This window comes from Ctenopharyngodon idella, chromosome 4 (assembly GCF_019924925.1).
Source record: "Ctenopharyngodon idella isolate HZGC_01 chromosome 4, HZGC01, whole genome shotgun sequence".
Lineage (NCBI taxonomy): Eukaryota > Metazoa > Chordata > Actinopteri > Cypriniformes > Xenocyprididae > Ctenopharyngodon > Ctenopharyngodon idella.
In genome coordinates, this window is record NC_067223.1 from 2,391,270 (window position 1) to 2,857,515 (window position 466,246).

The 466,246-nt window shown below is 38.0% G+C and overlaps 5 protein-coding genes and 5 long non-coding RNA genes across 46 annotated transcripts; 5 read left to right on the forward strand and 5 right to left on the reverse strand.

Moving 5' to 3' along the window:
- The first annotated feature begins 272 nt into the window (after nt 1-272).
- On the forward strand, nt 273-157,256 carry celf2 (cugbp, Elav-like family member 2). Of its 34 annotated transcripts, none has more exons than XM_051891341.1 (14): nt 273-724; nt 41,136-41,171; nt 102,780-102,976; nt 114,437-114,519; nt 120,193-120,241; nt 123,026-123,160; nt 129,546-129,625; nt 134,500-134,721; nt 137,126-137,189; nt 141,209-141,343; nt 143,490-143,615; nt 147,313-147,510; nt 148,736-148,879; nt 150,483-157,256. In XM_051891341.1, exons 1-14 carry the CDS (start codon nt 672-674, stop codon nt 150,608-150,610), a joined length of 1,650 nt encoding a protein of 549 aa, XP_051747301.1. In that variant the 5' UTR covers nt 273-671; the 3' UTR covers nt 150,611-157,256. The 34 variants fall into 34 exon arrangements, with proteins under 34 accessions (XP_051747301.1, XP_051747311.1, XP_051747293.1 ...); XM_051891332.1 differs by lacking the exons at nt 273-724; nt 41,136-41,171 and adding an exon at nt 59,222-59,433 and having other exon boundaries at nt 150,483-150,648; nt 152,347-157,256; XM_051891333.1 differs by lacking the exons at nt 273-724; nt 41,136-41,171 and adding an exon at nt 59,221-59,433 and having other exon boundaries at nt 143,493-143,615.
- On the reverse strand, nt 31,237-40,610 carry LOC127511045 (uncharacterized). Its single transcript, XR_007929824.1, has 3 exons — nt 40,027-40,610; nt 31,754-31,904; nt 31,237-31,631 (listed from the first exon to the last, which is right to left on the reverse strand). It is a non-coding gene; the product is annotated as an uncharacterized LOC127511045 (long non-coding RNA).
- A 24,189-nt stretch (nt 157,257-181,445) lies between the features above and the next one.
- On the forward strand, nt 181,446-214,280 carry usp6nl (USP6 N-terminal like). 3 transcript variants are annotated; one of them, XM_051891371.1, is made up of 15 exons: nt 181,447-182,620; nt 192,892-192,965; nt 197,459-197,541; nt 198,807-198,846; nt 200,882-200,962; nt 206,741-206,848; nt 207,298-207,407; nt 209,190-209,238; nt 209,480-209,600; nt 210,498-210,592; nt 211,574-211,639; nt 211,753-211,852; nt 212,183-212,335; nt 212,616-212,676; nt 214,195-214,280. In XM_051891371.1, the coding sequence occupies exons 1-15, from the start codon at nt 182,551-182,553 to the stop codon at nt 214,196-214,198; spliced, it is 1,215 nt and encodes a 404-aa protein (XP_051747331.1). In that variant the 5' UTR covers nt 181,447-182,550; the 3' UTR covers nt 214,199-214,280. The 3 variants fall into 3 exon arrangements, with proteins under 3 accessions (XP_051747328.1, XP_051747331.1, XP_051747329.1); XM_051891369.1 differs by lacking the exon at nt 214,195-214,280 and having other exon boundaries at nt 212,616-214,184; XM_051891368.1 differs by lacking the exon at nt 214,195-214,280 and having other exon boundaries at nt 181,446-182,620; nt 212,183-214,184.
- Nucleotides 214,184-218,100, forward strand: LOC127511043 (USP6 N-terminal-like protein). Its single transcript, XM_051891373.1, has one exon. The coding sequence runs from the start codon at nt 214,500-214,502 to the stop codon at nt 215,613-215,615; it is 1,116 nt and encodes a 371-aa protein (XP_051747333.1). The 5' UTR covers nt 214,184-214,499; the 3' UTR covers nt 215,616-218,100.
- A 4,640-nt stretch (nt 218,101-222,740) lies between these two features.
- Nucleotides 222,741-264,087, forward strand: cpm (carboxypeptidase M). Its single transcript, XM_051891372.1, is given in 10 exon segments — nt 222,741-222,945; nt 224,126-224,327; nt 231,093-231,190; nt 245,302-245,471; nt 255,275-255,462; nt 256,387-256,557; nt 257,717-257,791; nt 257,794-257,868; nt 259,464-259,612; nt 263,047-264,087. Coding segments are annotated over 9 exon segments (1,350 nt in total). The 5' UTR covers nt 222,741-222,945; nt 224,126-224,161; the 3' UTR covers nt 263,305-264,087.
- Nucleotides 261,614-307,919, reverse strand: LOC127511044 (uncharacterized). 2 transcript variants are annotated; one of them, XR_007929823.1, is made up of 9 exons: nt 307,768-307,919; nt 307,217-307,324; nt 306,136-307,040; nt 305,941-305,999; nt 304,670-304,754; nt 267,494-267,608; nt 263,012-263,199; nt 261,735-262,657; nt 261,614-261,694 (listed from the first exon to the last, which is right to left on the reverse strand). It is a non-coding gene; the product is annotated as an uncharacterized LOC127511044 (long non-coding RNA). The 2 variants fall into 2 exon arrangements; XR_007929822.1 differs by lacking the exon at nt 263,012-263,199.
- A 2,790-nt stretch (nt 307,920-310,709) lies between these two features.
- Nucleotides 310,710-451,515, forward strand: LOC127511012 (thyrotropin-releasing hormone-degrading ectoenzyme-like). Its single transcript, XM_051891272.1, has 19 exons — nt 310,710-311,887; nt 314,613-314,886; nt 319,093-319,219; nt 378,589-378,743; nt 387,779-387,892; nt 395,404-395,541; nt 397,452-397,517; nt 405,273-405,338; nt 410,707-410,894; nt 419,381-419,469; nt 420,578-420,711; nt 420,878-420,933; nt 432,405-432,552; nt 434,433-434,530; nt 434,757-434,864; nt 440,315-440,482; nt 447,044-447,184; nt 447,430-447,511; nt 448,499-451,515. The coding sequence occupies exons 1-19, from the start codon at nt 311,199-311,201 to the stop codon at nt 448,640-448,642; spliced, it is 2,985 nt and encodes a 994-aa protein (XP_051747232.1). The 5' UTR covers nt 310,710-311,198; the 3' UTR covers nt 448,643-451,515.
- LOC127511014 (uncharacterized) lies at nt 343,780-344,537 on the reverse strand. The gene is made up of 3 exons (XR_007929799.1): nt 344,455-344,537; nt 344,200-344,295; nt 343,780-344,068 (listed from the first exon to the last, which is right to left on the reverse strand). It is a non-coding gene; the product is annotated as an uncharacterized LOC127511014 (long non-coding RNA).
- LOC127511013 (uncharacterized) lies at nt 374,549-378,641 on the reverse strand. The gene is made up of 3 exons (XR_007929798.1): nt 378,520-378,641; nt 376,089-376,157; nt 374,549-375,950 (listed from the first exon to the last, which is right to left on the reverse strand). It is a non-coding gene; the product is annotated as an uncharacterized LOC127511013 (long non-coding RNA).
- Nucleotides 378,685-380,661, reverse strand: LOC127511015 (uncharacterized). The gene is made up of 3 exons (XR_007929800.1): nt 379,799-380,661; nt 378,940-379,152; nt 378,685-378,816 (listed from the first exon to the last, which is right to left on the reverse strand). It is a non-coding gene; the product is annotated as an uncharacterized LOC127511015 (long non-coding RNA).
- Nucleotides 451,516-466,246: the final 14,731 nt, after the last annotated feature.

Here is a 466,246-nt window from a genome sequence, read left to right on the forward strand (position 1 = left end):
ATCAGTTCAGTTTGTTTGGCACAATTAGCCATTAAGTTCACATATTAAAGTGTCTACATCTGGTATATAGCCTAAAGAACAATACTAATGAATGCATAACAATGTAAATAATATGTAATTACTTTTTTGGAGCAATTTGTATTCTTTGTTATTAGGCCGTTTAGCAGTATACAGAACATTACAGTATGTACATATTAAGAACACTGTATGAAATGCTTTATTGTAAGTTAAGTACACCTAAGCCTACTTACCCATTTTGACTCTGGCATTTAGACTTTAAAGTGGAGAAGAGAATGACATTTTATTTTCGTTGGCACTTAGTCTCGTAACACAGAGTTATAGAAACCTGTCTCTATAAAATCCTCTTTTAAAAATTTACAAGAGGCATAAAATTTCCAGGTAATCATTCTGATGCAGGCCTATGTCGTGTGTACGGAAAAGGTTGCATACGTTGAGTCGGATATTACACAGAGGTTCGTAGAGATGAGGCGGTGAGAGAGAGAGAGAGGCAGAGCTGGAGTGATTGTGAGGGGCGGAGGAAAGAGAGCCTGTTCTCAGCGCTTATCACACTCAGAGCAGTGCAGAGAGACAGTCGGAGTAACAGCGCTCACTCACTCACTCAGTCAACCGCATTCTGTCCGAGCAAAGCCCGAGCTGCCCGAGCCTCAAGCATGGTCTCTATAATCTCAGACCTGGACCCTCTCAAGAGCTGGAACGTGTTAAGGTAAGACCCGACCCGAACATGCATGCGGAGAGCGCCGAGTGTCTCCATCTGCCCGCGCTGAGCACGCGCTCTTCCGCTCCGCTCCGCTCGACTCCAACACAAATGTTGTGAGAATTACGCACGGCTGCGTGTGCCATTTCGACTCGAAAAAGTGTGTGTGGGACTTTTTTTCCTTGAGTTCGCACATATACTGTCATGCGTCTGACGCATGGAGTGTCCTATTAACCCTTTGAGGGACCAAGCCCTCCCCCGAACACACCGGGAATGAGGAGACTTATCAGACCGGGCGCGTCTCATCTCATCTCATCTGTGATGCGGGATGATGGTGCTGATGCTGAGAAGATGCCGTGCGCATCGCTGCCAGATTTGTATAGAGTAGTTCATTTATGCACTTTAAGTCAATCGACTTGACATTTCGGGCAGTTCTCTCTCTTTTCTTTTTCTTTCTTTTTTTTTTTTTTTTTTTTTTGTAAAGACCCCCTTAGGATCTTGATATGACATGGTGTTGCGCATCTCCAGCTATTGCGCAAACAAATGCGCGTTTAAAGTCGTTTTATTCGTGTTTCTTTAGTTAAACACTCTTGGATATTTATCAGGTGTTTTTCAAAAGTCAGCTACCAAGACTGGGCATTTTAGACAGCTGACCCTAACCCTAACCATTATCTATGGACATTTATTGGCATTTTTGAGCATTATACCTACTTTCAAACGGTTAAATAGACAGTTGACTCGGATTTGAGACAGGCATTGTGTAAACTCTGTTCTCTGAGTTTTTGAGGAAGTATAGAAGGGTAACTGAAACCACAGAGAGCAAGTCATGATGTCAAATTGTTCCGCTTTAGTTCTCGGAAGCCTGCACACTCTCTAGAGGACCGCATATGACCCAAAAATTAGATTTAAAAATTAGATTATATATTTAAAAAGTTATTCACCATTTTTGTGCTAATTTGCGTTATATAAAATAAACATTTTAGTCAGTTGTTGAATTCATAAGCTCCTACCCTGATGTTTTTACCAAATAAATAAGCGGTTCAGTCAGAATTTCTAATGTCACTTTAAAAGCGTTCATGAACATATTTGTAATGAGGGTATGAAGAGCGAACTATAAATACTCTGGATCTTCATATATAGTTCAGGATTCTGGGTTGTTGTAAATTGGGGCGCCGCTGTATTCCACACTGAATTATGAAAATAGATCAAGGGTATAAAGATGACACGCTGTGCTCTCTGAGAAGTGTTATTTTTGGTCAATTATTTATTCCGATAAGCAGGTCATGGCTCGGAATGCACCAAAATGCACATACATGCACATCCTCAATTTTTTTTTATGTGCAAATCCTGTACTGATGCATACTAGAACACAGATACACATGTGCAGTCCTGTTTTAATAGCCTTACTGTGTAGGTGACAGACTACTGCTGCATTTAAGTAGACATTTCCCGATCGATGTAGCACTATTAGTCAGTATGTTCCTTTTCTTTCTCACTGACTGACACTCACAATCACGGTTCCACCCCAGAGCCGTTCAGGGCATAATCTTCTGTTCAGAGCCGGAGAGAAGGGGCTGATGTGTGATGGATCACTATTTGTCTTTTTCTTCTTTATTAGTGTAGAGGCTCTAGATTAGCCAGAGGAGCAGCTGCTGGACCGCCTTAATAAAGACCAGCTTAAGTTTTCCTGTCTTTCTTTTGCTTCTCTTTAAGGTTCTCTCTTTCTTATGTGACTCTAGGGTACTCAGTGGCATTCTTTACAGCCTAATGAAGCCACCAGACAACCCAGAACACTGTTGTCTAATGAGCACACGCTCGTAAGTGTGTGTTTGTGTTGCATCCGATTAACTTTCTCATTATTTCTCCTTTAGTTCAAACCCCTTTCTTCTGTCGTCCTTTATTTGAGTAAAGGTCTGAGAAAACTGACAGAGATAGAGCAGATAAAATGCATCCAGAAATAACTTTGCTATCTATTAAGTTGATTTTTCCGGGTGCAACTTTGACGTGCTGCGCAAACAAAATCTCCAGCGTCTGCGTTTCCTCAAGTTTCTACCGAATCAACACCTCTGAACATCTCGCCGCCCGCTTGCAATAATTTCTGCCTGGTTCAAATACATCATCTTGGATTGCGTCTGAATATGACGCATCGTAACGATATCGCATTTTTCTTATGATCCGTGCAGTGGAAATTTCCGCCGTGCTTCATTTCTTTTTAGGGCTCAGCTCTCTGCAGGATCACTCTGTCATGATCCCACTTTTCCTTCATAAGGGCTTGATGTATTTTTAACACAGATGTTGTTTGAACAATAGACTTGCAGATTTATTTCAGTTTCTTTTGCATTAAATGCGTTTTTCCGTTTACAAAAGAACTTGATGAATTGATGTAATTTTGTTACATGCAAATGTCAAAAAACAAGAGAGGATAATAGTGTTCTATCCATCTATCTATCTATCTATCTATCTATAATCTATCTATATATCATCTATTATTCTCTGCTAATCTTTGTCATGTGTTCACCTCCGCAACTTTTTACATTTCTCTAACTTTCGCGCAAATGTCTTGCGAAAAAAACCAAGCCAAGAGATGCAATTCCGTTCTGTCACTGCAAGCAACAAGAACAAAAATACCATGGAACTCATGTCCGCCCACACAGACACACACACACAATGAGTCACAAGCACATGCATAATGTTCTAACACACACATACAGGCACACAACAGCCTCTCTGTCACGCTGACACGCACACACTGCGCTCTGCGCGCTTCGGAAGGCAGGTTGAGTCGGTAATGAGAGGCAGCATGCTTATTAATACCACTTGATTACATTGAAAATTACTTTAAATAACAATGACAAGTTGTTGCCTTTATTGAATTAGTGGAGAGGCAGGCGGGGGAGATGATTTGATTAGAGGCATATTTAAACACAACACTTGGTGTTTCTTGCGCCCGATGGCAGGTAAACTCGCTTTCTTGTTGTCTTTTTACATCATTCTGTCTTTCTCCCATTTTAGTAAAGCGAGAAATCAAATTGTTTTTAGGCCAGAGAGAGAGAGAGAAGCGCTGGTAGAGAGGCAATGGAGTGGCAAGCATCCGTCTTTAGCAGTGGGTGACCTCTGACCTTTGCAGTGTTGGTTTTAATGAACGCTGTTAGCAGCAACGGCTCTGAGTGTGTGTTTAAGCCTCTGCCCAGGACGCATCCGTAATTATCTGGCTGAGTGGCTTTTCTGTGCGCGTGTGTGTGTGGGTGGGTGGCTCATGCCGTTAGCCTGTCCCTTATCCCCGGCATTAGCGGCTGGCTGCAGACAGTGGCGCACAGACGGGCGGCACAGATGAACGGCATTCCATGCTGATCTCTGCACCTGTACCAGCCTCAGATGCACAAGGCCATGCACGTCACTCCTACCCAACAGGTCTGTGCATCGCACGGCAAACAAAAGGATAAGATCCTTAACTGAGTAAACACATCTAGAATAAATAACCTACAATATATCTGTCTTTCTCTGTCTGTCTAGGTAGGCATGTATTCACAAATACAGACAGACAGATGAACAGTCTGATCAGACAGACAGAAAGATCGATAGCCAGATAGACAGACAGACAGACAGACATAGATAGATAGATAGATAGACAGATAGACAGACAGATAGATGACAGACAGACAGACAGACAGAGAGGCAGACAGACAGACGACGGACAGACAGACGACAGACAGACGACAGACAGACAGACAGACAGACAGATAGATAGATAGATAGATAGATAGATAGACAGACATACAGACAGACAGACAGAGAGTCAGACAGATGACAGAGAGACCGACAGACAGATAAATAGATAGATAGATAGATAGATAGATAGATAGATAGATAGATAGATAGACAGACAGACAGACAGACAGACAGACAGATAGATAGATAGATAGATAGACAGGCAGACAGACAGACAGACAGACAGATAGATAGATAGATAGATAGATAGATAGATAGATAGGCAGGCAGACAGACAGACAGACAGACAGACAGACAGACGACAGATAGATAGACAGACAGATTACAGACAGATAGACAGACAGACAGATAGATATATATAGACAGACAGACAGACAGATAGATAGATAGATAGATAGATAGACAGATTACAGACAGATAGACAGACAGATAGATATATATAGACAGACAGACAGACAGACAGACAGATAGATAGATAGATAGATAGATAGATAGATAGATAGATAGATAGATAGATAGATAGATAGATAGATAGATAGATAGATGGATGGATGGATGGATAGATAGATAGATAGACGAAAGACAGACAGACAGATAGACAGACAGACGACAGACATGTCATTTTAAAGATAAAATCAATTAAAAATATGTTCCTGTGAGTGTATATTTGTTGTTTTCAGTTAGTTGTGTACTCTGGTCTTGTGAAAGCTCAGAGTAATGAGGAAGAGCTGGAGGAAGTGATGTGGCAGTGCAGGCTGAAGGTGAAGACAACATTTGATGAGTATGTGCGTTGGATCCGCTGCTCTCCACTAGAGTTCTGGATTATTGGCTCGAGTCAGTGTGGCGATGCACTGCCCTCCGCCGTCTAGTCAGTGTACCCATTATGCTGTCTGTGTATGTGTGTGTCTGCGTGTGTTACCAATATTGTTCCACAGTCTGACATTTTAGGAGGCTACGTGAGCTACCCAGATGGGTCTGCACCCCTTGAAGTTAAACCCCCTCCCCTCACACACGCACACACACACTCTACCTAGAGAACGTAATTACAATTATCAGCTCACCCATCACAATTACAGCTGAAGGAGAGAGAGGCAGAGAGAGAGACGGGGAAATGAATGCAGGCAGAACAATAGATGCTCGGAAGAATGAGACAGCGAGAGATAAAAGTCGAGAGGAGATGGATGTAGACAGAGAGGAATCGTATCACTTTTTTTATAGACCTGTTGTTGTACTTCCTGTGGCCCGAATAACACTGTCCCTGACAAACAGACTCTCCTTACATTTCCTGTACAAAAGAAAAATCTCTTTAATGTCTCAATAGTTTCTCAAATAAAGCAGTGATATTCAATGGAGAGTGATTTGAAATTCTTAGTCAGATTTTTTCTAGTGAGAAAAAAAAACCTAGACTTACATATGTTGAGTTTCAAAAGAATCACCAGATACAACAAAAAAATAGATAAAAAAAAAAAATCTGAGATCTTAATATGAACTCAATTATTTCTCATCAAAGCTTTTTGAAGATCTGAGCTATGGTATTCAGTTTAATTATATATTTCGATACTCTTTCTGTATGTCTCATTTGTTCAGGAAAAACATTTGAGACATTCTGAATCTCCTGAGCAACATTTGAGACGTAAAAATTGGTGTTTCATGATATGGTACTTTTGTATTTCTAGCTATTCTGAATTTTATGTGTGTGTATGTTTGTGTGAGACACAGAAACAGATCCCCCCCAATCCCCCACCCCCCACCCCCCACCCCCCACCCCCCACCCCCCATTTGGCTGGTTGAGGCAATTGGGAAATGGTCACAGGATTTTAATGAGAATCTGTGTGTGTGCGTGTGTGCAGTGCATTGTTTAAGCCGTAGGAGAGTGCAGGGCTCAGGACAGAGACTCTTTTCAGGCCGCGCTGAATGTCCGTGATTAAAACCGGCCTGAACGTCTGACTGTCTGAGAGAGAGACAGAGCCTATTGTCATCTCTCTCCCTCTCTCTCCCTCTCTCTCTCGTTCTGTGTGTGTAGGCAGTTTTCTATGATAAGGTTGAAATCCAGAGAGGCATATCAGTGCTGGTTTCCTCCTACGCTAGCTCTGAGAGAGGAGAATGTGCTGCAGCTATGTTTGAGGAGAGCACTTCAGGAACCATTCATAGAGCTTACACACACACACACACACACACGCACACACACACGCACACACACACACACGCACACACACACACACACACACACACACACACACACACACACACACACTTCTACCTATGTAACTAGCAAACGGATGTTTCACCTTGCTGTCAAAAGTAGCACATTCTCTTCTCACAAACGTACATGTACACAACATGAACTAAACTGCTAAAGATTTGAAAAGCATAATCTGTTTTATTTTGTTTATGAACTGAGGACATTCCTATATGTATTTTGTCAGATTTGAGGACAATATTTAGCAAGGTATCTGTTATCAGATATTCCCGCATCAAGCTTCCTGCTAAACTTGGTAGCAGAAAATGTTAATTTAATGGGTTCACCCAAAAATAAAAATTCTGTCATTAATTACTCACCCTCATGTCGTTCTGCACCCATAAGACCTTTGTTCAGCTTCGGAACACAAAAATTAGGATATTTTTGATAAAATCCGATGGCTCAGTGATGCCTGCATTGACAGCAAGATAATTAACATTTTAAATGCCCAGAAAGCTACTAAAGACATATTTAATGCAGTTCATGTGACTATAGTGGTTCAACATTATTATTATAAAGCGACGAGAATACTTTTTGTGTGCCAAGAAAACAAAATAATGACTTTATTCAACAATAAAAAAAGCTTCGAAGCTTTACCAATCTTTTGTTTCAAATCAGTGGTTCGGAGCACGTATCAAACCGCCAAACTCACGCCCCTAGTGGTGAACCATTGAAATTTCAAAACACTTATGACGTAACAAAGCCTCATTTAGTGAAATCACGTGACTTTGGCAGTTTGATATGCGCTCCGAACCACTGATTCGAAACAAAAGATTCGTAAAGCTTCGAAGCTTCATGAAGCAGTGTTTTGAAATCGCCCATCACTAGATATTGTTGAATAAACTCGTTATTTTGTTTTGTTTTTTTGGCGCACAAAAAGTATTCTCGTCACTTCATAATATTAAGATTGAACCACTGTAGTCACATGAACTGTTTTAAATACGTCTTTAATACCTTTCTGGGCATCTGAAAGTGTTAATTATCTTGATGGCAATGCAGGCTTCACTGAGCCATCAGATTTTATCAAAAATATATTAATTTGTGTTCTGAAGATGAACGAAGGTCTTACAGGTGTGGAACGACATGAGGGTGAGTAATTAATGGCAGAATTTTCATTTTTGGGTGAACCAACCCTTTAATAAAATGTTAATAAAACCTAGCAAGATATCACTAACTGTTAGTGTTCTGTGCAAAAAGGGTGTTTTGTGGTTGCGTCTAGGTGATAAATGCTAAAGACTCATGAGATTCATTTATGGCATTCATACTGTTTGCTCGAGTCCCGCATCGACCTTCCCATTAAACTAGGTATCAGATCATGTTAATTTAGAGTTTTGCAAAACAATCTAAAAATTAGTCACATCCTGTAAAATATAAGCTGCGTATATACACAAAGACAAACTCTTCCTAATACTGTATTCTAACACTCTTGAACTCTTGAAAGTTTGAATAAAATGCTAAGTTTTTAGTTTTAGTTTAGCATGTAGCATCTGGGAACTCTGAATATTACATTATAAATGCACTGGGGGAAATATATTTTGGCACTCTTGGCTGCGTATGAACACACCATGTTGTTTATATGTGAGTGTGTGTTACTTTATGAAATTCTCAGTCAACAGTAGAGCAGGATTATTGTTGAACTGCCTGGATTCTGCAGCCTCATGCATATTTACAGAGAAACACTCCTCATGTTCACTGCACTCCTTTATTAAAAAGAACGAAGTGTCTTTCCAGATGCTTTGCTTTGGGAGAGAGAGATGGCACATACACGCAAGAGGGAAACAATCTCTCTCTTTGGCCACACGCTGATATCATTTGTTAGGATTTTACGGCACAATTTAAAAGGGTTTGTGGGATGAGCCACATTTGTGGGAACAGGATGACCTCCATTTTACTGTGACACACGCATATTGACATGTTAAATGTGAATGAGATTGTAATTATTAGACAAGACAAATACATTTCCATTACAGAGCACTGGAGTACTGGCAACAAATTTATACTTGTGCTTATATAGGCCTATAATGTGTTGTTGTTGTTTTTAAATAATGTCTGACAGGAAATGACAATTAGGTTAGGTCTTAAATCTTTTAAGATCTCATGAAATGATTAGACAGTTTCTCAAGTTTATCTGTTGCTGTTTGGACACGGATATCACTTTGAGTTCGCGTTTTACCTCAAGCGTTTTCTTCTTCTTTAGGCTGACACTGTGATAGCTGAGCTAAGCTAAACATGCTAGCATCTAGTATTTTTTCCTCTCTTGTCTCTTTTTCTTTCCTTTTATCCTTCGTTGTTCTGCCTCGCTGGCTGTCTGCAAACTCCTCTATCCCTTAACCCCAGCTGAGAACACACATTTTGTGTATGTGCGCGCGTGCGCGTGTGTGTGTGTGGGTGAGTTTGTGCACTTTTACATTAGCTAACGCTCACACAGGAAGTTCTTGACTCCAGCTGTGTTGTGTGTGTGTGTGTTTAATCTTAATTGTAGCTGTCTGTCTGTTCTGTGTCTTATGTTTCACTCCACTGCTGAGAGAAAAACGGGCCTTACGCTTGTTAAAGAGATTACACACAGACACACACACACACACACACACACACATCGTCCCATGGTATGGCCCAGTGACTTTCAGTCCCTCGAGATAAAAATCCAGCATGTGGTCGCATGCCAAAGGCTAGCTTTGTGTGTGTGTGTATGTGTGTGTGTGTGTGTGTGTATTCTTATAGGTTAAGTTGGCTTAATGTGAGAGTAGATTAGGGATGTCATGATCATAAAATTTTTTACTGCCAATTAATTGTAATACAAAGAATTGATTATTTTTTTGTTTATGCCATTTGAAGTGACATATAAACACTTGTTTATATGTATTAATAATGTATATGTATTAATAATGTTTATATGTATTAATAATGTATTATTTCCTTTAATGATTGGTAAACATAAAGCACAGAGGTAGATAGATATTAATAAAAAAAAAAAACCTATTTTAAATAATATTTAATATGATTTATTTTTTATATTATTTAAAATATTATTTAATTAATTAATAATATAATTACTTTAAAAAAAAAAATCATTTTGGTCGAATTTAGTCCACTTTTGTTTTTTTAGATCCCAACAAACCTTTTATACTTTGCTAGTATATAAGTATAGTAAACAGAGCAGATGGTAAGTGAACAGACCAGTGGGCCTATAAAAAATGCTTATAGTTCATGGCATATCTATATTCACAAAAAAAAAAAAAAAAAAATCCCTTATTTGGGTGGTAATATGTGCTTGCGGTTACCTCAAATAATTGTGATCAGGTGATTATGTAACAAGGCGGATTGAGATCAGTAATGGAACTATTATTGCTTGCCTTTTTGGTTAAAACTGATACTTCAGTGAAAGTCGGAAGTGTGTGTGTGTGTGTGTGTGTGTGTGTGTGTGTGTGTGTGTGCGTGCATGTGTGTGCGCGTGTGTGTGTGTGTGTGTGTGTGAGCAAGATGGCAACAGTGTTTTGCCAGCTGTGCTGAGCTCAGGTTGTATGCTGGTTAAGTGGAGTTTTAGGTCTGATTAAAGTCAGGTGACTGAGCTTGGGCCGTGTGTGTGTGTGTGTGTGTGTGGTGGTTTTTATTTTTGTATTTTTTTTTTTTTTAGAGCGTGCACTTAAACTTTCCTTTTTTTTTCTGTTTCCACAGGAAGACAAGTATGTCTGTTTCCTGTCGTCTCTAAGTACTAATGAGCAGGCTGCATGCGCACACTCACACACACGCACAGCTGGAATCTAGGCAACACCCTGCCATATTTTTACTCTTTTAATTTCTGCTTTTCTGCTCTTCTGTGTTTTTTCTCTCTTTGATATAATCCCCATGTGTGTTTCCGTGGTTACGCTGGCTTAATGTCGTACTGATATGACTGTATCAGCTACGCATGGCCAACCTCATCAACAAACTTTAGCAAAATACTTTCTCATCTTCCTGTCTTCTCCCCACTTCTTCCGCCTTCTCCCCCATAATTCTTCAGCAGCCTGGGGAGCTCTCGCTGTCTTCATCCCCAGGGGTCATCATCATCATCATCATTAGCATCAGAATCATCATAATAATTGTTATTGCTGAACATTATAATGATTGAAACACATTTGTATGTGTGAGAGATACCCACGTGTAAAACGACCTTGGCGATAGCCTCAGACAGCACATCTAAGGACAGTTCTCTAGCTGTCAGATGCATGTAACTCATAAAAATATCAAGTTCCAATGATTAGATGACTTTACGCATGAGTTAGGTTCAAGTTGCGGTGGAAAGTAGTACAAATTCCCAGGTTAAAACTGGTTGCCAGATTGACAGCGTTTGCAGTATCCAGTTTTTGAAAGACATTCAAGAGGGGTTTATTTTGAGGCACTTAATATCCTTGAGCTCACCTGTAAAACTCCACTTTATTCTCACAGATATCACTGATTTCAGATTTACCCGCCCCTATAAATAAATGAAAAAAATGTTGTTAGTTGCTTTAGGGTATATATTTGTGTTCCGAATGAAGGGAATGAAATAAAATTCATTACTCTTGAGATACATTTATAAAAGTTTAATTACTTTCAACTCAAAACACCATCAAAAAATATTACAATTTGATGCGAGGCACTGAAAATAACAGCAAGATGTGATGCAAAAGCCAAAGACATTCATCTGGCATACACAAAGACATACACATGTACACAGACCACCAATTGACCAGTTATTCCAGCAATCTGTGTTTTCACTGTTATATGGTAGGGGGCGCTGTTACAGATCTTCTAAAATAGTACAGCATCTCCGGATCGAAAAACAAGAGAAGTGATCTATGATAATTCATCTTTTGATCATCTTTCTGGATCCAATCTGGACAAAGTCTTTGACAAAACTGATTATCTGTTTTATTAATGAAACTCACCCAGATTCAAGTGTTGATAAAAAAAAAAGAATGAATGAAGCTAGAATTATTTATTTTATTTTTTTTTAAAAAAACACAGGGTCCACAGGTCCTAATAAAGCCTAATAAAGAAGTGTTTATAAGTGCAGCGCTGCTTTGTTTACAGAAGTAACCAGAGAAACTGATATATTTCTGCTATTCCGTAAGCGCCATCTACTGTCAGAGACTGAATCTGCATTTTCATTCAGCGCATCTGCCGTTTTTGTTCAGATCTATATGAAGATCGAGCCATATTTTTTTACGCAGCCTAATGCAGTGCTGTAAATGTTAACCAGTGGATCAATAAGAAGCTAATATGCATTCAAAAAAATGTAGAATAACACTATAGAATATTATATATATAATCATATTTCAAATGATTTATAGTCATTTTATGCTTTAGGATGGTTTAATAAACAATGATCCTCCTAATACAGTATTAATTTAATATGTCTTTAAAAAAAATCTTTAAAAACATTAAATTTGATGTTAAAAACCCAGCAGATACCCTGAAACAGAGGCTCTGTTTTTGTAATATTGATTTATTCATTGTTTACCTATTAATAAAAAAAATAAAATAAAATAAAATAACAAAATAAAAATTCTAGGGGCCATGAGAAATATGAGAATATCATAAAAAATTTTGGTGCTAACTGGCAACTTAAAAATAATACTCTGACAGGGAAAGAGTTAATATCCCATCTGGGGGTGACCCTGAATAGTCGACGATTCGAAGCTTCGATAGGAGGAGCCTGATTCGACTATCAATCTCACAGTCGAATCTTCACAGAGGTGTTATGAAACGAGATATGGGGGTGCTCAATATCTGATTTTACATAGACGTACCGGTTCTCTCCCAATAGGTTAATGTACAGCCTATTATGATAATGCTATGAATAAAAATGTGAAAAGAAAGAAGCTTTTAATATTTTTAATGTGCGTGAATAAATCCAACCACCCCGTGACAGATTTAAGTTTCACTTCCATGATCCATGACCGACAGAGGAGCATCTTGGCAGCAGGGATTAAATCTTTAACAATGTCTGGGATAAGAAAATCTAAAGTGTAGAATTGGATGCACTTTGAAATGGTAAAGGATGATCCAAAAAATGTATATGCAAGTTGTGCCAACAGCTCATGTCCTACCGCTCAACAACGACAAACACTGCAGCGTGCTTCTGCTGGCCAACATTAACGAGTTGACTAGTGCGCTATTTTAAAAGACTCAAACCGACGCAGGCAGATCGCGTGAAAGACTGGATTTTTTTCCTCTCGATCAGGTAGGGTACAAATGATTTCAAAACATTTCAGCCGGTTCTAATTTGATTTTTGGATGCTGTGAATGTTTAGCTAAAAAGGCTGCCACTCCAGTTTAGCGTTTATTGTCTCTGCAGTAAAAGACAAAGCTGACAATTCTGGCTATACTTTCGTTATTTTAATAATTTCTTTAATTTTAATTTATTTACTGATCACACTGATCTAATTTAACTATTTGTGCTTGTGTTTTGATGTTCCCCAGTTGTGACTTGATTATGACTATTTCATTTTTTTAATTATTTTTATTTATTAGAACGGTATATTCTGTTCTAATTCAATTCTGTAAATTAATTTTTTATTGTTTTTTGGTGCATCGATGTTGCTCTGTAGAGTTAAAGCTTGCTCGCACAGGCAATTTAGCCAATTTAATTTGATTTGCCGACACGTGAAATGCATATCTATCTGCAGTGTGGCCTTTCTGCAGTTATTTATATATATTTTTAAGGTTTATTGATCCAAAATGTTTTTATTCATTTTCTACTATATCTTTGTGTGGTGTTCTGTACATCGTGGCTGTGAATGTTTATCCACATTGCCTTTCATTTCAGTTTAAAAAAGATAAAATCATTGTCAGTTTTGTCTATCACTTGACAGGCAGTTTGGCCGCTTTATTAGAAAGTTGTTTCTCTGTGCTGTGTTTGAAAGAAAATAAAAGTTGTCTTAAGACGCGGGTATAGGCCTTTCCGCGTCCCTCTCCGTCTCGTGCACAGTTGAGCGTGCGAGCCTTTCAAAGTAGAGTTCGTGCGCACTATCTAGTGGACTGCTGTTTTTCAAGCGATGATTCGACTAACAGTCGAATATAGGCAATCTGATTCGACTATGTAAATCCGTAGTCGGGGACACCCCTAATCCCATCTGAATGTACAGAATTTCGGTCAGTGTGTTAGGTCAAAAAAATTGCTTCAGTTGTCCCTACAGTATGTTGCATGCACAGATTTCATCGTGCTATTGCACTTACTACTGAATGTGTCATCTGTGCACGTGCCTGGAGTTGACTGCACTAATTGATGGGTTCACTCAACTCTGGCCCTGAGCTCTACAGTCCTGCAGAGTTTAGCTCCAACCCAGATCAAACTGAATTTCCAGTAATCCACACAACCTTGGCTGTGTCCAGAATTGCCCCATACCATATATAGTGCACTATTTGATGGGACAACCATTTGCAGTGGTGTCTGAAACCATAGTGGACACTGAGTGTTATTGAGTGCACACATTCAATGACAAAATGCACCTCAATAAAGAGTATGCAACCAATGTATACTCAACAGCTAGCCACTAGAGCAGGGGTCTTCAACCCTTCAATCCCTCATCCTTTAACACACCTGCCTGTGATTTTCAAGCAATCCTGAAGACCTTGATTAGCTGGTTCAGGTGTGTTTGATTAGGGTTGGAGGATAGTGGGTCTCCAGGAGCAGGGTTCAAGACCTCTGTCTTGAATTCCCATGCACTGTGAGGATTGCACCAACTTCTCGCCAGAAGATGGTGTCCACAGCCCTTCCGACACACTCAGCGTCCGAATTCGCTTACTCGTTTTTATTCACTCCCTCAAGTGAAATGTATTGGTTGAGTAATGTTATGGAATAGTGGATGGGGGTATAGGGGCAATTTCAATTACTGCCCGTGATTAGCTTGTTCACGTCTGTTTAATCAGGCTATGAGCTAAACTTTGCAGGACAGTGGACCTTCAGTGCCAGAGCTAGAAACCCTGAACTAATCAACGAAAAAGTTAGAAAATTACAATAAAAACAACAGAAGACGTAGGCAGAAACAACTAAAATGGATATGCGAGGAGGTCAGAAGATACACGTTTGTACAACTTGAGTCTGAAAGAGTTTAAAGATCACAACTCTGTATTGTCAGTTGCAGGTCAGGTGAAGTATCAGTCAAGCAGGTCAAACAAGCCATCGTAGTGTGCATGTCTTAAACATGTCCCTACAAGTTTGTGGTCAATGGAGTATACTCAGAAAGATATTAAGGGGGCAGAAAAACAAAGCATACCCCAGGCTTAAGTGGCCATTCTTGTCCAGAACGAGCTGCAATGTGGACCAGACTTTATACCAATAGTCAAAAGTCTGGCTCAGCGATTCTTCCTCGGTGGGAACTGTTTACCTTGTCATTTTCAGTTTTCTACAGTCAATCATTTATACCTTTCTTCTGCCACAAGCGAATAAACAAAACCCCTCTGCAGCATATGTACGAGACCGTGCCAACGTTCTGCCAGCAATCTTGCCAAAACTCAGATAACACCACTGATTCGATCTTCTCTACGGTTGCCAATGGTTCCCTCTCCGTGCTTCCAAGATCTGGTTAAGTGTGAACACATCTGCGTTCACACAACCTTGTACCTCCTATCACAGCGCCGTTATGCACAGCAAGCGCCCATCTTTCCTGTTAATGCCTTCCCAAACATCCCCATAAAAATTACGAGCAGAAACACATTACTGGCAGCGCGCCCCATGTCTGCGTTTATTAGCCTATCAGGCTGGGTTTATATCTATTCACGCCTTTGTTCTAATGAGATCTCTTTATAGCCAATCAGAAGTACATCTCTTATGTAGCAATGGCCTGATCAAATTTATGGTCAATAACCAGCCTTTTAACGATGATGAGATGTGGAATGTGGGAGAAATCGTTTTTACTCATTTGCTGTTTGCTCTTGGATACACGGAAATCAGTGTGTGTAGCGGCCAGGTGCTCGGTCGAATGACTCGACCTGGCTGAATGTGTTTCCGGGCCTCTCTGAGGGCTACACGCTGACCTGCGTGCCCAGAGCGAGGGCTCTTATCTGAGACAGAGCGAGTGAGACGGCCCCAGGAGGCTGGACATTACCAGGCCTTCTCGGATCCTAATTATGGGGGGAAGGTGTGGAATGAAAGTGGAGGGCCGCCGAGGCAGCCAAAACCAGACCCCTTGAGTCCCATTACAATTACTGCTACGAGACACACATAGACGCGTTCTCGCACACACACACAACAACAAGCATACACAACCCTTTCGCCCTGACGTGCTCATGCACACACAGAATCACAGCACATTTCTACACTCTCATTCTCTCTCGTAATTGCAATAGTGTTGGCGCCTGCTCCCCCGCGGCCTAAGCGGTGCACTTCCATCTTTCCCGTTCCATAGTCACCGCTGCACATATACAATCTCTCTTGATTTCTATGTTATTTTCTGCTATAAGAAAGATTTTACAGTTAATTTGCTTGGTGTGCTTTGCCTACCTAGGTACCACATACACATAATCTCGTGTTCCAGAAGGAGTTCAGTAAGAGGGAAAACAGATGGAGAACTAACCTTGGACGACATCACAGCATATTGCTATGCAACATGTCCAAACCTGCATAACCACAATGTCCTACACACACAGAGACATACACATGCATCCATAGACCAGGTGACAATTCTTTCTCGGTCGTTGCTCGTAATGACCTGATCTCCAGCGTGACATGCTGACCTAAACAAAGGGCGTGTGAGAATGAAAGACAGTGGGGGAGAGGATGAAAGGAGTGTTTAGATAGAAAGATAGATGCTGTTAGGTGAAGTATGGGCTTATGCAATCACTATCATGTATGTCCTGTGTCGTGCTACTTTCAGGGACAAGAACTCAAGAGCTCTAGAGTGTGTGTGAAATAGTATTTTGTGTTTCATGGCCATAATTATCCCTTTCTATTTACAATATCAGTCGCACTGTCAACACACACACACACAAAAAAAAAAATCTGTCATCATTTACTGACCCTCAAGTTGACCCTCAAACCTGAATGACTTTCTTTCTTCTGCTGAACACAAAAGAATATATTTTGGAGAATATGGGTAACCAAACAGTTGATGGGCCCCACTGACTTCCATTATGGAGAAGGAAAAAAATACTATGGAAGTCAATGGGGCCCATCAACTATTTGGTTACTGACATTCTTCAAAATATCTTTTTTGTGTTCAGCAGAAGAAAGAAATTCATACAGGTTTGGAATAACTTGAGGGTGAATACATGACAGCATTTTCATTTTTGGTTGACATATTGATGGGTTTCCTTTCTAATAGCAAATAGTGTTTATTTTATGTACACACTTGAACATTTGTACCATAAGTGAAAGCAATGAAGACACTTTAAAAAATACATAAATTCCAGCCACTTTGTTCGAAAACAATCGATTCTTGAGGTACAAAATAACGTACAAGCTTCAGCACAACCAAAGGCCATGTTGTATTGGCAATAACTAGCTAGAAGTAATGATGCTATTAGCTTAACTTTTTCCAGCTGCATGACAGTAGCTCAACTAACTTCATTTTCTCATTAAGTTATAGTGTTGATATCAACTTTTCACACAAGTAATATGCTTTAAATTATGAGTCGCTTGTAAAGTTGCTCCCCCAACACTTCCAAAGACAATCTGAGGAACCAAGATTTGCTACTTGCTATTGCTAGTCGGAGACAGGTGGAATTTATACTTTAGGGAAAGAAGATGTTCTCAATCTAGGGAGCATTTTATTACACAAAAGTATACTGGTGCGCAAAAGGTCTAAAAGAGTAGACTAGCATACAGATAAGTCTCAAAGCAAATAGACCAGACTAAAAACCACAAAACTGTTGATTTTATGGGATCTTTAAAGAAGGTTTGGACATGAATAATTAAACAATTACGTTAAGAGTGAAATATTACAAGCACATAAGATTTCAGCTTATAAACAACCGGATTTTCCACACATACCAACATCGCACTATATTTGATTCCTTTACCCTTGTGCATGCTAAAGTGTGTAAAAGAGTGTTCACGTGTTCATGTCCGCTGAGCCTCAGGGTATGCTGGCACACCGCTCTCTTCCCTGCCACACTCCTTTCATCTCTCTGTTTGAAAGAAGAGAGAGAGGCCGAGCATCCATGTGGCGTTTAGGATGTGTATGTGTGTTCTCGCATTAAATACATTCTCATGTTAGGCACCCTCATTAATTCCTTTGATGCCGTCTGATTGGCCGGGCATTACTAAGTCGCATTAAGAAATGTATTTCCTCGCTTTTACTTAATGATGCTTTTCCAGCCACTGCAATTAACCAGGGCTGTGTGTGCGTGTGTGCTTTTATATATCGGTTCGTGTGGGCCTGTTTGTGTGTTTAGGTGCTCTTAAGTGCAACAGAAAACTAGTTAGACTACAAAGTGTCTAACCGTTGACAGAAAATTGCCCTCTGATAAGTGCAGACCCTTTTAATAAGTCTGAAACTAATGGAATATGTTTCTGCAACATTGGCGGAATATTTTCAGCATGATAAACTCATTTGCCAGTTCTGCCGTAAGTCATTTAGTTATTTGATGGACATTTAATGATATGGTTCGATTTAATTTCACTCTTTATCTACATGTGTCTGCCAGTATTTACTCCACAAATACCAAAATGGCAGCTGTGCCCCCCAAGTTTATGATATAAGTTGGTTGGAAACGGTGCGGTAATGTTGGCTAGACAAGGACATTTGCCCACACCATAATTTCTCTAGTAAGTTCTGATCTAACTGGTTTGAGTTTACAAGGTACCATGTTGTAAACTGTCAACAATTTTTTTTTTCAGTGTATTTTTGTGGTATTTCATGTAAACACGCCCCTAAATGGCGCATAAAAACAAAACAAGCTGTGGTTGGTCAGTCAGATAGTTGCTTTCCTGTCTTAAGTGGGCATGTCTTGGCCTGAAGAAGTTACAAAGTAGACCAGACCTTATGCCGATAGTCAAACTGTCTCTATGCGATTGTGTTCTCAATCTTACAAATAGCTCATTACGCAGCTCTTGCAGAATGTCTCACGTAAACATACACATACACTGAAACACTATTAAACATTCTTTTCCTATAGTAAAACACATTCCTGCATGCTAATGTAGACATTTTATACATGTGTACACATGTTCGCCAACACATTGGACGTGGATACACACTTGTTGCAACACATGCTGACACAAATCATGTTCTGTCCATGTGAATATGTGTCCAATGCGTTAGTTACACAGAGACGCTGTAACATTTGGTTTCAGTCTGGTCTCATGTGACCTTTAAAAATGCAGATGCCACAATCCATCCTATCATTTCACTTTATGAATGTGTTCAGTGTCTAATGCATTTTCAGAGACCTTCACGTACATATCTTAATATTTAAGTGTAAGTTTTAAGAGTAAAATTCAATTAAATCTACATTTAAGTGTAAGTTTCTTAAAAAATACTATAGTACAGTGATGTATTTTGTCATAATTCCTTGGTACTTTGATATTATGGTACTAGATGGTTACCATTTTCATATTTCATGGTATTTACATTGTACTAAGTAGAATACCATGATACTTGGTATTACCACAGTGCATGCCAATACATGGTGTTTTGGAAATGTACCATGGTAATACAATAATATTCTGAAAGTTCCTTGTGGAAATGAATATACATGAGCACAATACTTTTTTGTATGGGTATGTCCAAAAAACATTATCTTACCATGGTACATGTCCAAAAGTTGTTAATCCCACAATGCCTTGTTCATAAAATGATGATAATACCATTGTATTTGAAATAATTTGCTAAGAGAATGTAGCCTAATCGCTGTTTCCATCAAGTCAAGTGAAATGTTCACTTGTGTACAAATGAGTATTGCGCAAATATGCTAACACATAAACACACCACGATCATATATCTGAGCATGGTATGGGCAAACTGAGAGGAACTTGCAGCTAGAAACATTTTTACAAGGATGTCCCCTGTGTGCCTAATAAAACCATCAAAACTTACTAAAGAAAGTGTGTTTGTTATTACTGTAGGGACGACTGTGTGCTTTTAAGAGAAGGGCTTATTTTTCTGTAATACAATATTGTTGCAGCAATATATAAATAATATATTTTGTCAGAACACTTGGCGGCTGATATAACATAGTATTTATCGCCGTGTAGGGGGATTGTGGGTGTGTGTGTGTGGGTGAATGCGGGTTTAAACAAGTCTGGGGAAATTTATGAGTGTGTCATGAGTTTAGGGCTTTCAAACTCTATCAGAGAGGAAAGCAGATAGCCACAACGCAGCTGGAGTTTAACACCATGGTAAATTTTCTCTGACAGAATTCATCCCTCCAATCTTCCTACAGAGACAGAGGCGGCAGTCACCTGATCTTGACAGAGGCATGTGGTGGCCACTAAAGCAGTACTGTAGATGTGTTCAAGATGTGTGTGTGTGTGTGAGAGAGAGGGGATGTTTGTGTCTTTATGTCTGTAACATGAGAAGGGGACCTCTTTTTCCCAGATTTCCTCATTTTGTTGTCATAGTAATAACAAAAACACTGGGTCGCTCATGCCCAGAGCTAAGTGTCGTCACTCCGGTCGACTTAATAACACCATTACTAAGATCATTACAGCATTACAGCCTTTGGTGTGTGTGTGTGTGTGTGTGTATTAGAGTCTGAAACAAAAATGTTCACTTAACATGGTACGCTGAACATGTGTAGCGCAACAAGAAAGTTTTTACTCTAAAAAAGACTTTAGTGATGGTATCAGATAGTAACATTATGGTACTTTGAGGCTATGCCACTGTTTGAATGCCTTTTTCATGTCCATTCTGAGCATACAATGGTATTAACTTTAAAAACATAAAATAATATACTGTGACGAGCAGGGCGGGCGAGAGCCGTGAGGGAACGGCGCGAGGCCGGTGACGCGAGTGATAATGTGCGTCAGCTGCGCGTTGCACCGGTCTCGAGTCTCTCACGGAGGAGCTCCGGAAGCATAACAGTGAGAGGGAGCACCACCGCCTCGGGCAGCCACTCGCGGTCTTCACACTCCCGCGCTGCCCGACCTCCTCAGCACCGCGATCCCCCTCAGCAGCAAGGGCTCTCCGACAGCATGTCCCTCCTTCCTCCCGGGTTTCGGCACCAATGTAACGTTGTTCATAGATACGGGAAGAAGGAGGCGGGAACCGGCGAACGGTAAACACAACTTTAATATATAAAATAAACAAATAAAAAACGAAAGTAAAGCCGGCAGACCCTCACGGACGTCTGCCGGCCCCACAAACATAATAAAACATAAAGTAAAGTCCAGGCCTGGTCCTCTCTCGTCCTTCACTGTCATCGCTCCCCTTTCATGCTTCCGGAGCTCCTCCGTGAGAGACTCGAGACCAGTGCAACGCGCAGCTGACGCTCATTATCACTCGCGTCACCGGCCTCGCGCCGTTCCCTCACGGCTCTCGCCCTACCTGCTCTTCACATATACTTTTAAATATGTAACATGTTATTGTATGATTACGTCATTTATAGCTCTGAAGTACTTCAGATAATACCATTAGTATAGTTGTTGTAGTAAAAAAAACTCTAAAATAAGAAACAAAATAATAATCATTTAAAAAAAAAATCGTACAAAATCATAATCATACCATAAAAATTGCTTTATTTCATGTGAATTAAACAATATATTTTATAACTTGCATATTGCTTGCCAGCGTATGGCAAGTCTTACACACATACATCTGCACACTCAAACGCACATATGTTCCTCTTAACTGAGAACAAAGCTCTGGGAGAATAATCAGATCTTTATTCCCCTGGCCCTCAACACTGCCGTTACCATGACAACACACTAGTTATACTGTCAGGGGTAACGTCGCCGTTTCCGGTCACCATCCGAAACCTTCTAACTTGATTTACAAATAATCCAGTCAACTTCATACACTGACAAAAAACAGTTCTGTTGACAACACTGACTTTGTTTTCTTGGCAGTTCATTTGAGTATTATAAGATTTATTATAATTTGAATGAAAACTGCTAAGCTTTGGACGTAGTCTGTTTTTTGTGCTGATTCATGAGAATTTACAAGTGCAGGTTTCTCAACTGGAAAATCCAGCTTAAGCCAGCTAAAACTTAGTGTGAATCATAGTTTGCAAGCTATTTTAATGTAATGTGGTCTATTTTCATGTGAAACAGGAAATGGATTGATTGGATATATAAAAAGTGGGTAAACCAGAATGAAGCCAAACTTGAATATAAGTTTGCTATGAGTTTTAACAGTGGTTAAATTCTGGTTATTGGTTAACATTATTCAATAGCCTACATCGCCTAAGTAACATCAGCGGAAAAGGACAGTTGTTGTAAAGGAGGAGAATGTTATTCAATGTTGACTGAACCAGTGAATTGTTCACAGTAAGCACATGTAGTAAATTTTGACTTGGTAGATGGTTTGATTTGGTTTGTAACTGATCCAAGCTTGTCATGTATGGTCATTAGCAGGTCCAAGCTGGTTTAGGTGGGTTAGCAACTGGAGTACCAGCTGGTAGAGACTTGGACAAGCAATACATCTACAATATTAGACAGGAAAGGGAGCAGGGCATTAGGTTGGGTGGATGAAAGAAAAGCCTAAACCCAAAAAAAAAAAAAAAAAACGCTGTGCGAAACCACACAACATAAAACAATGAAAACCGATGAATATTTAACACTGTTTCTTCATCCTTTGGTCTTCAAACTCAGCCTGACAAGAGAAAAGAGCAATCAACGCTTTACACTAACATGATTTGGTCCTTCTGGGCCCCCAAGGGCCAGCAAAGGAATCCCCGGGTGAAGGCATTAAAGTCATTACAGGGCATTGTGTTTCTGTCTCCTTCATTAACTTCTCCCAGAGCCATGCAGATCGGCCTGAACGCAAGCACCCCGACCCCATCTGTCTGAAATGTGATCTGGCTTATGAAATCTGCAGCCTACGGCAGCTGTGCAATCACATTACATCCGCGAGATTAAAAATATATTGAATTTTTTTCCACTCCCTCCTCGTGCTCTTGCCCTGATTTTGTTCAGCCCGACGTGCTTCCAGTTTTCTTTCCGCCTGGGTTTCGTTAGCTTGTCTCTGATGTGCTGCATTCTTCTGGATATCCTCTTCTCTTTCTGCTAGCAGCTAACTGCCTCAAAGGAATAGTTCTCGCCATGGAACACAAAAGGAGATGTTCTGCAGAATGTCCAAGCTGCTTGTTTCCATTCAACAAAAGTAGATTGTGACCAAGATCCAAAAGTGGTCCATATGACTCTTTGCATAATATTCCAAGTTTTCTAAAGCTATGCAAAACCTTAATGTGAAGAACAAACCAACATTTTTGTTATGCGTGCTTTTGCACTTTGAAACCTGGTGCATTTCGAAAGGTCAGTGGCTGTGATTTTGCCAGATTGGACTTATTCCTGGATCTATGCTTTAGTTCAATATTTTTACCATCCATGAGTGCTTTTTCCTATACAACCATGTAACTCGCTGCTTAACTACCATAGTACAATTCATCATTGAAGAAATCAACTAGCTAGTCACGACTGTTTCCCAAAATCATATTGTCGCAAATTTGTCTTTCAACCACATTGGTTATTGATGTCACGCAGGTGGTGGAATCCATTTGAGACTGAAGTAATGCTAGATTTTTTGCTATACATTTACATACGCGGCATCTGAGGACTAATTCTAATTTTTCTCAGTTATTTTGCTTTATTTCCAGATTCAAACATAGGCATATATTCGAAATAAAAGATATAGATTGTACTGAATGGCAGCTTGCTTGTTTTGCTCAAGATAATGATTTATCAAGTCTCCATGTCATGCAAACAAGAAACTATGCTTCCAACCACAGGTTGAGAGCTGTCTTTCCAGCCACAGAAGTTTGCGATACTGTTTGCGAATGTTTGTTGAAACTGTGGTTTCGGGAACCAACTCGTTGAACTGCACCGATAATGACGGAACTTGCGACCATAGTTTGCTAAAGATGCTTTCAGGAAAGCACCCCTGATTGGTTTTAGGGTTAGTGATCAATGGAGCTATAGGGTAGGGGTGTCCAATCCTGCTCCTGAACAGCCACTGTCCAAAACAGTTCAGCTTCAATCCCTTATTAAATACACATGAACCGGCTAGTCAAGGTTTTCAGGATTACTAGAAACATCCACACAGGTGTTTTGGGGCAGGTGTGAGTTAAACTCTTCTGGACATTGGCTGTCTAGGAACAGGATTGGACACCCCTGTTGTAGGGTTAGGCTTGGGGCTGGAGTTGTGACTTGAACTGTATTGTATCATCCTATCATTTCCCTCTGGTTTTAGGGGTAGTTGGTGGTAAGGGTTTGGAATAGGGTTAGGACTCATTATAATGACCATTCTAAATACATGTTAGAACTTCTTGTTTGTATACAGCTGAAAATGCCTTTGATATCACAGCTTAGGATAGTAACTAGGGAAGGGTTCAGGACTGTGTTCTTGTGGCCAATCAGCATTGCTAGGATGACATTTTCCTGCAGTTCCAGAGTGATTAGTCTTTTGGTATTACTAATAAGGTGATTGGCCCAAAAATTATAAGAAAAGATGGCAGCATGCAAGTTGCATACTTCTGGGGGACAAAGCTGGCTAGAGGGGTAAACCTCTGTTTAATATCAGGTTTATTTTTCCACCCGACCCTCTTTCATTGGCCTGTCATCTTCAATCTCCATCTGTTATTCAGATGATGATGATGTTTACAATGTGTATGTTATGTGTCAGTAGAGGTACCAATATTGCAGTGACACACATGTCGTGACTTGAATTTTAGAACTTGGTTTGGAGCTCTGGCCCGAACAGGATGTTGGCAAGTGTGTGTAGCGATGCTGATAGGAAATGGCGTGTGTGTGTGTGTGTGTGTTTGTGATGGAGCTCGATATGGATGGCCAATTACTGTCCAGTGCAGGAGAGGACAGCCATCACCTCTTTCTCTCCTGATGCTGTCACCACAACGACCAGACAGAAATCTGCTCCCACTGGGAGTTATTACTACAGCGCTCTGCAACACACACACACACACACACATATATCAAATCCACAACAGTACACACACACACAGACACACAAACACCTCCTTAAGACCTCCCAGCTGCTTAGCAAAACCATAGCGATGAGCCCCACTCACATTGTTCGGTCAATTTACTGGAGTATGTTGACATTTTTCCAAGCTATTAAAAACTCTTCAATTTGAACATTAAGTTATGGCATTATAGGTCCACTGTAAGTCAAACTAATAAGGCACGTAGTGAAAACTGAACTTTAAGAGCTATAGATTTGCTCTTCTAATGGCTTAAATGAAATGTCACTTGCTTTATTTTACACTTTGGTTCATATTAACCCAAAGCCACTTGACCAAAGTCTACGGTCCAATGCACCATCCCACTCAAATCGAAAACGAACGGTTCAAAAACTGAGTACATGAATAAACCACAACTGTACATTCTAATTTCTTTGTATTTTTATGATCAATTTGCTTAATTAAAAAGTGTGCAGAAAGGCATGACGGCAGCACCTGTTCCTGTCGTTTACTACGATTGGGTGCTTGCTAGGTAGTACAGCAGTCTCTGCTCTGTATTACATGAGGCTTAATATTTAAATCAATGCTTTTAGGGGTGTAGGAACGATCTGAAAAGTTCAAATGTTTGTGACAGCCTTTATTTCTTTAATAATATAATTTTTCATTGTCTGAAAAAAAGTATGTATTTTATGTAGATACTGGAATAGAATGCTAAAGGAATATATTATGCACTACAAAAAAATTTGTAATGATAAAAGACTTAAATATTTAATAAGTTTCAATGAGATATTCATACTATGTAAAATGTCTTGAAATTCAGTACTGTTATATTGCAATTTTATTGCATATTTGTTGTGGAAATGATGATGAAGGTGGTGAAGTTATAAAAAAAAAAGTCATTATACAGTTGTTCAGTTAGATTTTAAATCTAAATTGAAGTATTTGTTGATATTTGTAGCTGTTGTTATATTTTTATGTAAACATTTAAGTATACCAATATTCGGGTTTAATAGGTTTGCCCTAGTCTATGTTTACCACTATAGGAAGTAGGACAGTTATATACTTAAAAAATATAGTGCATTTGTACTAAGGCTCCTCTTTGCCTGCAGGGTGAACTGTGGTGCTTGGTTCAGTTTTCTCATGAATACTTCACAATACAGACCATTGCTGATGTAGAAAATCTGACCCCAGATCAGTGTGAGTGTTAAAGAAGTGTCAGCAGTGGTAAAGGGAAGTGAGTGTTGGCTGTAGACCTAAGATAAGCTGTGATAAGAAGCGGCTACACACGTTGTCAGTGATGTCTAGAGCTGTTGTGCCAAAATCCATTGAACCGTGATGTAAACTTTCCCAAGGGTGAGCATTCTTGCATGTGTGTGTGTGCTTATCTAAAGGCATCTCCACCTGGAGAGGGCAAATATCTTCAGTTCTACCTGCCTTAACTCTGTTCAGATCATGTGCACATGTGACAAAGTGTATTTTTGTGTGCGTGAGAGTAAGGAGAGGTGTTTGTTTCATTTACATGATTGTGTGCTGAAGTGTGCAATGCAGAAAAAAAGCTTTATGCACTAGCTCGCTAGATACACAATGTACACATGCACAGAAAACACAAAAAAAAAGATATACATATATATATATATATATATATATATATATATATATATATTGTGTTAGTGACACCAAGGTCATGAGTTCGAATCTTACTAATGAAATGTATTTTGAATGCACATTAAGTCACTTTGGTCTTCAAAATGTCTATAAATATGTAACCAACATGGTTCCTGTGTGTGTCTGGGAGTGAAAATCTCACGGAAAACGCACATTTCTCTCTCAAAATCTAAAATTAAAAAATGATGTTTTGAGAGGTCATTTCATACATTGTATTTTATTTTCAAATTAACAGCTCAACTGGTAGACCATTGCACTAACGCTACCAAGGTTATGGGTTTGAATCCCATACCCACACATATTAATCTTAATTGCATAATTTGCATAAATATGTTGCAGATGTGACCTGGTGGGTAGTGCATGTGCATCAACATGGCTACTGTGTGGCCGACCCCTAAATCTGTTTAAATCTGCTTGGAAGAGTGAATCTCATGAAAAAAGGACACATTTCTTCCCAATATCTAAAAATAAACAAATAGTATTATTTTGAGAGGTTATTTCATGCAGCATGATGAGACATTTTGTATATATTTTTATTACTAGAGCTCAAGTGGGTCATGGGTTCGAATCCCATACCTAAATATAATGATAATTAAAGGGAAAGTTCACCCAAAAATGAAAATTATCCCATGTTTTACTCACACTCAAGCCATCCTAGGTGTATATGACTGTCTTCTTTCAGATGAACACAATCGGAGATATATTTAAAAATATCCTTCCTTAGTCCTCCAAGGTTTATAATGGTTGTGAATGGGGGGCCATAAAGCCAAAAAAAAAAAAATAAATAATTCATCCATAAAAAAAGTAATCCATACGACTCCAGGGGGATAATAAAGGTCTTCAGAAGCGAAGCGATGTGTTTTTGTAAGAAAAACTTTATAAATTCAAATAACTAGCCTCAGGCGGACGACCGTACACAGAATGCGCAAGTCGATTTGCGGTTGAAGAGTATCCTTTGACCTGACACACAATGTAATGATGAACGCGGAGGCGCAGAGGATAGAGCAAAACAAATCACCGTCATGGATTATAAGTCTAAAACGATAATTTTTAAAGAGAAATGTCAGAGGATTTCGATATAAGAGAAGAGGAGCTTAAATTTATTGCACAGCCCTATTTGTTTGAACCACGAGAGGTGACTAAACTTACAATACTCCTACATCCTCGTCATACATCTTGCGTCAGAGGATTACTCGTTTGGCACCATTCGACTTGCGCATTCTGCGTACGGTCGTCCGCTAGAAGCTAGTAATTTGAATTTATAAAGTTTTAAATATGGATATTTTTCTTACAAAAACACATCGCTTTGCTTCAGAAGACCTTTATTAACCCCCTGGAGTCATATGGATTACTTTTTTTTATGGATGGATGCATTACTTTTGGCTTCAAAACGCGGCCCCCCATTCACACCATTATAAACCTTGGAGGACTAAGGACATTTTTAAATATATCTCCGATTGTGTTCGTCTGAAAGAAGATCATATACACCTAGAATGGCTTGAGGGTGAGTTAATCATGGGATAATTTTCATTTTTGGATGAACTATCCCTTTAAGTATATCTTGAATGCACTTGAAGTCACGTTGGTGTTCCAAATGCATGCAAATGTATATACATATGTATGTAATTGTGTCATAAACATGGTCTGGTGGATAGTGCACGAGTACCAAAATGTTTTCTGTTCAGGCGCCTCTAGTTTCAATCTTGCTGGGAGTATGAATCTCACACAAAAATATATCTGGGTCATATTTTTCCCCTCAAACTCTAAAGGAAAAAATAAGAAATCATATTTTGAGAGAACTCTCTACTAATACAGATTTTTTTCACATACCAGTAAGAGAGAGAAAAAATATCTGGATGTCATTATGTTATATGCCGGTTGACGATAATGCAGTGACATCATTGTGTGAACCGAACTCCCACCTATCGTAACAACTCGCTGGCGTGAAGCCGAAAACATGCGTCTGGTTCTCATAAAGACTCATAGTGTGTGTTTGTGTATGGAAGGCCTGGGTAATGTTTCGGATGGAGCCAGTTCCATGCTTGCCGACTTTTCCTTGTTCTTCGAACTCTTCTTATTTCTCTTACTTTCTCTCATCTTCCTCTTCTCGTTTGTCATTCAGCCTGCATAGTATGTAGATGAGGAGCACTGATGGATGTGTAAGACTCTGTGCTGTGTGTGTGTATCGGCAGCATAACTTTATTTTATTACAGACTTACATCAAAATCATCATTAATGATGTATATGCTCAGCCCTCCTGCAGGGAGTGTGTGTTATGTGTGTGACACATGAAAGTTTGTTTTCTTTTGCACTGGTGTCCCATTTCGGGCCGCTCTACGTGGACTATTTATCACAATCCTGGATGTTTACTTGGGCTATTACGCTCAGTGTGAGTGTGTGTGTGTATGCATGTTTTCTTGGTTGCTATGGGCCTCAGTTTGTGGATTCTCGGCAGACTTCATTAGTTAAAACAAAGCAAGATGTCCATTTTGTCTGCTCCTCCACCTTAATTGATATTGATTTGTTCGCGCCTCTCATGGGATTAAAAGTGTGTTTTGTCCCGTCGCCAGCGGTTTTTCCTTCTTCTCACCAGGGAAGTCAGTCAGTGCCTGTTTCTACGGCTTTTCTCTTCTTAAAACGCAATCCACTGTCAATCCCATCCTCATTAAAACACCATTAAAATTGTGCAGGTAGTTTATAGATGCCTGTGGCTTCTGCCAAACATAACCACACACACAAACACACACATCTACAAAAACACCAAAGCTTGCTGAGTTTTCTGCATTTAATTGGCAATACAAGGAGATTGGTTGGTAATAAATAGTAGCCATTTTATTTGTTTTGTTTTATTTTTTAACTGGAATGACTCAAAGTTGGCATGGCGCACTGCTAGCAGATGTGGTTGGTACCAAGATTCAAGCAAAAATAACTAGCTGCCTAGCTATTTGCTGTCTTCATAGGTAATTACCTTCTAAGTCAGCATGCTAATCCAAACGGAACCTCATTCAGTAGGTGACAGGTTTGAAACGCTTCCAACATTTTGATGTTAGCATGTTGCTAAGCTAACAAAACAATTCTTTGTAATAACAAGCACACACTCTAAACTGTTTTACAGTGCTTGCAAGATAGCTAAAGTGTGCTGTTTATTTTTGTTTTTACACTTAAGATATTTGAATAAAAGTTTAAAAATCTCCAATTAAAAACTAGCATTCTGAATTCTCATTATACTTCATTTGCATATTTGTTAAACAAAAGCAAGAAAGCAATTTTACAGGCCTGTGACAAACATTCAGTGCTAACTTTTTTGTCTAGAGTGCACCTATGATGCCTTAAAATCCCATCTAGGTAGAAAGCTCACTAAGTTTTGGAATAGAGCTACTGTGTGTGTGCACTTAAATCAGTGTGTGATGAGTGTGTGTGATAGAGTAGTCCTTCAGCGCATGCTGATAATACACTAGCCCGTCTGTGGTGTTAGCCGGCTTTTCATCATCATGATTGATGGCGTGCCGACCCGGATCTCGAACGGTTATGATCATATCAATTTGCCGCCAACCTCATTGACATCTCTTTACAAGCCCGTTATCTTCCATTCTTGCCATAATGACGCCTCGCAGAACGACCGCACGGCTCATCGCCCTGGTCCCTGGCGGAGTGGGCCGGGATTATGGCGTCAATATTAGGGCCAGATTAAGTGTTAATGTGAGATTAACGTATGGCACCAGTTTATTAAATGGGATTAACGCTGACATTTCACCCCAGTGGGATACCTCTGACATTCACAATCACGCTCATTTACGCACACATTCAGAGAGAGATGACAAAACCATTACCACAGCAGCCATGTGTCGCCCCATGAACCGAGACCTTTTGAAGAAGACCTTTTCTTTTTTTTTTAACTTTCATTTCTGGGAAATACACTACATATAGAACAGAGTCAAGCTGATGAGAGCATAGAAAAAAGTGTTTATGGGTAATGAACTGAATACACCCTGATCACAACATTTCCGTCCACGTTCTACAGTGTTTTGGGGTAATAGGGGGAAAAGGGGTTAAAGACGAGTGTTAACTTGAGGAAATGAGTGAAAAGTAGATTGAATTACTAAAGGAGGTGACGTGAGTAGAAAGGGCAGAAGTGCAGGGTTTTGACTAAGGTGAAGTGGGAGCCAAATAGCCTTGATTGTTGCTAATTATAAACAAGTTATTTTCTTCAATTACATGACACATCAGTCAAACTGGTTGAGTGTGTTTGCACCTGTGTTAGTGTGTGATTATGAATGTGTGTTATGGACGATGAGTGTGTGTGTGTGTGTGTGTGTGTATATATATATATATATATATATATATATATATATACGCACAGAGAGAGACAATTAAAATGGTATATCATGCCTATATATGTATGTATATATATATATATATATATATATATTACAAATGTTTATTGTTAAAAATTAACAATACTTTTTTAACTTATTCATAATTTATTTATTCATTCACTCTTATTCCAATATTCCTAGTCCGTTGACCCTAACACATTAAAACACAGCTTTACGGTATCCTTTGAAATGAGGTTAAACTGCTACTAGAGTGATTTTTGTGGTGTTTGTTGTGGACTTATAGTTTTAAAAAAATTAAGGAATAGTTCACCCATAAATAAAAATCCTGTCATCATTTATTACCCTCATCTCATCCCAAACCTGTATAATTTTATAATGAGGGTAAGTAAATTACAAGATAAGTTTAATTATCCCTTTAAAACAAGTCTTTGTCTCTTTCATTGTGACCTGAGTGTGTATTTCCCAACATAAAACACCATTCACGACACAAAATAAAGAGAACATTCAACAGAATGTAATAATACTTGATTTGTTTTTATAACAGCATGTTAGATATATGATATTACTGGTTGATAATGATTATTACCTAGAAAACCAACTCTGTCAGTTTATAAAGTCTAAGCCACTAAATGCATCCTATCACCCATGTGTCATGTTAATAAGGTGTGAGAGCAGTTTATTGAACTTGTTGCATTTAGAGGTGAAAACTGAAGCAGGGATTTAAAACGCCAGCATGACTGAATACAGACCGCTGTGGCAGTTAATGAAATCTTGGCATGTCTGTGGACCTCCTCTCCTTTCGTTCCACAGCTCTCCTGTTACACCGTACAGCTGTTCCATTTCAACAGACTCTTATTGCAGAAGTGCTTTATGGATGAATCTTTCTCTTACACTTCTCTCACGCACACACCTATAGGAAACAAAAAGATCTCTTTAATATCTAATTTGTTTCTCCTAGACAGCAATGTGTACAAATGGAGACCTTGGCTTCAAGTATATTTTATTGGGAGAAAAACAAAACGGTAATCTCACATGTGTCTTATCCTCTAGAACAAGGGTACCACATTGGGCCTGCAACATAGGAGCCACATACGGCCCATGGCAAGATGTTAAATCCTTGATTCCGGCCCACTGCATTTTGGTTTGGCCTTATAATTTTCTTGAAGGATTGGTAGACATTTGCCTAATATACATAAATACAAACAGAAATGTTCATTAGGTGACAACAACAAATAAGCTTGAATGGTGGCATTCATATAAAAAGTTTAGGTATATGCGCTAAATTGTATGCTAACTGTATAAATGCACTACTAAGTGTACATGGTTTTGAATTAGCTTTAGTTCACCTTCATTTCAATTAGCAAAAACAAATTTCAATAGTTTTAGTTAACTATAACAACACTACTTTTATGAGATACTAAGTTTATACTTAACTGAAACAACTGAGGGCTCATGAAATCTCCTGAGCAATGAAAGAGCAAGGCCTGAGCAATAAAATTTGGCGAGTTTGTATTGAATGTTAGCGTTGGAGGCTAGTGCATACATTAGAGAAGAATTAGGACAGTTAATGTAGTGCTAAAACTGTGTGATGCTAACAGCAGCTCCCCAAAGGCTTAGCTTCTTTATAACTACTCACACACGCTTCATCTAGGGCAGACGCTCGAGGCTGCTCAACTCACTGTCATTGATAGTCAGAACAAAGAGGTCAAAACAAAATGTATCACATATGGTGGCTATGTACATATGTTTTGCGTGTTTTTCCGTAGCAGCTTAAGAATTGGTATGTTATTCTGCCAGGTCATTATTTGGCAGCAACACTTTTTGGCAGGATCAGTGTTTGGCAGCGTACCAGCCTTCTGCCATCAGGTGATACACTGCTGTGTGTGTGTGTGTGTGAGCCAGAGCATCTAGAACAGCTGCTGGGGCACATCTGTCTACCAAGCAACACACTCACACAGTCCTGCACTGAATGGCGAACCCATTTCCTAGCATCCAATGCGCTGTTAGGGGCCTTTCACACAGGATGGGTTCTTGTGGGTCCGTCTGTCATATATATATTTAATTGTTGATCTGGGTAAACATGCACTAGACCGACGTCTTAGAATATTGCGACACTCCACGCTGTGTTTCCAGTGTCTTGCGCCATGACTACTGTGTATTTAAGATGCCCTGTCAACTTTCATCTCGAGACCCCTGCATGTTGTGTCTAGCTGTCTGAATGCAAGAACACAAGTCCTGTGTATACTGCCCCTCACACTACTTGAATAAACTCTTAACCCTGATTCGCTGCAGAACTTTAAAGAGAGGTGTGCTATTATTTTACAAAGCAATCCCATTTAAGATTTTCATTTGATAGGTGAAATTGACGAAAATTCCCATAGACTTACGTAGCACTAGAATATCATAAGCTACGTTCACACTGCAAGCCTTAATGCTCAATTCCGATATTTGCTCAAATCTGATTTTTTTTGTATAGCTGTTCATTGTTTTTTTTTTTAAAATGTGGCCAATATCAGATTTTCAGTGTGAACAGATGGTTCTGAACTGACCTGAATGCGCAAAAGAACGATACAAATGGGGTTGCCAGGTTTTTACCACAAAATCCACTCAATTGGTTCTCCAAAACTAGCCCAATTCTGTGGGGTATCCCGGCACAAATCGGAATTGAAAGGATCAGATTCCATGTGGTTTGTACTGTCATGGGAAAACAGATATGAGTCACATGTAGGCAGAAAAACCCCCCAAAAAAACAAAAAACAGATTTGGGCCACATTTACCTGCCTTCAAGACTTGGGGATAGGCTCTTTAGACATAAACAACCACCTAGCCGCCATCCAAAGTTCCTAGAGCACCCAAGGAACCACCCTGAACAGGGTAGCCCAATCCTGTTCCCGGAGCTCTACCGTCCTGCAAAGTTCAGCTCCAACCCTAATCTAACACACTTCAACCAGCCGAATAAGTTCCTCAGGAACACTTGATGATTACAGACAGGTGTGTTGGAACAGGGTTAAAACTGATCTCTGCAGGAAAGTAGATCTCCAGGAGCAGGATTGGGCACACTTGACCTAGAATCACCCAAGCAACCAGATGGATTACCCCAGCAATCTCATAGTAACATTAAAAAAAAAAAAAAAAAAAAAACACTCTGACAGTAGTCACAGACAGTAAACTGATTCTCCGTTCTATTTCTGACAAACTCCATGCAGTTGTGCTACTTCCTCCAACAGGACAATATTCATTTGGAACGCTCACTTTGACGTGAGTAGACACAATGTCAGAACACTCTAGCAACCACTTAGAAACACTCTAGTAGCTGAATTGTAATGCCCAAAAATAAATAAGCAAATAAATAAAAAACAGAGCAACTACCCAGAGTGCCCAAGCAACCACCCAAACAACCACCTTAAAACCCCCTGCCAACCACCTATAATACACTAGCATTGTGACTGTGACTTTTGCATGGGCAAGCACCTTTAATTTAAATGTCATAATCATAATTAGTTTGGTGTGTGGGTCTGTTCTCTGTCTGTCTGTCTCTCTCTCTCTCTAGAGAGATGAATTGATATTATAGCCAGTTTCTCATTAGCCATGTGTCCTGGGACAGTTTGACTTTATGTATGCCAGTCTCATAAACCAGTTAAAACGACTGTAGCCACACTACACTACTAGTGTGTGTGTGTGTGTGTGTGTGTGTGTGTGTGTGTTCTTTCTCTTACAGTTCTTTATAAGGTGTAAGTCTTCATTTATAAGTGGTACACATACTACGTTTATGTTTATGGATTTTTTAGCAACAGACTTTAATAGCTCATAATGCCTCATAAACTGAGATCTGTGAGGGCTTGTGGGTAATGGAGCTTATGAGAAAGGGAGGGTGCGGTTGATTGATGAATGGTGTTGTCTAATCTGTTGCTTAAGGTTATGTAACCCGCTATATAACTCCGATGCGTGTTAGATTGATAGGGTCTAGGCATAGAACAGTAAATTTACCCTTTGAGCAATTCTTGTCAAATGAAGCCTGGCATTGAACTTCCTAGACAAGTTTGTTGTCTGTCCCCCTTTCTCTCTCTTTTTCTTGCACACTCTCAGACAAACAAATAAAATGTGGCAGAGGAGAAGGAAAGGGGTCTAGTCACTTGGCAGTGATCGAAGGTGCTGTCTACATATTCAGAACAACGAAACAGTCATCATGTTACACCAAAACCTTCATAGCGGCTGATGATACTGTAGATTTATTTTGTCTGTTTCACAGTTATTACCAGAAATATGTGTAAGTTCCTGTTTTCACCTCTCAAATTGGACCTGTTCCAATCATTTCCAGCAATGACAAGCAATTCTAAGAGCTGCTAATGTCAGAAGCCACAGTGATAGAAAAGGTATTAAAAGATCTCAGTGTTGTTTGAATAGCTGTATGCAACATCTCCTTGTGTTTCGAGTATGAAATATTGAGAATTTTGACAGAGTTTAAATCCTGTCAGAAGAGATGAGGGTGTCACGGGTCAGTGACTTCCTTCCTCACAAAAGGGTTAAACGAGTCTCTCTTAAGTGCCAGTCACCCAGAAAGAGTATCAGCTTCGGTCTACCTAACTCAAATCGAACAGACATAGCAACCTGAGGCTTGACTGACCACAAAACTATCCAGAAGAGTGTTTAAGCAGTCTTAACATTCACAAACAAGATGTGCAGGTACGTTCAGTTTGTTCCAATACAAGATGCCGCGTTCGTTTACTTCACGAAAGAGATGTCCCAGTTCATTCAGTTCGTCCACTAACCATAAACCTTGGTTGTTCATTTAGTTCACAAACGAAGATGTCCATAGTTTGATCAGTTCGTTCAACACATTATATTAAAAGAACATTGACCATCCGTTCACCAAGCCAATGAAATGCTCCTTCACAATCTGCTCTTAAATGGTCTTTGCAGACTTCGGTGAATAAAAAAAAAAATGAGTCAGTCCATGGAAGTGAACGAGATTTGTTCATGTTACAGATTCGTTTAAAAATGATGATTCGTTCACAAATGAAACACCACTGCAAGCAGTCTGCAAAGTGTCCTATCATGGGTGGGACATTTTATTTATTTATTTATTTATTTATTTATTTATATATATATATATATTTTTTTTTTAAAAGGCTGTACATTAAAGGATTAGTTCACTTTAAAATGAAAATTACCCCAAGCTTTACTCACCCTCAAGCCATCCTAGGTGTATATGACTTTCTTCATTTTGATGAACACAATCTGAGTTACATTAATAAATATCCTGATGCGTCCAAGCTTTATAATGGTAGTGAACGGGACCAACGAGTATGAAGCTCAAGAAAGTTGACAGCCTTACGTATTTAACTTAGGAAGAAAGTGTAACGCCTCTCGCAGTTCAAAACGTTTACGCTACATCCTACGCCTTCCGTATTCAACTTACGAAAAAAACTTAACTGACGCAACATCAGTTGTAAGTTGAATATGGAAGGCGGTCTGGCAGAAGCTAGATATTTTACTTCATAACTTGTTAAATATGGATATTTTTCTTACATAAACTCATCGCTTCACTTCAGAAGGCCTTTATTAACCCCCCCGGAGCCGTGTGGAGTACATTTATAATTGATGGATGCACTTTCTTCAACTTCATACTCGTTAGTCCCGTTCACTGCCATTATAAAGCTTGGATGCATCCGGATATTTATTAATATATCTCAGATTGTGTTCATCAGAAAGAAGAAAGTCATATACACCTAGGATGGCTTGAGGGTGAGTAAATCTTGGGGTAATTTTCATTTTAAAGTGAACTAATCCTTTAAAGCGAAGCAATAGTTTTTAGTTGCACATAATTTGGACTTGGTGTAACATCTCACATCCTTTAAACACATACTTTACTTCTTCTTTTTTGTGTCCTAAACAGTATCTTTTTCTCGATCATGGAAATGTGTGTTTTGGTGGTTTGGTGGTTTCTATTTTCCTTGCATTATGCTGGGTAGCCCCACCCACTGGCAAATCTCATTGGTCCAAAATTCTTCTCCACATAATTGTGTTTTAAACATCCATATTCTATTAGGCTGTGACTGTGTCCTGTCACACAGCATTAAAGTGATGATTGATATATAAATAAATATAAATAAATAAATAATTTAAAACCCCTCCTATTCCAGCAAGGACCGAGTTTAGTAACTGCTGTCAGCTCTAGTCTAGTCTGGAGTACTTTAAAACACTCCACCTGTCTAAGCTAGTGCATTATCACTCAAAAACATGATGAATTTCTCAAGCAAGCAAAACACATACTGCAAAATACACTCTGCTGCACAAGGGCTTTGATAAGAGAGAGGATGTGAGTGTGTTTGTGCGAGAGACAGATAGATAGAAGGAGAAGTAAAGCGCGGAATGAGTAAAAGAGACGCCGGCACACAGATGGTGGGCTGTTGGAGAAAAAGAGATAATGATTACAGATGAGAGGAGATGGAAACAGGCACAGTTAGAAAGAAAGAATGATGGATAGAGACAGGGAAGGAGGGGAGATGTTTCATTTCCATCTACCACCCTCCATTTTTTTTAATAAGGTAATTTTCTGTTGAAATCTAGCGGCATATTAAAGGAGCAAAGTGTTTTCAGACATTTTAGCTACCAAATTGTAAGGTTTATAGATTTATTTATTTATTTATTTAAGAAGTTCTGCTTGGACCTCCTCATTTCAGCTGCACATTGCAACAAAATTTTTATGAGCATATATATATATATATATATATATATATATATATATATATATTTTTTTTTTTTTTTTTTTTTTTTTTTTTTCTAGTTAGAAGTTCAGTTACAAAACCTACACTGTAAAAAATCAAAAGTTCAGAAAACTTAAAAGTTTAAGGCAACCAGAATTGATTTTGGATAATTTTTAAACAAAAAAAGTTACAGACAGCAGCTTTAAAGCAACCAGCTGGAGGAGATTTTTCAGTTTTCTCAACTTGTTGTTATATAACAATTTGAATTTAAAACAAGTTGAGAAAACTCAAAAATCTCCTCCAGCTGGTTGCTTTAAAGCTGCTTTCAGTAACTTTTTTTGGTTAAAAATAATCCAAAATCAATTTTTAAGCAAGTACATAACCAGCCAGTGTTCAAAACTCTCTCCTTACCTTAGCCCGATTCACAACGGTAAGCTTGTAATAATTTTTTTATAATAAAATCGGTACTGGTGGGTTTCTGCAGGAAATTTGAGCATGCAAACATTAGATTCATCCGCGCTGAGGAGCCGTGCCGATGCACAACCCACGTAAAGATGGTAATTCCGCAAATAACTGCAATTGCAGGTTTCAAACAGAGATGGCGACAGAGGCAAAATCTACGGACTGCAGCTTTAAACTTTTAAGTTTTCTCAACTTAATTTTTCATAGTGTAGTGAACTACCTAACTAGACAGCATTTTAAGGCATCATAGGCAAATTTTCCACATGAAAGCTGTTCCAAAATGTAAGCAGCAACATTACATTGCTTTATAAGATACATCATCTAAAGGCAGCATTGCATGTCTTCTAGAATATTCTATGACAAACTCAATGCCAAATATATGTAAATATTTCATTCAATAGAGAAAAATGCCCATTAATCTAATTAAATTAAACTAATTAAATTGTATGTTATATTTTTTAATGATTATTTTAACACTGTTAACCTAGCAACATTCTAAAAAAAAAAAAAAACATTGTTAGAGCGCCTTAAACCTGTTAAGACCAGCAAACTAGCTTAGGCAGACATTTTGGGGTTTTTATGTACTGTATGTAAGTTTGTGTGTGCACAATACTATGTTACCACTTCTGTTGGTGCTGTATGCAGTATGATCATGATCAGCCTTGGTGCTCTGGTGGGTGATGTGGGTTTGAGTCTAGCCTGCAACATGCTCTGATCACATTTTTGTGGCTCTCCCCTGTTACTCTGCCCCAAAAATATCAGTTAAGAGTGGAACAGGAGCGTTCAAATATATATTCTGTGTTTTCTTAACCCCAATTTCTCACCACCGTTTATGTATTGGAGGGGGAGAAAGAAGATGAAAATGTTTGTGTGTGCAAACACATCTGGGTTAAGGCCTTGCATAATTCATCCCAGTCAGGCTCAATGCGAAGGTATATACGGCAGAAACCTTGGACAGACCTCTCGCTGTGTGGCTCTTTGAAATGGAAAGTAACCTCCAGCCCACCTTTGCTCTGATCACCAGAGCCGGCATATGCTATCCCTTTGCATCCCTCTCATTTGGGCCGGAATAAAGGAATAATTCACCATTAATAAGTGCATAGCTGCCGTCCTGTTATTCGACAGCGCTGACGGCAGCTGTTATCAAACAGCGCCCGTTTCACCGGAAGCTTTCAGAATCATGACCACACACCTCCTCCCTGTTGTCCACAGGGGACCAATTTATTAACATGCGGTGGGAAGCACTGTCTCTTTCTTCATACACACACATATACACAACAGGAGCTCAGCGTTTGGGGGAATGGAGGGATATGAAGAAAAAAAGCATAAAAAAGAAAAGAAAAACAATTTGGAGTGGGCTGTTTGGTGCTAACAAGAGCGGGGAGCTCATTTTGATTACCTGAGCTCGGGTGCCATGTTGAATGAGGGCCAAGATTAGCCGTGGTGAATTGGCTGCAATTGATTTGCTCTTTGAATGCAGCATTCTGCCTTTTCACGCCAGTTTTGAAATGGTACTGGATGTTTTTTTCCTCGTAAAGGCAATTGTAAAGGTCGCACAAAGTGATTGCTGGTTTTTATTTCAGTTGATTTGTTCCCAGAAACAGAAAATAATGCATGTTGCCACAAACACATACATGGATGAATCTCATATTTTACCGTAAAATCGAAAGCAAAAAAACAAGACGCTATATTTTTTTTTTTTTGTCTGTTTTGTTGTTGTTTTGCATTGTGACATCATTTACATGTCAATTTGATCGATTTACTTTCATTCATGCAATATGTCTTTAGTTATTTGACATTCATGAAGTTTTATGCCATTTACCCATCACATTTAGAATTGTACTGTACTCATGTCTTATATTTTGAGGGAATTAAAAAAAAGTGCTTCAGTATTACACTTAGTTTACAGTGCAAATCTATTTGCCTCAGTCAGCATAATGTGTAAATTATGATTCATACAGGAACCGGTTGCTAATGAAGTGCTATATTAGCCATTTGTAATTGTCAGCGGGGATGAATTTGAGTTTTTGTGTGTGTGTGTGTGTGTGTGTGTGTGTGTGTGTGTGTGTGTGTGTGTGTGTGTGTGTGTGAAATATGTCAAGAGAAGAAGAGGTGCTCACAGTGTAGCATTCTTACCCTTTCTCTCTTTCTGTCCATTTTTTCTTCTCCACTTCTCTTGGGCTCAGTGGCTTGTGACGCTCCATATGTCCGTCTGCTTCTCCTCAGAGAGAGAGAGAGAGAGCGAGAGACATTAATACAGGCACCCTTCGCCTCAAACATTCAGCACTCATGTTTTCCCAAAAGCCGAACGCTCTGAAATGACAGGAGAATGGAGAGATGGGAAAGAGAGAGAGGGTGTGGATGATTGGACGGGTGAGAGAAAGACGGAGAGAGGGGGGTGTAGTGTGTGTGTGTGTGTGTGTGTGTGTATGTGTGTGTGTGTGATGTAGACAGCAGTGAAGTGAATGTTATCTTACAGATGTTGAATGCACCTGCAGCTAAAGCCATGCATGAGAGCTCCCTGCAGAAATAAACACATACACTTGAGTACTATCATACACACATACACACACACACACACACACACACACACACACACACACACACACACACACACACCTCGTTACAGCTGTATTATGACAAAAAAGCAAATGCAGAAGCACATACACACTCATACCTATACATATCTGATAAAAACGAATGATGTTATTACAATTACCTTGTTGTATCGAGGATAAGTCCTTTAAATAATATCAACACAGAATGTTTTATTCATAAATTTTATTTATTTGTTTGTTCATTCATTTATTGATTGATTGATTGATTGATTGATTTTAAATATTAATATTTAATCATTCATGTATTTATTTTATTTTAAATATTTTAAATATAAAATGTTTTTAATTAAATATTAATTATTAATTTAAATATAATGATGAATAGCTTTAATAACCCATTTAGTCTTTAGAAATAACATTTTAATAGAATTATCTTTGTTCATAGTTTAAGTATTGTTATTGGTATCACAACAAAATTTGCCCTGATTTTAGCATCAGTATTGCTAAAGCTCAAACATTAGAGCATGGAACTAAAATCACCTTCGATCATGGGTTTGATTCGCAGGGAATGCATGAATTGTTAAAATGCAATGTATGTACATTTGCTCATTGCTTACCAAAATAGTTATGTATTTGACTTTCACTGAGCTAATGAATTCATTTTTTTTTTTTTTTTTCCTCTCACAGGCAGGACGCAAGTGATCTGACTGGAACTATACAGAGGTAAGACTGTCTCTTTTTCTCTGTCAATTATTTTTAATCAGTTCTTGCTGTTCAATAGTGTGTTGACTGCTATATTGATGTGATGTTTTTTTTTTCTTTCTTTTTTTCTGTTTTTTACACACACAAAGCAAAAACACTATCCTGTCACTCTATTTTTTAACTGAGACCTTGAGTTAATCGCTGGATTGCATATCCAACAAACACAACACTCATGCATTATATACTTTCATGACCTTTTCCATGTATTGTCTTAATAATGTTTAATATAACCTCACCACATAATAACAGAAAATGGTCTGTTCTAGTGAGCTGCCTGCCTAGACAGTATTTTAAGGCATCTTAGGTGTACTTCTGACTTCCCCTCCAACAGGTTGACATAAAAAATATGTATCCTTCATAAAGAAGGCAATCCCAGAATGCACTGCAGTGAGCTCAGTGGAAAAATTCTCCCAAGATGGCGGACGAGCTCAGAGAAATGTTGTTCCATACAAAAAAAAAAAGTATCATTAAGGCTAAATCTAATTAAAAATGGGCATTTGTATATGTTATGAGTTTTAATGCTTATAGAGTCTCATGCTGTTAGCTTAGCAACATGCTAACTTGCATTTTATTGCTGCCTACCTAGACTGCTTGAATTCAAGTCATTTATGGGGATCCATTTCAGGAAATATGCTGCCTTTTTATCCAAGATGGTGGACAAATCCATAGAGTTGTCTACGTTGAATCTATTCATATTTTATACAATAGCAAACAGTTACAAAAGGCTAATCTAATTATAAATAATCAGTTTTACCCAATATTTGCATTTGCTACATAGAGTTAGGCTAACTAAAGTTTTGTGTTTTTAGCTTAGCAACATGCTAACGTCAAACTCCATTGGAAATAATTGGGAGTGGAGTCTCCTGAGGCGCTCTTCTTTTTATGGGGCAGCCTATGTAGTCTGTTCTAAATCAATAATTTATGCGGTTCCATTTCAGTTAGTATGCCCTCTTAGAAGGTAGCTGCCTATGTAGGCAGTAGGGTTTCAGAACAGAGCTAATGACAAGCTCAAACAGCATTCCAGTACGATTCAAGGCCTGATACGTCTGAAGCCAGTGTCCAATATAAGGACAGCAGCAGGAGAGTATGGTGGGATTTTTGGAAAGAAGAAAGAGGAAGCTCACGGTGTGCCAATTTTAACATAGTTTTTCTGAATTTTTGATTACGAGTGGAGAGCAAGATGACAGGGATAGAGAGAGAGAAATATAAGGTGTTCACAGAGTCAAGGGTGCAGAGTTGAGGCTGGTAAAGATCTGTGACTGAGGGCCATTAAACCCAGCCCCACGGCTATGAGACGACATGTCGAAAGAGCGAGAGAGAGCTGCTGAGAGTTTTTTGATAAACTGCTGATCCTGAAATAGCTACACCTATTTTTCATCGGGAATTCTGTTAAGAATAAATTGTCACGTCTCATCTGGAGAGGAGCTTTCTTCCTCAGGGCGGCACACAGAAACTCAAAGCCGGTGCCGGAGTTCGCCACCCTCTCTGTCGTTACGCCGATGCACTGTGGGTTACCGCCGGCAACTGGTTGATTGACAGACAGCCTGTGAGTTTTCAAGGGCACGCGCAAAAAGGAAAAAATATGTCACCCTGGGAAAATGTTGTGGACGTTACAGTACAATGAGTGAATATGACATGACAAAATACTAAATTTAAAGGACATTTTTTCTCAAAACTCAACAACTGACTAAAAAGTAAATGTACATATATATCCTTCATAGCACTGTTTCCATTTGTTTCAAGTTAACATGACACCGACTACCTCGACTCCATTGGCAAACCAACCTCACTTATCAATTACAGCCCTCTCATGGCTCCAAGGACACTGTTTGTGTTTTCCAAAAAGGAGATAATTAACATTTAACATTTTTTTTTTGTTGTTGTTGTTTTTGGGAAACCCTATTTTATGTTTCACCATCCAAAATCTGTTTTCCAGGAACATGATGATGTAATGGGCATCATGTGTTTTTCATGTGTGCATATGGGTTTAATTTGCCAAATATTGAGATTGAATCCCCCAACTTCTCTCTTGTGCACCACACCCAGAATTATCTCAGCATTCATCGGTTTGCCAAAAGTCGTGTGTGTGTCTGCATTCTTGAGTTTACAGCAATTTTCATGAGACTTTATATGCAGATGAAGTGAAAAGAACACGCTGAAATTCACAAGAATAACAAAACACTCCTGGAGCGTGAGGAAATGAACTAGTGATACAGAGAAGAGGAAATGACAGGAAATAGAGGAAAGGGGAATGTTATTAGTGTATTAGTAAGTAAGTACTTTTGTTTGTGTGTAAATGTAAGTGTACAGAAACATGCTTTATTAAAGTATGCTAATGCAGATGCGAAGGCTTGGGCACATTCATTCTCACATTACTGTAGTGGTAACAGACTTCAGAATTTAAACAGCAGTTGACCTGAAAGAGCAAACTTACAATAGATACATATATGCTAATGGGAGCTCTAGTACCCCTTGTGGTAACGCTGAGAATGCAATACTTTCCTGCGATGGGTATAGTGGTCTAAACACATGCAATCGAACTTGCGTAACTAGAAATGTTTGTGAGTATGTTGCGGGCCTAAAGGGAAAATTCCTCCCAGGGGAAAATTTTACTGTGCAGACTTTTAAGAACAAGGTGCTATCCATAATAAGCCTAATTTACATAATGTGTGTGTGTGTGTGTGTGTTGGGGGGGGGGGTGTATGGGGGGGGGACTTAAATTCCCATTGTGCAGCACAATGCTAGTCTCAGGAGACTTGAGGTACTCTCCACTTGTTCCCCATTAAACTAATTGCTCAATGATAATTTTAAAACGAATCTCTTATTTTTTCTCTTGAATTTTTAAAAAAACATTATTATATTATATTATATTATATTATATTATATTATATTATATTATGTTATTATGGATTACAACTTTTAATTGAAAGTATACACGAATATGCGTCTCACTGTTTTTCAGCGTCTTACGCCATGAGCGCCATGATTTTAAGTTAAAAGAACATCAAAACTGAAAAATGCGCATTGACACCTTCGAAATCTCTTCTAATATATTGTGTTCCATCTCTTTTTTGAAAGCAAGAAGATGTTCTATGTGAATAACTTAAATTTCTCTGATCATATCAATGGCTCCAGTGGTAAGAATATTCTGAATATTATGAAATGGCTCAGGTTGTTTAAATGCATTTTTTATTACATTATTTTTTGTTATAAATTAACCACGCTAAATTACCTATATATTCATATAAATAATTTTTTTTTTTTTTTTTTTTTAATAATTTTGTAATAGGTTTAGCCTTATATTTTCAAAGTAGTGATCCACTCATGTTTATTATATTATATATTAAAATCTATTAAAATATTAAAATTTAAATTGTTAATATATTTAAACACAAAATATAGAAAACAAAATATAATGCTTTATATTTGGATATATTTGAAGCATGTCATTTGTTGAATAAAGCTGAATGTTGAATAAAGAAAATAAAGTCGAATTCTCTTTACAATAAGATCTTCATAAGGGAAAAAAAGTTACAACCTGAAAGTTAAGTATGTTTGGGGCTATGGTGTCTCTGAACAGAAGAACAAGAGGGTTAACGAGATCTCCTATGTGATTTTTCTTTCCTATGGGCTACCATCTGAAATACAGTTGTCAACTTAGATGCAGAGATACTCTAATCTGTCTTTTTATCTTTTTCTTTCAACATCCATCGCATAACAAAGAGAAAAGGAAGTGAAAGAAAGGGTGGCATAAAAGAATGTGTGACTGTGTAATTAGCTCCTGTGTGCAATCACTGATTCCCTCATGCTGAATGACTGACTGCCTCTTAGCTAGCTGCATCAAAACCATTTCTTTTCTTTTTTCACTCCCTTTTTTTCCGGTACCGGGGGTCTTAACAGCAGTGGGGGGGCCGAGAGGAAGGGGGGGGCGGAATCGGTTGTCAGCTAATTGCATCTCTCCGTGGCGATTATGTTCTCATAGAGAAAACAACCGATAATTATGGGAGCCGGGATGGCAGCACAAGAGAGCGGTTACCGAACCGTCATGGCGGCCGTGTGGGACCCGGCCTCATTATCACCACAGAGACTGACCCGCCCCCTTCACCCCAGCAACCGCTCTAATTACCATCCAAGCAGACCTGTCAATCAACACTATTTATAATCCAACTCTGAGAGAGGAAGAGAAAAAGAGGGAGAGAAAGAAACATGAAAAAAAAAGTCCCTGGGTATCGCATGTATAAACCTTCAAGGTTTATTACAAGTATTCAGGTTTGTCCCTTGTGTGGATTGATGTATTTTGTAAATCTGAATGGGCCTGCTTTTTCTTTTGTCCTCTGTTTTTCTGTAGATTGATTATTAGGCCTTTCATCTAAGAACCTTTTAAAACGATCATATTGTAGCGGATCACTGAAAAGACTTTAGTCAGGCTAGATGCCATATTTAATTTGACGTTTATGAAAATAGATAGACGTACTGTTCGTTCAATATGTCATTCTGTTGTTTACCTTGGTATCGATCGTTCTGCTGACAAAACATTGCAAATATGTCTTTCCAAAAAATTCAAGTGGACCAAAAACCTTTTACACAAACCAAAAACACATTACCAGAGTAAAACTTATTGAATGGATTGTGCATCTATTCCTCAGTCTTTTTCATTTGTGTCACCCTGATGGCACACACTCATATTCTATGTGTTTTCTTTTTGCACATCTGTAATACGTTGCTTAAACATTTCCAGTGTGATATTCGGTAACACTTTATTTTGATGTTCCCCTTTAGACATTCTCTTGACTTTAAGTAACGTTGCACCTACATGTCAGCTAGCAGTCATTAGAGTATTAATAGACTGTCTGCTTAATATCTGCTAACACTTTATTTTGATGCTCCCCCAACAGACATTCTACTGACTATAAGTAACTTGTACAAGTACATGTCATCTTATTCTACTAACCCAAATCCTACCAGTCTACTCATACTCTACTAATACTACAGAATTAGAATATTTAAAGGGGTCCATCAATATATAGTGTAACCTGATATTCAAATAACATTCAGTCGATATTTTTGCACCTTTTACGTTTTAGAATGTACATTAAATGACTCTTTTTAAGATGTTAATTTGATGAAATATAATTCTGAGTAGGTTCTGTATATATTGTGTAAATTTATAAAAATATAATGTTAATATACTTTTGATTTTGTAGTTGTATATTTAAGGTGTTAATTTGATAAAATTTGACATTTCAAAATACATCAAAAATTAAAATGCTTTCAACACTGTATGTACACTTACTTGGCTCATAATTGATAAAAGTGGATGACTTAATGAGTAATGATAGAAATTTAATATATCAGCTGATATTTGTAAATTTGTAGATTTTTGATCAACAGAACTAGTTGCGGTTCCAAATATGTGACCCTGGACCAAAAAAACAGTCATAAGTTGCACAGGTATATTTGTAGCAATAGCCAACAGTACATTGTATGGGTCAAAATGATCGATTTTTCTTTTATGCCAAAAATCATTGGGATATTAAGTAAAGATCATGTTCCATGAAGATATTATGTACATTTCCTACCGAAAATATATCAAAAATGTATTTTTGTGAGTGGATATGCATTGCTAAGGACTTCATTTGGACAACTTTAAAGGCGATTTTCTCAATATTTTGACTTTTTTGCACCCTCAGATTCCAGATTTTCAAATAGTTGTATCTCAGCCAAATTTTATTTATTCAGCTTTCAGATGATGTATAATTCTCAATTTCAAAAAATTAACCCTTATGACTGGTTTTGTGGTCCAGGGTCACATGTAAATTTGCATATACATGTATACAACTTGATTATATGGTTGTATATTCTGAGTATTTAGCTATAAATTCTGAATATATTGTGTAAATCTAGATATATAGTTAATAATCTTGATTATGTTGTTATAAATTCTGAATATACTGTGTAAATCTAAATTTAGAGAGAGAGATTTACACAATAACCTGTAAAGCCAAGTATATAATTATAAATTCCTAATATATTTTGTGAATCTGAATACAGTTATAAGTCATGATATTTGCAAATCCAAGATATATAGTTATAAATCCTAAATATAAAGTTGCAAATCTGAGTAATTATTATACATATGAGTATGAAGATACTCATATGTAATACTGAATATCGCTGCAAATATATACACACAAATCCTATAACTGCAATTCCATGAATTACTGAGCCATATTGATTCTCAACTTCTCTCTTCATAACCATTGTTACTCCTTTCACAATAGCCGGCTAGTGTTTGTTTCCAATGAACAGAACAGCGTTTGCAGGCTTCTGAATGAGCCACCCGAGGTGAGGCCTTGTGAAAGGATCGTTAGGCAGCCCTCTGAACGAGCTGCACCACAGCACCCCATCTCCGTCTTTAGGGGGAGGCACCTGGACGAGCTCCACGGTGAGGCCTGGTGTAGGCTGAGTGATATGAGGCGTGAGACCTTGGAGTGCTGCCCTACTGTTACTCACAATCCTAATACCTCACAGATGTTCTGGATCGAGAAACAGCTGTCTAACATTACGTACGCACACAAAAACGCTGGCGGCCCCCAACAGCCGGTGGACCATTTCATAAAGCCTCCCATACACAATGTAAATTTACAAACATAAAACGGGAAATCCGAAAACACCACGTCCCACCTACAATGTGAACATCATCCTGTCATAAGCCGTTAATACCGCATCTTAAAAGCATAATACTTTTAAACAAACGCCATGTCACATCACTAATACCCTCACAGTGGAATAGCCTTATATTTTGCTTATGTTTGTGCGTTTCACTAAAATATTTGCATTTGTTGTTCATCTAGACGAGTTCAGACACTTTGCTCGAATAAACGAGAGCCTCTAATCAGAAATACCATGAAAGAGTCTGAATGCTCTGCTTAATTACACATTCGCACACAAAGTCCCGTCCCTCATCCCTGATTGGGTTATTGTCTCTCGATTTTTCTCCGCTAATGACCGTTGGGCCCCCCCTCGCTCTGAATATTCATGAGAGGAAGTGTCTCACTAGATGGCAGTGCAGCGCAGCATGGCCATGCTAATGAGCTCACAGGGGATTAATATTTATGAGATCTGGGAGGAGGACGCTGCAAATGTGACTTGTGCAAATGTGAATGCGTACAGTGACTTTAATAGCTAAATCAGTTAGACAGCACAGAGTGGCCTGTCACGTACACAGACTTAAAGAAGAAAAGAAACTGCCATTTCACTTGCTTTGAGTATATTTGTAGAGAAACACACACAAAGCATATGCACAGTATATTACAATCATTTCGCATTTAAAGGGATAGTTCACCCAAAAAATGAAAATTCTCATTATTTACTCACATGTCATTCCATAATTTTCTTTTATAATGTATCAAAATCAAAAACTACTCTGGATTTACTTTGAAACATTTTTCACTCAGAAATTGCCAAATAATTATAAAGAAACAATTAACATATTAAATTAAATGTGATTTTTTTTTTTTTTTTTTTTTTTAGTAGACTGAAATGTTTTTTTCTTTGTTGTATTTACATTTTCAGAAAATCATTTTCCCCCAATTATGTTATTTACTGTTTTTCAGTTAACAAAAATGTTTTAATTTAGTTTTTGTTTGTGATAACAACGTCGGTTACAATCGTCACTATACACTGTAAAAAATAATTGTTGGTATAACTTAAAGTAAGTTACCTGGTTGCCTTAAAATTTTGAGTTCATTGAAATTAAAAATTTGAGTTAATACAATGAAGGCATTTGGTTTAATCAGCAGAAACTCAAAATATTATGTTATCTGAACTACATTAATTAAAGTTGATTTGACAAAAGAAAAAGCTCGAATGAGACTAGAGAACTATGTGATTTGAAGACATAATTAATTTTGGAATGTCATGAAAGTGAGTAAATAATGAATTTTCATGCCCTTATCCTGAGTTTGATATTAAACTGATATTAAATTATAAGCTTTGACTGAAGCTTCCAGTTGGGGTGTCATGACCTGTGGCATTCGTGACTCATTTTAGTAATTGCAGCAGTTAGGTTGTGTGTATAAGGGTGAGTGAGAGTTTGTGTAAGTGTGTATGCCCATGTTACATAAGATGTTACTGGAAGAGAAGAGGCTGTAGTGTCACAATGAGTGTGTGTGCACTAACGTTGTCAGTTCAGAAAGCCGATGGAAGAACATGTCTCTCGCTCGGCCTCTCGCTTTGCTATTCTATCTAGAATTCCACATACACACACTCACTCACAGACAGGTCCATCAATCTCCAGACACCCCTATTGGGTTTGACCATTTACTGACTAAGCCATTAACCTCTCTCAGACACACACACACACACACACACAGAATATATGTATACCATATCGAAATACATACCCATAAGGTTCAAATGTATTCTGGGTGGTTGATCCCAAAAATAGAGCAGAATATAGCAGGATTTGAACTATTTTAGGGCAGCCCAGACACACACACACACACACAGATAGAGAGAGAGAGAGAGCAGATGAACTAGTCCAGACATGAGTGTCAGGTTGACAGCCTCATTCCCAGAGGAATGCTTCCTTCAAGCTGAAGAGAGAGAATCGCTTGCTTGTTTGTGAGGTATGGGTGAAAGAAATGTGCAGTTCCCCTTAGGGTTGAGCCTATGGCCTCCGTCATTGTTGTCATGCATGTGTGCACGCGTGTGTGGAGATGAGTTTGACAGTTGTCAGAAAAAACGTATTGGCCAATTGAAATTACTTTCCGACCTTTAACATTGGACACGCCTGCAAAGCACGTCCATCATGTAAACCAATGTAACCAACGTTGCCAGATTCACATTCATCAGTTTTGGGATAAAACTTAACAACCTTTTAGCCACTCACTGGACGTTTCACTGGACAAAGTATCGTGAAACGTGCAAGAAGCAACTTAATATAATTTTGCAGAAATTTGCAGACATTTTCCCAATGAGCCTGGGTTGAGTATTCATGATTATAATGTCATAAACATGAGCTCATTAACAAATGACCGCCCACATTTGCATAGCAATTACTACTTAATATTTCGCAAAGTAGCCTAGCCTAATGAGTGGCATTGAACTATGCTACTACTTGGAGGTTTACAGAGCCCCTAAAGGGATGTGGTGATGTTAAAAAAACAAATAAATTCATTAATTAATTAAAAAAAGAGAGAGAGAGAGATGGAAGGAAAATTATATGTCAATGCCTTTGCTTTGTCTCGCAAAACTTTCCTCCGAGAAACTGTGCGTTCCTCCGTTGCCCCAAGAAACATTGCAATAGTTTTGTTAAGAAAGCACATATTCTTTTGAGGAATGCAAATGTTTTGCTAGTGAGTGTAAATGTTTTGCGAGATAATGCTAAGTTTCTCGGGAACCTCTTTAATTCAGGTAGCTACTGTAGCTATAAATGACAGTTTAACTAACATTATCTAGCTAGCTTAGCAAGATTCTCTTCAAACTGTAACGCTGCATTCACACGGGGCGTCAGCGTTAACGCTTCTCATTTACTTTGAATGGGTGACGTCATGCGTTGCCGAGCTGAATTGTGGGTTCAGTTGCGTCGCTTCACTCGCGTTGCTCGCGGCAGAAGTTGAAGATTTCTCAACTTTTCAAGCGCCAACACAGGCGTCAGCCAATCAGATCACAGACGCTAGCCAATTGCGTTCATGCAACACTGGAAAGTAATGTAATTGGCTGTTGTACTATGACGGTCGCGTCAGCTCAAGCTTCAGACATGCCCTCTGTCAAGTGTTGACACCGACGCCCCGTGTGAATGCAGCGTAAACAGCAAAATTCCTTTTGAAGAAAGTCTGTTCACTCGGCGGCCATATTTGTAATGCCTCCGGGCAGCTATTTCAGGCATCCAAGACCAAGTCCAGTCTATTTGATTGGGGGAATCCTGAAATCTCAAAAACTGATTGGCGAACTCACAATTAAATAACATATTTCAAATCAGCAACAAAATCTGACATTAACTGTCCCATAAAAGTTGTTTCTTATGCTTAAATAGCGTTAAAAAAGCTTATTTTTCAGGCTAGATGAGCCAATGCGCATGTGCAGTCCTAAGTGCGGGTCTCAGGTTTCTGTGGGAACCGGAGCTTCTAACAGCAGCTGTAGTGATGCAATGACTTTATTAATCAGCGATTAGCTCTTTTTCTTAGAAGGCGGGACATATTCCGCCATATTGCACGTTGTAGTTTCTCCCATTCATAACTAATAGAAGTGAATCGTCTTTCTATATCTATAGTCTTTTTTTTATTTTTTTTTTTTTATTTTTTTTTTTATATCTATAGTCTTTGATGACAGTAGTTGACCTGAAAACAAAAACAGTTTATGCTAATGCTAGCTATAGCAAAGCTGAGAATACAGTGATATGAACCATGCTGACGCATTTTAGAATGCAATGACGTTAGATTGATCTTGCTTAGCTAGAAATGTTTGTGTTATAATTCTTATAAAGTGGAAACTGTTACTAGCATTATTAAGGTGGACTTCAGGGAATAAAATGCTGCAAAAGTGAAGAATTTAGCCCGTTTAATATTTATTGTCATTATTTTATGATTATTGATCGTCGTGACATTGAAGATGATATTTCATAGCAAAAATTCCATTGTTGACAGCTTTTCACAAAGAAAGGGAAATATTTAGATTATTTTGATGCTCCTCAATAGCCAAAAATACCCAGAAAAAAAAAAGAAAGAGTTGTGTTTTTTGTCTCTCTCTCATTAGCATCCTAATGAACAGATTCTCTACCTCTTCTGTTTTTCTGTCATTCTTTGAGAGAGTGTGCTGGCTTTGAAGTGTCTACACAGATAAATCCACATCCAAAAGCACAATAGTCCCTCTTTCACTTTGGAAGCACACACAAACACGTACATACACACTTACACAAACACACACATACAGAGTTCAGTCAAGAGCAAATATGGGCCTGAATACAATGATAATGTAGAAAGAAAAAAAAAACATCTATCCAAGCAAAACATTTTCCATATAAATAGTGGGGACAAATGGCTTTTGCTGTGTGTATGTGTGTTGAGGAAATAATTGAGGAGACAGAACTCCAGAATCAGGCCTCTAATGGAAGGTGACAAATTAATTTCTGTCTGCTAATAGCTCAAAATAGAACATGCCCGACTGGCTGTCTTATTCTACGTGCCGCTTGGATATTCAAGCACGTGTGCATGTGTGAGAGGGAGGACGGGGGGGGGGGGGGGGGGGGGGGGGGGGGGGGGTCTTGTGTGTACAAGTTTTGTGATTAGATGAACACCTATAATGGGTTAACCACACTACCAGTACTAGGTTTTAGCCTGGGTTTGTATTATATTATATTATATTATATTATATTAAAGCCACCAAATGTAGATGAAGATGCGTCGCACTGTTTTTCAGCGTCTTACGCCATGAGCGCCATGAGCGCCATGATTTAAAACATAAGTTAAAAGAACATCAAAACTGAAAAATGTGCATTTACACCTTCAAAATCTCTTCTAATATGTTGTGTTCCATCTCATTTTTGAAAGCAAGAAGATGTTCTATGTGAATAACTTAAATGTCTCTGATGATATCAATGGCTCCAGTGTGACTCAGGTTGATTAAATGCATTTTTTATCAAATTATTTTTGTTATAATTAACCGCGCTAAATTACCTATATTTGTAGGAATAATTTTAATTTTTTTTAATATTTTTATTAATTTTGGAATAGGTTTAGTCTTATATTTTAGTAGTGATCCACGCACATTTATGTCTTTGCAGACCTCTACTATATGTCTATTAGACACACCAACTTTCAAAGATTAATAAGCTCTTCACTTTCTTATGAGCTCCTTCCTTCTCCTTACACACACACACAGTTCCTGCCAAACCTTTGATCTGCCGGCAACAGGATCATGAATAGTCACGCTGACATTAACACTCATTGAACGCTTCACTCTAACTGCCATTCGTGGATTGGTCCTTTGTGTCTTTAATCTCTGTTGATTGGTCGTCTTCGAATTAAAAAGAGGCACTGTTTATATTTGATTGGCCGTAATAACGCTGTCACCGGAACAATAGGAGATCTATCTCATCTCATCTCCTTAATAGGGTTATCCGAATGCCAAAAACTTAAGAACAGTTTACCGCTGTGCTTTCATGTGGTCCTGCCGTGTGTTTTAAAGATAAGATTAATTCTTCTTATCAGCAATCTGATTGTGGACTCGTGTATCTCATGCATGTTTTATAGCAGCTCTTTCTTCTGCTGCGTCAAACCTTTTCTTTGGGAAAAAAAAAAAATCTAAATTATTCATCTGTGTTTTGGTGCATTCCTCCTGCAGAACGAGAGAGAGAGAGAGAGAGAGAGAGAGAGAATGAATTGAGGGTCTTCCTTTTTTCCGAGGGTCCCACGTGGACTGCATTCTGATAGAGACTAGAGGTTTTTAGGTCTGAGAGAGACAAAACGAGGTAAAATAATCCGAGAGTGCTGGTCAAAGAGAGCCAAATGCTGTTTTGAACAGGTGAAATGGCACAGTGCTGATGTCACATAATCCTTATTTTATTAATGTTAGCTCGAGAACTCTCATATTCAGACAAAACACCTTACATTTCACTCTCGTTGTCCCTCTCTCCACCCGCTGAGATATTTCTTTTGATATTCCATCTTTTTAAGGCTTGATAACATTTAATAATAAAGGCAGAACCTCTGTGAATTGCATCAGCCTGACCTGCTTAAGAAACACACACTCACTTGCAAAGTCTCACTGTTAATGGTGCCACAAATGGCTTTGCAGCCCCAGTGCTTGTCATGCAAAACACATCAAAATTGCATCTTTCAGCTGTCCTCAATGAGCAAAAAAATTTCTTTAGTCTTAATCTGAGTTAGGTTTAAGTTAAGATAATTGAGAAAATGAATGAGGGTCCTAATCACCCTGTTGGAGTTTATTTTGCAAGGATGACCAGCTGACTGTGTGTAACAGATGTAGGCCGGTAAGAGCTGTGCATGTAAACCTCACTCCTCTGATCTCAAGAGGCGCTTTAGCGTCTGACACTAGAGACTGCAGACCTTAGCCTCCTTGTTAGAGCGCCCGACTCCCATGCCAGCGGACCCGGGTTTGAGTCCCGTTTAAAGCGGGCGGTTTGAACAGGAGGGGTTACACTGGTGCCGTGACCCAGATGGGAGTGAGGTTTAGGGGGTGAATGTAATGGATGTAGCCCAGTAAGAGCTGTGCACGTAAACCTCACTCCCCTGATCTCAAGAGGTGCTCTAGCGACTGACACTAGAGACTGCGGTCTTTAGCTTCCTTGTTAGAGCACCCAACTCCCATGCTGGCGGACCCGGGTTTGAGTCCCGCTTAGAGTGGGTAGTTTGAACAGGAGGGGTTACATGTGTATCACCCCTTATGTAGCTTGCAACGTTCCATTGAACAGTATGCAGCTTATTATGGCCAAGAACTGTCCACTTAAATAGCAGGAGATGATCTGATTGACATGTAAAGGGATGAATCACAGTTTCCTGCTTATTACACTATTATTACATTATTGTTATTATGTAATAATAGACTTAATGACTTCAAATAGTGCTTTGGTCAGTAAACAGACTGTGAGTGAGGCTAAGACAAAGTTAAAATGGATCTTGTGCCATTGTGTCACTGAAAAAATGTCTTATGTCTTTTTAATATCATACTTATCAATAACTGGCGACGAGCCCAGTTGTTAAAAACACATCTGAAACCCCTTGTGTTCTGTTAAAACTGTTTTTGAACTCAAGTATGTGTCCTGTGTGCCCGCTAAGACTGTATTTGAGAGCTCCTGAGGGGACAAGTTTTTACCAGACATTTGAGGACTGTTTTGAGATGAAATACCCAAAAGTCCAGCATATTAATTGTCGCAACATAGACAGCCATTTGGGATAGGTTGTCATGGCTAGGAGTGATTGGGCATTGACCTTTTAATCACCGTTATAGACAAGACAATTAGGCAGAAGAGAAGAAGACTAAAAAAGAAAGAGAGAGAGATAGGCATTAAATACAGGAAAAAGAATGGTATAGTGTCAGGGATAAAATGGAATAAAGGATTGAGAGAGTGCGAATAATGCAGGAAAGCACAGAGGAAGAGAAGGCAGGAAGATACTCTAACTAGGTCATTTCATTAAACTGTAAATGCAATACAACGACTTGACAGAGAACGTTATGTTTGTGCGATGGACTGTACATGATTTTATAATCGGCCTGCTTTGGCTTTGAGTGTGTGTGTCTGCACACATTGTCCCAGGGCACTGTCTATACATGCAGAGATCTCATCTCTCTCACCCCATCTCCCTTCACCACACTTTTCTGTATAGATTTTTTTTTCTCTTGTCTTGTCTCATCACCTCTTTTTTCTTTTTGTCTTCTCTCATCTTGTCACTTCTCTTTTCTTATCTTATTGTGTACTCATCTTTTACTTCTCTTGTTGTCATTTCATTTTGTCTCATCTTGTCTTATCTCATTATATCTTCTCTATTCTTTTCTCTTATTGTCTCATCTCATTTGTTATTTTCTTATTTTGTCTCATTTTGTCTCATCTCTTCTTGTGTCCTCATCTTTTTACTTCTCTCTTTTCTCCTCTTCTCTTCTCGTTGCTTCCCTTATATTGGACTAATCACTCATAATGGGCCCTATGGACTCAACCAATTGAGTGTCATCAGGCATCTGCCTCAGACTCAGCTAATCAAATGTCATTGCCAGAGAACATAGGAAATCAGTGATCATGCCTGGCATATATTTTGTCTTTGGCTGTTAGTAACAGCTCGACTTCAACCCTCATGCAGACAGACATGTAGATATTCTTGCTGCAAAACAAATGCCAAAAAATACCCCCCTGGAAAGCAAAGAGCTTTTGCGAATTGCAATGAAAAACAGCGGGAATTAGAATTGATTGGTAATACATTTGGCATTTTCATTTAGCCGTTAAGTTCCCTGCCCACATCTGACTATATGCCTGCCACTCAGAAACACTCGCTGCTGGACAACCATTACATTTACACTGACTAGCACATGTGAGACTGGCAGAGGGGCTGACGGTAGAGAAAAACAGAAGGAGAGAAAGAAAAGGAGATGGCAGATGGAGCAGAGAGACATTTGGAACTGGTTGTTTTATGCCTCTAACCAATTTTATCTGCATGACATCTGTAATCGAAATCACTGTGGTCACTATAATGCAGATCAGCATTGAAGGAAAACATCTTTTTTGAAGTGATGGGATCTGTATCTATTGCAGTAGGTACAGTTATAGGACATTAATGGGGCACCTTAGGATCGCAGGTGTTTGGTAAACAAATTACTTTGGCAATTATTGCAAGTGTTATGAATAATCGTAGCCAAGTGTGCAAGGTGCAACACAAAATTTTGTCCTTTAATGAATCGGTGCCCTTGATCCTCTGATGTGTTTTTCTCGCAATTAAACTTTCATAAGCCGTAATAAACACAATGCATTTTTAAACAGGCAGATCTGGAAGACATTTGGAAGAGGGAGAGAGAGTGAGAAACTTGTGAAAGGAGGAGACATTTAAAGAGAGAGGAGGTAAATAAGTTTTTTTCTGAAATGGAGAGAATGAGAGAGAGATGGAGGGGTAGGAACAGATGGTGAAAAGAAAGAGCAATGACAAGAGGTTATTTTCAGATGAGTGTGACTATTTAACAAAATGTTCCCATTGGGAGGAAAAATGGGCTTCTTAGAATTGCACATACAACACTCACACTCAGAACCCTCGTTTAAACTAATCCACGTCCCTGGTGATTTTCTGCTTTCCCACCGCAGAACTAATTTATCAAAACAATGGTCCTCAAAAAGCCTCTGGTGTTGTCTCCAGAAAAATAAAAAAGCAGCATGAGTAGCGCTGATGTATAACCTAACCTGGAATCATGTCTCAAAACTTGGTGCGCTAAATGGGAAAAACTGCTCAGACCAAATTAAGACAAGTTCATTTTACTAAATAACCCTTTCAAAGTTTTAACATAGTACCATTACTTTCTTACAATGATGATTTTTTTGTTAAAGGACAACTTTGAACAATGTGTACTCTTTCTCCACATTACCCAGGCCCTGTTTTTTGCGTTATCTGGCAGAGTGTAGGTAACATAGAGAAAGAGTACACATTGTCCATTTACATATACTACCAACATTATAACAATCACAACATGTCCTTCAAACAATATGCCCATATAGGTCGTTTGTCACTTCCCTGAAATACGACCCATAGGAGCGTTTACTAAAGTTGTGCCCCTATTGACAATAGGACACTTTCATTTTACTGCATGAAATACGACCCATAGGAGTGTTAACTAAAGTTGCACCCCTATTGACAACAGGACACTTTCATTTTTTAATGCATTGTACCCTTTTATCTGCGTCATAGTTCGGGTTTCGCATAGCTCAATTGGTGGAGCATTGTATTATACAACAATATGCAATCATGTGATAATGCGATTGTGGGTTCGATCCCAGGGATCGCATGTGCTCATAAAGTGTATACGTACTATAAATCACTAAGGGTAGGTTTAGGGTTGGGGTAGGTGTAGTCGTTATTAATAAAAAAATGAGTTTTGCTAAATGAAAATAGGACAAATGGTGGGTAAGGGACCGTCTAAAAAGTCCACACATTGCATTTAAATGAACACGCATTTTGATTGGTAACGACGGTCATACGTCATTTCATGACGACAGATGTAACACGACACTGTTATTATTTTAATGCCAGCTAGAGGGCGCATGACTTTAAAACTTAAATATAGGTCGTAATAAGGTGCTTGAAAAAACGACATATAGAGTCGTTTTTTGGAGGAGGACAGTCTCAACAATCAAGGGTAGCGTTAGTTCTGGCAGGTCACGTCAGGCAAGCTCACATCAGCTTACTCTCAGGTGACTCACGTCTGCCTATAGGAGTATGATGCCTATCACAGCATTCATATATAAGCTCCTTCAGTATTATCAGCTGCTATTGCGTTTCTCAGAAACTAATTACCCTCCTCCATCCCCAGCTCCTCCTCTCATCCAGTCAGGATTTGGCCTTCTGATTCCCCTTTGAATCAGACTAATTTCTTGAATAATGTTGTACATTAAATTATTGAACATTAATAATATCTGCAATACATTTATGTTGGTTCAGTTCTGTTTACCCTAAGGGGGGTTATCGCTGCTTTCCCTGCTCTTATCCATGCTAGGCTGCATGGATGCGCAGCAAGTTCTTGCCCAGAACAATACCGCCAATCCAAACTCTATGCAATTGTCAATCATCTTTGACGATAGTGGTCCTGACAGAAATACAAAGCTGGTTAAACGTTGGCAAAGTTATTTTTTAAGCAAGTGTTTCTCAATTCCAGTCCGGGTGCCCAACTTCCAGAATGTTTTAGATGTCTCACTAATTAAAACACCTGATTCAACTCATCAGCTTGTTAGTGCGTTAAATAGGGACACATTTAAAACAATCTGGGAAGTAGGTCCCGAGGACTGGAATTAAGAAACACTGCTTTAATGTCCACTTGTTTATTTTACTTAGCTATCGGATCTTTACCATTAAAGTTCCTATTTTAACGTGCTTGGAGTCAATCACAGAAGACATGTTCTTGCATCCCATCTCTGCAGTTTTTCATCTTTTGCTTATGTTGACATAAATAAAATTAGGACAAAGGTGAATGTTCTTGAGATTGATGAAATTGTAGTACCAGATATAGAATCTTGGCTTTTTTTAAGTGTTCAAACAGTGCTTCTTTAGTTCTTATTCTCAAATGGATACAAGATACGAGCTGTCCTCAGGGGTGTTGGGCATCCTGGACAACAGCAGGCTTCTCAATGCTAGCCAGCACCAGGCTAACAGCACTAGCTCTGGCCCAAAAACAACATGAGCTGTCAGAAAGGGTTATCACAGCCCAGTGAATCAGACGGGAGGAGGGACAAGGGGAAGGAGGAGGGAGCCGGTGAGGGTGGATGGGTGGGAGTGTTACTGCGAGAGAGAGAGAGGATTCAGATGCCAGAGAAAGGGCCAGCGTACACCCGCCACAACTGAAAGCACAAGGATCGTGTGCGTGTGTAGTGCATGCTTGCATTCGGAGTAACGGCGATGTTGGAGCACTCGTCTGAGCTGGGCTTTGTGCCGAGTGTGTGTGTGGACAGCATGCGATACCCATCCACCGCGAACAGCGCTGTCTCCATGAGGAGCACAGAAGAACTGCTGCTGAGGTAAAGCTGTCCCTGGACAGAACACAAAGACATGCATGCACATACACATACAGATCTGGCTAGCTTCGAAAGGTTTGCCGCTCATAGCTGCAGGCATGCGGCAAGCCGTTTCAGGAATGTTTAGTTGACGGCAGCCTGCAGTTTTATTGGCGTGGTTCGTTGACATGCCGATTGTAGGCCGTTTGAGCTGTGTGTGCATGCAGTTGTGTTTTTGTCAAATTGCGGGACCCTGTCTGTGCTGTACCGCCTGCACTCGTCTTGCCAACCGTAAAAATGCACAGCTTGCAATGTTCCCCTCTCTTGTTTCTCTTCCCTATACGGTTCGTTTGAAGCCTCTTTAAAAACTGAAGAGTTGATACAGCTATAGAGAAGTGTTTAGAGATGCGTGTACATGCACGCAGGATAATGCGCGTGTGTGTGCAAGGGAAACAGTGCGACAGAAAGAGACATCAAATTCTTTATAATAAAAATGTGCATGCAAATCACTGTCCTTACTTATTGCAGTCTTGTTTTTGCACTTATTGCGGTCGCATTTCCATACAAGCGTTCCTAATCTGTAATAATGCACCTGTAAAGTGTGTAAGTATATATGCATACATTTAAGTGTGCAAACACACTTGCGAGGATCTAAATTCTGAGTTTGTTTGGATGTAATAATCGCATTAAACAAAGAGAGGGATGAGCAGGAGGGGTTAAGCCCCGTCCCGCCGCTAGAAAGATGTCTGCTTTTGTTTGCACGCCTCTCTGACGATTGGATTTAAAAGGGTGGGGGGGAGTCTGAAGAGGGATGGAGGGGGGCATTCGGTGGAGAGGTAGAAGAAGGGTAGCGTTGAAAGCATTCCCAACAATGGGACGCCCCAACAATGAGGCTGTCACTCACATTGTGGCTTGCTTTCTATATTCTCTTCTCCTCTCTGTGTCTGACTCTCTGGCCATTTTTTTAAAACTGAAGAAGGGTGCTAATCAGGCCGTGTCGGGTTGGTTTTTATCCCGGGGTTATGGGCAGTTAATAACGCGGGCTTTTAATGTGCGAAGTGTAATGGGGTGTGAGGGCATTAGTTGGGCCAGAGAGGCGGCCATGTTGGTTTAAAGAGTAGATTTATGGCCTTTTACTCATTCATTGTACTTGTGCTCAATGGCTTTTAAAATAGCCCCCGAGGAACATGAATCTCTCCAATGACTGCGGTCAGGTCTTCTGGTGTAACACGTACACACATACCTTGGCTATAACTCAACCTCCTCCAGTAAAGAAATGTCAAATGGAACCGTGCTATACAAGTTCATAACCATCACACACAAGTGTGTGTATATGCACACTCATTAAAGAAATACGACCAAATGTTAACAAATGTACACCAATGCGACTAGGACTGAATCTGTGGTCTTGAGAACGTTTATCGTTATTTGATGCAAAAATGATTTATGGAGCTACACGAAGGGCCACATTCATGGGAAAACCATACATGCTGGGACTGTAAATAAATCTATTGCGTGTGCCTCTGGCTGTTGATGTAATGCTTCGTTCGCTGAGGACTCCCATCGATTTATGCCGCTGTGTTTCAACTTCAATCCGTCTGATGCCGAATGTACTGTAATGATGTTTAGAAATTCAATGACTTTATTTACGATTGATAGTAAGGTGTAATATTACTGATTTTGAATATATCTGAAACCTTTTTTTGGTGCTATTTATGTTTCAAAACCTAGTGGGCTGCCTACCTAGACATCAATTTTCGACATCACAGTCTCAAAACCTGATAAACTGCCAGCCTAGACATCATTTTTGGATAAAAACCTGATGAGCTGCCTGACTAGACAGCATTTTTAGTCATCATACTCATGTTTAAATGTTCATTTATGATGTTGTGTTGGTAGGCAGCTCACTAGATTATCAAGTGCAGCTTGTATGAGTGTTTTTTTGAACTTGTGGACTAATGGTTTGAGAGTTGGACTTTCCACCTGAAGGTCGTGGGTTCGAGCCTCGGTATCAGCAGGAAATGTAAGTAGGGGGAGTGAATGAACAGTGCTTTCTTCCACTCTCATTACCCACAACTGAGGTGCCCTTGAACAAGGCACCTAACCCCCAATCACTCCCCAGGTGCCACAGCAAAAATGGCTGCCCACTGCTCTAGGTGTGTGTTCATGACGCGTGTGTGTGTTCAATACTCACTGCTGTGTGTGTGTGCAATGCAGAGCACAAATTCAAAGTATAGGACACCATACTTGGCTACACGTCACTTCACTTAAATGCTTTAACTAAGGCTAAATGTGTTTCTTACAGGAAATTAAAGGGTTAAGCAATCACGGATAACACAAGGTCAGTTCTTAACAGACTGTCATAAAAGCTTACACTTTCTTCCTAAAACCACTCGTACAGCACTGCCGACTTTCCGCTACAAAAAGTAGAGTTTGTACTCAGCAATTAGTGGCTTGGAAAGCCTTTCGTTGTGGTAAAACAAGGCGATGGCGGTTGTGTCTGTGTGTGGCTGTGGCGACAGGCTGCTGTCACTGTGCATTCTGGGATATGTGTGCGAGTATGTTGCAGAAATGGGTGGTTTTGTGTTGTAGGAGAATGACCTGTCCCTAGGTGCCCGCCGTCGAGCTATGGCTCAGCGAAGCTGCGCGAGTTTCAAATGAAAATAAATGAGAAGCAGTGACCAGCACTCTCAGGGTCCTGCTTTAATGAGGGAAACGGGGGGAGGGATGTTGAAACAAAGGAATGGGGCGAGATGGATAGAGAAAGGAAAGGAGAAAAAGGCTCTTTAATGAATGTTGGACTTGGAGAGAAATGGCAAATTTATTTAAACTCCAATTTTGCTACCCAAGACCTGTTCAATTAAACCAGTAAGGTTCACTGCACTGGGCAACAATCACTCCATGGTTGGCATTCTGGGATAGCAGGAGGCAGAAATGGGCCTTTAGTTTGAATGTTGAGCGGTTTTATGATTTAGGAGGCAGATTTTGCTCTAGATAAATATGACAGAACAGAGAAGCATGTGAAATGAATATTAGGGGAGTCTAGGCTGGAATGCAATATAGCATATATAGGATATGCCGTTGATGCCCTGTGATGTCAGCATTGCTGCTGGTTGGCATGGTGATAATGTAAACAACGGGGGTCGAGTTAATGTAGAAGATTAGGCAGGCTAGTGATCCCAGATTACAGTGACAGGCTTACACATATGCACTCTTTAGCAAACCACAATACTCAAGGGGGTGATAGAGTTACAGTTAAATGTTTCGTTAAACCACATGTGTTATTATTCAGATAGGTAGTTAGAAACATGTTGACAGTTCAAATGGATAGTTGACTCTCACCATAATATCGTACCAATGCAAAAAGGCTTCGTCTTTCATTGAACACAATGGCTTTCAAGCTTCATTACAGAATCTAAAACAATTGTGCACTATATGTATATAATATCCAAACAATCCAAACAATAGTTTTATGTGATGAACAGACCAAAATTCATATCATTGTTCACTGATAATCTTCCCCTTTGTTAAGCTTTTAACCATTGCGTCCAAATCATTGAGACACCGAGTTAAAATTGATAACTGGATTAGTCCAATTCATTAACAAATCATTCAGACATATTTTGTGAACTGAATCAACTGATTCACTGAAAAGAACTCAAAGGCCTTAAGCCATCTTACCATGTAATATCACCGACATTGCGTATGGCTGTTGCAGTTTGTCCCTTAGTGGCAATCGCACAAAACTTTGAAATTGGCCGTGAATAAGCCGTTACCCTATTCACCATGATAAAATAAAAGCAAAAGACAAAAGAAAAGAATATTAGGTCTTCAAGGTCTAATCAATGTAATTATCATGTAGCTAATAGTTATAAACTGATTATTTTGGACAGTTTTATAGGAAGAGTATAGAGTGGTAATTCTGACGTTGTGCTTTTAATTAGAATTCATTCCATCCAGTCTACAACCTCAAGCAGTTCCTGTTCTATTCTTCATTGGAAATGAATGACTTCCGGTCTGAGATAGTGAAAAGGCAGCTTTAGAGACAATCAAATGACAAATTCATTAGTTCATGTGTGTATATGCCTGTGTATGCTTATCTGAGAACTATATGACCTGAGGCAAAATATCTATAGTATGAAACAGACCGTAACTGAGAGTATGCTTATGTATGTGTGTGCTCTCACCCAAATGAGCACGCTCACTGCTTTACATAATCCATGAGTTAATCAAATATTCATGAGCCCAAACAGACTCTTCTGACAGACCGCTGGCAGCCCGTATGTCCATGGATGTAAATACACGGCTAATGCTAGGGCTGACGTATATATTGTGCAACAATAGAAATGCATCAAAATTTGAGATTTTGTTATACCGCAATATATCTACATTTCTGTCAGTAAGCAGGACTGCAGAATAGTTGTTTACGCTTGTCAAGCACTGCGCAGTTTGCTGCATGAATTCAACTAATATGTGGTGTACATACACTGTAAAAAGTAATACACTATATCTACGCTGCAAAATTTTGGCAACAGATTACAAGCAATATTATTAATTAAATTCAACAAATAGAATTGAGTTAGAATTAATCAAATTAATACCTTAAATGACAACAATTTAAATTGAGTAAAATTGAAGTAAAATTTAAACAAAATATCTGAATAACAGACAGACGAATTACGATGAATTAAGAACTTTTTATTTTTTATTGCCAACATTGAAAACACCTGATGATAACAAGCAGAATCACTGAATGAAAGAGAAACACAAGAATTAACAGAGGTTTAGATTTTGATGTTGATTTTATTGAAAATGTTTGGTCATCATTATGGTATTCAGTGTTTCATTAAGTTGGGCAGTTTGACTCTTTGCTTTTTATGTCAGTTTGTGGTTTTTGTAATGGTGTTTGCTAATTTTACACATTTTAAATGGTTGACTTTTAAGGAGTTAATTTGATTCATTCTAACTCAAATCTTATATGTTGAATTTAATTAATAATATTGCTTGTAATCTGTTGCCACAATTTTATTGAGTAGCTAGAGCGTATTACTTTTTACAGTGTATACTGCATACTTCAAATATGGCTCATCTAAAAAGAATTAAAAATGTGAACTATAAGTTTTATAGCTACCGAGTGATCTATATTGGTGCTTTTCCACTGCGTGGTACTACTCGGCTCGGCTCAGCTCGGCTCGGTACGGCACGGCTCGCTTTACTTTCGGTTTGCTTTTTCACTGTGGTTTAGTACTGCTCCAAAGTGGGTGGGATTTTAGACTGATCGTATAGTTGCGCCCCCTCTACCTCTGTGGATCCGTCTACTGACCACCTCATCTACTGCCCACGATACAGCCATTTCTTTTTCAAGTTGTGTGCGACGGTCATTTAAAGCAAGTTATTTCGCGAACAAATGATACTACGGTGGCTGTTACTGACTATTTAAATTTAGCGGGTTTGGTGTCTCGTGTTTCAAATCCAATGACGCTGGTAGTGACGATTTTCTCTGACCAATAAGTGATCTGCAGTGTTTACACGTCACATTTAGTATTGGTACGGCACACTTGGAACCTCCACTGAGGTTGTACTATTTAAGCAAGCCGTATTGTTCCGTACCCATGCAGCAGAAAAGTGACAAAAAGTGAGCCGTACCGAACTGTATTGTGCAATGGAAAAGCGCCATATGTGATGCACGTCAAAATGTAGAAGTTTACAAATAATGCGCTATGGTAAATTTGTTTTGAGATCATAAGTTGTGTGAAAAGGGGGGAAGAAAGTTGTTGCTGCCTCTAGTTTTTATTTCAGCTAGAAATTGCAGTGAATTGTATTTGAAATTTTTCAAAAATGTAGGTAGAGGCACATTTTTACAATCAGGCTATGCTGACTTCTACCATTTTGAGTCGTTTGTCTTTAAAGGTGCTGTAAGCGATGTTAGCAGTTCTGGAAGTTACGCCAGGCTTAGTTGTTCAATTAGACACACCCCTTTATTGTAAAACTCCGCCCTACAAAAATACAGTTGAGACCAGCGATGGAGAAGAAGAGCATTTGCCGTTTTAAGTTTCCGAAGAGTGCCCACAAGAACCTCCTTTTGTGGCAGCTATGCTTCCTCGTTTTTTTAAGACCACCGCTAATACATGGATTCTTTTTTCCTGCCCCATATCTGCCATCTTTAGCATGTTCTCCTTCGTCTTATCCCCTTCATCTAACTACCTTCCCTGCCCCCACTCCTTTCTCTCTCTCTCTCTCTCTCTCTCTCTCTCTCTCTATCCTTCTCTGTGCGGTTTGAACTCCTGGTGTACTATTTTTGTCTCCGTGCATTGCAGCCTGCCGGGCCTGCTTTTCTCTCCCTCTCTCTTTCTCTCTTGTCTCCTTGCTCTCCTCCTACGTGGTCAATCAATACATGTTATAGGCCAGCTGGGTCCAGACCCAAGAGGGAGAGGCGTAGAGAGAGAGAGAGAAGGTGTGATACCAGGAGAGAGAGAGAGAATACAAAGAACAAGGACCCCAAGAAAATGAGGCAGAAGAGGGGCGTAATTACGATGCGAGGACACTGGGAGCTCAGCCCTGGGCCTTTATACAAAAATAATAAAATATTTGCTAGAGGTTATCAATGTAATGCACCATGATATGAATCATAAAAGACAAGATAAACTACACAATATTTTAACCATCATATATATGAAGCTATATGTGACTTCGTCAGACAGAGGCTGCCCGAAATGTGACCCATATGAACTTATCCCAAAAATCAGAGGGAAATGATAAGTGAATATGAATGGTGTAGAAGCCCGAAACCTTGTTGTAAGCCTAAACTTGACATGAACTGTAAACAAGGATGTTGGTCCAGGAATTTGTTCGCCTTGCTTCCTGAGTAGTTTTAGCGAAAAAATGCAGGTTATCCATATTGCCGCTTGATGCGTGTGTTTGCAACGGTCTATGGTCATTAAAATAACCGCTGGCACAGTCTCTACTCACAGTAATGCAAGGCAACGGTAATGCAGTAAACAGGTTGACGGCAAGAGAAAATATTCAGGCTATAACCCCGAAACCCCTGGGGAAGAGGTGAGGAAAAGAAGAACAAAAAATGACAACAAAAGAACAGAAAGAGGTAAAAGGGTAACAATAACAACCGCAGGAGGAAGAACAGGGAAACCTTTGACCTGAGAGAGTGAGAGAGACGGAGAGAGACAGCGAGAAAGAAAGAAACCCAAATGAAAGACGTCTTGTGGCTAAATTCCATTATCTTCTGTGAGAGAGAATTATATCAGCCCTTAAGTGCTTTCATCAGACTTCTTAACCCCAAGAGAAGGACACAGAAGAGGAAGCCGGAAAGATTGAAGGATGTTCAGGGGGCGACATGAAGGTCTGTGGCATGAGTTAATGTTCCGAGCTGCTTAAGCTGCCTAATACCACACGTAAATTGTCCCTACTACCTGCCAGATATCAGTAAAATGGATGTCCTGAGAAATCACTCCTATCCCTGTTGTCCCTTTTCCATGTACAGGGTGCCAGAGCCCGATATAGAACTGTTCAATGTGTTTCCACTGCAGAAAAGTCGGTTCCGGAATGGAAAAATTGGCTCTGCATTTGCCCCTAAAAGCTGCTGGGTTTTAGGTTCTTAAAACTCACAAGACTAGTAAACAAAGTGTACTATGTGCTGTTTACTTGTGAGCAGGTTTTCTATAGTTAGTTGCGTAAACGTTTAGCTCTCAAGTCAGTACATTGTGTTGGCTGCCATGTCTTTGGAGGGCTTGGTTTTGAAGAAAAGGAGTTTATTTGAAAAATGCTTGATGCATAGACTAGCATGGTATAGAAATGTACCTTTTTAAGCAGAAATATGCTTTATAAATGTCTATTTTGCATCATACAGCTGTGCATACACAAATCTTTGTTAGCATTGTGCGTTTGCAGTCTACAGTACAGCCTTTCCTTTATGTTCACCCCTATTTCTTTCCTCTAAGCTTTGGGTTTACTGCTGAATTTCTCTCCAAATAGAAGCCCATTTAGTGAATTCATCATCTCCATAACATGCGGAACAGCAATGCCAGGCATTCGTAAATTGCTTCTTTATTGCACAATCCATTATGTAATGGTATATTTGCTCAAGGTAGTAGATATCACATTGTGTGCGAACGGCGAACTGTTTATAAACCTGTCCAGAACTCACAATGCATTTCTTTTTCTTTTTTTCCCCAAAATTGAATTTCTTTATCTTTTTTTTTTTTTTTTTTTTTGGTATGTAATTGATGCACAAATTGATATTTAAGGTCAGCGAGCAGTATAAGTACTATTATTTTGTGTTTGTGGTTTTAGGCCTACATATATTGACTCGGAATAATGTCATTATGTATTGTATATTACCTACTTTATTTATTTATTTATTTATTATTTTATGAGTCACCTCTGCTTGACTGTCCAAGCTGGAGGCGGTATTAACAAGTGTTTCTTAGAGAGAAAGATGACCCCACCGGCTTGCGTATTATAATAATTTGTGTAAAATCATTACAGAAATCATAAACTGTCTCCAAGGATCTGGCTCTAGGGTTAGTTTTGTCTTCTATTTTCTCATGAATGTTACAGTAAGAAGGATATATTGATTGTGCATCCTTGCATGCACAAACACCACCCTTGAACACATGCAAATAGCACGTTGTTGGCTACGGGTCATAACAGACCACAACACATGTTTTGTTTATCACAATTTGCTAAAACTATTTTCTTCGGGTTTAATTTGGCCATTTTTGGCTGGTTATAGCACTTTAATTCTACGCAACAGCTTTTTAATGACAGCTGAAATCATTCATTGCACTTGGTCTTTAAGGACAACCATGGCCCATTATGGATTTTTGTTTTGTTCTGAAAGCTTTTGGCTGAATATGTTGTTATCTAAATACCATGGACAATTTAAAGGCATAAACTGCTAGGCTATGCACTTTTTAATGGTTCCTAATTCAGGCTGCATATTCCCAGATCTTTTTATTTTATGTGGTCATGTGCTACAGAATGTGAGGCACAAAATCCTCTTCTTCCCCATCATTTGTGTGTATATATACGCATTAAGCATGAGTGTTTCCCATGACCTAGTTCCTGCACGTGCTCTGTAGAGCTGCAGCTCGAGACCCCCTTCCCCTGGGGACACGCGAGGGGAAAACAAAAAGAAAATGTGCTCTTTTATACGCATGAACGGATGAGCACAGTAAAACTGGGATGCGCCTCATATTGCATTCTTCGTTTGATGCAATAAATATTCTGATGCAATAAATCTTTAATATATAAAAGTTCATTTATCATATCTTAATCTGTTTTTGGTTTAGGCTACAACTGTCTATGGTCATAGCCATAATAATCAATAGGAACAATGCATGGTTGCTTTTCATACTAAAGGCTTAGATGAAAAATACTGGGTTGTTATAAACTAGTATGTTTTTCTTTCTTCCGTGGAACACAAAAGAAGACATTTTGCTTGGAATTACTTTGTTCTGGCTACAATGAAAGTGAATGGGGACTGGAGATGTTGAACTTAAAAAAAAAAAAAGACAATACATCTTTATGCGCCATATTTGAATGTATGTGAATTTTATTGCCCTATTGTGAAAGGCAATATGTTCAGCAAATTCATATTGACCAGTTTTGTGGTGTTTTTTTTTTTTTTTTTTGGTTTGACAGCTCCAGTCCCTATCCACTTACACTGTAAAAAAAAATAATAATTTAAAAAAATAAATAAAAATTACTTAAAAAAGTAAGTTACCTGGTTGCCTTAAGATTTTGAGTTCATTGAAATTAAACATTTGAGTTAATACAATGAAGGTGATTGGTTTAATCAACAGAAACTCAAAATATTATGTTATTTGAACCACATTATTGAAGTTGATCTGACAAAAGAAAAAAATGTTGTGATAACAAAATATGAAAATATTTTTTACAGTGTACATTGGATCTGTATCTTTGTGTTCCATGTAAAGAAAGAAAGTCATATGGATTTAGATACTTTAATTCATTCTTTCATTTATATTAAGCAGACCGGTTGAAATGGCTCAGAGATGCACTGGTTAAAAACTCGCTGCAGCAGCAGCAGCGCGAGCAGCCACGCCTCTCCCTTCCCGGTGCTTGACGCTCCGGACTCGCGCTAGTTGTCTGAGAAGAAGGGATTTTTTGAAGGGACTGTAGAGGAAAAACAGTCTAATGGGTGAGAGGAAAAGAATGTGACAAGCGCAGTTAGTGTGTGTGTGCCCAGTGCCGCTCGCGCTGCTGCACCTGTCCCTCTCTGTCTCGCGCGCCCAAACTCGGCAGGCAGGCTCGCGCGGAGGGCGGGCGTTATCCAGTCAGCGGCGCACAACACGGTCAACCTAATCATGACTTCGTCCTACAATCTGGATTTTCTACCCGAGATGATGGTGGAGGGACGATTGCTGAGCGCCGGAGAGAGGATGTAAGCGTTTAACTGTTTATCTCTTGCTTCCTCAGCTCTCTTCTGTCATCTTGTTCGGCGCGAGCATGTTGACAAATAGGGCACGCGGTAGTGTGTTTGCGCCTCGCGCTGTGTTATCAGCGATCAGATAACGGGGCTGATGGTGCTAATGTTGTTTTTGCTTTTTAACTGCATTCATTGTGCCACTGCTCAAACGCGTCGGGGAAATAAACACGTTGGGTTTAGTGCTCCGTAATCGGACAGTTCGTATCATGCCTCAGAGTGAATATGTAGTTAGAATATGTAGTTAAATCCAATGGTTCACGGATATTACATCTTATTATTAGTGCATGTGATAGACTATACTACTAAAGAACTTGGGTTACTTTGATACTCTGTAAACTGAGCATTTGTGGCTTTATGGTGAACTCGATTATTGGACAATTTCAGTTGATTTGCATGGTCATTTAAGACTCATATTTTATCAGCATCAACATTATTGAAACGCGTCTGTTGCACGTGCACGGGCATTCCACAATGGATTTGATGTTGTTGTGTGATAGATAAGGGGTTCAAAAGTAGGCTATGAGCACATTAACCCTCCGATGACTGGTGTCCACGAAATGTTTAACCATTCAGGGTGTGATGTTACATCCAAACCCTCATGGGCAATTACCTTTTACACTCTCTCAACCACTGACAAAAAAAACTGTACAGCTTTTTGTCAGTAGATAACAAAAGATGCGCCATCTTCTATTGTAATGAACAGATGTATCTTTTATCAGATATTAGGCTATCAGATATATAATTTTAGGGGAAAATATTGTGTATGGTAGGCCTATTCGTTTTTTTAAGGAAACATTTGTAGCCTATAGTTTTTGCCGCCTTTATAATTTAATAGCACATGCATCAGAGCATTAAATAGCAGAAGAATTGCTTTAAATTGAACGCGTATGATCCGCAGCGCAGTGTCAGCTCGTGCATGAGCAAGAGACATGTGACTGAAATGGCTCGAGCTCAATGTTGAAAACATGCGCCGCTCCGTCTCTGCTTTTAAACCATCGGAATGCGCAATGACTGACTCCCCTTCTCTTCCCCCCTCTCTTTCTCTATCTGGGTTGTTTCAAATTTGATTTGTTACGTGGCATGTGTTGCCGAAATCAGATTAGAGCAAGCACAGGACACGTAATTCACTTAAAGTGCAGTGTTGCGGGGCGCGAGGGATAGTTTGATGCAGCGCGAGCTCTTCACAGACGCTGCCGCTGTCCCACTTACGTCCGCTCGCCTTTAACTCCTAACGGTTGATGAGCGCTTGTTTTGTGGTGAGAATTTCTCCTCGTTCCCTCTGTTTCTCTTCTTTTTACTCAACAGTTCCTCCCTATTCATATCTACCAGCTATTTACAGTTGAAATAGTGTGACAGTCTGCTATTTGTTTACATCTTTTGGGAAAAATTTGAGACAGAACGTGAGTTAAACGCCCTAAAATGCCCGCGAAATTACAAATAGTTCATGAAGAGACTAAATAATGACTTCACTCTCCTCTAAGGATGGCAAAATATGTACTTTGGAGTTTGGGGTGGGGTTAGTTTGTTGTAATGAGCTTAATTTAAAGACAAAATGAAATAAACGTCCTAAGTCTTATTGTGAACTATTCATGTTATTTTAAAGGAAAAATATCTTATTATCTTATCCATAACTAGCTTTCGACAAACGGCCGTACGCATCGAGTTACAGCGGAAACGTAACCTCTGATGCGACAAATGACGTATTCACGAATGCGGAAGCACAGAGGATAGAGCAAAACAAAACACTAGTCATGAATTAGAAGTCTAAAATGAGAAATTTTAAAGAGAAATGTTGGAGGATTTCAATATAAGAGAAGAGGAGCTTGAGTTTTTTGCATAGCCCTGTTTGTTTGAACCGCAAGAGGCGTCTAAGCTTAAGCTACTCCTACATCTTACATCATACATTACGCTTCCGCCATAACTCGATGTGTACGGCCATTTGCCGGAAGATGGTTATTATAGTTTATAAAGTTTTAAATGGATATTTTTCTTACAAAAACCCATTGTTTCACTTCAGAAGGCTTTTATTAACCCTCTGGAGGCATATGGATTACTTTTATAATGGATGGATGCACTTTTTTGGGCTTAAAATTCGTGAGCGCTGTTCACTACCATTATAAATCTTGAAAGAGCCAGGATATTTTTTAATATAACTCCGATTGTGTTTTTCTGAAAGAAGATAATCATATACACCAGGATGGCTTGAGGGTGAGTAAATCATGGGATAATTTTAATTTTTGGTTGAACTATCCCTTTAATGATGCTATAAGCTCCACCCCAAAATAAAAATAAAGATGTACATCATATTTTTGACGTTATTTTTTTTATCACAACCGAAGTGCATATCAACTCCTATATTCAAGGGCCTTTGAATATTGCCTTGGACAAAAGGTAGCCTTGGAGCTAAAAAAGTTGAGAACTAGCAGTTTAGTTAATTGGACTTAATATCTGTGCTTTACCGTAACAGAACTTAAAATCTTGCACTATGCCTCATCTCTTTATTTCCTTCTGTTATGATAAGTAAAATGTGAAGAGGTCTTGTTCATTTTTTTCCCAGTTATATCATGTGATAGCTATCAAAAGGTCTTTAGAAGCTTGTTTTATTTTTTTTCTCTCATGAATTTTTCTCTTTATCTGTGTACGGGCCTTTCTGTTGTGTTCAGCTCCCAGGTTTATTCTTTTGTATTCTTGCTGTCCCCATATGCCTCTTTTCTCACATCAAGACATGTAGGTGAATTCGCTGACAGGTGAGTTCACCATAAGCATGGACTAGCACTTCTGTGACAAGGTGTTGCTATCAGTCTCCCATTACACACACACGTAAGAAGGTGGACGGGCCGCATCCAGCTGGCCCGTGTTCCAGCGAGTGAATACTTGCTAATCTCTCTCTTCACTACGTGATAAGCCGCTCACCTCTCTGCCAGAGAAACATTACACACACACGCACTCGAGTGAGAATATAAAACACCTGTCCCTTAAATCCCCAACTGCGCAGTCTACATTTCTGCCTGTCATAAGCCACCTCAGCTGCCAACTTTGTTGTTGATTCTGGATTCTGGCTTTTTGTTTTGCAGTAAAGTGAAGTCATTTGACAGGCTAACTTAATTTTAGATCTGAGAACACTCCAGCAGTCCTCCAGGACACAAAGAAGCTCTTATTGTGTGTGCGGGACATGAGAGAGAGTTCCAGTGTTGGGTTCACTGAACTTGTTTTCCATCCCACTGGAGGTTGTGTCGGAGGATCGGTGGGAGGGGATGTTGGCGATATGGAGGAATATTTTTTGCAAATATGATGCAAATTGAAGCAAATTTCTGGAAGGAGCTAGATTTTTACATTTCTTGCTCATGCAAAACTCACCGTTACAACTTTCTATTTCACAATAGCGATTTTATATCACACAATTGACTATTTATTATTTTAATCTTTATCTTACAATTACTTTTTGGTGGAAACAGGCTTCCATATACAGGCTTTTCCTAGAATGAAAAAAGAGACACAAATAAGCACAAAAAGAAGTTTGTCAAGTTAATGTAACTTATAATTTAGTTTTTTTATGTGGGAAAATTACATTGCTAGTAGTTGATTTGATTTCTGAAACACTTATATTGTTTGGCAAGATTGAGTTTGAATTTTGACTTAGGTTTTTTTTTCTCTCTTCAGGAAAATGGGTGACTTTTTCCACAATTATGTTCACAGACAAAAACTTTGGGAAGTCTGTACCCTTTGACCCATGACCTGTTTGAGTGGTTCCTCACATCTGCTGTCAACCTAGAACATGAGACATAAACTGAAGGGAAGAAAGACAGGAAAGACAGAGGGAGGGTAGAGATGCCTCCAGCACTTACAGGGAGCAGTTTCATTCCAGAAATTGCTGGAAGATAAAGGGATGATTAATGAGTGTGAGGAGCTGTGGCACACAATCAGCCAACCTTAAAGTCATCATGTAATCAGAATTGACCCTGTTTACTTTCTTAATACACGTTCCTGGTCTTATTGTGCATGATTCATCGGTGCATGTTATTAATATATTTGTCTTCATAATCTTTCATCAAAATGCAATAACTGCTTCCTTAAATGGCTGATGTCCCAGTCAAAAAGCCTTCTCAAATGTGGATGCCACACTGTAAAACTTCAGAATACTCAAAACATTTGAGGAAACTTATTACCTCAAAATATTTAAGTAAACTAACCCTTTTTTTAAGTTAGTAGAACTTAACATTTTTGTGAACACATTAGGTCCAACTTTATATTAGGTGGACTTAACTACTATGTAATTACATTTAAATTAATAATTTGATACAATGCATTTATTGTGTATGTACATGTGTTTACATTGTATTTATATTTTAAAAAATACCTGCATGTAATTACATCTGTATTTAATTTCTGCAATTACATTTATAATTACACTTACACCTTAACCCACCCTTAAATCTACCCATACCACCAAACCTGTTCCTAACCTTACCCGTGTCCCACCTCAATAGCAGCAAAAGTGTTTTGCAATACAGTATGAACACAAAAGGTACATATGTACTTATTAAGTACATATTGGTTAAGGCAACCTAATATAAAGTGGGACCTACTATCAAAGAGACTGTCATTATATACTTGCGTGTATATAATCAAAAAACATACAATATATGTGGTCTTAAAAGTTTTCCAGCCCATCCTCAACCTAACCACGGGCTCTACTCTTCACCACAGTGGTAACCTACAAAACTAACAACCCCCTGTAAATCCCAGCATAACACAACATTAAACACTAATTTATGTCTCCCTGTTAAAAACGCAAATAACACTTAATTTCAACATTTATTTTCCTTATACAGTCTGACGCAAAGCATGCTGGGAAGTAGAAATCTGCTCATATTAAGTTCAGCTTACTACAATCAAATTTTGAGTTCACGCAACTTTTTTCTATTAAGTACAATGAACTTTCGATATTATTTGAGTGAAACGAACTCATTTCATTTCATTAATTTCACTGTTAGGTTTTACAGTGCAATAGTATTTTAGGCAGGGAGTAGCCCTGCACATCCAGTGAATGTGTGTGTATATGTTGAAAGGATTTCACAAAGACTTGACTTTTTCAAATTCAAGGCCAATGTTTTCCTTTTAGCACTATAATGTTGCAACGTGTTTCTACATCCCTCATGCCTGCGCTTTTTGCCGGCCCATATGTGTGAAGCCTCTGATAGCCTTTAGTCTGAGCATCACATGAACAAACAGGAAAAAAGGTCTCATCGCATCCGCTTGTCGGAGTAAGTGTTGATACAGCAGTATGAACTGCCAGCAATATCTATGGACTTTCAAAGTAATCAGCTAACTTAGCTAGTTATTTTTTATTGTCGGGATTTTGTTCTATTTTAATATTTGAATGCTAGTGAGAATAAGAAAAATAAAACACTTTTAGATATCAACCTGCATATGCGATGGACATTGGTTATACTAATCTTTAGAAGCTCCTTTGAAGGCATCTTGAATAAAACAGCTTAATATTTAACGAAGTAAGCACATACAAAGACTTGAACTGGAAGCAATGCACACTGTTTTTGCCTCCTTCCCCAAGTCTGGGATTTAGGCCTATTTTATTGTATTTAGTTCTATTTATTTTGCTATTCAATGCATGATTATGTAGTTGTATTGTATGATTTGAATTTTGCCATTGCTTTTTAAGACCTGATTAGAACAGATCTGCAATCCACCAGCACTTATTTAGAGGACTAATTATTTTATTTGTCTGTATTTGCTGTCTATCTCGTCACTATGTTTCATTTCTCTCGTTTACGCTGTGTCTTCATCTTATGCACACTCCACTCTGATTTTACTGAGAGACAAGCATCACGTCTCTCTTTCTGTCTATGGTCACGCGTGCACTCGTGATGATGGCTTTCACTTGCTGAAAAGCTGACTACAGTCAAGGCAGGAGTGTTTGTCTAGAGTTCTTTGACGAACAACATTCTCCCCTGTGGCCTTGGAACCATAGAAATCTCTCGCTTCCTAACACCCTCTCACACACACACACACAAAATGGAAACAGACGTGTTTATTGGCGTTTCAAAAAAGATTTTTTTTCTAGTTGCTTTAGAGACCTATAACATTTTTTTTTTCTGTCAATTCAATTTCAGCTGTTCTGCAGAGTCAGTTCAAATCTCTACTATTTAATCATGTATTCTGCATTTTTGCTGTTATAAGCAGAAAGTTCAGACTCTGATATTGAAATAATATTTATTTAAAGTTATTACAATTATTTATTAAAATAATAATACATACATAATCCAGTCATTTCAATAGGAATCCAAAACTGATTTCTGTGTGAGTGGTGCTTCATCACTTCAGGGGATATGAACGATGCCTTAAAACAGTCTAAATAGCTCTAGGGTGTTGTTAGCCATTACACAAAGTGGTAAAAACTTGATTTATTTCATACTTAGTTATTTTAAATGGGAAATGTATAGCAAATACTTTTAAGCACTGTTAGTGTTACAGTCAATAAGTCAAAGATGCAGAACGCATTACTCGTTTAATGTTGATTTGGCGGCTCAAATGATCAACAATTTGGACTTGCTTGTGTGCACTGATTTCTTTTGCATTGGATCGTTCTTTTGTTTTCCCTCTCGATTCTTCTCTTTCCCAATAACCCCCCCTCCTCTTTCTCTCTGTAAGTGATGTGAGATCCCTGTCCAATATTTATTCACTCCATCTGCGTGGCTGCATTTGCCAAAGTCAAGGCTTACCTCAATGAGTCTCCACGGACCTTTTCCCTCTGTCTTTCCCTGCCTTTCCCTTGCTATCTTTTTCTTGCTCACTCTGTCGCTTCGTGTCTTTCCCTTTGTCTTTTTTGGTCCTTGCTCACTCTCTAACGTTCCATAATCTCTGCATCCTCTCTCTGCTTCTTTTCATTCCCATGTTGTCATGTCTTCCCTTTCCCTCGTGCTCTCTCTCTCGCTCTCTCTCTCAAATGTTTTACTTGTTTGATTGGGCTCTTCAGAAGGAGAGCTCATTATTTGCAGCTAGAGGGAGCGGAATGTGGGATTATGGGAAACATTTGAGGGCTTATTTCTGCTGCCTGTTTAAAAGGCAGCCATCACTGCGCTAAAAGTCACACAAATACACTTAGACACACACACTCACACAGACAAGGACTCAACAACCTGGCAGCCCTCAACAAAAGCCTTCCAGCTCGACTCTAACGTTCTAACATACTAATCCACGCCTCACACCTGTGTGTAAATGTGTGGGTTTGTTGGTGTCCAATCCCTGTATGTGGATTTGTCCTGTTTCTCATCAAAAGTATGCTAATAGCCTAGGCACACCCACAGACGGTTCACTGACTGTCTGATGCATATGGAACACAAGAACTTACTCAAAATTGCAAGCTTCAATCTAAATGGTTGGCTTTACACATTTTTAGGAAGTCTGAATGCACAGATTTGGAACACTTCGTCAGCCAACTTTGGGCCGTTGTTGAGCATCTGTCAGCCCATTTTTTTTGCGGTATGTTCTGCATTGTTGGCAATAGTTGTACCAACGGCTTTTAAGGATGTTCAGTCGTTGGCGGAGCCTGACGGTGAGAGAAATCACTCTGATTGGCTGTTCAGTGTGTATGAGAAATAAAATGGAAGTGGCAAAAGCAAGCAAACTACAAAGTCAAGAAGGCACACATGCTGCTTTGTTTTTCTGATTTGTAGATCCACAGACCTATCTCTTCCAGTGAATGATGAATACAGACTACTGCCACCTGCTGGTATGGAGAGTGTTTCCTCTTATGCTGGCAGAGAATGTACATACTAGTTGGCTACAGTCTTTGTGTTGTGTTCAAGCGCAACCTTTTGGTCTAGGCGTAGTCTTTTTTTGCCTCCTTTGGTTCTTTGATGTTGGTTTAGTATGTCTGGGCCTTTAGTTGGAATGATTCAAACTGGAGTCATTTTAAACAAATTTGTAAGAACCGACTCATACAAGTCATTTATTTGTGAATTTATTACAGTTATTTTTAGTTGTGAATTGGGCTACATTGGTTGCTGCATGACAAAATAGCAGCCAATCACAACATTTGATGTCTAATATTTACACTGTGTATTATATCATTGAGATTTCCCTGTATATGAGGATACCCAGCAAGACTGCATAAAGCAGATGTGTCTAATACTGCTCCTGGAGGGCCAATGTCCTGCAGAGTTTAATTCCATCCTGTTCCAACACACCTGCCTGGAAGTTCCTAGTGATCCTGAAGACCTTGATTAGCTGGTTCAGGTGTGTTTAATTGGAGTTGGAGCAGGAAAGTGGCCCGCCAGGAGCTCGATTGTACACCCTAGGAATGATTGGAAAGCTATGGTGTGAAAGTAACATTAAATAATTTGGTTAGTCACTTTGCTTGTCAATCAGTAGGCCTCTTTATGCTTAAGTGCCCAGATTTTTGGCTAGAATAAGTCTGGCTCAATTGCAATATTCTGGCTGTGTGAGACTTTTATGCTGATGAAGCTCAATATTCATGAATCGTTTTTCAAAGTCCCATCACTGGGACCCCCAGCACGCCTGTGCACTTCCCCTAAACCACATCAGGTCATCAACCTTGGCTGCCGCAAAGCCCTCAAACCCTTCAGCCAACCTCCCAGATGGGCAAACAGCCCTGCGGGGCTTCGTGCCAGGAGATGCCATGGGCGCAGCAGCAGATCTCTGAGCTGGCATAAGAGACAGACCTCACCTCCTCTGGACAGTTACGGTACTGACGCCTCTCCAAAGCTTGACGGAGTGTAGCAGTGTATGACACCGATCCCACCTTGCGCTCGCTTTCACTGTGTCTCTCTCTAATTCTCTTACCCTGAAGAAACTAGGCCACTGCATACGAAGAGACTTTTGGGAGAGTGCTGTCACGGCCAACCTTGACTCTGACCAGAAAATGCATTCTGATGTGAAGGAGGAAAAATACAAGATCCACATAAGTGTTCACCCATGCTTTTCTTCCCTTTTGCTCCCATTCTCTCATCAAACAGATCGGTTATATAAGAATGCAGGAGTGTTTGCTGTGGGGACTATGATGATAGAGTAATGAGAGAAAGATAAATGTGTGTGTTATACCGGGTTATAGAATTTGGTGTGTGTGTGTGGAGGCTCAGTTAAAGTTTGCGCAAGTAGGCCTGACTGTTTTATTGCAACGCTTGATCTACTGCGAGCTCGCAGGCCTCTCTATGCTGTTAAGGGCAAAATGGAGTGATTCTGTCTGTGCCTACCCTCAGGCTGTGTCTGAGTGAATGTGTGTTCACTATATACTGCTGCCCTCTGAAAACAGACTCACTGGGTATGTTCTGAATGGCGTTCTACCATACTACTGCGGCTGCTTTTGCAGTATGCATGCAATAAGCGAATAACCTGCTGCGTTTGCTGAAATGTCCAGAATATGACAGCACTCTGTGGGGGATACAGTATTCAACAATGCATTGCGCTTAACTTAACCTTCCATTTTGATGCAGATTCAACTCACAGTGGAATCCTATATAGAGAATATGGTAATGAATTAAATTCCATTAAAGTTAGCAAGGAGTGGGCATTACAAGATGTATCACAATATGCCTAAATTGGTTTGATTATTTTTTATATTGTGATTTATATCATTTTTATAGAAGTCATTGAAATGACTAAACTAAACTACACTAAAAATAACTACTAAAAATACAACTAAAAATAACTAATCAAAAAATGTATACATGTAAAACAGTAATGTATATTTCAATCAAACTAATATCTGATGCAGTTATTATATAATGCAAGGCTTTTTTGTTTTTATTTGAATTGTTTAATTTTCACAAACGTGCTTCATTTCCAGACAGACATCACTGAAAGTAATGATAACATACTGTGCAGTAAGTGAGTCAATGTTGATTCATTAACCCCTCTGATTGATTCAGTGAGTTCATTCAGTGAAGAATTTATCAGTTTGTGAGTTTCCTTTTTGTTACATCATTTAATCAGGCTGCCCAAATTTAAGACAATACTTTGGATTTCACAGTGTCTTTAACAAGAGAGAAAGAGTACAAGGAAAATAACAGATATTTCAGAATCTGCATAATCAACATGGCCAAACTGGTAATTTGGTTTGTACCCCATTTATTTCTTTTGTCGTTTGTCTTTCTAATTTTCTTTCTCTCCAGGATAATGATGTAAGTAAGAGACTTGAACACACACACACATACCCAGCTGGATAATAGCACTGCATTCACATTTAAATGGAGGATCCCTCATTGTTCTGCTACGCTTGCCACTGATTGGCTTAGGTCACCATGTGTTGCTGCTTAACCAATCAGCGTGCAGCATTCATTCTCCCTGTGATCCACGCCCATGAACAGAGACACAAATTTATGTGTATGAAAGGGATCGTACACACAGGAAAAGCTCAGCCAGTCTCACTTGGACGCGAGTGAGTGAGATTACACGGCTAACATCTGCTGGTGGTTAGGGCTGAAGTTGATTATGTAATGCGCACAGGGACTGCACGTCGTGGGTTTGTCTTCCAGCAAAGCTGGAAAAAACCCTAAGAACGTTTCGATCCCTCAAGGCATATCATATCACCCCTAAACTGCCTTTGTTTTATTTTCATAACCCATTTCGCAGAAAGAGTTCTCTGATAGCTTTATACAGAGGAATATTCATAGGAACTCTGTGGAGACTGAGATAAAGGTGGAGGTAAATGAGGATGTCACAGCAACTAGCAGAACATCTTTAGATGTAGAATAATGCAATAGTCACATACAGTACATACTGTACTGTCACAAAAGTACATACAGCTAATCAATGGACCAGAGGGGCCGGCACAAGCCAAGCTGTCACGATGACATGTAGTTTTGTTGTTTTTGCTTAAAGGGTTAGTTCATCCAAAAATGAAATTTCTGTCATTAAGTACTCACCCTCATGTCGTCCCAAACCTGCAAGACCTTCATTCATCTTCTACAAATTAAGATATTTTTGATGAAACCCGAAAGAGGTTTTTTATCTCCCAAAAGCAACAAAATGACCATATTCAAGGTCCAGAGAAAAGTCTTTGTTAAAATAGTCCACGTGACTACAGTGGTTCAACCTTAATGTTATGAAGCGATGAGAATACTTTTTGTGCGCGAAAAAACTAAACAAAAATAACGACTTTATTCAGCAATTTTTCCTCATCCTTGTCAGTCTCCTACGCAGTTGATGCAGTGCAAAACTTCCGTGTTTACGTCTGAACGCTGACTCTGTATTGGCCGGCTCCTGCGTCAGCATCACACGCATGCGTCATGGTGCTCACGTGAACAGCGTCGGCCAAAACTATGCAATACTGTGAGAAATAGAATTTTATAATGTGTGTACATCTCCACAGCTTACATACAACCAGTCATTGGATCAGAGAGGTTGTGGAGAGCCAAGCTGACACAGTGATGTGTCATTGTGTTGTTTCACTGATCCGTCAACTAAACAACACATAGAACTGAACCACAGAGCAGGACATATGACACATACTCACATCAGAGGCAGTTTCCTGCATTTAACTGAAGCACTAGACCAGTGAATAACGCAGCAGAGGAGGATATTGTGCTGGTAGGGGCAGTTAGAGAATGTATGCGGCTGTGGACTGATATTACTAAAGCTATGATAATGCTTCACAGTGCAGAGTGGCTGAAGTGTGTGTGGGTATTTTGATCGAGAGTGCCGCGCTTGTAGATTTAGTTACTCTAGTAGATGTGGTTGCCTCTCCATGGGGAATCATGACACATTGCTGTCTGGCTGTTTATGTTGATCGATGTCTGCATCACGCACACACACAAACACACAACACACATACACTCATTCTCAGACTGTTACTCTAGGAAATTGTATTGCTCTTTCATAGCTCAGGGGGCTTAAGTTATATCAGTTATGTTTCATTTAAGTATCAACTTTGTGTGATATTCCTCCTAAAATGCCTCAGGAGAAATAGGAATAGACTCAAATGAGACAATTATTGACAATGTATGAGTTTAGAGCTTTAAAATTAATGTGAATAATCCAGATAATTTGTTTTTCGGAGAAAAATGTTTGAGTTTATATTGAGATCTTCAAGTTTTGATGGCAGATCTTGGTATCTTGGCAAATCTGAGCAGTTTGAGACATTTGACAGACCCACAGCAGTATCCAACATACTTGAACTCTTCAGCAGAGAAACGTGTGTGTGTGTGCGAGAGAGAGAGTTTGTGTGTATTGACTCCTTTTCACTTCATTAGTGGTATAGTTAATCAATGCACTCCATTGTTGTTCCACCATTAAGGCTTGACTGGGTCAGCCCAGGGGACACATAATGAGAAAGAGGGCTGGATGTGACCTAAAAACGCTCCTTCCCTTCTGAAGCACAAGCACATCAGCTCACTTCTGCCTCCATGTGATTTCAGCGCCATTCAGACCCAGAGTGCAATCTACCGTGAGCCGCTGTCAACAATCTTGTAATTACTTGTGCTGCATTATATTACTTTTTAAGGCCTGTTCACACCAAGGACTATAACAATAATGATAACTATAACTATAAAGTTTTAATATTCTAATTCTATTAGATTAGGGAAGTCCACACCACAGCTGTAATGATAAAAAGACAAAGGAAAGGTATCGTTGGAATCTCTTTCAGAATTATTTTTTTTTCCAGCTGGTGAAAGATTTAAAAAAAATTAGTGATTAGAATCCACCCAGCTTTAAAGAGCTTGAGCATTTAAAACTAAAACTAAAACTATTTAAAATTTGTTTTTGGTAGTCATAGAAATAAAGCTGAAATTAAACTGAATTAAACCATGTACTTGCTCAAAAAATGATTTTGGATAATTTTTAACCAAGAAAAGTTACGGACTGCAGCTTTAAAATAAATTTAGTATGAACTTGAAATATAAAAATAAAAGCTAATTCAAAATAAATAAATACTATGATAGTATATAAATACTATTTAAATATCACTGCATACTTGTAATAAGCAAAACGTTATTGTCCATTGGTGTGGACACTATGCTAATGTAGTTATCATTATCTTCATTGTTATCGTTCTTGGTATAACTGGCTTTTATGCTAAATGTTTGAATTACAATAAGTTATGTAAGGGATAATATGCAGTTATAATTGTGAAAAAAAGAAAAAAGAAAATCCTGAAGGAGTTTATTATTATGGCAGTCTGATAATGGCAGACTGACTGTACATTATGTCTCTTATTACACAGCTAGTTTATAAAACAAAAGCAAAAAAAAATTAATGGTTGATTTATGTGAACTTTCTGTGTGAAGAAAGGGATTACGGGGTGAAACAACTGACATAGAATGGCAAGGTAGGAAAGTAGTTGCCAAGTATACAGTTTACCAAGGCCTAAACAGACGATAAAGACCGACAGTTTCACCAAGAATCACCTTTGACTGCTCATCTCAGGGGTGACATACCATAGACTACTATTATTTTTATATAAAGCCAAGGAAATGTGTGTGTTCTGCTGTATAGATTTAATTCCGGCTTCTTGCTGACTGATTCACTAGCAGCCATGAGGACAAATGCACTACAGAAGAAAGAGAGGCACAGAGTGAATAGAAAGATCTGGAAGAGTCAAGGATAAAAATGGGGTGAAGGATGCTATTGAGAGAGAGGGAGAGAGAGAGAGAGAAAAAGCCAGCCTGTGTAATGTGTGAGTTTGCCTGTAGAGAGAGTAAATGGCACTGTTCAGTGTGCGGTTACACAGAGACCCGTTCATTTAACTCACCACCTCTCCTGACTGATTATACCACTCTAGCAGCCTGCTCACTCACTCCCTTTATCTTTATCTTCAGCACTCTCTGTGTCTTCCTGTTTGTCTCTATCCTGACACTAGCTCAAAAACCTAGTTTGCTGCCTACCTAGACATCTTTTTAAGGTGTCATAGGATCAATATAAAAGCAAAGTCTGACCCAATTGATAGCAGCAACATTATGCTCCTTTATGAGATCCTTCACGTATAGACAATCCCAGAATGCATTGTGATATGATCAGTGAAAAAAGTCCAAGATGGCAGGCGATTTGATACAAATGTTGATTATAACAGAAATCAAATAGCATTTTATATAATACTTGAACTGTCTATTTTAATTAGAGTATCAAGCTATTAGCTTAACGACATGCTAACAATATATACTTTCATTTGAATCAACTGTGAGTCAAGGCTCCCATACATTTCATGTCTATTTGCAGGGATATATTTATTTCTCATTACAATAGTCTATTTTACCCAATATTCATGTTTATTAGAGTTTCGAGCTATTAGCTTAGCAACATGCTAACATCAAACTCTATTTGCATCCATTGTGATTCAAGGCTCCTGTGCATTTCATATATTAAGTGCTATTTGAAGGTATATATATGGTATCCAAAACATCTTTATTATAATAATATATATTTTTTTCGTTCAAATAGACTTCTTTCTTCAGATCTCAAAATGAATAGATATTCACCCCTGCTACTGTATATTATGTTATTTAAAAGTTCACTTTCAGCATTTAATTATTATTTATTTATTTTATTTTACTAAATTCAAAATGATCGCGTTTTAGTTGTTAGTATTTATTCGTTTATTGATTTATTGATTGACAAAATAGTATAGATTTTAATATGTGCCATTAATTGGCAATAACATGAATATAATTACCTGCTAGAATTTTAATATCAGCGAATATTGCCGAGTTACTGCTTATACAGAGTCTTTCAATTCAGTTACTTATGCATTTCGGTTGGGTTGCTGTCTTACAAAGCAGTTGCCTATATGTAGGCACTAGATATAGAGACATCTCTTTGCAACAGAGCTGGCCAGGTTTACTCTGTCTGTCTTAATTTTAAACCTTGGCCAGCTATTTGTTAGTGCACATATCTCTAATGACACCTCATTGCTGTGCTTGCCGTTTTAAATTCTTGCTGAATCACGTGTGACCTCTTTAATGAGTGTGTGTGTTGCACTCTTATGATGTAACATCCATCGGTTAATTTTATATGATATAAAGGAGTGTTGCTCTGTGTGTGTGCATGTGTGTGTGTGTGTGTTGTCGCTCAGTCCCCCAGTGAGTTGATAGCTCATTTCTTGCTGTTATAATTGCAATCTCTTCTCTGATGCTGGGTAATTTGTGTGGCTTGATTAATGTTGAAGCCATGTTTAAAAAATGTCAAATTTACACTTCAAAACTTCACATCAGCACTCACTCAAATACCCACACACACATTCATTTAAAAATGGCTTGTCATTGCCCGTAATTTCTTTGTCAAATATGATGTTGTCCAGATTCGGGTGTCGCATGAGTTGCAGGAAAATCTTTACAGTGTTTTTCATCAGATCATCAGCTTGCCAGGATTTGACAGCGGTGATGTCATGCTTTGCTGAGATTGACAGTACTGCAGTTGTGGTTAAACATAATGTTTTAAGGAAGAAAGCTATTTCACAGCTGTGAGCGTTAGTCTGTGATCTCAAATTGCTGTTTTGTTTAGGGATGGAATTGTCAGAAATGTAATGATTCTGCTTTCCAATTTCACATAACCAATTCTATTAAAGATTCTTTTAGTACTTTTCCAGCACACAGTAATTCTTTCTCATCATGTTCAGTTCACACTGTAAACTTGTAAGCAGTTGGAAAACTCTCTCTCTCTATATATATATATATTACTATTCAGTGAAACAAATCAAACATTAAATAAATGTTATCAGATCCAAATAATTTGCTTCCGGTATTTTAAAAATATGAAAAAATAATGAAATCTTGATTCTCAACCATAGTTTTCAAAATCCAAAAACGTTCACACTGACTTGTTTGTATTTTTGTCCGTGTGTTTTAAATCATGTCAGCAGGATTTTTAACCTTTCCATGACCTATCAGTCATCTAGTCATCTGCACAGGAAGACTACCTTTTTCTTTCTCATTGAATACATCAATATCATGGAACACTGAACATCATTGAACAGAGTTTTTAATGGACATGTTTCATTCTGGTAGAGAGTAAAATTAATAACCCTTCTATTGTAAAGCAGAACTCTATAATCTTACAGTGTAACCTTTCCTCCTGGGCACGAGTTGTGCTTAAGTCAAGCCCCCCTGTTGAGTGGCAGTTTTAGGACGCTGACCTTTTGCATGAACACACACTCGTATAAAATCCCATACATGTATGCAATCCAGCAGGTTTTTGACCTTTCTACGTATTCACACACATAGACAGTAAAAGGGATGGACGGCCCCCCAGCTCTCTGTCAGATTATGTGCGTGTATCTTTGTGCACTTGTGTCCGCATTTAGTCACGTAAACATATCTACGTCCTACTTTTCAAACCTAGTGAGCTGCCTATCTAGCTGTAATTTAAAGGGATAGTACACCCAAAAATGTAAATTCTGTTATTTATTCTCATGTCATTACAAATCTCTTTGCATTTCTTTCTTTTGCTGACAATATTTTGAAGAATGCTCTTCTTTTCCAAGCAATGAAAGTGAATGGGGTCTAAAACAATGATGAAACATTTTAAAAATATATTTTTGTGTTCCACTGAAGAAAGTAGATTTGGAAAGACATGAGGGACAAAATTATTTTTGCATCAGCTATTTTTTTTTTTTTATATTTTACCCAATATTTGTGTTTTATGTATTTTTAAACTTCATGCTAACATCAAAATCCATTGGAATCGAGTGTGTGCTGCATCTCTCGTGCAGTTCTTGTGTGTAGCACTATTTTGTCGCTGCCCATGTATAGCGTTTCAGTCCCTGATGAGGTTCCCCTATGCGGTTGCCAATGTTAGCAGTAGACAGCCTACAGCTGTTGCTATAGCATAACCCATTCCATTTTACACATGTACATACTCTCAGAGAACCCAGATACTTGAGAAGGTCGGTAATTGAGCGGAGACACTTAGCATTATTCGATTTAAAGGGTGACGGAACACATCTGTCGTCGTAGTGCTGGTCCACCCAGCAGTTACCCATGGAAACTGCCCAAGAAATGCAAGCACACATGTTGGGCAAATGTTCTTAACCTTAAAGATCTGTGATGTTTAGAACAGACTTGCACATCTGGCTAATCACTTCGTCAATCTCCGTCCCGCTCTATTTTTCTTCTTTGTCTTCAGTGATCTGGAAGTCAAAGCTGATGTACTGTACTGGAGCTCTCTTTGTCTCAGATGCTTCTGTCATTCTGAGCCAAGGTTGAGACGCTCGGGGGAAATGTAGCTATTGATTGACGGCGGTGTGAAATTCAGGGCGGAGGTCAGTTTAATGTGGCAGAACTCGGGGAGGAGATGGATAGATCGATGCTCAATGCTGATTGGCCAGAGAGAACAGACAGGCTTGTTGGTGTTGGCTGCTCAGGATGTTCACAGGTGGCGACCTGCGTGGCAACTTCGCTTATAGACTGTCTTAGAAAGAGGCTTGTCTGATCAATTATATATACAGTATATATTGTAAAATACAAACCAAAATTATGGGTTTGTCCAAATGCGCAAAAGTAAGATAGATGTTTCCCACATAAGAGATAATGCCATTTTTACATATAGCCTGTGGCGGGATTGCGAGTTAACTACTTTTAACAAAGTGCTCTATAGTCAATCCCATTGATCTGTCTACGCATCGTGATCTCTACATCTTTTCCCACGCTCATCCGCTCTCTAACACACATCTGCCAAGAAAGACCTGTGTTTTTAGCCCTCTTTCAGTCCCATCTGTCCTGGGCTCGTACACATCTGCTTTTCTTCTCGGTCTTTTGTTTGTCTTTCTGACCTGACGTGCAGGTGTGTGTGTGTGATGGTGAATAATTGCGTGCAGCCCTTTTGAATTGAGAACTCATTAATCGAGACCTGCTTCTGCGTCGTCATCAAAGGACACAAGAGCCGAACACCGTTTTTAGCCAGCTGCCAGTATTGTATTTACATGTACGTTTGTAATTCAGTAGCGTCTGCGAAAACAGTTTGATCCCAATCAGTACCGCCGTACAGGTGTCTGACCTTGAGCCCAGGGCCAAAATGCCGATTTATAGACCTTCAATTAGCACACAGCACGCTTAATTATGAGTACATTGAACAGGCCAGAGAGCGCACAGCTACAAACACGCACACACACTCACACATAGAAATATTTGCATGCTTCACTTTGATGTCCTATGTACTACAAGCACGAATAACCATGAGATTTGTGGGCACTCTGTGGAGAAATGATTCAGTCTAATAGAGACCTCTCTGTGGATCCCACACATATGCACACACAGAATAAGGTTTATGAAACATTTAGCAGGAGAGAGCCGACAGGAACGGAGGTGCTGTGATCTGTCTACTGGATTAATCCATGAATGCTTCTTCTCATCTTTCTTTTCTCCTCTTTTTTTCTTCCTCTCATTCCTTGTTCCCTCCCGGCCCACTGCAGTCCCTTATATATAGCTCACTGTTTACTTCCACTAGACAAAATGAAATCAAAATTGACCCCATTTGCTTCCTTAGTAGATGTTAAAATGCTTAATAATCTTTCATTAAAATGTATTAGCTTTCTCTTATATATGTATATGACCCGTAGTGGCAAATGAGTCGCAATGTGCACGGACTAATTACGAGCTTCAGGCAAAACAAGTCAAAAATGTAGATTTTGGTCAAATTTTAGGTTTTCACAAAAATGAGTTCATTAAGCCCTCGTCCACCGATCCAAATGCTCCAAATAGCAATTAAACCTCTAAAAGTATCTTTATTTGTGTGTTTTCTGAGAGGAGTACCTTTCCTTTGTCCATGAAAAATGTCGTTTTTCTCTGCTCGCTTCACCACTCGCGCTTCCCCTCAGCACAAGTTTGGTATCGTTTTAAAGCGCAGCATTCCAGCTTTGTGAATATTCATAGCGAATTTTTGATGTCATGAGTCTGAACCAATGAAATGTGATTGAAACTCATTCTGATGTAAACAAATCAATCTTACTCGCGCCGACTGACAGATTCGAAGCGCACGCACAAAGACAGTGCACAATCCCGATATACACATAAATAAAATTACAGTACTTTGAAATATTGTAGTAAAATATTGAAAAAAAAGTTTAATATATTTATTTTCCTATAGATATTTGGTTTTGACAAGGTGTGTGTGCCAAATTAGATGTTATTAACAGGAATTTTAAGGTATGGTTGCTGGGTGATTTTTGTTTTGGAACCTTCAGAAAACTTTAACTCGATTTTTCTCAAAATTTGACTCTATCGACTTTAAACAGAATTTTTTAATCTACTCGCCATTGTTCAGCAGTTCTTGCTCTTTGTCTGATCATCCTGTTCTTCGAACAGCTTGGATTTTCATTCTGGAAGAATTATGATTTGCTGTCATATTCCAATGCTTGCATAATTATATGTGTGTTTCTGTAATCAGTTTTTAATCATAGTTTGATTCATCATGATTGGGGATCAGTTCAGGATGATTCATTAAAAAGAACTAGCTTGAAAGAGCAAGTCTTGCACAGTTTTTGCTCAAATTTAAGGAAAAGAAAAAGTGGTGCATAAACACTGTTACAAACCATCTTGGTGTTTGTGTGTGAGATGTAGTGTACTAAACTTTATGTTTAGTCTACTGATACTGTCTGTTGTTCGCTCTGTTAATGAGATAATGGGATTATAATGGAATACATTTCTATATTTAGACCCTCCAGGTCCATATCACACACACTCACATGCTAACACATGCACACGCTCCGTCAGCGGCTGTAATCGGCAGTCTGCGTTCGGTGCCGTCTCTGATGTTGAATTCTAATGTGGTTGTCTGAATTCTCAGAGTGAAAGATCAATGTGGCGTTTAGACGAGCGCACAGTCTTTCTCCTCTCTTCCTTTCAAACGCGCTGGGCCATGGATAAAGAGACACAAACACAGCTAACATGCACCTGTACCACACACACACTCACACTTATCGCTATCTCAGATACAGCTACTGGCTCCAGCGCACACAAAACTTGAGTGTCAGTCCTTCTAATTTTTGTAATTTCAAAAACTGGTTTGAACTAAGTATTGTAGGAAATAGGGTATTTGGAGTCGGGTTTGAATTGTGGCTGTAAACTTAAGCTGTTTTACATCAGTATGATGCATCGTCATTTACATTTTGATCCAGTCAAACCTGGTTCTTTTCATGCAATGGCTACTTTACATCTGTATCAGATTTTAAGTAATTGTTTCTGGTCACATTCTTCTTTTTTTCTTCGGTGGCTGATTTTTTTTTTTTACATTTTATTTATTTGGTACGTAAGCATCGGTGCTTATTACATCACTAGTGGAGAGGTAGGAAATGAATGTGTGTGTGTGTATGTGTATGTGTGTGTGTGTGTGTGTGTGTGTGCTTGGTTCCCCTCTGACATATTGTCAGCATATGGTGCTTTTCGGCTACGGCCTCTGAAGCCAAATGTTCAGAGCGTTTTCATTCTCTTTGGGTCATAGCATTGTGTGTGTGTGTGTGTGTGTGTGATGCTGCGGTCCTCGCCGGAGTAATTTGGCCAGCTCATGCTGCTCACCAGAGCTCAATCCCGTCAAGCTCGCTTACCGCTGTTTATTTTATTACTTGCATGTTTTCTTTTCTTTTCGCCCTGCGTGTGCGTTTATTCCTTCCCTTTTCGCTCTACTTCCTCTCCTGCAAGTATCACTCTGTTCTCACAGACGAGCGTGAAAACACGGAGGTGGTTCTTGCAAAAGGAGAACTTGAGAGATAGACATCTAATCTCGTCTCTGCCATCTGTTCAGATGTTAATGACGGTGTTTTTCCGTCCCATAAACGGTAATGAAAACGAACACCTCCCCTAATGCGCCCTAATGAAACTTCTGCGCGTTTTTACACACCTCCCTAATAAACGGCTTTATGGGAGAACTTGTGTTTGTTTGCAAAGCTAGTCACTCCTGAACGTTCCACACAGATGCTGACTGGCAGTTAGCGGCCATCTTTTCGCCATTTTGTTTTTGACAAACCGAGATATGTGACGCTCCCCGGCACTCATGACAGACGAAAGGAATTAAAAGCGGAGGGAGAAGAACAATAAGGCCGTGAAAGATTAGCTCGCGGCGTTGGCTAATCCTGCCGTGACTCACCGGCCTGATACATCTACGACGCCCGGGGAAATACGTGCTACTGCACAGCATGGGCGCAGCTTTGTTCATTTCGTTTATTGACGTTTTTGAATTAGACCAACATGCTTTACTCCATTCCCATTCGGTTTTTAAATGATCGCTCTAGCAGCGTGTAGTACTTGGCGAGCCGTGATGAAGTTAGGCCTGGTCTAATTAAGGCATCTGGAAGGGTCTGAATGTCCTAAGAATGGGAGCACCTGCAGAGAGGAAGACATGACCGAATAAAGGGAGCGTGGCGCACTCTTCCTCTGAGGAAAGACAGCTCATCTGTTCTGCGTTTTGCAGACGATTGAAGGCATGCATTGTGGTTTAGTTCACAAGCAGGAGTAATTTAACTCCACGTGTCACTGGAGCAAATCAAATGTTTTCTTTTGTGCTTGGCAATCTGTAGTATTTTCTGCAAAGAATCTTCTCTATGTTTATAAAAGAGCTGTTTAGAGAAGAGTAAACAGGAAACTCTGGGGTGAACCACATAATTTGTACAAACCACATGGGTCAGTGACATGACACACATTTTGTTTGTTCAGATATATTAATTTATTCAAAATTAGATTAAAAGTGCAATTCGTACATACAAATACTTGAATGCATACAATACTTCTATGGTGTTTCTTAATTTGGATATTTTTTTGGGCAGAATAAAATCAGTGATCTGTCCTGTTATAAAAATAAAGAAATAAATAAAAATAGCATAAAACCTTTTGCAGTTTGGCATAATCTTTTAATCAATAATTAAACAAACAAACATTTGGAGAAGTAGTTTTGTTCAGATATTATAAAGTATAAAAAAAATCCATGTTGTATGACTTCCTAAAATGATATACAAGTAATGATGTTTCTCAGTGAATAATTCATGATATTTGTGACCCTGGACCACAAAACCAGTCATAAGGGTCAATTTTTTGAAATTGAGATGTAGACATCATCGTTGAATAAATAAGCTTTCCATTGATTATGGTTTGTTAGGATAGGATAATATTTGGCTCAGATATACAGTCAAACCAAAAATTATTCAGACATTTTTTATATTTTTGATATATTTTTACTAGTGGGTGCAGGACACTATAGTTCATTTATGTAAGTGAGGATATCAAAATAAAGTAAACTGTCACATATTATACCCAAAAATTCTTCATACAGTGGACTACCAGTAAAATTGATAAAAAATTTGGAACCAAAAATTATTCAGACACTTTGACCTGACCATGTTTTGCTTAAGTGTTATCTGACATAATTAAGATTATTTTTTTCTGACACAGTTTAACGCTGAGATCTTGTCATATTTTATTACCATTTTTTTAAACTATAGTGAATAAACTGTAATAATGAATGAAATGTTCAAGGTGTCTGAATAAATTTTGGTTTGACTGTAACTATTTGAAAATCTGGAATCTGAGGGTGCAAAAAAATCAAAATATTGTGAAAATCGCCTTTAAAGTTGTCCAAATGAAGTCCTTAGCAATGCATATCCACTCACAAAAATAAATTTTTGATATATTTACGATAGGAAATTTACAAAATATCTTCATGGAACATGATCTTTACTTAATATTCTAAAGATTTTTGGCATAAAAGAAAAATCGATAATTTAGACCAACACAGTGTATTGTTGGCTATTGCTACAAATATACCGTGCGACTTGTTTTGACTGGTTTTGTGGTCCAGGGTCACATTTGTGTAAAAAAACAACAACTACTTTTTACCTTAAATGTTATTTAAAACATTATTATTTAAAAAAAAAAAAAAAAAAAATGATTAAGATGTGTACACTCATATATTCAAGGAAAATGTTTTTACTTGATGGTTACACCAGATCACATTTTTAGAGTCACTTGAATTGAAACTTTTGTTGAAAATGGTATCAAAAATTTCCAGCATGAATACAATAATACATTTTAAGATCCTGGCATGTGTGTTTTAAACTAGATTTTAAAAGATTTGTCCTTTCTTTTATCTCGATCACTCTTATTTGTCATTGACCCACATACTGTACTAAACAATACAATACATTTTAATTAAAATGCCATTTATTTTAACAAAAAAGTCTTCTGTGAATATGTCTATACAGGTGAAGTGTGTTATATTTGCACCTCTTGAAGTGTACAAATAAAAAGTGTTTTTAAAAAGGTTTCCTGAACCAAAACACTTTTTATTAGCTCATGTGACCAAAATTTTCATTTTGGATCATGCTTACAAGCTTTAAGCAGTGAAAAGACGCCCCATGTTCAAATTTCCAATAGTTTCAGAGAAACTATTCTACAGTTTACATTATATAAGAGATTTACAGACTGTAAAGGAAATGAAAGGGTGATAGAGAAGAATTGAGAGTGAGACTGGTGAGCAGATGGGGTGTTGTCAGATGAAGGACCTGCCATCCAGATGCTCACACACACACACACACAAACACAGGTGAGCCGCGGGCCAGGATGTGCTGACCTGCAGAAGTTTGATGGTGGTCCAACTTCTGGTCATTATGATTGCTCCTGATGTTTGATATACTCCACCTTCTGCACCTGCCGCATGCCTGCCAGCTACACACACACACACACACACACACACACACACACTGCTCGACATGCATGCTGACACCCGAGTCAAACCCCTCTAGTACTGGATGACAGCCCATAACACAGCATCCTCTTCCTGTGTGTGTGTGTGTGTGTGTGTCTTTTGGAGATGAACGGACGGCCCGACTCAGCCATTCGCAGCACCAACAGTCGCTCGTCCCCAGCTCCACCCTGTTTCCATAGCAACAGGGAGGCAATAAAAAATCATGGTACTGTTGGTAGGATTTTGGCAATCCTGTCACACTGTTGCCTCAGATTTCAACTCAAGCCGCTTTCAGCAGCAAAAGTGTGTGGAGCCAGGAGTTTAAGTGCGCAATGTGTAGTGTCATTTGTGGAGCACTTTTCCTCTTAAGCACTTCAGTCCATAAACATTTGCAAGGAAACACGGCTGCTTTGTTTCAGCACTCTGTAAGAGGATGGGAGTTGTGTGTACATGCATACTTTAAGATGGATTAGTTTGTGTGATGGAAAGGGTGGAAAACAACCACAAAATCAGAATAAACTAGAGGCTAATAATTGGCTTGTCTGATATTTTCTGACAATAGCTTTCCATTGTTGTCCGTTCTTAATTATATTGGGGTTATCGTTAAATTTAGTAAGTCTTTTACTATTACATGTTAACAAGAAAACATGTTGTTTGTAATACAATGTGTTACCTTGATTTGACTTTTTATTATTCAATGCAATATTAGTGATATCAGTGATTAAAGAATTAGTTAATATTTTGTCAAAAAGCAGCAAATTTTAGTTGCGTGATGGTGCTTTTTTTCTACTAGGCCTATGTCTTTACGATGCACCTTTCCAATTAAAATAAATGATATATTGTTGCGTAAACTTGAGTGTTTGCACATTATTAAAGATATGAAAAGGATTTTGTAATGCATTTAAATATGTTGCAACATGCAGTAATTCTGTAACACGATACGTTATAGTCAAATCAAACTTAAAGGGATAGTTCACCCAAAAATGAAAATTAATCCTAGGTGTATATGACATTCAGCCAAACACAATTGGAGTTATATTAATAAAAATATCCTGGCTCTTCCAACCTTTATAATGGGAGTGAATGGTGGCATTTTTTTGAAGCCCAAAAAAGCATATCCATCATAAAAGTAATCCATATGGCTCCAGGGGGTTAATAAAGGACTTCTGAATTGAAGCGATGCGTTTTTGTAAGAAAAATATCCATATTTATAACTTTATAAACTATAATTACTGGCTTCCGGTAACTGCCTTACACAAGTCGAGTTCCGGCAGAAGAGTAACCTCTGACCCGACATATTACATAGGATGTAGGAGTAGCGTAAGCTTGGGTGAGAGTAGACCCCTCTCGCGATTCAAACAAATAGGGCTAGTCAACAAACTCAAGCTCCTCTGACATTTCTCTTTAAAACTCTTTCTAACGCTTCCACATTCGTCAATACGTCATACGTTGTGTCAGAGGTCACTCTTCCGCCGGAACTAGACTTGCGTACAGCTACGGCCATTACCGGAAGCCAGTTTATAGTTTATGAAGTTATAAATATGGATATTTGTCTTCCAAAAACGCATCGCTTCACTTCAGAAGGCCTTTATTAACCCCCCTGAAGCCGTATGGATTACTTTTATGATGGATGGATGCACTTTTTTTGGATTCTAAAGGGATTTGAGATTATAAAGCTTGGAAGAGCCAGGATATTTTTTAATATAACTCCAATTGTGTTTGGCTGAAAGAAGAAAGTCATATACACCTAGGATGGCTTGAGGGTGAGTAAATTATGGGATCATTTTTATTTTTGGGTGAACTATCGCGTTAATGATTATAATGTAGGGCTTGTTATCCATCGCAAATTTGATTGGCTTATGATTGTTAGGCTATGATAATATTGGTTTATACTGTTTTTACTGCCCACATTGCCTTAATTTCATCAAGATACATTTTTAGAAAGTTTTAGAGGAGGAGAAATATGAAAACTTTTTTGTTCTTCAAACATCACGCATTGATGAATTGCGCAGAATAAGACAAGGGACATTTATCAAGAAAGTAAATAAGGTCAGTTTTGATTTCTTGTCATTTTTATAATTTACCAGCTATGAAAAATTCAATAAAACTGTTCAGAAGCCAAAGTTTTTTATTTATTTATTTATTTTAGCTTGTCCATTTAGAAATAATATATATCAGTAAGTGCTCTGGTGGGGTCGTCATTTTAAATTAAAGTAATGTCGTTTTTATGGAGCGAGTTAAAAATGTTTCTCGATAAATCGAGGCTGTTATTGTGTTTTTATGGCTTGTGTGTGTGTGTCTCCTCGTTAGCGCAGCATCTCTCCAGCTCGCTGCTTCATTAGCAAGTGTGACATTTATCACATCGGCTCCTCGCGTTTCAAGAGTTACCATGGAAACTTCTATAGCACCCACCTCCCCTTCACACTTTTAACAAGTGGAGTGATTAACAGAAGAGTTTTGTACATCTCACACATGCGCTCGCTCGCACGCGCCGATGCCTGTCATTCTTCGCAGTTAAGCTGGCATGTTTTTCTGGCTGTGTGATTTTGACTGCTAGGAAATATCTCCGCTCAGACCTTGAAAAATGATTCTTTTTTTATTTTGTAGGTTTTCTTTGTTGTTGACTGACTTTGTATGTATACAGAAAACAGTTTGTCCTAGGTGATTTTTTTTCTAAATATAGTCGGAGTTTGATCTCCCTGACAATTGACGAACGTGATGACAGGAAATATCTTCCTGGAGTCACACTGCCTGTCTGACCTTGATGTGTGAAATTTGTGTGTGTGTGGTTAAGTCTACTTACCTTGGTCAGGACATATGAAAGGACAAATGCTCATCATTGGCTGTTTCAGATCCTAGTAAGCTGCCTATCTAGACAGCATTTTTGGGCATCATAAGTTTGAAGATTGACAGGATTTAATGCAGTTTTAACTTACAGATGATGCCCAATAATTGAAAGCATGTACATGGCTACAACAATAATGTGTACATTTTGAATGTTCGCAAAGCCTGCAATTACTAAAAATGTGTACAGTTTAATGTTTGTATGGGCATATGATGTCCAAAAATGTGTACAATTTTAAGGTTTGTGCATCATACAACATTCGCACAGCCTTCAATGCCTAAATGTGCTATGTTTGAATGTTGATAGGTGCCTATGTTGGCCAAAAATGTGTATGATTTAAACATTTATATGTGCCTATGATGCCTCCCAAAAAAGTGTACGATTAGAATGTTTGTATCGCCTACGATGGCTAAGAAATGTGTACGGTTTGAACGTTTGCACGATGGTCACACAGCCTACAATCCCAAAAATGTGTACCTTTTGAACATACGTGGTATGTGGCTAGGTTGCCCATAAATGCAGACAGTTTAAATGTTAATGTGCGCCTATGATACCCCGAAAAAAGTGTTTGATTTCAATATCCGTACAGCCTACGATGGCTCAAAATAAGTATTGGTATGTGCCTACTAGGGCTGTCACAGTATCAGATTTTTTACTACACGGTTATCGTGGCCAAACTAATTCACAATAACAGTATATCTCGAGATCTATTGATATCTTGAAAAAAAATTAATACAGTCAGTCAAATAGAAATAAAAAAAAAAATATATATATATTTTATAGTATTATATACAGTGATGTCGATTGGCATTGCATTATAATTATACATTATCCTTATGAAAATACCCGAGGTGGCTTGAAGAACACAGATAAACCATAATACTGTCTCAATGGTGTGTTAATTACAAAATATGTACCCAAAATGACTTGAATGTTCAAACAGACTGCAATGCCCAAAAATTTGTACTGTTTAAATGTTCATATGGGTCTACGACACCCAAAATATGTAGTTTGAATGTTAAGATATACCTGTAAACCGCATAAATGCATTCAAAATGGATATTTGTACATAACGAAGATGCCCAAAAATGTTTGTACTTGCCTGTGATGACCAATTATGTATGATTTGATTATTTGTACATTCTTACTATGCCGAACAAGGCAGCTTACTAGGTTTTAAGACAAAGCCATTATGTGCTAAAACAAAATCGCAGAACGAACTGTCTCAGTCATAAATATTTGATTCTCACACATTTGACACCAAATGGGACATTTAGCATACAGGGTCACTGAACGGATGGTTTCTCCATCATAAACGTGACTGACAAGCCCTGAATTATGACACGTTGAAAGAAAGACAGAGAAATAAAGTGATAAATGAACCATGGAGAAACGGAGATAAATCTTCCCTATTAAGTGTGGATGGATTGAGTATTTTTCAGCGCTCGGAGCAGAACGCCTTGTTTTTATGACCAATGAGATTAATTAGGATCATAAAGCTTAACTGATGAGTGGAATTAAAGCATCACCTGTCGCCAGCGAGAGAGAGATACGACAGCACAGCTGTCAGACAGGCGGTGTTAACTTCTAGTGATGATTGGAAAAATAAGTAAAAATCACGCTTTCATACTCTTTTCCACTCTCTCCTGCTTACATACACATACACACACTTGTCAGCTGTGTTTTTTTAAACCGAGGAAATTACAGGTTTGCGACTTCCCCCCAGCTGCCTGTCAACTAATGTGTGTGGAATGGGTGGAAGAGGGATTTTGTATCCAAATTAGTTTCATTTTCACAGTCTACTTGCATTTTTTCCCTCTTTTCGCTCCCTATCAGCCCACCGTGACATTTTTTTTAACACACTGTACCTTTATATAACTGTATTTATTATATTTCTCTTACTGTAGATGTTCAGGTCCACATACTTTAACTAGCCACACAGATGAAGTGTTTGACCACTGAATAACATAAACGGATATACATATACACACAGTATGTATATATAATTTGTGAATATAAAATAATTAAAATATTATAAATGTAAAATATTATAAATATTAAATATATAAAGATATATAATATATAAAATATAAATATATTATATATAATATTATATATTATGAATATAATAAAAAATATATTAAACATTTACTAATAAAAATTGTATATGCATATATATATATATATATATATATATATATATATATATATATATATATATATATATATATTATATTATTATTATATTATATTTTATATATGGAGCCTCACACATGACATGGGGAAAAAATTATGGCCATGAATTAACAAAATCGATCTCATGACACATTTTACTAATTTGGTTTACTAAATTGTGCACATGATAACAAAATTTGATATAATTGAACAAAAAGTAAGCAAATATGGTTATTTTTATATATATATATATATATATATATATATATATATATATTTTTTTTTTTTTTTCCCATTTTCCCTTAATTAGGGTTAATACAGTAGATGATGTAGCATTACCCCATATCATTGAAAATAAAAATAAAATAACTAAATATATATAAAAATATAAACTATAACACATTTTAAAACTCCATTAATGCTTAAAGTTTATGTAACCATTTATAAAGGGATGCTCAGGCCTGAAACAACCTGATTCTAACCATTACTATGTCTCCAACCATAATTTGTTATATTGCGTTTATGTAACCAACCAGGTCGTCTTCAGATGCACAAATGATTGCCTCGCTGGCTTGCAGTGTTATTGTGCTTGCTTGTAAGTACATGAGTGAGTGATTGTGTGTGAGCCTGCGGCCTATAAGAGTTCCTTACATCAGCAATCCCCCCACACACACCTTAAGAGCAGCCCAGGCTGATGGAAGGTCTAGTTAAGCCATTAAGGCAGACAATTGACTCAAATTGAGAGGGAAGTGGGTAGAAAGAAGGAGAGAGAGAGAGATAGAATGCTATGGCAGTAGTGGATCCACTTGACAACTTAATCTGAGCCTCAGGACTTACATTCAGGCAGACAAACACACACACATACAAAAACACTTTTATTTTCACCTTGTGTCTGGTTCTTTTTCTTTCTCTCTCTACCTTGTCAGTACAGATGAGTGAAAGAAAGATGGTCCAAATAAAGGACAATGTGTTTAAACTGTCAGTGGCTTCTCTCCTTAAGGCCCATTCATACAGAGGGCGATAACAATAAAGATATAGTCCTTAAAATCATTCTAAATTTAAAAGAATAGCAGAGTCCACACCACAACTATAACGATAGCGGCACAGATATCATTGGAATCACTTTCAGAACTTTGAACGGAAATTGAATGTCATGAAATTCATTCGATTCCAGCAATTTTTTTTTTTGTGGAACTGTTTTAGAACTGGTTCTTGATTCCCAACCCCAGGCCAGTGTGTGCGAGTGTCCTACAGCACACTGTTACAGGCTTCCTGTGACTTGTGCCTTTGTATTCCTGTAGCCGGGCCTTGTCGAACGAAACAATTACTAATTGTGACACACACAAGCGCACACATACACGCACAACACCCTGACACTTGCAGTCCCATCCCTCTCTCTCTGTATCAGAGTCAGTTTCTGGCTCTTGGCCTCTGTGCCCGTGTCATGCTCGCTTTTTTCACCATTATTGCTTTTTGATCAGCGGCAAGGGGCACCCTTATCACCGTGGTAACTGCCGGGGGATTTATTGGGGTGGGGGTAGCTGAGCAGCGGTTGCTGTGGGGACCCGAGAGGGCGGCTTTCCCGCGGTGCATGCAGAAATGTCCTTTAAGTCGCTCAAAGACTTGGGCGTCTCCGCGGAGAGAATAGGGTCCTTCTGCAAGAGATGGATGAATCGAGTCCAGAGGTTTGTGTCTGTTTTCTCTACCTCCAACCTTTTCTCTTTATCTGTTGCTGCTCTTTAACTTAGGCCTTGTTCTTTTGAATAGAATGACAAATCACTTCATCGGCTTAAAGAGAAAAGAGAGTTTGTGAACGTTTCTTCCTGGCTGTTTTCACTTCTAATCTGTAAATGTGTACTGGAGATATATATAGACCACAGGAAAGAAATTCATATACAGGCCTCTGGATGGATTCAACCGATTTGTGTACTGTGTAATTCTACACTTACCCACATCTACACATATTCTACATTTTTGTAGCTTTTCTTTTTAAACCTTTTATTTTTTTATTTTTTTGCTTAACATTGTAAGTATTTAAAGTATAATGCTAGTTTTATACATGTATATATTTGTTTCTTAAACTAAAAACAGTACTTTTCACCCTCTCTTTAAATACTTCTTATGTTGCTTCAATTGATAAATTTAAATTTCTTTTACGCAACTTTAACATATTTAATTGACATTCATTTATTAATTAGAAATTAACAATTATAAAAGTATTTTGTCAGTTTTTTTAAGCAATATTTTATTATTGACATTTTAATTTTTAAATGTTTCCCTGTATTTATTTATTTATTGCCATAATTATGGTGATTTCTGATAGGCTTTTATGCAGCTTAGTTTCACTTTCAAACCGATTAATCGCATCTAACATAAAAGGTTTGTAGATACATTTTTATGTTAGATGTGATTAATCACGATTAATCGATTTGACAGCACCACACACACACACACACACACACACACACACACACACACACATGCACACACACACATGCACATGCACGCACACACACATACATGCACACGTATTTACAAACTTTGATGTTAGATGTGATTAATCGCGATTAATCGATTTGACAGCACTATTATATCATTTATATTATATCACTATTATATCAGTCATATTATATCACTATTTTACATATTATAAAATATTATATCACATTTCATATGTATGTTATGAAGGCTGTGTATGGAAGGTATTTATGTTATTGTATGTTATGTTCCCTTTAAGGGTATGCCAGAGAGATCAAATCTGTTCCTCAAATCTGTTTTAGTTCCTCAAATCTACTTATTTCCTCAAGAACATGAGCTTTTGATGACACTGACAGGCTGGCACAGTTTACTGAGAAAAGAAATCATTTCTTCTTTGTACAGAGAATAGTGCTTAATTCGTGTCAAAATGTCCTTGGAGTGATGCACGTTTCGAAGGGAAGAAATTTGAGCAGTTATCTTGAAACAGGCGGAGAAGGCTTCCTCACAGAATGCTTAGCGCGATAATTAGTCTCATGAGGAAATTATTACACTTCTTCACTGAGGATAGAAGTATTTATTTATTTGATTTTCATTTATTTTCATATCAGTTGAAGGGCAACAGGCAGGTTGGCCTTCGATCAGCAAACCCAAACTGAAATAAAATTGAGAAGACACTAGTTTGTTCAGGCTGGTTCACTCGTTTTGTTATTTGTAAGCTGGGAAAAAAAGGAAATGTGTGTGAATGTGTGTGTGTGTGTGTATGTATGTGTGTGTGTGTGTGGTGGGTCGATAATTCTCTCTTTGAGTGCTTTCATCTGGAACTGAAACAAGCACACGAAATTCCTCATGAACTCGTTGAACCAGTATCATGGGCGTCTAGGGGTCACACGGATCTGTTTCGCACCTTGACTCAGCTCAGCCATTTTTATCACGTCACAAGTTTGTTAAATTCTGGTGAAGTCAGTCGCTCAAGATGGCAAAATTCTTCATGTTGTGGCTCTATGAACAGCATTTGCGACATGCTGTTAACATAATTTAGGCTTGTCTCTCAGTTTGTATACACAAACTAAAATTGTGTTTTCAGTAATTCACTTACAATGGAACTCTATTGGGCAAGCGTACTGGATGAAATAAATGTTTGTCGCTAAAAGTTTTATGTTATTGGTGCAACTACTTTATAGGCAAATTTGGCTTTACACTGTCATGACATGAGTTGACAAATTGTGTATGTTGCACAGACAAGTTTAGTAAGCAATTTCATCACAATAATCTCATAGTAACACAAGTAATATGCAGATCTTTGGATGATACTTTCAAACACTGTGTATATTTATCATTTGCGATGCTTGCCCAGTAGTCGCCCATTATAAATTTGCTGTAAACATGTGTTTTCTTTGTTTTATCAAAAAAGGGGAACAAGTCAAAGTTATTTTTCATGGCAATAGAGCTTATTAAACCTAGAACAGAGTCAGATGTGTACCTGCTCAGGACTGTAAACACAACATCAACACACACACACACACACAAACAATACAGCACACATGCTGAGTGTAATAACACTGTTGTGATTTTAATCAGCATTTGTGTCTCGGTGTCTTCCTGCTTTAATGAGGAGCAGTTGTCGATCTGTCCGGCCCAAATTTGATCTCGCTGTGAGCTTGGAGACCAACCTCTCTCACTCACCTTCCTTTACATCTTCCAGTGTTTTCAGACCACAGTGTACACGGTTTACACTCCATAACGCTTGATTTTTCTCTCTCTCTGCAGTAACGGTACAGCTGGGAAGATGAACGGCGCCCTGGAACACTCAGACCAGCCTGATCCGGACGCCATTAAGATGTTTGTGGGTCAGATCCCTCGCTCCTGGTCCGAGAAAGAGTTAAAGGAGCTTTTTGAGCCGTATGGAGCCGTCTACCAGATCAACATACTGCGAGATCGCAGTCAGAATCCACCACAGAGCAAAGGTAGTGTGCGTTTCCTGTCTTTAATGCATCACACACACCATCGCAGCACGTGCTGCGTCATGTAAACCTGCTCACATGTGTAATGTGTTAGCTTGAGCCTCTGACTTCCTGTTTTGCTTCTTCACTTCCTGTCTGTCTGTTTCTGCCTTGGATTCTCCATCCATATCTTTCTCAATCTCTCAAAACAAAATTAGGAACCTTTAAAATAGCATAATGAGGCACTAGAAAAGTTTGTTCACTTGAGCGCAAGATACTGCAAAAGATGCAAAAGTCAAAGAAATAAGAAAGGAAAACCTTGCAGAATTCTGTGTGAATAGCCCCTATATGTGCTATTAAAGGGTTAGTTCACCCAAAAATAAAAATTTCTGTCATTAATTACTCACCCTCATGTCGCTTCACACCTGTAAGTCCTTCGTTCATCTTTGGAACACAAATTAAGATATTTTTGATAAAATCCAATGGCTCAGTGAGGCCTGCATTGACAGCAAGATAATTAACACTTTCAAATGCCCATAAAGTTACTAAAGACATATTTAAAACAGTTCATGTGACTACAGTGGTTCAACCTTAATGTTATGAAGTGACGAGAATACTTTTTGTGCGCCAAGAAAACAAAATAACGACTTTATTCAACAATATCTAGTGATGGGCGATTTCAAAACACTGCTTCATGAAGCTTTGAAGCTTTACGAATCTTTTGTTTCGAATCAGTGGTTCGGAGCGCGTATCAAACTGCCTAAGTCACGTGATTTCAGTAAACGAGGCTTTGTTACGTCATAAGTGTTAATTTCATACGTCATAATTTCAATGGTTCTCGTGACTTTGGCAGTTTGATTCACGCTCAGAACCACTGATTTGAAACAAATGATTCGTAAAGCTTCAAAGCTTCATGAAGCTTAGTTCCAGCCTCCTGCAGACCACTGGCTGAACGTCTGATGCATATGGAACACTTAACTGTAAACACTGCAGGTTTTTTCGAAGTCGCCATCTGATTGGTTGAATTCTACAGGATGTCCAGGAGATGTGTGTCGCGTTCTTTAGTGGTCCGCCTGGAAACAAAGATGCCGTGACGCCAAACCCCCTCTTGAAATAAGAACGCTGTTGTGTTTACAGCTATGACAATGAGCGCTTATCAGGATCAAACGCTAGATTTTCAAAAGTATGTGAAGTATGTAAAGTTCACAGCATAGACTCTTTAAAATACGTCCAAGAGTTTTGCGCACCGGTCTGTTATTGTAGGGACAGCGACATTACATTTTCATGCATCTAAACATGGTGCAGAACAAAACAAACTGTGATTGGTTGCTTTACATGTCAGTCAGACGTCCTCTGGGCGGTCCTTGGCCAATGGAAGCTGCTGTGGAGTCCAGACCTTCTCCTGTCAGTCTGAAGGTCTGGCTGCGCAAGAGGTCGCACTAGTCTGATTCCTCATTCACCGGCTAAATGAGGTGTGTTTTCTTGGTTAGCTTTTGGTTTAGCTTTAGCTTTATTCATCATAAACAGTTTGTAAAACCCATACAAACTAATTATCGTCAACATTAATAATTAAAACGCAATTATGATCAATGCCAGTTAGCTTCCACTGTGGTTGTATAATTTGCACGGCATCAACTCAGAAAGTCTGAAAAGAGTTTCCCACTCATAATTACGACATTGTTGTGGTGTTCATGCCCGGTCCTCATAAATATGATCATAGAGTGCAGTAATGTTCCAAATCAGTCACTTATGAGGTTTAGTTTTGGTTCCGATGGTGCCTATGTAGGCGGTAGACAGCGAAGTAGCTCGCTTGGTTTCAGAATAGCACTAAAGCGTAGGCGTTAACCTCGGTTCTGTGGAGTTGTTAACACTCAGACAGGAAGATGGCATGTACACGTTCACAATGCCGCCCATCCTCTCACTCTTATGGAGGATGAGTCAGGGCCGAGTGGGAGAGCATTACTCAAGTCCTGTACTCTCTTGCGCACACACAGGCATTGCAACGGGTATCTCCGCCAGAGCCGAGGTGTGTGATTGGCTTTCAGACACGGTGATGAGTGCTCCTGTAGTTCAGTTAGCTGCAGTTAGAGTGCCTCTCTCAGGTCCAGCTTCATCAAGGCCTCTGACACAGCCGCTGGGCCGTAATGGCCACCGCTAGCCTTCAGCTCCACTCTAACCCATTTTCATTTAGGAAAAGGTTGTCTGTGCGTGGCTCCGGCTGTTAAATTAGACCGTATTGAAAGATTTCTCCACCAACAAAGTCGCAAGGTGAGCGTTAACTTCCCGCCTGTCTCTCTGGCACTGTCTTTCCCTGTGGCGTCCACCAATTAGAACAGATTTTCTCTAAAAAAGGATTTGGCTTTCCATTTTCTCCCCCACAAGGACAGTTTTTCCACCTTTTGAAATGACCAATTAATGGGTGGATTATATTAAGAAAAGTGTGCCAGTTAACAGGACTCAATTTGAAGTGTCCTAAAGCAACACATACACACAATATTAGATCACAATTAGATCAATCTTACTCCAGTTCGCACACACTTAACTTGAGTTTCCATGACTTTTCAATGACACAAACAACTAGTTTAATACATAACCTGCCCACAAGCAAACATGACACATTGCAGTCTTTATTTAGCTTTTCTTTAAGAGTTTTACACTTATTTTTGGGAACTTGCTTCAACATCTGAAATTTATTTATTTAACAAATAAAATTCAATTCACGCATATCATATTTGAAATTAATATACATAAATAATAAAAACATAATATTTATACAATAAATATTTAGAATTAGGGGTGCCATGATATACCGGTATTGACGATAACCATGATATAAAAAATTCTTACCTATTTTAAGGGTGTGACAATATATCACGATATTTAAAATGAATAGTACACAGTGCCAGCACTTGCTTGACATCCCAAAGTACAATAGGTGGCGGACTACTACTGCTCTGCAAAATCATGTTGTCCGATAAGACAGTAAGTTGCAATTATTTTGCTAGTCCTGAAACGGGTACATTAACCTGTCAACTGCTGACGCCTTTCTGTGTTTTGTTATATTTACGTCCCTTGAGGCTTTTACTCAAAAAATGTGCTTATTCAGATAAAAACTTATGGATTTTTCCTTCAAATATCTTTAGAGAGGAGTATTTGTGTTGTATTTTTATCCAAAATAGGGTGATGTCATTATGGAGCGCTAAACCCTCTCATGTAATTTGTTTCATTCATACTCAACACCAGAGGGCGCCCTCGCGCAGAAAGTCCACAAGTGAGACCCATAGAAGTATTAGGGCCAGATTTACTAAACAGGGCCAATTAGCGTGAGCACAATTCCAAAAAAAAAAGCCAATGGGAGTGGAAAGTTCTGCGCGTGATCTACTGACGACATGCAAATTAAAGAACAGACGCAGCCGGATCATTTCCGTAATGACCAATGCATCTGCCGGTTAGCGCCTGGTTTAAGACTGGCTTTTTTGGGGGGGTTAAATAATGGCGCAAACACCAGTAAATTGACGAGCGCAAATCATAGTAAATCACCTTGCATGCTTCGTTTAAATACTCTCCTCCCATAAATTTTGCATCTGAAAGGGAAACTCCTACAAATGCATATGCAATAAGTTCAGCCGCAAAAATAACCATGTCCACACCTTTTCTGCGCTAATTTCTTACTGCGTGTCTTTAGTAAATCCCGCCAAAAGAGGGTTTGCGCTGGCGCAAGCTGTTAGTAAATCTGCCCCTAAACTTGTGACGTTCCAGGAAATCCCTAATATGGACAAAGACATCGCTTTAGCTGAATAAAATGCAGAAAGAGACGCTTTGACTGATTAAACATGAAGAGAATTAACACACCATTATGACAAACAGTATATGGTTTATCCGTATTCTTCAAGTCATCTTTGTTTTTTCATAAGGGTGATGCATATTTAATATGCAATGCTAACCGACATAGACTTTATCACTGTATAGAATACTTTAAAATAATTTAATTTCTTCTTAATTCAGACAATTGTTGTCTCAATCGTAATTGTTGTATGCAATGGTGTGATTCACTGGCTAAAAAAGACCGCAAAACACAAAATAAACAAAAGAAAGAAGAATTTGACTAATAACATTGTTTTGTTTTTTTCAAAGTTTTTACTTTCTATAGATATTGCGATATATTGTTACCTTGAATTCTTTTGGCCACGATAACCGTGGTGTGAAAAATCTAATATTGTGACAGCCCTAATTTAGAATATATTAAATTTGTATTAATCCAGTATATTTTTTAAGATGGACAGTAAAAATAAAGTGGCTGGAGTAGCTTTGTTTTTGCATGCCACACTGTCCGCCAAGTGTTGCGTCAGTGTTGCATCGTAGCAGTGTAGACAACTGGATTATATTGGAAGCAATCTATTTTTGTATCTTGAGTTGTGGTTTTGTTAGCTTCACGCAGTGAGGACAATATTCCACACCCTTGGCCACTGACGTTAGTGCTTTTTTGGTTTAAGACTTGTAATATTCTTTCAACCCAGATACAACTTTTCTTCGGTGGAAATGTACCAAACTGTTACAGATTGGGCACCAGCACCCAGTGGAAAAGTAGTCACACTCGCACACATCCCAGCAAGAGTGCATAACTCCGCTGAGTTGCAGTCTCAGCGGTGTAATCTACGTTCACACACATGCTGTGCCAATTCATAGTGGGACGTCACGTCCTGCGCCCCTCGTATGTCCCTGCCTGGCCGCCATAGCCTGAGCATCAGCAGGGAGGTGCTTCCGAACAGACGGCCTCACTGATCGCCTGCCCTGCTTGTGTGTATGTGTGAGAGAGACTAGAACGAAGCGTAGAATATAAATGCACCCAGAGGTGAAGAGCAGGAATTGTTTATCAGAGCCGGGCTGCAATTTAGAACGGTCCTCACACACGCACACACATAGAAACAGACTGTCCCTTGTTGATTGAGTGATGCGAGAGCGGTCCAGGGCTAAATGGCCCTGAGCAGCTGGGGTTCTTTAGTAAAGATGTATTCCTGTCTGCCTTTGAAGTCCGTCACACACACACATACGCACGCCTACATGCTCACAAGATGAATGGATGCGTTTGTGTGTGCATCCTTTTCAGTCCCTGGACACGTAGCACAGCCACAGAATGATACAAGTGTGTGTGTGTTTGTGTGTCCTCTAAGGCCAAATGCAGATGTGCTTTGCTAATGTATTGAAATGTATTCTAACAGATATATATATATATATATATATGTGTGTGTGTGTGTGTGTGTGTGTTCGTGGAATTAAGTCCATAACTGTAGGGCATTGGACAGTCTGTCTCGTATAACAGATCAAAAACGGAATCTGGGAATAATTGGCATTCAACTCGTTTTCATTTACAGTCAACACGAAAATGGTATTCTCAAGCTGTTATACTTCCATAATGTGACACATTTTTCGAGTGAAACGAGATGTAAAACGTTAAAGGCGGTTCGTTTTATCCATCAATATGATGATATTATGGAATCCGCCCGTCAGCGAGTCTCAGCACGAGTACGGACGGTCACGGAGCTCTTGAGGCGGTTGTACGCCTCGTGGTTTTATCCTGTCTTATCTGTCTCAGGTGAGGCTCGGGCTTTCAGACCGTACGTCAGCAGTCCTGCCACGTACGGATGTGGAAAACACTTTGAGGATGACGGTTCTGACCTCTTTGCCTGGGATTGTCAAAAGTTTCCAGTGTCGCAACACGATTAAACATGAACCGCTGTCAACAGCCAAGGAATGTGTCGCTGGCAGAGTCAAGAAAGGCTATGTTTCCTTCACTTTTGCTGACAACACAAGAATGAGCAAGATATTATTGGCTGACTTTTTAATGTATTGGCGTTGTTTTGGATGCAGCGTTTTAACTCTTTGCAATCACACCGGTGTGATCAGTCTTAGCTGGTCCCTGGTGTGCACGATAACACCGGTGTGATTAGAATGGTCAGTGCATCACATGATCAACTGCTAAATTCAAATGTGCTTTCGCACTTTGGCTGACGCTGAGCCAAAGCCGCACGTGTTCAGCGCTTTTTATATATCACAAATATGCAGTGTTTTCAACCACATAATGTTTATTTTAGGTTTCAGACATTTAAATACACACTACTACTACTACTGTGTACTAAATTAAGTACTAACAAAACAATGCATTTACAGTTTGTAAAATACACACTGATGTCTATGGAAGTGGCAATAACAGTCCTTTCCATTATAATTAGACAACATGTTTTATTCATATCAGATACACATTGTGTAAGTAACTTTAACACATTGTTTAAGTAAGTTTACTCTATTCTTCTCCCAGTTCACCTGTTCTCTTACTTTCATGTATTTCGGGAGAAGTGGATAAATTCATGTGTTGTAAATCCAACAGATACGATTCTCTGAACTGCGGCACAAATGAACATGGCAGCGGCCAACGCACGTATAGCTCAACTAACGCTATCATTATAAAGGTGTTTAAACAACAAAAAACATCCACTTGCACTTATTTGACAATTGGAATATCAGATATTTCATGCTATAGTTAACAAATTTGTGAATATTTTGATTAAAAAAAGGAAAAATGAAATAAAAGCAGATCGTCAGTCATACAGCGCTATTGTGGCTGCGGTGTGTCACATGACAAGCAATGACATGTCACCACGGAAACAATAAAGTGATATGATCTGAATAACAGTCGCCTTGAAAAACTCACCCTGGGGGGTCAGCCAGAATATATTAAACTTACATGTAAAAGGGTTAATAGTTTTGGACATCCATATGTTCTAGAACAGGAGAATGGTATGTAAAAACTACGAAGTCCCTAAAGTGACCTTTGCAAAAATTTAAAATATACAGACTTTCATGGCTTGAGAAATTTTGCGTCCTCACAAGAAACAATTCATGTGCGCATAGGAATTTTTGTCGTGCTCATGCGTTACAATTTCCAGTTTATGTATACTAACCTATTTCCTTTGCGCGTCACTGCCATTTTACTATGAAGAAAACGAGAGTATGGATGTGAATCAATCAATCAATCATCTTTAGCCCAATAGTTTTAATAAACTTTTTAATGGCAAAATTTAGTAACAAATAAAAAAAATTGCTTGTTAGGGAACCCCTTCCTGAAATCTGAAAGTACCCTAGAAAGATACAACACAAGTGCAATTTATTATTATTATTATTTTCCCCACCCTAGCACCATCCTGCAGGATATAGTTTAAGCAACACAGTAAATTAGCACATTAAATGATCAATTGTTAGGTCTCAGGTTTGTGGATCTCAGCTATATTACAACAGGTTTGAGCATGGCTTATTCGTCATAGCCGTCTAATTTCTTAACTTTATTCTCATCTTTACCTTCACTGGTCTTACGCAACTATACGGTGCATTCCAAGTCTTGATGGTGTGGAGTGTTACTTAATACTGCTGGAGTATTATGGGCTCATGTAGTATTACTGTTAGAGTAGCTGTGGAGTGTTTAGGCTCATGTGGTATTAACGCAAACCCCTGTACACAAAACTCTTTTGAACACCCCCCCACCACCCCTATATCAAATGTTTCACAATTTTTTGTTATACCTACAGGACATCTTGTTTGTGAAAACAAATTTTTGTCTGTCGTTTATTATAAACTGAAGCTCATTCATGGCCATAAACTGCCCACTTTCGCTTTTAAAAACAAGACCAAACAGATTTAAGGCCCATTCACAACAAGAACGAAGTTCAATTTTTTTATTTTTTTTATAAGCTCACATTGCAGTTTTGTCGTCCGCTGCTTTAAATGCTCAAGCTCTTTAAAGCAGGATAGATTCAGATATCGTTCATCAGCTCGATAAAAATCGTTCTGAAAGTAATTTTTAATGATATCATTCCTCTGTGCTGTTAACATTATAGTTGTGGTGTGGACTCTGCTATTCTTTTAAATTTAGAAACATTTTAAAACTATATCTTTGTCATTATAGTTATCATCATCAGTGTGAACAGGCCTTTAAGCTCACAGTTTTGAGATAACTCTTGGTATTTTTGCCTAAAACATTCTTCAGACAGTCAGTGAACGCTCTGAGGCTAAGGCTACATGTCTGTTTAGTAGATTCTTGCGTTTTGAGGTTCCTATGGTACCCTAATTCTAGATACAGTTCCACTTTGAGACCCCTGGGGTCAGTGTTTTACTTCAGGCACAATGATGATTGATCAGAACAGGGATCTCATTAACACTTCAGTTCCTGGGTCACACTTAATTGGAATTGAACCTGCAACCTTTGCGTTAATGGCCCAGATTCATTAAGCCCCCCAACCACGACCATTGTCAATGTTGACTGATGGGAAAGTTTCATGCATGTTGGGAGTTTAAATGTGTATGATCGCTTACTAGTGTCTTGTGTGTGTGTGTGTGTGTGTGTGTAACACTGGGAACAGGGTTGTTTTGGCCACAGACTGGACTGCACTGTTGCCAGGGACGAGAGAGTCCTTAGTTTATCCTGCCAAAATTCTCCCTGGCAGTAAAAGGGGATTCAGTTCACTCATTTTTTTTTTCTTTCTTGTTCCTCTTCTCTTTTCTCTCTAAATAAAACATGCCAGCACTTTCAGCTTGCTTTAGCTGCACACACACACACACATATACAAAGGTCCCCAGCTGATTCTTTCTGTTAGTCGGCTCTGTATATCTTCCCGTGTGTGTGTGTGTGTGTGTGTGTGTGTGTGTGTGTGTGTGTGTCTGTGCGTGTTTTGACATATCAGGACACAAATTTGTATGACATGGGTATGACATAGGTATTACAAGGAGAGGGTGACTTATGAGGACATTACCCCATGTCCCCATTTTTCAAAAGGCTTATAAATCATACAGAATGAGTTTTTGTGAGAAAGTAAAAATGTGCACAGTTTCCTGTGATGGGTAGGTTTAGTTGTAGGGGTAGTGTAGGGGGATAGAAAATATGGTTTGTACAGTATAAAAACCATTACGCCCATGAAATGTCCCCACAATTCACAAAAACAAACATTTGTGTGTGTGTGTGTGTGTTTAATGTGCGCTTCTGCACTCCAATGCCTAGTCAAGGACAGTGATGTGTGAAGACACATACTGTACATCTACTGGTTTTTATTTTTCTGATGAAGGACAGAGCCTTTTGGTTCATCTCTCTTTTTTTTTTTTGGTGGATACAAAAAGCATCGTGACTTTGTGGTTGTCAAATGTTACACGTCCATTCAGTGTTTCCTGCACCACTTTACAGTGCTGAATCTACAGTGCCATGGCACATATTTTGTATTTAATTCGAGTCTGAATGTGAGTTTGCAGTCTGAATTGAATGTGATGAGGTAAAAAGCAGTGCTTTTAGTATTATTTATATGCTATTGTAGTATTTACTAATATTCGGAATATGCCTTTTTAAAAATGATTTTTATATTTTCATTTTTTGTTTTAATTTTAGTTTAAGTTTTAGTAATTTTATGTGCTTTTGTAATTTTTAAAAAAAAATATTTTTCTATTTCTATTTGGCTTTCATTTATTTTATTTCAGTTTTAGTGTTAGTAATTTTAATACTTCAACTTATTTCATTTCATTTAGTTGTCAAGGCATTATTAAGTTTTTTCATGTAATATTTGTATTTTATTTTATTTCAGTTTTATTTGAATTAACTAAAATGATTTTTAATAGTTTTAGTCTTAGTTTTAGACTTAGTTCAATAACAAGACTGTTTGGTAAAAAGATAAATAAAACACATCTTTGCATTAATTTATCCTCACAGACTGTACAGAAAAACATGATGTGACCAGTGTAGTCCATTTCATAAGCAAATAACTCTTATGAGCGTTATTTTTTTTTATTTATTGAATAGTTCAAAAAGACACACATACTAGCAGGGCTTGGAGAAAAAATCGATTGACCTAATTATCGCAAATTTTCTTTTTTTACGATTAAAATCGATTTTAGTCCTTGCTTATTCACGAGGTGGACAGAAGTTACCCACTTTTGTTCCAACATCAACATTGACCGCCACAAATAGATTTAAACTGTTCCAAAAACGGTTCTGGTGGGATGTGTGGGAGAAGCGCTGTATCCTCACTTCATGAATATTATATAGTAATGAATGCACTGAAAAGCCCACGCTCATGTACGCTTTGCTTTAGATATCATTGCTGATAAAGAGAGTATAAAACAGTAGAGCTGCACGATCTCGAATCAAACACCTACGCGATCCTAAATGAAAACAATTCGTCTGTCTATTAAACCTTTGACAAAATTATGTCGCAACGTTCAAATCTGTGTTGGCGCTGCCGCTGATCCAGAGAGAGCAGTTATTATTTCAACCTCATAGTATCATTATTCTGTGATATAATAGTTCAAATGATCATAGAAGTACTGTGATAAATGTTTATAGTTCAAATATAATCACTGATGTCTGAGGTAGCGATCAAAATAGTTATTACCTTTTGAAAACGGCGCTTCAAATTACGACTGTATCGTTTACATTGTTTCACCACTAGATGGAGACAAATGACTTTTAAAAACGCTGTCATTGAATCATTTATTCAAGAGAATGTAGTACTGTAATGTATGATGCTTCTGAAATAAAACTTAGAAAGATGTAATGAACTGTTTTTGTACATATGACTCATCTTAAACATCATGTACTGTCTGTATAAGTGTATGATTCAATGTTTCCCCATGGTCTAGTGTTAATAGCAATACTTGTAGAATTGCAATTCTTAAAAAAATCACAATACATATCGTATCGGCACCCAAGTATCGTGATAGTATCGTATCGGGAGATAGATGTATCGGCCCAGCCCATGAAACAAAAACTACAAAACGTTGGTCGCTTGGTTTCTGTCGCTGCGTCCGAAATCGAATATGTCCCTACTATATAGAATGTGAAAAACTGTACACCAAAAGAGTAGTATGTCCCCTGATGACTGGTAAAATAGTGTACTACCTCCACCGAGATTCTGAAGTGCACATTCGATGGACACTTTACTATCTCATGAGACCACAGGAGAGGATTTATAAATGGCAGTGAAGCGTGACAGTAACAACATGGTGGATGTAGTACGTATGAATTTCATTCATACTAGCCACATTCATACTATATAGAACATACTTTTTTAACCTTCACGAAGTAAAGTCAAATTCAAATGTAGAACCTATTTAGACAGTATGCGAATTCAGGCGCAGCATATGTCTTAGGTGCCAAGCTGGGTAGCCCCGCCCACAGTGAAATCTCATTGGTCCAAAATGCCGCTCCATATGGCTGTTTATTAAGCATCAAATATTAGCCTCTTTCCTCTCATTCTGCTTGTCTTTCTCTCCCTCATCCCTTATCTTTTCTGTGGTGTAGTTTGGCAGAGATCTGTGTGACAGCAGTGAGATTGTTTTCTCTCTCAGCAGGTAGTGAGACGAAAAGAAAAAGATCAAATTCACTTGGCTTATTGCATGCTTAAAATGCTTACCTCTCTCTTTCTCTTTCTCTCTCTCTGTCTGTTTTCCCAGGGTGCTGTTTTGTCACATTCTACACACGGAAAGCTGCCCTGGAGGCCCAGAATGCACTGCACAACATAAAGACCTTAACTGGGGTGAGTGTTTGTTTATCTGCTCATGTCTGTCTCTCTCTGAAAACTAGCGAGGCAGAGAATTCCTTATTCAAAAGATGACATTTTCTAGTTTTTAATCTGCTTTCCTTTGTTAGAGGTGGCAATTCAGGAAAATGTATGAAGTTGGGTTGAGGAGACAGGCAACTTTAATGAGTTTATAATTTGCGAGTGATGTATGTAGTTGTGAAATCAGAGCACTTGCCCTCGAAATCTGAACACAAAATGGTCACGTTCAAAAATTTGGGGTCAGTACAATATTTTTTGAAAGAAATTAATACTTTTATTTAGCAAGGATTCATTAAACTGATAAAAGTAACAGTAAAATTGGTTCTATTAATCAAAGAATCAAAGAAAAGCATGTATCACAGTTCCCTCAAAAATATTCAGCACAACAGTTTTCAACATTAATAATAATATGAAATGTTTCTTGAGCATCAAATCAGCATATTAGAATTATTTCTGAAAGATCATGTGACACTGAAGATTGGAGTAATGATGCTGAAAATTCAGCTTTGCATCACAGGAATACATTACATTTTAAAATACATTAAAATAGAAAACAGTTATTTTAATTTGTAAAGATATTTCACAATATTAATATTTTACTGTATTTTTGATTAAATAAATGCAGCCTTGGTCCTTGGTGAGCATAAAAAAACAAAAACAAAAATCTTACTGACCCTAAATTTTTGAATGGTAGTATATTTTATAGGGATGCAACGATTTTAAAATTCTGTTTGAGACCAAAAAGCCAATAACTATTTTCATCTTGCGGCTGATAACCAATAAATGGTGAATATTAAAATTCTACACTATTTTTTACCAAAAAACAAAACAAAAAGGAATTTATAAAAAATAAAGTGGGATTTATACAAAAAAGTACCAAAAGGTTACTGTCATCTGTAATAAAATGAAAAGTATATAGTCAAAACATTTGATGAAAACATAATAGTGTTGTTGTAAAATTGACAGATGAACTGTATTCATGCTTTTATTGTCTGCGTTTACTCATTGTTTTCTTATCATCTTTTTGTTTAGTTAGAGATGTTGTTTTTCCTATTCCGAACTCTCTAGCCCACGGCAGACCTAGAGATGTCACATAAGATTATCATATCAATTGCTGCCATAATCAGACTGTCTCTGAACGGCGTGTGTGTGAAGGCTAATGTAGGACATGTCTGTTAAAGTATCCTCCAGCTGTGAACGAATTCATCTCCCTCTCTCTCTCATTATGTGATTGTACATTAATTCAGTTCACTGAAGACTGCTTACAAGATCAGTTTAGTGTTGGCAATATGCTTGTTGTGAAGTTTTTGGTCAGTAGACATTTATTTACAGTAATTACAGTCACATATGAGCAGGTCCAAATGGAATCTGAAAACTTTAAACTTGTTTTGGATTTTAAATGGATTTAGCTGAGGCAAACATAATAAATAAGTCGGGTTTTTGTTGAATGCTTTGTTGAATTCGATCAATCTGTAGAAATGTGTAGAAAAAGTATGTGATGGCTGATGTGATCCATCTCCTTACTGCTCTATTAGATTGAGTTGATTAAAGGGTTAGTTCACCCAAAAATGAAAATTCTGTCAGTAATTACTCACCCTCATGTCGTTCTACACCCGTAAGACCTTCGTTCATCTTCGGAACACAAATTAAGATATGTTTGATGAAATCCGAGAGCTTTCTGACCTCTGATAGACTGCAATGTTATTACCACTTTCAAGGCCCAGAAAGGTAGTAAAGACATCATTAAAATAGTCCATGTGACTACAGTGGTTCAACCTTAATGTTATGAAGTGACGAGAATACTTTTTGTGCACAAAAAACAAACAAAAATAACGACTTTATTCAACAATTTCTTCACTTCCTCCTACGCTGCTTATGTTGTAAACACAGTGCAGCACTTCCGTGTTCTACATCAGAACGCCGACTCATTATATAGTAACATGGACTATTTTAATGATGCCTTTAGTACCTTTCTGGGCCTTGAAAGTGGTAATAACTTTGCAGTCTATCAGAGGCCAGAATGCTCATGGATTTCATCAAAAATATCTTCATTTGTGTTCCGAAGATGAACGAAGGTCTTACGGGTTTGTAACGACATGAGGGTGAGTAATTAATTTTAGAATTTTCATTTTTGGGTGAACTAACCCTTTAAAACATTTACACCTGTAAGTGTGTGTCAGTAGGTTATCAGTTTATAACATTGACAGATTTTATCAATTACACTGTCTGAATTGGTTTCAAGAAGGTCTTGTCTGGTCGAGAGTGTTTGGGAGTGTGTGTGCGCTCTCCATTAAGGTTGTTGCAATCTTTTTTCTTTTCTTTTTTTAATTAAATATCATTCACTGCTAGTGTTTATGATGCTATGTTTGAGTGTGTGTGTCTGTGTGTGTGTGTGTGTGTGTGTTCAGGAGAGTGTGGCAGCTTATAAATTCCCCACTGTGTGCCCATCTGTCTGACTCTTGTGATCTTTCACCCAAACGCACCGTCATCAGACCACTGGACTGCACACAGTTTGTTCATGTTAGTTCGCAGTGCATTAACTAACACTAACAAATACATTTGATTTTAATAATGTATTAGTAAATGTTGAAATCAACATTAATTAAGATTAATAAATGCTGTAGAATTATTGTTAATTCTTAGTTAATGTTAACTAAAGTAGTTAACTAATGTTAACTAATGAAACCTTTAGTTTTTTGATGTTTTTAAATAAGTCTCTGATGCTCACCAAGGCTGCATTTATATTGTGAAATATTATTGCAATTTAAAAATAACTGTTTTCTATTTAAATATATTATAACATGTAATTTATTTCTGTGAATTTTCAGCATCATTACTCTAGTTTTCAGTGTCACATGATCCTTCAGAAATCATTCTAATATGCTGATTTTCTGTTCAAGAAGGAGTAATGATGCTGAAAATTCAGCTTTACCAAATGCAGGAATAAATTACATTTTAAAATGTATTCAAATAGAAAATCATTATTTTAAATTGTAATAATATTTCACAATATCACTGTTTGTTTGGGTTTTTCTGTTGTATTTTTAAATTTCAAAATTGCAAATATATAGGCTAAACTTGAAATTGTGAGAAATAAATATCTTTTTTGTGCATAGTAAAATAAAACATCTCAGGTTATGACTATAACCATAGTTCCCTGAGAGAGGGAACGAGACACTGCGTCCCGAAGGGGGCGTTCCCATAGCGCCCCCTTCGGGACGCAGTGCGATTTCCCTCGAAAGGGAACCTGTAGCTGTAGTTTGCCTTTTTTTATTTTTTTTTATTTTTTATTTTTTTTGCCAAATAATTCTCTCAGATAAATATATACCTTAACCAAGTTTAGTGTTTTGTTCTTCCCTTATATTTAAAATATTTAAAAAGATGTGAATGTGTGAATGTGTGTGTGTGGTATTTATTTTCCTCATATGTTAATGGTTTCATTAAACTTGTAAGGACATTAAAATCAAATATCCCCTCCGCACATCATTTTTGGCCAATACTATAAATATAATTAATTAATTATTATTATTTTTTTTTTCAGGGTTAGTCTGTGTCCAAAGCATACAAACAACATCAAACAACAAACCTTGGTCTTTTAAAACCTAAAAGTATTCTAGCCACGGTCAGAAAGAGTGAATGTATCCTACAGGATCAGATGCCTGTAGAGGATGCCGGCAGCATGCCAAACCATCAAAGACCATGGACATGTGTGTGTGTGTGGTGAAGGTCAAAGGTCAGAGTTGAAATGAAGTAAACAGATACCTTCAGTTATTTCTGACTGCTTTTATAATTCGATCCAACCCAAGAGTTATGGAGCTGTCATTCTGTCTTCAGCTGCAGATGTTGACCGCTTTCAGGTGTTTGAATGTGTGTGTTGTGAGAGCAAGCATGTATATTTCATGAGAAACGGGTACCAGAGCATGATCTCTGTAATTAATGTCATGGCCTTGAATTGGAGAGGATGACAACACACATCCACGTGCTCCGTGACGGCTGCACACACACACACACCGTACAGAGAAGAGCACATGAAAATGGGGAAACAGATGCCATGTGTGTATGTGTGTGCGTGTGTGTTGGACAGATCTGGACTCTGCAGTATATCAAAGCTGCCGGACTCAAACTTGTGGTTTTGTTCAACAAAGCTGAAGGTGTTATAAGAGGAGCAGAGACTTTGAGAAATAAACAGAGAAAATAGACGAGCAATCAAAAGCAGAAGTGCAGCCTTAGAGGCATTCAAAAAACAGTACGAGCAACAGAATCCAACGTACGCAGAGGATTCAAGACAATGATTTCAATGTGCGTTTAATTTGACTATTAAGCTTCCTAAAGTTTGAGAGTGCTTCGGCAGCGCACCGTTTTTTTTAAGTTGAGACGGTTTTTGCTATGATACGGAATATCCACGGCACTGTTACTTGTAACTGATTTCGCAGGTAATTTGTTTCAGACTAAAAATGTTGACACAATGTAGAGTACTTGCTATGTATGTTCAGAGACCAGCAAATATTAATTTCTCATCCATTTTGTTCCGTTCTCTGCTTGTTAATGTCACTGTACAGCAAGAGTGTTGTGACAGTTGGTCGGTGTTGTATTTGTCCTGCCCCTCCTTCACTCTTATTGGACGGCTGGCTAAAAAGTGACAGTGATGAGGGCAGAATTTTACTCAAAGTTGAACATTCTTCATCTCGAGGCGACCGGTAAAAAAGGCCGAGCTCTCAGCGCGTAAAAAAGACACTCAGCGCCTCCTGCCGTTTAAAAAATGCGGTGCTCCCATTGAAAACAATTGGAAAAGTATGCTAGCCGCTGGAAAAAACGCTTTGGTGGACACTCCGATAAGGTAATGCTAGCCAAATTATGATGGAAAAAACGTATGCTGCATTAATTGCGTTAAATATTTTTAGCATGTTAAACTGAAAAAAAATAATCTCATATATATATATATATATATATATATATATATATATATTTATATATATCGTTAAGACAAAAAAATACTAAAAAAAAAAACTAAATATAAATGAAATATTTACGACAAAATATCATTTGTTTAGGTTAGGATAGTTTTTCTCTGATATGGAGAAAAAAAATCATCCTGTTATAAGACGTTTTAAAATACATACAGTTATAGATATTGAATATTGTCAACAAAAGGTTGGAAATATATTGTCAAAATGCGTACGTGACACAATACCTTGAAAACAAAATGCTGAAGATACAGCGTGACACAATGAAACCTCCAAAAGCATCTATCTTGACATCTTATGTACATAGACTGACAATTAAAAAATAGATCAGACAGAACGTGTACGGCAGATTATTCAAAAAATCGTTAGATGGAGATTAAGAGAACAAGAACAAGTGCGCGAGAGAAAGATGGAATGCAATAAACATTTCATCGGCAAAGTGCTGACAAATCACCTTCATCAAACCCCCGACACGGGTACATCTTCATTCCGTTAGCGTCTATCGAGATGAAGAATAGAGTCAGCGGAAAAAATGACGACACATTAACGAGATTACAGCGATAATGTAGAACATCAGTGCGGCAGTGAGTAGAGGTTGATTATGTGCTGGCGTGAGCGTTAATGAGTGTGTTGTAGTAAATGTGCTGTTTTTGTAAATGTAACCCTTGTGTGTCCTGTGTTTCAGATGCACCATCCCATACAGATGAAGCCCGCAGACAGTGAGAAATCAAATGGTGAGTGTCTGTATGCCTTTCTTATTTTCCTCAAGTTGTCCAACTGTACGTTTGTTCTGGGGGTTTGTCTCTGTGGTTGCGTCTGTGTGTGTGTGTGTGACTGAGAGATGGCTGAATTATTGAAACCCAGGAGGGCTGCACGGGTCAGGAATAGTTTAAGTGTTTGCCCTGGCAGCGACCCACACACGTATACACACACTCAAATAAACCATATCACTCACAAAAAGATTTTATAGATGTGGTTAGGAAGTCCACTGAAAGAGAGCTGGTGCTTGGCCAGGGGATGTGCAAAGCTCTTTCAGACTTCGACTTGACAGTTGAATGATGATGAAACTGTTACGACTATGTTACTGCATTACCTGCTCACAAGCAAACATGCTTGTTTGACTATAGTTTACCAATTTTGCTTTATATACAGCACCGTTCAGAAGATTGGGGTCAGTCACTTATACTCACCAAGGCTGTTTATTTGATCAAAAATACAGTAGAAACAGCAATATTGTGAAATATTATTACAGTTTAAATTAAATGTTTCATTTTAATATATTTTACTAAGTCTTCAGTGTCACATGATCCTTAGAAATCATTCTAATATGCTGATTTACTGCTTAAGAAACAAATTATTACCAATGTTGAAAACGGTTGTGCTGCTTAAAATTTTTGTGGAAACTGTGATACATTTTTTTCAGTGAATGGAAATTATATAAGTATATTATAATTATATAATATATTATTGTATAAAAGAACAGCATTTATATAATTTTAAAATCATTTGCCACTTTTGATCAATTTAATGCATCCTTTCTAAATAAAAGTATTCATTTCTTTTTAAACAAATCATACTGACCCCACATTTTTGTAAATTATACATTTAAATGTATTATAAATTTATATTATAATATTTTCTTGATTAGTCTGAAACAGAATTATTTGCAAAAAATCGTATCTATTGATTTTTAAGTCAATAGATAATATCTATATTTTTTTATAATAGTTATTGGTCTTATTGTGCACGCTTCGCTGCATGTTATTCCAAAGAACAAATATTTGTTGTGGTATTTCTTCGAAATGTAATAACTTGTTCTGCCTCTGAAATGACTTATTATGGAAATAAAATGGTGTGCAAATAGCATTTCATATATTTTTTTCTGAGTCAGATTGGGAATCATCACTCGTCGGTGGATAAGGATCCATGTCTTTCTGAGTGACAGTGGTGTTGTATATGTGACCCTCCAAAAGGCGTCTCACATAGATGATATCATATCAAATGTTCACTGTAAACACAGCTGTAATGCATTTATTCTGCTCATTAGTGAACACTGTAACCTATCAAACTGAGAACGCTGCTCCTGTGTGTGTGTGCGCTTAATCTTCTGATATGACACTGTGTGTGCATAAAGGCGAAGCCTTTGAAACAGCACTTATCGCTGGCTCATCCTGTCGCTGTTAAATGCACAAACAATTCAAACAGCAAAATAAACAAGTGAGCTATCGATTTCCCAGAGTGCAGCGGCTTGCTTATCGGCCGCCCAGCGGTAAGAGCTGACACATTCTTCATTAAAAAAAATTGGATTACAGTTGCCTCTCTCTTGCTCTCTCTCTCTTTCTCACTCACTCAAGCATAGACAACCACACAACTGAAACCGTTACCAAATATACAATTTCTTTGTTTTATTTATCTCTCTCTCTTTTTTATTACTATTTTCTTCTTGTTCAGTCCTTCTCTCATTATACCGATCATTTCAGATTAGAAACATCTGAAGGTTCGCACTTTCTCTCACTGACTTCAGGTTGTCGGAATGATGTTTACCATATGGAAGCCCATTTCCACCTCACAGTAATAAGTGAAACTGTGGTAATTGTGATAAAACATTAAAAATAAGTAATTATTTCACATTGTAAGATTTAAAGTCACAATTAGGGGATACAAAGCTGCAATTTATTTTATTTTATTTTTATTTTATTATTTTTTATTTTATTTTAATTTTATTTTATCATACAATTGTATAATTATTTTATTTTATTTTATTTATTTTTTACTCTAAGTTTGAAAAGTGTTTCCATACATATTTTCGAGATCACACGGTGAAATGTGTTAAATTAAACTGGATTTTTTTATTGTATTTTATTTTTATTTTACAGTCTTATAGGTAGCTGAAAGTAAAATTAAATAAGTTAAAAGATTTCATAAATCTCAATGCAGTGTTCAATACAGGCTTATATTTTGTTGTTCAGTTTAATTTGTACACATTTTATCTACTGTTGATGAAAAATAGCAATACAGCTTACCAGAAAATACTACTCATTTAGCCAGTTAATGAGGTGAGCAACAAAACTACATTTCCCATCATTCTCTCTGGCAGCACAGAATGATAAAATACATAAAGCATCAATTACACACCTAATGCGCATTTTCCTCTTCATTTTGGTGCATTAGTGCTAAAGAGCTCTCTGTCTTTATGGTGAACTGTAAAAGAGAGAAATAAAAATGAAATCGCTCAACGCATCCATTTTATTTCGACCAAAAATGCTCATCACATCATAATTACGGCCTCCGAGTTTGTAAATAGGATCATCCCAGGAGGACTTGAAGGCGGCACACACAGATTACAGGCAAAAGAGAGCGCCTGGGTCATTGAAAGAAAAGATCAAAGAGAACCAAACGAAAATTTGCTGTTGTGTGTGTCTGGGCTTGATGTGCTAATGAGATGTTGATCACGTGATCACGTCTTTTTTCCCCACACGTTGGTCTCATTTGTTTTCTCCACCCTTCCTATCGCTCAGCGGTGGAGGACAGAAAGCTGTTCATCGGCATGGTGTCGAAGAAATGCAATGAGAACGACATCCGGGTCATGTTCTCTCCCTTCGGACAGATCGAGGAGTGCCGCATCTTGAGGGGACCAGACGGACTCAGCCGAGGTGAGACACATGCACATACTGTATATTTATCAGGGTTTCGACATTTGTTTCTACATTTTTAAAGGAAGCATATGATGGAAAACAAGATTTCTCTTTTTTTTTTTTTTTTTTTTTTTTGATGTGTCCTCTAACAATCTCAACGCAAATGTGAAACTAACACTGAGATAACCATGTGCGATGCAATGAAGCATCACACTGGGTAGCCACGCCCACAGTAAAGCCTCATTGGTCAAATAAAGCATTCCATGTATTACATGACAAATATGTTCTGATTGGTAGTGATTGTTTTGCATCACTAAGAATTTTCAACTTCTTTGGGGTCACACTGAACTGAACGCTGTAAGCGGCAAAAACGTAATGGTTATGACATCACAACCATTAGCTCATTAACATATGACCGCCCATATTAATACATCAACACCTACTCAGTATTCAGCCGCTTGTGCCTTCCTGACGAACAACAGTGCAAACTAACGACACAATCTCATGGTATTTTGTAACTATTTTACGTTTTGCCGAAATGGTGGCTAATTCGTATTAATTTATACGATCTCATTCATACGTTTTCTTACAATCTGCTTACTCATTTAGGGGTGACTTCATGCTTATGTTTTTTATAAAAAAAAAAAAAAAAACTTACATTTTTGTATGATTCAAATTGTACAAAGAACAAATTCATACAAAAATAGTTAGATTGCCCCGTGAGATCTAGTTGGAACTACAGCAGACATATAACCAATCATAACAGGGCTCATTTACATATAGAAGTCTTAAAGGTAAAGTAGCAAATTCAGCCTGTTTTTGTTATAAAGGTCACAGGGGGTGGGAAATACTTATAAAAACTGTTATGAGTGTTTTTTATTTTTAGGGAACGTGGCTATTAATTTGGGCTGTTAAGCGATTAAAATTCTTAATCTTATTAATCACAAATTAATCACACATCAAATTTGGCTGAGAAATTACCTCCAAAAAAAGAATTCATTATTGTGTTAAATGAGAAAAGCATCAAATAGACATTACAAAAAGTAGCTTTAGAAAGAAATATTTTATTTAATTCTACATAGAATTTATTACACATAAACTTTTAGGCTACAATGGCCTTTTTTTTTTTCTTTTCTTTTTTTTTTTTCAGAAGCTGCATCAGAATTGGTATTTAGATATATTTACAGACCAAAACAGTTTGGTTACCAACATTCTTCAAAATATCTTCTTTTATGTTCCACAAAAGAAAGGGCTGTCTTTACGAATGAGCCATTGAATCATTGATTCGCCCGACTGATTCGCTCAAAACGTGGATTCCTTCAGAAACGAAACACTGCTGTGTGTTACTTGGAGACTGAGTTCTGATTTGGCTTTAGGTAATATTTTCATTGGCAAAATTGATCAAAAACAGACAATACTGTCTAAAATATAACATAGTATTAACTTCTTATTTATTGAACTGTTGCTCTGGGCCGGGGCAGTTAAATTCGTTAAATCGTTTTAACGGTTTATTTTTCCATTACTTTTACTTTTTTCCCCCATTAATTTTTACAAGTTAAGCTCCATTGTCGATTACTGTTGATCGTAATTTGAACTTATCTCATCTTGTAAAAAAATGCTTTTGAAATGCGCTTATACTGTAATTCTTTGTTGTACACTTAGCCAATTGACCTCCATTTTAAGTGCAAAACCTTTTAAAGTCAATTTTGTTCGTTTTTAGCTTTCAAAAATCAAAATTTACAAACTGAGCTCTAAGAATTAGACAATTGTGCACATTCTGGTAACACAGCAGTTAGAGTTACTGGTTAGTGTTTTTTTTTTTTTCTTTTTCATTCCAGCTTTCAAGTTCAAATATCTGTTACTTAGAAAATTCAGTCTCTCACTGTGTGAATGTGAGGTTGTTCGATTTCCTCAAGAATCACGAGAGTATGTGTGGTACATGATAGTGTTGAAGATTTTTCCAGCTTGATGTAACCTGTAGGGAATTACACCATACCTCCAACTTCCCACAATGCTCTGCCTTCCCATACAGCCCTCTTATATCACTCGTTTATCCTCCTCATCCACTCCTCTAGTCATCCCTCCATCCTCCGCTCATTCACGTCACTCCTCCGCAGTCCTTATTTTCCGTCTTTTCCTCCTGTCCTCATGAATATTTTAATTCCACAGGAGATTAACTTTATTCCCTGAGCTAGTGGTTGGAGATATATTTGAAATGTCTTTATGAGAGGAACTACCACCCTCTCCCATAAAAAAGGATTGGATGAATAAATAGATGAGTAAATGTGTACGTAAAGGAGGTGTACGGTAAATCCCACGGACTAGGATGACTTTACCACGCTCTCGCATCGCTATTAAAGCGGTCTATCAATCATCATTGAACTTCACTATTAATAAAATATAGATCAGGCCACATGTGAGCGCAGTGCCCTGGGAGCTACCCCACTTTCTTCAAAAAACTCATCTCTTGCTTTCTCTATCCCTCTGTATTGCACCGTCTCCCTCGTTTATTCTCTTTCGATGACACTGCCAGGTATTTATACCTTTGTTTGTGTTGTTTTCGCCACAACCACGACATAAAAAAATACAGTCAGTCAGTCATTAATGTAAGAAAAATACCTGACCAATAAATAAATAAATGGATTTGAAATAGTGGTTTGAGTTTAAATAATTTTAATATGTAAAAAGAAAAACATGGCACAGAAATTATGCCGTTTTGCGCTCATTATGTGAAAAGAAATTGACCCCAGAATGCTGCGATTGACCAATCACCATCAAGTATTCCAGAGGGCTGCGGAATAAGAATAATTAATTGCTTTCCTTGGAAATTCTTTCATTCGGTCTCCTCGTTAACTGCTTATCATCTCAACAGATCAGAGTTCGTTCGAACCGTGAACGAACTCTGCAGTCGCAGGTCAGCAAAAACGAGGACTTTGAGAGTTGAAAGAAAAAGTTTTTTTTCTGCGTTTCTCCCCCACGAGATGGTTTCTCTAGAGTTTCGCACCATGCCAGTGCCGACAAATATCACCCTTAGAGTGTCCAAAACTGCTTTAATGATGAGGCTAATTAAACAACTCTAAAAATAAACAGCCTTTCATTCCGCTTTCACTCGTGGCGGCGCTCCGGTTCGCCGGGGCCAGATTCACCCGCTCTGAAGACAGAAAGGAGGTTGTATTGGAGTGATAGTGAGGAGAGAGATGCTAATGAGAAGAGAGAAGAAAGGTAGGTCTGCTAGCTAGAGCAGGTAACTGGTACCAGCAGATATACAGCGCAACCGTGTGGTTGTAACACTGTATTGCAGAGCAGAATTATTGCTGAATTCAAGTCATGTAAAATGATAGTGGGTCATTTACATGACGCTATTTTTTGGTTCTTTCATTGAATTTAGTCAAAAATGCATTTAAATGCAATTTATACATACAATGAAGAGCACAAATCATATGGTGCAACCAAAATCTTGCAGACTCCCATGACTGTGTCTAGGTTAAGTAACTTAAAATATCAAATAATTTGACTTTATTACAAAGCAAGTTTAGTTCAGGTTGCAAAATGTCATGTGGTGCAACTCCCTAAAAACAAAATTATATTTATAAATTAATAATTAATGATATTTATTGACAAAAAATACTGTTTACCTTGCAATTTACGAGTATTATTATTTTAATTAAAGGGTTAGTTCACCCAAAAATGAAATTTCTGTCATTAATTACTCACCCTCATGTCGTTCTACACCCGTAAGACCTTCTTTCATCTTCGGAACACAAATTAAGATATTTTTGATAAAATCTGATGGCTCAGTGAGGCCTGCATTGCCAGCAAGATCATTCCCTTTTTCAGTGCCCAGAAAGCTACTAAAGACATATTTAAAACAGTTCATGTGACTACAGTGTTTCAACCTTAATATTATAAAGCGACGAGAATACTTTTTGTGCGCCAAAAAACAAACAAACAAAATAGCGAAATTATTCAATTACTGCTTCATGAAGCTTTGAAGCTTTATGAATCTTTTGTTTCAAATCAGTTGTTGGAGCGCGTATCAAACTGCCAAAGTCACGAGAACTATTGAAATTTCAAAACACTTTTGACATAAAGCCTCGTTTACTGAAATCACGTGACTTTGGCGCTCTGAACCACTGAAACAAAAAATTCGTAAAGCTTCGAAGCTTCATGCAGCAGTGTTTTGAAATCGCCCATCACTAGATATTGTTGAATAAAGTTGTTATTTTGTTTTTTTGGCGCACAAAAAGTATTCTTGTCGCTTTATACTATTAAGGTTAAACCACTGTACTCACATGAACTGTTTTAAATATGCCTACCTTTTTGGGCATTGAAAAAGGAAATAATCTTGCTGGCAACGGAGGCCTAACTGAGCCATCGGATTTTATCAAAAATATCTGAATTTGTGTTCCAAAGATGAACGAAGGTCTTACGGGTGTGGAACGACATGAGGGTGAGTAATTAATGATTGAATTTTCATTTTTGGGTGAACCAACCCTTTAAGATTCACGTGTATTCAAGGTGTAAGAAAAATGTTAATATTTTTACTTGGTTACACCACGTTACACCACCATGTGACATGGCATTTAAAATGTCATGTTTGCTTGAAAACGGTATGTTTTTGAAAACATATAAAGCCAACTCTAAGAATTTGGCACATGCGTGCAACTGGATTTATTTATTTATTTATTTTATGTGAATACTCTTATATGTCATTGACCATTTATGAGACGAGCAACCACTATGTCCTCATTTCCAGTGGGAAAGTCAAGATTTTCTTGAAGAATCATGATGAAATCATAGTGGTATTGATCATAAGTTGTAATTGTGAATGTTGAATGCACTGTATTTTATATGCAAATAATGCACTGTGGGTGAAGAATAATGATGAAGCTTTCCAGATAGTACTGATAGTACTGACAGTTTTGTGTGCGACAGAACATTTCCTATCATTCTCTATGGCAGCATGAGGATGTTGCAGTAGGAAAAATGAGAAAGTAGTATGAAATTCACCAGCATGTCCATGTTATTCTGGCCAACAACACTTGGACGCACATCACATCGTTAATAGTTTCCAAACTTAAAAGAAAGCACTCAAAGGAAGCATTTATGAAAAGACAGGGCAACAAGTCTTTTGTTCCTTCTTCTCCTCCATTCCTTCGCTTCTATCTCAGCGCATTCACATATGTAGACGTGCGAGAAGTAGTTAACCCATTAACTAGACTGTCGATGCATGCGAGCATGTGTGTGTCCTCAATATGTATAAATGTGCTGGACTGCACAGTAGAGTACAGCTCTTCAAACAGGGCTGCGTTTTCCCCCAGCATGCCTCCATATGGCCTGTTCTTCTGGCTCCCGCTTGCACCGCTTCGGTTCCAAGACTCCTTGTCCCAGATGCCATTGCAAGCTCTCCCGAAACACACACTCCCCTCCAGGGATTCTTCGGCTTGATTACAGTTATTTAAAAAGGAACTTTTTTGGGGGTCCATATTTATGTTTTTTTTAGTGTATTTTATTTTTTGTACATATTTATGTACAGATGTGTGTGTGTGTGTATATATATATATATATATATATATATTTAAAAAAAAAAAAAAAAAACATTGGTGGGGATGTTAAAAGTACTTTAAAGTCGATACTAAAATCATTTTGTGTGAAAATATTGTGCCTTTGGCCTTTCGGTTTGAATGTCGATAATATTAATAAATGGTAATATTGAGAAGAAAAAGAAAATCACTCACTTTCATTCATCTTTAAAACACAAATGAAAATATGTTTAATGAAACCTTAGAGAATTCTGTCCCTCAGTTGAAAGTGCATTCCATCAAAACTTTCAAGTTTCAAAAAGTTCATGAAGACCTTGTAAAAGTAATCAAAGTAATTGATGACATTATTTGCATAATTATTTATATATATATTTTTTAATTAAAGTGTCATGTTTTTGTTGTGGTATCAAAATTGGAATTGAGTATCATGAAACTTCACTAGTATTGGTATTAACAGTTGAAATTTTGGTATCACAGTAACCGTACAGGTAGAGTTTGGGTGTGACAAAGTACGTGTGTGTATGTGATGAAACTAGCCACACACACTAATCCCATTCATAGTTCCAAGCCATCGCACCAAACAAAACTAAAGAACTGATTCCATTGCTGATAGTCATTTTGTTGAGTGTGTATTTTGAGATGTTGAATGTTGAATGTTTATCTGAAGCTGAATGTTGAATGTTGATTGTTCTATTCTAGCAACTGTATAGCACTGTTGTCTGCTGTGTTCTTTGTACGATCTTTGTTTTTTTTGGCTTTATAACAACCTGTCCAACCCTTTTGTCTTGTTTTGTTTCTCTCTCGTCTCTCCTCCTTCCTCTCCTCTCCTCCCTCCCACGTCCCTCCCCTCCTTCCTGCAGGATGTGCGTTTGTCACGTTTTCTACCAGGGCTATGGCACAGAATGCAATCAAAGCCATGCATCAGTCTCAAACCATGGAGGTACTGTACCCTTGTCTTCTCTCTCTCTCTCTCTCTCTCTCTCTCTCTCTCTCTCTCTCTCTCTCTCTCTCTCTCTCTCTCTATCTTCCTCTCTCTATCTCTGCTCTGTTCCAAAAATCTAGTGAGCTGACTATGTAGGCAGCATTTTAAGGGTGCGCTCCCCTCGCAAAGGTTGTTCCAACCTTCTTTTGGACATCATTCTTCTAATGCATTAAACCGTCAATACACTAAGAGCTCAGTGAAAAAATCCTTCCAAAATGGCGTACAATGCAATAAGATATGTCCGTTGTAAATATAATTCATTCAGTTTCACGTAGCATCAGTAATGTCTAATTAAAAGTCACCATTTTATTTTGTTTACACTGCTTATTGTAGTGTCATTCTTAGCTTAGCAGCTTTCATCCAAAATGGTGAACAATGCCCATGATGTTGATACTAAACTAATTTATTCAGTACTGCAAAGTATGTCAACAAGTAGTTCTAATTAAAATGAGCTACTTTACCCAATTTTGTGTGCTGTTTTTGTTTTATTCATTAGTGTTGCGTTGTTAGCTTAGCAACATGCTAATACCAAACTGAACTGAGTAATCTTTACCCTATTGATAATGGACAATGGACCATCTTTGCTTACAAATGTTTTCCTAATGTGACCGCTTCTTACAAGAGTATCATTGTTAGCTTAGCAGAATGCTAATGTGTCCACATTTACCATTGTATCATTTTCTTAGATTCTCTGCTTTGTTTTTGCTTATTAGAATATCGACATTAGCTTAATAACATGCTAATCCCAAACTACCATGTTGAAAAACCAGCATTTGCTGGTTAGGTATGTTTTGAAGCATGGCAGCTGGTTTGAACTGGTTTAAGTTGGTCCTTAGTTGGTTCTTAGCTGGTCATGAGCTGGTTTAAGCTGGTCATAAGCAGCTAGCTCCAGCTCAGGATCAGTTTGTAACCAGCTCGGGACTAGCTTAAACCACTTAATGACCAATTAAGGACCAGCATAAACCAGCTCAAACCAGCTGCCATGTATCAAAACATACCTAACCAGCATATGCTGTTTTTTTCAACAGGGTAGTACGTGTGTATGACGCACAAGTTGCTGCCTACGTAGAGCGTTCCAAATCAGTCACTTACGAGGATTCATTTCACTTACGATGCTGCCAAGACAATTAGACTGCTGTAGGCAGCTCAATAGATTTTAGAACAGAGCCTTGCTATCTCTCTATCTTTTTCTCTCTCTCTTATTTCTATTTGAATTGGCGGCCAGTATCACTACCATGTACAGATTCTAAGATTTTCCCTATGAAGTTCTAAGTTGCAAAATGAAACTTTTTTTTAAACAGAATTTTCCCTCAGTCACTCACTTTTCTGCAGAACTTTCAACACCATATTAAGTGCCTCTTCGCTCCCTGTAATTACTGTCAGGCATTGCCAAAACCACCCCTGGCCAAATGGGTCAAACTAAGAAGGACCCCCCCGGACCCACCACCCAACCAGTCTGCCATTAGCAGACGGGTCTCGTGGTGACGATGTCACAGACGCTTTAATAACAGACCTCCGACGGGCCCTTGCATTGTGATTGCCCTGTAGAATGCTGCCGTGCTGCTCTCAGTTTAGCAGTCCGTCTCAGTGCCTGTCAAAATGTCAAAGCTCTGACACACCAAATCAGAGGGTGCTGACAGCTGTCTAATACAGGGCCCTAACTATGCGCCCGTGTGTGTGCGACTTCGGGTTTGCACATGCATGTCACCGCTCTCCCAACGTACGTTAACCCTTGCAAACGTGTTGTTTTTAACACCGACACCCGGATTTAAAGACCACCTATTAACCAATCAGAAATCACTGGCACTAATGGGTTTAAGCCGTTTTCTCAAGTCTCCGAAGGCCTGTAATTATCAATTCTTAGCTAAATTTACAAATATATTTTATCCTTCTGCCAGCTGGCCACATTTCTGCACAGTATGCGTCCAAATAGCCAATCCCCCCCCCCATAAGCCACATCTTTTTCGCAAAGGGAAAGTAATTACCCGGTTTAGATGAGAGTGAGTAAATTGTGTCGGGTTGTTGTTTGTTTTCGGCCATCTCTTCGCCCTCCCCTCACACGGAGGAATTTGTGGCCTTTCTGAATGTCATGACTTAATGAAAACGGATATGACAGAGGGTGGTCATGCATGCGCCTGGGTACACGTACACAGTTGCGATCGGCCTTGCTCCTTTAGTTTCGTCTCAAAGGGTTGTTTTCAGTGCTCTGGTTTGCAGTAGTCTCCCTGGACGTTCATCTCATTTGATATGTGTTTGTCTCTATCTCTGTGATCGCGTTACTGTGTTTTTGTGTGTGTGTCTCCACAGATGCACGTTCGTATGCTCCTGTATATTTCATAGGAGTGTGTGCGTGGCACCCTGTGTGTTGGGGTGAATTTTACCTAACCTTTCAACTACATATCTGGGCATGTTTTTGTGAGATTAACCTATGTAAAGCGTTACAAATTTTAACTTACACTTTAGCTTCAATCTACTTCTTTCACATTAGCCAAAGCCTGTAGAGAGAGTGTGTGTGTGTGTAAGAGAGAAAGACAGAGCGAGTGAGTAATGAGATTTTTTTGGTCTCTTGAGATGTTCACTCGGAGATGGCACCACTCGATTGACAGCTTGAGTTAAATCTCATTTTTTTTTTTCCCCCTTACAAGTTTTATTTTTACCTCTCCTCCATCTGAGAGCAGAAATAAGAAAATCAGCTCTCCGAATGGAAGGAACACTGTAGAATGCTCCGGGTGGATGTGAGGCGCTCCACCTCCAAGAAACTCAAATGTTCTCTCTCGCACACACACTCGTTCTAGAGGGTCTGTGATCTTTCATCTTTTTTTGTCAGTCTGTGGTTTGCAGTTCAGAGAGAGCACAATAAAAGCGGTAGAGTGATTTATCAGAGTGAATCAGCACCTGTAAGGTAGAGACAAGAGACAGAGATGTAGAATAATTGCCTTGAAGCACTCGTCTCAATCTTTCGTCCTCTTGTGGCTCCATATGGCTGCCCTGTGTTAGCTGCCGTTGCCTGAGGAACAGCTTTGATATTAATACATGTAATGGTGTTTCTGAATGTTCTTACTGAACAGCATTTACAAAGTCTTACTTTTATAACATGAGCACTTATGTGCTTGCGTCAGAGAAAATTATGTAATCATCTTCTCAACTTCATGCCGCTGTGATGATTTAAATTTTGGTCTGTTCCTCAGACAAAGCAATCAAACGCTTAAGTGAGTGGTTCGACGGGACTTATGTTATGGTACATCTATGGTGAATCTCATGCCCAGGTCATGTTTTATCCCAAACTAAGAATCAAAAATAAATAACTTACATTTTGTTTAAATTAGTGTTGTCAAAAGTACCAACTTCAGTACTGACATTTTAAAAATGTGACGCTTTGAGCGCAGATTCGTAAACACCTCTGATTGGCCATTGTGTTCGCTCACTCATCAGATATGTCTGTGATTGGCTACAATGATCAACGCTTCAAAAACATGTTGTAAATAGACATCAATGATGCTCTTCACCAAGATATACACAAGAGCGTTTGAAAGCAGCTTTCAAAAGCGCTCAAAGCATCACATTTTTAAATTTCAGTACCAACTCGGTATCGAAGTCGGTACTTTTAACAACACTAGTTTAAATACAAGGAAGACTGTTTTGAATTGTCAAAAATTAAGCTAAATAAGCACATTTCCTTAACCCAGTTCTTATTATCATAATGCCAAAAAAGAAAGAAAAAGAAAGATTTGCATTATTGTAGTAAAAAAATATATTAATTAAATTGTAAAGTATTATGTCAGTATTTGTTCTTCTGCCTTCAATTTATGCTATTTATATTACAAATTACACTAAATTCTTGCATTATATTAACTGGAATCTAATTAGCTAATCAGCATTGAGAATAAAAGTGATATATTATTTATATTGTAAAATATCTGCCTTAACTTTGCTGATTTAAATAAAAATAGCACTGTATTACAATACATAGTTGTATTATAACAATTAGAATATAATAAGAATAATGGGACTTCAAAAAAAAAAAAAAAAAAAAACGTAAATGAAATATGCATCATTATTGTAATGAGAATTTGGGGTAGAACTGCTAAATACAAATGCCAAAAATGTCTTAATGGTTATATTTTAATTGTCTTTATGCATAATACATTTTTTCTTTTGATTTTTGGAGTAAAATGTAACCTGGACATGTTTTCATCAGATTAACCCTTTTGGATGTTTTTATAACCTGAGATTTTTATATTCAACATTTTGCTCACTTTTTGTGAAAAAAAAGAAAAAGAAAAGATGATTTTGAAGAATATGAGGTTGGGTAGATCATGAGTAAATTTAATTTTTTGGTTGAATAACCATTTCAGGAACTAAAAAAACACTTGCAATAAACACACACCCTTCTCTCATTATATTCTGACCCTCAGGACTTTAGTTAAATGGGCATCACAGGTCAGACCCAAGATGTTTACGTTTGTTTGCTTTCGTCGGGGAGAGAGAGCGAACGTGTGAGAGATTAACGGAAATGCGGCAGGTCTGTAGGGTGCAGTGAGGGCTGTGGGGTGGGAGATCTCGCTTGCTCGCTCAGACAGATGATGAAATAGTTTTATAAAGCAGGAAATCGCTTTCCTGGGAAATAAAATCAGCAGCACAGCACAGAACTCTCATTTCACCAAGAACTCCCGTCGCTCCAGCGGTTGTGTGTGTGTTTGTGTGCCATTATCGGTTTATGCAGTACCACTGCACAAGATCATTGCTCTTCTAGATACTTAGCTTTCCCTCCTTTTTTTTTACCCCTTTTTCTCTTCCACTTTCCTCCTCTCTCTTTCAATCTGTCCACACAGGGCTGCTCCTCCCCCATGGTGGTGAAGTTTGCCGACACGCAGAAGGATAAGGAACAGCGACGGCTGCAGCAGCAGTTGGCACAGCAGATGCAGCAGTTGAACAGCGCGTCTGCCTGGGGCAGCTTGACCGGCCTGACCGGCCTCACCCCGCAGTATCTGGCAGTAAGAGGACACACCCACGCAGCCACGCCCACCAGCAGCACAGCCAGCGCAGCCGCCGCAGTCAGTCACTGTCTCCGCCCACCTGCCCCGCCCCCACCTCTCTTGCTCTCTCCGAGCTAGTCTTCACCCTTTCCAAATCTCTCATCTGTTGAACTTCGATCGTGCCTCGATCGAAACCGGTCCCCATACTCAAAACTATGAAGGGTAGGGCTGCCATTTAGGAGCTGTTAGGGCAGTGGTTCTTAACCAGGGGGCCGGGGCCCAGTAAACTTCCAAGGGGGCCTCATGACAAAACCAGTATTAAAATAAGCTAAAACACCTGAAAATCAAGATTTTTGTTGTTGTTGTTTTAATTTACCCCCACAACAACTCTTTTGTTTTCTTTGAAGAACCAAGTTTTCCACTGTCTGGAAAATTTTTTTAAAACATTTTTAGGAAAAGAAAGAGGCCTTCAAATATTGTTGTGGACAATAGGGGGCCTTGGAATCAAAAAGGTTGAGAACCCCTGCGTTAGTGGATTCAACCAGTCCAGCTTTCTGGGAACTTTCAAGAAAGCAGACAGAGTAGGAACGTTTTTTAGCAGCCTTTCTGAAGTATTTTTCCCATTCATTTTCTTCATTGGCATTTTAAAAAAAAAAATCTTCAGTAAAACGCCTAATAAAGCCATAAACCCAAACCAACTAGCTCCAAGATCAACCACCACAATTCAACATTTCATCCCATGGTAGGATACATTGCAAAGAATATAGTTCTAATCAAAGAAAAAAATGTAAAAATGTAATACAGGAGTATACTATCATCTTAAAAGGTTCATGCGATATTGGTAAATCAGTTTCTCTATAGAGAAAATGAAAGAGATTTTTTCAGAGCCTGTCTTTGGCTCTATTGTGTAATTGGATTGTGATGAGAACAATACATAAATTCCCTATTTCACTCACGCCCGTCATCATCCTCCTAAATATAAAGAGGATACAACATGGTGGTGACATTTACTTGCATTTTTGTCCATAAGGACAGTGGGTGAGGATTAAAGGACTATGCAAGAGCATTGGGACAGGGCCATCTCTCCCACCCTACCGCTTCTCCTTTCTCTGCCTTTTTCCACTTCCCTGCCATTTTAAGGTTACGTTTAGCTTTTAAGCAGTCTGAGGGGTCTAGTTCAATGTCATCCTAATCCTCTAGAGTCATTTAGAGTCTGCTTTCCTCTCCCCTTTCATGTGCAGAAACTGCCCAGGACAGCAACACACTGCCAGCAGAACTGACGGGCGACTCTTAGCATGACAGTATTCACTGACACCAATGTATGAGTCTAATACCTTGAAGTGCTCCTCAAGTATTTTATGATTTAGTTCCTTTTTTACATGGTTTTCACTCTCAGCACTATATTCTGTGAGTTAAGTTGTTCACAAATTATAAGTTTAAGAGACTGTGCATAGTTAGCATTTCTTGTCACTGTGTTAAAGTTCCAAATGATAAATTACGTATCTACTTTAAGCTTAGTTTTAGTCCTTACTGGCCGCATAGCAATAATGTGCCATGCTACAAGTCATTTTATTGGTCACTTTTTGTTGTGTTACACTAAAAAGTGCTATTTACTAGAGTTGCCAAAAATACCAACTTCGGTACCTAGTCGGTGACGCTTTGAGCACTGTTGAGCGAATTCGTAAACACCTCTGATTGGCCATTGTGTTCACGGCTCATCAGATTTGTCTGTGATTGGCTTTAACGATCAACGTTGTAAAAAACGTTGTAAATAGTCATCAATGAAGCTCTTCACCGAGCGCTTACACAGATAGACACAGGAGCGTTTGAAAGCAGCCGTCTATCGCGGACCAGTCCACTGATAGACGCATGCTTTCAAACGCTCCTACTCCCACTTACAAATTCAAACACTTTTGTGTGCTTTCAAACGCTGCCGTGCGTTGATCATTGAAGCCAATCACAGACATATCTGATGAATGCGTCAACACAATGGCCAATCAGAGGTGTTTACGAATCCGCTCAACAGCGCTCAAAGCATCACATTTTTAAATTTCAGTACCGATAGGTACCGAAGTCTACTTTTGACAACTCTACTAATTACATTAGACATCACACATGTATATTAGAAATCAAATATATTTTGATTGGCTGTGATTTCATTGGTTTGATTTTGTTTATTACATTTAAATATGTTGATAGATACAAAATTAGAGTGGGCCCAATACTAATACTTGAGGAACACCAGTGGCTAAGAACACACCCTGACAGATGGAGGCTTATGTGTTGCTTTACTGTTGACAGACTGCTCTATAGTGTCACTCCAGACAACATGGAACATGGGAACAAACCACAATGTTTCATCTATATTTAGCTAACACTAGCTCCTTCAAACATTATCCTTATATATATCCATCACCATAAGCCAATGCGTAATAGTGATTATACATTAATGGTCTGTTTTTTTTCTCTCTCTATCTCCCAGTTGCTCCAACAAGCGACCACCTCCAGTAACCTAGGAGCATTCAGTGGTATTCAACAAATGGCAGGTGAGATACTGATCTCAGATCTGTTCCCCTACCCCCATTGTAACTCCTCAACTAAACTCCCATTCCCCCTACTAAACCATTCAACCCAGCTCTGGATTGCATAACAAACCCAGTTTGAGACCTCAACCCCTGAGCAGATCCAGGATCAGCAGAGGTTCGGCTAAGAACATTGTCATCCTGCCTCAGAGTTTAGTTTTATCAAGCTGCAGAATTCCTGGCTTTCTAAAATGTGTAGCACACCAGGACACTTTGTAATGTTTGTAAGTGTATGTGTGTGTCAGACTTGATTGAGCCATTCTTTCCACACCTGTTCCGATGTACATAAACCCCCTTTTTTTTGTTTCTTGGAAGAAGAGTCTCATCATCCTATCACATTTCCTTGCCTGGGGTCTGTGAGGCTTATGGGAGACCAGATCATGATGATATGCCCCATCAACCCTCAGATGCCTTCAGCTTTTTACATTTTCACTTTAGCAATCCTCAAAGAAGAGTACAAATGAAAATACCCTTATCCACAGAGGCCACTTATCACAGTGTGTTCATGTCACAAATACTGTCAAATTCACCAGAAACCTGCAGAGAATTCAGCAACAAGATGGATTCCTCTTCGACGCATCATGATATGTTATTCTTTCTTCATGCTGACTTGGTTTAGCACTCCAGAATATGATTAGTGTTTTACAACATCTGCCAATGAGCTCCTGCGTACTCTCGCTGTTAGACAGGTGTATGTTGTTCTCTCTTTGACAGTTTTCAGCCTCCAACATCACGCTAGATGCAACAAAACTGAGTGAAAGTTCCTCTTTGCTCAGTTTCCTTCTTTTTTTTCCCCGTTTTTAGTGTTTTTTCGTTGTCTTGTTCATTACATTCCCAGTGTGCGTCTCTGTTCTTGTCAGGTCTTAATTGTGGTCTGTTTATCAAGCTGCCAGGCCTTCAAGGAAAGTGAAATATTTATAGCACACGGTCTTGCCTAATTGCAGCTGCTAAGGATGAAAGAAAGAGAACATATTAGCATCTAAAATGGCTTACAGTGTGTGTAGGATGAGTGCCTTTATCTCCTAAAGCCTTCCCCCTGACAACAGTTTTGCACACCAGAGAGTGGCTTCCTCATTAATGTAGGCTCTTGTGGAGAGGGTGAGCAGGACTGTGGTGTTTTTGTTTACCATTATGAAGAGAGTCCTGGAAGCTCTCGTTTAAGTTCAGCAGTACATCTGTGACAGCCTCTCAGCGAGAATGAAGTTCACATTGAGCCAAACCAGCGGCAGCTGCCACCACACAATTAAAGAGCGAAAAATTCCCACATTACCATAACAATAGCATCTTCTGGACCTCATTTTTAAGGCAATATAATCACCAAAAACAGCTTAGTTGAGACTTTTAATAAAACTGGTTTATTTGCGGAAAATAATGGGAGTTGGTCACGCATGATGGATGAAGTAGTTTGTTATTATACTTACAGATTATATACAGAAATGTTTCAGTGCTGAATTAATGGAATGGTTCAACTAAAAAGAAAATTCTGTCATTTGCTCATTCCAAACATGTATGACTTATTTTCTTCTGTGAAACAGAAAGGAAGACATTTTTCATGTCCAAGCTGCTCTTTTCCATACAATGGAAAAATATAGAACGTTGTTCTGTGCATACATTGTACATTTAAATATGTTGTATCACCAAGTTCAACCAGTGATATTTGATTTTGCTGATGCCAAATTTGGATGTGACACATCTTGATGTTTTACTTCAGCACAAATGAACCAAACTCAACCAAACTTCTAAGTACAAAGTAGTAATCGCCATGGCCCAGTGGTTGGCGTAGATCAGGGGTTGTCCAGTCCTGCTCCTGGATGGCCACTATCCTGCAGAGTTTAGCTCTAATACTGAAACACACCTGAACCAACTAATCAAGGTCTTCAGGATTACTAGAAACTGTGTGTTGGACATCGCTGCATGCTCCAGACATGTTAAGCTGTGAAGCTCATGAAAGAGATGCAGGTTTGAATTTGATTTGCGTCATCCCTCATTTCTTCCTCTATACTTTTTTGTTCTTTTCTATTGTCTAGTGGCACAACGCCCCAAAATTAAAAACTTCAAAGCAGACCATTACATAATCCCAAGCCAGAAACCTGCTCAATATGACCAGATAAACATATCAGTCTGTTTGAGACACTACTTGAAGTGCGAATCGACAGGAGCTCTCAAACTCAACAGGATTTGAAGACTTTTCTCGGCTGAATTGTGAAATCTTTGGACCCCTCCATCTGTCGCCTGGCAACCGTCTATGATTGGCAGCCGATATATACAGCTGACATCTGCTGTGTCTGTGCTGTGGGTGGAGTTACGAGCCATAAGGAGCTCCATTACACATGATGAACATTCAGCGAGAGCCAGCATCACCTCTTTCCTGACACCTCTCTCTTCGCTCGGTCCGCAGAGAGTGTGAACATACTGCATGGATGGATCTCTCTCTCACACACACACACACACACACACACACACACACACACACACACACACACACACACACACTAGCAGAAGTGCCCTTCTCAACCACAGAATTCACATTGTGCCAAATACCCAATGCCCATTTTTTACACTTATGTGCCAAAAACTCAAAATGGTTTCTTTTCCGCTTTATTCAGAAGCACAAAGGCGGTCATAAAGCCCTCAATTTCAGAGTCCATTTCTGTCGTAACCTCTCTTTTTGACCTCCCAACACTGCACTTTCTCCTTCAATGACAGCTTTTCTAGCTTCTTTTATAGTTTATACTATTCAAGCTTGGAGTTATAAAGCATAAAATCAGAAGTGACCTATTTAATTGACCTTTAACATTCCTGGTCTTATTGTAAACAATTTTTCAAAAGAATTACAACTTTTTACCTTCGTAATCTTGAATTAAAATGTAATAACTAAAACTACTTTTGTTTCGGGGTGACATCACAAATCTTTTCCTTCAGACCACCTATATTGAGGCCACTTTTAACAGGTCCTGCCCGACTTTGTCTCTTAATTTTTTCTTGAGAGCCATTTCACGCTGACTTTAAATCTGCTGTTTAGGACCTGCAACACGTTACGGATTCATCTCTGCCCTTATATCTTGACCTGGGCTTTGTTTTGCAATTAGAGGTAGATTTCCTACCTCTAATCACCTTCTGTGATGTGCTAATTAGACTCTTAATGCACTTCTCTTGCTTGCTCAGTGGATCGGGAGGGCAGACAACCGTGGCGTCCCCAGAGCACTGTCTGACCAATCCAAATTACATGCCACTGCTGTCTAAAGGGAGAAGGCTGGAAAAACAAAGTCTTTTTTTTTTTTTCCACGATGGCTTTGGATTCTGTATTTGAGTCCTTGCTTTCAATCTTGCCGTCACTTGTACGTGGAATCTATGAGACTGTAGGGTGTCCCATTTTTAAATTTTCAGAAGGGTGCTCACAATCTTCCCTCATTGCGCATTTCATCAAGCCAACATGGCAATATATGGGGAATTCGCCACCAAATTTTGGACTTGTAGGAGGGCGGTATTTTGCGGCAAGGCCTATAATTCTCTTGTGCACTTCCACAACAAACCAAATGCTGCAATTCTGAAGTCTCTTGTGTCTCTTGTACGTGTTTCTCTCTCTGTGTGTGTGCGTGTGCCTCCTCATAGTATAGAGAATATACATTTTGCGTGTATATACGACACATGCTGTACATTTTTTCTCTTGTCCCACTTCCAATCTCTGTCCTTCTTGGCTGCGAGCCACTTCCCGCAGTGTGTTGGCGTCATGGCCACTGCATGTAGTCGTGCCCCCAAACACGCTAATCTAGAGTCACCTTTAGAGTTTCTTCTTAGGTAGATGCACCAGAGCCCACACATAGAATCGGATCTTCTGTACCAAATGCCTCTACACACAGCTCCACTAACACTTGTACACAAGACATGCACTCGTAGAGCATTCTGTAGAACATGTGTAGTTCCTTTAGTTTAGCATTGACAAAACACATGCACGCAGACATTGACGCTTTCTCTTTCTTCAGGTATGAATGCTCTGCAGTTGCAGAATCTGGCCACTCTAGCAGCAGCAGCGGCTGCAGCGCAGAGTTCGGCCAGCCCGTCCACCGCTAGCGCCCTGACCTCCAGCACAGGGTCCCTGGGAGCCCTGGCCAGCCCAGGTAACCAGAGGCTGTCCCATCATCATCATCATCATCTTCGATAGCGGTATCATTTCCACCACAGAGTCGTTGTCCCTTCATTTGTTGTAGTCGAGTTCATTATTCTCTTCGATGTTTGAATGTCCTTCATCATAATTCTTTTATCTTAAGTTTTCATGTTGTGTGTGTGTTGTGTGCGTAGTTCCTTGGCACCGTCCATCATGGTCATCATCATCGTGTTTGAGAGAGTGTGTCGATATGTGTGGCGTTAAGCTGTTGTGCTCCGTGGCTTTAACCGTGCTCCACTCATTTTGGAAAAGTTGACATGTGAAAGCAGGAGAGACATTAGTGTGACACTTGGTTCTATGGTTAGATTAGCTTCTTTGTGTCTCGCTTGAAAATTTCTTTCAAACTTGCATAAATGCAAAAGAAGCAGAGGGATAAGGTTCTATATGCTTCAGAGTTCTTTTGTTTCGAGGGATGTTTTGTTTGCATTTTATTGCTCTTTTCTGAAAACATTATCATCTTCATCATCTTCATGATTCCAATAATCTTCATTGTTGTGGATGACTCTTATCTTCTCTTTTTTCTGCAATTTTAACCCATTTCCTTTAGGAATCAATAAAGTATCATGGCCATCCATCAATCTTATCCACTTTATTAGAACTGCATGATATAGCAAAAAAACAAAAACAAAAACCCTCAATATTTTTCAGTCTTTTGATGATATTCAATGTCATAATAGGGTGGGGGTTTTTTTACTAAAAAATTATTGAAGTACATAAATATTGCAAAAAATGAAATAATTGGTAAATAATCAATAGATGTTTTCCACACTTTCCACAAGGAAGAATCACATTTATTTTCATTTGCATGCATCAGTATCTAAAAATACACAATAATAAACAGCAGTATTTACTTATATCTACAAATAAATTCACTAAAACATTTTAATACATGAAAAGTGAATTGTGAGTTTTGATTTGACAGACTGTTTCAACTGATTCACAAAAATGAATCAAACTTACCAATGGAAACAGCATTACAAAAGTTTAAATCAGCCACTATATATATAAAAAAAAATCTTTGTTGACACAAGATAAGGAAGGATTGCAAATTTAGTCTAATGATACCCTTTTTAGGAAACTTAATGGGCAAATAAATTAGGCAGCGGCAATAGGTGCTATTTACACTAAGTGAAAATAGCATATTTTCTTAGCGATAGATGCTATTTACATCTCAAAGTGCAAATAGCTGTAAATGCTATTTACACTAAGTAAAAATAGCAATATATTCTATTTACACTAAGTGACAATAGCAGCATTTTTTTAGCGATATGTTATTTACACTAGCTGAAAATAGCGATAGATTCTATTTATACCATGTAAAAGTATCAGTTCTTTGCAATAAGAGTAAATAGTAATTAGATGCTATCTGTACTTTATATTGGCAGATACTATTTGCATCTCAGTATTTTTGTAGATTAACAGGATGCAATAATATAATAGAGTGTAAATGATTATATATTTATTAAAATTATTAAATGGATGTTGCCTTATTTGGAGAATAAAAACCTATCCTAACTCTACCCAATTAACACTTTTAATATTATTAAACACTTGTTCGCTTTTTATTTACACTTTTAGAACATTATTTAAATTTTTATTGAAAATAAATGCGAGCTCGGCAAAAGGCGGATTTGAACCGGCGTCGATCGCGCTGTGAGCCCTACTCACTACTGCTGCGCTACTGCAAATGTTGAATTCCATGTGTCTTTTTTAAAACTTGAGTGGTCCAACCAGACATTGGTGGGCAGAGCTAGTGTAAATAGTATTTGCCAACAAGGGATGCTATTTGCACTTAGTGTAAATAGACAAATTATTGCAATATTCACAACGTTGCTTAATTTTATATTGCCGTCAAAGTTGCTGTTAGTATATCATGAATATTCAATATATCGCCCAGCGCTGGCATTTATCAATGAATCAATCAATCACTCATCCATGCATCCTTCCCTCTGTGCACCTTCACCAAAGCTTTCATGTATGTATCTTTAGCCATTTCAGTATCATATGCGACTGTATGTGTACAATCAAACATCTCTCTTTTTCTCTCTTCCATTTCTCCACCTGTCTCTCCTTCCTGCTCTGTCTGTCTTTCCCCACAGCAGGTTCCACGGCTAACTCCAGCGCGGGTGCGATGGGTTCCCTGGGTTCTTTGGGCACACTGCAGGGTCTGGCCGGGGCCACCGTGGGCCTCAATAACATAAATGCACTAGCAGGTAGCGTCAACAGTGAGTACTACCGTCCATCGGCCTCTCCATCCCAATCCATACAACATCATCTCATACCAGCTGCCCACTGCTCATAGAGATGCCCGCAGTCTCCCAAACACACACATAGAGAAAGTTTTTTTTAATATATATTTTTTAAATACTCTGAACTTACACCAACTAAAGCAAGGGCATCTCTCTGGGCTTCAGTGAGAGTTTGTTGGGTGAATCTTTCACATTAAGTCCTGCTAATATATTGAAACTGTGTGTGTGATTTGTAAAATGCCTCATTGTTAAATCAAATCAGATCTGATAAAATTCATTTCCTAAGTCAAAACAAATGTAGCCCATCCCTTGTAGTTGTGAGTGTGTTTGCAGCAATCGGCCACATCTCCACACATTCTCACACGCTAACACACCGCTAAACCATTGCTCTGGGTGTTTCTATAGACGTGCAATTGTTTTGTCGCTATTGTGTGTGTATGTTGTGTATATGTGTCTGTTTTATGTAAGGCTTTGAATGATTTTAGACTAGTCTTATCCATGAAGGGATAGAAGATGCTGTCCGACATGTGTACTCAAAAGATAGTTCACCCAAAAATGAAAACAAGTCAGTCTTCTGTGGAACACAAAAGAAAATGCTTTGAAAAATGTTCTTTTCATATAGTGAAAGTTAATGGGGTCCAGTGTTGCTTTGGTCCCTATTGACATTCATTGTATGGAGAAAAATGAACAAAGAATATCATTTTGTGTTTTACAGAAGAAAGAAGGTCATATAGGTATGGAACAGTATGAGGGTGAGTAAACGATGACAGAATGGTCATTTCAAGGGTTAGTTAAAAAAAAATTGTCGCCAATCAATCACCCATATGTCGTTCCAAACCTATAAAACTTTTTGTTCGTCTTAGAAACACAAGATATTTTTAATGAAACCTGGTAGATTTCTCTCCCTCCATTGAAAGTCCATTCCACCAAAGCTTCAAAAAGTACATAAATATATTTAAAGCAATCCATAAAGTAAAAATTTCAAGTAAAAGTAATCTATAAAAGCCCCAATGCTTCAAACGAAGTCGAAGATCGAACTGATGTGACGTAATTTTGAACAAAATCAGGCCAAAACGAAGTTCGTTTTGTGTTCGTTTTGGGCGTTCGAAATGGCTAACCAAAGCGAACTCTCAGGAAAAGTTCGCTCCAGCTACAAAACACGTTCGTACTACCATTGGTCCGTGACGATAACGTAATAGGAGGTGTGAGCTGAGGCACCGCCTTCTTTCACGCGGAACTCTTCTCGGACTCATTTCACGTGTTGAGTCCATCGAGGTAAGATCTCTGCGGGTGAAAACATGAACACACTGGATAGCCGCTTTATAGTAGAAAATGAAGTTGTGCTTCTGATGAAATGAGGCACTGACACTGTTTTTCATGTTTGATACTGTAAATCTGCTTGCTTTTAAGCAATCTATTGAATAAAATGCCATATAAATAAACGTGACATGACTTTACTGGAGTGCTAATTTGCAGAGCTTGTGCAAACATACCTATGTTGTTATCATCAGATGCTTTTCTTATGCTTTCTATAAAAAATGCTTGCTGTTTTCTCATTTTTGTTGTTTATTTTGTTACTGAGAGGAAAGCGCATGGCACATATTTACATATTCATCTAAACTTCGCTTTCAGCTATGTTTGATAACAGTATATCGCTGCTGTAACGAAGAACGAAAAAGAACTTCGCCATGAGAATATCGGGGCTTTAAGAATTGAGCAATTAGTCAAGATTGCTTTATATGATGAACAAATTAAACATGGGTTTTTATTCATTGACGTGCAAGAACAAATGTCATTAGTTCACAATTTTCTTTTACAATCTATTTATTACATTTTTGAAGCTTCAAAGTTTTGGTGGAATTGACTTTCAATGGAAGGACCGAAATCTCTCAGGTTTCTTTAAAAAATCTTAAATTGTTTCCAAACTCTTATGGGTCTTATGGGTTTGAAATGGCACTGTTCCTTAAGGTTAATAGTTGGCTTCTGTGGGTGTTGTGATATACACAGTAGCTGGTAAGCAGATGTTTTGCATTATAGCTGTTACCACATTGTATATTTTAGCACGACTGGAATGCTGTATTGACAAATCAGCATTCAAGACCAGAACTATTCATTTTATACTAGAATGTACCTAATGGGCGTTGCAGAAAGTAATTAGTATGAATAGGCGAGCTAAAGATCACTGTGGCCTGTGCATGTGTATATGTCAGTGTGTCGGCACGCGGGCAAAATCTCTATCTCCACCAGTGACCTTTTAGCCAGGTTTCTAGTTTTATAAATCAAGCTTTCTCCAACAGAACGCCTACAATTTAAATTCATTCAAATTACTCTCCCTCGCACATACACACACTCCCAGTGCTCATTTAAGAGGCTGTATAGTCTAATTGAATATAAAAGGTCAGTATTGTAATTATTGCTGGATAAATGAGGGAGCTGGCCGTCCAAGCACTTCGCTCATCATTTATTGTTTCCAGGCCGTCAAGCCAAAAGGCCAGTCAGTAAATACTCATGAATCAGTCTTTATAAACACACACACACACACACACACACACACTAAGGAACAATAAATATACTCTGTACACAGTACATGAACACAACTGCTTCTACACTAGCACAATTTGCTGTGTTGTTTTACATTATAAATATTGGTTGCCACAAGAGATTATATAGTTTAAAGTGTCTTTTTTTCTGATAATTTTTTGTCATAGCTACAAAAATAATGTATCTGATGGGTGGATTAAAATGGAATATCCAATTAATTTGTTAATTTAAGAAACAATTGACAGATTATTTGATTATCAAACTGATACACTAATACCCATTTAATGCAACAGACATTTGAACTCTATCACCCTGCTTAAGTACTGAGGTTTGTTACTACTGTAAGTTAAGATTCAGGGATGGAATGACAAATGTTGTTGTTTGATTCTTGCTGGAAGTGAGACATGACGTGCTTTTGGTCCATAACCATTGTGCTTTTGACCACCAAGACCCCAGGTTGCTCCATATATCAAAAACATAAGTATAAATGACCCCAGATATTTGAACTGCACTGATGCTGCCCATATGTTTACGGAAGTTACTCCCTGAAGCACGTGCATCTGTTTCTGCAGTCAGGGTTTCTGCCTTTAATAGATCCAAGGTTGCATTTGTATTTTATTAAAAGAGTTTAATGTTTTCCCCACAACCCCTTTTTAATACAGCCAAGATTGCTGATATGAATAATGAGATAATTAGATGTAGAGTTCCACTGTGTGAGGTTAAAAAGGTGATTGGTCAGATGTTTCTGTGTGTCTGAGGGTCGCCGTGGTGATCGTTTCGTGCTGCTATTGTGTCATTAGTGTGCATGTGTAGGCCGCGCTCCTCATTTGCATACACTGGTCAGTATATTATGTATCTTCTCTATCTTGTGTTTGTGTGTATGTATGTGCGAGTGGGTGCCGTTTATATGTTAATGTCCTGTGTGATGTTTTGAGTGTCCTTCGTGATTCTGCTGTTTTGACTAGCAGCATTTTTTTGTTCTACTTTCTGTTCATGTGTTGTTAAGTTTTTTTCGTGTTCTGTGTGTTTTTGTGTGTGACGTGTTGTGTTTTGTTGTAGAAACACACCCTGAGTCCAAATGCTAACGAGTAAGAGCACTTCTTTTTTCTTTATTGTTGGGTTTTATGTAAAGTTGCTCACATGCTCTCAGGTATGGCAGCTTTGAACGGCGGGCTGGGCAGTACGGGCCTGAGTAACGGGTCGGCCGGGCCCATGGACGCTCTCACACAGGCCTACTCAGGGATCCAACAGTACGCGGCTGCCGCCCTGCCCACCCTCTACAGCCAGTCCCTACTGCAGCAACAGAGCGCTGCGGGCAGCCAGAAAGAGGGTATGGACACACACACTGGGCATTGGTTACATTGGAAGTGTACAGTTAAAACTAGTTCAACTTCAGTTAAGTAGCGCAGCGGATTTGGAACTACATCAATGACAAAAGTCAAAAAAGCAAGTTGAGTTTGCATTTTTGAGGCTACAATTGAACATGGTTGTACATTTACGTAGTAAATATTTCAATTGAAAACATTTCACACTAGGGTTGTCAAAAGTATCGACTTTGGTACCAAGTCACTACTGAAATTTAAAAAATGTGACGATACCAGCATTTCCCCGTAGCATTTTGAGCACTGTTTAAACACTTCTGATTGGCCATTGTGTTCGCACGCTCAACAGATATGTCTGCAATTGGCTACAATGATCAACACTTCAAAAATACGTTGTAAATAGGCATCAATGACGCTCTTTACCAAGCGCTTACACAGATACACACGGGAGTGCTTGAAAGCAGGCGTCTATTAGCGGATCCCTAATATATCCGCTGATAGACGCCTGCTTTCAACACTCCCGTGTTTTTCTGTATAAGCGCTCTGTAACGAGCGTCATTGATATCTGTTTACAACACGTTTTTGAAGTGTTGATCATTGTAGCCAATCACAGACATATCTGTTGAGCACATGAACACAATGGCCAATCAGAGGTGGGGGGGAAATGATGGTATCGTCACATTTTTAAATTGGACTTGGTAACGAAGTCGGTACTTTTGACAACCCTATTTCACATGTAATTTAGTAATTAAAAATACAGTATATATACATCTTCAAAAGTTCAGTTTCTAAATTATTCAGTTCCAGTTTTTTTAATTATTAATTATATATTTAATAAATGATTAATAAAAAAATATTTATTACAATATTTGATTGTATTAAATTTAATGATTAATTCATTCATTCATTCATTAAAAAAATATCTGATCATCTAATAATTTTCAAGACAAGAAAATATGAACAGCTTTAAAAAATTTGGGATGGTACAAGCATAGTGTTAAGTATTAAGAGATAACTTATTTGTTGATCTCTAATATAAAATTTTATATTATTTTATAGTAAATTATATTGCTTAATATATTATAGTAAATATGATGGCCGTTTCAGATTGAATCTTATCAATGTCTTAATTTTTAATTGTTCAGTATTAGATTGACATTCCTTAATGCAACACCGTAGTTGTAGGTTCTTCACTAAACACGGACACGGGTATGTTTTGTGCGTGTGAAACAGGACCTGAAGGAGCCAACCTGTTCATCTACCACCTGCCACAGGAGTTTGGGGACCAGGACATCCTACAGATGTTCATGCCTTTCGGAAACGTAGTGTCTGCCAAAGTCTTTATCGACAAACAGACCAATCTGAGCAAGTGCTTTGGTATGAACTGACATACGAACACAGATGACAACATAGAATTTACCAGTAACAGTTATTCACTTAAGGCTTATGAAGGTGTATTTAATTTGGCATTAAACTGACTAGTTTACTACAACAATATAAAGGACTTTTTTTTTTATTTTTTTAACTATCAATTATGGTAGTAAATGCCATTATATTTATATCTATTTAAATTGTTCTGTGATCTAAATGGAGGCACAATTGTTTTATCTTTTTTCGTGCCAAATGAAATGTTTTTTTTGTTTTTTTGCATATTTGCAGCTAATTATTTGTTTTTATTTACCCTTTCACACTTAGTCTGAAATACAGTTCTGCATTTTTATTCAGGAGCCTTAAGCCTGGGACACACCAAGCTGATGGTCGTCAGTCGGGCGATGCCGGGCTGTTTTTGAGCGTTGTTTGGCTTAGTTTTTCCGGTGTTCTGCACTGTTTGCTCTAGTCAGATTCAGCATGTTGAATCGGCGTCAGCGAGACAGAGAAAAGAAAGAAAAAGAAAAAAGAAAAAGAAAGTGATGAAAGTAAGCAAAGTCATGATGGCACATACAGAAGGCTGTTATAATGTTACGTCATCTTACCTGATAGGGCTGGGACAGTGATTCGTGGATCGATTCTGATATTTTCCAAATGCATCGCAAATCGATTCTGAGCTTATTTTTTTAACAGCAGATTGTTCTCTAGGCTAGTTTTTAACCGCACGCTCAAATGCTCACGAAGTAGAGCGCTTATGAGTCTGAGAATGTACTTGCACCTCAGAATGCTTTTATGATGTGAGATTAATGTAAACAGCCCACTACAAACACCCTTGTAAAACCTTTTCGAACTTTATGAATGATTATTTTATAGAAGGTTCAAGTGGTGTGTGTAAGGAATTGGAAGGAAGTAGAGTACTACTGTTTCTAAAGCACGCAGTGCCATCTGCTGTTAAAAACTAAGCTCAAATCGATTCGAGAGAGAATCGCGATACATTTGGAAAATATCAGAATCGATCCAGAATTTTTTCTCGATTCACGATACATCAATTTATTGTCCCAGCTCTAGTACCTGAGCATTCCAATGCGCAAATATTTTCATAATAACATGAGCCGACTGGAATGAAGAAAGTGATCAGCTTGATTGATATTCAAAATGGTAAGCAAGCGCTGCTTTGTTTACGGTTTGTATATTTGCAGTCCTAGTTTCGCTTTCCCTTTTTGAATGAGAAAATAGACTATTGATAACTGCTTATATAGACAGATATTTCCTTACACACAGGCGCAGAACACACGTGCTAGATGACAGTCGCCACTAGTCCTTTTGGTGTGTTCAAGCGCAGCTTTTGGCCGAGATACAGCCGACGAGAGGCGACAACACAGTCAGCTTTAGTCGCCGCTAGTTCTTTGACGTTGGCTTGGTGTGTCCTGGGCTTTATACTCCATTCTCAGTGTGAATAGTTTTGGATTTTTTTAATTTAGTTTCAAATTTATGGTCTATTTCATGCTGTTGTTTAGTTGCGTTGGACATGGCACGCCAAAAACATGACTTCATTACAATCGAAAGACATTGTGCTATTCATATATCCTTTTCTCCTTTTCCTCTATCGCAGGTTTCGTCAGTTATGACAATCCTGTGTCAGCGCAGGCCGCCATTCAGGCAATGAACGGGTTTCAGATCGGCATGAAGCGTCTCAAAGTCCAGCTCAAGCGCTCGAAGAACGACAGCAAACCGTACTGATCTTAGCACTAGGGCCTCTCTCATGTTACACTGCTAGGGTAAGTCCCCACTGCTGCCACGGTTACCAAACTGGGACTCCGGGGGGAGGGGGTGCACGAGGGGGGGAGTTTCACCCTTTGACCACCAGAGGGAGCCACTCTCCCATAACCTTCTTTTCAGCTTTTTTTAATTAATAACAGTATTATTATTATTTTGTCTCCTTTTTTCCACATGAACGCTTCCATTTCCGCCATTTTTTTGTATGACTTGCGATGAATGAACAGCTATTATTGGTATTTTTTATTTTTCCTTTGGGTCATGTGTAAACTATTTGATTTTTTTTTAAAGTAAATATTTATACAGTGGCTATTTCATTATATGACGATAACAACAGCAGAAAGGAACGATGTATAAAGTATTATTTGTTTCTCTTTGTGAACCTGAGGCTTGTAAGGACAAGTAGAGAAGGTTCCGATATGATTAAAGCACCAATATGCACATTAACCTTTGCCCTTTGGCCTCTGGTGTCGGTTCAGGGCTTTGCTGCTCCTTCGAACCCTTGGCCCACTGGCACTAGAGAGGAAAGGGTTAAACCCGCTGTGGCCTCTCTGTAGTCAACGGCAACAACTGCCTAAACAGCTTCCTCAACAAATACTTGCCGTCAAATGTTCAGTGATTTTTTTTTTTCATTCATTTTTTTGTCAGAAAGGTTTTTTTTAGTTGTTGGTTTTTATTTGTTTGTTTGTTTGTTTGGTTTCTTTTTGAAGAAAAAAATGAGTCCGACTTTTACGCGTCAGATAATTGTGGTCTTCGTCCAACTGAATTTGTGTAGAGCATTAAAAAAAGATTTTGATCTGTCGATGGTTTAAAAGAATAAAGCATTCTAGGTTCTATGTGAAGGGGTGGGGAACTGAAAACTTGATGTTTATCGAAAAGAAAAAAAATCTTAAATTGCAGAAAGCCACAGGCCTGTAAATTTTATTTGTAAAAAAATGCAGTTCTATTTTTATACAAAATTTCTACTGCCTCTGAAGTAAAGGACTTTATTTATTATCTTTTAAGTTATTGGGTTTGGAAAGTCGTGCTCTCTCTATCCTGAGCCTCGTCCGGTAGTCTTCTTAAACCACACAATCTGTGTGACGAGATCACGTACAAAACCCCTCGTTTTCTTTCTTTCTTTCTTCCTTTCTCTCTCTCACCATTTCCCACAATCCCATCTGTCACGTCCCCATCATATCTCTGTCTCGACTCTCTCTTCCTCTTCTCTCTTTGGTCATAAGTAGTGGCACTTCATAAGTAAAATCTCTCTTTTTCGTTTCATTTCGTTTCGTACTGTTTGGTTTTTGTTCGTACGCTCCAAAAACAAAAAACAAAAAACAAAACTGAATAGTTTCTCCCAAACGGCAATCCATCTGCGGTCTTGGATCGGACCAAGATGGATACTTTTGGGTGTGTGTGTGTGTGTGTCTGTATGGAGGAGATGGAGTGTGTGTTTGTACTCTGTGTGTGAGCGAGTGCCTCATTTACATGTACGTGTTGGCAATCTATTCCAATTGTGTGTATTTGTACGATAAAAAAGAAAACAGTTAAAAATGCTAATGTGATGTTGGTGAAACGCTGGTTAATAGCGCTGCTGCTGATTGTTTGTTTGTTTGTTTGTTTGTTTTGTTTGTTCGTTTGTTGTTCTCATGGTTTAATGATGTTAGTTGTGTGCCGGAGCTGTGTGTGTAACTCTCCTCTCCCGTTTTCTTCCCTAGAACTCATCTCCATGACTCTATGCTCATCGTTTGCCTAGCATGTCTACGTGGCGTACAAAAAAAAAAGTCTCATCGTCCCGTCATTGTTTCTGATGTCTTTCTGAGTTCTCCTGCTCATAATCTGGTCTCCTTTTACTGATCTTTGTACTTTGATCTTAGCCTTGGATTTGAAATTTTTCGCATGTGACCTCATTTTGAGCTTTTTTCCTGTTTTTTTGTTTTGTTTTTTGTTTTTGATTTAACTGGTGAGGGAGGGAGCGAGGGAGGGAAGGAAGGAAGGGAGGAAAGACAAAAAAAAAACAGTAATAATAATAATGTGAAAACGCTGCATTCACACTCTAGAGACAGAGTATATTTACTAACATAACCAGAGCATCATTTTAAGAAAACAGAAAAAAAAACCTAAAAAAAAAAAAAATTCCTGTGGCAAAACAATTACGAATATTTGCGTTTGACTTTTTTCTTTGTTTTTTATTCGTCAGATTGTTTTTTTTTTCTCTCTCTCTCTCTTTATGTTGTTTTTTTTTTCATTCATTTAAAGTAAACTTGAACGTTCAATACAGGGATTGGCGTTGGGACTTACTGTCGGCAACACTCTTATTTTGAGGCCTGCCGTAAGAAACCCTCGCTGGTTTCTAAACGAATAGACTACTTCCACGCAGTTTTAATAAAAAAAATAAAAAAAAAGCTGCCTGATCGATATTAGAATCTCTCAGAGCTTGCTCGTGGTTTTTACATTTTTCAGGCAGTGTAAAGTTTTTTGATAAGGCCATTTTAAGTGGCTTGATTTCTCATTAAAGTCTATATAAAACCACTTTTTTCTAGAGTAGTAAAGGTATTAAGAAAAAAAACACACACATACACACACACACACACACAAGATTGCCCTGTTTGGGGGGAATGCTACCTACGTGTCACACCTTTTGCTGAACTGACTTACAGTTAGACAATCCGTGGTTTAAATGCACATGAAATGACCTATATTTTATACTGTTTAAATGTATAGAGGAAAAAAAAACAGAGTTTGTGTAACCCGCGGTCCCGTCGGTGCTTTTCGTGGATAAAGTCGTGGTTTCATCAAGTCTAACAGTCTTATTTGTCTCATGTTTTTAAAGAGAAGACTAAAAATCAATTTACTTGAACAATAGACAAAGCCTTTCATAAGTACTATTACTACTACCTTTTTTGTTTGGTTTATTGTTTTTTTTTTCTTTCCTTTTTTTTTTTTGTTTGTTTGCTTTTTTTTTTTTTTTATAGGAGTCCCTCTTTGCTAAATTTCTTGTTGGGTAATTAGCTATATAAAAATTATTAAAAGTTACAGTGTCGGCTTGTGAAGCATCTATGTCATTATATTATTTTATTTCTATTGTGGGAAACAATATTTAGATGTGTTATGTTGTTCAGCAAAATGTGATTTTTTTTTTCTTATAAAGAAAAAACAAGATGAGTGGAATTTAGTGCCAAATTCTGACGGTACATCCTGCCTACAGCTTCAGTGTTTTACTTGTGAAATTATTTGATAACATGGGTATTTTATTACGTAAGTGTTTTGTATGGAACCCTCATATTTAAAGATATAGATTTAAAAAAGGTTGTTAACTTGCTCTTCTGTGGTCTTGTTGCCTGAAAATGTTCATGTTTTTGCTTTTCTTTATTTTTTTCTTTATTTGTAAAGATGTAAAAAGTGCCCATGTGTCATAATCACTCTCACAAGCACACACACACACACACACACACACACACACACAAACATACACACACACACACACACACACACAGGTAAGCACATACGCATGCACGCATACACACACCTGTGCTAAAGGTTGACCTCACAACCCTCTTTTCTTTGAAGGTGTGTGTATGTGAGCCCCTGAGATTGAGTCTCAGCAGTTCTCCTTACACACACACACATACACAAACACACGCACATACACACACACACACACACACACAGATTAAGGGTCCACTTACGCCACAGAAGGCCCAAATTTCACAGGACAAATTCATCCGCTACATGTTTGTCAGTGAACAATTTGTGTGATGGGACAAAATATTGATGCATTTATGTGAATTGTGAATCAGGCGTTGAACTTTTGACCATCATGATATAATACAGGGCCATCGCGACAGCCTCTTTACACACATAATCATTACACAAAAGCTGATCTGTGTTCCTCTACGTTAAATTCTAAACGTCTCAGTGTAGTCTCGCTTTCTGCTGCCTTTATCAGGACTATTTTACGTTCGTAGAACAACCAAAACTCCGTCCTGATGCCAAAGTAGTTCAACGTGATCCGCAGTGTTCAATAGCGCCTGTAGCACTTTGCTGTAAACGTTTACACATCGTTCAAACGGCCCATAAAAAAATATTGTTTACAAACGTAGTTTACAGGCAGCCCCCTCAAACCAGTTTACTTCACTCTATAGCACTATTTTATACCCAAGCTCTGCCGTTGCCTTAACACGTTGATCAGTATTAATGGGCTGGAATACATTGCTGCACATTTAAAATGTGTGCCAAGGGTGTGTGTGTGTGTGTGTGTGTGTGTGTGTGACTGTGTACAGGTGTGTGTGCTATGATTGGTTGTTCGTTGTCTATTCGTCCACGTTATTTCTCTTTAGCCAAAACTGGATCTGCAAAAAATTGTGTCAGTTAAAACACAACAAAAGAACTCGTTTGTTTAAAAAAAAAATAAATTTCCGTACAAACAGAACAAATTTTTGTAAAATCATTCTTACGTGAATTACTATATATGTGCACAAAGAATTCGTATAATTTGTTCGTAAACATGTTTAAGTAAAATTTTAAAGAGAATTTTGGCACATGAGAACTATTTATTTATTTATCATTCTTGGGTGACCTATGACCATTTTTAAGTATTGTCGCACACATGCAGAAGGAATTTGTGTAAAAATATTGTTAATCGTTGCACATGAACAAACTGTTCTTGAAACTACACTGTAAAAAATCAAAAGCTGAGACAACCAGCTGCATGAGATTTTTGAGTTCTCTCAACTTGTAAATTGAACTTGTTATACAACAAGAAGTTGAAAGAACTCAAAAATCTCCTCCAGCTGGTTGCCTTAAAACTTTTAAGTTTTCTTAACTACATTTTTTTTTACAGTGTACCTGAACTGTTACCTGACCTATGGGCATTGTTGCGCACAAGAAAATTTGATGTTTGTACAACTGCGATAATTTATGTATGAATGGTTTAACGAATGGTTTATACGGAAATTAGCTCTGTTCGTGTTTCACGATTGAGGCCTGTAATTGGAAATACGTTTTCCTATAATTTACCCCTTAATGCGTATGTTACATATTGGGAAGTTCGAGTCGGTCAGTTTATGATATACTGCTCTCTTTGCCAAATAGTATAACCACTAGCACAAACACAAAAGCACATGCGCATTAGCACACGCAGTATTAAAACTGACGACTTCTTATGCTTACCTAGTACAAACAGTCAAGATGATAGAATTGCTGCTTAACCCTCCCATAAAGTTGTTGAAAACTTTGCTCGCAAGACCGAGTTCTAAGCGGCATGTAGGGAATTATAATTATGCTAAATTTTTTGTGGAATGCATCTTGTTTGACCTCATTTTATTCGTTTGACTTGATGTAATATCACTCTATAATGAACTGCCGTTCGACTTAAGTGTTTTTACCTCAGCTCAGCGCAGAAATATGGATATTCGGTTATTTCCATCTCGGCGTTCGACTTCGTTTACCACAATCAACTTCAGACAAACAGGGTAAGCATTCACGGCCAGCACAATTTCACACACACACACACACATACACACACACACACACACACACACACACACATTTGTTAGATGTTTAGTAAAGCACAAACTCACAGGAGTTCTCGCTGAGACTCTTCACTCAGGGGTTTTACGCACCACACGCATCTGAAATCTGTTTGTTGTTTCTTTTGTTTCTTTCTTTCTCTTAAGTGCTATTTAACAAGTGTATTTTAAAGAAAAAAAGATGTGTAGTTTCTTTGCATTTTGGCTTCCGTCAAGTTTTTTGGAAATGTATGTGTTTATCTAATGTGCCGTAACAAAAGCTTGTCGTCTGTAGATTAATATCATTTTGTTTGATTCTAAAAAGATTTAAATAGTTTTAAGTATTGTCTTGAGAAAAGCCAAAGTCAATGCATTTCAGTGGATTATGTAAGCGTGATACATGTTTGTTTGACAACACTTTGAAAATCTGTCATTGGATGGGAATTTAAAAAGTACAAAAAAAGCAGGCTTTCCTATTTCTATCACTGATTGTACTTATGCCTTTTGTACCAGTGGAACTTTTTATACTGGCAATTAAAGGAAAAGAAAAAAAAACTATCCGACAGGCTGCACGGCCCCAGCCAGGGGCCGACAGCGACTGGTTCCCGAGTTTGATTTCTAGTTGGCGTCCAGAACGTTAGGTTTTGATATAAAGATTTTCTAGGAGAACTTTGGCTTGGTATCTTTAGCCTCCTCTTCTTTATTCTTCACATCGATATTTGCTTTCATGTTTTCTTTGGTTCATTTCCTTTTTCGGAAAGAGGGTCGGGGAGTTTTCCTTTTGGCTTATAAATACGTAATGCGGTTTGTCTTTACAAAGAGTCTTTACAACAGCGGTAAGTTTCATTTAGTTAAGTATTGTGCAGTCACCATGATAAAGACGATTAGACGATTTAGAAGTATTTAGTCACCTTCAGTGGATAAATGTATTAGTTTGACAAACAAGATAAAAGTAATTTGAGGACTTTGCTTTTAGCTGTTTAGATTTTTCTGGTTTCTCTGTCTTTGCTGTTAACCTAACTGTGTAGCTGGAACAGTCAGACTTATTTTTGTAAATGTATGTTCTTGTGTGATGCAGTTTTTTGCCTCTGTCTCCGATATTAAACCATTTTTCCTAATACTCGTCTCTTTCTCTGTGGCGTGGTGTTCCAGTACCTGTCCAATGTTGTACAAATGTTCACGCAACCCTCCGGTGTTTCACGTCTCTTTTCTATCTCCCTTTTCACTTTCTTTTTTCTGTACCGTTTGTTTCTTGGATATTTGGTTTTTTCCTTTATTTACATTGCAATTAATTTCAGTCTCATCACCAAACATGGTAAATATACATAAAGATTTATATATGTATATTTCTGTGCAGCCCAACTTGCTGTAACAGTAGATGGACAGCCGTTCCGTGCTCTTTTTATAAAATACCCCGGCCTTCTGGTTTTGTAATATTTGACCCCAAAGCGAAGAACTGGAAAAGTTAAAATTGTAAAAATTGACCCATTTTTTTCCACTAAATCTGATTCAAAATGTAATATAAAAACTCAACAATGGGGTCGAGGATTTTGTGCTTTCATAAAACTCAAGGTGTTGACTAAGAGGTCACACTGTTCTGTACTGTACCGCTGCTCTGGGCGTAGCCCCCGTCTGTCCTTCTGTCTGTGTCCCTATTCACTATGTGCTGTCCATGTGTCCACTGCATCCCTACAGAGATACCAGAGAGTCCCAAATCAATTTACTATCATTATAAAGTGAGTCAAATGATACTTAAATGTTCCAGTGCTTTGGAAATGCCAGTTAGAGCAGGTGTCAGGAATTCAGTGCTTGATTTTGTTTTGCGTTATTATACAGAGAAGGGATAATACACTCAACAATAAATATTGTCATCATTTACTCACTCTCATGTCACATCGAAATGCATATGATTTTGCTTTCTTCAGTGAAACACAAAAGGAGATGTTTTGCAGAAGGCACAAGTATACGTACAATGAAACTGGATGGGGACTTCGACTGTCAGGCTGCAAATGGGACAAAAAGGAACATAGAAGTAGTCCATATCACTTGTGTGCTATATTTAATGTATTCTGAAACCATACGATTGCTTTTGAATGAGGTGCAGTACTGATGACAAATTTTTAATTTTTGGGTGCACTGTCCCTTTAATTCCGAGATTCCGCCGAAAACTGCAGTTCTATGGAGGAAAAACAGTACAGCACTTTTCTCGTGAGTTGAAGAAATAAAGAGGTTTCTGTTGCAGCAATATTTTACCACAAAGACACACATCTAAGGACAAACTTTTACCTTATCGGAGGTACAAAGCAGTAAAAGTTTGAGTCACAATAGTTAGCCTATCTTTAAAAGTTCCTTGTTGCGTTTTCAGATATGACACTGTCAAAATACGTTACATCAGATTTACTTCAGAAGAAAAAAATAAAAGCAGAACTAAGAGAGTCCGTGTCACTGTGTGTGAAAACTAAACGTAGGACTATTTATTAAAACTTTATCAAAGACGACTGCTGCTGGAACACAGAGGCATCACATCAGACGGGTATAAAAAAGATTCTTCTGGCTCTGAGCTAGAGGAAGATGGAGAAAGAAAAAACCTGGATCCGACCACGAGCATATGGCTGCAGGTAAGACGAACCAAACCTGAGGGATGCATCTCATAGGCTATATAACGCCTCTGGTTTGTATTATAGTTAAGATAAATCCAAATGTACAACAGTTACAGAAAAAGACCTTGAAGAATATGTAACTATTATGTGCTTTTCCGTGTATTGTATTCATTTACATATATTTGACACTATTACTGGTCAAGACACTGCCATGGTGAAAAACACTCAATATAACAATATATGAATGGCAGAAATTACTTATAATTACTTCCTAATATGCCGGAATGTGAATAGGTTATTCAAAGCAGTGAGGGGGGAAGGAAAGAATTTAAGGTGTTTAAGGGAAAAGTCTACCAAATAAATCAATGAACCAAAACATTGATGAGGTGACGAATATTTGAAAGTGAATATTTTTGAAAGCAACACAATGGGTGAACAAAAGACTACCATAATATATACGCAGCTATTTAAATATCATTTTAAGATTTAAAAAAAAAAAAAAAAAAAAAAAAAAAACCTTAGTACGTGTACTGAGTATCACTAATATTGAACATTTAAATAAATACATTCTAACATACGGTTTTTGTTGGCCTCTAGTGGTCACCTTCTGCAACTGCATTAACACAAGGACAGATCACATGAGTATCCCCACGTAATCTGTTATTAAATATAGACACTTTCAGTGTCTCATTTGTATTTTAGGTTGACTTTGAAGGACGATTCTTTGTGTAAACATATCTATAAAAAAAACACAGGTTTGATATTACAAGGTGCCACTGTCTGTTTACTGTGGCATATATCCATATAGTAATCATTCACTACCATAGTACATACCAAAGTATTATGGCAGGCATTATCTTCTTTACGTCAATGAATTACAGTACTTCTACTGTGCTTTAGGAAGTGATGTCAAACTTAAAATAACTGCTTTATATAATACATGAACAAAGGCAAGCAATGAAAAGTCAACAGACTGGAAAAACAAGAAGACATACGAAGACAAAAGCCTTTTCATGGATGGATTCATCTGAACTACAGTAAGTACAAACTACACAAATGGTCCGTGAAATTCTCATTATTAAATTATTATTATTGATTGTGTATCAATTATATGCTAATATAATAGTAAATGATTTCATAAACACACGTTGTGGGTAACACTGTCCTTGTTACGCGCCACATGTACTTGCTCTAGTAATAACAGTAAATTATGTATAATTACGAGCAAATAATCCTAACCCTATAAGTGCATGTTGTTAATTGATATTACTCAGTACTTAGTGGTGTAATTAAACTGTAACAATTTACACTAAAGTGTTTAAAAAGCGTTCAAACAGTTGAAATAAGCGTTGCAGTTACATATATTGGCCACCAGATGGACTCATTACTTTTTAAATTGTTCTAAGCAAGAAGCTCATCATGGTACTTATAAACTAACACACCAAGAATTAGCAGCATTGTTTTTTAAAAAAAATGTAAATAAATAAATAAATCAAAATCACAAAACAAATTGTATTAAAAAAAACAAACAAAAAACATTACATTTCAGAAACATCCCTTCCTAACAGCCAATATTGTATATACTGTCACATAAGTGGTTTTGTTTTAAGGGCATAATACTTATCTCTAATATACTACTATCATACTATTTAGTAGGCTTTTATATATATATATATATATATATATATATATATATACATATAATCATGTGACATTATAAGTAATGTATTATTATTATTCTTATAAATACATTATAGTAAATTAATATATATGCACAGAAGGGCTAAAAATGAGTCATCACACTACACTCAAGAGACAGGTATGTTACTGTATGATTGTTGCATTGTGATGATGTGGGCAGTGTTTGTCGGGTGGCGCGCGAGCACCTGAGCTGCTGCTGCAGGGGTTTCCATAGCGAGCGCACTCACTCACTTCTGCGGGAACACCGCGGACTTCCTGATGCCGGACAATACGTGTATTCCGCTCGCATTTACACCACAGGATTGGGTAAAGGGATGTAAGCGGAGCGCGGACGCGAGCTACAAAGGTAAACGCGTATTATTGATCAATTGTGATCGGAAGATATTGATCAGTGTTAAGTTATGTGTGTTTGCTGTGCTAAAGTAGCGCTAGCGAGGCAGTTTGAGCCCTTCAGAGTCAGAATGGCTGCGAGAGGAAGTTTAAATACTGGAGATAGGGCGACATGCTTGATTGTACATGTTTATTAACTCTAACAGAGAGAAATACTGCTTTATTTACTCTAAAGTTGTTTATAATTGTATTCAATGAGGCCTAGCGAGCCAAACGCTCGGACGGCCTCCCAGCAGTAGGATTGATGCTGATGGGCTGTTCATAAACACAAACGACGCGCGCTGATTGGTTGAGAAAGCAGATGTCGAGCGTTGATTGGCTGAGCGTGCTGTCGTTCACGAGGTGTCCCGAACGCCTTTAAATATTTTGGTACGTAAATTATTTTGTGGAGAAGTAAGATTTTCATGACTTTATTTTTGTTTTATAAAAATCCACAAAACAAAAATATTCCGATTTAAAATCACATTGTATCCGGAATGCCGTACTGTAGGAAACTACTAAAAAAAATAGGTTAGTCAGTTTCCTGAAAATTCCACATATCATAAGTACTGTGGTACTACCTTTTTATTATTATCATTTACCAAAGTAATACCACAGTATTCTATGAAATACGTTGAAGTACAATGCAAATATTCAGTATATGTTTAGGTATATTTAGTACCGTTTGATACAGTCACAGCTCGCCTCATGAATCACTGCCTCATTAAGTATATTACATTACTAACTGATCATAATTGATGAATTTGTCAGTGTAGTTTATATAAATCAGTGCAGATCCTATTTAAAGCGTTTAGGTGAGTGTGTGTTTTCATGCTCTCGCGTCTCTCACATTCTGCTGAGCTGTGTGTTTCACATGAGCGTGTGCTGACCACACACATCACTGTCCTGTTATATAGAGCAAAGCCCTCCTCAACATCATTTAAACAGAGACTTTCACAGCTGTAAGTGAACGTGTGTGATCCAGAGCAAAGAACGTCCAGTACATGTGTGAAATCTGCAAGAAACAAAATTCCCCCATTAAAAAAAGGCGCTGGAAAAAATGTCAGTTCAATTAAGATAAACAAAACTATACCATCATGTTTAAGCTTAAAACAATTTGATATTGTACTTACAATTGATTACATACAATTTATTAGATAATGTACTTTATTGATCTCATGAGGGAAATTGTGGTGCATTAGCAGGCAGACACAGTCAACACTGTAGCTTACAGTACAGCATGCATCTTCACAGATAGTGATAATTTGATAAATGTTTTATGTATGGCCAATATAATGGTCTATTGTTTTTCATATTTTTAGTGAAATGAGATTATTAACTGTGTAACTGTTAGGGGTGGGACAGGTTCAGATTTCTCACGGTTCGGTTTGCATCACGGTTTTAGTGTCACGGTTTCAGTACAGTTCGGTATGTGTTATGTTCAGTAAAAAATAGACAATAAACAATGCTTTACAGGTTTTTCAGGTATCTAACAGCTTTCAGGTACAGAAATTGAATAAAGTAATCAAATATAAAATAACACTGTATATAAACTTCTTTGAATAGTTAAATAAAGTTGAAACATTATTGAAGTTACAAAAGCTATTCAGTCAAGAGTGATTTCTTCGTGCTTTGTCGTTCGATTAACATTAAAACACAGAGAGCAGGAATATTAGACTGCTGTCCCTTTAAGACATAATTCAAAGATCCAATACACTGATACTGATTCACATGCGTTGTCTGTCTCGTTTTTCTCCTAAGACATAACCTGTTTGTTAGGATACTCGCTAAGATAGGCATGTTGACATAATTTTTGTGTGAATTTGTCCGTTTAGGTGCAAGAATTGAAAGACAGTTTGCGCAAGAGTATTTGCGCGCTGTGACGCGGCTCTCCATGTACGCGGATGAGTACACACAAATCTCCTCACAGCGCGCGAGTTCTCTTTCGCGTCTTACGGATGAATTTTTAAATTACCAAGTTTTAAATGAGTTTAATTTAAACACAGATAGCAACGTGAGATGTTCAGGTTTCACCTGCGCTCGCGCGCTATCAACACCCGGATGATGACGGCGTAATGACTGGTCATACAGCTTTCGGCAAGTCATTGAACATTTGTTTACAACGAGTGACTGTTTTGTCCATGTTCTTTTGATCATCGCTGTTGTAACGTATTGGGAAACCAGAATGCATATCCATCGACTGAAACATACATTAGCCGAATCCGTCTGTCTGTTATACACGTTGTTTTCAACAAACCATATTATAGATGCGTCGTCAGATTTGGGATGAACCGCGGTGCAAGCGCGTGCCGAACCGTTGGTGGAGATTCTGGAGAACTGAACGGTTCGATTTTTTTTTTTTTACAGTGAACCGTCCCACCCCTAGTAACTGTTGAATACTTTTGTAACATGGCTTAGAACCAAATGTATGAAATAAGTGCCATATATGGATATTATGATTACAAACTGCTAATATTGACCTGATATGGTAATTTCTTATTGTTATGTTTCCAATTTAGTGGGTATTAATTTGAAAAATAATCTCTCATCTAAAAAAAAAAAACTTGTTATAAACTGTTTAAATCAATATATGCAAACTCGAAAACTCTGGAGTGGACTTGTAAAGTACAAGGTTTGGAACAATTTGAGGGTGAGTAAATGATGACAGAATTACTATCCCTTAAATCATTGTCCCAGTAAAAATTAATGATGGGATGGTTTGTAATAAGACTGAAAGATAATGGCTAAGATTTAGTTAATAAAAAAGAAAACTGAGATCAAAACAGCCCGAAACCCCCAGACAGTCAAAGCAGCAACCCTGAAGCCTTTATCGTGCTTCTAACTGCTGTAAATGAAAGAAGAGGCAATCTAATAGCTGAAACACACACAGATGTTTGATGGATGACTTCAGCTGGAGAGGAAGAGGGGAGATGATGAGGAACTCAACTGGTTTAACCCACAGATAAGGATAGATCACTTCCTGTGTGTGTGGGGGAGGATGCACCATGGCAACAAAATGGAGCAAAGCTTTCATGGCTGGTATTAGACAGTTCTCTGGTGGGCACTGGTGTAGGAAGCAGTTATTACTTTCATGAAACACTTCCTCTAACCCAGAAACACAGACACACATTGCCATTGTCATGTTATTGCTTGCCATTTGGGCTAAGTGTGTATTTGTATATATATATATATATATATATATATATATAAACCTGTAACTTTTAAAACAGTTAATGAAACAATCGACTGATGATTAAAATGGATGGTTTGAAAGAACTGATTTGTGAATTGTTCGCAACTTACAATTTATGCAGTTTAAAGTAGGGATGCACCGATGTGAAAATTTTGGCTGATACCGATAACTGATAATTCTTTATATTAGAAAGCCGATAACCGATATATTGGCCGATAAATCTAAATTAAAATTTTTATATTATTTTTGAGAGCCTGATTACAGTCTCACCATTAAAAGCCATGTCCCAAGCACTTCAACATAAATCAAACATAGACAGTACAGTAGCCTACTAGTTATTATTAATAATGCATCAGTGTTTTTGAAAAAGAAACTTCTAAAATCAATATGGTACAAATAACAGCATTGCTGCATGTGCTGAAGCTGAAGAGCTTAATGAACACCTGGAAAATGAAGCACTTTGTTACCAAATTAATAAGCTCATACACGCACACACAAAATAAACATAATATTACAACTTAATATGGCACAAAACAAAAGGCTGTGAATGCACAAGCAAACTATGAAGGTGTAACTCTGTTGTGGATGTGCTCTTCCCGTAACAACCTGCTAAAAAAAAAAAAGTACAAAGAATTCACAACATTCTTTTACAGTAGTGTTTTAATTATAATTTTATGTAGCCTATATAACTGTCTTATGCAGCACATGTTGCACTTAACTGTATTTTCCTATGATTCCAATCATATTTCAAGCAATTCAAAACCATCATAGTTATAAATAAAGGAAATAATCCTTTATTTATCAGCTTTAATATATCAACCAAATTTTCTTATTGAGATGATATCATTAAAAATATGGATGTTATATATATATATATATATATATATATATATATATGGATTATGGATACAGATATTGTGGTCGATATACTGTGCATCCCTATAGTTTAAAGTCAGCATGAAATAGAAGTTGTGATAGTCTTTTCTTCACTATTATGATGTACAGCTGAGTGAAACAGCTTCTCGAACATGTAAAAAATGTAGGGCAGGACTTGATTTTTGTCCACCAGGAATTGATTGGATCTTTGTGATTTTGTGCCCGACTGCTGACGTCATAACTTGTATGAGAGTGCAGATAACATTTAAATTGTATAAATCATAACATAAGTTGAGAAGTTCAATTCCGTTTGTTTTACTCACTGGTTCAAAACATTTCATTAAAGGCACCATGAAATCAAAATTGACATTTTTTTTTTTTTTGGGAGGGGATATATAGCAGTATTTTAAATGATTTACTCCTGCACATCATAATTATTTTAATTCATGTGCCCTCGTAATCTTTAATCAAAATAACTTCCCCTCCCTCTTGCATTGACATCTCATCTCCTCTCTGATGACATGTTTACTGACACAAAGGCGAGACACTTTGGGGGTAATGCATTACGCAAGTTACATAATCAGATTACTTTTTTCAACTAGTAAAGTAAAAACACATTACTTTTTAAATTTACAACAATATATCTGAGTTACTTTTTCAAACAAGTAACACAAGTTACTTTGTTTTCCCATTTATAGACTGACACCTATCCTGTCCCCATGTTGAGAGAAATCGGAAATAAGTGCTGAAGTGTTGTGTGCTGTGTAAACATGAATGGTTACTGTAGACTAATGTGAACATGCCTTATTTATTTCTCTTTTTGGTGTGAAAGGTCCTTTATATTTGCCAAAAATATAGCTTTTTCTTATTAAAAAACTAAGCAATGTAATTAGTTACTTTTTTTTTAGGGAGTAGCAATATATTTTAACGCATTACTTTTAAAAGTAACATTTCCTAACACTGCTCACATAACATCACAGCAATAGCAAACCACGATCTTTAGGAAATTTATAAGTAAAACAGACTTTATTATAAAAATATTCAATATATAGCTCAAAGCTACTGACTAACTGCAAAAAATGAGATCCACATGAATGTAAACACACAGTGCTAAAGGTCTTTACATTCCTGAGCTCCTGCCCTGGCACTGAGGGGCGGCCGGTGCTGGTACTGATGCCTACTGGCAGAGAGAGCTGGTCTGGCTCAAAACAAGGTGTCAGCCCACACACACAAACACGCACACATATTCAGATGTTAAACCGAGTATAATGTGCCTGGGTAGTGCTGGTTGTGTTGATTGTACTAGTTTAAGTTCACTCTCCTATGGTTGTTCCTCTTTGTGTCATGCTATTGACAGCCCAGATCATGTGAACATATGGCTGCAGTAATCCCAGCATTAAGACCAGCTTTTCCAGCGTTCTCCTCTCTCTCATACTTGCTCACCTGGCGGGCGTTCTTGCTGTCTTCCATCTGATCTGAAAGGGATAGTTTACCCAAAAATGAACGCTCTGTCATCATTAAATCACCCTAATATTGTTTCAAACCCATGTGACTTTTATTTTTCCATGAAATGCAAAAGAGGATGTTTTGAATATTGGTCACGCTATTACATACAATGAAAACAGATCAAGCTAAAAAGGATGGACAAAAAGAAGGACAAAAAGAACCATAAAAAGTTTGTATGACTTGAATGCAGTATTAAAAATCTTCCAACAATAGCTTTATGTGAGGAAATTTAGCCACTGTTCATTGAAAAGTTTCCTTTTCTCTGTTGTAGCAGGATAAGAATTATAAATCTTATAAAAATCTAGTATAAAACATGAAAAGTTCTTAGAAATTGTAATCTTGTTGGTTCCATATGTTTTTGAAAACATTTTCATTACCTGAAATAAAAGAAATAAAACTTAAATTGAAATTAAAACAATAAAAATGAAATATTAAAGAACTTAAACATTTTATTCCAGCTAGTTGCCAACATTTCTAATTTTCATTTAGTTTAATTTGATGTACTGTGACTAAAACGGAAATTAAATTTATGAAACTTTGTAGACCTAAAAAAAAAAATTGACAGAAACGAACAATGAAATTACTAAAACATTAAAATGAAAATGGAAGATATAAAAATAACTAATTCAATATTGATAAAATCTATATTTATACTAAATCAACAGTTATGGACTACTTGTACGACACATTTGTTTTTGACATTTTTGGTCACTTTGTACTTTCATTGAATGCTAAAGACCGAGGTTTGGAGCAATGTAAGGCTAAGTAAATAATGACCGAATTTTCATATTTTGGTGAACTATTCCTTCAACTGAAAGTTTGCTCATCACACAAACATGTGAAGGGAGAGATCTTCTTCCCATCACGGGTCGACCCTTATCATTTCCTGTCACCTCCACCCGGTCTGCATCATCTTATTACAGTGATTACCTCCTCTCGCTGCCGTCCCATTACTATCATCCACATACACACACAATGAAAGTGATCATTACTCTACTATGGTGAATGGTGAATGCAGGAGGCAGGGGTGGTGTGTAAGAAATTGAGAGGGGTTATTAGTCGTCCTAAATGAAGGAGTGAGACGGGTAAAATAAGAAAAGGCAGGAAGGGTGGGTGTAGCGGTTAGCTCCTTCACACAGGGTCACGACAGCGAGCCTGATGCTACAGTCCTGATATCATCGCTGTGTATGAATGTTTGTGTTTGGTGCAGGGCGAGGAGATAAGCTATCATGGGGTCTTATGTAATAGACCACTTTTTAAACGCTTTTAAGTGCCTCTTTCTTTCTTTCTTTCTTTCTTCCTTCTTATCCCAGGTTAATGTTCAGAGACAATAAGTAAGCCATTTTCGGTTGACTTCCCAAAGAGTGTTGACTTTCTATGTGTCACTTAAAAATGCTCTGTTTGTTAGTTTCTCCTCAACAGATTCTGGCTGTTGAGGAGAGGTGTGCTGTTACTTTTATAAGAAATCAGATTACTTTTGCCTGGTGGATGATACACTCTAAAAAACTGCTGGGTTAAAAACAACCCAAGTTGGGTTGAAAATGGACAAACCCAGTTAAATGTTTGCCCAACCTGCTGGGAAGTTTTATTTAACTCAACTATTGTTTAAAAATTACTATATGGCTGGTTTAAAATTAACCCAAAATAGGTTGGAAATTAAAAATCAGACACATAATTACTAAAGGCAACAATAATAATTAAAAGGTGAACATTTATTAATAAGCAATTTAATAAATGTTTATTGTTTAATGTTCATTTATTAAACATATTAATAAATGTTAATTTCCAACATACTTTGGGTTCCTTTTAAGTGAGCAATACAGTAATTTTTAAACAATAGTTGAGTTAAATAAAACTACACAGCAGGTTGGACAAACATTTAACCCAATTGCTGGGTTTGTCCATTTTCAACCCAACTTGGGTTGTTTTTAACCCAGCATTTTTTAGAGTGTACAATGGGTGAAAAGTCCCATAGAGTTATAGCCGTATCTAGAGTCCAGAATATCATAGAGACTTAAGTGGACGTTTTACTGAAAGTGAAACTGGAAATTTAGAAAATAAATTTACATTGTTTTGTTAATGGCCTCCACCCAAAAAAACTAACTAAATAAAATAACAATAATCACATAAAACTTCATATATATTCATTTGAACAGTATGTTTATATTTTATAAAAATGTCTGTCTAAATAGTGTCAAAAATGAATATAATATATAAGTTTACTATAATACATAGTAAGTTTACTTTCACAATACATATTCAAAATGTTAATGTTTATAATATCTTATTGCATAATTGTCCACATTTATCAGTTTAGAGCTGGGCAATGAACTACTTCTGTGTTCTACTTATTACGGCTCAGGCATTTTCGGTAACGGTGTCAGTGTTCATCGCACTTGTACAGACAGTTACTCATAAGGATGCAGATTATTACTAGATTATTACTATATTATTATTATTTTTTTTGAAAATATGAAAAAACTTTACTAGATTTTGTGATGTTGATAACTGTCATCGCAGTCTGTGAAAAGGGTCCATTCCAGTCTTTTAAAATAGTTTGAATGAATGTGGCTGTAATGAAGCACATGACGATAGAGAATCCAACTAGAACAATCTTTAATGACAAATACTCAGGAATACACAGGAAATGCAACCACAAACATAAACGAGACCGAACAAAAAACTGAATGAACTGAAGGCTTATATACAAGGGAGGATAATCAACAGAATAGCGTACAGGTGTTTAACTAATTAACAGCCGGAACCAACAATGCCAGGGAACTCAGGCAAAATGGGAACAGATCAAAACCAAACTAAGGGGCGGCTTAAAAGACACCGTTTTCAACTAAAAACCGAAAACATTTTATGCGTTTTGGCCGTTCATTCACATTTTGGGGACCTGAAAACGCAAAAATTTGAAAACGGATGTCAAAGTGCACGTTTTTGGAAACAAAATACCGTTATCATCTCTGTGTACACTACAAAAACGTGAATTTGTGAAAACCGTGACGTCACGCACATTACATGTTCAGTCTGTAGGCGCGTAATGTTTATTTACAAAGTGACATTGGCAACTATTGGTCTGACATGAATAATACAGCGTTTTTAGTCGTTTTCACAGATCCGTGTGAACGGGGATCGTTTTGACAACTTTGTTGTCTCTGTACACGAAAAATGCAAAGAAAAAACCTTTCCATTTTTAGTACATCGTTGTTGTGTACCCTAAAGCACAAATTAAACTGAAAGAACTAAACATAACCCTGACATTGGTACCTGAAATTTAACAATGTTAAACATTGACAGCGCTATGATTAAATATGATTTATAAAGTGATTAAAATATTATTACAGATAAATAAGGTTTGTTCTGATATCATTGATCAGAATATCACTTTTTCTGTCCCTGAAAATATTTTAAAATCTTCTTGGAGATCATTTTTACACTCATTTTTAGTGGCTTTTTGTCAATTAGGTGGCTACAGCACACTGAAAATATGCATAACTGAGAACTAGTCAGCTGTACTATTTGTTTACATATAAACTGATAATATCAGTTGAGATTTGGTGATGATTATCACTGCCATGGTTAAATAATGCATATTGGGGTTTAAAGGGGAAAAAAAAGCACTTGTCAAGTCAAGTCAAGTCAACTTTATTTATATAACACTTTTTACAATGCAGATTGTGTCAAAGCAGCTTTACAGTGATAACTGGTATATAATTTTGGCTGCACAGCAGCTCTTAAAGTTTTAGCCAGTTATAAAAAAAAAAAAAAAAGATCTTTTGTTTGTACATTATGGCAACATCATTTATTTGTAACTATGACTTAAGTGCAAATATTTGTTGCTTCCAAAAATAATTTTCAGGTGTGGTTGAAAATACTTGTAAATACTAAATACTTGTAACCGTATTTGGCTTTTATGGATTCATGACATGACGTTTTTTATGGATTATCTGCTTCACCATTCTGCCTTCAATTCCTGGATCACGTCTGATTTGGATGGTGGAATGTTATCTTTGCTCTCTTTGGGAGATAACACTGGTTCAGCACATTTGGCTGGCTGACTGGAATGCTGTGGTTTCTGTTGGATTTTCTGTTGCATTTCTTAGTAATGATTTAAAAGGTTTTAGTATCTCTTTCTACACCAATTGCTTGACATTTACAATGGCTTGTCTTTTGTGTTAAGGATATATTTGTTGGATGTGTACAGGTCATGAGTGCCTTGAGGAGAACAGCTGTTGAGAAGAACCTCACCTGGACCACACATCCCTACCAACCCCCAGCATCACAGTATGAGTGAGTACATACATGCGGAAATCAGCAGACATTCACCTTGTGGTAAATAGCAGTACTCAACAGTATATGTGGTAAATTAAAAAACGAAATTTGCATTTAATTTACCTGATACCTGAAAAAAGCAGCCATTAGGAAATTTTTTTCTCCCCCATTTCTTTCTATTTTTTTATGTTTGGATTGCACAGGGTCCATATAGAGCTATGACCTCATCTAACACCCAAAGTTAATCTTTCAATAACATTAATAATTTAATAACAATGTTAAATGTAATTTTTAGGAAATATCAAAATGATTATTTGTTTTTCGTTTATAATGTTATGATGTCAATTTTAACATTTAAAATGATTTATTTTTATTTAATTTGAACTAGAATTATTTTTTTATTGGCCATAACACATAATTAATTATCAGCTTATCTGTGCATTCCTATCAACTTTTAAACTGTCTTAACTTTTGATAGTCCTCTAAAACAAAGAGTATATGGTATCCCAAATTATTTTACAAAAAAAGTGCAGTAAACGGTAAAACTATTTGAACTACAAACTAATGTTTATGAATATGATAATAAATTAAAATAATATTATAAGAAAAACCAATATCAAACTGCATAACATGTTGTTTTTGTATGGCTAAAATAACTTGACACCGGAAGTTACCAATGGCTGCACCCGCTCTTACATTAAGAATAAAGTGAATATAGGATTATAATATTGGCCATTTATTGGTTATTGGCTATAACACAAATATAATTATCAGCTTTTTGGAATATTGGTCCATCCCTATCAACTGTTAAAATGTCTTAAATCCACTAAAGGCCCGTTCACACCAAGGACAATAACTACATCAATAAAGATAAAGTTTTTAAAATCATTCAAAATATAAAAGAATAGTTAACACCACAACTATAATGATAATGGCATAGAGAAACGATATCTTTGGAATCACTTTCACAATGTTTTTTTGCAGCTAATGAACAATAAAAACACCAGATCAAACAGCCAATCAGAATCCATCTGACTTTATAAAGCTCGAGCATTTAAAACGGCAGATTACATAAACTGTAATGCCTGCATAATAAACAGAACGATATTGTGCATTGGTCTGGATGTTAAAATAGTTATTGTTGTAGTTATTTCATAGTTATCGTTCTTGGGGTAAACAGGCCTTAAAACAGTGAGATAAGAAAGTCTTCTTGACCTGTATTAGCTGACTACCAAAAGTTAAGATATTTTAACACTGAATTGGAATATAAATGCAAAATATCTGTTTGTATTTTGAGGATGAAAACTGGACAACACTTGCTGAATAAAACTTGTCATAGTGAGCCTGTTACAATAATGTAGCATGTTGCAGGTTATTAAAGCATTTTGCTCACTTGCATATACATTTTTTTTTTTTTAAATAGCCAATATACAGTGTACACTATGCTGTAAGCAATAAGCATGTGCTTGTATGTCATTCCGTACACAGGCAGAAATCAGAGATAACATCAGAGGTGTGTCACTGTGTGAGTAAATGTGATGAGACTTTGTAACGTGACCACTTTATTTGTAGATGCATTGCTCTACAAATCTGATTTAAAATCAGCTTGAGCTTCATAAAATCTAGTTAAAGAACGTCCCTGATTCACATCCGATCAACTCAGATCCTTCAGTAAGTTCCTGCAAGAAGAGGGTTTTATGGGAGTTTGACGTGTAATCTCACAGATGGTGTGTTTTAGGACTGGAGTGTATTTAAGTGTGTGCAGTTGCTGTGGCGACTATGGGCCGATTGGATTGGTCAGCTGCCATGTCAGGGGATGGCTGAGTTGAGACATTTAACTGGATTACACAGTGTGACCCCTGTGGAGTCCACACCAAACCAGTAAACAACAGTAAGAGTGCTACATACTCTCTAGCCAACTGGACTTTTTTTGCCCCAGTGAATGATAGTGATCTGACGTGCCATTGACCCTTACTTGATTGTACTTTGACAGCCTGTTTCTATAGCCTAATACTTAAGGCCCATTCACACCAAGAACAAAAACTATAAAGATAACTATAATAGAGTCCACACTGTCGCACAATGTTGTACAGTTTATTATACATGCATGCTGCAGATTTGTCGTCTGCCACGTTAAATGCTCGAACTCTTTAAAGGGGACCTATAATGCCCCTTTTACAAGATGTAATACAAGTCTCTGGTGTCCCCAGAATGTGTCTGTAAAGTTTCAGCTTAAAATACCCCACAGATCATTTATTATAGCTTGTCAAATTTGCCCCTATTTGGGTGTGAGCAAAAACACACCGTTTTTGTGTGTCCCTTTAAATGCAAATGAGCTGCTGCTCCCTGCCCCCTTTCAGGAAGAGGGCGTAGCTTTAACAGCTCGTGCTTCAGTTGCTCAACAACAACAAAATGACTATTGTCAGTAACGGTGTTCAGCCTTACATTGTTCAAACCGGCGACGGACACTGATTAAGAGACTCAGGAAGAAGTTACAACTTTTAGAATGCATCTGGACATTTCTGAATGGTTAGGGGATAAATTTATGTAGTTGCTGTAGTTACTCATTGACTAGCAAGTGCCATCATGTTAATCTTTTGTGCAAATCCAGCATTGAATTGACCCTCGTTTGTGAAGCAGTCTGGCGTAAAATGATGGCATGGCAGCAACACTCTACTACAACAACTCTTCCTCTTCTCTAAAGCAGCCCAACATGGCCTCACCCCCTTTGTTTTCGTGTTCTCACGGGCAGCGTTTATGTAAATTTTGGGGTTTGTAATGTCACCAACCTAGGAAGAAGCTCGTTGTAGTCCTTACCAGCCGTTTGTTGTAGTCCTTAAAAAGCGATTTCTGTAAAAGAAAATATCTCCCTTTGCATTGAACTTTGAGCATCATAACTTTGCAGATGTTGTTTATGCTCCAACAGCAACATTACACACTAACTGAAGTTAAAAAATTTAAATCATAATCAAGGACCCCTTTAAAGCAGGATGGATTTTGATTGGTTGTCAATGTTTTTATCATTCATTAGCTTAAAAAAATGTAAGATTTTAGGTTTAGTTTTGCAAAAAATAATGGCAGTTTTGAAACGACATGAGTGAATAAATGAGTGTGAGTAAATAAAGACGCAGTTATCGTTTTTGGAGTAACTGTTCTTTAAAAGTGATTCTCTACATACTTTTTACCAAACACCCTACAAGTTCTGGGAATGGAGCCATTAAGGTTTATTTGTGTTTTCTTTAAAATCTAGTTACACACCCCTATCCTTCCACACCTATCCACATTATTCTTCTGTTGTTATCTTGCGAAGTGTTCTTTACCTCACAGTCTCGATTCTTTCATCTTCAACATCAATCAGGACAGAAATAGAGAAATTGCACAAAGACCAAAATTGGTGACAGTAAAAGGCACCTGAAATAGCCAGACGAGCACACAGGAGAAATGTGTGTGCGTGTCTATATCCTCGGCCACTCTTGAGGATGTGGTGTAGACAATATAACCCAGGAAACGCAAACTACAGCCTGTTTATTAGCTTCCCTGTTTCTTCTGATCTAATTTCAGCCAATGTTTTTGTGTAAAGTATTGGCAATACAGACTATTTTTTGACCTTCCTTGTGAGTTTCGATACTAAGGGAGAGAGTGTGTGTTTGAGTCTGTTTGTGTGTGTCTGTTGAGTTAATTACCCTCATTACCCCCTGCTCGTACCCCTGTGACTGGCAGCACTAATGAGAGAAATGACTCATCCAGGATGAACTGAAATAAGAACCTGAAATGAGATGAAGGGGGATAAAATAGAGAAAGATGCTGTTTCATTTCCCCCCCTCAGCATGTCATGTTTCTTAATCTATAAAAGATTTGGTCACAATTTATGATTGATGTGAGTGATAGTGTACTGTGACACAGGGCGGCTTTTCCAGCTGCCAGCAGAAGATTGGTTTTATGGATCATACAGACACAAATGCTTGAGCATTTTATATTATAAATTTGGATTATAAATTCAGAATATTCTTAGGATAATTGTGTTATGTGTTTTAAACATCCTTCTAATTAGCCAGTGTTCAGCATCAGATAAACATTTAATTATGAATCATTGACAAGAACATAATGCTGTTTTCCTACTTGTTGACATTTGTAGAAAAGCTAAAATAAGTTGTTGCTTACTGGTCCACACTAAAAGAGCTCCAAATCTCTAGATATGACCTGGTCCCCTGCTTCAGTGTAAGTCTATGAGATTTTTGCTAGTTTTATTGTATGCCAGGCAAAAATTAAGTCAGTTTGCTTAGGGGAAAAAAAACAAAACAAAACAAAACAGGCGCATTATTGAGGTGTCATTCAGGTTTATAGCTCAAAAACTTCAGGATGAGTTACTGAAATTTTATACTTTTAATACAATTTTATATTTTATACAAGGTTTGGGGTTTGTTCATATCTGTTAATAATAATAATAATAATAATATTTCAAATTGTGGGTGTAGTTGTGAATAACAATAAATCAAATTAATATTATTATTATTAATATTAACAATAAATAATGAAATACAATGTATTATTATTATTTTAATTAAGTTTTTGTTGATTATTTATTGTAAATACATAATAGTAAACACTTAATAATAATAATAATAATAATAACAATAACAATAATAGAGTGTATTATTAGTTTCTGATGAATATTGTAAATAAATAGTAGTAGTAGTAGTTACTAGGCAATCTCAAATTGATTTCCTTTTTTAAAAAAGATGACATTACAAAAGATAAATGCCTAAAGAGCTGTCATGTGACTTTTACCCAGATGCCCGTGTTGAGCTTGTGTTTGCACAGCTAACTATGATCATAGGAAGGAAGTCACTCAGGAATGTGATTACATTTCATGGTAAACAGTGGAACATGAGGAAATGGATCCTGTGCCCTTTTGCTTTGTACACACTCACACACACCTACACAGAGAGAGAGAGAGACAGCCCAGATTTGCGCTCTAACCTTGACAAGTGACAGTAGTCATTTTTTTACAGGTATAATGAGACCGTCACATAAGCTCTATTTCAAACCCTAGCCTTTTAAGGCGTCATAGGCTCTCCTAATGCAGAGGATCTTTTGGAGATTTGCTTCTTATGAAGGATGATCCTAATTGACCACTTATCATATTATGATGTCTGTCACTTACTGGAACAGACTATAGACTTATTCCTGAAGCAGCATTTTCTCTGCAAAAACAGCCTCGTCTATGTTTTTAACTGCTGTTTTAAATATTTTTAAGTGTTGTAAAATGATGTTTTATTAACAAAGTTCTGGAGGAACACATTAAAATGATCTATCCAATCAGCATGAGAGGAGGCCTATGTACAGTAAATACATAGCTGACTCACTTATGTTCCTCGACAGTTTTCTGCATCCTTCCACCACTCCAACCCTTCACTATCGGCTGGTTCCTATCCCAGCCAAGGATATGGGGGAGTACTCTGGGTTCGGGCCAAATTCCGAGCTCAGAGCCCTCCCCTCGGACAGAACACCAAAATTTGCATACTCTTTTACTCTATCTGATTGTTTGTAAGTGTGAACTTGTGAATCATGGTTTGGAAGTTTTCTTACTTTGCTGCACATGTCTGGTTCAAGGGTGTGTGACTCGGTGATGCATACACACAAACTCATAGGTGCATGATAGTGACTAAAAAGTCACTTGTAAATTCCGCTTTACATGTAGTCACTTCCCCAGATGCATAAAACTTAGTTTGCTCTTCCCTATAGCAGGACTTCTCAAACCTGTCCTGGGGACCCCCCAACACTGCACATTTTGGATGTAATTTGAACATTTTTAATAGAGATTTTTATGTATTTATTTATTAAAAAAAAAAAAAAAACACTTCCTGATTTCCATTTAGGCTGATTCATAAGTAAAAAAAAAAAAAAAAAAGGGTATTTTTACCAGTCTACAGGGAAACAAACTTGTGTTTACAATGTAATGGGTTGATAAAATTAGCACTTTTGCACATCCACAATTAGCACATCCACAAGCAGAACTATGTTTTCAGCTTTTGAAGTTATGTCTGTGAAATAGTTTATTACTTCAGGATGGACTGCTATTCTAATCACAAAGTCTACACATATATTCCACTAATTTACACAACCATCTGCAGAGACTCCTAAGCCTAAGGGTTTTATTTTATTTATTTATATTATTGATTTTAGATAAACCCTCCTCTAAAATGTGGTTGGTCACTTTACATGCCAGTCAGATGGTTTCTTCTTATCTATGTGGGTGATTCATAGCTAGAATAAGTTGCAATAATACTGATAGTCATAGTCACCCATCTGATGAATGTGATTACAGTACACTAAACTGTTTATGCACATATACCAATTTTATCTTTCACCTCTTGTAACCCAGCAATCACTGCAAACCTCTCAACAAACAATAAATAAATGCATCAGTTAAATAGAATAAACAAAATTAAACAGCCATTACATTGCATGTGAAACATAACAACAAGGATGAGAGAGTGGCAAACAGGATGTGACAGAATTTTTTTTTTTTTTTTCGAATCCACTATCCCCCACTCTCTCACTGGCATTTGTCCAGCAGTAGAGAGTGAATAAAAGAGGGGAAATTCATGCTGGGCATTTTGAGAGGTGCATTATGATCTGTCTTCATCATACGCACTCATCACAGTGCGGTGCAGTGGGATGTTACCGTGCCTCTGTGTATCTGAATCAAATGAATCCACGCTTCAGCATGCATTATTAAAGCTCAGCTGAGCCATGCGCTTGCACTCCATTCTGCTTCTACAATTCCAGTACTGTTATCGCATCAACATAACACTCCATCATGCCTGTTACTTCTGACACGATGAGGGTCTGGACCGCAAGCATTGCTGTAGAAATGCTGATTTCAGAGTAGTTCTGCTTGTCCACACTGATCAGTACAACAGACCCCCACAACTGAGACCAATACCAGACCCCTAGCATTCTGACCAACACCAGTCCTCTTAAGGCCCAAATACAGTGCCCAAATCCTGGAACTGGCCCCAAAACCTTGCTGGTCTTGAACAAGGGAACCTGTGACGTTGGTTGACAGAACTTCCACAGCAGTCAGTGGAAACTTGATCCAGTTCTTAGCAAGTACCATCCCCAGGCAAGCACCAGCTTTAAGACTCAGACCAATGCTAGACCCTTCAAGGACCAGATATAGACTAATACCAGACCCTGTAAGAGCCAGACCAATAACAGACCCCCAAAGTTCCTTGACAGTTTTCTGCATCCCTCCACCACCCCAACTCCTCACTATAGGCTGGTTTCTATCCTAGCCCAAGGATACGGAGGGAGTACACTGGGTTCGGGCCAAATTCCAAGCTCGGAGCTCTCCCCTTGGACAGCACGCCAAAATTTGCATGCTCTTTTCCTCTATCTGATTGTTTGAGACCAATGCTAGACCCATCAAGGTCCAGATATAGACCAATAACAGACCCCCCTAAGACTCAGACCAATACTTGATCCCTCTAGGCTCAGATACGGAGAATTTTCAGGCCCCCTAAGGACCAGACCAATTAGATCCCCTCTTAGACACATACTAAAATGGATTTCATAAGATCGAGACCAATCCCAGACCCCCTAAAACTCATACCCAAACCAAGACCAGAGCCCCTGAACCTTAAGATAGATTCCAGACGCACCTACACCCATACAGTACAGATTCCCTAAGTTCCAGACCCCATAAGACCCATACCCTAACCAACACCAGTGCCCATAAGACTCTAGATTGTCCTACACCCATAAAATACAGATCCCCTAAGATCCAGACCAATCCCAGACCCGGTTATAGACCCATGCCAGACCCTCTAAGAACCAGACCATTTAGTGATCCCTTAAGACCCAAATCTCCAGAGGCCCAAAAATAGACCAAATCTTAAATCATCAAGTCCCAGATACAAAGACAACAACCTAACCACAAGACCCAGCCCAACTCTTGCTCTGGCTCATGGAATTTCCCACCAATATATAACTGTGACCTACCTTGTCTGAGGCCAAAAGCAAAGACCATGATCCAAATCAAGACCTAGTCTTTATACCTAGTCCAAGACCATGTTTATGTGATATTAATAAGTTTCAAGACCAAACCCCCAAGATTAAGACTCTTCCAAGAAATAGAAGGTTGTCAGCTGCTACAGATGACTGAATAATATGACTCCCATGGAAAATGGTTGGCAAGCTAAAAGCGGGTTATTGGAGTCTTTTCTTTATGTTGTCTCTCTCTCTTTGAATCTGAAAGTTCAGTATTCTTAAGTTAGAAAGTCTGGAAGTCAAAGCTATCAATTTCCCCATAACGCCACAGTGACAGAGACACAGATTGATTTGTGTGTGGTGTCTGATCAGCACAACTTTGGTGTATTTGAAGCTCTGTGTTGGGGAGGAAAATCTTTTTTTAAACCACTCAAAATGACCAGGAATACCAAAGTGAATGTCTGTCTGTCTATCTATCTGTATATTTTCACCCCTGAGCAGTACTAATTAAGATTAATATACTCTGTTTTGTTCAGAGTTCTGTTCCTGCAGAGGTTGCAGTAATATTAAAGAATATTCCAGGAACATCGTGAAAGTATTATTTGCTGGTTGCAGTAATGCTGAAGTTGTACTGCAGTTTGGTTAGCATAGGCTTGTGCAATACTTCAGCTACAGTCCCATGATAGCTGTGGTTAAATCCAGTCGCAAGGTTCTCATGGTTTAAACATGGTTCACTAGTGTTATTTTGTGTGGTGAGCAGTGGTGATGTAACGGTGCTGTAATGTTGTCAGGCTGTTTTGTGTTTTTGATGCTTTCAGCACATTTCAGGAAGGTAGGTGGGTAATTAGATCCAAATGAGGCCATTATGTAGAGATTGATTACAGTGGAGGTTACATGCACTGCTAGATGTCTGCACAAGACACATACACACTACTGCAGCGAGCCATGATAACACTGTCCTTGAGCAAGATCAGGCACTGAAAGGTAAAGGTAGTTACATAGCATGCTTGAAGGTGTGTGTGTGTAATCATTTATACATGCATGTGTATGTGTGATTTAACTCTGGGGTTTGGCATATGATTAGTGTTTTGCAGGTTTGCTGTGGGTGCTTGTGTGTTGTTTGTGTGGAAAAAAAAAAAATACCCCGGTAGCATTTACCTGACTTCAGATCTCTCTCAAATGTCTGTTTTATTTCACTTTATATTGTGGGTTGTTGTGTGCGATACAGGAATGACTCTTGTGAGAACTATTAAAAAGAGGGATGAATGGCCACATTTATGAACACAATTACGCCTGTTGCGATTATGTGATCGCAATAATTGAGCACTTTAAATTCAAATGATATCCAAATAAGAAATTACTTTTGTTTTTATTTTATAAAAATGTTTATAAGTCTCTCTTGGACCTTCTCAGATGGTGCTCTGAAGACACATATTTGTGCATTATGAATGCAGCACACTATATATTTTTGTCTGTCTGGTTGTCTATGTATCCATCTCTCTTATCTATTGGTCTGTCTGTCTGTCTATCTATCTATCTATCTATCTATCTATCTATCTATCTATCTATCTGCCTGTCTGCCTGTCTGCCTGTCTGTCTGTCTACTTGTTTATCTATCTATCTATCTATCTATCTATCTATCTATCTATCTATCTATCTATCTATCTGTCTATCTATCTGTCTGTCTGTCTGTCTGTCAATCTATTTCTGTCTGTCTATCTATCTATCTATCTATCTATCTATCTATCTATCTATCTGTCTGTCTATCTATCTATCTATCTATCTGTCTGACAGGCAGACAGGCAGACAGACAGACAGACAGACAGACAGATAGATAGATAGATAGATAGATAGATAGACAGACAGACAGACAGACAGAAATAGATTGACAGACAGACAGGCAGACAATCTATTTATGTCTGTCTGTCTGTCTATCTATCTATCTATCTATCTACAAGTAGACAAGCAGACAGACAGACAGACAGACAGATAGATAGATAGATAGACAGACAGACAGAAACAGACAGACAAGTAGACAGACAGACAGACAAATAGACAAGATAGATAGATAGATAGACAGAAACAGACAGACAAGTAGACAGACAGACAGACAAATAGACAAGTAGACAAGCAGACAGACAGACAGACAGATAGATAGATAGATAGATAGATAGATAGATATATAGATAGGCAGACAGACAGAAATAGATTGACAGACAGACAGGCAGACAATCTATTTATGTCTGTCTGTCTATCTATCTATCTATCTATCTGTCTGTCTGTCTGTCTGCTTGTCTACTTGTCTATTTGTCTGTCTGTCTGTCTACTTGTCTGTCTGCCTGTCTACTTGTCTGTCTGTCTGTCTGTCTGTCTATCTATCTATCTACTTGTCCATCTATCTATCTATCTATCTATCTATCTATCTATCATGACTTTTTTAGTTCTCTTCATGTTTCTGAAATGTCTCCATTTCTCTTCCAATACAGAAAACTGTCTTCTTTCTCATTGTTTCTTAAAAATTGCAAAAATAATCATTAACAAGAGTGAGGCATCAGAATTGTTTTCTTGTTATCCCTATACATACCATCTGTCTTAGATTGAAGGATTCCACATTTACAGTCCCAAGTGTATGATATTCTGGATATGATATACATATTCACATTAAATCCTGAAACAGGAGGAATAGAGGAGAGAAATGTGAGAGACAGAAAGAGGGAGAGAGAGTTGAGGGGAGGGGCTGTTGTAACAGATGCTCTCTAATTTAAAGCTGGAACGTGTGTGTCAGTGGCGAGCTGGGCTGTGAAGAATAAACGAGAGAGAGAGGAGAATAGAGTAGAGCTGTGTTACACAGCTTGCCTTGGCTGTATCGATTTGGATGCCAGAGACTGCGATAGAGAGAGAGAAGTGTAGCCACTTTTTCAGATGGTCTCTCTCACCTGACACACAAACATACTGCGGGAACAGGAGAAAGAACTGGACAGTGTCTATCTGTGAAAGAGTGAAATAAACAAGAGAAGAACTGCAGAAGCCAACTCTGATTGGAAGAACAGTGTTTGATGTAAGCGATGATGTGAGCGATGAAGAAGACAGACACGGACCCTCGTGTTTCGACCGGTGGGACCTGGAGTGCGGAAAGCAAATTCTGCAGGATATATTGCTGTTTTTAACCCTCGACTGCTTCTGAACGGATTTGATGTGGTTTATGAAGTACAGAAGAAGACAGAAACTGTGTTTTGGATGCTGAATTATGTGATTAATTTATGTGTTATGAATTAGTGATGTGTTTTAATTGGTCTTGCGGATCAAAGCTGCTTTTGGATTCATTTTGAAAACAAAATGAAAGGAAGAAACTTGAAATTAATGTAAAGGACAAGAGACTGAAGGGAGGAGACAGTTTGTTATAAAATGAATGGAAGAATTTGTTACGCTCAGTATGGTGGCTGTAGAAATGGAAATCCCACCTTTCATTTAGAGGAATCAATCATCTTTTTGATGAAGCATCAGTTGTTACTTACTTTTCAATATGCATTTGTTGGACCAGCCTGAAAAATACAGTTTTTAGTGTAATTTCAGCTAAAGATTTTAGTTTGTTAAATTATATTTTTTCTTTTTTCTTTTTTCTTTTTTTTTTCTCACAATTCAGCTTTTTTTCTGTATTCAAATTGATAGGAGGATTAATAACAATAACCGGAGATACCAAGATGACCACGAAGTGAACCAGAGTTGATACTGAGTCATACTTGAGACTATTTTGTAGTTAAATTCAATCTAGTAATGCTATTTTCAGTCATTTTTGTGTGTGGGTGGCGAGAATGAAGCTCGTTGTGCTTTGCCCTACACTGACCCCGCCCCCAACCACACCTATCTGCGCCTTGACCCCGCCCTCTTCTGATCATGCAAGTGCTGCAGATTGTTAAGGAGCTGGTGTCGCCCTCTCGCCGTCGCGCCAGTGGTCGTTTTGCAGGTGTGTATGCAAAACTGAGCAGAAAGTGTGTGTGTGTTTGGAATAGCTGTGTCTTTTGTGGTTTTGAAAAGCTTGGTTTGGTTTATAGCTTGGCACTGCTGCAGTTATTTTAGTGATTTTGCACTTGTTAACACCAGATGAGTTCAGAAATATCATACCTTATGTGCATGTGAAGAGGTTGTGTGTTGTTTTATATGTCTGTGTAGGTGGTAAGGGAGTCAAGGTCAAAGTTAAGAGTTTTTATTTTTTTCAGATAAAAGCTGTTTTGTTCTGTCATAATTTATTAAAATGACCCCCCTCCCCCCAAAATAACAAACAAACAAAAAAACAAACAACAACAAAATTCATGAAACGTGCGCCGATCGTGGAAAATGGCACATCATTATTTACAGCAGATTCTCACAATTAAAATCAACACAAACCATTGCGTCGATCATGAGATATTCCTCGCAGATTTATGACACATAAAACTTCACAGGTGAACATAGCTAAGGAAAAGCAAATGTAGCTTTCATGTGAGGTTTTTTGCTCGTAACTTCATGAAACATGTTCTGATTGTGGAAAATGGCACATTATTACTTACAGTGGATGCTCTCGATTGAAATAAGTCCAAAATCAACATAATCCATTGCGTTGATCACAAGATATTCCTCATGGAGGAACAATTTTAAAAATGCCCATAAGGGGGGTGTCAAGGGGTAAACAAATAGGCTACCTCCAAATGCTGTAACTTTTGATTATTTTATGCTATGACCAGCGTGGGCTGGTATGCGGCACTTTTCTATTTTTACTTTTAGCGTACCGCAAGTTTGCGTACTGGCACTTCCGAGAAGTTGCATGTACGGAAGCCCGCCGCGCCCTCCCTTCTTCAGGAACGCGTTTTGAACGTGTTCATCGGGAGTACTGGCACTTTTTATTTTTCTACTTCAAGCACTGGCTATCACCACAAAATCTGATGCAGGAACATGTAAAGGAACTTCACCAAAAATAATTTTCCTCCTACCTTATTTACTTCCTGAGTTATTGCATGTCAAATAAGAAAGATATGTAAAAATTATAATACATTTGTTTTTTTGTTTTTTTGCCTTTTTTCAGCAGTTTCTCAGCATAAGAATGTCCAAATGTAATTATTTATTTATTTATTTTTTTCTAAAAAATTTAAAAAGTTTTCTATCAAAGATACCTACCTTTTTACTCTCCTTGCTATAGTTATGAGTCTTTACTTTTGTGTATGTCGACTCTAAAAATGCCTTCATGGCTTAAAGGGTTAAATCCTTTGAAGAATGAAAAATATGTGAGGTGTAAAAATACTGTTACCGTTATATGTCGGCTATCAGCCACTCTGCTCTCGAAGATATCAGCTAACAGGAACAGATCTAAATTTAGTCAATGTTCGTTTAAAATCTTCCCGCACTATAGCTTTCAAAAGAGCATTGTGAACATTATTCAGAATTTCTCCTTTTGAGTGCTATGGAAGGCAAAATGTCAAATAGGTGTGGAACGACATGATATAAATGATGACAGAATGTTAATTTTTGTGTGAATCCCTGTAAGACATGTAGCGCACCTTTTAAACAAAATGTTTCTATCTGTGCACGTTTATGTGTGTGCAGTTGCTTCACAATGAAGCATCCACTCTTGTGAAACACAGTGACCTTGAATTATCTAAACAGAAGCCTGTTTTGTATCATTCTGTCTTCAGTTTTAAAATGAAGTGAAAATTTATTGATCATTCTAATCCTGAATTTAGCAATCTACGCAAGTCCCCTGCTAGCTGCGCTCATTATAGCTCATGGTTACATACTCGCATATGTTTACCGTAGGGGGTTTTATTAAGGAAGTATGATGTGACATCAGTTAGTGTGAAATGAGCTACTCTATATTCAATTTGTGTGTGTTTGTGTCTTATTCAAAAACTATTTTGACATTTCATATTGTTGTTAACTTCCTCCTCCAGCTTCTCAATTTATCAGCCTTTCTTTGTGTTTGTATGTGTGTGTGTATAATGGGCACCTTTTGTAGAGCATTGGATTCACACCGACAATTCCTGTTTGATAATGTTGACGTATGTTGTTGCATTTCCAAACGTATTTCCTGTCATTTTCCCAGTTGCTTCCCGGCAGTAAGGGGGTGTGTCCCTTGCTTACTGTCTAATCTCACATCTTAGTAGCATGCAAGATGAGAATTAGTGCATCCCAAATCATAATATATGTATCATAATATATCAAAGGGGCATTAACTGTATACTATTTTCAAAGCGCGTATTCATGCATGTTATTTTTCAGTTAAAATTACCCACAGTCCCCTGCATGGCAGAAGATAAGTTTGCAATGATTCTCTTTTGGGTGTTTCAGATTTCAGAAACAAGAATGAATTTTAGTGTAATGAATTTAGCTTGATGTTAATGTTATGTTAATGTGCAAACAGTGATATCATGGAATTGATTGGTTGTTCTTAAGTGAAAGAGGCTGATTCTATTGTTTGATTGGTTGAGACCAAGTGGTTAGTCTCAGGTCAATGGTGTAACACAAGGATACGCAGGGGTAAATAATTTATCCTCTGCTTCCCTCATATTCTATTTCTGGTTCTTTTTTCTTCCCCACCCCCTCTCTCTTTATCTGTTCTGCCTTTTCATATTCTGCATTTTTACTACAAGGAAAACTCAATCAGTTTTTTTTTTTTTTTTTTTTTAAATATGGTAATAGAGCCAAAAGCTAAAATATGTTGTCATCTCAGAGGAAAACTGTTCAAAGGAAACGTTAATGAGGTCTTGAGATATAGTTCATTCATTTATATACTTTGTCTCAGATGTATCTCCTACAATTGCTTAGGAGAACTAAAAAGACAAATGAGACAATCATTGACAGTATAGAGCCGTAAAAAAACAATGTGAATACTGTATCTCGGGTAATTTTGTATTGGGAGACTCATATTGACGTCTTCTGATTGAACACTTTGGTATCTTATAAGATACAACTGAGATATTTTGTGTGTGTGTGTGTGTGTGTGTGTGTGTGTGAATAGGAGCTCTTGTTTGTTAGTCAGTCTGGTATGTAGTGTGTGGGTCTGAAGTGTGACGTGTCTCTGAAGTAAACAAACAGCCGTATTGTCAGAGTGTGTCTCGTTGCCTCCTTTCCTCCTTGCTGTCTTCTTTCCCCACCATTCCTCTTTCTTTTCTCCATTTCTTTCTCTTTTCCCCTCGTTCTCTCTCTCCTTCGCGTCTCATTTTGCTCAGAGTGATGAGAAACTGGATTTCTTTACTTTAGCTTCTGAAAGTTGACTTTAAAATGGCGAGTTAAGAAAACTGATACGTGTGTGAGTATTTGTGTGTGTGTGTGTGTGTGTGTGTGTGTGTGTGTGTGTGTGTGTGTGTGTGTGTTCGTCACACTCATGCATACCAAAAGTCTGAATAGCAATACAGATCACGGAGATATTGAGCCAGGTAAGATCCGATGACCTCATTTATCTGTCTCTTCAAACAACAGCTCTTTGATATCATTACATTTCATTATTACCATCAGCTTTTATTTTCGTTTTGAATAAAAACTGTTTGTATGACTGATAAAGAAATTAAACCATAATTAGTTTCATTGTTTTTTGGACACTTAAATATAATACGATTTGGATCTCTAGCTTGTATTTGCTGAAGAGTGAAAGAATATGGGTCTGTTCAAATATGTCATAAAAGATGCAGACTCTATGTGGTGGGGTTTTGTTTGTTCTTACACAATTTTTATTCCTCACCGTCTACATTTGAAAGAAATGTTTCACTGTAGAAGCGCATAGCAGCAGTAACCGCATGAGATTGATCTGTCAAACGTTCGATTTGTTTTTCGACCGCATGCGCCCTTGGTCTCTGCTCCATCTTGTCTTTCATTAAGGATAAAATAAGGATGAAATGATGTATGAGTCAAGAGGAGAGAACAACAGGCGGGAAATGAGCATGTCACCAATCAGGCCTGACATTACAGTCACTCACTTGCACTCTGATGAGAGAGAGAGAGAGAGAGAGAGAGAGAGAGGAGTTTAAGGAAAAAGATGGAGGCAGAAAGCGCAATGAGTCTTTGCATGGTAATACAACACACACTCATTGTGTGCAATGTGTTTGTTGCACAAAATGTGTTTAAAATGATGCAAATGTTTTTTGCAAAAGTAATGCATGTAACTTACTATTACGCATTTGCTTTGTTATGGTTGAGAAAAGAAAATACTATTGCAATTTACTTTGTGTACCATTCACTAACAGCTAGTGTGAAATAAATCAAATTTAGTATTAAGTTTGGTTGTTTTTTACAAACCAAGTGACAAGTTGAAATTATTTTAAAGAGTGTTACTTGCTTTTTGAGCTTTGATTTGTACAGTACATCTTTTCCACCGTGGGCTGAACCTGAGGCTGTGATTTGAATGATGGCTTGCTGTTTGCGGCTAGAAGCCGCCCATGTACGAGTGTGTGAGCGAGCTGTAATGACAGCCACTATTACAGGGTTGCGTGTGTGTGTGTGTCTGAGAAGTCATAAAGATCCAGACCATTCATTGACATCACATGACTCACTGAAAATACAACTCTAAGGAAGAACTGGGTATTTTCACACTAAAGAGAGGTGGAGAGATTAAGAAAGGCAGAAGAACATTCTACAGGAAGTGAGGGGAAAAAATAGAAATCAATAAGTTCTTAAAGTGTTGATAAAAATAGCCAGGGAATGTCTGCCTGACTGACTTCCTTTTAGAACTGTATGATTCTTTGTTAAATGGTGTCAGACAGTGTCAGCATTAGTGTGTGTGTGTGTGACAGAAAGCTGGACGGCTCTTGAATCTGAGTGGAATCGTCTGTGAAGGCAAAGATGCCAGAGTGAAAGAACGAACAGAAGAACATGTGTTAGTCAAGTGAGTCTGCACACAAGAGAGACTAGTGTGTGTGTGTGTGTGTGGTTTACCTATAGGCTGTCCTCAATACACAACTGTCAGACTACCGGAATCACATGTAGTGCAACATTTTTTCTTGTCATCTGTCATATGACAGATGTAGCAACCTCAAATACAATTTACTCAAGTGTTGTTAAACAAGAGCAATTCAAGCATGAGGAAAAATTTTCTTGGCACCTGTAGCACTTAGGAGTTGTGCTACAGAATGAGTTGCTCAGCTCAGAGTTTTCCGCCATTTTTTTTATTTGTCAGCTTTTTATTTGACATTTCTTCAGCCTCATGGGATAGTAAAATATCCTTAGTTTACTTTAAAATGAAAATTACCCCATGATTTACTCACCCTCAAGCCATTCTAGGTGTATATGACTTTCTTCTTTCTGATGAACACAATCTGAGGTATATTAATAAATATCCTGATGAGCCCAAACTTATAATGGCAGTGAACTGGACCAACGAGTATGAAGCTCAAGAAAGTGCATCCATCCATCATGAACATACTCCACACTGCTCCGGCAGGTTAATAAAGGCCTTCTGAAGTGAAGCGATGTGTTTGCGTAAGAAAAAATATCCATATTTATTAACAAGTTATAAAGTAAAATATCTAGCTTCCGCCAGACCGCTTTCCGTATTCAACTTACGAAGAAACGCGACATCGGTTACGCTTTTTTCCGTCATTTGAATACAGAAGGCGTAGGACGTGGCGTAAGTGCTTTGAACTGTGAGAATTTTAAACTTTCTTCATAAGCTGAATACGGAAGGTGGTCTGGTGGAAGCTAGATATTTTACTTTATAACTTATATGGATATTTTTCTTACACAAACACATCGTTTCGCTTCAGAAGGCCTTTATTAACCTCCCGGAGCCATGTGGAGTATGTTTATGATGGATGGATGCACTTTCTTGAGCGTCAAACTCGTTGATCCCATTTACTGCCATTTTAAATCTTGGGTGCATCAGGATATTCATTAATACAACTCAGATTGTGTTCATCAGAAAGAAGAAAGTCATACACCTCGAATGGCTTGAGGGTGAGTAAAGCTTGGGTTAATTTTCATTTTAAAGTGAAAACTAATCTTTTAAGAATCCCAGTGAAAGTAGTAGGCTAAATCATCCATGTTTTCCACTCATACTCATGCTGCATCAAAGTGATAAGCTAACTATGGGTTTCTCATGCACATATTTGTGAGAGTTTAATAATATTAGCTGTAACAGGTCCCATTTCAAAATTTGTAAAAAGGCTGCTGTTTTTCCTTCACAATTCACACTAATTGCATCTCTAGTCAGCTTGTTGCAGTATCTGTGCTCAACAATGCAGCTCTGCAAATTGTCAGGGAAGATGAGCTGTGATTTCTTCACTTTTATCCATGTGAAATGAGCTCTGTTAATCTGACAAATGGCCATTAAGAAGGATTAAAATGGTTCTCATTCTTGTGTACGAAGTCTGCGGCAGAGGCCTCAGAGAACATTCGCTCATCTCTAAATACGCTTGTGCTCACATACGCTCAGCGTGAGCTGTCAGACTGATGTATGGAGCATGAACAAGAGAGTGTTGAGCTGAAACATGGTGCTGAGTGAATGCTAATATACCATGGAGGCCCCAGAGCTTTAGGACCACCAGCCATGTAAACTGCTATCTCCTTTACTGGTTGATTTTCTTCTCATCTTTTCTCGATTTGTCTCTTACAAACATCTTTTTTCTCTTCTTTCATATACTTTCTTTTCTTCTCAATATCTTCTCTAACATAATCTTGTCTCCTGTTGTCTCTCATACACTCTTCTCATCTCATATCTCACATGGTCTCGTCTTGTCTTATTTTGCCTCTCACACGCTCATCTCTCATAACCTTGTCTCATTTTGTCTCACACATCCTGTCTCTTCTCTCATATACTCATCTCACATAATATCTTCAATTGCATGCTCTCCTTTGTTTCTCATTTCTCATTTTGGCTCATCTTGTCTCTTCTCATCTCTCCTGTCCTTGTCTTGTCTCACATACTACCTTCTCTTACATGTATCATCTCATCTTTTCTTGTTTTGCATCTACTTGTACCATCTCTTCTGTTTTCTTCTTGTGTCTTGTCTTGTTTCTTTTCTCACATACATCTTTTCATCTCATTTTGTCTTATTTCATTTTCTGTCTCCTCATACATGCTTTCCACCGAAATTACCCGGAACAATTTGTTCCAGGAACTTTTTTTCCCCCCAGACCTGTTGCTGTCTGCGTTTCCATCATGGTCTAAAGCACCGTGAAGATTAGGCAAATTAGTCCGGTGACGTAGGACTGTGCGTGACGTATGAACTTAATAAAACCTGAACCTCGTTGTTGAGCCATCTGTTGTATTTTTTAACTCCATTGTTGATTTTGAATAGCAAACAACTCTTACTACCGCAACAGACTTTTAAAAATGGGGGTTGAAATAAAATGCTGTGTGGAGTCAACCAATCAGCAAGTTCAGCGCCCAAATCCCACTCCCGAAAGTCCCTGAACTTTGAAAAAGTACTACCTTGTGAGCAGGGACTTTCTGAGGGGGAAAATTTTTACCCGGAACTTCATTTAGACGGTCAAAACACACTGAGTACCACTCCAAATTCCTGGGTAACGTTCCTGCGGTGGAAACGCCACTATACTCATCCTTTCTCATCTTGGCTCATTTCACACAGTCTTGTCTCTTCTTGTCTTTACTGTTCTTGTCTTGTCGCACATTTCTATTACATGCTTTTTCACTCTCATAATCTCGTCTTGTATCTTCTCATCTCGTCTCATCTCTTCTCTTCTGTTCTCTTCTTGTCTCATCTTTCACATACCCACATACTTGTCTCATCTTTTCTCTCAGTCATGTCCCTTCTCACATACATCTTTTCTATAATTTCAAATACTCTCTTCTTCTCTCGTCTCATCTCATCTCGTCATCTCGCATTCTATCTCCGCAATAGGTTCTTCTTTTCTCATATTTTTTCATCTCTCTCACATAATCTCATCTCCTCTTAGTTTGTCTCTTGTTTTTTTTCTTCTATTCTCATTTCAACTTGTCTTAACTCTGCTGTTCTCTTCTTATAATGTCTTGTCTCATCTTGTCTTGTCTCTTCTTGCCTTGTGTATTCTCACCTCTTCTCATCTAGTCTCTTCATCTATTCTAATATTAACTCTTATCTAATCTCATTTTCTTGTCTCGTGTTATCTCTTTTTGACTCATCATATCTCATCTGCTCCATGTTTTTCTTTTTTCACTCTATTTGCATCTGGTAAATACACACAAACAAACCATCCTTCCATAAAAATTCCATTGGCTTTAAAAGCCTATTCATTCCACACTTAGAATCTGTCTGGCTTTGACCCAAAGGCTGAAAGCTGGTGGAAGCCTGTGTAAGTAAGTGTTGCCTGCAAAATACACTCAGAATGGGAACCAAGCCAAACAGGAAGTGGCAGCATTAACCTAATTCCTGGAGAGGAAATGATTGGACACTCCATGTGATTGGCTGTAATTTCATTGGCCGGCTGCATGTGAAAAATAGACGTTTGTTCACCAGCAGCAGGATACATTGAATACACTGAAAACCCAGTCCTATATCAACAGCCCCACAGCAGAACTCTTCATGGGAGAATGTTTCCATTTGATTGTGTGTCTACACACTTCATAGACAACATCAAAGTCCAGGCTGGGATCCAGAGGGGTGCTTTATTGCCCTCAAACACACACTATTCTCTTATCTCACTCTGGTTCTCATTCTGTGCTTCTTTTGTGGGAAAGTCCATAGGTTCGATACAAGTTAAGCTCTGTCATCAGCGTCTGTAACATGCTGTCAAATGCCACAGAAAATCATTTGAACTTGTCCCTCAGTTTGTAAAAATAAACACAATTGCTTTTAGTTGAATGCTTTTAGTGCAAGTACAATTCAGTATCATTGGAATTCTTTGGGATAATATGTTCTGGGGAGTGTAAAAGCAGAAATGTGATGCATGTGTTTTTGAAAAAAGCATATATATTTTTCCATAATAACGTGGGTTATTCAAGGGATAGTTCACCCAAAAATTTAATTTCTGTCATCATTTGCCCACCCTCAAGTCATTCCAAACCTGTAGGGCTTCTTCTGTGCATCACAATAAATATATTTTGAAGAATGTTGGCAAAAAAAGCAACTTTTTATGGAAAAAAAAAGTATCAAAGTATCTTCATTTGTGTTCTGCAGTAGCAAAAGTCATACAGGTTTGGAACAACATGAGGGTAAATGATGACACAAATTTAATTTCTTCAATTTTCAAGACTTTTGTCATACTTTTAGTTATGTGACAACTTTTCTGAACTTTTGGTTTTGGTTTAGTATACAAAAAAAGTTACAGGGTTAGGTTTACAGGGTTTACATGGTCATGACAGAAGATGAAAGATTAGATGTTCGCACAGGCTGGCTTATTATACCAAAATCACATTAGCATGTATAATATTTACATCCTGTGGCTTGTTATTTTTATTTGAGTTTCTGTAAACACATTTTTGCACAGAGGTTGCACTAGAAATAATGATTAATCCTTCACTTTGGACTGGTTTTTTTACATCATGCTCTATTTTTATCCGTCAGTAAATATTGTAACATTTGTTTTTTTTTGTTTTTTTATGTGACTTTGAATGTATGTGGCAAAAGCTCTTTCAATCTTAACAAATGCTGGGTTGCATATTCTTGGCTTTTTCTATTTTATTACTTTTTATTATTTAACTTCTCATACAATGTGAAAAGACTTACAATCTGTCTCTTTTAATGAACAACATCCTGTCCTTTTTTTTTTTTTTTTTTTCCACTGGACTCTCCATAAATCCTCAATTATGTCTCACACTTGATCTCTTATTTTTATGGGAATCATTTTAAATACTTATTTTCTTCCCTTTTCACTTCTTTGCATCTTTTTACTGTGGGAAATTTTCTAAAGCAGTGAAAAAATAAAATTTTTGACAGACAGCATTGAATGAACTTTTTACAAACTGAGGGACACATCTAGATTTGTTTTCTGTGCATAATACAGATGTGCTGTCCATAGAGCTTGTATTGAATCCGGAACCTTCCTATAAAAGCAGAGCCACGTTGTTTGATTCAAATGTGAATGACGCAGTTTGCCCTTGAGAGCCACATACTGGCTCAGACCTATTTGAACAGCCACTTGTTGCTATGCTCTAGCTGATAGAAAAGAGAGAATGTGTGTGTGTGCGCGTGTGCGTGTGCGTGTGTGTGTGTGTGGCCAAGAGGTCCAACATATTTTCTTTTAATTTCTGTAAGCCAGGCTTATTAGTGAGATGATTCACATACTGGACGGTGAAAATTGCAGCTAATTGGTCTATTTTTCTGTTTCTCAATCCAGCGTCTAATTCAGAGCAGGATGCCGCGGTGAAGTTGGAACAGGAGCGAGCTGAGATACTCGCCAAATATGACAAGGTGAGAGAAAACAGCTGTCATTCACTCAACATCCAAATACCCTCCGATACACTTCCAAGAAAATCAGAAGCACAACAAACACATACTCTGATCCAACCAGATACCTCCTTACATCATAGTTCAAAACCCGCACATGGCACATCACAGTTTGATGTATGTGTTTTCATCTGGAAGATTCTCTGTATTCTCATCTGTGACACTTTGCTGAAACGTTGTCTGTCTGATGTTAGAAACATTTAGCAAACATTTTTGTTACTTTCCTAATTTAGAATGTCACAGAGAATTGTCTTTGTGTAAACGATTATGAAATAGATCTAGATTCTGGTATTGGATGCTGATAGGTCAAAAGAGCACTCTAAAAGTGCGAAAGTATGTAACAGGCATGATGTGAAACACCAGTTCACCAGCTGCTGTGTATATTACTTATATTGGGAGGCTAACTTTTATCCTAAGTTCACATCTGGCACTATATCTTCCAGAAGATACACTCGTTAACAGACATATCGGTGAAGTACATTGACTTACATGGAAGGAAGTGGCTTTAAAAGTGACTACATTGATGCAATAATGATTAAGTGATAATAAATATTAAGAACATTATGACTTCACCTGTCACCTTTCTATGAGTAATGTATGTTTTCACTGAAAGCTTGTGTAAGGTCTCATTATTTTTCTCATGAAATCTCTCAAGCATGGCTGGTTTGTAAATTGATAGTTTAAATTGAGTGTAATCTGAGCTCTCATTAGGGAGCTGTAATTCCGTAACGTGTCTGTTAATTGGATTGTGATAAGCTCCCTTACGCTGGGATTCTCCTCTCAACCTAGAGAGCAAAACACGTACAGTATACTCTTACTTTTTTTTTTTTTTTTTTTTTTTACCCTCTAAAATTTTAGTTTTAACATTTCTGTCCTCTGAATTCTTGCATTTTTGTATTCTTGCATCCTCTGATCTTCTTTTGTTTTGTTTTGTTTTGTTTTGTTTTGTTTTGTGTTTTGTTTTGTTTTGTTTTGTTTTGTTTTGTTTTGTTTTGTTTTGGTTTGGTTTGGTTTGGTTTGGTTTGGTTGTAAAAGAGGACTGGCTCCAGAATGACCAAAACACCATAAAAGCAGTGCACAAATGATTAATGTATTATATTTTTTCAGAAGCCATACAACAGGGAGAAATAGACTGAAATTTAAATTGTCATTCAATGAAAATCTTCACATCTGCCCTAGATCTCTCATGAACAGAAGAAGTTGTGAAGAAATGGTTCCCATCAAACTGATTTTTGTTTTATAAATTTGCTGATCCAGTTCACAAAAACGGCCTGAAGGATGTTCACGCACTAATTCATTGAGTTCAACTCACTAGCTATGTTTCCATCCACCTATTTTTATGCGCATTTTGGGATATCACATTAAAAAACGCTGAATGGAAATGCCAAGATGGCCATAAATTCTAAAAATGCACATAAAAAAATGCTCAACTGAATCTGCGATATGAAAACATGCACATAAACTACAATGGAAACACTTTTACCGAATAAATTTCTCGATGCGCATCAAAAAAAGTCATGTGACTTTGTAATGGGACCAACCAGCTGTTGGTCTTATTGCACAGCATCTGAAATGCTGTTTTGGTCATTCTGTAATGCCCAAGCAAGGTCTGTTGTTAAAGTGGTTCGGTATAATTCCCAAACACCAGGCATCTGAATGAAAGATAACATGACAGCGTTTTTTGCGGTTCATCTGCGCGCTCCGAGGTGCAAGTTTATTATATACAGTGGTTTCTACTGCAGCAACTTCCATTTTCCTTAGTGATATTTAGCGCCAATTTTTAAGGAAGTGACGATTTTGTTCTCTTCGACTCACTGGATGGAAACAGTGCTTTATTCCCAAATGTTTTATGGGATATTCCAAATTTGCTATGGAAACATAGCTACTGATTCATCCTTACAGCGGTGTGTTAAAGGGGATTAATTAAGAGCCCAAATTCCTTAAGAGGGTTTGTTGTGTCCAACAGTAACAGTTGGACTGTCAACACAATAAATCGCTCTCTGAGAAGATGTGTCCTAAATTCATCCCATCCAAAGCATTGTCTTTACAATCATCAAAGCAGCGCATCTGCAACTCTATATTATGTATATTACGGAACTCATTGTTTGGGCTCTAGTTTTGGGTGTTGTCACATTTTCATAAGACATTTCAGAAGGAAGTAACAGAAGGGAAGTGTGAATGCCACTGAGCCAGGTAGTGATGTCATTTAATGGTCATTCATTGTTTAAATGTCAAATGTTAAGTCAAATATCATAAAATACAAATGTAAACTTGTAATATTGTTCTTATGAGGTCTAGAGGGATGAACAGATGCAGAAAGACATGAGAGAAAACAGTGGAGGAGGGGTGTGTGCCCTTGGCGTGTGTCGCAGGCCGAAATATTTCCCATAGCCATGCGTGTCACTGTGACATGCTATCAGATTATCATATCCCACTGTAGATTTATGCCTGTGACACACACGAAAGGGTGAGACAGTGATAAATGAGTGTGTGTGCCCTTGATATGGCTTCTCTCTGTACCAGATCGTATTTTGTCTCTGATTTTCGATTTCCTTCATACTCTTTCTTTTTTTTTATCGCTCCCACTCTTGTTCTCAATCCTGCTGATTGCTTCCTCTCATTCTTTTCTCGTTCTCCAGGCCTCCCGGATCTACTAAGAACTTCACATTTGCTTTACATTTAAATTTGCATACATTTTCTTGCCAAAGTGCACAAATTGCATATTGCCATATATAGACCGTTGATATAATTTGACAGTATATAAACAGCTGAACTGTCATTGGCCTGACAGTTCAGCGGCCTTTGGGATGAAATTATTTTGCCAGTGGGTAACATGCTTAACCTTCCTTTTCGCATACTTAAGTGACACATTTAAAATGTGATTCAAAATTTGTCATTAGTCAAACTGCATGGTGCACACACCAAGTATTGAAAATATTTAATTTAATTTATATATATCTATACAGTATATATACATATATATATATATATATATATATATATATAATCCAAAAGGTTTTAATTATATTTTGCTACGCATAAAGGTATTTTAAAGATTTTGAAGTGTCAAAAAGTCATTCGGTTTAACTGTCCAAATGTCAATACAGCCAATTCATTTGTGATTAAAATATCTTAAAATGTAGTAAATGTATATATTTTTTATTCTGGCATGATTTTATAACATCATATATCAACAGTGCAAAATGGTATTAAAATTATGTGTAGAAGTCATTGCTGTGTTATGAGAAAGAATATCTGGAAAAATGAACAGGATGAGACATCATTCAGACACCTGCAAAGGACCACATGTTTGTGAAGCAAAGTAACAAACTCTCTTTTAACTATTTGAAAAATTATGTTTTCCTTTGCTCATACGTGTGTCCCGAAACAACAGGTCATTCGGTACAACTGCTATAAAACAAGGAAAATGTTGTAATAATTAAAAAAAAAAAAAAACTAAAAACTAACTCAGCCTGTTAGCATTGTTTGAAAATATCGTCATTCGGTGTAAAAAGTGTAATTCGGTAAAATTCAGTCGAAATTTTGGTTAAACCAAATGACTTTTTTGGTGACAAAAAATGACAAAAGCAGTGTTAAATGATTATAAAAATCACAAAATCTCATTGTTAACACTTAATAAAACTTCAAAATTAATTATATCTCCATTATTTATTTATTTATTTATTTTTTATACTTTTAAAAACCTTATTCGTCAATGACCCATATATATATATATATATATATATATATATATATATAAAATTGTATTGAATTTGTTATTGTTTTATTACAATTTTAATATTGGCGGTTTATCGGTTATCGGTCATACTATCAAAATCTTTCTTTTCTTTTTTTTCTGTGGCGGATGAAAATAGCTCTATAAAAAGCCATAGACTGGAACTGAGAGTGTAGTGGAGCATAAGAGATTTCCTTCCTCGCTTGAAGTGTTCGGTAATCAATTCATACCAGCTCCTCCACAGGATTTTTTATTTTATTTTCCCGAAAGACTAAAAATATCTACAAAAAATAAATAAATAAATAAATTAAATGAAGTCTCTTTGTTAAGCGGCCCTGAATTAACTGCACAAATTTACTTTATGAAAGTTTACAAAGTTTAGAAAAAAAATTTGTGTGTATGTGGGGTCAGAACACAGACCATGTGTCTCTCACTTTTCGTAAACACACTGTTCTTACCCAAGGATGATCTGTTTCTGCCCCAGGTGCCTCTCTCTTTATTTCTGCTCTTTGTATTGTTTATTTGTGGTGTGCTGAACCTGTCCACATTCTGCCCACCCCTCATTACCTGCCTTAAATATGTATGAACAGCAAATTCACAGATCAGTGGAGACAAACTCTTTGAGATCTCAAGCCTTCAGCAACTCCGCACACACACATACACACTAAAACTATGTCTCAGCTGATGTGTACTCACTGCTTTGTGTTATTTGTGCTTTCAGGGTAAAGAAAGTGCAGAGGTGGAGCCGTGGGAGGAGGCCAATTTTGATCTGTATAAAGCGGTGGACCGCTTCGGATTCCTGCAGTAAGAAATGTGCATTATTCTGTTCTGTGAGATCTTACACATGAGTGAGGAGATGCAGGTACAGGAGAAACCCAGCAGAGTCAAAGCGTTCACTGAAGCCCTCTTATCTTGATGTTTGTCTGCTCCTTTGGCCTCTCCTGTCTTCTCGTTTCTCCTCTCTTCTCGCCCTGGCAGGGAGGTTTGTGGCTTACCCAGGCCCCTTAAACAGCAGTGCACTATGTGATATTTATAGGGTGCCACATGTGTCTGGCAGATCAGGACTCTATAATTGCAGGGGTGGAAAAAAACTGGAAAAGTACAAGGAAGTAAAAGCAAACTGAGAGATAGATCTGGCTCAGCAACACATGCCAGTGTTTCTTACAATTTTGTTTTGGTTTTCTTTTTTGTTATTTTGTTTTTGTTTGCTTTGTGTTTCAAGTTCTTTTGTTTTATTTTCTGTTTGTTCTGTATTTAAAGTTATTGTTGTTTGCTTGCTTTTGTGTTTATTCGCTTTGTTTGCTCTGTATCTTATGCTTTTGTTCTGTTCTTTTGTTGTTTTTTGTTTTGTTTTGTTTTTTGGTTTGCTTTAAGTTTTGTTTTGTCCTGTTTTTTTGTTTGTTTGTTTGTTTGTTGTTTTACTTTATTTTTGCTTTATTTTGTTTTTTCTAAAGCTCTCAATGTTTGTTAAAAAACATATTAACAAGTCAATAATTACACTGATTCTGATTGGGTTTTCACTAACCTTACCAATTCACGACAGATTAGAACACAGTGCTGCCCTTTGAAGTTTGCTGCCTATGTAGACAGAAAGGAAGCTCTCTAGGGTTTGGAACAGAGCCATAATGTCATGTCACGACTTCCTTGAGTTTCCTCATGAACCTTCCAGATCAGATCCAAAATGGCTGCCATGGAAACAGTCATTTCCTGTTTGTGTAGCTGACTAAGATCTTGCACTTTGAACAGTTTCAGGGGTGGGGGTCATGGGGGCATCGTTACCAATAGTGATGTTTATTTATCCAGTGAGTACACTTCCTGTGGAACAGAGTAATTCCTTTTTCAGTAATACATGCTAGGAACCAAGATTTGACGTCAGCAGCATAAACTTGTTTATGATTTATGGATGCGTTTTCTGTCCCTGTGCGGCCATCATGTTATGTGAAAAGTGGCTATCTGAGAGTACAGTGTAGTCTGACTAAAACACTTGATTTGTTTCATCAGGAAAAAGTTAGTTTAGTCCAACTGTGTTTATTTCCCTTCTATAATAAGGTGTTTTTTGTCTTTCACAGTGAGGATGAGCTTCCAATGTATGACATAGTGGAGGAAAAGGTGAGTCCAGTGCGCTGTTTGTATCCGTGGCACCAAAACTGTTAAACATAAGTTTAAAGCCAACCTGATATATTCATTCTGCATTTGTGAAAACTAGAACTAAGATCAGTAGGTTGAGGAAAATAATTCTAAATGCACTATAAACCTATTTATCAACACAATTTTGTGCAATGCGTAGGCTTTTATTAAGAAAAATAAAGTAATGGAACAAATAAAATAAAAAAGTGTCAGCATGCAGTAAATCTGACTGAATTGTGCAGGGTTTAGATTGTGTTTTATGTAGATTAATTGACACATTTTCTTATGGATAAAAAAAAATCTATCTCAGCTAATGCTGTAAACTGTATAAAGAAAGCCCTTTCTTGCACATTACTATAATATTTAAAGGTTACAATTAACAACAGAGCCCAAACTATAAATTCAGTTGCTATTTATTTTTAGATATAATAATTAACACTCAGATTAAAAAAAAAAAAAACATGTAAATTGCACATAAGGCAGGTTTTGCATTAGCTAAAATTATAAAATTATTTTTCAATCATTTTTCACTCCAATTCATTTTTAAAATATAATCATTTACGCAGTTAATGTCATAACTTGTTTTCATGATAAATTTATTTAAATATATATGAAATAAGAGACATTAATAACAGATAAAGTAAATATAATGAATATATAAGCTAATATAGTGCATATATTTAGTGAAATGCTCCCCTCTAGAGTTCATTTCTTTAGTGAACTAACATGCTGTGGACACTAAATGACTTGCCTGAGGTAAATGTAATGCTACATGAGATATTGTTCTCAAGCTGTTTTATTGATGTCTTTCTGTTGTTGAAACACTGGTTGAGAGATTACCCATAAACATATCTATGCATAGATTGTCTGTTTTTCTTCTTCTGCGCTTTTTCCTGTTGTACCGGTTAGCAAACAGTGTTGCATTACCGTGCACGCCCCCTTATGGATTGGAGTGAGGATCACCTGTGACTGACTGTATTCGTCGTCTGACTGTATGCACCGAACCGTGACGGTTCAGGGACGAATACATGTACCGTTACACCCCTAATAGGAATGTCGTTCGATTTGAAAATCACGCGTTAACGTCAGTTCTGGCAGGTCACGTCAGTCAAGCTTGCATCAGCTGACTCCCAGGTGACTCACGTCTACCTATAGGAATACGACGCCTATCACAGCATCCATATATAAGCTCCTCAGTATTATCAGCAGCTATCGCATTTCTCAGGAGCTAATTACCCTCCTCCATCCCCAGCTCCTCCTCTATTCAGTCAGGATTGGCCTTATGATTCCCCTGAATCAGACTAATTCATTCTTGAAATATGTGTATATGTTAAATTATTGACATTAATGATATCTGTATGTTGGTTCTGTTCTGTTTACCCTAAGAGGGGTTATTGCTGCTCTTTCTGCTTTTATCCATGCTAGGCTGCATGGATGCGCAGGGAGTTCAGAACAGAACCATACTGCCAATACAAACTCTATGCAATTATCAATCATATTTGACCATAGTGGTCCTGACAGAAACAAAATATAAAAGCAAGTGCCATTCATTTTAAAGAAAGCTAGGGCACCTGTGTGAATTTGAGGGGAATGGACTTCATACATCCACTAAAAATCCCCTTCACCATTTGGTTAAAAATAAATGTAAAAATGACTCAGACAAGTGATTCAGATTCCAAATTTGATTTCTTTATCACACATTTATCATGCAAAAAGCACTTAAAGTGTCAGGTTATAAAGTGATAATGAGCTCTAAATTGGAGAAACAGAGTTACATTGTTTCCTCAGAGGCCATTATGTTCTTGTAGAAGAAAAAGTAGATTGAACATTTGAAATGTCTCTGGTGTATTTTGGCCTCCTAAATTTTAATAATGCTGTTATATTAGTACTACTTATTAGATCTCACTGAAATCCATTTTCATTGAAGTCCTCTTAGTGTTGTCTTAGATTAAACATTAAGGTATTGTTTGCCTTCTTTTTATTTATTGTAATTCATGTTTGCATTTTGTCTGTTCAGCAAAAACATCTGGAAGTGGAGAGAACGACAAAATGGCTGAAAATGTTGAAAAGCTGGGAGAAATACAAGAACAGTGACAAGGTGCGTGTCCTTCATAAACAGACCATAACTCTCTGAAGGACTTTGAGAAAGTCTCAGTCTTTCATCTTGTGTGTGTGAATGGCTAGCGTTCCCTTTGGCTGTCTCTGTCCTGTGTATTGGGCGACATTGGACCAGTCCCCTAAGAAATCCGCTGTCCATATTGTTTGGACATCTTCAGGCAGCTCTTAGTGTGTTAAATTGTATTTCTGTCCGCTAACAGTGTCTGGTGTGAAATTAGAATTCTTCATAGTGCCTGAGGTGGAGCATGACAGTTGTGCAGTTTATTACTCTGTGTAGAGCTAATCATTACTTATTATTATTAGTCCAATTAGTTCGATTAGATTGTCACACTGTGTCTACACCAAACAAGCATTAGCAGCACGACACAATGCATCAAAAACACAACAAAACTAAGCATTCCTGTGTTAAAAAGGGGGAAAAAAATGCAACAGCGTGTCCAACACAATATGTGTTAATAATCATCCAATCACATTGCTGCTTGCGTCACTTTGTGAGCTGTTATTCTTCTCACAAGCAAGTTTCCTCACGCTTCAACTTTTCATCATCGGTGGATATCTTCCATTTGTGGAGGTAAGAAAAATGTCTGTATTTAGCATTAGAGGCTTTTTAAAATTTATTTTGTAATAATTTATAGATGGTCGTCGAGGGGCATTTTACACATATACGTGTTAGCCAAAAAACTGCCTCATGAATGGAGGTGTGAGCCTTGCCAACGCTACACGATTTCAGTGGTGGGAACTCATTTTAATAAGCTTCATGGTTTCTTTTGTTCGCTTTATTGTGTGTGGAATTGCTCCTAAATAATCAATGACATGTTGTAGCCATTCTGTTTCACATGAGGGAATTTTACTTTGCTCTCTCATTGAAAACTAACTGAGCTCACGATTGCAACGTATTGTGTAAAATGCCCTAAGAAGTTAACATTGTCTCTGTCGTTTAAGTTTTTCTTGGATTTCTAGCTAACGTTAGCATGCTATATTAGTTATCTGTATAAAAAACAAATGTGTCTTTATTTGCACTCTTGCAGCTTTTAAGACGCCCCTGAAGCACTTGTAGCAGTTATTGACGGTGACGAGCAGACATGCGAGAGACTTCATCTCGCCAACCCTCACCATCACTCGAACAAATACGTAAATAAAATTAATGTTTAAGATGCTGTCAAGCACCACAGTCAAAGTACAAACTTTATTTGATTGTTGATTTTTTTAATATTGACTATTTTTTATGCAATTGTAGCAGGTCTAATAAATTTCTTTTAAACTACATGTGCGTTTGTGTTTTTATTACATACAAGTTTTGTTCAATTGGATAAAAAAAAAACACATTTGACACAATTTGTGTAACTATAACACATTAGTGTGTAGAAGATTTTAGCACACTTTCTGTGTTAAGAGAAATAGCATATCACATAACATGTCCGTTCAAAATTTGCAGACAGTCCATACACTTATTTCATTTTTTTTTTAACATTTTAATAATATTATTGTCCCACTTATTACATTTACATTTTTGTGATTTTTAGGGCCCAAGCCCTGAAAGGGTGAAGGCCCTATTGTCTTCCTTAGGATCCTTCTTATGATTTTTCTTCTTCTTCTTCTTCTTCTTCTTCTTATTATTATTATTATTATTTTTCATCAGGGGACTTTTGTTGCCCTTAACATGCTCAAAAAATTTCAACACAGGTCAGAATCCGCAGCATTAGGGTCGGGCCAAAGCTGGTACATGGGCGTGGCAGGGGGGCTCTATGGTACCCCCTTGAAAGCAATGTGAAATCATGGTTACTAGCAAGTATGTGTATGAAACTCGCTACACATATAGATCTTATCGGGCTGAACAACTTCCGCACTGCATACCATCAGCTCCGCTCAACAGGAAGTCGGCTATTATGGGTTGTTTGAACCCATAACTACGCGATTCATCCGATTGCCACCAAACTCGTCAGCACGAAGCCGACATTGAGGGTGCTGAATTGCGGATGGACTTTTGATATCTTTCATAGAGGTTGTCTGAGAAAAACACAGACATGGCAGATTCAGATGGTATTCTGCACTCATTTGAAAGTGACCTATGACATCCTATGACATGAAATTAATCTAAATTTAAACGATCTCATGGATGTGGCTGTGGTGGTTCACAGTCACAGCAGCAACAACTGCTGCAGTAAATGTGGTGTACACTGTAAAAAATGCTTTTCTTTGTCTTCTTACCAGTCCAAATATCTAAAAATTCTTAAATCAAGAAACATTTTCTAGACAAGTAAAAAATTATTGTCTTGTTTTCAGAAAAAATAAGTCAAAATTAAGTGAGTTTTTCCTTAAAACAAGCAAAATAATCTGCCAATAGAGTAAGAAAAATAATCTTATTTCAAACCGAAAACAAGATTATTTTGCTTGAGATTACAGTCATAGGGATTATTCTGTCAACAATGGAAATGATCTGGTGATCTAGATTTGCATGTTGGCCAGAATATAGACAGCTGAAGATCAAACAGGACATGAACCAGGTGGGACTTGTCTGGGACTTGTCTGGAATGATACACCTGTGATGTCACCCGATCTATTCTATATGCACTCCATTTTTTATTCGGCAGAGGAAGAACATGATGGGTACTGTCTGATAGTCTGAAGTGATTTTGAAATTTTATTTCCTATAATCTGTGTTGCAAGGTCAGTACCCATCATGTTCTTCCTCTGCCGACTAAGGAATGAAATGCATACGGGATAGATCGGGTGACATCACGTGTGTATAATTCCAGACAAGTCCCACCTAGTTCACATCCTGTTTGATCTTCAGCTGTCTACCTCATGCTATCATTCACGTTCCCTCTGCAGTATTTTTTTTTTTTTTTTTTTTTTGCTGTTTTTCAGTATCTGTCCTGCGTCATTTTGAAGATTTAAAATGCACAACTGATTTTCTTAAATTGTTGCGAAAAATTCATCCACATAAGCATTGTTTAATCATTTGTGTTTTATGTTTAGTTGTGTTATTAAACTGTCCATTATGTTGACTATACTGTAGGTAGATTGTCTAGTTTTATAATCCTATATAGCAGGGATTCTCAAACATTTTTGTCAGCCGAACCTATTTGACCTAAAATATGTATTTGAAGTACCCTGTGAGATTTTATATAAAAGGTAGGGTAGGCAATGTTTTTCATAAACACTTACACTGGTTGTATACTTACGTTATACTGGTTGAAACTCTCTTCACATCCTGATAGCAATCAATAATAGACGTGGTCTAAATATTACAAAATGTACATACATTTTCTGTGGAAGTCTCAGGGTCAAAATATGTTCGTCCAATCATTGCATTCACCTCGAATCCAATGATAGGATGTCTTACCTGCCTGTCAACATATATATTTGCATACCTCCACGCACCCCGCTCGCACAGACATCAGCATGTTCCATGACACTATGCAGAGTTGTAGACAGTCACGGAGCACCACTAACAAACAGCAGCCACCTTTTACAGTTCCTCCTGAACCAAAACAACGAGCTTATGCTGCGTTCACACTACGTTGTAATTACTTTAATTAAGAAATGACAATACGTGAAGTTTTACTTGAAACGGTTCACGTCCTCAGACTCGGATTTATGTGTTTATATGGCAACACTGTCAACGCCCAAAAGAATCTGCAGCAGTTTAAGTTGTTTACGTTATTTAACGTTATGTGCTTTGAGACATGAGGTAATTTAACACCATCTCTCGTGACGCATTGCAGACTCTTCTCTGGCTGTGCACGTTCATGTGTTTTGGAGGAGGCGTGGCTTTGGAGAGCGCTCTGAAGGGAGGGTGGGATCTTATGCTTTCAAAGCTAGCTTGCATGTTCACAGTTTTCTGATGTCAGTTAATGGTCATTTGACTTTAGTAAGTGTTTTGACTGTTTATTTTAACATTTTTCCATTTGTTCATTTCAGGTTTTCATTTGTATAATGTAATTATTAGTTTTTAATCAATTCACTTTAGGAAACCCTGCTATATAGTATCGATCTGCATGTTTGTTTTGGTTCTGATTTCATCGTACTGCACTCACTCCAAAGACATCTCGTTCAAAGTGTTTTTTTTGTTTTTTTTGTGTGTGTAGAACAGATGGAGTCATTGACTTCATCTGCAATTACAAAGCCAATCCCCCGTCAACAAATACACTTAAACACATAAGCAAACACACACAGACACCTGCCGATTTGTAATGTCTTGTTTTATTCAAATAAACAAACAGTCTTAATCGCCTCATTTCACCAAGATTAGAGGCAGAAATGCACACACATATATACTCGTCGGGTTTGTGGCTGTGGGATATGTGCCCACTGCTGTCTGTCAATAATCAGCTCCTCAAGAGCCTCCTGAAGATTATTAATATCGTCGTTACCATTACTGTAAGTGAACTACTCAGCAGCCATCAGTTCACACACACACACACATACACACACACACACATGGATGGGCCCTGAGGGCGGAAGAGACGTTCAGGAAATCACTTAGCGGCAGTAATGTGGACAGATGAGTGCAGGAAACTGAAGAGTGTTCATTCCTCTCTTTCACCTCTCAACCCCCACCACAGTCGTACATCTCTCTCTCTCTCTCTCTCTCTCTCTCTCTCTCTCTCTCTCTCTCTCTCTCTCTCTCTCTCTCTCTCTCTTCCAGCGGGTGAGTTTAATTGTAGCTGAGAGACGATTCACGCCGGCCATTAGCTTTTGTGGTTTCAGCGTTTTGCTTTTGAGCTTTTAATCTGCCCTCTGATGGGAGTTTAATCTTTACTGACTGCACAATTACCTGTGAGAGACAGACACACAGATGTGTTCTATTACACTGGTATTGAATGTGTTTAGACAGCGGGATTATGGTTATTGAGGGTGTCCTAATAACCAGGACAGCAGTATCTGTGTCCACATCGAATAGTTTTATATATTATATACCCTTCACCTTGTTTGTTTGATTGTTTGTTTGTTTTGTTTTTTCAATATTTTTCATATTTTTAGCATGCTTTCTGCTAAATCTCACAGTTCAGTTTAACATATTTCATCATAATTAAATCCATTCCTACCTAAAATTCTCCCAAAATCAGCACAGAAAATGTGGAAAGTCTGCAAATTCTGTCTGGGTCTACTTCTAACCATGACAACAAAGTCATTTGTCTCTGATGAGTTGTCTATATTCCAGATTGCAGAGAGTCAATGACATGACAATTTTCTTATAATAAATAAATAAGGTAAAAATATATTAACAATGAAATTCATGTTTGCAGTGACTTGATGAACATGTTTTAAACTTTTAGAAATCAAATTAATTGTGATATTTTGGGTGGGGTATGAACTCAGAAGTGGGTGGTACATCTGGCGTGACATAATCGAGAAAAAGCATTGAACTTTATTAAGCAGCTTGATGGGGGGGGGATTTCTGAAGGATCATGTGACACTGAAGACTCAAGTAATGATGCTGAAATGATGCTTTGCATCATAGGAATAAATTAGATTTTAAAATAGGCTATATTCAAATAGAAAAGTGTTAAAGTGTTAAATGTTACTAATATTTCACAATGTTGCTATTTTTACTGTATTTTTGATCAAATAAATGCAGCCTTGGTGAGCATAAATCTTACTGACCTCATACTTCTGAATGGTAGTGAACTTTTTACCTTGAAACTAAAATGTATTTATTTATTTAGAAAATGTCTACAAAGTGTACACTTACACGGTTGAGGTTTAGAGATTTCTTAAATTCTTATCTTGTTTTGTCCGTGTGTGTGTGTAGTTGGTGAGGAGAATCTATAAGGGAATTCCACTGCAGCTCAGAGGTCAGGTTTGGTGTCTTCTGCTCGACGTCCCTAAAATCAAAGAAGAGAAGAAGGACTTCTATGAGGTGAACACAGTTTCTCCATTCCAGCATAGTCATGGCTTTCTTCAGAGCTAGTTTATTCCACAGAAGTGTGTGTGTGTGTGTGTGTGTGTGTGTGTGTGTGTGTGTGTGTGTGTGTGTGTGTGTGTGTGTGAGGCAATCACAAACTCTTTACTTAAATATGACTTTCTAAAATAGCCAGCCCCTGAGGTTTTCACTGTAACTCTTATGTGGTTTGACACACACACACCGCAGAGGGAAACATCACCCCAACTGGACAATAGCAGCTTTACTAAAGCCCTGCAGCATACAAGTGGACAGAAAACATGATCTGCAGGCTGTATTCTCCTTTAACTGGAGCTGTTTGTGTGTGTGGCAAAAATCATGCTGCGGTCTCTGCAGAGTGCTGACTATAATTCACTGCTAGTTAATATTTATTATGAACTCAATGCCCTGTCTCTTTCTTTCTCCAGAAACTGAAGATCAGAGCAAGGGGTTTGTCTCCAGATGTCCGTCAGATTGATCTGGATGTGAATCGTACATATAGAGATCATATCATGTTCATGCACCGTTATGATGTCAAGTAAGCATCCAAACACACATCAACAGAAATATACACACAAATACACAGGAAGTTTTAGTGTTTCATGCTACGACGGGCCCTCAATTCATGTAATGCCAGCTTACCACTAGGGCCCCTTGGCCTAACTGTGAATATAGCTTGAACTGACTGCTAATTCCTCCACTGTATAAGCTGACCAATAGACAATCTAGGCCCCTTGGCACAAACAGTCCAAGCTTCCCACTATCGGGTACTTAGATCCTTCTACAAGCTGATCACTGAGGCTCCCAGGCCCTTTGGCGCATAAAGCTCAAGATGATCACTAGACTTAAAGGGTTAGTTCCCCGAAAAATGAAAATTCTGTCATTAATTGCTCACCCTCATGTCGTTCCACACCTGTAAGACCTTTGTTCATCTTCGGAACACAAATTAATATATTTTTGATAAAATCCGATGGCTCCGTGAAGCCTCCATTGCCAGCAAGATAACACTTTCAGATGCCCAGAAAGCTACTAAAACATTTAAAACAGTTCATGTGACTTTAGTTCAACCTTAATGTTATGAAGCGACGAGAATACTTTTTGTGCACCAAAAAAACAAAATAACGACTTTATTCAACAATATCTAGTGATGGGTGATTTCAAAACACTGCTTCATGAAGCTTCCAAGCTTTACAAATCTTTTGTTTTGAATCAGTGGTTCGGAGCGTCTATCAAACTGCCAAAGTCACGTGAACCATTGAAATTTCGAAACGTTTCAAAACACTTATGACGTAACGAAGACTCGTTTACTGAAATCACGTGACTTTGGCAGTTTGATACATGCTCCGAACCACTGATTCAGCATGTTTTCTATAACAATGTCTGACATGTTTATGTTTTATGTGACATGAGAAAGTGGCATAAACCACACAAAATCCAATCAGAGTGGTCAGACTGAAACAGATTTCCAGAAATGCTATTTGAATATGATTTCAAACCACATATGAATGTAGCTCAAAACAGATTAAAAAAAAAAAAAAAAAACGCATTTCATTTGGACTGACAGTCTAAACATAGCCTAAATGTTTTTGTTTGTTTTATTCTGAACAAGTTATTCAATTATCTGAACATATTTGTTTTGTTTTTCCTTTTTGTTTTGTTTTGCTTCTAAACAAGTTATTCAAGTAGCCAAACATTGTGGGGTTTTTTTTTTTTTTTTTTTTTTTTTTTTTCATATAATCAAGTATCCAGACATTTTGTTTCTTTTCATTTCAATTCTGAATAATTAATTCAAGTATCCAACCATTTTATTGCAAATTTTGCATACATTGTCGTGTTTTAGCAGGCTTTCATACTGAAGTGCTTTGCTGATGGAGACCTTTTTTTATGTAGGGCTTTAATCTGCCGGTGTAAAATACATTTTTTATTTCTCCTCGGAGGTGCTTCCATTTCTCATGGCCATAAAACTGCTACATTTAACCAGCATGTGAATCGGAAAAGTTGAGAGCGCAATGGAGCGAGAGAGAGACGCCCACACCCCACCGTTTCTCTTCGAGTTATTGGTGTATTGAATTGTGACAGGGCTAAAGCGCTCATATTGACTGATGTGACATTTACCTGTGGAGATTTGAAAGGGTCAGATCATTTTCACAGTGTGGCCTTAGACATCCACAAGACAGAAAAACGGACAGGAAATTAGACAATGAGAGAGGGAAAGAACAGGACATGCAAAAATGTGCTAAAACTTAATGATCCATGACATATAAAATTGAAAAGCAGAATGCAGGATGTGTATATGATTGTTTTGTGTGCTGTGTTTCAGACAGCAGGATCTGTTTCATGTGCTTACAGCATACTCCGTTTATAACACGGTGAGTCAAATATACTCACAAATACCCCCTTTTTAAAAATAGCTATGTTGATTTCAGTTATGTACCAATATTAATATATTAAATGTATTAAATTGCTGTCTCAGCAATAATATTTGAGTACGTGTTTCCACTTGATTTATGTGTGGAAAGAAGTCGCACACTGTGGATTCTCTCTCTTATTGTGTGTGTGTGTGTGTGTGTGTGCGTGTGCGTGTGCGTGTGTGCGTGTGCGTGTGCATAGGAGGTGGGCTATTGTCAGGGCATGAGTCAGATCACTGCTCTGTTACTCATCTATATGAATGAGGAAGATGCTTTCTGGGCACTGGTTAAGCTGCTGTCTGGACAGAGACATGCCATGCACGGTACATGCACACACTTTTACCCACTCTAGAACAGTGGCACTCAACTGGCGTTGAGTAGCATTGACAATAATCATAATCATAATAATCATAATCATCATCATAAAATAGTGCATATGTAAGATGGCAAAATATGTTTGTAATGGAAGAGAAAATGCTTGACATTATTAGTAGTAGTAGTAGTAGTAATAATTTTAATTTTATTTGTTTTAGTAGTAGTAGTAGGAATTTTAATTTTGTTTTTGTTTTTTTCTCAAAAAACTGTGCGTCCACTTAAATTCAAGATAATCCAAACAGCCAGCAATTTTAAAATAAATAAATATCTAAAATAAATTATAAATATTAATAATAATAATATTTATTTATTTTAATTTTTATGTTTATTTTGAATTCAAGATAATCCAAACAGCCTGCAATAATACAATTAAATATCTGAAACAAATCTAAAATAAATAAATAAATAATTTATTATTATTATTATTGATTTTTATTCATGTATTTTTTTTCAAAGAACTGATAGATAGATATATATATATATATATATATATTATAAATTAAAAATAAATAAATATCTATTATAAATATATATTATTATAAATATATATTATAAATAATAAATAATAATAAATAAAATATCTAAAATAAATCAATGAATTAGATAATGATACATTTAGGCTTATCTAATTCATAATAATATTAAAACATTTTTGTTTTACTTTTTTCCCCCTATGATTAAATTTTGGTACTGTGTTCAGTCACCACTGGATGTCCAATGTAAAATCAGTGTCCTGAAGCAAACTCATTTCATGTTTATTTATTAATTCAATACTGTATATTCTAAACAAGCACTTCACATACAATTTCTGTACCAAATTGAAAAATGTCGTTGTGTTTTTCTAGGTTTCTTTGTACCAGGGTTCCCTAAACTCATGCGCTTCCAAGAGCATCATGACCGTATACTGCAGAAGATGATGCCTAAGCTCAAACAACATCTAGTAAGACAGAAAAAACACCCCCAAAACATCATGTACTACATGTGACAAATCAAAATGTGACATATTGTGGTGCTACCATGGTACAGTTATTTATCAGATAGTTGCATGTCATACTGATTTGTTAATGTAGGTATTAATTTTATCCTGATAAATGCTTTGTGTCCTATATTAACTTTTCACAATGGCTGAAAAGCTTCATATGCAGGCTTATTTTTGGCCTATATTATGTTCTCTATTTGTCAGTGTATTGGTGCCTTTTCTGAAGTAAACCCGAGCAGCTGGCCAACCCTGAGTGCTCATGTAACAGAGAATTCACAAAGAAATGCCAACGGGTATTCATTAAAGGGCATAGTAATTAATAAAAGGCAATATTAATTAATAAAGAGATAGATAGAGGGATGAATTAATCAATTATTTGTGTGTGAAAGTCAGCCTTTGATGTGGGAGGATTAGAAAGAGGATAAAAGAGAAGGATAAGCTTCACTCTTTCAAGTGTGTGTGAACATATGGCCATATACTGTAACACTATACAACCATAGTACTTGCACTATTTTTGCAGTACATACACTGTGCACAATATATGAATCTTCTATATGCATGGGATTCATGTACCTGAATGACCTACATTTAAGGACTAGAAATGGTGCTGTATACAACCAAAGATCACACACAGCATGTAATACTGGATTGCAATGACTGGTAGCATTTTTTCCCCTTTAATTATTTGTTTGTTTGTTTTTTTTACAAAGTAGGATTTTAGAAAAAAGCCACACACAAAACACACAAATGTGTAACTTACTACTTTTTGAAATGGTAATGGTTACACATTGTGTACTTTTCCTCATACTATTTGAAGAAGTATACGCTGTGCAGTGTTGTAATACACTAGTGTGTAGCTTGTGTGTGCATGCATAAAATGTTTTTATCCATCTTTTGTTGCTATTCTCTTGACAATAACTGTAACTTTGCTGCCCTCTACAGGATAACCAAGAGGTGTTCACCAGCCTGTACACTATGAAATGGTTCTTTCAGTGTTTCTTGGATCGGGTATGGACACTTAAAACATTATTTCATTAAATCAGAGCATATTATTGTTTTCTGTTGTAATATTATTTGTGAAACCCCTCTGATTGGAGTGCATTTATATGTGTTTTGAATAGACTCCGTTTACACTTACGCTGAGAATATGGGACATTTATATTTTGGAAGGAGAGCGGGTTTTGACTGCGATGTCCTACACCATCCTGAAACTACATAAAAGTAATGACTGTGTGTGTTGTGAATTTGTGTGTCTGTACTTAACTTTGTGGACAAAATTGCTTCCAGATGTTAGCTAAACCTGAAAAATCTCCCTAAAAACCATAATAAAAGCTAAAAATGATTCAAATATTCATGAATAAACTAAAATGATTGATCTATGTAAGGGACAACGTGCAAAATAAACCGTGAAAGGACTTAATCATAACAGACAATAGTTATAATAATTACCTATAATTAGTGTCATCCAGGATTCAAAGAATTTGAACATGTCACATTCTAGTTGTAACCCACTAGTGTTCTCTCTGCCGTTTGTGTGTGTTTGCGTGTTAGAGACCCTCTTGAAGTTGTCCATGGAGGATCTGGTGAAGTTTCTGCAGGTGACTCTGTCAAAGGATTTCTTTTTTGAGGACGACTTTGTGATAGAGCAGCTTCAAAACTCCATGTCTGAGCTCAGACGATCTAAATTGGAGCTGCCACCTCCAGGTACTTTAAACACACACACTGAAATCATGGCAAATCATAAAATGTATGGCTGTGTGTCACCACCCATAGAGGGAAACATCCTGTTGCACACACTGTCTCCTGGTAATCTATCTCTGACTCTTATCTACTTTATCTTTTCCTTTATCTCTTGCACACACACACACACACACACACACACACGCACACACACGCACACACACACACACACACACACACTCATCCACTGCTACTATGTACTGTTTGTCTAATCTGCATTCTCTCCCTTTCGCTTCAAACATAGCCTCTGCTTACACTAGTGGGTCTGGGAAAGGAGGGCGCCAACCCTCCTACAAAACCAACCGGTGGGCAAAAACGCACTGACTACTTTATCTGTCAATCAACCAACCATTCGTTCGTCTACCCCTATACACACACGTCCCTCTCCCCTCGTTTGTTTCTCTGTCTCACACAAAACCTGGGTTCTTCAACAAAACATTTTTGGGGGGTTTCGTTTAATCAAAACCTTTGTTACGGGAATGTCACAAAAATTTGTTGTGGCATACTATATGCTAGAAACATGTAAAAGGACAGTTATAAGGAATATGGTTACCTTAAATGTATAAAAAACACAAGTTTTTATTTATTTATTTTTATGTCATACACAGAGGGAATTATATATTTTATTATTATTATTATTGTCCGATGAAAGATGATTCTGCTCAGTAGATGGAAAGTGTCCAAAATTAACTTTTTGCCACACCAGCAAACAAATTAAGATATGTATAAATGTATATATATGAGCTACCTACCTCATCATAGTTGCACTTCCAACACAAAGACTGTTTCAAAAGGTAGGCAACGGCGTCATGCTGCCTTCTAAGATACCAAATTTTGGCTAAATTCTAAGGCACGTGTCTTTCTTGGAAAAGTCCCAGAATCCCAGAATGCATTGCAACAGATATTTGTATTTCATCATTACCTTAGCAATGTGCTGACAACAAACTATTAGAATCAATTCTGAGTCAAGTCTCCCAGCTAACAGGGAACATCTCCAACATTCAGAAATAATGTTTTCATAACTTAATGGGAACATTAGCAAAGAAGACACAATTATTCTTGATTTAAAAAATACATGCTCTTTGGCCTGTAACCTGCATTTGGTGCTTGGCAAATCTTAATTTTGGAACCAAAGTATGATAAACTAGCACCTTTGGAGGTGTTCACAGGTTTGTCTGTATTTGACGTTTCCGTTCCTCACAGCCCCTTCTCAACGCACACCAAGAACCGCCCCAACCATCAGTATCTGTGTGTAAACGTTCATCATTCCCTTGACGTTTTCTTCAGTTTCCTTCACTGCGAACTTGAATATCGTGCACATGCTGTGTGTTCCAAAACGTACCTAACACATCCTTTCTCCACATGGTTTTTATGTTCACAGTCAGGCTTGAACTGTAAGTGTTGTGTTAATATTTTTATTTGTATTTTTTTAGCTTCTTGAATCTTCAGTGTTCCCAATCTGAGCTTTGATTTGACACCAGCCATGGATGTTTGTGGTTTGTTTTTATTTGAATGAAGTGCTAACTGTAACTCTTGCTTTATTTGGCAGTTTGGTTCTTCTAAAAAGACATTCAGCTGCATGACTGTTGCACTTCAGTGTGTGTTTATATTGTATGGTTTAAAGACTCCATGAAATGCAATTTGCTTTCCAGTGGACATTTTTATTCTACAGAGCATTTTTTTGTTCATAAATTTGTATATGCCCCTGGGCGTAAGAGTCGTCGTCAATATTTTGATCTGTTTTGATTTCTTGGGGTCTTTAATACCTGACATTTCTGTGTTGATGTTGGCTCTGATTGGCTGATCTGCTATCACCCGTGCAGGTAAGGAGGATGAGTTTCCTAAGAAACCATTAGGTCAACTCCCCCCTGAGCCTCCAGGATTGGCGGCAGCAGCAACCAATCATGTGGCTAACGGGCAGCCGGTCGGACAGACGGGTGAGGGTCTACCCCCTCGTGGTCCGAGCCCTGCCGCAAGCATCAGTAAACGAGCAGAGTCTGGTCCCATCACTGATGGAACACCAGAGAGGTACCAAGAGAGTCGGCCACCCAGCTCACTGGACAAGGTGCCTCATCCAGAGAGGGATAGACGGGGTGTAGACACTCAAAAGGAGAGGGTCCCAACCCACATGCCCAACAACAGTGCAACAGCTGGTGGGAAGGCGCTGACCCAGAACCAGACAAATCACAACTCCAATGCTAGATCCAGCATGCGCAGAGACAAGCCTCGCTGGGTCAAGCCTTCCGAAGGCAAACTGGAAGCAGTCAAGGCTGCAGCACTTCGGGAAAGCCAGTCGAGTCTAAATATGGGTGTTCCACCCTCGCCCAGCTCCCCAACTCCAGAGGAGGCCGCTGGGACACAGCGCCGCCCCCGTTCTCGCGCATTTGCTCCAGGCTCCAACCGCGCTTCCAATGCCTCGCAATATGACAATGTCCCGGGACCAGACGGAGAGGTTATGGAGATTATAGAGCTGGAGAAACCACCTTCTCGCCCCTCATCCCGACCATACGTCGGACCTTCTTTGAGACAAGGCAGTCCCACCCGTCCTCCTAGTGGTGGAACCAGTGTTTCTCCATTTAGAGTGCCCAAACAGAACATGATGCAATCCAAACCAGAACCTCGTGCACCTCTGCACTATCCACCTGGCATTACGCCTGTCTACACTCCCTACGTTTTGGATTCTCGGCCAGAGGATAGACTATACAGCCAGCCGTACGCTGAGCAAATTTACGCAACTACGGGACGTGGCTCATCTAACCCTTCGCCAGAGAAAACTCTGATGAACAACAGCTACTTAACCCACCGACGGCCACCGCCAAACATGCCCCCTCTCAGGGTTGCTCCGGCTGAGCTTTCATCCCAGATAGACAGTGTTAACGAGAGCGGGTATTACATGAGACAGCCCACCCGATTGGTGGGGTCTCCTGCTTACCCGCCCACAGAACTACGTTATGAGGGACACAGACGGAGAGAGGGCTGGTATGGGGACATGGAGACAGGGCCTCCGCGATCTCCTGTGGGACTACCACGATCTCCCAGCTTCCAGAAAGCTCAGCTGTCTCCCGTTCACCCCGTTCAGGAGTTTAACTTTGCCCCTGCAAATATCTCGGACGCTGTGCACCATTTCAGAGGACCCTACCAAGAGCACTCCGGCAGGCAACAGCTCCCCCACCCGCTGTTCGGAGGAGCACACTACAGGCAGGCGCAGGAGGCCTTTGCAATGCAGGAGTCCATGCTGCTCTGAGAGGGACAGACAGAGACCGAAATAGAGGGATACACTGTACGAGTGATGGCTAGCAAGCAGTTTTGTGTTGGTTTAATGTTTTTGCATTCTGTTTTGTTTATTTGGTTGTTCGTTTGTTTGTCTGGCAAGTCTTACCAAACAAGGATTGCCAGTTTCAGGCATTTGTACTGATCAAAGACTGACTGAAGAATTTTACTTTTGTTTTTTGTCCGTAAAATAATCATTAACTGCCGATGTGAGTTATATAACAGAGCTTAAATGTGCAAAGAGAGGTTTTTGTTGTTTGTGTAATCAGTACACTGAGATATTTAAATGGATGTTTATGGACAAACTCTGTTACTGATCTATTATCATCTATTTTTTTAATGCATTTCAAACATAAACACATACTTTAGAGGATACTTTATTCCTTGATTGTGAATATATTTTTTAAGAAGAAAGATTTGTGTAGGTTAGATACAGTATGTATAATTATGAACAACTAAAACAGCGAAAATAGTTGCTGTTGGACAGAATATTTCAATGCATCACTACAGTGTTCATATGAAAGTAAAAACCTTGTTTGTAAGGCTTGTTTTTGAGGTTATATATAAAAATGCAGATATTTAATTTTAATTTGAAAGGGAAGTTTAGGGGGTATGTGCGTTCTCAAAATCTGTTAGGCACTGACCAGCAAAGTAGATCTTATATTTTCAGTTCAAGGTTAAAACATAAAATAACTGATCAAACCGATTGATACTAGAGTTTGTTAAAATTATGAAAGCTTCCCTGGATATTTCCAGCAGATACATTACAACATTGTGTTATTGTCACTAGCAGATAACTCTGTAACATAGGGTGAAATAAAGTAAACTGGGCCCCTTTTGATAGTCAAAGTGGCCCAATTTACCCAAATTCATCTAATAAATGTATGTGATGCCCAATGCAAGTTATGCAATTTGTTACTGAAAACTCTGTTTGAATTCAATAATATGGCTGCTAGTTTGTTATAGCATGCAGCTGCAGTGTTAAGTTGGTTGTACCTGTGCTGTTACTCAGTGGAATTCTTCTAATAATGGACCTTTTTTATAGCAGCAAGATTATCAAATTCAAATTTCACAAAAAGCACAGGTTTTACACATTATAAAACAATCAACTCATTGAATCTCTACAGATCTATTGATCATTTTTTCAGACCGTACTATTTCCTAATCTTATTTAGGAAACAAGATTAAGCTCCTAACCCATTGACCTGTTTTTGAGTGAACTTTTGGCATGGCATGGCAACACTACAAACTTATTTGACAGATTCATTTTAAAGGGTTAGTTAACCCAAAAATGAAAATTCTGTCATTAGTTACTCACGTTCATGTCGTTCCAAACCCGTAAGACCTTTGTTCATCTTCGAAACACAAATTAAGATATTTTTGATGAAATGCGTAAGCCTTCTGGTCTCCGATAGACTGCAACACAATTACCACTTTCAATGCCCAGAAAGGTAGTAAAGACATTGTTAAAATAGTCCATGTGACTACAGTGATTCAACCTTAATTTTATGAAGCGACGAGAATACTTTTTGTGCGTAAAAACAAAACAAAAATAACGACTTCATTCAACAATTTCTTCTCCTTCCTGTCAGTCTCCTGCGCTTTTTATGTTGTAGACACAGGGCAGTGCTTCCAGGTTCTACGTCAGAAAGCTGACACATTATTGGCCCCTGTCTCTGACGTAGAACCCGGAAGTGCTGCACTGTGTTTACTACATGATCAGCGTAGAAGACCGACATGGAAGAGAAGAAATTGTTGAATAAAGTTATTTTTGTTTGGTTTTTGTGCACAAAAAAAGTGTGTCTCTTCATAACATTAAGTTTGAACCACTGTAGTCACGTGGACTATTTTACGGATGTCTTTACTACCGTTCTGGGCGTTGAAAGTGGTTATTGTGTTAAAGTCTTTTGGAGGCCAGAAGGCTCACAGATTTTATCAAAAATATCTTAATTTGTGTTCTGAAGATGACTGAAGGTCTTACGGGTGTGGAACGACATGAGGGTGAGTAACTAATGACAGAATTTTCATTTTTGGGTGAACCAACCCTTTAATTTTACATACCAATATATTTGCTACTGAATATGTAGCAGATTGATTATTTCATAATATACCATAATGACCGGACCAAACAGCTTTCACAACACTCCACGCAACACACACTCCTAATGTATCCCTTTCTGATGCCATCTGCTATCAAAAAAAAAAAAAAAAAAAAAATGTCTTATTCATGGACAAGCAAACTAATTTATTCTCTGCTCTAGCCCCAATTGTCTTTTTTTTTTTTTTCTTCCAGGTCTGTCATTTCAGTATATAAACTGGTTTAGTACACATTTTGACCGAGCATTCCAGTTCAGATTGTTGGACTGAACATTATTTCTTTGTTAAACTACTAAATGCAACTTGATTATCAGATTTCCCCTTCTCTAATAAAACAACATGGGGTGATTTAAAAAAAATAATGTGGCAGCTGTTTTGTTTGTGTGTGTGACAGTATGAAATATGTCATTGTGTTCTGGCATCTCGAATTGTTTAATGAATGTAATATGTAAGATCTCCTTCAATTCTAGGTACTGCAAAATATTTGGATGTACAGTACGTACTTGTTACAACCACCAGATGTCTCCCTCTGCTTGAACACATTGTGCAATTTGATACAAGAGATCACTTTCAAACTTAACAATTCATGAAGCAGTAGGTAAGGGTGGTACGGGATCAAAAATGATGCTCAGTCTAAATGTTTAATCTTCATTTTATATGACTATTGACACTTTTGTCATTGAATAAATGTCAGAAAAGACATTAATATGCAGGCCCTGATGACATTTTGGTTGTTCATTAAAAACCTTTCACGTTTAAGATAAAAGCTTTTAAAAAACTCAAAAGTTAGAACTATAACCCTTCATGGGTTCAATTCCCCAGATACACTTACAGATAAATTTGGAAACTTCTCATAGTTATTTCCGAAACACTACATTGTGTTGAAAACAGCAGACAACCTGAGCAAATACTGCTTTGATAATGAGAGTGGTTGATGTTCATTTTCTCATGATAAAAACAGCCTTGACTGTTGTTTTCAGTCCCTGTGACCTCTTTGTCTCCAAACATTGATGTGGAAAATGTTTTGAGTTAATTCTCCAGCTGTGCATCTCATTTAGTATGAAAACAATCTACTGCCACATCTTGAAAAGCCAGAAAATCGAACTTCTCTCTGGCGTAAGAACCGAAACATAAGTGTTGCCTTGTGTTGAAATTAAACTGAGTGTGTCAACCTTTTTTCCTGGAACAAACAAAGAGGAGATGACTAGAGGAGCCTTTAGGTCACTGGAAACTATTTGTTGTTGAGTGTTTAGAATGACATAATTTATGGCCGTCCTGTCAGCGTTGACTTGAGGCTTGATCTGTTGATTTATGCTGTCAAATTTGTTGATGTGACCCATTGTTTATAAAGACTGACCTAAAAATGAGTCGACCACGGGCCAAATACAGAGAAAAACCCAGCTGTAGGAAACCGCTTTAGTCAGCCTAAGGTGGTTTGTTGATCTGAACTGGTTTAAGCTGGTCTAACTGGTCTCTCAACTAGACCAAGCTAGTTTTAGCTTTTTTTTCTTTCTCCTTTCAAACAAAAATGTTACTTTTTCAAGAATTTTCTTCAAGATCTTTTACAAATATGATACTTTATAGGTACCATTGATATAAATGACAATTTTTTTTATTTGCCTTTTTTTTTTTTTTTTTACACACACTCTTGGTACTTGTACAGTATATACTCACGTACCTAGAAACCTCTCATCAGATGTAGATGTGTACAGACACGTACCAGTCAAAACCTTCAGACGTCTAAGCACAGATGTCCGCATGCATGAACACACTCTCTCAAGGTTTCATACATGAAGTACAATATGAGACTAGATTGCAGCTGTCATGACTAATGATGTGCAAGAGCTATTATGTGGGGGTTTACATTGAGACTGGAATTATGGGCTTGAATGGAGATAGATTTCCTCTTTACAGTGTTTTAAGATGGTGCAAGCAAACAAGTTACTCAAGAATCATCTGAAACGCACCTTAACCTACAGTTAAACTCATACGAGTTAAAAATTCTCCTTCAAGGAGTGAGCCATATCTAGAAAGTAGCGTCTTGAACTTTATGCAACCATCCAGAACACCCTATAGCAACAACCTGGTATCCTGACAGCATCTTTTGCACATACGCATTTCAGAAAAACTATACATTTAGTTAGAATTACTAAGATTAAAGGTGTGAAAATTTTCCGGCCAAAAAAAAGAGTCTATTGTAGCAATGTATTCTGCGGTGAACGGCATTTCACCAAATAGCTACAACTGGATCAACATATTTGTTGATCCTGAAACAACATTCCAATCAACCAATCTGATTTGATGGACAAGTTTACAGTTTATGTCAAGTTTAGGCTTACAACCAGGTTTAGGTGTTTCTACATCAGTGTTATTCACCTATCATTTCCCTCTGATTTTAGGGATACATTTTCAGACATGTTGTTCCAGGAATCAACAAAATATGTTGATCCAGAAATGTCTTAAGCTACGTTCACACTGTGAGCCTTAATGCTCAAATCCGATTTTTGCTCAAAAACTTTTTTTTTTTTTGTAGCTGTTTACATTGTTGTTTTAAATGTGGCCAATATCAGATTTCCAGTGTTAACAGATCATGGTTCTGAACTGACCTGAATGCGCAAAAGAACGATACAAACGGGGTTGCCAGGTTTTTACTACAAACTCCACTCAATTGCTTCTCAAAACTAGTCCAAAACTAGCTCAATCACGTTCCGTGGGGTTAAATATTGCGTAAGTGCGGTACAACCCGTTGTTGCAAAAGTTGCAAAACAACTCGCAGCAATAGTGAAAAAGTAACCCAATTCTGCAGGAAAATCACGGACTTGACAACACACACAGTCATACTTAGCCTGTCATACGGAAGTAAACACAGAGGGCATTAAAGTAAGGGATTACGCGGCGAAAATTATGTGCAAGGCAATAAAAATAAAGATGATATGACAAAAGAGAGCAGTTTTGAAACTTTTATGATATGAGTCCTCATGTTTTGCATGTATTATAGAGCTGTCTCTGTAATACTTAGCCTACGAGTTCTTACACATCACTGTCCTTCTACTGACTACCTTTCACAACTGTTTTGATAACGTTGAGTATGTAAAATCTTTGAATAGACTCCCATGAGTGCAGAATCGTGACATCTCGAGTGACGTGAAAAAAAATCGCATGAATTCCGATATGACACATTACAAAACATCTGACGTTCTGACCTGTATCGGATTTAGTACCACATATGGAAGTGGAATTGAAGAGATCAGATTCCATGTTGTTTATACTGTTCACACTGTCATGGGGAAAACAGATACGAGTTACATGTGGGCAAAAAAAAAAAAATCTGATTTGGGCCACATTTACCTGCAGTGTGAACGTATATCTTGGCAAAATCACGGTGATCGTATTCGGCACTGCTCACACAGAAGTCACTTTCAAACCAACCAGATTTCTGTTGGTCAACATGCCAAATTTGAGTGACTAACTTGAAGCCATTGCAAAATCTGCATGGGGAAATGTTTCGCCCTCACGCAAAGTTCCAACTCACATCAATTCCGATTGAAACGGCCCGCAAAAATTCGCTGAAAAGTGCGGTCACATTTACTGTTGTTCATTGAATTCTCACCGGCAAAATCCAGTAGCCTAATTTCAATATGAATCCTCTCGAAAATTTGCGTTAGAAAATTTGAAAATCAAATTTGGTGTGTTGACACACAGAAAGCTAAATGGTTTGAAAGTGACTTCTGTTTGAGGTGTTCTTCAAAAATCACTACACTACTAAGAATAGATAATCAACTTTTTGCCCACAGAATTTGGTTAATGTAACCTTACCTGAAAAACAGTGCATTTGACAGCACCTAAATGGTAAGCTACTATTAACCATTTTTGGAGTGTTTTTTAGAGAACAGTAATCCTACCTTAGACATGACTCATGTATGATGGCATCACTTATGTTTATGTTTACTTGTGTAATTAAGTTTGTGTATAGGAGGCTGGAATGCAGGCCACCCTGTGTTATTGGAAAAAACAGCAAATACTTGTGTCACTGTTTTTTTTTAAAAAAATGGATAGGTCTAGTTTAAGTTTGTTGAAAAATGACCTTTTTCTTCCAGAGAGCTCTTAAGACCTTTGAAGTTTGTTATCCTAGAATCCTGAACTGGACCAAGCTAAATGACCTTTTTAGATCATTATAAAGAATAATGAGGAAATGCAAATGTGTCTTAGTTCATTTCCAACTACTTTGTGATTGATTTACGTGATCTTTTGGACAATAGATCACATGTATTTCTAGCGGTCTATTCACTATGCATAATTATACAGTATAGGTGAGGGTAAACTCAGCAGTAAAGAATGAGCTTGCAGAAACAGGTATGCCATTTAACTGGGTGTACAGTCGCCCCGAGGGACTCTGCTACACCTTGAATTTGACAGCAAAATTCAAGAGATCTTCTTATTAGTGTTAAAGAAGTTCCACATCTGAAACGAAATGATATGACTGCAAGCCATTTCCTTTTCTTTCTTCTTTGTGTTGCTTTCTTGGTATTTGCATATGCAAACATGTTTGTCGTAGTGGTTAAATGAATGTACATTTTTGGTATGGTTGTTAACACTATGATGTTCATATAATTCTTAAAACCCATTTTTAACCATGCAGATGTTATATCCAACTATGGGTGAACTTTTCCCATAATTTATAAGTCTGACATCTCTATGTCATTTTTTTTTTAAAGTCAATAATAGAATATTGAAATTTGTCAAGAATCCTGATTGGTCAAGATGTCATGCAATAATGGAATATGCAAAGTGTTTCTCCTGTCTCTGTACCGACTGCCGAATTGTACGCGTACAATGTACATTTTAAATGAATACAATAGTTCACTGAACACCATCGCTGAGTGTTTTACAAAAAATAAATAAAAATAAGTTAGATTAAAGTGTCACTGATTCAGTGTGTGTTTGCGCGCGCGTCCACGTGTGTGTAGAAGCGCTCCGCCTCCCCTCACTAGTCACTACAGCTGCTCCAAACAACACAGGAGTGAGGCTGGGGTCAGTTGAACTCACTGCGGTATGGAGCAAGACACCTTCATTTCATCAATGACACGAACAGGAGGAGTACGCATGAACTTTGTTAACATTATTTGAGATGTTATAATGACAGCAGAGTAACTAAACAAACAGGAGAAGGTCTTAAACGGTGCCGGAGAACAACCAACGCACAAGAGGTAAAGCTCATTTACTGTCATTAATATTAAGGACAACGTGTAAACTTTTGTTAGTGAATACCTTTACGAAGTGCTGCAGTTTGTCTCTCTTTTTTGTAAACCCATTTTATTTGTTGATAGTTCACTATTTATGCTACACATACTGTTTGGGTAGGATATTTGTATCAGACAACTTACATTAAGTAGAAATTAAACATCAAACATGCCCAGTACAATATTAATACGAGGATATTCTTTTAAAATGTTATGATATGTAAAATATTATGTATACAGTGATGCCATAACTGTATCATGGTTCCACCACAGTACATTTTTGTAAGAGATGGCTACCTAGGCAGCTTTTTTTGGCATAATAGGTGCTTGTTTTGGCCACAGCAATATTTATTTTAGTTTATTTAGAAATAATACAGTGCCCTACTGGAAAAACAGAAATATCTAAATACTTAAAAACAAACATAACTTGTGACTTAACAGAGTTTAACGCGTATTACATTACTGCTGACATTTTAGATACAGTATGTGTTCATGTCCAAAACATGATCATAACCATGTCTGTCTGTCTGTCAGTTGATCTGTCTGTCTGTCCGTCTGTCTGTCAGCAGATCGATCTGTCTGTCTGTCCGTCTGTCTGTCAGCTGATCTGTCTGTCTGTCTGTCCGTCTGTCTGTCAATTGATCTGTCTGTCTGTCCATCCATCTGTGTTCCTGTCTGTCCGTCTGTCTGTCTGTGTCTGTCTGTCTGTCAATTGATCTGTCTGTCTGTCAGTTGATCTGTCTGTCTGTGAATTGATCTGTCTGTCCGTCTGTGTTCCTGTCTGTCTGTCAATTGATCTGTCTGTCTGTCTGTCAGTTGATCTGTCTGTCTGTCTGTCTGTCAATTGATCTGTCTGTCTGTCTGTCTGTCAGTTGATCTGTCTGTCTGTCTGTCTATCTATCTGTGACTCATGCAATGAATAAATGTACTTACAAAAATTACTGTGGTGGTACTATGGTATGATATTAATGCTATAGTACTGAAGTTACATGGTCGGTATAGATTATATTGATTATATTAAATGTTTTATTTATTGAAGTCTTTGAATGACATTAAAAATATGTGGTATCCGTGTTTGACAGACAATAGTAACTGGGATAATAAGGGCACATCACATCAATGTCATCTCTGTTTTTGTTTCTAAAAGAGGTTCCTGCAATTTTCTATTGTGTTGGCTGAAAGGATGTTGGTCTTCACGCTCTGCCTGTATTTATGGTCCTGGCTGTCATCCATTCATGGTCTGGAGTTTCGCTATCATAACAGCGTGGAAACGGAGCAGTACCTGAAAAACATCAGCAGGACGTATCCTGAGATCACACATCTACACAGTATCGGCCAGTCTGTTGAAGGTAACAGCTGTGATGCAGCATTAAACACAAACACAATGACAATATTTTTCTATAAATATTTTTTCTATATTTGTCTTCTGTAAGTTAAATTCTTCTCTGTCCATATGTGTTCCTGCAGAAGAGAGAACACAGTCTTGTATAGTTTGAGGGCAGGCATATGGTGACAGTTGCATGCAGCAGGTTCAAACTTATTGCCTGGCCGTCCATCAGAGAGCTTATTGTGCAACAAATATTTTTATGAATCTACAAGCAGCAGTACAGTGAGCCAAATACATATGTATGTGTTCATAAAACAATCATCTAATTTGATTAGCCTGATATACAGTACCTCAGCACTGGGATTTTTCACTGTTTGCATCGTCTGCATGTCAGTCTGTTTATTTTGCTGTGGTCACGCAAAATTTTTGGCACGCTTTTGTTTAAGATTTAGGTTAAGATTTACAGCAGAGATGGTCTTATTTTTGGGAGATATGAGGGTCCGTGGCTCGACCATTGTAGAAAGCATAACACAGCGTTAGAAGGAGGTTACGCTTTCATTTGCTAACATTGCAGGCTTGCCTTCAAATGGCCTTGGCTCTACTATTGGAGAAAACGTAATGTCCAGCTTGGATCATGTGTACCTTGACAACCAATCACATTACAGCCTTGACGTTTTTAAATTTTGCTCATAGTTGCGCGACAATCATCACTGTTTGCGGATATCATAGAAATCAATGAGAAGTGCCGCAAACTGAATCCTACCTGTCATGCAATTGTCTGTGATTTCTCTTATAAAACAGCATTTTTTTTTTTTCAGTGTAAACTCTAAAAATAGATCAGTCCAAAACAAATGTGTATTAAATAAGCTGTTTTCCCACAAAAGCAGTTTATTCAGTGTAGTGAAGCCTCTCTTCCATTGACACCCATTCAAAAAAATGGCCTCTGGTCTCCTTACCTGCTTACCCAACTCAATCTCACGACAATTTGTACGTATTTTACAAGGTGGCTAATCCGTACAAATTCTTACGACCTCACTCGTAAGAATACGTTTTTTGCTAAATTATACGTATTTTACAATTTGCTAAATTCGTATAAATTCGTACGAATGACCTGCCCCTAACCCCGCCCCTAAACCTAACCGTAGACAAATCGTATGAATTTGAGGTCGTACGAATTTGTACAATTTAGCCACCTCGTGAAATACATACGAATTGGTAGTGAGATAGCGTTTGCTTTTTTACTAACCTTGGAGTCTTGCCTTCAAGTAGCTTTGGCGACAGGTTTTAGTTGATCGAGTTTCGCACAAAAAAATTGCAGTTAGTACATTCTACATAGCATGTTGCTCTGAAACACTTTTCATTGCATTTAGACTTGTTCAGTTTTGCCTGGAATGCGTCCCAGACCACCTCCTGAAGTGGTTTTAGTGATCAGATTTAAATCCGTCCCGAATGCATTTTGGAGGGCATTTACACCTGGTCTTTTCATGATCGGATAACTATCCGATCAGAGAAAACGCATGAAATGACCAGGTGTGTGAAGGCCTCATAGTTTTATTGCAATTCCAGGAGCATTCATGCATATTGAAACCACAATGCTTTCAATCCTCATAAGAGTGACTCATCTTAGGGTGATATAGCCTACTTGTAATTTAATAATGTTAAAATTCATTTAATCTCTCTTTCACATCACAGAAACTGTTTTGTTAATTTAGTGACTTTAGACACAACATTTGATAAGGATCTTGGCCTCTGACCGAACTTCACGTCTTGTAGTTTCTAAGCGCCAAATACCAAAACAGTTGAAGTGTAGCAAAGCGGTTCATATCAGCGACAAAATCCAGTGAGATAACACAACTCACTTGAACGCTAGTTTCCCATGGTTCTGCTCAGGTGCTTGGAAAGACCAGCCAGTTTTACTCTATTACCCCAACAAAAGGATCTTGGGTAGCTTCAGTGCCATGCTTCAAAGGTCTTTTTCTACGCCTATGCGGCCATACTGAAAGAACGTTTTGAAGCAGGCTGTATTGTCTGGGGATGTTTGAAAGGATAGTTTGCTCATCCCATTTGTTATTTGAAAGGGAAATCAGTGCAGCTAAAGATTTGCTGTTTTTCCACAGACGGTCAATCTGACAGTTTTAAACAGAGCCGGTAAATACTGCCCGCACAGAAGCACAATGCAGCTCCTGTGCTGAGAGATTGGTATAACAAATAAAGCTGACCTTTGATTTGCATTTGGGTGACAGACAAGACTGTTTCCTTAAGATTCCATGATAAGATTCCATGCTTAATGTTAAGGCTTTTTCTTATTTTAGTGTTGGTATGACAGTGATTCCCAACCAGAGAACTTGCCCTGTTTAAAGCATAAAACTTTACCACTTTTAGAATATTAGCCTAATATTAAACATACAACAAACAACTGCTTGTTTGTTTGTTTGTTTTGTGAATTGGCAGCCATTACTAATGTTACTCTAATTACTAAATTTGTTGCTCAAATATTTCTTGTTGTTATCAATGTAGAAACCAAGTGTGCTGCTTTTTTCTTCTTTTTATCTTTCTTTTTTTCTTTTTCAGGATTCTTTGATGAATAGAAAGTTGAAAACAAAAGCATTTGTTTGAAATGGATATCGTTTTGTAAAAATGTAAAAGTCATTACTATTACTTTTGGTGTATTAAATGTGTCCTTGCAGAACAACTCTGACAACTTTTGAACAGTAATGTATATATAATTGTAATATATTTATATATTTTAAAATGATTTATTCTTAATGCATTTAAAGAAAACAAAATGACAATTATGATCGATCTTTCATATTTTCATTCCATCAAAATCTCCCAGTCAGTCAAGCCAATATCAAACTAAATGCTGTTATAAAATTTCAGTTTGAAAGGAATAGCAATGTTTGTTTGTTTGTTTGTTTATTTATTGATAATGGCCATTTTTTATTATAAATGAGAATTCTAAATGTAATACAGGTTTTATGTTGATTAAGGGTTAAGACCAAACAGTTGGAAAACAGTTACTCAAAACAATTACTTTTTTAAAAGGAAAATCAGGGTATGAATGGAAGAAAGTGGTTATATCACTTCCTGCCACTTATACCCTGATTTTCCTTTTAAAAAAGTAATTGTTTTGAGTAACTGTGACCTCCAAGCTCACAGCTATGGTTTTTAGGATTACAGAGTGATGGAGACATTGGCTTATCTTTGGTGAAGGTGCTGCTAGTCCGTGACATTTTAAGTTAATTCGGTTCGTGGATCAGGTTGCTCTTTTGGCTTAGCACAAAACCATCATTGAGTAGAACACATCCGCTGCCAACTCTTTTTCCCTCTCTCCTTTCTCTCTCTGTATTCTCCATCTGATTTAGATGCTAATATCACGCTGTACACATTCTCTCAACCTCTGTTTCTGTAAGGGTGGTCCTCCATATGCTTCAGACCAAATCTCGTTTACTTCATCTCTAGACAAGCAGAGTGCCCCAAGGCTGACCCCTGGGCCCACTTTAGTTGATTAAAAATTCAAGTAAACCTCTGCTTCCCCCGTTAAAGATCTCTTTCTACTAATGCAGGTAGTGCCCAAAGCTAATCCAAGGACACTGCGGTACCATACCATTTCATTTAACTGATGGAATCGCACTTCAAGAAAGCAACCCTTAATGAAGCTGTTCCCATCTCCTTCATCTCTTGGGAGCCTTTGTTACTGGCTGATTGTAAAGCCCATTTCTCCAATCACTTCAGACCTCAAAGAGATTGTGTAGCCATTGTGCGCACTTGCCCCGTCAAGCTAACCCCTTGTCCTAATCCCACTGTGTTGCCTATTTAAGGCCAAGAAATAAGAGACCCGAGCTGACTAGAGGTAATCTAGGACACCAGCTGCTTAGCCTGGAAGACCATCCTTGTTTTTTGACTGCCCTGTCTCGGCCTAATCAGTGTTAAAGTTGCCCACCAGGGCAAGAACGAGGGGTGGAGGCAGACTATGATTATCTCTGATGTAATGTTATGTTTCATATGCTTGATTAGTTGGGCCTAATTAGCTAAAACGCTTGTAGGGTGATTATCTACCCAGACAAATGGCAGTTGTCATTTGCCAACATCGTTGGCTTAATCAAGATTACACTACAGAAATCCTTTAAGCATTCATAATTCTGCACATCATTTTGTCTTGTTTGATAAACAGCAGTAATTGGATTTCAGTTTTGGTAGGAAATGCAAAAACAAACTGTGGCATGTAGTGGCTCTTGTGATTTGTGTAATCTTTGTAACCTCTGTTGAAGTCACAATGAAATTAAACAGATGTAGTGACGGATGTTTTCTTATCGTAACTACATCCGAGTATAACAGATTATTGAAAAAGAAAAAATGTAGTTGGTTCTAGAGGTGGCCGACATGGCAAAAATATATTTCATGATGATTTTTTTATGTTGGTTTTTAAGACTTGGTTGGTTTGTTACTGAGCAGTACAGTAATTTGTAAATAGGGAACTCAGAAAACTGTATATCAGAAGTTTGAAATGGCAAGGTTTTAAAACGCATGCAAATAATAAACTTTGATGATGAAAAACTGCAATGTTACGTGAGCGTAGCCTTAATAGAGGTAATTAAAAACCATAATAATAAAAAAACAGCAACTGATAGAATTTGCACTGCAGCACAACACTAATGATCTCTCTGTAAATGCAGTTTGTGGAGACTGTCTAATATATAGTCATGCTGCACACCTTTAACTTGGTTCTATGCATCGGTTGTTGATTGGATTTTTGAGATGTGGATGTTTCACTCAAAAGTGGAGTTTACAGGGGTGAGGTATGCAGAAGAAGTCCTGCATACATCATCTGTCATTTTCAGCAGAAGGTCCACTTATGACAATTTCATTAAACATTATGTGGTCAAAACGGTTTTAAAAAATGAAACGCATCACGGATAAATTGTTCACAATAAGATCTAGGCTATAACTTGCATTTACAAAATAAATGGGGTGGAATTTCATCACATGCTGACTGTAAGGAGTCACATTTAAATCTCACAAAAAAAAAAACACATTCGAGATAAATCCTACTCTTTTGTTGCTTTGGGAAGAAAAGTCCAGGTGTGTTAATAGCAGAACTGATTTTATTACAGTATATTGGAGCAGAAGACCACTGACTTTGCCGATGACAATGAGACTTGGCTGTAAATGTTCTTTTTTTTTTAACGCTGTTTGGAGGTTGTGTGTGAACAGGACTCACTGTCAAAATGTCATCAAATCAGTGCTGACAATGCTAAAACAAGCTGTTAAAGTTCTCTATCGATGGTATGTATGAACAAAGCCATAATATTGGCATGCACGTTCGAGCACGTACAAGGTTGCGATGCTCTGTCGTACTGTAAGAAGTCTGCTTTCAAAGAGTTTGACCTATAGTCACAGAGTTTTGCGCAATTAGACTTAAAAGTAAATTTCATTGACTGTGACATCATGAACAACTGCATAAATTGTGCATTCAACGAATGCATTCTATTCCACCACCATTATTATTGTTATTTTTTTACAATTATTATACATTTACTGCAATTTTGGTGGTGAATAACAGGTGCCTTTACCAGAAAAGTTAATACAGTAATATTACAAGCATTTAGTGTAAAAGTAGCTAGTCTGTTGGAGAGAACCTGGCACCCTTTCTAACAAAGTGTCGACAAGACTAACGAAACTATTGTGGACTTGGAGAGAGGCCCCTATAGTGAGAGTGAAAGGCTTCAAGTATCTCAAGGTCCACACCTTAGAGAGCTTTACATGGACCACACACACCACAGATTAGTTAGGCCACAATAGCACCCCTACCTTTGGTGCCTGGGGATGTCCCGGATGGCCCCCATGATCTTTGTAAAGGTGCACAATTGAAAGCGTTCTCCCAGGTAGACCTACTGACTGCTGTGGAAGTTCCACACACAAAAAGTGGTAGGGTAGTGTGGATACATTTATGCAGTTTAAGATGTCTGGAGGGCAAAATTTGGATAGCAATAGCTTTAAAATCATGTAAGTCTTTTTCACTTTTATCTGTGTCAGTGAAGAGAAGTAAACACGCTGTCCTGAAGTGCAGCATTTGAAATGACAACATTTGAATAGTTACAATAAATACAGAAAATAAACAGAATATTCTCTCAGGTGAAGTATCCATTCAGCTTTTGAGCACAGACCAGCAATGGACAAACTGTATCAATATGCAAAGGTTGCAGCAGTTTTTTTTTTTTTTTTTTTGTCCTAAATAAATAAATACATTTTATTTTATTTATTTATTTATTTTTTTACTAAGTGACTGTCCTAACCACATATCGTAGGCTAAAACAGTTGTCAAATTTTAAATATTTTATTTTAAAATATATTAAAATAGAAAGTTATATTAAACTATAATAATAGTATTTTTTAAATTATTATTATTATTATTATTATTTGTGATTATGGTTCAGATGACTACATTTCTGTTTTTTTTTTTTTTTTAGTTTATTCTGAAGCAAGCATGCTTTAACTTGCTCAGTGAATGTGAGATCTCCATATTTAGTAGTCCTCTGAGAGACAGAGACCTAGACAGACAAATTAATGAAAGCTAGACGTGAGATTACACGGGATTGGGTTGCCAGGTGCCTGCCCAAACTGTGCAAAAACATTATTTGAGTATCTGGTTAACTCAGAAAGCAGTGAGACATTAATCATGTGACCGGCACAAGATCCACAGCACTTAATTCAGTTGCAAATGCACTGATTCACTAATTGAAACATTTGTTTGCAGTCGATTAACATTTACATTTTGTCTTTCTAGGAAGAGAACTTTGGGTCTTAATACTGGGTCAACATCCCAGAGAACACAGAACGGGCATCCCGGAATTCAAATATGTGGGCAACATGCACGGAAACGAGGTAATGCAGCTGTGTTCCTTGGTTATTATAGCATTTTTATTTTTTAACCAGGTCTTGCACTGTAAGCTCTTCAATATTACTGAACCGCTTCTAAAGAACCCAGTCTTGCATGTCTGTTTTCTTTAGATGGGGCTAAATTAGGATTTGGAGGCATCTTTAAATAGATCTAGCTCTGCGTTTGTTTAGGTTTTTTTTCTTTTTTTTCTTGTTTGGGCGAGAAGGGGCCAGCGCTGGTCTGAAGGGGTGTATTTGGTAAGGGGTGTGTGGGAAAAGCGGTCTGTGCACAAAAGCATTACAGTCCGAGGAACCGGCCGGGACGCCAGTGAGGAGCAGTGGACTGTGACCCTCACCGAAAAAAAATATATTCCAAGGTGGGCTGTAGAGGGGGGATCTTTTCACCAATGTTCTCCACCCCCAAGCCCACTCAGAACTATTGTGAATTCAGTACTTCCTGTCTTTGTGAGAAGACTAAACCAAAAAAACTTGACTCTATCCCGGTTTAATTTGCAGGGACGACTATCCACTTTTTCCAAATGAGTCTACTGCATTTTAAATTATTGGTGGCACTTCTGGTTTGGGGAACTCAAAAGGACTGAAACAAATCATTTCAAATAAGGTTGCACTTCAATTAATCGTTATCCATCAGTTTGACTGAACAAGCATACATTTTCCATCATGCTCTGTTTTTATCTATAAGGAAAATAATGTAAATCTTCAAATTTTAAAGTGACATTGGCATCACAAGGATATCTTTGACAAGCTCATTTCAGTCTGCTGTGTTCTTTTCTTTCAGATTAGTTTATTTTTCTTTTCCGCTATGAATATGGAAAAGACAACAGATATTAAACTATTGTGGTGTACTCTCCTGATTTAATGAACATATCCCATAAATAATTCACTAGAATGCAGTAAGAATCATTCGGTTTCTCTCGAAATCCTCATCACGTCTCTTTTAGTTTTACAGTTGTTCATCTCAAGCAATTTAAAAGTTACATTTGCAACCAATTGTGTGAGTTTGGGGCAGAACTATCAGATTATCTGACCAACAGTTGACTGGTGGCAGGACAAAAACCACCATCCGTTCCAAACCCTGTATAAATTTCTTTGTTCTGCAGTACACAAGGGAAGATATTTAGAAGAATGTTTGTAACCAAGCAGATCTCACCCCCCATTGAATACCGTAGTAGGAAAAAAATACTGTAGCAGTCAATGGGTGGTGAGATCTGCTTGGTTACAAACATTCTACTAAATATCTTTCTTTTGGTGTTCAGCAGAACAAAGAAATTTATACAGGTTTGGAACAACTTGAGTGGGAGTAAATGACAGAATTTTCATTTTTGGGTGAACTATCCCTTTAATGTTATATTATGTCATGTTTATAAAAATAAAACTGATAAAAAATTTTTTTTTAAACTTTTGAATTAGATTTTAAATTAGGTTCTTGCACATATGTGCACTGTAAATAAAGCAGCACATAAAGTACTGAATTAAGTGTTACTGTTGCTACATAAAAATGTCTTGTATTTGACATATTTCATCAAATCCAATTTGGCCTTGTCCCAAATAGCACCCTAAACACTCATGGTCTTCCTACGATTCCGCATTTTCATGACACATTGCGCTATAACTTTTGGGAAGAAGTCTGCCACGGAGCTCGCATTAGTGCGGGCTTGGCAAAAGTGCCCATCGAGGGCACATATTGACCGCAAAGGGGGTGCTCGTGAGCACCCTTCTGAAACCTAAATTGATGGCTAAATTCTGAATTGATGGCTCTTTCCATGACTGCATGCGCAAATCTTTCTGATCAGTTAAATCCAGGCAAAGTCAAGTTCCTTTGGGCTCCTTTGACTTTTTAGTCAAGAAGCAACCACCAACAATGCCATTAGCAACACATTAAAAAAACATCTTAAACCACATAAAAGCACCCTGGCAACCACTCACAACACCCTAGCAACTTGGCGGTGCTCATTTCACATACTGCAGTATTCTGTCATTTTGTAGTCAGCGAGTTTTCTTAAAGTTAGCTACTGTACATTTCTCTAATGACCTTTTAAATTTAGCCAGTCAAAACTTTACTTGTCTGACGGCAGTGTCACCTAATGAGACCGCTTCCTGTCTGATGTTTGAAGAGGGCCATTGTTCAGATCACGCAAATGCAAGGAAGCTATTTGAACATCCAGAATGGGAGTTGCATTTCAAAAAACTGTAAACATGTAAACATTACTCAGATTAGTCACATAAGCATTACCCATCAGCATCCAGACCTTTAATACACCACTAAAGTGCTCATATGATGGTCTGAGTCTCTTAATGACCCCATAAGACAGAACATGATCCTTTTGTGTAAACCTGAATGGCAAAAAGTCTCTTTTAAACATCTAGCTAAAGAGAGCATGCAGACTGTAAACAAAGACAGGGCTAGTATGGATTACTGAGGGATGAAAGAGGAGAAGAGAGGGGAATTATGCATTACATTAATGCATTACTCAGAATAAAAGTAAATAATTGCATTATTTTGGGAATTATTTATGAAACAAATTTAAGTCTGAATCATCTGTGTATAATTTATTGCAACAAGTTTGTTCATGAAGCTCAATTAAAGAGCATAGCTTTAGCAACATCAAGATTATAGGTTCTTTAGTTTGTGTGTTTATTGGGAAATGTTTCTTTATGCATTTGGCAGACGCTTTTACCCAAAGTGACTTCAAATGCATTAAAGGCAAATGTTTTTACAAACGATTTGGATGAATTTGTTCTGCTCATGTTTCATGATTGGCTGCTAGGTGGCTGCGCATGTTCTTGTTTTTTTTGCTATGCTGTTAGTAAGGTGTTCTAGAGTGTGCTGGTTGATTGCTTATGCATGTTATGTAAACGTGTTAAACTGTTTTCCTTTATCTGCGTGAGGTTATAAACGGCTTAAGAATACACCGATCGATATTTGGCCATTACCCTGATTTGTCCGGGCATGTAAACGCCTTAACCTGTGATCTTTCAGCTTATTGAAGTGCATTAAAGTGTGATATGTAACAGGAAAGTGTCCTTATTACAAATTTAAGTGCATCCAACCGACTCTTCCTTGACCAAAAAAATTATAAAAATGTGTTATCTCATGCAGGCGAAGGGGAAATCATCATTGTCACCACTTTTGTTAAATAACCTGATGTTTAAAGTCTTGTAAAAGCATTTTTCTTGGTTTGTTGTGTTATTGATTTGCATGTAAACCAGTAAAACAGGTTATTTAAAGCAGTGGTTGATTATGATATCACTTTTTTAACTTTAGTTAGTGTGTAATGTTGCTGTTTGAGCATGAACAACATCTGCAAAGTTACGACGCTCAAAGTTCACTGCAAAGGGAGATACATAAACTACATAAATTTATCCACTAACCGTTCAGAAACGTACAGTTGCATTCTAAAAGTTGTAACTTCTTCCTGAGTCTCTCATCGGTGTCCGACTCCGGTTTGAACAATGAAAGACTGAACAATCGTCATTTTTGCTGCGTGAGATTCTCCAGTTTTGTTGTTGTTGAGTAACCGAAGTGCGACCTGTTAAAGCTCTGTTCTCTTTTGGAAAGCAGTCGGGAGCAGCAGCTCATTTGCATTTAAAGGGACACATACATCCACATCCAAATAGGGGCAAATTGGACAAGCTATAATAAATGATCTGTGGGGTATTTTGAGCTGAAACTTCATAGACACATCCTGAGGAAACCAGAGACTTATTACATCTTGTAAAAGAGGTATTATAGGTCCCCTTTAAACTATTTTTCAAAGTTATTAGAGAGTAGTGGTGTGTACAGTGTCCAAATTCGCTCACTGGTTTTTATTCACAACTTCAAGCACACTATATCAGTAGACTAATTTAGAGAATAGTGAGTGAAGGTTTTAGAGGGCGATTTCAGATACAGCCCAAGTTTGACAGGTCACTTTTTAAAGTCTATTGGATTTTTCACCCATTTTATCATCCAAATGAAAACCATAAATACATTTGAAAAATAATAGCACGCTTCTTCTCAAAAAGCTGCACCATTTGAGGAGCATTCATGTCTGTAACATAAATAGACATGCCAGAATTTTTAATACCAAGTATAGGAGCAACAGTAGTAATGCTTGCATTTAGTGCACAATGCTTATTCGAAGTGTCATCTTGTATATAATCATGTAAATTCAGCATTATTTTGCATCCAAAAAGTAACACATTAAGTAACCAAAAGTGAGAGGAATTCGCAGAAAGCTGAAGTCCAGTGAATGTGTAACACAGGGTCAGATGACCTTCGGCCTCTGTGCAGTGTAACTAACTTGTCTTTTTCCGGCTCTGGTTTTACTTCTATCTTAAATTATTCTGCTGCACGCTGCTCCGGCCAGACCGGACTCACCGCCTGCACAAGCTGCACTGCATGAAAGCACGATTGTGAATATACAGACTGATCTTAGTCCTACCGGAGGTTTTCAACAGTGGCTCCCTTTTTCCCCTGCTTTCTCCCTCTCTCTCTCACACACACTCTTGATTTGACCCTCAAAAATGTACCTTCAAACAGTAGCATGATAATAAGGGTTGTAAAAAATGTTAAGGGAGTTATGACAAGCTAGAGTTTGGGTGGTCTTGACAAGAAGCTGTAGGCATAATGTGTATCTGTGTTTATCTAGGACAGTTCTCTTGTTGTCTGCATGCCAACTTAAACATGTAGCCCGTGTGCCTCAGTAATCAGAAATAGATCCATAAATATTCTCCTCTGGTTTATTTATTTCATTCAATTTAAAAAAAAAAAAAAAAAAAAAAAGGTTTTTATAGGCTTCTCACTGAAGTTAATGTTTTTTTTACAAAGCCAGATTTTTGACCAGCAGTATTCAGCATGAAGTCTAGTTCAAGTCTGGTTAAGAACTGCCTACTAAGACATGAAAGACCATCTGTCCGACATATAAGGGACCAATAACAGTTAATTTTGGTTTGAATATACTGAGAGTGGAAATATCAACTACTTTACAGAAAAAAAAAAAGAAAAAAAAATCTTAAAAGTTAATTTAATTAAAAAAATAGAGAGAGAATTTAAAACAAAACTGTTCACTTTTCTGTTTTTTTTAGTCTTCTTTTAAATGCAAGTGATCTGTAATAGAGATTACAATATTTTCAGTTTTGAAAATGGCATTGGCTGATAATCATGTCTGTGTAGGTTTTTGATGATCAGCCAATTAGATCGACTGATAATGAATTTTACATATAACCAAGTTGGGCAGTACCTGCTGATAACTGATTAATTAACCAATAGTTTTTAAAATGAAAACTGAATAAAAATAAAAAATGTACATTTGAATATTTTTTTATGAATCTATTAGTCTGCATTTACATTACTTAATGCAATCAAATCTTAATGCATTTCAAATCTGTGAATCGCGCATTCATATGTGAATATCACTTCTGACACTTTGCAGCATGTATGTGGGCGTTGACCCTCTAAGCAGCATGAAAAACAAAACTTTTATTCAAATTCTGAATGTATTATAAAGCGCACAAAGCGCACTCCTTTTATAGTCACTAAAAAGCTGTCACTTATCTCAGTTCATCGCAATCTCACAAGGTTCCATTATAATCAATGAAGCTGTCTACACTGCATAAAAAATCTCTTATTTACATCGTGTCTACACTTAATTTGTTATAATGAGTGAGGATTCGAGAGCATGCAGAACTCGGCACTGAACAAAAATGACTGTGTTTTGAGTGGTGAGTGGATTCTGAACAACTTAAACAGCTCTGATTAGCCATTGCACATAACACTAATGTAGAAGCACCTAACCCTGGTTGTAAGCCTAAAATTGACATAAACTGTGAACTTGTCCCTCAAATCTGATTGGAATGTTGTTCCAGGATCAACAAAGATGTTGATCCTGGAACATGCTGTGCTTGGTGAAATAACATTCACCTATTTTATACATACCTTTTATTGTCATAATTTTTAAATCTGCATCTGATGTATTCTGCTAGTGTCACTTGTCAAAACAAACACCACAAGGCTTCAGTGATAGTTTTTATTTCGCCTCTAGAGGCCGCTCTCGTACTGTGTAATGACAGTCACTCCCGCAACAACCGGGAAAAACTATCAGTGTGGATTATTGCTGATAACCGATCTGCAAATGCGATATTGGTTAACCTCTACAGCCAACTATTAATTCAATTGCTTTTAAACCACTCAAATGTAATATGATGCAAAATATTCGGTACTGATGCTCTGTCGGTGAAGCTTATCACACACCCGAATCAGAAAGCCGCTTTTCAGACAGCACGCAAAAGTTTTCTTTTGCGATTTATTGCGCTTGAGCCACAAAAACACACACAACAATGTCAAAGTCCATTTTTGGCAAGTATTCTCATAAGCACTGTCTTAAATGGAGTTAAAATCAATTTTTTTGAAGAAAGTCGAACATATAGTTATGAACAATAGTGATGAAAGCCAAAATATTAAATGTCATGCATGAATATTTGAGTAATCCACTCCAGTGGATTAATTCTTGAGTTACAGAACATAATTTATTCTTCAGATATTCCTCTTTAAAAGACAATAATAATAATAATAATAATAATTAATAATCAGTTGTATGCAAAGTAGCCCACAGTTGGTTTTTGACCTCTGAAAATGTGTACAATTTAACATTTTACTCATGGAGCCACATTGAGATTCCCATATCTCTGGAGATGAACCATACAGGGCTTTAAAAATTAATACAAAAAAAAAATAAAAATAAAAATTGCTTGAGTAACAGGCATGCAAACTTTCAAACATTTTCCATTCACCAAAGGCATATAATGCAATAAAGATTGCTAAAGTCAACAGATTTAACTAATAGACCTCCCAATCTCTGTGTAAAAATAAAATGCCATCTTTCTGAAGTCATTTTACCCCCCTGTAATTTTGACCCCCCCTCTACAAAATATTGGATTACTCAGTAAATATTTATCCATGTCATTTAATGTTTTGGCTTTCTTCTTCATTTATTTATGTCTTTCACCACAAAAGAAATGATCAAAATGAACATTTTGAGCCAGGGACCTCTGGTTGAGTTGAAACGGAATGACCCTTAAATGAATGTAAAGAGCTGAAACTATTGTCTTTTCATATTAACACAACATTTCACGACATAAAAGGATAGGAATCTAGCCAGATAAACTCACAGCAGTTTAGTATGCCACTAAAATCTTGTGTGAGATGAGAATTCTTCCTTAAATTATTAAACTGGACCCTTCTACCATTTCTTCTCTCACAGGTGTTTTGTTTCACCAACAAGTGTAAGCTTGGCCTCAAATGCATCACCCACAGGTGTGAGGGATCGGTCTGTGCCCTCACACACATGCTGAAATGTTTTGGGAGTTGATCTAGAGGTCTTTTCAGTGTGAGCATCAGGGTGCCGTATGAAGAACATCATGTTTTTCAGGCCTTGGCATTGGGCCTTGTGATCATATCTGGGTCGCTGAAGGGACTGAGGGTGTGCCGTTTGTGTTGGTCTTTTGAAGAAGAAACGGTACACAGTTCTTGGATCTTGTTGTAGTTCACAGTTTTCACCCACAATAGATGAACACTATGCAAATTGTACGGTAAACAAAAACCAAACCACATCAATAAAGTTTCAACCACATCACTGAACTTTTTAACACAGAAAAGTAATTGCACATCAACATATAACCACTAAATAAAGCAATTTGCAGTAATGTAAACATGACGTACAATGTTCAGGAACTTTTAAGATGTCAATGAGACGTGAAACCAGACTTTACTGTTTTCTCTGAACAGTATAATTGCCATTGGAGCAGATGTGTTTGTTCTGAGATGAGTCAGTGAGTAAGTGCTGATGGGGACAGGGAGAACTAGAAGACTCAATATATCATCATCAGTGGACGTTTTGAGCTCTGTTTTTACAGAATTTGCTCAGAGGTCTCAGGGAGCCAGTGGTTCTGTGTTGTATGGACTTGAAATGCAAATTGTCTGAAGGAACAGGGGAAAAAACTCAGTATACCACTAAGTCCTTGAAGATGTAACAATGAGACGTGAAAAACAGAGATGTATCATGACCCTGGACCACAAAACCAGTCATAAGTCGCACGGGTATATTTGTAGCAATAGCCAACAATACATTGTATGGATCAAAATTATCGACTTTTCTTTGATGCCAAAAATCATTAGGATATTAAGTAAAGATCATGTTCCATGAAGATGTTTTGTAAATTTCCTACTGTAATTATATCAAAAATGTATTTTTGTGAGTGGATATGCGTTGCTAAGGACTTTTTGGGCATTTTGACAACTTTAAAAGTGATTTTCTCAATTTTTTTGCACCCTCAGATTCCAGATGTGTGTGGTCCAGGGTCACACACACACACACACACACACACACACACACACACACACACACACACATATATATGGGTGATTCTCACGAAAACTTGGTTTTAAAAATTCCAAACATGAAAATTTTAAAATGTTTGTATCAAAAAATTTCTTTTTCAGACATTAAGAGCAAGGTCTGAAGTGTTTGTGATCATTCATTTTAAAAGTTTTACTGACAATGTAAAACCTTTTTTTTTAACAGAATTTCCAAAACAAGTCCTTAAAAATCTCATTACCGCAACAGTCTGAAAACATCAACACTGTTAGAAAAGCAAATACATTTTCACATTTTTAAAAATGGATTATTAACAGTCATTGGCAGTTACTTGAAATTCTGAAATAATATTTATTTTTAAATTAACAGTTTTTTTTTTTTTTTTTTCAATATTTCAATGAAACCTAACATATTTTCAAAATGATGTGGCAAACCTGAAAGAACATATTGTACATATTCTGCACATGCATTAATAAGCAAACTACTATTTTTTCATCTTTTAAATAAATATTAAATAAACACTTGTTGCGGTAATGATATAGGTTACGGAAATGAGGTTGCTGATTTCGGTAATGATAAGTATACTAAGAATGAGGTATATTTTAAAAATATAAACTTTAATGTAGAAAATAAATGAGAAAATTGGCACAATCATGGATTTAAGTGCAGTGCTTCAAAAAAATAGGCTTACATAGGCTAAAAATGTGCATTTAGCAATACAACATGCACCACCCATTTACCAGATTAGTTTTAAAAACTCAAAATTTAAGAGAATAGTAGAGTCCACACCACAACGATAATGGCAAAGAAAAACTAAAATATTGCTGGAATCACTTTCGAAACAATTTTCTTCCAGCTGATGAACAACAAACATTGATAGCCAATCATGAACAACAAACATTGATAACCAATCAGATTTGACCAAATTTAAAGAGCACAAACATTCCTCATTAATATGGGGATGTCATTACCAACACTTGCAGCATGTAATTCAATCCTCTTCAGTCCTCTCAGTAGCATGAAAAACAAGGCTTTTATTAAAATTCTGAATAATTAAATTGTAATGTAGACACATGCATTTTCTGTAAAGCTGCTTTGAAACGATATGTATTATGACAAGCGCTATACGAATAAATGTGAATTAAGTTGAAATATACATCGTGAGCACACAGAACTCAACTCTGAACAAAAACTTGCTTTTCAAGCGGTGAGTGGATTCTAACTTAAACACCTCTGATTGGCCATTGCATTCAAGAAAGCAACAGATATGTCTATGATTAGCTACTGAGCTCAATGCAGCAAAACACATCGTAAATAGAAACCTTTAAGGGGCCGGTTACATATCGCATCTAAAACCACGTCTTTCTCCTCTGTTCCACAAGCGCTTGTGCTCCTGTGGCATCTGTCGTTGCTATGCAAACCATGAACTGCGCTCTCCATGATGACGAGGAAGTATCAGCAAAGGATTAATTGATTTCTAGCCCTTGCATTAGCTTTACTACTGTTCTAGCTGTTCGGATGAGCTTTCGATGTTGTTATGGAAAGGCCAAAGGTGATCGGTTGGTTCTTGTCACATGACCTGTGGTGCGCTTGCGGCATTCTGAAAAGTTAAGATGTTTTCATCTCGCCGCGGCATATGTGCGCCTGGAAAAAAAATGCGCAGCCATAATAGAAGCGACGCGGTCGCACTGCGCCTACATTTGAAATAACGAACTTGTGCGCGCAAAAGACATGATATGTAAGCAGCCCTTTCACACAGGACGTGGAATGCGCTGCGCTCACCGCTGGGTTCAGCGCAGCTCTTCAGATACAAAACGATTTGCGGAGTTTTCAAAACTGTTAGTGGGAGTTCTATATGTCTAGTCATCTGATGCCCCGTTTCTATTGGCCACGCGGGTAATCGTCACAAAATGCTCATAAATTGGCCAAATCATGTTTATATTTAAATCTAATGATTTGCACAGCTTTCTGTGAGGGTTAGGTGTCAGGTTAGGACATAATATCACTAACCTGATATAAAAACACTGGAAGTCTGTATGTTCTTACTAATATAATGCAACAAAGCCCTGTGTATACTGTTTTGACTTGTTTTGATTTCTTTTTTTGTAAACCTTTTCTCTGAAATTTGTCACACTAGACTTTGCTAAAGTTTTCCAACAGTTAGTAAATATTATTTAACTTAATAACTCATAATATATATTTAAAAATAGCCTGTATAATTAAATTCTCATTACTGAAACAGAAGTTCTCTCTACCGCAACTGGCCTTAAATTGTTGCGGTAAGTGAGAATAGTATTGCGGAGGATGAGGTACCTTAGCATATTTTATTAAATTCAGAGAAGCCATGATGATTTAGCCAACTTTTATTCAATGTACATAATTAGACATTAATGAAGTAAATTTTTTCACAGAAAATTGCTAATTTAAAGTTTTTCTAAATGAGGAAAATGTCCTGTTATGGTAATAATCATACACATGGTCTGACATCATGTACATGGTCTGACAAGATTTTTTTTTTATTTTATTTATTTTTTATTTTTTTACTTTTAACTGGATTAATAAAAAGAGATCTGCCTACCTGGTAGCCATCTTTGAGGTTCTAGCACATGTGTTGTTTAATTCAAAATCAATATTTATTTAAAATTTTGTGTGTCTGTGTAAAGAGTCCTTAAAAAATGTTGCGGAGGATGAGAACATCAGTCATGGACACTTAATTTTTCCACTATTATTTCATTATTGTTATATATTATACATTAATATTTTTTCTGTCATTTGAAAACATCTATTAGAACATCCATATACATTTTTTTTTTTTTTTTTTTTTTTTTTTTTTTAAGAATATTTTCATTTTTTTCTGTTTTAAATTAGAACACAACATGCATTCAGACATACCTGGACGCATTGCAGTAATGAGAATTTTAGCTGAAAATGCAGTAAAATACAAAAATAATTCATTCCTATGTTGAAATTACTCTTTGTTCAGTGTAGAGAACAATATTGTCTTTATTATGATGGTTTTATTTATTACTAAAATGCATGTTTAATATTTAAAATCATTAGTGCCATGGTGTTTTAATGTAGTTTAAAGTAGGCCTATAAGTAATTACATAGTTGTTAAATACAGTCTGAAGCAGAAACCTAGTGTACTTTTTGTAGTTTAATAGGTCCCTTTATTAAGGCAAAAAATAAAATAAAATAATTAATAATAATTTACACATTTTCATTGTGCCTCTAAAGTTTTTAATTGCTCTCGCAGCACTCCTAAATTTTTCAACATGCCCCTCACATGTGCTTCTCTGGGATATTAAGCCCTGTTTAATATTGTATCTATAATTTATAAATATATACATAAGTATGCATGCTTTGTTTTTGCATATGCATTGGCATGTTTTTTGTTTGCATGTGTTTGTATGTCTGTCTTTATGGGTGAGATTGTTGCTATACTCTCTTGGAAAGGTGTGTTATCACAGCGATGAGCTGAAGTGTGCTGTGGTCTGTTTCAGCTGTCACAGATAACAGTACTCGTACACACCATCACCCACTGTTAGACACAGACTAACACTCCGGGACAGACAGTTTAACCCACCACTCTACTTGTCTGAACTTGTGCTTCATAATCACAGGTCTCACTGTGTCACAATGTGAATGACAGTGCACTTTAACCTCAGAGCCTCATTCGGATATAGTTTCCTAGAAAATGGGTTGTCCTTTGGACAAATAGAGGTAGTCATTTCTCAGAAAGACTACAGAGACATCCACACCAGACCGATACTATCTGTAGTCTCAATGCTTGCATGTTGTCTTATATGAGCGCCTCGGGCATCAGGTTCTGTGAGTAGTTTCTGGTGTAGCTGCTCCTGTAAGATGAATAGCAGTGCAAACTCTCCCCATACCACATCAAAGTGCCCCTGGCGTCATGTTACGTACAGAAGATACCACAACGATGTAGCATGAACGATCTGTTCAGTGACCTTTTCCTACTATGGAGCAATTCATTTCCTGCTAAAGATTCTGTAATAGTTCTGACACATACTGATGCAGTTTGTGTGTATTTATAATTGAAGACATTACATTTGAATTAACAAATATGGAGTTTGTTGTGGTGAATTGAATTGGACAGTTACAATGGATCATTTCGACTTCTGTGCCCTAACCGAGCATGACGTTATGAAGCGATGATAAAGGCCATCTCTTTAATGTCAATCTGATGTTTGCCCTAAGTAGGACCAACCATGGTAAGTGATAGGGGTGGGGGAAAAATCGATACAGCATAGTACAAGGACGCCAAGTATTGATCTTTTATATAAATTGCACATGAGAATTTAACTTTTTGGTAAAATAATTAAATAAATTTCTTTTTCAATCCACTAGATGGTGGTGTTGAGTTTTTTTCCCCTGGTGTGGCACAACAGTGCATAACTGTTTACATTACATCGCAAAGCAAAGAGGACACTAACTATGCGCCAACAGACAAGACAGAGGAGGTTATTTTTGGTATGAAACAAAGTCTTAGCTTTCAAATTTTGTAATTTTTTTTTTTTTAAAATACTAACAATAATGCCGTTTTGTGGCTCTGTAATGTGTTGTGACAGATCGCTGTAGCGCCTCAGTTCAAAGTGGCACGTAAACCGATCATCTCTTCCTAGTTATTGCACGAAATAAACATGAATGAACATCAGAATCAGAAGGTATATTGTTTTAACCGCGGAAAGACGTCAATACGCCATTTTTTAAGTCTACTGACGTTAATCTACTAACTCTCCTTTGTTTGTCGGACAAAACGGCGGATTCTGCGTTATGATTGGTCAGATTGCCTGTCAATCAAACTCCCAGCGAAGGGTGAATTAAGGTAGACTGTGGCTGCGACCGAAAACTGGAAAATGCTGCCTTCGGAGGACACATTTCAAGGTAGGAAGGTATCAAGGCATGTCCAAATCCAATGTTAGCTTCACTTCTTGTTTCCCGAGATACCTTCCTCTGATCGATTTTTGAAGGCAGCGTAGATGTATCCTTCACTGCCTTTGATATCCCACAATCCTGTACGTTTTTGACCAACATTTTCCACTTTTGATGTCATTTCTAGTGAGAAATTACTACTGTAGTAATTAAATATTTGTTTAGTTCTCACCAAAGCTCGCGCAATTTCGCGGTAGATCATTAAACTGTTACGCTGACTCAGAAGTCTGTCTGAAATCAGTTTCATGAGGTGCCTTCATTCACAAACACTGCCTTACAAGTCATTGCCTGATAGGGCAGCGAGGCAACAAGTCAGCTGCCTAGGTTTTCGGATGCAGCCTGTAATACAAAGTGGGATTGTCTGCTTGATAAAACAGATGTTGACAAAGTTTTCCTTTGGGGACATAATTTGAAGTTGAAAAAAGGTAATACATTGCAATATATCGCAGAATATCGCAATACATTTAAAATCGCAATAATATTGTATCGTGACATAAGTATGGTGATAATATCGTATCGTGGGGCCTCTTAAACGATAAGACATTTTATCAGTTACTTGGTTTCTATTTCCATTCTGTCATTCTGGGTAGCCCCGTCCACAGCTACATATTTGATAAAACATCAGATATGTTCTGTTTGGCTATTACTGTGTGGTTTCTTATACCTTTTTTTTCCTTTCAGTGTGGACACTAAATATGTCCTTTTTTTTTTTTTTTTTTTTTTTTTTTGTTTAGTTGTTGTATTGCTTTTTTACTTTTGACTGTATTTGTGTTTCTCTGTGTGCAGGTTGTGGGGCGTGTGTTACTGCTTCAACTGATCAATTACCTGACCAGCCATTACCTGAAGGATCCGCTGGTGACACGTATGTTGAACAGCAGCCGTGTGCACATCCTGCCATCCATGAACCCGGATGGCTTTGAGTCATCTGCCCGGGACTGCACGTACACAGTGGGCCGGTAAGTGTGAGAGATAAATAATAAAATTCGATATGATTATCCCACTTTTCTGCCATAATACCATGCTTATAATTAGTGTTACTACAGTAAATCCATGGTGATTGTTGGTGATTTGTGGTTGAAAAAGCCTAGATCGTTGTCGCAGTGTTTCTGCGTGAGTGTAAAAATATCAGCGCTGTATCATGTAGCTTTAAACTGGTTTAAATCACAGAAACATTTGTGGTTTGTTTCGGAGAACTTGAATGTTTCTCACTGAATCTTGCAGCGATTCAGTGTTTAGTGGTCGTGTGATCAACACCAGTCAGCGACTGAGCTGTCTTTTGAACTGAGATAATAATTGGTGCGATTCAAATGAATAGTGCTGTTTCATTCCACTTTTGGCGCATTGCAACAGAAATTGCAGCACTTGCCATTTAGGCAAATTAGTTGTGGCACCAGTGCAACCTCTAACAAAATTCAGTGGCACCAGCAGGAAAAAATCACAAAATGTGACCATTTAGTCACAGTCTTGAGCCTGCATTTAAAACAAAGTGGGCAAACTAACAATATTTTCATTGTACTGTTGGTGAAGTATAGCCTTGCGCTCATAGCTGATTGGTCCGTGGTGACATTCAGCTTCAATATATTTTAGTGGCATCGGTCTATACCGTAGATAAGGGTGTAAACATGGTTTCAATAAATGACCTAAGTGGACTGAGTTTACATTGGTTTAGGTTAGTGTATCGAAAAAAGCAGGGAAAAAATTACCCTTTATTATCCAGTTGAACAATTTATTTTTGTCTCTGAAAAGCTGAATTCATTTTGCTGCAAGGAATTCAGAAAAGTTTATTTCGAAGTTGTCAGAGTCTGTAACTGTCTGCCCATGAAATCATGCCTCAGATGAGACGTTTAGAGATAAAGCGCACGTTCCCACAAATCATCCAGAACTTTGCTGATAAGCAGGATACAAAGGCTCAAAACACATGTCTTATCTGGCATGAGGGATCTTACTCACACATACACACGCACAAAGATAAACATCCATTATAGACTGAAACTCAATGTGGCCCACAGGCTCCCAAACAGCGGTACATAGTTTTGCCGGAGGAACGGGTGTCATAATCCTGAAGCAATGGAAAATAACTCGCTTGGTCTGTTGCCACAACCTGCTGACAAAAATCTACCCAAATGGAAAAATGGTAAAACCTGTTATCAGAAGATATGAAAACCCCTATCTGGATCACTAAGTTTCATTCATCCTGTGGATGTAACAATGCAGCTTTTGATCAGACCTTGCCAGTTGGACAACAAAATGCTGTACAATAACTTTGGTGTCTTCTGTTGTCAACGATACCAATCAAAGACAAATCAGCACCTCACATTGTGCTTTTTTGTGCAGAGAAACTAGATTATGCAGATGGATCGTATCCATGGAAGCTCCCACTGGGTGACATTAATCTAGAATCGCTCCGTATGATTAGCAATAAAGCAAATTTAATTAGCCAAACTTAAACATTGAAGACAAATAGAGATGAATAGTCATTCATTCATGTAAATGTGCTTTTAGCCACTGGCAGTTGTTTTGCTTTTAAGAGAGAGGAGTGTAGATGTCAGCTCTATTCCAAACTCCATTATGTTGTGAGGTAGTTGAGGATACCCAGCACTCCCAACTCAAAACTTATGATGATCACCTTAAAGTCCCCCAGTGGTGAAAATCAAATTTTTAATGGTGTTTTTAACATGCTTTAAGACAAACCATGTGCAAATTCATAAGTCAGAGTATTTTCTCTTTAAAACTGCAGTAAACCAAAGACAGTCTCAAACCCGTGGTTTGAAATCGCTGGTGTTTCTGACGTCACAAACTACCTTGTAACCAATCAAGTCAACGTGCCAGCAGGCTTTAGCATATCATTAACTCACCGTGCAAGGGAGTCTCAAAAGAAGGTTATCACGATATATTTTTCTGTTGATAGGAAAAATTGGGTAGATTTAGCAATATGGCGGGTGTATGATGCATACATTGATGTAATGATGAACTATATGCCTTTCTCCACTGACGTTCTGAGATTTTCAGAGCATTTGAAAGCAGGATACTGATTGTGATGGCAGCTGTCTGACTCGTGAATGTGAACATGGTTTGTGTAACATTAGCAACACATTATTAGCTGTTTGATAACGTAGTCAAGCAAAACGCTAATCATATTAATTATCGTTATGTGTCTGACGTTGTAAAGAGCGATACCATTGTGCAGCGTTTACCTCAGTAAGTTGACCGAGTGGATCTCTGAGCTCGTGCGAGTGAGTGGAGGCGGGGCTAATTATCAAGGAAGATCCGTGTATATTAAATAAGCAAGGGTGTAGAGTTATATTTAAGCTTTTTTAAGGCATTAAGAATTTTTTTTTTTTTTTAACAGGAAAAAACATTCAAATATGTAATTTTGGTGATCAAAGATGAGATTTAAGGGATAAAATTATTGACTAAAGGGGGACTTCTTAAAATATAAATGCAGTTTTTGTATATAAAATGGCTTTGTTGATCTAAGTTGGCATTGATCTAAAGCCAAATGAAATAGTTAATAAAAAATTTAAAATGTTTTCCTCTATACTGTCAAAAATATAACAACTTTTTACCTTATTTCCCTGCTAAAAGATGCATATATTAGTACCTTAGTACCTATTTGTGCGGTACATATAAAATAAAGAGTTAGTTCACCCAAAAAATAAAACAATTCTGTAATTTACTCACCCTCAAGTTGTTCCAAACCTGTATGGAACATTTTGAAAATCTATTTATTTTCAGATTTTAAGCAGACCTCTTGGGTCTGCGGGATGGTCACAGTGCACACAGATATCGGTGTTATTAATTTCAGTTATTTTTTTTTAAACTAAGTTTTTATTATGATGTGAGCCACATAGACTATTAGTGAAGTGACAAAATTGATCTCAACATTATACCTTTATATAATGTAGACAGTGAAGAAACTCCCTAGGTTTTGAAACAGGCCGCACAAGACAAGTTCAACCATATGTCCAGCTCAGTAAGTCCCAAAACTTTGGAGACACACCAGACCTCATCTAATACTGTAGAAGCCACATCCTTGAATACAAACCATCCTGCTCCTGCAGTCTGAGACCACATAAGCGCTCCTGCTCAGATGGGGTGCAATTGGAAACAGATCTGATCTGGATTTGATGATATGGTGGGTAAACTCGGAGAAAAAGAGATTGAGCAAGAGCGAAAGCTAGAGTGCATGCTACAACAGCAGCCATGCAGCTGTGCACATTGACAACGATGACGATGTTTGTATTTTTTTCTGCAGTGCGGTTCGCTCTTATTGCCGTGGCTTTCGCTATGAGCTTCCTGTGAGGTTTGGCACCAGTCTCAACCAACTGAAACAAACAAAACCCTGTCAGTCGCTGCCACTTTGTCTTATTTCAATCCAACTGATCATGCTTAACCTGTGACCTTTCGCATTTTAAGCGATGGGAATCACAAGCAAATGCATCATTCTGATTCCAGTTCTGATTGAATTAGGTTACTGTACTGTATCCCAATATTCAAGCAGATTGAGCTGGATGAAATATTCTGAATGATATGAATCCACAATCTGACTTAAGATGCAGCCTGGAATCATAATTGCACATTGTTCGTTCATTTGGCCAGAGAAGAACTGCCCCTCCGACTGAGCCTGGTTTCTCCCAAGGTTTTTTTCTTGGATGGAGTTTGGGTTCCTTGCCACTGTCACCTTTCGGCTTGCTTAGTTGGGGACACTTAATTTTCGGCAGTATTATTGATTTGACTGCACTGACACTGTTGGATGAGAGCTTAACTAAGCTGGATGGCATCACTGTTTTCTCCAGAGCTGCTTTACAGCTGAATTGAATTCATTTCATAATTGATGAACTCTTCACTGAACTGAATCAACACTGAAATGACTTGAGCTGAATAATGACAATATTGTCTTTTTAGAGCTGCTTTACAGCTGAATTGATGGCTGTTTGTACCATTGATCATTATTTTACCGTTTATCAATGTAAAGCTGCTTTGAAATTGTTTTGTATGAAGTGCTATATAAAACTTAAATTATTTTAGTAACTGAGGACGAACCATAACTTATTATTCAGTAACTTTGTCGGTAGTCATGCCATGAAAAACTCAGGAAAAGTTGTTGCATTGTAGTAACCTAGGTATTTATACTATACATACATTTAAATCATTCTCTTTATGTAAGATGTCGTATCTTATGTAAGATATTTTCTAACTTGTCTAACCACCACTTCATGTATTTCTCGTAAACCCTTAAGTTATATTTGTGTATGTGGCAAGTCTGCTAAGAAAAATAAATATACCACAGAAAAATGTTTAGACATTTCACAGGAAACAATGACTCAACACTTGTAAGTCAAGACTTAAAAAAAATACAATAGAACAGCATATATGGAACAAGCTGTGAAGCTCTAAGCTGTTGTCAAATAAAAGCCCTAATAAGGAACCATTATTTTCATTTTATTTTTTGGGTTATTTTGGAGCGGGTAAATATCTTGAATTAAAGACACTCAAATTTTCTGCTCCAATCCCCTTTAAGTCACAAGAAACTAGAGTTGTCAAAAGTACCGACTTCTAGTCGATTAAGTCAAATCATCCTTGGGGTCTAATACAGTGTATTATTTGTATAATCTCAGTTTGTGGGAAAATATGATATTAGTCCTTTTCAGATAGGAATTACAGACTATAATTAGCAACATGTGGCCACCCTTAAGATTCAGAGGAAATGTGTCATTCTCAAAGGACTAATTGACAGGAAATGGATGTTCCGATAAATTCATTTGGGAAACCGCCTGTTTTCAGATACTCATGTACAGTGACTATATTTGGAAGCCAATGAAATCTGCTCTGTTGTGATTTTTATTTCCAATATGACAATAATTTGACCTTCCGATTTAAGAAAAGACAACTCTTGAGGTTTTAGCCTGGCATTCGTAGTTTTCTCTGCGGAACGATCAACACGCACATGACTGGTCAGTTTGTCAGTGGAGCAAATATATGTCATCTGAGGTTTCATTGAAAGTACTATAATTTGATGCCGAAAGCACAGCTGGATTGCAGGAATTTTCCCTTAGGCCGTGTTTGAGAGTCTGCAGTGGAAAGTGGCCACTACATCTTGATTCCATATATCCATCTTATATATCTCTCACACACCATAAACATAGAGGGTATTTTCTTTGAAAGGGCAACATGCAATAATTTCTGCCTCATTTTAACGTACAGAGCTAATTATAAGTAAGCCATTCCCAGGTCGACTTCCTGAGTAATGTAAACACTGTGGCTCTTTCAAAACATTTGCATTTGTTCAAGCGGTTCGACATGTCAACCTCTGGCTCTGAACAATGCCAGTAGGGGCGGGGTGGAAGGAGGACTTGGGAAATCCGGCTGTGTTTGGAATCGAATACAAGCTTACTAATTAGTGAATTCTGCGCAGCATATACTGTCCTGCACTCTATTTTAAATTCTACAACGTAAACCTGTAAGTATTGTTCTAGAGTAGACATTTTAAACCTCATCATGCTGCATACAAGTGGCATTATTTTGCCTTTTTAGATAATTTTTTCTAAATACATCAAATATATTTATATAATATATACATCAAAATATATACATCAAATATATTTTCACTTCTGAATGTACACAAATGAAAATATGAACAGTCCCCATTCTGGTAAACATCTACTTTTGTGTTCCCCTGATAGTTTGGAACAACACGAGAGTGAATAAACAATTACAACATTTTTGGTAAATTATTCTTTTAAGGATCAGTGAAACACACCAGAAATATTTCCATTCTACAATGATCACTCCACAGCCACAAAGCACAACATAAACACTATTTAATGCTTTTCACTCAGAGATTAATGGCTCTCACACATCCTGGCGCCCTTGTGAAAACCCTGATACTCCTCCAAATTAAACTGACAGACCTAGAGTGTAGGCTAACAAAGATTTTATGGCTGTGTGGGTGCATGCATAGGGATCTAACCGTGTAGCAATGCATATGTGTAAAATTGTACTGATATAAGTCATCCTGAAAACACCATGATCTAAGCTGTCATTACATATAAACAGTGTTTAAAGGAAAGTAAACCGCGCTGCACGCTACTCCATCTCTGATTTATAAAGTGATAAAGGAGGTACTAGATATTATTCTAGATATCAGAGTTATTATTCTAGATATCAGAGATAGGGCAATGTGTCTTTTTAGTCTGACCCAGGATAAGCTACCCTAACAAAATCATATCCTGAGCTAAGAGAAGTGGCAAACATTGGTCTGATCACAAATGCAGAAAGCATCAGACAAGATGAAGGCCTTCAACAATCTGTTCTGCTCCATCAAACTAACAGCTCAGCACTAATGGAAACCTCAAGAGCTCTTTTAGACAAATAGTTTATAGAGCTGAAAGCGGTTAATCAATCATTTTCATGACAAAATGTGTTTTGCGCCACATAGATCAGCTCAAGTGTCTGGCGTGATTAAGATTCTGGGGTTTTAAGAGAGAAATCAGGTGTCTGGATGAGGCAGGCAATCAGTAAAAGAAAACAACCCAAGTCCAAACCGAGCCAGAGACACAAGAGAATCTGAGTGGATTTATGAGGTGCTTAATCAGTTTTCAAAGAGCTTTCAAACAAGTTGAAGAGCTCCAATATTTGTGAGAGAACCTGGCATAAACAAGCTTGTCTCTGCCATTAAACTACAACAGCAGTTGAAGTTGAGATGCAGGCCAACTTTTACAGACTTTTTATTTTTTATTATTATTATTGTATTGTGAAAGCAGGGGAAAAAAACAGCTCTGTGTTCAAACGCCAGCAAAACGTGGCACACACACATCCTGTTTATTACGTCTGGGTTGATTTCATACGCATTCAGCGTCGACCACCCAGGAAGGCTTGATCACTGAACCTCTTAACCTCTGTACAAAACCCAACCAAAACAATTAAACCTGTTTGTTTTTCCCCATTGTCATTGGCTTCTGAGCTGCATTTGACCTTGTGTAACATGCATTATATATATATATATATATATATATATATATATATATATATATATATATAACCGTGGACCACAAAACCAGTCATAAGTCGCACAGTATATTTGTAGCAATAGCCAACAATACATTGTATGGGTCAAAATTATTGATTTTTCTTTTATGCCAAAAATCATTAGGATATTAAGTAAAGCTCATGTTCCATAAAGATATTTTGTTAATTTCCTACCGTAAATATATCAAAAATCTATTTTTGTGAGTGGATATGCATTGCTAAGGACTTCATTTGGACAATTTTAAAGGCGATTTTCTCACCCTCAGATTCCAGATTTTCAAATAGTTGTATCTTGGCCAAATATTGGAAAGCATATTTATTCAGCTTTCATATGATGTATACATCTCAATTTCAAAAAATTGACCCTTATGACTGGTTTTGTGGTTCAGGGTCACACATATATATATATATATATATATATATATATATATATATATATATATATATATATATATAATATACACCGATCAGGCATAACATTATGACCACTGACAGGTGAAGTAAATAACACTGATTATCTCTTCATCACGGCACCTGTTAGTGGGTGAGATATATTAGGCAGCAAGTGAACACTTTCCTCAAAGTTGATGTGTTAGAAGCAGGAAAAATGGGCAAGCGTAAGGATTTGAGTGAGTTTGACAAGGGCCAAATTGTGATTGCTAAACGACTGGGTCAGAGTATCTCCAAAACTGCAGCTTTTGTAGGGTGTTCCCGGTCTGCAGTGGTCAGTTTCTATCAAAAGTGGTACAAGGAAGGAACAGTGGTGAACCAGAGACAGGGTCATGGGCAGCCAAGGCTCAATGATGCACGTGGGGAGCGAAGGCTGGCCCGTGTGGTCCGATCCAACAGACAAGCTACTGTAGTTTAAATTGCTCAAGAAGTTGATGCTGGATAGAAAGAATACACAGTGCGTCGCAGTTTGTTGCGTATGGGGCTGCATAGCCGCAGACCTGTCAGGGTGTCCATGTTGACCCCGTCCATCGCCGAAAGCACCAACAGTGGGCACGTGAGCATCAGAACTGGACCACAGAGCAATGGAAGAAAGTGGCCTGCTCTGATGAATCACGTTTCCTTTTACATCACGTGGATGGCCGGGTGCGTGTGCGTCGCTTACCTGGGGAACAAATGGCACCAGGATGCACTATGTGAAGAAGGCAAGTCGGTAGAGGCAGTGTGATGCTTTGGGCAATGTTCTGCTGGGAAACCTTGGGTCCTGCCATCCATGTGGATGTTACTTTGATACGTACCACCTACCTAAGCATTGTTGCAGACCATGTACACCCTTTCATGGAAACGGTATTCCCTGGTGGCTGTGGCCTCTTTCAGCAGGATAATGCGCCCTGTCACAAAGCAATCAGGTATGGTTTAGGAATGGTTTGAGGAGCACAACGAGTTTGAGGTGTTGACTTGGCCTCCAAATTCCCCAGATCTTAATCCAATCGAGCATCTGTGGGATGTGCTGAACAAACAAGTCCGAATCCATGGAGGCCCCACCTCACAACTTACAGGAGTTAAAGGATCTGCTGCTAACATCTTGGTGCCAGATACCACAGCACACCTTCAGGGGTCTAGTGGAGTCCATGCCTCAATGGGTCAGGGCTGTTTTGGCAGCAAAAGGGGGACTAACACATATATATATATATATATATATATTCTATTATATATATATATTCTATTATAAATTATATTATATATATAATTTATAGCTGTATGTAATAATTCGGTATATGTGCCGGCATCCAGACATGCTGCTTTAGCTCAGCTGCATTTGTTGACTGAGAGTGGCTGTTTTAAAGGACTTCAAAGCATTGCAACAGTAAGCAGATAGGAATCCCTGAGGGAAGCACTTCTGTATGGCGTAGAGCCGGCACTCCGTGTTTGGGATTAAGAAGGATCGCTCCACCCGATGGTGTCACGGCAAACACACTAATCCACCCGCACAAATTTAGACCTGCCAGTGCGAACTAATGCGAAGAGCTGTCACTGGCCTGTTAGTTTGCTAGTTAGCCGTTTGATGTTCTTCATCCTTGAAGATTTTGGTGTCAGCACAGATGCGGGCTGCAGATGACATAGTCAGGTCTGCTATTCAGTATGTCCACAAAAGAATCAGGGTATTTGTTGTGAATGTGTAAAAGATACACACATGTAACGGGGGTGTTGATAGTCGACGTTGCTAAAAAAATGTTTTAGGAAGGTATGTATCATTGAATGATGAACAGATGAAAGCTGAATTCAAAAACAAGCCTGTTTAATAGGAAAGTGTTAGTGAAAAGTGAAATTATGACTGTTTTTGTGTACTAAGACTTGTTGCAAACTTTTGTAGTATTTTACTGTACGCTAAAAGAAAACACTTTTTGACAGTAATGCAATTGATCAACACGTTCATTTATGAAAGGTTTTTGCTAATTTGATAAGGCCTCTAATCAATGTATGACTGTAGTCTACTTAGAAGACTTTGGTACATATTACCATTTAAATAAATTGTGCATAATGACTGTTTTTCCTCCCAAATCAGCAGTGAAAATGTCAGAACATGTTAAACATCCTTCTAATGAGCAGTTTAGATTGTTTGAAATGGCTTATTAGGTTTTTGCTGAACATGTGGAGGAGGTATCTGATCTAAGCTGTACTTTTGCATCCTTTATTCTCAATTCCACATTTCACTTGAATGACAGAAAAGCACATTTATACACCATAGTTTCCTTGAGTAACTAGTTCTCCCTCCCCCCAGGTATAATAAGAACGGTGTGGACTTGAATCGAAATTTCCCGGATGCATTTGATATTAGCAATGAGGAGGAAAGGGAGAAAGAAGTCAGGGCAGTGATGGACTGGCTGAAGACCGAGACTTTCGTCCTGTCGGCCAATCTCCACGGAGGTGCGGTGGTGGCCAGCTACCCCTACGACAACAGCAACAGAGGTCAGTTGCTTGTACACATTAATGAACCCTTTTCAGTTGTTTCCCCATAAGGATTCATATTAAATGACAAACAAATTAATTGTCAGCTCCTAAAAGCTGAGGAAACTAATATGCATTTATGATAATAAATGGAGATCTATTGGGCAAGAAGGTCCCTAGACCGTTTGATGTAAATAGCATTGTGTTACTTTTTCTCACCTGGGCTGGGCTTGATTTTTTGTTTTTTAATAACAACAAAAAACGTATATTTTTGACAAATGTTAAGGCCCTTTCACACCAAAAGTGAAATGAATAAGCTTCAGGCTGAAGGAAATGCATATTTACGCATGTACAGTAGAGGGCGCAGCTCAAACAAACCTTTCAGTTGTACTGCCATTCTGGATTAAAGTAGAAGGAAGTTCAACACTCTTATTTCTAAATCTAAACTGATTTTTGCTTTTTGGTATGGTTGAATTAGATCATTGAAGGTTAGCAGCACAGACAGGTTAATAAAGTAAGATTAAATACATAAAGTTTATTTGTATAATTTAATATAGTTAATTATTAGAGGTTTGCGTAAAATTCCGAGATTGCATTTCACTGTTTTATTCATTTTGAGGAATACTGAATGTTTTCATGCAAGTGAGATGCATGTTGGCATTTAGTCTAGAACTACAATAACCATCATGTTCACACAGCGCACACAACACCTCTGCACTTTATTTCTCTCAACATGGGGACAGGAGAGCTGTCAGTCAATAAATGTGAAAAAAAAGAAAGAAAAAAAACTTGCGTTACTTATTTTGAAAAAGTAACTTGGATATTTTGTTGTAAATTTAAAAATGTGTTATTTTAATAGTTACTTGAAAAAAAGTAATCTGATTACGTTAACTCAAGTTACTTGTAATGTGTTACCCCCAACACTGGTCATTTATTGTCATTCAGGAAGCGAGCTGCAAGGAGGCAAGAGCATCTCCCCCGACGACGACGTGTTTATCCACTTGGCGAGAACCTACTCCAACAGCCACACCGAAATGCACATGGGTGTCAGCTGTACCGACTTCACGGACTTTGTCGATGGCATCACTAACGGATACCACTGGTATCCTCTATCAGGTAATAGTGTTCAAAGCAGCATTTTAATAATTGTTCATGACATTGTGTCAGCAAATAACATGGATGATACACAACCCGTAATAAAATTAAATTTGAATAAAATGAAAAATAAAAGACTTTCAAATCACATGAGCCAATATTTTATTCACAATAGAACATAGATAACATAACAAATGTTTAAACGAAGAAATTTTACACTTTTATCCACTAAATGAGCTCATTTCAAATTTGATGCCTGCTACAGGTCTCAAAAAAGTTGGCACGGGGGCAACAAATGGCTGAAAAAGCAAAAATTTTTGAAAAGATTCAGCTGGGAGAACATCTAGCAACTAATTAAGTTAATTGATATCAGGTCTGTAAAATACGTCAAAGACGACCACAAACTCTTCAGCAGCTGGAAACCTATATCAGGCAAGAATGGGACCAAATTTCAACACCAAAACTCCAGAAACTCATAACCTTGATGCCCAGACATCTTCACACTGTTTTGAAAAGAAGAGGAGATGCTACACCATGGTAAACATGCCCCCGTCCCAACTATTTTGAGACCTGTAGCAGGCATCAAATTTGAAATGAGCTCATTTTGTGCATAAAATTGTAAAATTTCTCCATTTAAACATTTGTTATGTTATCTGTGTTCTATTGTGAATAAAATATTGGCTCATGTGATTTTAAAGTCTTTTAGTTTTAATTTTATTAAAATTTAAAAAACGTCCCAGCTTTTCTGGAATTCGGGTTGTACTTTTATCCATTTGATAATTTTATTTTACACATTTTTATATAAATAAAATGGACAGTTTGTACTCATATCAGAACATATCAGTTATCTCAAAATAGCAAAATAATTGCTGTAGCTCAGTGCTTCTTAAACCTGTCCAGGATAACCTCCACTACTGCACATTTTGGATGTCTGATTAAACTCATCAGCTCATTAGTAGACTTGAATCGGGTCTGTCCGATGAGGGAGACATACAAAATATGCAGTGGTGGTGGGGGTGTATTTATATAACAATTTAGTGTAACAATTAAAGTTATTAGAGTTAGATCACATGGTGTTTAGCAGTTTATGTGGCACAAACGCTGGAAGTAATAGTTGAATATCCTGCTCTGTTTGTACCATTCGATGGTTATGTACTAGTTGAATGTGTCGTTCTTTTAGGGGGAATGCAAGACTACAACTATGTGTGGGCACAGTGTTTAGAGCTCACACTGGAAATCTCTTGCTGCAAGTTTCCTCAGAGACACAGCTTCCTGGCCTATGGGAGGCCAACAGACCTGCACTACTGGCTTACATGCAGCAAGTACACCTAGGTAGGTACAGCATAGACACATTTGCCCACATACTGAAATATATAATTTAATCTCAATCATTACTTATGATCCACTAGAAGTGGGTGGTGGTGTTTGTGTTTAGACACACTGCCATGTGCCTGTAATTTCTTATTTTCTTGTTTCGCTGCGCTCGGGATATTTCTGGGCTGTATCCTTTGGCCTGTGGGTGTGTCGCTCCCAGACAATAACGACTTGGTATCATGTTCTGTACTTTTGACAACTCTACTTCCCAAATTGGGCTGATATCATGTCAGAGAGAAGGCAAGAGAAGGGGCCAAGTTTTAATGTTGCTAACTTAAAATTTCTGCATACCGAGCTTATATTTAGGCAATAAAAAGCTCCATTGTCAGTAGCATAGTGATGCATGAATCACTACAAAAATTGAACAATCAAAATCTATGCACTCGCATGAAACTCCCGATTGCATGGATTCCTGTTGAAAGAAGTGGATTTCTCTGAGTAACAGTAGATGTGAAAACACCTTTAGCCCTTTTATTAAGTCGAGAAGGTAGGTGATTTCAGTTTTAGCAATGAAACGTCCCACCCAGACGTAAGTGGCCACTAAATAAACAAACAAGCTAAGCATTTTTAAAAAAGCTGTTTTGCCAAACCATTTAATTGTAGCCAACAAATGAGCTAAATTTCATGTGGTATAAGCCACTGTATTATTACAGCACAATAAACATATTCTGTTACAGTTGCAATGAAATTACACACACAGCACCAGCTTAACCTTCAGTGATGTGATAGTCCCACAGCCACATGGACAAAGCCGCCGTCCACACCCATCCCAACTGTCCCCGTAACCCAGCCACAAGCAAAACATCATGACCTACGCAACCAGACCTCTTAAACAACGTTGTGAAAGAGATGGCTAACCATTGGAGAGACCTTCGATTTCTGTAATACCTCGTAGACACTATAAAATTACTGTTATTTGCGTTTGTCTGCTTGTAAGATGGTGCTGTTCACCTTTAAAAGTCACTCATATATACAAGACACCGACCTGCAACTGCAGTGTTTACATGTGACTCCATAACTGATGAAGGTCATGTAGGTTTCACAGAAAACCAGGAGAAATATTCTCCATTTTGAAAGTGAAAAAAAGAAAATGAGGTGATGGGTCGCCAAGTATGGTGTCCCGTACTCGGAATTTGTGCTCTGGATTTCACCCATCCAAGTACACACACACAGAGTGTTGAACACATAGACTGTGAAGACACACCCAGAGCAGTGGGCAGCCATTTTTGAATGATGCATGGGGAGTGATTGGGGGTTAGGTCAATGGCACCTCAGTTGTGGGTAATGGGAGTGGAAGAGAGTGCTGTTCATTCACTCCCCACACTTATGTTTCCTGCCGGTGCTGAGACTTGAACCTGCGACCTTGATTTCAGGGTACAAGTCTGACTATTAGGCCACAACTGCCCCATTTTAATAGAATGGTGGATGTTGTGTGTGATTGATAGGTGGCTGCTTGAGGCCCAAGTAAAACAAAAGTAGTAGTGACCTACCTTTTTATTAAATCAGGTCCAAATAGAAATCAAGTGAAAGAGTTTGTCTTTTGTTTTGCACAGGGGTGAAAGGAGTAGTGATGGATTCACATGGGAAGCCTGTGCAAAACGCTGTAGTTGAGGTGGCGGGAAGAAGAAACCTGTGTCCATTCAGGACCGATCGTAATGGGGAGTACTACAGACTGCTGCTGCCCGGCAACTACACCATCACGGTAAGATGGCGACCCCGTGTGGTGAATTTCAAATCTAATTTTGCTAAAAGCTTTACAGACGAGTCAGAGCATTTTTGCACATTAGTATCATTACAAAAAGTGAGAATCAATCACATTTTAAAGTGCTATTTGAGTTGTAAATGCCGGTAGCATTCCCTGAGCCGGTAACAAGTCGAGTCCCTCCGGTAGTTACAAGGCACCTTAAGAATGCGGCGCCTTGGGTTTGTTAGCCAGGGATTTATTGAGCAAATAAAGATGGAGCACAATATAAACCATGTATAATAAAAAAAACCATTGGTCACAGCTCAAGGTCAAAAGGTTCAATCACTCAGACTAAATACAAGGTTGAGATTCCTTTCTGAATGATATCTGCTGATAACGATAGTTGTGATTTTTGTTTCCATCAAGAAAATCAAAGTCCAAATGTGAAGAGGGGCCAAGTTTTAATGTTGTGTTGATTTACAGTCAAACCAAAAATTATTCAGACATTAGGTATAATTTTTTTTAGTGGGTGCAGGACACTATAGTTCATTTATGTAAGTGAGGATATCAAAATAAAGTAAACTGTGACATATTATACCAAAAATTCTTCATACAGTGGACTACCAGTAATTTGGGACCAAAAATTGACACTTTGACCCGACCATGTTTTGCTTAAGTTTTATCTGACATAATTAAGATTAATGTTTTCTGACTAAGTTTAACGCTGAGATCTTGTCATATTTGATTACTATAGTGAATAAACTGTAATAATGAATAAAATGTTTAAGATGTCTGAATAAATTTGGTATATCAAATAAACAGTTCAATAAATAAGTTAATATTGTGGCATATTTTAAACATAATATTGTCCGTTTTTGCTAAATTTTTGCCAATGAAAACATTAGCCTCTACTTCTACTTTGATCAGTTTGCACAGCGCCAATTCGTGTTTGACATCAAAGTACCGATTAGAGAGCAAATGGCTTCGTCACACACCAGTCGGTCTGCGCAGTGCTGCTTCAAGTCAAACACACCTGGTGCTTTGTTTCTGAATGAATTTGTGTATTGAGCGAATCTATTGGGTGAATCAATGAGTCAATAGCCCATTCATAAAGAGAGGCATTTACTGAATGAATCAGCTGTTAGAACGAATTAAATGAATGACTCAATGACTCACTCATTTAGACATTTACTGCCACCTACTGGCAGTTTTAGTTTCTTGTTTAAAATATTACTTCTTTACAATAGTAATTTTGGGGAGTATTATTCTTACTCACTCTCATGTCTTTTCAAAGCTGTATGACTTTATTTTGCATAACTGTTTTGAATTCAGATGCAGCTTCTGAAAAATGTTGATTCAAATAAAATATTTCTTTCTAAAGCAACATTTTGTAATGTCCATTTAATGCTTTTCTCATTTAACACACACAATGACTATCCAAATTTCTCAGCTAAAATTAATGTGATTAATTGCTTTACAGCCTTAATCAGAATATATTAGAAGACATACGAATACATTAAAACTCTAATAAATTAGAATATATACAAATAAATTAGATATATGAATATATTAGAATACATACGAATACATTGAAACGCTACGAATAAATTAAAATATATACGAATAAATTAGAATATATACGAATATATACGAATACATACGAATACATACGAATACATTAAACCGCTACGAATAAATTAGAATATATACGAATATATTAGAATACATACGAATACATTAAACCGCTACGAATAAATTAGAATATATACGAATATATTAGAATACATACGAATACATTAAACCGCTACGAATAAATTAGAATATATACGAATATATTAGAATATATACGAATATATTAGAATACATACGAGTACATTAAACCGCTACGAATAAATTAGAATATATACGAATATATTAGAATATATACGAATATATTAGAATACATACGAATATATACGAATACATACGAATACATTAAACCGCTACGAATATATTAGAATACATACGAATACATTAAACCGCTACGAATAAATTCGAATATATACGAATATATTAGAATATATACGAATATATTAGAATACATACGAATACATTAAAACGCTACGAATAAATTAGAATATATACGAATAAATTATAATACATACGAATACATTAAAACGCTACGAATAAATTAGTATACGAATATATTAGAATATATACGAATATATTAGAATACATACGAATTTCAGTAATTCATTCCTGTAATTACATTTATATTTACACTGTTGACCTCTTACACCTTAACCCAGGAGCTCCCGAACACATTCCTGGAGCCTCCCCAACACTGCATGTTTTCCATGTCTCCTTAATCAAACACACCTGATTCAGATCATCAGCTCATTAGTCGAGAGAGTAAATGGGTGTGTCAGATAAAGGAGACATGCAACATGTGCGGTGTTGGGGAGGCTCTAGGAATGTGTTTGGGTACCACTGTCTTAACCCACCCTTAAACCTACCCGTACCACCAAACCTGTCGCTAACCTTACCCGTAGCTGCAAAAGTGTTTTGCAATATGAATATAATAAATAGATTTTTTTGATGTAAGTGTATGGTAGTTAAGGCCACCTAATATAAAGTGGGAAGTTTAAAGACACAGAATAGGCATATTTACAGATATGAACATATTTTTACAGTTCTAATACATAAAAATGAATTAAGACATTGCATTAAACAATAGCCTTAGTGCAATACTCCCACACTGGCCTTGGGAGGCATTTAACTGTTCAGAAGGGAGATAGCCTATGGGAAGAAGCTGTTCCTGTGCCTAGACGTTCTAGTGCCCAGTGTACTCGCCGACCGGAAGGCAACAGTTCAAATACGTTGTGGCCGGAGTCTGTGATGATTTGACATGCCCTCTTCCTCAGGGGAGTACCAATAATCCTCTCAGCAGTCCGGATTGTCCATTGTAGTCTTCTAATGTCTGATTTGGTAGCTGAAGTTGGTGATCCACTGACAGGTGGAGGTGGGCACAAAGAGCTGAGTTAATTTGGACAGGAGGAGGTTCGGAATAAATGAAATGACATTCTGAAATAAAGAAAACAGACAATATGGAAACATGATCCCTACATTGTACCATCCTCGCATCACATTAAAGCCATTTATGATTTGGAATACAGACATACACTTCACTCCCACAGACTAAACACAAATCTACATGGACAAATTAACATACATCATTAACAGCTTTACAGCCATGACTGAACAAATAGTACTGGAAGAGGAGCACAAAAGTGATTATTTAGACATGTTACTGGTCTTTTGTCTCCAGCTGCTCAAAACTACTAATTTGTTATATTGCCAATAAAGCTAAAATGGAGTGAAATTGATGTCAGATACATGCTTTTCTCATTTGTTTTACATTCAAACAAACATTTATACATAGTTTTGACTACAGGTTGTTGCTTTGTCTACAGGTGACATATCCAGGACACAAGACCCTCACGCAGACCATTAAAGTGCCATATGGTCCAGACTCATTCTCTGCCCTGACACACAACTTCCTCCTTCAGCAGAGTGACAACAGCTTAACAGTAACACCACCACCCCAGTACTGCGCCACTCCACATCTGGAAAACACAGCAACAGATCTGATGAGGAACAGCACCCCCCTGCTGCCCAGTGTAATCATTGCACTTACCTTATTCATCCTCCAAAGACTGCTGCTGTCCTGAGATGGAGCAAAGGCTTTAATGGACACATCAAGGACAAAGTCATCTGCTTTTCTTGCACATTAATATTTTTTTTTCTTCTGTACTAAATAATGACGCCATATCTAGCATTGTCAAACAATTTGAATAAATATTATACGTGGAGCATGTAAAGACTTGATCCACAGCCTTGTTTGGTGACAGTGGTTGCAGTGCCACAGGGCGTGTTGGCAATTCTTTTACCAAGAACTGCTCAACCACTTTAACTAAAAACGTATGCGTTTTGGGGGCTTGAAAACAGATTTCAAAGTGCAAGTTTTTGAAAACAATACAGTTGAACGCAAAACCTTTAAAAAAAAAAAATCAAAGGAAAAAAGGTTTCTGTTCTTAGCACATTGTTGTCTTGTTAACGTACTGTTAGTTTCAAATTCCTTCTGCATTTCATTTAATGTTTTATAATGCTGTCAAATTTAAGATGCCTGCTTATCTGCTTTCAATATTGGAAGACCAGTTTCTACAATACTGGCATATGAAGATTATATAAGTTGAAGGGTATGTGTATACAGTTTTTAACTCTTTGAGAAACTTACTAGTCATGACTGTTTTATGATTTGAAGATGCTGCAGGTAGTTTGTCAGGCAAATGATCTTAACCTTTTGTATCTTAATGTGTATTTGCAGCTGTGTAACATGAAGACTGAAAACAACCAAGCCAAAAAAAAAAAAAAAACTGGTGCTCTTTCTACCTCACTGAGTCTCACATTACAAAGATTGGCAGTGCCTTCAAATAAACATCATAAACACAGGACTTACTGTCTGATTTTTTCACATGTATGAATATTTAAAACATTTATTTTAATATAATGAGTTGTGTAACAAATTACTGTTGCCTGGAAATAATAAAATACTATAACTTTTGAAAGGAGTAATGAGTAATATATGACTTTTTGAATAACGAGCCAAACACTGCTTAAAATGTATTACATGTTCACTGGGGGGACCCTAGTCGGGAATATAAACAAAAAATGCCTTCAAATACAAATATGTCTAATATATAATGACATTACACACATTTACATTTCCTGCCTGGCTTTTACACCCTTCGGAACCTGGTGAGTTTCCTCCCTTGGTTCAGTTCGTTTGGGCATATGTGAACATGGCAGTTGCGCTCGGATCCGCGCCAAAACAATCTCTCAGGTGGTCTTGGCCCAACTGCAAATGAACTCTGAGGCGGTTCGCTTGAGATGTGAAGCTATCTGACCCAACGGACCAATGAACCAAATGTGATTATAATAACGGAAAATGTGCTATATAAAAAGCAGCAGTGTCTGATTCTGTGAGTGAGCAGATTAGTTATCACAGTTGAAAACCAAAAGAGCACATTTTCATCTTAAAATGTTGCGTAATTGCGCTTATCTGTGCGAGAATGCTGTCCCGACAAAGCCTTGATTCGTGCTCTAGCTGCATTATAACATTTGTACAGTGTTTGCCGTGTGTCTCGACACTTAACCTCAAGACAGCACTGGGAGATCCATAGAGCGCGCGTTTGAATTTGCTGCAGTATTAATAAGAATGTAGTATATAATTTAACAGCGGGAATGATGACCTCATTCATATAGTGTCTCAACAGTTACAAATAAAGCCACAATAAGCCCATGGAGCGAACTTGTCAATCCTCTTGATGATAACTTTTTGAATAACGAGCCACGAGCTGTGAAACTCCGACCAATAAGAGGACAGTTGTACTCGCATGTAACTTGCATGAACACATACAGAACAAAACTAACAATCTATAGGTGTGAAAGTCTTTTCAAAATGGGATTTGGAGTTTACAGTGGGCCGCTAGAAGATGCAAATCGCAGAAACATCAAAAACAACAAAACTTGCTTTGTTTGGATCATTATTTGTGAAAGGCACTATACATAATTTACATACATACAGTGGGTACGAAAAGTATTCAGACCCCCTTAAATTTTTCACTCTTTGTTATATTGCAGCCATTTGCTAAAATCATTTAAGTTCATCCCCATATTGACAGAAAAACACAGAATTGTTGACATTTTTGCAGATTTATTAAAAAAGAAAAACTGAAATATCACATGGTCCTAAGTATTCAGACCCTTTGCTGTGACACTCATATATTTAACTCAGGTGCTGTCCATTTCTTCTGATCATCCTTGAGATGGTTCTACACCTTCATTTGAGTCCAGCTGTGTTTGATTATACTGATTGGACTTGATTAGGAAAGCCACACACCTGTCTATATAAGACCTTACAGCTCACAGTGCATGTCAGAGCAAATGAGAATCATGAGGTCAAAGGAACTGCCTGAAGAGCTCAGAGACAGAATTGTGGCAAGGCACAGATCTGGCCAAGGTTACAAAAAAATTTCTGCTGCACTTAAGGTTCCTAAGAGCACAGTGGCCTCCATAATCCTTAAATGGAAGACGTTTGGGACGACCAGAACCCTTCCTAGAGCTGGCCGTCCAGCCAAACTGAGCTATCGGGGGAGAAGAGCCTTGGTGAGAGAGGTAAAGAAGAACCCAAAGATCACTGTGGCTGAGCTCCAGAGATGCAGTCGGGAGATGGGAGAAAGTTGTAGAAAGTCAACCATCACTGCAGCCCTCCACCAGTCGGGGGTTTATGGCAGAGTGGCCCGACAGAAGCCTCTCCTCAGTGCAAGACACAAGAAAGCCCGCATGGAGTTTGCTAAGATGGTGAGAAATAAGATTCTCTGGTCTGATGAGACCAAGATAGAACTTTTTGGCCTTAATTCTAAGCGGTATGTGTGGAGAAAACCAGGCACTGCTCATCACCTGTCCAATACAGTCCCAACAGTGAAGCATGGTGGTGGCAGCATCATGCTGTGGGGGTGTTTTTCAGCTGCAGGGACAGGATGACTGGTTGCAATCGAGGGAAAGATGAATGCGGCCAAGTACAGGGATATCCTGGACGAAAACCTTCTCCAGAGTGCTCAGGACCTCAGACTGGGCCGAAGGTTTACCTTCCAACAAGACAATGACCCTAAGCACACAGCTAAAATAACGAAGGAGTGGCTTCACAACAACTCCGTGACTGTTCTTGAATGGCCCAGCCAGAGCCCTGACTTAAACCCAATTGAGCATCTCTGGAGAGACCTAAAAATGGCTGTCCACCAACGTTTACCATCCAACCTGACAGAACTGGAGAGGATCTGCAAGGAGGAATGGCAGAGGATCCCCAAATCCAGGTGTGAAAAACTTGTTGCATCTTTCCCAAAAAGACTCATGGCTGTATTAGATCAAAAGGGTGCTTCTACTAAATACTGAGCAAAGGGTCTGAATACTTAGGACCATGTGATATTTCAGTTTTTCTTTTTTAATAAATCTGCAAAAATGTCAACAATTTTCTGTCAATATGGGGTGCTGTGTGTACATTAATGAGGAAAAAAATGAACTTAAATGATTTTAGCAAATGGCTGCAATATAACAAAGAGTGAAAAATGTAAGGGGGTCTGAATACTTTCCGTACCCACTGTATATAGTTGTATATACATGACTACATACAGTAGTGACCAAAAGGGGATATTTGAGGGAAGAGCAGAACACTAAACTTGGTTAAGGTATTTATCTGACAAAATTGTGTGGCAAAAAAGCCAAACTACAGCCACGGGTTTTACTTTACTATGCAAAAAAACGCATAGAAAAACAAAAAGCTCATCAGTTATTACTGTTAGTTTACTAACTACTGTTTGTCTAAGCACAGCCACACAATATGATTACAAGATCTTTATCATCTTTATTATTATTATTATTTTTTTTTATAATATTCGAAGACAGGGTGAAGATAGCAATTTTTCTAAGCCAGAGATCACTTTTGCCCACTACTGTATTTATATGCCAGTAATTTATTTAAAGATATGACCTAATACCAACACCATGAATTAAAGTTGACTCAATTAGCCTACAGGTTTTAATGAAAGGCAAAAATGTCTGAAATGTACATCTATCTCATGGAATTAGTGAATAATAACCCCATGAGTTATATTAACTTAAATGTAAAAACATTTTATTCAGTTTGTTTAATATTGCTGACTGCACATCCAAATAACCTGTATTCTACATAGCAGTGGTTATGCTCCGTCTCTACAGTCTATATTTTAAGATTATAATAACTCAAATAAAAGGGATTTCATACCTCATTTTAAAAGGTTTTCATAATTCACCATTACTCACCATTGTTGTGAGTCTGTGCGAGCTGCCCATAGTGTGCCATTCCAGCAACGCAGGACAAACGGCTGAGAGACAGTTTTACAGGGTCTGGAGAGGTCTTCAGCACAGGTCAACTGATCTGTGAACATACAACATGAAGATACTTAAATCAAACAAATGGCAAAACTCATTATTTAATATTCTGTGTGTATATATTTGAAACAGTAATAAGCATTATTCCTATATTTTAAAACATAAGCTCTTATGAAACTTTTAGTGACTAGTTTCACTATGCCTGTCTTTAAATTACCGTTTCATTCAGAATTCAGCTTTATCCTTTGTGTCCTCCTACTCTTAAGCTATGTAGCTTTCTCGCTGACCTCAAATGTATCACCTTGACACTGATCTCTCATTGTCACCTGGGGCCTAATGCATATAACTTTGGATAGGTTTTATCCTTAAGGTGTGTGAATGAACAAAAGTTCAAAAAGATTTCAGATTTATGACATTGTGCAGCCAACCTGCACAAAATCCCCTTCAGAAATCCCAGTCAGCAGAAGATTGTGACGACAACGTGGCGGGCAATTCATTTAAGGTAAGGGTACACTGGACAGAATATTTTATTAGGCGGGTCGAGAACCATTAAAATTTAACACACAATATGCTGAAAATGGCTCCATTAATGTTTCGTGTCTTGTCACATTCAGTTACTTACATGAAACACATACATTTTTCAAAAGAGTGAAATTTTACTGAAAAGTACTGTCAAATTTCCATATTATTTCAGTCATTTAACATTTCTATCTTAAAGCAGTTGTCAAATATTTAATGTTAAGCTTCTTACCTCATGCTGGAATGCTTGACTTCTGTGAATAGTAGCCTAAAGTCTGCCACCTTTGATTTGATCTCAAAGACTTTGACATTGATTAACGCTGTTGATTAGCGCTGTTTATATACAGAGCAGCGCATAATGGAGAAGCAGAGCAGATTCAAGAATTTTAAATATTATGGGGAGCAATAGTAAAACATAAATAAACCGCATTGTTGTACACCATTTCATGTCACCAAATTTCACAAGTCACACTTGACATCTTAAACAGTCACATCATCTCGTGCATGGTTTCAGGTCAGATGTCTAAATTGCTAGAAAGTCTGAAATGTGACAAACTTGCAATTGAGGGAAAAAAAAATAAATAAATCATCATTACCTTTTTATCAAATCCTGATGAAAACAACATGAACCCCTTAAGAACAACGTGGATTTACTTTTAAACTAACATTTAGGTATACGTTTTAGCATGTGCAGGATGATGATGCATCCGCCTATGTGTTATTATAGGAAATAAATAGAAACCTTTGCTAATTTAGTAGTTGTAGCACAAAATGTAAAATATTAAAAAAGGGGTAAGATGGCCCCTATCTTTGAAACACACAGCACACAGACTAGGCCTGTCCACCTTATTAACCAAGTAAGAGCATGCGCGGCTATTTGTAAATTTAATGTCTGGCTTCCGGTGTCATTTGCTTCCTGTTGTGTTTAGCTGTATTTCTTACCATATCATTTAATGCGTTGTTTTAATTATAAACACGATGGGTTTTAGCGCAGTTTCACAGTTTACCTTCTTGATATTTCCCTAGAGCGGCTAAAAAAATTTGGAGTCACATTCACAGAAAACACCTTACTTCTGCGTTGAACAATAAGGTGGACAGTATACCCTGGTGAAAATATGCCTATAAGTATAGCCTATTCAATTTTGGCATACTTCAGTGTACTTGCAGACACTAATGATGATCAGTATAAAGGAGTGTTAATAATTAGTTAACTTGAAGTTTGCTCCAAGTATAGAAATAATAAATTAATTGTAAAGTACAATTTGAATGTATTTAGTGTGCTAACTTCAAATAGTACACTGAGTATATGCTTGTTTGGGGACTAATTACAGGCTCCTTAGTGAAATTAAAAAGTACCTTAATTGTTATTAGAACATTACAAATTTACAAGTAACACTTTTACTTACACTGTAAACATCATTAAGTTAACAGAATTCAAATTAACTTTTAGTTGATGAACCTAAATATAATAGTTTTCAGAGTTTAAATATTTGATTACATGCTACTTTTACCTGATTACAGTAAAGTTATGTTGTATTACTCAAATATTTTCAGTTAATGTGATTTGGAATCACCTTTCCCATGGCATTAAAGTGTTAGTTCACCCAAAAATAATTATTAATTACTCACCCTCATGTCGTTCCACACCCGTAAGACCATTTTCGGAAAACAAATTAAGATATTTTTGATGAAATCCGAGAGGTATATGACTCATCCATACACAGCAAAATAATTACCACTTTCAAGGTCCAGAAAGGTACTAAAGAAATCTTTAAAACAGTCAACATGACTGCAGTGGTTCAACCTTAATTTTATGAAGCGACAAGAATACTTTTTCATCTCGATTATAAATCAGGAGTTTAGTGCAAAGCAGCAGCTTGGAAGTGACTGCTGGTTAACATGTAGACTTAATGGGCCGTGTTTCAGTCATCATTTAATATTCATCTCATTGTCTGACAACAGAAACAGAAAAATATATAGATGAAAACAATGTTATTTGGAATTTGGCTGTATTATGTGAGCACAGAGAGTAGGAGTGAAGCAAACAAATGTAAAGGGCTGACACTAGCCAGAATGCAAATGCGCATGATGTCATGGATGTGCTAATTAGCGCATGACGTTATCTAGTGACATTTATGGCTCGTTTCCACCGAGCGGTATGGTTCAGTACGGTATGCAATTTTTGCTGTTTCCATTGTCAGAAGTTTGTAAATGGTACCCTAATTCCGAACCATACCACCACTTTTTTGGGACCCTTCCACTGGGGTACCTAGCACAATAGTAGCAGTAGTACTGGTACCAAAAGGGTGGAGCTACACTCACTGCAGAACGTTGATTGGTTGACAGAGAATCATCACTTGCGCGTGCTACAAGGGGAATGGCTGTTTTTCCTTCAGCCTTGTCTCAAACAAAGCTGGTGTATGTCCTCCATCGTTGTTTACTGTCACTTTCTTCTTCATGCGAGAATGATGTCGACCTCTACTTTCTCGCATACACCATGCCTATCAAGTAAGGGTACTGTTGGTGGAGGAAACGCAAGCCGGATCAAAGTTTACCATCCCAAATCGAACTGAACATACCGTTAGTGACTTTTCAAACAGGCTTTGAATTTCCATTAAGGCTGCACGATTAATCAAAATTAACCAAAATCACGATTTGACAGTGCGATTATGAAATCACAAAGGCTGTGATTTTCGATTTTTAATTAAATAAATATATGCACAGCGTGTTAGTGAAGAGTTAGTCTCACGCAGCCAGAGCTTCAGACTGATGGCAGAAGGTCTGGACTCTATCGCAGCTTTCGTTGGCCAAGGACTGCCCAAGATGACGTTTGACTGACATATAACAACAAATCACAGTACGTTTTGTTCCGCCTCATGTTTAGGGGCATGAAAATGTAAAAGTCGATGTCCTTAGAATAATAGATCGAAGTGCATCTAATGAATTATTCATTCAAGAAAGTTTACTGCAACAATGGAGCCGCAAACTTTACATGCTTTTGAGAATCCAGTGTTTAGCTGATCCTGGAAAGCGTTCGTTGTCACAGTTGTAAACACAAGGGCATTCTTCTTCCACAAGGGGGTTTGGCAAGTTGCAAATTTAAATAACTAAAACAGTTCCAACATTTACCTCAGAGTTTGCCCGCTGTGTCATGGACTGGTGTATAAACAAGATGATAAGTTACAAACCTATGAAGCAGAAAAGTTTTAAACGCTTTAAAGTATAAAACATTGCAACTATAAAGAGACATTTAACATTTAATGTGTAAAAATGATTAACTGAAAGATATTTTTACTTACTTTTACCTCAGCACACAGTAGCAGCTGGCCGTTCGCAGAACTCTGACTTATCAAGCAAAATTCCAAAATAGAACAAGCACTGTGAATGATTTCAACCAAAAGGGCTGGTGGTACATGTTGATGAGTCAACCTCATTTCAATCTTGAATGTATGTTTTATTTTCAGACGAACACACTAATGTTGAAACAATAGAAATAGGCCTAAGTAGTTATAATTAATAATGTAAGTTATAATTTTTTTGTTAAAGTTCTGTTTACTTAAATCTCAAAGAGTTCAAATTAACCAAAAATAATCAGTATCAACATCAAACTTCAGAAAACTCTCAGATTTCATCAAAAATATCTTAATTTGTGTTCCGAAGATGAACGAAGGTCTTACGGGTTTGGAACGAGTAATTAATTAATTCAATTCTATTTCTGGGTGAACTAACCCTTTAAAATGGAAGAAAATGTCACAGGAACTGAAAATATAAGTAGAATAAGTAGATTTTTTTGAAAATTCTATTTAATTACTTTGAACAGGTGGGTTTACAGTAGCTCAACTTTGTACAACACACTTTCAACATTACATAACTTACACAATGCAGTATTTTAAATGTGTTACCAGTAGTCTTTACTAAAGGCTGAATTACTTGGGGGACTATCCCCAATGCTGAACTTGTTTCCAAGTCCACTGAAATAAATAACATAACGTTATTAATGGAAACAATTCAATAACAAGTCCAACAATTTTTATTTTATCTTTACATGGTTTCAGCATTATAAAACTGAACAAAATGATCTTCTTAAATCAGAGCTGTAGAACAGAGGCTACTCTGCATCAAGAAAGTTAAAGAGACATTTAAATTCCAATGAGAATTGTAAAATGATACTTCTCTGCCAGTATAAACTTAATAAATATACACGTAAATCACAATTACAAGAGTACACTTCATAGCGCATAGTGCTTTCAACGCATTATGAAGTGAATGAAGTGAAGTGAATTCCAAGCATGAATATGTAAAATTTCACTCAAATTTAATGTAAATTATATTACAACTTCAGGATATTAATTAAAGCATTTTATAATATACTTTCAGAGCATTTTAATGACAATTTTAAGCATAGAGTTTAAAATAAGCTATACCTAAAATATATATTTTTTTAAATAAAGCTCAAACAAGTACACTTTAAAAATTAAACATAACTTTCACTAAGTATAGGCTATATTCTTCTAAAACATTTTTAGAAAACATATGCCTACTAAATTACAATTATTTTAGAGTGTGTTAAACATTTTATTGTGAAAACAAGTAAAAGCATGATGTTAATACAGCAGCCTACTTTTTATATAAATAAAAATGATAAAATTCTTTGTTACAAAGTACTACTGAAAAGGGAATATATTTGAAATACAATAAAGCCTTTTTTTCACCGGGGTATAGGCTACTTAATTAAATCGTAGCCTTGATTTGATAAAGACACTAAGAAATATTGTTCTGTCTATTTTAGTTCCTTTGACAGATGCTTTGACAAAGCAATGGCGCAAAACATTGTGAAACTGTAGCAGGCCGCCAGAGTCTACGTAATTATCGGGAAACGCTGTATAGCTCCCATTATACCTATTAAGCTTATTTCTGCCACAGAAAATGGTTCTGACTTTTTTTCCTCACAATTTGAATTTATCTCTCACCATTCTGGAAAACAAAAGTCAAAAATGCGAGTTAGAACTAAACTCAGAATTGCAAGATTTTCGAGTATATAGCTTATCACGCAGTTCTTTTCCTCAGAATTGCAAGGAAAGAAATTCAGAATTATTGAACCACAACCAAATACACATTAAACCCTATTAAAGGGTTAGTTCACCCAAAAATTAAAATTCAGTCATTAATTATGTCGTTCCAAACCCATAATAAAAATCTGAGTGATTTCATTGACAGCTATGCAACTATCACTTTGACGCTTCAAAAAGTTCATAAAGAGATTGTAAAACTATATCAACTGAGTGGTTTAGTCCAAATTTTCTGAAGAGACGATCGCTTTATGCACTGAACAAATTTAATTTAGGCTTTTATTCACATATAAACATTCAGGCATGTTTGCTTGACATGTGAGAACCAATGAGGTTCATTCTCGCGTGGTATGCAGCTTCCGCAAGAACCAACGAGATTTGTTCTCGCGCATCATGTACGGTTGAGCTTCTGTTTATGTTCGCTGATCAATGTTTTTATGTGAATAAAAGACTATTCAATCTGTTTATCATATAAAGCGATCATGTCTCTTCAGAAAATTTGGACTAAACAATTCATGGATAAGTTTTACGATCTCTTTAATGAATTTTTGAAGCGTCAAAGTGGTATGTGCGTAGCTGTCAATAAAGTGTACAGAACTGGCTCAGATTTTATTAAAACTATCTTAATTTGTTTTCCGCAGATAAACTAAAGTCTTGCGGGTTTGGAACAACACGAATGTGAGTAAAATGATGACATAATTTTCATTTTGGGTGAACTAACCCTTTAAGGCAACAAACGCGACCACGCTAAGTTTGTTACATCAAGCGAGAGAACTAAGTTACCCAAGTTCAGTGACAAACAACGCTCTGCTAATTATTTCACATGACATTACACAACTTACCTGGGCAAAGACAACGAACAAACAAGGAAGAGGCGAGCAGTAAAAAGGCGTAGGCCTACATTTCAGTTAGCAACAACTCTCCGAACTCACACAAGCACCACGCCAATCATGTGCATGTGACGCGAAAAGCCGCACCCGCGGGAATTACACGGGGTGCACTTGGTAGTTATGTAACCAAATATTTACGCCAAATTAATCATTCAAGAGACACCGAAAAAAAGCAGTCCTTGCAGTGTAGCTGCAGAATACATTCTGATCCAATAAGGCTGAACATCAAGGACCATGACCAAAATTCCATAACATCCCTTCAGGGCAATTTGAGCCTGTATAAACCACCCTTACGGTTTCAAAAGGGGCTGTGAAATGATGCATTTCTTTTTTAAAACCATGAAGAAATGAAGCAAGTGGAAGAATGACTAAAGTCTTGCATCGGGTCAGGAACGTAAGGTTATTGAAAGAAAAAAAGAACAGCTAATATTTCTTTCCATGACCTAAATATTTCTGCAGGTGGCAGTATTGCTCTTTCTCACAGCCATTGGCTTATTGTCTCTCATACATAAGAATTCTTTCTTTCCACAATGCCTTTCTATCAGGCACCCAAATCATAGCAAATTGACCAATATATGCAAAAAAACATCTAAAGACTAAAAATTAAATGGACAATCCCTCACTAAATAATATGAAATTCAGATATGCAATCCCTCACTTAATTATATTAAATATTTTTGACACATTTACATTCATTTTGTTCTATTTGTAATGTAATCATTATTAATAGTTTAACAAGTTAATTATTTAATTAATTATAATCTTAGTTTACTGCATTTAATTTATATTAATTTGACAAGTGAATATAATTACTAATTAATTTATGAGAATTAATCCAATAATACTTCCCCCACCCCACCCAAAACCACCATGATTGATTTTAACAAACAGATATTTATTAGACCAGTTCTTTTTATCCATTTCAGTAAACATAAATGTTTTAACCGCATTGCTTCTGTGTGAACAGATTGCCTATGGTGGAATGACTTCAGATGCCCTCTACTTCTTCCTAAAGTGAATTATGCTCATTTTCTTTCTGAGTTCAAAAGAGGCTCTTGTGCAAACAGCCTTAATGTAGCGCAGAACATAAAAACAAAGGAACTATTTGCTCCTCTCTGTGGCTCTGAGCAGCTGTGGGCGTTAAAGAAACTACAAATTGGACCACCTCCACTCCAGAGCTCATTTAAATGTACTTTAACAAGCAATACATATTAACAAATCTCTAATCATGTTTGTCTACACCTTCTTATCTAAGAAGACAATCCAAAACATAAGTCAGAAACAAGTTTTTTGGGACAGAATTCAATGTGACAGCTTGAGTTACTAAGTTTGGAAGCAGTATATTTTCTTCTTTATTCAGTCAAGGAAGTAAAACTACATTAAAGCCTGAGGCATCCGACGTTCAGTTGTTATGAGTCACTGTGAAATATTCGTGTTTCTAGACATAAATTGGATGAGTTGTTTTATTCCAATGAATGTATTCAGAGAACAGAAAGAAGAGGGCACTCTGAGGTGTTATTGAACATGGAGAAAAATCAAAGGTGGAAAATATGTATGTGGTCTTCAGAATTAAATTACTGTATTACTGTAGAGTTTGATCAGACTGTCCTACATTTAATATTTAATATAGGACTGTCTATATATTTAATATTTTTAATAATATATTATGTACAATATATAATTTAGGCTGATCTAACCTAAAGTAAACATTGTGACAGCTGACAGCCTCACTGAATTTTTTAAATCAGGAAAAACAAACACTTTCAGGATGTGTTAATGATTATAAATGCACATTTTAAATGAGACTAGGAGTCTTTTTGGCTTCAGAATTTGGGTTTGTGCCCAACAGATTGTGTTTATCCACACCTGCGCAAAACAAAATCACATGCCTGCCTTCTTTCATGAGCTGCGTTAATGATCAAATATGTAAATGACTAGATATTAATGTTGATTTGAGTTAAATTTTAACCATCTTATATTTATTATCTTATTATGTGTGAAGAAAGAGTGTGAAGTGATACAAGAGACAGTGTAGGAGACAGTTGCAGGTGACAACAGTTTAGTGAATCAGAATCAAGCATTCTAGAAAGTCATGTAAATAAATAAATAAATATTACTGTCCCTTAGTCAGACTTTTATATAAGCTGCGTTTCCACCGCAGGAACTTTTCCCAGGATCTAGGGACTTTGGGGTGGTACTCGATGTGTTTTGACGGCAGGAACCAGGGTCTAAATGAAGTTCAGAGTAAAAGTTTCCTCCTCAGAAAGTCCCTGCTCACGAGGTAGTACTTTTTCAAAGTTCAGGAACTTCCGGGAGTGGGAATTGGTTGGCTCCACGCAACATTTTATTTCAACCACCAATTTTAAAAGTCTATTGCTTAGCTTGCAGTAAGAGTTGTTTGCTAATCAAATCAACAATTGAGTTTAAAAAATACGACCAATGGACCGACAACGAGGTTCAGGCTTTATTAAGCTTATATATGGAGGACGAAATCCAGCGGGAACTGGAAAGTGTCGCGCAGTCCTACGTCACCGGACTTAATCTTCACAGTACTTTAGACAGCGATGCAACGCAGACAGCAACAGGTCTAGGGGGGAAAAAGTTCCTGGGAAAAAAAGGTTCCTGGGACAAATTGTTCCAGGTAATTTCAGTGGAAAAGCGGCTATAGATAAGATTTTGGTGGCACTGTCAACTAAACTTCACTAAAACTCAAAACCAAGCAGATGGCCACTCTGTTTTAATTTAATGGATACGGTTCTGTGCATAATAAACTGTAAGATTAAAGAGTTTGTTATTTTAATGGAATATTTTTAAATGCATGATTTTGTTCCAAATGAAAAGTGGTGATGGTGAAATACAGTCAGATCCCTTTACGGTCTGGTACAGATCAATGCATAATGCATATGAAATGCAGGATATCTAGTCAATTTGTTTTGGCAGGGAACATTGGCTGGTGGATGTCTGGCAATCGACTGTGCAGCAATCAGAATAAGAGCTGGACGCTCGAACACACACCTGTAATATTCAGAAACCCCAGAGAGACGTCCATGTGCGTGGGCTGGTTTGTTCACGGTTAGAGAGACAACAGACTGAAAAGCTTTAAATGATTTAACTGCTACAAGCGGCGCGAACTGTCAGCTCGCGACTCTTTTGATATTTTCATAAAAGATTATGCTAAATTATGTTGGTTTTAATTATAAACCTACTAACTTCCCATTCCTCCTGCATAAGCTGACAAAATGTCTTTCACACGGTGTGTTTACATTTACGGTCGGTCATGTTCATAGCAGATGCTTTTCTTATCATAGTGACTTACAAGAGCACAAAAGTACATAAACTGGCAGCTAGCTGAGAAAACACGACGCTCGCTGAACCAGACCTCCGTTTCTCACCACACGCCTTTAACTAACAAACACAGACATGAAATTCTCAACATAATCTGGCTTTATACATTTTAATTACCTGTTCTGTGGAACAATAATGTGAATTATGAACCAGCCGCTGAAAACACATTGGTAATTGCACTGTCATTTGTTTCTGCAAAGCTGATTGCTGAAATTATCCTTCAACCCCAGGCTTTGTTTGGAAGCGAGGCCGACTTGTTTGTGTGTTTGTTGAATTGAACTAGATGGTTGCTTTGCACTATTGACATGCCTCTCAGGTGCTGGACTCATGTGGTGGGTGATAAGACGGGCTTCCAATCAGAGTGAAAGAGCTCAACATTCAAGTCAGGTGAACTTGGTCTGAATCCCTCGGTGAGACTCGGCATACTGATATTAAACCTTTGCTAGCTAAGGATTTATTAATTGTTCATTCAAATCTGCCTTATTATTACCAGTGAAGTGATCTCATGTTGTTTTAAACCAATTGCACCATTATTTCTGCCAATAAGAAGGAGAATATTCCTCATGAACATCCTTTAAACTTGACACCTCATTCATTATTGTATGTTGCGCTTTCATTACAGTACCGATCCGATCAGATGAAACAATAACAGCCTCAGGATTCATTCAAAAGGTAATGAAACATTACCTCTGAAGACAACAAAGCAAAAACAATAAGACGGGGGGACGTCGATACGTGCCTCTATTTGTGGTCAGTGAATGTAATGGTGTGTTAATGATGACTGAACAAATATGGAGGAGACGAGGTGAGATTCTCATTGACTGCTGCTATCGGACACATTATTAGTCTAATTGGAAGCGAGACGCAGCCGGTCTTACGTTAACAATCCCGGAATGGCTAATAGTCCCTGAAATCTCATCGCATGTGGGACAAATCAGACATCTGGCCAGCAAAATGAAGGGTGGAAAGAAAAACAAATTAGTTTTATTATGAACAAATGACGACGAGCAAATGCATTCATTACTGTGTGTGACTGAGATGCAATAAGACAAATGACTTTTGGTGCTATCCTTTACTTGCTATCCTGAAAGAAACTGTTAATTAGTCAGTTCAAGGTCACATGCAGCCGTGAACGAACATATTCTGCATAGAATTTGTCAGCTTATTGGAATATCGACTTAACAAAGAATCCATTCTGCAACCTAAATCAGATCTATCTTTTACGATAGAAGTACTTCAGACATAAAATGCGATAATAAGCGCCTGGTAACTTATTGTTCACCAAACAGGCAAAGCAGCAGATCTCAAGTCAGTTTGAAGTGAAAATCATTGTGATAGTTTTGCAGCTATATTAGCTCCTCTCTGTTTTTATGCGGCGGATCATCCGCCCTCCTGGTGGAGGTCCTCATTATCTTGTTCTACCCACATGCTATTTGAATTATTTGCCCTGCTCGATTTGGCAGCATCAGGCCGACTCCATCATATGCCACTGGTGTGCAGACACACACGCAGAGCTCAAAATAATGCTGACACATCGTCACAGTTGATTGAGCAGGAAACTTGTTAAAGGCAAAACGGGTGACACAAAAGTCCAATGCAGAAGCAAAGAATCAATCGATTCTTTCCTAGGCTTTTTTTTTATTATTATTATAATTTTAAATGCCAATGTGACGTACTGTATCTTCAAGCTGGATAAAACATTTTGAATTATATTTATCCACTATCTGACTTGTGATGCAGCCTGGAATAAATCACACCATATTCGTTCATTTGGCCATTTCGTTCAACTGGTTCACTGACTGACGGTTGTTTTCTCCATTTCTGTCACCTAATGGAGTTTGGGTTCCTTGCCACTGTCGCCTTTGGCTTATTTAGCTGCCGTTTTTAAAAACACTTCATATTCAGTAAAATTATATTATTGATTTGACTGCACTGACACTACTGGATGAGAACAAAAGCTTGAACTGAACTGAGATGATAACACTATTGTCTTCTGTAGCACTGCTTTATAGCTGATTCGACCTGTTATTGATCTGAACTGAATCAACACTGAACAGACTTGAGCTGAATAAAGACACTATTGTCTTCTATTGAGCTGCTTATAGCTGAATTGAACTAATTTCATAAAACTTTACAGTTATAGAACTGAGCTGAATCAACACTGAACTGGTTTCAGCTGAATAATGACATTACTGTCTTGTAGAGCTTTACAGCAGAATTTAATGAAGTTTGCAGCATTGACTGTTATGATCCTGTTTATTACTGCTTCGAAACAATCTGTACTGGAAAAAAAAAAAAAATGCTATTTAATTTAAGGTGACAATTATTATTTACATTACTTTCAGTAAAGCATTTATGTACAACCCGAATTCCGGAAATGTTGGGACGTTTTTTAAAATTTAAATGAAAAAAAAACTAAAAGACTTTCAAATCACATGAGCCAATATTTTATTCACAACAGAACATAGATAACATAACAAATGTTTATACTGAGAAATCTTACAAGTTTCTGCACAAAATGATCATTTCAAATTTGATGCCTGCTACAGGTCTCAAAATAGTTGGGACAGGGGCATGTTTACTATGGTGTAGCATCTCCTCTTCCTTTTCAAAACAGTGTGAAGACGTCTGGGCATCGAGGTTATGAGTTTCTGGAGTTTTGGTGTTGAAATTTGGTCCCATTCTTGCCTGATATACAGTGGGATCCGGAAAGTATTCAGACCCCCTTAAATTTTTCACTCTTTGTTATATTGCAGCCATTTGCTAAAATCATTTAAGTTCATTTTTTTCCCTCATTAATGTACACACAGCACCCCATATTGACAGAAAAACACAGAATTGTTGACATTTTTGCAGATTTATTAAAAAAGAAAAACTGAAATATCACATGGTCCTAAGTATTCAGACCCTTTGCTGTGACACTCATATATTTAACTCAGGTGCTGTCCATTTCTTCTGATCATCCTTGAGATGGTTCTACACCTTCATTTGAGTCCAGCTGTGTTTGATTATACTGATTGGACTTGATTAGGAAAGCCACACACCTGTCTATATAAGACCTTACAGCTCACAGTGCATGTCAGAGCAAATGAGAATCATGAGGTCAAAGGAACTGCCTGAAGAGCTCAGAGACAGAATTGTGGCAAGGCACAGATCTGGCCAAGGTTACAAAAAAATTTCTGCTGCACTTAAGGTTCCTAAGAGCACAGTGGCCTCCATAATCCTTAAATGGAAGACTTTTGGGACGACCAGAACCCTTCCTAGAGCTGGCCGTCCAGCCAAACTGAGCTATCGGGGGAGAAGAGCCTTGGTGAGAGAGGTAAAGAAGAACCCAAAGATCACTGTGGCTGAGCTCCAGAGATGCAGTCGGGAGATGGGAGAAAGTTGTAGAAAGTCAACCATCACTGCAGCCCTCCACCAGTCGGGGCTTTATGGCAGAGTGGCCCGACGGAAGCCTCTCCTCAGTGCAAGACACATGAAAGCCCGCATGGAGTTTGCTAAGATGGTGAGAAATAAGATTCTCTGGTCTGATGAGACCAAGATAGAACTTTTTGGCCTTAATTCTAAGCGGTATGTGTGGAGAAAACCAGGCACTGCTCATCACCTGTCCAATACAGTCCCAACAGTGAAGCATGGTGGTGGCAGCATCATGCTGTGGGGGTGTTTTTCAGCTGCAGGGACAGGATGACTGGTTGCAATCGAGGGAAAGATGAATGCGGCCAAGTACAGGGATATCCTGGACGAAAACCTTCTCCAGAGTGCTCAGGACCTCAGACTGGGCCGAAGGTTTACCTTCCAACAAGACAATGACCCTAAGCACACAGCTAAAATAACGAAGGACTGGCTTCACAACAACTCCGTGACTGTTCTTGAATGGCCTAGCCAGAGCCCTGACTTAAACCCAATTGAGCATCTCTGGAGAGACCTAAAAATGGCTGTCCACCAACGTTTACCATCCAACCTGACAGAACTGGAGAGGATCTGCAAGGAGGAATGGCAGAGGATCCCCAAATCCAGGTGTGAAAAACTTGTTGCATCTTTCCCAAAAAGACTCATGGCTGTATTAGTTCAAAAGGGTGCTTCTACTAAATACTGAGCAGAGGGTCTGAATACTTAGGACCATGTGATATTTCAGTTTTTCTTTTTTAATAAATCTGCAAAAATGTCAACAATTCTGTGTTTTTCTGTCAATATGGGGTGCTGTGTGTACATTAATGAGGAAAAAGAATGAACTTAAATGATTTTAGCAAATGGCTGCAATATAACAAAGAGTGAAAAATCTAAGGGGGTCTGAATACTTTCCGTACCCACTGTAGGTTTCCAGATGCTGAAGAGTTTGTGGTCTTCTTTGGCGTCCTTTTCTCTATAGGTGAAAGATCTGGACTGCAGGCAGGCCAATTCAGCACCTGGACTCTTCTACGACGAAGCCATGCTGTTGTAATAGCTGCAGTATGTGGTTTTGCATTGTCCTGCTGAAATACACAAGGCCTTCCCTGAAATAGATGTTGTCTGGAGGGAAGCACATAGTGCTCTAAAAACTTTATATACCTTTCAGCAGTCATAGTGCCTTCCAAAACATGCAAGCTGCCCATACCGTATGCACTTATGCACACCCATACCATCAGAGATGCTGGCTTTTGAACTGAACGCTGATAACACGCTGGAAGGTCTCCCTCCTCTTTAGCCCAGAGGACACGGCGTCCGTGATTTCCAACAAAAATGTCAAATTTGGACTCGTCTGACCATAGAACACTTTTCCACTTTGAAACGGTCCATTTTAAATGAGCCTTGGCCCACGGGACACAACAGCGCTTTTGGCTTCTTTTTGCACTATAGATGCTCATGTAGTTGGCATCTGCAGATGGCACAGAGGATTGTGTTTACCGACAGTGGTTTCTGGAAGTATTCCTTGGCTGATTTAGTAATGTCATTGACACAACCAGGGCCTGAAGATCACGGGCATCCAATAAAGGTCTTCGGCCTTGACCCTTACGCACAGAGATTTCTCCAGTTTCTCTGAATCGTTTGATGATGTTATGCACTGTAGATGATGAGATTTGCAAAGCCTTTGCATTGTGATGTGTGGAACATTGTTTTTAAAGTATTCCACAATCTTTTTTTCACACTCTTTCACAGCTCTGCCCATCGTTACTTCTGAGAGACTCTGCCTCTCTAAGACATCCCTTTTATAGCTAATCATGTTACAGACCTGATATCAATTAACTTAATTAGTTGCTAGATGTTCTCCCAACTGAATCTTTTCAAAATTTCTTGCTTTTTCAGCCATTTGTTGCCCCCGTGCCAACTTTTTTGAGACCTGTAGCAGGCATCAAATTTGAAATGAGCTCATTTAGTGGATAAAAGTGTAAAATTTCTCCATTTAAACATTTGTTATGTTATCTATGTTCTATTGTGAATAAAATATTGGCTCATGTGATTTGAAAGTCTTTTAGTTTTCATTTTATTCAAATTTAAAAAACATCCCAACATTTCCGGCAATTCGGGTTGTATCTAGCCTCAAGACTGACATAGAATTAAGAGAAATCTGTAAAATTCTTCTGAAGATAAACAAGTTCAGATGGAAATATATAGAGAAGCAGGCATGGCAGTGATCTAAGTTAGTATGAACAGGAGGTCTAATACATGAACATCTATGATGTAATGATCTGTGATACCTTCTGCGAGGCAAAAACATCAATGAGAATTATTACGGTAATAAATAAAGAGGTCAAAATAAGCAAACTATTATTTGATTTTAGGATATTCTTGTTTGATCTTATGAAGCCTGAATCCAAATTCTGATTTACCAGGAACCTGAACCTGAAAACTGAATTGTAGAGTCAGACTTTGGCTGGGAGACAGAACTGCATGAAAAGCTTTATAATTCATAAGCTTTTTGCTACCACTCATTTTTATAAATTAGCTGTTGGCTACATAATATCTGAAGAATGGAACACCAATTAGGATTAAATAACTGACTCATCCACACCACACTGACAATGTGACTTTGTGTTTCTAATTAAATACATTGTTTTGAGCGGATTATTTCCATTATCACAGAACAGCATGACCACTGCGGACAGCAATGTTTGCACAGACTGGTGCAATGTTAGCAGAAAATGACATACTGTACTGTTAGATTTATTTCCCCAGTCCATCTCTGCTGGTGTAACAGGTGTGACAGTATTTCACAAACCAATTATTTAATGATCATGTGAATGTATTTTAATTGTTTCTCCACTTTTTTTCAAATGCTAAATCTTATGAACACAGCATTGACTCTCTTTTAACCCGAAGCTGTTTAAATATGAGTCAGCTCTGCAGGTCTAAAGGATTTTGACATTTGCTGTTAAATTACATGTCTTCTAAATTAAATAGTAAATAGTTACCCAGTGGCCTTTTGTGATTGAGGATGATGACTGACTTTAGGTTAATGCTATAGTAGCCCGAGATTATTTTCCTACTCAAGTAAGAAAATAATGTAACTTAAAATGTGGCATTTCACTGTGAACTCCACTTCCAAGAAAACAAATTACTGTAAAAGTTCAATCACATATGGGAATCTATTTATAGATATATTTTCTAGGAAATCCTGTTGTTAAAAACAGTGATGGGCCCTCAGAATCCAAAGTTTCTCTCAAGCTTTCATTCTGTTTTATCCATACCCAAAGAGCAACGAAATCCACTTTAGGATCTGATTCATATACCCTGACAGGCATATAAAAAAACTCAGTATGCATATGTAAGGTCTCATTTGTGCAGCACATTTCAGCATCTGGTGGCAGATGTCTCAGACCTCAGTGTCCTCTGAGGGAACGTCTGTGTTCTCATTACTGCAGTCCGGCCACATCTCACTACTCTCATATATTCTGAACTCCTACAGGCCACAAGCTTGTGTTTGTGTTAGTCAGGGCCGTCTGTAGTAATGCAGGTTAACTCAATCCAAGACTGAATTTAACAGTCACCTTGAGGGAAGCTACTTCATTATATAATGCAATTGTGCTGTTTATTATGTCTTGAGGTATCTAAAATTCAGTTAAAGGGACAGTTCACAGTTCAGCCTAAAAATAATGAATTCTAGCAGACTTTTCGTTTTCATTTTTGGGTGAAAACTGTTCCTTTAAGTTTTTTCATCATTTCCTTCAGTATGACATCACAGTCATGATATAATAATATCATTTACAAAATCCCATTCAAATCTTCACCGAAAGTTTGACATGTGAAGGGGCATTTTATACATTTATGAGCAGTTAAATGTTGAACAGTTAAAAGCAGTTAAATTGGTAACTAGCGGCCGCCCTGCTGCTGCAGTATGTAAAAGCAGATATCATTACTGTATTTTAGTGTGTTTGAATTCCCTGTGTGCCTGTGCTATTTCATATCTGACGTCTTTGGAAAGTAACACGGCTCACTTATGATTTATGCATGCCATAAATAGAAGATAGGAAGTGGAAAATTGAAAATGTATCAAAGCTGAACATTTGCTGCTTGACTTAGCAAAGAGAAAAGTCCTGTTTGCATGAGTGACTGTTCTGTGATTGGGAAAAAAAGGTCTTTGTGACCAAAACGGTGTGTCCTGCCTCTGCCTATATAGAAACTTTAATCAGTATAACATTTTTGTGCCTCACTATGCAAGTTTAAGGCCTCTGAAGGAAGTTCATTATATGCACAGTCAATATAGCAATATAGTATATAGCAACACCCGATCGTTACATGTGCTTTGATGAAACATTTTTCACAAGCAATTAACTTCAGATATCTCACGTCAGAAGTTTACAACGAGTGCTTTGTTTATCCAGCTGATTCAGACGTGTTTGTCACAGATTATGTGCGAGTATAATGGCTCTGTCACTCATAACTTTCACCTGACTGGACATGAATAGCAGTAATTCACATGTTTCACCACTGGCAGTTAAATTCTGCTATATCTTTTGATTAAGGTACATAAAAAGTCAACTAACTTGCAGCTATAATTAGTTTTTCCACTACAAAATATTTACAAAAAGATTTCAGAGCCACAGCAGAGGGGAATGTTTTCAGTGAATACAAATGTATATCAAAATATGTCTTTCATTCTGTTTCATTTCTTGTCTGGCAGGCAGAAAATACTGTATGTCATATTGGAAGTACTAGAAAGCGTCTGACCGGATTCAAAAGTGACCACAAGCAACTGTGCTGAGTATATTCTGATCAGGATTTCCCATACCACATATCCACATCCCACAGTCGGCACATCCACCTAATGAGAAGCACCAGAGTTGTATTTTCACAGGGACGTCTCAAGTAGGCAGCTGCATGCTGAAGGGTGAGATCTTAACAGCAGACTTTCCTAAATAATTCATGATTCTTGAGGAGTGTCAAGCAATAAAACCCCTTTTAGTCACAGACCACAGGTGCGTGGATGTTTACAGATGCTGTAGACATCAGGCCTTTGGGGATTTCACATAAATTTGACACCCATCAGAGGATTTCAGGTCTCTGTGAGGTGATGTCAGAAAAGACCCCAGTGTTTCCGGATGCTCTTCCTCTGATGCTGGCTCATGACCCGTGCCATAAGAGACGATAAAACAACAAGCTGCAAAACGACGAGTGAAACCTCTTATCCAACCAGTAACTCACAGAGCAGAGGAGTGCAGACCTGCAGATGTTTGTGACAAGGAACAGATCTAAACTCAGTCGACACTATATTTCTGCTTTTAATAATGTGATTTAATAATAATAATAATTGAAACATGTGACAACTAGCCCCTTTTAAACTGTGATTTAAATAAAAATTCTCTTTCTGGTCCACCTATGCTCTAATCTGGTCCTGAAGTTACTGCATTTATGTGACATTTTCATACTGTTAGGGTTATGTTTAAGTCTGTTTAGTTTCATTGTGTTTTGGTTTACTTTTCGCTATTCCTGTTTTGTCTTTACTAAATGTTATAGTTTCCATAGTTACTCATTAGTTTTTCACTTGTTCTTAGTTCTGTTGATTACTCTGTCTGTGTATTTAAACAAGTAAAAATTAGTTCCGCAACAAGTAAAGCCATACGTACTGATACATAATGATATCTTTGCAAATCATTAGATAATGATTCATTTAAACAGACACATTAATTTACACTATTAGTTAAATACTAGATGCTGATAGGGAATTATTTCATGGTGACACATTTAATTAACAGCAATCCATATATATGACGTTATTAATCAGACAGACTCTTTATTAGTTATTATTGCAGCAGTCATTAACAAATGGCTTAGTTCTTCATGAGTCATACATTAATTCAAGATTATCTGTGCATTAGTTAAGCATTAATTTAAACATACTGTATTAGTGTACCTGTATTGTAAAGTGTTACCAATGGTGCTAATATGCACTCACAGTGTGCTGTAACACTACTGAAAAATCATGATTGTAACCTTTATTTCTACACTGAAATCCCAGATGGCCCAGATTCATCTTTTATGAATTGTTAAAACATTAGTGTCTGGGACGCTGTGAGCCCAGAGACTGCACTGTACAGTTTTTAAAAGCTTAGCTTCAATGTGTAATATGAATAAATTCTGCTCAAACAGCTGTTAAAGTCCCCCTGAAATCAAAATTTTAATTTCTTTAGCTTTTATTATTAATATGTTAGCCTTAAGGTTAGCTGCTGTGTTCCAAAACAATGACAAAATTTACATTTAGGAGATATAAGCATTCAAAACTTACAGTCATGACATCACCACGCACTTCAGCTTCTCATCAAATCTTCTGTCCAACCAAATGCTCTCTAGAATCTGAAGTCCCGCCCCCTCCTACACTATAAACCGACGCTAAAGCTGCAGCTGAAATCGGTCACATGTTCACAAATTTACTAGTTTCTAAATGGTGAATGGCACATAATGCACTATATAGAGGACAGGGAACAATTCAGACAGCGTTAATATGCTTTCCATTAACGCGAATGAAGTCCGTTTGTCACATGAACCACCACAGCGTGAAAACAGTCTGCTCTGGTCCAGAGACATGAGAGCAGAGAGCGGATCATATGCGCAAGTCGGCGCAGACCACAAAACATATTGGACCCATTTGAATTCTGCACAGAATTCTGTATTTAAAGCGATATAGCGGAGGAGAAACGTTTAGAGATTAAAAGGAAACCAAAGCTTTACCGAGCTCAGCACCTCTGGCCGAGCTGTGACATAAACGAAACGCTATTGGATATTTAAAAAAGGGGGCGGGGCTGTTCGATATATCCCACCCTGTCTTCCTGTTTCAATTGAAATTACGTCAACACAAAAACATTAAAAACATTCATTTTCTCCATAGGGAAATTGCAAGACAAATCTACTGTGAGTTCCGAGGTTGTTAATCGAAGGTATATTCTTCTGTTGAAGACATTTGTTAGCAGCATTTCACCATATTTTTAAAACAATTAAACAGTTAAAAAACTACATTACCCATGATGCAGTACAAAATTGCACCAATCAGAGAGTCACCACAGGGCAAAAGAGCAATAAGCATACTTTACAATAAAATAAAAATATATTGTTTCTAAAGATATAATAAACAACACACACCCTTGTACACATTCTTGGCCTTTGCCTTTTTTGTCTAATATTCAAATATATATTTTTATTTTTGCTTAAAATAAACGTTTGTAATTTTGTGAGTCCCCTCGTAGCTGCTTGCCTTTGTTTATGGCTTATTAAAAAGACTTTTTTGCAAATCCTTATGGGAAAAAAATGAATGGAAAAAATACTCCTGCACCAATACCAGCGAAAAAGTGGGCAGGCACTAATGGACTCTGGGAAAATGAGTAGAGGCTTGGGCCCGAAAACACTCCTTATGTCACGACTTAACAAGCAGACAGTGTCACATCTCACTGATCCTCATGTGTTTGGCTGCTGTCATTGGTACTGTGTGAAAACTAATGCATTAATGCAGAAGAGAGCAAATTTAGATTTTCATCTTTGCCAATTATCTTCTACCTAAAGTTCTTCTACATATTATTATCATTATTATTTTTTACACATGCTTCATATATTTCATGTTATTGCATGTCTCTGAACAGAGACGTTTCCATATATTCTCTCTTATGATTATTTTCTCTCATGGTTATTTTTGTTTCATAACAAAGTCTAGACTGGAATAACACCATTGGAGAGGTCAGTCATCATTCACACTCATTAAGCGTCATGTGTTATTACAGTAAAAGTCAAATACTGCTCATTACATGTCAGAGCTGCTGCGTTCAGTTAATGAGTGTCACATACATGTATCTGACTGAGATCAAATGAGCCTGTTTCTCACAGGATCACTGATTTCTAATGATTTATTTAATAGTCTGTAATTCTAAAGACCATTTTAATGTGATGTAATGGTCACCCATAACCTATTATGAACCATTGCTTCCTAATGTGCGATCCAGACCCCAGCTGTTTAATTATAAATGGAAAATAAATTGAAACATATTGGAATGATATATAATCATTAGTAATGCATGATTTCAATAGACAATGGCACATAATACATGACTGCAGTGCCACATTCATTAAAATTATTTAATCCTTATAAATATTATGTTGCTTTGCTCAATTTTAGATTTTATGGAGGGTGAATGTGCATTTCTCAAAATATCTTCTTTTGTGTTCCACAGAAGAAAGAAAGTCATACAGGTTTGGAACAACATGAGCATGAATAAATGATGGCAGAATTTGCATTATTATTCTATTTTTTTTACATCCCTTTAAGCTTCACCGAACACCACGATTTCACGTTCACCTGCAATTTAATGACATTTTTAACTTTGTTTCTGATCAAACGTCACTGGCTGACAGACAGAGCTTTGTACTTTCTGTGTGACCGTCTGTGAGCAGATCAGACACGAGTCAAGGACACAAAGACGTCCTCACTGGAGTGTGACTATTAGAGCAAACTTCATTGTTATTCTATCACTCGTAGCAGGATTAGAAATATATCAGAAACTCTCATGTGAAGGTGAAGAGGTGCTGATATACTCAGCTGAGGAGAGAAACACCAGAATTTTGTCCTACAAGAAACCCTGTGACATTTAATCTTTCGCTGCAGGGGAGACGAGAGATGGGACGAGTTTCATCAAAGTATGTCAACACTGGAGAGGAGGGTGAAAGACATGGCACAACCTCATGTCTGAAACCCACTGCAATTACTTGAGAAAACTGAAATATTACAGACCAATGAGCATTTAATTCCAGATTCTCTTTGCAGTGGGTTTGTTTGCGAACCACTGAAATTACAGGCTCAGTGACTGTAATTAAAGATATAGTCTGTAAATCCTGTACTACATTCAGCTCTCACACACACACACACACACGCATACTTGTATATGTGGTTTACGGGGACTCTCCATAGATCGTACATGGTTTTTATACTGTACAAACTGTATATTCTATCCCCCTACACTACCCCTACCCCTAAACCTACCCATCACAGAAAACTGTCTGCATTTTTTAAATTTAAAAAAACAAAAAAAAAACAACACTGTTTAGTATGTTTTTTTAAGCCATTTGGTTTACGAGGACACAGGAAGTGTCCTCATAAACCATGTTTACGTTGTAATACCCATGTCATTATACACATTTGTGTCCTCATAAACCATGTATACAAGAACACACACATTCTTACAAAACTGTGTTTTACTAAGCTGAAATAACTAAATATTCTTGGAGTAACAAGGCATGAAAGCATTTCTCTGATTTCATCTTGCGCTTCAGGGATTCCATAGTTTACAGCACCTTTTGACTATCAGCATAAAGTCTGTAATTACAGTTTATACTGAACAGGAACCACTTAGACTAGAAGAGATGATCTGAATGTCATGTAAAGTGATCAATCACAAATTGTTTTGTTTTTACATGCCAAATAAATAGAGCCTTGGTCAGCATTCAAAAACATTAAAAAAATCTTACTGAATAGTTGGTCTTTGCAGACTAGACAAGTCAAGTCAAGTATTCTTCATTTGTATAGCGCTTTTTACAATACAGATTGTTTCAAAGCAGCTTCACAGTGATTATAGGAAAATTAATGGAAAGAGATTGTTTTGGCTTTACAGCAACTCTAGGAAAAAGTTATTTTCCAGCTAAAGTATGTTTTTGCTTGAATCACTTCCGTTGTAAAAATCATTAATTATTAACTTAGGGGCTGCTTAAATGACACCTTTTAACTGAAAACAGAAGACTTTTAATGCGTTCTTGCTGTTCATTTACTTGTTTAGTCTATAGGTATGTGCATTTGAATGTGTATGTGTGCAGACACTTAGTCTTTTTTACAAAGTGACATTGCCAAATTATTTGTCTGGCCCGCATAATACAGAATTATTAATATGGACTATTTATTTATCACTATAGAATTATAGACTAGATCTGTTACACATGCAGCTGCTGCAGAGCAAGTATGGATACACAGACACACTGCTGTGATCATGTAAGATATGCTGCTGCTGCTGCATGAATAGACATACATAAATCCCATAGCAGGTGGAGCTGGGGGAGGTGGAGGGTTTCGGAGGAAGCGCACTGCAGGACTAGCCTATAGCAAACAATGAATAAGACTATTTAAATGTTGACCAAGCAATCTCATGGATCAGCAGAGGCCAATCAGCTTGTGCCATTTAGTAACAGTGAGATAGCATGCAGACTGCATGTAAAGAGCCTATCAGCCTGCGCCATCTAGACTTTCATGACTGAACAACCCAATCTCACGGCAATTCGTACATATTTTACGCGGTGGTTAATTTGTACGAATTCATACAACCTTATTCGTACGATTTTATATGTTTTTTGCTAAATCGTACGTATTTTATGAGTTGACAAATTCGTATGAATTCATACAAATGACCTACCCCTAACCCCGCCCCTAAACCTACCCGTCACTGGGGTTTAGACAAATTCAACATGTTCTCCAACTAATACGCCTATATAGGTCATTTGTCACTTCCCTGAAATATGACCCAAAATATGACCTGAAAAGTGACCTATAGGGTCGTTTTTTTTTTTTTGGAGGACAGTCTGGACAAATCATATGAATTCGTACAAGTGAGGTCGTACGAATTTGTACGAATTAGCCACCTCATAAAATACGTACGAATTGGTCGTGAGACAGCATTGGACTGAATTATATATTTCAATAATGCAACTCTCCGAGTAGTTTTGGCATGTTAATTGATGTGTCAATGTTAATGTATTTGGTCTTGATCTGCTATACTGCTGCTGCAGAGCAAGTATGGACTACTGCCATTAGATACACAGATACGCAGCTTTGTAAGATATGTTGCTGCTGCTGCATTAATAGACATACAGTACATTAATCCCCCAAACAACCAGGGGCAAAGATGACAATACAAGCCAACACACATGCATGCATGTAAAACATGCTGCTGCATTAATAGATTTGCATAAATCCTCACACAGAGATAATAGAAAGACGATATGATTCTACAGCCCCCCAACACAAGCAGATCTATCACCAAGACATATGTACAGCAGCTGCTCAGAAGAGGCATGAGAACATATATGTTTGAATACATGTTTGCTATCTGTGTGTGCCGGGGCCTGCTTTGCCGAATGGCTTCAAATCCAGTGGCTTGACTTATGTGTGAAGCCAGTGAGCTAGTGAAGCCAAATGTTATTTAACTTGTGACTAGCAATGTGTACCAGGGTGCTTAGTATGTTTAACTACTGACTTAAATCAACTATGTGTTTCTGAGCCAATATGCTTCAAACTTAACTAATTAGAATGCACACTATGTGACTTTAACAAATGCTATAATGTTGCAAGCTGAAATAGATGGAGAAAATAACCCCCAACCTTCACCTGAGCAAGCATGCATGTCACATTCAAACAGCCCCAGGATAACATGCAAATCTACACATTCTGTCTTCATCGAAAATACCTAAATTTCATTTAAGATGTGTTCTCATGCAAGCTATCCTTGCCTGTATCCTCTCAGCAAGGTTGTCATCCATATGCTGCTGTTGTTGTTATTATTGACTCAATTCTCCTATTCTAATATTGCATATTCTCATGCTAGCTTGCTTATATGCTTGATTATTCACTCCTTGCATCATAAGCAACTTGCAAAACATTAAACCTGATTTTGAACGTGTGTATTTTTGCGTCATTTATGAATAATGCTACCCTATCAGATTGGGCTGCCAACACTATATTTGCATTGTTTTAAGGGTAGGTTTAGGGTAGGGTGGGTAAGGACATTAAAAAAGCCTCAAACCAATATGATGCTGGTAGCACAATCTGATAGGTAGCTTTTTTGCTATCGAATTGTGCTACCTACTGTTTCTATGGGAGGTAGCAAAATCTGAGCAGGCAGCACAAATCGTCAGAACACCGGACTGCTTCACAATTTCTCATTTGCATTTACACACTCAAAAAAGCAAATTTTTGCTCACACCCAAAAATTGGCAAATTTAACATGCTATAATAAATGATTTGTGGGGTATTTTGAGCTAAAACTTCACATACACACTCTGGGGACACCAGAGACGTATTTTACACCTTGTAAAAAGGGGCATAATAGATCCCCTTTAAAATACCTTTTACTTCCATGTGGTAAAGATGAGATAGCTTGCAGACTGCATAGAATTGCACCATCTAGAGTTTCATGACTGAATCTAGATTCATGACTGAACCTATATATATATATATATATATATATATATATATATATATACTGGCCAAATCTATTTTTTTACCAGCCAAGAAACAAAAACAGGCAGTTATGACACCAATATTTTAGATAATAGTTAAAATTCACAATCCTCTATTCCAATTCCAATACCACGACTAAAACTACTAGCTTAACTAATATAATTTTAATAGCCGTCGGTAATAAAATAAGAACAAATAACAAAGAAATTTAATAAAGTAGTTTAATAACCAACTATATTTACTAGGATACTCACCGAGACGGGCATTTTTGGACATAATTATGTGTGAACTTACAACCCGGTCTCAAAAAAGTTGGCACTTGGGGCAACAAATGGCTGAAAAAAGCAAGAAAATTTGAAAAGATTCAGCTGGGAGAACATCTAGCAACTAATTAAATTAATTGATATCAGGTCTGTAACATGATTAGCTATAAAAGGGATGTCTTAGAGTGGTAGAGTCTCTCAGAAGTCAAGAGGGGCAGAGGCTCTCCAATCTGTAAAAAGATTGTGGAATACTTTTTTAAAACAATGTTCCTCAATGTCAAATTACAAAGGCTTTGCGAATCTCATCATCTACAGTGCATAACATCATCAGAAGATTCAGAGAAACTGAAGAAATCTCTGTGCGACAAGGCCGAAGACCTTTTTTGGATGCCCGTGGTCTTCAGGCCCTCAGACGACACTGCATCACTCATCGTCATGATTGTGTCAATGACATTACTAAATGGGCCCAGGAATACTTCCAGAAACCACTGTCAGTAAACACAATCCGCCGTGCCATCTGCAGATGCCACCTAAAGCTCTATCATGCAAAAAGGAAGCCATATGTGAACATGGTCCAGAAGCGCCGTCGTGTCCCGTGTGCCAAGGCTCATTTAAAATGGACTGTTTCAAAGTGGAAAAGTGTTCTATGGTCAGACAGAGTCCAAATTTGACATTCTTGTTGGAAATCACAGGCGGCGTGTCTTCTGGGCTAAAGAAGAGGGAGACCTTCCAGCGTTATCAGCGTTCAGTTCAAAAGCATCTCTGATGGTATGAGGATGCATAAGTGCATATGGTATGGGCAGCCTGCATGTTTTGGAAGGCACTATTTTAGAGCAATATATGCTTTCCTCCAGACGACATCTATTTCAGGTAAGGCCTTGTGTATTTCAGCAGGACAATGCAAAACCACATACTGCAGCTATTACAACAGCATAGCTTTGTCGTAGAAGAATCTGAATTGGGCTGCCTGCAGTCCAGATCTTTCATCTCTATAGAGAACATTTGGCGCATCATTAAACGAAAAATACATCAAAGACAACCACAAACTATTCATCAGCTGGAAACCTGTATCAAGCAAGAATGGGACCAAATTCCAACACAAAAACTCCAGAAACTCATAACCTTGATGCCCAGACGTCTTCAAACTGTTTTGAAAAGAAGAGGAGATGCTACACCATGGTAAACATGCCCCCGTCTCAACTATTTTGAGACCTGTAGCAGGCATCAAATTTGAAATGAGCTCATTTTGTGAATAAAATTGTAAAATTTCTCAGTTTATGTTGTTATGTTATCTATGTTCTATTGTGAATAAAATATTGGCTCATGTGATTTGATAGTCTTTTAGTTTTCATTTTATTCAAATTTAAAAAACATCCCAACATTTCCGGAATTCGGGTTGTAGTATTTTAGCACTGTCTGACACAGCTTGCAGGGTGTATGCTTCGGATGTTTCAGATGTTGAACTTCCCACATAGCGCATCCTTTCATGTCTTCTAGCACTTGAATATTTACATTGGAAAGGCTTTCATTTTTGTGATGATGCAGCACTGACCCGAGCGTCATTCACGTTCATGTCCTCATAACATTGCATTTTGCTAGAATTCATAAAAATGTTACCGGCTATCTGGCGACTAACAACATATATATACTGATAATTTTTGTGCAAAATATGGTCATGTGACTCTGAGATGAGCAATTAATAATCTAAGTGAAGTTTTTCTTTTTCAATAATTACAAATTTCACCGATAGGTGTTTGTGAAGTGCTGGTGCAAAACCAATAAAGTAATGTTGAGAAGTCACAATTTTACCAAGAGGCACCTGGGGTGTCAATTCAGTTATATTTATATATATACTGAAGAAGGAAACCCTCCAGAAACCACTAGAATTTAAACTTAAGGTTGACTTCAAATATTTACCCTAAAGGCAGGATGAAAGCTCAAGTTTAAATTCCTCTGTAGGCATAGTCGTCCTCGATCAGGACGTTGAGGTGGGGGAAGGTTTCAAGGCTGAAAGATTAATGCTGCCCCTACTTTTGTTAAAATATGCCACATTCAATTTGTTTTTGTGGATGTGAATGATTCAGCTTGTCCTTCTCTTTGAGATTATTGGTATTGAATTGCAGATTTTTTTATGCAGTTGATCACTTGGTCAACAACTTGTTTGATGTGCTCTTATCCAGTCAGTAAAGCTCTGTCAGTAATCCCAAATGTGGCTTCACACACACATAGAGGCTGTTCTCTCTTATCAGGACAAAGCTAAATTTTGTGTCACTTCCTTGTCTACATCTGCTCCGGCTCAAGGGCGAGACACTCTGAGACACTCCAGATCTCCATCCTCAGAGAATCTGCAGTGATAGAGAAGAGCACATACATACAAATGTGGAGATTAGCAGCTGTGTTCACTGAGAGCTGGAGGGTTTATCTATTATCTGTTTCCTTTGGACCCCTGCGCTTCGCTGCTCTCTGGGGAAAATCCAGAGCGACTCAAACACACATGGAGAAAAGCTTCGTTAAAGAACCGCTCAAGTGTTTTTGCCTTCGAGGTGCAACAGGTTTGTGTGGGGGTCTCTGAATCAGACCGTGACCTGACCCAGATGACACAGAAAAGCTGCAAATAGTTTCATATACTTGGAAATGTAAAGCAACCGACGCCGTGACGTCAGCAGATCGATTTGACTATTAAAATGATAATCTGTCTGGGAAATTCTCCAGTCGGCCGGGGAGAATCTAAAGCGTCTAAAGGTTTATGCGAACGAGTCCCACACAGCGCCTGGAGATATGCAGATTCAATTTGAAAACACACATATAAAATGAGTTCAAGAGATTTAATGAGAACCAGCTCCCAATAAAGCAAACATGAAGCAAGAAAAAAAAAAAAGCAAGGAGAAAGAAGAGGAATGGATGGAGGATACAGGCAAAATAAGCTTGGAGAAGTTAAACGTGACAAAGGTGCAAGTAGCCTATTTTCTCTGAGATGAACTGCAGTGGCTTCTGTGTTACTGTTGACCTTCTGTGTTACTGTTGACCTTGAGTTTCCTGCATGAAACCCAAAGGGAGAAAATGAAGCATTTCACAACAGGTGAATTCACAACAGGTTTAAGTTCAGATGTTTTCAGCACATTCACAACCTCACGTTGACAAAGACTGATATGCTCCTTTACTGTCCAATAGGAACTTTAAATGAGCTTTCAGGTATTCCACAACCTGAACAAAATGGAAAATTTCCTTTTTCACTTGCCTTTTTTAGTAATTAATGGTCACTCATTGAAGATCTGATGATAGAGAGGTAATGTTAGATCTGTCAATTTGCCCACAGTTGTTGGGCTTTATTGTCTGTATGTTGGTGAACAGGTTTCTTTGATTTCGACATTTTTCTGTTGGATCTTGGTGTCTTGTTAACAAACTAAGCCACTGGTTTGGTGGAGGTGGGTTATTGGATTGCTTCCATGTTTTTTATTTGTATCGGTCAGTCCAAGCTTACCTCAGCACAAACTCAAATCTCTTCCCCAAACTCAATAACTCATCACAATCCTGGCTGCTGATAGAAGCCCCAGGCACTTCTTCAGCTGCTCAAAATGTTTCTGGCCTCGCCTCTTCCTGACTAGACTGTCAGAATTTGAAATGCTCAGCACATTTTTCCATATGCATGTCTAAGAATCAGACGGCCTTGATTCTTGCAAAATGGATGCTGTTTTGGGTCATGCCACATCAAAAAAAGGCAAATAATTTACTTTCAAAATGCATAATTTCTGTTATTACATCTAACCTTCATTGTTTTGCCAGAACTATTATTGACGTGACTTTAATAAAACCCCAAACTCTGATGAAGAAATGAATATTCGATATTATTTAAAAATCTGCTATATTTATATAAGCCAGATCACTTATTTCATGGCATTTTTGCGATTATCTGTTTTTGCAGAAGTTTTGCAGTTTACTGTTACAATTAGTTACAATTAGTACAATGGACAGTATTCATTTCCAGTTTACAAAAATTTAAGTGAATTTAAATAAATATTTTACAATTTTAGCATTTTAAATATCACCCCTCATTTTTTTAATTTGTTTGAAATTCCAGGGTAGAACCACCCTATCATACACCCGACGCAATACAACGCCAGGCGCGACGCAAGTGTTTTTTGCTAGTTTCAGCCCAACACAGTTATCATTTTCACATCCAGTGCCACGTTCCTTAAATAGCAAATGCACTCGCGCCCATCTGTTCGCCCATGGATGTGCTGGTCTGAAAACGAGGTGTGTTCAGGCGCATTGTTGCCGCATTGCTATTTTGAGGCAACTGAAAATGACTGCACCACTGACAAACTCAAAAGTCAATGGCACAATATTATTATTATTTTTTTGTTATTTAAAGTGGCGTTAGTAATATGTGCCTATAGGCGGGTGCACAACAAACGTACACTCAACAATGCTTGTTACACACACAGGGACACGCAAAAGGATTCCTCTCTGAAGAAGTGTTCAGTCTTTCTGCTTGCAAATTCCGCCATGTAAATAGTGAATCCACCATGGTACAAGCGCAACTGGCTTTTAAAAGGAATGGGAGATGAGACTCTGATTGGTTTATTGCATGTTATGCCCAAAACACACCCATGACTCATTAAAAGACTAGGTACAATCCTTTTGGACCATGCGCCTGGTGCAACGACCATTTTTTTTCCGTTGTTAAACTAGCTAAAGTGGATTCAGACACGTCCTAAGTGCACCTGCGCCGTACGCTTCAGACCATGTGCTCAGAATGTTAGAATAGGGCCCTTAAAGTTAAAGACCCAGTCTTACGTAGCTGGTGGGGTGAACCAATGAGCATTACCTCCGTCTTGTCACTGTTTAGACAAAAACAATTTCTAGACCTCCATTTTTTAATCTCAGAAATACACTGAGAAAGAAAGGACACAGCCACATTAACATCAGGTTTTGAATGTATATAAACCTGCATAGAAGTGAAAGTTGAGACCAAGTGATCTTAAAATTTGACCAAGGGGATAAAAGTAGATGCTAAAAAGTAAAGGGCCCAAAATTGACCCTTGAGGAACACCAGATTGCACCACACCAATATCAGACCTGCAACCACCCATAGCAACAAACTGTTTTTGATCTGAAAGATAGGACTTAAACCAGCTCAGTGCAGTATCAGAAACACCAAAGACAGATTCTAAACAAGTAAAATCGAGTGATCAACAGTGTCGAAAGTGGCACTGAGATCAAGAAGAATCAAAATAGAAAGAGCAAGAATCACAAGTGATTAATAAATAATTAGTGACCTTAACAGTTGTTAAATGCTTCTCTACTTAAAAGATGTCATTTTTCAGCACATAAAACATAAACATTAAGTTTCTTTTAACTCAGTGTACTAATATAAAATGACCTTTCCATCTGGACTTTTCCAAGGTTTCTTCTCTATCATTATTTAATTATTTAGCTCTAAAAGCAAAAGAGCACATCTAGCATTTCACCACGTTATAAACATCTTCCACGAAACACTGTGGAAATGGGCTTGTGGGTGTCTTGGGCATACTGGCGTTTGTAAGTCAATCTTGGAAGGATATAATGGCATGAGGTTTCATGTAGACGTGGTGGGATTGGGAAGGAAGCCATTTAAATCTGTTGACAGTGTCTCGCTCTATTTTCATGATGTTTGGAGAATAATGAAGCTCAGGAGCGAGCGGGGGGGATCTGAAAGAAACACATTTGCGTAGGACCGGTGGCAGAGGCTTTGTGCTCTGACTTGATGTGGCACATTAAGATGGCACGCAGTGTATGAGGCTCTATGGGCATCTTATTGTCGGCAGCGGAGGCAGAATTTGCTTGTCACGTTGAACTGTTTTTGAAATTCATGGAAAAATTCATGCATAATTTAACAGTTCATTTCTGTACATATGCATGTAATGTCATGTCTTTGAAACAGCCTTTTTTTGTGGAGGATTTTTCTCATTTTAATCAATGGTTGTGTTACATGAATATATCTTGCAGTTTTCTGTGCTGAATCTGCCTGTTAAATGATATGATCTGAAACTGAAGAAAGATTTGTAGAAGGAATTATGATCTGAGGCTAAAATAATGCTTGTCTTTGAGAACAGATGGGTTTTAGTCTCATAAGTCTCTGTAGAAATACTCTTGTTGTCTTATTAAAACCATGTTGTAATTGCAGAAAGTGTTTTTTCAATGCAAATTCTTTTCTTCTTTCAAAGTCATTAATTGTTGTGACAAGGTTTAAGATGTATTATATACATATCTTGCAGTAGCCTTGAGAATAATAAGACATAAAACACAAGATCAGTCCTGTGTGTTCAAAAGACTCCCTCTAAACAAGCCATGAAATTAGAAGAGAAGCTCTTTAGTTTCAGATCAGCACATTTCATACACTTCTCATAATAATAATGCTGAACTGTCAGAAAGAAAGAGTGAGAGAGACCTTGAAGCAAGAAAAAAACTTTGAACTGAGTCATATCGGCAATACTGAAAGAGGAAAACATGATTGTCTTCATGCACATGTAGCTCAATATCACACTTTAGTTACATGTATTTGTTCAATATCCATCTGGCTTCTTGGTTTCTATGATATGGATTTCAGCTCTTGACTTCCTGTATTAAATATCGTCCTTGATAAGAGTATAGGAAATGATTTACAGATGGTAACATGGAGAGAACATGATGATGATAGCAGGATACAAAAGGATTGAATCACACCGTTTTCTTTAGTAATAGAAATCCTTTTTTTTATTAATACAATTTTTAGGCTTATATGTATCCCAGCTAAAAAAGGACAACGTATCAGTTTTTATGTATTTTATGTATTTAATTCATGAAGTTATGTGTGTGGGCTAAATGGTTAAAAGCACATGAAAGTGTGAAATAGATTTGTGTTACACTTTACTTTATATACTTTTTTGCTGTTTTCATTGAGTTATTGTGATACTGAGCACATGGCCTGTGCAAATGGAGTCCATGTTTTACTTTAATTCATGTAAAATCTATTTAAACATGGTAAATATAGGCCTGGTTTCACAGGATTAGGCCTGGAAAATGGCTAATATTTCAGTTAATATTGCAAAACATTAGGTAATTTAATGTATTTTAATAGAAAATGACAGAATATATGTTTTAAATGCTGTATTTTGTTCATATAAAGTCAACCTAATAAATCACCAGTGCTATAGAAGAAGAGCTTTTTTACTCCCTAAAAAAGTAGCTAAATGCATTACTTTTTATGGAAAATTTTACATTTGGGGCCTATTTTAACAATCTAAGCACATGGCGCAGGTGCACTTAGGGCATGTCCGAATCCTCTTTTGCTAGTTTAACGATGGAAATGGCGCAGTTGTTTTCAGTTGCCTCAAAATAGCAACACGCTAACAATGCACCTGAACACACCTCGTTTTCAGACTAGCACATCCATGGGCGCGAGTGCATTTGCTATTTAAACGTAGCGCTGGACGTGAAAATGATAACTGCGTCGGGCTGAAACTAGCAACACTTGCGTCGCGCTTGGCATCACATTGCGCCGGGTGTATGATAGGGCCCCAAAAGTGAAATGAAAAAGCCTCAGGCTGAAAAAAAAGTGCATTCACGCTTGTACAGTAGAGGGCACAGTTTAAAAAATACTTTCAGCTGTGCTGCCATTCCGGATCACAGAAGAATAGGATGCAGGAGAAGAAAGTTCAACATTACTTCTAGGGCTGGGACAATACAAAACGGGTCTCCATTCGCGATACAGTGAATCTGGATCAATCCTGATATTTTCTCTCTCGAATCAATTATAAGCTTATAGTTTTAATAGCAGATGGTGCTCCAGCTAGTTTATAACCACACACTCAAATGCTCACGAAGAAGAATGCTGGACAACGATTGTGCGTTCGGCTGAGTCATGTTAGTGGTTAAAGGAACACTCCACTTTTTTTGAAAATAGGCTCATTTTCCAACTCCCCTAGAGTTAAACAGTTGAGTTTTACCGTTTTCGAATCCATTCAGCCGATCTCCGGGTCTGGCGGTACCACTTTTAGCATAGCTTAGCATAGTTCATTGAATCCGATTAGACCGTTAGCATCTAACTCAAAAATGACCAAAGAGTTTCGATATTTTTCCTATTTAAAACTTGACTCTTCTGTAGTTACATTGTGTACTAAGACCGGTGGACAATGAAAAGTTGTGATTTTCTAGGCCGATATGGCTAGGAACTATACTCTCATTCTGGCGTAATAATCAAGGAACTTTTTTTGTTTTCAAAAAAAGTGGAGTGTTCCTTTAAATATACTTGCACCTCGGCTCAAAATGCTTTAATGATGCGAGATTAATGTAAACACAGCCCACTGTGAACACCCTTGTAATTCGCTTCAACCTTTTCGACCTTTATGAATGATTATTTTAGGTTTAAGTGGTGTGTGTAAAGGAACTGGAAGCAAGATCGTGATACATCGGAAAATATCAGAATCGCTCCAGATTCTTTGTAGCGCGAATCGAGAATCAATGTATTGTTCCAGCCTACTTACTTCAGCAATAAAAATAAAAACAAATTAAACACAAATGTGATGTTTATCTATAGTAATTTTTGCTTTTTAGTATGGTTGAAGTGGATCATCGATGGTGAAAAAGTAAAAAAGTACTTTTTTTTAGGAAAAAGTAACAGATATTTTGCTGTAAATTTAAAAGTAATGCATTACTTTACTAGTTACTTGAAAAAAGTAATCTGATTACATAACTCAAGTTACTTGTAATGCGTTACCCCCAACATTGGAACACACCCTAAAGATAAAGATAAAAGTTAAAGTCTGGAAAACTAGATTCCAACGCAACAGTATCATTTTGTGATTCACATGCACACTGTTGACAGCTTTCTATCTATGTATCTGTCTGCTTCTGTTAACAAAATTATAACTTCACCATGACTGGTGAAAATGTTTCCTATCACCATACAAACTCTGAGGAACAGGCCGACCTCTGTATCAGTGTTTGGGGGCGTCTGGGTGGCCATCTGAGTGACAGCGCCTCCCCAGCAGCCTGGTAAACCACAGGGAACAAGCAAAGGCTTATAATTACAGTGTATCCTCCAGTCCTAATAGCAACTGCTTATATTTAATTACACACTGTCATCGGCCCAAACAGCGCTGAGATCGCAGAACACTGCTGTTGCCTTGACAACCAGTGGAGAAAATCAGGGTAATTAATCAGCGGAGAGAATGACGGGAAAATAGTCAGCCCAAACAATTTACGGATCATCCCTGTTTGTTGCGACTCTATGGGAGTTTGGTAAAACAAAACTTTTAGTTTGCATATATCACATGGAATCTTGCACAGAAATGGACGGAAACATTTTGGACGTTGTTGGATTATCAATCTTGTATCTGTTTATGGTTCAGATGACAGTTTGCTCATTAAATGTAAAGGACATTTTAACCTATAAAGTTTTATGGCTCCTGTAATGAGAATGAGCTGAAATGACTTTGTAATGGGTTGTTAACAAGAACACTGTGCAAGATTCTGGTCCACATACACCTGGGACAATGTGCTCTTTCCAAAGTTCCTCCATTAACAGTGGTGTGTCAGTGTTAACTGTGTGAATGACCTTTTTCTCATAATTTGCCTCATATGATGCTCAGCAGGACCATGTAAATCATCAGCCCATCAAAGCCTGTGTAAATCACATCTGGATGACAGTCTGAAAAACACAGCAGGACTCAAAGCCCTTGGAGACCAAACGATTGTTCATTTTCAACCTGTCTGGCTGCTTTATTTCTAAGCGTAGTTTGATCCAGGGAAATCGTGAGAGTTTGTCAAGATGACGAGATAAAAGCTGCTGAATGGACAATAAATCATCAGACTGTCGCGAGGAACCGCGTTTGTGCTGTAAAAGAAGAGCCGAGCGTCTCAGGAGCGACTCAGGCATGAGTTTAATGTGTCGCAAAGCACTTATCACCACTAAAGTCACAATGATTCATCATTTCCTCTTATTTGAAACAGGATAAAGTTATTTATTATCAAGAATGTCTATCATTCTCGATTATAATGAGCTGAAATCATGGATGAGTCACTGTTTGTTCTGTCTTTCTTGAAGAGTGTCAAATACCAAAACTATACATTGATTATTCAGTCCTGGTATGGTAGTAACTTTTATGTAACATTTATGTTTTTTATCTATATATTTTACATGTTTGTCATTTTGTTTACATATGTACCATGTGTTTTTGGATATTTACCAAATACATCACAAAATACCATAGTATTACTATCTGATACCATCTCTGAAAATTGGTACTATATCACAGGATTGTTTTTCTGTATATTTTCTGTATATATTTCTGTATATTTTCTTACAAACTCATTATATAATGTAACTTTATTTTAAATTCACACTAAACCTGAGATCCATAATTTAAATGTCTTGGCATTATGATAAATAACGGTAGAGCTCAGAATAAATCACCTCATAAGTGTGAAAATATAAAACTTTTCCGTTTACAATGATCCATCACTCACAGCAACTAGATGCTGTTTAAACTTTATAACTCTGTATTAAAATGCTGCATTGTTTGTTTCCCCATTAAATCGCTTGTATCTCTCACGGTTGCTGGAGATGTGCGAGTGTTTACTATAGGGTCCAGTGCATTTTCAGCCCTCGTTTGAGCAGTTCACTTGATAAGAGGCTGCGGATCGATGAATTCTGAGCTAACTGACAAACTTATTGACCTGGACGCAGACGGCAATGCGTTTGTTCGGACAAGGCTCTTTGGTGCTGCTTCATAACTAATGCGAGACCCAAGGCCTTCTAGGTAACATTAGCTGCCATTAACATTCGTATCCAGAAACAGCGTCTTCATCCTCAGGCATATTTCTCTCCACAGTTCTATTATTGCTAAAAGCTTTTCATTTAAAGCTACTTAACCAAATTTATTCCACATTGCAAGGGTAAAAAAATGTGGTTCTTTTGGGCACTGTGATTAAGATCATTTCAGCACATTCATACTGTATCTCTGGAAACTGCTCTCAATCAGATGCACCTCAATCTACTGGTGAACGAAAGCATTTGCATCAGCCTCACAGTCAGGTTGTATCATAGTAGCAGGTAAAAATACCAATTCCCTGCTGTCTTACTGTGTCATTCTCACTGCTTATACAATATCATATCCAACTGACGTATGAATTATGAATGAGTGTCAAATGTGTGTGTGTGACTAAAAGTGCTGACGGATGAATTCTAGACTGATGAGAAAAATCACCGCCTCCCTGGACAGAATCAACTTCCCTCTAGCAAAACACTCACAGTTACATTTTCAGGATGCATCTAATTCTGTCCAAATATGCAATTACAGTGGCATTAGAGTTTTTTGTCCTACCTTCATGTGCACCTGGGAAGCTCAGAGTCAGGCATTCATTATTATGACATTTCCCACATTCAAGTCGAATACATAAGGAAGTCGCCTAAACAAAACAAAATAATTATATTGTCAACAATAAATTCAAAATTTTGAATGAAGGGCGAGTGATTAACTTTACACTTGTTGTCTATAAGTGGTTCCGTACATAGTGCCTTTAAATTATTGAAATACAGCACGTAAAATTAAAATGACCTGCAAAATCATTTATTGCCATTCACTACAGACTTGTAGTCTCTATAGACTGTATAGATTATAGATATATTATATGATATTATCTACATTATAGATGAGGGTTTTCAGCAATTTTTCAACCCGTCATGCCCCTTTCCAATGTCCCAACTTGGCAACCTGAGTTTCCCACTCTTAAAGGGTTAGTTCACCCAAAAATGAAAATTCTGTCATCATTTACTTACCATTGTGTTGTTCCAAACCTGTAAGACTTTTGTTCATCTTTGAAACACAAATTAAGATATTTAAAAAAAATAAAATCTAAGCCAGTTCTTTACTCTCCATTGACAGCTACGCAACTACCACTTTTATACTTCAAAATGTTCAAAATCCATATGAATTGAGTGATTTAGTCCAAATTTTCTGAAGAGACTCGATCACTTTATATGATGAACAGATTAAATTTAGACTTTTATAAACATATAAACATTGATCAGCGAATATAAACAGAAGCTCAACCATAGTTGCTTGACAGGCGAGAACAAACCTCATTGGTTCTTGCAGAAGCTCACACATGATGCGTAACACGAGAATGAACCTCATTGGTTCTCACACGTCAAGCGAACATACTTGAGCTTCCGTTTATCATAAATGATGTGTGCATTGATGAATGTTTATGTGAATAAAAGCCTAAATTAAATCTGTTCATCATATAAAGTGATTGTGTCTCTTGAGAAAATTTGGACTAAACTGCTAAATTCACATTGATTAGTTTTATGATCTCTTCATGAACTTTTTGAAGCGTCAAAGTGGTAGTTGCGTAGCTGTCAATGGAGGGACAGAAATCTCTCTGATTTTATTAAAAATATCTTCATTTGTGTTCCGAAGATGAACGAAAGTCTTGCGGGTTTGGAACGACATGAGGGTGAGTAATTAATGACAGAATTTTCATTTTGGGGTGAACTAACCCTTTAAATATGGTCATTCATATGCTTGGAATGTTTCGGGCTTGAAGGGCACATTATTCACTTAGACATAAATATGTGAACAGTTGTACTAACCTTATCTAACTTGATCATCAAGATTCTCATCACACTTGCTCTGCCATTACAGTAATTTCCTGAAAGAGAAAACCACAGAAGAAGACTTTATGCTAATGTCAGCTATAGCACCCCTTGTGGAAAGGGTGAGAATGCAATGTATACTTGTAATGCATTATAAGTTACGTTCTGCCATATTTAATTCTCATTCATTACCTCAAAAAGAACAGCTGTTTAAGCTTGTAGAAGTTCCACTGGACAAGGACATCTGCCTGATCACTGAGATGATAAATAACTGCAAATTTTCACAGGTTTCAGAGAGACTTCACCAGATTGCTTGGATAAAGGACACTGCGCTTCAACAGACCAGCTGTGTTGTGTATATCTCTGTCCATTGTTGATTGTGATACTTGCGCTAATGTTACTTGTGAACTGCAGGGGGCGATGTGTATCTGCTCTGCTTACATAGTCATTTTCACACAAATCTCCATATCTTCTTATTTATATCTCTATGTGAGAGTGTGTTTCTATTCATCTTTCTGCTCTGAAATAGCCCTCTATGTGCCGGCAGTCACAGCTGCCCTCAAGGACGTTTTACTGACATTTTTTTTTTATTCAATTAAGCCCCTGGTCCCTCCAGACTGATCTTGTGTTATATGTTTTCATTCAACTGGAGACTCATGGTTCACACTTCAAGACTGAAATTGCTTGTTTTTCTTTTTAAACGCACCTCCATTTTCATTTGATACGAAGATCTCACAATCATTCTAGGACTTTCCATTTCTGCCCCATTATTTCATAAGAATAGGTTTTAAATTCCAAAGGGGCGAAGAGGATCTTGATCGAATGGAATATAAATGCATGTTCTGCTCATTCTAATTTGGAGAATTTCAATTGTGAATTAAATCAGTTGAACTAGAAGCCTCCGTTATATTTTTCACTTTATCCTAATCATCTTTTCACCACGTCTCTTCTCTCCCGGCTCCTTCAAGTGTCTCTTCACATGCTCATCACTCTCCTCTAGCTGTGCTGTTTAACCAGCCATGCCAACGGCTGCAAATTGAGAGTGTTATTTGGTGTTTGGAGCTGTCACTGCGTTCAAAGATCCGCCGCTGGTCTTCCTTTATGAAACAATGACAGATGTACTGAGATAAATGAGTGGTGGAAAATATGGAGGGGAGATGTGAAGGAGGAGTTAAGGTGGTGGAATATGTTTGTGGGTCACTCATGGAAGTTTTTGAGGATAGAAGATGGATAATAAATGGAAAATATATTATTCACAACAGATGATGCTTACCAACTGACGAGGACCAAAGAGGAACCATGTCTTCCCCATCAGTCTTCATGTGGCTCCTCAGAAAAATCCAACAACACCTCCTGGGAGGCAGACGAGTCCCCATAATTCCTTTTACCATGTTATAGAAACACAAAGGTTAAAGTGCACAGGAACAAATGACACAAAATCAAACCACAGACAACAAACTGACATTGACTGATCATGTTGATCTCCTTCAGAAAGCACAGAATGATGTCCTAATGAAAAATTGGCCCCTTGCTTCTCAAAAATTAAGAAGTATATTTTTGAATGTTTGTTGTTAGTCATCAGAAAATATTACCACCATTTTAAATATGCATGTTCTCCAATGAGATGGCTTCTTAAATCTTATTTCTGCTAGCCTGAAGGACAGTTACAGCCTTTTGTCTGGAAACTCATAAACATCACTGATTACAGGCTTAAGCGATGGCATTCAATATAACACAATAAAAGATTCAATAATTTATAGTTTAATTAACAAACCCATATAGCACAGATTAATTGAGGTATATCTTTCAGTATCTGATACGTACAAGATACAGCAGATATTAATGAGGCAGCTGGACCTCAAACAAATGTTGAATGGCATCCAGAAACAACAACGCTTGATGAACATCTGATGGGCTTGGACACATCAGGATGAAAGTCTCACAAACAACAAGACCAGGTTGTCATTCACAGAAGCATTTCCTCTGGTAAACTATGTCATCTTGATACCTGGAAAAGAAGATAAAGGCTTAATAAAAGTCACAGCTCAAAATTCATTCAGGTCAAACAAGGAAAATGTGAAGTAAAATTATCAACACATTTTGTTTAATTGAGTCAACTGTATAATGTGATTAGTGGCCGATGCTCTGTGTGTTACAGTTGTGTACATAAAATAACAAGCATTATTTTTTGTCATTTTTTATATTTAAATGAACCCTCTATGGTATGGCGTTTCCATATGGCAACAATTAATTTCTACTCATTTCCTTGTTATTCAGAAAAAAATACAATATATTGCACTATGGAAATTAAAAGGGCAGCCCTTAAGGTAGCCAATGATGTGCTGTTTTTAAGTCACATGACATTTGAATGTCCCTCCAAAACACTCTTTCCCACTGTCACCCTCACACAGAAGACACCTGTTGAAGTGCTCCAGAAATTGCTCTATTAAAGGGTTAGTTCACCCAAAAATGAAAATTCTGTCATTAATTACTCACCCTCATGCCATTCCACACCCGTAAGACCTTCGTTCATCTTCGGAACACAAATGAATGAATTAATGAATGAAATTAATGAAGCTTCGGAGCGTTATGAATCAGCGTGTCGAATCATGATTCGGATCGCATGTCAAACCGCCAAACTGCTGAAATCACGTGACTTTAGCGCTGATTCGACATGCTGATTCATAACACTCTGAAGCTTCATGAAGCAGTGTTTTGAAATCGGCCATCACTATATAAGTCGTTATTTTGTTTTTTTGGCGCACCAAAAATATTCTCGTCGCTTTATAATATTAATATTGAACCACTGTACTCACATGAACTGATTTAAATATGTTTTTAGTACGTTAATGGATCTTGTCATTGCTGGCTATGCAGGCCTTACTGAGTCATCGGATTTCAAAAATATCTTAATTTGTGTTCCAAAGATTAACAAAGGTCTTACGGGTGTGGAACGGCATGAGGGTGAGTAATAAATTACATTATTTTCATTTTTGGGTGAATTAACCCTTTAACCTCATTTCTAAACATCTCTTCTCAAGGGGGATTTTTTGCAGCATCTTTGATAAGTAAATTAGATATTTTTATTCACAAATCAACTTTGTCCAACATAGTTTTATTGTAAATTGAGAAAATATCAATGTTTCAACGCTGTACCATGGTGGAATTGCAGTAATGTATTTCCCCATTGGCTTGTTTTATAGAAAGTAGCATCAACAATATGACTGCAGTTATTTATTTATTTGAAGTGTTTATTGTAGTATAGTTGTATTTATGTATAAATAACAAAATTATTTCTTCTTTTCAGAAAATGAATACAACATTTTTACGGAAAGGGCAATAGGAAGAGTGCAGAGTTAGCTCTTCCATGCGATGAGAGTGAGGATGAGTTAGTCAAATGATAGGGAATTATAGGGATTAAATGATAGGGATGTACTTATTTTTAGTTTGCATGAGTTCCAAGTATATAAATCTATCAATTTCTGAAAGAAATGTGCATTTAAATAGAAAAAGAAAATCATAATTTTAAAGAAAAAGTACTTTTTTTTTGACCATTTTCCATTGTGGTACAGCATTGTCATATGGCAATGTTTCCCTAAGTACCCACCCCCTTTCAAAAAAATAAAATAAAAAAAATTCTAAAATCTTTTTTGATTTGCATTATTGAAGCTATTTCATATAATAAATACATTTAAATAACTTATAAAAAAAATAACTTATTAAATAAAATAAAATAAAATAACTTATTAGCAAAATTATATTAGAACATAATGCATACCATGCATGTTAATGTCAACAGTTAAATGAATACATACATATTTTCTGTTTCATATTATTCCGTTAATTAAACTAACATAATCTATATATAATCTTTGCAGGTTTAGCTAATATCATTGTGATAAGAAATCATCGGGAACATGGCATTATTTGTGTTCATGCGAAAAGATGGTCAAACTCATTAAAGCTGAAGTGTATAATTTTAAATAGGCTATATTAAATATATAAATATTCAAACATTTTCTTGATGTTATCGTAATATCCAGAAGCTACTATGTACGCCATTTGCAGTTTAATTCCTCGTGAAAAGCGCTTTGTGGTTCTATCACATTACTCTGTTTGAGAATCAACCAACCAATGGTGTGAGCTTGGACCGGAACTATCTCTTTGCTCGACCAATGACAGACGGGGTGAGCATTCGGGAAAACTTGTTTTAAATGTAACCCTTTTTCAGTTCCGTTCAGTGGCGCTATAGTGGTGCTGAAATTACACCCGGTTCCTGCTGGTTTCAGCACCATGGACAGCAACCTCTAATTTACAGCTGCAGCGCGCACTGTGAATATGCTTCATTATTTGAGTTTAAAAAAAATGAAACCTTGCTCAAGCTACACAGACACACTATTGCACAAAACTAAACTGCTTCATTTTACTGATTAGAGTACTCAAAAGGAAGAAGGGCTCTCATTTGACTGTCCCACGCAACCTCAATACTGTTTATTAAATTAATAATCACACCTCCATTTCACGCTTTTGTTGTGAAAGTACACAACAGACTGTTCATGTAATAAACACTTGGTTGAAAATACTGTCATAGCGTTGCTGTAACATTTTGACATGCACGTCTCAAATGCGTGTCTCATTTTTCCATTTGATCTGTAAGTTCCAATATTCTTTTAATATTCTAACTCAGCATGAATATTAAAGCAACACTGATTTGTGTGAAAGAGGAGAGTCATATCAGCCTGTCTGAATATTTCACTGTTTAATGAAATGTGGTTTAACTGAACATCAGATTTATACAGAATTACTGGACTTAATTTCTGAGAGAGAGAGAGAGAGAGAGAGAGAGAGAGAGAGCGCACAGCCCACTGGCTGAAAGAGAGGATGCATCAGAGAGAGAGAGAGAGAGAAACTGTGATGATAATGGAGGCAGGAGAAACGAACAGAGAGAAGAGAGATTCACAACACTCTCGCGATTGATCAGAAAGCAGGTGTTGGACCTTCATCCACATCAGACTGATGTCAGAGGAGAAATGGATGTGCGGTAGGACTCGATGAGCTCCAGCATCTGACCGAACGAACTTCTGATTCACACGAATCCAGTCTCGAGATCATCGATCATCAGTTTTCCATTCTATTTCAAGCTTTGCGTGTTTCGCGGGATCTTTTCCTCATTTCACGCCTCTAAATCAGTTTGAAGCTGCAGCGCGCGAACGGAGCCCGATCATGAATATAAAACACATCAGATTCTTCATATAATGGGGATCGAGGACGCGAGTATGAGGAACGGACGGGCTCTGTCCGATCAGTGGGCCGACAGCGTGGTGGTCCGGCCCCGGACGACCGAACAGCACATCACGGTGCATAAGAGGCTGGTGCTGGGCTTCGCCATCTCCATCCTCACCCTCATCATCGTAACGGCCATCGCCATCACGCTCAGCGTCAGCTTCGAGAGATGCGCCGCGGAGAGCAGCGGGGCTCTGGCCGCGAACGGGTCCAGCAACAGTAAGTGGAAACAGTCCCGGGACGGGAACATCAGTCACAGAGACACAGAGGACGGCCAGCAGCCCTGGAGACATCTGCGCTTACCGGCCACCCTGCGCCCTCGCCACTACGACCTCCGACTGTCCGTGTACATGGAGAACTTCACCTTCTCCGGCGAGGTGAACATTGAGTTTGAATGCGTCAACTCCACGAAGTTTATCGTGCTGCACACGGACCGGCTGGAGCTGGAGAAAGCGCTGGTGTATTCGGACAGTAAGAAAGCGGGCGCCATGAGGATCCAGCGCCGCTTCCACTACCAGCCCAAGCAGGTGTATGTGATCGCGCTGCACAGAGAGATGAAGCCCCTCAGAACATACAAGATCAACATCACTTTTCACGCGCACATCGAGCACGAGCTCTTGGGATTCTTCCGCAGCTCGTACGTGCTCAATGGAGAAAGAAGGTAAAAGCGGTTCAGTATCCGTCTCAAAAAGTCTCTCATATGTTTATGAGGTGTTGCTGATATAATGTACTGCTGTTACCATGGGCAGGGCCGTAGCTGGGGTATCCGGTGCAGGTTGTACCGGATAACCCGTCACCACCGTTCACCTCTCTATAGCAACGGTCCTGACTTTGGAAACTACTAATGCTGCCTGATCCTCATATGCAAAATTAGGCCTTTTTTGGCTAATTATTTGCTCTTACAGAAATGTACAGTGGTAATCAAAACACCATAGTTACTAGAACTGATATTACTGTAAAAATATAATAAATAGGATGCCATTCAAACAGTGTAAGAAGCTGTAATCTTACCGTCCCCAAAGTACCACAGTTTTACCGCAGTAACTGTATTAACTGTGTATTTACTGTATTTAATAGTTTCAATAGTAATGTTCACTACTTCAAAACCATAATGAATGAACATGAGATGTTCTTATATAAATGGAGTTTATAGAAGTAGCATTTATTTTATTTTTGTCGAAAATCTGGTTGCCATGCTAAGTTTTGTGAGATTGGCTTAAATTTTTGTTGTTCTGTATACAGTGACACATGATGTGCAGATGAATGCCAGTAAAGTGTAAAGTACATCATGGAGGTGCTCATTTTTAAAAAAAACACAACTGGCAACACTAAAAATGTTATCACAACATATGTCAAAAGAAACAAGATATATTCTCTGGTTCTTCATTCATAACATTAACAGCTTTAAATCTAGGTTATAGTTAAGGTTAGGCAGTTCATCTGTAACTCTTAGTCAAAAAATTATTGTCTGCATGTAATTTTTATGTCTCAGTCTAACTGTTCCTCAGCGTTCAGGGAGGTCAGAGGTCACACAGATCTGAACGCTAGTCAAACCTCTGGATACTGAAGTCACAGCTGTCTGTCGCTGCACTCAATGACTCATTTACTGTCAGACACTGACTGAGACTCACATAATCATAGGAAGTTTTCCAGCACAGTGATAAACGTTCATAAACCCACACAGAGTTAGATTTACATATTTAAATGATTTATGCAGCTACTACCATAATACATCAATATATGCACAGTGAGATTAGAGAGTTAGATTAAGGTGTTTGATTCATATGTTTATGCTGAGACAACCCATTTTTATGTTTGAAAATCTTCAGGTCAGTAGTTATAATCTTATATAAATTTTTAAGATGCACTGTTAATTATCAGAAGCTCATATATGTCTATTGATTGTAGTTTTACAGCCGTTTACAGCCTCATATTCTCAGTGATTTCACTGAATACCAACTTCTTGCTCTTATTTTCCGGCTTCTGACTCTTTGTCCTCTGAGGGAAAAATGGCTCATGTCTGAATCTTTGCCCCAGGTTTTCTGTATTTGAGACATGTTTAAGCCTTGTTTTACCCTGAAGGGTTCTCTTTCATGGACACAGTTCACAAACCTTTTGTCAGTCCACCAGTTGCCCCCTTGTCTTTTCAATAACTGTTGAACCTTCTACTTCCTTTCAGCTGTAAACAGCATGTTAAGGGCTCAGCGCGATTCTTTCTTTTTCTTAAACTGTATTGTGAGGTCTTGATATCGTAATTGAAGAGCACCTTTGAGACAAATTCAGTATGTGTTGATGTTGTTCAGACAGCGTCCTGCAGCAGCTCTCAGCTCCACAGGCTGTGAAGATCATTGAGTTTAGTGTAATCAGCGCCTGCTGGCTGCTCGTATATTCATGAGCACTGAACGGCAGGGATCTCGCAGGATTGAGAAAATACCCATGTTTATGTAGTTAGATCTGATCTGATTGTCTAATCTTTTCAGAAATTTAATAGTTTTCCTTCATCCTCCTGTCTGCATCTCAATTGTGATCTTTAAATAGTGTAAATATGTTTAAATGGTACTAGCATCTATAAATGGTGAATGAAATGAAGAGGAGGTAAACAGATAGGACATTATAGACTCATTATAGATTGTTACTGCATCAATGGCTGCTAACAAGAGTAAAAAGTTGTGACAGAAATGCAGGAGTGAGCAGAACACCCCTCCTCCCCCGTCTGCTGGTCATGCTGTGGGTGGCGAAGGCAAAAATCCCCTGTGAGATTTGAAACTGGCTTTAATATCCGTTAATGCAGCTGTCTGGAATGCAGCTCACTCTTTCTCCTCCAGAACCGCTTTTCCTGCTCTCTAACTAGATTTTTACTTTGATATTCAAACTCAGTTCTGAAGTCCTCAATGTGTCTGCATGTAAATGCTGCATTTAAAATTCACCAATCCAGCTACATGTAAGATCAATTTTACAGCTTTTTATTATTTTCTTGCCATCTAAATTAGTTCGCTGTCAATCTGTTGATGTTGCGCTGTCACAGATGGATTTAATGTTTACAGCTGTGACATGCAGATATCAGATATATCATTATTTTTGTGTAGTGTATCTTATATCTTGACGTTTGATGTGATTTAGTTGCTGTGGTTAAAAAGCTGTGACAGTTTTGTCCATCTTCACTCCAGAAAGCTCATTAGTGTGATAAAAATGCACAGCGATGAGTACAGGGATGGCAGACAGAGCTAATTTACATTCAGGAAAGTCATGTGACAACCAATGTAATGAAGTTAAGGTGAAATGACTTTCCACTGTGGACTCCTGGACTAGTTAAATAGCATATATTTCAGCAGAGTTTTCTTTTATCTTACCTCTCTCATGTTTTTATTCCTGCTGTTATTCTGCAGGTATCTTGCGGTGACGCAGTTCTCACCGACTCACGCGAGAAAGGCCTTCCCGTGTTTCGACGAGCCCATCTATAAAGCCACATTCAGAGTGAGTCTGAAACACGAGAGCTCGTATCAGTCGCTGTCCAACATGCCAGTGGAGGCCTCAACGTCTGACGAGGACGGATGGGTGACCAACCATTTCTCCAGGACGCCCCGGATGTCCACGTACTACCTGGCCTGGGCCGTGTGCAACTTCACCTACAGAGAAGCAGTTACAGACAATGGAGTCGTGGTGAGTCGCGTTTTCAGCCCCCAAAACTCAAAGTTAGAAACAGTATACTGAGATTTTATTATTTTATAACTCTTTTCTAAAACCTAGTGAGCAGAATTTTAAAGCATCATCACAGATGCACTTCTGAAGGCCTAACCCTCATTTTCCAAATTCTAAGGCAGCATCTCATGTATGCTTCAAAGTGAAGTCAATCCCAGAATGCATTGCAATGAGATCAGTAAAAAGCCAATCCAATGTAAATGAGCAAAGAAATCAATACAGAACATACACTTGATTGATCAAAAGACATTCATAATGTTACAAATGATTTGTATTTTAAATAAATACTGTTCTTTTGAACTTTCTATTCATATATATATATATATATATATCATGTTTTCAACAAAAATATAAAAATATTAAGTAGAAGAACAGCTTTCAACATTGACAATAACATTAACATTGAAATCAGCATATTAGAATGATTTCTGAAGGATCATGTGACACTGAATATTGGAGTAATGATGCTGAAAATTCAGCTTTGCATCAGGAATAAATTATAAATTATTTAAATATATTAAAATAGAAAACAATTCAATTTTAATAATACTTCACAATATTATGTTTTTATGCCATTTTTATGAAAGCAGCCTTACTGAGCACAAGAGACTTCTTTCAAAAAGATTACAAAATATTACCGACCTCAAACTTTTGAACACCACTGTAAGTAAATCTGTTTCATTAAATACTCAAAATGATTGATAAAATAGTTTAATTTAATTTAAAAAGTGACCAATATTTGTGTGTGCTATGTAGTTCATTAGCGTATTGAATCATTAGCTAATCACATGCTAACGTCAAAGTCGATTAATATCAATTGTCGAGTCTCATGTGTACTGCGCTATTATGTATTTAATGTAGCTGATGTTAATGTAGAATGTTCCAAATCTGTGACCTGTGAGGTTCCATCTCAGTGAGGATATTCCCTTAGAAGGCAGCTGCCAAGACATTAAGTTTTGGAACAGAGCTATTATCTTGCTCACAGTCGATATGTTTATGTTACTCTACATTTCTAGTCAATATATAATGGTTACACAATGGATAATGGTTGTCTCCACTAACATTAGTCCAGCGTCCACAAAGTCATATACATGCCTTTTAAAAGGTTAACTGTCATGTGTGCAACTGGTGTTCACTTATGCTCATGTCCAGGATTGTGTTCATGACAAACTCTTCCAGGTTTTATATAACATACAGGAACATGTTTGATGTAAAGTTTAGCCATTAAGATATAGTGTGTGTTGTATCACTTTCATCACATTCACTTAAATGTTTTTTTTGACACTGAATCCTCACATTATAAGCAGCTTCATCTGTCTGCCAATAGAGAGACGCTGTTTATGAGTTGTGTTACTGATATCGTATTCAGTCAAAGTCCTGTTGTCAAATTAGACACTTCCTGACAGCTTCCTCTGTGTCTCCTGCTGTGTGCCCTTGGCCGGACTCCTCCTCATATTAGTGTAATTAATCTATCTCCTTCAGCATGACCGCGCTCTCCTTTATATCATATCAGTAGAGTGTGCTTCTATCTGGGGCATTTATATCCACACTGTGGCTTGTAGCGGTTAGCCGCGCACTAGCTTCCCCCATCAATCACATTAAAGCGGCAGGGTAGCCCCCTTGCTCCATTCATCATACAGATTTGGCTGTGCGGAGCGAGAGGAAAGATCGTGGGAGAGGAACGTTGAAGAGGAGAGTGGAGTTATTACTCTGGGTTTATGGGGAAACACTGATCTACCACACACACGTGTGTAAAGATCACGACAGACCCAGCAGCAGTTGGTTGGGCATTATGTATTATATTAGTATTTTAAAGCTCTAGATGGTGGTGGTGAATTTTAACCATTAATTTTAACTGCATACAACTATGAGTTTATGAAGTATGTACAGTAATTGATGCAGTTATACAGTTACAGCATAAGAAGCTGAGCAACTCCATCTAACATAGCATACTGATGTGCATGATTACAGGAGTAATGATGATTGAATCTGTTGACAATCAAGATTTGATTGAGCTTTGAATCATTTCCACAGCCCTAACAGAAAAACCGACCGATCGATCGATCAATCAACCAATCAATCAATCAACCAACCAACCAATCAATCAATCAATCAATCATGATTTTGCACACAAACACTACTGCTCAATCTTTCTGACCAGACATTTTTTTTTACCTGGTGTCTTATATTAGTTAAAGTAATAAAATAAGATAATTATCTGATTGTCTTAAAATATAGTATATTCCATTTATAACACTGTAGTAGCCATTATGAAATCCACAAGCTTATTGTCAGTCAGTTTTTATTTATCTTTTCATTAAAATGACAAATGTTCTTGTAATATCTAATCAACATTCAACACCACTATACTAAATATGCTAATTACATATTCATGAAATTACTCAGCCTGATCAGAAAAGCATGTTTACTGCATTTAATGGACAAAATTATGGTTTTAGCAGTAGAATACAAATGCCTTGAAATATCGATGTAGGTTTCAAAGTTAAAATACCAGCATGAATATTCAAACTGATTTATGCTGGTTTGGTGCTGGTCAAGCTGTTAAACCAGTCTAAACAACACAAGCTGGGGACTAGCTAGACTTTCTAAGAGGGAATCATATTATGTAAAATTTTGAAGATAAATTTCACATATTGTACAATTTTTATGGCACAGTTTGGATCTTTATAGAAATGAATTTGTGAAGCACCTGAAGTATCTCTCTCATACAGACATATAGTGTAATAAGTCCACAGGTTGTTAATATCAGGTCAAGTGCTCCTTGTCATCTGAGTGTGTTGACTAAAGCATCATCTTTTCATCAGAAAGAGCTTGTTAGCGGATCAATGTTGAGCTGCCGCTCATTGAGAGACTCTCTATTAAAGTTCAATTAACCCCATTTAAGTCTCTGTCAAGCTGCCTTCAACAAAACCAAAGCAACAAACAAATGAAGCAGTCAAACTAGAGTCAGATTGAACAATCTTCACAATAGCTGATTAATGAAGCTTCTCTTGATTGTCAACTTGAGCGCTTTGTCTAATTACAGGTTGTTTTAAATCACATTGATTTGATTGAGCTTTGAATCATTTCCACAGCCCTAAGTGCCATCCATTCATCTTTATATCAGACATAGAGCTGATCGATACGGCAGCAACATGTGAGGTAAACAACACATAATTCAATGTGCATTGCTGCCAGGCTCTGAAACAAAGGCTTTCCTCCTGCTTGTTTTGCACGGTAACTCTGTTAGTGTAGGAGGACATTCATTCTGACTAGATGGATGCCCGTTCAGAAAGCCGTGCCATGCATCAGCCTTCGGCTAAAAGAGACCAAGATCATTTTTACTGTGAGAATACATTTCCCACAGAGCCACACCTCACACACTTTCTCTTTCACACTTGTTCTCTCCCTCCTCTCTCTTTCTCACACACATACAGTATAATCGTAAATACAGAATAAAGGATCTTGCAATAACGCAAATGTTTTGTCTTTGCTTTTTTCTGGAAAACTAACTTGTTTCCAGGAACAATTGTCTAAAATGCTATTTTAATAAACCAGTTTTAAAATATATGGAAATAATCTATAATAATCCTATACTTGTAAAACTACATTGAGAAATTTTCAACAGCTGCAATTCAATAACATTATGTTTTATGAAAGCGCAGTTGATTTAAGGATGTGTAAACAGGTAACTTTTCAATGGCCTTTGTCTTGAAAGTCTTTTTACCATTCATTTTCATATTTCACGGATTACAAAACATTATTTAGTAAGTTATGCTATGAACCAACAGAACCAGAGACAAAACTCGTAATGTCACAAACCATGATTTGAAATAAGTAGTATTTGAATATTATTGTGAAATATTCATATATATAGCATTCAAATGTTTGGGGTCGTTACGAGAGAAATCACTCTAGTGACAGTAATACATTTGAATGTTTTACATACTGGATGGCGGGTGCACTTGAAAGATAAATGCAAAATTCACCAGCCAGATGAAGGCATTTGGCAGATATATTCACCAAGGATTACTCTTTCAAGTCCATAACAGTTATCCTTGAGGGAATTCAGGTTAGGAATAAACCCAGAGCCGTACAAGAGTTCATTCAGCACCTGACACAATTTGACTTTTGTTCTCCCTCTCTTCCGATGTTGTGTTGATGTAGATTCGGCTGTACGCCAGGCCTGACGCCATCCAGAGCGGATCGGGGGACTACGCTCTGCACATCACCAAGAGACTCCTGCAGTTTTACCAGGATTACTTCAAAGTCAAATATTCCCTCCCAAAATTAGGTAAGACGGGCGGTGAAATGTCTTCAGCTTTGTCTGGCTTCAGTGAAACGGGCAATAAATGTTCTTCTCATGGGAAACCGAGTGATTTTTCATTGTTCCATTTGTACTGCAAGCCGGTTCTGTGTGATTTAGTGTTTTGTACTTGTGTGAAGAGGTGAAGGAGTGTCAATAGCAACTCAGTTCTTGCATTTATTGATCCCAAAAGCAGTTTAGGCTGTTTGTGGTTGTGTTTGGTCTTGGGAATTAAAGCACACACCATGATACAGGTATGTGTGGTAGTGTATGTAGTGTGGTTGTGGTGGACTGGCTCACATCAGACTGTGTCTCGCTCCATTGGGTTCCTGTCAGCTCTCTGTATTCATTTGAATATAGCCATCAATCTCTCTGGGCTTCTGTCTGTCACTCTCTTCCCCCGCCTGCTCGCTTCCTCTCTAAATGTGTGTGTGTTTGTGCGTTTGCATGTAAGGCTGTGTATTTCAGAGCACATGTAATATTAATCATGTTCCTCTCTTAAACGCTCTCTGGGAAGCATTTGCTCTGTTTGCTAATAGGGTTAAGACCCTCTCAATATTCACACACAGACTATATTTCAATGATTTTCTTTCTGAATTTCTTTCATTCTCATTTCCACCTCTTGGTAAATCCAGCTTAAGCTATTAGCTGTGTTTGAGAACATGGCTGTCGGTCTGCTAGTTTGGAGCAGCTAATGACCGTCCTAGACCAGCTAATATGTTCCAAAACACAGCGACCAGCTTAAGCTAGATTTAAATCTACAGTTAAATCTTTAATTTAGTTCTAATGAGGAAAATGTAGCACTCTTGCTAATGTTATCACGTGTTACCTTGTGAAAAAGAAGTGCTTAAAATCGTCATGAAACGGAAGTTGCGATAGTCTTTTCTTTCCTATTGTGCTGTATTATGAGCAAAACAGCTTCTCGAACAAGAAAAAATGTCGATAGGGACTTGATTTTGTACATGAGGAATTGTCTTGAATGATCTTTGGATCATTGTGATTTGCTATTGCTGTGATGTCATGTGATTGACAGGTTGTCCCACCCTAACACCAGTAAACACGTCATCAGAGAAGAGAAGAGATGTCACTGCAAGTTATTTTGATTAAAGATTATGACGGCACATGAGTTAAAAAATTACATTACATTGTGAAATTATAAAGATAGTAGGACTTAAGTGGGTCAAAGCACTCAAAAGTTCAGCTAATTGCATTTAATATAAATTTAAGCATTATTTTTATTTAATTGTAAATAACATGAAATTAAGTGTTAAAAAACATTACATTTAGTACTGTATTCTTTTGAAGTATATTATATAAAGTGCCCCTATTATGCTATTTGAAAGGTTCCTAATTCTGTTTAGGAGGTCTCCTACAACAGGTTTACATGCATCAAAGGTCAAAAAACACTTTCATTTTTTTCATAATATACACTGCACATCACATTTTTCAAAGATTCTCAAAAGACTCGTCGGATGAATCAGTATCTCTAAATCCCTCCTTTCCGCGAACCTGCTCTGCTCTGATTGGCCAGATGGCCCAGTCTGTTCTACATTTTACAGCTCCGGTGGCTTCCTAAAGCTCAGCAATTGTACACTCTATAAAGACAGTAACGATGGTGTCGATTTTGCCATATTAATTCGAGCTCGACTCCGATGATAAAATATTGGAAGAACTAGTTAATCAACCTGAACCTCCACTGCAAGGACAACTTGAGCAGGACGTTTCTCAGTGATACGCTACTCAGTTTGACGTTCATCATGAGATGTTGCCACTGTAATTTCTCACCATCATCATTAACAAGTCCATCAATGTGTATATTTCTAATATATATATTTCTGGTGGGTTCTAACACATGTGCACTGCAATATTATTAACAGTATCAATAACAGTGCATACGTTGGCCGAGCGCTAACACGAATGACTGAACATTAAAGTTTGTAAAACAAATCTTGCTCCATTCTTTATCATTACTCAAAGTAGTAAGAACGACAGACAATCTGCATTAATGGACACAATTTTAGGTAATAGTGGGCCTACAGCTGATTAGCAAAAGTATTTCATTAAGACAGTAATAACGTGAGTTAGCCGGTTAGACATACACAATATAGGTAAAACACTATGTATTTTGAACACTCAGTATAAAATACAGCATTAATTAATCACACTTACGGGTTGTGATTCTGGGGAGCAAGTTGGTCCAAATAAAGCAGATACTGTCCCATCTTTAACCACTGATTCTTCACAGCCTTACGCTTTGATTGTGAAAGTAAAAGGGCCCTTTGCGGTCCCCGCGTTCCCATTTCTCCCCCCCAGAACGCGATTTCGGCCGAGGGAGAACCCCACAACACCCGCCACCCCCCACCCCGGAACGCGATTTCGCCCCGGCCCTCGCGGAGGTCTGTGCACGCAACTGCTCTCAACATCCCCTCATGCTACTAATGAGTCTTTTTCATTACTGCTGCTCTATTGATTGACGTCCTGCAGGATCGTTTCACTGAATCTTTTCAAACATGTTGAACCCTTTAATGAGGCTGGAGATTTTCACAACCTTCATTTTGTCACCTGCTAAAAAGATTGTCAAGTCTGGCTGTTAAAATGTCACGTCAAGGATGCTGCTTGTGCAAAGAAACAGTTTGTTTTCAACTCAGTTGGTGACCTTATGATACTTTTGATGTGTTAATGGTGCTTGTCACTGCTAAACTGAGAGGTGAGACGGTTTCAGCGTGAACTGCGGCTTCATATGAGAAATGATGTGGATGAAATGAATGCGTCCGTTACGTAAAGACACCATCTGCGTGTTGAGTGTTGGAGCAGTTGTAGCCCCTCTGGTCTCGAAACAGGAACATTCTGTCTTTCTGCTCATGCAAACGAGAGAAATACAGAGAAATGAAATCAGAGCGTACAGGTTGAGGACGGCACACTTGAAGTCCTTGAAGCACCTCACACAGATGTGTTTTAAAAGCTTGTTATAGCTGTTGAAAGCATTTTCTAATGCTCCGGTACTTAAGGTTTATGTGGTTTGAGAGATTTTAGGCCATTTGTTTTGTTCCTTCTTTGACTTAAAGACTAAAGTTCTTTGTATCTGCGGCTCTTGGCATGTGATCCGTCGCTAATAGCATAACGATTTCTCTCAGAAGAAACGATGGCACAAACCGCAACACGACCCATTCATCAAAGTGGTCCATTGTTCGCTCGCCAAATCTGTAGCAGCGTCCAATTAGAGCAACTTAATCAGAGCCGCCATTTACTGTGACTGGCAAATGAGAGACAAAGAGCCACTGCACACTCTCTCTGTTCCTCTCTTTCATTCACTCTCTCTCAAAGAGGGTGAAAAAATGAATGACAGTAAAGGGATTTAAAGAATGATGCAAGCCAGAGGAGAAAATGGACTTTGTTGTCGGGTAGCAGTTAATACCTTCATATGATGATCAGTAATCGGTTTCATGCCTTTGACGCGAAAGCTTCCTGAAGCTTCATCATCAGTGAAGAGTCACATGCAGAATGATAATAAGATGAAGAATCAGAGCGGAGTGTGTTTGCATCCATGACACCCTTCATCCTTTTAGCTTTCATTACATCAACAAGTGTCTTCGGCTGCAAGATTCAAACCGTCTGATGCTTTTGGGAGTTGTTGTGAGGATGCTCTTTGGGTCCCAGTGAACTGAGAAATAAATAAATCTGTCATAAGTGAGAATTTGCAGGCACTTTCATTTAGACATTTCACCCCTGCAAATTTGTGTGCTGCAAAACACATTTGACTGCTAATTCTCAGATTACATCAAAATCTCGAGAAAACAAGAGCTGTCTGGTGCTCAAACATTGAGTCAATTTGTTTATCAAATGAGATGCTGCTCGGAGTGAGATGATAAAATGGACTCTTCAAATGGTGGTTGAAAATAAAGCCAATGATAAAAGTTTCAACTATTTATTTGTGTATTGTAATGCAGAAATAATAAAAAAAAATATGATATGCCATTTAGAACACATCCTTGGTGTTAAATTTCACTTAAAAAGTGCTTCAGCACTGTCATATTTACACATTCCCATTTAAAATTTGACTTGACAGTTGGTCAGTCAGTCAATATCAAAAGTTGAAGACTGTAATGGAGCACATCATCTGTTTGTCAGAATAAAGAGACGTGTGAGCATTTGAAGTAGCATTTAGCGCGTCCTTTGAGAGGGACGTGATCTTTCTTAGATATTGATCTACAGTAAGTGCTTCTCAGAGAGAGATCAATGATCTATCAAAAAGAGGCCGAGTCGCTCCAGACTCTTCTTGACAGCAGCATCTGAGCGACAGATATGGATGAATGCAAAAGGAAATCGAATGCGTGACAAATGTGGACAGGGTTCATCTTCCTTAGCTGTTAAAACTGCAGAAAAATCAGCAGCGTGTGTGTGATGAGATGGGCTCTAGGAAGATATCCAGTCCATCGCCAACTAATCAGACCAGTCAAATCCCAGTGTCATTCACTGGCTGTTATTCCTTTTGAACTTCCTGCATGTTGATCCAGGAACAAGTTCCTCTTGGCCGAATCATGTAAAGAGCAGGTTCCCAGAGATCAGATCCAGATCAGAATCACACATGTGACCTTCAGATTTATTTGAACTCACTGCATGATGGGAATGATGACATTTATCACTATCACCTTTGGGGCCACCCCTACTTTATGAGATTATAGTGAGAAGAGAGCATTCTGGGTAATTTCCTCAGTCTTGAGAGATCAAACTATATGAATTAATCTGAGAGAATGAGACATTAAAGACTGACAGCAGGACGTCTGAGGACATCTGATACACTTTCAGATGCCGCATATACAATGTTTTCTGAGGTGAGTGATTGATTTTGAGGAGGATAAGAATGTTTATTATTTCCTTGTTTTGAATGAGTCTATTTCTTCGCTCAATTTTGCAGTTCATGTCCTCTGCAAGGTCACCTTTCACTGCATCATTCCGGCTCTATTCTAACCATCATTATTATTTATCAATACAACTGTGACTGTCATTTCTCTTTTAGTTTGCTTCATCTGACTCTTTTATTTCTTTCTTGCTCGCTCTTTCAGTCTCTTTCCTGCCCCAATCCTGGCACACAAAATCTACTCATCATTCCTCACTACTTCTTCAAAAATTGAGTTTTTAAATACCTATTTTTGTGTCTCGATCACTATCTCCGCCCGTCTCTCTGTGTGAATGCTCTGGGTTGGGCCCTTAATCCAAAAAATCCCAAGGATAATGGTAATCTCTTCTAGAATTCATTAAAACTAATCATCAAGGTCGGACGAGGGGTGTTTTGAAAGCGCCTCACCATCTATGTGAAAGTGACGGTCATAAAACTGAAGGGTATTAAGATGAAAAATGAGGCACATTATAAAAGAATCACAAAGCCGCTGTGCGTCTGATGAATGTTAACAGAGTGTCGCTCTCCATCCCTCTTCTTTTACTGAGGAACAACTTGTAGAGTGTTTGAAAAGTGTTTCTCAATCCTGACCTTTGACCCTTCAAGTTCTCCTAAGGAAGAAATGTAATAATAGCATACTGCTAACTACATACTGTGCAGTATAGATTGTATACTGCCTACTATTTAAAACATACGTGAAGCAGTACACATTATGCAACAATAAACATTTAGTCATCCAGTTATCACACAGATGCAGAAAATCTTCATACTGTACACAATATATATGCTGCACACTTCAAAAAGAAGTGTGTACTTACTGTACTAGTATGCTTTTCAATAGAAAGATGTTCAAATTCATTAATTCCAACAACATTACTGTTATTTTAAAAGGTGCCATTATAATTGATGAGCTCATTTTGTTTATCGATCGCTCCTTATTAGAGCACAAAATCATAATCCTCATCACGAGAATCAGATTCTCGATTCATCTGGTATAAAATGAAAAATCCAACCATTATTAGTTTCCTTTATCTCACATTTTAATGAATAACTTCCCAGCACTTACTAAGACTGTTATGTTTTTTCCATTACCAGCCTCTCAAAGCGAGAGCTCATTCACAATGAACTAATATAAGTGTGTGTGACTGGGTCTCCTTTATGTTGCTGTTTATCATAGAATGCTATTAAATCGCACAAGGTCACATGATCAAAGGAGAGGTCTTGACACTGCTGGTGTCATAAATCACATGAGCTGTCACATTCACTTTTGGATGGTGCTAATAAACATACAGGTGTCTGCAGCTTCTCTATTAATATTACATGAGCTTTTCTTTGCATTTCAATACGAGCTAGAAGCCTTCATCATCTACATATAACAGCGAGAACAGTTGTTATTCAAAAACACAAGTGTGAAAATTTGTCATTAAATCTGTTCCAAAGTCTATGAGACGCTGCTACATTTACAGATATCATAGGCATGTTCCTAAAGGATGAGAATTTTTTACTTATTTATTTCATAATAATACATTTATTTAATGATATTTGTATTTTTGTTATATTGTTTTTATATTTTATATCAACATTATTTTGCCTCTTCAGATTTTATTTTGCCAGTATTGTATGTAACCTTCACAAAAAGTAGAATCATAAAATGCATTGCGACAGTTACAGTTTTCTTAATTAATATTTTGAATTCGTTTTATAAATATTTACATTTCAGTACATCAAGTTAAACTAAATGAAATGTTGCATTGGGTACTAGCTGGGATACAATTAACTTGAATTTTTATGTTGTATTTTATTTCAGTTAATGTTTATTTCAAGTAACATTTTTTTTTTTTTTGTTATGGTTTTAGTTTTAGTTTCTATAATATCCCTGCTCAGTTACCATATAAAGAGAAATGTTGACTGTGAATATACTGACTAATCTAAATAAAATACACTATTTTTGTCATGTGCATGTTAAGTGCATAATGTCCTTAGCAACATACTAAAACAACTAAAGTGTATTGAGTTATTATTTAATTGATTATTTGACTCCAGTGTCTAATACAGCGCAGTATGAAGAGTGATCCAATGTTTTCACAATGTTGCAATATGTCATTTTTCTCACTTATCATTTCTTGAATTGAGTTCTTCTGTCTTTATTTTCTGCTTTGAGAGATTTAGCACCAGCAGTGCGGCTGTATTCAAGGAAACACACTGACCTTTAGTGTGCTTAATCACAGATGTGAGTGTGTGTGTGTGTGTGTGTGAGTTTGGCCCGGTCAAGGCGTGATGAAAGCTGGAGCCGTGTTTTGCTCTTTCTGCTGAGTTTCACTCTTGCTTTGTTTGGACCTCGTGTTTCTTCATCTATCAGCCTCTCTCTGAAATCGACACCCTTTTGGTCTCTATCGATTCTGCCCATCATTTTTGTTCACCTCCTGCTGAGACTGAAACCTGAAGCTGAGGCAGAGATGAAGATTCAGAACTGCAACGAGGAACTCTGATGTTTCCTTTAAAAAGATTAAAAAGGAAGTTTGGGATCCAGACATCAGATTATACTGAAAACATACAGCAGGGGAACACGGCTGTGATGTTTCTGGCAGCTTGTGATGTCAGTTGAGTTTGTGTAATCTTTTCTCTAGTGTGAGCATCTTTCCCATAATCCTCAGCTATGATTAGGGCTGATATATTCTGGCCAAGCTGCAGGTGAGCTGTAGGTGCTCATCACTTGATGTCTGACTCAAATGTACTGTCTCACCTTCAAGGTGAGATCAAGATCAAGTTCTTATCCTCCTGAACAGGCCATAGACCAGGTAGTTCAGACTGGTTTATACTTGTTAGTGCTGGTCTGGTGCTGTTCATAATGTTCATCAGCAAAACTGGTAAATGTCACGCTTTGATTGCAGCAGGGTGAAATTAAAAGCAGGATTTAATTGCAGTTGATTGATTAACAAAAAGACGAAACAAAATACTCTGTATATATGACATATAAACATATATATTGACGAGAACAGACAAGGACTGAATGAAAACCAAGGCTATAAATACACAAGGGGATAATCAATGAAGCATAGAACAGGTGTGTAACTAAATCAGTAACCATGACAACTAACTCAAAGTAAACAAACAGGAGGGCAGAGGCCTGTTTCATGAAACTAGTTGAACAAACTCTGAGTTTCAGTATAGGTTTAGAGTTGACAGAACCAGACAAACCCAACTCGGTTTAGATCAGGATCAGCTGTTGCACAACGCTCGGTATAAACTTTCTCTGTCAACTTTGGTTCAATGATTGGAGCGAAGTCTGTAGCTGGCTCGATGACTGGAACGAAGTCTGGAGACGACTCGGTCACTGGAGTGTCCATCTTGTCCGTAGACACTGGCGGGGCAGCCATCTTGTCTGTAGACACTGGCGGAGCGGCCATCTTGTCCGTAGACACTGGCGGAGCGGCCATCTTGTCCGTAGACACTGGCGGAGCGGCCATCTTGTCCGTAGACACTGGCGGAGCGGCCATCTTGTCCGTAGACACTGGCGGAGCGGCCATCTTGTCCGTAGACACTGGCGGAGCGGCCATCTTGTCCGTAGACACTGGCGGAGCGGCCATCTTGTCCGTAGATACTGGCGGAATGGCCATCTTGTCCGTAGATACTGGCGGAGTGACCATCTTGTCCGTAGACACTGGCGAAGTGGCCATCTTGTCCGTAGACACTGGCTTGAGTGCGTGGCGACCGGCGGGCTTGAGTGCGAGGCGGCCGGTGGGCCTGAGTGCGATGCGGCCGGCGGAGGCTTCGGAATGCCAGCTGCTCGTGCTGAAGTCAGCGGTGGATCGTTCACACTGGACAACAAACAATCCTCTCTGCTCTCGGTCCAGAGACGTGACGTGACTCTGGGAGATCTGCGGAGACGTGACGTGGCTCTGGAAGATCAGCGGAGACGTGACGTGGCTCTGGAAGATCAGCGGAGACGTGACGTGGCTCTGGAAGATCAGCGGTGACTTGACTTGGTGTTGTTGTTGTGGCCGCCATTTTGTGAGTGTCTTCTAGCGCGGCAGCCATTACATGGGTAGATGAGGTGTCGCATTCCTCCGCGACACCCACAGTTAAATATAGAGCCAACAGTCAATAATGCAAACTCCAAAAAGTGACTTAGGGATGAACGGGGTCCCTCACAAATCAGTTGTGATTTAAGTGGCTGATTTATGCCCTCAGAGAAAAAGTCTATCAGCACACAGTCCGGCAGATCTGAACAATATGCAATGTCCAAATATTCTTTAATATAATCCTCCAACGATCGTGTGCCCTGCTCGAGCCATAACAACAATTGTGCAATGTTCCTACCGGGCCAGTGTTCTCCAGAAAAGCTGCTGGATCCTTGTATTGGCGAGGACTTCTGTAACGAGTCGGGACACGATGTAGAATCCATGTGCATGCTTTAATAAGCAGTGTTTGTAGTCAGACAGGCAATGGTAGAAAAACAGAAGACAGGTACAGCAGAGAGCAGACAGAATCGTAGTCGTAGAACAGGCAATAGGTCAGGGCGGGCAGATATCAATCATAAGTCCAAGACAGAGCAAATAGTCCAAAGGGCAGGCAGCAGAGAATCGTACACGGGGAACAAACAGGGTCAACAACAGGCAGGCAAACACAATGAAAAATGCTCAGAAATGCAACCGTAGTATACAAGACCTCACAAAGACTGTGAGGTTGAGAGCAGCTTATATAGTCCAGGTAATGAGCAGCAGCTGGGTGTGGTGATTACTGATTGGTGGAGTGAGTGCAGGTGATTGCCAGGGAAGATTATGGGAAATGGAGTCTGGGAATGACTGGAACTGTGACAATATTACTTTGCTCAGAGCTGATTGGTCCAGTTTTGGTTTGTGATCACTAACCCAGAATAAAACCTGCTCCGAAGCAGGGTAGTCTTGTAGCGTATGTGACCATGGTGATGAAAACCGCTCAAAACCAACCCACCTTCTTGAGCCCGAAAACTCAGCGTTTGCTCAAACTAAACGCAAACTTACCTGGGTAAAAACTGAAAACGGCTTTGTGCAACAGGCCACAGGCAGGCAAAACCAAAACGTGAACACAAAGCAAATAGAATATAACTCTGACAGTTAAACTGCAGTTAAATTCTTTCTGTTAAGTTAAAATGTGTGCTTGTCACACCAGCATTCAAAATAAAACATCTGTGTAATTACATACCATGTAAATATCATGGTATTTGGTTGGGATTTTTTCATCATTTTGATGCCAAGGACCCCCAAACATGATATGATTTCCCTTTGTGAGAGACCTTCTTCCTACAATTCAAAGGCATTTTCATGTATAAAAACAAAATAATGTTGTTTAAGTGTAATATTATAAAGACAACATGTTGTTTGAAAAAGTGAATAATTTAATGAAATTATTAAAAATGTCTTAAATTAAATTAAATTAAACTATAGCATATTGCCATTCTGGTAGTATTAAGTAAAAATAACTTATTAAAATATTATCAGGAAAATATTATTAATGTATTTATAAATTTGAAGAGAAACATGACCAATTAAAATTATTAAATTGCATTTATAAAATCATTTTTAACATATAAAGATTCAACAAAATATACAAACAGTATGAAAGATGAACACTTAGAAATGAATTTGGAAATTATTATTATTATCATTATTATTATTATTATTATTATTTTACACAAACTGAATGCAGATATGATTTTATTAGTGGACCTGGACCCCAGTCTGGTATATGGTATAATCATTCATTACCATGATAAATATGAGTCATAGAAGTGCTATGGTGGTATTATCACCTGTTTTAGGTATCACTGTACATGCTACCAACACAGAAATTTCAGGGAAAGAAGGAGTAAAGAAAATTAGCTATATTGACTGCACACTAAAGAGCAAACAAGTCAAGTCAAGTCAAGTCACCTTTATTTATATAGCGCTTTTTACAATGTAGATTGTGTCAAAGCAGCTTTACATTGATAACTGGTACATTGTTTGACTGCACAGCAGCTCTTAAAGAATAGTGTCAATGCAGGCAGATCAAAAGCACTGTTGAATATCAAAATGTCAAGTCAAGTGTCCCCAACTAAGCAAGCCAGAGGCGACAGCGGCAAGGAACCCAAACTCCATCAGGTGACATCAGGTGGCAGACAAGTGGCAAATTGGTGTTAAAATGGAGAAAAAAACCTTGGGAGAAACCAGGCTTAGTCGGGGTGCCAGTTCTCCTCTGGCCAACAGTGCTTTGTTACAATTCAGGTTGCTATCATAAGTCCAATAGGATCGCAACATTAAAAGTATTTATTTCAGTTCCATCCAATTGAAGATCGTATTCATCACGCCGGTATGGACGGTTGTTGAGGAACTGTGTCGTGGCTGTCGTGTCGATGAGGCCTTCACAGGGGATGATCTAGTTGACTCAATCTCTGCTGATATTTCAGGGCTGCGTTGTGGTCGTGTCAAGGTGCAGGTCCTTGGTCTCACCTGGATACGGCCCGGATCCGGTTGACTACGGTGAACCTCGGGATAAACAGAAAGACTAATATTAGCGTAGATGCCATTCTTCTTCTGATGTAACGAGTACATCAGGTGTTATAGGAAGTGTTCCCGGTTCCGGCTGACCTAATTTATGCAGCCTAATAATCCTTTAACGGATTTGGAAATATAAATTGGTAATGTGTTATGTGTATGCCAGGTTAAAGAGATGCGTTTTTAGTCTAGATTTAAACTGACAGAGTGTGTCTGCTTCCCGAACAATGCTAGGAAGATTGTTCCAGAGTTTAGGTGCCAAATAGGAGAAGGATCTACCACCTGCAGTTGATTTTGATATTCTAGGTATTATCAGCTGGCCTGAATTCTGAGATCGCAATAGACGTGAAGGACTATAATGAATTAGGAGCTCGCTCAGGTACTGGGGAGCTAAACCATTTAGTGCTTTGTAAGTAATTAGCAAGATTTTAAAATCTATACGATGTTTAACAGGAAGCCAATGCAGTGTTGACAGAACTGGGCTAATATGGTCATACTTCCTGGTTCTAGTAAGAACTCTAGCTGCTGCATTTTGTACGAGCTGTAGTTTATTTATCAGGCGAGCAGAACAACCACCCAGTAGAGCGTTACAGTAATCTAGCCTTGAGGTCATGAACGCATTAACTATCTGTTCTGCATTTTTCATTGAGAGCATATGTCGTAGTTTAGATATATTTTTAAGATGGAAGAATGCGGTTTTACAGATGCTAGTAACATGGCCTTCAAATGAAAGATTGGTATCAAAGAGCACACCTAGGTTCCTAACTGACGACGAAGACTTAACAGAGCAGCCATCAAGTGTTAGACAATATTCTAGGTTATTACGTGAAGAAGTTTTTGGTCCAAAAATTAGAATCTCTGTTTTTTCTGAATTTAGTAGTAGGAAATTACTGGTCATCCAATTTTTTATATCAGCTATGCACTCCGTTAATTTTGTGAATTGGTAAGTTTCGTCAGGGCGCGAAGAAATATAGAGCTGAGTATCATCAGCGTAACAGTGAAAACTAACGCCATGCTTCCTAATGATATCTCCCAAGGGTAGCATGTACAGAGTGAACAGTAACGGTCCTAGTACTGAGCCTTGTGGTACTCCATATTGAACTTGTGATCGATATGACATGTCTTCGTTTACTACTACAAACTGATAACGGTCAGATAAGTATGATTTGAACCATGACAATGCAATTCCACTAATGCCAACATAATTTTCGAGTCTATTTAAAAGAATATTGTGATCAATAGTGTCAAATGCTGCACTAAGATCCAGTAACACTAATAGAGAGATACAACCACGATCTGATGATAAGAGCAAATCATTAGTAACTCTAATGAGAGCAGTCTCAGTACTATGGTACGGTCTAAATCCTGACTGGAAATCCTCACAGATACCATTTCTTTCTAAAAAGGAACATAGCTGTGATGATACTGCCTTTTCTAGTATTTTTGACAGAAAAGTGAGATTTGAGATCGGCCTGTAATTGACTAATTCTCTAGGATCAAGTTGTGGTTTTTTAATAAGAGGTTTAATAATAGCCAGCTTAAAAGTTTTTGGTACGTATCCTAATGATAAAGATGAATTGACGATATTGAGAAGAGGGTCTATGACCTCTGGAAGCATTTCTTTCAATAGCTTAGTCGGTATAGGGTCTAACATACATGTTGTTGATTTTGATGATTTAACAAGTTTAGACAATTCTTCCTCTCCTAAAGCAGTAAATGAATTGAATTTTTCCTCAGGGACACTACAATGCACTATCTGACACGATACTGTAGTAGACGGTTGCATGGTTATTATTTTTTCTCTAATATTATCAATCTTGCAAGTAAAGAAGTTCATAAAGTCATTACTGCTGTGCTCTTTGGAAACATCAGAAGTTGAAGCTTTATTTCTTGTTAATTTAGCCACTGTATCAAATAAATACCTAGGGTTGTGTTTATTTTCTTCTAAGAGTTTTGAAAAATAGGCAGATCTAGCAGATTTTAAGGCCTTTCTGTACTCAATCATTCTCTCTCTCCACGAAATACGAAATACTTCTAGTTTTGATTTCTTCCAGCTGCGCTCCATTTTTCTGGCTGCTAACTTTAGGGCCCGAGTGTGGTCATTGTACCATGGCATTGGATTAATTTCCTTAATCTTTTTTAAACGCAAAGGAGCAACTGAGTCTAATGTGCTGGAAAAGACAGAGGCAATAGTTTCTGTTGCAACATCGAGGTCTTCTAAGCTGTCTGGTATGCTAAGGCGATGAAAATGATCAGGAAGATTATTTATAAAGCAATCTTTAGTGGTAGAAGTGATGGTTCTACCATATTTATGGCATGGAGGCAGTTTAGCCGCCTTGACTAAATGTAGTATACACGAGACTAGATAATGATCTGAGATGTCGTCACTCTGCTGCAGAATTTCAACAGCATCAATATCGATTCCATGTGACAATATTAGATCTAAAGTATGATTATGACAATGAGTGGGTCCTGACACATGTTGTCTAACACCAATAGAGTTTAGAATATCTGCAAATGCCAATCCTAATGTGTCTTTTTTATTATCTACATGAATATTAAAATCACCAACAACAAGGACTTTACCTACAGCTAGTACTAACTCTGATAGAAAGTCAGCAAATTCTTTGATAAAGTCTGTATTGTGTCCTGGTGGCCTGTATACAGTAGCCAGCACAAATGTCAACTTACATAATGTTACGTAAAGTACCATAGTTTCGAAGGAATTATATTTGAAAGACTTCTGACTAATACTGTAAATATTACTATAGATTACAGCAACACCTCCCCCTTTGCCTTTCTGACGGGCATTGTGTCGATAATCATAACCTTGAGGACTAGACTCATTTAAAGTAATGTAATCGTCCGGTTTTAGCCAAGTTTCTGTCAAACACAGCACATCTAGATTATTATCTTTGATAATATCATTAACAATAAGTGATTTTGAAGAAAGGGATCTAATATTTAACAACCCGAGTTTTATCATTTGTTTAGCATTATTATCTCTATTTTTTATTTGTTGAACATCAATTAAATTTTTACCATTAAATGGGTTTGGAAGTTTTTTGTTTTTACTAATTCGGGGTACAGACACAGTCTCTATTTGAAAATATCTAGGTGTAAGAGTTTCTATGTGTTGAGAGTTATCTGAATTTTCTGACTTCTGTAACGTGAGGCAGCTAGCAGACGGTCGGTTTAGCCAGTTTGTCTGCTGCTTTCTGACCTGGGCCCCAGTTTGTCATGTTTCAGTTCTAAGACTATGTGCCATATTACTAGAGAGAAGAGCAGCACCATCCCGGGAGGGATGAATACCATCTCTTTTTAACAGGTCAGGTCTGCCCCAAAAACTTTTCCAATTATCTATGAAACCTATATTATTTTGCGGACACCACTTAGACAGCCAGCCATTGAGTGATGATAATCTGCTAACTATCTCATCACTCCGACGAACAGGAAGGGGGCCAGAGCAAATTACTTCTCCTGACATTGTACTTGCGAGTTCACACACCTCTTTAATGTTAATTTTAGTGATCTCCGACTGGCGAAGTCGAACATCATTAGTGCCGACGTGAATAATAATCTTAGAGTATTTACGATTAGCATTAGCCAGCACTTTTAAATTTGCTTTGATGTCAGGTGCTCTGGCTCCCGGCAAACATGTGACTATGGTGGCTGGTGTCTCTATTTTCACGTTCCGTGTAATAGAATCGCCAATAACTAGGGCACTTTCAACAGGATTCTCAGTGGGTGTATCACTGAGTGGGGAGAACCTGTTTGATGTTCTTATTGGAACGGAAGAGTGGTGTTTTTCGCGGCTAGGCCGCCTCACCGTTACCCAAGTGCCCTGCTGCACGGGCTCTACAGCCGGAACCAAACAATGTACAGAGTTCACTAAGCTAGTCGCATCCAAAACAGTATCTGAAGCCCTTGCATTCTTACTATCCTCGATTAAAGTTTGGATGCGTGTCTCTAATTCTGAGATTCTCTCTGTCAGCCTGACTATTTCCCTACATTTATGACATGTAAATCCCTCATCACTGACAGAGAGAGCTATGGTAAACATGTGGCAAATGGAACAGGTAGCAATGCTGGGAGAGGATGACATGACTCACCGTGTTTGTAGACTGATCCGACTTACCACAGCTGTTTGAAGAACGCGTTGAAAAAGGAGCGCGCGAGCGACTGTTAACAAGTTGACAAGCTAGCGCTGCAAATGCAAATGCGTTGTAACAGCGATTTAGATTCAAATATTACAAGCTAGCGACGTCAGATTAGTGTGGTAGGCAATATTACATATACGGTAATAAAAAAATAAGCAACAATGAATAAAAGTAAGAGATTCAAAACAAAGCTATACGGAGTTACAGACGCAAACCAATCTGAGCAGCGAGGCAGACAGGAGCAATCGACAGGACACACTGAGTGTGTGTTAATTATTTTGACCTCTCAGTTAAACACAAACGAATGTCACGCTGTTAAGGCTCACGGTTCTGCCGTCACTCCAGACTTCTGCCACTGTTTTAAATCAGTTTTATTTTGTGTACGTGGTGGTCAATGTGTTTTGGAGTTCAGTTTCACTCACTTTTGTGTTTGATTGCAGGATCCCGTCTTCATTCCTATTACAGGTTTAATTCAGCCTCAGTTTGTGCCGTAGATCAGAGTCATTTGTCTGAGAAAGTAACGCTGTCACTGGTTCAGTCAGAGCTGCACTGGAGACTCATTCATCACCTGTCGGACAGCCGGCGCCTCGTGCTGATTGGACATTTAGGATCAACTAGTAAAGAGAAAGAGAGAAAATATATATATATATAAAATACAAAGAGCTGTGCCTTTATAAATCCTTAATTTATCCACACATCTATCCATAATATGAAGGTGTAGTTTAATGGCCATCTGTCTGTTTATGCTAGTATATGAAGCTCTGTGGAAATGATGGAAGTTTTTAAGTATTTATGGTCTCTTTAAATGGTTTTAAGGATAAAGCCCCTCAGACGGACGGTGATGCTGCTGAAGAGGGATTTGAGGGGCTCAGTGAGCAGAGCAAAGTGAAAAACTCAAGAATCCACCCGCTCACAAATAGCAGAAGGCGTCTGATTTTATAATGCGGATTAGATCTGGACAAACTGGCTCTCAGAGGACTGTTCAATAAAGTGTGATGTAATCCTATAATTGGATTGATTATGACAGAGAGGCCAAATGATGCGCCGGCCGTCACACTGTAAGAGCACGCAAACACGACACAGACAAATACGGCTGTTCTCACGATGTGACTATTTTAGATGAACTTAATACTTCAATATGTTGAATTCGTTAGACTAATTCAATAAAAAAATGCAAAAGTGAATTCATCATTGTTCATGTTTATGGGTTAATGACAAATAATGAGTTTCAATGATAAAAAAATGGGGGGAAAAAATCTTTTAAAAATGTACTTCATGTTGTTTTTTATATTGTTTTGAAAAACTTTTATGCCGTTTTCAAGAAAATTTTCAATTTAATTACAATAAAAATGCAATGCGGTGTAACCATCATGTAACGTAATAATATATTTTCCTTTTAATACATTTGCGTGTACATGTGCATATCATTATTTTCAAAAAAGTTTTTAAATACATTTTACAATGTTGTTTTTATTAGTACAAACATTTATCACAAATTACTCATTTATAAATATTGTTAAATTTGTTGGGGTTTTGGGGAGTCGCACCACATGACATTTAATAATAAAAAGTTATTTAATAATAACTAATAAAAAGGTGTCTATGATTTTTTTTTTAAATATATGCAGTAGAGCATTTTTGTTACTTTAAAGAAACAATAATAACAATTATGTGAAGCTACAGAATTTCATTCTTTTACATTCTTTCATACTTTTAATGAGGATTTTTTCTTCATTATGATATCAGGACAGTTGAATGAATGAATATCAAAATTCATTTTAATTAAGAAATTAAAAACATTCTCAACATATAAGATATGTTTTATTTCTTTTTAAATGTATTTTACCTAGCAACAGTTTCAAGTAATGCACCAATTAAATGTTTGACTGAAGGTGTCCACCCTTTTTTGAGCAATGATTCACTCTATTGTCTAAGATTTTCCTTCTCTTCTCATTACATAAGATGTGTCGTCTTCCGCTGATATCAGCTGAAACTGATTGACAGATGGAATATGTACTGAAATGCTTTAGAGATTCAGACGTGTTAAGGTGAGTTTGATGTGTCTGTAATGTTCGGTGCTTTAGAGATGAACTACATCAGCAACTGCTTTTAATTAGTCTGGGTTTGAGAGTAATTTTCACACTCTTCTCAGTCTCTGTTCATAGTCTAAAGTGTTTCCTTCACATTTGAGGTGGGTTGGAGTCTCATTGGATCTGCAGTGAAGTTACTGATTTCAATCACATCTCATTTACTCCAAATATGCCATGAAATGAGAGTTTGAGCAATAACATAATCAGCTCTTCTGTCTTATCTGGGCTGGTTTTATTTGCCCACTGATTAAAACTTCATGAAAGCTCACATTCTTCAAACAAGCAGTTTTTAGGTGAACGTTTTCAACTGAGAGAGCATTTAGTGATGTTTTTTTCTGTAAAAGCACTTTTATGTTTAAACAAAGTTCCTCCCTGCAGAGTTTGTTCCTTGGGCTTTTTCCTCAGGGTGTGTTGGTCGATTCTTTTTATAAAATGATTAAAAAAATAGCAGCTTAGCATTACAGGATCTCTTACTGTATGTGTAAGTCACCTCCAGTTTTATTGATCTTACACTTTCTGCTCTAGTAGGGTTTATGAGTGTATTCATGTGCATTAGTTGAATATCCAGTATTTTTAAACTGAACTTTCAGCTGAATGTTGAGTCTGGTTTATTGTGACGAATTGCTTGATTAGATGCTGGTTTATGCTGAACATGTTACTTTATTCAGTCTGTAAAGGGCGCCATGACTGATGTTTTTGTGCTAGTTTAGATCTGGGATGTACGAGGCTGGAGTTCCCTTGTGAAAAAGAAGTGTGCTTAATTGTATTGAATGTGCATTTGTAGTGTATTCAAGTATTAAAGGTATTAAAATAATTGACTACGTATACTTACTATATAAATAAGGTTAGGGGTTGGTTTAGAGTTAGTTGCATGTAATTATGTATAATTTATGGCTATTACTACAGTAACTGCATGTAACATTTAACAAGGACACTGCAAAATAAAATGTTACCTTATTTAAAAAAAAAAAAAAAAAAAAACCTGTACATGCAGATAATATATGAATGAAATAAAAGGCCCCTTAAGTGTACTTGAAGAGAGTACACTTCAATAGCTATTTTTCTAAACACACTAAAGTGTCAAATTAAAAGTTTGGTAGCACTTTATTTTACAGTCCTGTTCCCCATGTACTTACTATGTACTTATGACAGTGTAATAACTGGGTAATAACTAGGTACTAACCCTGAGCCTACCCCTAAACCTAACCTTAACCCATGTACTTACCTTATATTACCAGTACTTTCTTGGGTAAGTATACTGTAAGCACATGTAAGTGCACCCAAAAGTTTTACTTTGAAGTACATTTTAAATAATTATGTTTTAATAATCTTTTGTCATGCTTTAAAGAAGCACACTTATTTTGATGTGTTGACTAACATACTAAAGTACATGTAAAAAGTCCTTGATTATAATTTTAATTGCAGTGTTTCATTTACTTTTACTGTTAATATATTAAAAATATACTAAACTGCAACTTCATAATTATAAGTTATGAATTACAAATTACAAATATATTTAAATAATGACATACACCTTTCAATAGAAATGAAATTACAAATTATAAAATTATATTTTAGTTTACCGTACATGCTTGTTCAGTTTTAACCATATTTTAAAGACAACAGAATTATGAAATTAAAGACATAGTTATGTCATAATTATGTAGGGACTCTAAATTTCAACACAGTTATGTGTCAAAAACAGTACATTCAGTTCAAATTAAAGCTGCAATTTCTGAGAAACGCTGTTGAAAGTGAATTGGACCAAGCAGCACAACACGTTTAAAGCTAATCAGCAGTAGGGGGCGTGTCCACTTATGAAGGGGGAGGAGAGAAAGTGAGCAAGAGGGAGATTTGAAAAAAGACTGTAGAAAGAGAGATGGCTGAGAGACATTACAAAAAAGAGAAAAGGTCAGAGGAATATCACTGGAAAAAGAAGGGTTATGATCAGGCAACAGCTTTAGGACCCACATTAATATTAGAAAAGCTTTTACGGAACAAAGAAATGCTGTTTTTAATGTTAACTATAGTAACAGGACAGTTTTGAGTGTCATTGTTTGTCTGTAACTAGTGTGCTGCTGGCGACTAACAACTCTTGCATACTGTATGTTCATTTTTTGTTCTTCCTTGTTGTTAGTTTGTCATCTTCACTTCATTTTTTGTGAAGCATTATATTTCTTCACTTCAGCTATGATAAAGATACATCCACTCTTGCATTACATGTTTGTGCATTTTTGGGGTGGAGCAATGAAGGAAGGGGTGTGTTTGTTTGTTTCTCAGAAATCGCTTACTGTACCTTTAAGTATATTCTTTTAAAGTATATTATTTACATAGCTGTAAATTTACTCATAAACATGCTAAAGTGTACAACTTAGAGATGAACAGAAAGAGGTCAAATGGGTCATTTTTTACTGACAGTCTCTGCTTGCCAAACTAAATTATGTCTTCAGGGGGAATTGAACTGTTTACAGTCTAATCATTTAGCAAACATATGAGTGTGTGAATTACTGTATCCCCTCAGTGACTTTTATCAATGATCCCTTACTGAATCAACGCAATTTAGCTATGTTCGTTATTCTTTTTAATGTTATGTCAGGGGAATGTCCTTAAATACTAATCAAAGAAATAGCAAACTTTCTGTTCTCTTCTTTTTAAACAACGTCAAAAGATTCGCTTGAACCGTTCTATTGGCATTTTTGAACAGCATGAAAAATGGCAAAAGCTTGCTTGGCCGTGCGCAGCTCGTTACAATATTGAGTTCTGATTGGTCTATCACTGTTATTCATAGTCTGTTAATTATCATACATAGAGAATTTTTATATTTCATTTGCATAAGTTTTACATAATACACAACACTGTTAATCTAATCAGGATGGTAAGGGGGGATGGTGTTTTTACAGAGGGGATGCTTTTTGTAATTTTTATAGACATATATATGTGGCTGGATTTAATGAAATACACAGAAATAAAAACATAAACAAAAACAGATCTACCAGTATTTACGACGCAGTCTTAACATAACGGCTATGTTTATGAAGTTTATGAAACTGGCCCATGGCCTGAAGTCGTGTCCTTCCCATCACCCCTATGCATGTGTGTGTTTTGTGGGAACATTTCCCTGGACACAAAACGTTGCATGCATGTGTAATTAAGAGTGTTTATTTTGTGTGTGTACATGTGTATGCATGTGTTTGTGCAGCGCGTGTTTGTGTGTGTGCGCATACGAGCAGAATCAATGAGGTATATTCCCACAGCAGCGTCAGTCAGTCCAGCCTCATCTGTTGCTGTGTGGTGATGTAACAACATCCGGGGAGCCGTGGGCCGCCATCGGGAGAAAGAGGGAGAGAGACACGATGGTGCAGGATGATGAACGATGGAGGGGAAAAGAGTGGGAATGTTTGGAGGACTCGAGTGGATGGGGTGAATGAGCTCTGGTCCGGTGAGCAAGGAAGACTGTCTTTATGGTTTTAATTGCCTCTACCCTGAGAGGGTCATCCGGGCTGAAAGGCCTTGACCAATCACAGTGCTCTGTCAGCCAGTGGATGCGGCCTACGGCTACAGCAGCTAAATCTATAACATTGCGGCTATAAAAAGCACGTCGCACACACTGAACCCTGACAAAACAATGAGAGAGCAATGCTGACCGCACCGTCATCCTACCAAAGACTGATAAGACAAGCTTCAGCAAACTGTACTGTTCAAAGTCTAAAACTGTTTCGGCTAAAATTAATATTTGATTTGAATGAAATGCTCCTGACAGAAAGATTTGAAGGGGAATTTATGTCTTATTGGCTGTGTGGTTGGAACTGAATTAGTCAATCAGCAAGCAATGCGGGTGATTTTTTTCTTTAGCACTAGTAGAGTTTGCTCTCAGCTGCTTTGAATTGAATGCTGCAGTTTTAGGTATGCAAAAGTTAACATGCTAAACTACAATATTTTCCTCATTTTGTTTATTAAAAAAGTATATATACAGTGCCACTTGAAAGTTTGTGAAACCCTTGCAGAATCTGTGAAAATTTTTAACAAAATAAAAGAGATAATACAAAATGCATGTTATTTTTTATTTAGTACTGTCCTGATTAAGATATTTTACATAAAAGATGTTTACATATAGTCCACAAGACAAAAAAATAGCTGAATTTATTAAAATAACCCTATTCAAAAGTTTGTGAACCACTGATTCTTAATACTGTGTGTGGTTACCTGGATGATTTACGACTGTTTTTTTTGTTTTTTGTTTTTTGTTTTGTGATTGTTTGCTCTGAGCAGTTAAACTGAGCTCTGTTCTTCAGAAAAATCCTCCTGGTCCTGCAGATTCTTCAGATTTCCAGCATCTTTTGCATATTTGAACCCTTTCCAGCAGTGACTGTATGATTTTGAGATCCATCTTTTCACACTGAGGACAATTAAGGGACTCAAACACAACTATTAAAAAGGTTCAAACATTCACTGATGCTCCAGAAGGAAACATGATGCATTAAGAGTCAGGGGTGAAAACTTTTGAACAGGATGAAGATGTCCAAATTTTTCTTATTTTGTTTAAATATCAATTTTCTTCATTTAGTACTGCCCTTTGGAAGCAACAGAAGATACCTACATGTTTCCCGGAGACGAAATTAAGTACAATTTACCTTGATCTTCAAATTCAAAAAGTTTTCACCCCCCGGCTCTTAATGCATCGTGTTTCCTTCTGGAGCATCAGTGAATGTTTGAACCTTTTTTATTAGTTGTATTTGAGTCCCTCAGTTGTCCTCAGTGTGGAAAGATGGATCTCAAAATCATAGTCACTGCTGGAAAGGGTCCAAATATGCAAAAAAATGCTTGAAATCTGAAGAATCTGCAGGACCTGGAGGATTTTTCTGAAGAACGCTGGGCAATATAACTGCTCAGAACAAACAACCATCACAAAACAAAAAAACAGTCGTAAATCATCCAGGTAAACACACACAGTATTAGGAATCAATGGTTCACAAACTTTTGAATGGGGTCATTTTAATAAATTCAGCTATTTTTTTGTCTTGTGAATTATATGTAAACATCTTTTATGTAAAATATCTTAATCAGGACAGGACTAAATAAAAAATAGCATGCATTTTGTATTATCTCTTTTATTTTGTTAAAATTTTTCACATTTTCACAGATTCTGCAAGGGGTTCACAAACTTTCAAGTGGCACTGTATAGTATATAAGTTTAGAGAGATTTCTTTTTTTAAAGAAATTAATTTTATTCAGCAACAACGCATTAAATTGATCAAAAGTAACATTTACATGTAATCAACAAATAATCTTTACAAGTCATCTACAAGTAATGGCTGCTGAAAGTTTAGCTTTGCTCTAACAATAATAAATTACATTTTAAAATATATTAAAATAGAAAACAGTTTGAATTGCAATAATATTTAAACTTATCGATCAAATAAAATGCAAGCATAAGTGCTTAGGTGATATTTGGGAATGACATCAAAAGTTTTTTAAAAAAAACAACAACTGCTTATTGCTCTGTCATATAGAAAATTGAAAATTCAGAGCTGATAACGGTGAAGATCACTTAAAAGACGAATCAATAGCATGTCACTCATGAAAATCCGTGTCACAACGACTTAAGCACAGCACATTAAACTCTTAACAGGCTATGAATAATTAGCCCTTTAGCTTGTGTTTTGTGATTTATACACCAAACAGCTCATTGACTTCACTCATCAAGAAACAATCACAGCCAATCTGAGCGTAAAATGAAGAATCTGAGGTAATAATGCACAGAAACTCAATCCAAAACTCCCTTAACATGAAGTCAATTACTATATAATGTGTCACTATATCACTGACACTACTAGCAGAGATCTGTGTGAGTTTGAAACCCGTTGAGCTCATTTTAATCTGCAGAAAAATGCAAACGAAAGACCTTAAGGGCCGAAGCGTCAGCACATATTCGTTGAAAGTGCTGCAGCAAATAATTGAATCGCTCAGGAAGTTGAAGCAAATAATCCGGCTGGTTAGATTCGAGAGTAATTATATTAATAATTTCATGTGTTGTGTGTTATTAGAATAAGCGTCCTACTGGCAGTCAAAATAAACTTGTGTGCTGCTGTACTGAAATGATTTCATAAGGAGTTGTGATTTTATAACAGCTCAAAAATACCTCAGAAACTGTGATAAATATAGACATAATTGAACACTTCGGCAGATCAAAGCTGAAACTGAACTGAACACAGTAGTTATAACTGTGTGTGCACAGAAAATAACATTTAAAAATTTGTTACTAAAACACTAAAGGGGATTATTTTCTAATCCGAGAAAGGTTTGAGATGCTGAACACGGTTTCAAATGAAGTGTGGTGAAATTTGTCATTATAGTGAAATTTGTCTTCATTAGTCACTTTACTTGTTATTCTTTCTCGACGTTGTACAATAACAATGTACTATAACAATTATTCAAGTTTAATGAATCAGAAATTGAGTATAAATCAATATTTGGCTTCAGTTATATGAACACACAAACACTTTCACACACACAGAAACTGTCTGATGTGATCAATAATTGACTCTGAACTGGATTCCCAAATTGTTTTTTAATAAATGTCTTTTATAATTGCCACACTGTAAAATGTTGACATTAACAGTAACTTACCGGCAACTATTATCCAGTAGTTGCTGTATTTCATACCACAATAAAATTACTGTAAAAATAACTACAGTAGTTTTAATCATACTGTAAAATAATTTATTTATTTACAGTATGCTTAAAACTACTGTAGTTATTTTTACAGTTCATTTTTATTATTATTATTTATTTCTTTTAATTTTACTGTTATATATTCAATAACACAAGTTATTGCTTCACATCAACAGCTTTATTTAGGTTTATCTTTTACATTTCATAGCTGAACTTCAATACAGATTTACCAGCATATTAATTTAATCAATTAACAAAATACAATTAAAGCCATACCACTAAAATCACATTAACACATTGTGCCAGTGGAAAATAAATGTTGGAAATATAAAAATAAAAGTTTGAAGAGTTAAAGTACTTAATTAGTAGCAGTATACAACAATAACCAGCGAATGCATATCATCTTAAATCTTAAAACAACATGCTATAAAGAAAAGGGTCTTCTTTATTGCGACGACTCTTCCCACCTGTCTCACGATGGTTTAGCCAGTCTGCCAGCGCTGCTGCAGGAAGAAAATGCTGTCAGCACAGCTTAACTGGCAAATGAGCACCAAACGTATTTATACCTTAAAGTTGCAAACAACATTGGTACAAAACAAAAAAGGCGATTACATGTGTTTTAAAGTTGACCTACCAATTTCACGTATGCTTTTCATTTTTTTTGTCTTCACAACGACTCTTCCCACCTGTCTCACGTTGGTTCAGCCGGTCTCTGCCAGCGCCGGCGCCGCTGCGGGAGGAAAGAGCTGCTTAGTGCGGCTTAACAGGGAAATGAGCACCCGCTTCGATGTTCTTACGAACATTTATAAACTCAAACGTATTTATACCTTGCAAACAACATTGGTACAAAACAAAAAAGGCGATTACATGCGTTTTAATGCTGACCTACCAATTTCACGTAGTAGGCTTTTTATCTTCACAACAACTCTTCATGCCTGTCTCGCGATAGTCCAGCCGATCTGCCAATGCCACTGCGGGAGGAAAATTCTAGTTAGTGCGGCTTAAATGGGAAATGCTCACCCGCTCTGAAGTTCATACATATATTTATTAACTCAAATGTATTTATACTTTGCAAATAACATTTGTATAAAACAAATAAGGCAATTACATGTGTTTTAAAGTATACCCACCCACCAATTTCACGTACTCCGTCCTAGGACTTTCATCTTCACCACTGCAGGAGGAAAAGGCCAGAAAATGAACACTTGCTCACATATTTTTATGGAAACCTATCAATTAAAAGCTTTATATCTTGCAAATAACATCAGAATAAAAAATATAAAGTGAAAAAAATGTAAAAGTTAACCTACCATACTCTTGTGGGCTTTCATCTTCATGATGAGTCTGTCATGCGTAAGGTGTGTGGTTGTTTTTCACGGTCATTTAGATATACAGTAGGCTAATATTTTCTAATGCATTGAAAATCTACAGTAACATACTGTACACAGCTTATACAGTTGGAAACTGTTAAGAAAACAGTAACAAGATGTGAAAACTACAAAATCTACAGTAATATGCTGTACTCAGATTCTACAGTAGGGAACTGTTGAGTTTACAGTGCAGTTCAGTCTGGAGATTAAATCTCAGATTTAAAACCGGCTCCAATATCAAACACTCACAGACTCCATCATTTCATATAAAGATCGTCATTAAGATACGATCAGAGACAGTCTTCTCTCAGATTAGCCCAAATAACACTTGACCTCTGCAGTTCTTGTCTCAACCGATGAATTCACACGTGGCATTGTGGTCATTCTCCTTGAGGGCCTTTTGTTTTGACTGTAATTAACTATTTCATACTTGCTTAACTTGACTGTTCCCTTGGGCTACAAATATCCCTATTATCCTCTCTAAAATCATATTAAGTGTCTGCAGTGCTTTATAATTCTCTCTAACAGGGCTATATATCTGTCTCACCCGCTTTTCTCTCTGTCTGGCTCATAAATTGACACTGCGCTGTGGCATTATTCTGGGAGTTAATTGCTAGTTTTGTGTTAATTCTGTCTCAGTCTCTCTGAGCACCCTGATTTCTGTCTGTGTCCTCACTGACCTTTTTTCTTAAAATTTAATCTTGACGTATCATTTAGAAGATGTCAGATTTGCATGTCGATCTGCCAATCAGATTGCAGTATGAATGACCAGACTGCAGCTGCATTCAAGCAATGTTCCAAAGTAAGGAAATGTAAATTGAGGGACAGTTTTTTTCATTAAAAAAAGAAAAAAAAAACATAAATTGTCTAACTAATAATGATATATAATCACCTAAATAAATATTAAAATGTTTTGTTTATTTCTAGAGATTATCATTGTTTTAAATGTGCAATAATTCATATATTTATTTTACTTTTAGTTTTCATAGTTTAAGCCTGAAAGTAAAATGACAAGATCTATGAATAAAACTCATTTGAAAAATGGCAAAAATAAATTAAGACATGATAAAAGTTTTCAAAACCGTCCTAATGTAACAGAGAAAGAAAAACTGTTAGTTTTAAATGTAAAGGCCCATTCACACCAAGAACGATAACTATATAGAGATAATATATAGTCCTAAAAATTGTTCTAAATATAAAAAAAATAGCACTGTCCAAACCACAGCTATAATGATAACAATATAGAGAAACGATATTGTTGGGATCACTTCCAGAATGATTTTTTTCCAGCTGTTTAACATTAAAATAATGGCAGCCAATCAGAATCCATTCTAATTTAAGGGCTCACGCATTTAAAATGGCAGACAACATTGTGGAGAAGTTAATTGCCGAGGTCCAGAAAAAGCCACCACTGTTTGACAAGTCAACCCCTCCTTACAGGATACTTTAAAGAAAATGGATATATGGAAAACAATCTGTCATACCCTCGGAATAAAGGGTGAGAAGTATTAATGATGAGATCATTATGCCAGGCTAGCAAACAGTGTAACAATGAATTGCCCCAAGTATCCAGCATCTTGCTTTCTTTGAAGTTACAGTGAAAAAGACTAGGCATAGTTTTTATTCCACTATATTGACTTTGTCAGTTAAATTCATTATTAGATTAGATTCATTACACTAGATTCACTCAAAACATTGCATGCTGAGGGCATCTGCAGGTTAAAGCCGTGAAAATGCAACAAGAACAGCAAAAACATGTTGTACACACTTTGAGACCCATACTGTTGGGGGCTCGCCTTCAGTGAGGCCTGTTGAGGCCAGCTACCTGATAGCAAGTCTTGCTAGCTGCCAAGTACCCAGTTGTTGGGGACCCACTCTCCAGGGAGGCCTGCTAAGGCCAACTACCTGATAGTAAGTCTTGCTGGCTGCTATGTACCCAAGCGTTCGGGACTCGCCCTCAGGGAGGCCTGCTAAGGCCAGCTACCCAATAGCAAGTCTTGCTTCTCAAAATATCCACACTATAGGGGACTTTGTCCTCAGAGCGGCCTACTAAGGCCTGCTTGTCTGATCGCAAGTCGTTGCTAGCTGCCAAGATCCCAAACTGTTGGGAACTCACCCACAGGGAGGCCTACTGAGGCCATCTACCTGATAGCAAGTCCCACAGGGAGGCCTACTGAGGCCAACTACCTGATAGCAAGTGTTGCTAGCTGCTATGCACCCGAAGTGATGGGGGCTCACCCTCAGGGAGGCCTGCTAAGGCCAGCTACCTGAAAGCGAGCCTTACTGCTGAAAAATAACCGCACTGTTGGGGACTCGCCCTCAGAGTGGCCTGCTAGAGCCAGCAACCTGATAGCAAGTCTTTACTAGCAGAAATAGACCACTCTATGCAGCGCCTAAGCCTGGAACCTAAACACATTGCCAACAAGCAGTGTACTCATTAAAAACACAGTTTTACCCTTTGAGCAAGGGGAGTACAGTCTTAAGCAACCATGCTCTGGAGGAGGCCAAACCAAGGGCCTACCACTCCAGAAACAAGGGTGTCAGCTTGTGGCAATGCTTTGGCTTCAAGGGAGCGTACTCAATAACCAGATTGGAGTGAAGGTTAACTATTCTGTTCGACCAGACCCACGATGGTGCAGAGCAGATAAGTACAGAGCTATAAGCGAAGTACTCAAATAAGACCTTGTTTTAACAGGGGAGTACTATCAGCATGACCCTGAGAATGCTACAGGGTAGAGGCCTACCAGTGGGACACTTACCATGACAGAATTGGTATCTGCACTCAGCCCTAGGGGAATGGAGGCCTTTTTCTTAAAAAGCCAAACACATTCAACCCAACGCTTGAATGTCAGTTCAGCGGGCTAAAGGGAGAGCCAAAGCTGGAGGCCTAGCTATTAGCTAGTTTCTGAAGAGCGGGGCCACAGCAAAAATGCACTCTATTCACACAGTAAAAGGGGCCTAACACCGCCCAGGAGACAACTGCACCAGAGAGGCCTAAGTTAATAGTCTGCGACCCTAGCCACTATCTATTCTGCCTCTACACCAACATGCATTTACCCAAATGCAGTAAGGGGGTGGTCCTTGGCCAGATGACTCTCGCAATGAGAGGAGGCCAACACTTAGGATGCTAGATGGAACCTACACTCAGATACTGAGGGGTCAGGGGCGAGAATGCTTTTCTTTCTTTCTTTTTGTGTGCTGGCCCTGGTGAGGCCCCTGGTTATCTGTAGAGGCTGCTGCTCTTATGAGCCTCAGGTAGAACAACACTTAATATCGAGAGGAGGCATAATCACTCAACCTGTGTAAACAGCTAAGGTGGCCTGAATTTACACTGAGAGCCAACGCACTGCTACATACAGAGCTCAGAGGAGCGATGCTTACCCAGGTAACAATGTCATGCCTCCCCGTGAGCCGACGCTAGACATTTGATCTATCTCAAGTTCAAGCGCTAGTCTCTTGCACATCCACTCTCCAAACCTTACACGAGAGCCCTACGAGGGTCAGCCCTTGAGACATGTACTAGACAGAGTGGTGGCCTCAAAAATACTCTCATTCTGGGAGGAAGCCAACTCACTCAATACAGCAACTACATTCTCTGATGGATAGCTGAAATGAGCGGTGGCCTCAACAGTGAATTCACAATAAGCAAAGCCAACACAGTCACTTAAGAAGACCGAAATGGTACTTCAATATCGTTCTATCCAACCTACAAAGGGAACTTCAGGGCCCTAAAAAACATCACTAGTTATAAAGAAGTTTTCACTAAGGTAAATCCCCACAAACTCTATACAGGGACTACAACAAATACTATTTGGTATTTTAAAATAGCACAAGACCTACACAGTTCAACCTGTGGAGAACTGTGGAGACCTACCATGATAGAAAAACATGGGGTCTACCACCCTTTCGGGCCTGAAAGGGCACTCTCACTATCAAAGCCAAGGCAGCCCGTCAGAAAACACATAGCTCATCATAGGCCCAGCCTCAGGCCTGATGTAAAGAAGCACCTGGGGGAAACTCAGGAGGAGAAAGAAGAATGGAGAGGGTAGTTCTGGTCACCCTCGGAGGGAGGCGATCTATCACTGACGCTGAGCGTGTTTGCGCTGGATCACTTCCCTCAAATCCTTCTTCTTTCTAGTGTCCCACCTTTTCTGCGACCTACTCCTCCATGGAGGGGGCGCACGAGAGGCGACACTCACCTTCTGGCCCTGTCTCCAACCCTCAGATCGAGACAGGCTCCTGCCTGACCCGCTGCCACGGACGCCCTGCCATTTAAGCGTGATGTCACTAAGGGGCTTAGATGGCAGGGTCGGAGCTTTTCAATGTTGATGCCTGCCCCTACACAAGATAGTTCGCGAACGTCTCGTCAATCGGTGGCATCGACACAAACTCATATTCGCCCAATCCCTCGACATCAGTAAAATTAGCCCGCTGATGTCAATGAATGTGAGCTGAATATGAGTTCTTCCATGCCTTCTCGATCTCATTGTGAACATCAGGAAGGAATAGAAGGCTCACTGGAGCTGGAGGATTATGGCCAGGGAGAAACGGATCGTTGAGCCTGTCATGCACGGTCTCTCTCTTAACGTGCTCCCATGGCATCTGTAACCTGCTAGCAGTGCATTCCCTAACCTCCAAAAGCTCTGCATACACGGGGCAGGGTGGCTGTGAAGATTCAGGAAATTCACCCTCTCTATCATCATCAGCCTTCTCCTGCTCTGCTGGAAGAGCGCTCGCTGCTGGACTGAGGATGCAGACAACACATCCTCTCCTAGCAGCTCACTCATCAGCCGCCGAATCACATGAGAGGTCTACACCCATCTCAAACTCTTCGGCAAGCTCCATCTGGGAGCCCCATAATCTGAGTCTCCGCTCTGCCTTAGCACGAGCCAGACCCGAACCACCAGGCCCAGATGCTGAACTCTCTCCCTTCAAGAAGAGAGCCAGACAATAGCGGAGCTTTCTCAGTGGAAAACGCTCACAATTGGCATGGCAGCTCCCTCGAGAACTGACTGTGCATGCTCTTCACCCAGACAATAAACGCACAGTTCGTGTGTGTCATCAGGTGTCAAATATCTAGGACATGAATCCACACACTTCTGAAAATGTTTAGTTTTCTCTGTGCACTTCATACTTTCCTTTGCCAGCGATCACGCTTAAAACAAACAGTCCCTGAAGACGCGAAGAGGATGATGTTCTCTAGGCGCCCCTTATATACTTTAGGGTCGCACCTTGATGACGTCATGAGCTATCGCCGGTCAATAAGATTGCCGTAATTGGATAGCCGTTTCAGACACCGCATCACGCGGAGGCGTTCCCAATAGTGTTTCGATGCAGTGCAAGTTCCCTTTCGAAAGGGAGATAAATACTGTGTTAGTAAATGGGGGGGGGCAAGACCTGTTTGGTTACTGACATTCTTCCAAATAGCTTCCTTTGTGTTCAGCAAAACAAATAAATTTATACAGGTTTGGAACTACTTGAGGGTGAGTAAATGATGACAGAATTTTCATTTTTGGCTGAACTATCCCTTTAACCATCTTTAAGAGGTGTTTCATTAGTATTTCATTAAAGTGTATGGCCTCTGTGTCCCAGGAGTCTGATTATTACTGAAACACACACGTGAACAGATCAAACTTGCTTCTTTCTGTGTACGGCCGCATATCTCCACCATCTGTGAGACTCTCCATATGTTTCTCTGTCTTACTTTTGCCTTTCTTCATTCTCTGTGTCCCTGTCTCTTCATTTGCATGTTCCTCTCAAGCGCTCTTGTCCTTCTCTCTCTTGAGTGCCCCTCTCCTCTTCTCTTCCCTCTTTTCTTTTCCTGAATCATTTTTTTGTGTGTTTTCATCTCCGTCCTCCTTGTCAAGTCCTCTTGTCTTTGCGAGCGCTGTGACCTGGCCTCTGTTCTCTGAGGAGAGCAGCTGTTGAGTTAGAGCAGAAAGTTTTGTGGATTTCACTGTGGATTTCTCCGCCTGTCAGTTTCCAGGCTCAGGGTCACTGAGGGTCTCCAGGGGTCAGTGGGGTCAAACCTCCGTCTCGCTCCCGTGGCTTTTGACAGCTTTATTGTAGTCAGCGCACGTAGACACATTGGTTCAGCATGTTTAGGTTTGTGTCTCATCCTCACTTGAAGACAAACTGATTCAAAGGAAACTCTCGTCCCTGCATATGTGTGTGTGTCGTCTAATCTCTTTCATGGCTGAAGTGTTGTTCGTGTTTTCCCGCTCCTCTTCAACAATAATAGACCTCTCAAGATCGCTCTTCACTCCAGGGGATTGTCAATACGTGCACTGAAAACAGGCCTCAGTCTCAACCTGGCAACAAGTCTCATCTCTCAGTGTCCCTCCTTCCCTTCCTCACTCAGCGTTTGTCTCAAGAGCTTCAGCAAATATTTATCCTCAGACTCCAAGAATTTGTCATTTCTGTCTTTATGAGTTCTCACATTTACTAAACCAACAAGACACAATTTCACATTTTGTTTTTCAGATCACACTGTCATCATTAGCATACATTTTGTTGTACTGGTGGTGAAAAGCTGTTCTAGTTTATGTAACTACCAGCTAGGCCTTATGCCTCCATTTTATTTATTTATTTTATTTTTTTTATTTCCCCTGCTGAAAGATTCAGCCAAAACTAGCTTAAGGTGGTGACTGGTTTTATATTGAAATATATTATATATATTATATTGAAAAATATTATATTATATTTATATTATCTTCTGTTAGTCCGGATGGTTGATCAACTGGACTACATGGTAATGGGTCTGATTCTGAACTGGTAGACCAGGATGCAAGATGGTGCAGATAGACTGCTGTGGACCAAGCCACAAATTAGCTTGACACATTAAGCTGGTTCCTGGTTCTACAAGTTCAACAGTGATTTGAACTTATATTTGATTAGAATCATTGGAAGTGATTAGATATTGAACTCTCATTCAAACCGTTTGAGTTCATCAGTTTGTTTGGACTGACATTGAAATTAAGAAAATACTGATTTACAGATTCAGTTGGATCATCAATAAACAGTTTTTTTCCAAAAGTCCCTATGCATCAAAATAAATATTAGCTAAATACTACAATCATACATATGTTTTGATTGAGATTAATGATTTTGTCATGTTTAGCTCACTACTGGTACAAATTTATCCCCAAAATATGGTTAAGTAGGAACACACACAAACACACACACACACACACACACATATTTAAAGATGAACTTGTAAATTGAATTTGCTGCTTGATTCCACAGGATTTTATGTGCTGGATTCTGTATTTCAGACTAACAGCAGGTCAATGTCAAAGTCATTCAGTTTGAATCGTGACATTGAAGTCACTCTAGAATTCAAACAGCTAAAACAGCTTCTTTCCCTCAAAACTTTCATACATATTTAACAAAGAGCCTGAATTTCACCAGCTTGACTTACACTGAACCCATCGTTTTTTGTCTATTTCCTCCCTTGTTTCTTTTTTTTTTTCATTCTTTTTTTTTTTTCACTTGTTCTTCCACACTCTTGCTCCATTTCACGCTAGCTTCCCTGTTCACTCTGTCAGCAGCCTTCTGGACCCACAATCCCTCATGGCCTGAAAGTGCTCAAGCATAATGGGTGCACAGGAGCTCTGTGATCCATCCATCCATCCATCTTTCTCTCTCTCTCTCTCTCTATACACATATACATATATATATATATATATATATATATATATATATACATATATACATACATATATATATATAATATCTTTTTTGATTTATTTCTTTATAAATCATTTTTTTCAGTCCTGTTATATTTTAGTCAGATGGCATCAATCTGTTTACATTGCTGAAGTGTCTGAACTCGTCAATGTTTCACAATGAGCAAATTCTCTTTTTTTAATGTTTTAGTTTGAAACATGCACTTCTCTTTACACAACACCCGGTTGCTATGTTCTTAGCTCCGAGTTGAGGACCCTTTTTTCTCAGATTCTACACAAAAACAGCTGAAGTATCATGTTGATAGTCTGTCTTTGTCAAAGCGTTGGTGGGTTTGTCGCAGAGCAGTAGATTGATCCCCTTACTGTCAATGTGAAGTCAGTGAGGAGCTGTTGCAATGTGCCGCTAAAAGCAAACAGATTTCTGTCGATGACAGAATGACACATCCAAACAAGACAAAGAAAAGAGTTTCAAACCCACAGCTTGGGACAAGCAGAGACGGAGTTTGTTCATTCTGTCACAGTCTCAGTATGTATATATGTACCACTAATATAAGGCCGTTTTCACACTTTTTTCACTTTCTTCAATCTGTTTTCACATTGTATTAATTGGTTTGAAGTGCAGTACATTTGTGTCATCAGTGGGAATGTCACTGAGTGCTAGCGTTAGCAGTTTGGCACTGGAGTTCAGGAGCAACTCAGGAAGAAAAGATGCCAAAAAAAAGAAAGAAAGTGTTGCACTTCACTTTTTACTCATGATTTTGTTCTTTTTGTTTTACTACCAAAACGTAACAAGCACAGAATGACAATTGCATCAGTCTCCTGCGGAGGTTTCAAGAGATGTGAAGAATGTGAGCTGCTGGCCAAAGGGAATTTCTGCAGAGACAAGCGGCAATGAATTCAACTACATTTGCATTTCCTGAAGGAAATACTATGGTTCGCAAAGCAGCAAAAGAATAGTGTTAAGGTTTTGGGTAAGTTGAGCTTTAAGACTAAACATAGTGACTGTGCTATGTAAATATGGCTATAAAAGGTCAAATATATGCAAAAAAGATAAGACCAATCACAATTTAGTATGCATATATTAAAATGACATCACTGTTGGTTACAACAATGTTGCACATTCTAAGTATAAAAATAGCAAAAAACACAAGCTACGTGCACATTGGGAGAGCAGCAGGTAGACACCAAATCCTGCTCACATCCCAGTCAATTAGCCGAGATTCATCCAGATTAAAGAGTCATCAGGGTTCCGTGGCACTCAGAGAGAAACAGCCAATGACAGAGAGCCATTTGAATCAGATTCAATCCAACCATCATCCAGGATTCACAGATACATCATTCAAGCTGTGAACACTGTAAAACAAATCCCCAGTTTCCCATCTCCGGCCCGTCCAGCCAAAGCAAGCGAAAATCTCGCAGCACTAATCTGAGAGCAACACATGTGACTGATGAAGATGGCGGCTGATCAGTATTCACTTCACTGTCATTGTGCTGCTGACTGTGCCGTCTCCGTCCAAATGAACGAGCTTCTGTTTTAGGCCACGAAGAAGCTCATTCAACACTGAGCCGTGACGAACCTGCTGCGAATTACCCTCTGTGATCTGAGCGTTCAGATTCAGTGACAGATTAGAAGATCCTCATGAATAAACCCGCATAGACGCAGATCCAATAGGGAACAGTGACAGTGTTTAACAGAAACATTATATAAACTCGTTGAGTGTGTTTGAATGCGTCTTTATCCTAATGACACTCATCAGGTGCAAGAATTCAACAATAAGGTGTTTGTTCACGTCTGAAACGCCTTTCCCGACCCTCATGAACAAATTAGAGTGTCTGCCAATACCATCGACCGTCTGAAGCATCTGCCGTATGAACGCTGTAAACAAAAGACAGATTGCTTTATTGAATACGAGGATACGAGGAGAAGAAAAGAATGTGTCATAAATGGAGGATATTGATTGGATGGTTTGTTTACCAAGCATTTGTTCTGCTGCAGGAAAGTCAGAGAGTGAAAATCAGATGTTTCCCAATGTGTGTGTTACATATTTTTAAGAAGCCTTTGTGTTTAAAAGTCCTAAAAATCAGTAAAAGCAGCTTAAAGAGAAAATGTCTGTCACATTACTGCACTTGTGTTCACCCCTGAATTCTTTCTCTAATTTTTCTTTTTTTTTTTTTCCACTTGCCTTCAAACCGAATGAAACTGAAAAGTCCCTGATTGGCCAAAGCCTTTTATACACCCTGATAATGTGAGTGTGTTTGTGCTTCAGTCTTTATCTAATGCTGGCCATTTCTTTTCATGTGCTTTTGAAAGTCGCCCAACAAAACAAAACAAAGGCACCAAAGCCTGAAACTCGCCATTAGAAATTTGCCAAGAAACATTCATAAAAAAGCTTCACAAAAACAGCTCAAGACCTTTTCCTTTGTATCTCGCTTTAAATTTGCCTGTAATGGCCATTTTTGTGCAACGGCTTTGTAAAAATATTGTTTATTCGTCCTGTTTTTGTGTCATTCTGGCTTTTACTTGTAAGGTTATTTTTAGTATATTGTTGATTTATTTTTTCCTTATGCCATAAAATATATATATTATATATATTTAAATATTGTGGTGTAAATGGAAGTTCAGCACTGAGTGTCAGTTATGCGGTATATGAGATGAAATCTGTCACTTTGTGATGAATAATTTAAACTGGAGAGTTAAATGCACCTCATACACATGAAGGCTCTCATACTCAACGCCAGACTGAGATTTCTGGATCCTTGCAGCCCACATTCCTGTTCATCTGAGAGACAAAACCACTGTTACAAGCAACTCTTCAGCTTCTCATGTAGACCAAGGACCATTTTCAACCAATATTATGTAGCTGAATCTCTGTAGGAACATCAGGCCCAATTTTGTTTCATCAGATGCTTCACGAAACTTCTCTAAAATTACATTATTAAAAGCACTTTACAATTTAACAATGCTTATAAATAAAATGAAAAGTGGATGAATGAAATCTGGAGTTTAAGCAATTAAAATCCCTAAGCGATGACCGGCCAACTGTCACCATAAACTGAATTATATTGCTTCAGTTTTACAAGCATTTTGTTCAGTTTTCCATGAATAAATACATAACAATTATCTTTAAGTCTGCCATCATATTTTTAAGAATTTTTTTTTTTTTTTTTAAACCCAAAATTAAATGCTTTACTGTATTTGGACAGACAGATAACTGAACAATACAACAGTATGTTCACTGGGTCTTTTTGTCCTTGTCTAATTGTTGAAATTTATCCAAGAAGTGTCCATGTGGGAAACTAGAACCATGAATCAACATTTAGGATTTCAGCCAGTTGGCATTTCTCAAAGCTACTGAAATTTTAGTTGTGATTAAATCAGGATGCAGCTGAGTTTACATTCAAATACATTTTAGTGAAGTGAAGTTTCCTCTCTGCTTTCACTTTCTGCTCTCAGTGCAGTGCTGAATGTGTCAGTTTGGCAGCGTCTGTCGGGAAAAGCATCTCAGTGCTGCATTTTTCTTTTCATTCTATTTTTAACAATGTGACATTTCTGAAAGACGTGACAAAACACGGAAACCAGAGCCCAATGACTGACCAGTCTGAAAGTCGCTGGAAAATAACAGCTCTCGACTGGCAGAGGTCACGTCACAACTTCCCCTGAGATTGTAGATCTAAAGACAAAGATCAACACTGGCTAGTTTATTTGGGAGGGTGACTGAATTTAATGAAGAAAAGCCTAAAGTCAACGACCAAAACACACCAAACTACTGAGAATTTCCTTAAACTTCTATATTTTCTATTTTAGAGAGAGAAATGGAAGTTAAAGGAAGGAAAATGTTTCTCACTATTTTTTATCTTTGACTTGAAAAAGTGACAGCTTAAGTTCATAACCAAACAGTCTCGGGAAAGGAGGACAACTTTGTTTTTGGAAAGGAGGGTCTCTGCACTTTTGATGTCAACTCAATGTGACACCCTGAATGTTTAGTCACATGTGTTTATATGTATATGTACATTTTCTCACAATTGATCATATAGGTCTTTATGCAGGTAATATCTGCTTCTCTTTGTTGATTATTTTCGTTATAATTGTTACAACAATGCTGGACTTATGACATGAAATATCCTGAGTAGACAGTATGGGGGGACGGTGGGTGATCCAGGGTTGCTATGGTAACAGTGAGCCACGAGGATGAGACTACTAGAGCGGCTCAACTTTGAACACCAATGCAACTTTGACCGTCTCATTATTTCTGTCACATAGATTTTACTGCAGTACTGCCAACTGGACAGGGGGCATGCTACAGATTTTTGGGGGCTCGTCCGGGATCAAGCGCCACCTACTGGTATGCAGATTCAATGCAAGTGAACCAAAGAACGGCCGAGTGACGGGTTATCAGCGCGAGGACCACGAGAGGGCAGCTCAGCAGCGACAGGAGAACCAAAGCACGGCAGTGAAGGAGTTTCCTGGCTGAGAAGCGGTGCAGCGTGGTGCGAGCCAAGTGTGTACCCATCAACAGCGAGATCTTCGACAAGATGGCCTCTGGCGAGAGAAAACTAACAGTTTGGGAAATCAAGAAAAGACTTCATCTACTCACCCATGATGAACTGATTAGCCTGGGGGATCATCTGGAGCCAACTGCAGACATAGGAAAACGCAGGTTGGACGTGACTGACGAGGAGTGCTGCTTTGAGTACATTGTTGATTTTATGACCAGTGAATCTCTTCTTGAGTTAGAGGATGGAGGTCTCTCTCAATTGTTATTGTTGAAAGACAATGTTGATGCAATAATCCAGAAACGTAATGTAACAACTGTTTTGCATGACACTGAGTTACTTACACCACAACAACCTTTGACACAGCCTACACTTACCACTGACACACAAACACAACAGATGGAATACCATCAGATGGTAGACTGTTACGAAGAATTAGGTCGAAAATTAGTGCAATACAAGATCAATGCTAATCCAAGTAGATCAGATTATCCCAAAATTTGCAATAGCTTACCTATGAGTGTAGCTGAGCAGCCCAGAGGTGGGAAAGGGGAAAGTATGATCTCCCTCCGTGATCTTCAGCTTCTTCCATTCCAGCACAGAGAGTTCAAGATTCAGGGGGGGCAGATTGGTGACAGTACGATATAAGTACTGATATAAGATACACAAGCCTAACTAAACAAATAGATGAGGGACTAGTAGCAAATCACAGTGAAAATGACATCATAAGAGGGGTCTTGAGAGTCATTAAGCCAGGAAACTTTAAGGACATGTTAGTGAACAAGGATGGACTAACAATCCCAAAGTTAAAGAGTTTCCTTCAGTCACATCTGAATGAGAGAAGTAGCTCAGAGCTTTTTCAGGAGTTAACGTGTGGCAAACAGAATGACAATGAGATGCCCCAACAATTTCTGTATAGGCTGATTGGACTGAAACAAAAACTCATCTTTCTGTCCAAACAGGCTGCAACAGAGCTGGAATATGATGAACAAATGATTCAAAATGTGTTTCTGAGAATGATTTATCAGGGCATGGGTGCAAAGTACAACCAGTTTCGCACTGAATTGAAACCCCTGCTAATGAACTGGCTGGTGACAGATGAAGCTCTCCTCTGCCAAGTAACCCATATAGCCAGTGATGAGAGTGAAAGACAACGTCGACTGGGTGAAGCCTCACGCCCAAGGGTTTCAAATGCCCTCAGTGCCCAGTGTGAGTCCAGCCGAGGTAAGGAAGTAGAGTACAACAGACAACGTGATCAAACTGAGACAATTTGTCAGTTAAGTGCACAAATTGAAGCTCTTACAAAGACTGTGGAATCCCAAAGGCAAGGACAACTGAAGGTCAGTGCAAAGTTACCAATTCCCAACTGCAGCGAAAACAACGTAGACGGGTATGTCCTAAATGTAGTAGCAAAGATGCTACCTCTTGCAGTCATTGCTTTGTATGTTATGAGGAAGGACATCATGCGGTGGGCTGTCTAAAGAGAGATAAGGTGTCAGCAAACGACCCACGGCCACTGATGGGGGGCGAGCAGTGACCGAACAACCTCAGTCCCAAATCAATGAGGAAGTACCTGGGTCAGGAAGATTAGCAGGCCCCTACCCACGGTTATGCCAAAGACAACGTCCCTGCAACCGAGTAGCACAGCTCATCGGAAAGAAAGCTATCCTTAAGTGTCATATTAACGGTTTTTCAGTAAGTGCTCTATTGGACACGGGGGCACAGGTTAGCATAATTGATTACACTTGGAAAAGTAGATACTTACCAGAACAAGTCCTTCGACCCCTGTGTGAGATAGTCGGCAGGGGTGACTTCAGTGTCTCAGCTGTTAATGGGGATCCGCTCCCTTTTGAGGGATGGATAGAGCTGACAGTGAACCTGCCAGGAAATGACGATCCAAATTTAACTATTAAAGTACCTTTCCTTGTAGGTAGGATGTCATTAGAGAGACCATTACTGGGGTTTAATGTAATTGAAGAGCTAATACAGGGAAAGATGGACACAGAACAGGGCTTACGAGCATTTGCAGAACTCCTAAAGGTGGCACTGGATATTAGAGATGAACAGGCCAATTCTATGGTGAGATTCATTCAGGAGCATTCTCCCATGAGCCGCGAGGCTGTTGTTACCATTGGCTCAAAAGATATAATTGTGCCACCTGGCCGGCTGACTCATGTTAAGTGTAAAGTCCCAGCTGGCCTAAACTTCTCAGAGCCAGTAGTGTTGTTTGAATCTGGTGACGAGAATACACCACTAACTCAACTAGACATTGGAGAAGGGCTGATGGAGACAGAAGGGAATGGCCGACCCTATGTCAAGGTCCCTGAAAGAAAAGAAACCCAACACAGTTGGTGAGCTGTGACGATTACTGGGTTTCCTCAGTTACTAACGCACCTTCATCCAGGATTTCTCATGGATTGCTAAGCCACTGTATGAGCTCCTCCAGTCTCGGGGATCAGTAGCCGTTCCGGAACAGATCAAGTCTGGCAAGGCTGGAAGAAGGGGAGCACAGTTACCATCACGTGCCAGAGTAGAGTGGACAAATGTACACCAAGGTGTGTTGGAGAGACTTATCGAGGCCCTAACCAGCCCCACAGTACTAGCTTACCCTAATTTTGAACTCCCATTCGTGCTCCATACTGACGCCTCTGAACAAGGACTTGGAGGTGTGCTATACCAGCAGCAAGACAGCAGGCTCAGAGTCATTGGATATGGCTCCAGAACATTGACCCCATCCAAGAGAAGATATAGACCTCACTCTGGGAAGCTGGAGTTCTTGCGACTTAAGTGGGCGGTCTGCGAGAAGTTCCGTGATTACCTGTTCTATGCACCCCACTTCACGGTATTCACTGACAACGACCCGTTGACGTATGTCTTAAGTACAGCCAAACTCAACGCTGTTGGACACAGGTGGGTGGGAGAATTAGCAGACTTCAAGTTTGATATTCGCTACAGACCAGGCAAGGCTAACGCAGATGCAGATGTGCTCTCTCGCTGGCCCCTGGACATGGATAAATATGTGAGTGCATGTACATGAGTACTAACAGATGAGGTGGTCCGGGCCACCTGGGAGGGTAGTCAGATAGACAGAGCGAATGATGTTGCCTGGGTTGCGGCTCTTAATGCCCATCAGGAGGGTGCTGTGTGGCAGGATGGAGAGAGTGCCATGAAACTTGACCGCACTGAGTTGAGGACAGCCCAGAGAGAGGATCCCAACATTAGTGAGCTGATAAAACTGAAGGAAAGTGGCAGAGAGTTGACACCTGAAATGAGAAAATCTGCTAAGGGAGGCACCAAGAGATTGATGTATGAGTGGGGAAAATTGGTTCTCAAAGAGGGAATACTCCATCGAAAAACCAATGAAAGATGCCAACTTGTCCTTCTGCTAAGTTTAGGCAGCTGGCCTTGAAACAACTGCATGATGATATGGGTCATGTTGGAACAGACAGAGTTCTTGACCTAGCAAGGAGACGATTTTATTGGCCATTTATGAAGAAGGAGATCGAGCACTATGTCAGCCAGCAGTGCTGATGCATCAAGCAGAAGAAGCCAGTGATGCAAGTTAAAGCCCCAATGGGAAGTCTCACTTCAAGCTGCCCATTCGACCTGGTTTCCATTGACTACTTGCACCTGGAACAAAGTCATGGCGGATATGAGTATATCCTGGTTCTGGTAGACCATTTTACCAGATTTGCCCAGCTGTATCCGACAAGGGACAAGTCTGGACGAACAGCTGCCGAAAGAATATACAATGATTATATCCCAAGATTTGGCTACCCTGGCAAACTCCATCATGACCAGGGGCATGAGTTTGAGAACCAGCTCTTTGCAGCTTTGCAGCAGCTGACAGGTGTCGGCAACTCAAGAACAACACCCTATCACCCCCAAGCTAATCTTGCCGAACACTTTAATCGAACACTGCTGCAAATGCTGAGAACCTTGGAAGAGAAGAAAAAAAAACAGATGGAAGGAGCACCTCCCAAAAGTAGTGTATGCGTATAACTGTACCAAACATGAGGCGACAGGGTTCTCTCCATTCTTCTTGCTGTACGGATGTCATCCTCGCTTGCCAGTCGATCTGTTGTTTGGTCTGAGGTTGGGGGATGACCAGTACTCACCTCGAGATTATGCAGAGAAATGGGCACAAAAATGACTGCTGCATATAAACTTGCATCGGACAACAGTGTACAAGCAAGCGCAAGAAATAAGAAGTACTATGACCAGCATTGTGTCGTTCTACAGCCAGGAGACTGAGTTCTGGTTCAGAACCTGAGTAAACGAGGTGGGCCTGGCAAGTTAAGATCATACTGGGAAAGAACAGTGCACATGGTCAGAGAAAGAGTCGGAGATGGTCCAGTCTATAAAGTGTATCCTGAATCTAGCAGAGACCAAGATCCAGCGATGATATGTACCTTACATCGGAACCTTCTTCATCTGGTTAATGACCTATCGGTAGACCCGCCACCTCCAGAAGCTGATGAGTTGCACAGACCTCAAAGGGTAAAGCAATGACGGGTGAAGCCAGCAAGAGAGTCGAAGGGAGCAAGTTCAAGTGATTCATGTTCAGATGACAGTGATGCTCCACACACTTAATACTGGTTGCGCTCTCCTTTACAAGGGGGTCCATGAAGAGGGGACCTGTATCTGAAGATTTCGGGAGAGATGGTAGGGGAATAAGAAACAGCGTTGATAAGCCTGTAAGGAATAAAAGAGATACAAAAAGAATACTTACCTGCACCCGCTGAATCCCAAGGACCAAGAGAATACTTACCTGTGTCCGTTGAACCCCAAGCACCAAGAGAATACTTACCAGTGTCCACAGAACCTCAGCCACCTGATGACTGTCCTGCTATGCTGGAACTACAAGGAATGGATGGGGAATTGGATGAGACAGTGCCTGTGGAGAGAAAAAGAAAGATGATTAGTCAGAGAGAAGAGAGTGCTGAAAGTGAAATTGTGAGGAGATCTAAAAGAGAAAGGAATCCTCTAAGGTTCTTGACATATTCTTCCTTGGGTCAACCCAGTTATGAACTGCCTACTGAAATAAGTGCAGTACAGGTGATGCTGGTTCAGAGACTGCCATATTATCCTCATGGGGTGCAGGGACCAGTTTATATGACGTGTGTTTATGCTCCACCGGTACTTCCCTACCAGATAGGGTCTTATTCTGCATTATCACCTTACACAACCTTTTAATGCATATCAGAGAGTAATACATGCTAGAGTAGGAAATTTGAAATATGCCAGACGGACATGAATGTAGAGACTTACCTATAGTACACGTACATACAAATTCTGAAAATCTGCTGAAATGTGAGAAAAGTGAATTTCTGTGAGAGTTAAAGGGACAGTGATATCTGGAGCAATTTCTTTTGTTGGGGAGAGTGTGACACCCTGAATGTTTGGTCACATGTGTTTACATGTATATGTACATTTCCTCACAATTGATCGTATAGCTCTTTATGCAGGTAATATCTGCTTCTCTTTGTTGATTACTTTCTTTATAATTGTTACAACAATGCTGGACTTACGACATGAAATATCCTGAGTAGACAGTATGGGGGGACGGTGCATGATCCGCGAGGAGGAGACTGTCATTACTAGAGTGGCTCAACTTTGAACAACAACACAACTTTGACTGTCTCATTATTTCTGTCACATAGATTTTACTGCAGTACTGCCAACTGGACAGTGGGCGTGCTACATCAACACACACACACATGACACTGGGAGTTTGAGGACGGTATTGAAGCTTCTGCTTCATGCTTGGGAATTTTTCCCACAGCCAAATTTATTGAATCTGCTTCCACATATACAATATCAAAACAAAGTGAAGATTTCAGTATCTTTGAGACACTTCAGATACAGGGAGAATCTTGAAAAAAAAATATAGAAAAAAGACATTCTTTCTGTTATGAAATATGAGTTTGGGGCACTTAACCCAGAATTATTAACAATTCTTAAAGGTACAGTAGGGAGAATATGCTGTTTAATTCTAATGGTTAGAGTGGAAAATTAATTAATTACATTATTAGGATTTCATAGACTTCAGGGAAAACAAAATGCTAGAATAGTGCAGAAAATGTCCCTTTAATGTTTTACATGAAGAACTGATGATATATAAGCAAAATCTTCATCCATGAGCAGGTTATTATCAATGATCTTGTTTTTCAACAATAAAAATGTTTAATGTATTTCATTTTTATTTTTGACAGATAGTTCAGTCTGACAGAGATTAAGACACTTTAACCTCTATAGTTTAGCTCTCATAGTCGAGTGTTCGTCTTTACTGAAGTGTTGTGGGTTTGAGAGTCTCTATAATGATGGATCTGATCTCAGACCTGCTCTTGAGTGGAGAAGCACAGCAGACACTAAACTTAATGGCTGTTGACACATTCACACTCTGTAGGTTACATCCAACATCTCACTTGACTTTCAGCAGGATTAAATATGAAGATGAATCAGCAATAATTTCCAGAAACAAATCTGACCTGGCTTCTCTGGAATAAACAAGCCGTATTATATGCTGCTGTAGTTGTTGTATGCGTTTTCCTCTAATATCAACACTGACATTTAGCCAAAGGTCAATAGTGAGGTTAGGGTGGAAACTGTGAAGTCACTAGCTACCCACCGAGTGCTAATGAGGTGTATGTGTTGTTGTGGGCAAATGCCAAAATTTAGGGTGTTGAAATCCCCAGAAATATCATCTCACCTTCAAAAGAATCATGAGAGTGTTACTGGGTGCTGTTTGCTAAGCTACTACATAGAAATACGCTAACAAATTCTCAAAACACTTTAGCAAATGGATAGCAAAATGCAAGCAGAACGCAGAACATATTAGCAACGACACTGCAACATTCTAACCATTCAGGACACTTTAGCTACTGTATCATAGCATTATTAGTATCATAGCAGCAAATTTCACTCAGGCAGCCATCACTAATTTTACTTGAAAATGTAAAAGTCTCGTAGTCAAAACACGTATTTAGCACTGATTTGAGTTTTTTAAAGGGGACCTATTATGCAAAATTCACTTTTGCATGGTGTTTGGACATAAATATGTGTTGGCAGTGTGTGTAAACAACCACCCTATAATGATAAAAATCCAACCACTCCTCTTTTTTTAATCCCCATAAATCATAAGCAGTGTCTCAGAACAAGCCGTTTCCAGATCCCTGGCAATGTGACGCCACTTTAGCCACAGGCTCCATCCACGAATGTTGACAGACACTGCCGTTTTAACATTGAACAGCCCTGAGCGAGTTCACAGCGAGTTTACACAGTCCGCCATTGCTGCACTGCGTTTTAGGTGTTCTGTAGCTGGATGGATGGCTCTCTCCACTTACTCCTGAAATCTGAGCCGCTGAAGACGAGGTAGATTAATTTTGTTTTCGAAGAAAATGCTCCCTCAACTCTACCGAAATTCGTTTATGTCTGCACGAATCATTTCACACTGGACTGCTTTGTGAACGAATGTCAATACAAAGGGACAATACAAAACAGAAGTTGTGCTAAAAATTTGTTACTCAAGGATAGATTAGTACAAACTGTTCGTGTTTTTGCTCAACCCCAAAAAGTGGCAATTTTAACATGCTACAAAAAATTATCTGTGGGGTATTTTGAGCTAAAACTTCACATACACACTCTGGGGATATCAGAGACTTATTTTACATCTTGTAAAATGGGGCATAATAGGTCCTCTTTAAATGAATAGTCAGAGCAAAATAACAATCAGGAAGCTTGCTTGTTTTCCTCTACACTTGCTGTATTTATTTTGTTGAGGGAATGTTTTGGGTTTATGAATGTTTTAGGCTCAATTCACCTTCGCTGGGAGTTTGTTTGACAAGTGATTTGCATCCGAATCCACCATTTTGTCCCACAAACAAACCAGAGTTAGTTTAAAGGGATAAAGGGATAGTTCACCCAAAAATGAAAATTCTGTCATCATTTACTCATATAGAGATTTGGAACTACTTGAGGGTGAGTAAATGATGACAGAAATTTCATTTTTGGGTGAACTATCCCTTTAATGTCAGTCGACTTGAACTTGAAAAATGGTGTGTATTGAAGTCTTTCTGTGGTTGAAGCAACATACCTTCTGATGTTCATTCATTATTTCATGCTATAACTAGTAGGAAGAGATGATTGGTTTACGTGCAGCAACAGTGTCACGGCACATTAAAGAGCCACAAAACAGTATTTATTGTTTGAATTTCATACCAAAAGTAATCTGCTCTTACCTTTTTGGGCATTGTCAGTATCCTCTTTGCTCTGCAATGAATTTTTCACTTCGTGAAAGCATGATGTGTAGCTTGAGAGCGTCATGGCTTGTCGGACGAAGCAACAGTAACTAAGGGGGTGGTTTTTTGCGAATTAGGCTCAAGAATAATTTTGGCAGGAATAAAAGAAAAAAAGGAACATGCTGTGCCATGAGGAAGAGGAAAATGAAGCAGCCAAACAAACAATATGTAGCTTCAAATTTTTAAACTAGCATGGTTTCTGTTCCATTTCAGCTTTTGACAAAACAGCACATTGTTTTTCATGGACTTTTTCAGGAAGTACCAAAAGAAAAGCAACTATTAATTATCCCTACAATACGTTTCCTGTAGCACATTGTGTGTTTTCGTCAGAACATGCTACTGTGGAAGTGCCTGACGATGCAGTTTAATAGTTTACTAGAACTGAGGGAATTTTCTCAGAGACACTGAACTCTTTTACTTTCTGTTCAACAGTCCCTTGACGCTTTGCTAAATATGCTGTGTCTTCCCAGCAGTCTCTGCTGATAATTTCACAGTCACACATATTAAAGTGCAAGTTCATGGTTTTGAATATTTTTTCTATTTCTGCTGCTCGTACACTTTCCATCCCAACGTCAGCAGAGAGACAAAAAGTCCAATAACAAGCAGCTTTGCCTTTCCTCCTCTTCCAATTACTGATAAAGACGAATAGCAAATGGAGAGCAGAAAACTGCTGGAGTGTTTCAGGACAATGTCTGTAGCTCACTGATCTGTGTCATAATAATTCCACCCGGCCCGTCTGAACACTCTCTCCCAGGAACCAAGAAGAAAAAAATGTTTGTGTCCCTCCGTTGTGCTCCGGTGCTGCTCTGATTTGTAGTGAGCACCTGAATTTGACCACTTCTCACTGTTATTGCCTCTCGCCTCTAAAGACTTCTCTCCATTTCAGGAGCTGTGATTTGTGGAAGAGCAGAATGGGCCGCAGACATCATTAGAGAGCTGATACTAGCGGGATGCTCCAGCTGGAGCCGTAATAGTGCTTATAGTGGCTCTCACTGGTTGAAATTGCGATTGATTGTGTTATCAGGTTAAGAACGGGAATGCTGTGGGTTTGATGACCGGGAATTAGTGTGAGGAATGCTCAGAGGTGTTGAGTCTGGGAATGACACGGGCGCTAAATAAAAAAGGGTTATGAAACGGACAGAACATTATGTTACATGAGTAACACACACTTCAGTGTCTGACAGAAAACAAATCCTAACAGAAAACAAAGGTTTGCTTCAGTTTCCTGCTCTTCTTAAGTTTTAGAAAATAATGTCTCAAACTGTGCTCAGATTTGAGCATAAATAGTGCCAGTCTGCAATCAATATGAACTCAAACATTTCTCGTTTAATAAGACTAAGGATCAGAGCTGCTGTCCACATTCTTTTAATAGCTCTATACTCTTCTTTTCTATACTCTTCAACATCAACATTTGTTTATTTTTAGGTCTCCCAGATAATCTAAATAAAACAGATCTAGTACTCCATTAGGACTCTTGAGCTATGAACGAGCAACTCTGAGCCATAAAATTGAATAATACTATTGCTATAGTGTAGCAGTTTGACTCCAAACAGTTTTCAGAAATCTAACCTTGAATGTTTTATTGGTTGTCAAACCAATAACGAAATAATTTACAGTAACAGCTGTCTTGTTAAGGGGGAGTAAATGTTCAGATGCAGTTCTGATAGTTTGCAATAACAGAAGGAAAGCGCTGAATCTTTAGTGAATGATGAGCACAGAGCTTCATGGAGAGGTGGAGTGAACTGTGTGATAATGAGATGAGCTGAGAGCATCTGTTTGACCCTCTCTGGAGGCTTTTGTCCTCAGGCACCACTGCAGCCCCACGAAGGGCTGCTCTCTTCTGCCCTGCTGCCTGTGTTAAGAGCTCAGATGTGAGAGCAGACCGCAGGGCGTCAGGGGTGCTGTGGACCGAGAACGAGTCTCTCCACTTTACCATGAACACACACACAGTGACCCAAATGCTTCCCTCTTTCCTCATATTCAGCCTCATATGCTCCTGAGCTTAATAAAAGTCAGTGGTAAATGAGGGTCGACATTCTGCTGTTCACTGTTTCAGGACATTTTAAAAGATAATTTTTGTTGGCATGTGCCTCTGAAGACTAGAACCTGACTCTTCAGAGACACGCTGAAACTGACAATTAGGAGCCATGACCCCGTATTGACTTCTCTATGCTGCATTGGGAGTTAAAATTCAGTGCTGTTTGAACCAGGTGCAGGAAGTAAGAACAAAGATGACTGAGACTGCAAGATTTTAAAAAAGAAATATGTGAGGTATATGGAGTCCAGGTGAATGTAGGAAGCACAAACTGTGCTGAAATCAACACAACAAACCCACCTAAACCTTAACAAGACTTCATCAGAAAGTCACAGTGTGAATTCAATACGAGAAAAGCACATATTTCATTTATCTGAAATAAAAACAGTAATTTTAGGTCTGTTGCAATTTATTCAACAGCGTGATTCAGTCAAACATCTTCGTACTGAACTGAAATTTGTGGCCCAATTAGCCAACAAAACTGCAATTACGACAAACTGCAAACTAAGTCTCCACATGCAGAAACATCTAAAGAAAATCAATGCAAATTGGGCAGATAATTCTGAAAATTAATATCCAGGTGAGAGACTTTAAGATCTGGAAACATTTCAGATCAAGCCTTCATTATTTATCTCAGTAGAAACCACTGGAACATCTCAACATGAAAGTCCTTTTGATCAGCAGCTGATGAAACTCTCTGAACCTGTTCTAAATGCAGACCAGATTCACACCAGCACCACTGACGAATAAAGCACAATTCTGTGTCCTAACATGGCTTGATAGTAATTTATAGTATATGTTCACAACAAAACCACAGCATACCGTAGCTGAATATTAAACTGCATGTTTGTTCTGAAAGGCCTCAGAAAGTCCACTTTTCAGTGGAAAAGGCCTCCTGACTCATTTAATTAACAGTTCATTAAAAATCCATTAACAGATATACAAAAAGGTAAGGATAAAACAAGTAATCTTCCAATCATAACACATACAGTACTGGAAAGTTAATTAATATTACATGTATAGATTTGTCTTTTTCAGACCACAAAAGGGGATATTTTAAAAAATGTCACACTTGATGGTCATCCATATAATAGCATTGAATAGCGACCGGCCTCAAGCTTTAAAAAAAGATGCAAAACTATGACAGAATGATCCCACGTGTCGTATATCCCACATGTTCTGGGGTTATACGATAGGGTTTGGTAAAAATTAAATAAACGAAAACAAATTTAATTGACCTATTTAACGAAAATCCTGACCTTGGCCGTTGGTCTTCTGTGCATGGCTATGACTCTATTAGTGTCGCAATTCACTCCGGCTCGCCTAGAAAAAGCACCCAAGTTGTAAAAAAAAAAGGTGAATAAAAATGCGACATAAAATACAATGCCTAGAAATCTTATTCTTCACTAAGTTGAATATCTCTAGACCAGAACTTCAGTTGTCAGATGACAGTCAGAATGACAGTAGACAGATAACGGGATAACTTCTTGATGCGACGAACACAATATTCACCTCAGAGAAGAAAGAACATGGATTGTATTTCATGTCAGCGAGACTGAGTGAACTGCAGCACTCTAATAGAGTCTCACGAACGCGCACTTCACATAGCCATGCACAGAAGCCCAGGGTCAGGATTTTCTCTAAATAATTTATTATATTTCTGTTTGTTTTCTACCAAACCCTATTGTATAACCCCAGAGCACTTGGAAAATTCAACACGTGTAGCACTGAAACATTTTTGCGATAATTTTGCATCTTTTTTTAAAAGCTTGATGCTGGTCACTATTCACTGCCATTATATGGATGAGCGTGAGAGGACTTTTTTTTTTTTTTTTTTAATTCTGCTTTTATGGTCTGGAAAAGAAAGAAAGGCATACAGCATTAGAACAAGACCAGAGCAAGTAAATGTTGAATTATTTTTTAATTTTAGGGTGAATTACCCCTTTAAGTTCACTTAAAAAGCACATAAAAACTATTAAACTACTAGATTACTGAGATTATTCTTCAAAATGTACTGTCATAAACTAAAAAAAAAAAAAAAAAAAAAAAATGGTTAGAAGTATATAACTAGTTCACTTGTAGTATAGTTGTGATACTAAAGAAGAATATAGATATAAACTAGTTCTGTACTCAAAGTTTATACCGTTACACTTAAAGTTATGTAGTCTAAGTATACTTACAAGTATACTTACACTTTTCTATAAACATGTCAGTATAAGTCAAGTATATTTAAGTATACTTTTTGTATATTTACATATAATTTTATAATATCAATGTTTAGTGCCCAAATAGTAGACTGAAAGTATACTCTCTTATTTATAAAGAAGTTTACCAGCAAAACACTTGAATAAACTTCTTTTTTGTTAGGACTGACAAAACGTCTTATTGAGAACATATGACAAATGTTTCATTTTAGTAAAAAATACTAAACAGAAATAAATTCTGATCAAGCAACTGAAAGCTGGATGTTGAAAAACACAGGCACTGGAAGTTCTGGAAAACCAAAGGAACAATCTGTGAGAATTGCACTACAAGATTGAAACATCAAAATGTCAAATAGCAAGTGAAACACTTTATACACTCAGTTATCTCAGTTTAGGACACTTTCATGTACATCTATTTCCTAATTGGTTTAATCCACTGATGAATGTTCTGTCAATACTGTAATCCTGTAACACTGTTGAAGGTGAAACTAGACGTATATGACGATAAAGTGTGTGAAAGTGAACAGCTGCTCTGTCAGTCGTCCCTACAGACCTTCATCACATCACATCAGTTCAACATGCTAAAAAGACTCTACAAGAGCCCAGCACTGCAGTCAGGCCAGTTAAACTCTTATCTGAGTTATAAAACAGAAGAAACAAGACAGAGCTTATAGCATTAACAGCTGAAGTGTTTACAGCCTAAAGCATTGACCGTGCTAATGCTGCACTGAATGTTTTCTATTGCTGTTTCAGGGCTATTGAGAACTTTTTAGCTGGTTTAATAGGAGAGATGCTATCCTGTCAGCCATGACTGTTGGTATAAAATATCTATTTCTAAACAAAAGTCAGATTTTGAAGACAGAGTCTTAGATTTTTCTAATAACATACAGGTTTGCAATATTTAATAATGATTTTATGGATATATAGTGCAGTGAATCCGACCTACTATGAAGTGAAGTTAGCATTAGCATTATATTTCAGGTTTGAATGATCATGATTCCTCACTGAACATATCTGTACTGCAGCAGCTGTTTAAGATGAAGTAAATCAGGGTAAACAGAGTAAACAAGTTCATGTGTTTACATTTCTAACAGTGTATTTTCAGTGCATTGAGGGTGAATAAGCAGGTTGCTATTAATAAACAGCCCTCACACACAGAACTAGCATCAAAAGAACTAGCGCTGCTCATGTTCATGGACAACTGCTTCAAACACAGACGCATTTATGGTCATTAGGTGTAGTAATCTAATGAAGAAACTTCATTAAGTCTTTTCAGTGGTTTGGGATTCAGTGTTTCTTCCTCTCAGAGCTCTGTTTCCTCTGGGACAAATACAATGTAATTATGGAATTATTAATGGAGTCATAATTACATCAGGTGATGTGTAAAAAAAAGTCTTAACCTTTTGGGAAAGCAGCGCTCTAGATTTAAGGCGATATTTGTTAACAAGTTGTTGTGTGAACAGATTGTGTCAAATATGGTGGTAATTTCTGCACTTCAACTGTTAAGAAACAAAAATGCCTCATATTTATTGTTCTAAACAAACTCTACCTTGCTGAAAAATACAACGTAAACAAGCATGAATTCCATGCTGGTTTATGCTGGTTAGAGTTGGTCTAGCTGGTGGACCAACATAGTCATGCTGTTCTCAAGTAAAACTAAGCTGGTAAAGCTGATCCACCAGCATTCCCACTTCCCATGATGGTGACTGACCAGCAAAACAGCATCTATTGCTGGTCCCAGCATTAATAGCAATGCTGGATTTTTCGGAAAGGGTAAGTACCGAATTGAAGTGTGTATCTCTTCCTGAAGTATACATAAATGATGCCTATATATATGATATATGATATATATATGCTGTATATCAAGTTATATATATATATATATATATATATATATATGCTGTATACATATTACTATACTATATATATATATATATATATATACACACACACACACACACACACACACACAAAGTAGGGAACCAAATCATATATACACTGCTTAAAAAAATTTGAAAACACATCAGATCTCAATAGGGAAAAGTATCATGCTGGATATCTATACTGATATGGACTGGGTAATGTGTTAGGAATATGAGAGGATGCCACATCGTTTGATGGAAATGAAAATTATCAACCTACAGAGGACTGAATTCAAAGATACCCCAAAAATCAAAGTGAAAAAATGATGCACCAGGCTAGTCCATTTTGCTGAAATTTCATTACAGCAACTTAAAATGGTACTCAGTAGTTTGTACACAACGTCGGGGCGTGTTCCTAATGAGACGACGGATGGTGTCCTGGGGTATTTCCTCCCAGAGACACAGCAAACCTTCTGGTAATGGCACGTATTGATGTGCCATCCTGGAGGAGTTGGACTGCCTGTGCAACCTCTGTAGGGTCCAGGTATCGCCTCATGCTACCACTAGTGACACTGACCCTAGCCAAATGCAAAACTAGTGAAAAACAGTCAGAAAAGATGAGTAGGGAAAAAAATGTCAGTGGCCTCCACCTGTAAAACCATTCCTGTTTTGGGGGTCGTCTCATTTGTGCCCATCTAGTGCACCTGTTGTTAATTCCATTAACACCAAAGCAGCTGAAACTGATTAACAACCCCCTCTGCTGCTTAACTGACCAGATCAGTATCCCAGGAGTTTAACTGACTTGATGCTATTCTCTGATTAAAAAATGTTCCTTTAATTTTTTTTGAGCAGTGTATATAGACTAGAATATAACACAAAGACTTGGTGGTGGGCTCTTTTGAGTTAGACCAGTAAACAACAACCAAAAACTCCCTAGCGACCACCTAGCAACACCCTAACAACCAATAGATAGACAGACAGACACCAGAGTCATTTTACATTATGGAAATATATTCAGTTTTGTTTTCATAATATTTATGCCTGGATAACAATATCTTCATATTTTATACCGTATCAAACAAAAAATGTTCCTGCGATTTAAACAGAGAAATGAAGGAAACACAGTTGAAAAGCAAAATGTAGAGTTGCATTTATTCTTTTCTATTTTGCTGCTCTATAAACACATCTTTATGATCTAAACGTTACGCGTGTCTATGCTGAATGAGAGCAGGTGTGCGCTGACAGACGGAACCCTGCTGTGAGCAAAACCTCACATTCATTTCCTCTCGCCTCCTTCTGCCTCACTTCCTCTGTCGCCTCAGGACCGTTCGCCCTAAAACAGCCTCAAAGAGCAGTGCAGGTATTAATACAGACCCTCAGATAAACCTGAATGTTCAGAACTAGACCTCAGGCTGTGTGTGTTTGTGTGTGAAACAGACTGAGGTGTGAGAAACGTGATGAATAATTGCTTTAGTGGAGCTAGTGGAGGTTCTGCTCTCTGAAAACACAAGCTGTTTGTTTATTTTGATCTTGCTGTTTTTCCATACGCTCTTGTTTCTGTGTCTCCCGCCATTCGCTGTGCCCCGGTCTACACCCCCTGTTTTGTCCCTTCATCTTCCCCTCACGGATTCCTCAGCCTCTTTTAATAGCAAATGTGAAACACAGTGAATGACAGGGAGAGATGGAATTTCTCCAACTTTGCATCATCATCATCATGATTTCTGTAATGTTACAACACTCTGCCAAATGGAACCTGTTCAATCCAGCACACCAACATATTAGAACTTTATATATCAACTACAGGTCAAACACCTGCTTCTAATGACTTACAGGTACAGCAGTGGAACTCTTCACTTTCCAAAAAATAAAAAATCAATAAATAAAAGATACCGGTGTACAGTGATGGTATCAGGTGGAAATATTGTGGTATTATATTTAAAATTTACTTTTGCCTCCTTAAAGGATTAGTTCACTTTGAAATGAAAATTAGCCCAACCTTTACTTACCCTCAAGCCTTGTTTCTGACGAAGACATTCAGAGAAATATTAATAAATATCCAGACGCATCCGAGCTTTATAATGGCAGTGATAGGGTTCAATGAGTATGAGCTAAACAAAGTGCTTCCATCCACATCCATCCATCATAAACGTGTACTCCACATGGCTCCGGAGTGTTAATAAAGGCCTTCTGAAGTGAAGCGATGCATATTTAAACAAGTTATGAAATCAAATGTCGAGCTTCCGCCAGACCGCCTTCCGTATACAAGTTACGAAGAAAGTGTAAACTGGCATCTCGTCAATTACACTTTTTCCGTAAGTTTAATAGGGAAGGCACATGACGTAGCGTAAGCTTTGTGATCTGCAAGAGGTTTACACTTTCTGCGTACGTTGAATACGGAAGGTGGTCTGGCAGAAGCTCGATATTCGACTTCATAACTTGAAGAACATAACTTGTTTAAATATGGATAATTTTTTCCACAAACGCATCGCCTAACTTCAGAAGGCCTTTATTAAACACTCCGGAGCCGTGTGGAGTACACGTTTATGATAGATGGATGTGGATGGAAGCACTTTGTTCAGCTCATACTCATTGAACCCTATCACTGCTATTTTAAAGCTTGGATGCTTCAGGATATTTATTAATATTTCTCTGATTGTCTTCATCAGAAACAAGTGAGTAAAGGTTGGGCTAATTTTCATTTCAAAGTGAATTAATCCTTTAAGATGAATTGTTTGTATTCCTCATTTGTAAGTCACTTTGGATAAAAGCATCTGCTAAATGAATAAATGTAAATATAAATGTGATTTACTCAACCAATTAGTGTAAAAACACTAATTCATTCAGAAATGAATAAAGTGACTGCCTTTATAATTAAGTCATTGAAACATTCACTCAACCAATTTGTTTAAAAACACTGATTCAGTCAGGAATGAATAAAGTGGCTGCCATTATGAGTGAGTCATTGAATCATTCACTCAACTGATTTGTTTAAAACACTGATTCATTCAGGAACAAATAAAGTGGCTGCCATTATGAGTGAATCATTGAATCATTCACTCAACTAATTTGTTTTTAAACACTGATTCATTCAGGAACGAATAAAGTGACTGCCATTATGGGTGAGTCATTGAATCGTTCACTCAGGCGATTTGTTTAAAACACTGATCCTGCTTCCCAATGTCCATACTATCCATCCTAAATATGGTCTACATCCCGGATGGTCTACTTTTTCTGGTAGATTTTCGAAGTATAAAGGCTAATATTGCCCACAACCCTTTCGCTTTGGAGGATTCAATTCAGAACTACAAACATGAGAAAAAAAGTGTTAAAATACTACAAAACATGGCAGATATGCACGACCGACAGTGAGAGGTTTAAATAAAGGTTTGAGCGACTAATCAGTTTAACCTGATAAAAATATTTATTTAATGTTATTCGTGTTATATTTCATCTGCAAAAACAATGTGGACTTTTATAAAGATTAACTTTTAAATGCACCATTCTGCATTAATATGATGAGAGTTGAAAGACCCACGACTGCAGATCAACGTGCTACTGCCGACACGGTAGGAAATAAAATGAAATGAAATGTGGAGGATTTAAGATGATTGACAGGTCAGTTTACAGTGACAGTTTTTTTTTTTTTTAAATGGTGACAGCATGCGTGTCAGAATGCGACAGAGAGCAAAGACGCAATTGTATGACATGATAGTATGTCCCAAAGCTTGTCTACTCTTTTGCTACACACAAAAGTATGTACTTTTTGTTCACAAAAAGAGTACAAACTTTTAGGGCATAGTATAAGTAGGTGAATTGGGATGCAGCATGATTCATTCAGGAACGAATAAAGTGACTGCCATTATGAGTGAATCATTGAATCATTCACTCAAAACTAACTGATTTGTTGAAAAAAATTATTCATTCAGGAATGGCACTACTTTGTGTGTAAGTTAGAATGCATGTCTAAGTTGTGCAGCTGTTTTTTTTTTAGTTAATGAAGCAAAAACAAAGTAAGTTTCACTCTTGCAATTTTTTTTTTTTTTTATATTATTGTATATTCGGTAAACAACACACTTGCTCTTGTGATAATGAATAAATATACTATTATTTGTGTTATAGAAGGTCATATATACCTGGTTATAATGACTATTTGTTACAGTTAAAATTGTAGTAAATTACATGTTTGTCTCTTTACCTCAAGCTCTCTTTGTTTCCTTTACAAAAAGTACTGTTAAGGTACTTTGATATATTATATACCAAAGGATTACCATATTTACTTACTGGTTCTGGGACTTGAGGTGTCTAGACCTCTGGTATCGATCAAGCTTTGAAAGTTCTGACAGAAGGTGGTTGAGTTGAAGTTCATCTCTGATTACCATGGTAGTTTTGTCTCTCTCTTGAAGAGCATCATTCGTGTAATTACCGTATGAGTCTGTATAAAAGCCCAATTAAAAGAGCATCAAGTCTCTCATCCATAAAGCACATTAACAATGGCTAATTAAACCTGCAGTGTCTGCTTCTGATTTACTTTCTGAAGTAATTTAATAGAGCAGCTTTTTCAGTCTCTCACCTTTGCTTTGCTGTTTTCATTGTTCTTTGCTTCTTGAATGAGCTTGTCACGCCATCTTCATCATCATCTCTGTAAAGGTAGAACATTAATCGTGGTGAATGTACAGTTCTAATAGGGACTCGTCATTATCATGGAAGCATTTGAAAGCTGTTTGCTTTTAAATTGTTATTTCTTTCCCGCTGCAGCCCCACAGATGTATTAGTTGCCATGACAATTGCAGCTTCCCTCCAAAATTCTGCAGCTGCTTTCAGACAAATTCATGAAACATGCAAATAAGACACACACACCAGCCCGGCGGATAATCATGTTACAGCTTTCAACCGTTCCTCTTTCTCTGTGGCTAAGACATGGATTTAACAGCGCCAGAGGTTTAACTGCTTCTCTTCTCATTGGGATTTGAATCGTTCTTGAGACGGGCTGATGGAGGTGGAGGCATTTAAAACAGCTGATTCACTGTCTGCTGTTTCACTGATACACTGACTTGAGTAAATGAGCTATTTTAAATATGTTTGGGGAGAAATATAATTATGGAGCTGCGTGTCTTGTTGCTTTGCCATGTCTGGTTTTGGCTTTTTCTGGTTTTGATTATAGCAATTAGATGATAAATACATCTGATTAAGCGTTAATCCACATCACTTGATATCTGGGATTAGAGCTCTTGTTCTATGATGCAGTTATCTATTACAGAAGAGCATTTGTCTGTTTTAAATGAAAACACTTTACAAATGAGTAAGATGCTTTACATGCAGTAGTGTCGAATTATTTGAGTTTTTTTTTTTTTTTACACTTTCAAATGAAAATTAGCCCAAGCTTTACTCACCCTCAAGGCATCCTAGGTGTATATAACTTTTTTCTTTCTGATGAACACAATCAGAGATATTTAATACATTTCCTGAAGCATCTGAGCTTTATGATGGCAGTGAACAGGGGTCATGAGTATGAGATGAAGAAAGTGCTTCCATCCACATTTCAATTCCATCCACAATAAACGTGTACTCCACACGGCTCTGGGAGGTTAATAAAGGCCTTCTGAAGTGAAGTGATGTGTTTGTGTAAAACAAATATCCATATTTAACAAGTTTTGAAGTAAAATACCTAGCTTCCGCCAGACCGCCTTCCGGACATTTTTCCGTAAGTTGAATAGGAAAGGCGTTGGATGTAGCTTTTTGAACTGCAAGAGTTTTTCACTTTCTTCAGTCGAAAAAAAATTAATGTTTTTGAGGAAATTCCAGGATTTTTCTTCATATAGTGGACTTCACTGGAGTACAATGGGTTGAAGGTCCAAATTGCAGTTTAAATGCAGCTTCAAAGGGCTCTACATGATCCTAGCCAAAGAATATGGGTCTTATCTAGCGAAACAATTGGTCATTTCCTAAAAAAAATAAGACCCTTATTCCTCGTCTGGGATTGTGTAGAGCCCTTTGAAGCTGCACTGAAACTGCAATTTGGACCTTAAACCCGTTGTACCCCAGTGAAGTCCACTGTATGGAGAAAAATCCTACAATGTTTTCCTCAAAAACCTTAATTTCTTTACAACTGTGAAAAGAAAGACATAAACATCTTGGATGACATGGGGGTGAGTAAATTATTAGGAAATTTTAATTCTGAAGTGAACTAATCCTTTAAGAACAAAATAATATAAAGAAAATATTAATATATTATAATATTACTTTAAAATGTGATGTTATTATGACATATTTATTAATGGAATAGTGTAGTATTTAGTATATTTATATATTTATTAGAGTGAAATGCAAACTGTACTACCAAATATGCACATTTTGTATGAATACAAATGTATGTAGAAAAACATGACACTTAGGGCCAGAGCGCAATTCCAAAAAAATTAAAGTTCTGCGCCTGATCTACTGACAACACGCAAATTAACAAACATAGACACAGCTGGGTTATTTCCACAATAACCAACGCAATCTACCAAGAGCAGCGCAAATTATAGTCTGGTTTAGAACCGCCCTTTTTGGGCGGTAAATATTGATGCAAATATCAGCAAATTGACTAGCGCAAACCTTAGTAAATCACCTTGTATGATTCATTTAAATATGGGGAGTATCCCATAAATTTTGTGTCTGAAAGGGAAATTCCTACAAATGCATATGCAATAAGGTTAGCCGCAAAAATAACTATCAACACCTTTTCAGTGCAAATTTTTAACTGTGTGTCTTTAATAAATAAATCCTGGCAATCATTTTTTAATGCCAAAAGAGGGTTTGCATAAGCTGTTAGTAAATCTGGCCCTTAATAACAAAGGAACTGTTTCTGGATTTGTTATGATCCATTTATACTGTAAATAATAAGTTTGTAAGGTGTCATTATTTACAGTTCTGTAGAATGACCCAGCTTCTTTTTTTACGTACTTTGCAGTGTACTTTTACAACAGTTTTTGTTAACCTGTTTTATTTCAAAGTCTTACTTGTTCATTTGTATTACAATCATTCCTGTTTTCCCGTCGTTGAGCTTGGATCTTCCTCATTGTGTGCAGATCTCCTGGCAGTGCCGAAGCATCCGTATGCAGCCATGGAGAACTGGGGCCTGAGTGTGTTTGTGGAGCAGAAGATCTTGTTGGATCCTGACGTCTCCTCCTTCTCCTATCAGATGGAGCTCACCATGGTGGTGGTGCACGAGATCTGCCATCAGGTAAAACACATTTACGGGAGTAGCAGGAACATATGATCTGCTGTTTTCACAGTCACAGTCAAAATTCATCTTGCTGGAAGGAGACATAACAGATTTATATATAAGCAACAATATCAGATATGTTAATAATAAATGTGTTAATGTCAGATGTGTTAATAATAAATCACAATGGACTAATCTATTCCAATCACATCACCTGATCTGTCAGAGTCACTTTTCTGACATGTTGTTTATTTCATGACTGGTAAAGTCAGCATGGAATGGAAGTTCCCTATTGTGAAGTTCGACTTGATTTTTTTTTCCCATTGTGAATTGATTGGATGGTTGTGGTTTGCTATTGCTGTGATGTCATGTGAGTGACAGGTTGTCCCGCCCTCATGCCAGCCATCAGAGAAGAGAAGAGATGTCACTGCAAGATAGGGAGGGGGAGTTGTTTTGATTAAAAATTATGAGGGCACATAAACTAAAAATAATAATAATAATAATAATAATAATAATAATGATGTGCACGGATAAACATTTAAAACATGCTTTGAAAATTGTATTTTCATTCTTAAATCAGGTGCAAGAAGGAATGCCTTAAAACTCTCTAAACTCCTTGCAATTATATATATTTGTTAGGCCTAATTTATGTTAATACGTTCTGTATTTGTTATCTGTAAGTAATTTTTTTTTTGTTTTTCTTTTATTTATTTGTTTTCTCTTTCTGCTTGAAAGAGAAGCTACTTGAACTTTAATGTGTTTGTGTTTAAAAAGGTAGTTTGAGGCATCTCATCAGCAACTGTTCCAGCAGGAATTCAGATAAACAACAATAATGGAAATGATCGAAAACGAATTTCATTATGGATGGATTAACCGGGTCTGCTCGATGTTCACTGAAAACCTCAGCTCAGTTCATTTAACAGTACTCAATAACACATTTCTGAGAAAAAACACCTAAAAAATAGATTAAACTGAGCTGCTGCGGGAAAAGTTCACGACCCAAGCTGCCTAAAACACAAGAAAGCTTTATATTAAGCGCATAAACAAACTCGTAAGCGTATAGCATAGCGTACCTGCCCTGTCAGGTGCTCTGTCAGATATGTTTCCCGTTTAATGAGTGAGACATGTTTTCCCCAACGCACTTAGCGCATAACTTACATTTAATGTTTATATCCTTGTTTGTAAATGTTATAAATTCACATGAGTATTTCCAAATTCGTCCTAATAGCAAGCGAATCTCCGCCAAACTTCACTGACTAAACGAGTGCCAGAGCGCGCATGCGCGTCAAACAGACGGAGCGTTAAGATAAATTATGCGCTATAATTCTGAGTAATTTATTAATTTTACTGAATATTTCTTGTTTGTCGTTAAATTTAGGTTTAAAATTCCACATGTAAAGCAAATAATTTAATTTTTTATCAGTGCATGTTACTGTAAAGGGATTAGCACAATTGAATATAAATGATGTCTCTTACATTTACACATAAAATAAAAAATAAGGCGTTTGTGTTCCTACAGTAGATTGTACTTTTTACTAGTTAACACTTAGTTTGTCCTTCAGTTCTTTATTATAACTATAATTATTATTATTGTAATGTATAGAACTGCCTTTCTCAAAACTGCTGACAAGATCTGGTGCTATAATGTAAGGCCTTTTTTAAAAATTGCAGATAATGTAGGCTACACAGGCACATCATCGTCTACATGCATATTGGCTATATTTGTTGTTATACTGTAGCAATTCACAGAAAATCAAAATCAAAAAATGAATCAATTCAGCAGAAGACAGAGAAAGAAAGGCAGAAAGAGAAAAACTCCAGGAGTCAGAGAGTAACGGAGAGTGTGAAGATGGTCAGTTGTTGAGTTAAAGGGCAGAACAGCAGCAGATGTAATTGGACATCTTGAGAATTTGATGCAGCTCATATGAAAAGAGCTTCACACATCGCCTCCATTGGGATTGTGAAAGTAAAGATTTATTTTCTTCATCCCTCTTTCTTTCTCTCTGTGTTTTGCCTTTTCTCTAGAGTGTTTCCCTCATACACAAGTCTTTCTTGTGTTAAATAACCTATTTTTCGTGTCTTTGCATCATTGCAGACTATTAGATGCAGATCAAACAAGCAGTCTGGGTTAAAAAGTGATTTTTTTTTCTTCTTCTTTTGGCATTGAAATAATGTTCAGTAAAGGACTTTAAGCCCACAAATGCATCATCGGCTTGAATTGTAAAGGAAATGTTGGAATTATTCATTGCATATGCTCATTTTTCACCAGCCTTTGTTTGCAGCTCTTGTGTTCCGAGAACCTTGGATTTTAGTGCCTTTTGTTATGGAGGATTATTGATGAGCATGTTGGAGATGTTCTGCGCTCTCCAGTATTGTTCTGGATTCATCTAGTCTTCCTCATCTGCTGCTGAATCACAGCTTTGCATTGTGTTCTAGCTCAAAGCTCAATGAGTGGAATGAAACAGCATGTCTGCAGTTCTTTCCTCTTTTCTTTTTGTTTGTTTTCTTGTTTTTGTTTTATTTTTAGGGAGAAGGAAATAAAAGACAACAATCCCCTCATCTCTCATTTCTGCACAGATAGTGCAGCTCTGTCTGAACTCAGTCTGAACCTTATACAGTAAAACACTCTCACAGGGAGCATGAAATCATGATATTATTTCAGAAACAGCAATAATGCACATATTTGATAGTTTTAGAGCTGAAATTCATGAAATTAAATTTTATGATCAATAATAATTGAAAAGAAGCAGCAGTGGAGGCTGGAACTATAATATAGTGATATAACAAGTGATGATGTTTACAGTCAGAAAACTGAAATACATTAACATCCCCAATGAATTCACATTTATATATGTGTACAACACACTGTAAAGCTGAAACCTTTTTTGTGCTTCAAAAATACTTATCCATGATTTGGCTGCAATTATTGTATGATTTATCTTGCACATTGCAAAAGCTGTGAAACAACAGAAAAGAGTCTCTTTGTTTTATTTATTTTTTTAATTCAAACTCTGTATGTTAATGTATGTATACGGTTGACACTATTTAAGAGATGGATGCAGTACTGCATATGTGCATTTTGTGTACTGAATGCCTATTAATTACACCAGAATTTATAGTCAGAGCTCAATTTGAGTAATATTTGGCATAATGCAATATGTTTGTTCCCATTCATGTTTTAAAGGGGAACTTTTATTCTTTTTTACTTACTTTAAAGGGGTGCTTTACGAACGAGGGTCAATTCAACACTGGATTTGCACAAAAGATTAACATGACGGCACATGCTAGTCGATAAGTTAAATCAACTCCGAAGCAACTACATAAATTTATCCACTAACCATTCAGAAACGTCCAGCTGCATTCTACTCTGTCTCTCCGTCAGTGTCCGACTCCGGTTTGAACAATGTAAGGCTGAACACCGTTACTGACAATTATCATTTTGGCTGCGTGAGATTCTCCAGTTTTGTTGTTGTTGAGCAACCAAAGCACGAGCTGTTAAAGCTCCGCCCTCTTTTGGAAAGCGGCCAGGAACAGCAGCTCATTTGCATTTTAAGGGACACGCACAAAAATGGTGTGTTTTTGCTCACAACCAAATAGGGGCAAATTTGACAAGCTATAATAAATGATCTGTGGGGTATTTTGAGCTGAAACTTCACAGACACATTCTGAGGACACCAGAGAGACTTATATTACATCTTGAAATAATGAAAATGTTTTTTTTATGGTTTAGTTTTAGTTGATGATAATTAACTCGTGGAAAAAAAAAAACTTGTCTGCTCGTGGAAAAAAAAAATGTTTTACAAGGTAGCAATTTCATATGAGTTTGTACGATATGATTTGTATGGAAACAGACGATTCCTAACCCTGAACCTAACTGTCACTGGGGTATAAACAGACCATACAAAAAAATGTACAAATGAGATAGTATGAATTCATAGGAATTAAATAATTTGCCAAAACATAAAATAGTTATGAATTGTCATGCAAGTTTGTTGATGCTATAATGTTAGATGTCATATTAAACATTGAAAGCATGTGTCAGTTCAAATTTAAGCTTTAAACACAAGTGTGTGCATATGTGAGTAAGTGTGCTTATGAATAAGAGAAAGGAGGAGAGACAGAGAGAGTAAAAGACAGAGATTAGTGTCACACGTTTTTGAATTCACCGCAGGCTGTTTCACCCTTTTGTGTCGCAGCTCTCTGGAGCTTCTGCTCATCTTTATGTTTTTAATTAAGACGCCATTTTCTATTCAAACTGTTATTCTGTTTCAGTCTCATGCCCATCATTTTTTATATAGGGTTAAATAGCACACCGCTAATTATTTTCCACTGTAAATTACCTCAGATCATATGAGTGGGCGGAGCTTATGCTCATCTGACATAATGATTTGCTCCTTCATTTGAAAGCATTAGATCAGTCCTCATCCAGCACATATTCTGTCATACATTAAAAAGTCTGTCTGCGTACTAATAACTCGAGCTGGTGGCAAAGTGCCGGCATCTGATAAATCACATTTGTATCTCGCTGCTCACGCTGACTGCCTGCAGAGAATTGATTAGTGGACGACAGGCACTGTTTGCAATTGTATAGGTTTGTCCTGTGGACTCTCCTGGACTCATTTTAATGTCATATACTGTAGCAGCGGATTGTTAGTAGATTTGCCGCCGCCAGCGATGGGGTTTATATGTCACAGAAGCTCAATCACTGTTCATTTCTCATCTCATTTCAGCCTCACAGAATTAAATGATGCTGCCGCAGTTATTCAGCCAGTAACATAAACCTAATAGAGGCCAATGCAGCTGATGTTGAGTTTCTTATTTTCCCACAGATTGGAGAGGTGACATTCTGCCCTCTGGATATGAATTTGTTTGGAGAGTGAGGCTTCGGTTCTCAGATACATCTTAACACGGTTGCTTTAAAAAACATAGTTAGACATTAAATATGAGATACACATTAAATATGAGGATAAATGGCTGAGTCTGTCAGTGGAAGTGAGTCTTGTCTAAATGACTCATGTCTGTTGGCTGGTGTTTTATTCTCTGCTCATTTATTAAAGACAGCATCCATAAACACATGTGAAATTGGGGATTTCACACTCTCACTCTGAATTCGGACAAATAAATGATTTTTGTCACTCAAAACAGAGGGTTTCAAATTCTCGTATTGTGATTTAGAGCAATTTCTAGTTCTAGTGCAGACAGGTACTGTAATGTGATGATGGCTCTGTACCTGGTAAACTGCCTTGCTGTCTACTTTCTACACAGGCAGCTGCTTTAAGGACACATCCTCACTGAAACTGAACCTCATAAGTGACTGATTTGAAAGGCTGTAAAGTCATTAACTGTTCATGTTCATGGATCATTCTAGTAGAGTGCGATTTTCAACATGGTGTTAAGCTGAAAATAAAAAAATATCTTGCACACACTTAAATAGTGGGTGAAATATTTATTTTTATACACTGCTCAAAAAAATTAAAGGAACACTTTTTAATCAGGGAATAGCATCAAGTCAGTTAAACTCCTGGGATATTGATCTGGTCAGTTAAGTAGCAGAGGGGGTTGTTAATCAGTTTCAGCTGCTTTGGTGTTAATGAGATTAACAACAGGTGCACTAGATGGGCACAAATGAGACGAGCCCCAAAACAGGAATGGTTTTACAGGTGGAGGTCACTGACAATTTTTTCCCTTCTCATCTTTTCCGACTGTTTTTCACTAGTTTTGCATTTGGCTAGGCTCAGTGTCACTACAGTTAGCATGAGGCGATACCTGGACCCTACAGAGGTTGCACAGGCAGTCCAACTCCTCCAGGATGCCATATCAATATGTGCCATTGCCAGAAGGTTTGCTGTGTCTACCAGCACAGTCTCAAGAGCATGGAGGAGATTCCAGGAGAAAGGCAGTTACTCTAGGAGAGCTGGACAGGGCCGTAGAAGGTCCTTAACCCATCAGCAGGACCGGTATCTGCTCCTTTGTGCAAGGAGGAACAGGTTGAGCACTGCCAGAGCCCTACAAAATGACCTCCAGCAGGCCACTGGTGTGAATGTCTCGGACCAAACAATCAGAAACAGACTTCATGAGGATGGTCTGAGGGCCCCACATCCTCTAGTGGGCCCTGTGATTACTGCCTGGCACCGTGGAGCTCGATTGGCATTTGCCATTGAACACCAGAATTGGCAGTTCCACCACTGGCGCCCTGTGCTTTTCACAGATGAGAGCAGGTTCACACTGAGCACGTGACAGACGTGAAAGGGTCTGGAGAAGCCGTGGATAATGTTATGTTGCCAGTAACATCGTTCTGCATGACCGGTTTGGTGGTGGGTCAGTGATGGTCTGGGGAGGCATATCCATGGACAGATGCACAGACCGCTACAGGCTAGAAAATGGCACCCTGACTGCCATTTGGTATCAGGATGAAATTCTTGGACCCATTGTCAGACCCTACGCTGGTGCAGTGGGTCCTGGGTTCCTCCTGGTGCTCGACAATGCCCGGCCTCATGTGGCGAGAGTATGCAGGCAGTTCCTGAAGGATGAAGGAATTGATACCATTGAATGGCCCCCACGCTCGCCTGACCTAAATCCAATAGAAGACCTCTGGGACATTATATTTCTGTCCATCCGACGCCGCCAGGTTGCACCTCAGACTGTCCAGGAGCTCAGTGATGCCCTGGTCCAGATCTGGGAAGAAATACCCCAGGACACCATCTGTCGTCTCATTAGGAGCATGCCCCAACGTTGTCAGGCATGCATACAAGCATGTGGGGGCCATACAAACTACTGAGTACCATTTTGAGTTACTGCAATTAAATTTCAGCAAAATGGACTAGCCTGCTGCATCATTTTTTCACTTAGATTTTCAGGGTGTCTTTGAATTCAGTCCACTGTAGGTTGATAATTTTCATTTCCATCAAACGATGTGGCATCATTTCATTCAGTCCATATCAGTATAGATATCCAGCATGATATTTTTTTCCCATTGAGATCTGATGTGTTTTCAAAGTGTTCCTTTAATTGTTTTGAGCAGTGTAGATACTTTGCAGTATTGCATGAGATATGTTTATAATCAAAATTTAAATATCCATAGTACACTTAAAAGTAAACTTTTATAAACCAAAAAGTAAGCCAATTTATCCACAGAAAGTATTGAAATAGTTTACTTACAACTAGTAGTACATTCATATTAGTGTAGTTACAACAAAGTACACTTGTAAAATATTAAAGCCCAAAAAAAGTGCATCCATCGATCATAAAACGTACTCCATGCGGTTCCAAGGGGGTTAATAAAGACCTTCTGAAGCGAATGCATTTGTGTCAGACAAATATCCTTATTTAAAACTTTATAAAGTAAAATAACGAGCTTCCGGCATGACAGCCTTATGCATTTGACTTCTAAAAAGCGCTAACTTCCATAAGTCGAATACGAATGGTGCGCTTGAAGCTCGTTAGACTATGGTCCTTGTGCAGGAGATGCAGGTTTGATCCTATGGGCGGTATAACATTTGAACTTGTACTACAATACAGCTTCAGCACTTTTTTCTTGTGGTTTTCCAGTTGAGAAGGCAATGACCTTTGCCCTGCAGTCACAAACCTGATCCAGCAGTCAGACCTTGTCTGAACCTCTTCGTTAAATTTCAATAAAGGACATTTACACTTAATTATCCAGCTATTTACTGTATACAAGGCTGCCATTTTGGTTGAAGGCTTCATGTCAGTATGACTCTTCAAAGCGGTTCTCAGCTGCTTTGGTGAGTTTCATGTCTTAAGGTTGTTTTTTAATGATGCAGTTTAAGGCTTTCTCCTGCCTCAAATGTATGTAAATGCTGCAGTATAGAGGTACACAGTGAACTCTTCTCTGCATGACTCCAGCCAGCGTATCCGTTAATAAAGCAGATGGGCTGCAGAATCTCTCTGTTTCAGCTTTCGTCTCACAGACATTTTTAAATGCGTAATTGAGTGAGGGTCTCATGTTTCATACTGTTCATTGGCATACTAGTGTTGTTGAGCTATCTGTGTTGTTCTTCAAGGTTTGACTGTACCAATCCATTTGCTCTGCAGCTTCTGTCACACAATAAATGACGTGATGTGACTCATTGTCCTGGTTCATTGTCATTAGCATCAAAACATCTGACAAATCAGAAGAGGGCAGAAAAAGTCACTAGACCTTTGGGAAGCCACTTGAAGTGTGACTAGCAGAGAGTTCCTGTGAGAGCAGGATAACAGCTGTTTCTCTCCACGCTATGGCTTTTCTATTAGTCCATGTGTCTGAGTCACAGATGAACGTCCCGTCAGCTGCTGTAATGATGTCATGTTCAGATGAAAGAGGCCTGACTCCTACAGAGGTTTGTGTGCTGCAACAACGAGATCTGGCGTTTAATAGCACACCTGCTTGAGCCTCAGAGCCTGTGGAAAATATCCAGCCCATTCACAACTGCAATGTTGCATCTTTTCCAGTCAATAGCTCTGTTTTGCACACTGTCATCTGCTCACAATGGCAGGGGTCATTTGAATACTTTTTACCTTCCAGATGGGACGTTTCATAATCAAATCCTTATTTTTCTCTTTTCTGTTCATTTACGGTGTCCTTGGTGCAGCGCCCAGATATGAATGCTGTGAAACAGAAAAAAGTGTTTTTAATTGTGTAACTGTAGGTAATTGATTGTTTAGGCCGCTATTAATCATAGTTCAAAAGCTCTGCCGGTTTTCAATGTTCTGTGAAGCCATTTGTGAACAACTTTTCTGTTGAACCCGAGTGCAACTGTTTATTAGAAGTGTTTGTTTGTACTTCTGCTTCTGAAGAAAGAGAGTTATTTTTCTTCTGTATTAGACTTTTCTAATAAATCATGTTTGCCACTAGATGTAATATGCTTTTGCAAATATTGGATGAATATGAGAGTGTATATTTTCCTGATGGTTTGTCCAAATAAAGTTTGGTTTCAGTTTACTCACAAACACTTGTACAAAAGTCATAATTCTTCACCAGTGAACATGAAATCGGTCTTTGTAATGGTCACTCTGTTTCTCGGCTGATGATTGATGGTTCATTTCTTCTCTTCTAGTGGTTTGGGGATCTAGTCACACCAGTTTGGTGGGAGGATGTTTGGCTGAAGGAAGGATTCGCTCATTACTTTGAGTACATCGGGACTGATTTCCTCTTTCCAAAGTGGAACATGGTGAGTTGTTGCTCAGTAGTGAGCACTGTAATATTCAGTTAATTTTATTCAATGAATCATACATAACTTTAAATGGAAAAATATTTGATGTGAAACAATGTACATACATACATTCTATACAGAGAGAGTTTTGATAGTTTTAATGCTATTCAGATGTCTGAATATCTTCAAATAAGAGCAAATCTTCAATGCTTTTCACACACACAAGAACTTGAGCATTTCTCCTTGTGCCAAGATTCGGTTGAGCAGGAAACAACAATTCTCTTGCAGTGCACTTGAGTGCTATAGATACATTGATTGCCCAATTTTGCCTGTTAAATGTTGAAAACAGCCTCTCAAGACCAAATTTTATGGACATTTATGTCTTATTTAATCTGTTTCATATCAAATAAAACAACAGAAGGCAATTTTCAGTTGTTTGGCTATTTCTTACCAGGTACAGAATTTTTTTATGTGTCTCTCTGTGGGTTGAGTTGCTCTGTCCAGTGATTTCTCAGTATTGGGTCAGTCAACTGTCAGAATGTAATTGTATCACTGTATGCCAGTCACTGCTGCCTGGTCAGTGTCACTCAGCATGACCAGTAACCTCACTCTAAAAAAGTATTTTTTGCTCTTGCTGAAGTCGTCTAAGAGAAATGTCACAGTTTATAGGTACTTAGTTAAATGTTTTTGTAGTTGAAGTTGTAGATTAAAGGGTTAGTTCACCCAAAAATTAAATTTCTGTCATTAATTACTCACCCTCATGTCGTTCCACACCCGTAACACCGTGTCTACATCAGATGTCTACACTGTCTACACTGAGCGTGACAAGCTGACCACTGCAAAGCACTTGGACTACGTCAGAAATAGAATGGGGAATATGTTTACTGTTGGGAATTTGACGTGTCACGACGTGTCGCGTCGCGCCCCGCCGCATCCAGTGTAGACAATATCACTGATTCTAATGGGTTCTATTGTCTTTTGACCACTCGCGTCCAGTGTAGACACGGTGTTATACCTTCGTTCATTTTCGCAACACAAATTAAGATATTTTTGATAAAATCCGACGGCTCATTGAGGCCTGCATTGACAGCAAGTTAATTTACACTTTCAAATGCCCGGAAAAGTACTAAAAACATTTTTAAAACAGTTTGTGTGACTACAGTGGTTCAATCCTTAATGTTATAAAGCGACGAGAATACTTTTTGTGCGCCAAAAAAACTAAATAACAACTTTATTCAACAATATCTAGTGAGCTGCATGAAGCTTCGAAGCTTTATGAATCTTTTGTTTCGAATCAGTGGTTCGGAGAGCATATCAAACTGCCAAAGCCACGTGAACCATTGAAATTTCGAAACACTTATGATGTAACGAAGCCGTTTACTAAAATCACGTGACTTTGGCAGTTTGGCAGATCGTTTGATAAACGCTCCGAACCCCTGATTCGAAACAAAAGATTCGTAAAGCTTCAAATCTTCAAGAAGCAGTGTTTTGAAATCGCCCATCACTAGATATTGTTGTTATTTTGGTTTTTTTGGCACACAAAAAGTATTCTTGTCGCTTCATAACATTAAGGTTGAACCACTGTAGTCACATGAACTGTTTTAAATATGTCTTTAGTTGCTTTCTGGGCATCTGAAAGTGTTAATTTACTTGCTGTCAATGCAGGCCGTTCTGAACCATCGGATTTCATCAAAAATATCTTAATTTGTGTTCCGAAGATGAACGAAGGTCTTACGGGTATGGAACGACATGAGGGTGAGTAATTAATGACAGAAATAATAAATAATACTATTTAATTTTGTATTTTAGTCTCAAGGTTTCTCTCTGGGTAGCTCAAATGACAATGTTTTACAATGACAAAGTATGCATTTGATTTTATTAGCTGTCAGTAAATTAGCGGGCAAAATGGAGGCATGCATGGACTGGTTCATTATGAGCTTGTAAAGAACAAATTGTTCCAACAGTTTTAATGGTTATTATGAGCGCAGTTTGAGTCTGAGTTCATGTGCAGCAAGAATCATATCTAATGGTGTTGAGCTCTGTTATCACACGCCTCTATTTTTCAGTCCTGCTGCATTGCCACAGCAACCGGTGCTTATGCCATCATATTTTGCTGTTTTAATGAAACTTCAGTCTATATGTAGTCCTCTCCAGATGTTCAATGAATTATCAGAGCTGTGAAATAATATTACAGCACCACAGAATGAATAATTAGCTTATAATACGTTCTGAACAATGCGTTTAAATATTCTTACCTGTGCTAGTTTGCAAAAATTATTGTAAAATTTGCAAATATTATTCAGTGGGAAAAGACAAACTACATTATTAGTGTTACACCTCTGTGTCAGTCTGAACAAAAACTGCTAATTTACTGCGGAGCTTCACAGAGCTGGAATTTGTGCCAAAGCTGCCATTGAAAAAACACTTGAATTCAAGGCTGGCACATATAAACTAGAGCACAAAATCGAATCTCCTATAAACAAAGTGCAATGTAAAAAAAGATTCATGGTCTAATGATTCATCCACATCCATTTCCTCCATCCAGATGGGTTCACGTTTGGAGAAAGACAGTCAATAGGTTCAGTGATGCTCTGAATGGTTGTATAACAGCCAAGAATTATGAGGCTATTTGACCAGACCAGGTGCACCAAACACAATATCATCTCATGATATTTCTGTATTATAGGATGATAAATAGATCCAGGAGTGTTTGTGAACACCAGGAGGAAGTCAAACACCTTCAAAGACTTCTCCAGTCACTATATCTGAACATTATTAATATTTTATGGGAATTTCTAGAGTCATGACGAGAACAGAAATTCCACCTTCTTCCCCTAAAAAAAAACTTCTTTTTGAAGAATGATGCAATCCTGCAGTTCTTCTGAAGACCATTCTCTTCATAAGGATCTAGATATCAGTATATTTTAGACCATCAGTTTAATTCATGTAGCATAAGTAGCATACATTATGATAACTCACATTTTTTTGTTTGTTAACTGTTTAATGTCTGTGTATCACTTACCTTCCATAGTAAAATCCACTTTTACTGAAAAAGCAACCTGATAAAATTATAGAAGGACAAGGTTTGTTTGAGTGTAATGGTGTTAGCAATTAGCATAATGCTATTCCAGTCCAGCTTTAGTCATCTGTAATCCTGCGATTGTGATGCACTTAAGTGCACTTAAAGTGATGAAGGCTAAAACACAACATTTTGCTCCTGTTAACCTTTAATACTAAAAGTTTATTATTTTATTTTTTTTTATTTTAAATTTTTATTTATTTGTCTATTTTGAGTAATATAAATGTCAATACAGTTGTTTAATACTTGTGTGTTTTCTGCTCACGCACTCACATTCTCATTCACATAATGACCTTCCCATCCCGTCTGTCCCAGTATTTCATACCTCTCTGCTCCAAGCCACCTTGGTTATGGGGCATCAGCCAAGCAGAGAGACCATTTAGGGAACATCATTTCAGGGAGCAATTGGATCTTTCTCATCCGATAAGCTTTGTCTCTAAGCATTCCCCTACCACAATTTGGATAATATTTCACATTTCAAGGAGAAGGAGTCTAAACCAGGACTGAAAACTCACAAATGCACAGAGAAATGTGGGAATGGATTTGACAAGAGTCCTTAATAGGTCATTAAAACAGCCTATAGGACCCTCCACCTGCTCATATACTGGACTGTTGGCTTTCCTCCTCTTTCTCATATCCGTCCTGCTTGAGAAGCTCTTAGCAAGGTTTGGTTACCCATCATACATTGCTCCAAAGCTGCTGACCTGAATGCCACTGTGGTCTCTGAGCTTAATCAGTGAGAAACTTCAGGTGATGATGTTGAGACGTTAATAAGCAGGATCGAAATGAAGTATCATTGGACCTAAAGACCTTGTTGAGAGGACATATGGGCCAGATGGAAGCTCTTCTCATTGCACTCATTTTATAGTGCCCACTTACGTGACTCACATAAAATCGACTCTACATCACCAGCTGTTCTCTCTCTGTCTTTCTCTGTTTCTCTGTATTCACATTCACCATATATAAGTTGTGAATTAACATGAAGGGCTCATTCCCATATATTGATTCCATCTATATACGGTCACTGTGATTTTGCTAAGTAAGACAGGTTCCTGGATCAACATATTTTAGTCCTAATTCTATCCCTACCACTAAACCTAACTTATTCCTAAAACCAGAGGGAAATGATAGGTGAATAACACTGATGTAGAAGCACCTAACCCTGGTTGTAAGCCTAAACTTGACATAAACTGTAAACTTGTCCCACATATCTGATGGTTTATTGGAATGTTGTTCCAGGATCAACAAAGATGTCACTGTCTATATACACAGTATTTACATTAACCTGTGAAGCTTATATTAGTCTGGACTTTAAAGTGACTGTCCATCAGGAAAGACTAATAAGACAATTGCCACACTCTGTTCTCTTCTACAAGACCACTTAAGTGATGATATAAATAGCCTAAGAAATTAGGACACTGATTTCAAAAAGTCACTACTTCTTCTAACATCTTCTCTCTGAAGTTAAATATGAGGGCTAAATTATTGCAGCAGTCCATTAAGTGAAGCATGTTTCAGTTTTTTTATATGACACTGTCAGTGTTCTGTGTGTTTCCCTTGTGTCATATGTTCTTTTGTTCAGTTTTCCCGCCACTAGTTTGTTCCCTTAGTTACCCTGATTTGAGTTTATTAGTCCCAGCTGTGTCTTATTAATTAGCCTTGTTTGCCCCTTTGTCTGACTTGTATATATTCCCTGTGTTCTCCCTCAGTCTTGGTCGGTTGTTGTCGTTGTATCACGTCATTACTACATGTCTCTGTTGTGCCATGTATGTTGATCTCCTGTGTTTGTTTATTAAAATCCCTCTCTCCTTCGCCCAGAGGCGAGACTCTCTCCTTCGCCCAGAGGCGAGACTCTCTCCTTCGCCCAGAGGCGAGACTCTCTCCTTCGTCCCGAGGCGAGACTCTCTCCTTCGTCCCGAGGCGAGACTCTCTCCTTCGTCCCGAGGCGAGACTCTCTCCTTCGTCCCGAGGCGAGACTCTCTCCTTCGTCCCGAGGCGAGACTCTCTCCTTCGTCCCGAGCCCAGAGGCGACTCCCTTCCTCAACCACAGTCCAGTTCCTGTGTCCTGTGCCCATTCCTAGCCCAGAGGACGTTATAGTGTCTATAATGAGACTAGCTATTGTGTGTGTTTGGGCCACCAACACAATGGCTCCAGCCCCTGACCAGCGTCAGTGATGGCTTCAGCCCCTGACAAGCGTCCAGTGGCGGCTCCAGTTCCCGTCCCGAGTCCAGAGGGGGCTCCAGTTCCCGTCCCGAGTCCAGAGGGGGCTCCAGTTCCCGTCCCGAGTCCAGAGGGGGCTCCAGTTCCCGTCCCGAGTCCAGAGGGGGCTTCAGTCCCTGAGTCAGTTCCAGACTCTGCTCCAGTCCCTGAGTCCACTACAGACTCCGCTCCAGCCTGCGAGCCTGCTCCAGACCCCACTCCAGCCCAGAGACCCGTAGCTCCTCCTAAGATTTTTTCTGGGGGCCACCATACACCCCTGAGTTATCGGCGCCACTCTGGGCCCCTGAGTTGCCTGACCCGCCATGGCCCCCCGCACTGCCTGACCCACCATGGCCCCCTGAACTGCCTGATCTGCCATTGCGCCACTCTGGAGGCTCCCTATCACCTGAGCCACGTCCTTACGAGCCACGCCCTTACCAGTGTCCAGAGCGCCCACCCCCCCTCCCCGGTTGGACTTTTGAGGCGTGAGGTTGTGCCTTCTGGGAGGGGGGAGTAATGTCAGTGTTCTGTGTATGTTTCCCTTGTGTCACATGTTCTTTTGTTCAGTTTTCCTGCCAGTTTATTAGTCCCAGCGGTATCTTATTAATTAGCCTTGTTTGCCCCTTTGTCTGACTTGTATATATTCCCTGTGTTCTCCCTCAGTCTTGGTCGGTTGTCGTCATTGTATCACGTCATTACTACACGTCTTTGTTGTGCCATGTATGTTGATTTCCTGCATTTGTTTATTAAAGTCCCTCTGATTGTAGCTCCATCGTCTGCGTGTCTTTCCCATAACCATGCAGTGTGACAGACACAAATATCTAAAGATAATTATACCCCAGATGTAATTCTATTGTAGGGAATTTCACCCTTCATTAGCTGCTGCCTTTAGTAATAGAGTTGTCAAGAAAGAAATCATTTATTTCAATTCCATTCAACAGACACTTTCATCTAAAAATATGATAAATAAAATAAATAAAAAAAATGCCCAACAACACATTAATCTTAGTTTGGCACTCAGATAAATATTCTCTGTATTGATTTGTATGACTTCTCACTTTTATGTGAGTCTGTTTTATGTCTGTCATTTCATTAATCTGCTTTTAGCAGAACATCTGAATATGAGATATTGACATAAAATATATTGACATAAAACTTAGGTTTTCATAAACATAAGTTTCTGGACTTAATTCCATACGTTGTTTGTTTGAGCTCAAATCCCTTGATTAAAATATCCTGCTTTATTAATGTCTTTAGTGGGATTTTAATCAAGCTGCCAAAAGCTTTAATGGGCAAGAATTATTCATAATGATTTAGAATGAAGGTGTAATAAAGCATTCAGAGTACCAAAACCAGACATGTTTATAACAGCTCGTAGTTTGCTGATTTCTCATGCACATTTAATAAATGCATAGGTGAGAAGATAATAAAATAATAAAATGTTAATTTAGCGTGGTTTTATATTTGGTCAGTCAGCGCAGATATTTTGCCAAAGGGCCCATTATGAAGATGTTCAGAATATGAACATGCAGTGTAATGCTTTCATATATAATTCATGTGGTTACAAAACTGGAGCAAGTGATATTCAAACATTTAATATGAACATTAAGTTTCTGTGCTTATTCTGATATAATATGTTGTTTGTGTATTTACATGGTGTGTCAAGATAATTCAAGGAAAAACATAGTACCATGGCATTTTTAATTGCTTCATCGTGATGTATTTTCTTATTATGTTACTTTTTAAACAGTTAAAAATTAGTTGAGACTTCCTTAAAAATAGGAAATAACCTGATATCCGAGTAACATCCTCATGTGGTCCTGAGCAACTGACTGAATTTGAGATTGTGACTCTCTGCTAATCCACAGACACAGTGAATGATGAGGGTCTTTATAGTGAATCCTACAGGGAGACATTTGATAAGAGCAGAGAGACAGACAGACCCTTGTACAACTCACACACACACACATTGATTGTATTGTAGCTCAAGTAGCAGCAGTGAGTCATGTTGGTGCTCGTGTGGCAGCAGTGAATATTCATCAGATCAATGAATTATGGAAGCTTCTGCAGGTATAAAGGCTCAGTCATGAAAGATATGAGCTAGATTTTCCCATAACCACTTTCTAATTTCATTTATAGAGCAGCTCAAAGTTATTTTTACTTTTGAAAATAAAACAGAAGCTTTAATGAGACAGGTTTATGTGTTTGATAATGTAAAAAACGAATAAAGTCTCTCATTCTCATCCACAGGAGAAGCAGAGGTTTCTGACGGATGTTCTTCATGAGGTGATGTTATTGGACGGTTTGGCCAGTTCTCATCCGATCTCTCAGGAAGTGTTTGAAGCTACAGACATCGACAGAGTGTTTGACTGGATCGCATATAAGAAGGCAAGAGAATCATAAACTCCTACAGGCTTTATCTGCATGATGGAAAAGATTATAAACCTTTAATGTTGAGCTGCACTGAATGAACTGGTTTATACTCAAAATTAAACATAAATAAGCACATTGCACTTCTCTTTTATACAGCAAGACAGTAGAAGAGAAACAATGACTTTGTAAAACAACAGAATCGTCGGTCTAATCAGTCAATTATTTATGTGCGGACTTCATTGTTAACTTTATCTTTTATTAAGTCCAGTAAACACCTCAGTTTGCTTGTTATTTTTCTCCCAAGTAAAGAATTCTCAGTTTATCTTTGTGAATTGTAAATTGAGTCATGCTGTTATAAGCCTCTTCACATACACAAGAAGAACAGTTTAATTAAAAGCTTGTTTTGTAGTAAGTCGAGGACAGAAACTGTTACACTGAGAGATTGTGAGGTTTTGTGTCCTCTGGAGACTTTAGTGGCACAATAAACATTTCATCTTAGACCAGACAACATCTATTTAATTACCTCTTTCTCACTGGAACACACTTTACTGTGAAAAAAAACTCCAGCGTCCAAATATATCCTCTCATCCAGAACATCTGAAAGCCATTAAAGGAACAAAGAGCAGTGAAGAAAAATCTTTGTCCTGTATCAGAGTTCAAATGCAGATAAAATCATGAAGATTTGAGTTTCTGCTTCAACTCTCCCTTGAGCTGTCAGTCAGTTCAAAGCCGGTTTGTGATTGGCTCTTGCTCTTCCTCAAGCCCCTCCCCCCGTTTCCCCACAGGTTCTGTGGTGTTATGAACTCTGTCAGTCACACTGCAGTGACCCTGACACCCGGCCGTCCCTCATCACTTCCTCCTCACACTCTAAAGACTCTGATATATCCCACAACATCCCATGAGCCCCCAGCGCTAACAGGAAGTGACACTCATCACACAGATAGTGGAGGGAGGAATGGGAATTAGATGCTGTCAAATGAGCATGTCAAAGTCACTCAAAATCAAGAAAGATACAGACTCATAAAACAGCAGAGAAAAAAACAGGATGAGTGTCATGGAGTCCTTGTTTAGATGAACCAGAGGTGCCATAATTAATAAATGAACTATTATTAAAGGGTTAGTACACCCAAAAATGAAAATTCTGTCATTAATTACTCACCCTCATGTTGTCCCAAACCCGTAAGACCTTTGATCATCTTAGGGACACAAATTAAGATATTTTCGATGAACTCTGAGAGCTTTCTGACCCCTCCATACACAGCAATTTAATTACCACTTTCAAGGCCCAGAAAGGTAGTAAAGACATCGTTAAAACAGTTCATGTAACTACAGTGGTTAAACCTTAATTTTATAAAGTGTCGAGAATACTTTTTGTGCGCAAAAACAAAACAAAAATGACTTTTATTCAACAATTTCTTCTCTTCCCTGTCAGTTTCCTGCACTGTTTACGTTGAAAACACAGTGCAGCACTTCCAGGTTCTACATCAGAATGCTGACGTTTTTTCTTATTTAATTTAATTTAATTTTTGTTAATTTAACAAAAATACCAGGAAGTAAATAGAAAATCAGTAGCTCATAACCAGAAGTTCAGAAGTTCATCTGCCTTGAACAGTTCTCCATCACTATAGAATTATAGATTTTAAAACTTTCCTGTTCAAATAACACACATTTATGTACAGAAGTGCTTTAATAAAAATACAAGCTTCACATTTCTGAGTTTAAACCCTATAGAATATTTTGCACCACTGACTTCCATAATAAATTATGTATAGCCTACATTTTGAACATTTTTAAAACAATTTTCTGTGGTAATCGAAAGCATGTCAGATATGCTGTTCAAAAAGCTGGAAACTATGTGTATTTTGTTGGGTTTTGTATGTATGTGAACAGTCTTTATTGAACGTGTGTTTACTGTGTGTCTGCAGGGAGCCGCTCTGATCCGTATGCTGGCAAACGTCATGGGACAGACGCTATTCCAGAGAGGCCTCAATGTAAGTCAATAGTTTTCTTTTATCTTCTCTCTTTGTGGTCACAGATGATTTTGCACTCATGCTTTTACTCCTAATGTGTCTTGTGAATATGTTTATAAGGCTCTACAGTATGTATGAATTATACATTCAGCTTCATAACAGGATTGTGGCAAAATACCTATAAAACTTCTCTTTTTTTCAAAAGCTCTATCCTCATTAAATCCTGTAAAGAAAATCTGAAAGTGCTACAAATAAATCTTACCGTTCAAAACTATCACAACAAATATTAATTTCTCAAGCCCCTTCAAGTTGTTCTGAGTGTCACATATGTTATTGCTATGAGCATCTCAGAGATTATTCAACGTGCCGGTTTACATCTTATCTTTAGAGCTACAACAGCTTGTTGTCGTGTCACGCGCTGCAATTAAGCTTGAGGTGAAATTGACACAATCAGGCAAGCGATTAAACATGTTCGTGCCAGAAATTCATTTCATATCTGAAATATTCACAATCAGAAGTTTCTGAATCATTCTCTGTGTTAAACCGGTTCACAGTCATGGCTTCGTCAAGATCTGATGAAACACATCAGTTATGTTAAAGCACAAGTGTCTTGTATTGTGTCGATGTAGGTGAACAGAGTATCAGCACGAGGATTTTGCTGTGCTGTTTGTTTATAGTCACATGGTCATCTTCTGTGAATCTCTTCCTGCGTCCCGTCTACCAGTTCACGCCCCTCAGAAGTGAACAGCAGATCTCTACATGTATTATTAGACAGTATTAATGGTTTTGTGGACACCATATGGCTGCTACATGAAACTACATCCTGAAAAGTAGTTTTGGCTGTGAACAAACAAGCTGCAGTTTTGAATTCAGTGAGAGTAAATCCATAAATGAATGAATGTTAAATGTAAATTAGTTGGAGGTACAAATCCCTTTTTCTTTGACATGTAAGTTTACACTTTCAGAGGTGTAAGACTCCTCACATTCTAGATCCAAATAAATCACTTTTCAAAACATCCGTAACTTCTCATTTTATTTCTTTATGACTGAGACGCTGTCAAAAATCTGTCAGTTTCTGAGTTTCTTTCTGGGTTATTTTTGACGCTGTGGTTTAATGTTGCTCTTAGTGGCTGGAAACACAATCAGGTCATGTTTTCTACAGAGCTGCAGATTTAATGCTTCATTTACAGATGTAACAGCTGCACATTTTATATTGCTTTATACTGTATTGCAGCACAAACACATGTCTGACCAGTAGACTGATATGTCTAATGCACATGTGTTCACATATCTTGGATATGACTATAAATGTAATTAGTGTGTTTGGTTTTGTCCAGTATCTACTGTAGTAAACCTGTGGTACACCAATATACTGATTAGTGCAAAATCAAGAAATTGTACAAATCTAAATTTTGGTTAATCAGAAAATCAATATGACATTGTGGGGGTTTCTGGAAAATCTTTTATGTCTTTCTTAATGTCATTTTTTTATCTTTTATAAAATAAATTGAACACACTAAAATATTTTGTGATTAATCTCATAATTTTTGACAAATGTATAGAAAGATTTTGATTAAAATTAAAGGTCACACTTTATTTCGATGGTCCAGTTCTACTAACTATACAGATATGTAACTTTGCAACTACATGTCAAATAACTCTCATTGAGTATTAGTAGACTGTAGTAGACTGTTAGGTTAGATGTTAGGATTCGGGTTAGTAGAATAAGTTGCCATGTAGTGGCAAAGTTACTTATAGTCTGTAGAATGTTTCTCATCTTTGATGAGCATCAAATTAAGTGTTTTAAAGGGTTAGTTCACCCCAGAATGAATATTCTGTCATTAATTACTCACGCTTATGTCGTTCCAAACCCGTAGGACTTTCGTTCTTCTTCAAAAGACAAATTAAGATATTTTTGATGACCGAATTGTGTCAGATTTCCTTCCATGGACTGCATTTGCAAATTTGGACTAAATCGCTCGATTTATATGGATTCGTTTTCCGATCTCTTAATGAACTTTTTGAAGCGTCAAAGTGGTCATTTGTGTTCTGAAGATGAATGAAAGTCTTAGGGGTGTGGAACGACATGAGGGTGAGTAATTAATGACAGAATTTTTATTTTGTGGTGAACTAACCCTTTAAGAAGACAGTCTACTAATACTCTAATGAGATTGAGTAATTACAAAGTTACTTATAGTTATAGTATAATAATGTCTAAAGTGAACCATCGAAATAAAGTGTTATTAATTAAATTAATAAAAATATTCATTCATTCATTCGTTCGTTCTCTGAATTTTTTGTTGTATTACCCATAGTTTCTGCTTGATGAACTCCTAAACCCCTCTAGATCTGCAAGTCTGTGTATTTAATTGGAGAAACACAACATTACACCTCTTCCAGCGATCCATCGCTCCTCTCTCATCTGCTGTCTGTGTTTCTCTGTTCACTGAAGCTCATTTCATTCTCTCAGTGTCTGTCTTTGGCTCTGTGTGGCATCTCTTCTCCTCCTCGTGTCTCTGCATAATTGAAGCAGCAGACAGACGTGAATGCTGAACAGTTCAGAAGCAACAGACGGGCTGAAGTCCCACCCGGATCACCGTTTACCATCCCTCTTTCTCTCTGTGAGGATGAGGGCGTCTTTATTGGTAAATGGTGGATGGGCTGGTGAGGCGGGCGGATGAATGTCTCTTATAAAAGAATAGTGGGAGTCATAAAAGAAGTCTGAATGGTTCTCTGGCTTATACAGCTACTGGAGTGATGAAGCGCTCCCGTCTCATTTACACACACTGCCCATTGCTTTTAAAGCCACTTTCAGATGGATCATATTATGGGATGTAGGAAATATTCATTCCGGCTAGAAATGTGAAATGCTTGACCTATGAATAGCAGAGGACAAGTGCGCTACTGCCCTGGAGAAATAAACTTCAGCATATTACACTCCATCTTCATCCTCTGGATGTGATTTGGAACAGCGGGAAGCTTCTTCCCTGGATTCAGTGCTTCATAGTCCTGTTTTTTGTTCTCAGTGGGATCCTGACTTGGAGAATGACAGTCCGTCAGATCCCTGTGGATATTGTGGGCTAATAATTCGTTCTGAACACAGATGAAATAGCCAGATACTCCTCAATTCAATTTCCCAACATTCTTGAACACAGAGAAGATCCATTTTTCCCATCTTCCTCTTCTTCTCCCAGCAGCCCCTTCTGGCTTGGCTGTTCCGCCTCATTATCACTGTTTTCTGTCTCTCTCATATGGGAACTTTCAGTATCTCTGTCTGTCTCTGTGTGATTGATGGGAAGAATAGGTAAACACAACACCTCACCAAACAATCTACCTCCATTGCCTCAAAATTACTTTCATATGCAGGGAAACTGTAGACATATTTCTTCTTGTATTACTTTTGAGGGAACTCATTTAGAAGGATGAATAATGAATTATTTATGATCTGCTTTGACTGTTGTGATGAAGGCTCTCACAGAAAACTCGTGTTTTAGCTCCGGGGAATTTACATATCGAAAGCGATCAATCTTTTGTCTCCCTTGGTAAGTAATTTGGCTTTACAGAATGAGGAACCAAAACCGAATGTGGTTATAATATCTGATGAAGGGACATTCAGGATATTACGCTGTCCTGAAGAGTGTCAGAAGAGTAACTAGCTGTCGCTAATTACATTAAAATAATTACACACACAACCATCCCAATGGAATCTGTGGAGGTATGAAGTGTGTCTTTAGATCTGAACCCATCTAACTAGACAGACTAGACCTTTCAGCATTATAAGTACAAATATAAGTATAGTACAGACTTTTCCGAAAGGTAGAACAGCATTATGCTGGCTACTAAAAGAACGTAGTTTGGCTAAAAACTAGTGTGCTTTGAAACATTGAAAATTCATAGGATGTAGGATGGCGTAATTATAAACATATTTCATTAAATATTGTCTCCAAATTAAAATGTCCCATTATTTAGCTGTGCTATGTATTTTTTATTGTCATTACAGTGTCACATTATCTTAAAGGGTTAGTTCACCCAAAAATGAAAATTCTGTCATTAATTACTCACCCTCATGTCGTTCTACACCCGTAAGACCTTCGTTCATCTTCAGAACACAAAATAAGATATTGTTGATGAAATCTGATGGCTTAGTGAGGCCTCCATTGAGAGCAAAGCCATTGAAACTCTCAAGGTCCATAAAGGTACTAAAAACATATTTAAAACAGTTCATGCGAGTTCAGTAGTTCTACCTTAATATTATAAAGCGATAAGAATACTTTTTGTGCGCCAAAAAAACAAAATAACAACTTTTCAACAATATAGTGATGGGCCGATTTCAAAACACTGCTTCGGAGCTTTACGAATCGAATTAGTGAATCGGATCTCCTATCAAACAGCTAAACTGCTGAAATCACGTCACTTTGGCGCTCCGAATCACTGATTCGATTTGTAAAGCTCTGAAGCAGTGTTTTGAAATCAGCCCATCACTATATTGTTGAAAAGTCGTTATTTTGTTTTTTTGGCACACAAAAATATTCTCGTCGCTTTATAATATTAAGGTAGAACTACTGAACTCACATGAACTGATTTAAATATGTTTTTAGTACCTTTATGGATCTTGAGAGAGGAAATGTCATTGCAGTGAATGGAGGCCTCACTGAGCCATCGGATTTAATCAAAAATATCTTAATTTGTGTTCTGAAGATGAATGAAGGTCTTACGGGTGTAGAACGACATGAGGGTGAGTAATAAATGACATTATTTTCATTTTTGGGTGAACAAACCCTTTAACTTAGCAGCACCAGTCTCTGTAATTGACTGACGGTTAGTGCTAGTCAACTCTCATGCATGAGGAACACTATATAGACACTATGTTGAATGTTTTAAATCAGTCACATGAGGTTCCATGTAGGTTAGTGTACACGACTGCCTTACAACATAGATGTCTATAGACAGTTGACAGCTGTTAATGTGATTCACTATGATTTCACTGTATGTTTGTTTTTCTCTTTTTCCTGTCTCTCTATAAGAGCTTTTGGTCACTAAACAGTGGTGGGTAGCAAAACAGTCATTAAAATACACACTTTTAGGCCAAGCAGACTGGAAAATGTCAACACAAACATAAAATGGCTCTGGGTGGTCCCTCGCTGCTCTGCAAATGTATGCAAATAAGAGGAATTGGTATTTCTTACTGCAACATTCGAATTCAAATTGCCTCAGCATTTAGACCTGCTTGAAAGAGAATGGACAACAGTTAAATATACCCTGATACATTTATCAATCATTATAGAAGCATGAGTGCAGAATTTAGCTAGCCACATATAATATATTATATGTACAGTATATATGAAATCTGTCACTTCGCTTCAGGGTAAAAAGGAGGAGAGAAAGAGGAATTGTACTGGTTTAAAACAGATTCATCAGGATGGTAACATGAATCTGGTTCTGCTCCAGACTCAAATCCCAGACTCTCTGAGAGCTCAGCAGAGCATGTAGAGAGATGGAGGCCAGCTGGACTGGGTCACGCATTTAGGACCCCAATGCAATTTGCTCAAACCTCTCAGCATGACGCCTGTCCACGTTTCAACAAGTGCCCCTTTTGATTTGATTCATGAAGCAAAGGCTAAAATAATTGACTTATTAAAGGAATAGTTTACCCTAAAATAAGTAAAAAGCCCTGCCATTATATGCTTACGCTCATGTCATTTCAAATTCATATTTTTTTAGTCTTCTATTAATCACTTAAAGTCATTCTCTTTTCGAAGATCTCTTGCTTTTGCAAATTCAAACCTAGTGCATCACAATGTGTCCAGTTTCTATTCGTTTAATGGTGTTGAGTGCTGGTATCAACGTTTGAAAATGTGAAAAACATTCATCTTTTCATCACAAATCTTTCTTATGACTACACAAGAGTTTAAATATAATCATAAAGCCTACTTTTATGGTGCTTTATGGTACTTTTTGTCTTTTTAAAGGATTAGTTCACTTTCAAATGAAAATTACCCCAAGCTTTACTCACCCTCAAGCCATCCTATAGGTGTATATGACTTTCTTCTTTCTGATGAACACAATCAGAGATATATTAATAAATATCCTGATGCATCCAATCTTTATAATGACAGTAAGCGTTACCAAATGAGTATCAGCTGAAGAAATTGTCTCCATCCACATCCATCCATCATAAACATATTCCACACGGCTCCGGGGGACTAATAAAGGCCTTTATTAAAGCTTACGCTACGTCCTACGCCTTCCCTATTCAAAGTGTAACTGACGTGACACCAGTTTACGCTTTCTTCATAACTTGAATACGGAAGGCGGTCTGGTGGAAGCTAGATATTTTACTTTATAACTTGTTAAATATGGATATTGTTTTTACACAAACGCATCGTTTCGCTTCAGAATAACCCCCCTGGAGCTGTGTGGAATATGTTTATGATGGATGGATGTGGATGGAGACACTTTCTTCAGCTCATACTCATTTGGTAACGCTTACTGCCATTATAAAGCTCAGAAGCGTCAGGATATTTATTAATATATCTCTGATTGTGTTCATCAGAAAAAAGAAAGTCATATACACCTGTAGGATGGCTTGAGGGTGAGTAAAGCTTATAATTATTTCATGTTTTTGATGTAAAAAGAGCAGCATAGACATTCTACAAAATCTCTCCATTTGTAATTTTACAGAGAATTATTCCTTTAAAACACAATAGAAAGGAAGTTAGAAACCAGTCCATTGTATGTCACATACCCCAGAATTAACAGAGAACATGCTGTTTTTTGTCAGCATGTACTCTTGACTCCAGCAACAGGAAGAGGATTACAGTTGACGGGTTTATCGCTCACGGTCACTCGAGAGTTATCGATGAATCTCATAGAGCAGGGAAAAGGCTTCCCACCAGATGTTCTTATCAGATGAATGTAAATGTGCACTCCAGGATCAGACTCCTTCTTCATGTCATCCACCACCTGTATGACTGAGACTGCAGGGCAGAGCAGACACACTGATAATGTAGCGTTTGGCACAAGCGCTGCTCTGTTTAACAGATTAAAGTCTTTTAGCAGTGAAATGAACACCCACCAGTGCCTTAGCTTCGATAGTACACAAGATTACAGATATTACATCCACTTTTCTATGCACATTTGTCTGTGTTTGATGTTGAAGCACTTGTACTAGGATACGTTAAATATGATTTTATCATTATTTACTTTGCTGACTTATGGTGAGGTGTTTCCTTTCTTCGCAAAGCTCACTTTTTACTTATTACTTATTAATAAAAGTACCATGTTTACTAAATGTAGGTAATAGCAAGTGGTACATGGGAAGTACCTTGGAGCATCATGTGAATATGATTTCCATATATCATCAAAGTACTTCTTTGTGTAAGTATTTTAGTTATTAGTAGTCATTTAGTGTTTTTCCCCTATTATTTTTTTCAAAACTCAAGGTGTTTATTTCAATATGCATAATTTGACCATCATCTTGAAAGAAACTCCTGTAAAATCATGTTGCTGATTTGTATGTTACTCATTCTGTGACACGCTGATGCAGCATCGACTTGAACAACATAATCAGCCTCTAATTGGCCTCCTTATGGTCCTCCTTGAACTGACAGCCAATCACACCCAAACATCTGCTGCTAATTTGCATATGTTCAGCTTGAATTGAGCGGATTAGTAATGTTATTGTTTGGGCTTATTTGGTTTCCCAAGTTCACCGTTCCTGTCCGAGTCCAATTTATTTCTCTTCCAATATTGATCTCTGTCTCTGTCCGTTTGCAGGATTACTTGATGACGCACATGTATGGGAACGCGGCGAGAGATGACTTGTGGAACAAATTCTCTGAGGTAAGATCTTAAGCATCTTCTGGGTGTGAGACCTCCTCCATCCATGAGCAGGAATCATTGTGAGTGGCGAGTTGACGAGTGAAATTGTTTGTGTTCAACCTACTTAAATTCACCCAGTGCGTCTCCTGCAGGCAGGTGCTCAGAGAATCATGCGCTGCATATACATGTAGGTCAGAGGCCATTATATAACTGCACATCATCAGCGGTGCACAAATTCATGCCAATACACCACCTACTCACATCAACGCATGAGGGCTTTATGAAAATGCCACATGGGAAGGAGTTTGATGCGCAAGCTGGGTTGTCTTTGATAGTTTTGCTTTTACACTTGAGGTTTCACTTAATATGAAAACGTTTTCCAAGTTTGTGGGTCACATATTGATCCAAAAATCTGATGGTTGTAACCTGCTAAATGCAAATGTTCAAAGTCTTGCTGCTGCTGATTCTGGTGGTTTTAATTAATTTATAAATTACATGAATCTTATCAGACCCGATTAGTGAAGTGTCACATAATTGCTGACAAGCCTGATGAGTCTCTCAGATTAAATATGAGCATCTGCCCTTTAGCTCAGGTGTAGCCAAGAATAACCCAAGAAAAATCTAAAAATTATCTACTGCTGAAGGAAAGTTGACCTATTTAGGTGCATTACTTGGGCCTCAAAAATACAGTTTTTATTAGGTTTGGCATGACTGCCCACCTCCTGACAAAAACAATCAGGTATGTTTCCTGTGATTCACACCGCTTCGATGTCTCCATCTTTTATAGTACCACAGAAGGTTTAGCAACCATATAGATACTCTTGGACTTCATTTCCCATAATTCCTTCAGTTTAGTTACCAGGGCAGCTAAAGCTTCAATGCTAATGCTAATGTAAAGCTCCTATATTAAATGATAATAAAACCTGTTTAAAAACAATTTAAATTATTGTTTCTTTAATATAATCACACACATGCAAAACAAGTGCTAGCACTGTCATTTTGTTTCTTCATTTTCATACTCCTCATACACCTTCATTGACGAATGTATCAAGTAAGGACATTCCACATATAAATGATTAAGTGCAGCTTCAGATGTAATTGCTAAGATAACATTATAAATTAAGGTTGGACGTGTGGCGCTACATGATGCTAATATGCTAACTCACCTGTGCAGTGCAGTTGTAAATAATACAGACTAAATATAAAACCTTAACTATCTAATATGTAAGATTTCAGCTTTTTAAGAGGCAGATGAGAACATAAAAAAGCTTAAGACACTGAGTAAGAGTGAGGGGAACTGGCCATTGTTAGGAAATGTCGTAGCCAACATCCATAATCACAGTAAAGTCGAGAGTTGGGTTCAAGTTATCAGCACAGATATACGCTTTTAAAGTCAAACGACTCTCAGCAAGTTCTCTCAGTGCTCATCTCACAAAGTGTCATGACTTTAATGAGATTACTTTCAAGCATAATCTCAAAGTTATTATAGTTTGTAATGGAACAGCAGGACATTTAGCAGCTATCAGCACCGTATGAAGCGTTTTGTCATTCACATCACTCTCCTAAATGCCGGCTGATGGGCGACTGCTTCTTCATTTTCTCTTTCTGAACAGAAAGGATTTAAAGGTATATTCATGTGAAGGGGCCAAACCAGGACCTCATATCCTCTCAGTGACCGTGTTTGTGAGGCACTGACAAATTTAGCTACGTTAACAGTCCATGACAGCCCATCATCTAATGAATACTGATATGCGCAGTGTTCATTAGCTATTCATGAAATCCAATTTGCTGCAATAATCTGGCAGTGCTTAGCGCCCACAAAGCCCTTTGTCAAGCTCACGACCCATCGCCGGACCGGCCTTCACTTCCTTTAATTATTTCTACTAGAGCAAAGGTACAGTAGCTTCCTGAAAGCATCCTACAGAAAATGATTCATAATGTAGGAACATCAGCTGCCGTCATCAGGCTCTACAGAGCCTCTTCTTTTATATTCACATGGTAAACAAACTGAGTCATCGACAGATGTGAGAAGTTGTCTGGTTTCACTTATCATTTTCTATATATTATCCTAGACACTAATCAATTAAAGTCATCTCATACAAGCTTAGTTATTCTCAAATTTTAATACTCACAATGGTCATAATATGTTGTTATAAGCAAGAGCGTCCCAGTTATACTGGAGGGAGAAAGTTCACATGCTCGACTGATCTAGTCAAGTTGTAGTTTGCAGAATGCAAGAGAGCCTGACAGAGCACTTTGTTTCTGCCGCCACATTTCTCTTCCAATCCCACGGGTCTTCACAACACACTGACTCTGTGCTGTAGCTCTCCACTGGTTTAAAACCAATTTCATACAAAACTACTGATTGGCTCCAGTAAATATGAAATGCTGCACCTCTTTAGGATGCGGTGAATGGAAATGATTGGAAATATCAATGACGCTTTGATCCAAAACCTAGCAAACTGCCTCACTGTCTACTGTGGGCACAGACATCTGCATCAGGACTGAAAAGAAACCTCAAAATACTGACTTTACATTGTCAGTGTACAAATACTCTTTATATGAAACACACAGAAGACTCAACTCACAACTGATTCCAGTAGAATTTAATGTTAATGTTGCTAACAACATGATACTCTGATAAACATACAAATACACAACACACACAAATACTAAGTAAAATAGCCCATGCATTTCAGTTCTAAGTGAAATATGTGTATTAATTATCAATATTTTTCTCCAATCCATTTGCAATGTATTCTGGGATTGCTGTAACCACGACAGACATCAAGTTTTTTGTTCCAAAGTTTTCTTGACCAAACTCTTTAAAATATGTGATGAATATGCAGTAAACACTTATGAACCATAATTATTACAATATAATCCTTTAAATTATACGGTTTTGAACTGTAAAATAGACAGTAAACTAAATGCTGTCCTGTAAAACCTAAAATGTTGCTACCATATTTTTTATGGTAAAGTTCTGGCAACCACAGCTGACATTTTTTTACTGTAAATTTTACAGTTTTTTTATTATTATTATTTTTTTTATTTTTTTTTTTACAATGTTCAAACCCGATTCCAAAAAAGTTGGGACACTGTACAAATTGTGAATAAAAAAGGAATGCAATGATGTGGAAGTTTCAAATTTCAATATTTTATTCAGAATACAACATAGATGACATATGAAATGTTTAAACTGAGAAAATGTATAATTTTAAGGGAAAAATAAGTTGATTTTAAATTTCATGGCATCAACACATCTCAAAAAAGTTGGGACAAGGCCATGTTTACCACTGAATGGCATCCCCTCTTCTTTTTATAACAGTCTGCAAACGTCTATGGACTGAGGAGACAAGTTGCTTAAGTTTAGGAATAGGAATGTTGTCCCATTCTTGTCTAATACAGGCTTCTAGTTGCTCAACTGTCTTAGGTCTTCTTTGTCGCATCTTCCTCTTTATGATGCGCCAAATGTTTTCTATTAGTGAAAGATCTGGACTGCAGGCTGGCCATTTCAGTACCCGGATCCTTCTTCTACGCAGCCATGATGTTGTAATTGATGCAGTATGTGGTCTGGCATTGTCATGTTGGAAAATGCAAGGTCTTCCCTGAAAGAGACGACGTGTGGATGGGAGCATATGTTGCTCCAGAACTTGGATATACCTTTCAGCATTGATGGTGCCTTTCCAGATGTGTAAGCTGCCCATGCCACACGCACTCATGCAACCCCATACCATCAGAGATGCAGGCTTCTGAACTGAGCGCTGATAACAACTTGGGTTGTCCTTGTCCTCTTTATTCCGGATGACATGGCGTCCCAGTTTTCCAAAAAGAGCTTCAAATTTTGATTCGTCTGACCACAGAACATTTTTCCACTTTGCCACAGTCCATTTTAAATGAGCCTTGGCCCAGAGAAAACGCCTGCGCTTCTGGATCATGTTTAGATATGGCTTCTTTTTTGACCTATAGAGTTTTATCCGGCAACGGCGAATGGCACGGTGGATTGTGTTCACCGACAATGTTTTCTGGAAGTATTCCTGAGCACATGTTGTGATTTCCATTACAGTAGCATTCCTGTATGTGATGCAGTGCCGTCTAAGGGCCCGAAGATCACGGGCATCCAGTATGGTTTTCCGGCCTTGACCCTTATGCACAGAGATTGTTCCAGATTCTCTGAATCTTTGGATGATATTATGCACTGTAGATGATGATAACTTCAAACTCTTTGCAATTTTTCTCTGAGAAACTCCTTTCTGATATTGCTCCACTATTTTTCGCCGCAGCATTGGGGGAATTGGTGATCCTCTGCCCATCTTGACTTCTGAGAGACACTGCCACTCTGAGAGGCTCTTTTTATTAGGTCAATTGGCAACATGATTGGGTATAAGTTGCAAATTGGTCCTTCAGCTGTTCCTTATATGTACATTTAACTTTTCCGGCATCTTATTGCTACCTGTCCCAACTTTTTTGGAATGTGTAGCTCTCATGAAATCCAAAATGAGCCAATATTTGGCATAACATTCCAAAATGTCTCACTTTCAACATTTGATATGTTATCTATATTCTATTGTGAATAAAATATAAGTTTATGAGATTTGTAAATTATTGCATTCCTTTTTTATTCACAATTTGTAGGGTGTCCCAACTTTTTTGGAATCGGGTTTGTATGTCCATTTAGATGCAGCAGCTCAAGGTGAAAAGTAGATGAAGCTTCATAAAGCATTAAAACATTCCTCATACACACAGAGAGCTTTTGAAAACAATTCATAAAGAAAACTGCCAGTTGTCCATTGTGCTGAGGCATTTATAGCAGCATTTTCAAAGAACAAGTAGAAACAGTGTACGCAGTATATATCCCCCAGGGACAAAACTCAGTCACATCACGAGCTTTCCACATTAATGAGCCGTGAGATCCAATTTTATGTTTTACTTCTTTAAAACAGGAGGAGAGCAGCTTCCTCTGAAGAAATCAGACTTATAAATCTAATTCTGCTCCTTTACAAGCGTCACTCTTGTATAGAGAGGTTAGATAACCTTGTGAAGTTCCCCCGTGTGCGGTGTAAAAGAACAGTAAATTTTAATCACCTTTCTATTCACTAAGAGTTTTTAATTAAAAGTCCTGGATGGGTTTTTATTTAGATCTGTTTTAGTTTTGCAAGAAAAAGAAAACCCAATCAGTTCAAATATGTGCATAAGAACCCATTAAAGGCATCAAATCTGAATTAATTTATAATTATGTTTCATTAGGTGGTCCCTAAAGCCCACCAACACAACTCACTTCCACTTAACTGATGCTATCAGACACAATCTATTCTACTCTGAGCTGTTAGATGCCACACATGGTGATCTGTGTATGATGTGTTTTGATATATGATATTTTGTGTTGCAGGCCATGCAGCAGGAGGGAAAGGACATCAACATCACGCAGGTCATGGACCGCTGGACCCTGCAGATGGGCTACCCTGTCGTCACCATCAGCAAGAACGACAGTCTTGACAACAGTGTCACCATCTCCCAAGAGCACTTTGTCTATGACACGGATGCCAAGATCCAGAATCCTGAGCTCTTCAACAAAAGGTAGTTGCATGATAATGAAACACCATCTGTAAACTGACCTCTTGACATTGATTCTCCATGACCTCATACATCAGTGCAGAAAATCCACCATAATACACAGAGGCCTGTATGTTTGCTGAACACTGCAATGCTAAATAATGTAAAAATCCCACACAGTAGGTGAATCTCCTCCCAGAATGCTCTGATAGTTTCCTGTGATCAGATCAAGCTCAAAGAGAAAAAGATCCTACAGTTGTTCTGCATCTGAAGAGAAAAAGAAACCATTTTGATTAAAAAATGAGATTAAACTTTAAGATATTGTGGAAGAAATACAGAAGAATAGGCCATCTGGAGATTATAAGCAGAGCTAGACAGCTACAGACTATCCTAGCTCCCCAAAACAGCATGAAGACCCAGAGGATTTCCTCACTTATCCGAAGGATGTGAACAGTTTGGTCCTTAGCACATCTTTAGATGTCTGCCTTTACCACTCCTGTTAAATGAAACAGCTTAAACCAGCCTAAAATGATCTGCCGGTTTTCACTGGTCAGTCAGCTAAGGCCAGCAAACTATTTTAGACTGTTTTATGCAGGACAAGCTATCAAGCTGCTACTAACTGAGCATTTCATTTATTATTAGCGACCCATGCTAACCCATCACCGCCACACGCCACATGCTGTTTGGCACCCGTCTGCGTCGTCACAGAAAACTGCGTGTGTCACTGGCAGATAGATTAGTTTAATTCTTTGTTAGAGTGAGATGAATAATTCAATACCTCCTCTCATCCGTTTTCGAAATCCTCCTATTGTTTTGTATTAGCAGCACAAGAATTGATTGAAGAATTGAATTTTAAAGCTGAACTGTCAGTTTGGGTGTGTGTAGTGAGGGTTGTTAAGCAGTATTGCCATTTAGATAGTAATAATAAAGTTTCTCAAGTTGAGAACGATATCAGTGTCAAACTTCTGCAAAGCTTGTAGCATCTATTCAATATATTATTGTTGCTTGCTTTTTGACTAAAGATGGTTAAAAACCAAATCTATCCATTAGAAATGGGAGAAAATACTAATTCTAGAGAGATTAAAGCATAATATCTGTCATCATCTGATTTATATTCTGCAGAAAATCAAAGGCATTGTGTTTTTGCGTGGCTAGGCTAGCTCTCAATGTGTCATCTGATTTCATAAATATGAAGCATACAGGTAGAAATCTGTTAGTCCGCCTTTTTCCTGAGATCATTTGTACAAGACAGACAAAGCCATGGTCCTTTGAACGTCTCCTCCTACATGAACGTGTTTTCTGAGTGCTTCTGCAGAGGCGTTCAGAAGCAGAGCCGCTCCAGGAATCAATAGCAAAGCTGTGTTGTGAGTAGGGGGCGTCTCTCTCCTGTTTTGCCCCTCAGGCGGGTTTTCAGCTGAGCACTAGACAACCTGCCAGAATGCAGGGGGATTTGGCACCTTTGTAAATGCAGTGTAACACCTCACTTGAGGCTTTAGGCCAGCCTAGCAAAATGTGCTGACAGAAACATTGGCAGCAACAAAAGGAAAACAGAGAAGGTCAGTTTGAATGTATTTCACACTCCTTCTGTGTGTTTCATGTCCACTGCCATCTCATTAAAGTTCATAAAGGGTCCAGAGTCTGTCTGGAAATGTCCAAACTCCACAGAAAAAGACATTTCTTCCACACTGTTGTACTCAAAATGCTGGCTTTTATGCAAAACTTTGATATTCTCTTGAAACAGCTCCATAATCCAGCTAGCAAAGAGATGCTAATCCACATCTTCTTTCAAACTTGCATTAAAGTAATCTCTTTTGGGTTAAATACATCGGCAGCTGTATTGACATATTTGCTCTGTTATTTATTACCACAGTAATTAATTTTGACTCATCCTTCAGTTTGTAAAAGAATGAAATCATGTTTATGGTAATGCATTTACATATGAATGCATTTACAGTGGAAGTCTAGCATGCTAGCATTCTAAAAGTAGATAAATAAACATTTTTAATTTGTTTTTTCAAAGTTAGGGTTTTGTATAGATCTTGTAATTTGTATTTAAATGCTGAATATTTATTTGAAATTGCCACAGAAGTTTTCAGCTACAGCTATCTGGTGTGTTTTTCCCGAAAGCATCGTTAGCCAACTATGGTTGCAAGTTCCGTCGTTATCAGCATAGTTCAATGAGTTGGTGTTTCCCGAAACCATAGTTCCAATGAACATTCGCAAACAGCATGTTTTGTGTTTTTGGCAACAGCTCTCGACCTGTGGTTAGAAGCACAGTTTCTTCTTTGTATGACATGTGGACTTAATAAATCCTTATCTTGAGCAAATTAAGCAAACTGATATTCAGTACAATCTTTAATTTTGATTAGATACAAATGTCATTTACGTCTTTTAGTTTGTCAAGAGATTTAAAGTGAATTAGTCTTCAGATGTCGTAATTTATAGCAAAAGATCTAGCATTAATACGATCTCAGAAGGAGTTATTACTCCATCACTTGTTTGACATCATTAACCAACGTGGTTGAAGGACAAATTTGCAACAATACGGTTTTGGGAAACAGACGTGACTAGCTAGTTGATTTCTTCAACGATGCATCGTACTATGGTAGTTAAACAGTGACGTTATATTGGAAATGTACCCGATTGTTTACATCAGCTTGTTAGCATATTAGCAGTTAGCTTATTGGCCACAGTTTTATAAAACCTCAGTATTAAGTTACTAAGATTGAATAAGTCATTAAAAAGTGGCCATAAGTGTGACTATTGGAGAGAAATGAAGTTTATACCTTCAAATGGAGATGCTGTATTTCAACACACCTCATCTGAAATCATCAAAGGACCATTTGGCACGTCCAAGATAGTGTACAGATCCTGTGCTTATTTTCACAAGTGTAAAAAGTCTGGAGCTGAAACGTTCCTTCATTAACACCTTTACACTCGTGTCTTACCTGACTTCTGTTTGGATTTTCACAGCACAGATTTTTGTGCTGAGGTGATTTCAAAGAGAAAATAAACATCTTATTAGCGCTTAAAGGCACAAAATAATTTTCTCATTGCAGGTTTGACTGTATTAGGGACATGCAGTTACACCTGTGAATTATTTTTTAGTCCCCAGGTGGATCTGAGCCTTATAGGGTGTTATAGTGTGCAGGAAACTGCGCAAAAACTTCAGGGTCACATTGTGACAACCAGATACCCACAATGAAAGAATATCATCAAGAACCTGGCAATAAACCTGGCAACAAATATGCGATCACATCCTGTTTATACCTGTATTCAGATCTGACCACTTGTGACTGGGTAATTTCAGGTGTAAATATGTCTGTTCAGGTGAATTATTAGACTTCACCACCTCCATGTTCTCCAACTGAATGAATCCCTGGTGTTCCAGAAATCCACCTCAACCTCTTTGTTCAGCAAATGTTTAGCTGCATGTTGCTCTCTGTGGGGTAAGTAGTTTTCCTCAATATCCAACACATCCCAGTCTTTCTTCTCTAACCCACCCAGCAAAACATCCTCATCTTCTTTTGTCCAGTTCCTCACTGCCTCAGTGGTTTCAAACCACTGCTGGATGATTGACTGAAAGTCAAACGCAAGTCTACAAAACATAAATGAACACAACAGCTCAACATCAACACAAACTCCAAGCTGTGTGGACATCCATGGAAGGTTTCAAATGAAGACACTTGTATTTTTTCTTCACTTCAGTGCGACTGGTGTTGGATAAAAAAAATGTTGTGAGGATTTACAGTATCACACATGTTGAGCCACAAAAACCCCCAGTGACTCATTATAGACTGCAAAAGCCAGCGGTCCCTGAAGAGAGCGTGAGATATTATCACTCTCACACAGAGAGACTGAGACCTCACAACCCATGAGCAGAGAAAGAGAAGAGAGGATGGTGGTTAATTACAGTGAATTTTAAATATAGGCACATTCAGACCACAGCTGTTACTCTTTTACAGTGGTGATATTGAAGGCTCAGTTCTCATTTCTCGGCCATTCATTACTAATTATAAATTGCCTGAATTTTTAATCTCTAGAAGTTTTTTTAATACTTAACAAAAAAAACAAAAAAAAACAACAACCTTGGAACACGTTAGCAACCATACAGCACCAAACCATTATGTGGTGAATGTGGTAAAAGTGGTAAATATTATAGTAAATGTTATTCAGTCAAGCATTGCATATTTTCTTCATAAAATGTAAAAACAGTCCTAAATATTACATTATTTATTTGTGGATATGCACTCATTTATTATATATTAAAAATTGCTACCTTTTTAAATTTAGTTTCTGCCATCTTATAAGTGTCTCCATTTAACATTGTGCATAACAACTCTTCTTGACCGTGGTAAAATCACTGTAATGAACTGCCTCTAGCTTGTTATCATATATTATATAAATTATTGTCCATCAAGCCGTTGATCACGCAGGTTTCTTTACGCATTTAACTTGTGGCCATGGGAAATAGGCCTATATGTCATTCCCATAAAGAAGAAAAAATATATTTTTCCTGCAACATAAGATCTCAACAAAATGATCTCGTGGCCATGACTTATCACGTTCCCACAAGTTAATATGACGTTCCCACAAATTAAAGGGGTGACTAATTATGATTTCACTTTTTAAACTTTAGTTAGTGTGTAATGTTGCTGTTGGAGCATAAACAACATCTGCAAATTTACGACACTCAAAGTTCAATGCAAAGGGAGATATTTTCTTTTAAAGAATTCTCTGTTTAAGGACTACAACAAACGGCTGGTAGGGACTACAGCAAGCTTCTTCCTGGGTTAGTGACATCACTAACAACAAAATTTACATAAACCCCGACCCCGAGAACACGCAACTAAGGGGGGGGGGCCATGTTGGGCTGCTTTAGAGAAGAGGAAGAGTTGTTGTAGTAGAGTGTTGTTGCCATGCTGTCATTTTACACCGGACTGCTTCACAAACGAGGGTCAATTCAACGCTGGATTTGCACAAAAGATTAACATGACGGCATATGCTAGTCGATGAGTTGAATCAACTCCACAGCAACTACATAAATTTATCCATAAATAAATAAATTTATCTCCACCCTCTTCTTGAAAGGGGGCCAGCAGCAGTCAGCAAATTTGACAAGCTATAATAAATGATCTGTGGGGTATTTTGAGCTGAAACTTCATAGACACATTCTGGAGACACCAGAGACGTATATTACATCTTGTAAAAGGGGCATTATAGGTCCCCTTTAATATCTCGTGGCCAATATCAAACGGACCTCTTACTGTAAATTTACATATTTATAAACAATCAAAAAATTACAACTTTACCTTGTCTTGTTCAATTTTGGCAAGGTAGTCCTGTTGCGATGCCACAAATAAAGTCCTGTTTTTTTATGTTCCAATCAAGGCAATAAACAAATAATGGGAAAATTTGACAAATTACAAAGTCATTTATGAGCCCATGTAACGTGTGAAGATTCGACCCACATGTTATAAAACTCGTGACCTGTTAAAAAACTTTCCCTCAACATAAGATCTTGAGGCCACGACTTATTATCATGTTCCCACAAGTTAATATGATGTTCCACCAAAACTAAGTGAACCAAACATGTCCCCTACCGGTCAAATAACACCTTCAACTGATATCTACTAAATAATATCTACAACTGCAGATAAGAAACACGGGTTTGTTCCATAAACATTATATGATGCCCACATTTCTCATCTCACACACACTTTATCCGTCTGCTGCAGAGACTTAACTCTTCATTTGTGCTTTAGCTAAAGCTCTGGGCCATAACACAAAGTTCCTGAGGGATGTAAATAACAATGATGATAACAGACTCTTCCATAAATGAACATAAACATGAGCCACCAAATTACCAGCCTGTGGAGAACTTTAATTTTCTTTTGCTTTCTTCTCTTGTTCAATCCCACTGATGAACACAGTTTTATGTAAATGTATCAGTGTGTGATTTCATTTGAACACACACAGATGCTTCTATTATCACTGGAATTCATAAGTATTGTTATCAGCGCTCATCTACCGCAGAAACTCTCTCTATAGTCTCCTTACCAACATATGCGTTTAAATACTGTTTCCCAGCAGGCTTCATATTGCTTCATCTTATGCATAATGTCTTCTCAACTGTGCTACAGTTATATTCTCTGTGATATAAACTTTCTTCCCAGCATCAGTGTCTGCTGTTTCTGCTGCCCTTAAAAATCTTGTAATGCACCTTGTAATGCATTGTATGGTCTCATGAATAATTGTAACCACAGTTATAATTCATTATAATAATTCTGTTATGCCTTTAGAAAGTAAAATGCATTAAATGAGATGACAAACAACCAATTTCAGGTGTACCAAGGAATCTGCAAATATTATAATTCATTTTAACTTTGGTTACAGTTACAGTTTTTATAAAAAGACATAATGCATTATAACGTACATTATGAATTCCTTTATAATGCATTATACACAAAGGCTTTGAGTAAAGTGTTACCATATAATTTTATAACAGAGGTTTCAGTCTTTTCACAGAATCAAAATTGAAGCTTATTCAGACATAATTCAGACACATTAAATAACATAAATCATCTTACTGAATGAATGGAGGTGAGTCACCAGCAGCCTGAAAAGAGTTTAGTCCATTCCTGTCGGTTTTCCTAACTAACACAAATCCTTAATGATCAAACCCTTTCCCCACAGCCAAAACTGACATCATGGAATAACCAGCCTGCTCTTCTCATATTAGATGACAAAATGTTGGCATTTATGAAGAATATGTGGTGCGTGCCTGTGTAAAGTTCACTGTCACAATGCGAGGCTGCTTGCCAGGGTGTTGCTATGTGGTTGTCAGGGTGTTTTTTAGCATGTTGCCTCAAGATAAAAGACAGCTTATTGTGATCTGTTGTTCTAGCTAATGAAAAAAGCTTTTCTTAAGAAGTTAGTGGCATGCTAAGATAGATGCTACCATGCTAATCAAAAGAAGGGATGGTGTTTTAATTTTTTATCTTTGATAATATGATGCGATATGCAATTTAAAAGACATTCATTAACATATTTTCACGATTAAGAATGAAAACACCATTAAGCATTGTTCTGTCATTTCTTATCAGGCACTGAATGGAGTACAATGGGGCTAAAGGCACACCTTAAAGGGACAGTTCACCCAAAAATGAAAATGTCATTATTTACTCCCCCTCAAGTTGTTCCAAACCTGTATAAATGTCTTTGTTCTGCTGAACACAAATGAAGATATTTGGAAGATTGTTAGTAACCAAGCAGATCTCGCCCCCCATTGCTTGGTTACAAACATTCTTCCAAATATCTTTCTTTGTGTACAGCAGAACAAAGACATTTATACAGGTTTGGAACAACTTGAGGGGGAGTAAATGATGACAGAACTATCCCTTTAAGTAAAATGTGCATTTTAAAATATGATGGCTACATTATAAATATGGTGGACACCCAACTTGATAATAATATTGCCAACAATTGAAAAAGCCAGCCAACTGTGCCTTTAGCCTCAACAGAAGGGACACTTTTTACCCTAAAATACCATACTTACATATTCTTCAGTTATTAACAATCTGTTGATTTACAAAACTGAAGATCATTGACAAGACTTTCATGTCCAAGTATATTTTGGTAGGCATAACTTTTCACATAAATCTATAACATTTGAAAACACATTAAATAGCAATATAACATTAAACCTATAGCACAGAATTGACTGCGCTGCCCATGATCATGTCAAGGATCAGCTGAATTTCCCAGAGCACCTATGAAAAATTCTCTCAGCCAATAGAATGGCTTTGCTGAGGAAGGGGAAATTTTTAAAGTTCAAATACTTTGTTTGGAGCGTGTTCATATGATTCATTCTTACATTAGATTTCATAATGTTACAGTATTTATTGCTTTTGGTCAGCTCTGCTGAGCTCTTGTTGTCTGGGGTAATTTACACTGGCAGACAGCAGACCTCGTCCACCTGTGTGCCAGCCATTTTGACAGGCTGAAAGAGGGGCGGCCATCCAGTGTGACAGCTGTCAGACAGGGTTTGACTGGATGCGCTTTCATACCTAGAGATCTTCATGCACACACTCAATAGCACATGAAAGCACAAACTCACAGATGAATCGACATCAAAATGAGGTGGCGACACAGAACATGACAGCGATCGGGTGACGAGTGATACACAGCTGTATGTGTGTGACAAGAGAGAAAAAGAGAGAGAGCAAAGCACTCTGGGAAAGAATGAAAGCTGATTTCTTTGAGCTTTGACACTGCTGGGCTTTCTTTGAGCTTCACAATCATCTGATATTCCTGATTTTGTCACTCTGCCTGCTGGTGCTGAGACACAGAGGATATCACTCTAATATATCCCACAATCCCATTAAGTCGTGGGCGTCCATATGTATCACATTATGCGCATCATACAGTATGTATGTGCGGCAGTGACTTTTAAACCCCTGAGATCAAACAGAAGTGTTTCATCTGTTTCTCTCTTTGTCTCATTTCAGCTTCCAGTGGCAAATACCGCTGACGCTCGCAGTGGGAAACTCCAGTCACATATCAACAGACACCATCATCTGGGTCTCCAATAAAACAGGTACCAGTTATTCACGATTTGACTCTCAAGAATTGTATTATTATAATGAGGATTTTCCTTCATTATGATGTCAGGACAGTTCACTTTTCACTTACCAAAATGTCAAACTGAATTTTAATTGTTAACCCACTTAGGGGTTAAATTTGACTAATTCAGCTCTCAAGACCTGCATTTATGTAAATTCCTTTATACTAAACTCCTCAATGCTATTCTTCAGTGATTCACACACTGCTGCAGCAGCCACACGTCCACCATCATTATATTCAATTCTATTCCATTCCATTCTTCTCCTTTGGGAGAACGAGGCAGATTTTCTTTGGAAGGAGCCACAGCGAGTCAAATTCCAAGACCCAGAATTGAATTTGCTCTGTGAGCGATCCGTGTGGCTCAGAGCTCAGAGTTCCCCTGATTATGAGACCATTTAACAGCCTCCATTTTCTGCTCACCTTCCCTGAAAAACAGTTCTCATCAGGGCTACAATGCAGATGACACAGACCCGGAGACAATGACTCTTGAAGGAAACACAGACTGTAACATAAAGACCCCATTTATATGCATTAACTCACCGCAAGACTCTTACAATCTGTCCACTGACGGTTGGATGCTTCCTGGATCACGATACACTGCAAATCCATTGAGTCCATGAGCGCTCGAAAACACTTAACCAGTGCATTTGTTACCCATGAACAAGCACAAGGTCTGGCTGGAATTTTACAGGATGAGAACTTGGCAAACACATTAGATTACAGATGTTGTACATACAAAATGCTGAATGCATCGTCTCTTAATGTATATTTCTATGCAGGACTGATTTTATGACTTCATTCCAAAGATGATAAATGTGCTGATAATTTAAACACTGATATCCATAAAAAGCTTTGCAAGTTCACTGTCAGGTAGAATATATCAGTCCATATATAGTGACTGGTTTAATTTTCAGATTTATATACATTTTGTTTATTTTATTTTATTATTTTATTATTATGAACTTCCTGTTATCTGAATATATTCACATCTGTCTGTGTTTCATGTGATTTGAGCTACAGTGACTGTCAGAAGTGTCATTAAACGTTTGTTTCATGTTCTTTTTTTACTGCTGTATTTATAGAGACTCACAGAGTGGGTCACGTGGGCGGTGAGACGTGGTTGCTGGGCAACATCAATCAAACGGGCTACTTCAGAGTGAACTACGACCTCCACAACTGGAGACTTCTCATTCAACAGCTGATGACCAACCCAACGGTATTTCTTTCTTCCTCCTCTGTCAGTCGTTCTGACACTTATCATTTCATCCAAAGCATTTCTTTTAAGTTTTTCTTTCCCCCTTTTGTCACGTTTCTTCCGTTTTCTCATTCTTCTCATCACTTCTTGCTGCATTGTAAATGTCTGTGCTGTTCTCTCGCGGCAGATCATCTCCGTGGGCAACAGGGCCGGTCTGATTGATGACGTCTTCAACCTGGCAAGGTGGGTTCAGTTTGTTACACGACCCCTCTGGAAACATGCAGAGTCATTCAGAGAGTTTGATACCTGCACTAGAGATCCATTTAACAGCCTTCAAACCCCTGCAGAGACTCCTGGATGATTCAGGCTAATTGTGTTCTGCTTTTTATTGTCACAGTAACTGTCACATTATTTCAGGAGGTCGTTCACATACAGTGAGAATGTACAAAGTGACAGTGGCGAGGAAAAACTCTTGGAGTATAAAGGCCTACTGAGTCCAAGTCTGGATTTTTAGCAAGAAAAATATCAAGATTTTTAAAATAAATTAAAAGAAAATTGCATCTCTATGAACTTCACTATGATAAAACAGGTCATTTTTATCATAGTTAAGATAAATAAATAAATTGTTCTAACTAAATATACCGATTTATTTTGTTATTCCATGAAAGCTCAATAATGATTGTTTAAAAGTTTTCATTTTCCCTACTTTTACAAAACTAGACCTGCTTTTAAGATATTTTATTTTCCTTATAAAAAGGTCAATTTTAATAATAATAAACCTCATTTTTTGATGACACATTTCTAAAACTTGATTTTCCTAAAATTAGCTTAATGATAATGCATCATAAGCATCAAAGAACAGACACGGGGGAACCTAAAGTTACAGCAGACGTTACAGAAGTCAGTACAAATGGATCTTCATCTTCCTGGGATTTCAAAAGATTACATCATGACTGACAGATCTGTATGAATGTGAAAGTGTTGCAAGACTCGATGACGTTCATATTAACATCCATCTTGGTTGATCTGCTGGTCAGCCGAGACATTATTTGAGATGAGATTACAAAAGGACCATCTAGATCAGGGTTCCTCAAATCCGGCCCTGGAGTGCCACTGTCCTGCAGAGTTTAGTTCAGACCCTGATCAAACTCACCTATCTTCAATTTTCTAGTAACGCTGAAGACCTTGATTAGCTTGTTCAGGTGTGTTTGATTAGTGTTGAAACTAAACTCTGCAGGGCAGTGGCCCTCTAGGACTGGAATTGAGGAACCTGGATATAGACATAAAGCATTTGTTTCACATCATCTGAAGCCGCATGCACCTATAACACCAGACACAGGAATACCTAAGTAATTACCTAAGTAATTGATTTCCTAAGTAATCAATCCAAGAGAATTAGCCAATTAGCAGCAGTGGGTGTCATTAAAAAAAAAAAAAAAAAAAAAATGAATGGAATACTATATTTGTTAAAGCTATATTTGTTTCCATGTAGTATTAAAATTTTTTTTTTAACTAGTTCTGCCATGAAACTCTAGATGGTGCAGGCTGATAGGTCTTTACTCATTTGGTAGCGATCACATCATTTTCTACACAGCACAGCTGATTGGTTGCGGTTGCATCAGCGGCCAATGAGCTTGCTGCTCAAACTTAAAATACCTGCATTGTTTGCTGTTAGCAGTGTGTAGCGTGCTTTCAGAACCCTCCTCCTTCCCCAGCTCCACCAGTGTAGATGTATGTTACATGTGCAGCAGCAGCATGTCTTACATGCTCACAGCATTGTCTGTGAATGTATTGGCAGTAGCAAGTCTCGGTACTTGCTCTGCAGCAGCTGCGTAGCAGATCTATTCCGAAGACCAAATACATTAACTTAATCAACTTAATTAATTAACTTAATTAACTCCCGAGAGTTGTCATGACAGAATTCAGAATCATGAATTATTGATTTATTCGAATTGTTTTTTTATTATTATGAGTTGATTCCTAGTTGTTGTTTTTTGTTTTAATTGAATTCAGAGGTCATTGTGTTTTTTATTTTGATTGTTCAGACAATGAACTGTTCATTCAAATAGATTTGAGAAAGACAGAAATTTAGCACCAGACCTAAATGTCCTCTGGAAAAGTTTTCCTCTGGTCAGCCTGAAAGGATCTTGATAAAGCCATCCATCACAATAGAAAGAACAGTCGGATCCAGTCAACTACAGCTGGACCTTCATTACTGACAGATGCAGCTCTTGTTCTGTACTGTACTCTTGATCTTCTTTTCTCCTTTAGTCGGGAAGGGGTTATTGAAGAAAAAGCCTTTAGCTCATCAAGATGAGACCTGCGGTGAGACTACTGAGCCGTTACTGCGATAGAGGATAATAAGAAAGTGAGGGAAAACCTCTGTTTCCCCGCCTTTCCACTGCTGTCTCATTGTATAGATCCTTCAGAGCTTCATGATTAGCTGGAAACTCACACATGTCCATTAATGTGAGAGGAAGTAGAGAAAGAACAGTGAAGGTAGATAGAAAGAACAGAGTTTATTGTGCCACAGGCTGCCAAGCTGCCAATAGTCCCTTCAGAAATGACTGCTCCCCCCAGGGTTCTCCCTGTTTGATATAAACACTCACTAATTCTGCTTAATGAAGGAAATATTCAATCACTGGCAGGTACTTTGTAGATGATACAAACCAACTGATTCATTTCTCAAGCCAAATCAGTGTTTGGGTTTCACTGGTGGACTTTTTTAAACACTGAATGTTGTTGCTTTGTACAGATTGTAAAATTAATTCATTTTGGACAGTCATTTTTATTGTTCTACCAAACGAAATGAGGAAGCTGCCAGATGCTCTGCTAGCATTAGCACCGCTGTTCATCATACTGAAACGACAGGCTTATCTGCCGGTGCTGTGCGGCTCATGTTGAGCTAGACGGGGCTTTAACAGGCATGTGGAGAATTGTGTTTTTGACCACAGATGTTTCCTAACCATGATGATTCAGTCAACTGACGACAAACCCGCAGGGAAACTTGTGTTTATCGCTGTCACATTATTGCCGAGAAAGGAAACCTGTTCCTCCTGCGTTGTAGTACGTCATGTTCATTTAGCCTGTTTATTTGGCTCGGCCTTGTTTACAGAAGAGCTTGATAATTGAAACTTAACAGGACTGAAGGCAAATCCTTTTGTTCCTGATTTCAGTCTGGTTTGTACATATTGTTTGTCTCTTTTGTTTACAGCTACTCTTAATAAAAACAAGCGGATGTTAACAGGATGTCTTATTCAACCTCAGGGCTCAGATCTGTGGAGGTGGTTATTGGCTCTTACGTTCTCGAGAAGCGAAAATGCCAACCTGCATATTAAAAACAGCATCATTGTTAATCACAATGTGTAAAATGTCTCATTTCTTGGTAAATTACTGGGATGATAAAGGGTGTTCATATGAATGAGGAAACTGAATGGGCACTGCTGCCTTGAGTGATGTTACCTAATTAAATGCCCCTGGTGCTCATGGGAGTCACTCACACAGATCAATACTGCCTCACAAAGCCTTTATTGTGATTATGAATTACTGGATCAATTGAGAAGAAGAAAGCTGGTGTTAGTGAAGAATATAAAATAATATAATATAATATAATATAATATAGTCCTACTTGTATTATATGGATGGATGTTGGGGTGAACTCAGACAACCAAGGATTCAAATGCAGATATACTAATAATAATAAACGAAAGATAAAAACCATAGGCACTAGAAAACTTCAAACTCAACAAACAAGGACAAGACCCAACAAATAAACACAGCAAACACTAGCGCTGTGTCCGAAATCGCATGTCTGAGTAGGTACTACGTTTGAATTTGAATTTAGCTTGAAATCATTAAAAAAGTATGTTCTATGTAGTTTCAATATGGGTAGTATAAATGAAATTCAGACGTACTACATCCACCATGTCATGTGACCTAACATTGTCAGTTGTGTTGCTTCACTGCCATTCATAAATCCTCTCCCGTGGCCTCATGGGATAGTAAAGTGTCCACTGAATGCACACTTCAGAATCTCGGTGGAAGAAATAGGTCATCCAGGCTACTGTTTTTCAAAATTATGTTTTATTAACAAAGTTCGGAAGGAGTATGTTCAGATAATCGACCTAATTAGCACGAGAGGAGGTACTGTATATATATATCCACCATTTTCCTACGCCCCATGATGCTTTGGGTGAATTATGGGTGTAACTTACTTTAAACTGTAAACAATCAGTGAAATGTTCGCTCTATGAACACAATAATATGCTTTTAAAAAAAATAAATAAAAAAAATTGGCACAATGAGATGATATTTTTTTAGCCACTGTTCAACCATCGAACATTGAAAGGAAATTTAAAAGTGTAAAAGCATCAACAAAGTACATTCAACAGACCATGAATAATCCCAAAAGCACGATTCTTTCTGTAGAAATATTATGGATGGGTTAAATATCACTGTGGTAATATATATCTGTATTATGTAATATACATTGCCTTATTCAAAAACATTCATTAACTTTAGCATTGCGTGATAATATTTCAAAGTGCTTTCTGTCATTTTGACAGATAATGAATTGTATTTACCTGCTTTAGAAACATTCCAGTAAATGCTGTTATAGGAATTATAAGTGAAAAGATGAGACAATTACATTTTAAAGCATCCATGTAAAAACAAACCTGGAAAGAGACGTGAGGATTTGGGGAGAAAAACTTGGGGAGAGATTGCAGAGAGGCATTCCAGTGAAATATTCATGGGATATATCGTAAATTAAATCAGAAGAACAGACCACAAATACAGAGTATATGTTGTCTTTTTTCATACTGTTACAGCGTAATACAAAGGGAAAACAATAAAATAATCAGGAAGAAAAAAGCAGCAACTGAAAATAGCTCTTGCCATAGATATTCTTGTGATACCACATCACATTAAAATTCCAAGCGTTACGTTATTCTTCTGACGTCTGAAAATAAATCATGAAGCTCATTCATTCAAACTGACGGATAATGATTATTTGTAGTGCAAGCTTATATTTTGAAATGATTCATTTCAGCTTTTTTGAATGGAAGATCCCCAAACCAGAAGTGTCACCCATAATTCAAAACGCAGTAGGCTTGTCAGGAAAAAGGAAGACCTTTTTCCGAGGACAGATTTCCAGCATGCTTTCACCACCCCATCTCCTCACATTTGAATATTTCCTTTCCCAACCAGGGATGGGGACAGTACTCTGGGTTTGGACCAAATTCGGAGTTTGGAGCCCTCCCCTCGGACAGCAAGGCAAATATGCATACTTTTATATATCCGATTATATGTAAGGGTGAACTCGTGAATACTATAAATTCAGAAATACTACTCTTTAGGCTTACTGTTTTTCGCGTACTACATAGTAGGGAAGTGTTCGATCTCGGATGCAGTGCATGGCTTTTATACACAAGGGAAAATCAGAATAACAAGACTAGCAAGGGAATACAAGAACAAGAACTAAACAAGGCAAACTACAAGCTAAAAGACTATACATGACACTATAGAATAATAAAATGTGCTTAAAGGGATAGTTCACCCAAAAATGAAAATTATCCAAATATTTTTTCTCAGCCTCAAGCTATCCTAGGTGTACATGACTATCTTCTTTCAGACAAATACAATCGGAAATATATTTACAAATATCCTTAGTCCTCCCAGGTTTATAATAGTCAACAATAGAATGGCTGCCCAAATTCTAAACACACACACACAAAAAATGAATCCAGGGGGTTAATAAAGGCCTTCTGAAGGGAATCGAACAAAGGGAAGGGAAGTAAAATAACAAGCTTCCAGAGCGACAGCCATGTGCATTCGTCGTACAAGCAAAAAGCGTTAACTTCTGCGACATAGTACATAATGACATGACGTTCTACACAATGACATGACGTGGCTTGACCTCGAGGTTGACCTCGTTGCTATGGATGATGTCAGCACACTTACTAGCTATGCCCACAGTGATTGGATGAAAAGGAAGGAGTCTCTGTCAGTGATTTATTCATAGAAATATTGTAGAACGAGGTATTATGTTGCCATATTCAAATAAAGATTTTAAAATAAAAATGTTGCCATAATCAAATTTTAAAATGTAGGCTTAGTGCCACTAATTAAACATGTTCAGCTAATTGTCATCCTCTTACATGTCTGCATGCGAGAGAGATTGCAGAATTCAAGCAACAAATCATGTTTTATAAACAAAGTTCGGGAGGAGCATGTTCAAATGGTCTATCTAATCAGCTCAAGAGGATTGAGGCATATACAGTGCTCAGCATAAATGAGTATAAGTTATAACTTAGAGAACAAAATTTTCAGTCTTACTCAAATTAGGGTGATGCAAAAATGAGTACACCCCACTGAAAGTCTCTGAAGCAAGGCTAAATTTTAGACTAAAAATGTCTAATTTAACAAGAATTCAACCACAGGTGAGTCTAATTATTCATTTCACAGGTGTCCAGCAGACAGTTGACTATAAAAGGGTGTTAAAACCCCTTCCCATTTCATGCTGTCAGCAATGGCACCACATGGAAGAGAAATGTCACAATACCTGAGAAAGAAAATAATTTCTTTACACCAGAAAGGTGAAGGCTACAGGAAGATCAGCAAAGCTTTACTTATCAGTCAGAATACTTTAACAAAAGTGGTACAAAAATTTAAAAAAGATGGAACTGCAACCATCTCACAGAGACGTCCAGGTCATCCACGGAAGTTAACACCTCGACAGGAGCGTCTTCTGATGAGAAAGGTTGAAGAAAATCGGCATGCAAGTTCACTGCAGTTATCTAAAGAAGTGGAAAGCCAAACTGAGGTGACTATTTCCCGTGACACAATACGGCGTACACTGCAGAGGAAGGAGTGCCGTCTACGAAAGAAGCCTTTCCTAAAGCCCAGGCACAAAAAAGCCCACCTAGAGTTTGCCAGGGCCCATGCTGACAAAGATGAAGACTACTGGGACTCTATACTCTGGAGTGATAAGACCAAGATAAATGTTTTTGGAACTGATAGCTTCAAAACTGTATGGTGTCACAAAGGTGAGAAATACAAAAAAAATAATAATAATACGTGGTGCCTACAGTGAAACATGGTGGTGGCAGTGTCCTTATGTGTGGCTGCATGAGTGCTGCTGGTGTCGGGGAGCTGCATTTCATTGATGGCATCATGAATTAACAGATGTACTGCTCTATACTGAAAGAGAAGATGCTGCCATCACTCTGTGCCCTTGGTCGCCGTGCACTGTTCCAACATGACAATGATCCTAAACACACATCTAAGGCCACTGTTGAATTTCTGAAGAAGAACAGGGTAGAAGTGATTCAGTGGCTCCTGATCTGAACCCAATCGAACACCTATGGGGAAGAGACAAGTTGAGCATCACTCTCCATCCAGCATCCAGTCTCTAAAAGAGGTCATTCTTGAAGAATGGTAAAAGATAGATGTTGCAAAATGTTGCCAACTTGTTCAGTCCATGCCTAGAAGACTTGGTGCTGTCATTAAAAATCATGGAGGCCGTACAAAGTACTAGATGAAGTAGTTTTTTTTTTTGTGGGGTGTACTCATTTTTGCATCACCCTAATTTGAGTAAGACTGAACATTTTGTTCTTTAAGTTATATTATTAACCTTACTTTCATGTTATAAGTTAAACAGATGTTATATTAAACTTAGTCTTGTCAACATTTTGGAAATTGTTTTTGTGTTCATTGAGATATTTGTTTAAAATGTTGCTTTTCAAAGGGGGTGTACTCATTTAGGCTGAGCACTGTATACACAGCCGACTCTGCATCCCTCCGCCACACCGACTCCTCGCTCTCAGCTGGTTTCTATTCCCAGAATATGCGGGACTTCTCTGGGTTTGGGCTAAATTCCGAGCTCGGAGCCTCGCTTCGGACAGCACAGGATCGGGAATGGCCGAAATTTAAACTTGGGTCACCCGAGCTGCCCACAAGCCTATCGGCGGCAATGATAGGATATTATTTTCAACTTGACCGCAATGTTTTATTCTCCATCATTCAATACATTTTGCCTGTACATAAATGAAACTTTATGTCATGTCATCGCAGATTGAAATCTATAAATCAAAATATTTATTGCATTTATGAAAAAAAAAAAAAAGGATCAGCACCCTATTGCCTCAATGCATACAGTATCTTTGGCCGGATTGCTGAGGCGGACTCCCAGCAACAGCCATTTTAGGATTGTTTGTGATTTGGTCTTAGTGACTTACAGTAGGAGTCCTCTTGACTACCCCTAACTTTTCACAGATTTAGGCGATGGTTTTAGCGCTAAAATGCTTTTTGAAATACTATTAGTGTAAAGGAGTCTTAAAATTAGGACTGACATGCCCATTATTTTTAAGAGTTTCTCCTAAATCGTCAAGTTAGGAACTACGTTTAGCCTTAAGATGTTTTGTGAATACCCCAGTTTTATGTGTCTGCTTCAGTAAATTTTCAAGCAATTAACAGTTGCTGTTAACAGTCATTACTGTGATCACCAGCTACTTGTCTTGACACACAGCGTTTTGAACTTCCTTAGAAACGCTGATCTGTTCCTAACCCGACATTAGCATCATTAGCAGGTTGTTGCCATAAAGACAGAAGGTTGTTTTGTTTGTGGCACTCGTGAAACATCACAACACCTGTCGACAATTCTTACATACAACGCATCTCACACAACAACAAGAAAGATTTAAAGAACAGTGCGAGGAGACTATTTTGGTTACTTTTCCATATTCTTTTCCTTTGACACAATATTTTTTTGTGTACAGAGTGAGCTTTCATTTGACTCTGAGTCTCAGTGATGGAGCTTCTTAATAGGCCTGCTTGGAATGCTCTGCTCAAGCTCCGTCTAAATGAGCAACAATTACAGGCCAATTTAGAAGTCAATGATTTATTTCAGAGACTGTTATGTTATTTCAATGTCGTGTGTGTGTGTGTGTGTGTGTGTGTGTGTGTGTGTGTGTGTGTGTGCGTGTGTGTGTGTGTGTGTTTTCACGTTCCAAAAGCATGAGAGTGATCAGCTCATTCACTACTGTGCTTACCAACAGTAGGGAAAACGTCAGTGCCTCATGATATTTTTATGGTCATGCTGTTTTCTTTTATTTTTAATGAATATTTCTCCTGAATAATAGAAAAAGGAAGTTTTTTATGGAAAGGATCAACTAAATGGCCTTATTCCAGTCGCTGCTGTCGGAATGTGGTAATAATGGAAGTGTCTCTAAATATGAATGACAGTATTATGAAGCAATGCTTTTAAATTTCTTATTTTCCCTCTGAAGAAGAATATACTTAATATACTTTAATATTTTATACACACTTTAATATCATGTTCTACTGTGTCTTTAAGCACTGAAGCTAAATTGGAAACACAACGTAATTAATGCACATGCAATGTAATTAATGTGAAGATTTAAAAGCTCTTGACTCAAAACTGCATCCTTCATATCTTGTGTGCACATCAATCCTGAGAATATACATTGAATATTTCCATGTAATCAGTGAAAGAATGACAGCCAATGAGTGTTTTAAGTGCCTTGGCATCATTATAGACTGATTAATCGTTTATTTTAATACAATTATTACTCATTAGACCACAGTTTAATGATTGATACTGGTTAATGACAGCTTGGATACGATTTAAAAAAAAAAAAAAAAAACTTGAAAATGTTTTGAGATAAGCACACATACATCTGTTAATCAGGGTAAAAACTAAATTTTGTTCCCTTAAAACTGCTTAATAATTGGAAATTAATGCATGCCTGAGGTTAATAGCTACTCAGCTTTGGGTTTGCACTGAATGTCAATTATTTCTGACTTTAACATTTTAGCTTTTCTCATTTTATGAATATTTTGGATGCTTTTAAATATCACAGAGCAAAGATTTTACACTAATATCCAATTTGATGACTCTCCTTCCTTTTAGAATATATTAACAGGCTGTTCAAAGGAAGAAGAACATAGTTCCTGATCTTAATTAGACACAAACCTCTTTGAACACTTTGAGCTAAAATTCTTCTCAGTTAAACAGTATTCATTTACCTTTGCTTGATATCCTAAATGCATTTGCTACTTCACCATGGAGATGTTGAAATAGTTTCTAATTCTTAACATCCTCAATTGTCTCCTGCTAATGTTAATGCAAATCAGTTTCTCTGGAAATGTTAAAAACCTCCTTGGGTAACAGTGGGTGTCTGTGAGTAACTGTGATTAATGTCCCAATTAAATGTGTGTTGGGTGAATCTGTCCTCTGGAATTTAATGAGTCCGTTTTCAAGTCTGATCACTTCCTTTTTCGCCTGACCTCTGATTCAGAGCGCTTATGTGCCCTGCATGAAATTATGAGAAATGAAGATTAATTTCCGGCATTATGAGTCAGAGTAAGGCCTTTAAGCTGGAACATAAATATGATCTCAACTAGATTTTATTTTTTCTGAGTGGTGCTTGCTTCACTGTTAACCCTAACACTCAAAATTATTAATTGGTTTGAGTAGGACAAACTTAAATTAAACAAATTAGTTCAGTCAAATTAACTTTTATGGGTATTTAGCACTTTCTTTTTCTTTCAAGTTCACAGAACTGATATATTTTAAGTAAACTGAACTGTTTCATTGTTTTCAGTTTTATTAACTTATTTTTTTTTTTTTTAATTTAGACTAACTTAAGTTTAACTGAAACTGAATGGGATTTCTATTTCCCAGTATGCTTTGCCCATGGCACTCAAAAGGGAGAGTAAATGCTAAATTTAAATATTATATAATGTTTTTTGTGCAAGATTAATGTTAAGTGGGAGATTTAGTGGTGATTAATGTTTTGTTATGCTAATTTAGAAGAATTTCTGTTAATGTGTTTTTAGAGAGTTACCATCATGACAAGAGGTGCATGCGGCTTACTTTGAGAGCAAGTATGTTAAATGCTTTATATTGCTGCACTCATTCTGCAAGTGCTATACCATGTTACTATTGTTAACTATACTATACTATGCTATACTATTGTTAACATGTTAGCAAATTAGCAAGTTAACATTTTCTGAACTAGCTTGTTATAGCTAGCTATGTTTACATTAATAAAAATGTTCACATTGAGATTACATGAAAATTTTAAGTTAAATGTATAAATTAGTGTACTCAAACGTTGTTATGTGGTTGCTAAAGTGTTCTTATTTTGAGCCTTACAGCAAAAACCAAAGCATTTGCTGATTTGTAAAGTCTCTCTAGTGTTTTTGCTCTAAGGATATCGGCCATTTTTCCTTGTTTCCGCTCTCATGGGAAAGTTGTGGGAGTTTGAAGGGAAAGTTGGTAGAGAACATGGAACAAAAATAAATGGAGAAGCACCGATGTGTGGCCTAGAAACACAGTCTCATTTGACTAGAGCCCAAGGTCCTGTTGAAATACATCTGGGATTTGATGTGCTCCTCTAAATGACAGTGGATATGTGCTGTTAATGCTCATGTCTGTGTTTTAGAAGAGATCTTATGTTTTATGGATTTATGCAAATTGAACACGACTGTAGCCATACAGGAGAAGCTGTTTTTTTTTTTGTTTCTTACAGCACATTATGACTCCCCACGCAGAGCACAATGCCTGGCAGTTATTCTAAACGAATAATGATGAACAAAATGAACTGTTTGTAATCAAATGATAACGATGTGTCTACCGAAGGGAAATATGCTTAAAATGTGCTGTTATCCTCTTTCTTTCTTCTCTCTAGAGCGGGGTATTTGCCCCAAAACGTCCCCCTGCAGATGATCTCATATTTGACTCAGGAGACTGAGTTTCTGCCCTGGCACGCTGCTAGTCGAGCTCTTTACCAGCTGGACAAACTCCTGGACCGCACTGAAGACCACAGCCTGTTCAGCGTGAGTCTTTTTTTGTCTGTTGTATTTTAACCTTGACTAGTGCAATAAGAAAGACACAGATAATATCTAGTAGCACATCTCAGATGACTCGACAGATCGAACTTAAGACTTCCTCTGATCATCATCCAAAACAACAGTTCACAATGTTCCCAGACACATTTTAGAAACTCAAACAGAAATGGCTATGTCCAGAAAACCATACTTCTCATACTATTTCTGCAGTAAGCAGTATGTATGTTGTGAGTAGCATTCAAATTTTCATGTGTGGAATTACCAGATGACCTACTACATGTATATATAATGAGGGCACACTATGTGAAATACAATGCAATGCATTTGACTCAATCTCCAATTTCCAGTGTGACGAATGAAACCTGCACAATATCAACTGTCATTATTTGATCAGACTCAGAAATGTTAATAATTTTTACAGAATATGCACTTTAAAACCATTTTTCTGTTTTTGTAAATAGTATGCAGTATGCAGTGTTTACTGTTCAGTGTGCAGTATGGTAGTATTTCATTCTGAACACAGCCTAACATGACAGTGTCAGACAGTCTCTCTGTTTCTCCTGCTTCTGTTTTACCTGTCCACCTGCTTTAATATTCATTTATCACTTTGTTATTCAGAATAGCACTCACACGCCTACCCACAATCCCTCAGTGCGCATGAGTCATTTCTGCCCCTCCTCTGTAATGGACGACCCTTTAGTGTCAGCAGTGAGTGTGTGATGAATTTAATAGCATCTTCTCTCTGTAACTCTCCTTTATTGTGTTTACTGTGAGACAGAGCAGATGTTTAGCATGTAATGCAAGACAGGAAACAGCTGGAGCAAATTAGTCAGGTGCTTTCAAATCATGTGATCAGGTGTCTAAACAATAACACATCACTCAGTTTTTGTAGTAAAAGCTCGACAAACACACCTGATCAGCTGTATGGTCCACCGCAGTATGGAAAACAATGTCCTCTACTGCTGTACCAGTGTTTATGTGCTTTTATCCGTGTAAGTGTGTGTTAAGAATTGAATCACGCATAGCAGGGTCTAATTGTGATCATTCACTCGTCTCAGTAAGAGGGCATGAAGGAGAGCAGTCATGCTAAATTAGCCATGACATTACCTGCTGCGACATTTCCCTCAACCGTATGGCGAGTCAAAACACATACACACACACACAAGCATGCAAGCTTTGGGTTTCCATGTTTTATGGGGACATTCCATAGATGTAATGATTTTTATACTGTACAAACTGTATATTCTATGACCTAACCCTAAACCTACCCATGACAGAAAACTTTCTGCATTTTTACATTTTCAAAAAGTATGATTTATAAGTCGTTTTCCTCATAGGGGCCAAAAAATGTCCCCACAAGGACAAGGATTTTGGATATAGCCACCTTTTGGGGACATAGGGTTTACATGAACCACACACATAGGTATACTGTATAAAATCAATACAAAACAACTCAATATATTCAATTTCAATCAATACTCTCTCTCTCTCATTCCCTTTCAATGAGGCAGCAGCTTCTGTTAGTCAAATCTTGTATAATTATTTGGCCAGACACTTGCATATGTAAATATTCTAATATGTTTTAAAACTGAAAGCTAATTCATAAAATCTTAAATATTTCTGAATGACCCATTTTTGCTGCTTAGTTTTCATAAATGGTCTGGATGTAGTTGGGAGTGAGCTTTATACATTTACAAAGTACAAGTATGAGTACAACACACTGTTATTTCAAGAGAAATGTAAATCCTGGTCTGAACCCGGTCTCACTCATTTTCTGCCTCTTGTTTTGTTTTGCACTTTTGTTTGGTTTCGCTTTTTGTTGTTTTGTTTTGCTTTAATGATTTTCTTTGTTTTGTTTTGTTCATCAGGACTATGTTCTAAGACAGGTGGAACCAAAGTATCACAAGTTGGGCTGGCCAACCACTTCCCCTGAAGGCTCCTTCATGCAGGCGGCTTATCAGGCCGAGTGAGTCTTGAATTTCATCTTTCCTGAATTATATATTACAGTTACAAACTTATATGTAGTCTAAGTAAGAACACCAAATTGCAAAGTGTAAGCCAGACATTTTCCACCCCAGAGATGGGAATGACCTCAGTAGACACATATTTAATTTTTCATTTTCCCCTTCCTCCATCTTTAACTTCCTGCTGCTGTACTTCCCTACTGGTATCCTTCCCTCTTTCCTCCTCAGAGAGCTGCAGAGAGAGGTGATCATGCTGGCCTGCAGTTTTGGAAGCAAACACTGTCACCGCCAAGCTGTGTCTCTCATTTCAGACTGGATTTCCAGCAACAAGAACAGGTGAGCAAATTTACAGAGTGACACACACACACACTGGTTTCCATATTTTATGGCAACTTTCCATAGACATAATGATTTTTATACTGTACAAACTGTATTCTATACACTACCCCTAACCCTAAACACAACCCTCACAGAAAACATTATGCATTCTTACATTTTCAGAAAACATCATTCTGTATGATTTATAAGCTGTTTTCCTAACGGGGTCCAAAAATATATACCACAAGGTCAATAGTTTATGGTATTACCATCCTTGTGGGGACATTTTTTGTCTCCACAACATAGGGTTTACCAGTGACGTTGATTTACAAGCAGTGACCAGAATCAAGTTCACATAAATGTGCGCAGAACCTGATTTTGTCAAGCACAACATGTTCCTGGATCAACATCTTTGTTGATCCTGGTACAACATTCCAATCAACAAGTCAGATCTGAGGGACAAGTTTACAGTTTATGTCAAGTTTAAGCTTACAATCAGGATCAGTGCTATTCATCTACACTATATTGCCAAAAGTTTTGGGACGCCTGCCTTTACATGCACATGAACTTTAATGACATCCCATTCTTAATCCGTAGGGTTTAATATGGAGTTGGCCCACCCTTTGCAGCTATAACAGCTTCAACTCTTCTGGGAAGGCTTCCCACAAGATTTAAAAGTGTGTTTATGGGAATTTTTGACCATTCTTCTAGAAGCGCATTTGTGAGGTCAGGCAGTGATGTTGGCGAGAAGGCCTGGCTCACAGTCTCCGCTCTAATTCATCCCAAAGGTGTTGTATCGGGTTGAGGTCAGGACTCTGCGCAGGCCAGTCAAGTTCTTCTACACCAAACTCGCTCATCCATGTCTTTATGGACCTTGCTTTGTGCACTGGTGCGCAGTCATGTTGGAACAGGAAGGGGCCATCCCCAAACTGTTCCCACAAAGTTGGAAGCATGAAATTGTCCAAAATGTCTTGGTATGCTGAAGCATTATGAGTTCCTTTCACTGGAACTAAGGGGCCAAGCCCAACCCCTGAAAAACAACCCCACACCATAATCCCCCCTCCACTAAACTTTACACTTGGCACAATGCAGTCAGGCAAGTACTGTTCTCCTGGCAACCGCCAAACCCAGACTCGTCCATTGGATTGCCAGACAGAGAAGCGTGATTCGTCACTCCAGAGAACATGTCTCCACTGCTCTAGAGTCCAGTGGTGGCGTGCTTTACACCACTGCATCCGACGCTTTGAATTGCACTTGGTGATGTAAGGCTTGGGTGCAGCTGCTCAGCCATGGAAACCTATTCCATGAAGCTCTCTACACACTGTTCTTGAGCTAATCTGAAAGCCACACAAAGTTTGGAGGTCTGTAGCTACTGACTCTGCAGAAAGTTGGCGACTTCTGTATGATAATTGCAATGCCTAAGCCATTGAACAAGCATCCGGATGCAGTCTCAGGAGAAAGTCTTGATGGTTCAGTAAGTCAATGGTGTTGAAGTTGCAATTAATTTCTTCCACATTGAATGAAGAAATTATGATGAACTTACGACATTAGCCTGAGTCGTTGTCGAGGAAGTTACAATAGTTGTAACTTGAGGCCCCTCCGGCTGCGTACTGTAGGAAAGTTTCCATGTGTAGCCCCTCTAGTTCGCACCTGCCCACTCCAAGCGGGACGCAAACCCGGGCCAGTCCGCATGGGAGGTGGGCGCTCTAACAAGGAGGCTAAAGACCGTAGTCTCTAAAGCACCTCTTGAGTCCAGGGGAGTGAGGTTTACACCTTTACTAGCCTACGTCTGTTACACGTGGTCGGACTGGATGTCTCCAGTCTTTTCACACGAACAGCAACCAGAAGAAGAAAAAGGAAGAAAAAACAAGAGCCGAAGATAAATGGTGCCCTTTAACTTACACGGAGGTCACACCTCCAGGGGGTCAGTGAGCCAATGGTAACTTAAACTTTCGGAGGCAAAGTTTACGACCCTTTGTCTTCGAGCATGGTGTTTTGCATATGTAATTGAGTGTTGATGGAGAAACTTTTAAAGATTCATTATAATATTAAAATGTTGCATAGGTATTAACATATAAATGATCATTCAGATAACTGAAATTCACAGATACCAAACATGGTATAGGTGAGGTTACATTAACTAGTGGTTCTATCATAAAGCATGCATAAAACAGTATACAATACAAAATACACTATACAAGACAGTAATAATCGTACACACAATGTTCTGGAAATATGCATGTTCATTTTATAGAAGGTTTGCATATGATTTAATGGAGAGAAGTCCTTTTTTATGGGCCTTATGAGTCTGTGCCTTCAACATTTTTTTTTTTTTTTTTTTTAATGTCGTTAACCAGTCTCATCTCGCTGGCATGCTGTTCTGCCTTTTTGGGGCCTTGTCACAGACGCTTTGGCATAGTTTTGTTGTTGGGAGAGGGGGTTTGCTGGATTATTCATTAAATATAATGAATAATTGTGTGACTGGTTGGTCCAGCTGCTACAACACACACACACACACACACACACAAGCTTTTAGTCAAGCTCAGCTTCTCCTCACTCCTTTTAATGTTCTGTGACAGAATCAATCTTCAAATCGGTTATTGGGCTTATTCATGGTCTAAATCATTCAAACATCTCATCACTCACTGAGTTAACAACTCACTTAAAACTCAAAACAATTTTAAAATACAAATTTATAAGGATTGTTAGACATAAAATCAGTGTAATAACTAACATGATTACTGATTTTTTTTTGTATGACCGGGTGTGGTTAATGATACACATTCACAACAGATTTGTTATAATTACTGCCATTTTATTGCTAAAATCATACAAATATTGTAAAAACAAACAAACAAAAAAGGCTGGTTATTGTTTAGTATGTTCAGCCCTGCCAACATTCATACAGTAGGAGCTCTATTCCAAGTGTCCATGGAAACACACATTTGTTCATCTAATTTGTTTTCCCTGCTGCCCACAGCAATGTTCACATGCATGTATGCAGTATCACACTGTCAAACACACCAAGCCGCTGGCAGGCACTAATGACCATAATGGAGAATAAACAGGATTGTGGGTGTGTGTGTGTTTGTGTGTCTGAAAAAATGGTCTTACCCTGCACAAGATATTGTGTTTGCCCAGTTTTTAGGAAAATATTTTTGTCTTTGAGCCAAACAGTTGGCCGTATGCCTACAAACACATGAAAGACCACACACACAGTTCATCACACGTTGGCAACCTCAAGCACATTGGATATTTGTTTGCTGGCTTCAAAATTGTGCCATAAAATTGACAGATAGAGACCTTAAATACACACACATATGCTTTATTACACATATAATGTGTCACATATTGACCTTGGCTTCACATAATGTGCTTTTAATGACTTGTTGAGGTCTCTAACATGACTTGAGCTTCTCTCATAGCAGCAGGTTGCTCTGTTTTAAGCTTTTTTGCCTATATTCTTGCTTTCAACATGTGAAAAATACATACACAGCTGGATTCAGCCAGTGTTTGACCTGCTCAGTCAAAGATTTTCCACTCTTTTTGCCCTGAAACGGCTCAATTGCTCTGGCAGTGGCTCTGTAATTATTACCCCGTGGAGTCCAGTGTGAGGTTTCTGATCACGTCTGAACAGACAGGAAGTCTCTGTTCTAAACACAATCCCTCCTGCTAGACGTATCATCATGTGGACAGGTTGGTTTATTTTGCTGACAGACAGTTAGAGCTCATGAAAGTGCACCTAAAATGCTTTAGTTTCTCACGTACGACTGTCACAGTCAGCAGATGGAAAGAAATTATTTCTGAAATGCATCTGCTAGAGTTGCTGCCTTTCTTCTTGACTGTTTTTATGCTGTTTTAGCATCCTTTTGATACTTTTTGTTTGATACTATTATAATTTTGACTAATTTTCTGTTCTTAATTGTCTTTCAAATTGTACCATTTTGCTCTGACCTGACAGCAGACGTTTGGATCTGCCAGATGTGTCCTTCATTGACCTCTAGTCCTGCTGGGATAATAAAAAGAATCTGTTTAGTTCGATATTCAGGGATGAGCAGCACATAAAAGAATGTGTTTGACCTTTATGTCTTTTTATGGTTTAGGTGATGATAATGTCACAGGAATGACCCAGCAGTGTTTATGAGCTGCAAAGAAAGGCTTCAGATCACTGTACAGCCAAAGACAAACACTGACAAAACCTCCTTGTGTGCTTTATTGATTAAAAACAAGATACCAGAGACTGAAAGAAAACAGGGCTGAAATTAAATTCAGATATCTATTTATAGGGAAATTGCTATAGCTAAACTGTTTTTTAGAGCAGTTTTAGTCTTGGTTTAAAAGAATAAAGGCTTGCACATTGTACATTGTTTCAAAAACAAAATCATCTCACAGAGATAGAATCTTTACAGAATATCATAACAGCCTTTTATTATAAATGTGTTGCCTGCACACAGCCAGATATTAGAGCAAATCAAACCTTTATATTCAAGTTATAATATCAGAAGTAAAAACTAGATTTATGGCTTGTGTTCTCTACCATTTTCATTCTGAAAATACCTTATAAAAGTCATGAATTTTCCAGATATAATGGCAGCTAATGGAATGTCACAAATATTCTTTAACTGTGTTTATGAATTCACTCAGACTTCCTGTCAGTGGCAGTCATAAACAAGACCACCTTCACAGGCGCTAAAATTTCAGTCTATACGCTTCAATTGGATGTGACGTGATTTTATATCTTACTGGAGGTGCCGTTCTCTGTATTGCTACATTGAAAACTCCCAGAGGCTCCGACGGCTCATCCAGAATCAGCGGGTCTTTATTGCGCTTTGTTTGAGTAAATCAAAAGTTCAGTCACCGTTTCGCCGCAGTTCCTCTAGAGGTTTAATGTTATTTCTTTTTCCTGTACGAATATTACATGCATCGCCTCACAGCCTGAGATACTTTTCTCTCTGTGTTGCTCTACTGTAGAGTATTATTCTTTTCTGAGATTTATAACCAGATGATATCCTGGGTCCATTGAGAGCTCTTACTTATGACCCGTATATCACTACATTTCATATATATATATATATATATATATATATTGCATTGTGACTCACTTTGTGAGGCCTGCAGTGATGATGTGGGTCAAATTTTTATGACTTCAGAAAAGATTGTTTTAAGCTCTCAAATTAGATCAGCTTGGTGTTATTATAAGATTTTGACAATGTTCAAAGTGATTCAAAAAGATTGCAGACAGCAGAAGGCCACTTGAACAACAGATATTTAGACAATAGACAGAAACAGCAAAACAAAGCTAAACTTCACACATAAGCATAAAAAATAAAACATGCAGAAATACACTAACACTGTTTTTCGTTGATTCTTATGGAGGTGAAACGTTGACTTGTCATTTTCTCTTCAGGAAAATGTCATTTCAGCTTGTGTCTTCACTCAAACGTTTCGGTCAATCTTCTGTCCCACAGGATTCCACCTAATGTGCGGGACATCGTGTACTGCACAGGGGTGTCTCTGATGGATGAGGACGTGTGGGAGTTTATCTGGATGAAGTTTCACTCCTCTACAGCCATCTCTGAGAAGAAGGTTCTTCTGGAGGCCTTGACCTGCAGTGGCAACATCTTCCTGCTCAACAGGTCAATCAACACTCTTACCCTTCATTGACAATAACATGATGAGGCAAAGAAAGTCAAATAACAAGTTACTGTAGCATAACACATTGATCAAACAGTCTTAGCTGAAAGGTTTAGCGTCAAAAACAACTCTTCCAAATTAATATTCTATTGATAGCAAGAAGTATCTGAAAGTCTCTGGACCATGTATGGCACTCCTCTGACTATAACTCTCTTGATAGTCTGCTGTACCTCATGAAGTAATCCAATTCAGTCCCTTCCACCACATCATGTTGCTCACACCAGCAGAGCTGCACTCACTCCTCTGTCGGGGCTGTAAAAACAATGGCTGCCGTAGGAGCTTTTCCCACAAGTCTCCATGGTGCCTTAAATCCTCTCCCGATTCAATAGCAGGATGAGGACGGTGACGGATTACACCCTGTCCAGGCCAGACGAGGATCTCACAGCCCACACATATTCTGAAGCAGTTCCCTCAAGATTCACTGTGGGTTTGACATCTCCATTTATTGAGTTGCATTTGGTCGTTGTTTTATAGATGCACAGAGAGAAAGAAACTTGCCCATATAAAGAGACCCACCATGACCCCTCTCTGCTGTGAGTGTTCAGCACTCAACAGGGTGATTCCTGTGGGAATCTTCAGTGTAAGTCTGTTGAGAGGGATTTGGTTTGCCTCGCTAGAGGAAGATAAATAGCACTGCGCTTAGCAAGCACGCATTTCTATGCACTACATCCAGGCATCTTCATCTTCATATTAAGTAAGATACTATTCATCATATTACAGTCAGCAAGGAAACTTTTCATTTTTTTTGTATACTGGTAATTGCCTTCCTTGAAGGTAAAATCAATGAGTCTTTCAAGCTCTCAGTGATCCATGACTCGGCTGTCATACACAATACACCTTGATATAACAACTGAAAGTCAGGCACCTTAACCATGAATACAAAATCCTCTGCAGGAACCTCCACCATTCCTCTACAAATTCTTGAAGGCCACCTTGCTTCTGATGGTGACTTATCAGGTAGTATTGTATGTGTTTGTGGATCAGCATTCCTTTCAATCAACAAGATTGTAGGGTTCGGTTTAGATTTTAGAGATACAGGGGTTGGACAATGAAGCTGAAACACTGGCCAATAAAGTGTTGGAGGTTTCATGCCTATATGTGTAGCCTTGTGGCCAATCTTCGTTGATTTCACTTTCCATCAGTGGAAGCAGAGTGTGAATGTTGAATTAGCAGAGCAAAAGCACAGCTGTACATAAAATATTGCAATTCACACAACATAATGGGGGACATATCAGAATTCAAGAGAGAACAAATTGTTGGTGTGCAATTTGCTGGCACATCTGTGACCACAAAGAAAGTCTTTGTGGTGTATCTAGAGCCACAGTATCCTGGGTAATTTTAGCATACCACCACAAAGGACAAACCACATCCAACAGGAGTAACTGTCGATACAAGAGGAAGCTGTCTGAATGGGATGTCCTGTTACTGACCCGGATTGTATAAAAAAAAAAAACAATAAAAATAACAACTTCCCAATTCACTGCAGAGTAAAACATGCACCTCAACTCTCCTATTTCCACCAAAACTGTTTGTCGGGAGCTCCACAGGGTCAGTATTCATGGTCAGGCTGCTATAGCCAAACCTTTGGTCACTCGTGCTAATGCCAAACATTGGTTTCAATGGTGCCAGCAGTGGATCAGCTGTGGAAAATGTAAAACATGTATTGTTCTCTGATGAGTCCACCTTCACTGTCTTTCCTCAAACAGTCTTAACACCAGGACTGTTGTGTACCCAGTGTGAAGCATGATCAGTGATGGTTTGGGCTGCAATATCATGGCAGGCCCTTGGCCTACTACTTGCGCTAGATCAGTGCGTCACTGCCAAGGACTACAAAACCACTGCACCCAATGCTTCAAACATTGTACTCTAAAGAAGTATTCTGTCACCAAGACTTGTGACAGAATAGTATCAGCATCACATATTGAACTGGCCACTATTCTGCAAGAAGAATGGCTCAAAAACCCTCTGGCCACTGTGCAGGACTTGTATCTGTCATTCCCAAAAAGAATGTATGCTGTATTGGCCACAACAGGAGGCCCTACACCATACTAACAAATTATTGTGGTCTAAAATCAGGTTTCTGTTTCATTGTCCAACCCCTGAAAACTTACGGCTGACATTGAAGCTGTGAATATAATGCACACTTCCTTCTAATTTAGTGGTAGTTATTGGTAGTGTTGTAGTTGAGACCAGCTCATTCAAGTTCCAGTCAAGACTGAAATCGGAAGAGGGTTATGTTGAATCAAGACTAAGACCAGAAGAGGATCGAGTTTGAGTCAAGACTGAGTCCACATGCTCCTGAATCCATGTGTGGTCTTGGACTCAGACTCAGACCAATAAAAGTTTGGTCTTGGACTCAAGGACCAAAACCATGGAAACCACATTTTCATTGTCTTGGTCTTGTCATGGATTTGAGTAGCATGTGGACTCAGTCTTGAATCGGACTTGACTATCCTCTGCTCTTGTTCCTGACTGGCCAAATTACTTTCTGATTGTAGGTTTTTGTTTGTTTTTCTGGTTTCTAGATGACTGAAGCAGATCAATTATGGCCATTAGCTGGTTGAAGCTTGTTTAGGTGGTTGATCAGTTGGACTAGCTGTCAGTGAGGCAAAGGTCAACCTGGTTATATCTGCTAAACCATCCTGGCTGGTAGTTTGGATCTGGTTAAGGCGGCTAACCATCTTCTAAAACACATCTTGGAATATTTGACTAGCTTAACTTTTCGAGAAATGTGCATAGAAAAGGCCAAGAAACCTTTTTCCCCACAACACAACAATGATGTGGGGTGAGAGCAGCAGTAGTGATGCGGTGGTGTTGAAAGTGCCAGACATCATTGTTAGAAAAACACAGGCGCTAGCAACAATCACATTCTAACTAGAAACTGGCACCTAGTGCTACAATGTATGGCATTAGCATGATGTGATAACCACACTGATGTGTGAAGAACCTGTAACTGAATTTTTATCAACTCAAAGAAAAAACTGCAGCACTTGACTGTCCTCTGAGAGTGTTTAACAGTTTTTGTGTCACATAACAAAGATCTAATTATGTATTATACTTCCAAAGTAAATGAAGTCTAATCAGGAAGTTTTAAGATAACTTTTTAAAAACTAATGTCTATGTACCACATCTGTGGCATGTTATTGAACACCCCATAATTAACTCTTAGTGTGTAGAAAAGAATAAGTAACCACTCTTTACTAGACCAGCCCTAATATGCCCAATTGGATTTGTATCAAAATAACCATGACGTTATTCCTGGCTACCTGAACAGTGTGACTTCAGAGAGAGATCAGATGCTTTTCAACAGCACTATCATGATTCAAAAGTGTAATTGTCTGAGTACTTCCCACAAATGAAGTCTCAAAGGAGTGATTCCTTAAACCCTGATTATAAAGTCTAAATTACACAGTTAATGGTGATTCTCATTTGAAAAGCCATTTAAGTATAAAACTACACAATCTGTCAGGAACCTGCCTGTATTTAAAGTGATGCTGGCGTCAGTTCATTCAGAGGCCCTCAGGATCCCAAAGACAGGGGGATATATAAAATATTTCATGACCGCAGCATTCAGATGTCCACCTTTGCTCTAGTGTTGGACTTAAAAGAGAAGACCTCTAGCAGCAGTTCATTGATTTTAGATGCACTTAAATTTCACACAGCATGCACAAGCAAAGCCCCCCGTCCCAGATGAGTTCTGTGTGAGAGTGTGTGTTTGTGATATTTAATCTACTGCAGAGAAAACTGCCCTGTGTTTGGAGTGAGCTAGTAAATGTGCTTCAATCACTGAGTCTGAAGGATGGGGTGTATGAACTCTGTGTTTAGTATTGATTTCTATGGCATGAAGTAAATTGTATCTTCCTCCTCCATATTTTTTTTTTTTTTTTTGATGACATGTGTTGTGATCTAGTGGGCTGAATATAATTGTCAGCAAGGGTTGTGGTCAGTGTTGCCAATTGCTTTCATAACATAACTACAAAACTGTGTTTTTTTTTTAAATTAAAAAAATGCAGACAGTTTTCTGTGATGGGTAGGTTTAGGGGTAGGGGTAGTGTATGGGGATAGAATATACAGTTTGTACAGTATAAAAACCATTACGTCTATGGAGAGTCCCTGTAAACCACATATACAAGTATGTGTGTGTGTGTGTTTACTGATCTCATCTCTGCTCTGACTGCTAACCTAGAGATATTCCTGCAATCTTCAGTACTGCTAACTGAAAACTGTGAACTGCCTACAGCAGTGGTTTCCAAACTGGGGGGTGATGAGGTGTCAAAAGGGGGTACACGAAAAAATGCTGAGTAGTTCATGTAATTCTACCTTAAAATAATATTAAAACCGAGCATGTATTTCTAACTGCCAAAATGCGGTAAATCAGTACATTTAATCAAATTACCTCATTATTTGCAGTCAAAAATGACTGTATCCACACAAGCAGCATGCATATGATAGATTGCGTGCAGAGTCTGCTGCTTTAAATCGCGCTAAATTACTGTTGTTTTCGACAATGCACCTTTGTAAAAGTGGGGATTTAGCACTTACTCGCATGAAGAACAAATATAGACACAGATAGTGGATTAATTTTCGATTTAAGACTCAAACTTTCTCCGATACAAAAACATACCTTGTGTGAGTTCTTGTATTTGATGATAACGAGAAAGAATGCAATTGTTCCCAAATATCTACATGACTACAAACGTGACATTATTATACAACAGGTCAAAAAACAAAACGTACATTTTAAACACAGTACTGTCAGTATTTACTCTATTTTGCAATGAAATAATAGTTCTAATGAAAACAACAGCAAATTCTGCGGCTTTGAACGAATCGTGAGAGTCAATGATTCAATGATTCATTCACAGCCACTTGCTTCGTTACTGAATGAATGACTCGATGACTCACTCATAAAAACAGTGACTTGCTGCCACCTACTGGCGGTTTTAGTTTAATATTTAAAAGTTTTACTTAGTTTTACCATCATTGCATATTTCTCTATTGAACATTTTTTATTTAAAACATTATTTATTTTATAGTTATTCATAAAGGTAAAAATATGCACTGGAAAATAAATTTAGGGGGCAAATATTGTCCCGTAATGGTGAAGGTGTGACTGCAGTCTAAGTGGAAGAGAGGGGGTATGTAGAAGGATGATAATCCCTTCAGGGGGTACTCCACGCTAAAAAGTTTGGGAACCACTGGTCTACAGTATACTATTTAAAATAAAGTAAAATTTTGTAAATTATACAACAATAAACACTGCATTTAAGCAGTAGTATGCTAAATAAATAAACACTGGAAATAGATGGTCAGTTCAAGTGCATTGCATTGTGGGATACAATACTACACATAGTGTGCTCCGGTTGTACACTGTATTTCGGTAAATGTAGGAATCCTTCGCATATACACAGTAAAATCCCCCGAGTTAAATCAACTGTGCTCAGAGTACATATGGTCCCTCTCTAAATAGTGGTAAAGTAACACTGAAGCAGAGTTAAAGTTAATGAGATAATTAAGCAATTAATAAGGCTGTGACTGAAGTCAGTTGTAGTTCTTGTGTTTCTCTTTTCTTCAGTGATTCTGCTTGTTAACAGCAGGTGTTCATCACTAATGCACAATCATCACTTAATTAATTGCTTAATTATTTCATTAACTTTAACTCTGCTTCAGTGTTATTTTAACACTATTTAGAGAGGGACCATATGTACTCTGAGCACAGCTGATTTAACTCTGGAGATATTGCAGTGTAGTAAATGTACATACTATGCACAGTGTACATACTAGACATAAGACAGTAATATGCTAGTATACTAATATGAACATGCTAATCTGAACATTAAAAAAGTGATTGGAGAATTAGCACAGCAAAAGAAACTCTCCTGAAAGCGTGTTCACACTTGTCCACAGAGGAAACAGGATATCACGTTTGCGAGCTGTGAAGCTGCTGTCCGCACACAGATGTGAGTCTGTCACAGTGGCAATAATCTCCAGGGTGTTTGTGAAAAATGTGCTACAAATGACTCGACGACGCATGAAGTCAAAAAGCCCAAAAGAGCAGTTGAACTGAAATAAGAGACCAAAACCACAGTGAAGCAATTACCCCACTTGTTATTGCAAATTGAAAACTTGTGCACCGTGGCAGCATTTCTATGTGTAACATCTCATTTCCTATTTCTGTCTTTTTAATCTACTTGACATTTTGCACCAATTTGAATCGAATGGGTCTGTCTGCATTTGATTTGGGCTTTTCAGGTTAATTACTTTTTGAAGATGCTGAATCACAGTATTGAAAACATATTTGAATAATTGTGTTTCGCCGCCCTGTCAGTGGCTGTCTTTAATGAAAACAGCAAAGAATAATTTGTTTTGTGTCTCAGATTTATCCGAGCTTAAAGCTAGCATAGAAATGATAGCAAAATTGATTACCAATGGCACAATTAGTAAAGATATCACAAATATGATAACAAACTAAGGTAACTCTTATTTATTTATGTTGCCCACAGGCTCCTGAATCTGTCTCTCACCTCTGACCTGGTGCCGGATCAGGACGTGATCGATGTCATCATACATGTGGGCCGCAATCCGCTGGGAAGACATTTAGCATGGAGATATTTCCGCGAAAAGTGGGACATATTGAATTCCAGGTGAATGTAGCTTCATTCATCTCTGTTTATCAGTGACTTTAACCTTCCTCTTAGTCCCTGATATAAATTTTACATTCGCACTATCATAAGATATTTATTAGTGAATGTTATTTCTTATTTGTGGTTTGAGGACCAGAGAGCATGATGGGAAATATCTATTGGTGTTTGTTTGCTCCTGGCCTCATTAAAATGGTGCTCCAGTGTTTTTAATTACAGTGCTTGAGCTCTGTGTCTCTCATCCGTAGGTATGGAGAAGCTTTATTTATGAACTCAAAATTAATCAGTGGCGTGACAGAGTTTCTCAACACTGAGGCGGAGTTGAATGAGGTGAGTCTGGACTTATACACCATCCTGAGGCTTTTACACCTCCAGTCAATCTAAAACACTAATGAACTATTGACCAATCTTCGTGGAACATTAATACTTACAAAAAACATGGGTCAGCAAAATTCTTGAGATGGAGAAAATGAGCAAAAGTACACTTTGAAGCCTGCAGAAATGTGCTCTGGTCTATTTCATTGGGTTATTTCCTCATTGTAACTGCTTAACCTTATTATAGGAAATGGAACGTATATTCACTTATTCAAATTCATTCAGCTTCAGTCCCAGAGGACACAGACTGCTGATGCTTCTCACTGCAGCACAGCACTTTCTCATCCAGCTGACTTTGCCTTCCACAACTTAACATTCATACAGAGATAATACGAACCCCCCTCGAAGCCCCAAACTGTTTTCTTAAACAGAGCATTAGCATACTGTCAATGACAATCAGCTGCTGCCAGAGCACTTCATCCACAGATTCACCGTTAAATCAGTGCTAAACTCTCTACGTTTCGAATGATTGTTTTATTTCTTTTGAAAGTTTCTATGAACAATCACCAATTCTGAAATAGTTCAAGACCAGAATAGCAACTTAAATACTTAATCCCAGCGCATACTTGTTCATGTAGATCTCATGACCCCAAGAAATGGGAATTGTTTTTGTAACATGTTATTTAGTAAATGGAGATTTTTAATGAGATTTTCATGTTTGTAATTTATCTTAGAGGCTTTTTTTGACAGACACCCAAGTGTCTTTCGCTTCCAGAAAAACAACACCGATAATTCTGTTTACTTCCCACTCCTCATTATCATAAACATCACTGTTATCTGCTAAATTACATGTCAGGCATTTGCATGTAAATGCATCGTATATTCTGACGCTGTTTAACTATCAGAGACGAAGGTGCCACTTACACACAAAACTCTCTATATCTGATACATCAGACACAATACGATTATAATGTTAATGAAAATTGTTTATCTTCTCCTCAGCTGAAAGAGTTCATCCTAACCAGCGGGGGAGAGTCGGCACCTGCGTTCGCTCGAGCCGTTGAGATCGTTCAAGCTAATGTAAAATGGCACATCCTGTTCCAGCAGCAGTTTTACCGATGGCTGCGAAAAGCTCCTGATGGTTAACACAACATTAAGCATGGAGCGCTCCATTAGCATGAAAACTCTATCAGACATGTCGAGGCCAGTGACGTGGGGACACCTACGTGATATTAAAAATGACTTTTATGGACTCTGAGAAGCAGCAAAACTTTTACTTCCCCATTGAAACGACAGGGCAAGTTCCCAGAGAACAACAGTGCCGCCCTGCTGGCCAACACCCTCACTACACTAGAGACAGTAAAATGGGGAGGAGATGGACAACTTGTGGAAAATAAATGGAAGAAACTGCAACACATGGTAACAGAAGGACTGGAAGTCCCACTTTTAATTTGAAAAGAGCCAGCTGAGAATGAGCATGTGCATTGAGTGGATCAGGCTGAAAAAAAAAAAAATGTTTATAACGTGATTTGAGTTAAATAGGCAAATGTGTGATTCTGCTTGTGTCCAGTTTTATTCATAATGTGAAATATGAGTTATTTCTAAAAACAATCTTAGTAGTTTGAAAATTTCAGTCTTTCCCCTTTCAGGCAGATTCAGATTCCATAAAAGGACTTTGTCTACACTCACTGCATTCTCTCCCCAAAGACTGCTGCTGTTTTCAGATGCAACAAAGACTCTTTTTAAAGTTTAAACTTCAGTGATAAGCTGCTCGTCACTTTTCTTGCACAATCACGCCATTTTATTGACTTATATTTTGTACAATATCAAATGAGGCCATATCTACCTTCATCAAAAAGTCAAATAAATATAACTGCAGGTCGCGAGAGGATCCAGAGCAGGCCATTGTCATTTATCATGGACAAACACAGGCTTGTCTGATTAAGGGTCAATGCAAATTAAGGAATTCTTAAAGGTGCCTATATCTATGTTTTCTTGGGTCAGTAGTGGATTGAAGATGAGATTATACAGTGGAGATTCTATAATATTGACACATGATGATTATATAACTTGAAGAATATGCATATACATGTATGTATGTTCATGTATATATATTTATACAAAGTTAAATAATATATGGGTCAAATATGTGACACTCTTTTTTTTTTTGTTTCAAGTTTTCTGGAATTAAAGGGATTGTTCATCCAGAAGTTCTGTCATCATTTACTCACCCTCATGCCATTCCAAACTCATAAAACTTTAATTTATCTTCAGTATACAGATGAAGATATTTTTAATAGTCTCACATTTAATAGTCTTTTTGTCTCACACAACCAAAGTACATAGAGGCATCGCAAAAATAAATTCATATGAAGCGAGCAGTTTAATTTAAGTCTTCTGATGAGACAAGATCGCTTTATACGATAAACAGATTTCATGTAAGCTTTTATTCACATATAAACTTTGATCAATGCACATAGAGCTCATCAAATATGGTAAACACAGAAGCTCAGTAGTGTTTGCTTGACATGCAAGAACAAACTTCACTTGTTTTCGCACTTCAGCAAGCACAGTTGTGTAAATGATGACATTTTTCATTTTTGGATGAACTATCCCTTCAAGTTATTCAAAAGTTTATTGATGCAATGAGCAGACAATGAGCAGAGTACTGAACTTTTATGATGAAAGTGTTCAAATTCTGATTTTATTTTTTTGTGAATATTAAAATAAATCATGTCAGGGTGGTGTAACCAGTAAATGACTGAAATTATTTTTATTACGTGTAACTATTATTATAATTTTTTTTTTAATTGAAAAAAAAAATTATTAATGTTTGGAAAAACTTTTATCTGCCAAATCACTGTGGTATACCAAACATATAGGATTTTTGTTAGTTCAGGTTGTCGTCAAATGGTATAACCTAAAGTTCAAGAAACAATTTTGAAAAAATTATATATACCATGTATTCTATAGGTGTTATATATATATATATATATATATATATATATATATATATATATATATAAATATATATATATATATATATTAACTGATGGTTGTAAAGGTGCAGCGCGGGAAAATGTTAAGGCGAGATGCAGCAGGTTTATTTACAAAACAAAAGAAAGTAAACCAAGATGTCAAAAGTAATCCACAAGGTAAAGTAATCCAAATGTAATAGCGTTGTATATACACAATGACCGAAAAACTGCGGGGCTGTTTACGTGACACTGTTTTCAACTAAAAATGAAAAACTTTTTTTATGCGTTTTGGCCATTCATTTACATGACAACGGCTCTTTGGGGCCTGAAAACACAAACTTTTGAAAATTGGTTTCAAAATGCAAGTTTTTGAAAACGATACCGTTATTGTCTCCATGACAAAAATGCGAATTTGTGACAATGGTGCATGCATGTTTTACGTGTTTAGTCTATAGGGCGCGTAATTTTTCTTTACAAACTACTGGCCTGGCATGAATAATACAGCGTTTTTAATCGTTTCGCGGATCCATGTGAACGGAGATTGTTTTGACATCACTGTCATCTGTATACAGAAAACGTAAAGGAAAACCCAAATCTACACAGACAATATGTGGTTACACCACTTGACATTTTTAGAGTCATTTAATTAAAATGTTCATTAGATTGTTTGTTTGTTTGTTTATGAATGCAAGGATTTCAATTCTTAGAACTTTTCTCATGCGCTTTAAAATAGATTTTAAAAAGATTTCTCCGACCCTCATAATCGACCCATATATAGATTTGTTTTACTCTTGGGCAGAAACATTACTTTCAAAGAAGTTTTCACATGTACATTTTGTAGATATGTTGACCTTAATATCCTAATGGTAATTTTTGTCTGTTTATTTGTTTTGTATGCATTGCAGATGTAAATGCAAAAATGAAGAGCTAAAAAAAGAAAGAAAGAAAAAAGAAAATAAGCGATCAGTGCCTTTTCTACCTCACTATCCATTTCCAATTAGAAAGAGTGACAGTGCCTTGAATAAACCTGTCATAAACATTCTCATGATTTGGTGTCTGATTTTTCAAACAAGTCAGACGTTGAAATATTTCAAGCATATATAAAAGAAGCTGGAACCCTAAAGCCACAGGTGTCAACACAATAAGTTGAAGTGTTCAGAATTATTCAGACTCTGCACTGACTGTTACTCCAAAGTTACTGCAATATATGAAAAAAACTGTCACAAATGACATAAAAAAGGTTGACACAGTCAACCGAATAAAATAGCTGTAATGCTCGCTGTACAAGCCAAAATAATTCTGCAACCATCTGCTCTTTCTCAGGTTGAAGAGTTCACTTTACCAGTCAATTTTGTAGAGCGTTCAAAGAACAAAATGAGAACATTATTGAACCATAAAAAAATATTTCCAACTTGTTATCATTTATGGCAGTTCCAAAAAGAAAAGTTATAGTTATGGTCTGACAAATCAGCAGAACTGAAGTTTTTGGTCCAAGAAAAATGGAGTGTATAGTGATTCTGTCTGAAAGGAAAATCTACCAGTCATTTGGTTGATTGGATCAATACTTCACAGTGTCTGCAAAGCTGGACAGCGACAAGAACGGCTTGAAAACATGTGGACTTTTTCCTACCTTGCTGCTGAAGTACTGATAAGTCCTGTCTGTCCTCCTTCATTCATATTTGACTCCAGGTCACATATTCACGATTCGATCTTGTGGCTGCCGTCCATAGTTCTGAATGACCTCCTTTACTAGAATGATAAACAGCAGTGGACACGATTGATCCTTGCTTTAAGGCTCATAGTAACTCTTAAAACAGTCAAATAGTAATATGCACCTGAGACTAGCATAACTGTAATCCGCAAATAAAACATTTTTCACAATAAAATTTTCACTAAAAATGTCACAGTGAGAAATAGCTTCATTAGCTGCTCACAGCTGAAAATAATCTTGTGCCCCAACAGTCAACAGAGTTTCATTTATCAATTTTCTAGGGTGGTTTTCCACAAAACAGAGGTGTGAGATATACGGCACATACCTGTAAATGTAACCTACAAGCAATTTTGGAAACTACTTTTTTCCCGTTTATGTATCATGCTTTCCACAAAAATTAACTGTTTTCAACATTAATAATAATAAGAAATATTTCTTGAGCACCAAATCAGCATATTAGAATGATTTCTAAAGGATCATGTGACACTGAAGACTGGAGTAATGATGCCGAAAATTCAGTTTTGCCATCACAGGAATAAACTATATTTTACATTAAAATATTTATTTTCGATTTTAATAATACTTCACAATATTGCTGTGTATTATTGATCAAATAAATGCAGGATTGGTGAACATAAGACTTCTTTTTGAAATCTTACCATCTTCAAACCTTAAAATACCCTTCTCGTTCAGGTCACCATGATTTTTGCCAAGTAAGACATAATTTGTTGACCCTGGAACAACATTCCTGTCCAAAAATGTAGTGCTAACCCTAACCCTAAACCTACCCTACCCATAACTTACTCCTAAAATCAGAGGGAAACATGAATAACACTGATATAGGAGCACCTAACCCTGTAAGCCTAAACTTGATTTAAACTGTAAACTTGTCCCTCAAATCTGTTTGGTTGATTGGAATGTTGTTCCAGGATCGACAAAGATGTTGATCTATATGTACATGTTGTACTTCCCGTATCCTGTTCACCTTCTGGTTCACTACCTTTCAAATATTCTATGTTTAAAGGGTTAGTTCACCCAGAAATGAAAATTCTGTCATTAATTACTCACCCTCATGTCGTTCCACACCCATAAGACCTTCGTTCATCTTCAGAACACAAATTAAGATATTTTTGATAAAATCCGATGGCTTAGTGAGGCCTGCATTGCCAGCAAGACAATTAACACTTTCAGATGCCCAGAAAGCTACTAAAGATGTATTTAAAACAGTTCACGTGACTACAATGGTTCAACCTTAATGTTATGAAGCGACGAGAATACTTTTTGTGTGCCAAAAAAATAAAAATAAAAAAAATAACGACTTTATTCAACAGTATCTAGTGATGGTCAATTTCAAAACACTGCTTCATGAAGCTTCAAAGCTTTGCAAATCTTTTGTTTCGAATCAGTGTTTCGGAGCATGTATCAAACTGCCAAAGTCACAGCCCTAGTGGTGAACCATTGAAATTTCGAAACGCTTATCACTTAAGGAAGCCTCGTTTACTGAAATCACGTGACTTTGGCAGTTTGACACGTGCGCCGAAACACTGATTTGAAACAAAAGATTTGTAAAACTTCATGAAGCAGTGTTTTGAAATCGCCCATCACTAGAGATTGTTGAATAAAGTCGTTATTTTGTTTTTTTTTTGGCGCACAAAAGTATTCTCGTCACTTCATAACATTAAGGTTGAACCACTGTAGTCACATGAACTGTTTTAAATACGTCTTTAGTAATGACATGAGGGTGAGTAATTAATGACAGATTTTTCATTTTTGGATGAACTAACCCTTTAAGACATTTGAAGTCATTGACAGTATGTGTAATAAAGTGCAAATTAGAACCATGTAGGAAGATACTACAGAGAGGCACTAAAGGAAGTAAACACTGAAGCTGAAACCAGAAGAAAACTGCAGCCCAGCAGCACAACTGTGACTGGAAAATTTGTTCTGATCTATAAGGCTGAACATCAAGGACCATGACAAAAATTCCAGAACATCCATTCAAAGCAATTTTTACGCTATATAAACCTCAACCTTACGCTTTCAAAGGCTTGTGAAATTATGTATTTCTTTTAAGGATGACTAAAGTTTGGCACTGGGTCAAAGATAATGTTGAAAGAGGGAGGCAGAACAGGAGAAATTGCAAAACATACATACCCTACTATTACCAGAACACTTCAGCAGATGTCAGTACTATACGCTTTCTCGCAGTATTCGACCGGTTCTTTGGCAGAGAGTTCAAGTGAACTAACGGTCGGAGCTGCGCGACACGACGCAGCAAAAGGCGCCAGAACCTATTTTAAACAATGCAGCCTATGCGGCGCGGATGTAAACGGATGCCCCATTCTATTTTTGACTAACAGGCTTGCGATACTTCAGAGGAGGACAAATTCGAACGTTATTCACTTTGACGCGTCTAGTATAAAGAGTCTCAAGCTGTTGCGGCGCGGCGCGACGTGTAAACACATGCATGTAAGCTGAGAGTGCAAATGCAACAGCTGAAGTTTGAAACAGATTTTTTTTATATATATATAATTTCTTCACTACCTATCTGCTTCCTCAGTCCATCAAAATGAATTGTGTTTTATACAGGTTACTGGAGGCCACTGTTTTGTTTTGTGTTGTTTTTTTCCCCGGATATGAACAGTCAACAAAATGGAAACACATTAGTCACTCTTTTATAAGCAAAGTAAAGATGTTTTACCAGCCATTTGGTTCGCTCTGGGCTCAAATGTGGCATCATGGCCAAGTACACTGGCTAATTTTGCCCCTCCTCTCTTCCATTTGGAAAAGTGCTGCAAGACACTAACAACAGATCAAAACAACAATGCGCGCCAAATGCGTGGGCTGATGGGAGAAAGAGGGAGAGAGAAAATGAATTATTGTAACCTCCAAATGAATTATTGATGCTCAGTGTTTTGGTCAGAATGGCCACCGTTATTTATCATTCATGGCATGTATTAGCTCAAATCCAAAAATATAAGAAATTAAATTAAAAAATAAATAATTTTCTGTATTGTTTAGTGTTCTGTGAAATAAAAGTGGTGCTTCTGTAGCAAAACAACAGTGAGATCAGATGAAGGTAGTTTCATCATTAGGGTAACCTTTTCAAAAAGATAAAAGCGTTTGAATAATTTCACATTTTTTTCTTCTCACTCACACAGGCACACATTAGTATTTATGCAAATCCCTTGTATTTTCACATTATCAAACAATAGCTTTGCTAATGATCAATCAAAGCAAATCTATTGTGCTTCATTCAACTGCAACATTAATTACCAAGGAGTACTACAATGAATTTGGGGAAAAGAGTCCTTTTATATCAAATCTAAATGAATTCAGAGTATTTGACATGTTTGGAAGAGGAAATGGCTTTGATGTTTTAGTTTAATGAATCAAAGGGGAAAATAAAGAAACAGTGGGTTGACTGAACATCTTAGGGGAAAACAGCGTTCAGTCTGTCATTGTGTACTCTCTGAGCTCTGATGTGCGCTAAATCTCACAGCGGACATCTCATCTGAAACAAATCTTAGTGGAGATTGTTTTCAGAGGACAGAAACATTCTTTTATACCCACTTTTCTGTTGTTCTGAACATTTTTGCTTAAGCGGATGTGTAAGGTAAAAATAAAAGGTTTGAAAAAAAATTGAAGGTTGTTCATGCTGCTCTTTGAAAGTGAAAGGAGACTATAGGACTGACAAGGACAAAAAACAAACAAACAAGGAAAAAAAAAAAAAAAAAAAACATTCAAGAGCTATGAAAATAGACCATATACATTTTGTGCTGTATTCCAAGTCCTCTGAAGTCATATAACCTATATTCACTCTAAAAAATGCTAAAAGTTGGGTTGAAAATGGACAAACCCAGCGATTGGGTTGTTTTAACCCAGCAGTTGGGTTAAATGTTTGCCCAACCTGCTGGGTAGTTTTATTTAACTCAACTTTTTTTCAAAAATTATTATATGGCTGGCTTAAAATGAACCCAAAATATGTCGGAAATAAAAAAAATCAGATACATAATTACACAAATTAAGATATTTTTTGATGAAATCTGAGAGGTTTTTTTTTTTTATCCTCTGTTGAAAGCAACGAAATTACCATTCAAGGTCCAGAAAAGTAGTAAAAACATCGTTAAAATAGTCAACGTGACTACAGTGGTTCAACCTTAATATTATGAAGTGATGAGAATACTTTTTGTGCGCAAAAACAAAACAAAAATAAAGACTTTATTCAACAAATTAGTCTTTCACCTGTCATTCTGCTAAGCTGTTTGCATTGCAGAGCTTTTGTGTTTACGTCCAAACGGAGGAGCCGGCCAATATCGAGCCGCCGTTCGGACGTAACCACAGAAGCTCTGTGCGTTACGTTCAGATGTTAAACACAGAAGCACCTTGAATGTGGTAATTTTGTTGCTTTCAATAGAGGATAAAAAAAAAACTCTCGGATCATCAAAATATCTTAATTTGTGTTCCGAAGATGAACAAAGGTCTTACTGGTGTGGAACGACATGAGGGTGAGTAATTAATGACATAAATTTCATTTTTGGGTGAACTAACCCTTTAAATCATTATTACATCATTATTACATATTCAAAACCTGCATGATCCCATTTGAATATCTGCTTGAGGAAATAAATAATAACCACCCAGAAGCTCTGTCGACTTTTACCTAAAATGTGTCTGAAATGGAGACAAATCTAATCTCCATAACAACATAGTGACTGTTTATCTTTCAAAAGCTCCATTACTCTTATCAGTGCTCCATTCCGTATTTTCTTTTCCCATTATTGTTTTAAAATATTTGCTTTGATTTAATTATGCCAAGAGGTATTTAACTTTTTTTTTTTTCTTTTTTTTGTTACTCCAATTAGTAATGGTCTGAAGATAAGTAAGGTGTTTGACACGGTAAGGTGCGATACAAAATACTCAATGTGATCACACCCATTTCTCTTCTTTGTAAACAACCCAATGTTCCTATGTGCATTTCCTGTGAGAGCAGCCCTCCTTTTGAAGATGCGGGCGGATATTGGATTTGCAATGTAATCAATATCTAATTACCTTTATCAAAAGGCCTGGGGTTTTAATAGTTGATTCAGTGGGGGCAAGAGACACTACTTAACATTTAGCAGTTAGAAAATCACCTGCTGTTCCTGCTTCCTTCTCATTAGCACCGATTTCAGATCTAGTGAGATCCCTTGTTACCTACTGTCTAAATAGGCAGCTGCCTTCTAAAGCAACATCCTAAATAAATCCTAACTTTAAAACAAAATGATAGTGACTCTACATAGGCAGCCACAAATAACCCTCCTTAGATGACTAACAATTGATTTCAATAGAAGTTGTTGTTAGCATGTTGCTAAGCTAACAACATGATATTGTTCAAGCGAAAATACAGAGAACTCACAAATATTGGTAACAAAGTCCACTTTTTAATTTGATTAGACTATTTTCTGGTTTCGAATGAGTCAATTTATAATGACTTCTATTCTCTTTGAAAAGCAGTTAAAGAGTACTGCCGAATGTACTTAAAAGCAATTGTGGTAAACTAAAATATACATTGATGTAATTTCTATTGCAACTTGTATATCATGTATTTTGTAATTCCACATTCAGTGCATTTACTTGGTAATTAACGTGTTTTAGAATGTTAGTCAACACATCAAAATAAGTGCATTTCTTTAAAGCACCCACACAAAAAAAGTTTTGAAATGTATTTTAAAATAAAACCTTTAATTTGACATTTTTACATTGTGCACTTTTTTTTTTAAAGTGTAATTAACTGTGTGAAGAAACAGTCATGAAAGTGTACTTTCTTTAAGTAAACTAAGTGGTCTTTTATTTCATTAAGGTTATATTTTCTGCAATCACAATTTCTTGAAAATACACTTTTAAAATTTAAAGTACACTGCAAGTGCATGTTTAATACAATTAAGCACACTTAATTTTCACACTTAATAGCCTGCTGAAAATTGCCCCAAAAGGTCACCAAACAAGCTGACCATTAATAGCTAACTTAGGTTGAGAAAGATTATTAGAGAGTTGGGAAAGAAAGTTGAACTTGGTTACTGTTCTTGTTAAAGGGCTTCTTTCCTGCCATCTGTTTTCTTACTGCTTCTGTATTTTCTTTCTGCTGCCAGTTTCTCTTCACTTACTAATGGCTGCACCTTTGTCCTATCTGTCTTGGGCTGTACCGTCTTTCGATCCTTCTTTCCTTCTATGTTATATGGGCTTTGTTCATATAAATCATCTGCCATGTTCTCCTTCTCCATCTTTGGCTAAATCAGAGCATCAGTACAGGAGATTACTCCCTGCCATATGGATTACAGTGAGGTATCAAAGAGGGTTAGATATGTATATCTCCGTCTTGTGGCTCTCTGACCCTTGATCAATACCATCTCGGCTCCAGAGTCACATAATCACCTTAGATGAATGAGACCGATCTGAGGTCTGTCTGACGACTCTCAGACAGAGTATCTGTTGCCTACTGAGCACGTCCCACAGGGCCCAGTGTAGCCGACAGCCATTGATCACCTGCATCGCTCCAGAGGGAGAAGAGAGAAATGAGAACAAGGTCCCTGTGGAATATCTTTGGTGACTGGGCACGGATGTTGAGATGATGGGAAAGTTGTTCCAAAAGGTAGGCAACACGATTTCCTAGCATTTTGGTGAGAATCAAAGATGACAATGCGTACATTATTGGATAAGGCAATAGGTGTTTCTTGTTATGTGATAAGTCCTGTGTGTTCAACTGATCAATGGCTGACTTGACATATACATTTGGTACACTGAAGTGCACACCGGATAGAAATTTTTTGTCCGACTTGAGACTGTGCCGATGGCACGTGACTGTGACATATGGCATCAAAGCATCGCTAGAGCAATTCGAGAGCAGACGGCTGAGTCAGCCGGCACAGTTTCTCCAGAGCGGCTGCACAAGCTCTGATGATGACACATCTGGTCCACGATTGGCCGTGTTCACCTCATGACAATGATCATTTATGTTTCGTGTTTATTCTCACATCTACAGTTCCATTAATGCTCACAAATCTGTATTTGTATAACAATAAATACTCTTTTCATGTAGTCGCAATGTTATATTGTGTCATGTCAAACGTAGACCCCATTTCATTGATATTTAAATAATATAGGCTTTATGTTGAACTTCATTCTTGTACAAACAGACGCTGTATTGAGCAGTGTAAAGTATTGAATGAAAATGTCTCTGTGTATTTGACAAATATTACATTTATTTCACTTCATCTGTGATAAAGTATGCAAACATAGCACGAGCGTCATTACGGGAAGCAGAAAGTGACTTCACATCTCTCTTCACTTTTCAGCTCCTCCCCGATTGCAAGCAGGAAGATCTACATTTCCCATAATCCTGGGAAAGAAAAAAAAAAAGAACAGGAATTGTGGCAAATCAGTCTCCTTACACTCTATAAAAATGAAACGAAACGTTCTATGTAAATACATTTTAATGATTAAGAATTATTTTCAATCAATAAAAATATTTTTTACATAATTTTCTTTTACTTTTACATTCTTTCTTTTTCTCTAGAACAATAATTATTTAATTTGCAATTATTTTTTGCTGCCTTCTATTTTTATATTTTTGGAAGCGAGTCCTTCAGTTAAAGTCCCCCTGAAACCAAATTTCAGTTTTTTAGCCTTTAGTATTAATATGTTAGTCTTAAGGTTATGAATAATCTGGTGTGTTCCAAAACAATGACACAATTCACATTTAGGAGATATAAGCATTCAAAACTTACAGTCTCTCACTTCCACTAAAATGGATCACGGATTTTCATGATATCACTGTACACTTCAGTTTCTCATCAAATCTTCGGTCCAATCAAATGTTCTCTAGAATCTGAAGTCCCGCCCCCTCCTACACTATATACAGACGCTGAAGCTGAAATCGGTCATTTGTTCACACATTTACTAGTTTCTATATGGTGAATGGCACATAATGCACTATATATAGAGGATAGGGAATGATTCAGACAGTGCAAATATGCTTTCCATTGACGCGAACGAAGTCCGTTTTCGCATTACTGTCACATGAACCACCGCAGTGCGAGCACAGTCTGCTCCGGTTCAGGCGGAGACATGAGAGCGCAGACCGGATCATATGCTCGAGTTGGCACAGGCCACAAAATATTCAGACACATTTGAATTCTACAAACAATGCTATATTTTAAAGCAATATGGAGGAGAAACGGTTAGAGATTATGAGGAAAATTGGGTTTTACAAGCTCAACAGCTCAGGCCAAGCTGTGATCTAAGCGAAACGCTATTGGCTATTTTGAAAAAAGGGGAGGAGCTTCTAGATATATCCCACTCTGTTTTCCTGTTTCATTTGAAATTACGTCAACACAGTGAATAAAGCTACGTGTTCCAAGGCACTTCAGTGGGCCTTTAAGATCATCATTTGGGGGTCAATGGCATCAGAATGTCTAAAAATTCCTGTCTTAATATAGCGTCCCATTATGAAATAGGCAACACTTTACAATAGAGTCTTACAAGTTAATGTTAGTTAACGCATTAAGTAACACTGAGTAACTAACAATGAGCAATATTCTAATATGTATGCTGTTTCTTTGTGTTTTCCCACGACCTAGCTTCTCTATGTTGTTAATTATTCATTTCATTCACCTGTGCTTTGTTAATTTTCTCATCAGTTCCCTTATTTGTTCTAGTATTTATTCTCCCTGTTTCTTTCAGTTGGTGTCCGTTCTCGTCTATGTTTTACGTGGTTGTGTACTCCCTTATCTGGATTTGTTTATTAAATACTATTAACTTGGACTATTCCTGTCATGCGCTTTATTCAACACACAATTTCCCTGACAGAAGAACGGACCAAAACAGTGTTTATTTTTTGCAGCATTTTTTGTTTTGTTTGTTTCCCTCCGTCATCATGAACCTTCCCGCTGTCCAATTATTATGCCTGGAGCAGAAGGACTGCTCCCTGGAGTCACACACCAGGGATTTTTTGGAGTTGGCGTGCCTAACGCACTATCCTGACTGCTTGCTCTGCGTGTTCTACATCTCCAGGTCCCGGGCACGCCTCCCAGGGTGCGGTCCTTGTGTAGATTTCGCCACATGTTTGGAGTGGGTGCTGGTAAACAACTACTCTGCATTCTCCATCGGCCCCGCGAAGCCTATCAGCACCCCTCCACAAAACCCAGAGCCCAGTCAGCCAACACCCAGCCAGAGGGTGCCACAGCCTGATTCCACTGCAGACACGGAGCCTGTGCCTGCCGCGGTGAAAGAGCCAGCGAGCCCTGCTGAGCCATGTTCCACCCCGGAGCCTGAGCCCAATATTATGTCTGACCAGGTGTGCGAGTCGGCTACAATGCTTATCACCGAGAGAGTCCTTGTGGAGTTTGAGGGCATGGATGGAAGCCCCACCCACACTTCCGCCGCTGCGTGTATGGCGAATATGGACTATGGGAACTTATTGGACTGGTTTACTGAGGTTCTAACTAAAGATACCCCTATGTCGTTGAATGTACCCAGTTCTATCACCCTTGTATCTCCTGTGCTTCAAGTATCTCCGGCGCCACCTGTATCTCCTGTGTTCCAAGTATCTCCAGTGCCTTCTTTGTCTCCTGTGCTCCATGTGTCTCCAGCGCCCTCTGTTTCTTCGGATTGCCCACCCAGCCTCCCTCTCCAACCTCCTCTATTTAACCAGCGTATTTCTTCAGCCACTATTCCTCTGGTTCCTGTCTGCCCCTCATTTCATCCTCAGCTCTCTCTCTGCAGTACTGCGGATTCGCCTCATGGCTTCCAGCCCCTAGCATGGCCTTCGTGTGAGGATCCCTTGTCTTCGCTTCCATCCACAGAGCCCCGGACTCCACCTCAGTCCTTCGACCCATCGGCTTCGCCTTGCCTCAACGCGCCCTCAGCTCCACCGTGGCCCATCATCCCACCTGCTCCACCAGGCCCCCCACCCTGGTTCCGCCTCAGGATTTCTGGCTGCCGGTTGCTCCTCTGCCTTTCATCCCCTCAGCCACACCAGGCTCCACCTTCCCTCCAGCTCCACCATTATCCTGGGTCGCATTGGCTCCGCAGCGGTCTTCTGGATCCCCGTCTCCGCCTCAGTCCCATGATCCATCAGCCCCGCCTTGGCCCTCCGGACCTTCGGTAGCACCCTGGCTCTGTGTCTCCTCGGCTCCGTCTGCATCTCCACCGCAGCCGGTTGCATCGCAAGAGAAAGCACCCCTTGTTCCTTCGACCAAGCCTCCACCATGGCTCTTCCCTCCTGCACCGCCACTGTGGAACATCGTGCTGACTTTGTTGTTAATTAGATAATCGTCGGACCTAGTTTCTCTGTATTGTTAATTAGTCATTTCATTCACCTCTGCTTTGTTAATTATCTCATCAGCTCCCTTATTTGTTCTAGTATTTATTCTTCCTGTCTTCCATCTATGTTTTATGTGGTTGTGTACTCCCTTATCTGGATTTTTTATTAAATACTATTAACTTGGACTATTCCTGTCGTGTGCTTCATTCAACACACATGTTCCCTTACAAATACATTTGTTAATGTATACTATTTACTAAATTTAGTTAACGTTAGTTTATAAAAATAAAACTATTCATTGTAGTTCATGTTAGCTAAGGTCTAGTAAATAACTTTTGATTTTACTGATATGTTAGTAGGCTAAATGTTGAAATTAACATTAGGATTAATAAATGCTTTAGAAGTATTTTTCATTGTTCATGTTAACCTAAACCTATACACTAACGTTAACTAATGGAACCTCATTGTAAAGTCTTAACCACGAAGTACAGCTCACACAGAAGTCACGTGACCACCACGGTGAACGTGATTTTACTAAGTACAACATGTTCCTGGATCAACATCTTTGTTGATCCTGGAACAACATTCCAATCAACCAATCAGATTTGAGGGAAAAGTTTAGAGTTCATGTCAAGTTTAGGCTTACAACCAGGGTTAGGTGCTTCTACGTCAGTGTTATTCACCTATCATTTCCCTCTGATTTTAGGGATAAATTATGGGTAGGGATAGGTTTAGGGGTAGGAATAGGGTTAGGACTAAATTTTCAGACAAGAATGTTGTTCCAGGATCAACAAAATATGTTGATCGAGGAACATGTCTTACTTGGCAAAATAACGGTGACCCGCAAGGTACGCAGATTTCTTGTGGTCAATGCAACAATTCCATGTGACCTACTTGAACACGCCACGAAATCTCTGTGTGGAAATCTTTCAGTGTCAGGCGAAATTCTTGATTGCGATGATTTTGTCCGCAAAAACTTGTCGGACAACAGTAAATGTGACCACACCTTTAGAGTTAACAGAGGCAGCTCACTTGATCTGGGATCACAGCTTACCTCTTGTGCACAGCATTTCAATAAACTCTCACTGGCTTCAAGGACAGAAAGAGCAAGTAAACAGTGGAATAGCATTTGATATGAATGTTACGCTTGCTTAAAAGACTCAATAATGAATTAAACGTACAATGACCTTGACTGACAGTAAACACTGCAAATCCACAACAAATCAGGAGTAGTGACAAGTACAGGGTTTAAAGTCCATAAACCATAAAACAAACACTGGGAACACGCATAATCTGACAGCAAACACAGAAACAAAGGGTAAAGGGGCGAATACATCCTTTAGGAGGTATGATGATGCAGTTTTGTCAAGAAAAAACATCAAAATGAACATTATGAGCACTCAAACATTTCGGAACAGGCTGGTTTGGGAAATTATTAGACTCTATGTACTGTACACAGGAAAACAGTGGTCTCTGGTGCTGCTCTTACCGTCGGCAGATTGCTATTGATTCCTGTGCCACAGGAGGATTGGCCTTTAAAGATCAAACATATGCCCTCACATCCTCCCCTGTAGCAAATGCGACCACTTCCTTTGCCAGTCTTTGCCTCTGTCTTGTCCTCAGTAGATTCTATTGGTCTTGTACAAGCTTCCCCCGTGTACTGTAAATTTATTTGAACATTTGCTGCATTTTGGTGGTGTCACCACTAGGGAGTTGACTTATATGTTTGCTTGTGACACATAAAAGATTCCTTTCTATTTGAAAGACATTGATTTAGCACAATCACAAGCAGAATGTAAAACCAAAATCATTTGTAAAATGTCCACCATTACATATACATAACATTCTCGTGTTAATTATCGCATTCAATTCAAATTACATAAATTTGTTCCAGCTCATGTTTTATGAATGAGACTAAATGGGATTAAATCATATATATACACATGTACTAAAGTTGAGGAGCAAATGTGACCCTGGACCACAAAACCAGTCATAAGTCTATATTTGGGGCATATCTGTAGCAAAAGCCAACAATACATTGTATGGGTCACAATGATCGATTTTTCTTTTATGCCAAAAATCATCAGGATATTAAATAAAGATCAAATTCCATGAAGATATTTTGTAAATTTCATACCTTAAATATATATAAAAAATATTTTTGGATATGTGTTGCTAAGGACTTCATTTGGATAACTTTAAAGGCGATTTTCTCTAAATTTTTTGTGCACCCTCAGATTCCAGATTTTCAAATAGTTGTATCTCGGCCAAATATTGCCCTATTCTAACAAACCATACATCAATGGAAAGATGTATAAATCTCAATTTCAAAAAACTGACCCTTATCAAATATGGCCACAAATATGGTCAAGTAAAAAGAGCTCTTACAAAAGCCATAGAGAAGAAATTGTTTTATTACATTAGAAAGTCTATGGCTTCAAGAAGATTTCCACAAGTTCCTAAAGAAACAGCTGGCTGCTTCGTGTTGGGACATCTTGTCGAATGCCACTCTTGACCAAGAAGAACATAAAAGGCTGACATGAATATGCTAAAATTCATTTGGATAGACCTGTGGAGTTGTGGAAGAATGTTTTATGGTGTGAAGGTTACCAAATTGGAACTTTTTGGACCTATTGATCAGTGGTATTTCTGGTACAAAAAAGGCAAAGCTTATGAGCAGAAGAACAATATCTTCATGGTCAAACATGAAGATGGTCCAGTCTTGTTATGGGGGTTCTTTGCTTTTGCAGGAAGTGGAAATCTTGACTGTGTGAAGGACATCATTAATTCTTTGAAGTATCAAGCCATTTTGGCAAAGATAGTGATGCCTTCGGTGGAGAGACTGATTCTTGATGATCAATGGACTTTCAATGGACAGCCAACCCAAGTATACATACAAATCTACTTAAGCTAGGTTCAGGGATCAGCCATAAAATGTTCTCGAGTGGCTTGTACAGCCTTCAGTTTGAAATCTCATTGAAAATATTCGGTGGAATTTGAAGAAAGCAGTGGTAACATGAAAACTAAAGATTATCAGTGATCTGGAATCTTTTTCAAGTGAGGAATGGGCCAAGAGTGCAGTACAGAGAGGTGACAGAAGCTTCTAAGCAATTACAGGCAGCGTTTATTGGAGGTTACAAAGAATAAAAGATTCTGCACAAAGTTTGACTTTTGGGTTGAGTAACGTGTACATGAATGTTTAGAGCCAATTTGATTTCTTTAATTTTTCATCAACTTTACGTTCCCAGAATTACTCAAATGTGTATTAATAAACTTTATATAATAGCTTACTGATGCCTTTGTTGAATTGTTCTCATCGAATTTTGTTCTCAGCAGCAAAATGTCTTGCAGGTCAAGGGGGTTGAATAATCTTTATTGCAATATATCCTCCTGACACCCAGCTATAGAGTTTTGTCCTCTGTAGAGGACATTATATTTTAGCAAATTTCTCTGAGACCTTACATGTCATGTTTTAAGTCTGGATGTCCTGTAAAGAGCACATTCATGGCTTTTCAGAGATACCAAATGTTTAGTAGTTTCACCATGACCACTGCCTCTCCTTGGACTTTAAAAATGGCTTACATTAATTTAGAGATCAAATTGAACACCCTTATGGAAATACGATAATATTTTTTATTTTTATTTTTTTGCATTTTGGGAGACACAACAAGTGAATAGGGAAATAAATTATGCATCAATATTCCTGTGAAATATTATATATTATGAAAATCTTGCCAATTATTACTCCCATTATTACA

Excerpts from the sequence above, each read along its gene's own strand:
- usp6nl (XM_051891368.1), top strand. The coding sequence starts at position 182,551 with ATGCAAGTGCTGCAGATTGTTAAGGAGCTGGTGTCGCCCTCTCGCCGT. Across the intron at positions 198,847-200,881 it reads ATGACATAGTGGAGGAAAAG|CAAAAACATCTGGAAGTGGA; the intron begins GTGAGTCCAGTG and ends TTGTCTGTTCAG. Across the intron at positions 211,853-212,182 it reads CATCCTGAAACTACATAAAA|AGACCCTCTTGAAGTTGTCC; the intron begins GTAATGACTGTG and ends TTTGCGTGTTAG.
- LOC127511043 (XM_051891373.1), top strand. The coding sequence starts at position 214,500 with ATGCCCAACAACAGTGCAACAGCTGGTGGGAAGGCGCTGACCCAGAAC.
- LOC127511012 (XM_051891272.1), top strand. The coding sequence starts at position 311,199 with ATGGGGATCGAGGACGCGAGTATGAGGAACGGACGGGCTCTGTCCGAT. Across the intron at positions 410,895-419,380 it reads CCTGAGCTCTTCAACAAAAG|CTTCCAGTGGCAAATACCGC; the intron begins GTAGTTGCATGA and ends GTCTCATTTCAG. Across the intron at positions 420,934-432,404 it reads GACGTCTTCAACCTGGCAAG|AGCGGGGTATTTGCCCCAAA; the intron begins GTGGGTTCAGTT and ends TCTTCTCTCTAG.
- celf2 (XM_051891331.1), top strand. The coding sequence starts at position 59,291 with ATGCTTGCATTCGGAGTAACGGCGATGTTGGAGCACTCGTCTGAGCTG. Across the intron at positions 129,626-134,499 it reads ATCAGTCTCAAACCATGGAG|GGCTGCTCCTCCCCCATGGT; the intron begins GTACTGTACCCT and ends CTGTCCACACAG. Across the intron at positions 141,344-143,489 it reads GGGAGCCCTGGCCAGCCCAG|CAGGTTCCACGGCTAACTCC; the intron begins GTAACCAGAGGC and ends CTTTCCCCACAG.